At 41.0% G+C, this 425,625-nt stretch overlaps 1 protein-coding gene, 3 non-coding genes and 2 pseudogenes across 5 annotated transcripts; 4 read left to right on the top strand and 2 right to left on the bottom strand.

The window, feature by feature from the left end:
* Positions 1–86,785: 86,785 nt before the first annotated feature.
* On the top strand, positions 86,786–338,177 carry ZNF704 (zinc finger protein 704). Of its 2 annotated transcripts, XR_010127248.1 has the most exons (10): positions 86,786–87,696; positions 139,610–139,851; positions 275,294–275,397; positions 281,140–281,372; positions 297,930–298,030; positions 302,301–302,568; positions 307,733–307,837; positions 323,537–323,631; positions 325,212–326,162; positions 329,868–338,177. XR_010127248.1 is itself a non-coding variant. In XM_054498297.2 (9 exons), exons 1-9 carry the CDS (start codon positions 87,193–87,195, stop codon positions 325,321–325,323), a joined length of 1,764 nt encoding a protein of 587 aa, XP_054354272.1. In that variant the 5' UTR covers positions 86,786–87,192; the 3' UTR covers positions 325,324–338,177. The 2 variants fall into 2 exon arrangements, 1 of the variants encoding a protein (XP_054354272.1); XM_054498297.2 differs by having other exon boundaries at positions 325,212–338,177.
* Positions 218,437–218,570, top strand: LOC129043314 (U11 spliceosomal RNA). The gene has a single exon (XR_008504406.1). It is a non-coding gene; the product is annotated as a U11 spliceosomal RNA (small nuclear RNA).
* A 32,712-nt stretch (positions 338,178–370,889) lies between the features above and the next one.
* Positions 370,890–371,896, top strand: LOC129042100 (mitochondrial nicotinamide adenine dinucleotide transporter SLC25A51-like; annotated as a pseudogene).
* Positions 371,897–380,880: 8,984 nt separating this feature from the next.
* LOC129043350 (U2 spliceosomal RNA) lies at positions 380,881–381,069 on the top strand. The gene has a single exon (XR_008504436.1). It is a non-coding gene; the product is annotated as a U2 spliceosomal RNA (small nuclear RNA).
* A 24,967-nt stretch (positions 381,070–406,036) lies between these two features.
* LOC129043290 (U7 small nuclear RNA) lies at positions 406,037–406,095 on the bottom strand. The gene has a single exon (XR_008504383.1). It is a non-coding gene; the product is annotated as a U7 small nuclear RNA (small nuclear RNA).
* An 813-nt stretch (positions 406,096–406,908) lies between these two features.
* Positions 406,909–407,874, bottom strand: LOC129042417 (small ribosomal subunit protein uS2-like; annotated as a pseudogene).
* Between the last annotated feature and the right edge of the window lie 17,751 nt (positions 407,875–425,625).

Below are 425,625 nucleotides of genomic sequence, written 5' to 3'. Positions count from 1 at the left end.
CCATCTGCTTGTTGTGTGAAGGGGATGCAGCCCAAGCAGGATGTCTCAGAGCAAATGACTTTAACCACCATCTGACCTGGCTGCCCACTTCCTAGTCACTTAAGACTGGCATTGGGGCCAAAAGGCGAAGCAGTGAGAGTTTTCTTTGGCATGCTCCTGTCTCACTTTTGTCTGTGCCCTGTAACTACAGGACACCCCAAACCCCCAGCCTCTTTAAGACCCACCACAACCCAGCCTCCCTCTCTGAGATTTTTCTGTGCTTTCTCCTTCTGTTCCACCCCATCTGCACCATTATAAATACTCACCCTGTTCCATATTTCTCCAGGGACTGGCCCGCTTATTTCTACCCAACTAACTGTTCCTGTACAGTGAGTGAATATCCCTTCTACTCCTAGGACTGTTTACAGTTTAAGGAGCTTGCTGCCTATCACAGTCTTGAGCAAAACCACCCTTCACTCTCATAGGCATGGCAAACTCCTGAGAGACTGCTGGGAGTGTTTGGGCATAGAGGAGAGGACAGAGGCTCCCGCAGATCACACGCCACTTCAGCAGATGCCTGCTGAGCCCTCACAGAGGCCGTGCCTGCCACTCCCTATGTCAAAGGGTCTCATCTTGCCTGGTTGCTTCCTTGCATGTGATGTAATGATAGCAACCTAGAGGCAGATGTGTGTAAGGGCCTGGCCATCTTGGTTTCAAACCCTGGCTTCATTTCTCACCACATGGGCAGAACTTTCTTTCCTTTCCCAGAGTATTAATCACAACTCCATTCTGTGTGTGGAGGCTCAGCGCTAAGAAATGTTTGTTCTGAGTCTTTGGAACACAGATCCTGGTTTCCCACCTGGGCTATCTGGGGAAACGGAAGCTCCAGAGCTCAGCAGTTTGGAAGGTTCTCTGTCACCTGTAGAATGGGGCACTCTCCTCTTCTGTCAGAGGTGGATGTACTGCCGATTCTAGGACGTAGACGTTTACCAAGTGCTCATTAAGAGGAGTGGAGAATTCTGATACCCTAGTTTAAGGTAAGCCAAACAGTCCAGCCTTTATCATTATTGTTTTTTAAAAAATTTTCTCCTTGGGTCCATCTTTCTACCTCTGTGAACACAATCTGCAATACGATTTTTTTCATTTTTGAAGAATTATCCAGGACCTTACTGTACTTTTGAGATCGCCATTTTGAATGTTTGCCCTTATCCTAGATGATTCTTAAAATGTCAAGGCTGGACCTCGGCACTCCAAAGCCAACCATCTCCCAGGCATCAGATCTGTTTCCAAAATGTCTCCCTCGGTATGTCCCGATGTAAATGTGATTGTTCTGGAGTGGAATCTTCTTTCCGAGCTGCCTTGTTTGCTCTTCAGGGCACATTAACTTTGAAATATTCGCCGTAGCATACACTACAATTTCCTGCACACAGCAAGCACTAAATAAATGTTTGGTTTGATTTGAATTCTCCTACCTTTCTATCATCCATAATCTTACAAGTCTGTCTTGGACTAGTGCCTACAAATCTTAGGATTTCATACTTGAACTCTTCCCCCACTGAAAGCTTCTCTGTGACTGTGAATTTCTGAAGAGATGCCAGGGTAACAAGATAGGGATATCCTCCAAGTCAAACCAGCCCAAAAAGCGGTGGCACGGGGAAGAAGGCAGACATCTGACATGCAGATAAACAGCACCACAATCTGGCAGAGTGTCTTCTAAAACAGACACGTCATTCAAAGCAACAGCTTTAAATGTTTAGGCCCAAAGGAAAAAAAATTAATCATCGCAACATCAAAGTAGAAAAGCAAAGTTAACAGGAAAACAAAACAAGCCACAGGAAAACCAAATATTGATTCATTCCATAAATATTTGCTGAGTATTTACTATGTGCCAGGAGCTGAAACACGGTGAGAGAGAAGAGACAGAACTTCTGCCTCATTGGAGCTCACATTCTAATGGCCTTAGTGCCTGCCTTTAAATGTTTGACATGCACATTTAAATTCTCGGGGTATTCAGCATCTCAATGTCTCCACTGATTGTACCAAGTCTCTGGAGATCCACTTCACAGAGAGGGCTCCAGAAAGGCCTCTATGAGCAGGTTACATTTAATGTGAGACTGAAAATAATAAGCCAGTGAAAGAAATTCCAGGCATGGTGTACAGCCAACGCCAGGGCTCCAAGCCAGGAAAACCTCGATCTTCTTACACAAGCACACATAAATCAATAATGGGCCAGCTTGCCAGGCCTCCGGCATGTCTCCTTCTCCACCATTCCTGCCCTTGTCCAGCCAGTCCCCATCCTAAGTCACTCTGTAGCACCTCAAATCAACCTTCCGTACTGTTGCCAGTATTATCCATCTAGAAAGCAAGCCTGTTTGGATCAGGAGAAAAGTACAGACTAATCACTAAAGTAATTATTATCTACTATTTCCTGGGCACTGTTCTAGATTTTGAGGATACAGCAATAAATAAAACAGCTAATGGTTTCTGTTCCAATGAAGCTTACATTCTAGCAGGGGAAGAAAAATGATTAATCAAAACAAATTTCAGATCCGAAATGTGATGAGTAAAACAAAATGGAATAAAGTTAATGAAATGATGATAAAATAGAGACTGCCTTGGTATGTTAGGGCAGGAAGAATGATACCTTTTCTACTGGGTGGTCAGGGAAGGCCTGAATGACTTGGGGCATCAGTATAAAACTTGGGGAGAAAAACATTCCAAGAGAAAATAGCAAGTGTAAAGGCCCCAGGGAGGAAAATACACTGGTATGTTCCTGGACCACAAAAGAAGGCAGGCTATCAGAACCACAGAAAGAGTCACAAAAAAGGGAAATATGAGAGACAGGCAGGGTCCAGATTCCACAGAGCAGAGTAGATCAAATCAAGAATTATACTGTGATAGCCCAGGCACAGTGGCTCACGCCTGTAATCCCAGCACTTTGAGAGGCTGAGACGGCCGGGTCACTTGATGTCAGGAGTTTGAGACCAGCCTGGCCAACATGGCAAAACCCCGTCTCTACCAAAAATACAAAATTAGCCGGCGTGGTGGTGCACGACTGTAATCCCAGCTGCTGTGGAGGCTGAGACCAGAGAATGGCTTGAACCCAGGAGGCGGAGGTTGCAGTGAGCCGAGATCACGCCACTGAACTCCAGCCTGGGTGACACTGCAAGACTCCATCTAAAAAAAAAAAAAAAAAAAGAATTGTACTGTGATATTAGGAGCAAATAGAAGCCACTGAAATATTTTAAACAGAAGTTTGGCAAAAATTGGTTTTCCATATGAAACATAACATAATACTTGAGGCCAGGAGTTTCAGACCAGCCTGGGCAACACGGTGAGACACTGTCTGTACAAAAATCATTTTTAAAAAATTAGCTGGGCATGGTGGCACACACCTGTAATCCCAGCTACTTGGGGGGCTGAGGTGGAAGAATCACTTGAGCCCAGGAAGTTGAGGCTGCAGTGAGCTATGGTTGTGTCACTGCACTCCAGCCTGGAGGACAGAGCAAGACCCTGTCTCAAAACAAAACACACACAAAAAGAAAATAATAAAAAAGAATGTAAAATTGAATTCCCAGCTTACACCATAAATGAAAATAAACTTCAGATGGCTGAAAGAGAGAATAATAAGAAACAAACATACTAGCTACAATAATATAAGGTTACTATTTATGAGTTACCATTCTACAGGCATCTCATTGTATTAGCTCATTTAATCTTCAAAACAACTTTAATGAGTTAAATAATTATTCTCATGGTAATCAATGATATCACACTGAAGCATAGAATAGTTAACAAATTTGTCCAGGTTTTAGTAGCAAAGATGAGATTTGAACTCAGGTAATTTTATTTCCAAGCCTGAGTTCTTAATCAAAATTCTGCTGTGGGAGATATTTATTATGGCTTTATTACGGTTTAGAACTGAAATATGCAATGCACAAAAGCACAAATCATAGAGGAAAACACTGATCTGTTTGACTCCATAAATTTATAAAATGTCTTTATAAAGGTTTAAGTGTATGCATCAGTGTAAGAAGCAACATATCTAAGGACAGCAATACCTATTTTGTTTACCTCCATATTCTCATTCACCTACAAGTGTGCCTGCCCATAATAGGGCCTCATTAATATATGTTGAAGGGATGGATGGTGGATAAACAGACAGATGAATAGCATGTAGGTTTACTCACAGCTAACCTACCAGGCTTTGTACTAGAGCTGATGACACAAAGATGGATCAGACAGACCCGCCCCCAACCCTGCTGGAACTCACAGCCTTGTAGGTGATGCAGGCAACATTTGTACGTATGATGGCAAGGAGTTAAGGGGCTTCCATCCAAGGCACTTGAAGTTCGCACGGGGGGATGCTGAGATCAGAGGCTGGGAGACCAGTTCAGATGGGCCAATGAAGGCTTGACCAAGGCAGGGGAAATGGGGAGAAAAAATGCTAATTTTAGACATCAGTAGGTGGTGTAACAAAGGGATCTGGCTACTGATAAGACGTATGGAATTAGGGCCATAGAGATGAAAAGGCAACTCTTGGGTCTCTGGATAGATGATGATGATATTAATGAACTACAGATATAGAAGGAGAAGGTTGAAGAGAGGTAGGCAATGATTTCAGATTGGACTCAGAATGTACATCTTTCTATTTCTACGACCTGTTATAGAATATTTACCTATTTTCAATTGATTTCATAACTATTCAATAATATTGCTTTGAGCTTCTTGGTAAAAAATATTTTGCAATATCATGATGACGGTGTTCAAGCAAACTAAATATGGCCTGAGAAGGACTCTGTACTCTATATTTGAGTCCTTGTGGAAGAACTGTAACCTAGCCTAATAGTCAGACAAAACTAAAAACCCAGCTTAGTAGTATGCACCTGTTACAATGGCTAAGCGTTGGACAATCCCAGCTGCCGTACTTCAACCACTCATAGACTGCTGAATGTTCAAACTGCGTTCAAAGAAGGCAAACGCCGAGCTGTAACTAATTTCACTGTTTCCGTACTTCATTTCTGATTCCTGTACACCATTTTACCTTTTTTGTCTATAAATGTGTTCTGACCATGAGGCACCCCTGGAGTTTCTGTGAATCTGCTGTGATTCTGGGGGCTGCCCAATTCACGAATCATTCATTGCTCAATTAAACTCTTAAATTTAATTCAGCTGAAGTTTTTCTTTTATCAGGGGAATGTAAACTACCCAATTATAATAAGTTGAAAAACTATGGAGTTCCCACTGAAACATAATTAATCAGATATGGGTTTGCCTGAAACCCATAGTTATCTTCCATTAACCCCACCCCCAATGAATAAATGTTATGTGATAATCATATGCACTACTGAATGAAAGAATCTCTGATCATTTAAATGAAGACTAGCTTAGTAATTGAATAGAGGCTCAACAAAGTAGAGAGCTGGCAAGCAGTTAAAGGGAAGAAAGAATGGACAGAAATAAACTGTATCAGCCCAGTACCATCTAATTAATTTTTTTTTTTTTTTTTTTTTTGAGACAGGGGCACTCTGTCGCCCAGGCTGGAGTACAGTGACACGATCTCAGCTTATTGCAACCTCCGCCCCTCAGGCTCAAGTGATCCTCACACCTCAGCCTCCCAAGTAGCTGGTACTACAGGGCATGCCACCACACCCGGCTATTCTTCTGTACGTTTAGTTGAGACGGGATCTCGCCTTGTTGCCCAGGCTGGTCTGGAACTCCTGAGCTCAAGCAATCTGCCTGCCTCAGCCTCCCAAAGTGCTGGGATTACAGGCATGAGCCACTGTGCCTGGCCTCCAATTAACATTTTTTTAAATCGAGGTAAAAATAATTTTCCCACAAAAAACACAAAACACCTTTCCTACTCTCACTCCTCTTATTCATTAATTACTAGGAAGCTTTTTAAAAATGAAAAGTTTTTAGTTCTGAGATTGCTGTTGTCAACCACATTTACTGTTAGTGTTATTTTTCTACATGGTTTTCAATCTGCTGTTGCTTCTCTCTCACTTCGTTCTGTTTCATAGCTAGTTGGATCCAGTGACCCTGAATTGTCGTCTGTCTTTCTCTTGCATACATCTTGTTATATGCAGAAGGGTAAAACTAACAGATTCAGTGTTTCCTTGGGAAAATGTTAAATATTCATATCCCTTGACACCAATGGTCTCCCACTGGGTCCTAACATAAAGCAACCCTGTGTACTCCGGCCCTGCCTTTACTGTGCCCCCTAAACCAAATGCCCCTCTCTCCCTCTAATTAGTGAGTGGGAGTCCTTGCCTTTGCAATGCCCCATGTGCTCAAGACTCATTTTCATGTAAGGTCACACTCTGTTTTGAAATGTAAACAAAACTAGCTCCTGTACAAGGTGAGGTTAGAGGTTGTCGAAGATTGTCCCTCGATTTCGGTGGAATGCCAGGAGCATTGGACAGGGGCTGACTGCTCTTGGTCCTTGCTAAACCATCCACCTCACTTTCTTCTTAGCTCCGGCAGCTGTTCTCTTTCCTCTTCTACAATAACCCATACTGCACCTTTTAAATTTCCCTCGAAATCACAAAGCATGCATGATGGTAACAGATGTTGCTGAAGATAAAAGTGAGAACAGAGTAAGTCAGCATCTCAGTTGAACCGCTGGCCCCCACCCCCAAAGCTCTTCCTCAGCAGCACTCTTACCTCCCAACCTTCCTGTTTGCACATGCTGTGCAATTCCATTCTCCACTCCCTGCTGGGCTCAAGAACTTCCATCACATATTCAAAGACTGATTAATGGGCTCAGATACAAAAAAATCATCAACTCTGCATATCCCTCTTTGCAGCAAATATAAACAGGCAGCAGCTTTCAAGTTTCGCTTCTGTTCTTTTCCACATAACAGCCAGTGTTGAGTTGTGTATCTAGGTCTACAAAGTAGCCACATCAAAGTAAGTCATTTAACCAGCCCATTGAAACTGGATCTTTGTTTGTTTGCTAAGAAAGAAGAAAGAAAGAGAGAAAGAAAAGAAGAAAAAAGAAAGAAAAGAAAGAAAGAAAGAAAGAAGGAAGGAAGGGAGGGAGGGAGGGAAAGAGGGAGGGAGAGGGGGAAAAAAAGGAGAGAGAAGAAAGAAAAAGAAAGATGAAGAAAGCAGAAAAGAAAGAGAAAAAGAAAGAAAGAAAGAAAGAAAGAAAGAAAGAAAGAAAGAAAGAAAGAAAGAAAGAAAGAAAGAAAGAAAAGAGAAAGAAAAAGGAAGGAAGGAAGAAAAAAGAGGGAAAGGGAAAGGGAGGGGAGGGCAGGGCAGTGCGGGGCCGGGCAGGGCAGGGCAGGGAGGGGCAGTGCAGGGAAGGGAAGGGAGAGAGAAAGAGACTACAGGTTTCACCACGTGGCCCTAGTAGTAAATGTCTTTCTAAATTCTGTTAACGTACAGAGACGTCTCTACGTTCCTCTGCCTGCCTAATTCTCTTACTTTACCCCACCCTCAACACACAGCCGACTGAGCCCTGGGTTCCATTCAATCTTTCATTCATTCATCAAATAATTGCTAAGTGTTTTATGTACCAGGCACTTTGGCCTCATCTACTTCATCTGTCTCATTTTACAAATGAGGACACTTGGACGGGTGCGGTGGCTCACGCCTGTAATCCCAGCACTTTGGGAGGCCGAGGCGGGCGGATCATGAGGTCAGGAGATTGAGACCGTCCTGGCTAACATGGTGAAACCCCATCTCTACTAAAAATACAAAAAAAATTAGCCAGGCGTGGTGGCGGTCGCCTGTAGTCCCAGCTACTCGAGAGGCTGAGGCAGGAGAATGGCGTGAACCCAGGAGGCGGAGCTTGCAGTGAGCCGAGATAGCGCCACTGCACTCCAGCCTGGGCGACAGTGCGAGACTCTGTCTCAAAAAAAAAAAAAAAAAAACCAATACAAATGAGGACACAGAGGCCTAGAAAGACAAAGTGATTTATCTTCAGAGTTCCATGCACTAAGTCACCAGGATACACAGTGCTTTGAAGTAACTACAAGAAGGAGCCATCGGAGTGGCAGTGTGGGGAATGGGATGTCCACGGGCTTTGGGATCAAAGACCAGAATTCAGATCCTAAGAGCACCATGTGTTCACCATTTAACCTGCATCACTTACACTAGTCACTCTGTCTGCCTCAGTCTACTCATTCATGAAAATGGGACAGTACTCATCTAAAGGGTTACACGGAATAGCATATATGAAAGGCCTCTGACTTATTCTCCCCAACATGTTTAATTTTCTTCCTTCCTTCAGAGACCACGCCCCTTTGCACTGGAGAAAACAAAAGATACTCATTTATCATCATCATGATTCTTTTAACGTCTTCTCCTCACACCCCGGCCCAGGTCCTACACAAGCCTTTGCACAAGCAGGCGTGTGCACACACATGCACACACATGCACACGCGCACACGCACACGTGCACAGTACATGCGCACACATCACACACACGCACACGCGCACACATGCACACACACGCACATACATGCACACGCACGCACACACACACGCCCACTTGCGCACTTGACATTGACTCCTCCCTATGGAAACACAACCTGCTCACCTGCACCAACAGTGGTGGCAGCTGCGGGTCCCTGAGGGGTTCTCTGTTTGTTAACTTCTATGTTTGGCTCAGGTTCCCAACAACTACCTGCCTCATTGCACCCCCCTTGTTGGCACCCACAGGGCCTGAGAGCGCATACAAAGTCAGACGCCACACTGGACACTTCCTGCCTGGCGTAAATTGCTTTGTTTCACTCGAAAAGACGTCTTTAGTTGTCTAATCCACACTGTGTTTTGGCCGAAGTACAGGCTCTAATTCAGCTGTAGAAAGTGGCTGAATTCTAATTTAGCAATAGAGAGGTGACAAAATGAGCCCCCTTCTCCTAGGGATTTTAGGCAGGAACATAGTGGTGAGTGTTTTCACACTTTTGAACCTATCCACCAGGAACTGGAGGAATTAAAGTTTCACCATTTCTGGGCACTTGGTTCATTTAGGAATATTTGAAAAATAAACTGTTGGAGTACAAAAGTAAAGTATTCCCTCCTCAATATGGAACCACTCCTCTGATTTATGGTGTATGCATTTTAGATTAGATGATGCTGGCATTGATGGCAAAGGATGCCTCTGTGTCTTCAGTAAGATGGAGCTTTCTGAGAGTCACTAGGAGAATCTTACTAACAGCTGTAGAAAGCCAAGAAGGGGCTTGAACCTTTCTTAGTGCTAAGTAGAGAAAGACTAGCTCTAGATATACTGGTCACCTGGTAAGCATCCAATAAATACTTGTTGAGTGACTGGAAATGGCACGGCCACATTTCACCATTTCATTCCAATGACATAAAGAGTCATGATCCTGCCACAAAATGACTGTTCAAACACCTGAGTTAATGATTCTTATCTCTATTGCTTAGACTACTACTTCCTAACCTGTGCATTAACTACTACCTGATTCTCTCCCCAGCCCATTAGCACCGCTCTCCCCTGACAGTAACTCTCTGCAGGGCCCGGAGGTGACAGACGCAGAGTCTATGCTCTCCTTCTGCTTATCCCACATCTGCCTCTCTTGCTGCCACCCCTGCTTGGTACTTCAAGCCCCTCCTTGCAGTGAGTGAAAGCACAGAAAAAAAGGATGAAAAGAAAAGTAAAAACACCTTTAACCTAGCTATCCGGTCCTTCTGTCATGAACGGCATCCAAATGCTGGCTCTTTGAAGTGGAGAAGCAGTGGGACCTTCAGAGACAGCCAAAGGGGGACATCTGTGCTGCACCAGCAGTGACCTCTCATCCAGGCTCAGTTGCTACTGGTGCTGCCCCTGGTGCTACTGCCCCTGGTGCTACTGCCCTTGGTGACCCCAACAGTTTTGCCCTGCCTGGGTGAGGGGCTGAGTTCTTTCAAGACAAAGATCTTAGGTGCAGGCTGGATCTCCAGGGCTGAGTTCTTTCCAGACAGAGATCTTGGGTGCCTGTGGGCACTCCAGTGTCCCTGCGCCCCCCCCCAAGCATGGGAAGCGTACCCACTGCCTCTCCCCTCATCAGCTATCCCAGATATCTCCCCTAGTCTCCCAGCTTTTACTTCCCAAGGCCAGACTCAGGCACTGATCTGTATAAGAAACATCAGTTCCTTCTAAGAACTCTCACTGTCCCCAACCTACACCCCAACCCAACTCCCCAGAACTATGCTGAGATGGGTGTCAGAATCTGCAGCTCAGCTTCCAGCCAAGTAGGGAAAGAACACAGGCCCTGGCCCTGACAATATGTTGAGTGAACAAGAAAAGTGAAATACCAAGAAACACCAACATTTAAGAGACAGAACAAGGAAGAGAAAACCATAGAGAGACAGAAAAGACACATCAGAAGAAGAGATAATTTACTCAGAAGATGATGCCACAAATGTCACAGGAGTAGAAAATTTGAAAAGGAGTTTACCAAGGGCAGCAGACAATGTGGAGAGGGGAAATAGAATCAGGATGAAATTGAGAATTAGAAGGATAGTGTGGGTGTTAGAAAGATCAATTTCAGTAAAGCCGTAGTGTGGAGGCCAGAAGGCATTAGACAGAAGAAATATTCAGAGAAGTAAAAGTGCAGCTATTCCTTTAAGAAGTCTGGCAGCAAGGGGAGAAATATGGGAAGAGAAGGATAAAAGAGCAAGATCAAGGGACAGATTATTGGTGAAATGTTGCATCTCAATTCATTTATTCATTAATGATCCTTTTTAGCATTAGGAAGTCCTTAGCATACTTGTAGGTCTGGGGAAATGAACAAGAGAAGATCAGGAAAATAAGAGTAGCCAACTGGCAGAGCAAGTGTTCTGAGTAGACAGGGCTGGATGGATCTACAGAAGAGGTGGAGAGATTTCCTGGGATGGGAGGGTGTGATGGTTTAACTTCATGAGTCAACTTGACTGGACCAAGGGATGCCCAGCTAGCTGGAAAAACATTATTTCTGCCTGCATCTACAAAGGTGTTTTTAGATGAGATTGGCATTTGAATTGGTGGGCTGAGTAAAGCAGATGGCCCTCCCCAATGTGGCTGGGCATCACGCACGCAAGTTGTTAAGGGCCTGAATAGAACAAAAAGCAGAGGAAGGTTGAGTTTGCTCTTTGCCTGACTTCTGAGCTGTGACATCCATCTCCCTCCACCCTCAGTGTTCCCAGTTCTCCTCGGACTAAAATCTTCATCTTCCACTCTCCAGCTCTCAGGCCTTTGAACTACACCACTGGCTTTCCTGGGTCCTCAGCTTGCAGACTGTGCAAAATCTGCTGATTGTGGAACTTCTCAGCCTCCATAATCATGTGAGCCAATACCTTCTAATAAATCTCTTTTTATCTATATCCAATTGGTTCTGTTTCTCTAGAGAATTCCTGGCTACTATATAAGGGAACTAGCTTCCCCTGAGCAGGAATGAAAAGAAGAACAATGAATGCAGATAAGGACAATCTTGGTAAAGCGGGGACTTTCGCCATCATTTCCACTTCACCAACTCACTGATTAAATGGTGCCCTACTCTGCCTCCTTCTTCTAGAACATCCTGAAGGACGCCCTTGGCATTCTGTGTGGTCAACTGGCCATTCCCTAGAACCCATGCATTTCCGCTTCCCCAGTTCTATGTTGACAAAAACTCTGTTGTGGTGTTTTTTTTTTTTTTTTCCACAAGCTTGTTTATGCCTATGCATTTCTTTTTTTTTTCATTTGTAATTATTTGTTTTTTATTAACAAATAAGATTCCATTATATGGTTAGTCAACATTTTATTTATCCATTCATCAGCTGAAAGGCACATGGATTATTTCCATTCTTTGGCTATCATGAATAATGCTGCTTTGAACATTTGTATATAGTTTTTGTGTGGGAGTGTGTTTTCACTTCTCTTTAATATATATATATAAGTAGAAGTGAAATTCATGGGTCATATGTTGAACATTTTGAGAAAGTGAAAAATCTGTTTTTTAAAGAACCTGTAATCTTTTACATTCCCACCAATAAGGCATGAGTATTCTAATTTCTCTACATGGACCACACAAGTTATTATGTGCTTTTGAATACAATCATGCTAGTGGATATGAAGCTATTTTTCTTTTTTCTTTTTTTTAATTTTATTATTATTATACTTTAAGTTTTAGGGTACATGTGCACAACATGCAGGTTTGTTACATATGTATACATGTGCCATGTTGGTGTGCTGCACCCATTAACTTGTCATTTAGCATTAGGTATATCTCCTAATGCTATCCCTCCCACCCCATAACAGTCCCCGGTGTGTGATGTTCCCCTTCCTGTGTCCATGTGTTCTCATTGTTCAGTTCCCACCTATGAGTGAGAACATGTGGTGTTTGGTTTTTTGTCCTTGCGATAGTTTACTGAGAATGATGGTTTCCAGCTTCATCCATGTCCCTACAAAGGATATGAACTCATCATTTTTTATGGCTGCATAGTATTCCATGGTGTATATGTGCCACATTTTCTTAATCCAGTCCATCATTGTTGGACATTTGAGTTGGTTCCAAGTTAAAAACCTTGAAAAAAGTATGCCTATGCATTTCTTATTGGAATTATGAAATTTAATTAAATATTATATAAAACAATAGAATGTGTGTATGAAAAGAGTTGCCTTTTCTTAAAAACGAAATTGCTTTATAAAGTCTATCAAGTGTGGCTCACTAAAAATGTCATTAGTGTAGGTGTGGGTGGGACAACTACAACACATTGTGGAGGGTGTTCTGCAATCATATTTCTTCAAAAAGTATTTTTCAGTTTTTCCTCCACTTTCAAGAATCCCAAGCTAGACTCATGGACAATGAGTTATGTGTGATTTGTGGGAATATCACAACGGGAACCCAATCAGCTAACCCACACTCAAAAGAAGGTGGCTCAGCCAAGCATAGTGGCTCACACCTATAATCTCAGTGCTTTGGGAGGCCGAGGCAGGAGGATCACTTAGGCTCAGGAGTTTGAGACCAGCCTGGGCAACACAGAGAGACCTTGTCTCTACTAAAATTCAAAAAAGTTAGCCAACTGTGGTGGTGCACACCTGTAGTCCCAGCTACTTGGGGGACTGAGGTAGAAGGATCACTTGTGCCCAGGGAGTTGAGGCTGCAGTGAGCTCAGATTATGCCACTGCATTCCAGCCTGGGTGACAAAGCGAGACCCTGTCTCAAAAAAGAAAAGTGGTTCTATATAGCAAAAGAATGTCAACTGACTGTACATTCTTTTTATTATTATTATTATTATTATTATTATTATTATTATTATACTTTAAGTTCTGGGATACATGTGAAGAACGTGCAGGTTTGTTACATAGGTATACATGTGCCATGGTGGTTTGCTGCACCCATCAATCTGTCACCTACATCAGGTATTTCTCCTAATGCTATCCCTCCCCTTGCCCCCACCCCCTGACAGGCCCCAGTGTGTGATGTTCCCCTTCCTGCGTCCATGTGTTCTCATTGTTCACCTCCCACTTATGAGTGAAAACATGCGGTGTTTGGTATTCTGTTCCTGTGTTAGTTTGCTCAGAATGATGGTTTCCAGCTTCATCCATGTCCCTGCAAAGGACATGAACTCATTCTTTTTTGTGGCTGCATAGTATTCCATGGTATACATGTGCCACATTTTCTTTATCCGGTTTATCATTGATGGGCATTTGCGTTGGTTCCAAGTTTTTGCTATTGTGAATAGTGCTTCAATAAACATACATGTGCATGTGTCTTTATAGTAGAATGATTTATAATCCTTTGGATATATACCCAGTAATGAGATTGCTGGGTCAAATGGCATTTCTGGTTCTAGATTCCTGAGGAATCGCCACACTGTCTTCCATAATGGTTGAACTAGTTTATACTGCTACCAACAGTATAAAAGCGTTCCTATTTCTCCACATCCTCTCCAGCATCTATTATTTCCTGACTTTTTAATGATCGCCATTCTAACTGGCGTGAAGTGGTATCTCATTGTGGTTTTGATTTGCATTTATCTAATGACCAGTGATGATGAGCATTTTTCATTTTGTTGGCTGCATAAATGTCTTCTTTTGAGAAGTGTCTCCGTGCAGTGGCTCACGCCTGTAATCCCAGCACTTTAGGAGGCCGAGGTGGGTGGATCACGAGGTCAGGAGATCGAGACCATCCTGGCTAACATGGTGAAACCCTGTATCTACTAAAAATACAAAAAATTAGCCGGGCATGGTAGCGGGTGCCTGTTAGTCCCAGCTACTCGGGAGGCTGAGGCAGGAGAATGGCGCGAACCTGGGAGCCGGAGCTTGCAGTGAGCCAAGATCGCACCACTGCACTCCAGCCTGCGTGACAGAGAGAGACTCTGTCTCAAAAAAAAAAAAAAAAAAGAGAGAGAGAGAGAAGTGTCTGTTCATATCCTTTGCCCACTTTTTGATGGAGTTGTTTTTTTTTTTTTTCTTACAGATTTGTTTAAGCTCCTTGTAGATTCTGGATATTAGCCCTTTGTCAGATGGATAGATTGCAAAAATTTTCTCGATTCTGTAGGTTGCCTGTTCACTCTGATGGTAGTTTCTTTTGCTGTGCAGAAGCTCTTTAGTTTAATTAGATCCCATTTGTCAATTTTTTTGTTGCAATTGCTTTTGGTGTTTTAGTCATGAAGTATTTGCCCATGCCTATGTCCTGAATGGTATTGCCTAGGTTTTCTTCTAGGGTTTTTATGGTTTTAGGTCTGATGTTTAAGTATTTAATACATCTTGAGTTAATTTTTGTATAAGGTGTAAGGAAGGTGTCCAATTTCAGTTTTCTGCATATGGCTAGCCAGTTTTCCCAGCATCATTTATTAAATATGGAATCCTTTCTCCATTGCTTGTTTTTGTCAGGTTTGTCAAAGATCAGATGGTTGTAGATGTGTGGCGCTATTTCTGAGGCCTCTGTTCTATTCTATTGGTCCACTGAGCTAGACCACTTTGCTACCTGGCTTCAGCCCCCTTTCCAGGGGAGTGAATGGTTCTGTCTCACCAGCTTTCCAGGCACCACTGGGATATGAAAAGAAACTCCTACAGCTAACTCGGTGTCTGCCCAAACGGCCGCCCAGTTTTGTGCTTGAAACCCAGTGCCTTGGTGGTGTAGGCACCTGAGGGAATCTCCTGGTCTACGGGTTGTGAAAACTACGGGAAAAGTGTAGTATCTGGGCCAGATCGCACAGTCTCTCACTGCACAGCCCCTCACAGCTTCCCTTGGCTAAAGGAGCAAGTTCCCTGACCCCTCGCGCTTCCCGGGTGAGGTGACACCCCACCTTCCTTTGCTCACCCTCCGTGGGCTGCACCCACTGTCTAACCAGTCCCAATGAGAGGAACCAGGTACCTCAGTTGGAAATGCAGAAATCACCCACTTTCTGCGCTGGTCTCGCTGGGAGTTGCAGACCAGACCTATTCCTATTCAGCCATCTTGCCCAGGAATCACATTCTTTATGTTTTAGGATAATACATTTAATGCACTATGAATTATTTTTAATGATTGTTTATTTTAACCAACTTTTTCAATTTGTGAAAATTATTCTGTCAGTTAATAAAGCTTCTATTACAGATGGATGACTAGTCAGTGAAGTGAAATATTCAGCTGACCACTGTTCTCTTTGAAGGAGAAAATAAGATTATCCATTGAAAATGGAAGATCATTGGTAAAAACCATGAAGAGAGAGAAGAGCAATGAAAATTTCAAAATCCCGGTAAGGGAAACAGAAAGGAAACTGAGCACTCACAGCTAATAATAATCACAGTTCACCTGTATTAAGCTCCTACTGTATGCCAAGCATTGTACATATTATCTCTAACCTTTAACAAAAAGGAATAATGGCTACAGCAATTTTATTATCTCTTCTTATAGATCTGCACTGTTCAGTAAGGTAGCGATTAACCACATATGAACACTGAGTACTTAAAATGTGGCAAATCTGAATTAAAATGTTCTATAAGTGGGCGAGGCACAGTGGCTCATGCCTGTAATCCCAGCACTTTGGGAGGCCGAGGTGAGCAGATCACCTGAGGTTAGGAGTTCGAGAGCAGCCTGGCCAACATGGCAAAACCCAGTCTCTACTAAAAATACAAAACAACTAGCCAAGCGTGGTGGTGTGCACCTGTAGTCCCAGCTACTTGGGAGGCTGAGGCAAGAGAATTGCTTGAACCCGGGAGGTGGAGGTTGCAGTGAGCGAAGGTCACGCCACTGCACTCCAGCATGGGCGATAGAGCAAGACTCCATTTCAAAAAAGGAAAAAATATATTTTATAAGTATAAAATACATACTATATTTCAAAGATTTAGTATTAGACAAAAGAATGTAAAATATATCAATATTTCTGTATTGATTGCATGATTTTTGAAATTATTTTGTTAAATATACTATTAAAATTAACGTCACCTGTTTCTTTTTATGTGTTTAAATATGGTACTAGAAAATGTAAAACCACACATGGTGCTCTCATTGTGCTTTATTTGACAGTGCCATTGGAACTTGCAGACATTAACTGAGATTTGAAACAAGTCTGCCCAATGCTAAAGCCAGTGCTGTTACTCAATGTAGTGCTGCTTCTGAGGACAGGCACGAGGATAGCAGAGAGATGCTGAGAATTCAGATGGAATGAGAAACCTGAAATTGAAGATGTGTCAGACTACAGAAATATGCAAGTGTCTATAGCGGAGGAGCCCAGGAGCGATAAAGGAGGAAGCTGATTGTTGTTTCAAACCATGGTCGGGGGTGGACAGGTTGGGTCCTGTATAGTTTCTGGAATGTTTCTTGTTAGAAAGACACCTCTCTGCCTGTATTAGTCATGGTCTAATTTGGAAAATCATCTCAGTATTTTTAAAAGTAGAGTTTAATGCAGGGACTTGGTTACCCAGGTGATGGAATCTGCTGAGAAGCTAGATGAGATAGCGAGGTGCTTCAGAGATTATCCACACTGGAGAAGGCACTACTGTCTCCAGTAGTGGAATTACCAGATGGAATTACCAGAGCCCAGAGACTGGGCACCCAAGACTGGGAGATGAATGCATTTGGAATGAGATGGATGCAGGTGGAAGCTAGAACCCTGGCAGGAATGTGGGGGCAGAGGGACACTTAAGCCACCACAGAAGAGTCACAGCAGTAGCAAAGCATGAGGCCCAAAGCCTGGAGAGACAGGGAGAAACACTAGCTCCTGCCGCCCTCCTGGCCTCCAGTCTCTGCCAGTGTCTCCCATGGTCCCAAGCCCATCAGAAGACAGCAAACAATGGCACCTGGAAATGCAGGCTCCCTCCTCACCCCCAACTTGCCACCCACAGCAGAGCAGGGAAAGGTTTCAGAATGGATCTGAAGGCAATGTGGCCAAAAGCAAACACAGCCTCCAACCCTTCTCTCCTGAATAGCTGCTACCCATAAATAGCTAAAAAGGCATAGACATGTCTCAGATTTGGCTTGCTGGCAACACCACGCTTCATGAGTGACCATTTTGTGAATGCTCATCCTTTGTCTTTCTTGGCACAATAAAATATCCAATGGGAAACAGAGGAAGTTGCTTTTCATTTCAGATATTCTGCCTCCCCACTTCAGGCTTCAAGGAATCTTCATCTATCATAAGACAATGATGAGAGAGTTATTTGTATAAATTCCACTTACTAAATGCTGCTGCTGCTTTTTACCCCCAAATCCTTGGCTTTGGGTATTTCTGCACCATTACAACAATTCATCCGAAGCCATTGCTTGGTCAAAAAAAAAAACAAAAAAAAAACACACATTACAATAATTCGGAAAAAGTGGTTGTTCTGTCTGCTTCTGTGCAACCAGCATCTTAGGGACAACCATAGAACTGGAGCTCTCCAGTCTGGCCCCCTGGCTCCTCTCCTCCTGGCAAGCCTGTGCTTGTTCCAGCCTCTCTGCCAAACAGAGAGATACACACAGGGTGACCCCTTAAAATCCAGACATTTTCTTCCCAAGTGGCTGGATTTCATCTGTTTTCTCACTCTGGATCAATATGATGGGGGAATTTAGCACTAATTAATATCCTTTTCTATCTCTGGTCCTATTAACAGTAAACAGACCCTTCCAGAGAACAAAGCAGTCAATTTAGCTAATCTCTGCCATTGAGCACTAACTAGGAGAATTACTACACAGCAAGGACAGTACTGAACCAGCTAAGCATCATGGGCTGTGTGGTCAAACATCACTGTCACAAATGCATCCATCTCCCAAAGCAATCGTCTCTATGGGCTATTAGCCACTCCCTGTCCGTCTCTCTGCACAACCTTGGCTGAGAAGCAGTCTGAAGCTATGTCCGCAACACAAAGACCAATTAGAAATTGGCTGGAAAAATTCCACCTAATCTGCCTTGGGGTGGGGGTTACCATTTACAGTGTGATGTGATATCAGAACGGCAATCTCAAAAGAATCAAAGTGACTCTTTACATCTCATTCCCTGACTCACCCTGTTAATTAACATCCTACTTTAATCACCAGTCTAGATGGATGTGACATATCTCCCTTATAGTAAGTTAACAAACTAAAAGATAGCCAAGAGGAGGCCAAAGGACCAGGGAGAAAAACAAAAATGGGAAGACGTTAGTTATTTTCTGGCCATCTGGCAACCAACCATCCCACCCCCATATCCACACACTTTTTCAAATCTGTTCTCCCTTGTAGGAGATTTTGTATTGTGAATAGTGAGCCAGATAGGAGGCAAAGCAGAGGTGGATGGTTGCTTCCTCTCTAGCTAATGAGGTGGGCATGTACCAATCAGATGTTTGCTCTGGGGGCTTTGACTCTCCAGCTGGTTACACAAAAATGGAGGAAACAATGTGACCCCAGATTCTCTGCAGATGCTGGGGCTAAACAATGTCCTGGATGTTTCCGCAGCACCCCTTGTCCATGCAGTTAGCTCTGAGGCTCTGTGCTTCTTTGCTTCCTGACAGTCCTCCCTGTCCACACAGTCTCCCAGACCATCAGCAGCCTCAAGACCCTCCCAAGGCAGAGTCAGTGTATTAGTCTGTTTTCAAGCTGCTGATAAAGACATACCCCAAACTGGTCAATTTACAAAAGGAAGAGGTTTAATTGGACTTTCAGTTCCACGTGGCTGGGGCAGCCTCACAATCATGGTAGAAGGCACAGAGGATCAAGTCACATCTTATGTGGATGGCGCCAGGCAGAGAGGGCTTGTGCAGGAAAATTCCCCTTTCTAAAACTATCAGATCTCATGAGACTCATTCACTATCACGAGAACAGCACGGGAAAGAACTGGCCCCATGATTCAATCATCTCCTACCGGGTCCCTCCCACAACACATGAGAATTATGGGAGCTACAAGATGAGATTTGGGTGGGGACACAGAGCCAAACCATATCAGTCAGCTTCTGTTGCATGCCACCAAGAGTCCTGATAGACACAGTAAGAATCCACCTCTCAGTCCATTCTTCCCATCCACAAGGGTAAAAAGAAGTGAAGCTAAAGCCTGCTATATTTCCTGTGAAAACACTCTGAGAATTTCATGGAGTCTCCAGCTCTTGGGATTCACAGAATTGTTTGTATTTCACATATCCATACATTTTTCTTTAGTCTTTTGTAGTTCAGTAAATGAAAGCACTTGGCTTTAGCAGTAGCTCTGTTTTTATGTTTGCAAAGGTCTTTTTCATCATTTGTGAATTTATCTCCAAGCCACAATCCAGGTAAGATGGAAATAATTCTCCTCTTCTGTTCATAGAATCAGAGATGTTAGTAAGGAGAAAACTTTAGAGGCAATATAGTCCAACATCCTTATTTTACAAACTAAGAAAACATTTCTTCTTGGAAAAAGTAAGGAAACTGTATATGAAGAGTTAACCTTTGTTCCAAAGTTAATCATGCCTTTAGGATTTAAAAACAATTTCCTTTTCTCCACACTATGAGGTATGTCTCAAACTTAATTAGATTAAACTTTTCTAGGAACCCTAGGGTTAAGTTACCTAAAGTATATGCATACAGACACGTGTCATTTTTCACTTAATTGCTGAAACAGTCTCTTAAAACTGGACTTTTCACTTAAAATCTCTGTAAGATACCCCCAGCTGCATTCTGCCCTAGCCTACCCAATCCACCACCAGCCCAATCTCCACACAACCATAACAGCAATTACTCTAAATGCAAATCTGATCATCTTGCTCCTCTGCTTACATTCAGTATTAGCTGCCCTTCTGTAACAGGCAGAATAATTGCCCCCCAAAGATGTCCACATCCTAATTCCCAGAACCTGTGACTATATATAATCTTGCATGTCAAGAGAGAATGCAGATTGCAGATGAAATTAAAATTGCTAATCAGCTGATCTTGAGATGGGGATGTGATTCAGGATTAGCCAGGTGGACTCAATTTAATCACATTTCTACTTTTCTTAAAAGTAGAAAACGGAAGCACAAGTCAGAGGGAAATTTAAAGATATTATGGTGCTGCTTTGCAGATGGAGGAAGGGGTGACAAGCCCAGAATGCAGGTGGCCTCTAGAAGATGGAAAAAGCAAGGAAATGGAGTCTCCCCTAGATGTTGAAGAAAGGAATGCAGCCTTGTTGACGCAGATTTTAGCCTAGTGATACCTGTTTTGGATTTTTGACCTTCAGAACTATAAGATGATAAATTTGTGTTCAGCCAAGTTGTTACAGCAGCAATAGGAAGCTGTTACATCATCACACAGAAGGCCTTTGTATTAGTCCATTTTCACGCTACTGATAAAGACATACCCGAGACTGAGAAGAAAAAGAAGTTTACTTGGACTTACAGTTCCACATGGCTGGGGAGGCCTCAGAATCATGGCAGGAGGCGAAAGGCACTTACATATGGTGGCAGCAAAAGAAAATGAGGAGGAAGCAAAAGCAGAAACCCCAAATAAACCTATCAGATCTTGTAAGACTTATTCACTATCTTGAGAACAGCACAGGAAAGGCCAGCCCCCATGATTCAATTACCCTCCCCCTGGGTACCTCCCACAACACGTGGGAATTTTGGGAGATACAATTCAAGTTGAGATTTGAATGGAGACACAGCCAAACCATATCATTCCACCCCTGATCCCTCCAAATCTCATGTCCTCACATTTCAAAACCAACCATGCCTTCACAACAGTCCCCCAAAGTCTTAGCTCATTTCAGCATTAACTCAAAAGTCCACAGTCCAAAGTCTCATCTGAGATAAGGCAAGTCCCTTCCGCCTATGAACATGTAAAATCAAAAGCGAGTTAGTTACTTCCTAGAAACAACAGGGGTACAGGCACTGTGTAAATATAGGCATTCCAAATGGGAGAAATTGGGCAAAATAAAGGCGTTAGAGGGCTCATGCAAGTCTGAAATCCAGCAGGGCAATCAAATCTTAAAGCTCCAAAATGACCTTTGACTCCAGGTTCTCACATCCAGGTCACACTGATGCAAGAGCTGGGTTCCCATGGTCTTAGGCAGCTCCATCCTTGTGGCTTTGCAGGTACAGCCTCTCTCCTGGCTGCTTTCACAGGCTGGCATTGAGTATCTGCGGCTTTTCCAGGCACACAGTGAAAGCTGTCAGTGGATCCACCATTCTAGGGTCTGGAGGATGGTGGCCCTCTTCTCACAGCTCCACTAGCAGGGCCCCAGTAGGGACACTGTGTGAGGTCTCTAACCCCACATTTCCCTTCCACACTGCCCTAGCAGAGGTTCTCCATGAGGGCCCCACCCCTGCAGCAAACTTTTTCCTGGGCATCCAGGCATTTCCATACATCTTCTGAAATCTAGGCAGAGGTTCCCAAACCTCAATTCTTGACTTCTGTGTACCCACAGGCTCAACACCATGTGGAAGCTACCAAGGTTTCGGGCTTCCACCCTCTGAAGCCACAGCCCGAGCTGTATGTTGGCCCCTTTCAGCCATGGCTGGAGCAGCTGGGACACAGGGCACCAAATCCCTAGGCTGCACACAGCACAGGGACCCTGGGCCTAGCCCATGAAACCACTTTTTCCTCCTGGGCTTCCGGGCCTGTGATGGGGGCGGCTGCCATAAAGGTCTCTGACATGGCTTGGAGACATTTTCCCCATGGTCTTGAGGATTAACATTAGGCTCCTTGCTACTTATGCAAATTTCTGCAGATAGCTTGAATTGCTCATCAAAAAATGGATGTTTCTTCTCTACTCCATTATCAGGCTGCAAATTTTCTGAATTTTTATGCTCTGTTTCCCTTTTAAAACAGAATGCTTTTAACAGTTCCCAAGTCACCTTTTGAATGCTTTTCTGCTTAGAAATTTCTTCCACCATATACCCTAAATCACCTCTCTCAAGTTCAAAGTTCCACAAATCTCTAGGACAGAGACAAAATGCCACCAATCTCTTCCCTAAAACATAACAAGAGTCACCTTTGCCCCAGTTTCCAACAGGTTCTTCATCTCCATCTGAGACCACCTCAACCTGGATTTTATTGTCCAAATCGCTATCAGCATTTTGGGCAAAGCCATTCAACAAGTCTCTAGGAAGTTCCAAACTTTCCCACATTTTCCTGTCTTCTTCTGAGTTCTCAAAACTGTTCCAGCCTCTGCCTGTTACCCAGTTCCAAAGTTGCTTCCACATTTTCGGTTATCTTTTCAGCCACACCCCACTCCTGGTACCAATTTACTGTATTAGTCCCTTTTCATGTTGCTGATAGACATGTCTGAGACTGGGAAGAAAAAGAGGTTTAAGTGGACTTACAGTTCCACACAGCTGGGGAGGTCTCAGCATCATGGTGGGAAGCAAAAGGCACTTCTTACATTGCGGCAGCAAGAGAAAATGAGGAAGAAGCAAAAGCAGAAATCCCTGATAAACCCATCAGATCTCGTGAGACTTATTCACTATCATGAGAATAGCACAGGAAAGACAAGCCCCCATGATTCCATTACCTCCCCCTGGGTCCCTCCCACAACATGTTGGAATTCTGGGAGATACAATTCAAGTTGAGATTTGAATGGGGACACAACCAAACCATATCAGCCTTCAATAATGAAACTTTGCTTACAGTTCCAGCCTCATCTTCCTCCACTCCTCCCCTTCCATCCCACACTGGAGGGTAGCTCCCCCAGGCCACCACATATACTACTGTTCTGCCAGGAATGCCTGCCCCAGTTTCTCACCTAGTGCTGTGGTTTGAATATGGTTTGTCCCCAAAAAAACTCATGCTGAAAGTTGATCCCCAGTGTGGTGGTTTTAGGAGGCAGGGCCTAGTAGGAGATGTTTGGGTTCTTGTGGCAGATTCCTCATGATACCTCAGCAGTAAGTGAGTTCTCACTCTCACAGGAATAAATTAGTTCCTATGAGAGCCAGTTGTTAAAAAGAGTCAGGCCTATAATCCTAGCACTTTGGGAGGCTGAAGTGGGAGGATTGCCCGAGACCAGGAGTCTGAGACCAGCATAGGCAACAAAGCAAGACCTCAATCTACACACACACACACACACACACACACACACACACACTATATATGTATTTTCCAGGAACAGTGACAGTGCACCTGTAGTCCTAGCTACTCTGGAGGCTGAGGCAGGAGGCTCACTTGAGCTCAGGAGTTGGAGGCTGCAGTAAGAGGTATTATTGTGCCACCATACTCTAGCCTGAGTTCAGAACAAGACCTTGTCTCTGAGAAAAGAAAAAAAGTGTTCTGGCTTCCTTCATTTTGCTTTCTCCTTCTTCTTCTCTCACCATGTGAGTTCTTGCACATACCCAGAATGCCTCCACTTCCTGCTATAAGTGGAAGCAGCATGGCAGCATGGAAGACCAGATGCAGCTGCCCAATCTTGAACTTCCCAGCCTGCAGAAACATGAGCTAAATAAACCTATCTTCTTTATAAATTACCCAGCCTCAAGCATTCTGTTATATCAATGCTAAATGGACTATGACATCTAAGTAATTCCTACTCAAGTCTCACATCACCACTGGGAGCTCTCCCTGGTTCCCCAGGATAGGTTCACTCACTGCATGGTACCATGTGCTTACCTTTGTATGAACACTTATCATGCTGTATGCTAATGTGATTATTTTCTCCTCCCCCAATGAAACTGTCAAATCAGACCCAAGTCCTAGTGCAACACATGGTTGAACGAATGACTTAGCATATAAATTCCATGAAGATAGATATTTTTGTCCATTTTATTTGCTGCCAATCCCCAGTATCCAGAACACTGCTTGGCACATACTAGGCTCCCAATAAGTAATTGTTGAATTAATGAGTGAACAAATTAATGAACGAACAAAAAAATCCAGGCATAGTCTTGGACATGAAGAGGGAGCAAGGAGGTTCCCTACACAGTCCTCTCTGAGCAGCTCTTTCCCAAGCATGTGGAAAATGAACCAGCAAATCTAAGGTTGTATGTTTGTGGAAGTGCCTTAAATCTTACACAGATGAACCCTCTCCAAAAGTGCAAATATGCACATTCCCAACACTGCTATAAAGATAGGAAGTGAGATAAGAAGAGGCAGCCTGTGTTGCCACATGTGGATTCCAGATGTTAGTTGGACTAGCTTGGCCCGTAAGTGATAGATGAGGTCAGTTTGACCCTTTTCCATAGCCTGCAGAGATTCAAAATCTAGCAAAAAAAAATGTTTTATTCTCATGGTCACTGCTGGCTCTGCCTTATGCTTTTTCAACCATGATACTTAATTATTCAAAACACAAACCAAAAAAAACAGCTCTTTGTATTGTTTTAGTAAAATAGACTTTAAGTACTTGTGGGATGTGAGGGAGGGAGGCTTGCAGAGTGTGGGAGGGAAAAGGAGAGCGGGGGATGGGATTTTTAACAGCTACTTAATCTCAATGAGTTTTTAGTCCTGCCATATCTTACATTTTCATTAAATTTCATTTAATTTTTGTTAAGTTCTGTGTCTATGTGTGTGTGTCTGTCACACACACACACACACACACACACACACACAGAAAAAATGAAATTCCCCTGTTTGTCTTTTTAGTTCGCTGTACCTTTTATCCCAACTGGCTTACCAAGGATAATCTACCTTAAAACGTTTTAGTAAAATAGCTCTTTTAGAACCTTTTACTATGACCTGGCATTCTTATGCAAATATAAAAATTATTTAAATAAAAATTAAAAAGAATCTTTACTGCAGATAATGATCCTGCCTCTTATTGGTATCTGCATTTCAAAAATGCATATTCTTGAACTAAACTTGGCCCATCCGCTGGCTCTTTAGGATGAGGACTTTCGCAGATAGCTTCTTGACTTCATGTGCTCCCAGCCCCTGCTTAGTCTGCCTGGTGCCTCTGGATGTGCTCAGTGCCCTCATCCTGAACATCACAGCCTCCTTTTTGCCTTAGACCTCAATTACAAACATATAAACCCATATGTTTCAACCAATACACTTTGTAATTCATTTCAAAGAAGCCAAACCGCGTAAGTAATAAGTAAATTTAGCAAGATTGCAAAATGCTAGGTCAATATACAAAATCAAGTGTATTGCTGTATATGACCAACAAAAATCTGAAAAATAAACTTGTAGGAAAAGTCATTTACAAAAGCATAAATACACAAAATATTTAGGAATATATTTAACAAAATATATAGGAGACATATAAGCCAAACACTATAAAATACTGATGAGAGAAGACCCAAATAAAATTACGGGATATATGATGTTCATGAATCAAAATCACTAGGATATAAGCTCTCCACAAATTGATTTATAGCCCTAATGCAATCCTTATCAAAATCCCAGAAGGATGGTTTTGTGTAGGAATTAACAAGCTGATTCTAAAATTCATACCCTAAATCAAAGAATCTCAAATAGCCAAATCATTTTATATATTTAAAAAAGTACAAAACTGATTTTGCACTTCTGGATTTCAAAACTTACTGTAAAGCTACGTAATCAAGATGATATGGCATTAGTGAAAGGATAGACTTACAGATCAATAGCACACAACAGAAACAGAGACACATGTACAGAGTCAATTGACTTTTGACAAAGACACCAAAGTCATTGAATAGAGAAAGGATTTTCAACAACTGGTGTTGAGACAACTAGATCCTTATGAGGAAAAAATGAATATTAACCTTTATCTTAAACTAAACACAATTAACTCCGAATAGATCATAGACCCAAATGTAAAACCTAAAACTATAAAATTTTTAAAGCCAGAGAAAATGTATAAGGTCTTAGAGTAAGTTAAAGTGAATACATGTGTCAGAATTCATTGATCCTTACTTTTAAACTAGGTGCATTTCATTTCACATGAACTGCACTTCAATAAAGTCGACCAAAAGAGAAAAAATATGCATCCCAATTTGGTGCTTAAATGAATAATTTTCCATTATCTTTTTTGCTCTTTCCTTCTGCTTTAGCCACATTTGCCTTCATTCTAGTCTCCACCCCAGAGCCTTTGGTCTTGCTGTTCCTGTGCCTGGAATGTTCTACTGACACCCACCACAGGCCTGGTTACTTCTCATCATTCAGGCTTTGGTTCAGATGGGATCTCCATAGAGAGGACTTTCCTGCTGTCTTAGACAGTCTATGCCATGTTCACATCCGTCTCCTGCCTCCATCAGTCAAGCTCTATCCTGTTTCTCTGTTTGTTTTCTTAATAAAATAAGAATTGTTGGCAATAAGAGTACATTGGTTTATTGAGTTTATATATCCACCGCTGGAATGTGAACTATGCAAGGGCAGGAACTGTCTCTTCACCACTCAATCTCTAGCACTTAGAACAATGCCTGGCACAGAATAGGAATTTATAATTTTTTTAAGATAAATGAATAAATGGATATTATCCACACATTTTACCAGTATTAAGTTTTCCTTGTTCCTTATTAATTTCCAATAAATGAGATTGTTACTGTACCTGCTATTCATATTTATAGATTTCCTTTTGGTCACCAATGACTTGCTTTCTCATACAAAGTACATCATTTTAATCTTAGTTTGGGAAGCTTCTATGTAAGTATTAGACATCCTTATTTCCCTGCATAAATAGCCAAGTTGGAATCAAATTCTTCTCTGTGCCCTAATACAAATGCATGAAGGGGAAAATTCTCTGAGACCTTTAAAAAATTCAAGATGACAACTGTGTCTAGTTTCTGTTTACTCTGGCGTTAAAACCTTCCAAGATTTCCAAGCATCTGTAAACAGTGTCAGCCTTCCTTTCCCAAAACCCAGAGTTTTATTGACTCTAGTTGTGCTTCTCTAACGTCCCCCCACTACAATTTCTACCATTCCTGAAGGTGAAAATCAAACTGTTCTATTGGATTGAGATTTATTTACATTTCCTTTGCATTTCATTTTGGGAGAAAGAGGCCATTCCTAATGGAATAGTAGGGTTCTAGTCCTACTGCTCTATTAATCCGAGTAGTATCTGAAGTTATGCAAAACAATACGAAATTTGTCTCAAAGTACATACGATTTTGAATAAACTTGTCTCACCTGGAGACAAAACTTAAATATAAAGTGAGTTTGGATCATGCTGCAATTGTAAGACAAAGATGAATATTTTGGGACCAAACTTCCTTAGGTAGAACTTATCATCTTATATGAGCTCTAAGCCATATTCCAAGCTGGTAACTGAGAAGAGACAGACAAATAGAAAATAAAGATTTATGTTGGCTGGGTGCAGTGGCTCACACCTGTAATCCCAGCACTTTTGGAGGCCAAGGGGGCTGGATTCCTTGAGGTCAGGATGTTCAAGACCAGCCTAGCCTGGCCAAAATGGTGAAACCCCTATTTAAAAAAAAAAAAAAATTAGCCAGGTGTGGCAGCACGTGCCTGTAATCCCAGCTACTTGGAAGACTGAGGCAGGAGAATAGCTTGGACCTGGGAGGCGGAGGTTGCAGTGAGCTGAGATTACACCACTGCACTCCAGCCTCAGGGACAGAGTAAGACTCCTTCCAAAAAAAATAAAAAAAATAAAAAAATATATATATATATATTTCATTTTGTTTTAAAGAAATCCAGTGGCAGAAAGAAATCCTGGAAAAGCTGCAGGAGCATCAAAAGGCAGGTCAAATTTTAAAATATTTTAAAGCACACTAAGGGTTGCCAACTGAGAACTTTAACCCCAGAAAAAGCAAAAACAAGTTTTTTTCTGAGTGAAATATAAAGGTAATATTATTTTTTCTTGGAAGAATAGTGAGGCTGTCAAGGTGTCTTCTGATCTGAACTTACAGGTGAGTTCTGAATTGTCTGAAGAAGCCAGAAAGAAAAAACTTAGGTAGTCAATATTCAAATAAAATAAGAGAGGGGTGTATTCTGGTGTACACATTTATAATTGCTTCCACTGGAGTGAAGTCATTTCATAATTCTGATTGAAGAGATGTTTTATGCTAGACCTAGTCATCTTTCATTCATTTTTTGGTCCCACAACGTGATGTATGCTAGACTGTATACTGTCTAGGATCTGCAGAAAATAACAAGAAAAAAGACTTTGCTCTCTAGGAAAAAATCTTCAGAGGCGAAACCCATGAATCACTGGGTAGTAGCAGAATTTATAAACACATGAGCAATACAGAAGCTAGAGGAAGAAAGGGATGCCCTATTTCACCACATGGGAATAAAATGACTCTTACACACTCAAGTAACCATCAGAATTTTCAGGAAATTATTCCTAAAAGGAAAATTATGATGTTTTACCAGAAGGATAAATGGATGCTGGACATACAAAACTAACAGTTTTCACTAGAGTCACAAGCCACCTCCCCATCCACTGAGCTGTGCTCATCTTACTGGAACCCCACTTCCATCCAATGGCTGCCCACTCTGAGAATTGACATTGATATTTCAGTGCCTCTCAGGCAAAGCAACAATGGGTCTCAACTCTTTCTATCTATGACACCCTCTATAATATTAGGATTTATGTCAGTATTCTCAAAAGGATGAAAAATTCAAAATAACATTCAATGAGTTAGCAATAATGACAACACAGCCATTATTAAAGTTTAACCATCTCTCTCAGTGTTATAAAGCAATCCTCTTTTTACAGGGTCAGAAGTGTTTAGAAGCCTAACCACACCATCTTTTCTATTCCTGAGGGACATGTTTGTGTGTTTAAGGAAACATTCGATCTGTGGCTCTCTTCTTCTGCCTCCTGCTTGCAGATAACTAAATCCTTCTGTATATTGTTTCTTGCTCAATGAGCATATATGCTGTGAAAATTTATTGTCACACCATATATTCCCATTAGTAGCAAAATTCATAGCAAATTAGTACTAGCAGAAGCCCACACTACACCTTGACCATAGTTGACAGCAAAACCATGTAAGCCATCTCTGATCTAAAGCCCAATGTAACATTTTCCAAACCGTTCTCTCCTGCAGGATGTCAATATGTATGCTATGTTATATGAGAGAAAGGGGGTTATTATCAGTCCAATGTGTTTGAGAAATACTGTGTTGGACAAAGTTAAACCAATTTCTATTCTGTAAGCCTCTAATACGCCAATGTGCATACACATCTCCAAGAGGGAGATGTAATTATCAGTGTTTACCAAAGTTATTTGACAATGAAATCCTTTGACTTACAAAAATATTTTAGGGCCAATGTACTATGAAATATACTTTGGCCTCCTCACTCTTCCCAATTCCTCTGCTGCCATGATGCTCAGGTCTCCAGCCAAATCTCTCTCTTCCTTCCTCTTCCCTGTCTGTTTCCCCACCTTAGTGATAGTGCCTGCCTGCATCCCATACTGTAACCACAATAAGCTCACCATTCCCTAAATCATCCAAGTACATTTTTTAAAACTCAGCTTGAAATATGTTACACTTATATTTCTGCCTTGGGAACTTGCCTAGCTCCCCTGGAAAAAAAATTAATCACTGCCTCCTCTGTACTTCCTCTGCAATTAAAGTGTGCACTTATTTTTACAATTACATTTTGTTATAATTTTTATTTGCAAGTCTTTTTCTCTACTGTTTTTGTAGCTAGTCATAGGCAGAAAATATATTATTTATGTATGTATTCTCAGTGTCTAGCATAGGTCTGGCTATAACAGAAGCAGAAAACCTATTGAATTTAATTCAGTTGAGCCAACTGTGCAAATGTCCATCTGCAAAAAATAATAATCTACAGCATTGCATTAATATTCAGCATGCTTCATATGGGTGTGTTCAATATAACGTAATATTTGGTTTATTGACTCATTCATTCCTTCAAAAATTATTATTCGGTGAACATAAGCTTTGTGCAAGATATTCTGGAAGCATGCAAAGTTTACTCAAACATAGTTACAATCTGAAAGCTTTGGGCAAGTCAGAAAAGGTGACATCATCCTTGACAGTGACCTTACCTAGTTGCTCATATTCAAACTATCAACAAGGATCACCCACCTTAAGTGTTTCTCAACTCTGACGCTTGTCCACGACCTCTGCAACCTTCCTACTCTGAGGAACCAGCCTCTATCACCCTGGCCACTGCGAAAGCCTGGTTTCCCCACAACCATTCCACGCCCATCCAATCCCTACCCCACACAGCAGCAGAGTGATCTTTTCCAAATGCCAATCTGAGTTTGTCATGTCACTGCTTAAATCCCTTCAATGGTTCCCCCATTGCTTTTAGCATAAAGACCAAAATCCTTAAAATAGCTGCAAGATCTTACATGATCTGTCCCCTAAAAATGGCCAATTTCATCTTGCAGCATTTGCCATATCCCAGCAAAACTGACCTTTTTTTTTTTTTTTTTTTTTTTTGCCATCCTTCGAATCTGTGTTTATTCTCCCTGGAATGATCTTCCCTCTCACTTCATGCTTAGGTAACTCCTTTTTAAACTTTAGAAAAAAACTCAAGCACTACTTTTTTAAGAAAGACCCCCCTGACCCCCCACCTCCAGTCTAGGTCAGGGTTTTTTGTGAATTTGCCTTCAATAGAAACATGTTTCTTTCATAGCAGATAATTCAATTTGTAATTATACACTTATATGATTACATAATTAATATCTGTCTCCTCCACTAAATTGCAAGTTTCATAAGAACACAGCTTTTTTCGGTTGTGCTTTTCATCCTACACTTAACATCTAACACAAATAATATGTATAACAATATAAATAATATAACAGAAATAAATAGGTGCTGGCCAAGGCAGGTGGATCACGAGGTCAGGAGATCGAGACCATTCTGACCAACATGGTGAAATCCCCTCTCTACTAAAAATACAAAAATTAGCTGGCCGTGGTGGCACACACCTGTAGTCCCAGCTACTCAGGAGGCTGAGGCAGGAGAATCACTTGAACCCGAGAGGCGGAGGTTGTAGTGAGCTGAGATCATGCCACTGCACTCCAGTCTGGCGACAGAATGAGACTCCATCTCAAAAAATAAATAAATAAATAAATAAACAAACAAACAAACAAATAAATAAGTTCCATAGAAAACCTCATTAAACTGTTAGCTGAGATCGTAAGAGGGAGAGGTTACATTTAGCTGGAGAAACTGGGAGAGGCTCTATAGCAGTAGAAGTCAACTTGGCTGCATCTTGGAGCCATCTGGGAACCTCAGAAGATACTGATGCAGGTTCCTCAGAAAATTAAACATAGACTTACCATATGATTCGCCAATTCCACTTTTGGCATATATACACAAAAGAATTGAAAACAGGGACTCAAACAGGTATTTGTAAACCCATCTTTATAGCAACATTATTCACAATAGCTAATGGGTGGGGGAAAAAACAAGTGCTCATGAACAAATTAATAGATAAGCAAAATGTGGTCTACACATACAATGGGATAATATTTAGCCTCAAGAACGAAGGGAATTCTGATACACGTTGTAACATGGGTGAACCTTAAAAACATCGCAATAAGTGAAATAAGTCACGAAAGGACAAATATGATACAATTCCACTGATATGAGGTACCTAGGATAGTCGAAGTCTCAGATAGAGACAGAATGTAAAACAGTGGTTACCAGGGGTTGGGGAGAGGAGGGGGAGTGGAGGAGGTGTTGTTTAATGGGTAGAAAGTTTATGTTTGGGATGATTAAAAGTTCTGGATATAGATGGCAATGATGGTTGCACAACATGTGAATGTATTTAATGCCACTGTACTCTAAAAATGGTTAAATTGGCAAACTTTATGTTATCTATATATTTTAACATCATTTAAAAGATCCTAATGCCCAGGTCCAACCTCTGATTGAAGGTTCTGATTGAATTGTGCTGGTGTAATGCTCGGACATTGGATTTTTTTTTAATTGCCCAGGCGATTTATTGTATAACCAAGGGTGAGAAACACTGGTTTAGTGAAAAAAAATTTGTAAGTTAAACACTTAAAGGTGGTAGCCTGTTTCAAGGAAGGGAATAACATAAGGTGAGGAGACAAGAACATATGTATTATTTATGAGGAAGGGTAAGTAGCTCAGTTTCACTTAAAAAGAGTCTGTGAAGGAGAATTTGGTTCCAGCTCTGAAGAGTTTAGAATGCTGGGCAAAGATGTCTGAACTCTTGATTCTACAGTCCCCAAGGAGCCAATGAAGGCTTTTGAGAGAGGGAATAAAATAATCAAAATTATAGTTTAAAACAGAAATGAAATTAGTATATCAAAGAGGCGTCTGCACTCCCATGTTTATTGCAGCATGATTCACAATAGCCGAGATATGGAATCAACCTAAATGTCCACCAATGCATGAATGCAGAAAGAAAATGTGGTACAGATACCTAATGGAATGTTCTTCAGTGATTCAAAGGAATGAAATCCTATCATTTGCGACAATATGGATGAAACTAGAGGACATTAAGTCAAATAAACCGGGTACAGAAAGACATATACTGCCTCATTTCACTCATATGTAAAATCTAAAAAAGTTGCTTTCATAAAAGTACATAGTAGAATAGTGGCTACCAGAGGCTGGGGAAAGTAGGGAGGGAACGATGGGGAGAAGTTGGTCAATGGGTACGTGTTACAGTTAGGAGGAATACATTAAGGTATGCTATTACATAATAGGGTGATATAGTTAACAATAATGTGCATTTCAAAATATCTAGAAGAGTGAATTTTGAATGTTCTCACCAAGAAGAAATGATGAGTGTTTGAGATGATAGATATGCCAATTACCCTGATTTGGTCATTACACATGTATACATGTATTACAACATCATACCATATCCCTTAAATATGTACAATTATTATGTGTCAATTAAAAATAAACTAAACCTTTTTAAAAATGACGGTTTAAGACTAATGGCCTGAGGGAAGTTTATAAAATGGCCTAAAAGGAGAAGAGAGGTGGAGATCCCCTGGAGGATTTATAAGGAACAAAGTAAGAGGTCATGAAAACCTGATATGGGTCCAGCAGAGAGAATAGAGAGGAAGGAAGTGAAGTGAGAGGTTATGGGCGTTGAATCAATGACACTCAGCAAATCAGTCATACGTTTGACTGGCAAAGGCAGATCCATGCCTCTTTCATGTAAGAAACAGTGAAAGAAGAAAAGAGGAAGTCCTCCCAGATCACTCTGTTAATTAACTGGAATTAACATAAACCTTCATGCCACATCCTTCCTTTTCAAAGCATTATTAACACATCAGCAGTAACTAGTTGTAAAGCTCCCTGGAATCTGCTTAGCCCAGTTAGACAGACACTATTCTTAGCCTAAGTCATGGTATCATGTGTGCCAAAATATTGCAAAACCAGAGCTTAAACTGGAATAGGGTGGGAAAAGCACAAGTCACCAGCAGCTTCATTATGTTTCAGAACAGTCACAGGAGAAGGTGATAGGAGGGGGCCCCTTTGGTGGGAAGAGCCAAGATCTCATATTCTGTCATGACAAAACTTAACATTCCTGGGGGAGCCCCCAGACGGCAAGTCCTCCAGCTACATTCCCATGTGATTTCTCCTCACTTTCCATTATGAGAAATTATGTGTGACCATCAGCTAAAGACTTACAGGACTGGTTTCTTCACTCTGAAAACTGCACCTCTAGATTCATAGACCCACCCTTACTCTGTCCCCTACAATCCAATTGATGTACACAAGCACACTGTTGAAAATGTGTGAAGAAATTCTGTAGTCCAATTTATGAATAACTAAGTGAAATCACAAGTAAAGTGACACATTTTTCAGTAAGCACCTAAAATCTGTTCTGCACTCCTACAGGCATCCCTCCTTTAAGGTACCTGTGCACATCTCTCTAAGCTCTGACCCCCAGTTGGACAGTGGTCCCTCCTCACCCTCTATTGCTCCCACTTCTTGAGTCAGACTTAACTTCTCTGCTAACCCCCTTCACCCCTAGAAAAATAGAATCTTTTCTTGCCTAGGGACCCAGGAAAAATTGCTTTGACTTCTGGTTATGGTTGCTATCCTAGCATCTCTATCCACAAAAAATTGATATTCCCAAATATCAATTATTCCAGGTAGAGGTTCTTAATCCATATTTGTTTCCCCAGCAGGGACATTTCCATCATTATCTCCTGGGGACTTTTCGCTCCTTTCAGCCCAGCTTGGCTTTCCCATTTTCTTTTTACCTCCTCTCCTTCATCCTCTTTCACAGGCTGTTCTAAACAGCCATTCCCTTACCCTCTTCACTCTGATTAATTAAACTCATCTTCATTATATTTCAGAAATGGAAAATAAGATTTCTTTTACACGTCAAATTTCATTGCATGCTGTTGCTGTGGTCCTAAGATGAGAAAGATGCTGAGGCTAAATTTGTGCTCGACCAGAAAAAATATTATGACAGATGAGCGATGTCTGCTACAGGTGGAGATGGGTAGGTGGCAGCATATGTATTCAATAGTGGCATGATTTTCCCACCATCTTAGGGCCAGACACTTTGGACAGGTATTACAGGACTACTTTGTCTTGCCCTACCCCATTCTAGGCTGGGGTCGCCCCTAAATCTACAAAAGTTTATCTGGAATAGGTGTGCTTGTGTTAGTTACCATGAGCAATACGTGGTAAATAAACTGTTTCCAGAAAGGGAATATTAATAACAGAATGGAATTCACACCTGTGGTACACAATGAGGGTCTCTGTATTAGTCAGGGTTCTCTAAAGGGACAGAACTAATAGGATAGATGTATATGAAGGGGAGTTTATTAAGCAGTATTGACTTACGTGATCACAAAATGAAGTCCCACAATATACCATAGGCAAGGTGAGGTGCAAGGAAGCCAATCTGAGTCCCAAAACCTCAAAAGTAAGGAAGCCGACAGTGCAGCCTTTAGTCTATGGCTGAAGGCCCAAGAGCCCCTGGCAAACCACTGGTGTAAGTCCAAGAGCCCAAAAGCTAAAGAACTTGAAGTCCGATGTTCGAGGGCAGGAAGCATCCAGCACGGTAGAAAGATGAAGGTCAGAAGACTCACCCAGTCTAGTCCTTCCATGTTCTTCTGCCTGCTTTATTCTAGCTACACTGGCAGCTGATTAGATGGTGCCCACCCAGACTGCAGGTGAGTCTGCCTCTCCCAGTCCACTGACTCAAAGGTTAATCTCCTTTGCTAACACCTCCATCGACACACCCAGGAACAATAATTTGCATCCTTCAATCCAATCAAGTTGATAGTCAATATTAACCATCATAGTCTCCATGCTGTAAAATGTCCCCTTTCCTTTCTGATTCTGCAGCAGTAGAAGCTCACCTTGGCTGGGATAGGTGCCAAACAGTCAGTGATGAAGGAGAGAAGTCTCATCATACGGCTATGAAAACTGGAGCCAAAGCTGGTGAGCCCAGGGTAGTTTGCCAGAAAATGAGGTCCAAGGGGCATGTGTAGGTAAGGAGGATCTGAAATGAATGTGAGGAATTTGGAATTAGGAAATGAAGCCAAGGTTTTCAAGAACACAAGAGATAATAGGGTTTTAGAGACAGAATAACTAGGTGACTCTTCCATTTCAAGAGGCAAGGGCTGCAAACATCTCTTTTGCCTTTATTCGAGTGGACACCTAGCAAGTAGAGTCTACAATAAACTTCTCTTCCCAGTAAGCCAGGATACAACCCATTATCAGATGGGTATCTGGCTGCCTATCTTCTGTTCTCAGGAGTGCCAATGGCTCTCTCTAGCTTCCTTTCACTCATCACAGTGTAACAGAGTTCCAGAGCTGGGCCTCACTGCTCAGACCCAGGAAGTTCAGATCTGCCTGAGCATGGTCAAGGGACCAGCAGGGACCTGCTGCCCTGATCATTGCTCACTAAAGCCCAGGGGGTTTCACGGGAGCATCTCATAGGGTCAGCTGGCGCGGAGATCTATTTGGAAAGACTAAGCCCCTTGAGCTGCTGGTCAAATAAAGGCCATTCTTCATAGGGAAGGAAGATTGGGAAGGAAATCCTGAAGGGAAAGGGTGGAGGGATAGAGGTACAAGAAGTACAAGCTTGGTGTGAGGTCAACAGTTGAGAGCGGAAGGAAAAGGCTCTCAAGAGTATCCCGGGAAAGGAGGAGTCAGGTATGTTTCCTGCTCAGCCCCTTTGGGTTTTGTGCCAAAGTCTAAGGAAGCAGAGCTGTGATGAGAAGCAAGGCCTTTGAAAACCAATGAACAAGCAAAAGCTCTGCTTTTAAAGAGAAAAGAGTGCAAACCAGCCCGACCCTGTGGCCTTCACAATGGAGAAAAACGGACATGGAAAATGTTTGTTCCCACTTCGTACAAGGTCTGGGGTACAAAGTGTGAGAAGAAAAGGATACAACAGCAGAGGTGACTCCACTGGCTCAGAAGTAGCAAAAAAAAGCCACTACAGAGCCCTGGTGGGACCCACTCACAAGTGGGAGAGGACCCAGGGCAGCGGGGAGCCCCGTGGGAACTCCTGAGAAAGGCTGGGGCACAGAGTGAGTGGAAGAAGAGGGCATTCACAAATACCAAGTCATCCTCAGCTATCATGGCCACAGGAAGTGGAGCCATGGTTTCAGAAGTGCTGCACAGGGGGACTAAACTACAGGTGGCTTTAGTGTGACCTTACTGCATCCCCACCTTTGTGTGAGAAATCTGAATGACATCTAAATCTAGAGGTCTAAACTCAGGCAGTGGCTTTCACACTACATTCTGAGAGGCTTTGGGGTTTCATGGGTGGTCCACAGTGAGACATACCAGTTGCAGACATGTAAGGGCTGGCCTGGGACCTCCCAACTCTATCTTTTAAAAAAAATTATCTTTACCTTTTTTTGTATGACAGCTCCTAATTTTTTCCTCTTAGAATGCTCACTCCGGGAATGCTCATTCTGGCTCCCAGAATCCAGCCACCATGCTGTGACAGGCTCAAGCCACATGGAGAGGTCACCTATAAGCGCTCTGGTCAACAGCCCTGCTGATCTTCTAACCAACAATGGCTCATTCCTTGCCTGTTGGTTGGAATGAGCTATTGCAGCCTAATCAAGCACCCCCCTCCCCAGATGCTGCATTTCCAGCCACATCGGGTGGAGCAGAATGGCCCAGTGCAATGTCAGCAACACATATAGCTGTGAGAGACCTCAACATTGCAAAAATAGGGTCATGAGGTTAGCAAGATGGCCAAGAAGGAAGCTACAGGCTCTTGCCCATGGAAACATTATGCATGCAATGATATAGGAACCAAAGTAGCTTTATGGGAATTACAGAAACCAGTTAAGGATCTGCAGCAACCAAGAGAATCCCTAACAAAGAATAAGTCACACTCTAAACAGTAGAAAATTTTGTGGTGTTTTCACTTGCCCTTGCCCCATCCCCTCCCCAGTGCAACAAAATCAGGAGGAAGCCAGCCAACTCCCAGTGCCTCCCTTGGGATGGAAGGGGAAAATGTAGAGCTTGTTAGTAATCCAAGCATTGATGGGAGCAGTGGCATAGTTTGGACATAGTTTGGAGGCTGCTGAAAGCAGTGGTAGACTCTGCAGAACATGAGAGCTGCAGGAGATCAGGCAACAAAAGAAAAAATAGATAAATTGGACTTCATTAAAATTTAAAACTTTTATGCTTCAAAGGTCACCATCAAGAAAGTGAAAAGACAATCTTCAGAACTGGAGACATTATTTTTAAATGACATAACTGATAAGGGACTTATGGAAAGACAATATAAAGAACTCTTACAACTCAATAATAAGAAAGTAACCCAGTTTAAAATGAGCAAAAAATCAAACACACATTTGGACAAAGAAGATATAAAAATGGCTAATGAACACATGAAAAGGTCCTCAACATCATTAGCCAGGGAAATGCAAATCAAAACTACATGAGATATAGCAGAGAAAGACTCTACATTAAAAACAACAACAACTACGCCAACCACCTCTTCACAAACACTAGGATGTCTCTATTCAGAAAAACAGATGGCTGGGCACAGCGGCTCATGCCTGTAAACCCAACACTTTGTGAGGCCGAGGCAGGAGGATCACTTGAGGCCAGGAGTTAAAGACCAGTCTGACCAACATGGTAAAACCCCGTCTCTACTAAAAATACAAAAATTAGTCGGGTGTGGGGGTGTACCTGTAGTCCCAGCTGCTCAGGAGGCTGAGTTAAGAGAATCGTTTGAACCCGGGAGGCAGAAGTTACAGTCAGCCGAGATCACACCACTGCACTCCAGCCTGAGTGACAGAATGTGACCCTGTCTCAAAAAAAAAACAACAAACAGATAATGTGGAGAAATTAGAAGCTTCATACACTGCGAGTGAGGATGTGAGGTGGTGCAGCCACTTTAAAACACACTCTGTCAGTTCCTCAAAGAGTTAAACATAGAGTTATCATATCACCCAGCAGCACTACTCTTAGGTATCAACCCAAAGGAAATGAAAACATAGGACCACACCAAAACTTGTATATGAATGTTCGCATCAGTATTATTCATAATAGCCAAAAAGTGGAAACAACTCAAATGTGCATTAACTAATGAATAAATAAACAAAATATGGTATATCAATAAAGCGAAATGTTATTCAGCAATAAAAAGGAATGAAGTAGTGGAAAGTGCTACAATATAGATGAACCCTGGAACATTATGCTAAATGGAAGAGGCCAGTCACAAAGGACCATGTATTACATTATTCCATTTATATAAAATGTCCAAAATAGTCAATTATGGTTACAAAGGACAACCTACTGTATCCTTATGGTGGTGAAGCCATTCTGTATTTTGACTTTGGTGGTAAATATGCCAGCCTACACGGGCAATAAAAATTGCATAGTGCTAAATACAAACACACACACGCACAGACATAGACACACACATAAACATAAGCACGAGTAAAAAGGAGAAAATCTGAGTAAGATTTGTATCAATGTCAATATGCTAGTCTTGATGTCGTATTACAGTTTTACAAGATGTTATCATTGAGGGAAATTGACAAAGGTACATAGAATTTATCTGTATTACTTTTTACAACCACATGTGAATCTAAAATTAACTCAAAATACAAAGTTTGATTAATAATAAATAAAATAATACAATAAAATAACTTTTTGACCAAAAAAAAAAAAAAACACTGAGCAGAAGAAAATAAAAGAAAAAAGGGATTATAGTGTACAGAAGACACAAAGCCTAACCTAGCTAACACTTTTTTCTTTTTTTTTTGAGGTGGAGTCTTGCTCCCGTCATGCAGGCTGGAGTGCAGTGGCATGATCTCGGCTCACTGCAACCTCCACTTCCCAGGTTCAAGCGAGTCTCCTTCCTCAGCCTCCCAAGTAGGTGGGATTACAGGCGTGCACCACCACACCTGGCTAATTTTTGTATATTTAGTAGAGATGGGGTTTCGTCATGTTGGCCAGACTGGTCGTGAACTCCTGACCTCAGGTGATCCACCTGCCTCAGCCTCCCAAGGTGCTAGGATTACAGGTGTGAGCCACCACACCCACCCCTAAAAATTTAACTCAAGCCAATAGAAGCAAATTAATCACACTCATTTCTCGCTAGAGTAAATTTGAATAAAAATATCAAATCAGTAAGGCAACAAGAAAATGAGATTTTAAAAAGAATTTCTGATAAAATACAACATTATACAGCTAATATAAAATTAAAACAATAAAAACTGGTGAATATTAAATTACTGACAATATTGCAAATAAAAAAATTAAATAGGAGACAATATATGTGGTAGATAAACATAATCCAATATAAGAAGAATTGATGTATCTGAATTGAAAAACCATAAAATAGAAGATATATTCAAAGATATAATATAAGAGAATTATCTGAATTTTAAGATATCACTGAAACCTCAGATAAAAAGTGAACCATGTTCCAGGAACATTCCAATTCAATTAATATCAAAGTTTACCCTATGTACAGTATTGAACTTGAAGAAAATCTTCAGGCATCTGCCAGGCAAAATAAATTACCTAGAAGGAAGAAAATCAAGTTGGTTTCAGACTTGCTGCAACATCATCCACTGCCAAAAAATAATAAAGCACTGAAATCAGGCTTACTCACTATAAAAATATGGCTCTGTGTACATCTTACTCCAGACAAGTATAGGCAATAGAAACAATAAAGCAGAAGACTGAAGCTGTAAATTTGTGTCATGGAAATATAACAAAGAAAGGAATGTGAGAAAAATTTAATGAGCTCATTTTCTGAAACTGCAGGTAGTATGAAATTAATAATGAAATATGATCAGTAGTTCAGGGGATACAATACAGATATTATCAATCAGCAATTATTTTGTGTCCAGAATTTTACTGCAACCGTCCACACCCCTATAGCTATGTCTTACTTTATGGAGAGAAGTTCAATGCTCAGTGAGGTTAACTTGCTCTGAATCATACAGGTAGGCCCATAATTTGAACTCTGTTCTACCTAACTCAAGGCCAATTCTTACTTAACAAAACCATGTAATCTTATGTCTAGATGGTGAAATTATACATGGTTTCAATTTTCTTGTTTTCGCTTATTTTTTTTCTGAAGTTTCAACAATAACATATGCTGCTTTTGCTATTTTTTTAAAAAGTAGGAATCTTTAAAGATTCACACAAAGGTTATTTTTCATAGGAGCAATACATAATCTCTAATCTTTGGAATTTTAACTTTCATGATGCCAGGATAGTGGTTGAAACTGGTTGGTCATTTTTCTCACTTTTTACTCTTTTTTTGTGGGGATGGGGCAATGGGGAAGTAGGTTAAATACAAAATAAATTCAGAAATAATAACCACAAATTCAGAAATTAAACTGGCTGGGTTTTACTAGTCTAGACTGACACAGTCTGTTTTCTGGAAATCTGCCTAAGCCTTCTGTCTTTTTTTTTTTAACTGTTTGAATAACACACACACATACACACACTGCCACTGCTTCCACTTGGCACAGTGAGGCTGTATGGATTGAGGCAATAGAGAGATCCAGGGCTCACCCTGATCCAGGGTAAATGTCACAGGGGTAGGCAAAGTCTTCCCACATAGAATACACCCATCATCAGCCTGGTCAGAAATAAGCCTCCTCTGGAAGGAGACAAGATGCAGACGTGCGATGGCAGACTCAACTGGGCATGTTCAAATCTCTCACCAGAAAACAGCCTCTGTCTGTCAAGTTCCTTGAACTTTTGAGCTACTGGCTGGGGTGCCAAGCAAAGGGCTCGGCCAAGCCCTGAGCAGAACTCCTTTCCTCTCCAAAGAGCCAGTAAGGAATCAACGATGAAGAACTTGCCAATTTTCTGTTACTTGGAGAGTTTCCAAGCTTAGGACCCTGTTCAGGGAAGCAAAGTCCAAGAGGCCTGTGTAAGAAGAGCAAACAGAACTCTCTTAACTCTTACAAAATATCAGTAAAATATGTCGGAAATGCTGTGAGGAAATTACATACTTTTGTCAGGTCAGCAAAAGCGGGTGGTTAGTAGAGAAGTGATCTTGTGAGCTGGCAATTTGTTTTTCCCTCCCTCCTTACGTGTATTTGTGTGGGGTAAGTCATTTTAAACAATTTCCTCTGACTTGGAAGTTTGGAAACATAATGGAATTCAAAACACAGTGTTTTATTTTTTTTCTTGGTGGTTGTTGTTCCTCAGAAGTCAGTGAGGGAGGAGAGAGTGGGAGGTGGAGAGATTTAATGTCCCAAACTGATTTAAAAACTGAAGTTTAAGAAAATTTCCCTCCCACATAAATAGGATTTTTCATGGTATAGGGCTGTTTGTGGTTCTCTCTCAATGCTCCAGATTTTAAAGCTGTACTCTTCAAGTAACCTCTCTGACCATGTAAATAATGAGACAACAGCAAGAAATCATCTTTGAAGAAGTGATGATTTTACCAGAACAGGGGCTCAAATAATCTCATTGTAATATTTTGAAAGATTGAAAGAAATAGGGTTATTTACTTTCTTAGACTGAAAAAAAATCAGTTTTTGAAAACAAGAAAAAATAACTGAATGCTTAATAATCGGAGAGCCCTTTGTAACTTTGGTCATGGTGAACAGATTAAATGAACTCTCACCTCATTTGTAAACAGAACTTAAATTTCTTCTCTCACCTGTTGGGGAGGGAAGGAGAAAGTGGCTGGTGAAATGAACGCCCCTGGAGTTAGTTTTCCTAAATCAATGGTCCTTGAGATCTTTCCTTAACTTTCAAGCTATCCCGGACACTCTCTGCTTCCGCAGCTGTGGTAAGTTACAACTCATTTGTGTGCGTGTGTGTGTGTGTGTAGAAAGAGGAACTTCTCTGAAAGAAACAGTTTGTTTCTGTTGTTTCAAAAAACAGAGTTTTGTTGGTTTGGAGAGATAAGCGCCATCTAATACAAATACAGAGAAAGATGGCGCTGCCGCTAAAACAAACCCTTTAAGCATCTCAGGGTAAATCACAGAGAGCACATTTCCAATGTCCCACTGGAGAGTTTTGCTTCTTAGAGCTATGGCTTCTCATCCGTGTTTCTTTGAATCAGTGGTCTTTGCATCATTTGGATCGCTTTCTCAGAACAAAGGGACAAGTTATACCAGGGGGCAGTCAAGTTTCTACTTTTATTTATGAGACCCAAATACATGCTGATCTCCTGTGGTCTCATCTCTATGTTTAAGGAGTATCCAGCTGCCAAATAGGAATTAAAGAGGATTCGAATCTATACTTTCCTCTCCCTCAGGGGTTCTAATCAAGAGCCCTCAAAGCCTCTACCTCCTTCTCTGCCAATTCTCCCCCCACCCCTAAGTCTCCAGCAATCCCCAAGAGCCTCTAACTTGTAAAATCCAAAATTCCCTCTTCCAATACAGCCCACACGGCTTCTCTCTGCTTAGCCCCCTGGCCTACCTTCTCTCCCCTTTTTGCGATATAGATCACCATTGCCACTCTAAGCCATTAGCCCCATTCACTCACTTCCTTTCCACCAACCTTTCCATTTCTCTGGCCTACCCTCTTCCATTCTCCCAATTCTGCCTAATAAACTGCCCAGGAACCCAACTGGCAAGGACTCCCATTTAGTAGTTGGAGACCGAGTTGCAGAAGAAAATGTATGGATGAGGCAAGGGCTTGGGATAGAGGAAGCTGGACACCTTCACCTGTAAACAACTCCACCCACCACACCTGCAAGACAGAAATACAGCTTGTAAACACAGCTGATAACTGTATTTTCCCCCAGCTTCTAGAGCATCCATCAGGGTTTCTTTAGCCCTAGCCTGCTGCAAATCTGCATTTTATTTCCCTTTTCTAAGGGAGCATTTGCTAGAAAGGAGCTTCTAAGCACCAAGCCTAGACAAGGAGCAAGGAAGTAGATAGCTGTGAGCTGCAAGGGTCTGTAGCAGCTCATATCTTATTCCCTGTCTCTTCTCCCTTCTATGTTTTGACTCCAAGAATTACAGCTTTTTCCTGTGTGCAGTCCATAGATGTCACATCTAGCCTATCATGGCCAGAATATTGGCAGGTGAAGGAGGGTTGAGGGTGACGTGAAAATGAGAAGTGTCCCACAGAGCCATTGTGGGTTGTACTACTAGCTATCAGCCCATTATTCTTTCTCTCTGGAAAGTGCTTATGGAGACTACTCTAGAATCAGAGCTGCCGCCAGACAAGGTGGGACTGAATATTACAGCCTCCTCTCCTGAAATCTGTTGTATTGCCCAACAAAAATGTCCATCCCCACCAAAGCACCCTGACTACTCTTTTTAATTGCACCCAGGAATGTTAAAAAAAAAAAAAAAAAAAAAAAAAGAGGAAGGCTCTTGGTATGAACTCTCTCTCTCAAACTGAAGCTTGGATTACTTCATAAGTTAAAGCTTGCAGTCATGCATGCTGTACTAAATTCATTGAATTTCTTCTTACCGCAGAACATCAATCTACCATGACTTCAAGCTGGTTTTGTGTACACTAGTCCATTGCTTAGAATTTTATAAAAAGGTTTCTGTATCTCCCTCTAACTTACTATACACATGTATACACGTTTTCCTTCCACACCACCTCTTCCATGTCCACTACACAATTCCTGCACTCATCCCTCATGTTCTTACCACCCAGGCCTCCGCTTACTTCTTCCCAAGTCCACCCTTTCAATCCTGACTTTTCTGATCCTCTATCTTCTCCTAGCCTTTATCCCTGCCATTGACCATCATTGACAACAATGATTTGGTGCTTACTATGTAATTTAAGACTTTACCTATGAGGTATGTGTTACCATGATCCCTTTTTTAAAATTGTGGTAAAATACACATAACATAAAACTTACTGTGTTAACCATTTTTAAAGTGCACAATTCAGTGGCACTTAGTGCATTCACAATATTGCGCAGCTGGGTGTGGTGATTCACTCCCATAGTCCCAGCATTTTGGGGAGCTGAGAAGGGAGGATCACTTGAGCCCAGGAGTTTGAGATCAGCCTGGCAACATAGGAAAACCTCCATCTCTACAAAAAATAAAAAATTAGCTGGGCATGATGGCATGTGCCTGTGGTCCCAACTACTAGGGAGGCTGAGATGAGAGGATGGCTTGCACCTGGAGGTCAAGGCTGCAGTAAGCTGTAATCATGCCACTACTCCAGACTGGGCAACAGAGCAAGATCCTGTCTTGAAAAACAAAAACACACACACACTTACAATATTGTGCAAGCATCACCACTATCTAGCTCCAGAACATTTTTATCACCCCTCGCCCCAAAAAACCCTATACCCATTGACACCTACTGACCTCCCACCAGCCACTGGCAATCACCAATCGGCTTTCTATCTCTACCAATTTTCCTATTTTTGCTGTTTCTTATAAATTCAATTATATAATGTGATTAAATATCATATGATTTTTGTGTCTGGCTTCTTTCATGTAGCACAATGCTTTCGAGGTTCATCCATGTTGCAACAATATATCAGTATTGCATTCCCTTTTATGGCTGAATAATACTCCAGTGTACGGATATACTGCATTTTCTTTATCCATTCACAAGTTGATAGACATTTGGGTTGCTTCCACCTTTTAAATATTATAAATAGTGCTGCTTTAAACATTCACATGCAAGTTTTCATCTGAACACCTGTTTGCAATTCTTTTGCATATACCCATAAAAGTGATATTACTGGATCATATTTTAATTCTACATTTAGCTTTTTTTTTTTTTTTTGAGGCAGAGTCTTACTCTGTCACCCAGGCTAGAGTGCAGTGGCACAATCTCGGCTCACTGCAATCTCTGCCTCCTGGGTTCAAGTGATTCTCCTGCCTCAGCTTCCTGTGTAGCTGGGATTATAGGCGCATGCCACCCGCCTGGCTACTTTTTGTATTTTTAGTAGAGATAGGGTTTCACCATGTTGGCCCGGCTGGTCTCGAACTCCTGACCTCAGGTGATCCACCCACCTCGGCCTCCCAAAGTGCTGGGATTACAGGCAGGAGCCATCGCGCCCAGCCTCTATATTTAACTTTTGAGGAACTGCCAAACCTTTCCACAGAGGCTGCATCATCTTACATTCTCACCAGCAATGTATGAGGGTTCCAATTTCTTCACATTCTTGCCAATGCTAGTTATTTTCTCCCCTTTTTTTATAGTCGTCCTAGTGGGTGTGAAGTGGTAGCTCACTGTTCTGTGGTTTGTATTTCCCTGGTGGCTAATGATAAATGTTTGTGCATCTTTCCATGTGCTTTTTGGCTATTTGTATATCTTCTTTGGAGGAATATCTATACAAGTTCTTTGCCATTTTTTAAGAGGTAGGGTATTGCTCTGTTGCCCAGGCTGGAGTGCAGTGGTGCAATCATAGCTCACTGCAGCCTCGACCTCTTGGACTTAAGCCATCCTCCCACCTCAGCCACCCCAGAGTAACAGGCGCATAGCAGTTCCTCAAAAGCTAAATATAGAGGCTGGGTGTGATGGCTCACGCCTGTAATCCCAACACTTTGGGAGGCCAAGGCGGGCGGATCACCTGAGGTCAGGAGTTTGAGACCAGCCTGACTAACATGGCAAAACTCCATCTCTACTAAAAATACAAAAATTAGCTGGTCGTGGTGGCATGTGCCTGTGATCCCAGCTACTCAGGAGGCTGAGGCAGGAGAATCACTTGAACCCAGTAGGCAGAGGTTGCAGTGAGCCAAGATTGTACCACTGCACTCTAGCCTAGGTGACAGAGTGAGACTCTGTCTCAAAAAAAAAAAAGCTAAATATAGAATTAAAATATGATCCAGTAAACCTGGGATTATAGGCGCATGCCACTGCACCCAGCTAATTTTTTAATTTTTTGGAGAGATGGGGTCTTACTATATTGCCCAGGCTGGTCTCGAACTCTTGGCCTCCAGAGATCCGCTCACCTTGACCTTCCAAAGTGCTGGGATTACAGACATAAGCCATTGTACCCAGCTCCTTTGCCAGTTCTTAAAATTGAATTGTTTGGTTTTCTATAAACAAAATCTAAGTTTTCAAGACAAAACTAAAGGTGCAGAGAGTTCAGGCCACACAGCAAGCAGACAGCAAGCTGAGATTTGAACCCAGGTAGTCTGGCTCTGCTCCTGTTAGCTCCTGCACTAGAACTCCTCATTGTACAAACCCCTACTGCCTGAAAATGTAGACCTAAAAAGAGGTCTACATTTGTGTCCATTCATCTCAAAAAGGACTGCTTCTCAGTGTTTTAAAAATCACCATTATGCCTGTAATCCTAGCACTTTGGGAGGCCGAGGTGGGTGGGTCACGAAGTCAAGAGATCGAGACCATCCTGGCCAACATGGTGAAACCCCATCTCCACTAAAAATACAAAATTTAGTGGTGGCACATGCCTGTAGTCCCATCTACTCAGGAGGCTGAGACAGGAGAATTGCTTGAACCTGGGAGGCAGAGGTTGCAGTGAGCTGAGATCGCACCACTGCACTCCAGCCTGGCGACAGAGTGAGACTCCGTTTCAAAAAAAAAAAAAAATCACCATTACAAATTACAAATTATTCTTTTGGGTTAGGCCAGGCATCTCCTTGATGGAAGGGAGGAAAGTGAGATTTACCAAGTCCTTATCACTGCTCTAGGGATTTTCACAGATGCTACAATTTTTCATTTCACTCCTATAGCAACCTGTTATTATTACTGTTAGACTGGAGATGAAATGAAGACAGAAAAGTTAACTTTCATGTCCCACCTTGAAAGGCAGCAATCTGAACCAGCACCCCTAGCTATATGATGTGTAGATGCTCTGTTCAAAATGCAGATGCTGCTGAATGAAAATCCTGGACTATTTTACTTCTGAGTGAATTGGCTAAGGCCACACATAATCAGCCACTTGCTCTGGAGTCAGACTTCTGGTTTCAGGCTGAAGCTTCTCATTAGTGATGTGGCCTAGGCAAAGTTATTTAACTTCTAAGATTTAGTGTTCCCATTTATAAAACATTCATATGAATACTATGTGAGGCTTCCATGTAAAGACCCTAACAGAGCCTAAATTTAAGAGATGAAGATGACAATGATGACCACAAGGAGGAATGACGGTTCCTAGAGGTACCCTTTGCTTGCCCCATGTTACTGCTAAAACCTGTACCTCCTCTGTGCAGGGCACAAAAACATGCAGCTCAGTTCACTTGGAGAAATAACACCAGTAGTTTCCAAAGAGTGGTAGCATTCTTTGAAAATAAATATCAAAACAGGCAATCTAGTGTCTATGGTTGAAGAAAACCAGTCTCTGACCTCAGTCCTAAATATGAGTAAAATGAGAAATCAGGCCCTGATTCAAGTCAGCAAATTTTATAAGAAAATGAAGTGAATGGCTGCAGGTTGGGAGATTAAGCTGAACTATCTTCTACAGAAGAGTTCCCAGCTCTTCATCCCAAGTACCCCTCCGGGAGAATGGCTGAGCTGACACAGTATGTGGACTTGCTGGCTTGTTTGTTTGCTTTTTTGTTTGTTTGATCATCACACATTTTACACTTCCAAACCAGGGTTTCCTGTGTGGCACTGATTTTCAGGTATACTGGTGTGCACAGGAAAAAAAAGTGGGGGAGGCCAGGAGTGGTAGCTCATGGTTGTATACCCAGCACTTTGGGAGGCTGAGGCAGAAGGATTGCTTGAGCCCAGAAGTTTAAGACCAGCCTGGATAACACAGGGAGACCCCACATCTACAAAAAATAAAAATAAAAAAATTAGCCTGGCATGGTAGCACGTGCCTGTAGTCCTGGTTACTCAGAGGGCTGAGGTGGGAGAATTTCTTGAGTTTGGGAGGTTGAGGCTGCAGTGAGCCATGACTGCACCACTACACTCCAGCCTGGGTGACAAGAGTGAGACCCTGTCTCAAAAAAAAAAAAAAAAAAAAAAAAGAAAGAAAAGAAAAAAGAAGGGCTGCAATTGTCAACTTGGCATCCAGAGAGCTGAGTTCATGAAATTTCTTAAGTCTTGCTGGGTCTCCATTTCCCTTATCTATAAAATGAGTGATCCAACAGATTCCTCACAGAGCTAATGATTTATGATTCTTATTGGTTAAGGACTACTTTGTGGCTTTCTAGAAATATGAATTATCAACATACTACATTGTATTTTGATGGCTCTTGAAAGTAGGCAGTGAGGGGTGGACATGAGTCAAGCCAGGGCAGAAGAAGTTTGGCATTTGTAGGTGAAGACTAATATACTCAAAATCCTGCCCTAATTTTGGAAGAAAATGCTACAAAATGGTAATTTATTTACTTATAATAGACAGCCAGATTGTCTAGCTATAATAGACAGCCAGATTAGCCTAGTTTGGGAATGTGTTAGCTGTTTAGGTTGTGGCTATGGTTGCTGAGGAAAAAAGGTCTAAAATGCTTTGGGGGAATCTAATTTGAAAAAAACAAATGGATTACATTTTCCTAATTTAGCAGCCAGTCAACTGTGACTCATCCTCCTCTCTCTGCTCATGTGATCAGGATAGTAAATATGATATTGACAAGAAAATCTAGCCCTCACGTCAGCAGATGCCAGCCCTCCTCAGACTGAAACCACAGTGAAAATGTGCTTGTTTCCTGTTTTCTTCACATAACCAAATTGCAGGGACTGTGCCAGAGTGTCTATTATTGTGTCCTACGTGAAAAGGGGCTGATTGCTAATTTCTAACTTATGAACTGCAAATATTATGGGGAACACTCATGCCTTCTATTTCCTGCTTTTACACAGGCCTTAGTCAAAATGAATAGAGATAAGTAATAGATGCTTATCCTCCTCCAATTCCTAAGACAATCTGCTCACGTTCTTGAAAATCTCCTCTTTCAAGGTTCCTTGTAGCAGCAAGAATATTGAGAAAAATAAGCACAAGTGCATAGTCCAGCTCTGCCTCTTACTATCTGTGTGACTTTCGGGAAGTTACTGACCCTCTTATTGTCTAGTTTCCTCATATAAAATGAAGAGAAAAATATATTTATTTCCTCCAACTGTTTAAGCCAAATGGTAATATTTTTAAGGCATTGTAAGCATTGTTATCTGTTGGGTAAATAGTCAAGAGATGGTAACTACTGGCATCACAGCTAACATTCACTGGGGTGAGTTGTAACAGGGACAGCAGTACAGACATGTGCCCACCAACATAAGGGACAGAAATAAAAAGATAGATACTCACATAGTGAAAAACCATCCCACTCCAGGCAAGGTGACAAGCAGAGTCTTTTGTTGACTCAAAGGGAAAATGTGGTCATTTACTGTGTTTTGAACAAATGGACTCCTTGAGATGTTGATGTTGCTGCATTTGATTAATGAGTTGTAATGTTACACAGGCACCAGGAATACATCTGTCTTGTGTTTGGTCCAATATTGAAGCACACCAGGGAGCCCTTCGTAGCATGCTGGTGTGATAGTTAAGCTCTTTGCATTATTTGTCTAATGAGAAAAGGAATGGGTTGTGGAGTTGCAATTTCCAGGAAGCACAAATAGTAAAATTGGAGAAACCTCTCCTCTCTTCCCTTTTCCTTCCTCTCATCTTCATCTCAGCAAACCAAAAATATTTTTCCGATAGCCTGTTATAAAGCTTGACTTCTAGATACTAATGATTTATGTTCGATCTCAAGAGTTTGAAAACTTCAAGAATCGTCTGATATAATCGCGATCTGAGAGACCAAAATAGATGCCCCTTTCTCAACTAAGATGGACTCTATGGTTAAGGGAATGAAAGTTACCTATAAGCCAAGGGTTCAGGCCTGGCTGGCATGGTAACTTCCTAAATTCCTACAGCTACAAGAAAAAATTTATACTCTTTCTAAACTGCCTAACAGTAGGAGCTATCAGGCAAAGTGTCAGAGCCTTCCTAACTCTGATTTACAGCCCAGGTCACTGTAACTCTGATTGGACAGAGGACCAGTCTTACAAACATTCTTTCTTGATAAGCAACTGCAGATCTCAAGCCAGTTTCAACCAGCTTAATAGAGACTGCACACAAACTGTCTGTGTCCTATAGTTCACCTTTTGCTGTAAAGATCCAAATTCCACCTCATTTTAATGCTGAAACCCCACCTCAAAGTGAACGTGGGATGTATATTACATGTATGTTTACCCATCGCACATGCGCTCAACTTCCTTCATAAACATGTATAGCTTTATCCCCAAACCTGCTCAGTGTGTAGGACTCTATTGCGTGATGCTGAACCTGAGAGACATAAAACCCAACCTGCCCTTTCCCTCTTTGAAGAGAGAGCACCCTTGGTCCATGCTGAAGACCATCTCTTCCCAGTTTGCAAACTGATACCGCCAATAAAGCTCTCCTTTCTACTATTTATCAATTCTAGGGATCTTTTGGAAGACAAAATGCAAATACCACTGCAAGAGGTAACACCCAAATCATAGTGTGAAAGGAACTTAAAGAAAATCTAATGCAATGCTTTTATTTTTCCAACTTCAATAATAAACCCAAAAGGGCTGAGTAATTTGATTAAAGCTACACAAAGAGGTGGTGCCAGAGATGGAAGAAGATTCTAATATTTCTGGCACCCAGTCAAATATTATTTCTTCTGCCCATTCAGAACCATCAGCACCTATGAATATCCTTGGGGAAGAAAAGCAAGATTAGCCATAACGCTAGCTTTCAAACTCGGCTTGGACCAGAGATGCTGTTCTCTTACTAGACACACATATTGTTCCTATGAGACTTCATTTCAAGAGTATTCTGTAATTTAAGATACATGGTTTCATGGCATTCTTGTACAGCCATGAAGATGCCCTGGTCATCAGCCTTTGTGGAAGAAAATAGAATGTGTTGCAACAAAAGGTGGAGAAAAAAAAAATCCAGGCTTCTCAGCTCTGGAGAGGGCAAGCTTAAAAGTTACCATGATGAGAGGGGCCTGCACAGTGAAAGCAGCCTAAGACCCTTGGAAGTTTGGGAGCAGAGGAGAAGCTAAGAGGGAGGGGAATAAGAGACCAAAGGGCCACAAAGATGTTTTTGGCCACATTTACATTGTAAATTTCAGTGTGTTTCAGACTGGATTCTTAATAGTTTGCAACAGAAATGCACCCTGACTATTTTACATAAAAGGTAAGTGATTGTAAGTATGTCAGGAGCTCAGAGAATCAGCTGTAGGCTTGGAACCCGCAGGCATTAGGGGCAATGTGAGAGCCAGCCCTCAAGACCCACAGCAGGAGTAGGCAGCATTTCTACCCAACTCTAACATCTTTGTGTCGCTTACTCGTGATTCACAGTCCCAGAGAGGAGTACCGACTGGCCAAACAGGGTCACACGCTCACTTCCTGGCAGGGCAGCTTCCCTAGTCAGAGGCAACTATTACCCTCTGCCAAGATAACATTTGGGGGCAAGAGCAATTTTCCAAAAGGAAATAGGTGCCATGGGCTATGGAGTTTGGATATGGGACAGATGAAAAGCAAAAAGCAGCTGATAGGGTCTCTGCCCCTGAGTCTAAGTGAGATTTAAAGCATAAAATATTTGTAGAAAATTGATAAGGTGACCCCACCAGAGGAGTCTCCTCAGGGAGCTCATTAGGAGGAAAGATCCAGGCTCAATGAGATCTACCAGGGAACAAATGCACTTCTTAGTCAGTGGACAGGAGGAGGATTCTGGATACAGAATGGGGTTTGTCATGTGGCATTGAGCCCTGGCCTGGTCCTCATGCACTGGTAGTTGAATCTCGTGGACAGTAGAGGGACTGTAAGTAAAAAGTGAAAGAGCTTTTTCACATTTTAAAGAACATTGAGACAGCTGTAGACATTAGGGCACCAGGACACACAAAGCACTGCTGAGGTTAAGACAGGTGTGAGTCCTTCTTCCTCTTGTGCCACAGACCACTGTATGATACACCTTCCTCTGGCAGAGGGGCTGACAGAGCACGAACAGCTCACAGCAGGAGGAAATGTGTGGGAGCCCACGTGATCCACCCTCAGGGACCAAGACTCTGCTTATGAAGGGAGAAACACAAGCCATTGATTTCTAATTACTATTATCAGTGTGACCTCATTAGAATCCTCAGTCTGATGAGGAAAAATTCAATCCACTCTCTAAAGCAAACTCTAAAAAGAGGTGAAAAGGGCAGACTAGCTGTAATATTCAGGACTCCCCTTTCTTACTTGATGAGTAATCCTGGGCAAGTTACAGAATGCCTTTGAGGTTCAGTTTCCTTGATTGTTAAATGGAAACCCTAATTCCATGGGTGATTGTGAAAAGTAAATGAGATGAGAGGTCAAACCCAGCCTAAGCATGTGGTAGTAGTACTCAATACATGGAAGATACATACCTGAATAATAGTCACCATAAAATGCTCATGATTCATTGGATGCTTCCTCTGCACAGACACAGTGTAGTTCTAGCTGTGCAATCAGACACCCTGAGTTCAAATCCTAAACCTTCTCCTTAGTTGCTAGCTTTCTGAGTTCTCAGGGTCCACTTCTCTGGTATTACTCTCCTCATGAGATTGTTGAGAAGATTAGCTGAGATAAAGGATGTAAAACACAGAACAATGCCTGTCACGTGTTAGGCTCTTAAGAAATGTGAGCTCTTATTGTTGCTATTATTATCCTCAGTACACTCCTCCCAGTATTTGCCCAATTGGTTTAAAGTAACAAGGAGTGACTGAAGATGCTGACACCAGGGAGGAGTGCGAGGGAAGGGGGAGACAAAAGGAGCTGGGGGAGAGGGATAAGAGAAGAACTTCCCATGTTGATATTTGATCATGGAAGATGGGCTCCCAAGTCACAGTCATGCATCTTTTTGGTTCCAGCACTTTCTACCTAGAAGAGCTCTATTAATGTGATTTTTTTCTAAATATGACTGATCTTAGGAGGAAAATATTTACTTAGTACTCTCTAAGTGTGAGGACTGCTTAATGAATATTATACTAGATATTCAGGCAGGACTTAAGGAAGGAGAGCCTGATTTTGGGAAATGTGATTCCAGTGCAATGATTAGTTAATGGATTAGAAGTGTATAGTGCTCAAGGAAAGCTATTTGCCTACTCGAGATATCCCCAAAGTACCTGGCACTGAGCAAAAATCTTGAGAGAGATATGTGAGGAAGAAAAACCCCAAAATATGAAAGGGCAAAGAAGCTTACAAATTGCAAGATTACCAAACCCGACCACTTACTTATCTTCAGGCTCTTAAGTAATGAGTGAAGGAGGCATTTCAAATTAGACAAGTGAAAGAAGAGGAGAAAAAGGTTCCAGACAAAAGTTCCAGACAAAGGTAAAATTACTAAACATATAACAAATTCAAAATGGAGAACACACAAAAAAACATGTCATTAGGAATACTTGGGTGTCTGTTGTCTTGAACATCTTTGAGATCAGTGAAACAGAGAGATTCAAGGAGACAGCACGGCTCAAAATCAACACATCTCCATGAGCAGACTGATATTCAAAGAGGAATGGAGCAGAAGTCTTTGTTAATCATAATAAAGAATTTGCTGTATTCAAATGAAATAACAGCAAAGTGGAAGTATGCCAGGGCAATACCAGTTTTCCAAGCAGGAATAAAGAGAACACTAGGAAATTACAGAGCCTTCATCTCAATGTCTGTAATTTGCAAAATAATGGAAACAATAGCAGGGTAAGTTTGCCAAATGCATTTACAAACGAGTATCATTCCCTTTAATCAAGCTAGTGATAACCAACAAGGCTAGATAGAGGATTGAGGGTCTATGAATCTTTTTTACTTGATGGGACTATGACACAATTAATAATTACATGTGACTTATTTTGATGTAATGTCCAGATAATTTTACATAGAAGTTACCTCTAATGTGCCTATTATGGAAGAAAGTAAAATAAAAAGTAAAGAAAGAGAAAAGTACTATGTGCTGTCTCCATTATATGGGCTGTGCTACTATATATTCCTTTTTGCTTAAAATCCAACAGTGGCATAGCACTAAAAGGGTATTTAAGAAATCAAATAAACCATGTTCCTAGGATTGGATCAAAAGCACTTAAGACATATGTATTCCACAGGGCAGGCTGTTTTCTGTAGTCTCTCAGAGCCCATTAATTTGTTTAGCTACTCTTCCATAGAACATCCTTCCTTATTGAAACTTGGCTGCAATTTAAGCCCATTTCCCATTGTCTAGTCTTTGGTGAAGACATTAAACAGCCAGCCAGCATCCTCCTAATACTGGAAAACCTGCATTCAGTCACCGCTGGCAGAGTCCACAGATTAAAGGATTTTATTATACTCATTTTGCATGGATTTTATATTAATTTATCTAATTTGAATACTTACCCCATGAGCACAAGGTGCCCTGAGCTTTGAGGAATTAGACGATCTGGTTCAAAGTGTGTGAGAACTGGGTTTAATGGTGTGAGAATGGGCAGGACTTCTAGACCTCTGGGCTGCTGATAGGCATCTCTGCTAATTTATGATTTCTCAAATCATTTTCCATGTCCAGTTAGTTCCACTTTGCAAGTTTCATTCCTTCCATGTCCATAGCAGATGTCAAAACCAGTGCCTGCCCTTCATTGTTTCTCTCCTTTCTTGATCCTTCACCTTGGAAAATGGCTTTCTTCATACCTGGGCAATTGAGGTCATTGGACTTAAAATTCCTAAGTTTTCTTTTCACACACACACAAACCTTTTTACATCTATTTCCTTTCTTACAATTTCAGATGGAGATGTGCTCTTCTTGTTGTTGCAGATTAATGTCTCCAACCCTGGTCCAGAATCCATCCCTCTCCATCTCTTCACCTCTTCAGCTTTCCTTTCCACAGGCTGCTTCTTCTCAATGGACAAACATGTTCAAGACTCTAACTTCTAAAACCATCCCCCCAAACCCAGTGTCCCCTTCTAGCTACTGACCTTTCTCTCTGCATGGCTTCAAAGACAATTTTCTTAATGGAACAACCTGTACTCATAACTCAGCTTCTTCACTTCCAACTCTGTAACTGGCCTCTCTTTCCTGACAATGCAGGTAAAGTTACCCTGGTAAAGATTTGCTGCAATTTCCTAACTGCCAAATCCTTATATAGCCTCTTTTTAGTCACTCTGTAGCAACCAATACTTCAGACTACTTTCTCTTTGAAACTCTCCTCTCAGAAAAGGGAATGCTTATACACTGTTGGTGGGAGTATAAGTTAGTCCAACCATCATGGAAAGCAGTGTGGCAATTCCTCAAAGAGCTAAAAACAGAACTGCCATTCAACCCAGCAATCCCATTACTGTGTATATACCCATTGGGTATATAACCATTCTACAATAAAGACACATGCACACAAGTGTTCACTGCAGCTCTATTCACTATAGCAAAAACATGGAATCAACCTAAATGCCCATCAATGACAGATTGGATAAAGAAAATGTAATACATTTACACCATGGAATACTATGCAGCCATAAAAAATAATAAGATCATGTATTTTGTGGGAACATGGATGGAGCCGGAGGCCATTATTTTTAGCAAGCTAACAGGAACAGAAAACCAGATATTGTATGTTCTCACTTATAAGGGGGAGTTAAATGATGAGAACTCATGGACACAAAGAGGAAACACTGGGGCCTACTTGAGGGTGGAGGGCAGGAGGAGGAAGAGGATCAGAAAAAAATAACTATTGGGTACTAAATCTAGTACCTGGGTGACAAAATTGAAAGACTTTCCCTGCGGCCTGGAAGCTGGGCAGGGGGTGAATAACTCCTCCCTTCTCAGGCCCAGTCTCAAGGCTCAAGACCACTTGCGCCAGCAGCATGCGTCAGCAAGATAGCAGAAGCATGAAGAGAGCTAGCCGGAAGACACGTACCCTCTGAAGACCAAGAGAGAGGCCGTCCGGGTACTGTGTAACAGTTACATCAGATTGAGACACTTCCTGTTTACAGAAGACTATAAAGCCCCTGCCCCGTCACCATTTGGTGCTGATGCCATTTTAGGCCTCAGCCCGTCTGCACCCAGGCACTCATTAAAACAGTGTGTTGCTCCACGCCGTCTTGTGTTGTCTGTTGTCACGCTCTCAGGGTTCAAACACATACAAGAGCCTTGTATCATACTATATCCCTTTTGCCCTTGTGAGACGCTGCACAACACCAAAGGCACTCTCTTTTCATAGTCCCGTTGAAATCATGTATGGCCAAACTTTTGTCTTGGGGCCTCCACCCTTACCCAACTCTGAGCCACTCCAGAATTACCTTCCCTCCTTAGTCCAGACACAGTCTTTCATTCGTGAAGCAGGAAATGAGGCCATGCCCCCCCGTCAACATCTCCTTGTCCTCTCAGCATAACTGTCTTGCAGGCACAGACTTGTTTATCTGCCAACTCGACCCTCACAAAAACCTACAACCAAAGTGGGCAGGCCCCTACACTGTGATACTCAGCATGCCAACTGCAGTGAGAGTCCAAGGACTCCCCCACTGGATCCATCACACCAGGCTCAAGCTCACCCTTAAGGCTACTCCTTCCTCCAAAACTTTAACAGCGGGCAACACCCTCAGAGTCCCTGTATATAATAACCTAAACAACAACAAAAAAACGATCCTTAAAGGTAGGAGGAAGCCAAAGATGGCAACAGGACAAATGGCCTCCGCCAGAGATCATCAAATATTACAGTCCTGCCACTTGGGCTGAGGATGGTTCATGGGGTTATCGCACTCCCATATATATGCTAAATAGAATAGTTAGACTACAGGCGGTTCTAGAGATAATCACTAACCAAACCGCCTCAGCCCCGGAAGTGCTTGTGCAACAACAAAAACAAATGAGCACGGCAATTTATCCAAACAGGCTACCACTAGACGACTTATTAGCAGAAGGTGGGGTCTGTGGTAAGTTTAACATCTCCAATTGTTGTCTTCACATAGACGATAACAGAAAAGCAGTACTAGAAATCCCTTCAAACATCAGAAAAGTATCCCATGTACCAGCCCAAACCTGGAAAGGATGGGACCCAATAAAGCTTCTAGGAGGGTGGTTCTCTAATTTAGGAGGATTTAAAACGCTGGTAGGAACAGTAATCTTCATCATTGGGTTCCTCCTATTTCTCCCCCCTGTATTATCCCACTAATAATCAAAGCTATTAAAAGTCTTGTTGAAACTACAGTTAACCACCAGACAATCCAGACGATGCTCCTGCTGCGACACGATGAATACCAACCCGTCTCTCAAGAATACCCCCAAAATTAAGTTTTTCTTTGTTTCCAAGGTGCCCACGCCAGTCCCCATGTCACACTTGAAGTAGTCATTGAGAAAGTCGGCCCTTTTCCCTTTTTCTATAACCAAATAGACAGGAATGAAAGACTTTCCCCAGGGCCTGGAAGCTGGGCAGGGGTTGAATAACTCCTTCCTCCTCAGGCTCAGTCCCAAGGCACAAGGCCATTTGCACCAGCAGCGTACGTCGGCAAGATAGCAGAAGCAGGAAGAGAGCTGGCGGGAAGACACATACCCCCTGAAGACCTACAGGGAGGCCGTCCGGGTACCGCATAGCAGTTACATTAGACTGAGACACTTCCTGTTTACATGAGACTATAAAGCCCCTGCCCCATCCTCATTTGGGGCTGACGCCATTTTAGACCTCAGCCCGGCTGCACCCAGGCGCTCATTAAAACAGTGTGTTGCTCCACACTGCCTCGCATTGTCTGTTGGCGCGCTTTCGGGGTTCGAACCAATACAAGAGCCTTGCAAAAATAATCTGTACAGCAAACCTCTGTGACACAAGTTTACCTATATAACAAACCTGCACATGTACCCCGAACCTAAAATAAAAGTTTAAAAAAAAAAACTCTCCTCTCAGTTTTGAAATCCTCCCATTCTCCTGGCGTGTAGGTCTTTTCCATCTGTAATCACTTTAATGATCCTAAGGGAGCAAATTCTGTCTTGGCTTCTCCTGTCTTCTTTGCTTAGGAGATTTCCAACTCTCCCTTCATTCTGACACCTAAATTCCAGAAGATTTCATATTTACATTTCTGCTCTGCTTTCTCCACCTGCTCAAGACATGTATACCCAACTTTTTCCTGAAACATCTCCACTTAAATGCTCAACTACCTCCAATTTAAATGATCTGATCTACCTCTCTCTTCTCCTTCTCATTACCCCTCTGCTGTCTGTATTTTCTCTCGATGGTATCATCATCTACCCAGCTTTCCTGAGGCAGAAACCTGAGATTAATTCTGGACTTTTCCCTACTCTTCACATGACACGTCCAGCCAGTCACTGATACCCTCAAATTCTTTCCTAAGCCTTTCTCACATGTAGCCTCTCCACTTCATCTGCACGCCATGGCCCTTCTTGTCTCATGTCTGGATTACTGTGATAGCTTTCTCACTGTTCTCTCTGCCTCTATTCTGGCCTTCCCTTCATCAGTCATCCATGTCCTGGTGGAGTGCTTGCTACAACCAAAACTGAATCATGAGTCTCTCCTCCCAGCCCTTTGGCATCTGTGTTAAGTCCTAATCAGGGTACAAAAAGCCCCTCACAATCTTACCATTGCTGCCTTCTCCACTTTCTCAGACACTCACCTCCATCATCCTCCTCTCACCCTCCAGCAACATCATTCTAAACATGCCACTCAGTTTCATCACTATGTGACTTTGTGCCCCAACTCCACCACCTGAAATGCCTTTCAGAGTCCAGGGTAGGTGTCACCTCTTCCACGAAGACTTCCCAGTGAGGGGGTGGGGACGATGGACAATCACTCCCTTCTCTTTCCTGCCTGTGAATCATTCATATACTTAGACTCTTGGCTTATCACTCTGTACTGTTAATATTTGTTGATATATCTGTCTCTCTCTTGGACTCTGAACTCCTTGGGGGTAGAGTGCAGGCATTTATCATTGTATTCCCTTACACTGTGCCTGTAATATGGCAAATGAATTGAGTTAAATTGAACTAAAGACAAGAAATATTCTGCATAGTGCCCAAGGCTGTGGAGGCCTGTTGCTTAACTTACCTGCCTTCTGCATAGGATATGAGCAATTTAAGGTATGGAACTGCTTTTGTTTCTCCAGCACCTATCACAGTGCCTTGTACATAGGAGGCACACAAGTAAATACTTTGGCCAAATAAATGTGTCCTGTCTTAGGGTAATGGACTGCCCCCACCCCGTGGCTGTTTTAAAAGTCTGTGGTTTGGTCACTACATAAGAACGTGTAGATCGATAATTTCGTATCAGTAAAAAACCGTCCAGGCACAGTGGCTCATGCCTGTAATCCCAGTACTTTGGGAGGCTGAGGTGGGCGGATCACCTGAGGTCAGGAGTTTGAGGCCAGCCTGACCAACTTGGAGAAACTCCTTCTCTACTAAAAATACAAAATTACCCGGCCTTGGTGGCGCATGCCTGTAATCTCAGCTACTCGGGATGCTGAGGCAAGAGAATAGCTTGAACCTGGGAGGCGGAGGTTGCAGTGAGCCGAGATCACGCCATTGCACTCCAGCCTGGGCAACAAGAGTGAAACTCTTGTCTCAAAAAACAAACAAACAAACAAAAAACATGTGGGGAGTCTAGCCAGCCCCCTTCTCTGGAACTCTAGCAGTGAGTGACCAAATCTACACGGATGTTCTCGCATCTTCTTCCCCCCAAGTTGTGAGTCCCAGTTGATTTGGCAAGGAATAAACAAGGGTAGGACATGTGTAGGTGAGCACTGAGGTCCTGAGGAGTCTCCTCTGGGTGTCTGAACTGGAAGATCAGGTAAGCTCTAATCAGGGGTGGCAGAGAGAGCAAAGAGTAATGCAGGCATTCGAAAGAGAGAGAAAGAACAGGGCAGGCACGGAGAGAGAGAAAAGAAGGACAGGGTGAAGAAGAAGGAGGAAGAGAGAGAAACAGGAGACAGAGAAGAGATGGGGGACAGAGAAAGAGAGAAAAAATTAGGGAGAAAGAGAGGCTCTCTGGGGCCAGATTCCAGGCTTTCCTGAGACATAGCTGTGCTTTCAGACTTCAGGTTTCATGACCTACCCTGTGTCCCGCTGAAGAATTCCCTCCTACTTTGGATCCTATCTATAGAGCAGTCAGAGTGGTTTTTCAAAAAGTAAAATCTGGCAATGACCATACTGCTCACCTTTTAGTCTCTCCAACCTGCCATGTATCCTGGCTACAGGACCTTGGTGTGTGATGTCTCCTTCACCTAGAAGAGCGGTACCCACCAGCACTCCAGCTCCAACAGCTCTCTTGTAACACACAGTGGTAACTTCACAATTACTGATATGATCCATTCATTGTCTGTCTGCTCAAAAATGTCTTCTTTGTAGTTACCCAGCAATGTCGCTCAAATGCTTAGCACAGTGCCAAACACACAGCATACATATAATGGTTTGTTGAAGGAAGAAAGAAATACAATATTAAAGTTGCTGATTATGTTGTGGTTTGAGACTGCCTTGGCTCATCTTATTATTTTAGTTCTCCCATCAGTGATTTGTTCTTTTGGGCTAATGAGCATCTCCTGCTCCAGGCATGTCATTGTTCTCATCCAAGGCTGGGTCAAGCCCTCCTGGTGGTTTCTGTGGTACTCAGAACACTGGGTACAAGCAGGCTTTGGGACATGAGGAGAAAGATGGGAAAGGGAGAGGCACCAAACCAAGCCTTCTGGAAAGAAAGAAAGAAAAGAAGGAAGGAAGGAAGGAAGGAATGGAGGGAGGGAGGAAGGGAGGGAGGGAAGGATTAGGGAGGGAGAAAACTATAAAACACTATAATAAATTTACAATTACATTATTAAATAAGCACATGCTTCCCCAAGGAAATTTAAATCCCCTTTCCATCGGCATGCCAAAAAAAGAGGTGATTTCCTTCTCTTCCTGCCTCACACAGAAATAGAGTGTGACTTGTTTTATTCATGGTCTTCTTGGAATTCTAGCCCAACAAAGCATCTACTCCCTTCTCCTAGTCCACCAGCGGGTCCCTGGAAGAGCAGAGCCTGCTGCTTCTGTGAAGCCCTCATATTGCTCCATCCGAAAGTGAGAAAGAATAAGGAAGAGGGGAAAACAAGGTGTGCCTTCCATGCCTTCCTTTAATTTGGCTCTGTGAATTGGCTCAGCATACCTGAGTCGCCATCTCCCTGTCCCTCACAAAATGAGATTTGTGACTTTTGGGGAATTTTTGCCAAAGTAGTAAAAATTCTTACATTACTAAATCTCTTTTCGTCTCAGTACAAAAAGATAGTATGTCCAAAGAAAACACTAAAATACCCAAGTGCCTCCCACTGGGATCAAAGAATTTCCCATATTCCCAGGAAGATCTTTAAATTCTCTCCCCTGTTAGTCTTCAAGCTCTTTACTCCCAGGAAGAACCACTTTCTCTCCTTACCCTGAACCAAAACCCTTTAGCTTTATCTGTTTACCACCTCTCTGCTTCAGAAAGTTTTCCTTTGATTAACTTTACACAGTTGTGACGATGATGATGATGATGATGATGTAATCCACTCTACTGTCTAGGTCATCAGTGCTCATTTAATTGGTTTGCAGTTAACTACTTGATATTTATTTATAATATTAATATTCCTAATTGTGTTCATGCACTAGTTTCTTTATTCAGTGCCTAAAGTCCTTAAGGAAAATAATATTTAATTCAATTTTATTCAAAAAGTATTTCCTCCACTGTATGAGTCCCTGGCACATGGGTAAGTGCCTACTGAGTACAGAAAATATAGTAACGGCTGAGGAAAACATTTTTAAAATAGATGTGACACCATCTCTGCCTTGGATATGTTTATAGCTCTTTAGGAAACAAATCAAAAACATATATATGTTTTATATAGATTCATATATATTCATAAATTCATATATATACATATGTTCATATATATGATTTTATATAATCATACATATTCATATATATACATATATTCATATATATGTGTTTAAGTCCATTTTCTGTTGCTATAACAGAATATCACAGATTTGGTAATTTACAAAGAAAAGAGATTTATTTGGCTCATGATTCTGGAGGCTGGGAAGTCCAAGGGCATGGTGCTGGCATCTGCTTGGCCATCTGGTGAGGGCCCTCTTGCTGTGTCATAACATGGCAGAAGGGCATCACATGGCAAGGAAGAAAGAGGGCAAAAGTGTGCAAGACAGAGAGTAAACAGGGTCTAAACTTATTCTTTCATCTTTATCCCTTTATCACTCCCCAAGGTAACCAACCCACTTCTGCAATAATGGCATTAATCTCATTCATGAGAACAAAGCCCTCATGGCCTAATCATCTTTAAAGACCCCATGTCTCAGTACTGTTACAATGGCAACTAAGTTTCCAACACATGAACATGTGTCCTTTTGTAGGACACCTAGCAATATGTTTTTTAATATACTCATATACAACCACAGAAATAGTTCAGATTATTTTAGTTGATTTGCAAACATATACATTAATGTATAAGATACAAAAATATCTGTACAAATGACTATAATGTAAAGTGTAAGGACTGTAGAGGGAGTTGGGAAACCTTCCCAGAGGCCACACTTGAGCTAGACATAGGCAGATAAAGAATTTCCCAAGAAGAGGAGGAGACATTTCATACTAAATGACAGAAGAACTGTACAAAAGATACCAGGAGACATAAAATACTTGAAGTTCTGGGGAAGGGGAGGAGTTAGGCATTATTGATGTGGGGATGCACATCAGGGAAGGGAATCTATGAGATGGGTCTAGACAGACAGGACGGGATGTGTTTGTTTTTTATCCTACAGGCAATGAGAGCCTTGGAAGCCTTCCCAGCAGAGGTAAGAAGAGAGAGAATATGCATTTCAGCAAGATCTTCCCAGGTAGCAGTTGGAGGGTGATTGGAAGTAGTGTTTTGTGAAACCGTAGAGCAGTCGGGTGATTGCCAGAGTCTAGGTGGCCAATAATAACCTGAATGAAGGTGGTGGCGATGGGAGAAGTGGGAAGAGAAGGGAGGTACATCTCAGGAGGCTTGAGGACTGGTGGGATACGGCAGGGAATTGTAAAGAGGAGTTGAGAAGGGGCCTTCTTGAAGCAGTGCACAGCCTGCTTGGTGACACCAAGTAGCACCTTGAGTAGCTGAATTTCTGTACCTAGTAATGCGAGGACGGCATCCCAGTTTTGTGGGACCTGAAGCAATCAATCTGAGAGCGCTCTTAGAAAAAAAAATACAAGATAGGTACAAAAGTGTATATACATTTAGAGTAAGAGAAGAAATCACAACACATTACAGACAATGAAAAGCTGAAAATAATACAAATATTGGAAATGTTGTAATTTTATTATAACTTTATTAACTAACTGCCTGACGTATCTCTAAAATATACTTTCCCTACATCTTTTCTCTGTATACTTTTTGTAAATTGAGATAAAAGTCATATAATACAAAGGCCACCATTTCAAAATGTATAGTTCCATGGTTCCATGGTTTTTATATCATGCAACCACTATTTAATTGCAAAACATTTCCATCATCCTAAAAGAAATTCTATCCCTATCAGCTGTCAGCCCCAGTTCTCCCCTCCCCCATTCCCTGTAACTACTGATCTATTTTCTATTTCTATGGACTTGCCTGTTCTGAACATTTCATATAAATGGTATCATGTAATATGTGTCCCTTTTGTCTGGCTTTTTTCACTCAGCATAATGTTTTCAAGGTTCATTTATGTTGTCACTTGTAACAGTACTTTATCCTTTATAGAAAACATTTGAGGTGAAATTCACATAATACAAAAGTATTCATTTAAAGTGAACAATTCATTTAGTATGTTCTCAATGTTGTGCAACCACCACCTCTATCAAGTTCCAGAACATCCTTATCCCCCCAAAAGGAAACCTAATACCTATTAAGCAGTTATTCTCAATGTCTTCCTTCCCAGCACCTGGTAACCACCAATCTACTCTCTATTTCTATGGATTTACCTAGTCTAGACATTTCACACCAATTGAATCATATAAGATGTTACCTTCTGTGTTACACTTCACTTTGTGTAATGTTTTTGAGGTTCATACACATTGTAGCATGTATTGGTACCTCACTGCTTTTTTATGGCTAAATAATATTCCATTGTATGAATATACCACACTTGGTTTATCCATTCATCTGTTGATGGACATTTGGGGTTTTTCTGCCCTTTGACTATTATGAACAGTGCTACTATGAACATGTGTGTACATATAGATTTTTGGAGTACCTGATTTCAATTATTTGGTGTATATATCTAGGAGAGGAATTGTTGGGTCATATGATAATTTAATGTTTAACTTTTTGAGGAATTGCCAAACTGTTTTAAAAAGCAACTACACCACTTTATATTTTTATGTGAATATACAAGATTTCCAATGTCCCCAAATCCTACCAACACTTGTTTTCCTTTTTTTTTTTTTTCATTATTAGGTGTGAAGTGGCATCTCATGTCATTTTGATTTACATTTTCCTAAAGCTAATAAGGAAGGGCATCTTTATATGTACTGGTTGGCCACTTGTGTGTGTGTATATATATGCTGGGATTACAGGCGTGAGCCACCGCGCCCAGCCTACCATTATTTATTAAGAGATTATTGTCTGCATGATCCCAGGGTTTGGCAAGCCATGAAGGCCTGTTCTTGTCAAGGGGCTTACCCACCTCAAAAAATATTGTGCTTTGGCAAAACCTACGGGCTGATTGATCCTCAAATCTGCTTTGGCTTCATTCTGGGCACACAGTTGGACTATATTTCCCAGTCTGCCTTACAGGCTGGGGTGGTCATTTAAGCGAGGCCAGTAGAACATAGGCAGAAATGGTATGCATCTTCCCCAAGTCTGCTCCCCATAGAAGCCACTCTGCTTGTCTCCCCTTCCAGCTGGCTGGAATGGAAATGACTCCTAGGACAACCTGAAGGAAAAAGGGCTGGGTCTCATACCACCATCAGAATTCCCACATGGCACTGTTAAAAGAACAGAACTTTTATTGCATTAGACACTGATGTTTGGAGGTTTCTCTGGACCTGGGGATACCCTAACTAGTATAAATGTCTTTTAAATGAGCCTAACCATACCAAAATTTTTTGCTCTGTAACAAACTACCCCAAAACTCAGTGATTTCGAACAACACACCTTTCTTAGCTCACATTTTCTGTGGGTCTACAATGCAGGCATGGCTTACCTGGGTGTCTCTGGTTCACAAAGCTGCAATAAAGGTGTCAGCCAGGGCTGCAGTCATCTCTAGGCGGGGACTGGTGGAGAATCCACTTCTCAGCTCCCTCCCGTGGTTGTTGGCAGCATTTAGTTCTTTGATGGTTGTTGGTCTGAGGGCCTCAGATCCTTGCTGGCTGTTGGCTAAAGACATCAGTTCCTTGCCAGCGGGGCTGCTCCATAGGGCAGCTGATGATATGGCAGCTGGTTTCCCTCAGAGCAAACAAGTGAGAGAGCCAAAGAGATGCTCCAGATGGAGCTGGAGTCTCTTTGTAACGTAATCTTGGAGGTGACATCCTATCACTTTGGGCACGTTCTATTGCTAGAAACAAATTGCTAGTTGTAGCCTATGCTCAAAAGGAGGGAATCCCACTCAGGGGCATAAATACCAGGAGGTGGGGACTACTGTGGGCCACCTTTGAGGCTGCCCACCAAACTATGCAATTTTTTTTCCTGAAGATTTGTGGACACCTTTTAAAATACTCTAAAGCTGTGCTGCCCAATATGGGAACCATTAGTCACGTGTGACTATTTAAATCCAACTGAACTAAAAATTCAATTTCTCAGTCACACCAGGCACATTTCAAGTCCTCAATAACCACATGTGCCTAGTGGTTCCCATATTAGTGCAGATATAGAACATGTCCATAACTGCAGAAAGTTCTGTTATTGCAAAAACAAAACAAAACAAACTCTCTTTAAAAAGCTGGGTTCCCCCAGAATTGTGAAGCAACAAACAGGGCTTCTGGGACACCTAGACTGTGTTTCTGCATTCATTTCCACCCATTTTGTTCATTTGTCTCCTTTCAGGAACTCAGTTGTAACTAGTTTCCTTCCTGAAAACCTGCTCTCAAAAGAAAAATAATTAAACAAATTCACACCAAGGTGTAAATGACTATCTTTTAACCTCATCATTTCAAAGGTACTTCCATTCTAACCAGACTAAATCTGAATAAATAAATTCTTAGTTGTGGCACTTTAGATATCAGCTCTACTGATTTGGAGGAGGACTTTCAAGTCTTCTGAATGCTTTGAGACTCAAAGACTCTGAAATGAGAACACTCACCCCTATCCATCTGACTTTTGAATTCTGGTTTTCACATGAATTTTTCCATAGTAGGGAGTAACCTGGGTCTGGACGTGTTCTAATTTAGCATCATATGTGCAAACATCAAACAAATAATATAGCAGACTCCATCTCTATGTACTCATAACGGGGGACCACCATATCGGGAGAACTACATTATGACATCTTAACACCTAGTTTTTCCTCTTGGATTCATCATTTAACTTGTTTCAACCAGAAGGTTGCCTTTCAGCTGCAGAGGGAAAACAGAAGTTCTTTGACAGAGGAGACAAAAAGCGCTGGAAATGACTCATTGGTGTTTTTCCACCTGAGCAAGCAGGCCCCCTTACTAGATCCTGGTGCACAGTATTCACCTTCGCGGCTCGACAAGCGTCTTTGCTGGTACAAATATAATTTGCCACTTTGTCTCCGTGTGATCGTTTGGAAGCTGAGGGAGCTGTCTCTAATGACAGGTCACAAACATCCGCGACGCGGGCTCCTTTATGCCTGCTCGGCTGGGCTGGGCGCTGGCAGCCTTGCCACTCAGGCGCTTGTTTTTGTTATGGAACAAAAGCCTCACTCCCAGCTGTGGCGCCAAAATCTCGCTCGTACTGTTCGAGTAACTGACAGCTCCGGAGCTAGGCGTAGGGGAGGCCTGGATAGGCTCCTCCAATAGCAGCCGCCTCTTTCTGCGACCCCCGCGTGTTTACAGGCAGCCGGCTGCCGGCGGGAAGCAGGCGAGGACGAAAACCAGGACGTGGAGTTCGCTCGGAGTGGGCGTGCTTCCCTGCAGAAAAGTGAAAGCCTATTGGGGCCCGCCGCCCAGGAGGAATCCGCATTGTAACCCCGAGCCTGCGGCTGAGATGCTGTGAATTTATTTGGTTCACCCCATCAGCCTGCAAGAAATTCCCCTGACAAGTTCCTCATGGTTTCGTGTGTCCAGTCTTTGCGATTACAGGGCGATGATGTAGCACAGAATGTGTCCACTTCACTCAGAGGGACTGATAGATAGATAGAAGGACTGATAGATAGATGTAAATCCCCAGTCCCCTACTAGGTGCTCTGGAATGACGCGAAGGTGAGAGAAACGGAAAGAGGAGATCGCTTATGTTAGAGATGTTCATCACTTCTTGCAAACCTTCAAAGCAAAAAGTCATGACCATCATCATTAAAGAAGGCTTATTAAATAAACATCCTGTTGTGTGTGCTGCTGTTGTGTATTGAACCGTGAAACTAAACAGAGCTTGTCCATGCCTTGAGTGGCTAATAGATTCACATAGCAAAGAAAGTTCCCAAGTTATACTAGACAAAATGAGTATGCTAAATGTCTATCCTTTGCATACCGGGATAAATAAAATAGATTCATGCCTGGTCAGTGAATACTAAGAGCCTCTAGCTTTGGGGAAAATTAAATGACTTTGAGGTTGTGGTTTCTGAGTTGGAGGCCACAGCGCTCAGAGCTCTGGGGTTCACGGCTGAGCGCCTTTGCTGTTCTGCACATGTTGGTCGTGTGATTTTGAAGACAGCCAACTTCTCTGGGCCTGGCTTTCTCATCACTACGGTGGAGTCCAGACTTGCTGTGAGGATGCAATGGGATGACTTACGTAAAGTGCCTGACACTTAAGCACACAACAAACAAATGTAATTTGACGTCAGTATCTGACAGAGAATTTTCCAGATATGATAGGCCACTTTCTTCAGCATAAAGAGAAAGCATTTAGGGCAGTACACCTAGCACATGGTGAGCACCCAATAGTGTTGATGCTACACTGCCGAGCATATCAGATAAATCCTGGCTTTGCCAGTTGCCAGTTATGTTTCTTGATTTCTCTGTGCATTGATTTTCTCATCTGTAAAATAGATATAATAATAGTACCTACCCCATAGGACATCAGAGGATCAAACAAGATAACTCATGTAAAGAAACCGGCAGCTGGCAGCACTCACTAAGTGTCATCTAGTACTATTATTGCTTTCACATCTGATGGATGATTGTTCTAGGAATTATGACTTGGTGATAGACTATATTCTCCTCAGTATAATTTAAAGACAGGAGGAAAATAAAGTTTTCCCTAGGAGCATTCCTATTCTCCTCAGTATAATTTAAAGACAGGAGGAAAATGAAGTTTTCCCTAGAAGCATTCCTCATCTTCCCTTCCATGCCACTCTTCCCCTTAGATTTGGGTTCTGTCCTCTTCTCTGGGCTCCCACAATCCTTTCACTGCAACCCAGGACTCTGCATTCTGACATCCACCAGTCTTGTCCTCTCTGCAGCAATTCTTTTTTAAACTTTGAATTTTTAGATTATTTTAGAGTCACATGCAGTTGTAAGAAATAACAGAGATTATGTGTACATAGTTTTCTCCAATATACCCAGTTTTCCCCAACGGTAACATCTTGAATAACTGCAGTAGAATATCCTAACTAGGATATTGACAATACAATCCACCTTGTTCAGATTTCACAAGTTTTACAGTTGTATGTGTGTGTGTGTGTGTGTGTGTATTTAATTCTGTGGGTATTTACAGTGTAGTAGTGTGTGTATTTAATTGTTTAATTCTATCACACATGTAGATTCATCGAACAGAATTAAAATACAGAACAGTTCCAACACAAGTTCCCTTGTCTGACATGCTTTGTACCCTTAGATGTTCACTGATTACACTACCACCATTTTCCCATAAAATTCCTTTCTCCTGATTTCAAAGACTTGTTAAGAGCTTGATTAACCCATCACAAATAGCTGATGTATTGAATATTGTAAATGTAAATAAGGTAAATGTTGAATGGGTCATACCACCCCCCCCAAGATAATTGTTTTCTTAGAGAGAGCTTTAATGATTTTACTCTGAGGAATGAGCAGTAGGAGACTATCAGGAAACAAGATAAGAGAAAATGGGGCTCAGAATTATCACTCAATTTTAAATGTGCATGAAAAAACGGGGGTGGAAAAGAAACATGGAAGCCTGAAAGGGCTCCAGGCTGATTCATCTAAGTGGAAGTCTAACACACACACACACCCCTTCAAAGTGAGAAAGGTTTCAGAAACTTCTCCCTTCACCCAGCCATAACCCATTGGAATACATAAGAAATCTCACTGCTGCAGTTGAAGAACTAGGCCTCAGTCCTGCTCCCTTTGAACAACACAGGGCAGAAGTTAAACAATCAGTCATTGCCCAGGCTTGCAATTGCTGTCAAAAGAGTCCTATTTGATTGGGGTGAACCACAACCTTTTAGTACTGATGATGCGGACATATTCTTAAGGTGCAGAAAGCAATGGCTTAAAGCCTGGCAGGGGATGAGGATAAAAGGCATTCCCTTTACAAATTTTGACATCATTAGAATGCACAATGCTCCACAAACACTTTTCCTTCTACGACTTTGTGCAAAAACTGAGAAGCACAGAGCAAAATCCTGGGAGTGGAGGAATGGAAGCCTTGGTCCTCAAGTGCTTCATATCACAAGGTTGTCCTAGTGAGGAGTAGATCTGGGGCACAAGTCCTGTGGCTTTCTGTGGTGCTACTGGCAAATGAAAAAAGGGTCAAGGGATTGGGAAGAGAAAATGTGAAGAAGTGGCATTGCCAGAGGTGACTTAGTTGTTTCTTATGCTCTAAAAGTGTGGTACCTGGACCAGTTGTTTCTTATATTCTAAAAGTGTGGTACCTGGACCAGCAGCCGCAGCAGCACCTTGCAACTTGTTAGGATGCAAATTTTCCAACCCCACCCCACATTTTTTAAATCAGAAACTTTGAGGCTGCGTCCCATTAATCTGTATTTTAACAAACTCTCCAAGTGATTCTGATGCATGGTGAAATTTGAGAACCACTAGAGAGCTTCCAACAAAAAGATTCACAAAAAAGTTTGTTGGCCCACTAGAATGGTTAACCATTCTTATGGGGATATAGATGGAATAGTCAAGTACTACTTTAAATTCAGGAAAGAAATGTTTAAGCAACTATAAATGCTAAGCACTATTTTAGGGACAGAGGGATGAACAAGACAGACAATATCTCAATGTCAAAGAGCTGCTGGTAATAAGTGCTCAAAAGAAAAAAAGAATCAGGTTTGAAGTGCAATTTTAGCAGGGTGGTGAGGAAAGGCCTTTTTAAGGACGTATTTGAGCAGATGCCTGAATGAAGCTCAGGAGCCAGCAGGTCATGGTAAGATCTGGAAGCAGGGTGTTCTGGCAGAGAGGACTAGAAGTGTGACAGCCTGATATGATCATGAGTTTAGTGTAATGAAGGAAGACAGAAGGCAATGTGGATAGGAAGGAGGGAAAGGAGAGCAGGTTACTGAGAGGTGGGATGGAGATAGTAATGTAATTATAGGGTCTTCTGGGCCTCAGAAGGAAAATCTGGATATCTTCTCAGTGTGATGGGATACTATCAGGGGCTCTTGGACAGGGGAGGGGCATACTTTATTTTTTGTATATTTTACACAATTTGGCTGCTATGTGGAGGTCTGCCTGTAGGAGGACAAAAGTGAAACAATAAGACTAGTTAGGAGGTAGTCCAGGTTAGAGATGTTAAGCGCTGGATAAATATCGTAGTGGTGGAGGTGGTGGGATTGGTTGGATTTAGGATGTATTTTGAAGATAAATCTGGGATGTGGGAGAAAAAGAGAGGTCGAGAATGACTTCTAAGTTTTTATCTTTATCTTTAACAGGTAAATCGCAGTGCCACTTATTAAAATGAGCAAAACTGGGGAAGAAACAAGTTTGAAGAGAAAACCAAGAATTTTATTTCGGTCCTGTTAAGTTTGAGATGCCTATCAGACATCCAGCTATTGTGCTAGATATCAAATATATGAGTCTGCCACTCAACAGGTAGACTGAATGGAACTTATTACCTTATAGTGTGTGTGACTAGGTTAAAAAAAACTATTCATTAAATGTTACAGGTAAACATTTTTTAAAAAGCATTTTATAAAATAATACTTTGCTTTTTGCCATTCTCACACTCCTTGAATCTATTTTATTAAAACTTTTCACATGAGTCTTTTACATCAGGTCTCTCCCATCACTAGAACCACTTTCCCAATCTTTTAACAGTTCTGCAAACCACGTCATATTCACTTCCAGATGAGCTGTTTGACATGCAGCACTTTTTGGATCTGTATATGATGTTGCCTCTGGATACTTTATGCTAACCACAAAAAAAATCAATCTGCTCCTTGTGATCTCCACATCAAAATCACACACCATCTTGCTTTATAAGGTGGTATATAGATGTCTTATTTCCAGCAACATCCATCAGTGGTGATTCCAGGAAAATGGCCAAATCTAAGTTAAACTTCTTTGACTCTTGGTTTTACTGAATGCATCAAGTGGCCTCTGTAAAAATTTTGAACTAACATTGGCTGAGATTGCTTCAGGCTAATGTGCCTCCTTCGAGCAATACTTCGTTGTACAAAATTGAGTATTTGAGTGGGCACCCTTGTAAAATTAGAGATGCCATGAGAGACAAATATAAGACATCTGCCTCTTTCTTGAAGGATTCTTTTAGAATATAAAAACATCATATAGGCCAGGCATGGTGGCTCATGCCTATGACCCCCCAGCATTTTGGGAGGCCAAGGCAGGTGGACTGCTTTGAGCTCAAGAGTTTGACACCAGCCTAGACAAGATGGCAAAACCCAATCTCTTAAAAAAAAGAAAAAAAAAAAAAAAACAATAATTAGCCAGGCATGGTGGTGCACACCTGTAGTCCCAGCTACTTAGGAGGCTGAGGTCAGAGGCTGGCTTGAGCCTGGGAGGCGGAGGTTGCAGTGAGCCAAGATCCCACCACTGCACTCCAGCCTGGGTGATAGAGCCAGACCTTGTCTCAAAAAGAGAAAAAAACATATACTCCAGCATAAATGTATAAAAGCTAAACATCACTGAGGCAGAATACCCTTGGGCCCTGAAACTCATGCCCATCTTCTGCAAGGGAGGAAGAGCTGAGGTTCTTGGGAAAGACTCTTCAGATAGTCATTCTGGTGTATTCTGGCATGAGTTCACCGTGAGCACAGCTAATATCACATAACACAGGGGTGCAGAGAGAGAGGGTTGGTGTTGCTGGTCTGGGTGCATGGGTGTGCATTTAGGCACAGTGATCTGAGTGGAGAAATGAGGGTGTCAAGTGTTTTTAACCTGAGTATTCACATTTCTCTGTGCCACCAAAATCATGGTTTCTGGGTTAAGAAGAAGAGAGAATGTGACAATAGAGGAGCTTCTCCATAGACCACCTAACATGGGCTTGACTTCCCTCTCTTGGGACTGTTGATTCACATGTGATGTGGAGTAATGTCAATGCTGCTGCCACTGCAGAATTCTTCCATCACACCAGCCTAGCCTAAGCCCTACACAAAGAGTCATGCTCAAAAGTAAAACTACGTGGTCTTTGGATTGAAAATGTCAAAATTAACTGTGGGTTTTTTTTTTAATTAGACGCACCCTGGCCTTGTAAAGAATATGTTCCTGCCCCCAGAGTGGAGATCCTAAACTTTGTGTTGTCTCTGTGCCTTTGTTCCTGAGGCCACCTCTCCCTGGAATGTCTGTTTCTGCCACCTCATCATCTGGTAGATCCCCACTCATTCAGCTCCGGCAGGACTTCATCCAACAAGCTTTCCTTGACCCAGTGTGGCTGTCTGGCTCTCTCCTCCATGATCCCCAAATTCCCTTGCAGATCATGATCATGCCTTTACCAGAGGCATCATAATAATGTGTTCATGCACCTGTATCTTCTGTTAGACTGGGAGCTCCTGAGCATAGGAACTGAGCAACAGTCGGGGCATTTCAGGGTCCACCAAAGAACTTAGGACATATAGTAGACATTCAATAACCTTTCCTGAGGGCCGACCTTCAGAGCTGCATTTTGTTTTGTTTTGCATTGTAATTTTCCATTTCTGTCTCAAGTGTAGTCCATGAGAGGAGACAGCAGGTCCAGCCACCTATATGGTATCATTTGAAAGGTGTCAGGCGGGGTTCTCAGCCTCCAAAATCTGTTATCTCTCCTGTCATCTGAATCAAACCTGAAATTACTCCACTAAAAGTTACTCTCTCATTTAGGTCCTCAAGAATCACTGGCTATCTACAAATACCAATGGGGAGAATAAGTCCCTAAGTTCAATGCTGCTTAATATGCATAGGAGCCACCTGGGGATCTTATTAAACTCCTGATTTGGATGTGAGGGAGAGGACAGAGATTCTGCATTTCTAATAAGCTCCCAAATGAAGCTGATGCTGCATGATTGCAGACCACACTTTGGGTAGCAATGGTCTGGCAGTCAATCTCAACTTTAGCTTTCATTAGAATCACTTGGAGGGCTTCTTCAACCAGATGGCTGAGTCCCACTCCCAGGTTTTCTCATTCAGTTGGCCTGGGGTGTGGCCTGAGGTTTTGCATTTCTAGCAGGTTTTCAGGGGCTGCAGCAGCTGCTGCTGGTCCATGGACCATACTTTGAGAACCACAGTTTATAGCTACTGGGTTCAGTTTCTTCACTCCTGAGAGACACTGGAGACTATCACACAGTCCTGCAGCAGAAACACCATTTGTGGGAGCCAATTTCAGCTGCTCTTTCATCAAGCCATGACTTTGCTGTCACCTGTATCTGCTCCATCTCTCATTCTACTTGGGGCCACTGCCAATTTCCCATCTTCAAAACTTCTTTCTCTTTATCCTATTTCCTTTGCTCCTTCCTTTAATAATACATTTAAAAAAAATAAAAATTTGAAATGTCCATTCGTTACTTCCTTGATTCCCGCAATTTAAAAAATCCACAGCAATCTGGCTTTCATTCTCTTAGCATCACCAACTTGTTACCAAATTCTGTGGCAATTTTCAGTCCCCATCTACAATCTCAAGGCACATTCAGTTACCTTGGCAAACATCGCTGTAGGCTCATCATTCCTATACAGACAGGGTCCAAGTAGGAAAACACAAAAAGTGTTTAAAAATACAAGAAACTTCATCCCCACTGGTGATGAAAATAGATGGGTTATTGAGACAGAAATCAGTAAGGACAGGAACCTGCTACACTTTTAGGCTACAAGGACAAAAAGAGGTGGGGCTATCACAGCCACTGGCTTCTTGACCTGTGGAAACAGGGAGAGCTGGAGTCTTGGAGGATATAAGCCCAGTAGGAGGACAGCCCTACGGCAGAGAGACGGGGAGAAATTCCCTGGCTCCTGCTTAACTCTCTCCAGTTTCCTACTTAAGCCCCGGAGAAAGGAGCCAGGAGAAACGGCCTACAGAGGAGGGCTACCAGTGACAGCAGGGCGGGGGAAGGGCAAGGAATGGCCTTGATGTCAAACAGGCTGAGGACCAGCCCAGCCCCTTCACCAATACCCTCTCCAGATCTCTTTTTTTCCCTTTCTTTTCCTTTTTTTTTTTTTTTGCAGGGGTGGGGGGTGGGGACAGAGTCTCACTCTTTCACCCAGGCTGGAATGCAGTGGTACAATCTCAGCTCACTGCAACCTCCATCTCCCAGGTTCAAGCGATTTTCTTGCCTCAGCCTCCTGAGTAGCTAGGACTACAGGCATGTACCCCCACACCTGGCTAATTTTTTGTATTCTGAGTAGAGACGGGGGATTCACCATGTTAGCCAGGCTGGTCTGGAACTCCTGACCTTAAGCAATCCGCCTGCCTTAAGTGCTGGCTTCCCAAAGTGCTGGGATTACAGGCATGAGCCACTGCCCCTGGCCCCCAGATCTATCTCTTAAACATCAAACAACTATCACACAACTTCACCTGGATGTCTGTGGAAATCTGAAACTTGGTATTTCCTAAATGGTGCTATGTCCCCCACCAAGCCTGCTCCCCAACCTCAGTGACTAGCACTAAGATCACCTAATCCCTGAAGTTCAAAACAGACAATTGTCCCTGGTTCCTTCTTTTCTTGTTCTGCCCACATCCTGTTGGTCACCAGGTTTGGTTGATTTCTGCTTTGGAAATATTTCTCAAATCCACCCTCACCTCAGTGTATCCTCTGTGATAGCTTTACTTCAGACCCTCTTCATTTCCCCTGGACTAAGGCAGGTCCCCCTGACTCTATGACTATTCCCTTCAGGTCTCCCTTCCATGTTGCTGCCACAATACCTTCCTAACATACACATTGAACCACATACCTCACCTGCTCAAAACTTCAGAGTTTTTCCAAGAAGATCCTAAGTTCTCCTAAGATAGGTGGGTTCTGAATCCCCGACAGGCCTAAGCACTAAATAACTCTCAGTTCCTAACACTGGATTCTCCTTCTTCCAGGAAGGAGAAGAGTCTGAAGAAATGAAGTGGAGGACACCCTAAGACACACAGTTTTGCCTCAAGTATATTGTACCCACCATTCCCACTGTCATATGAAAAAGTTGGAGACAAGGCCCGCTTCCTGGACATGCAGCCTGTACTGTCGCCCAGGGCCTCTTGCTTGGAAGAGCCCATGCTTGGTTTAACGCCCTTCTGTCTCTGTCTTGAAATTCATGATAATTTTGAACAAGGAGTCCTGCATATTTATTTTATCCTGGGCTCTGCAAATTATGTAGCCTGGCCAGGAATATCTACAGGCCTAAAAAAATACAAGCTGAATGCTATTCTGAAAGATGGCAGCTCATACAATTAGGGTGACATTGGATTTTAGATTCTAGAAGACATAAATACCCTGGGTAGGGGATCACTGATTATTTGCAAGGTATGTAAAAGGGATACAGAGATCATTGGGAGAAACAAGCTGAACATGAATTGAGAATAAGATAAAGGTATTTAACGCTGATGAGAAAATGGTATCACTTATAGTAGAATAATGCAGAAGTAATGTCGGAAAAAACCTTGTGAAACAACATAGGTAAAATGATTATGGTGTGGTGGCTGGAACTCTGCATTGAAAACCCATTGGAAAAGATTTGGAAACAAATATTAAGGATCATTATTTTTATATCCAAGATCATCACTAGCTATTTCCTCTCTGCACTGAAAACTGAATAAGGGAAAGTGGCAACTTAGGATAAATAGAGGAAAACCTTTTTGTGTATGTGTGGATTTTTATATATAACATAATAAATTAGCGAAGACCCAAGACTATTCTTGTGTTTTTCTTGCTGGTCACTCTTCTTGTCCCTTCCTCTTTCTTCTTCTTCCTTTCCTGTTTCTCTTTATTTTTCTTCTCCTCACTCCTCTTAAGTTCTGGAAAGCAGCAAGGAGAAACAGTATTTATTTTGAAATAAAGGTTTTGATTGAAATTCCAGCTTCGGCCAAGCCAGCTTTGCCTGCTGTGTGGCAATAGGAAGCAAGATATCAGGTGGCAGGATGGCCGTGACTAGATAAATAGATGGAGCCACTGGGGGCATGAGGATAATGGGGTTTATATGGAGGAGATGGTGGGACAAGCAGCTCCACCATAGCTTTTATAGGAACGCTACAAAAATGTTGCAAGTAACCTCTGCATCCACAGTGAAAGAAATGGAAGGCAATCAAGGCTGCTCCACCCACTGCCTTCCCCAGCCCTCCTTCATCCCTGCACATTGTCGACCGGAAGGACAGTCTTTATATCTACAATGGTTTAAGGAAAATTCTTCATCCTGGCAAGTATGGTAAGTACCGAGGAATTTTTACACTTCTTACAAAATTCTGTCTCACTCTCATTTTTTTCATATTAACAGGCATAACAACAAAAAGAAATTTATGACTAGCTTTTAAGAAATCCCAGTGGCATTTATATCAGCATATGCTGATGTCTCGTTCTATTTTATGGCTTTCAAGACTCCCATGATAGGTTGCTGGGGTTAATTTAGGTACCTCTTCCCCTGGAAGAGCTTGAGATAAAATAACAAACATAGAAACTAAAATGGTGTAGATAAAAATAGCACTGGAGGCAAAGGGGATAGATTAGGAGCTTTTGATGTCTGTCATCAAACCTGAAAATACCCTAATTGGAAACCTGATGAAGGTAATAAATGAGAGTTGTTAAAAATAAGCTCAAATTCAAAACATTTAATTTTTAAAATTAGGTAGATAGATGAGAAAAAAACATGGTTATGGTAGTTTGGATTTGCAGCAAAGAATCCTGGGTGTGATTTCTCTTTTTTTAATTTTCTCTGTCAGATCTACCTAAAAATGGATTTGGAAAGTAGAAAATGACCCTTGGAAGGTTTGAGCCTTCACCATCCAACATGATAGCCACTAGTCACATGTGGCTATTCATACTTTAATTAGAAGTAAATAAAATTAAAACTTCCTTATTTGCAGTAGCCACATTGCAAGTGCTCCATAGCTGCATGTGGCTGGTGGCTGCTGTTACTGAACAGCACAGATATAGACCATTTCCATCACTGCAGAATGTTCTAGCAGGTGAGCCATTTGTATGCTCACATTTATATTAATGTTAAATACATTAAAAGGGATAGGTTTAGTATTTTGGAAAACATTGCTTATTAGAGGTATTATGCTAATTATTATTTGATCCTTAAAATATTTCTTTTTTGTTGTTGTTTTTTTTTGAGAGGGTGTCTCACTCTGTCACCCAGGTTGGAGTGCAGTGGCGTGATCTCAGCTGACTAAAACCTCTGCCTCCCAGGCTCAAGCAATTCTCCCACCTCAGCCTCCTGAGTAGCTGGGAACATAGGTGTGCACTGTCATGCCTGGCTAATTTTTATTTTTTATTTTTTTTGTAGAGACAGAGTTTCATTATGTTGCCCAGTCTGGTCTTGAACTCCTGAGCTCAGGTGATCCACGTGCCTTGGCCTCCCAAAGTGCTGGAGTTACAGGCATGAGCCACCACATCCGGCCATTAAGCCTAGAAATATCCCTATTAGGATAGAAGGATTAACTAAGGGTTATTAACTAAAATACTGAAAGAAAGACATGTAAGCAATAACTAAGTAAATGAGAATCAAATCTGCAAACTAAATTTTAAGAATTCTTCCCAGCAATAGCACATCACTGTAGTAAAAAGAAATTATGATGTGACATAAGCAAGTAAAAAAATAGTAGTTGTTGAAATGAAGACTTGCTGCAGGTCAATTTATAAAAGGAAATAGAAATTGAAGGAAAATGATAATGGATGAAGTCTAGCAGAGGTCATTAGTACAAACATTGGTGGAAAACAGGAATAATTTGTAAATAAGTTCAATGAAGAAAGGAAAAGAAAGGCCCATAGGTAAATCTAAAGAATTAGGAAGAAAATGTGAAGAAATTTAACAACAAAGCTAGAGAAGTATTTGCAGAAAATATGGCAATAGGGTTTTTAATGCCAAGGGCTCACACAAGTGGATATGAAAAACTCTTGATTCTATCAGGGTTATGGGCAAAGGATAAGAAAATAATGTGCAGAAGGGGAAGTAAAACTTGAACACATGGGAAACTATTTTTCTTCATTAATGATCAAAGAAATAAAACAAAATGAAATTTGATGGAACATTTGTCAAAGTGGCAAGGGAGGGAATGATGGAAAAAGTGAGACATGATTAAAGTAAGAGAGCATGCAGGATGCCAGCCACTTTCTTGTGGTTTTCAGAGTGCACATTGCAGCAAACTCTTCGTAAAGCCATCTAGTCAAACCTATCGAGAAAATGCGCATACTATTTGACCAACTGATTCTACTTCTGGCACTGATCCTAAGGAAAGAATCCAAAAGGTGTATAATACTTTCTGTACAAAGGTTGGCAGCACTATATTACATAGCAAGATGTGGTGAAATCATTGCACACTTGACACAATATTCTGTAGTAAGAATTTTGCTATGAAGAGTTTTTACTCTTTATTTTTAAATTAACTGTAATATTTGAATACATTCTTTTTTTATTGTTATTACTTTTGAGACCGAGTCTTGGTCTGTTGCCCAGGCTGGACTGCACTGGTGCTATCTCAGCTCACTGCAACCTCCACCACCCAGGTTTAAGTGATTCTCCTGCCTCAGCCTCCCGAATAGCTGGGATTACAGGTGCCCACCACCATGCCCGGCTAATTTTTGTATTTTTAGTAGAGATGGGATTTTGCCTTGTTGGCCAGGCTGGTCTTGAACTCCTAACCTCAGGTGATCTGCCCACCTCGGCCTCCCAAAGTGCTGGGATTACAGGCATGAGCCACTGCGCCCTGCCCATTCTTTTTAACAAGGCAAAAAAATAGGGAAAGTGGGAGACATCCTTTGCCTCCTCCCTGAAGACTGTTCACCTCCCCAGAGGTTAGCAGGTATCCTATGGAGTCTTCCCCATATCCATCTGAAATCACAGTATGTATTAATAGATATATATAGTATATTTTGTAGAGTGTTTTAAATACAAATGAGATCATGTTGTAAAAAAGTATTTTATAGCTTGTTCTTTTCACTTAAAAATACATGAGTCCTTTCCTCCTTTCTCTTTTAGCACACAGTGACTTCCCTCACTCTTTGTAGTGGCTGCATAGTGGTTTGTACATCGTCAAAGACTTCTTTTTAAACCATTCTCATTTTGATGAATATTTATGCTGTTTTCAATATTTTGCTATTAAAACCAGTGCTGCAATAAGTATCCTCTCTGTATTCCTTTGTGCCACTAGGCACAGTGTTCCTCTAGGATGAATAACTAGAAATGGAATTGCTGGTTTCAACTGGCAACTGCATTGCACACACTGAAACAGTAAATATGTGTTACATAAAAAAGAAAGCAAAGCTACCATTTAACACTCACTAAAACAAAACCTAAGTCTTTGAGAAGCATGACAGATACTGCAGCAGAATACAGCCATGTGATGGATACATATAACAGCATACTCATACTCTCAGTAACCCTGAATAGTATCAAAGCTTTAGAATTTCTGCAAGCCTGGTAAGCAAATATTATATCTAAGTGTTTTAATAACACTGAATTATTTGCATTTTGCTGCATATTAATTCTTGATTTTATGTTGATAATATTTTCTATTTTTCATTTACTTTAAAACTTTTTAGTGGTGTCTTTTGTGAAAAAGTCTACAAGTTTTTTGTAATCATATATCACCTTTTTGCTATGGCCCTGACTTGGTATCAAGTTTAAAACAGCTATCATTCCCTAGAGGTTACAAAAATATTCATGCATATATTCTGCTAATATTTTTATGATTTATTTTTACCCTACTAGCCATAAACATCTACAAGTTATATACCACCATGTGTGAAAGAAAATCTCTCATTATAAAATTAGGTGGAAAAATAATGTGAGACAAAAAGGATGATGCATAGAAAAGAAATGAAAATAAATATACCAAAAACAATTACAGGGGTTATCTTTGGGTAGGGAGGTTAGATGTGATTTTTATCCCGTCTACAAATTTGTATGTTTCAGATTTGTGATAGTATTGATTATATTTATAACATATGGTGGCCTTTTATGTTCTTTTTCTGCTCAATACAGTAATCATTCTTTTTCTCTTTAACTACATGGTTTGGTGCAGGCCATCCATCACAGCCGTCCACCCTTGGCCACAAGTGTCCGTTCATGATTCAGACTGGGCCATCCAGAAATCATTCACTGGGATTTTTCCAGCTGATGCACATGGCAAAGAGTTCCCCTGCACCTGTTCACAAGGTGGACAAGCGTGTGGCCAGAGCTGCCTGTGGATCTGGCTCTAGTCGGCCAGATAATGAAATAAGTGTCACACACATTCTGAGAGAGAGAGAGAGAGAGAAGGAGAGAGACAGAAGAGAAAGACAGAGACAGAGACAGAAAGACAGAGGACCACACATCACTTAAGGCCCCACATCTAATTTTCCCAAGCTCAGGTTCATGTGTGGTTGAATCACCCAAGCTGATAAATTCCTCTTCTGCCCTGTTTTTTTTCTTTAGTGTGAGTAGGATTGCAGTTACTGACACCAGAAGGGTCTTGCATGAAAAAAGCTGTAAGAAAAGGAAGATGGAGAGAAAAGCCTCAGAGACATGAAAATATCATTAGTAGGAAATAATTATACATCTTAGATTGAACAATTATCAGTTTGTGGAAAAGGAGGTTAATACAAATAATAAAACATAGAAACTACTTGGTTCATGGCTGTTAGGCATCTTATTACTGAAGAAATAACTAGCAAAATAAGAAGGTAACAAGAAAATGCATAATTTTATAATTTCTATATTCCCAACAAAGCAGGGAAGGCTCATGAAATTAAGGGTGATGTTGTTAGGAACAGAGATGGCAGGCCTAAGATACAGACAGCACCTAGAATTGGCTTAAAAGAGACGTCCAGTCCCAGCACTTTGAGAAGCTGAGGTGGGTGGATCACTTGAGCCCAGAAGTTCAAGACCAGCCTGTACATAGTGAAACCCTGCCTCTACTAAAAATACAAACAAACCCCCAAAAACTAGCTGAGCATGGTGTTGCATGCCTGTGGTCCCAGCTACTCTGGAGGCTGAGGTGGGAGGATAGCTTCAGCCCAGGAGGTAGAGGTTGCATGATTTGTGATTGAGCCACTGCATTCCAGCCTGGGCAACAGAGTGAGACCCCATCGCAAAAAAAAAAAAAAAAACTGACATGCATTTCTTAACATATACACTAGACTCCATTTGTGGATTTTAATAATGGGTATTTGGCTTAATCTTAAAACAGACTTCAAGTTGACATTTTAAATCATGGAACTTGAGAGTTAAAATGAGAGAGCTCCTTGGGGAGTACAACTCATTCATATTAGAGTTGTGAACTCTGCAGAGATCAGGGGACTCAACTAGTGTTCCATGGCTAATAATCCCCATAGTATGATTCAATTCAAATCTCTGGAATCTCAGTCCAGCGTCCTATTTATTGCCTCTCAAGTGCCAATATGAGATGACTAAACTGATCAGGAAACAACAAAGACAAAATTGCACCTACTGACATAGTGAATTTGTGTTACATAAAAAAGAAGGCAATGCTATCATTTTAACACTCACTAAAAAAAACCACGTAAGTCTTTGAGAGGTATTGTAAGGAACTAGTATTTTGAAAGTACTGTGTGTTTTGAAAGAGAGTTTAAGTTAATTGCTCATGGAAGAAACATTTATCTGGGTGGAGATTATGCTTGACTTAGACAGGCTTTCAGCCTGAAGGTTGTAATAGATGAGTTATTCTCTTAACCTTAATCTATTTTTCATACGGTGGGATGACAGTCATCAAATGAAATCATTTTTAAGTTTCCCAGAACTGTGGAAAAACTAAGCTAATCTTACTTTCATAAGCTTTTTAAAGGGCAAAATTTTACTTTTACTTTTAAAATAATTTTTAAAAGGAGCTACTAATCTCAACAAATCCAACTATTAAAGTTTCACAAGGACAAAAAAGAACCACCACCGGTGGGTACAAATTTATTATATGTTTTGTTCTGGCTATGGTTATACCTCTTGATTTTGGAAACATGATTATTTTGCTGAATCTTAAATTAAAAAAAAAACTGAACATAATGTCAAATTGAGCCTGATTTTCTTTCTTTCTTTCTTTTTGATACATATAAAAAAAATGCTTGAGGTATCTTTAGGGCTCAGAACTCAAAGGTTTAAGAATCACTGGGAATCTGAAGAAACCAGACAGGAGCCAGCCAGCTACTATGTGGTTAGGGAGTGATGCTCACTCCAAAGCCTACTCTTGTTCTTCCTCAGCAGTGCTTCTCAAACTGTTCGACCAAAGCACGCGGACAGTAGGGGAGAATGGATTCTAGCTGCGGGAAGAAGACAGAGTCCAGGGCTGCGAGTTTTCATTCAAAGTTCACACTAAACTTCACACTATTCTTATGTCTGTTTTAATATAAAGAAATATGCTTTGAAATGCACATTTCTTTATACTAAACCTCCAGCACCTTCTACCCCTCCTTTCCTTTATTTTTCTCTTACTTTTTCACGTAGGCACTTACTGCCTCCACAAAATCATATTGTTCACTTATCTTCTTTGATTGTTGTCTGCTCCCTCCCCCAGGAAGGGTTATTTTGTTCACTGCTGCACACCAGCACCAAGAACAAGACTTGGCACTTGTCAGGACTCAATAAATCCATGCAGAATGAACGATGAAATGTTTTAGATGAGGATGTGTTCAATCCAACTGTCCTGGAGGGGCTCCTTCACCCCATGGCTCAGAGGCACACTTTCTCATCCTGAGTGGCAAGCGCTCCCAGTTTGGGAAGAAAAAAATGTGTTACACTTAGGGAATGTGGGGGAAAGAAGCAGCAATGACTCTTCCCCACTTGCTTGACATCACGAGATATTTTTTGACTTCTGAGCCCATGTCATGCATGTAGTGTGTCATGTGCCCATGAGATCGTTTCTTGATTTCTGATGAATTAATTTGATTTTATTCCCATTAAGTGTCCTCTGATTTAATGAGGGTGGTCTTCAGTGGCCTGCACTTGCCTAGACAATGCTGCTCTCCCTGCCTGAACAGATCGTTCTCATCCCTCAAAGCCCAGCTTGGGTGAAACCTCTTTTTTGACATTAGCCTTCATTTAATGGTTTGAAAACCAAGGCCAGCTCTTTTTTTTTTCTCCATTCAGAGGCACCCTTTCCAGCAATGTGGGGCCAGGGAATGGATGTGTATGAGGTCTATTGAGGTGGCCTAAGAGAAACAATAAGCTGATTTCAAAGCATATACAGCAATTTTAAAAGAATGTACAATAGTGTATCATCTTCCACTAAGTCACAAATGCCAATCACCAATTCATTTAACTCTGTATCTCCTCTAGGTTCTCAGGAAAACATTTACTTTCTTTCATCTACAGCAATTTTAGGCACAAAAAGCTACATGCTTGGCCTGACCATGGTCCTTCGATGACAAGTTGTTGGTCTTTAAAAGCACATTTTGCTAGTTGCTGACATTACTCAGCTTACTTAAAAGAGAGCTACCTTGTTATTCTCTGAGAGTATCCCAAACCACCTTGTTTACCTACCATTACAATGTTTAGTATGATAAGCCCTCATATAAACCCTAGCTTGTCCCAGGCACTCTTGTAAGCTGATTGCATTTATTAACTCATTACTCTGCAAAACAACTTTACTACTATGATCCCCATTTCACAGATGAGGAAACAGGCACAGAAAGAGGATGAGTAAAAAGTAAAGCTGTTAAGTTCCAGAGTCAGGATTCAGCCCCAGGTGCTCCTGAGACCATGTGCCTAACTACTAGCCAGCTTGCCTCACACCTTTGTCCTCCTCTACCTCCTCCATACCTGTCTGCCCACCTCTTGCCCCGATCTTTCCTTTTCATGGCCAGAGAAAGATCCTGCTGCCTCACTCTAAAATCATCTCCCAAATCAATGAAGCTAAATTTCTTCCAATTGGGATGAAACCATCTTAATGTTCTTTCTTCATTCTTTGCACACTCTAGCTGATACTGATTATTCACTTCTTGGCTAGCCACTGCTATTCCATGCTTTGACCAGACACACCCATCTCTTAATGTTCTGTTTTCTTCTCTCTGAATTCCTGAACAGAATATTTACAAATATAAAGTCCAACAAGAAAATGGTGTGATCTAAATGGGGTTTGGGAAACATAAATCCGGTGGTGGCATCTGAGGAGGGAAAGGGAGGGTGTGTGGGTGAAAAAATGGGTGTGTAGAACTGTTAGAAACTTTCACTTTTGAAGTCACAAAATGCTGTAAGAGCTTTGGGAATGGTAAGGAAGGGGTGGATTCAAAACACATTTTAGAAAGAACAATGGGTTGGACTTGTGGGCAATTGCCTCTAGGGATAAGGTAGAGAAGGGAGTTAAAATGATACCGCTATTTTGGGCTCAAATGATTATAATGAGAGTGTCATCACCTGAAATAGGTACATCAGGAAGCTAATCTGATTTAGGGAGAACAAAAAGTTCATTTTAGAATCTTTGTCAGCATCCCTGTTCAACAGTTGGAAGCCACCATAAGTGAGCATTTAATGAGCCCCCTTCAAGTGTCTAACAGAGCGTATGATGTTAAATGTCCAACGATAATTAGCTGAAGGTGAATACACCTTTTATTCTGGCCCCATGGAGGTGCCTACCAGGGTATTTGATGCGTAAGATCCTCCCCAGCCCTCCTCTACAGGGATGGAACTGGGGGTATGGTTTGAATGTAAGAAATACGACTTAAGGCCGGGCACGGTGGCTCATGCCTGTAATCCCAGCACTTTGGGAGGCCGAGGCAGACGAATCACCTGAGGTCAGGAGCTCGAGACCAGCCTGGCCAACACGGTGAAACCCCGTCTCTATGAAAAATACAAATCTAGCACAGCATGGTGGAGCACGCCTTTAATCCCAGGCACTCAGGAGGCTGAGGCAGGAGAATCGCTTGAACCCAGGTGGCGGAGGTTACAGTGAGCCGAGACCATGACATTGCACTGCAGCCTGGGCAACAAGAGCAAAACTCCATCTCAAAAATAAGTAAATAAATAAATAAAAATTAAAATAAATAAAAAAAGAAATACCACTTACTACATAGCCTAACCCCACACAATAGCAAATATATTTTCTTTGTCACACCTAAAAATCGTCAGAAAGTGGCAAAATTAGTCATGTTATGTGCTTAATTTCCAGATTTGGTCTTACTTCATATTAATTTCTTAAGTAACCAACTCAAACGATCTTGAACTCCCACCCATTTGTTTCTTCAAAGTCCTGAACAATGCCAGAAAAGAGTCTACAGATCAGACAGTGCAAACAGAAAGCTTCTTGGAATTCAGCCATTATAATCAGGCTTACTCAAGGTAGAAGAGCAGGAGTAAAAGCTGAAAGACCTACACACTCAGCACAGAGCCAAGGCAGCTCAATCGCAGGGCCTAGAGTGGTGCGTTCAAAGAGTGTGAGATCGGTAGACAATAGCTCATGAAACAGTATTTCGAAAATCTAAGCGACTCTGATGATTCATATTACGAATTCATCCCAAACCTCAGATTGGTACACCTTCCTTGATTTCACACAAGCTCAGGAGGAGCTGCCATGCACATCAGTGACCATTAAAATGACTTGTAGCAAATCTCTACGTTCAAAGTCTAACTTTGACAGACAACCTTACTTCCAGCGAAGTCTACTCCCCTCCCTCCGGAGGGAAGAATGGCCTGTGGTTAACCGTTTGCCCTGGTGTCAGGGCCAACCGCTTCGAAGCGCCAGACTTTCGGAGACTGTGAGTAAGAGAGAAAAAAAAAATCCAGTCCGGGTTTTGTCTGAGCAGGGGGACCGGAGGGTTGTGAGGAATGGCTCGCGAAGAGGGGGGCGGTGGTGGAAAACACACAACACAAACAGCTCGCGCCGAGGCACGGCAGCGGTAGGCCCGGAGCGCGCGGGCGCAGCCGGCCGGGAGAGGCGCGCGCGGGCTCGGCCGCCGGCCGCATGGAGCGCAGCGCGGCCCGCGGCTCCCGGGCGGCGGCGGCGGCGGAGGCGGCAGCGCGCCGCTCGCTCACACCCACCCCCGCCCGCGGCCGCCGCGCCGCCCCGCCGTAGCCGCCGGCCGCCGGCGTCCCCGCCGGCCGGTCCAGCGAAGGCGGCGCCCGCGCCTCTGCAGCCAGTGGCAGCCGCGGGTCCTGGCCGGCGGCTCCTGCAGCCCCTTGCGGCCGCGAGTCCCCGGCCCTGCGGCCACAGCGGCCACCGGCGGAGGCAGAGGAGGAAGAGGAGGTGACAAACTCTCCGGCCCCGCGCCGCGGCCCGCAACCCCGCGCTCAGGCATGCAGGCGCGGCGTCTAGCCAAGCGCTCCAGCCTGGGCAGCCGCCGGGGGGGCGCCGCGCTGCAGCCGGCCGGGCCGGCGCCCGCGCCCGCCAAGGAAGCCGCCCTACCCGGGCTCCCGCCGCCTGTCCCGGGCCCGGCCCCGGCGCCCGCCCCGGAGAGCTGGAGGCCGCCGCTGCCACCGCCGCCGCCGCGCAGCGCCGGGACCGGCCCCCCTCGGGCCACCGGGGCCGCCGCCGCCGCCTCGTCGCCGGTGCTGCTGCTTCTAGGGGAGGAAGACGAGGACGAGGAGGGCGGGAGCAGGCGGCGGAGGGGGCTCGGGCGTGTGGAGGAGAAGCCCCGAGGGGGCGCGGAGGAGGAGGATGACGACGAGGAAGAGGAGGACGAGGAGGTGGTCGTCGAGGTGGTGGACGGCGACGAAGACGACGAGGACGGCGAGGAGCGTTTCGTGCCCCTCGGACCCGGCCGCGCAGTCCCCAAGGGCCCGGCCCGGGGCGCGTTGAAGGTGCGTGTTGGGCGCGGTGGCGCGCGTGGGACCCGCCGGCGCGGGGAGGGGGACGGGCCCGGGCACGGGCCCGGGCCTCGGGGCGAGGCGCCTGGCCGAGGCCGGTCAGCGGCGCCGGGGAGAGACCCGGCCGGGAGGGGTGTGTCAGGCGGCGCGGGCGGCCGCGCGGGGCAGCGCGAGGAACTGTTGATTTGCCTGCGCCTCGGGCCCCTGCGTCTCTCCCAGGCGGCCGCTCCCCCTTTCCTCAAAGGCCGTGTCGGGTTTGTTGTTTGGTGTGGGTGCCGGGAAAGGGCGCTTCTCCCCGGTGAGGTGGGGAACTTGGGTGATGGGACCACGGAGGCGCCGGTTCGTGCCCGGTGGGGACGGGTGAGGCAGGGGAGAGTGAGATTTTATTCTCCCCCAAGGAAGGAGTGTCCCCTTCTCCTTATTTTGAGGGCTGTTCAAGCTTATTGAAACCAGAAAGCGGTGTTTCTTGTCAGTCTCTCAGCCCCTTCTTCCAACCAAGAACAATTGTTGATGAGTTTCCATCTCAGGCACTTGTGAGAGAACCGGTAAACCCAGTACAGCAAAAACCAAGCCCTTGGTTTCCACATGCATTTTGCTAGCACTTTTTGGCATTGACCCTCGCCCTCCCGTGTTTCCACTCGACATCATTTAGCGTTTGAGGTTTTTTTCCCTCCTCAAAATTGCAAATGAGAAAAAAAGAGGAAACCAGGAAAAGGGGGTGGGGGGTGGCATTTAAAATGGATGTGAGTTTCTGCTGAGAATTCTAGCGAAGTCCCCTGTGCACTGAAGCGCCGAGAGATTTTTCCGTTTGTGTATCTTCAGGAGATAAGGGGTTTATTATTACACAACTGACTGGTTGGGCTTTCAGGCATGCTATTGGACAAAGCAAACCACGTTGAGATTCATGCACGGTGTATGTTGCTAAGAAGTTTTGAGGGCAGCAAGTGGTAAGCAATGGAGTGAGTGATTTTTCTCAAGAGTGGTTCTTAAAATCAGCTGAATAACATTTTACCAGAGTTTTCAGAAGGTATTGGTATTTCAGGAAGAAAAAAAAATTCATGAACAGGTGAGCTTAATAGTTAGAGACCACTAAAAAAAGCTTTGGGGGCTCACCAAAAAAAGCTCCTCAAAGCTTGAAATTGCATTTCCAAAGAAATATTGAACATCGGCAATTAGAATAGCCCCAGAGTAGATGTGGGCAGAAATTTATTTCCTAGGCCACCCTGGAAGTACCGGCTCTGGGAGTGAGAAATTTTCAGCAAGTAGTCATTTGGGATGATAGTTTTTGACAGCTGCTTGTTGAAATCCAAACCGTGACCACATTCATTACCGTGGTCTATTGAAAAGCCCTCATTGTATGGCTACAGGATATAGCTGGGTTTGAAATGAAGTCACATGGTGTCAGTGACATTGAATAACAAGAATAGTGACTCCTTAGCATTTTTGTCCAGAAATACTGAAAGTGTGTCTTGTGGTTTGAATAGTGGTTGCACAATTTGTGATAGAAACAATAATAATTTATGCTCTGTGATGAAAACAAGCTTAATATAGGAAAAAAATCAAATCCATAAAAACAGAATAATGAATATGATAATTCACTTGATCAATAAAGATTTTTCACATCTTCAAATAAATTTCCTTTAAATTCTTTCAAAATGGGCTTCATTTTATAACACTTTCATTTGCCCACAACTTCAGAAATTTACACAGAGTATTGGAGTTATTTGAGGTTTATCTTTTAAATTACTCTTTTAAAGACACTGTATCTGAAGATATTTTCTAATGGACTATCACTAGATAATTTTATTATAATGCATATACGAATGTTAACATCTTACATATATTCATGCATTCATTTATTCAACAAATATTTATTGAACACCTACTATGTGCTAGCAGCTATTCTAGAACATAGCAGTGGACACCTTCCTGATGCTCACATTTAGTGAGAGGCATCATAGCAACAATCAAATACATAGATGCAGATGTACATGCATAAGCAAGAATAACACTTCAGATTATGGTGTGTCCTGTGAAGAAAATCATGATATCTTAGAGTTTCAAAGGAAGAAGAGAAAGCTACTGTGGGTGAGATCTCTCTGAGGAGGGAACATTTGACCTGAGATATGAGACACTTCGCATGGGAAGGTCTTTCCAGGCAGAGGGAGTAGCAGTTGCAAGTCTTGAGGTGGAAAGGAGAAAAGGGTGAGTGTGGCTGGAACTTGGTAGGTATGAGATATGTCAAGGAGGCTGGGAGGTGCCTGCAAAGAGAGCCTGGTGGGCCCTTTAAAAGGATAGTGAAATCTTTGAAAAGTTTTAAGCAATAAAGTCTTACAAGGTAATTTGTAGTTTTCAAAAGATCCATGCTGTGTGGAGCACAGCAGTAGAGGCAGGGAGGCCAGTTGGGTGGCTGTCACTACGCAGACCAAGGGAGGGAGAGGGCAGCTTGGAGTTAGAGATTGGCAGGAGTTGGCAAATTCAGAATCTATTGTGAGGATCAACCTACAAGAACTTGTGGATGGGTTGGTTGATGGGTAATGAAGGAAAGGGAGGCATCCAGGATGAGACCATGATGTAAATGTTGGTTGAAGGTACCATTTACTAAGATTAGGAAAACCGAGGGAACAAAAATCAAGTTTTCTGTTTTGTGCATGTGAAGTCTGAGATGACTATTGGACAACCAGGTGGAGGGTGTGGTTAGGCAGATGGTGGTGAGATGGGGAATGGATAGGAGAGGTCAGGGATAGTGGGAGGAATTTGAGCGACATCAGTATGTTAATGTCATGTAAAGCCTGGGGGCTTTAAGGGAGTGCAGGGGGCCAAGAGAGGAGAGCCTGGGGCCTGATTGTGGGGCACAGCACTATTTAAGTTTGGGCATAAATGGAGAAGCCAGCAAACACTATTGAGAAGCAGCAGCCAAATAAGTAGAAGGAAAACTAGAAAATCTAAAGTCCAATAAGCCAAGAGAAGAAATAGTTCCAAAAAGTGGGTGGGGAGTAATGAACTGTATTGAATGCTGCTGAGATATAGAATTAAAAAAAGAGAGAGAGAGATGTTCATTTGGATTAGATAAGATGGAACTTACTAGTAGCCTTGACAAGAGAAGTTTCAGTGATGTGCTTGGAGTAGGCTGAGCAGCCGATGAGAGGTGTGGACAGAGGGACACATGAAAAACTCTTTTGACAAGTTTGTTGGAAAGGAGAACAAAGAGGAGGAGGAATAGCTGGAAGGCCTATGGCCTAGGTTTTTTAAAAAGATGAGATACAGTAGACCCTAGTGTTATGACTGGAGCATCATGGGAATTATGTGGAAGAGGGGATATTAGTTTTCTATTGTAGTGTAGTGTAACAAATTACTACAAATTTTTTTTGCTTTAAAACAGTTCTTAGAGTTTCTGTGGGTTAGGAGTCTAGGCTCAGCTTAACTAGGTTTTCTGTGAAGAGTCTTACAAGGCTGCAATCTGGGTGCTACATGGGATGAGTTCTCATCTGAAGGCTTGACCAGGGAATAATTAACTTGTAAGCTTACATAGATTGTTGGCAGAATTCATTCCCTTGCATCTGTAGGACTGAGGGTCCTAGCTTCTTGCTGGCTATTGGTTGGAAGTTGTTCTCAGCTTGTAGAGCTCCTCTCCCCCGCCCCTTCCCTACTTACTGCTGTTCTTTGTCACATGGGCCTGCTTAGCTTGGCCTCTTACTTCATCAAGCCAGCAAGGAGAATCTTAGAGCCTGCCTGCCAGCAAGATGGAGCCTTGCATAATGCAATGTAATCAGGAGGAATAGGCCAGCAACTTGGCCATATTCTGTTGGTTAGAAGTAAGTCACAGGTTCCACCCACAACCTAAGGAGAGGGAATTTTACAAGGTTATAAACACCAGGTGGTGAGGATCATTGAGGGGTCATTTAGGGAGGAACCAAAGATGTAGAGAAAAGAGAAAAAACTACAGGAGGAAAGTCCTTGGAAAGCCTTAGGGAGGGAACCTGAAACCCAAGTAAAGGGCTGGCCTTTGGGAATCTTCCTCCATTAGATTGGAGAGAAGATGGAGAACATGAGTCCAGATTTGGGTATATTTTCTATATTGGGTGATGATCAGATGACAGTAGTTTTCTGATGGCTTCTGTTTTCTCTATGTAGCAGAAAGGAAGGTCATCAGCTGAGGGTGAGGGAGGTTTGAAGTAAGAGCTGAAGGCATTGAGAGCAAATGTACTAGGGAGATGAATAGAATTGCCGGACAGTATCAAGGACGCAACTGAGGTTTGTGATTCCACATTTATAGTTCAAGTAGTCTGTCTGGGTATGTGATTTTCCCAACTTTATTCCATGGCCTTATGCATAGAGTAATATAATAAAAATAATCCCAGCTAAATTTATTGAGTGCTTATCAGGGCCAGCACAAATCCTAGTGTATAGTCTCATTTAAATTTCATTACATGTCCTTGAGTCAGGCATTATTGTTATCAACTTCATTCTACAGAAGGGATGAGCAACTTATTTAAAGATAAAAAGCTGTTAGGCATCAGAGCAGGGGTTTGAACCCTGCACAGTCAAACCCCAGAGGTAGCACCCACATGCATTACACGGCATTGCCTCTTGTAGAGAAAGTGAAGGACTGGATTCAGCAGAGGTGGGGTTTAGCCTGATGAGTGAGCAATAGAAAGAAAGAGATGGAATTATTGTTGAGAGAGTTGGCGAGTGTATGATGATAGACTGAGTGATATAAGAAAAGTGAGGGCAGGAGGGAGTGAGGGAAGGCAGAAAAATCATGTGTCAGTGGGTTGGAGAAAACAAAGGTAAGCCAAAAAAATCAATAAAAGAATGGGAATGAAATCCACGACAATTTGGGCTCTGCAATAATATTAATTCAAACAAATATTTGTTGGGTATTTGTGAGACAGGAACTTTACTAAATGCTTTATATGAAGGAGGATCTTACGAAAATTTACGACTTCGGAATCAGTATGGCTCCCATTCTCCATCTGATGATGCTGACTTGAGGTGAAATATCACACTCCAGTATGTGGCCACAAGTGGGGAGCATGGGCTTACATCCATAGCCTGTGCTTTTAATCACTGAACTGGCATCTTTCTATATGTATTGGGATTTATGTGCCCATTTATTTCCAGGAAGATTTGAGAGGGCTGAGGAAACAGAGAGATAGATGCTACTAAGTATCTGAGATTTGTTGCTTGATTACTCTAATGGATACTTATGTGGGCTTTAAATGAGATAAGAGAAACTTTGTATTACATGGTTTTCAATTTCTGATCAAAAGAAGCTTAAGCATTTATCTGCAGTGGTAACAGTCCTGAACACACAAACCCCTCCCTACTCCCCTGCCTACCACCAGCTAACCCCTGGGCCCCTACCAAGGAACACTACCAAAAAACCAGAAAAGAAACAAACAGACAACACACAGACAAAAAACAAAGGCACTGCCAAACATAAGAAGGATACAATAAGTTGTTACTCAGTGAAGGGAAAACAGTAGCCAGACTGAGATAACAAGCACAGGGCTGTGCTCTGCAATCCTGGGCAACAGTTTAGGGATAAGAACACAAGAATCTAGAGGGTTTGATAATTTGCTAGTGTAATAGACTTATGAAAAGCTTGGACACAAAAGACTGCTAGAAGCCTACCAAGATTTTAACTATTGAAAAACTGCAGAAGAAAGGCTTTTAAATGAGATAATGTATGTTAAAGTTCCCACTTTCAGTGCTCAGTAAATATTAATTGAATGGAATCTGCTTCCTCTGTGCCAGTTCTTCAGGGATGGTTAACACATCTATTAGACTATCTCTTGAATATCAGATGACTTTAAGAAGCCTTTGGCAGGAACTGTGCAGCAAACACTGAATTCCAATTTGCTAACAAGTATGTGTCTTGCAAATGGTCTGTGTTGGCTCGAGCAAAAGGCATATGCTTAAGATACCAGACAAAGTTGTCATTCATTGAATCGTAGACTGCTGGAGCTGGAAGGCAAACAGATATTATCTAGTAATCCAGTACTTTCATTTGACCACCGAGGGCACTGACTATGCAGGGTGGTATGCCTGGTCCATCTGGGGCTGCTAGCAAGTTTGCTCTGCCATGATTTGTGCCCTGGTCTGCCAGCCCCAATTTATTGTCCTCACTTCTGGGTTGGTTTCTTATGCTCAGGAATGATCTACAGCTCACTCCTTTAGAGTTGTGGGTTGAAAATCCACAGTTTTCTGAAGTGGTCTACTACTTACTGCTTATCAACTTCTATTTTTGGAATACTTGTCTTTTGTAAAGTACCTCAGCTAGAGGTGGACTTACATGTGGCTGTGGTGTGATGGATGGAACCCTCTGAATCCTGCCTGGGCCAGTCCCCGCTCCCTGTGAGCTTTCCAAAGGACACGTATACACAGAGGTTAACAGATGAGAAAAGAGCCCCATTTCATTGGGAAGTGAGTGCCCATAGTCCCTGGTGTGGTGTTGATAGTAAACTTGCCTAGAAGGTGTCATTACCAGTCAACTGTTAGAGCCTCTTCTCCTTCACCAGCATTTTACTACTGGTTGACCATGGACAGCCCCATAACACAAGCATTAGAGAAAAGAGAAAGAGCAAGAAGTCAAGCCCTACCCTGAATCTGCTTACCCCCTGCCTCCTAGTAGGGAGGAGCCAAGCCAGGCCTGGTGCACCTGTAATCCTAGCTGCTTGGAAGCTTTAAGCCCAGGAGTTCAAGGCCAGCCTGGGCAACATAGTGATACCCCATCTAACACAGCCTGAGAGAGCAACAGCTCTATGTGAGTTTGACCTTCTAAAATTAGTAAATCTGTCCCAGTTAGATTAATGTATCCCTTCCCTCAAGAGGGGCTTAGAGGAGTAAGGGAGCCTTTCCCTCCCCATGTCATTGTATAACATCCAAACTTCTGATGTGCCTGAAACAATCAGCCTTGTTACAATGACTTGATATGTTTGCAGAAGTCGAGCAAACTTGACTTTTAGTTGCCCTGTGCCATCTTATCTTAAGGTAAATGCATGATTTCCCTTAGGCTTTCTGAAATATTTGTGAATACTTCAAGACCCTCATAACCAGCCAAATCTATGTTGTTGAAATAAGGATGATTTTCTTTGGGTGTAAGGTCCATGTTTCTGCTCATTCCCTCTGTTAGGAGATATTTATTGAGCCCCACTGTTTACCAGGTTCCTGCTATACACACAGGATACAACAGTAAATAGGCCTTCTTCCGCTTTCAGGGAGCCCACATTCTAACACATTCCTGCCAAGTTGTCTGTAAAGAGGTATGAAGTCGCTTTTCCTCTTTATCCCTAATGAGATCAAGATTAGATCTGCCCAAAGCCTTTTCTTAGCTACCGCAATTTGAGATGTAATCTGAAATATACCTTTAAAGCAACTGTAACCAAGTAATCCATATGAAGAAGATTCTGCGGCTTGGCCAGGAGGTGATTCCTGAATAGCTGGTTAAAAGATGAGTTTAGACCACTGAATTTGGCAAATAACTCTAGTTTCCCTTATTTACTAGATGAAATGGAACAGAATGTAACTGAAATATGTGTTCATAGAATTAGAATGATTAAAGTCTTACACTTCATTGAAGATACAGTTTTGGAAAAATCTAGAGTTACAATTTATATGTAGGAGACAAGCTTGACTTGAGTTTTCAAGGAGAGTCTGTAATGTTCAGACTCTCCTTGAAAGTCAGAACTTTGCAGTAACACACAAGGAGGCTTCGTTCATGTTGCAGAACACCATGGAGCCCTGAGGAGCAAAGAAGTAGTAGGGTGTTGCCTGGGCACTGCTCCATGGAGGTCTCTGTGCCATATATGACGGTCACCAGTGAAAATGTTTGCTTTACATATGTTCTTGTCATAATGGAAGGTTAAATGAAAGTCATATCTCCTCGATTCAGACTAATTGTACATGGCTAGTTGAAATAAGTGAATGTCAAAAGCGCTCCAACATTTTAAATTAAACCCAGTGTTTTAAAAGGTTGTATACCCTGAAATACCATCTGATAAACCTGCAGAAAGGATAATTTTAGTTCATAAATGTGACCTTCATTGTTGGCGCATCAGTGAGATGGGAGAGAACAGGCTAAGTCAAAGGAGATTATCCTCCCAGCTGCCCCCACCCAACTGTTACTTCTCTGTAGATCAAGAAGTGATGTGGCGCAGGCTCTGGGTTCAAATTCTAGCTTCTCCACTCACTTGTTGCATGGCTACATCGTTACTTACTGTCTCTACGCTTTCATGTTATCTGTAAAATTGGGATAATATGATTCCATCATTGGCTATCATTTTTTTAATATGGCCCAGAGACCTGAAATTAGACATGGATGGCAATTTATTTTGTTTTGGGATTCAGAAAGGAAACATTTGTAAAACTGTGCTCAAGGATCAAAAATCCTGCAGTTATTTTGACTGTTACAACCTCCTTGTTAATGCTACCAAGGCATTTCAGAGAGTTGCTTCCTGAAGTGACTCCGTTCATCTGAACCCTGTGGTGTTCCATCATAATATGTGGTGAGCTTTAATCTTCCCTTTCAGCTCAGGAAGCTGTGAGTTATTTATCTACTTGTGCAAAGAGGACAGAGACATCCTATCTCTTGTGTTCATCAGTTTGTTCAGATCTATAGCTGTTATATTGGAGAAACCTGGCTATTATCCAAAAGGGTAGGTTGGAAGAGGCTTACCACACACATTGAATATATTTCTTAAAGCTGCTATGGAAATAAAGTGATGTCACCTTCTACCTCTAATTTGCATGTGGCTGGAATCTCCGAGGCATGGGTTTGCCCTTCCCACTCTCCTGTGCGTTGGTGTCTCAGACTTGTAATCTTGCTTGGTGGAGAAGTCATTCTTTGTTTTTTTGGGTAGATGGAAATGGGTGGCCCAAAGTGTACCTCTAAACGCATATCTGCTTGCTCCCACTGTTAGGGAGATGTCTAGACATGGAGAAAAGGGCATGGTAATTAATTGACTTTGGGAAATTCCACTTAAAAGTAGAGATACAATTTTTTTTATTTTATAAAATATTTCAAACATAGAGGAAATTGGAAGAGTAATATAACACACACATATATATATAAAAGTTACTGACTATATATGCCAAGGGCCATTTTGAGTTTCTAAGAGGGTGAATATAGGTTGTGATGTTTACATATTTGTCGGACTTTTTTTCTAGAGCATCTTTCCTTTGGGATACATTTTGGGAAATATTGGTTTATAATTTATTTTCTTGGTGGGAAAGGCATGGACTAAGTGTCTTATACCTTGAGATAAATAACTAAAACTGCATAATTAAAGAAATAAGTTGTCAAGTGAATTTCACAAGCACAAGGGAGAGTTAAAGTGTTGTAGTGGGTCATATAAGCTTTGACATATTTTTCCTCATAAAGCTGATAACTCTTCAGTATTGAGTTTCTAAAAAAGGGAGTATTTCCTGTGGTAAATTTTCACTTGTGTATCTGTGAATACCATTCTTGTGTGTGAAATTTAAAAACTGGTAGAGAACACTACCTTTCTCAATAAATCAGTACCCACGATGGGTCTAGTGTGGAAGACAGGAGGGTGTGGGAAGTGTTGTTGTAACAGAATTTAAAAGTGCCAAGGGAGAAGAAATTCACAAGGTGTTTATATCCAGGAAAGTGTATTTAATAATGTGTTTTACATTCTCTAAGAAAAAAAGATTGAAAATATCAGGAGAGTCTCAATGAAAAGAACATACAAAAAGAACATACCAGGATTCTAGGACTGATACATTTTCTGTCAACACTATTGCTATTACAAGTAAAGGGATTAAGCACTTGTGAATGCTGATACCATGTATAATAACTCTTAATTGGATATTGTTCAACGTTTATTTCCATATTACCCAATATTTAGTGCATTGTAACTAATAGAAGGCCCTCATAACCAACCTTACTTGATCTTCTTGATAACCTTGAGAAGTGGATATTATTATCCCCATTTTATAGATGTGTAAAATAAGCCTCAGAGAAGAATAGAAGTTTCTGTTGAAAAATATATATGAAGAATTTTATAACAAATGACAGATATTTGTCAAACATTTCAGAAAACATTTGGGGACTAGCAGATTTTTTTAAATAATTGGAATTGGTGCCTAAGCAGCAATGGAAATTTAAGGAGAAAGAATATTTTGGAGTAAATTATAAATTAAAACAATGTGAAATACAGTTTTCATAGATTGTCATAAATGCTTTCATGTAGTTTGTGGACGCTTTGCAACTCAGCTGCAAGTGCTTACAGAAACTAATTTTTAATTTTTAACAATTTTTTGCAAGTTTTTGAAAATGTTTTGATTGTCAGGTTCATAGACTTCTAACTCAAAACTAATGTAACAAAATATTAGGAAAAGTGGAAATATTAGAAAGGGGATCTTAGAATTTATAAAAATAAATATCTGAAGAGTACCTATTTGAAAAAATGTAGTCTTGTTTTATCATATATTAGTCACAGTAAAAATTATCAGAAAAGGGGGGGAAATGGACAACTGAGCCTATGTAAACACTGAACAAACACTGTAGCTTAGTGTGGGAAAGAGGAGGTGACAGTGGGGGTTGGGGGCATTTGAAGGGTTGACATGACCCAAGGTAGAGTTTATAGAAAGACAGCAAGGTCTCTATTTGCGTATCTTATTACATGAGTGGCTGGTGGGTGTTCAAGAGGCTCTGAAAATGTGCTTTTAGTCATCTGCTGAGTGACAACAATTCTTTTAGCTCCTTATTCTTCTTTTTTTTTTTTTTTTTTTTTTTGAGACGGAGTCTCACTCTGTTGCCCAGGCTGGAGTACAGTGGTATGATCTCGGCTCACTGCAACCTCCGCCTCCTGAGTTCAAGCAATTCTTGTGCCTCAGCCTCCCAAGTAGGTGGGATTACAGGCATGTGCCACCACATTTGACTAATTTTTTTTTTTTTTTTTGGTATAGACGAGGTTTCATCATGTTGGCCAGGCTGGTCTTGAACTCTCGACCTCAGGTGATCTGCCTGCCTTGACCTCCCCAAGTGCTGGAGTGCTGGGATTACAGATGTGAGCCACTGTGCCCAGCCCTTTTTGCTCTTTATTCTGATTCAAAAAAGATATCTAAAAGAGATCTCTATTCAAATAGGTCTTCCTCTCAGCTCCCTGTGTTGATTTCTGTCACTTGAATTTTCCTTGCACTCTAGCACATGATTATTTGGAAAAATTGTCTTTATTTTTAAAACTATAATAGAAATGATATAGTTTTCATTGTTTGTAAACTATGCCTAGCTTTATGTGTTAAATTGAGATACCTCAAAGATCTTGGTTAAGTTCATTTACAAGTTAATGGTTTGATGTTTGAAAAAGTCATTTTTTCTACAAAAAATTAGCCAGATGTGGTGGTGGGTGCCTGTAATCCCAGCTCCTCGGGAGGCTGAGGCAGGAGAATTGCTTGAACCCGGGAGGCAGAGGTTGCAGTGAGCCAAGATCGCCCCACTGCATTCCAGCCTGGGCGACAAGAGTAAAAAACTCTGTCTGGAAAAAAAAAAAAAAAAGTTATTTTTTCTGTCCTATTCAACCACATGGCTATTTTATTGAACTTTAGTAAACTTTGTGGATGGTGGTGTATTACTGAGATGGGATTGTATGGAGAAGGAAAAGATTCAGATTGAAAGGAGAATCAAAAGCTCTGTCTTAACCATGTTAAGTTTGACATACCTGTTAGACCTCCAAATGGAGGTGTCAGGCTGGAATTCGGTGGAGAAGATGGAGCTGGAGATGGAAATTCAGAAGACACGGGCCACTAGATGATATTTAAGTGATGGGATTGAGGGAGCATACCAAGGGGTACAGCAGGTAGAGAAGGGAAGGTGACTGGGACTGAGCTCTGGAGCACTTCAAATGCAGTGCTGCATTTCTCTGTCTCTGTCTCTTAACAGTTTTACTGTATTTAATTCACATACCGTATAACTCTTAAAGTGTACAATTGGGTGTTCTTTAGTATATTCACAGAGTTGTGCAGCCATCATCACAATCTAAGTTTGGAACACTTGTGTCACCCCTGAAAGATACCCCGTACCCATTAGCATACAACCACAGTTGCTTTGACTTTTCAGTGCCAGTAAGACTTTATTCATTCATTGCATTTTTCAGGAAAAAAAAGAAGTGGAGGAAAGGAGAGGGTTAATGTGTTAGAAAACACTGGAGGAAGTAAGGGAAAGGAAGAATCCAGTACAGCAAAATCAAACATCCAATAAGTATACTCTAGTGATGGGGTCATCAAAGCTCAAGGGGGTTGTCTTCTGCAGTTCAGAAATAAGGGGAAATAAAAGACAAAGACAAGTTCTCATTTTCTTTCCTCACTCTTTCTTCTTGTAAACTCAAGATAAAGCTTTGGTTTCTAGCGGTGAACAGAGTTGAATTACATTCAATCTGCATGCTACTAGACAGTCTTGTGGCTACTTTGACATTGATCTTTTGCACCAGCAGAAGAGTCCCTGAGTGAATTTGATGGACATTCTTCTTTCATTTCTTTGTCACCCACTTCAAGTTTCTAAGTGGAAGACTTCCTCCTGCCCCCCCACCACCCATCTCTCATTTCTGTCTACTCTAGGATTTGAGAGCAGTAAACAGACCTGGTCCATACAAATCCAGCAGTAAAAGTGTTTGACATAAACACAATAAGGAATGGACTTCAACCACTGGGGTATGGATTGGAAATGAAAGCTACAGAGCTTCTAATTTATTCATATTTGTATGCAAGTCTTTTATAATTTGGAGTCACTCCAAGAATTCAGTATGTACACCCATCTTGTCATTTTGGTTAAAGGTAGGAGAGGAGTCAAGTTTTTGGGACAGAAGATCTTGTCTAACATAGGAAATAAGGGAAGGAGCATGATGAGAGAGTGGGTAAAGATGTCCACCTTGTGGAAAGGGTCACACAGGCTTACAAATCAGATCCTTTGTGTGGTGCATAATCTTTTGATGAAAATATTTGGTATTTTTTTCATACAAAATGTTGGTAAACAATACCCTAAAACAACAGGAGAAAGACCAACACATTATAGTTATACAAACTAGACCATGTAGCAGTCACTAAACCAGCAACTTGTGAAGTTCTACAAGGCTCAGACAAATCTAAAAGCTAGAAGGGGGATGATTTTGGAAAGACTGGACCCACAGTCGGGCACACATCACCCAGTGTGTTCTATTCCACTTGCCCCATTTCAACACAGAGACAGCGGTCAACGAGGTAGGTACACACTGATTTCATATGTTGTCCATCAAATCTTCCTTTCTCTGTTAGCTCCCTAGGCTCTGTTATCACTACTGCAGCAGAAGATGCTGGCCTTGCACCACAAAGAAGCTCTTGTTTATAGTTTTATCTGAAAGCCACACAGAAGTACAGAGGTTTGAAAGGTTAAGGTTCCAGTGTGTGTGCTTCAAACATACATCCGCAGCAGCATGAGATGAAAACAGAGGTTTCATTCTTACAATCTTGTTTGCCCCACACTGTCGGGATTTTTGCACGAGTGTGTGCACGTGTAGGGTAGCCTTAGCCTTATCCAGTGAAGGATGACTCTTGTGTGAAAAGTGAGCCAATGACCTAGTGTTAAAGATTTGGTTCAGAAATTCTTAAATACATGTATATATATGCAAGCCTCATTGTCACTGTTTTCATTCTGGTCCTTTCACCAACCCTGACCTCTTCTAACCTCTCTGTGTTGCTTTTCTGTTCAGGCTCATTTCCAATCATCCAGTAGAAGGAGGCACAGTCAAAGTCATTCTGTGGAGTGAAAGTCTGCCTGTCGTACAGACCTGGAGTCGCTGCTGACTTATCCCTGAGATTGCTCATGTCCTTGAGAACACAGTGTAAAAATAAGGGCCTCTCAGGTTAATGTATTGAGAAATACAAAAGCAAAATATTTGTATTAAGAAACATAAAGAATTCACACAACAGCATCATTCATACATGGCTAGTGTCGTTGGCATCCTGGTGGGAACCATCATTCAGGTTAAGGCTAAGCAAATAAAATCATCATAGACCAGCATGGCATGGGAGTGAACCCCAGGGGAGCAGGCCTGCAGCTGTTACTCCAACACTTGCTTTCCCACTGTTACAACACATTGCTTAGGATAGTTCCTAGCACCCTGTACCAATAGTGGTCATATTAGAGACAAGACAGGGATAATCCTTTCCTACCCTTGGTAGATTAACTTCACAAAGTAGTGGCTTTTTGAGTCTAGCAGTCTGGTCTCATGTTTCATCTTTTTACTTTAGCATAGAAAATATATCTTGTCTTAGAACCTAAAACCTATGATCAGAGATGAAGAAGGATATCCCACAATGTTGAGTCAGTTTATCAAGAAGACATAAAAATCCTAAATATTTATGTACCTCATAAGAAAGCTTCAAAATATATGAAGCAAAAGCCCAAAGAATCAAGAAGAGAAATAGACAAATTCACAATTATCATTGAATATCTTTGTTACATTCAATTATTGATGGAATTGGTAACAAAAAGTAAGATTATAGAATATTTGAATAACACCACCAAACAGCTTAATCTAGTTAATGCTTGTAGAATGCTACACTGCGCAATTTTAAAATAAGCATTCCTTTCAGTTTTACAATGAATATGAATGTACACTGTATACTGGGGGGCACACCAAGTCTCAGTAAATTCCAAATAATTGAAATCATATCACGTAGAATATATCCTTTGACCACAATGGAATAAAATTAGAAATCAATAATAAAAATTTAACTAGAAAATTCACAAATATTTAAAAATCAATCACTATATTTCTTTTGTTGTTGTTTTGTTTGTTTGTTTGTTTTTTGAGACGGAATCTCGCTGTGTTGCCCAGGCTAGAGTACAGTGGCACGACCTCAGCCTCCCGAATAGCTGGGATTACAGGTGTGCACCACCACGCTTGGCTAATTTTTGTATTTTTGGTTGAGATGGGGGTTTCACCATGTTGGTCAGGCTGGTCTTGAACTCCTGACCTCAAGTGATTTGCATGCCTCAGCCTCCCAAAGTGCTGGGATTACAGGCATGAGCCACCGTGCCCAGCCCCATCAATATTCTTCTAAATAAACCATTGAATAAAGAAGAAATCACAAGTGATTAGTAAAATAGTTTAACTGATTGAAAAGGAAAATGCATCATGAAAGTTTGTGGAAGTTACATCAGTGCTTAGAGGGAAATGTATAGCCTTTAATCAGTGATCTTCCATCCAAAGGTGTTAGAAAAAGAAGAGGAAGGAAATAAAAAGACAAACAGCAGAGAAAATCTGTGAAACCAAAAGCTGATTCTTTTAGAAGGTCAATAAAATTGATAAACTCCTAGCAATACTGATTTTTTTAAAAAAGAGAAAGCACAGATTGCCAGTTCAGGAATGAAAGAAAGGACATTACTATAGATCTTATAGATTTTAAAAGGAAAATTCAGACATATTACTTTTGTGTTAGTAAGGGACTTTTGCCTGTAAATTTGAAAACTTGGATGAAATGGGAAAATTCCTTGAAGAACTGAAGTTAACAAAACTGACCACATGAAGTAATAGGATATCTGAATAACCTACCATCTGTTAAAGAAATATCCCATGATTTGAGGGAAAAAAAAAAATAAAAGAAATGGAACTTATAATTAAGAACCTTTGTACATAGAAAACTCCTGATGAGAATGGCTTTACCAGTGAAATCTATAAAATACTTAAGGAAGATATAATACCAATCTTACAAAAATCTTTGCAAAAAAGAAATAAGATGGTATCCTTCCAGTAAATTTTATGAGACCAACATAGCCTTGACATTAAAACCATGCAATGAGATTACAAATAACATTGCAAACTTTCATGTACATAGGCAAAAACACTTAAGAAAATATTAGCAAATCAAATCTAGTGATATAAAATGTATGATACATTATGATCAAAGTCATTTCTTCTCCCAGGAATGTAAAGTGTAAATACTAAAAATCAAATAGTGTAATTCACTGTATTAGTAGATTGAAAGGGAGACACCATATGATTATCTCAATAGATGCATAAACAAGCATTTGACAAAGTTCAATACTCATTCATGATTTAAAAACTCAATAAATTGGATGGAAATTCCCCAAACTGATAAAGTATATATATAGGAATCCTATAATTAACCTCATATTTAATAGCAAAAGATCATTTCCTCTACCAATATCAGGAATAAGGCAAGGATGTCTGCCCTGTTTTATTCAATATCATCTTGGAGGTTTTAGCCAGTGTGATAAGGCAAGAAAAATAAGTGAAAGGCATAAATATTAGGAAGAAAGAAAATATCACTGTTTCTATTTGCAGATGACATATTATATGCAGAGAAATCCTAAGGAATCAACAAAACTACTAAAATGAGATTTCAAATATCATTTACAGTAGCATCAAAAACTAAACAAGGATACAATTAATGAAAAATGTACAAAAAAGGTGTGTGAAATCTGTAAAACATTGATGAGAGAGAGCAAAGACCTAAATAAATGAATTGATATACTATGTTCATTTAGAAACTTAATATGGTTAAGATGTCAGTTCTCCACAAATTGATTAAAAGATTCAGCACAATCCCAATTAAAATCTCAGCAAAATTTTTAGTAAGAAATTGACAAGCTAATCTCAAATGTATACGGAAATGCAAAATAACTACAATAATCTAAACAATTTTGAAAAGCAAGACCAAAATTGGAAGACTTAATCTACTTGATTTCAGAACTTACTATAAAGTGAGAGTAATCCTAACAGTGTGCTACTGTTGCTACAAGATAGACAGATGTATTCATGTAATAACCCCAAAATAGACTCAACAGAAATGGTTTGACAAAGGCACCAAAGAAATTAAAAATCTTTTCAACTAACAGTCCTGGAAAGACTATTCATCTGGAAGGAAGGAAAAAAACAAACAAACCCTCAATTACCTCTACCTTGCACCATACACAAAAAAATTATTTAAAAATGGATCATAGATATAAATGTAAAAGCTAAAACTTACAGAGCTTCTTGAAGAAACAGAGGAGAATATCTTTGTAACTTTGGGATAGGCAAGGATTAATTAAATTAATTTTTAAATTTCAAATAGTTTTAATTTGTAGGTCTTCATTTTAGCATTTTCCTTTAAACAAACAAAAAAAATCAAGTCAATTGAGAGGCAGATAAATGTTATTCTTCTGAAGTAATTGCAGTGTTTATCAAGAATTGAACAGGGGCCGGGCACTGTGGCTCATAGCTATAATCCTGGCACTTTGGGAGGCTGAGGCAGGAGGATTGCTTGAAGCCAGGAGTCCAAGACCAGCCCCGGCAACCAAGCAAGACCCTTTCTCTACAAAAAATACAAAGAATTGGCTGAGCACAGCAGCATGTGCCTATAGTCCCAGCTACTCAAGAGGCTGAGGTGTGAGGATCACTTGACACTAGGAGTTCAAGGCTTCAGTGAGCTATGGTCACGCGAGTGCACTCCAGCCCAGGTGACAAAGTGAGACCCTGTCTCAAAAGAACTGAACAGGCATTAGATGTAACTCTGAACTCTGACCAAATGAGAGAACATTTCTTTGAAGCAAATAGACAATAAAAACACAAAACTGGTATTTTCAGAGACCAAGTGAATGCAGTTTGTTTCACTATGGTCTTAGTTACCTTAGGAGGTTGAACTTCTCTGCTATGATCATTATTTTATTTTTTATTTTTTTATTTGTGTAAATGTATGGGGGTACAATTGTAATTTTGTTACATCCATAGATTGTATAGTGGTGAAGTCAGAACTTTTATGTTAGTTATCCATCACCTAAATAACGTACATTGTATCCATTAAGTAATCTCTCATCATCCACCTCTTACCCCATTACCCTTCCCTGTTACTGTTGTGTATCATTCCATACTCTGCGTCCATGTGTACACATTATTTAGCTCTCACTTATAAGTGAGAATGTGATATTTGTCTTTCTGTATCTGACCTGTTTCACTTATGATAATGACCCCCATGTCACTGCAAGAAACAGGATCTCATTCTTTTTTATGGCTGAATGGTATTCCACTGTGTATATGTATCACATTTTCTTTATCCAGTCATTCATGGATGGGCATTTAGGTTGATTCCATATCTTAAGCAAAGATTTTTTAGACAAGAACTGGATAATAATATTTCTAAATGAAAAGAAATTGATAATTAGACTTTTATCAAAAGTAAACACTTTTACTCATCAAAAGACACAAATAAGAACATATATCAATAATCAAATAAATTTCCTCTGCTATCACTTTTATCTTGGGATATCAAAACATTGTATCCATGTACTGCTTACTTTGTACCAGACACTTTGCTGGGTACAGAGGATATACTATTGAACAAGAAAGGCATGGTTCTTTTGGAACATTCAGTTTAGTGAGGAAATAATCAAACGTGATAACTTAATTGTACATTTTTAAATAACTTAAAGACTGTATGGATTGTTTGTAACTCAGAGGAGTAAATGCTTGAGGGGATGTATACCCCATTCTACATGATGTGCTTATTTCACATTGCATGCCTGTATCAAAATATCTCATGTACCCCATAAATATATACACCTACTGTGTACCCACAGAAATTTAAAAACTTTAAAAAAATTAAAAATAATAGTCAAACAAATAAGTAATTACAATATGAAATGGCAACTGCAAGGGTAGTGAAAGTACAGAATGCATATTACAGTTTTCATTTGACAAATGCAGAAAGCTGGCAGTAGTTAATAATTTGCTAACTTGCAAAACCAATCTAAGCTCCAATTTGCTGACTCCTGCTCCCACCCCTCTTTTTTGTTTCTGTTGTTCTAAGCAAAGGGAGTAGAATTTTAAACTTAAGCTTAGTGGCTAGGTTCAGGTAGAAACTTATATTCTGATTTTAGTTTATATAAAGAGAAATGGATTTGTAGCTACTTAAAGAAATCCCATCTTAATGCTGCTATCTTACAAGCCTTTTAGAAAATTAGTTTTTCAGACTATGTCACAGTTAGGCAAGTTCTTCTAATTATATTCTTTTGCAGTACAGTGCCCAGTGAGTTGGAAAGGAGATCCCCAGCTCAAGCAGTCCCTCTAATCTTTGCCTTGCTGAGTATTTTTGGTGTGTCTTTTTTAAAAAAAGTTGATAAAATTGACAGGAAGGCACTGAGGAGAAATGGAGAAAAATATAGAACTGGAACATATCACTAGAGAGAGAAGCTTTACTTTTAAGGGTTAACATGTAATGGAAATGAATGCTTTTGTCCTTTTTTATCCTTGGACATCACGACAGCAAAGCATTGATTATGTCTTGTGTTTTTACAGTGCCTTAATGCTGTTTACCATCATTTCATACACAGTATCTTGTGTATTTCCTATAATCCTCACAGTCATTATTATTTTGATTCAATCACAAGGCAGCGGTGGCCAGAGAGGGTAAATGAGTAGTTCAAGATGACTTTAATAAATAACTTTGCATCCTTTCTTTCTAATTTTGTACCTGTCTTTATCTTATCTGCAACGTATTAGTAGATTTTTGTGTTGATATCTTCCTTTATGACTCATTCTTGCTTTGGTCTTTTGTTTACTCCTGTTAACCTCGTGACACACCTTTTGTTTCCCAGTGACTTCCAGGCCATCAGCATTACCCTTCCTTCCCCAGCAAACACCCATTGCTTCTCATTTTCTCCCTCATCATTAGTGGTACCAGTACTCGATAAAAATACTTGTTTAGGAGTAAGCACTTGATAAATGTTTCAATGAATAGAAAATGAAAGAACAAGCATGTCATTATACAGACACTCTCTGATGATTTTCCTCTGTCACCTTTCTTCCTGTGTTTCGTCTATTACCAAGTCCTGTTTGTTCTTTCTACTGTTTTTTTTCTTTTCCAGTAATAACTTTCTTGATTTCTATAGTTTTGTCGTCGTTTTTTTTTTATTTTTTTTTCCTCCATTGCCTCCTCATTTAAGTCTGTTTTCCACAGAACTGCTAAAATAATCTTGGGTTTTATGTAACTTTTTCTTATTATAGAAGCAATACTTGTAGAACATTTTAAAGTCCTGGAAAGAAAAAAGAAGGAACTAATAATCATCTGGAATTTAACTCATTTTTCATAGATTGTTGTTTTTAGAGATGGTATCTTGCTCTGTAGCCCAGGCTGGAGTGCAGTGGTGCAAATGTGGCTCACTGCACCTTTGACCTCCTGGGCCCAAGCGGCCCTCGCACCACCTCAGCCTCCCAGGTAGTGGGATTACAGGAACACACCACCATGCCCAGCTAATTTTTGTCTTTGTTTAATAGAGAGAGTCTTTCTGTGTTGCCTGGGCTGGTATCGAACTCCTGGGCTCAAGTGATCCTCCTGCCTCAGCCTCCCAACGTTTTGGGATTATAGGTGTGAGCCAATGCGCCTTTCACAGATTCTTTCTGTGTATGTCCTAGCAGACCACAAGAATGATGTCATTTATAGAGCAATCCCTCATCTAGCAAACGATTATTGGTGACCTACCTTAAAACAAAGCAAGCAACCTAACAATGCTTGAGTGGCCAAAATAGATGTAAAAATACAGCTCATATACTTGCTTAATTTACATCAGAAAACATTATTTAATGGTATGGTATGCAAAACACCATGCTAGGCACTTTGAGGGGCTAAAAGATAAATATTATTATTTCTTTCTAGGAGTTCTGAATTCAGTGAGAAACATAAATCTATTGCCCACTCACTCCTACTTAAGATGCAGTCCTAGCAAATGTGGTTATGTGTTTTCTTGATGCACAACAAATGAAAACTTGGGAATTAGCAGGAAGAGGGCAATCCTCTACTACCAGACAATGTCCTATGAGCAGCAAGCGTGAAACTGATGTTAAAACACTGTACAAGTGGGCTTGTAAAATAAGAAATTGTAACATTAGGAGTCTATGTAAAGTGGTAGCAAGTAGCTTTTGAGGACATATTACTCTGTGTTATAATTTAATTACAACATTTCCACAATGGTGACTTTGTACCATCAAGAAAAGTTCATTCTGTTCAATAGGCAAGAAAGCAACTAATACATTTTAGAGAAATCTGCAACAGAAATTATTAAAGTTTATCAGTCAAAAAGGGTAGAAACTTTTTATTAAAAATTGATTGATGTGGCATGTATATACTAATATTGATGGGATTACTGTACTGTTATTTTTACCATAAGTATGAAAATGTGGAAGCACATCCCCAAATTATTTCATTCATTCCCAATAGTTATTTTAGGGTTCTTGCCAGGAAAGCCCAATATTGCATTCCTGCCCTTCCTTTTCAGTGCAGATTTTAAAGGTCCAAGAGATGATATTCTAGCCTTAGTGTGCAAAGTATGTTGAACATTTAACATAGAGTGTGTTTTTCAAGGGGTCCCTACTGGCTGGGGGCACTGGATTCCTTTCTTAGCTGTTGCTCTGTGAGTGGGATTACCCTCTAGATTCACTTACCAGAAAAGTTCATTCCACCCTTTGTATGGCTAAAGGAACACAGACTTTTTTTTTCTCAGTCCTTACTCTTTAAATGGGAGTCCTGAGAGGTCATGCCTGGATGAGCTGGAAAAAAGAAAAATGATGTCTAGTCTTTTTTGTTGGCTCATGCCTTTTCCTTAAACCATGAGAATAGATGTGCCCCTATTTTTCAAAAACTGCAGTCAGGAACCACATAACAATGTTTTGGCCAGTAATGGACTGTGTGTACAAAGCTGGTCTCATAAGATTATAACACTGTATTTTTTTTAATTTTATTATTATTATACTTTAAGTTTTAGGGTACATGTGCACAACGTGCAGGTTTGTTACATATGTATACATGTGCCATGTTGGTGTGCTGCACCCATTAACTCGTCATTTAGCATTAGGTATATCTCCTAATGCTATCCCTCCCCCCTCCCCCCCACGCCACAACAGTCCCCGGTGTGTGATGTTCCCCTTCCTGTGTCCATGTGTTCTCATTGTTCAATTCCCACCTGTGAGTGAGAACATGCAGTGTTTGGTTTTTTGTCCTTGGGATAGTTTGCTGAGAATGCGATAATTTCCAGTTTCATCCATGTCCCCACAAAGGACATGAACTCATCATTTTTGATGGCTGCATAGTATTCGATGGTGTATATGTGCCACATTTTCTTAATCCAGTCTATCGTGGTTGGACATTTAGGTTGGTTCCAAGTCTTTGCTATTGTGAATAGTGCCGCTATAAACATACATGTGCATGTGTCTTTATAGCAGCATGATTTATAATCATTTGGGTATATACTCAGTAATGGGATGGCTGGGTCAAATGGTATTTCTAGTTCTAGTTCCCTGAGGAATTGCCACAAACACTGTATTTCTTACCACTGTGTTACCATTGTCTACAGTATTCAAAGCAGTAACATGCGTACAAGTTTGTAGCTTAGGAGCAATGGGCTATACCATATAGCCTAAGTGTGTAGTAAGCTCTACCTTCTAGTCTTGTGTGAGCATACTCTATCATCACAAAACAAAATTGTTTAATTATTTATTTCTCAGAAGGTATCCCCATTGTTAAGCAATGTGCAACTGTGATAGTCCGGCCCAGAAGGCTGATGGCTAGGATGATCAGGAATCAAGCCTGCTCAGTTTGTCACCTGCTTCATGTTAGGCAATTTCCCATGGTTCCGACGTGAGGTGTTTCAGTCAAGCAAGGGAAACAAACACATATGCACGTATTTGCAGTATAGCCTTATGAGTTCTGTAGTAATGAGCTCAAAAGTGTTCTGGGAACATAAAAAGAGAAAGGTCACTACTTAGGGGAGTCTGCAAAGGCTTTGGAGTAAATGATATTAGAGCTAAGTTTAAAGACTGAAAGAGAGATTATAAAGTGGAGAATGAGGTGAATGGCATTCTGGGCAAAAAGCAAAATAAAACAACAAAAAGCATATAGCGAGTGCACAGACCAAGGAACAGGAAGGAGGGTGGAAGGATGGGATGATGGCTGGGGTGGAGCCTGGTGTTAGTGCCAGAACCCCATCAGCCTTGTCTCTGCCAGCAACACTCCATGCCAGTGTCATGCCGTCATATAAGATGCATTTCACTTTTATATGAAAGTTTTTTTTGGGGGGAAATCAAGTACTTTTTATCTCATGCATGTATTATGAATGAGATTTTAAAATGGAGTTCATATAAGAAAAGAAGAAGCTGCAGAAAGATTATAATAGTCGATTCATTCTGAAAAAAAATGAACAGTTACATTTCTATATTAGAGAAAAATAACGGACAAAAAAAGACAAGTTTCTGGTAAATTTAATTCCATACCAAGCATGTAACATAAAACAAATAATGGGTAATTTTAAAAATGAACCATAATATAAAATGACTTTCAGGAGTGAATTTCTATCCAGTACATGTAGGAAAAGTAAATATAAATAAAAGTATAAACCCAGCAACGTTATAATAAATTTGTGTGAAATCCTAAAAAGTTACCATTACATATGAATACAATAAAATATTTTAGAAAAACTGATAGAAAGCATAACAAAACAAATTTAATGGAATCTCAGTGTTATGCACATAGTGCAGTAAAAGCAAATATTTTATTGACAGCAACAGAAAAATTGAATTCCAGTAAAAACACATTTCAGCAAATATTTAAGCTATATAAGTGTGAAAAACTAGCTCCTAATGTAAAAAGCTATTCCCAAATGTAAAAAACTATCATAAAACCTTTCATCTTCATCCTCAGATCTTAAAACCTCATCATCTTCAGAGTCAGGTAAACAGAGCCTGAAAATCCATCATCCTTGCCAGAATCCAAATGATATTCTTTCTTACTGGAACTCACTCTCTTGCAAATTGAGTCAGCCCGATGTGTAGAAAGAACACCACTTTCCAATCCTTTTACAGTGTTTGGTTGCCAAGTTTATACTATTAAGCTAGAACTGAGTATTATAGCAATGCCTTTGTCACCTTTGAGCCATGGATTGCAGAGGTAATAAATTTAAATCTAGAGTCTGTGGGAAATAAATTCCACCTCTGATGGCATAGATTTGTTGTGTGTGGTTTATTTCTGTGAAGAAAAGGACCTGTACTTTCTGGGATGTTTTCTGTTGCTGTGCTTGCCATGAGGAGGGTGGGGAAAGGTAACATAGTAGGATCTGGTAATCATTAACTATACATTTCCCTTGGTGGTCAACCTACCACCCATAATATGGTATCTTAAGCATAGATGATATTTGGGGATAAGTCTGTGCATCTGGATAAGAGGTCCCTTTCTTACAGGTATTCTGTAATAAATGAAGTTTATTTGCCTTGGATTTGTTGAGATGTTGCAGTAGAATTTGGTGACAAACATAAGTCTATGCGTTTTTCACTGAGTTCTTATTATATTTAAGATAGAACCATGTAATACCTAACTTTACTACTCACCTCTTCCCTTAATATTTATTCCATGTATCCTCAACTAGATTTTTAGCTGCTTAAAGGTATCTATCTTTTTAATCCCTCAGTATGAGATGGAACAGTAGTGATGGCTTATTTTAGTATTTTATTTTAAGGAGTGTGGCATAGTGGAAAATTCAGAGGTCTGAGTCTTATTTTTTAACTATCTCTTAACTAATAGTATAATCTCAAGCAAGTTCTTTTACTACTTGTGCCTTTATTGATTCACCTGTAAAAAGGGGGTAATTTGAATACATATCTATCTTTTTTTTAACCTTTTCTTTTAGTTTTTAAAACTTTTTTTTTGAGACAGGGTCTCACTCCATCACCCAGGCTGGAGTGCAGTGGTGAGTAGCTGGGACTACTGACACACACTACCACACCTGGCTGATTTTTTGTATTTTTTGTAAAGATGGGGTTTCACCATGTTGGTCAGGTTGGTCTCGAACTCCTGGGCTGAAGGGATCCACCCACCTTGGCCTCCCAAAATGCTGGGATTACAGGCATGAACCACCTCACCCAGTCTAGGTTTTAAAACTTTAAAAGATGATTATAAATTCACCTGCAATTGTAAGAAATAATACAGAAGGATCCTGTTCATCCTTCACCTGTTTCTTTCAATGGTAACATCTTGTGTAACCATAATATATCACCACCAGGAAGTCGACATTGATACAGCCCACTGACTTTATTTAGATTTTACCAGTTTCATGTGAACATGTTATGCATGTGTGCAATATTATCATGTGTGGAGTCATGTGACCCCCATCATTGTAGACACAGAACTGTTCGCCACATGGATCCCTCATGTTGCTCTTATATAGCCACAGCCCTTCCTTGCCTCCCCGCCGTTCCTAACCCCTGGGATAACTAATCTGTTTTCCATTTCTATGATTTTGTCATTTTGAGAATGTTATATACATGGAATTGCACAGTGAGTAAACCCTTTGAGATTGGCTGTTTTCATGACCCATAATTCCTTTGAGATTCATCCAGCTATCAATACCTCATTCCTTTTGATTACTGTGAATATCCACAGTTTACCTTTTCACCCATTGAAGGACATTTGGGTTGGGGATATTATGAATAAAGCTGTGATGAACATTCATGTATACATTTTTGTATAAACTTGTTTTCATTTCTCTTGGATAAACACCTAAAAGTACAGTTGTTTTCTGTATCTTATGGTAAGTGCATGTTTAGTTTTATAAGAAAATGTCACAGTCCTTTCCATAGTGGCTGTACCATTTTACATTTGTACCAACAATGTATTTTGAGTTAATTTTTGTAGAACATGTGAGGTTTAGGCTGAAGTTCATGTTTTTTGCCTGTGGAGGTTCAGTGCTTCAGACTGTTTGTTAAAACACTCTTTCCTCCATTGAATTACCTTTCTACCTTTGACAGAAATCAGTTGGAGATATTTGTGTGGGCCTATTTCTAGGTCCTCTGTTCTGTTTCATTGATGTGCTCTGCTGGTACCATACCATCTTGAGTTATGGTAGCTGTATAATAAGCCATAACTTAGGGATGGGTGACTTTTCTTATTTTATTCGTTTTTATCAAAATTGTTTTAGTTTTTCTAGGTCCTGTGCCTTTCCATATGCATTTTAGAACAGGCTTGTCTATGTCTACAAAAATCTTGCTGGGATTTTGATAGAAATTACATCCAACCTATAAATCAATTTAGGAGAATTGACATTTTTACTATGTTGACTCTTGAGCCATTACCACAATATGTCCCCCAATTAATATAGGTCTTCCTTGGTTTATTTCACCAGCAATTTGTAATTTTCAGGATATAGATCCTGAATATGTCTTTGTTAGATTTGTATCTAAATACTTCTCTTTTTTGAGGGGTGACTGTAAGTGGTACTATATTTTATTTTATTTTATATTTTATTTTATTTTTAAGATGGAGTCTCACTCTGTCACTCAGACCGGAGTACAGTGGCTCAGTCTCAGCTCACTGCAGCCTCTGTTTCCCAGGTTCAAGTGATTCTCCTGCCTCGGCCACCTGAGTAGCTGGGATTACAGACATGCATCACCACGCCTGGCTAATTTTCATATTTTTAGTAGAGACAGGGTTTCACCACGTTGGCCAGGCTGGTCTTGAACTCCTGACCTCGGGTGATCTGCCTGCCTCAGCCTCCCAAAATGCTGAGATTACAGGCGTGAGCCACTGTGCCCAACCTGGTACTGTGTTTTAAACTTCAGTCTCCACACATTTATTGTAAGTATATAGAAATGTGACTGTTTTTTGCATGTTGATCTTGTATCCTGCAATGTTGCTGAGCTGGGTATCTTTAGGAGTTCCTTAGAAGTTTGAAATTCTACAACAATATTGACTAATTATTCTTTGTCTCTAATGATGTTGAAATGAGTAAAAATGGAGTTAAATTTTTCTGGAGAAGTTTTAAGTCCAACCTAAAGAAGAACTTGTTAACCAAAAACATGACCACTTCAACAGTCTGCCTAGAAAATACCTCCGTCTTTGAGAGCTTTGACAATGTTAAAATTAACTGATTGACTTATTTATTTTGCTTTCCATGGAAGACTGTTGCTTGACTTTAGGGAGTATATTTAGCCCTTCCCCATTAAACCTCAAAGGTCTCCTGGTCATTTTTAAATGAACTGGTAATAGAATCCTCAAAGTAGAAGAATTAACACGTGTGTGTGTGTGTGTGTGTGTATGAATGAAATCTCTCTTTAAAAAGCTGGGTTACTCAATAAGTCTGGAATGTCTTTCAGTTCTTACCCTCTAAGATAAAATATCAATTATGTCTTAAGGTTATCTGCTTAGGAAATGAATAGTTGCTGCTGGAAACCACATGTAAGATTTACTCAAGAGCAACTACTAAAAAATATCAGTGAAGATGTGCAAGTCATTAGTCAATGAATTGAATACATCAGTGATATGGCCTGCATTACTTAGGTGGAGAGGCAAATCTCTGCAAAATCAAAAAACTGGTTTAATCAGGCATGATTCATGAGCAGCATTCCCTGATGAAAATCCAAGATAGTTGAGTGTGATTCGTTCTTCAAAATCTTGAACATTATACACAATACTCAGCAGCATAGAAAATAAAGCGATTCTTTAAAGAGTATAAAAATATACCCTTTATTTAATATTACTAGGAATTAATAGTGTCAGATAGTTTTTAGTATGGCAGAGGAGATGGGCCCATCCATTTTACTTTAGCAATTTTTATTAAAATCTTCTGAAGTAATGCTTCCCTGTCCCTTGAGGATAATAAACAGTGGTGAATTAGGAACATCAGACACCAATGTGTGTTTTAATACAGGGACTCTTGCATTGCTCAAGCCATTAATATCTGGATCAAATGGCCCTAGATTGCTGTAATTTTGCAGATATTTTGTGTTCTTCCTCTGTTTGGGGGTATTTGGGTGTGCCTCTTGTGCTTCAGAATGATACTTTATTAGCAAGTCTAAATTCATGGTTCTGCGGATAGCTTCTTACCGTTTTACTACCAGTAAAGTCCACAATCTTTAAGACTGATAATTTCTTCATCATTGCTGAAAGACCTTCTGAATCCTCAACAATTGCAGAAGTTTACATCTTGACATGTAGAGTATTTCTTTCCTTAACAGAGGGATGCAGAATACTGGAGCATGCTAACTCTTTTTGATCTGATTTAAGCCAGGAAAATAGTGGAAGAAAGGTGAGTAGCACAAGTTGGATCAGCACTACTTTTATCAAATGTTGAAACTTCCTAAATGTAACCAAGACTCTTCTTATCACCAGAGTCAGCTTCCGGTGTGAGGAAATCAAAGTGCAAGTGCAGGAAATTATCTGTATTGGATTTGGCATTGGCATTGAAACCAGCCCAACTGACCACTCAGTGTTTGCAAGGACCTCTAGGGGAGGTATAAGAGTGAGGAAGGGCATAGCCTACATGCTATAATATTTTTATTCTATATATATTACTTTTTGATGTTCTTGAAAGGCTAAAAATTTGTGGAGGGGAGCAGAAATGTATAATAAAGAAATGGAATAGAATAGTTCTGTAACTTCCATTCAGATCACTTCATGGTAAGCACCTCAAGTACTCAGACTTTCTTGAAATCAAAATCAGGAAATATTCCAGGCTGGGTACAGTGACTCATGCCTGTAATACCAGCACTTTGGGAGGCCAAGATGGGAGGATTGCTTGAGCCCATGAGTTCAAGACTGGCCTGGGCAACACAGCGAAACCTTGTCTCAATATATAAATAAATAAAAAGAGAAGAAAAAAAATTCAAGCTTCTCATTCAAAAAGATTTTTTAAACTATAACTTTTGATTGTGTCTACATAAAATTTTAATAGCATGTTTAATTTGGAGGTAGGTTTCTAAAATTTAAAAACTATTTTCATTCCAAGATGAAATAAGAAAAATAGCTTTTGGTTCCTGCCTTAAAATCTTTAAACACCTACTTGGATTCCTGACTTCCAGAGTGTAATGGTAAAGCCACCTGTTCTGCCCTATCTGGTTGTTGTGGTAGGGAAGCACTATAGACGGAATGTTTGTGTCCTTCAAGAATTCATATGTTGAAACCTAATCTCCAGTGTGATGGTATTAGGAGGTAGGACCTTTGGGAGGTGATTAGGTCATGAGGGTGAAACGCTCATGAATGGGGATCGTGTGCTTAAAAGAAGAGGCCAGAGAGCTAGGTAGCCCTCTTTCCACCATCTGAGGACACAGCGAGAAGATAGCTGTCTGTGAACCACAGGAATCAGGTTTTTACCAGACACCCAATCTGCTGGTGCCTTGATCTTGTACTTCCCAGCCTTTAGAACTGTGAGAAACAAATTTCTGTTTATAAGCCACCCAGTCTGATATTCTGTTGTAGTGGTCTGAGCTGACAAAGACGTTTCCTCAGAATTGCCTTCCCAGACCTCTGATTTTTCTCCTCCCTTGTGTGCCCATAGTCTGCATGGGCCTATCAGAGCACTTGTTGAGGTTTTCATATTATACTTGTGTGATTGTTTTATTTGTGCCCCTTCTTTCCACTGCATGGTAAGCTCCATGAACATAGACTTTTAGTGACACACACATATACGTGTGTATGTACATATATATACAAATATATATATATTTCACTGTCCTCCCTTGTGCTTACAATACCTAGCAAAAATATTTGTTGAATTCATGATGACTTTTCAAGCGAATGCTCTTTTCAAAGGTCTACTAAAATATCTTTGTTCCTTATTATCTCTGGGAAAAAAGGAGACTGGTGTATGTGTGGGCTGGCATAAATATTCAAGCTTTACAATTTTTATCTTCTTTGAAGTCTTTCATACAACCTCTTTTATGAAGAGTTCCATGAAAATGATCTTTAAATAAGAAAATTAAGAGGTGTTTTAGTTGGGAATTAATGTATTAGCATATACTTTAAAATTGTGTGTTACACAGAGATACAGAAGGTGTTTATATAGTGTCTATCACTTGTCTGCTGTTTCCCTGGAATAATGTACATGTTTCTGGCTGTAAACAACTTATTTGCCTTTTGAAGCTAGAGTGTAAATTGTGGCTTTTGCATATTTTACCTTTTGTTGTGGAATATCCTTCAGATGCTAACACATGAACAAGAGACTTCAACTTTTAAAAAACAGAATGTGTGACCTTTGGCATTCATAAACACATAGTAATAATTTGCCCTGTATATGGTCTTATGATAAGTACTATTTGGCTGCCAGCCAAGTCTCATTTCTTGTGCTAGGGCTGTCAGGGCCACATGGTTTTATTTGTAAGGAGAATGTAAGTGTAAGAAGTCTGTAAGACTACTTATAAAATCCCACCGTCTACAGATTCTGTCTTTCAAAGTACTAAATTAAATGACATCATCTTAGAAAATACAAATGAATAATAAATTTCTTGCATTTACAAAATTGTTCATTGAGTCAGTCTATAGGCCAAATATATGAGAAATATTGGTGGAAAATAGTATCTTCTACATCGTTAGCGGTGGTACAGAGCTGTAGGTACATTTTAGCTAACGTAGAGTTGTCTTTTGACTCACCTCTTGAGTTGAAGATGAAAGCAGGATGTTAGCAGGGAAATGGTATCTGGCTTGCAGGCTTGTCCTCTGTGAAGAAAATCCAAGCATGGATCCCTTTGGTTTAAGGAAGATTGCTGCTGCTGCTGAACGAGCTCTGGGACATAGAATAAGACAAAGAATGGTGTGCCATTCCTGAACACTTCCTCTTCCAGCTTCTCATCCATCTTCCACTGTGGTTCTGATTTCCTGTGCTTTCTTGAGTGTGGTTTGAGCTAAGGAAGTATAGTAGAATGATACGGACATCAGAGACACTGATGGCTCCCCATTGGGCTCACTCCAAACAGAAGCTTTTAAAAGAGTGAGAATGGGTTTCATTCTCTCTTCCTGGTTTGATCACTATTTCTATTTTCTTATGACCCACTGCCGACTGAAGGCTCCCAGAGGCCTTACCTGTCTCTCACTGCTGCTGGTGGCCCATACTGTTCTGTTTAAGCAGAGCCCTGTTCTCTCCCAATAGTACTTCTTTTTTCTCTGTGTGTGCGATCCCTTTTACACAGGGGGCCCATGTCAGACTGCTAGAATGCTTCATTCTTCATTAACCATCACATTGGATATTAATCAGTCTTGCAAACCAATTCTCAGTAAAGGTATTACCAGAACTACAGTTCATTGCCTATTTATCAGTTACTTTACTAGGTATTTCCATTGGATCCTTTTAGCTAACCTGTTCTCCCTGTCTTATAGATGAGGACTGGGGGTGGACCTTGAAGTGCAGAGAGGTTAAAAACTTTCTCCAGATCAACCTAGTAAGGGGCAGGGCTGGGATTTGATTCCAGCTTTATACAATTTTGCAGCAAACAAAGACTCTTTTCCTGGGATATTTATAGTTTAGCCAGGAATACTGGGTTAGTGATATGAATATGATTTAGGCCAGGCACGGTAGCTCATGCCTGTGATCCTAACACTTTGGGAGGCAGAGGCAAGAGGATCACGAGCCCAGGAGCTCAAGACCAACCTGGGCGACAAAGGGAGACCCAATCGCTAGAAAAAATTAAAAAATTAAACAACTAAACGAGGAGTGGTGGCATGTGCCTGTCATCCCAGGCATTTGAGAGGTTGAGGCAGGAAGATCTTGAGCCCAGGAGTTTGAGGCTGCCATGAGCTATGATCATGCCACTGCATTCCAGCCTGGGCAACAGAGCGACACCCTTTCTCTAGAAAAAGAAGAAGAAAAAGAAAAGAGATTTAAACCTATTGATAGAATTTCTGGCATCGTTCCTAGTCATTTGATATGTATATCTGCTAGGGATCTCTCTGGCACCTTGAGTTCATGCCAGAGGGGTAGCTATCTACTTAAATGATATGTTTAAAAATTTAATATTTATAACTAAGAACAAGTCTATTTGCAGTGATATTTTTATATGACATATTAAAGTTACAACATCTTTCTTATTTGATTCTCTCAATAACACGTGGATTCTTACAAGTTAAGAGTGGAAGTGAGAAGTTATTGCAGTAGTCTAAGTGAAAAATGATGATAGCAATAGAAATAGAGAGAAGTACACAGATTGAAAAATATATGCTGGGGGTAGCAGACAGAGGAGGCTGCAAAGGGAAAAAAAAAGAAATGCAGAAACATATGGTGGTGTGGCAGATACTGTAGATTGGCTCATTTAATACCTCTGCCGTGTATTTTCCTATGCTGCTGTGGCCTAAATTTCCTAGAATGCCCTGTAGCTAGAATTCTGTGTGTGACTTGGTTTCTTCCAAGATTGTGCATCCATATGATGTGTGTGACAAGAAGCACAAGGAAGACAGTGAGGTCGTTGCCATGTGCAGAAGAGATTTGGCAAACACAGTGGCAAAGGTTCCTGGTACTACCCAGGCATCTGTGGTGGAAGTTCTAGCTTTCAGACCCTTTGTGGTGGGAGGCAGTGCGGGGTATTCTTGCTAGCTCAGACTTGTGATGTGGTTGGACTTCTCTCCTGGCTATGTGCAGTTGTCTTGTTGATTATCCCAGCCTGATTCTCCAGGCTTCTAGGAGATTGAGTAACTATCAATAATCCTCTTTATTTTTAAGCCAGCTAGGGAAGTCTGATGTCTGCAAATACAAATTGGGAATGGTACAGCTACTATAAAGCTGAGAAAATATGATGCTTCAAGGGAGCTAATTGTGTTTAGTACTGTTTAAAATGGAAATTGAAAAGTGTTTATTAAACTTAGTGATAGGCTCATTTGTGACCCTGGAGAAAGCATGGTTTTTTGGTTTGGTTTTGTTGTTGTTTTGATGGAAGTAGAAATCAATTACAATAAATAGAAGAGTAAATAGGAGGTAGGAAAGTAAAGACAGCCTGGGGAGACAACTCTATTGATAACTCGACTGATGGGGAATAGAGAAGAGGAGCAATAGTTGAGCAGGATCAGGGGATTTTCTTGTATTGGAGTGAAATAATATGTATGAAGCAATTTTTAATGAAGTGTCTTATACTTAGTAAGGGCTTAGTAACTGGAGCTGTTATTATTATGATTGTTACTACTATTATTGTTGTCATTTTGTCCTCTGTATACTTTGGAGCGGGGGTGTCCAATCTTTTGGCTTCCTGGGCCACATTGGAAAAAGAATTGTCTTGGGCAACACATAAAATACACTAACATTAATGATCGCTGATGAGCTAAAATAAACACACACACACACACACACGCGCGCACACACAATTTCATGTTTTAAGAAAGTTTATGAATTTGTGTTGGGCCACAGTCAAAGCCATCCTGGACCTCATGCGGCCCGCGGGCCATGGGTTGGACAAGCTTGCTTTAGAGTATTGTGAGTATGGGGTAGCAATCACTTCTGTCTCCTGATTTTACAGATCTTTTTTTCAGCTCTTGCAGGCTGGCCTCATTGCCATATTATCTTCACTTAATTACATTAATTCAGTAAACATTTATGAAGCACCCAGTGTATGCCAGGTAAAGATATTGCAGGTGCCTGGGATTCAAAACTGAGCAAAACTTGCTCTCTGCCTCTAAATGGTTTCTGAAGCACTAGGGGAGAGAGATGGTTAAAGCATAAATAAATGCTTTATCTCAAGTCATGCTTCTAACAGAAGAGCAGAACCACCAGGAGATGTGCGTGTGTCTGTTGTATTTATGTATTCATTTACACTCTCTCTCTCTCTCTGTCTCTCTCTGTCTCTCTCTCTCTCTCATTATGGCTGGCTTAGCAGCCCGGAGCCCACAGGCAGGAAGACAGGCAGGAAGGATCAGGAGCAGGCTGGAACCCCTCAAGCGTGTCTTTTTATCTTAAGGTCCTCCTACAGTCATCTGTCAGGGGTTAACACAGTTCTTCTTTGGAGCCATCTCCCTTCTTATGAAAGCCTCAGTGTTGAAGCAGGAAGTGTTTCTCCTTCATAGTCATTTCTATCTACTCTCTTATATACCAGTAAGACCTCTATTATAAAGAATTACATTTATGATAAGCAGATATGCAAATTTATTCTAAATGTATTGCCTAATTTCTTGAATACACTCTAGCTGCATTTATTAACAGATTTTATTTAGTCATCTGTGCAGCTAGTAAAAATAATTGGCTATCTGTGAATTAGCACAATACAAGTTAAAATGTGAGTTCATTAGTTTTCACTTGAGTTTTTAATTTCACCTGCTGTTTACTGCCCAAAGGAATGAAAAATTGTATTTTAAATGAAATGTATTTGAAGGAAGAACCTTCAGCAATCAATATTCTTTTTTACTTAAAATCTGCTTCTAATCTGCTCTGAAACTTTAAAGATGTTGTGTTAGACTGTGGCAACCACTGATGAATTTGTAAAGTTGTATTTCTAGTTGTTATTGCCAAAGGAATTAGAGGCATTAGATTAGTTAGTCCAGTTATTTTTATTGAAAGAAGTTGAAACCAGCTCATATATCTTAAAAAAGAAAGGTGAAATGCAGTGGGTGGGGTGGGAATTTCAATTATGAAAAAGGATATCAAGACTTTAAAGCCCAGAGACAGCCGAAGCCAGGCCTCTGGGCCGGAACTCTGCAAACTCAGCCTGGAGCTCTGTGGGAAGAGGCAGCTCCCACTACTGCTGGTCTGTCCCAGGACTCTCCTGCCTTCTGTTTCTGTTTCTGTTTCTCTCCAGGGTCCGCTGACCTCCTCCTCCTCTTCCTTCTCCTTCTCCGCCACCACCGGAGTCTGCTGCCCTCTTCCTCTTCCACTCTGCCTCCTTCCTTTCCCCTTTCTCCTCCAGGGTCTGCTCCCTGCCGCTGCCTCCACTGCCACCTTGGGTGGCCGCCTCCTCCTCCTCCTCCTCCTCCTCCACCTCCTCCTCCTCCAGTGTCTGCTCCCCTCCTCCTCCTCCTCCACCTCCTCCTCTTCCTCCTCCTCCTCCAGTGTCTGCTCCCCTCCTCCTCCTCCTCCACCTCCTCCTCCAGTGTCTGCTCCCCTCCTCCTCTTCCTCCTCCAGGGTCTGCTCCCCTCCTCCTCCTCCCCCTCCCCGACTCTTCCTCCTCCTCCAGGGTCTGCTCTCTTCCTCCTCTTCCCCCTCCTCCCCCCTTTTCCTTTTCCTCCTTGCCCTTGCTCTTTCCTGGTTTCCTCTGCTTTCTTGTGTGCATGTGGCCTGGCCTGCTCACCCTCACTGCCTCAGTCTGTGCTTCTTCATCACCACCAGCCAGCACCACTAACTGACATCAGTTTCTGGGTCTCTCAGATCAGATTCCTGAAAGAAAGGATTCAGTTGGCCCTGTTTCTGCCCAGAGAAATTGTGTAATATATATTTTTTTGAGAACTGATTTGGCCTTTTATTTATACATATCAGAAGTACATTCTCCAACTTGCCCAAAGGTTCTGTTCTAACTGCGTTTTTGAAATGTGTGGTTTAGTCAGAGAAACTATGTCTTAAAGTTTCTGTTGATTCCCAGGCCAGCTGCAATGAACTATTTAACCCATGAAGAAGCTGAGCTCTGGCATACTGCTTCTGTTCCCATGAATCTCTCTCTTGCTGTGTGTTTGTGCCTGGGATTTGAGCCAGCGAGGATGGGGAGCTGAGTAGAGTCTAAGATGAGAGTGGGCTCTGGGGAGATGAGGGTCAGCTCTAGTAGGGGGTGTGGAAAAGTTGGTGATCTTTAGAGCAACCCTTCTGTTGCTGTATGATAGGTTTAGGTAGGGTTCAGATGAGGAGAGTGTGGGATCCCTTGGCAGAAACTCCAGTGGGGAAAAGTCAAAGATAGATGTTCCGTTCTGTGTCCAGGGTCCCCGGCTCTGGCTGTGGCAGTGGCAGTCAGAGGGCCCTGTGTGGCCATCATAGCTATTGGAATGGACAGACCATCAGTAGTCCAGCTATTCTTCAGTAGAACAGCTGCTTGGCCTCCTTCGAAAAGAAATAACTGGGTGGGGCTCAAATTCCATCTGCATAAAATAGTCACCATAAACTAAATGTGGAAGAAGTAAAGTTGGTATTTATTATCATTATGATTGTTCTTGACTATAAATGTTAAACCTCATTGGGGGAGTAGGGGGCTAGATTTCCTGTGATCCATAGAAAGGGAGGAAGAAGTGTTTAGGGCATACCTGGGGACCAAGGCAGTTCGATGGTCTGCCCCTAACAATTCACCCTGGAGGATGGAATAGTCATTTCCCAGGATTTTGAAATTTATCTAACTTTAACCATGTCTTGCTTCTGAAAATTTGCCTTTTGATCTCTCTACAGGTCTATCCTGTATTAACCTGGTGATATTTGCAGAGGGAAGGTTCAAAGTCCCATAATTTAAAAATAGAATAAACCCAATTTTCTCCATAAATTTTATTATAAAATAAGGCTTGTATTCCTGGAGGCAAAGTTCTCCGTGCACTAAAGTTGAATACTTTGATAAGGAAAAAATTGAGATGGTGACCATTCTGTGCTTGTATTATACCTATTTCTTCCCCCCAAATTACTATTTCCCCCAGTTTACTATTTCCTTCTCAGTAGCTTAGGAAATTGCTTTTAGCCTGAGGGATTCTGTGATCCCACACTTTTGCAGCCCTAGAAACTTGGCATCTATCCTCCTTAGACTTTTATGAGTAGGTGCCACCATATAACATGTATCTGCACCTGAAACTCCATTTATGTAATAATGCTACAAGAGTGCCCATGCTGTTTCAGATGCTTTTCTAGCTCCTGGAGATACATCAGTATCCAAAGCAAAAAATGCCTGTTATCTTCATGGAGCGAATATTCTGGTGGAGCAGCTTGGACAATAAGCATAATGAATAATTATGCAGTTTGTAAGAAAATAATAAGTCCTGCAGAATGATAGAACTATAGTGCTGTGGAAAGATAATTCTGTTTAGTTTAGTTTTGTTTTTTTGAGACAGGTTCTCACTCTGTCGCCCAGGCTGGAGTGCAGTGGTGTGATCTTAGCTCATTGCAGCCTCAACTTCCTAGGCTAAAGTAAGTCATCCTCCTACCTCAGCCTGGGACTAAAGGCACATGCCACCATGCCTGTAGTCCCAGCTAATTTTTTAATTTTTTGTAGAGACGGGGGGTTGCCAGGTTTCCCAGGCTGGTCTTGACTCGAGCTCAAGTGATCCACCTGCTTCAACCTCCCAAAGTGCTGGGATTACAGGCATGAGCCACCACACCTGGCTAGAATGATAATTCTGTAGCTGATATAGAATAGAATATGGGGAATGAGGAGGGAGAGGGGAACATTGCAGTTTTAAATTGGGTGGTCAGGGTTGCCTTCACTAAGAAAGAGACATTTGAGCAAAGACTGAAAAGGGTGAGGAAGCAAGCAATGTGGGTATCTGAAGGAAGAACCCTGCAGGAAGATGGGGAAGCCAGTAAAAAGGCCTGGATGCAGGGGTATGCCTGGCATGTTCAAAGCCAGCAAGGCTGGGGGTAGCCGTGAAAGTGAAGAGAGGAAGTAGGAGAGGGAGCAAATTGGATAGAGGCGGACCAGATCCTGTGCGGCTTTGGAGGCAAGGACTTTGGCTTTTGTTCTGAATAAATAGGGAGCCATTGGAGGGTTCTCAGCCAAGGAGGGGCATGATCTGACCCTGATTTTTAAGGGATAAGTCTGGCTACCATTAGAAGGAACTGGGGGTCATGGGAGGTGGTGCAGGAGTGGAAACAGGGCTCCAGGGAGGAGACTATTGTACAAATCCAGGTAAGAGACAGTGGTGGCTTAACCAGGATGGTAACTGGAGGTTGTAAGAAGTGATCGGATTTTAGATATATTCTGAAGATAAAATTCACAGGATTTCTACATGGATTGGGTGTGAATGGGTGAGTTGAACTTTGAATTATATAAAACAAATAAAATATCTAAGTAACTAATGTGATATTTGAAATTCTGTATCCTGAAGTTAAGTTCAATAAGATTAATCCACACTGATAATTGATTTTCCCTCTGTCCTGTGAAAGAGTCACTATGCCAAACGGAAAAAATTAAGCTGAAAGCTGAGTCGTGCAAGAAACTGCTTTTCCTTTTGTTCCTTAGCAGATAGCTACAGATAAAGGTTAAATATCTCCACATGTAGCTACTCTATGTTCACCCTATCCTGTATGAAGTGCTGATTTACTGAGCTCAAGACGAATATGTAACTGACGCGTCCCCTCCCTGCTCTTTCTCTCTTGCAGCATGTGGATTACCTACCCTCCTTCTCTCCCCTCCAGCCTACTTTCCCCCTATATTGAAGCTCTCAAGATCATCTTTGGAGAAAGGCACAGGTCACAGACTGTTCCTGTTGTGTCATGTTGTTTTCTTCAAGACAGGTTCTTAACCTTGGCAAGATAAACTTCTAAATTGATTGAGACGTGTCTCATGCATTTTGGTTTACAGTCCTTACCATATGGTTGGGAAAAATATACAAGTGAATTTAGCTGAGGTTAAATTTAGTATTGGACTTTACAGAAATGGATGTTTCTATCCAAGCCTTTTCAGAAAGGATTTTTTTTAAAAAATACCCAAGTTGTGTGTCTCCCTTGCATAATGTAAATAAAAGGCTTGAAACTTTAGCCAAGCAGTCTTCCACTACCAACTTTTCCAATAACTTTCTATCCTAAGTGTGCTGCTGACTAATCTTCCATGCAGCACACCAAGTCACGCTTTGTTGAATATTAAATTGTCAACATATTAAAGTTAAAACTTGCCGTAGTACACTATTTACAATAGCAAAGACTTGGCACCAACCCAAATGTCCATCAGTGATAGGCTGGATAAAGAAAATGTGGCACATATACACCATGGAATACTATGCAGCCATAAAAAAATGAGTTCATGTCCTTTGCAGGGACATGGATGAAGCTGGAAACCATCATCCTCAGCAAACTAACACAGGAACAGAAAACCAAACACCACATGTTCTCACTCATGAGTGGGAGTTCAACAGTGAGAACACATGGACACAGGGAAGGGAACATCACACACTAGGGCCTGCCAGGGCAGGTGGTGGCAAGGGGAGGGACAGCATTAGGACAAATACCTAATACATGCAGGGCTTAAAACCTAGATGACGGGCAGATAGGTACAGCAAACCACCATGGCACCCGTATATCTGTGTAACGAACCTGCATGTTCTGCACTTGTATCCCAGAACTTAAAGTAAAAAACAAAAACAAACAAACAAACTTGCTGTAGTAAACCCAGCATTAACAACACTGATTCCTGAGATAGTGTAGTTGTGTGGTTTGGACATATGATGCCAAAACATAACACAGGGCTTCAACTCTACCATGCTGAATTTTACTTCTTACTCCATCATTGAAGCTGCCCTCACGGGGTTAACAAGAATTTTGGACAGAAATATTGTTGTAATTAAGCATTAATTTGGGTTTCCTTTGACTCACTTTTTTTTGTAACTGAAAGTCATGGAACACTAGATACTGACCATTTGCATCCCCACTGTACCTATAGATAGGATTTCTCTTTTGTTGTAGTTGTTATTTTTTTGAGTCAGGGTCTTGCTCAGCCACCCTAGCTGGAGTGCAGTGGCACAATCACGGCTCACTGCAGCCTTGACTTCCTGGGCTCTAGTGATCCTCCCACCCCAGCCTCCCGAGTAGCTGGGACCACAGGCACATACCACCGTGCCCAGCTAGTAGGATTTCTGACATTAGAATCATAAGGCTTTTGCTCAAGATAGATAGGACCTCTGACATTAGAATCATAGGCTTCCATTTAAGAATTGCTTAAACAGATCTTGAATTCCAGTAGAACAGCTGATGTCAACAATCTCCACACTTTGGCCCATTCCAAAACCCCTAAAAACCCTATCCCCAAACTCCTCTGGCAGACAGATTTGAGGTCTCCTCCCATTTCCTTGTTTGGCAGCCCTGTGATTAAACCAGTGCAACCTGGTGTCTCGGTGTATTGATTTACTGTGCACATGGGGCAACAGACCTATTATGGTTACATCACCACTACTACCAAACCAGTCTGATTTTCATCAGCCAGTTCCTCTGTCTTGGTATAGAAAAATCATGTATGTACTTAAGGAAAAATCAGTCAACAAAATTCATTGGTTTCAGAGGGCTAAGGGAATAATATAATCAATGGGCTAGTAATTGGAAGCGATTGTTTTTAAAGTGGTTCTATTATAGCCATTCATTAGGACTATAGATTTGCCATCCAACATATTTTTCTGTGTACCTAGCATGAAATTTGAAGAATGTAATTTAAAATAAGGAGTAGAGTTCTGTTGACTGTTTTTGGGTGTCCGTTTTTTATCAGTTTATTCTAAGGTTCTGGTCTTTCTTTGAACATGATCGTTAGCAGTATTTTTTTTCTTTTTTTTTTTGAGACGGAGTCTTGCTCTGTCGCCAGGCTGGAGTGCAATGGCGCGATCTTGGCTTACTGCAACCTCCACCTCCCAGCTTCAAGCGATTCTCCGGCCTCAGCCTCCTGAGTAGCTGGGACTACACGCGCACACCACTACGCCCAGCTAATTTGTTTTTGTATTTTTAGTAGAGACGGGGTTTCACCATGTTAGCCAGGATGGCCTTGATCTCTTGACCTCGTGATCCACCCGCCTTGACCTCCCAAAGTGCTGAGACTACAGGCATGAGCCACCGCGCCTGGCCAGCAGTAGTATTTTAAATTAATTGAGAGAATCAAATGTTTTTATTATTAATATCAGTTTTGCTTATCTTTTTGTAACATATTTTAAATCTATTGGGTCTGATTTGCACTCCACACAGTGGTTGATGTATCATTGTCATCAGTCACCAAATTGTAATGTGTCTTATTATGTGTTATGAAAGCAAGTTCTTTAAATCCGATGTGGAAGGGAATAATCTGAAATAGAAAAGAAATATTTTATAAACTTTTTCAGATGTGATTTTATGGTTTCCTGGTGAGTGGAAGGGCCTTAAAGAGTTGCTCAGCCAAGTGTTCCTCTTACTAGCCTCCTATTGTTTGCTAAGAGTGATTTTTGCTGTGGCCCAAATTTCATGCCTTTTTTTTTTTTTTTTAGAATTTCTAAACTACTTTTTTACTATCCAGAAAGCCCCAGAAAGCAAATGGGTTGTTTTCAGATTATTCCTGGAAATCCTGTTAATCTCCAGAGCCAACTCCTCAAATCTGATTGAGTTGAGATGAGTAACTGAGGACAGTTTCCAAGAGTTGAATGTTCACACATGCTTTTTAGCATTTCATTACTGTAAATCTGTAAGAAAGGTGTGAGGATTAAGGTGGCCCGGAGTGTACTTGAGTGTAAGCAGAAGGAAGGGTTGATCAAATAAGTGGGCTGAGGTCAGAGACATTCTCTTTTCTGATGCACTGTTATGATCTTCCTATGGAAACCAGATGTTTTTGTATCGAGAAGAAATGATGAGCTTCAGTCTCTGTCTTAGGAAGTTGCATCGAATTTACAAAGGATACCATTTAGAGAAATTCAGGACTTAAATAGATACTGTTAACTTCTTGTTAAAAAAAAATGGCAATTTCCCCAAGTATATCATATTTATATATACACTGTTTATCTTCTTCTAGGAAAACAAAAGCTGTTCATTGGAATGAAAATTCTGAGTTTTATTTGTCCGTTAACTCAGTAATTGGTGGTATTCTCATATAATTGAACATTGAAGCTTTGTTCCCTTGCAAGAAATTATATGGAATAATGTGTATGTCTGGGATACACTGAAGAGCTTCTGTGTTGGGTAAGGAGAAGGAATTTGATGGTAGCTATTGTAGTACAATATGACTACAAAGTGCTGATAAGCAATAGAAGTTATAGTGTTAGGAAAGCAAGTTCTTTAAATCAATCCCAGTGTGGGGGAAATTAATCTGAACATCAACATCAGCTCTTCCCTGCCACTTAGGTCTCTCTCCTACAGGAAGCTGTCAGTTTCTTACCTATGTTATGTTCTCTTCCTGGTCCTTACAAGGAAGCCCATAGCTGTGAGAGCCCTCCCTTCTTTGGTAGATCCCCATTTACCCTAAAAGGTGAGCATCTTCATTTGTTAGTGCTGTGCATACTGTTTCTTCTTTCTCTTGCCATTACCAGCTTTAATGCTGCTGTTGATTTCTGTCCTTCTAATCAGATTTTTTTGTTCTTTCTGGCTGTCTTCTATCATTGAACACTTTTCCAGCTTAGGACCTATAGCATAGAGTGATTTTTCAGATTGTCTCAAGTTTTCCATTAACAAGAATATCAGCTCATATTTATGAATCACATAATTGATACCAGCTTCAAAGAAGCAGCAAGCTAATTTAGCCTAGACCTTGCAGATCACCAGGAACAGTTTTGTCACCAGGGCATTGTACAAATTGGGAAAAAAATAAATAAAAGCACCCTATTTGGACAGATGAAGTATAAAAAGTTGCTCTCCAGGTGCATGGATCAGAAAAATGTCCCTCATCCAAAGTAAGGAAGCCTGGGGATGTGGCTTGAATGGGAACTGAATTTTAGCCTCATTTGACCAGTGTTTAGGGTTTAATACACAACTGCTTGCAGCAGCTTGGGTTGCCATGCCATCTCTGTTTTATTTTGTTTTCTTTGGTTTTGTTTTTAAGATCCATAGACTTGGTGGCTATCTCTTTGCATCACAATTTCCAAATTTTTGTTTCTAGGGGTTCTTAGAAATACACCCTCTAGGCCAGGTGCAGTGGCTCACACTTGTATTCCCAGCACTTTGGGAGGCTGAGGTGGGCAGATCACGAGGTCAGGAGTTCAAGACCAACCTGGCCAACACAGTGAAACCCCGTCTGTACTATAAATACAAAAAAGCTGGGTGTGGTGGCGGGTGCCTGTAATCCCAGCTACTTGGGAGGCTGAGGCAGGAGAATTGCTTGAACCTGGGAGGCAGAGGTTGCAGTGAGTTGAGATTGTGCCACTGCACTCCAGCCTGGGTGACAGAGCGAGACTCCATCTCAAAAAAAAAAAAAAAAAAAAAAAGAAAGAAACACACCCTCTATATCAATAGTTACTCTGGTTTCCTTCCTTCCTTAGTTACTCTGGTTTCCTTCCTTCCTTCCTTCCTTCCTTCCTTCCTTCCGTCCTTCCATCCTTCCTTCCTCAGCTCTATTGTGGTATAATTTAAATGCCACAACATTCCTCCCATTGTAAGATACAATTCAATAATTTTAAATAAACTTACTGCTCATACAGATATCACTACAGTCTAGTCCTAGGACACCCCAAAAACTACAGTCTAGTCCAACGTCACCCCAAAAAGTTCACTCATGCCCATTTGCAGTCAGTTCCTGCTCCCACCCCCAGTCCCAGGAAATCACTGATCTGCTTTCTATCTCTGTAGATTTGCCTTTTCTGGAAATCTCATATGAATGGAATTATATTTTCCTTTTGCTTCTTTCTTCTGTTAAGCTAATGTAGGTTCCAGTCAGTGCTCATTTGCAATAGCCGGATGAGCCTTGTCGCCTTCTACTGCTGCTGCCAGCCCTTGCTCATCCCTTCGTTTCCATTCTGCCTCAGTATACAACATACTCTTTTACCTCCTGTCTTAAAATTCTCTCTTGTCCATCGTCCCCTCCAGCCACCACCCTATTTCTCTGGGCCATTTCTGAGCCCAACTTCTTAAGACTTAATGTTATATATGCTTTCTACTCTCTCCTCTCCTGTGAGCTCTCATTTGTGTGTGTGTGTGTGTCTTAAATATAATAATTGATATGAATAAAAGAACATTAAAAAGAACATGTGATACATATATACATGCTTTAAAGCATAGTGATATAATGAGTATCTACATCTGCCATCTGCCCCTTCCGCTAGCATTACAAATGGTGGAACCCATGATTCATAGTGTGCAAAATATTTTGCTCATCTTTACAGTTATTTTGGTCCTTTTTTGATCATTTTAATTCTACTTTTAAATAAGAAGTCTGGGCTAAATTTTCTTTAAAATCCGTTACATTGCTAAATTTCTCTGATTACTATTGAGAGATTAATTTTTTTACTTAGTATTATAGAAGATTTATAGCTTGCTTCGTTGTATATTACTATATTTTATTATGAAGCCTTGGCTAAGAGCATGACATACAGTTATAACATTATTTCTATAGGAAATGTATTCTATTTGCATTAATTTGCTTCAGGTTTTTTTTTTTCCTAAATTTTTGAAGCTAAAAGCTAGACTTCCTGTAATGTTGTTTCCTTCCTTTAAACTTTGGATAGAATTCATTTAACCAATCCATTTGGCCCCAAGGGAGGCATGGATGTCAATTTTTGTTTCAACTTAATACTGTGAATACTTAAATATTTAATTAACATAATACTTGACACTTAGAAGCAATTTATAATCATCAAAACTAGGCCTTTGTTTTCTTTTTTTATCCCTGTTGTTTAGAGTTTTCTTGTTGTAACATAGGTTAGGAATGGACTGGTGGAGAAGTGAAAAACTCTCCCCTCTCCCCCTACCTCCAGGCAGAGAGAGTTACGCAGCGCATTGACTAGTGATGGATGTTTAACATACTTGTCCTTACATCTGTTGATTTTCTAAACACATTTTTATCATTTGTTTCATTTGTGGAAGTCTGAAATATTTTATGTCTTTCTATTGTATATTGATGTCATTAAAACAGTGAACACTTAAAAACAGACACTAGATTTTCTTTTATCTTTATTTGATTTCATTAATACAGCCTAAGAAATATTGTGAGTTTTTAATGAGTTACAAGTAAACCAAAGTGGGTGACTATCTTCCTGTGGAGCTGAGTATATGTCTGACAGGAAAACCATGGGAAGAGAATCTTCTTTTCTTCCTGATAGGAGAGGCCAAGATGAGAATGGAGCTCTGTGTAGTGCTCTATGTGTCATAGGAAAGATCCATGCCAGCCAAGTGGATTCCAAGGCCCAAGTCATCCCTGGACTCTGGAAAGTCTCATGTTGGGGCAGATGCCATGACTCCAGCACACATGTATTTCAGTTTTCCTTTAGTCTGAGGATTTCTAGTCATTAATACCTTCCTTTACCAGTCTCTGCTATTATCAAACACACATAGTCTCCTTGTATTCTGAAAATGATTTATGCTTATGGCCTTAGATTCTATAAATCTAAATCTATTAGATTAAAGCCTTTGTGCTTTTTCTCCTACTGAAAATTGAAAAGAAACAAGCATATATTCTATTTAAATGGGAGAGTGAAGATTTACTGACTTCACAGATGACCCCACTGGAGGAAATGGATTGTATCACAGGCCCATGAAATGTCTCATGATTGTGCATATTTTGAAATACACCCCACTGATTAGTGAGGCTCCAGATTACCAGATAGACTTATCTTTGTACAATAGGACTTTAACTGGTTTTCTCCAGTCCTCATTTACAGTACCAATTACCTTACAGAAACCTTTCTTTAGCTTCAGTCTCCTTTTTCAGTTTCACAAAGTCTGAAGTAACAAGATTCAGTTCATTAAGGTTTAATTTTATATTTGTCTCCCATCATAATCATCATTACATTTAGTTACAAATGATAAGAAAAATTATCCAGACTTCTTTATCATAGGGCCTTAGAAGGGATTTTGTTAAAATCTTAACTGCTGAGTAGATTGTAAAAATTTTCTCCCATTCTGTAGGTTGCCTGTTCACTCTGATGGTAGTTTCTTTTGCTGTGCAGAAGCTCTTTACTTTAATTAGATCCCATTTGTCAATTTTGGCTTTCGTTGCCAAAATTTTGTTGCTTTTGGTGTTTTAGTCATGAAGTCCTTGCCCATGCCTATGTCCTGAATCGTATTGCGTAGGTTTTCTTCTAGGGTTTGTATGGTTTTAGGTGTAACATTTAAGTCTTTAATCCATCTTGAAATAATTTTTGTATAAGGTATAAGGAAGGGATCCAGTTTCAGCTTTCTACATACGGCTAGCCAGTTTTCCCAGCACCATTTACCAAATAGGGAATCCTTTCCCCATTTCTTGCTTTTGTCATGTTTGTCCAAGATCAGATAGTTGTAGATGTGTGGTATTATTTCTGAGGGCTCTGTTCTGTTCCATTGGTCTATATCTCTGTTTTGGTACCAGTACCATACTGTTTTGGTTACTGTAGCCTTGTAGTATAGTTTGAAGTCAGGTAGTGTGATGCCTCCAGCTTTGTTCTTTTGACTTAGGATTGACTTGGCAATGCAGGCTCTTTTTTGGTTCCATATGAACTTTAAAGTAGTTTTTTTCCAATTCTGTGAAGAAAGTCATTGGTAGCTTGATGGGGATGGCATTGAATCTATAAATTACCTTGGGCAGTATGGCCATTTTCACGATATTGATTCTTCTTATCCATGAGCATGGAATGTTCTTCCATTTGGTTGTGTCCTCTTTTATTTCGTTGAACAGTGGTTTGTAGTTCTCCTTGAACAGGTCCTTCACATCCCTTGTAAGTTGGATTCCTAGATATTTTATTCTCTTTGAAGTAGTTATGAATGGGAATTCACTCATGATTTGGCTCTCTGTTTGTCTGTTATTGGTGTATAGGAATGCTTGTGATTTTTGCACATTGATTTTGTATCCTGAAACTTTGCTGCAGTTGCTTATCAGCTTAAGGAGATTTTGGGCTGAGATGATGGGGTTTTCTAAATATACAATCATGTCATCTGCAAACAGGGACAATTTGGCTTCCTCTTTTCCTAATTGAATGCCCTTTTTTTCTTTCTCCTGCCTGATTGCCCTGGCCAGAACTTCCAACACTATGTTGAATAGGAGTGGAGAGAGAGGGCATCCGTGTCTTGTGCCAGTTTTCAAAGGGAATGCTTCCAGTTTTTGCCCATTCAGTATGATATTGGCTGTGGGTTTGTCATAAATAGCTCTTATTATTTTGAGATACGTCCCATCAATACGTAATTTATTGAGAGTTTTTAGCATGAAGGCTGTTGAATTTTGTCAAAGGCCTTTTCTGCATCTGTTGAGATAATCATATGTTTTTTTTTCTTTGGTTCTGTTTATATGATGGATTACATTTATTGATTTGCGTATGTTGAACCAGCCTTGCATCCTAGGGATGAAGCCAACTTGATTGTGGTGGATAAGCCTGGTGATATGCTGCTGGATTTGGTTTGCCAGTATTTTACTGAGGATTTTTGCATCGATGTTCATCAGGGATATTGGTCTAAAATTCCCCTTTTTTGTTGTGTCTCTGCCAGGCTTTGGTATCAGGATGATGCTGGCCTCATAAAATGCGTTAGGGAGGATTCCCTCTTTTTCTATTGATTGGAATAGTTTCAGAAGGAATGGTACCAGCTCCTCTTTGTACCTCTCATAGAATTCGGCTGTGAATCCGTCTGTTCCTGGACTTTTTTTGGTTTGTAGGCTATTACTGCCTCAATTTCAGAACCTGTTATTGGTCTATTCAGGGATTCAACTTCTTCCTGGTTTAGTCTTGGGAGGGTGTATGTGTCCAGTTATTTATCCATTTCCTCTAGATTTCCTAGTTTATTTGCATAGAGGTGTTTATAGTATTCTCTGATGGTAGTTTGTATTTCTGTGGGATCGGTGGTGATATCTCCTTTATGATTTTTTATTGTGTCTATTTGATTCTTCTCTCTTTTCTTCTTTATTAGTCTTGCTAGCGGTCTATCAATTTTGTTGATCTTTTCAAAAACCAGCTCCTGGATTCATTGATTTTTTGAAGGGTTTTTTGTGTCTCTATTTATTTCAGTTCTGCTCTGATCTTAGTTATTTCTTGCCTTCTGCTAGCTTCTGAATGTGTTTGCTGCTTCTCTAGTTCTTTTAATTGTGATGTTAGAGTGTCAATTTTAGATCTTTCCTGCTTTCTCTTATGGGCATTTAGTGCAATAAATTTCCCTCTACACACTGCTTTAAATGTGTCCCAGAGGTTCTTGTATGTTGTGTCTTTGTTCTCATTGGTTTCAAAGAACATCTTTATTTCTGCCTTCATTTCGTTATGTACCCAGTAGTCATTCAGGAGCAGGTTGTTCAGTTTCCATGTAGTTGAGCGGTTTTGAGTGAGTTTCTTAATCCTGAGATCTAGTTTGATTGCACTGTGGTCTGAGAGACAGTTTGTTATAATTTCTGTTCTTTTACATTTGCTGAGGAGTGCTTTACTTCCAACTATGTGGTCAATTTTGGAATAAGTGCGGTGTGGTGCTGAGAAGAATGTATATTCTGTTGATTTGGGGTGGAGAGTTCTGTAGATGTCTATTAGGTCTGCTTGGTGCAGAGCTGAATTCAATTCCTGAATATCCTTGTTAACTTTCTGTCTTGTTGATCTGTCTAATGTTGACAGTGGGGTGGTAAAGTCTCCCATTATTATTGTATGGGAGTCTAAGTCTCTTTGTAGGTCTCTAAGGGCTTGCTTTATGAATCTGGGTGCTCCTGTATTGGGTACATACATATTTAGGATAGTTAGCTCTTCTTGTTGAATTGATCCCTTTACCATTATGTAATGGCCTTCTTTGTCTCTTTTGTTCTTTGTTGGTTTAAAATCTGTTTTATCAGAGACTAGGATTGCAACCCCTGCTTTTTTTTTTGTTTTCCATTTGCTTGGTAGATCTTCCTCCATCCCTTTATTTTGAGCCTATGTGTGTCTCTGCATGTGAGATGGGTCTCCTGAATACAGCACACTGATGAGTCTTGACTCTTTATCCAATTTGCCAGTCTGTGTCCTTTAATTGGGGCATTTAGCCCATTTACATTAAAGGTTAATATTGTTATGTGTGAATTTGATCCTGTCATTATGATGTTAGCTGGTTATTTTGCTCATTAGTTGATGCAGTTTCTTCCTAGCCTCGATGGTCTTTACAATTTGGCATGTTTTTGCAGTGGCTGGAACTGGTTGTTCCTTTCCGTGTTCAGTGCTTCCTTCAGGAGCTCTTTTAGGGCAGGCCTGGTGGTGACAAAATCTCTCAGCATTTGTTTGTTTGTAAAGGTTTTATTTCCCCTTCACTTATGAAGCTTAGTTTGGCTGAATATGAAATTCTGGGTTGAAAATTCTTTTGTTTAACAATGTTGAATATTGGCCCCCACTCTCTTCTGGCTTGTAGAGTTTCTGCCGAGAGATCTGCTGTTAGTCTGATGGGCTTCCCTTTGTGGGTAACCCGACCTTTCTCTCTGGCTGCCCTTAACATTTTTTCCTTCATTTCAGCTTTGGTGAATCTGACAATTATGTGTCTTGGAGTTGCTCTTCTCGAGGAGTATCTTTGTGGCATTATCTGTATTTCCTGAATCTGAATGTTGGCCTGCCTTGCTAGGTTGGGGAAGTTCTCCTGGATAATATCCTGCAGTGTGTTTTCCAACTTGGTTCCATTCTCCCTGTCACTTTCAGGTACACCAGTCAGACATAGATTTGGTGTTTTCACATAATGCCGTATTTCTTGGAGGCTTTGTTTCTTTTTACTCTTTTTTCTCTAAACTTCTCTTCTCACTTCATTTCATTCATTTGAGCTTCAATCACTGATACCCTTTTTTCCACTTTATCAGATCGGCTACTGAAGCTTGTGCATACGTCACGTAGTTCTCATGCCTTCGTTTTCAGCTCCATCAGGTCATTTAAGGTCTTCTTTACACTGTTTATTCTAGTTAGCCATTCGTCTAATCTTTTTTCAAGGTTTTTAGCTTCTTTGCGATGGGTTGGAACATCCTCCTTTAGCTCGGAGAAGTTTGTTATTACCACTGTCTGAAGCCTTCTCTCAACTCGTTAAAGTCATTCTCCATCCAGCTTTGTTCTGTTACTAGCGAGGAGCTGCATTTCTTTGGAGGAGAAGAGGCGCTCTGATTTTTAGAATTTTCACCTTTTCTGCTCTGGTTTCTCCCCACCTTTGTGGTTTTTAATCTACCTTTGGTCTGATGATGGTGACGTACAGAGGGGGTTTTGGTGTGGATGTCCTTTCTATTTGTTAGTTTTCCTTCTAACAGTCAGGACCCTCAGCTGCAGGTCTGTTGGAGTTTGCTGGAGGTCCACTCCAGACCCTGTTTGCCTGGGTATCACCAGCGGAGGCTGCAGAACAGCAAATATTGCAGAATGGCAAATGTTGCTGCCTGATCCTTCCTCTGGAACCTTCGTCTCAGAGGGGCACCTGGCTGTATGAGGTTTCAGTCAGCCCCTACTGGGAGGTGCCTCCCAGTTAGGCTACTCGGTGGTCAGGGACCCACTTGAGGAGGCAGACTGTACGTTCGCAGATCTCACACTCCGTGCTGGGAGAACCACTACTCTCTTCAAAGCTGTCAGAAAGGGATGTATAAGTCTGCAGAAGTTTCTGCTGCCTTTTGTTCAGCTATGCCCTGCCCCTACAGGTGGAGTCTACAGAGGCAGGCAGGCCTCCTTGAGCTGCAGTGGGCTCCACCAGCTTTGAGCTTCCCAGCTGTTTTGTTTACCTACTCAAGCCTCAGCCATGGCTGATGCCCCTCCCCCAGCCTTGCCGCCGCCTTGCAGTTTGATCTCAGACTGCTGTCCTTGCCGTGAGCAAGGCTTTGTGGGCGTGGGACCCTCCGAGCCAGGCGCGGGATATAGTCTCCTGGTGTGCTGTTTGCTAAGGCCATTGGAAAAGCGCACTGTTAGGGTGAGAGTGTCCTGATTTTCCAGGTACCATCTGTCATGGCCTCCCTTGGCTAGGAAAGGGAATTCCCTGACCGTTTGCACTTCCCGGGTGAGGCGATGCCCCACCCTGCTCTGTGGGCTGCACTCACTGTCTGACAAGCCCCAGTGAGATGAACCTGGTACCTCAGTTGGTAATGCAGAAATCTCCTGTCTTCTGCATCACTCAGGCTGGGAGCTGTAGACTGGAGCTGTTCCTATTCGGCCATCTTGGAACTTCCATCCTGACAAAGGGCTAATATCCAGAATCTACAAAGATCTTAAACAAATTTACAAGAAAACAAACAACACCATCAAAAAGTGGGCAAAGGATATGAACAGACACTTCTCAAAAGAAGACATTTATGCAGCCAACAGACACATGAAAAAATGCTCATCATCACTGGCCATCAGAGAAATGCAAATCAAAACCACAGTGAGATACCATCTCACACCAGTTAGAATGACGATCATTAAAAAGTCAGGAAAGAATAAGTGCTGGAGAGGATGTGGAGAAATAGGAACACTTTTACACTGTTGGTGGGACTGTAAACTAGTTCAACCATTTTGGAAGACAGTGTGGCGATTCCTCAGGGACCTAGAACTAGAAATACCATTTGACTCAGCCATCCCATTACTGGGTATATACCCAAAGGATTATAAATCATGCTGCTATAAAGACACATGAACACATATGTTTATTTTGGCACTATTCACAATAGCAAAGAGTTGGAACCAACCCAAATGTCCCATCAGTGATAGACTGGATTAAGAAAATGTGGCACATATACACCATAGAATACTATGTAGCAATAAAAAGGATGAGTTCATCACATGTTCTCACTCATAGGTGTGAACTGAACAATGAGAACACTTGGACACAGGGTAGGGAACATCACACACCGGGGCCTGTCATGGGTTGGGGGGAGGGGGAAGGGATAGCATTAGAAGATATACCTAATGTAAATAACGAGTTAATGGGTGCAGCACACCAACATGGCACATGTATACATATGTAACAAGCCTGCACGTTGTGCACATGTACCCTAGAACTTAAAGTATAATAAAAAAATTAAAATAAATTAATAAAAAAATCTTAACTGCTGGGGATGAAGGATAAGAAACGATTCTTCATGAACTACAGAGTGTGGTTAAGACCAGTATTATTAGCCAGAAAGAAAGTTTGATTTTATACATTAGCTCTCGTCTATTAAACATGATAATCAGACTGAAATATTTAAGAGTTTACTTGAATTTTCTTAGTTGTGGGAGATAAAACAATAATGTTTTACATTTTAAAAAATTAGAGGTATTACACTTTTCAAATCTTTGTTTTTGTATACCTGGGAGGCATTTTTTTGTGTGTTTGTGATGTTTCTTATTTGCATTATTACAGATGCATTGATTGTATATTATTTTGTGAAGTTATTTTATTTCTATGTTGCATTTTTCTCATTAAAATTATACAATCTTTCAGATGAACAGGGAGGACAGTGTCTGTAATCTTTCCTCACCGCCATCTGCAAAGGTGATGTTTTATGCGAGTAAGAATTTCTGTGTTTCATTTCACAGGTGGGGAGCATTAAGCGGGAAATGACCTTCACATTTCAGTCAGAGGACTTAAAACGTGACTGTAGTAAAAAAATGTCTCATCAACACGTGTTTTCCTTGGCCATGGAGGAAGATGTGAAAACAGCAGACACCAAAAAAGCCAGCCGGATCCTTGACCATGAAAAAGAAAACACTCGCTCCATCTGTCTCCTTGAGCAAAAAAGAAAAGTTGTTTCCTCCAACATTGATGTTCCTCCAGCAAGGTAAGGGAACATTAAATCTCACATGTGTCTGCCCCAGGAAGTTGGTGGAGAGCATGCATAATCTCTGCCAGTGACTCTCTTCAGTATGTAGACATATGAAAGGTTTTCTGCCAAGAATTTTTTTCTATTGCTTGTGTGAAATAGAGCAGGTGGCCTTACTCTTCAGAACCGACTTTGAGGCTGCTGTAGTTGGAACTATTGTAGCTCTAGAAAAGAATGTTTTATTCAATTTTAATAAATGAATAATAAAGAGCAAAGGAATAAATGCAAAAAAATAGGATGAAACATCATATAGAGGACTGAGCATACATTAAGTAGGACTGTAGCCACTTCAAAGTAAGTGTACACAGATCTTTGGTCAGAGGTTGGTAAACTATGGCTGCAGGCCAAATTCAGCCCCTGATCTGTTTTTCTGTGGGCTGTAACATAAGAATGGTTTTACTTTCTTTTTTTTTTTCAAATAGAGATAGGGTCTGGTTCTGTCGCTCAAGCTGGAGTGCAGTGACGCAAAGGTAGCTCACTGTGGCCTTGAACTTCTGGGCTCAAGCAGTCCTCCTGCCTCAGGCTCTAGAGTAGCTTGGCTGGGACTACAGGCATTTGCAGCCATGCCCAGCTAATTATTTTTATTTTTTGTAGAGATGGTGTCTCACTGTGTTACCCAGGCAGGTCTTGAACTCCTGAGCTCAAGTGATTCTCCCACCTCAGCCCCCCAAAGTGCTGAGATTACAGGCGTGAGTTACTGTGCCTGGCCTGCCTTTTTAATGGCCTAAAAGAAATGAAGAATAGGCGACACAGACCACAAATGGTCTGCAAAGTCTAAAATATGTAAAAGAAAAAAAAAGAAAAAAGTTGGTGATACCTGGTTTATATCTTGATAATCTTTGTATGATAGGTCTACTTTAAAACTCAACCAAGAGGGTTTATCCGAAATATCAAAAGGCCTTTGTCTTTCTAAAAACAAGTAAAAAAAAAAAAAAAAAAAAAAGGCCTTTGTCACATTATAATTTTATTTAAACCACACCCAATAGCACTGAACCAAAGGACAATATTCTGGCAGAATGACAGTGGCAGTGGTGGCGCATACATATTAGACCTTTTACTTTCTTGCATATCATTTGTCTCACCTAGAAAACAAGTTCCACGTCGGCAGGGATTTTAGATTACTCTGTTCATGCTTTATCCCTAGCCCTGGAACAGTGCTTAATTATGTTCTGGGGACTCATGAATATTTGTCAGATGAAAAAAAGAAAGAAAATGCTGTAGCATGAGAGATTGCTTATTTGTAATATGTGTGCCACATTTTGTTGCCAAAAATCATTTATAATGAAACTTAGAGCTTATAGCAATTGTTTGAGAAGTCCGGCATTTGTCCAAGTGGTTTCTAACAGCTAACCAGGAAAATAGTACCTTTGGAAGAGGAATAAATGTGCCTTTCCTGCCTGTTCACTTTTTGTAATTAAAGTTTCATTTCTTCTATATTAAATCAAAAGTATCTTCTCTAGAAAATTATTATTTTCTCCCATTGCCAGATTTGTCAGACTTTCTAAAATTATAGGCCTGTTAGTTTTCTTTAACCTTTAATTGAAAAATTTCACATATTCATTACTTCTGTTTAACTACTTGGAATTATTTGCTTTTCTAATGTTTTTCATATAAATACATGTTAAATTATTTAGGATTATTTCCTTCTACTGTGGCATGGTTGTGAAACATTTTATCATACCCTGACCCTCATAGGCTTCTCAATTTGTATTTGTTGTTCGGTTGTCTCATAGGAAACTGACATGTTAACAATTTGAAATGTGAAGAACTGTGCTGTTTTTTTTTTTTTCCTAAGTCTGTAGGGCAAAAGTTAGACTTCCAGTGTCAGTTTAGTACCAACTTGCAATTCTATAGGACTTATTCTACATAAAATTTCCATTAGACCATTGTATATGTTAAAAGACCTGGAATTAATCATTTTAAATTGCCATAGGTTGTTTTAAGTATACCTTTATTCTTTAATTCCACCTCACTGGGAGCACTTGCTGGGGAAAATAATGAAAAGAGGAAGAAGAAAGATGTTTTCTGCCTTTTCTGACTCTGGTGTGTAGGATATTTTCCACCTTTTCAAGTTCACTGAATGTACTTAAAAGTACATGAGCCCATGCCAGTGTTATTGTGAGGTTCTTAAACAGTGTGGGAAAGTTAATTAGGTTTTAAATCCATTAATGCACAGCAAAAATCCCCCAATGACAAGGTATAATTTAGATGTATTAATCTATTATGGGAAATACTACTTAAGGCTTCATTGTTTGGGGTGTCTACTAATATACTTGTTTTCATTGCTATAGTAGGAATTTAATCATCATAAATACAGTGTGCCAGCAGTTGGTGAGATAAGTTGCTTTTAAAAAAAATGATGATGAAGGAATCAAGCATTGTGGATTATAATGATCAAACTCTCAAACTCTATTTCCATTTACTGTTACCAAATTTAATAAATGTCAGACTTCCCACTGTCACCTAAGTATATCAATATTTTGTTTTAAAGAAACTTCTTTACCTGATACAGTAGGAAGATGTAGGATTTTCCTTTTGTTTACTAAGAAGAAATGTATCTGTTGACAGGTATAAATAGTGAACTTTGAGTAAATCTACAGTATAGTGAAATTTATCAATACAAGGAAATCTATATACAATTGGCCCTGTGTATCCATGGGTTCTGCACCTGTGGGTTCAACCAACTACCGATTGAAAATATCTGGAAAAAAATTGTCTATACAAACATGTACAGACATATTTTCTTGTCTTTATTTCCTAAACAATATAGTATAACAACTATTTACATAGTGTTTACATTGTATTAGGTATTATAAGTAATCCAGAGCTGCTTTAAAGTATACCAGAGGATGTGCTAGGTTATATTTAAATACTATGGCATTTTATATAAGAGACTCGAGCATCTGCTGATTTTGTATCTGTAGGGAGTCCTGGAACCAACCCCCCATGGGTACTGAGGAATATCTGTATCCATATCTTATAAAATATATAATAGATGTTTAAAATATATATGTGATATTTTGGCCAAAAAGCAGGATAATCATTTTAGGCCCATAGAGTGCAGAGTTCTTCAGTCATTTAAAATCAGTTCCCTGTAACGTTTCTCACTTTATCTTTTGCTTATTCTCATTAGAGCTAAGATTTTTGTTGAACTTCACTTTCTCTGGTTTGTAAAATGAAACTCAAAGTTTATTTTCTGAGGTTTACATAATAAAAGCAATACATGTATTTCAGTTGCTTATTTCATGTAACTAGAGAGATCTGGGAACCCCTTCCCACCTTACTCTCTACCTTACTGTAGTTTCAGATCTCCTGCCTCCATTCACCAGGTATTTCTTGAGTACCTGCTACAAACCCAGTACTCAGTAAAAATAATGAGTGAGGTGCCAGCCTTCCTGGAGGTTATGGTGGAATGAGAGGGACAGACACATATATAGCTAATTTTAAATAACAGTTCCTGATTTGTTCCCTTCCCATTTCGCATTAGGACTGGGGGTAAATTTGTAATTAAAGGAAAATCTTTTAGTTTTAAGAAAGTTATTAATTTGATACATCTATTTAAAAGCCCAAATTTTTTATTGATATCTTTTTCAAGATAGGGATGATTGAAATAGAGAAGGAAGAACTCAGTATCAATACAAACTCCCTGTTTGTTTACCCAATATTTGAGAACCAATTTTAAAGTTGCTAGTTTCAGAAAAATATAAGTTTAAGTAAGTTATTAATCCAGATGTGTTAGGCTGGGTCATTGGAGAAGCAAATGCCAAGACAGGATTAAACATGCAAACGTTTTAGTAAGAGAAACACCTGAGGGAGAAATGGGACAGGAGGGGCAGGGACAGGAGGGGCAAAGACAGGAGGGAGATGCATGTCAGTTTAGGGTGCTAGTCTGAGCGCAGTGATGGAGAGAGGGCAGGAAAGTTGGAGGGAAGTGTCCTAGGTAGCCAGGCAAGGCCCTCAGGAGCCCTGCATTGGTAACCCTGCTGTACTCCATCATTTGCTGGGAGCAGCATGTGGGAGCTGTGGCCTTGGCACAAATGCAGCAGATGGTTTCAGCAGCCAGCAGCTGGGCCCTTCCTTGGTCAGTTAGCTCCCTGTTTTTGGAGATCTGTAAGGTGCGTACTCATGGCTGCCTTCCTCCTACCCCACAATATTGTACTTTATATATTAAAAGTGCCCTAGGCTGTGCGGGCTTGAGACAGGGGCCGGTTTCCCTGCCCTTTGAGTTATCAGTGCGGACTACCTGGAATCTTCATTGTTTTAAGAGGGCCCTAAGCTTCCTGTGAAAAAATGGCAACTGATTGTTTGGCCCTAGGATCCTAAAATTAATTCTTTAATTAATTAATTGAGTCATGAGAGGAAAGAATACAAACTACCCCTCCTCTGAGTTTCCTGGGGTTGGTAGGAACAATCTTTACTGTAGGAGAGCCTGCTTACCCCTGGGATATTGCTTGATTGATTTCAAGGATAAAACACTACTTTCTTTTTTGAGGGTGATTTGGAGTAAGTGCATTATAGAGTTGGGTACTCAAAGTATTCTTCAAATTATTCAACTTTCCTCAGGAGAGATAACTACACAGAAAGAGAGGGCAAGAGTATGTGAGAGCACATGAGCAAGCACTGTTTCTCTTTAGAATTAAAGATTTATCATTAACAGAAAGAAAATTTATTCCTAGCTTTTAGGATCATTGGAGAGCAGTAACTGGGTTGGGGGTAACAAGTACTAAAAGTGTCGATGCTAATTGTTGGGATAGCAATCACTCAAGGGCTGATCTCTCTCTGAGAGAGATGAAAATACTAGTTTCATTGATACCTATGGAGAGTTGAGGAAAATAGGCTTCAAGAGTTTAAGGACAGGAAAAGAGAGCATGTTTGAAAGGTTCATCCATGTGATAGCATGTGTCAGTACTTAATTCGTTTGCCAAAATATATTATTTCATAGACATACCACATTTTGTTTATCCACTCATCAGTTAATAGACATTCAAGTTTGGAAAAGAAGGCTGGCCAGATCATGTTGAGCTATACTGATTGTGTGAAGAATGTTAAAATTCCATTTTTATGTCACTGAGAAGGATTTTGTGGAGGAGAATATGATTTCATTCATCTCAATGGAAGGTCACTTTAGCTATTATGTGTAAAATAGATCAGAGGAGGACAAGAATAGACAAAGGAAGACCAATCAGGAAGCCACCACATTAGTACAGGAAAGAAATTATGGTAGTTTAGACAAGAGTGACAGTTGAGATGAAGAGAAGTGGACAGACCAGACCTTGAAGTAGAAGTGAGGCTTCTTGGTTGTAAGAACAGACAGTGACTCTGGCTGATTTAACAAAGAGTGAAATTTTTTGAAACCCTCAAGGTAGCTCACAGAGTTGCTGGGAAGGCTGGGGAACCAGGTCAGAAAATGGACAGGAGGGTGAACAGCTAGAAACATAGTTACGTTCATTCACTCTACAGAACCAGTGCTTGCAACTGGGCTTTTTGGCTTCTAAAGTGAGAGACATCTGTGCTAGGAAATTCTCCAGACACAGAAGCAAATTCAGCCATGAGGCTTCCAAAAAATTGACAAATGTCTATTATCATTAGATTTCTTAACTTCCATTTTGCAAATGAGTAAACAGATTCAGAAAGTTAAGTGACTCACCCAGAAACACATATTTCACCAATGACGGACCTAAGACTGGGATAGGTTTCTGATCTCAAGTGAATTTTTTTCCTTATCATCACCATTTGTGTTTATTGGAGACCATTAACTTATTGTCATTTACAAATGTAATGTTCAAAATATATTGATAAGTCAAGTATTACTTGTCCAGCCTCTAAAATAATTCAACAGTTAAGCAAGCATTATTAGATAACCTAGATCATTAGAGCCTGACATTTGTTATTCTGTTTTTGCCAGACATCGTGGTTTTGAAGGTACTGATGCTTAAATTCGTTGGATTTCACCCAAACAGCAATTACAATTTGATTATGCAAAGTAGTAACTGTCTTCTAATTATAACTCTAAAGCTAGAGAAATGTATTAGCAAACCAGTTATAACAAAGAAAAAAGGAAAATTTGGCCAAAAATATTCTTAGACCTAACAGCAGTTTATTAGAATACTACAGGTTGTTAGTTTGTGGTTGGAAGAAAACAAACCATATGGTACTGTTTGTTTTTCAGGGTTTTAAAATACAGTGATGTCATATTTATCACTTGCTGGATAAAATGAAATCATCTTCTCCTTATAGCATGCCATTCTGGGAATTATATAGTTTAAAAGAACTTCAGAAACACATTGACCTTTGAGTTCAAAGTTAGGAAATGATCTGAGCTACAAGCAAAATCCTATAAATACGATGGGAAGCTGTGAACTAATTTGGCTCCCGTTTTCAATGGTAGTGTCTACATTTTCTCCTTTCTTTTATGTACTTTAGACAGTTTATCGGAAAGTCACCTATGTCAAATTTGTAATTAAGTGAGGTAAGACAAAAATGGTACCTTTTATTTTTGAATCTCTAGAAGCCTAGCAGTTCCTGGAACAAATGTTTAATGTTTAAATGTGTTAAACATTTTTCAGGTCACAAACTCTGTAACCAGTATGAGACTACTGAAAAAAAGAAAAAAGGTCACTTTAACATTTTAAAATATTTCTTTTTAAAAAATAGAGCATTGAAATTTTAGAACATTTCTTTTTAAAAAATAGATTTTGAGGGGAATATCAATGTACTCATTCATGTTAGAGAAATACTGGTACTGTATAATTGGTGGACTCCCCTTAAGAACTGAAGCAATCCCCATAAAGTAGCTATAAAGAACATCTTTTCCAAGAAACTTTTATCCATTTCCATCTCTTCCCATCATTTCAGTAATTTAGGGCAGCAAATAACTGTTGTCTCTGGTTTCTTGCTACAGTCTATTTGCTACACATTTGCCAAAATGATCTTTCTAAAATTCAAGTATAATCATGGAGATAGGGGGATGCAGACAGGGAAATGGCAGGAACCAGTATAATTGACATTATGACTTAATGCAACACATTGTGCCATCAGTACACAGTCAAGCCCCATCTTGCTGAGGATTTAGATTCTCACATCAACACACAAATCAAATACACACAAAATTGTTCTTTACAATGTCCTCCGTTACCTGTAAGAACAGAACTGAGTTTGAAAGACTTGGGATCTGAAATCACTTGAAAAAGAAGCAATTCTGTCTCCCTTCTTACTCTGGGGCAAAATTTCATTGAATGGAATGGTGGAATGGTAGGTTTTTGTTTGTTGTTTTTAAAAATAGCCCTCTCTTCCTGCCAAGTGCCTGTAGATGAATTTCTGTAATCTAAATGCACATATGCTGCCACTTCACTCTCCTAATGTTCTATAAAAATGGGAAGGAAGGTAGTAAGGTAAGACAAGAACTTTTTCCAGCAGTTCTCTTTCTTGTACTAACACTAGTAACATTGATGTTATCTCAATTTTCTTTTCTTTTCGTTTTTTTTGAGACAGAGTCTTGCTCTATTGCCCAGGCTGGAGTGCAGTGGCGTGATCTCTGCTCACTGCAAGCTCCGCCTTCCGGGTTCATGCCATTCTCCTGCTTCAGCCTCCCGAATAGCTGGGACTACAGGCGCCTACCACCACACCCGGCTAATTTTTTTGTGTTTTTAGTAGAGACGGGGTTTCACCGTGTTAGACAGGATGGTCTCGATCTCCTGACCTCATGATCCACCTGCCTCGGCCTCCCAAAGTGCTGGGATTACAGGCATGAGCCACCACGCCCAGCCTCTCAATTTTCTTAATTATAGCTTAGGCAGGCTTGTTTTATGACACAAATTTGGCCCATGTAGTATGTGTGTGTATGTGTGTGTTTAAAGAGTATTTTGTACTCTTCTTCTTTTGGTTGATGTTAAAAATGACATTCAAAATTCATAATTTTTTGTGTACTATAAGTTATTATAAGCACACATTAGTGCTAGATTATAATGGGTCACCTGTTTAGAATGGCATTGTGAATTTAGAATTCTGATCATAAATATGAATTTTTAAAATAATAATTTATGTCACTGCCATTAATGAAGGATATGCTCTCTGTATCAGCAAAGCTTGGGCATTTGCAAGTATCACTTCCAAAGAGTCCTTGGATAATTAGTAAATGTCCTTCTGTGTAAATCATCATTGGCAGCAAAATGGAGAAAAGTTAAAACTAAAACTTCAGGTGGACCAGTAGCACTGTCGTACGAGGTGGACCATTGGCTTTGTTGCACAGATTGGATATATGAGAATATTCTAAAATGTTTAGGAGTACACTTTTGTGATGCCCGTGCCATAGGTTGCCTCTGCAGAATTGGTTTACATTTATATGTGATGCAACATCTTTTTTTCCTCCCTATATCTGCTCAAAATGTAAATAATCAAGAAATAGAAATAATGAGATTCTTAAAACTCTTCATCTCCCCTTGTCAGTATAGATTCTGTACTCTGCTTTTATTATAGAAAGGCAAGTAATAACCAAGATATTGGTCATTTGTTTATCTAAAAAGGATAACATTCAAGCAGCACTGTCCAATAGAAATTTAATGTGAACTATATCTATAATATAAAAATTTGTAATAGCTACATTAAAAATAGGAAAAAGAGACAGTGATTGAGGTACATTGAGCTCCATAGAGACAGTGCCAGGGAAAATGAGAGCCAGATGGGCACTGGGTGACTCTTGCCTTGCTGAGGAAAAATAACTAAACAGGAGTAAAGGAGATCCTAAGAAGCCTAGAGGCAAAATCCTAAGACGCCAAGAGGCAAAAAGTCATTGTATGCATTCTTTGCGCAAACTTGTTGGGAAGAGAACAGGAAGCAGCGCCCAGATGTTCCCATCAACTTCTCAGAGTTTTCTAAGAATTTCTCAGAGACATGCACCCAGGAGACCTCTTTAAACCTTTCTTCTGTTCTATTCTGAGTTTCACCCTAAAATCAAAGGAGAACATGCTGGCCTATCCATTGATGATGTTGCGAAGAAACTGGGAGAGATGTGGTATGACATGGCTGCAGATGACAAGCAGCCTTAAGAAAAGAAGGCTTCAAAGCTGCAGGAAAAATACCCAAAGAATATCGCTGCATTTCAAGCTAAAAGGAAAGCCTGATGCTTTCAAAAAAGGGAGTCATCAAGGCCAAAAAAAAACCAAGAAAATAAAGAGGAGGAAGATAAAGAGGAGGAGGAGGAAGATGAAGAAGACGATTATGATGGATAAATTGGTTCTATTGCAGTTTTTTTCTTGTCTATAAAGCAGCTGTCCCCAGCCTTTTTGGCACCAGGGACCAGTTTCATGGCAGGCAGTTTTTCCATGGTGGGGGGGTATGGTTTCGGGATGATTCAAGTGCATTACATTTATCATTTGATTATTATAAGGAGCGTGCAAACTAGATCCCTCACATGCGCAGTTCACAATAGGGTTCACGTGCCTGTGAGAATCTAATGCCACCACTGATCTGACAGGAGGCGGAACTCAGGTGGTAATGCTTATTTGCCCACTGCAGCTCACCTTCTGCTTTGCAGCCTGGTTCCTAACAGGCCATAGACTCTTGGGTCGGGGGTGACTGAGGACCCCTGCTGTAAAGCATTAACCCCCTTGTACACAACTCACTCCTTTTAAAGAAAAAAATTGAAATGTAAGGCTGTGTAAGATTTGTTTTTAAACTGTACAGTGCCTTTTTTTGTATAGTTAACATACTACCACATATGTCTTTAGATAGCCCTGTCCTAGTGGTATTTTTGATAGCCACTAACTGTGCCTGGTACAGTATGGGGGTTATAAATTGGCATGGAAATTTAAAGCACATTCTTTTTGGTGCACAGCACAAATGGGTTATATATGGGGATGGTGGTGATTTCATCTTCAGTTATCTCTGATGCAGGTTATATGAAATAATTGTTCTGTCAACTGAATACCATTCTAGTCGCAAAAAAAAAAAGGTATAGCTCTTTTGTTGACATTCTGAATGCTTCTAAGTAAATACAATTTTTATTAAAAAATAGGAAAAAGAAACAGGCAAAAATAATTTTAATAACTCATATTATTTAACCCAATATATCTTAAATATCATTATTTGAACATATATCAGTATAAAAAGTCATTAATGAGACACTTCCCATTCTTTTTTTTTTGCATGCTAAATCTCAAAAATCTGCTCTATATTTTATAGCACATTTCAGTTTAGACAAGGCACATTTCAAGTGATCTATGGCCACACATGGCTAGTGATGAGTGTATTGAACAGTGCAGCTTTAGAATAAAGCGTAAGTTAATTTTGCATTTCAGTCCAACATCTCATTTATCCCAAAGACAGTGGTTGGTCTCTTGCTCTCTCTCTTTTCCTACTCTAACACACAGGAAGAAAATGCCTCACTCACACTGCTAGGGGTGGAACATAGCTTTCTATGGCAGTGTTTGTTGAGGGTTGGGGTGGCGGGGAGGAGCATCCATGGTAAGGAGGGAAGCGTTTCATCAACTGTGGGCCAGGCAGTATTTAGCTGGACTAGTTGGAACTAAATTTAGTTAGAAATCTGCAGCATGATTCCTGTATGTCCCCTAAAGGGAAATGACTCCCAGTTGTGCATAATTGATGTTTAGTACAATTATAATTATTGTGAAGATGTTTAAATTCCATCTAAATCAAAGGAAGGTTAAATGGGTATTATCACAGTTCTGGTCCTTTAAAAGCATAAAAGCAGGCTTCATTTCCAGAGTTTGAGAGATCCTCTTTAGTTGTTACCAGATACTCTGACATTCCCCGTGGTAGCTACTATTAGAGCAGTTCAAACATACCAAATAAACGTACTGTAGGCTTGGACCACAGTTATCACACTGAATGCATTTGCTCATACTTTTTTTATATTGTAAAAAAAATAGCTCATTAATACATACTGCTTGTAAACTAGGAAATGCAACAAATGTGTCAAATATATATTTTAAAGACTTCTAAGTACAAAGGATTTATTTTGTTACTGGCTTAAACTGTTATTGATTCTTCTTTTAAATATTAACCTTTTTTCTCTCTCCTATAAATAGAGTTCTGGGTGGAGAAATGATAAGGGATAAAGCTGGAGAGTTATGCTTAACTGGGAATACTTTTAGAATTTGATTTTTATCTGTTAGGTGATGGAGAGCTGTTCAGGTGATACCATAAGATTGGCATTTCAAAAATGTCACCTGGTACCCTGTGGGCATGAGGAGCTAGGGAGTGTATACAAGTGTTGACACTGAAAGCAGAAAAAATAATTAAGAGGCAGATGTAGAAATCTGAAAGAAGTAATTATGAATCCTTTGGCCAGTACAAAAGCAACAGAGAAGAGGGCTCTGTTCAAGAGGCCGTGGTGAGGATAAAGCTGGTAGGGAGCAGAGTAAGGATGAAGAGAGTACTCAGGATGGTGTCACAAATGCTGGCTTGGGCAGCTGGATGGAAAAAATGGTTGGTGATGCCAATAAAAAAATAAGAATTCAGGAGTAATACAAAAGAAAGTAGATATGAGTGGAGGGAAATCAGAAGTTTGTTCTAAGGCATCTTGAATTTAAGATCCCTTTAACAAAGACCTGCATACTTTGAGCAAAAATCAAATAATAAATATACTTGTAAAGAATGGTATGTAGACCAACTTAGTCAAACCATAGTCGTGTTGTAAATAAATGTACTAGAAGTGCTTGCTATTTTATCGTATTTTGTTTTAATATATATAACTGCTTCTCTACATCTTGATTTTCATACACTGGCATTTCTCAAGGCGAGCTTTGCTTGTACAGCTTAATTCCTAAATGATGAAAAGCTTTTGTTGCTCTCTCCTGCTAAGGGTTTGTTTTGGCTGGATTTGGCACTCACTCACTTCTTCAAGGAAGCTCACGAACTCTGCTTTCTTAACCCCCAAAATAGTATTCATCTCATAATAGATTTGCCTAACGTTGCTGCCCTTTTCTAAAAGTAACATCTTACAAGGTCATCTGCTATTTTTGCATCCAATTTGCTATCACATATTAAAGTGAAGTGTGGCTTTTGTCTGCAGGATGTGAGGGTTTTGTTTTGTTTTGTTTTTGAAATGAAGTCTCACTCACTTTTGTCGCCCAGGCTGGAGTGCAGTGACACGATCTCAGCTTACTTCAACCTCCACTTCCCAGGTTCAAGCGATTCTCCTGCCTCAGCCTCCTGAGTAGCTGGGACTGCAGGTGTATGTCACCATGCCTGGCTAACTTTTGTGTTTGTAGTAGGACAGGGTTTCACCGTGTTGGCCAAGCTGGTCTAGAACTCCTGACCTCAACTGATCTGCCTACCTTGGCCTCCCAAAGTGCTGGGATTACAGATGTCAGGCACTGTACCCAGCTGGATGCGAGGTTTTATCAAATCTTTATAGAAACTGTATTTTTGTTCTTTGGGATTGATTATTCCAGGATAACCCTAATCTTTAATGACACTTGGATGTGATCAGACTTTACCAAATTCATCAAAGGCTACTGAATAAAACAGAAAACTATCTTGAGCACTGGTGATTGTGAACTGTTTTTGGAGGAACTGTTCTTTCTAACCACACTTGATAAATACATTAACTATGTGGTTTTCAAAATATCACCTCAATTATTTGCACATGCAATGTAATTTTGCAAATACTAAGCAGGTAGCTAGTATTAATGATTGTATCAAACGATCATGTTAAAAGTGCCAGACAGCTGCACCACATTTGTAAGGCAGGACCATGAGGAGCATAGCATTGTAGCCTCTGTTGTGCTTCTTAACCATAATAGAATGCATCACCTTCCATTAAAGCTATATTTAAGAATTGTGTTCTCCTTCATGTTTATTTTTCAGGACTAACAAGTTTCTCTTTTGACTCATTCCTAACAAACAGTGTAGTCATATTTTCCACATATCCACAAATAAAGTTACAACTTTATTCCACATATCCACAAATAAAGTTACAATTAACATTTGGAGTTGATATTGCTATAAACCTAAAAAGAGATGCACTTTGTGGTTCACCACCAATGTGTGAAGCCTCAAATCCATCTTCACATTCAATTAATAACTGTCCCTTTCTTTGTAGGCAATTTAAACAAAGTATAGTAAGATCTACAACTGAAAAAAACAATCTTTCTACCTTCAGTTGCAGATAATTTGGGGAGGAATATAATTTCAAAGAACAAGAGAGTTCTTGAAAAGTGTGTTTCCACATCGGAGGTAAAATAGTTTAGTAAATCAAACTGGTAGTTAGGAGGGAGGAATTGTGGAGTTCTGCTGCTCCTTGATCTTAAGGAAGTCTTTGGACTTATCCCACGTGTGCACAGGCCAGGAACCTCCTGTACCTCTGCCACACAGGAGCTAGCCTTGTAGCCAAAGAGTTTCCTTTCTCCCCACACTGTTTGTCCAAAGCTGGTGGAATAACCTGTTTCTCTTTTAGATTAGATAAGATCAGGCTGAATAGAGAAAACCAAGAATGTTTGGGATTTCACTGCCTCCTTCAGAACTAGAAAGATGCTTAACAGTCTGCTAAGGTTAAAACGAGGTAAAAGCCCTTTTTGTGGTTTTAAAAATATTTAACCTATGTTTAACAAGTGTTCATTTATGGTATTACTTATTAAATTGTTAATACTTTTATAACTGCAGTAACAGATTATAAAAAGACAGGTCATTTCCTCTCAGTGGATCAGACAATAGTGTACTACATATACATATACAAATATGAATATAAATATACATATACATTTACATTTTTTTAATGCAAACAAAAGAAATAGATTAAGCAGAGCTGACACATTCATAAGCTAAACGAGCGCATATATTGAACACTTTTTTTTCCTGTAAATATTGGTTCACTGTTAACTTTTTGGGGGGGGGGGTCAATTAGAAATGTTTATTGGATACCCACTTAGAAGTAATAGTTGTGGTATGCTGTCCCAAGGCCTGTGTTCTAGAGAATTCAGTAAGCTTTTTTTCGTCATTATTTAAAAAACACACCTTTTCACTGGGTAAGAATCTGATGAAATGGCTTCTTAGCCACTAGCATTGGCTGAGGGCTTCCTGCCTCATTCATCACACAATGGCAGACTCTACTCAGCAGTGACAAGCAGCAGCCCCTGGACCCGCCTGCATGTGGCACCCAGAGGCAGGGTTATCTCCTACCCTCTGGGCAAGCAAGACACCAGTAAGGAACAGGCTTCCATAGCTTGTCATTGATGTGCATGATGTTTCAGGGTTCAGAATTGTCTATATTGAGTCACTCCTTCTATTGCCATTCTTGTAAATAAAGGGAGACATTATTACCATGGAATTATGGTGCTGTATTCCCTATGGAATCATACCCAGCTGAGATGAGTGGGTCTAATGTTGGCTTTCTTTGATCTCAAAAATGAAACCACACTAGTTTGCAAGGTTGCTCCTGCATATGTAGCAAAACCGTGGAGTTTCTGCTTTGGTCATTCCAGCAGTGTGTGGGAAAACCATGCAAAAATGAAAAGTCATTTCTTTGTGCATACATGGTATCAGCTGGAGGACAGTATGGCCCTATATTGCAGTTGTCACATTAGAAGTGACCCACTGGCTGAGGCCTTTGCAATGAAGGATGCTGCTCTGTTTGGTGTCAGCCTTTTTCTGAACCAGTCCTAGTCAGAATCAGGCAGAATTCCCTGCATTTGCAAGGCTGTGTCTGTGGCATGGCACAGCTCCCACTCTTGGTTGTGGTATTTTGTATCCATGTTGTTGAAGCTCCATTTGGTCCTATTTAGCTTCAGAAGAGTGAGCCTTCGTGGAAAAAAGGAACCTTCTTCTAAGAAGACAAATTAAAAACTGAGTTATTCTGAGCCTGTAGCAGAAACTCTGATGTTCAAATATGTTTGTTGTTTCTTCATTTCCCAGACTCTGAGTAATATAATTACATTAATTCTGATTGTCCACATAAAGAAAAAACACAAACCTTTTCAACTTCTGTCTCCCTAGGCTAGAAATGAAATGGGATATTTGGTCCAGATAATAGCTGTAAAACATACCAGGCATCCCACTGTATATGTTGGGAGCAGTGTTGACTGTGATGGTCGTTATGTGATGCCAAGGTCAGGTTTTAGATCTCACGGAGCAAAAAGAATTTTGAGCATCTTGAACATCATCTGCTCTATCCCCCTTATTTGAAAGATGGGAAAATTGTTTTTTTAAAAAAGTTAAGACTTTGGGTTTGAATAATGGACTTAATGCATTTTCAAAGCTGATTTTTCAAACTTTACCACATTTTCATTTGTGAGGCAGCACTTAAAATTCATCATGCACGACTTTCTGTGCTGATGTGCTAATAGTCTTCCTTCTTGTTTGAGAGGAAGAGATGCTACTTTCTGCTCCATCCTATGAAACACACCACCTGCTTCACCAAGCTGGAATGTGGTATTTTTCCACTGAGGAGTACGCTTGTTTTTGCAGGCAGAACACAGCAGTGCTGTTTGAAGACACTGATGATGGCAAAGGATCAAAGGTGGGAGGCGATGGCAGGTGGCAGCTTAGGGAGAGATCAATGCAACCAATGTGGTGCATTGCTGTCTGCAGACGTACAGGAGCCAAGTGAGAATCCTAGGGTGAGGGAGGACAATTAAAAATCAAAGTCAGGCATATTTTCATGTAAATCTGACCATGCTAGGAAATAACAGGGCACTTTTACTATAATCAGAATTATGATCAATCTTGGAAAATGTGATGCTTAATTTGATAGGTAGAACACCAAACCATTTATCTTTGTTTCTTATTCCTGTGCCTTTTGGACACTAAAGCAAATGAACAAATTTTGTTAAAATTCATGAGAAAGAAAAAAAGTAAAAATCCTACAGTGAAAAAAAGATATCTAGTTTTGTATGTTCATTTCCTTGACTTTCAGGGGCTTTCTACATTTCTCTTAGGTAAGTGAAATTACTCTCAAGTAATGTTTCCTGTTATCTAAGAAAAGATGTTAGCTCAAGGCTGGGTCCCCCATAATTCCAGAATTGATAAGGTAGTTGATGGCTATAGTGACTTGTCACCAAAGACCTTGGAATTGAGTAGGTATGGATTCCAGATTGTCTGCTTGGGAATATGATGCAGTATCTTACCAAAAAACAGGAATTTTCTTGCTCCAGTTTGTTCTCCATGTTCCCCAGAGCTACAGCATCACAAGCTAGAAGTGCTAGGGAAAAGCAGGGGATGACTACTTAAAAGGCAATAATAATTCTGTTAAGTGACGAGATGGGTCCCCAAGCTTGAAACTTGCACAGCAGTCAACTAATTGGCCTGTTGATGAAAGGTAAGGTTTTATGTACCTAGTCCTTGCCTACTTCAGGGGTAAGGTGTTTAATTTTTACAGTTTGATAATGACATTTATAGTTACATTTGAGTAGCGTTCTAAAAGGAAGAGTAATAAACCCTAGTAGTGACTACCATGTTGACTGCAATGATGATTAGAAATAAGGAATTAATAGAAAAATCAAGTAGTATACTGCAAGTCCCTCACCCCACCAATCTATGATGAAATTTTCAGCCAGATGAACAGCTTTGCATTTTTGGTGTTAAAATGGCTTTTTTTTTTCTTCGACTTCTATTTTAAGTTCAGGGGTACATGTGCAGGATGTACAAGTTTGTTACAGAGGTAAACATGTGCTATGGTGGTTTGCTGCACAGATCATACCATCACCTAGATATTAAGCCCAGTATCCATTAACTATTCTTCCTGATGCTCTTCCTCCTCCCGCCTCCCACTCCAACAGGCCCCAATGTGTGTTTTTCCCCACCATGTGTCCATGTGTTCTCATCCTTCAGCTCCCACTTATAAGTGAGAACACGCTGTGGTGTTTGGTTTTCTGTTCCTGCATTAGTTTGCTGAGGATAATGGCTTCCACCTCCATCCATGTCCCTGCAAAGGACATAATCTCATTCATTTTCATGGCTGCATAGTATTCCATGGTGTATATGTGTCGCATTTTCTTTATTCAGTCTATAATTGTTGGGCATTTAGGTTGATTTCACGTCTTTGCTATTGTGAATAGTGCTGCAGTGAACATATGCATGCATGTGTCTTTGTAATAGAATAACTTATATTCCCTTGAGTATATACCCAGTAATGGGATTGCTGGGTTAAATGGTATTTCTGCTTCTAGGTCTGTGAGGAATTGCCATACTGTCTTCTACAACGGTTTAACTGATTTACACTCCCAACAGTGTAAAAGCATTCCTTTTTCTCTGCAACCTCACCAGCATCTATTGTTCTTTAACTTTTTAATAGCCATTCTGAATGGTGTGAGATGGTATCTCATTATGGATTTGATTTGCATTTCTCTAATGATCAGAGATGTTGAGGTTTTTTTTCATATGTTTGTTGGCCACATGGATGTCTTCTTTTGAGAGGTGTCTTTTCATGTTCTTTCCCCACTTTTTAATGGATTTTTTTGTTTCTTCTAAATTTACTTGAGTTCCTTGTAAACTGGATATTAGACCTTTGTCAGATGGATAGATGGCAAAAAATTTTCTCCGATTCTGTAGGTTGTGTGTTCACCCTGATGATAGTTTCTTTTGCTGTACAGAAGCTCTTTAGTTTAATTAGATCCCATTTGTCAATTTTTGCTTGTGTTCTAATTGCTTTTGGTGTTTTCACCATGAAGTCTTTGCCTGTGCCTATGTCCTGAATGTTATTGCCTAGATTTTCTTCTAGCAATTTTGTAATTTTGGCTTTACATTTAAGTCTTTAATCCATCATGAGTTAATGTTTGTATATGGTGTAAGGAAGGGGTCCAGTTTTAATATTCTGCATATGGCTAGCCAGTTCTCCCAGCACCATTTATTAAATAGGAAATTCTTTCCCTATTGCTTGTTTTTGTCAGGTATGTCAAGGATTGGATGATTGTAGGTGTGCAGTCTTATTTCTGAGTTCTCTATTCTGTTCCACTGGTCCATGTATCTGTTCTTGTACCAGTACCATGCTGTTTTGGTTATTGTAGCCTTGAGGTATAGTTTGAAGATGGGTAGTGTAATGCCTCCAGCTTTATTCATTTTATGTCTTGGCTATTTGGGCTTTTTTCAGTCCATATGAAATTTAAAATAGTTTTTTCTAATTCTGTGAAGAATGTCAATGGTAGTTTAAAGCGAACAGGATTGAATCTAGAAATTACTCTGGGCAGTATGACCATTTTAATGATATGGATTCTTCCTATCCATGAGCATGGAATGTTTTTCCATTTGTTTAGTGTCCTCTGATTTCTTTGAGCAGTAGTTTGTATTTCTCCTTGAAGAGTTCTCACTTCCCTTGTTAGCTGTATTCCTAGGTATTTTATTTTTTTTGTAGCAATTGTGAATGAGAGTTCATTAATGATTTGGCTCTCTGCTTACCTGTTGTTACTATATAGGAATGCTAGTGATTTTTGCACATTGATTTTTTTTTTTATCTTGAGACTTTGCTGAAGTTGCTTATTGGCTTGAGAAGCTTTTGGGCTGAGACGATGGGATTTTCTAGATATAAGATCTTGTCATCTGTAAACAAAGATAATTTGACTTCCTCTCTTCCTATTTGAATACCTTTATTTCATTCTTTTGCCTGATTGCCCTGATCATAACTTCCAATACTGTATTGAACAGTAGTGAGAGAGGGCATACTTGTCTTGTGTTGGTTTTCAAGGGGATGCTTCCAGCTTTTGCCCATTCAGTATGATATTGGCTGTGGGTTTGTCATATATGGCTCATATTATTTTGAGGTATGTTCCTTCAGTATCTAGTTTATTGAGAGTTTTTAACATGAAGTGATCTTGAATTTTATCAAAGGCCTTTTCTGCATCTATTGAGATAATTTTGTGGCTTTTGTCTTTAGTTTTGTTTATGTGATGAATCACATTTATTGGTTTCTGTATGTCGAACCGACCTTGCATCCTGCAGATGAAGCCAACTTGATTGTGGTGGATAAGCTTTCTGATGTGCTGCTGGATTCTGTTTGCCAGTATTTTATTGAGGTTCTTTGCATTGATGTTCATCAAGAATATTGGCTTGAAGTTTTGTTTTTCTTTTTATTGTATCTCTGCCAGGTTTTGATATCAGGATGATGCTGGCCTCATAGAATGAGTTACGGAGGAGTCCTCCCTTTTCAGTTTTTTGGAATAGTTTCAGTAGAAATAGTACCAGCTCTTCTTTGTACCTCTGGTAGAAGTCATCTGTGAAACCGTCTGGTCCTGGGCTTTTTTTTTTTTTTGGTTGGTAGGTGTTTATTACTGCCTCAATTTCAGAATTGTTATTGGTCTATTCAGGGATTCTGTTTCTTCCTGGTTCCATCTTGGGAGGATGTATATGTCCAGGAATTTATCCATTTCTTTTAGATTTTCTAGTTTATGTGCATAGAGATGTTTATGGTCTTCTCTGATGGTTGTTTATGTTTCTGTGAGGTCACTGTTTATATCCCCGTTATCATTTCTAATTGTGTTAATTTGATTTGTCTCTCTTTTCTTCTTTGTTAGTCTGGCCTGGCCATCTATCCATTTTATTAATTTTTTCAAAAAACCAGCTCCTGGTTTCATTAATTTTTTGAAGAGTTTTTAATGTCTCTATCTCCTTCAGTTCAGCTCTGATCTTGGTTATTTCTTGTCTTCTGCTAGCGTTGGGGTTTGTTTGCTCTTGGTTCTCTAGTTCTTTTAGTTGTGACTTAGTTCTTTTAGGTTATTAATTTGAGACCTTTCTAGCTTTTTGATGTGGGCATTTAGTGCTGTTAATTTCCCTCTTAACACTGCTTTAGCTACATCCCAGAGATTCTGGTGTGTTGTCTCTTTGTTCTCATTAGTTTCAAAGAACTTCTTGATTTCTGCCTTAATTTCATTATTTAACTAACAGTTATTCATGAGCAGGTTGTTCAACTTCCATGTAGTTGTGTGATTTTGAGTGAGTTTCTTAATCTTGAGTTCTAATTTGATTGTGCTGTGGTCTGAGAGACTGGTATGATACCAGTTCTTTTGCATTTGCTGTAGAGTGTTTTTACTTCTGATTATGTGATCAGTTTTAGAGTAAGTGCCATGTGGTCATGAGAATAATGTATATTCTGTTGTTTTGTAGTGGAGAGTTTTGTATATATCTATCAGGAACACTTGATCCAGAGCTGAGTTCAAGTCCTGAATATCTTTGTTAATTCCTGTCTTGATGATCTGTCTAATATTGTCAGTGGGGTGTTAAAGTCTCTCACTATTATTTCGTGGGAGTCTAAGTCTCTTTGTAGGTCTCTAAGAACTTGCTTAATGAATCTGGGTTCTCCTGTATCGGGTGCATATATATTTAGGATAGTTATCTCTTCATGTTGAATCAAATGCTTTACCATTACCATTATGGCATGCCCTTCTTTGTCTTTTTTGAGCTTTGTTGGTTTAAAGTCTGTTTTGTCAGGAACTAGGATTGCAACACCTGCTTTTTTCTGTGTTCCATTTGCTTGGTACATTTTCCTCCATCCCTTTGTTTTGAGCCTATGTGTGTCTTTGGCCTTGAGATGGGTCTCTTGAATACAGCATACTGATGGGTCTTGGCTCCTTATCTAGCTTGCCATTCTGTGTCTTTTAATTGAGGTATTTAGCCCATTTAAGTGTAAGGTTAGTATTGTTATGTATGAACTTGAGCCTATCATCATGATGCTAGCTGGTTGTTTTGCAGACCTGTTTATATGGTTGCTTCATAGTGCCACTGATCTGTGTACTTCAGTGTGTTTTTGTAGTGGCTGGTAACAATTTTTCCTCTTCATATTTAGTGCTTCCCTTAGAAGCTCTTGCAAGGCAGGCCTGGTGGTGATGAATTCCCTCAGCATTTGCTTGTCTGAAGAGGATCTTATTTCTCCTTTGCTTATGAAGTTTAATTTGGCCGGATATGACATTCTGGGTTGAAAAGTTTTTCTTTAAGAATTTTGCATGTTGGCCCTCAAGTTCTTCTGGCTTGTAGAGTTTCCGCTGAGAGGTCCACTGTTAGTCTGATGGGCTTCCCTTTGTAGGTGACCTGGCCTGACTGTCCTTAACATTTTTTCTTTCATTTCGACCTTTGAAAATCTGATAGTTATGTGTCTTGGGGTTGATCTTCTCATGGATTATCTTACTGGGGTTCTCTGCATTTCCTGAATTTGAATGTTGGCCTGTCTTTCTAAGTTGGGCAAGTTCTCTTGGATTATATCCTGAAGTATGTTTTCCAACTTGGTTCCATTCTCCCCATCTCTTTCAGATACCTGAATCAGTCATAGGTTCAGTCTCTTTACATAATCCCATGTTTCTCAGAGGTTTTGTTTATTCTTTTTCATTCTTTTTTCTCTATTCTTGTCTGCTTGTCTTATTTCAGAAAGATCATCTTCAAGCTCTGACATTCTTTCCTCTGCTTGGTCTATTCTGCTCTTGATACTTATGATTGCATTGTGAAGTTTTCGTGTTGTTTTTTTCAGCTCCATCAGACTGGTTATGTTCCCTCTAAACTAGCTATTCTGGCTATCAGCTCCTGTACTGTTTTTTTATGACTCTTAGCTTCTTTGCATTGGGTTACAACATGCTCCTTTAGCTCAGTGAAGTTTGTTGTTATTATCTACTTTCTGAAGCCTACTTCTGTCAATTCAGCCATCTCAGCCTCAGCCCAGTTCTTTGCCTTTGCTGGAGAGGTGTTGCAGTCATTTGGAGGAGAAAAGGCAGTCTGGCTTTTTGAGTTTTTGGCATTTTTGCATTGATTCTTTCTCATCATTGTGGGCTTCCCTACCTTTGATCTTTGAGGTTGCTGACCTTTGAATGGGGTTTTTGTCATCTTTTTTGTTGATGTTGTTGTCATTGTTGTTTTCTGTTTGTTTTTCTTTTAACAGTCAAGCCACTGTCCTGTAGGATTACTGTGGTTTGCTGGGGGTCTGCTTCAAACCCTAGCTGCCTCAGTTTTTCCTGTACCTGGAGGTACCACCAGTGGCTATTTTGGGCACTTGTATCAGTCAAACTCTTAAAATCCCTTCTACCTGGACAATCAAGAAACATCAGGATGCATCATTAAGTATTGGCTAGACTCAAGGGAAATAAGCCTTTACTTCAGAGTTCAGGTCTAAAAATTAAAAGAGAAATTCAATTCAATTATAAAATAATTTATGACTTAATACTTCAGCATATTGCAAAATAAATATTGCATAATTATTCCTTGTAACTTTTTATATGTATTATTGTCTAGCATCCTACAATTTGAAATGTTAACAGTAATTTCTGTTCCTATGGTTTGAATGTTTGTTCATTTCAAAATTCATATTGAAACTTAATCCCCAAGGTGGCAGTTTTGAGAAGTGAGGCCTTTAAGAGGTGAATGGTTAATTCTATTTATGGATAGATGGATTAATGGGTTAATGAATTAACAGTTTATCACAGGAGTGGGACTGATGGCTTTGTAAGGAGAGGAAGACAGACCTGATCTAGCACACTCAGACTCTTTTGCCATGTCATGCCATGAGCCACTTTGGGACTCTGTAAAGAGTTCCCACCAGCAAGAAAGCCCTCACCAGATAGATGGCCCCTAAACCTTGGACTTCTCAGCCTCCATAACTGTAAGAAATAAATTCCTTTTCTTTATAAATTATTCAGTTTCAGGTATTCTGTTATAAGCAACAGAAAATGGTCTAAGACAGAAAAAGGTACTGAGAGAGGGGTGTTGCTGATATCAAATTCCTGAAAATATGGAAGCAGCTTTGGAACTGAGTAACAAGCAGAGGCTTGGAAGAATTTCGAGGAGCAGGCTAGGCAAAGCCTAGATTCTGGTGAAGGCTCAGAAGACAAGAAGACTAGGGTAAGTTTGGATCTTCTTAGAGATTGGGTAAGTGATCATGACCAGAATTCTGATAGAAATATGGACACCAGGGCCAGGCGTGGTGGCTCACGCCTATAATCCCAGCACTTTGGGAGGCTGAGATGGGCAGATCACCTGAGGTCGAGCATTTGAGACCAGCCTGACCAACATGGAGAAACCCTGTCTCTACTAAAAATACAAAATTAGCTGGGTGTGGTGGCTAGTGCCTGTAATCCTAGCTACTTGGGAGGCTGAGGCAGGAGAATCACTTGAACCTGGGAGGCGGAAGTTGCGGTGAGCCAAGATCATGCCATTGTACTCCAGCCTGGGCAACAAGAGCAGAACTCCATCTCAAAAAAAAAAAAAAAAAAATATGTAAACTAAAGGCCATTACAATGAGGTTTCAGATGGAACTGAGAAACAAGGTATTGGAAACATGTGTAAAGGCCCTTCTTGTTATAAACTGACAACTTGGCTGCATTGTGTCCATGCCTAAGGATATTATAGAATGTAGAACTTAATACACCTACTGTATACCCACAAAAATTAAAAATTTTAAAAATTAAAATGAAAAAATAAAGAGCAAAAAAAGATCCATGAATTAGGATATCTGGCAGAAGAAATGTTGAAGCAGTAAAACATTCAGGCTGCTGCATGGCTACCTTTAACCTCTTACATTCAGCTGTGAGAGGGAAAAAATGACTTAAAATGGAATTTATAATCAAAAAAGAAGCAAAGCAGAAGGATTTGGAAAACTCTTAGCCTGGCCATGTAAAGAGTGAAAAAACATGTTCAGGAGAACATGCTTTTTTTCAGTGACCTTTACTGAGGAGATCAGTACAGAGAGAAGGGATGATTAAGAGACTAGAAGAAAGACCCTGAAGACATTTTAGACATCTTTGAAGCTGCCTCTCCCATCATGGGCCCAGAGGCCTAGGAGGGCAAAATATTTTGCCAGACAAATCCAGGAAACCCTCCGTGGGCTTCCTGCCCAGGGTCCCTGCAGGTCTCTGCTCACTGCATTCTAGCCTCATCACTCCTTGACCACTCCAGCTGTGATTCAGGTGGCACCAGCTATGGCTCAACCTGCCACTCTGAAAGATACAAGCTGTAACAACCCTGGAGGCATACATATGATGTTAATTGTGCAGGACCACAGAATGCAAGAGATATGGAGGCATGGCAGCTTTCACCTAGATTTCAAAGAATGTGTCAAGCAGCTTGTGGACTCAGGCAGAAGACTTTTTGCAGGGGCGGAGCCACTGCAGAGAGCCCGTACTAGGGCAATGCCAAGCAGAAATCTGGGCTCCAACTTGCCATAGAGTTCCTACCAGGGCATTGCCTAGTGGAGCTGTGAGAGCAGGGCCGACACCAAGACCCCAGAACTATAGAGCTACCTGTGTGCAGTGCCAGCATGGGAAAGCTGAAGCATGGGCTGAACCCAGGAAAGCCGTGGGGGCAGAGCTGCCCAAGGCCTTAGAACCCCAACCCCCATACCAGTATATGGTATGGGGACACTGGACGTGGAATCAAGGGAGATTATTCTCCAGCTTTATGATTTAATGTTTACCCTCTTGGGCTTCAGACTAGCTTGGGGCCTGTTACCACTATCTTTTGGGCTATTCCCTCCTTTGCTAGCTTACTTGCTTGCTTCCTTCCTTCGTTCGTTCGTTCCTTCCTTCCTTCCTTCTTTCCTGCCTTCCTTCTTTCCTTCCTTCCTGCCTGCCTGCCTCCCTCCCTCCCTCTTTCCGTTTCTCTCTCCCTCCCTCCCTTCTTTTCCTTTCCCTTCCCTTCCTTTCCCTTTCCTTTTCCCTTTCCCTTTCCATTTCCCTCTCTCTTTCTCTCTTTTCTTTTTTTCTTTCTCTCTCTCTTTCTTTTCTCTTTTCTTTCCTTTCTTTCTTTTTTTCTTTTTTCTTTTCTTTCTTTTCTTTCACAGTGTTCATCCAGGCTCAGGCTCAACTCCTGGGCTCAAACTCCTGGGCTCAGGCTATCCTTTTGCCTTGGCCTTCCAATGTGCTGGAATTACAAGCATGAGCCACCACACCCAGTCTTCTTCCTTTTCAAATGGGAATGTCCACTCTATGCCTGTCCTGCCATTGTATCTTGGAAGTAGATAACTTATTTTGATTTCACAGATGAGACTTTGGACTTTTGAGTTGATCCTGGAACCAGTGAAGACTTTGGAGCTATGGGGAGGGAATGAATACATTTGTTTGTGAGAAGAACAAGAGTTTATTTGGGGGGAGGGCGTGGGCAGAATGCTATGGTTTGAATGTTTCTTCCTTCATGTTGAAGCTTAATTTCCAATGTGGCAGTATTGAGAGGTGGGAAGATGATAGAGATCTCTTTAAGAGATGATAGTGTCATGAGGGCTCTGCCCTCAGGAATGGGTTAACCTATTAGTGGATCAATGGGTTAATGAGTTATCACAAGAGTGAGACTGCTGGCTTTATAAGGTGAGGAAGAGAGACCTGAGCTTACACACTCAGGCCCCTCACCACGTGATTCCCTGTGCTGCCTTACGACTCTGCAGAGAGTTCCCACCAGCAATAAGGCCGTCACCAGATGTGGCCCTTCAACCTTAGACTTCTCAGCCTCTGCAACTGTAAGAAATAAACTCCTTTTGAAAAAATGAATTACCCAGTTTCAAGTATTCTGTTATAAGCAACAGAATATGGACTAAGACACCAGGTTTCATTTGGTTTCTAGATAAAGGTCAATTTTTCCAAGAAGCAAATAGCTATGTTTCTCCATTTAAAGGGCACAAATTTTGGAGCAGTCAAAATCAATTGTTTTCAATAAGTGATTAGTATCATCACCACCACCAAGCCCCATTCTACCCACAAGAGGCATTTGGAAATGTCTAAGGGCTAATTTTAGTTCCACAAAATAGTCCTGCACAATGTGTAATTTCCTACTACAAATGCCAGTGCACCCTCATTGAGAAACGTTGGTTGATTTCATATTTATCATAAAATGGTGGAATAACAGTTGAGCATAATTTCATTATTAGCTACAGAAATACTTTTTTTTTTTTTTTGAGATGGAGTTTCCCTCTTGTTGCCCAGGCTGGAGTGCAATGGCGCGATCTCGGCTCACTGCAGCCTCTGCCTCCTGGGTTCAAGTGACTCTTCTGCCGCAGCCTCCCTAGTAGCTGGGAATCAGAACACTGTTCAGATGCAGTCTTTTGAGGCATTTTATTTCTTTTTTTTTAACTTAACATAATGTAAAAGCGTATTTTCGATATTCCAGTCAGTCCTGGATATATTTCGCTGATAGTTTAAAGAAATAAAATCTTCCTACAGGGTTCAGTTATTAAAATAGAACCAACCACCTGCTCATTTTATTACATTCTGTGGCATGTTTTTGGATGACAGTCCTAAGTATCTTAATTAGTCTCCAGCTGATTTATAACCCCTTGTTTTATGTTTCACATTTAATATCTCAAAATTACAAGTTACAGTGCCATTTTTATTCCATGCCATTAAAACAGGGTGAACAACATTTTTTTAAACAGAAAAAGGCAGGTTCCATTCAGAAACCCAAGGGTCATTCATTTGCATTGTCTCTTCATTTTTAGGTGCTGGTGCTTCTTGTCTGTCCCACTGAGTCTCTGTGTTGTTGTTCATCTAAGCTCTGTGTGTGCGCTTGTGTGAGGGCATTGGGATGGGAGATTCCCCTACAGCTGGATTCTGCATCCAGGAAAAAAAATCTGTCACTCATCTCATGGTTTGAACACAGACTTGCTCAATTTAGGGTTTATCCTATGCACTTCTGTCTCTGTGCAATGCTTCATGTACCATACATTTATACTGTGGCCATTTGTTTTTGTTTTCATAAACATGTACTTGAAAAAGTTCCTCAGAATTCTACTCATGGCATCATAGAAATCAGACAGGGAAAATAATCCTAGAGTTTCTCTCCAAACCTAAGCCTCAAGTTTAGTTGCAATTTTGTCATTTTACACATTTACCATCAATGGTTCACTTATTCAGAATGGCTAATTTCACATCCACTTGTTGTTTTGTTCCCAGGCACAGCTTTGTGTGTGTCCAAACAGAAACAAAATCTGTAATTAACTGCATTTGTTTGCAAAGACCTTGGCAGTTTTACTGTTTGATCTCCTTCATCTAGAAGCTTTAGTTTCATGTTGCATAGCTTTTTTCCTGAGAATAAGTTACACATATTGGAAAATTAAAATAACTTTTTGGTTTCTTTCAATGTGATATCTTGCTGCCCAAAAGAGCTGATTTGTCTAATGAAGAGTATTTTTATATTGGGTCGTTGTCTTTTATATGAGCTGTTTCCTGGAAAGATTTTTGAAATGTTGAGCTACAAGAGTAACAGCAGTTTCTTTGATGATCAACCTGAGCTATTAATAATTGCTGTTTTTATGTCATTGATATTAAAATCAAACTGTGAATGATTACTATATGAGTGTCTCTGTAAAGCCAACAAAATTGAAGAAGCTCGAGTTTCTCTCCTAAAGTTGCTTGTATTCTTAAGAAACATATCTGTCAGGCAAAAAGTCAAAATTCACCAAAATAATATTAAGATTTCCTGAAATAACAAATTTCTCTTCCTCTGTGGTTATATATACATCTAGTTTATTCATAGTTTCATTGCCTAGGCTCTCTCTTTTTTGTAGCTTTGTTACCTCTTAATTTTGTCTAACTAATGTCAATTTTCTTGTTATTTATATCAAGTATAAATTTCAGATGTCTGTACAATGATGCCTATTCATATGCAGCACTTCTTATGATGTCTTTGCCACGTTATTTGAAATTCTTTCATCCCCCTATTTGTACTGGATACCATTCAATACATTTAGCAAGTAGGAACACATCATTTAACCTCTTCCACTAATGAGAAGGTGGCCATTGCATTGTCTTAGATAAGCAGTTGCTTTCTTCTTGCCAAATAAAAAATAACTTCTCAGTTTTCATTGTGGTACATAGAGAGTAGTCAATAAAAATAATGAAACCTCCTTAATTTATTGTAGCATTCAATATTATTGGTGATTTTTTGTTTATTCTTTTCTTATGCAATTGTTTTTATTATAATGAAATATACAATTATTTTAAATGATTTGTAAATATAGATAAAGAAAGGAAATAGAAAGCATCCATAAACCAGCTGTTTGGTTTATGGATACTACTATTAATACTTTGTTATTATTCTACCCATTTCTTTATATTATGCTTTACATAAACAGCTTACTTTACTAAATAATGGGCTTACATGGTACATGATGTTTTGAACTTTTTAATATATATTATAATTAATACATTATGAATGTATTTCATGAATATCTACATCTAGAGCATAATTTTAATGAATGAATTGTATTATAGCATATGTATGTGCCACTATTTTGGGGTTTATCTCTCCCATCTGAGTCTTGAGCCCATGATATACTAAACATCTTCACTTGGATAACCTACAGACCCGTCAATACTCGGTGTTCTCCAGATAACATGTATCATCTTCTCTACACGCACTTTTTCTCCCATGTTCCCATGTCAGTTGCTCCTTATTGCTCAGTACAGGAAGCTGGACATCATCTTTGATCCATGCCCCCATACCCCACCTTAAATCAGTCACCACATCTTAGGTTATTCAATTCCAAATTTCTCTCAAATCCATTGCTCCTCCCTTGTCCCTGCATATGTGCCATTTTTAGTCAACAAATATTCTAGTAGACATTTTGGTTGTTTTATGTATTTATAGTTACAAATAGCACTGTGTTTAACTGAATTAGTTATCTATTGCTGTGTAGCAAACAAATTACTCCCAAACCTATTGGATTGAAACAACACGCATCAGTTTCTGTGGGTCAGGAATCTGGGCATGGCTTAGCTGGGTACTTCGCTTCAGGATCTCTTGCAAGTCTGAAATTAAAGTGTTGGCCAGGGCTATCTGAAGGCTCAACTAGGGATAAATCCAGTTCTGAGCACATAATGATTGTTGCAGAATTCATTTCCGGAAGAGTAGTTGGACTGAGGTCCTCAGTTCTTAGGTGGCTGTCAGCTGGAAGTGGCTGTCGGTTTCTTGCAATGTGTGCCTCCCCATATACCAGCTTGCTTCAGCAAAGCCAGCAAGAGGAAACCTTCTTTACTCCTGATATGTTAAAAGGATCTCGTGTATTTACAATGCTAGGGAGAGAATCTGCTAGCAAGACAGGAGTCACAATCTTTTGTAGCCTAATTAAAGAAATGACATCCCATGCCATCAACTTGGCTACATTCTCTTTGCTAGAAGCAGGTCACTAGGCCAGCCCACACTCAAGGGGAAGGGATTATATCATGGTCTGCAAACCAGGAGCAGGGATCTTTGGGGGTCATGTTAGAGTATGCCCCCACATTAACCATCCCACAGCCAAGCCTTGTATATATTCTTACATATTTCCAAATGTTAAATCTGAGAATAAATATTCCTAATTAAACGGTTTGCATACTTTTTGGGTGTTCTAATGCCTTTTGCTAGAAGTTGTTCAAATTTGCATTCCCAACAGCAATTACACACTCCCACCAGTTCAGAGAGCCTAATCAGTTTTTCTCTTTCTCTGTTTAAAATCTTGTTCAATCTAATAGGGGAAAATGGGACCACCTTGAATCTCTTTCCCATGCTTTCATGGTGCTGAGCCTTCCAGAACTTCTACCCACTGCCTTTTCCTTTCTGTCTCTATTCTTTACTTTTCCTGCCTACCTCCACATCAGATGTGCCCCCAGGGCTATGCCTTTGGTCTTCTGTTTTTCTTTTTCCAGTCATTCAGCAAATGTTTGTGGGCCAACACTGAGCTCACCTGCTCTCGAGTCAGGCACCCATTGTGAGCTGATTCCCAAGATTCAAGTCCAGCCTAATCTTTCCCTGAGCTTTACACCCATTCTTCCAACCACCTACAAACCTGTCTGCATGGATGTCCTGAGAATATCTCCAACTCAATGTACTTGGCTGAACTCATCACTTCCTTACCCCTTCCTCCTCCCAGAAAACGAGCTTCCCCTACTTGCTGTTCCCTGCTCCCTTGCTGAAAGTGCTGCCATCTTTTTTTTTTCCAGCCCAGATAACTGTAGACAGAGTGGAGACTTGTCAGCAGAAGCCTTGGCTGCTTCTCCCTGCACAGAGTAAGGAAGTGTTTTGCTGTGTATAGGTAGGAGTCACTTTTGGAAGAGAGGAGCTCAGTGAGTCATGTTCTCCAACAAATCAGAGTCTGCTATTAAGACTGTGTGTGGTTCCCACAGGCTGAGATTCAGCAGTTATCTCCCCACTAAACATGCCCCTGTGTGAGCCACCAAACTTCTAAGCATTTCCTGCACCCGGGACTGCCCACTCGTCTGATAATTTGTGACTCTGGGGCCTGTATTTTTCACCTACTTTGATTAGAGATGGGAATCTCTTTCCCCCTTTCTGGGCAGATCCCTAAGGATCTGCAGGGACAGGGATGGCTAGTGATACATTATCACTCCACCTCCCCTTTGTACTCATTCTTCTCTCACAAGTGCAGAGTATCAGCAGGAGGTTCTTGTTGATTATCCTCTTCTGCCCAAAAAGTGAAAGTAGGCTTGCACCTGGAAAATATCCTTTTACATTCTACACTCTCATCCTAATTCCATTTTACATGAAGATATTAGTCAGAACACTCATTTTTTTTACTCTTGATAAGCCGTAAGGATTTCATGCATTTACTGAACCAGCTCCACATCAATTCAGCAGGATTTGCTATAGTGCTCCCTTTTCCCTCTCCCTCACCCCAAGTTAATATTGCATTTTAAAATACTGGGGGCACTTTGTTCCTTCATTCACCCTCCCTGCCCCCTGAGACATGGCCCTGGTAAAGTGCGTTTTCTTCCACCGTTTTCATAAGGGTCTCTCACCTGGATTTTTAGTGAACTCTTTCTTAGTTGTCTGCGGTGCCTTCAACATTTCCTCTTCTCACTTTGCTCCTCCTCCCTTTTTATTTTTTATTGATGTCCCAGAGCATCATTCAGTAATCTTAGCTTCGTGCCCTCAAAACTTCTTAACCCCCAGATTGCCCACTCTGCCCAGTGTGGCTCCACTCAATCTGTGTGTCACCATCTCACCCCGGGACCTCTGCCACCCACCTTTCAGCTGGTCTTCCTATTCCCACCTCCCACACTTGCACTCCTCCCTGGGGTTCCTACTGTGCTGGCCTTCTCCCACTAGTATCATTGTCACCTGGTCACTTTCTTGTCTATAGTTTCCCATTTCCTGTCATTGTTTTTTAAAAAAGTCTGTAAACTGGTCCCACCTCATGTATGTGTGTGTGTATTTACATAGGTGATTTTTATTTCCGGTACCTTTCTAACACACCATCTGCACTCATCACCAGTCCTTGGCCCTCAGGCATTCCTAACTCATCCTTTTCCTATTTTCCCTTCCTGAACACTCATCTTCCTTCTCTCCACTGATCCATGTCCTCCCCATAACCAAGGTCCAGTTCGGGGCCAACCACTGTAACTCTAGGCCAGGGAGTCGCAACCCTAACTGCACATTAAAATCCCCTGAGGTGTTCTTAAAATAATATTTTAGCTGGGCCCAGTCCTTGCACAGTTTAAACTTAAACTCTTGGGTAAGACTCAAGCATCTTTGTTTTTTTCAAAATACCCCTAACTCCGAGGATACTGATGCACATTGAAGAGTGAGAACAACAGCTTCTAGCTGACACAGCACACTGGAAATGCTGTGGTATTGATAACCAGCGCCACACACTTCCACACCAATCTTTTCCCACCTTGCCTACCTTTGTTTTCTTACCAGATTCTGAAACGCATACTTGTAAATATCTGTTCATGGACAAGTCATTGGATTTTAATGTACAAATATCCTTTCTCTGACTATTTCTTCTTGACATCTTTCACTGAGTATAATAATCCTTATTTGCATCAAACAGAAATGGAAGCATAAACCTGAGATACTGGCAGAAGCTTTGAAGGTACTTCATTTTATTGCTTATTGTTGAAGCTGAATCACGTTATTTTTAGGGGGGTTTTTTGTTATTATTAGTTTTTCAGAGGACAGAGTCTCACTCTGTCACCCAGGCTGGAGTACAGTGGTTCCATCATAGCTTACTGCAGCCTCAAACTCCCATGCTCAAGAGATCCTCCCACTTAAGCCTTCTGAGTAACTGGGACTACAGGCATACCTGGCAATTTTTAAAAACAATTTTGTAGAGACAGGGTCTCACTGTGTTGCTCAGGCTAGTCTCAGAAGTCTTATCCTCAACCTATCCTCCCTCTGTGGCCTCCCAAAGTGCTGGGATTTACAGGCATGAGCCACTGCACCCGGCCTATTTTTAGTTATGCTCTTTGTAGTGTTCTTGGGTTTACCATCTTTAACAATTAATTTAACTTAGCACATTACAATACCTCATATAAGTTATCTTTCATCTTTGCTGATATATCAATGTAAGATGGTAACTAAATTAGACCTCATAATCAATAGCTAGTTCTTCCACCACCAGACCATGCTAATTATGCTGTGACACTGTCAGAAGTGCATGATGATGTCCACACTGTACCTGTTTTTAATCATTTCCTCACTTTAAAACTGTTATCAAAAATGCTGTTTTTCTCTTTTGTAGAATCATTCTGGTTCTAAACAGAAATAAGTGTTTTTGGAGTTGTTTTCTTATGGTTTCTCTTGGTTTTAGCATTGGTCATTGTAGGAAGTCTAATTGAAATTAATGGTACATATCATCTTTTTACTCTTTAACACTTTGCAATGCTTTAATAATTTTTAATGAAAATAGTACATTACTTTTAGGAGCACATGTTTACCCAAATACAGTCGATAGTTTTTCAAAGTAGAGGTCCTTAGGAGATCTGGTTTAAGAAGTAGAGAAAAATGGGCAGTGGTTAGTACATAGTTGTTTTTAAGTGGGGATTTTGAAATTCTTAAGGGTACGCAACACAATTTTTATCAGAGTTGGTTTGGAGCATGCAGTAGAAACCTGACTAAAGAGTGGCTTAAACAAATTTGTTTTCCCCCCTTCAGTTAATAAAAAATCTTAAAGAAACCACTGCAGTATATGCAGTGGCTCAGGTGTCGTAAAGGCCCAGACGCCTTGTGACTTCATGCTCCACCTTCCTTCATAGGTGGCTGTCATCCTCATAGACCTAAGATCCTTTCTGCAGTTTCCAACAGCAGTCTTTTTGCCAGGCAGACACAAGATCAAATTCAGAGAACAAAAGGTAAAGAATTGAGTTTGCCCTTTTAAGCAGCTTTCCCTGAATTCTACCTCTATGCCTTCCAGTTACATCTCATTGGACAGAATTGTCACTTGACCACTTTTATCACCTAGGAGATATAATTTTTTAGCTGCAACTATTGCCATCCCAAATAAACGAAACATTCTGTTAGTGAGAAAGAAGGGGAGACTGGTTATAGCGCAGGTAGCTGGTAGTGTCTGCCATTCTAGTTCATTGAGCATTTTAATTTTTCTTTATGATTTGTTGTTAAAAGTTCTGCATTTTCTAGTAGTAGAAGACTGATTAACTCAAGACCAGCATTTGCTAATTTTTATAAATTATAAATGATTTTGGTTCAAATAAGTGAAGTTTTATTCTGTTGGTTTTGCTTTTTTGTGTTTATAAAAGTATTCAACTACTCTAATTATTACAACACTTTTTAGAAATCATGTCACTGCATATTGCATGAAATTCTGACTATCATGTTTGGAATTTTATTAATAAAAATAAAATGTGTCATAAATTTACGCTGCCTGGTGTTTTGATTTTGCAATTTGCAAATATGCTTGAAATCCTGCTAATATGGGAAAGTAGGAACCGGCTAAATCATAATGGCTACAGTATGGCAAAGAAACTGTTTCCTTCTCTCATCGGAGTAGACAAATTTTAAATGGAAAATTATTGCAGTTAAGATTTTATACAAGATAATTTTTTAAAAGAAATAAATTCCTTTACAATTTGTTTTTCTCCTTACAACATACTGGTGGTGCTTTTGGGGCATTTTAAATTATAAGGTGCAATGTGAACTGATAACCTAACTTAGTTTTGTACTACAGATCTCAGAAGTAGGAAGGAGGGAGAGTGGAACTGAGCTGTGATTATTGTCACCAGAAAATATACTGGGAAGGGGTAAACATGAGGCAATAAAAACTCGCCTCACTGTTAAAAAAGAAAACTAGAAAATTAAAGAAATCAGCCATATTGACTCAGTTGAAATACATTTTTTTCATTTAAATTCCTGATGATTTTATTCTGAATAGTTTGTAAGACTATAGGTGCATGTTTAAAATGCAGTTACCCTCCACAGGATGTTGGGTTGTGTTTATTAAAAGCTTAGCATAGGAGGCGCTTTGGTCTCCTAACTCTTGTAGGGTTTTGTGTTATTGCTTTTCTGAGTAAGAACTCCTGGATTGCTGGTGACATGATTAGACCTTTAAGGTGAGTGTGTGTGCACGCACATGTACACGTGCAAATGTGCATATACACGCGTGTGCTCTCATATGCATAATTTTTGAAGAAAGAGGTAAAGAAAAAAAATCTGGCAGCATTTCTAAAAAAGGTGTTCTGAATTGCCTGATTTTCTTGGATGCTATCCCAGACGCTTCCTATCAGATGAAGTAGCACATAGAGTACAGCAGATGTAAAATAGTGCACAAAATCTTTTCTCTGCATGAGGTTATTGCAGTGGTTCAAATATTTGCCATAATCTTAGCAATTAAAGTGTATACTATCCACCTCTGCTTCAATCACACTTATTCAATAAAAACAAGCCTCTTCTGTGCTTTAGTATATTTTATTACCATATTTAACAACTAACGCGCTCTTACTAAAAATGTACTCTTTTTATATAATAATCAGGAGTCTTATTTATTCATTTCTTGATAATAAATCCTGATCTTCTGGGCTATCAGCACATGGGCTTAGTATATAAGACCATTTATTTTAAAACAGCTCTTATTACAGGTTCAGACTTTTTGCTTTAAATCTGGGCTATCAGTGAGTCCAGTCTCTGACCCAGAACAGGAGTCTCCATCACAACATCCAGGACAAGCCATTGGTGATTGTCTGACTGAGCCCACCTATTTATGATACAGAGTTCATGACTTTTCAAGACCAGCACATTTCTCTTTATGATAAAGTTTTGATTTGTACACAGTTTTCCTCATATTAACTTCAGATTTTCTTCCATGTAAGTTACGTGGATGGTTCTGATTGTGCCCTAGGGAGCAATTGCAGACTGTCTCTCTTCTACGTGGTAGTCACTCAAATATTTGAATACAATTATTATGTCCTTTCTAAATATCTTCTTTTTCAGACCAAACATCCTTGTGGAAGTTTGAAGAAAGAGAGGAATGGTAGGTAGCAGTGTAGCAGAAAATTGTTCAAGTAAAAAATCAGTTGGCCTCAGACAGACACAGAAGCTGGATCTCTTTAGGGTTGACCAGATAGCTGACTGTAGCTCAGCACTTAAGCAACTCATATGAAGAGGTACTGTAAGTGTAGATGCCTTATTTACTTATTTAAGACAGGGTCCCGCTTTATTACCCAGGGTGGAGTGCAGCAGCATGATCTCAACCCCAGCCTCCCAGGCATAAGTGATCCTCCCACTTCAGCCTCCCGAATAGCTTGGACTACAGGTGTACGTCACCATGCCTGACTAATGTTTGTGGTTTTTTTAATAGAGACAGGGTTTCCCCGTGTTGCCCAGGCTGGTCTCAAACTCCTGGGCTTGAGCAATCCACCTGCCTCAGCCTCCCAAAGTGCTGGGATTACAGGTGTGTGCCACCACACCTGGCCTAGATGCCATATTTATACATATTTATAGATATGTGTATATACGTGGGTTAGTATGCACACATATATTTTCTTCTGCATCAGCCAAGATGGCCTAGAAACAACAATACCCCAGTAGCAAGAAGAACACCCACCAACCAGACCTTGGTTTTTAATACTAATTTCTAGTAAAAGAAATCAGGGCCTGGAAAAATGATTGATTCTAGGAATGAGTCAGGAAATATACAGGATGAGCCTGGAGAATCTTATAATACCAGAAAGCAGAAAGTGAGGAAGTAAAAAACAAAAACAAACCTCACTGATGGCAACATGTCAAAGGAGCACAAGATCTAACAGAAGGATCTGCCAGTGGCTAAAGCTGGGGACAACTTAAGCAACAAAGTAAAGCAGTATTGGATGGTTAACCCAAACTATAAAATAAATGCCCATGAGTCCGTATGTATATAAATAAATGATTTGATAGATAAAGAGGAAAAAAATGGGCAAGTCGCCTTGCAGAAGAATCCCAAATAAGTTTTGTCAATACTCCCACCTCAAGGAAGTAGAACATAACCCTTCACTTTTTCAGGATAGGCTGCTCACAATGACCTTCCAAAGAGTGAAGTATGCAAAAGAGGAAAAGAAAGAGTAACTACAGTGGAGAAACCTAACAAATACTACTTTACCCAGATGTGATGGAAATGATGCTTTACTTCTTGTGGGTTTCTTCCCAAAAACCCATAGCCCCAGTGTAATCAAGTGGAAAACATCAGACCAATCCCAGCTGAGGTGTATTCTGTAAAATACTTGACCAGTACTCCTTGAAACAGCAAGGTCATCAAAAACAAGGAAAGTCTGGGAAACATCACAGCCAGCAAGAGCCTGAGGAGGCATAAAGACTAAATGTAATATGGTATCCAGGATGAGACCCTGGAACAGAGAAAGGACATTAAGCAAATCAAGGAAATCTGAATACAGTGTGGACTTTAGTTAATAATAATGTATCAATATTGTTTCATTAGTTGTGACAAATGTATCATACTAATGTAAGATAATAGGGGAAACTGCATGGGGGCTATATGGGAACGCCACACTATCGTCTCAGTTTTTCTGTCAATCAAAAACTTCTAAAAAATAAATTTTAAAAAATGTTTAAAGATAACTTGGAGAAAACCTAGATGACCTTGGGTATGGTGATGACTTTTTAGAAACAACAGCAAAGACAAGCTCCATGAAAGAGACAGTTAATAAGCTGTACTTCATCAAAATTAAAAACTTCTGCTCTGCAAAAGACAGTGTCAAGCGAAGGAGAAGACAAGCCACGGACTGGGAGAAAATATTTGCAAGGACTGTCATCCAAAATATACAAAGAACTCTTAAATCTCAAAAATAAGAAAACAACCCAATTAAAAAATAGGCAAAAGACCTGAACAGACATCTCCTCAAAGAAGATACGCAGATGGCAAATAAGCATATGAAAAGAGGTTCAACATCATATGTTATTAGGAAATTGCAAATTGAAACAAGAAATCACTATATACCTATTAAAATGGCCAAGATCCAGAACACTGACAACACCAAATGCTGATGAGGAAGTGGAACAACAGAAACTCTGAGTAGTTGCTGGTAGGAATGCAAAATGGTACAGTCACTTTGGAAGACAGTTTGGCAGTTTCTTACAAAACTAAACGTATACTTACCACACAACTCAATAATCACACTCCTTGGTGTTTATCCAGATGAATTAAAAACTTATATCCACACCAAAACCTGCATGTAGATCTTTATAGTAGCTTTATTAATACTTGCCAAAACTTGGAAGCTGTGATGTCCTTCAGTAGGTGAATGGATAAACTGTGGCACATCCAGAAATGGAATACCATTCAGTGCTAAAAAGGCAGGAGCTATCAAGCCACGAAAAGACATATGGAGTATGAGGACAGAGGGTGCTCAGCAAAAAAGAAAAGACATGGAAGACGCTTAAATGCACACCACTAAGTGAAAGAAGCCAATCTGAAAAGGCTACATACTGTATGATTCCAACTATATGACATTCTGGAAAAGATAAAATTGTGGAGACAGTGGTTGCCAGGGGTTGGAGGAAGAGAGGGATGAGTAGAGAGAACACAGAGGATTTTTAAGGCAGTGAAACTACCTTGTATGATGCTATAATGGTGACTCTGCATGTCATTAACCCTTAGAAGGCACAATACCAAGAGTGACCTCTAGTGTAAACTGTGGTCTTTGGGTGATAATGATGTCTCAGTGTAGGTTCATCAGTTGTAACTGTGTTGGTCGATGTCGGCAGTGGGAAAGGTTGTACAGGGTGAGGGAAGGGGAAAATGGGAACTTTCTGTACTTTCCTCTCAATTTTTCTGTGAACTTAAAACTGCTCTAAAAAAGTTTATTAATTCAAAAATGCCAGTAAGAAATCTATGATGTCCTCTTCCCCCATTAGGCAAGCTGAATGGAAGTCACGTTATCCAAAGGCTACCCCGGTTGCTAGGAGAACATGGAGTCAGAACAAGAATGGACTTAAGTCAGTTGCTGGGCTTAACACCTAGGTGATGGGATTATCTGTGCAGCAAACCACCGCGGCACACATTTACCCATGTAACAAACCGCCACATCATGCACAGGTACCCCTGAACTTAAAAGTTGGGGGAAAAAAAAAAGAATGGACCAAAGTCGCATAATTTAAATGTGTGATGGCTTCAAACTCCTATAGTTGAATGTTCTGGTCTTTCTTAGATGGACAGGCCTTCTCTTCTGGACAGGGCAGGCTAGGCAAGGCAAATGTTTGCTTCTGTCATCCCACTTTTGCTCCTGCTCCCTGTGGACATACACACCTCTGCTGAACACACATGTTCAATCTGATTATCTGGTTTCCAGAAGTGCAAATGTATAGACTTTTTTCATTTATGGCCCTGACCCATTATGCTTTGATTTTGTAGTTTAACTTTCAAACCATGCCATTTCTGTAATTTCCAAGTACAGTGCCCTTGAACAACACAGTTTTCAACAACTCAGGTCCACTAATATGTGGATTTTTTTCTATAAGTGCAGTCGGCACTCCATATGGGCGGGTTCCATGTCCACAACCAAACACCAATCAAAAATACAGTATTCACGGGATGCAAAACCCACATACATAGAGGGCTGACAGGAGGATTTTGTGAGGATTTTGGTATCCTTGAGGATGGGAAGCGTCCTGGTGCCATTCACCTGCGAATACCAAGCAGCGACTATACTTCCTCAAAAGCACTGCTGACAACCCCAGCTCCCTCAGATGTCCTTAATGAAACCCTTTTTTCAGGCTCTTTCTTACCCTGGTCGTCGTCCTCTTCTGGTTACACTCCCATTACTAAATACCATTCCTACTATTTTATTTTAACGTTCCTTTTAAAACCTAATGCCTAGAATAGCCGAAGGACTCTACATATCATATGATTATTTCAGAGTACAGTGGACTCGTATTCATCTGGACATCGTAATTGCATTAATGCAGCCAAAATTATATTAAGTACTTTAGCAGCCCCATCTCCCTAGCTCTTGTTGAGACTCTAGTTAAAAACATCCCTGAGGCCTTTTATCCTCTGAACTGCTGCATCACACAGCTGCTTGTAAAGCCGTCTCTCCTCCAACTTGTGCTTTTATAATTGAATCTCTTTAAATGTAAATGCAGACAATTACATTTGTCCTAGTTAAATTTCATCTTGTTATTTCGAGCCCAGAGTTCCAGCTTGTTGAGATCTTATTGAATCTTGGTTCTGTCATGGATTTCTGTTATGCATACTTGCTTGTGTCTGCAACCCAGGTAGAGAGGCTTGAAAATAAATATATCCCAGCTGCGCTAACTCAAAGCAAGAGGTACTGAGAGAAGACAGCAGTGATGATTGCTTGGGGATGGGGAAGGCAACTGCCCATTCTCTAAGCAATACTTTCCTAGTATTTTTGGTGGCAGTTCACAGTTCAACATTATGAGATATAGCAAAAGCCATTTATTGCTAATTACATTTAACTGATGTCTATGAAGAACTTATTCCTATAAATTAGAGTGAATTTGAGACTATCTCCATCATTCTCCAGCCATTCTTCAGTGGGAGAAAAATGGTGGAATTAAACTAGTGGAAACCAGGCTTTCTCATCTAGGCCCAACCCAGTTGATAAGCTGGGTTTGCCAATAACTACTCCGGCACAATGGCCCTCAGTTTATTTTTAAGTCTGTGGCATGCCTGAAGGACCATGTTCCCATGAGTGACACCCTTCTGTAAATGTGGTGGCACATTATGGGCTGCTGTTTTAGAAGAGACTGCCAACTTGCTGGGGATTATCCTGGTGTATTCCTTTCTCTCCTGCTGGTTCGTGACATGCCACCGGCTTGAAAATTCTCAGCCCTAACATTTAAAGCAGCGATTTGCAAAGTGCAGCGCATTTAAGCTGAGGTTGGCAAACTGTGGCCCATAGACCAAATCTGGTTCACCACCTGTTTTTAGTACATCACTAAATGGTTGGGGGAAAATCAAAAGAAGAATAATATTTCATGATGTGAAAATTATATGAAATTCAAATTTCAGTATGCATAAATAAAATTTTATTGAACACAGTCATGCTCATTTGTTTATGTATTGTCATTGGCTGCTTTTGCAAATAGTAGCAGAATTGAGTAGCTGTGACAGAGACTATATGACCCACAAAGCCTAAAATATTTACAGATATGGCCCTTTACAGAAAAAGTTTGCCCACTCTTGAGTTAATGGGATGGTTTAGAAACTGGATTTTTGAGCCCCACCTCAGACCAAATGAATCAGAATGTCTACAGATGGGGGTCCAAGAATGTACATTTTAAGCAAGCTCTTGAAATTCACCCCTAGGCGAACAGTGAGACAAGACTAATGATCATGAGCTAAGGATATGGGAAAGGAAAAGATTCTGCCCTACTTTTTCTGCCGAACTTATTGTGTTTTAATCCAATGCTGTAATTTTTCTACAGACTGTATAAATTATGTGGATCATTTTCTAAGCACTTCTCTCCAAATCAGCTCTCTTCCAAACTTTTCTATTTTGTGGAAAGAAGGTTGTATAAGTTTCTTAGGGCTGCTGTAACAGATTATGAACTGTGGGTTGACCTGACCAAGAGAAGTTTGTTCTTTCACAGTTCTGGAGGCCAGAAGTCCAAAATCCAGCAGGGGTGTGCTCCCTCTTGGGAGTCTAGGGAAAGAACCCATTCTTTGCCTTTTTCGGCCTGTGGTGGCTGTCAGCGCTCTTGACTTGTTAGTACCTCACTGCAGTCTCTGCCCCAGTGATTGCATTGCCCCCTCCTCTTCTCTGTGTCTTCTCTTTCATCTGCCTCAAATCTGCCTCTGATTTTCTCTTATAAGGACATTTGTCATGGGACCTAGGGCTCACACGGCTAATCCAAATGATCTCATCTCAAGATCCTTAATGTAATTATATCAGCAAAGCTACAAAGACCTCTTTTCCAAATAAGGCCACATTCACAGGTTTTGGGGGTTAGGACAGGGACATCTCCTTTTTGAGGCCACCATCCAACTCAATACACATGCCGCTGTTCTCCTCTTCCCCTAACAGCGAGTCAGTTTCCAAGTCTTGAAGATTCCATCTGCTTCTCGAGTCCTACTTGCACCATTCTGATCTCTTTCTGCCATAGGAATCTCTTAGAAATTTCTGACGGTTTCCTACTCTTTGAAAAGTTCAGAACATACTTCTAAGCCTGACATTTAGGGCTCTCTGCAGTAATGTTGCCAGCGTATTTTCCATTTCTTTCTCTTTCCTCTTCCCTCCATGTACCTTGCCCTCCAGCCACACTGTGCTACTTGCCGTTGCCCTCACTGCTCCTCCCTTCTCTCTGAACCCTCTCACACCGTTCCTTCTTCCTGGAACAGTGGTTGTTCCTCTATCCTTATCACCATGACCCCTGCCCCTGTATCACCTAACACCCAGATATCTTTCAAAGCCCATCTGAGGTCCTACCTCCCCATGAGAGCTTTGCTGCTCCTTCCCACTAGGGATGAATCTCTGAGCCTTTGGCACCTCACGTGGTATATTATTATTATTATTATATTAATATTATTATTATATTTAGCTATTTTGACTGCAAATGTAGGATAATTAACAAAATAAAGGAAATTAAGAAACGTAATTCTAAAGTTTAGTAAAGTGACAGCAAACAAGATCAATTTTTTAAAAAAACGGTTATCCTGTAGTTAGAGAGTGACTCTAGTTTATAACCAGTAAGAAAATACAATTTTAAAATGCTCAATAGTGAAATAGTGTAATTAAAATATTCTTAATGTGAAGTGTATTAATAGTATCTATATAAAGATGTTTTAAATTTTGAGACAAGTGAAGATGACTACAAGAAATACATACTATTTTCCTTTAGATAATGTAAAGATGTCGTTCTTTATACATTGATTTTAAGGTTTAGTGTTGTTTTATGGAATATTTTAAAATTTTATTTGTATAATAGGGTACTGATCAAAATTCCAATAAGATGAGCCTCATCTTCCAAGAGATAAGACTAGGGCATAAAAGGATTTCAAAACTTGTTAAGAATAACACACAAAAATTAGCTGGATGTGGTGGTGTGCTCCTGTGGTCCCAGCTACTCGGGAGGCTGAGGCAAGAGAATCGCTTAAACCTGGGAGGCAGAGGTTGCAGTGAGCCAAGATTGTGCCACTGCACACCAGCCTGGGGGAGAATAATTACACAAATGAAGATAAGACACATCCAAATTTAAAAGGATTCTGTAAAACAACTGGCCTGGAATTTTTTTTAAATGTCATGTCATAAAAGATAAAAAGAGACAAATGGGAGAGGAAGGAGGAGGAGGAAAGAAGGAGAAAGAGAAACGAAAGAATGAAGGAGAGGAAGGAAGGAAGAGAGGGAGGGAGGAAGGAAGACATATATTGAAAGATGTTAGAGATACATAACTAATGTAATGGGTGATCCTTTTTTTTTTTAAATTTTATTTTAGGTTCAGGGGTACATGTGCAGATTTGTTATATAGGTAAACTTGTGTCACCAGGGTTTGTTGTACAGATTATTTTGTCACCTAGGTACTAAGCCTAGTACTCAATAGTTATCTTTTCTGCTCCTATCCCTCCTTCCACGCTCCATCCTCAAGTAGGCCCCGGTGTCTGTCATTCCCTTCTTTGTGTTCATGAATTCTCATTGTTTAGCTCCCACTTGTAAGTGAGAAGATGCAGTATTTGGTTTTCTGTTCCTGCATTAGTTTGCTAAGGATGATGGCCCCCAGCTCCATCCATGATCCTGCAAAAGACATTCTCTCATTCTTTTTTATGGCTGCATAGTATTCCATGGTGGGTATGTACCACATTTTCTTTATACAGTCTACCATTGGTGGGCATTTAGGTTGATTCCATGTCTTTGCTGTTATGAGTAGTATAGTAATGAACATTTGTGTGCATGTGTCTTTATGGTAGAATGATTTCTATTCCTCTGGGTATATACCCAGTAATGGGACTACTGGGTTGAATGGTAATTCTGTTTTTAGCTCTTTGAGGAATTGCCATTCTGCTTTCCACAATGGTTGAACTAATTTACACTCTCCCCAACGATGTATTAAGTGTTCCCTTTTCTCTGCAACCCAACCAGCATCTGTTATTTTTTGACTTTCTAGTAATAGCCATTTTGACTGGTGTGAGATGGTATCTCATTGTGGTTTTATTTGCATTTCTCTAATGATCAGTGACACTGAGCTTTTTTTAAATATGCTTGTTGGCCATATGTATGTCTTCTTTAGAAAAGTGTCTGTTCATGTCCTTTGCCCACTTTTTAATGTTTTCTTTTAATTTGTTTAAGTTCCTTATAGATGCTGGGTATTAGACTTTTATCAGATGTGTGGTTTGCAAATATTTTCTCAATGGGTGATTCTTGATCAGTTTTTTAAGCTTTGAAGTTAATTATGGCAATATTGAATTTCAATATTGAGTGTGTATTGGATAATAGTATTGAATACAGTAATGGTGTTGTGGTTACAAAAAAGAACGCCCTTGTTCTTAAGAGCGATATATTGAAATATTTAGGGGCGAGGTGTTAAGATATTTGTGAGTTACTTTCTTTCTTCTTTTTTTTTTTTTTGTTGAGTCGCAGCCTCACTCTGTCGCCTAGGCTGGAGTGCAGTGGCACAATCTCGGCTCAATGCAACCTCTGCCTCCTGGGTTCAAGCAATTCTCCTGCCTCAGCCTCCCGAGTAGCTGGGATTACAGGTGCCCATCATCATGCCCAGCTAATTTTTGTATTTCTAGTAGAGACGAGATTTTGCCATGTTGGTCAGGCTGGTCTTGAACTCCTGACCTCGGATGATCCACCTACCTCGGCCTCCCAAAGTACTGGGATTACAGGTGTGAGCCACCATGCCTGGCCCATGGGTTACTTTCACATGATTCAGGAAAAAAAAAAGTGTATATGCATGTGTTGTGTGTATATAAAGATACACAGAGAAAATAAAATGTGACAAACTATTAATAATTGGTGACTCAAGGTGAAGGATATACAGATGTTCATTGTAGTATGATTTTAGCTTTTCTGTAGGTTTGACATTGTTGAAAAATAACAACAAGCAGGGAGGAGGATATTAAGGAAAACTCTTTAAAAATAGTACTGAAGGCTGTCAGCCCTGCCAGATTCACTATTCATTTAACAAACAGATATTAACTTTATGCTATTTCTGTGTTGCTACAATTATTAAAAACAGTAATGATACAAGGCTAAATAGGGATTAATGGAGTTAAATAAACAGCCAAAGGACCTGGCATAACTAGCAATTTCTCACGTGATAATAGGGAAGGGCAGGAATATTAATGGAAATCATATTGTGATAAATTCTTAGCAATTTAAAAAAAATAACTTTGCCCTTCCTCTCCAAACACTGAACTAATTTATACTGGATAGAAAATTTTATAAATAAATAAATATAAAAAGAAAAATGCAGAATTACGGTGAATGAGATCCTAAGCCTAGAATAAACTGAACAAATCACAAAGAAAACAATCAGCAGGGTGTGGTGGTGCACACCTATCATCCCAGCTACTCAGGAGGCTGAGGCAGAAGGATCACTTGAGTCCAGGAGTTCTGGGCTGTAGTGTGCTACGTCAAGTGGGTGTCTGCACTAAATTTGGCATCATTGTGATTACCTCCTGGGAGCCAGGGACCACCAGGTTGCATAAGGAGGGGTGAAATGGCACAAGTTGAAAATAGAGCAGGTCAGAACTCCCATGCTTATTAGTAATGGGATCACATCTGTGAATAGACACTGCACTTCAGCCTGGGCAACATAGCAAGACCCCTTCTCCTAAAAAATAATAAGAAAACGAAAAGAATCAGAAATTTTAACTGTATAAAAATCATAACCTGGGGAGGAGCCAAGATGGCCGAATAGGAACGGCTCCGGTCTACAGCTCCCAGCGTGAGTGACGCAGAAGACGGGTGATTTCTGCGTTTCCATCTGAGGTACCGTGTTCATCTCACTAGGGAGTGCCAGACAGTGGGCGCAGGTCAGTGGGTGAGTGCACCGTGCGCCAGCCGAAGCAGGGGCGAGGCATTGCCTCACTCGGGAAGCGCAAGGGGTCAGGGAGTTCCCTTTCTATGGGTGACAGACGGCACCTGGAAAATCAGGCCACTCCCACCTGAATACTGTGCTTTTCCGACGGGCTTAGGAAACGGTGCACTAGGAGATTATAGCCTGCACCTGGCTCAGAGGGTCCTACGCCCACGGAGTTTCGCTGATTGCTAGCACAGCAGTCTGAGATCAAACAGCAAGTCGGCAGCGAGGCTGGGGGAGGGGCGCCCACCATTGCCCAGGCTCGCTTAGGTAAACAAAGCAGCCTGGAAGCTTGAACTGGGTGGAGCCCACCACAGCTCAAGGAGGCCTGCCTGCCTCTGTAGGCTCCACCTCTGGGGGCAGGGCACAGACAAACAAAAAGACAGCAGTAACCTCTGCAGACTTAAATGTCCCTGTCTGACAGCTTTGAGGAGAGCAGTGGTTCTCCCAGCACGCAGCTGGAGATCTGAGAACGGGCAGACTGCCTCCTCAAGTGGGTCCCTGACCCCTGACCCCCGAGCAGCCTAACTGGGAGGCACCCCCCAGCAGGGGCAGACTGACACCTCACACGGCCGGCCAGGTACTCCAACAGACGTGCATCTGAGGGTCCTGTCTGTTAGAAGGAAAACTAACAGAAAGGACATCCACACCAAAAACCTATCTGTACATCACCATCATCAAAGACCAAAAGTAGATAAAACCACAAAGATGGGGAAAAAAACAGAGCAGAAAAACTGGAAACTCTAAAAAGCAGAGTACCTCCCTCCTCCAAAGGAACGCAGTTCGTCACCAGCAATGAAACAAAGCTGGACGGAGAATGACTTTGACGAGCTGAGAGAAGAAGGCTTCAGACGATCAAATTACTCCGAGCTATGGGAGGATATTCAAACCAAAGGCAAAGAAGTTGAAAACTTTGAAAAAAATTTAGAAGAATGTGTAACTAGAATAACCAATACAGAGAAGTGCTTAAAGGAGCTGATGGAGCTGAAAACCAAGGCTCGAGAGCTACGTGAAGAATGCAGAAGCCTCAGGAGCCGATGCGATCAAATGGAAGAAAGGGTATCAGCCCTGGAAGATGAAATGAATGAAATGGAGCGAGAAGGGAAGTTTAGAGAAAAAAGAATAAAAAGAAACGAGCAAAGCCTCCAAGAAATGTGGGACTATGTGAAAAGACCAAATCTACGTCTGACTGGTGTACCTGAAAGTGATGGGGAGAATGGAACCAAGTTGGAAAACACTCTGCAGGATATTATCCAGGAGAACTTCCCCAATCTAGCAAGGCAGGCCAACATTCAGATTGAGGAAATACAGAGAACGCCACAAAGATACTCCTCGAGAAGAGCAACTCCAAGACACATAATTGTCAGATTCACCAAAGTTGAAATGAAGGAAAAAATGTTAAGGGCAGCCAGAGAGAAAGGTCGGGTTACCCACAAAGGGAAGCCCATCAGACTAACAGCGGATCTCTCGGCAGAAACCCTACAAGCCAGAAGAGAGTGGGGGCCAATATTCAACATTCTTAAACAAAAGAATTTTCAACCCAGAATTTCATATCCAGCCAAACTAAGCTTCATAAGTGAAGGAGAAATAAAATACTTTACAGACAAGCAAATGCTGAGAGATTTTGTCACCACCAGGCCTGCCCTAAAAGAGCTCCTGAAGGAAGTGCTAAACATGGAATGGCACAACTGGTACCAGCCACTGCAAAATCATGCCAAAATGTAAAGACCATCGAGACTAGGAAGAGACTGCATCAACTAACGAGCAAAATAACCAGCTAACATCATCATGACAGGATCAAATTGACACATAACAATATTAACTTTAAATGTAAATGGACTAAATACTCCAATTAAAAGACACAGACTGGCAAATTGGATAAAGACTCAAGACCCATCAGTGTGCTGTATTCAGGAAACCCATCTCACGTGCAGAGACACACATAGGCTCAAAATAAAAGGATGGAGGAAGACCTACCAAGCAAATGGAAAACAAAAAAAGGCAGGGGTTGCAATCCTAGTCTCTGATAAAACAGATTTTAAACCAACAAAGAACAAAAGAGACAAAGAAGGCCATTACATAATGGTAAAGGGATTAATTCAACAAGAAGAGCTAACTATCCTAAATATATATGCACCCAATACAGGAGCACCCAGATTCATAAAGCAAGTCCTGAGTGACCTACAAAGAGACTTAGTCTCCCACACATTAATAATGGGAGACTTTAACAACCCACTGTCAACATTAGATAGATCAACGAGACAGAAAGTCAACAAGAATACCCAGGAATTGAACTCAGCTCTGCACCAAGCAGACCTAATAGACATCTACAGAACTCTCCACCCCACATCAACAGAATATACATTTTTTTCAGCACCACACCACACCTATTCCAAAATTGACCACATAGTTGGAAGTAAAGCTCTCCTCAATAAATGTAAAATAACAGAAATTATAACAAACTATCTCTCAGATCACAGTGCAATCAAGCTAGAACTCAGGATTAAGAATCTCACTCAAAACCGCTCAACTACATGGAAACTGAACAACCTGCTCCTGAATGACTACTGGGTACATAACGAAATGAAGGCAGAAATAAAGATGTTCTTTGAAACCAACGAGAACCAAGTCACAACATACCAGAATCTCTGGGATGCATTCAATGCAGTGTGTAGAGGGAAATTTATAGCTCTAAATGCCCATAAGAGAAAGCAGGAAAGATCCAAAATTGACACCCTAACATCACAACTAAAAGAACTAGAAAAGCAAGAGCAAACACATTCAAAAGCTAGCAGAAAGTAAGAAATAACTAAAATCAGAGCAGAACTGAAGGAAATAGAGACACAAAAAACCCTTCAAAAAATAAATGAATCCAGGAGCTGGTTTTTTGAAAGGATCAACAAAATTGATAGACCTCTAGCAAGATTAATAAAGAAAAAAAGAAGAATCAAATAGATGCAATAAAAAATGATAAAGGGGATATCATCACCGATCCCACAGAAATACAAACTACCATCAGAGAATACTACAAACACCTCTACGCAAATAAACTAGAAAATCTAGAAGAAATGGATGAATTCCTCAACACATACACCCTCCCAAGACTAAACCAGGAAGAAGTTGAATCTCTGAATAGACCAATAACAGGAGCTGAAATTGTGGCAATAATCAATAGCTTACCAACCAAAAAAAGTCCAGGACCAGATGGGTTCACAGCCGAATTCTACCAGAGGTACAAGGAGGAACTGGTACCATTCCTTCTGAAACTATTCCAATCAATAGAAAAAGAGGGAATCCTCCCTAACTCATTTTATGAGGCCAGCATCATCCTGATACCAAAGCCTGGCAGAGATACAACCAAAAAAGAGAATTTTAGACCAATATCCTTGATGAACATTGATGCAAAAATCCTCAATAAAATACTGGCAAACAGAATCCAGCAGCACATCAAAAAGCTTATCCACCATGATCAAGTGGGCTTCATCCCTGGGATGCAAGGCTGGGTCAATATACGCAAATCAATAAATGTAATCCAGCATATAAACAGAACCAAAGACAAAAACCACATGATTATCTCAATAGATGCAGAAAAGGCCTTTGACAAAATTCAACAACCCTTCATGCTAAAAACTCTCAATAAATTAGGTATTGATGGGACGTATCTCAAAATAATAAGAGCTATCTATGACAGACCCACAGCCAATATACTGAATGGGCAAAAACTAGAAGCATTCCGTTTGAAAACTGGCACAAGACAGGGATGCCCTCTCTCACCACTTCTATTCAGCATAGTGTTGGAAGTTCTGGCCAGGGCAATCAGGCAGGAGAAGGAAATAAATGGTATTCAATTAGGAAAAGAGGAAGTCAAATTGTCCCTGTTTGCAGATGACAAGATTGTATATCTAGAAAACCCCATTGTCTCAGCCCAAAATCTCCTTAAGCTGATAAGCAACTTCAGCAATGTCTCAGGATACAAAATCAATGTACAGAAATCACAAGCATTCTTATACATCAATAACAGACAAACAGAGAGCCAAATCATGAGTGAACTCCCATTCACAATTGCTTCAAAGAGAATAAAATACCTAGGAATCCAAATTACAAGGGATGTGAAGGGCCTCTTCAAGGAGAACTACAAACCACTGCTCAAGGAAATAAAAGAGGATACAAACAAATGGAAGAACATTCCATGCTCATGGGTAGGAAGAATCAATATCGTGAAAATGGCCATCCTTCTCAAGGTAATTTATAGATTCAATGCCATCCCCATCAAGCTACCAATGACTTTCTTCACAGAATTGGAAAAAACTACTTTAAAGTTCATATGGAACCAAAAAAGAGCCCGCATCGCCAAGTCAATCCTAAGCCAAAAGAACAAAGTTGGAGGCATCACACTACCTGACTTCAAACTATACTACAAGGCTACAGTAACCAAAACAGCATGGTACTGGTACCAAAACAGAGATAGATCAATGGAACAGAACAGAGCCGTCAGAAATAATGCCACATATCTACAACTATCTGATCTTTGACAAACCTGAGAAAAACAAGAAATGGGGAAAGGATTCCCTATTTAATCAATGGCGCTGGGAAAACTGGCTAGCCATATGTAGAAAGCTGAAACTGGATCCCTTCCTTACACCTTATACAAAAATCAATTCAAGATGGATTAAAGACTTAAATGTTAGACCTAAAACCATAAAAACCCTAGAAGAAAACCTAGGCATTACCATTCAGGACATAGGCATGGGCAAGGACTTCATGTCTAAAACACCAAAAGCAATGGCAACAAAAGCCAAAATTGACAAATGGGATCTAATTAAACTAAAGAGCTTCTGCACAGCAAAAGAAACTACCATCAGAGTGAACAGGCAACCTACAAAATGGGAGAAAATTTTCACAACCTACTCATCTGACAAAGGGCTAATATCCAGAATCTACAATGAACTCCAACAAATTTACAAGAAAAAAATGAACAACCCCATCAAAAAGTGGGCAAAGGACATGAACAGACACTTCTCAAAAGAAGACATTTATGCAGCCAAAAAACACATGAAAAAATGCTCACCATCACTGGCCATCAGAGAAATGCAAATCAAAACCACAATGAGATACCATCTCACACCAGTTAGAATGGCAATCATTAAAAAGTCAGGAAACAACAGGTGCTGGAGAGGATGTGGAGAAATAGGAACACTTTTACACTGTTGGTGGGACTGTAAACTAGTTCAACCCTTGTGGAAGTCAGTGTGGCAATTCCTCAGGGATCTAGAACTAGAAATTCCGTTCGACCCAGCCATCCCATTACTGGGTATATACCTAAAGGACTATAAATCATGCTGCTATAAAGACACATGCACACGTATGTTTATTGTGGCATTATTCACAATAGCAAAGACTTGGAACCAACCCAAATGTCCAACAATGATAGACTGGATTAAGAAAATGTGGCACATATACACCATGGAATACTATGCAGCCATCAAAAATGATGAGTTCATGTCCTTTGTAGGGACATGGATGAAATTGGAAATCATCATTCTCAGTAAACTATCGCAAGAACAAAAAACCAAACACCGCATATTCTCACTCATAGGTGGGAATTGAACAATGAGAACACATGGACATAGGAAGGGTAACATCACACTTTGGGGACTGTTGTGGGGTGGGGGGAGGGGGGAGGGATAGCATCAGGAGATATACCTAATGCTAGATGACAAGTTAGTGGGTGCAGCGCACCAGCATGGCACATGTATACATATGTAACTTACCTGAACATTGCGCACATGTACCATAAAACCTAAAGTATAATATAATAATTTTTAAAAAAAAGATATTTTCATTTTGACTAAAAAATAAATAAATCAGTTATGGGTGAGCCCACCATGGAGGAAATTTCTTCTCCATTTGTGGACCTGTAAAAAAAGAAAACAAGTTATCTGCTTTTTAAATAAAAATATAATGGTGGAACAGGAATAAGAAAGACATTCTTATTCCCATAGGAAGAAATTTAAAAAAATAAAAGGTTGTCAGTCCTAAGCAAGTCCCTAAGGCAGCAGGACAAGCTGAATCAAATATCAGTGCCTGAGAATAGTCCATTATGGTTTGATGCCCCTCCCTTTGGGACTGAAGCCAGCAGCCACACCCCCTGGGCACTGCCTTCTCTAACACCTACCTCTCTATGAGTGGCTGTGCCCTCTAAGTCATTCTGACTAATCTTTAAATGTTAGGTAGAATGTTAATGGAAGGGTGTAATATATATTGATTGAGAGTTTTGTCTCAGACATATTGAACAATGAATTGGAAGTATAAAAATATTAAGGAGAAGAAAGTGACCTATGTTTTAATTTGCATTGGCTTTTCCCTTGCAGTCACCTTATGCTTTTCCACATAGGTCTTTCCTGTGTTATTGTCATTATTCTCCTCAATTGTAAATTCTTTCCAACAGTGTCTAAATACGTTTGAAAGAAAATTTATTTTACTCTCAATGTCTAAGTTTTCAGTGCTTGTAATCAAATGAAAATTACTGAATTAGGAAAAAAAATCATAACCTTACTACATTAACAAATTTTAAAAGACTAATCTAAAAAACAATTTGCAGGTTTCTTATTATTATAAAGAATTGATTCAAATTGATGAAACTCCCAAATCTCAAGGAATGTATGACTAAGGTCAATAACAGATAATTCACCAAAGAAACAAATCTAGTAAATAACTGCTAATTAAATCATTGCAAATTAAGTTATGATTATTTCAACTTAAAATTGCCTTTAAAAAATAACAGTAACTTGCTGGAGAGGGTGCAGACATGCTCCTATTTCCATACATTGGTGGTGGTATTGCAAAGCTGTACAACACTATTGGGAAAGAATTTAGCAGTTCTTATGAGAAGTCATAAAAATTATACCATTGATTCAGTAATTCTACTTCAGGGTCTCTTGCTTAAGTAAATAATCCAAAATAGTGATACGGTGAAAACTATAGGCAAAACACTTGTCACTCTTATTATTTATAGAAGTGAAACACTGCAAATGAGCTAAATATTTATCAATAATGGATTACTTAGAGAATTAATTATGGTATAATGCCCAAAGGACTATCATGCAGCTATTGAAAATGATGGCTATGGAGATTGCATGGAAAAATTATTTTGAAGTGCAAAGTTTTTGAAAAATCGTCTGCATAATACAAATGGTATAAATTTTAAAGCCCACTTTATGAGCTACTCTTTATCACTAGGATAAATATTCATTCTTCTTACCAACGTTTTTACTTTCTTTGTAGTATATGTTTTTCCCTCTAAAGAAGATAAATAATTTAATGCAGTCTCCCATGTAAGGCAATGTTTTATATTGGAGCACATTTTTATCACTTGCCATTTCACTCTGGAGTTGTCCATAAAGATAAGTATTCAAACAACTGTATTGTATTGTACTTGCAGTATAATTTTTGCATTTCTTCTACCCTATCACTTCTCCAACACCCTGAGTAAATTAAGAAGTAAACTAAAGAAAATATTTTCAGCAAATAGTTTATTTGGGATATTCAACTTAAATGATGATTACTGTTCTAAAACTTTTACCTACCTTAGGCTTGGCCTTATCTGAGTATATAGTCAGTACAGGTCTACAAGTCTGCTCCATACACACTGAAAAATGACTTGCTGAAAATCTCTTTATCATTTATTTTACCTTTAGGCACTTTGCACGGCTTCTCAGATGCCACCATTGTGAATATAGTAAGAACAGACCAATGGAATGACCAAACATTAGCATCCATGCTTTATCTAACTATAAGTGGAAATGTTGATATTCTAATTTTAAAACTATTGTATGTCAGGTAAATAGAGAAAGAAACAAAATTCACAAAACCCATAATCTTTCTTACAAGCCTTATCAGCAAATTCCTTGCAGTTGATCTAGACTGAATTGTGTTTTTATAACCAAGATGTTTGATGTTCCTTAATTTTAGCAAGAATACCAACTACTTTGTTGGGATCCAGTGATTTTTGTTTTTTAATTCCTAAGATGATAGGATGGTTAATAAAAATAGCTGAGTAGGAGATTTCCACTTTTGGAAGGTAGAGTAGGCATACTTTTTTCTATTTCTTCCCCTAAGTCAAACTAAAAACTCTGGACATTATGTATTAAAAAATTTAAAGGTGAAAGGTAGAGAGAAGAAAACAGACTGGCTAGAAACCTCCGGGCCACAGCAGCAGTATAGTGGTAAGTTTCATGGGTTTTCATTTTGCTTTGTGTATCCCAGACTTGGAGCTGAAGAAGCTGGCAAATAGGAAATGTCAACAGCATAGACAAAGCTCCAATGGAGTCTGCTCTCTCTTAGTCAAAAGACCAAGACAGGAACATCCTAGCAAGACGGAAAACTTTTAGACAATCCTCTAGCCAAACACCACAGAAGGAAGTGCGGACCCACCCTCACCCATGCCAGCAAAGGCCCTGTGGGGAACCCAGACATCTACCCTATGAAGCCCTAAAGAGGCATGCTAATACTCCTGCTGGAGTGGTTTCAGAAAAGGCCAAGAAAGGAGCTTAGATTTTTATCCCCACTGGGCGGTAATTACCCCTCTCCCTTCATGGTGTGAGCAGAGACTGTGTGGGGAATCAGAACTCACCTCCACACACAGTAACGCAGCGCTGCACACCTCAGCTGTCAGCAGACCTGAGTAGGAAACCTAGACTTCTGTCCCCATCTTGCAGTAACAAGCAGCACCCCACTCTTTCCTTTGCCAGAGGCATGGCAAAGAAAGCCAGTTAGAAAAAGAAGATTTAGGCTGGTTGTAGTGGCTCACACCTGTAATCCCAGCACTTTGGGAGGGCAAGACAGGAGAATTGCTTGAGCCCAGGAATTCAGGATCAGCCTGACCAACATAAGGAGACCCCATCTCTACCAAAACAAACAAACAAACAAATAGCCAGGCATGGTGACATGTGCCTGTAGTCCCAGCTACTGGAGAGGCTGAGATGGGAGGATCACTTGAGCCTGGGAGATCGAGGCTGCAGTCAGCTATGATTGCACCACAGCACTCCAGCCTGGCAGTCTGGGCAACAGAGTGAGACCCTGTATCCAAAAAAAATAAAAAGAAGATTTAAATAACATTCAGAATCTCATCACATAATACAAAAATGTCCAGTTTTATTTAATTCAGAATAACTCATAATACAAAAAGCCAAGAAGATCTTAGACTGAATGAAAAAAGAAGGCCGTCAATATAGGCCAACACCAAAATGACAGCAGTGTCAGAATTATCTGACAAAGATTTTAAGGCAGTCATGATAAAAATGCTTCAATTAACAATTAGGAACATGGTTGAAACAAATGAAAAAATAAAAAGGCTCAGCAAAGAAATGTCTCTGCTGAGAAACCATGGAGGTGAAAAAAAATAGCAAAATATTTTTCATGTGCTGAAAGAAAAGAACTGTCAATCCGGCATTCATACCCAGAGAAAATACCCTTCAGTAATGAATCACAAATCAAGACATTGTCAGATGAAGGAAAACTAGGAGAATTTGTCACCATCAGACCTACCCTAAAATAATAGCTAAAAGGAGTTCTCTGGAATGTCAGAAAAGAGGAAAGAGCATGGTAAGCAAAAACATGTAAATATAACATTCTCCTCTTGAGTTTACTAAATTATGTTTGATGATTGAAACAAAAAATATAGTAATGTCTGATGTAATTCTAAATGTGCATAGAGGAAATATTTAAAACAATTAAAAATGGGAGACTAAAAGGACATAAGATTTCTGTATTCCACTTCAACTGGTAAAGTGATGACACCAGTAGACTGTGACAAGTTATGTACATATAATGTAATATCTAAAGCGACCACTAAAGAAAGCTATACAAAGGGATACACTCAAAAACACTGTACATAAATAAAAGTAAGGGTCTCAAAAGTGTTTAATCCACAGGAAGGCAGGAAAAGAAAACAGAAATAAAAAACAGTGAAACAAACAGTCCATACCATGGGCCTTAATACAAACCTCAGAAGAGTTAAAAGAATTAAAATCATATACAGTATGTTTTTTGACCACTATAAATGTAATCTAGAAATGAATAATAGAAAGGTAAAAGGAAAATAACCAAACACTTGGAAATTAAATAACACACCTCTATATAACCCATGAATCAAAGAGGAACTCTCAAGAGAAATTTTAAAATGCATTATACTAAATGAAAATGAAAATGTAGCTATCAAAATTTGTAGGACACAGCTAATGCAGTGATAATACATATATTAGAAAAGACCAAAAGTCTCAAATCAATAATCAAAGCTTTCACCTCAAGAACCCAAAGTAAAATAAATACAATAAAAGAAAAGCGAAATAAACACAAAGCAAACAAAGGAAAGAAATAATAAAGAGCATAAATGAAATTGAAAACAGAAAAACAGTGGACAAAATTAATGAAACAGAGATCCCTGAGAGGATTTGGCTCTGTGTCCCCACCCAAATCTCATGCTGAATTGTATTCCCCAATGTTGAAGGTGGGGCATGGTGGGAGGTGATTGGATCATGGGGGTGGTTTCTGATGGTTTAGCACCATCCCCCTAGTGCTGTTAGAGTTCTCACAAGATCTGATTGTTTAAAAGTGTGTAGCACCTCCCATCTCTCACTCTCTTCTTCCTGCTTCGGCCATGTAAGATGTGCCTGCTTCCCCTTCCCCTTTCGCCATGATTGTAAGTTTCCTGAGACCTCCCCAGCAATGCTTCCTGTAAGCCTCCAGAACCGTGAGCCAGTTCAACCCCTTTTCTTTATAAATTACCCAGTCTCAGGTATTTCTTTATAGCACTGCAAGAACAATCTAATACAATTTTGTTCTTTGAAAAGATTAATAAATCAACAAGGCAATTCTACACATCTCTTCTAAAAAATAAAAAGAGAACAGTTCCCAATTCATTTTATGAAGCTGGTATTACCCTAATACCAAAACCAATGACAGTACAAAAAAAAAATAAGAATACAGAGAAATATCCCTTATGGCTACAGATTCTAAAATTCTTAACATATTGGCAAATAGAATTCAGCAATATATAAAATTAATGGTACCCCATGACAAGTAGAGTTTATTCCAGGCTGACTCAGTATTTGAAGATCAATCATTGTAGCAAAAATCACTGGATTGACTGGAAGTCAATCAATCTTGAGCCTATTAATCACCACATTAATAGGCTAAAGAAGAAACATCACATAATCATATCAATCACTGCAGAAAAGCATTTGACAAAATTCAGCACCCATTCATGATAAAATGCTGAGAAAAATAGGAATAGAAGGAACTTCCTAAACCTGATAAAGGGCAAACAATATTATACTTCATGGGGAAAAGCTGAATGCTTTCCCTATATGATTGGAAATGAGGCAAAGATGTCTGGCCTCAATATTGTCATTCAACATATTGCTGGAAGTTTTAGCCAGTGCAATAAGTTAAGAAAATGAGCTAAAGACATACAGACTGGAAAGGAAAAAAACCAAAACTGTCCCTATTTGTAGATAAAATAATTGTTTAAGTAGAATATTCCAAGGAATTTATTTTTAAGAAGATTCCTAGAACTAATAAAAGAGTTAAGCAAGGTCAAAGGATACAAAATAAACACAAAAATCAGTTGTATTTCTGTATATTAGCAAAGAACACATGACAACTGGAATTTAAAATACAGTATCATTTAAAATTTCTCAAAGAAAAAAATATATACTTAATTGTAAATCTAATAAAACATGTACAGGACTTATATGCTAAAAACTGTAAAACTGGTGAAAGAAATCAAAGATATAAATAAATGGAGAGACATACCGTGTTTATGGATTGCAAGACTCAACATAGTAATAGTCAATTCTCACAAAAATATATACAGGTTTAATGCAATTCCTACCAAAATTCTAACAAGATATTTTGTAGATATAGAGAAGGTTATTCAAAAATTTATATGGAAAGTCAAAGAAAGTAAAACAGTTAAAAAAATTTTGAAAAAGAATAAAGTAGGAGGAATAAATTTCAACACTTATATAGCTACAGTAATCCAGACTGTGTGCTATTTGTGGAGAGATAGACACATAGACGAATGCAACAGAATAAAGAATTCAGAAACACACACACAAATGAGCCTAACTGGTTTTTGACAAAAGTGTAAAAGAAACTCAGTGGAAGAAAGGTTATCTTTCACAACAAATGTAGAGAAGCAATTGGATATCCATAGGGAAAAACAAACAAACAACAACAAAAAACGAAACAAAACCCTGATCTAAGTCTCATACCTTATACATAAATTAACTTGAAATGGATCATGAACTTAAATATAAAATGTATGACCATAAAATTAAAAGAAACAATAGCAGAAAATCTTTAGAATTCAGGGCTAGGCAAAAAAGTCTTAGAATTGACACTAAAGCCACAGTCCCTAAAACGAAAAACTGTAAATTGCACTCTATCACATAAAAACTTTTACTCCACAAAAACTCTCTTAAGAGGATATAAAGACAACCTGCAGAGTGGGAAAAATATTTTCAAACCACATACCTAACAAAGGACTAGTATCTAGAATATATAAAGTTTTTCAAAACTCAACAGTAAAAAACAATCCGCTAGAAAATGGGCAAACAACATGAACAGACAGTTCACCAAGGAGGACATATAGCACATAAGCACACAAGAAAAGCAATTAGCACACAAAAAGATGTTCAACATCATTAGCCATTAGGGAAATACAAATTAAAACCACAATGGGCTATCACTACACATCTATAAAAACTATCATGATGGAGAGCAGGTTAGTGGTTACCAGGAGTGAAGGAGGAATGGAGACAGAAGATAAGTCGATTTGACTATAATAGGACATCATTAGGAATCCTCTTAATAGAAGTGTTCTCTCATGACTATATTAATGTCACTATCCTGGTTTTAATAGTGGACAGTGGTTTTACAAGAGGTTACTGATATGATTTGGCTATGTCCCCACTGAAATTTCATCTTGAATTCCCACATGTTGTGGGAGGGACCTGGTGGGAGGTAATTGAATCATGGGGGCAGGTCTTTCCTGTGCTGTTCTCATGATGGTGAATACATCTCACAAGATCTGATGGTTTCATAAGGGAGAGTTTCCCTGCACAAGTTCTCTTCTCTTGTCTGCCACCATGTGAGGCATGCCTTTCACCTTCTGCCATGATTGTAAGGCCTCCCCAGCCACGTGGAACTGTAAATCCAATAAACCTCTTTCTTTTGTAAATTGCCTAGTCTTAGGTATGTCTTAGCAGCATGAAAATGGGCTAATACAGTAAATTGGTACCGGTAGAGTGGGGCACTGCTGAAAAGATACCTGAAAATGTGGAAGCAGCTTTGGACCTGGGTAACAGGCAGAGGTTGGAACAGTTTGGAAGGCTTGGAAGAAGACAGAAAAATGTGGGAAAGTTTGAAACTTTTAGACACTTGTTGAATGACTTTGACAAAAACACTGATAGTGGTATGTACAACAAGGTCCAGGCTGAGGTGGTCTCAGATGGAGATGAGGAACTTGTTGGGAACTGGAGCAAAGGTCACTCTTGTTATGTTTTAGCAAAGAGACTGGTGGCATTTTGCCCCTGCCCTAGAGATTCCTGGAACTTTGAACTTGAGAGAGATGATTTAGGGTATCTGGAGGAAGAAATTTCTAAGCAGCAAAGCATTCAAGAACACGTGGAACTGTTAAGTCCAATAAACCTCTTTCTTTTGTAAATTGCCCAGTCTCAGGTATGTCTTTAGTCTTTTATCAGCAGTGTGAAAACAGACTAATACAGTTACCATTGGGAGAAACTGGGTGAATTATACATGGGAACTCTCTATATTATTTTCTTACAACTTACTGTGAATCTACAATTATCTCAAAAAGTTTAATTTAATAATTGCTGAGTAAGTGGGCCTCTGCAGAATCACCAAATCAGGAGTTTCATCAATAAGTCTTAATTCTCTCCACTAAGAACTAGTGCAGTTTTCCTAGGCTCCACTTCATTTGCTAATAGAGTTCTTTAGAATCTCTAAAGATTTGAACATCATCATGGACCATCTAACTCAGCTGGCAAAGAAAATCATATACCAGTATTTTTGTTGGTCCACACATTTTAGGAAACTAAAATGTATGCTGTCTTATGGCATAGACTGTGTAGGTTGTGTACTCTTAGGGCTTATCACAAGGTCTTAGCTGGCATATGTTAGATTTCAGTAAATACATATTAGATGGCTGGATGAATGGATGAAATTAGTGGTGTTCTGGTAAATATTTGACAACTAGCTCTCCAGAAGAAGAAAGAAGTGCTCATTTGTATCATTTGCTGATTTCTCTGGTGTAAATACTCCTTTATGGCCAATTTCAGGCTATTAAAATGACATGTCTAAACATGGGGTTGGGAAGAGATGTATCCATTACCCTTCATAAGCTAGTATAAGCTGACTCCAGCACACCACTGGATGAAGTTGAGTTAGATAGCATGCGATGTTAACCGCCTTTATTTTCTGATGCCAAACTTGTGTTAAAATTACAAAGAAAATCTGGGCTTCGAGTTACTGCCTAATCCCTTCTCATTAAAAGTGTGAGAGATCCATTGAGAATCAGTAGTCATCTCAGAGCAAACCCATGGCCTTCCCCTAGAAAAGAAAATTAAAAAGAATATGCCTTATTATTATTGAATACAAGCCTTTTTGTGTTCATGTGGAGCACTGAGAAAGGCATGAATTACAGTAACTTGCCAGTGTCCAACTCATGGTGGAAGCAGGCTGATTTTTTCCAGTTTAGCCTCTTAATTTCTTCTTGAGGGTGATTGGCTTATAGGAGATGTACTTACAAGGACATATCATATAAAGCTTTATTTTTTAAGGAGTCTGAAAGGAAAAAAAACCTAATTAGTTTTGTACTGTATTCTTGTTTCTTAGTATTAAAGAATCATTTCTGACATCTGATTAATCACACTTAACTCCTGCTTGTTTTCAATCTTGTTGGATGTTTCCAAAAACTATCTCACAGACAGTATTTTCTCCTCACACTATCTTGCAGCTGCAATATAATCTACACTCAAAGCTTGTGTTGCAACATGCATGCCCTTGGGCCACAATCTCTGCTTGCTTTGGCGTGGTTTATTTATTCCAAAGACATCTATGCCTTTAGGTTGCTATAGAGATTTCAAGTGAGCTAAACTGTTCAAGAAAACCTCAGGGAAGCCTGTTTAGTTTCTTCTAAAACTCAAGGCGATTAGTAGACCCAGATATTCTTAAAATGTATGCTGCACGCAAAGGAACCTCTGCGAAAAGTGGGTTGATGACCTTAGTTATAGAGGGTTTCAAGGAGAAGGTAATTTTAATAGCAGCAAAAAGGCTGAGTAGAGGGAAGTGAATTTCTTGTAAAGGTGCTTATAAGAGAACACCTGGGGTATTGATTAACATATTAACAACTGCCTCTTTGGAGTATTGGATTGTAGCTGCTTAGTATCAATAAGTTTACAAAAACTAGCCAAAGCATTATATAGTTCAGGGTTATTGCTTATACCAATTTCAGACATTAAGCATGAGTGAATGTTTTCTTTCTGCTTTTCTGTTTCTATATTTTCTTCAATATGCACTATTTTATGATTAAAATTATATGTGAGTAGAAAAATGAGGCAGTGTTATTGATTATATAGTAAATTTTATTATTCTTATTTGTTTAGCAACTATTATGCAGTCTAGAAGTGAAGAGGTTAAACTAAACCAGAGTGTAGAGGAGTGAACATGGAGTTCCTTTTATTTTACATAATTTTAACACTGGTGGCCATGTGTTTCTCGGTGTCCTTAGAATTGAGAATGAACAATGAATACTTTAATGGGTGAAATCAAATAAACTGTTATTATAAGATATTTATTAATTAACCAAGTTAATTGCAAGTCTTTGAAAGATGACAGATTTGTGAGGCATCTTTAAAACAAAGGTCAAATTCTTTAAGCTTCCATAAATTCCCGGGACCTCAATGTAATGTTATATGATAGCACTCACTGGAATGGGTGTAGAAGGTCAAATTTTAGGAAATTCTGGCATGGACTTTTATTGTGGAAAGTAGCTTAACCTCTGTATGGTGTGGTCCCCTTATTTAAAAGTAAGAGTCAGGCTGGGTGCAGTGGCTCACGCCTATAATCCCAGCACTTTGGGAGGCTGAGGTGGGCAGATCACCTGAGGTCAGGAGCTCAAGACGAGCCTGGCCAATGTGTTGAAACCCCCTCTCTACTAAAAATACAAAAATTAGCCGGGCATGGTGGCACATGCCTGTAATCCCAGCTACTCAGGAGGCTGAGGCAGGAGAATTGCTTGAATCCAGGAGGCAGAGGTTGCAATGAGCCGAGATTGTGCCACTACACTCCAGCCTGAGTCACAGAGTGAGACTCAGTCTCAAAAGATAAAAAATAAAGAGTCAGACTGGATAACAGTAATGTCCCTCTAACTTTAATATTCTGTGATACAGAAGTCAGCTAAGTGTGGTAGTAATTAGTAATAGAAAAGTTGTTTCTAAACAATATAAAGGATCCACATATTTCAAAATATCAGTAACATAGTTTAGGAAATTGTATTAACTAAAGTCTCTTTCAATTGGAGATAACTGAAGCTAAATTAAGCTTGCTTGGATCCCAAAGGGAGTTTATAGTAAGGCTTCTGTGACCCCAAGAAAGGACAGGGGTGCAGCTAGACACCAGGAAATAGCAGAAATGACTGGAAGGAACCAGATTGCCCCTTTCTGGGTATTCATATCATTATTCCCATCTGAAGAATGACTTCCTGCACACAGCAGGGAACCTGGCCATTGAGAGTTCATGTTTGACCCTTCCTGCTTTGGAACTCAAGGAATTTTCATTACTCTCTCCTGCCCCACGTTAAAAGAAAATATTGGAGAAGGATGTCTGTTGGCCGAGTTTGGATGAAGTGCCTACCATTGGATCAGTTACTGTGAACGGGGAAGCAGGTCACATAAGATAAAGACCCACTAGAATAATATGACTGGTATTATTAATAGAAGAAGTAGCATATTCTAGAAGGAAAGTGTATATTTACCAAAACAAGAGAAGGAGTAGTAATTGGACAAGGAAATAGTAAAGTTCACTAAACTTTTTTTTTAATTGCTAAATGAAATCATTACTTACTGTTTCTTATATAGGCAGTAAACTACACTAATGAATTATTGCTTGGTAGATGTGGCCATAGTTGCACTAATGCATGCTGGAATTTACCTGGCTTTTAATGGATACTCGGTAAATGGTAGCTATTATTTTTATAATCTAGCCAAGAGATCGGTGTTGATCATAATTCTCATCTATTATTTTTATGATCTAATGAAGAGATAGTGCTGCTCAAAATCTCAAAAGACACAATCCCAAATGCTGTAATTCTGAATGTCAAAATCCCAAAAGGTCAAAATCCCTAAACTGTAAAATCCCTAAAATCTAAAAATCCCAAAAATCACAATCTCAAGAGATTAAAATGCAAATGTTAAAATCCTGACATCCAAATTCTGGGGAAGAAAATAGTGAGTTTTCGGTTGTATGCAGGATAGTTACATCATGTTGGTTACCTCATGTTAGGCTGAACTATTACCTTGTTATTGTCTTTATTTGGAAATTAACTATGGCATAAGCATGTGGGTTTGGGTGCCAAGTTGACAAGGAGTAGACTTGTGGACTTAATTTTAGGCATCAATTTGCTAGATTAAGGAATTCATGGAAACCTGTTAAAGCATGATTTGGGGTGTGTATGTGAGAGTATTTCCAGAGGAGATTAGTGTGAGTGAGTCGGAGTGGACCAGGTAGGGAGGATCTGCCCTCAATGCTGGCAGGCACCATCCAGTTGGTCGGGGGCCTGGAGAGAACAAATACAGAAGGCCTCTCTCTTTGAGAGCTGGGGCAGACTTTTCTCCTGTTGCCATGGACACCAGAACTTTAGGCTCACCAGCCTTTGGACCCCAGGGCTTTCACTAGTGGCCCCCCAAGGCCTGAGAATTTTGACTTAAAACTGAGAGTTATACCATTAGCTTCCCTGGTTCTGAGACCTTTGGACTTGGGACTGAACCAGGCTACCAGCATCCCAAGAGTCTCCAGTTTGCAGACAGCCTGTCATGGGACTTCTCAACCACCATAATCCTATGGGCCAATTCCCCTAACAAATATCTTCTCATATGCATATGCTATTGCTTCCATCTCCCTGGAGAACCCTGACTGATACAGATTTTGTATGGAGAAGCTGAATATCATTCCTTCTTACTGTATTTCTTATAACACAATGTAAGAGATATATGAAATTATTCTCTTGAATAAAAGTCTGTGATAAGTTAAGCGTACAAGGCTCTCTTAATGGCTAAAGATAAAAGTTTAAAAGTTAATTATTATTGGTGCTGCAAAAGCAGAAAATCACTTAATTACAATGGCCAAGCAATAACCAAACTTTCAGTTGGACAGCGTATACATAGAAAATTTGCAGACCACAACCACTCTCCAAATGTAAATGCGGTGAGTTTTGAAGATCATGGAAGAAGTGAAAACACAAGTGAAAAACACAAAAAATCTCCCCTGCTATAATAAGGTTTAGTTCTCTGTCCCCATCCAAATCTCATCTCAAATTGTAATCCCCATGTGTCGAGGGAGGGACGTAATTGGATGATGGGGCAGTTTCCCCCATGTATTCTTGTGATAGTGAGTTCTCATGAGATCTGATGGTTTTATAAGCATCTGGGATTTCCCCTGCTGGCACTTCTCTCTCTTGCCATCATGCAAAGAAGGTCCTTGCTTCCCCTTCATCTTCCACCATGAGTCTAAGTTTCCTGAGACCTCCTCAGCCATGTGGAACTGTGAATCTTTCCTTTATAAATTACCCAGTCTCCATTATTTCTTTATAGTGGTGTGAAAACTGCTGTTTCTTTATAGCAATGTATTTACCAATACAGTAAATTGGTACCACGGAGAGTGGGGTACTGCCACTACCCAAAAAGGTAGAAGCAACTTTGGAACTGGGTAACAGGCAGAGGTTGGAACAGTTTGGAATGCTCAGAAGAAGACAGGAAAATGTGTGAAAGTTTGGCACTTCCTAGAGATTTGTTGAATGGTTTTGACCAAAATGCTGATACTGATGTGGACAATGAAGTCCAGGCTGAGGTGATCTCAGATGGAGATGAGGAACTTACTGGGAAGTGGAGCAAAGGTCACTCTTGCTGTGCTTTAACAAAAATACTGGCAGCATTTTGCTCCTGTCCTAGAGACCTGTGTAACTTTGAACTTGAGAGAGATGATTTAGGATATCTGGTGGAAGAAATTTCTGAGCAGCAAAGCATTCAAGAGGTGACAGATCATAAAAGTTTGGAAAATGTGCAGCCTGACAATGTGATAGAAAAGAAAAACCTATTTTCTGGGGAGAAATTCAAGCCTGCTGTAGAAATTTACACAGGTAATGAGGAGCCGAATGTTAATAGCCATGAAATGGGGAAAATGTCTCCAAGACATGTCAGAGACCTTCACGGGAGCCCCTCCCATCACAGGCCCAGAGGCCTAGGAGGGAAAATGGTTTTCTGAGCCAGATCCAGGACCCCCTGCTGTGTGCAGCCTAGGCACTTGGTGCCCTGTGTCCCAGTTGCTCTAGTTATGGCTAAAAAGAGCCAAGGTACAACACAGGCCGTGGTTTCAGAGGGTGAAAGCCCCAAGCCTTGGCAGCTTCCATGTGGTGTTGAGCCTGCAGGTGCACAGAAGTCCAGAATTGAGGTTCGAGAACCTCCACCTAGATTTCAGAGAATGTATGAAAACACCTGGATGTATGGAATGTATGGAAATGCTTGCTGCAGGGGCGGGACCCACACTGCTAGGGCAGTGTGGAAGGGAAATGTGGGGTTGGAGCCCCCACCAGAGTCCCCACTGGGACACTGCCAAGTGGAGCTGTGAGAAGAGAGTCACTGTCCTCTAGACCCCAGAATGGTAGATCCACCAACAGCTGGCACCGTGCACCTAGAAAAGCTGCAGACACTCAACGCCAGCCCATGAAAGCAACCAGTAGGAAGGTTGTACCCTGCAAAGCCACAGGGGCAGAGCTGCCTAAAACCATGGCAACCCACATCAGCATGCGCTGGATGTGAGATGTAGAGTCAAAAGAGGTTATTTAGGAGCTTTAAGATTTAATAACTGCCCCACTGGATTTTGGACTTACATGGGGCCTGTAGCCCCTTTGTTTTGGCCAGCTTCTCCCATTTGGAATGGGAGCATTTATCCAATCTGTACCCTCATTGTACCTTGCAAGGAACTAACTTGCTTTTGATTTTACAGGCTGATAGGTGGAAAGGACTTGCCTTGTCTTAGATGAGACTTTGGACTTGGACATTGAGTTAATGCTTGAATGACTTAAGACTTTGGAGGACTGTTGGGAAGGCATGATTGATTTGGAAATGTATAAAGGACGTGAGATTTGAGAGGGGCCAGGGCGGAATAATATGGTTTGGCTGTGTCCCCACCCAAATCTCATCTTGAATTATAATCCCCACATGTTGAGGTAGGGACCTTAATCCCCACATGTCAGGGGAGGGAGGTGATTAGATAATAGGGCCAGTTTCCCCCATGCTGTTCTCGTGACAGTGAGTGGGTTCTCATGAGATCTGAGGTTTTATAAGTGTCTGGCATTTCCCCTGCTTGCACTTCAGTCTCCTGCCACCATGTGAAGAAGGTCCTTACTTCCCCTTCAGCTTTCACCATGATTGTAAGTTTGCTGAGGCCTCCCCAGTCATGTGCAACTGTGAGTTAATTAAAACTCTTTCCTTTATAAATTAGTCTCAGATATTTCTTTGTAACAGTATAAAAATGAAGTAATACAGCTACCAAACTATTCAGTCACTTATGACTTCTGCCCCTTCACACATAGTATCAATTTGCTGTGTGATGTATTTCATTTTCACATCATGTCCAATACTGGAGGTATAAATTGTGTCAAGATTTTTAGAGACATCTAATTCATTTTATGCTTTTTTTTGGCCAATTTGACTTCACAAAAGTGCATTATCACAACATTGGATGTAAGCATTGTGTGCATATGTAGAAATATTGAAACTTCCTCAGTAAATGAAGATGTCCTTTTGTACACCTGCATTTGTTAAAGATAAAATTTCTTTAGATCTTGGTTCTTTGGGCAACTGCATATATGGTGGTGACCCATTGAAGTTTATTAACAGATCTCATCAAAAGACTTAGGTTACCTATCAAGGTATTTCAGATGCCACAGTTATAAAGCTGGGTGTACACAATTACCAACCACAGTGACTTTTATATTTTGCTGTTTGACCTATTTATGAATATGGTTTGTCTTCTCATAACTTTTACACCCATGTGACCATTGTTAGTATACCTGAGTGTTTATGCTTACAAATATCTGTATATTAGTTCTTGCCTATTTTATTGTGTAAAGTGGCCTACAACATATTTTGTCATGTTTTTAGATGTTTCTCAAATCTCCTTTTCAAAAATGTAAATAAACATCTCTTGAGGAATTTTTATTAAGTTATTTTTTCAGAATTATATTTTCAAGATTTTGATCTCTCAGGATTGTGATTTCCAGGATTTTAGACATTAGGGATTATGATTTTTTGGGATTTCAGTGTTCAGGATTATAGTGTTTAGGATTGTGTCTTTCAGGATTATGGCCCAGACCCCCAAAAGGTTAAATTTATAGTTAGAATTTTTAGGGCCAGTTATTTGAGAGCACCACAAATGTCTGTGACACAAAGAAATTCACCTTTTAACCAATTGTACTAGTTCTTTCCTGCTGTATAACAAAATAGCTGAGACTGGGGTAAGTTGTAAGAACAGAAACTTATTTCTCACAGTTCTGAAGGCTGAGAAGTCTAAGATCAAGGTGTCGGCATTTGGTATCTGGTGAAGCTGCTCTCTGCTTCCATAATAGCACCTTCTTGCTGTGTCCTCATGTAGTGGAAGAGTGGAAGGGCAAGAGGGCCTCCGTAATTCCTTGCAGCCCTTTTATAAGGGTACTGGTACAGTTTGGATCTGTGTTTCACCCAAATCTCATGCTGAATTGTAGTCCCCAGTGTTGGAGGTGGGGCCTGGTGGGAGGTGATTGGATCATGGGGGTGGATTTCTCATGAATGGTTTAGCACCATCTCCCTTGGTGCTGTCCTCATGATAATGAATGAGTTCTTGTGAGATCTGGTGATTTGAAAGTGTGCAGCAGTTCCCTGCTCGCTCTCTTGCTTCTGCTCTGGCCATGTGACATGCCTGCTTCCGCTTCACCTTCTGCCAAGATTATAAGTTTCCTCTGCAGAAACCAAGCAGATGCCAGCATCATGTTTCCTGTACAGCCTGCAGGACCTATGACTCTTTTCTTTATAAATGAAACCTCTTTTCTTTATAAATTGCCCAGACTCAGGTTTTGTTTTTTGTTTTTCGGTTTTTTTTCTTGAGACGGAGTCTCGCTCTGTCACCAGGCTGGAGTACAGTGACACAATCTCAGCTCACTGCAACCTCTGCCTCCTGGGTTCAAGCGATTCTCTTGCCTCAGCCTCCTGAGTAGCTGGGACTACAGGCGTGTGCCACCACACCCAACTAATTTTTGTATTTTTAGTAGAGACGGGGTTTCACCATGTTGGCCAGGATGGTCTCGATCTCTTGACCTCATGATCCACTCACCTCGGCCTCCCAAAGTGTTGGGATTACAGGTGTGAGCCACCAGGTATTTCTTTATAGCCCGGCCAGGTATTTCTTTATAGCAATGCAAGAACAGACTAATACAGGTGCTTATCCCATCCATAAGAATTCAGCCTCATTAATCAAAATATCACACTGGATCTTAGGTTCCAATCTGTGAATTTTGGAGACACCTGTACATTCAAAACATAGTACCAAGTGTATTATTTATTACTGGATAACAAATTTCCACCAATTTAGCGGCTTAAAACAATACAAACTTATTCTCTCATAGTTTCTGTGGGTCAGGAATTGGGGCACAGCTTAGCTGGGTCAACTGCTCATCAGGGTCTTTCTCATGAGCCTAAATTTAAAGTGTCAGCCAGGGCTGGATGCAATGGTTCATGCCTATAATCTCAGCAATTTGGGAGGCTGGGGCAAGAGGATCACTTGAAGCCAGGCATTCAAGACAGCCTAAGTAACATAGTAAGACCCCCATCTCTACAAAATGTATTTTTTTAATTGGCTGGGTGTGGTGGTATGCATCTGTGGTCAGCTACTTGGGAGGCTAAGATGGGAGGACTGATGGAAACCAGGAGGTTGAGGCTGCAGTAAGCCATGATCAGACCACTGCACTCCAGTCTGGGAAACAGAGCAAGATCCTGTCTCAAAAATAAAATACAATGTCAGCCAGGGCTGGAGTATCATCTGGAAGCTCAACTGGGGAGGGATCCTCTCCCAAGCTCACTTATGTGGTTGTTGGCAGGATCCACTTCCTTTTGGGTTGTTGGTCTGAGGGCCTTAATTCCTAGCTGCTATTGACTAGAGTTAGACCTCTCCTCAGTCTCTTGTTATGTGGGCCTCCCCACCATGACAACTTCATCAAAGCCAGCAAGATGGAACCCCAGTCTGTAGCCCAGTTATGAAGGTGACACATCGTCACCTTTGCCGTATTCTCTTGGTTACAAACAAGTCGTAGGTCCTGCTACACTAGTAAAGAGGGTATTAAAAAGGGTGTGAACAGGAGGTGAGATCATTGGGGGGCATCTTAAAGTCTGTTTGCCACACCAAAATGTTGATTTAAATATTACTTACCCAGTCCAAAGCTTGTATGTAGGCGTGAGATATTTTGCTAGTGGGGAAAAAAAAAAAAAAAAGCCCTGGAAAAAAAAGCCCAGGCTTAACTATAATGTTACTCTAGGGTCCATCAAAAGTCTACAAAGCTGAAATTCTGGTTAACTGCTCAGGTGCCCCCAGTCCCTAATCAGTCACATTAAAAGCTGTTGTGCTCATGTTTCTACTCCTTGCATTCCTAGTATAGTGACTCATTCATAATAGATACTAAGTGCTGAATAGATGAATGTTTTTTAAATCTAGTGTTTCTATGTGGTGGGAAGCAGTATAGAGTACCAGTTCAGAGCATGAACTTTGGAGTCAGAAAAACCTGGGATCACATGCTTCCTTTGCCACTTACTTGCTATATAACCTTTGGCAAGTTACTCAAATTCTCTAAGGCTCAGTTTCTTTCTCTGTAAAATGGGGATAATACTACCATATTTTATTGCATCTAAGGCACTATGTATTTTAAGATACAGCATTATTTTCTGTGTAATAAAGAAAAATAATGCTGCCAATTAAACTGTGATATAACTTGATTGATTATAAAATGCACCCTGATTTCAAACATTATTAAAATATGAAAAAAGTGTATGCTTTAGAATTGATAAAATGCAAGGATGCCTACCTTATGTGGTTTTGATAAAGTTTAAATGAGATAGCACACATAAGACAGTATACATACCTTTCATCTAGTAAGAGCCTAATAAGTATTAGCTATTTTATTGTTAGCAATTATGGTCCTCTTCTTGCAAACTCTTAAAATGAGTCAGTATATTTTGCTTTCTTTTCTAATATTTGAAACTGAGTTATAGAACAGATCTACAAAACCATTGTTGGTTTTTTTCAAAGAAGGAGGGAGGTATTAACAAAATGGCTGTCTCAGACCAGATGATATATAATGACCTGTAGTTCTGTGCAAAATGCTTAATAAAGGTGACACTTGACAAAGGCCTTTTTGTGGAAAGTGTGCTTCCCACACTTCATCAATCTCTTAAGTGAAGGTAGAATAAAGGCCCAAATTATGCTTAGTAATTCAACAGGTTGAGAGCCAGCTTTTAATGCACCTCTGCTCCGCTTGCCGGTTCCTGTGATAACTGATAATTTGGTGACTAGCTGAGCCATTGCTCCACAGTGAACTGAAGGAAGCCCTTTATACCTGAGACTGGAAATACTTCTGATGACAATGAAGATGTATTTGAAGCAATGTGATATTGATACAAATTGCTCCAAAGGCACAGCTATAATACAACACCATAGTAGGCCAAAGTCTGGACAATGAGTGTATCTGTTAAATTGGCCATAGGTATAAGAAAGAAAGCCCAGTGCCCTTCAATTATAGTCATGTGTCACTTAACTATGGGGATAGGCATTCTGACACATTCTGAGAAATGTGTCATTAGGCAATTTTGTCATTGTGCAAGCATCATAGAATACTTAACACAAACCTTGATGGTAGGGCCTACCTAGGCTATATGGTCTAGCCTGTTGCTCCCGGGCTACAAACTTGTACAGCATGTTATTGTACTGAATACTGTAGGCAATTGTAACACAATGGTATTTGTGTATCTATATCTAAATATTAAAAAGGTACAGTAAAAATATAAAGGATTAAAAATGGTATACCTCTATAGGGCATTTACCATGAGTGGAGCTTGCAGGACTAGGGGCTGTGCTGGGTGAGTCAGTGAGTGAGTGGTGAGCGAAGTAAAGGGCTAGGACCTTATTGTACACTACTGGAGACTCTATAAACACTGTACACTTAGGCTACACCAAATTTATTTTTTAAAATTTCTTCAGTAATATATTAACCTTAGCTTACCTGTGACTTTTTTAGTTTATAAACATTTAAGGGTTTTTTTTAACTATTTGACTCTTTTAATAACACTTAGCTTAAAACACAAATATATTATATAGCTATACGAAATATTTTCTTTATGTCCTTATTTTATAAGCTTCCATTTTTTAAATTTTTAATTTTTTACATTTTAAACCTTTTTGCTGAAAACTAAGACATAAATACACACATTAGCCTGGGCCTATACAAGGTCAGGATTATCAATATCACTGTCTTCCACCTCCACATCTTGCTCTACTGGAAGGTGTTCAGGGGCAATAACATGCATGGAGCTGTCATCTCCTATGATAGCAATGCCTTCTTCTGAAATACCTCTAAAGGACCTGCCTCAAGCTGTTTTATGGTTAACTTTTATTTTTACATAAGTAGAAGGACTGTACTCTGAAATAACAATAAAAAGTACAGTATGGTAAGTACTAGTCAATAGGAATTTTTCAGCTCTATTATAATCTTACAAGACCACCATGGTACATGACTGCATATGGAAGGACAGCTGGCCACTCATGTGTCTCCTTGGCCACCTTGAGAGACTTCATAATACTTGCCCCTTTGCACACTATTCTTGCTGCCTAATTGCCTGTGTGCCTAGCTGGACTGTAAGCTTGCAGAGGGCAGTGACTGTGTGTCCTGCTCACCATTTTTTCTGCAGTAACTAGCACTCAGAAGGTTAAATCATCACTTGGTGAATGCATGAACACTGTTTAACCTCAGGCAAAGAAGTGAATTACATATGATGATGGCAGACTTTATCAAAATTCAAATAATAGTCATTTTTTATTCAGTACATGTTCATCAAAATTATGCTTTGTGGTCTACCATTAATAAGACGTGTTCTTTAGGTTGTTAAACCAAGTGAGTTTCTGAAAAATAGGTATTGTGACAACTAAAAGTGCATATAGAGAAATTGTTCCAAACAACCTGTTCCTCAGTTTTACACCATATTATGGGGCAGTATATGAACCTGTTCATTTTCAAACACATAAACACAGTGGGTCCCTTAAGCTTATAGTCTCAACTACCTAGTCTGTAAAATGGAAATGATAACAATACCTCCTCCTGGAGTGGTTGATGTGAAGATAAGATGAAATTGTATCTTTTAAATAATAATATCCCTGGTACATAATCAGCAATGAATGAGTAGTAAATAACAATATCATTGTTTCCATTGTAGTGGAAACTTGTGTGTTCACAGATCTGGGTGCCAGGAAACTTTGGCTGTTCTTAGAGGGAGTGAGATACTGCTCTTGGATATTTCTCTCTTGATATCCAAAAGACTTGGGTTTCTGGTGCAGCGACATGCGTTCTTTGATGGGCTCTGATGATACTATAGCTCTTCAGCTACATTTTTTTTTTTTTTCGAGACGTCTCCCTCGATTACGCAGGCTGGAGTGCAGTGGCGTGATCACTTCTCACTGCAGCCTTGCTCTCCCAGGCTAAAGCCATCCTTCCTTCTCAGCCTCCCACGTAGCTGGGACTGCAGATGTATACCAGCACACTCAGCTGATTTATTGATTTTTTTTTTTTTTTAGAGATGGGGTCTTGAGTGTTGCCCAGGCTGGTACTGAACTTCTGAGTTCAAGTGATCCTCCCTCCTTGGCCTCCCAAAGTGCTGGAATTACAGATGTGAGCCACTGCAGCTGGCCTTCAGCTACATTTGGCTACAACATGAACTGCTGTTTTGGGGTACTGTTGTTTGTGCATTGCTTACCTAAAATATTTAGTGTCCTGGGACTGAGTTTTGGAAAGTGGTAAAGCCCAGTCATGTGAAGCCATGGTTCTCAAGCCTGGCTACACACTGAAATCACCAGGGGAGGCAGGGAAGCACCATAGATGCCTGGATTCTACCTAGAACTCAGTACTTGGAATAGTTCCGATTGAACCTGGATGAGCAGTATTGAGAATCAGAGATTTAGAGACACTGGGAATCACTGTTTCTCAGTAGTCATGTCTGTTTTCCTCAGCTGGACCATTCTGTTCTGTTTTTTGGGTTTTTTGTTTGTTTGTTTTTGAGATAGAGTCTCACTCAGTCGCCCAGGCTGGAGTGCAGTGGCACGATCTTGGCTCACTGCTACCTCCACCTCCCAGGCTCAAGCAATTCTCCTGCCTCAACCTCCTGAGTAGCTGGGATTACAGGCACCCAGCATCACACCTGGCTAATTTAGTAGAGACAGGGTTTCACCATGTTGGCCAGGCTGGTCTTGAACTGCTGACCTTGTGATCTGCCTGCCTTGGCCTCCCAAAGTGCTGGGATTACAGGTGTGAGCTACCGTGCCCGGCGCTGTTTTTTCTTTTAAGTGTTTTATTTGCTTTGGGTTTCAATAGATCCTGGATATATCCTGGAAGTTGAGTGGATGCAAATCTTAAGCCATGGTGGGAAGGGACACTGTGGAAGGAGTGACACAGTTGAGTGCCTTCTTGGTAGTAGACCTATGATGAACTTTTACCAATTGTTGTTAATTTTTTACTAATTTACTATATTGTTCAGAACAGGCTAGGTCTGCCATTGTGCTAAGCAGCCCCAAATCTCAGTAGACTTAAACAGCAAAGTCTCTTAACCAGTCAAAGTCTTTAATATATTTCTGGCTTATGCTTCATGCCCATCCAGCATTCAGGTAAATGTAGCGAAGAAGAGAACACAGAGAACTGAGCACCAGCGTTAGAGAAGCAACACATGTCACTTCTGCTCACTTTCCACTGACCCAAGCAGATCATGGGGTCATGCCTAACTGCAGGGGAGCAGGGCTTACAGTCCACCCTAGGCCTGGAAGGAGGAGGCCTTGTGAACAGTCTTTAAGACCTGAGCAGTGAGAATGGTTTTTTGTTTGGCAGCAAGTCAGTTTCTTTTTGCATTTATCCATTTATGAAATCCCAAACCGGAATAGGTATTATATGGAACTATTCTGGGGCTTTCAGAAGTGTTCATATTTCATGTCAAGTGGAGTTAATTTGCATACATACATATCATTTCGTAATTTTAAGAAATTTTGTGGAGGGTTTTCAAAAGAAATTTAATGCTTGTTTTAATTTTCTGTTATAATTTTAGCATGGGAAAATGGCTGCAAAGCTGCAGATATTTTTGTTCTTTCCTTTTCTATATTTGTTGAACTAGTTAGAGGTGACTGCACATACCAGTGCAGAGGAAATACTTACCCAAACCACTAAATGGCTGTCCTGCTTGATGTTGCACTTATGGGAGATACTGGCTGTCCTGTTAGTATTCTACGTTTCTGAGCAGTCAGCACCATGACAAGATAATAAACTGAAAGAAATGTTAAAATTAGTTCAGAAAATACAATTGTAAGGAAAAAAAAAAAACAGAAGAAAGTCAGGAAAGGCCCTTTAGGTTTGGGAGTAGACAGGAGAGACGTTTGTTTTGCTCATTTCTGATAGACAGTGGCATTCCACAGTTCGAAGCCAAGTGAGTAAGACTGGCAGCTGCTTGCTTAGGGTGTACACACTAAGGTCTCTGCCTGCATCACTTCTCCTGGAAGTGAAAAGCCCTGAAATTCCCAGACGCTGGATGTTCATGTAGCAAAACAGCAAATGCTAGAGAGCATCTCTCATGGGGTCTGCCTTTGAGGGTCGGAGAGGCCTAGCTATTTAGCACTGCATATTTTTTCCATCAACCCTGTAGCTGACTTTGGGCTTTAACTTTTCTCAGGGGTTACTACATGTTTGGGGAAGCTGACAGCCCCAGCATGGATGATATTACTTTAAACATTTTTAAAACATTCTGTCCTTTTCAGATAAATTTGCTTCATTGCTTCCTTCTTTATAAAATGTCCCCTTAGAGAGTAGGACACATTTTACTCGTTAGAATTGGAAGGGGAAAAAAGCATTCCATTCTTTAGAGCCACATCCAGTGTTCACTGCTTTTGAAGAAGGAGTGATGTTTGACACAGAAATGCATCAATGGAGAAGGCCACATTTAACTTTTGTTGTTTGGGCTCAGCACTGGAACCAAACCAGTTTTTCTTGTCCCACCCCCCCCCCTGCCCCACCTTTTTTTTTTTTTCTGTCCAAGTGGCAGAAAGCCCAGAAATATAAGTTTGCATTGCCAGGAGATGGCTCTAAATATAGTGCTGGTGGGCAGGAAGATTGTTTCCTCATGAATGCAACTGGTGTGTGCTGTATACTCCTTGCCCTCCTCCAGAGGGAAGGAAGAGTTTGGCTTTGCTGCACTGCAAGCCTCAGGCGCTCCTGGCTGGAGGAGTTTAGAAACAGGAGCCTGGGCAGGTTTGCTTTGCACTCTCATCTCCAGCCAAGATGTGCAGATCAAACAGTCACTACCTAGCTGGCTGTTTTATTCTTTAGGATTTAGGAGTATAATTAAACACATAACAGTGGCCAGCTTTTAGAGACTGGAAAGAAAGCATTGTGTGTGCCTTGTTTAAACACAGATTGTTTATAAAAGGTATAAAAAAAAACATTGCTTTGCCTTGTGTTTGCTTGGAAATACAGGAGGAGTTGGCTGGCTACTGTCTACCAGCCAGCTTTGAAACATGAATACTTTTTACTTGTTCACCAGGGCAGCATTTTGCTCTTTCCTACTACAACTGAAAGGAAATGGAACTGGTGAGATTATTAGACTGGCTTGAAAATGCTGGCTTTAAAAGATTATTTTTTTGGCCAGGCGCGGTGGCTTATGCCTGTAATCCCAGCACTTTGGGAGGCCAAGGCGGGCGGATCACCTGAGGTCGGGAGTTCAAGACCAGCCTGACCAACATGGAGAAACCCTGTCTCTACTAAAAATACAGAATTAGCCAGGCGTGATGGCGCAGGCCTGTAATCCTAGCCACTAGGGAGGCTGATGCTGGAGAATCACTTGAACCCGGGAGGTGGAAGTTGCAGTGAGCCAAGATCACACCATTGCACTCCAGCCTGGGCAACAAGAATGAAACTCCGTTTCGTTTTTTTTTTTTTTTACGTTTTTTTTTAAGTTTACCCCCAAAGCAGAGCAGGCTAGCATTATAAAGAGCTTGGCTCAAAACCTCCTACTGTTCTCTTGCCCTCAGCAATTAAATAAAATACACTTTGAAACCTCAGCTTATAAATCGGATTGCCCCAAAGGGATGGAGAGAGCTGGTTTGATCATTGTATTGATCCAGTTCCTTGATAAAGGTTTACTTTATCTCACTTTGTGTTTTCTTTTTTTTTTTTTTCCTTTTTATCTTTTTTCCTTGACAGTGGATATAAAATGACAGTTTTGCAGATTAATGTTGATTTGGCTTTTATGGTAAAAGCTTATTATGCCTAAGGAAATACTGCAAAGTAGCCAGTGCATTTATATAATGAAATCATCTGTGTTGAATGTATTAACATTGAATAAACTCAGCCCATAGTTGGTTCTAAAACCCAGTGCTGCTTAACAAGAGACCATTAACTCAATAACAAGCAATGGGTAGATCTCATCTCAGAATCCTGACTGGGGCCGGGCACGGTGGCTCACGCCTGTAATCCCAGCACTTTTGGAGATGGAGGTCGGCGGATCACCTGAGGTCAGGAGTTCGAGACCAGCCTGGCCAACATGGTGAAACCCTGTTTCTTCTACTAAAAAAAAATACAAAAATTAGCTGGGCGTGGTGGTGGGCACCTGTAATTCCAGCTACTTGGGAGGCTGAGAATCGCTTGAACCTGGGAGGCGGAGGTTGCAGTGAGCCAAGACCGTGCCACTGTACTCCAGCTTGGGCAACAAGAACAAAACTCTGTCTCAAAAACAAACAAACAAAAAAGAATCCTGGCTGACTTCAAGTCATGCCACTCACACCACTTGAAGGAGAGCAAAACAGTGATTTTTGGTGCTGAAAGATCACACTTTAGCATCAAGCAATTTCAAGAATCTTTACATGTATGTACTTTTAGATTCCATTGATTGGGAAAATGCAAAGGAGAAACAGCTGCTGGGAATTAATGCTTGTGTATGAATTTTTATTTTACTCATTCTATCTTCCATGTACTTTTGGAAAATAATACAAATATGTGGTGGGTAAATTGCAGCACCTGAAACAGTGCTTGCCTCATATTAGCATTTGGTAAATAGTTTTGACAGAAAATTAAATATTGTTCAGTCTAGAGACAGTTGTTAGTGTCCAAGCAGACTGACAGAAACTTCAGGTCCACAGGTTAGAAACCAAGATCCAATCTATTTCTCTTCCTCTCTTCCTTATAGGGCTCTTGTATTGTCACTGTAAACAAACACTAGGAAAGAACCAGCACGCTGGCCCAGGGAGTCATTCTTTGGTCAGGGAAGGGCGCCCTAACAGTGAGAAGTCTTTACAGTGTGATTATTTATGTGATTTCAAGCTGACAGTTTAAAGACTTCCTCCGCCTTGCCTCTTCTCTAATAAATATGTCCAGATATTAAGATTTGAGTGGTTTAAAAAAAGCAAAAGTTTTCTCATTAACATTGTTTTGTTAAAACACGGTTAGTTATCTACGTTGCAAGAATAAACATTTTCCCACACAAGAATTATTAGAGTGATTCGTTCATAAATATTTTTATTTTTCCTAAACTGATTTTTAGTCGAAAAGATTTGTTTAGGAACAGTCACCCCAAGATGTCTTCAGAGATTCCTGAACTCCTCAGCGCTGTGCCATCCAGGACAGTAGCCACACATGGCTTTTGAGCATCTGAGATGATGCTAGTCGGAACTGGAATGTGCTAAAAGTTTAAAATAAGGTCGGGCTCACACCTGTAATCCCAGCACTTTGGGAGGCCGAGGTGGGTGGATCACCTGAGGTCAGGCGTTCAAGACCAGCCTGGCCAACATGGTGAAACCCCATCTCTACTAAAAATACAAAATTAGCCAGATGTGGTGCACACCTATAATCCCAGCTACTCGGGAGGCTGAGGCAGGAGAATGGTGTGAACCCAGGAGGCAGAGAGTGCAGTGAGCCGAGATCGCACCATTGCACTCCAGCCTGGGCAACAAGAGCGAAACAACTTCTCAAAAAAAGAAAAAAAAAAGTTTAAAATACATGTTTTATTTTGAAGAGTTGTATGAGGAAAAGGATATAAATTATCTTGTCAATTTTTAATATTGATTTCACATTGAAATGATATATTGCATATGTTATACTAAATAAGATATGTTATTAAAATTAATTTCTCTTTTTTTTTTTTAGTGTAGCTACCAGGAAATTCAGAATTACATATGTGGCTTGCATTGTGTTTTTATTGAGTAGCGTTGTGTTACAGTTTGAGGAGATCCCACCCCTCCGAGTCAGAGTGAGAAATCATACCTGGCCCCCAATTGCACACAAGTTGGCAGTCATTGCCTCTGGTGCCAACCCTGTTCCATGTTGCAGCTGCCTGGGGGGATGTGTGAGGACTGTGAGACCATACCTTAGCTAAGCAGGCAGGAATATCCTGAACTCCTGGCTTGATATCACTTGCCCATCCAGGAGGAGTTCTTGATTAGCCTAAAGGATAGTTAACTAGAAGCTTCCAGGGCGCAGGACTAAGTTCAAGCTGAAGTTAAGGTGATTCTGTGAGAAGGCAAACACCTTACGCAGTGCAGGTGAGGGGCGATTCACGCACCTGAAACCACCCAGGCTGGCCGAGTTCAGCCTAAGTCACCTCTGGTAAAGAGGTAAGGAGGGTCCACCCCTGGTTCAGTTACTGACACCATAGGTGTAGGTCACAGGTGCCTATGTCGTGCTGCTCTCCACAGGGACACTTTTCCTTAGAAGAGATTTTCCAAATGCTAATTGAGTGTTTGTTAAATGTTTACTATGGGCCAAGCCCTGGGTTTTTCTCTATGCATTAAAAGTGTGAATAAAGGGGAAAAAAGGGCTTCTGTCATGAGTGGCACACATAGGACAACTCAATTTCTCTTCATGCAGAATAAACATCAAGAGATTTTGGAAGCATAATTTTTTGGTAGTTGGGCAGCTGGTGATCACTGGTGCCAGCACCCTTACTCCTTGTCTAAATCAGAGGTTGCAGCTCTGGTCATGTTATATTGGATGATTCCGCACACTAAACCTACGTAGTAGATCCTGCCCCACCTCAGGGCTATGTGGTATGATATATGCTGTTTCCACACTATGTGACTGCATGCTATCTTACTGGTTTAAGTGGTGTAGGTGACCATAACACAATGGCAAGCATCCTCTGTATATAAGTACAGAAAAGATACAGTAAAAATCAGTATAAAAGACAAAAAGTGGGGCCAGGTGCAGGGGCTCACACCTGTAATCCCAACACTTCGGGAGGCTGAGTCAGGAGTATCTCTTGAGGCCAGGAATTCAAGACCAGCCTGGTCAACATAGTGAGACCCCATCTCTACGAATAAAAGAGTAAATAAAGGGCTCCTGATCTACTAGGGAGGTGAAGGCTGTTGGTTATTTGCAGGTAGTTAAAATTATATAGTTGTTAGGAAGTAGATGGGGCCATTCCGTTGTGGGCACAGGGGCTGAACTCACATCACACCTCACTCATTAGTAGATGACTGTAGATATCAAATTGCTTTAAACCAGTTTCTGCTTCTTCACTGCTGAATCCCCAGCACCAGGAAAAATGATTGGAACCATTAGTCGCTAAAGAAGTATTTGTTAAATGAACCAATGTTTGAATGGAATTTCTGCATTTCTCCTACTCCCCAGAAGAAAGGGCCTGACCACGTCTCTCAGAGGCGGCCTAGAAGCTGGAGAAGATGTCTCAGAACTAGTCAACTTCCTTCTTCTCTCCCTTCCTCCTTTTTTAACTTCATTCCAAATTTTGGTGTCTTTCCGACTCTAAGCCAAGTTCCCCTCACCAATCTTTCTGTTTCTAGAACTTTTTCCTACTCTTTTCCTTGGGTTCTTTCCACCCAAGAATAATAAGTTGCTTTCACTCTTGCTATTTGCTACAGCAATGCCCATTCCCCTACCATTTCTACTAGTCTAAAATATGGATTTTACACAGTGGTTTAAAAAAAGAACGACGTTGCTAATGTGTTGGTTAGGGCCTAGGGGGATCTTGTGAGATCCTTCTGGGCAGAGGTAGAACTCTAAGGTCAAAAGGATGGTTGCCTACAAATATGAAGGCACTGATGCTGGAGCTGAGAGGACTGGATGATGGCCTTAACTCAGATGCCATGGCACCAGGTAGCTGCCTCCTACTGTTGGTCAGTTTCTCCCTTCAAGGAACAAAAACTCCCCCATTCTCACTTCACCAGACACATTTCTTATGTTTACATGAGACTCTCAAGCATACTTAGGCTGGAGAAGAGGGTTCCATTAGACTTTGCATGGTGCCCACTTTTATTAGATATACCAATGATTTTGTTCTAGTTATATACTTGCCATTATTTTGGGAATGGGCATTTCTACATCACAATCTCTTTTCTTCTGACAATCCAGGAAACATCTCTGACATCTGACTATAAAACAGATGTTTCTGAAGATGGAGTATAGCCTTCACATAAAGCCTTGCCATTTGTAAGAGAACTGCTGTATCTAACAACTGTTGCAACTTCCCAAGAGGAAAATTAATTGCTTTAAACATTTTTTCACGGTGGCTCACACCTGTAATCCCGGCACTTTGGGAGGCCGAGGTGGGCAGATCACAAGGTCAGGAGATCAGGACCATCCTGGCCAACAAGGTGAAACCCTGTCTCTACTAAAATACAAAAAATTAGCCAGGTGTGGTGGTGCGCACCTGTAGTCCCAGCTACTCGGGATGCAGAAGCAGGGGAATCGCTTGAACCGGGGAGGTGGAGGTTGCAGTGAGCTGAGATCGCGCCACTGCACTCCAGCCTGGTGACAGAGCGAGGCTCCGTCTCAAAAAAACAAACAAAAAAACCATTTTTTCAAAAATCTACTTAAATGGTTCAGAGTTCTTATGGTTGGAGTGGCTTTCATCATAATTGCTGATGCAATTATAAGGTCTTCATTCAGCCTGAGTGTACACCATGGAATGAAGATGTGCTGAATGTAGTCTGTATTTCTTTAATGACATCCTTCATCCAAGTTTATTTTAATGCCACAGTATTTGGAAAGAGTAATTTACTAAGCCCTTGTCCCCAGTCCTACTCCCTACTTCCATTTTTCAGAGGTTTGTGTAGCATGTAAAATAAAAGAGCAAATGCAAATCAAAAGTCTTCCAGCAGAGCTAGTGTTTCCTGTACTGCTTTGTAGTTCTGGCTATTTATGGTATAAACTATATTCAAGTCCCATAAACCAGGCTTTTCAATTAGCTTGAAAAAAAATTATTAAATGTTTGGTGGGTACCAGAATAGCAAGATTCGTGGTTATTTGGAAAGCTTGTTTTATGCTTTGAGGCCACTGTGGCCTACCACAGAGCTACACCGCAGACTGCGAATTTAGCAAATCCCAGGAACTTGCCTGGAAGTCAGAATTGGTCCCATATGATTAAAAACAATTTATTCAAGTACCCAGTTTCTTTAAGCAGAAAGCTAGAAGCATTGGGATCGAGGAAGCAGATGTGGAAAGTCCAGATGAAGTACATATTAGGAAGACAGCATATTGTCAAAGACAGTATAAACTGGATTCAGGACTACACCATGATTTTCCAGTTTAATACTATTGCCTTTAAAATAGAAATAGTGCTGCTTTATATTATGAAGGACTTTATGGACTGATTGATGTGTACTTTCCCAACTATATTTTCATTTCACCTTACTAATAATGTGAATTGTGAGGACCTTTTGCCTGGTTTACTCTGCAGACTGCATTTAAATGCCTTTCTCCAGGAAGCCTTCTTTGACTCATTCCTGAGACCAATCTCCATGCCACCCAGGACTGAGTTCGCTATTGCCCATGACAATGGGTCCTGATCCCTCTCACAGCACCTGAATTCACGTGATTATTTGTCTGCTGCCCCCATTGGACTTGTAAAAGTACTTGAAAACATAGGTTCTATCTAGTTGGTTCTTGTGCTGCCAAACTTAGTATAATACCCAGCATGTCATAGGTGCTGAACTTACTTGAACTGTTGGAGGCAAAAATGAGGTTCAGAAAATTTAAACATCTTGCCCAAGGTGCTAGAATGTGAACCCCTTAAGAGTAAAGCCTCAAACTATCACATTCAGTACAATATCCCCAACATCTAGAAGAGTGCTTTGCACAGAGTAGGTCCGAAAAAGGTTGAATCAGTGAACAAAATTGGTAACAGACCAGGACATAAACCCAGCTCTGCCATATTAAAACCCTGTACTTTTTTATTACATCCAAAAATATATATTGTGCTTTCTCTTCAGATGATGTAAATCTTTCGCCTTTTATTATACATTCAAAACATAAAAGGCGATTGAACCTATTTAATAAGCTTCTCCCACATGCCCAACCCTGTGTAAGTGACTTTCTTGTTTATGATTTTTTTAATCTTTCCAACAGTGCTGGAAACATTGTATGAGGTTACATTTCGCTTGGGTAAATACCTGAAAGCATAGAGTAGACATTTGTTTAATTTTATAAGAAGCTGTCAAACAGTTTCCCAAAGTGATTGTTCCATTTTACAATCTTCACAACAATCATGAGAAAGTCTGAGTTGTGAGAAAGTCCGAGCTGTCCTAGGAAATTAAATCTACTTTCCCTTGACAGAAATACATTTAATCAGTTAAGAGTAGTTGAGATGATTTTGATGTTTTCCTTATCTTTCCAAAGGGCCTGCTTGTTCCTGTTTTGTGCACACTGTCTTTAGAGCCTGCTTGGTTCTGAGCTCATGTTTGACTTCATTTTGAAGTACAATGTTTTTGCAGCTGTAATCTGATACGTGGAATTTGGTCATGCTCATGTGCATTTACTAGTATTTTAAAATATGAAAGTTCTTCCAAAATTATAGAGAGAGGAATTGCAGGGGAATATTTTTAATGGACACATTCATATATAGTAATCCCCTTGTTGTGATATGCATGTTTTCTAGCAAAGTTGATTGTACATTTTATAGAGTATTCTATTATTTACAAGTTTAAGGTATATCACTTACTTAAAACTTTGGTTGAGGTGGGTGGCCAGTCTATTAAGATACTGGGCATTATCCATACATAATGGTATTTCTCCTGAAGATGTCATTTCCCTCTTATAGTTAAATTTCCCCTCAGAGCATTTTTCTAGTCCTGGAACTTAGCTGCATAATTGCCACAGCCCTACCAACCAAAACGGAGGAATTTCTCCCTGTGCTTGGGAATTCCTTGAAATTTCTCTATCTTGACTATCTATAAAGCTTAATATAGTCAATGATAACATTGCAGAAGTAGGGGCTGCCATCAAAAATACAATGTGACACGGCTTTAAAATTCCATAGGAGCCCAAAAAGAAGTAAAACTATTTAGCTCCTGAATTATGAATTTGGAAATTTGAAATGTTTATATCAAATATATTGAGACACTGATACCTATATTTACAGCGAAACCAAGGAAAAAGAATGCTGCAGGAGGTTGTAGGAATAGAAGAAATGGGTGTCGTCTTAAAGCACACAGTTTTTATTCTAAACTTACTTAAACATTTTAAAAGTTGATCATTCAAATTGTAAATGTTTTTCTTAATTATTGACCATAGATTTTTTAAAGTACAGTTTTTAATGCATACAAGTGTCATTTCTGTTTGTTTTGTATTACTTTCATTTTCTAATAGTAATTTACTACTACAAGGGAATAAGTAAAAATTTAGGTACTTATGGGCTTTGAGGATCAGTAAAAAATAAAGATATATCTGTTTGTCTTCTAGTTTAAACCACATAATTAGCTACTTGAATGTTTAATATTGGTTGGTTCATGTGTGTCTCCTCATTACTTCTGGCCTCCCCAATGGTAAAAGGGATGGTCCATTAGTTAAGCACATTATTTTGAGCAAAGACCACCCGTTCCCTGGCTCTGTGCATAAATAAAAGCGTATTTGTGCCAGTTGAGTGCACTTGTGAATTGTGATGAAGATGTCATGCACTAATTTGCAGCCATATTAGATTATGACAAACTTAGCAGGGATGACACGATTTTTTGAATGGATATTTGAAATTTTTCATGATTTGAAAGTCCCTGAGCCCTTTATTCTCATGAATGATTATACTGCACAACAAGGGGGACTATATTTAATGATGTGATTAGCAGTTTGTGACATATTTCATTTTGTGTTCTCATGTGATTGAGTTATTTTCAAATAGTACCTTGGGGAGATGAATTAACTATTTTAGTGCCCTAGGATTTAGTTTAATGAAGTACTTCTCTCAATGTTACTTCAATGTTCTAGAACAGTGCCATCCAAATATATATATATATAAAATGTTGTGAGTCACATGTTAAGTTTTCCAGTAGCCACATTTTTAAAAAGTGAAAAGAAATAGGTGATATTAATTTTAATAATATAAATTTAACCACCATGTCTAAAATGTTATTTCAATATGTAATCAGTATTTTAAAAATATTAATGATGTAGTTTAGATTCTTTTTTTAAATACATCTTAGAAATCTGTTGTTTATTGTAAACTCACAGTACATCTCAATTCAGACTAGCCACATTTTAAGTCTAGAAAGATCTCACTGTCTTGCAGTCTAGAATCCTCACACTGGGTTTTGCTATGAAAATTACTAAGTTTTGTTTTTTCTTAGAGTCATATTTCACTATCTTTAAGTCTTGAGATCATTGGAAAGGGAAGTTTTGATCGTTACAAAAGCCAGCACTTACTGAACCATCCACTGTGTGAAGCATGTTACACCTATTCATTATCTAAGTTAATTTTCACAGGGACCCTATGAAGTTAGACATCTCTATCTCTATGTTACACATGAGGAAATTGAGGCACAGAGATTGATCTTCTGTTTGAGGTCACATTGGGTAGTAAGAGGCACAGTCAGGATTCTAATCTAGGTTTGCTGGGCCCACCCCCAGCTCTCTGCATGCTGAGACTCCAGGTATGCTGGTTGCTGAGCTACCAGGAGCCTTTCCAGATCAGCGAGAATGGAGGGTGTGCCAAGTGGCAGCAGCCAGGAGAGCCACTAGGTCAGCGCTGAAGCCCACCTGCTTCTCTGAACATCCCAGGCATGTGCTTCTCTCTCTCCAGACAACATTTAGTTTATATTTATTTATTTATCATTACATGTGGAGATGTTTACCCACTATTAGTTTATATTTATTTATTTATCATTACATGTGGAGATGTTTACCAAGTTCATACAAACACATCCTTAAGCATGTTTATAAATTTGCCTGAGTACCTATGCCTCATATTGTTGTGATGAGTAACCCCTTAACCTTTGCACTGATAAGAACCTGTTAATGTCATTCAAACATACTTTTAATGTGGAGTTGGGTTTTTTTATTTTAATAGGAGTTTTTGTTGTTTGTTTGTTTTGCAGTTGCAAGATATAATAGAGTGAAAACAGAGCTCCCATACAAAGGGAGGGGACCCAAAATGGGTAGCCGTTGCCAGCTCAAATGCCTGGGTTTATATCCTGATCATTGTTCCTTCCCCTGTGCTCTCAGGCGATAGATGTTTGGCTATTTCTTTACCTCCTGTTTTTGCCTAATTAGCATTTTAGTGAGCTCTCTTTACTACTTGATTGGTTGGGTGTGAGCTAAGTTGCAAGCCCTGTGTTTAAAGATGGATGCGGTCACCTTCCCAGCGAGGCTTGGGGATTCTTAGTCAGCCTAGGAAATCCAGCTAGTCTTGTCTCTCAGCACCCCCTCTCAACAGGAAAACCCAAGTGCTGTTGGGGAGGTTGACCGACAACCGCTCTAACTGCTTCCTGCTGAATTGGAGTGTAGTAGGGGTCATGCAGGGGTCCTTGGGAGGGGTGCCTTCGATGTCATCAACATTGGAGCATGGTCTAGCAGGCTGGTCCAGGGGTCCTCGGTAGATCTTAGTCATGAACTGCATCTGGGGCTCCATTTGAAGAACGATTTGTAGTTTTACAGCTTTGATTCTGGAAGAGGCAAACTTATCAAGGAGGTTAAAGATACAGGGATTCAAATGTATCGAAATAATGCCCTGCAGTGCAGGGGATTATTTCTTTGGCACACTTCGAAGGCCTTGACTATCTGCTTGATAGTTTTGAAAAGGCCTGGTCCAGTAAATAATGATTTGGCCATCTGATGGGTGCTATCAATGCCTAAGTGAAAGGTTTGATGAAGGGTTTTAAGTAATTTCCATTGGTTAGCTGCAGGCAAAAGTATTTTTCCTTCTTTCATGGCTAGCCATCCTGAGGGGAGGAAACTATGTCCTCGTGAGTTTCCCCATTCTATTTCTTCTGCTGAGTATTGGGGCTTGGTTTCCTGGAGGGGGTTACCCCATACTAGGGGTCCTTCTATAAGCATTTCTAATGGAGGGTCCCGCCTTGCAGCTCTTTTGGCTTCAATATCTGCTTGGCGGTTCCCTTCTATTTCCCTTTCCTTTCCTTTCTGATGACCCCGGCAGTGTAAGACTGCCACCTCTTTAGGTTTCTGTACAGCCAATAATAATCTCCTAATGGCTTCCTGATGTTTGATAGGTGTTCTCGGAAGTTAGAAATTCCCTTTCTCTCCATATTGCTGTGTGGGCATGGAGGACTAGGTAAGCATACTTAGAGTCTGTATATATATTTACCATTTTTCCTTTTCCTAATTCTAGTGCCCGAGTGAGGGCTATTCGTTTTGCCAGCTGAATGCTAGTTCTTGGAGTGAGGGGATTACTTTCAAGTATTCTATTATCACTGACCACTGCATACTCCACTTTTTGAAGTCCTTTTTTCACAAAGGAACTTCCATCACTATACAAGTTGAGGTTGGGATCAGTCAAGGGAACCTCTAGAAGGTCCCCTCGAGCGGCGTAGGTTTGAGCAATCACCTGTTGACAGTTATGTTCTATCTTTTCTTCATTGTCTGGAAGAAATGTGGCTGGGTTAAGAGTTGCACAAGTGCGCAGTCGCAGCACTGGCCCTTCAAATAATTGAGCCTGATATTTAAGCAAATGGTTGTCTGATAGCCACAAGTCTCCTTTAGCAGTGAGTATGTTCACATCATGAGACGTCCACACAGTAAGATCACTTCCTTGTATTATTTTAACTGCTTCAGAGGCTAAGACTGCTACTGCTGCTACTACCTGTAAACAATAAGGCCAACCCTTTGCCACTACATCAAATTTCTTACTTAAGCAAATGGTTGTCTGACAGCCACAAGTCTCCTTTAGCAGTGAGTATGTTCACATCATGAGATGTCCACACAGTAAGATCACTTCCTTGTATTATTTTAACTGCTTCAGAGGGTAAGACTGCTACTGCCGCCACTACCTGTAAACAATGAGGCCAACCCTTTGCCACTACATCAGTTTTCTTACTCAAGTATGCCACAGTTGCAGGCTGGTCCCTCAGACCTGTGTAAGGACTCCTAGAGCTATTCCTGTTTTTTTTCTGTGACATATAAAGAAAAGTCTTGCCCCGTTGGCAAGCTTAACACTGGGGCTTGGGTTAGGGCCTTCTTTAGGGCCTGGAAAGCCGCTTCTGCTTCAGGTGTCCATCTTACTAAATGGGTATTGGCTTTCTGAGTTTCCTTAATTAGTGTATTTAATGGCCTGACTATTTTGCCATACCTGGGAATCCATATTCTGCAGAAGCCTGTTATGCCAAGGAACACTCTTAGTTGCTTTAGGGTTTTGGGATGAGGATAAGCCAGTATATGCTGGATACATTCCTCACTGAGGGCCCTAGTGCCTTTGGATAATTTTAGCCTTAAGTATTTAACCTGCTGTAAGCAGAGCTGAGCCTTTGGTTTGGAAACCTTGTAGCCACAAGTGGCAAGGAAGTATAAAAGCGTTTGGGTGGCTTGATGGCGCAAGGTTTCTGAATGGGCGGCTAGAAGTAAATCATCCACGTACCAAAGGACAAGAGTGTCCAAGTATGAGAACTGGTTCAAGTCTTGGTCTAATGCCTGGCCAAATAGATGGGGGGCTATCCCTGAACCCTTGGGATAAAACAGTCCAGGTGAGTTGAGACGTTGGGTTTGAAGGATCTTCAAAGGCAAAGAAGAATTGAGAGTTGGGATGTACAGGGATGCAGAAAAAGGCATCCTTAAGGTCCATGACTGTAAACCACTCTGGTTCCTCTGGTATTTGGGAAAGCAGAGTACAAGGGTTAGGCACAGCTGGGTATAGAGGGACCACAGCCTCATTGATAATCCTGAGATCTTGCACTGACCTCCACTGTCTGTTGGGTTTCTGTACTCCTAAAATTGGAGTATTGCAGGAACTATTGCGTGGTTTTACTAGGCCTTGGGCTTTTAGGTCTTAACAATTTTTTGGAGTTCTTGTTGGGCCTTGGGTCTAAGAGGGTACTGCCTTTGGTAGGGAAAGGAGGCAAAATCCTTTAGTTTAATTTGAACAGGACGGGCATTCTTTGCTTGTCCATATTGTCCTTCTGTTGCCCAGACTTCAGGATGGATTAATTCCTTCCTCAAGCAGGGGACAACAAATGGATGTTCCTTCTCCTATGTTCAGGTGTATAATGGCCCCTGCTTTTGCTAGAATGTCTCTCCCTAACAATGGAGTGGGGCTTTCAGGCATAATTAGAAAAGTATGTGAAAAGAATAAAGTTCCCCAGTCACAGCTTAGTGGCTGGGAGAAGTATCTAGTGACTGTGACTGCCTGTCCTAGGACCCGTTGGATAGTGACAGATCTGGAGGACAGTTGTCTGGGACAGGAGAGTAAGATTGAGAAGGCCACGCCAGCATCCAGGAGACAGTTAACCTCCTGGCCCTCAATGGTCAAGCATACCCGGGGTTCTGTGAGGGTGATGGCATGGGCTGGCGCTTGCCCCGCGCACCCTCAGTCCTGCTGCTGGATCATCTGGTTAGTGGCTTCTGACTCAGAGGACCTTCATCTCCTGGGGCAGTGGGCCTTCCAGTGATTCCCTTGACATAAGGGGCATGGACGAGGGGGCAGCTTATTTCTATTTGGACAATCTTTTTTAAAGTGTCCTTGTAGACCGCACTGGAAGCAAGCCTTATTAGCATTCAATTTGCCCAGCTTTTCCCTGTTCCAGAGCCTAATAGGAGTCATTTTAATGGAAGTCATTTTCTTTTTCCCTGGAGTCTGTAAGTAGGGATGTGGAGCTGGGAATCTCCTAACTATAGACATAGGTAAAGAGAAAGAAACTAGCGATGTCTTCCAAGCATACTTTCGTGCTAGAAGACTGAAGAGAAGAAAAATGTTTTTCAGTATAATTGGTCAGGAGAACTAGAGTCTTCTCTTGGAAGACTTTGCCAAGCCTCCCTGAGTTTGTTAGCATACTGAGCGTGGTAGGAACTAGCCCTTTCCTTTGGGCTGCTTCCATTTCTCCATCTACACAGCAAATAAGAGAAGGGGAGGAGAAATAGGAGAAGAGCTTGGAGGCTTTCTGCCCACCTCTCCATAAGTTAGCTGTCATATCCCAGGGAGACAGAGTTCCAATTTAACCAAGTGTGGGACATTATCCCTGAGCCATCTGAGCACCTGATGTATAAGAAGAGATTGCTTGAAAGACTATCGTGGTTCTCCTGGGATCCCGGCTTCCAAATGCTCAAGATTTGGAGAAAATGACTTATTATGTATGACCCAGAAATATGATGTGTAATCTTTGATATGATGAAAACAACCCATTACTTTAGCAATCCAAAAATTATACTCATTACCTGAGTGGATTTTGGGGCTGAGTATTTGCTGAATAACCTGAATCTTCAGTTATAATTGTTCAGTATAAGTATGAATAGGGAAAGAGTAAACTAACAGTTCCTGCTTGTCCTACCCTTCTAGCCTGCAGGTTCTATCCAGTCATGCTGGTGTGAGTCCTGTCATATCTCAGATTTCGTCCCTGGGTCTGAGCATTAAGGGATTGACCATCTTAAGTTTTGGCATCCCATGATAGACATTCAGGACAGTTTAGATAACTTGTAAGGAGGAAGAGTCATTTTCTTTTCAGCCAATAAGTATCTGCTGTGTACCTATGTACCAGGTGCTCAGGGGAGACAGAAGTATATGTGACAGATAGATATCTGGGAAACAACAATATTCAACAAGATACCATCAGGTAAACTCTGTATTGCCCTTTCTACTAAGTTCTTGAAAATCTTGTAGAATATTAAAATATGTTTCAATTATATTAGTAGGTTCTTATCAGTGCAAAGGTTGAAAGGTTCAGTAAAGAAAAAAAAAAGACTCTGGAGTCAAACCAACCTCATGTCAAATGCCAAGTCTCGCTAGCTGTGTCACCTTGGGTACAGTACTTAACTTTTTTAAGCCATATATTTATCTAGAAAGTAGCAACAACAGTAGTCCTTATAGGATTGTTGTAAACATTAAATAATAGAATAAATGTGTGTGGTTTCAAAATGTGTCTATAAAAACCTTTTTTACAAAAGAATCCCAAGTGTAATATTTGCAGATACTTCTTCTCCAGGAGGTAGAGAAGGAATATCTATATCCCTGAACCTTAAGTATGGGCTAGACGTAGTGACTGGCTTCCAAGGAAGACATGTGGAAAGAGAAAAATACTTTACCTGGAGAAACCTGGTAGATAACTCTTTGACCAAATGATCAAGTTAACATGATCAGAAAGAATGTACCTCCTGAAATGGTATGATGAAAAGGGCACTTCATCTTTGTGGTAATCTTTCTAAAAACTCACAACCCCAGCGTGACCATGAGAAAATACATCAGACAAATCCAAATTGAGGGACATTTTTAAATACCTGACCACCACTCCTCAAAACTATCAAGGTCATAAAACACATGGAAAAATTGAGAAACTGTTCCAGACTAGAAGAAACATGCCAACTAAATGCAATTTAGTATCCTGGATTTGGATCTTGGAAGAGAAAAGGGGACATTAATGAAAACATTGGTGAATCTGAATACAGTTGAGAGTTTAATCAGTAATAGTCTACTAATGCTGCTTTCTTAGGTTTCACAGTGTACCACAGTAACATAAGATAATATTAAGAAAAAAATGAAACCATGTGAAGGGTATATAGAAACTCCCTGTATTATTTTTGCAACCTTTCCTTAAATCTATCATAAGTCCAGAAAAATTATTCAAAATAAAAAATTTATTTTGAAAACATATGTTCACAAATTCTTTCATACCCCTTCCTTCAAAAGATAGAGAGATTGTCTCTCCTTGAGTAGGCTGTATTTAGTGTTTCACTTCTGATGAATAAAATGTGGCATAATTGATGATATGTAAATTCCAAGTCAAGGTCATAAAACGTACTCTGTCTAGGATCACTTGCTCTGGAGGAAGCCAGCTGCCATGTCATGAAGTCACTCAAGCAGCCTTCTTCACAAAGAGGCCCACAGGGTAAGGGACTAGGTCCCCCTACCAACAGTTAGCAAGGGACTATGTCCTCCTAGCAACAGTCATGTCAGTGAGCTTTTTTATAAAAGGACCATCCAGCCTCAGTCAGGCCTTCTGACAATTGCAGTCCTGGCTCATCGCTTGCCTAAAACCTCATGAGAAACCTTGAACCAGAGCACTCAGCCAAGTGGCTCCCAAATTCTTGACCACAGAAACTGTGAGATACTAATGTTTGTTGTTTTAAGCCACTAAACTTTAAGATGATCTGTTATATGTAAGTAGATAACAAACATAAGATGAAACATGGTTAGCATATCACCTAGTGTATGTAGGTATGCAATAAATTTTTGTTTCTACTATAGCATTATTGTTCAAAAACTGTTATTTTTCTTCCCCTGATATTCTGGTCCTCCCATTTCCTCTCTACTTGGAACAGTAATTCTTAACCCTGGCTGGATATGAGAATCACTTGGTGAGCTTTTTAAAAAAAACACCAGGGCCCAAAGCCTTAGACCATATTAATTGAATCACAGATTTTGGGATGGGACCCAAGCACCAATTTTTTTAAATTTATTTTTTATTTCGATAGGTTTTGGGGGAACAGGTGGTGTTTGATTACATGAATAAGTTCTTTAGTGGTGATTCCTGAGATTTTGGTGCACTCATTACCCAAGCAGTGTACACTATACCCAATATGTAGTCTTTTATCCCTTACCCCCCTCCCACTATTTCCCCCGAGTCCCCAAAGTCCATTGTATCATTCTTATGCCTTTGCATCCCCATAGCCGGGCACCAATTTTTTTTAAGTTCTCTTCGTAATTTTCATGGGCAGCCACGATAAAGGACCACTGCTGTAGAAACAGTAACATTCCTGTAATCCCAGCACTTCAGGAGGCTTAGGCAGGCGGATCATGAGGTCAGGAGATCGAGACCAGCCTGGCCAACATGGTGAAACCCTGTCTCTACTAAAAATACAAAAATTAGCTGGGTGTGGTGGCGCATGCCTGTAATCTCAGCTACTCGGGAGGCTAAGGCAGGAGAATCGCTTGAACCAGGGACTCAGAGGTTGCAGTGAGCCGAGATCATGCCACTGCATTCCAGCCTGGTGATAGAGCGAGACTGCGTCTCAAAAAAATATCAAAAAAGTAACGTTTAAATATGGGCTACCAACATTCCGACTTCTGAACTTAGGAGTAGAAAGTTATATTTCTTGATATTTTATCAAAACTGGCTTTATGCATAAGAGAAAATGTGTTGTACGAAAGAGATTCAAAAACTGTCCATTGAAATAGCATGTGATTATATGTAGCCTTCTTTGAAGAAAATTAAACAAGCTTTACTATAGGAATTTGCCACTTGACAGGCAGAAACCACAGAACAATTCTATAGACCTTATGGCAGGAAGCATACTATTTGTAGACAGTATTTCAAAGAGTAGTTAATGCTTGCTTGGTTAGTATACTAAACTGGAATTCCTTCCTTCCTGTTTATATTTTCTTTCTCTTTGTAAAGCATACGTACCAAAGCAACATTTGCTGCATATGAGTTTAAGAAAATCACCTGCTGAAGGTAATTTTCTAAGAAAAAATAAATTACTAGTTTGTTTAAATAGAAGGTCTGCATATTTTATATTGAAAACATGGAGCCATGAAATAGACAACCTACAATTAGTGTGGAAGAGTTTATCATTTCATCCCGTTGTATAACCCATGGAAAAAAAATAATCTATGTGTTGTGGCTAGGAACCAGGTCTCTACCAAAGTGAGTTTTGACCTTTCTGTTTTGTCATCTGGGTAGCTCATTTACCAAAAGGGAGAAGCAAATGGTAATTCCTGGGCTAAGCAGGCTCGTTGCTGTCCAATGAAACTCCTTTACTTAGATTTGGACACTAAGTTGAATATATTTAAAAGGCATTTGGTGAACATAGATTTTGTGTGGGAACTTTAGAAGATTTTGAAGATTCTGCCCCTGGCTCAGCAGGTTTGTAACACCATTGATAAAATGGAAGATAGCATAGGATGCACTTTGAGTTTTTGCTTTCTAAATTATGAGTAAAATATAAGTTCAAAGAACGACAAGCATGGATCAGGTTGGACAGAAAAGATGTGTAGGAGAAGGTAGCATTTGATCTTCATAAATAAGAGTAGTAGGTCTTTGATATTTGACCCAAGTCATGGGTATAGTTTGGAAAGATAAGGAGGAAAGAGAGCACCTAAGCCAGAAGAGAATCACAACGGCAAAACTAAGCATCATGTGGACAGTGGTGACATGACTAACTTATATAAAGTGGAGGTTTATTTCAAAAGTAATGGAAGTGATTTTGAATAAGTAGATCAGGTGATCTGATCAGGTGATCTTCAGATGATGCTGAAGCCTTGAAGGCCAAGGTGAGGACCCAGTAACCATTGAAAGTTCCTGAGCAAATTGAAATTGGGGGGATGTGTACAGAAGGAAGGGGAGAAGGAAGTAACCTGCAGGATGGTTTGAAAAGAGTAAAACAATAGAGGGATGAACAAATCTGAGACATAATAGAGAAAATTAAGAAACTTGATTAATTGGAAGCATACTCTCCTTTTAAGGGATATGTCCTAGGCTGAAGGCCAGCTCCAAATGGCAGACAGCCATCAATAGATAGTGACGATAGGGAAAACACAATCAACAAATAACCTACTTTGAACATTTGAATCTAAAATTTGTAAATTAGGAATATAATTTTATAATCTTATAGCTCAAGTGGAATACGTGCTAAAACTTATAAAGGTATTGTGATAAAATGCTCATCTTTCCATTGTAGATAAACTCAAACTGTATTTCAACAGGAAATAAGGTTTTATCTGCAACATATATATACTTAAAATATTCCTTTTAAAGTGACAGCATCACATCTAGCAATTTGTTTCCTTCCTTTCTAATGAAAATTATCTGAAGTATTATACTGAACAGTTAGACATCTAATTCTTGTTATGGATAGTCATAGTACTTCAAATATAAGACTTCCTTATATATTTGAAACGTTTCTTCCCTTCATCTTTTAGGTAACTAACCATTAAGTAGGCGTCCTGATATAATGGTAATATTAAACAATCCAGAAAACGTGGAAATATTCCCAGGGTCCTGTGGACCTTTCCATATGACTGATTGAGTATCCTTACAACATGGCTACTGGTTTTCCACAGAACTAGAGTCTGTGTCCTTCTCTGAAGACTAAAGAGAAGCAATGGCCAGCTTGTCTAGTGATCTGGTCCTGCAGGAAACTGCTTGACAGTCTCTGTAGAAATGATTTGTTTCTCTCAATAGTGGTGTCTCACATTTTGCTATGACCAGTTGACTTGTCATAAATGAGTAGATTGGCAGTTTTTCAAAACATCATCTGGAGAATACTGGTTCGTATCATATGGGAGTGGTTTTGAATAAGTTACACTATCAGATCCATAGCAAAAAAATATGCATATCATCTTTTGTTTTCTGAGGTGACTATAATTCTAGATTAGCTAATAAAACAATACAAAGATTTCCACTTTTTTGTAAGGTTCAAAGTTTAAACCAACCTTCCCTCTGAGAACAATAAAAGCTAGACAAAATATACTAAAAGGAATTGCTCAGAGACATGGGAAGTCTAAAATTATGAGAAAATACGGAAAATGAGTAAGAAATAGAGAGGTGAATCTGCCATGTGGAGCCACTTTTCCACTCAGATATCTTATGGTCCTGGAAGAGGTAACCAAGAAGCTGAGAAATGTAGCAGGGCTTTTGACAGCCCTGTAGAATAAGGGAATAAAATTTGGAATCCAGAAACCAACCAAAGCTGGGAGTGAAGCTCGTAAATACCCCACGCTTTGGATTGAGACATGACTGGCTACTGCCAGGAATAAGAGTGAAGTAGATTGGCCCACTCAGACTCTGAAGCTCAACTTCAAATCAGTTTTAATCCTTGAAATTGAATCAAGATTATCTTGGGTTGCTGGTTTCTATACCTGCCAATAGCAAAGTAAAGTACATCTCAAAAAAATGTGTTTTATCAAAGCCTCAAATTATTTCTACAGATTTTATATAAAATATCCACTACTCAGGTAATAATAACCAGGATCATGAGGAGATAAGACAGTGTGCATGGGAAATAAAAAAAAGGAAAATAACAGGTAATGGAAGCACAGGGCTCCACATAACAGATTTACTATACACACTTTTAAAAATGTTTAATATGTTCTATGAGATTAAAAAAGACTGGAAATTTTAGAAGAGAGCTGGAAACTACCAAAATAAACCAACTGAAAAATTCAAAAACTGAAATTAAAAACTTAATGGGTGGGTGGATTCGCTTTTATTGCTGTGTTTACAAATCACCCCAAGCCTCAGTGACTTAAAGCAGCAAAAATCATTTAATCTTTCTCATAGGAATCTCATAGGAAAGATTAAATGAGTCGAGATTTAAGGATTATAATTTGGCTGGTTCTCTTTTTTTTTTTAGACAGGGTCTCACTCTGTCACCCAGGCCGGAGTGCAGTGGTGCAATCTCGGCTCACTGCAACCACCTCCTGGGCTCAAGTGACTCCTGCCTCAGCCTCTCGAGTAGCTGGGCATACAGGCACATGCCACCACGCCCGGCTGATTTTTGTATTTTTAGTAGAGATGGGGTTTCACCATGTAGCCCAAGATAGTCTCAAACTCCTGGGCTCAAGCAGTCTACCCACCTCAGCCTCCCAAAGTGCTGGGATTACAGGCGTGAGCCACTGCACCCAGTTTGGCTGGTTCTTGCTCAAGATGTCTCATGAGGTTGCCATCATATCTTGCCTGGGGGCAGTCATCTAAAGACTTAAGTGAGACTAAAGCCATCTGAAGGGAGCTCCGTCATATGGGTGGCAGGGTGGTTCCTTTTGATGAGGGCTCCTCCAGAGGGCTGCTTGAGTGTCCTTATGACATGGTGGCTGGTTTTCCTCAGAACTAGAAATCCAAGCAAGCAAAACAGAAGTTATAAGGTCTTTGGCAGCCAAGCCTCAAAAGTGGCACACTGTCACTTCTGCCATATTCTATTAGTCACACAGATAAGCCCTGAGCCACTATGATAGAAGACTACCAGAAGTCCCTTGGTAGCTGGCTACTATGATGGATTTAACCAAAGATTAAACAGAAGAGAAAATTAGTAACCAGGAAAGGGGAATGATAAACAGAATAGAACACCAAGAGACAAAATCCCGAAAACGGGATGTAGTATGTAATTTAATTATCATAGGAGAGAACAGAGAGATGAAGGTGGAAACAGTCATATATTTGAAGAGATGATGACCCCAAACCTTCCAAAACCAATGGAAAATCTCAAGGCACAAATTCAAGAAGCCTTGTGAAATAGTGCAAAACCAGAGTTTCTCTTATACTATATGTGCATATAATTGGTCTTTAGTATTTTTAGCCTCTGTTTGAAGACATTATCATTAGTTTGAACATGGCCGTTCATTTTTATTTTGGAAAAGTCTCACCTTCATGTGATATGCAATTTTAGCACTGTTTGTGTTTCATTCTTGTTTCTAGCCCTTGGTAACTAACCTTTGGATCAGCCTGAAGCACTATAAAAAGGGAAAATGTGCCTTATGACAGAGAATAAAACTCCAGTTAACTTGATGTGTTTGGGGGGTTTTCTGGTTTGTTTGGTTTTTTCTAGAGATGGAGTCTCACTCTGTCACTCAGGCTGGAGTGCAGTGGCATGATTATAGCTCACCACAGCCTTGGATTCCTGGGATCCAGAAATCCTGCCTCAGCCTTCCAAGTAGCTGGGACTATAGGCACATGTCACCACACCCGGCTGACTTGATGTTATCTAGCTATAAAACATTCAGCTATTACTAATGATATAGATATCTTTCATACATATAGAAAGTAGTGATAGTTGAAATTCATAAAGATGATTTTCAAGTATTGAAATCCCATTAGTATGCATATTTTAATGTTATGGTGTATTTATGATTTTTTTCTTTCAATACATCATGATGTAGTCCAGGTCTTTAAAAATTGATCATATGTGTATACCATTGATAACTGATTATTTGAATCACCACATATACCATTCCTTGGTCTTATATCAGCAGGAGTTAATTTTATATATACCCAGCTCGTTTATTTAGAAAAACTGCCAATTTTGCTTTTACCAGCTGTTTTTAAGTGGCAAGTATTTTAAATAATAGATTTACCAATAGAAAGTCTGGTTAACATCAAGATCCCTAAATTTTGGTATGGATTATTAAACAGTAGATGCTGTCTATTTAGCAAAGGAACCTGGTTCTTGTTCATGCAGGTAGGGACAGATGGCCATTCTGGCTTCAAATGTCAATTTGGTGGCAGACATAAGAATATAACTACCTTAAATCAGATTGGGTTTAATCCATTATCTCTTAGACGGGAGGTGCCTCGTTCATTTAAAAGTATTCTCCAGTGAACTTGTTTTTCTGCAAATATAAATTTGAAATAAATGTCTTAAAAAGTTGGTTTCAGTTATCAAATTATATGATTCTATTTGTTTCTTCAGTTTAATCAGAATTTGAATATATGAGACATTCATGTCACATCTTTCATTTCTCAATTTATAACTAATTCAACTCATGTTGTTTGTGTGGCTACCTTTTCATTACAGGGATTAACTTCTCCCTGGTATAAACCACCAGCTTTACTAAATCAGGGCAAAGTTTAGAAGTAATGTTGTTTGCAAAGTTATAGCTTTAAAAAATGGAAGGAGATGCTCCCACCATTGGAGAAAAAAAAATCTAATCTATTTTTTAGAAATTAAAATACATTATTATTGTTGGTATTTATTATACTTTATCACCTGTGACCACAATTAACTAAATGCACAACTTTTTTTTTTTTTTTTTTTAAAGATGTAGTCTTGCTCTGTCACCCAGGCTGGAGTACAATGGCACGACCTCGGCTCACTGCAACCTCCGCCTCCTGGGTTCAAGTGATTCTCCTGCCTCAGCCTCCCTAGTAGCCGGAACTACAGGCACGCACCACCATGCCTGGCTAATTTTTTGTATTTTTAGTAGAGATGGCGTTTCACCATGTTGGCCAGGTTGGTCTCAAACTCCTGACTTCAGGTGATCCGCCCACCTTGGCCTCCCAAAGTGCTGGGATTTAAATGCACAACTTTTTAAATGAACTAAACAGCATGATTTCATATATAGTCATGGAGCACACAAACAATATTTTCTGGACACACGTGTTTCTTCTTTTAACTGTAAAAGAAAAAATTATTTCACAGGAATTACATTATTTAAATCTATTTCCTTGTCATGTGACTGAAGTTTAAAGTGCTGCAATCACATCTCCTCACGTGTGTTCTGTTTCTGGCAACCTATGCATAGATGTTGGTGTTGTTCATGTCAAGCTGCCTAATTTGTTTAGTAGGTGTTCGAATGGGGCATACAATTCTCTAGACATGTAGCAAGCACACAGGAGAAGCCACCATCCAGGTGATTCTCAGCAGTAAGGCTGATCAGAAATTTGATCCTGGCTCAGGGGGGTTCCAGCAGTAATCAAACTCCATTCAACTTGGGTGAGATTTCGTTATACCTATTCAGCCCTGCTTGAGTGAAATCTCATTCAGGAAAATAGATTCTGTCTCCAACTGGAATCTCCCAAAGCCATGACTATGTTTCTGATCAGCACTACAGCTCAGATGAAGCGTTCAGTTACCTGCCAGCCAGACAGCATTTCCCCAGACTACAACCAGTGTTGGAACCAATCTGCAGGAGTGGGTGGATTGGTAGTGAAACTGGTTCTGGTGAAAAAACTTCCAAAAATTTTCACAGAAAAATGATTGACTCCCACTTAATTCAATGACGCAGGATTACTCTCTGGGACCCAAGAAGAGGATGCCAGGTTTCAGCTGTGGTGGAGGGGATTCTAGGTCCCTATTCTTAGTCTTCATACCCTTCCCATTATTGAGCTCCTTCTGCACGCCAGGCAGTAGGTTCAGAACTATATGTTATCTTACTTGGCACCTCACAACGACACTATGAAGAGTACATTATCACCCCATTTATAGCTAAGAAAACAGGCTTAACGTGATTGAGTGTGTTATCTGAGGCCACCCAGCTTTTGTGGTATAGATTGTACCCAAATCCAAATCCTTCTGATCCGACAGCCCCCACCCAACCACTCATTTTGCCACCCTTCCCCATTTTAGTAGTTTACATCTCACCTCCTCCATCTGCTCTTTCGTATCTACCTGTCTTTCATCCTCTCTGTTCCTACTTTTTCCTCCCATTCTTTCTTTCCCTTACCTTCATTTACTTTTCTTTTCCCTAAAACCCTAGCTCAAATAGTTCAACAGAGGTTACTTGAGGAGTGAGGGGAGGGAATGATGAAAACTGCAGGTGTATTCCGTTTGTTCCTTCATCTTCCTTAAATATTTTCATAACGGTCATTTCGGTTCATGCAAAGAAAAAAAAGAATGAATCAACTTTTAATGACTGCTTCCTACTGCTGAGCTCTCTGGACTAGTCACTTTATTTATATTTTCTCATTTTCTTTATTCCTTACTATATTTCTCTGAAGTGTCATTCCCATTTCATAGTTGAGGAAGCTGGGACTCAGGAGGATTAATAACTTGTCCAGCATTACAAAGTGAGTTTAGGAGCCACAATTCAGATTCAGATTTATTGACTCCAAAATTTTTGCAGGTTTTACCATAGCATGTTGCTTCAGAAATGAACAGACCTGGCTGCGAACCCCAGACCCAATTACTCTGTGCCTTTAAACAAGTTACTTCACTTCTTTGGTTTTTGTCACCTATAAATTAGGGATAACAATAATAAATACAACATGGAACAGTTACTATGTTAAATGATTGAGCCATGTAATTTGCCTTACGAAATGCCTAACTCATAGGGTGCCCTTAAGAAATACTATTCTCCCCACCTCTTTTACAAAATTGCGTGTCTAATGCAGTGAGAAATGCCAGGCGTGGAAGATATTCTAGGTTTGATCATCTGTGGTTTCTTGGCCAAAACAAGAAGTTTGAGTTCTGCATTTTATTTTGAGTTATTAAACATTGCCATGCATCCGTCAGAGCTGTATTGTGGCCTGTAGAGAAACATAGCATAGTAATCAAGAGTGCAGGCTTTGGGCCCACAGCTCTGACCTGGGGCAAATTCCCTACCTCTCTGGCCCTCAGTTTCCTAATTTGTAAAGTGTGTATATGTGTAGAGGTGGCAATGACTACTTTGTAGGGTTATAATTTGGATTAAATTAGATAAAATACATAAAACATTTAGCATAGTTTCTAGCATAAAACAAGAGCTAAATAAATGATAATTATTATATTATTTAATATTATTGCTGTGGTGTTTTTTATACTCTTGGGCTAAAAAATTTTGAAGAATCACACAGACTATATCTCATGCCCTTGTAATTGGACCCTGTTTTTGAAGAATGCTGGTTACCTTTGTAGTTTGGTAAGTGCAGCAATCAGTGACTTATTTACTGATATGCTCTGCTTTCCTTTTGCTCAGGAGCTGATACTAATGCAGGCAATGTGTTATGTTTCCCACGACACCCTTGAATAAAATGCCATTTCCTCAGGAACAGCTAGAAATACTGATGCTAATTTTTCCTATGCTCAGGAAAAGCAAGAGCTCTCCTGCTGCAGTGGGCTGGAAGGAGCTCTCCAGAAATATTATGTCATCCTAATTTGCACTGCCAAGGGATGAGCTCATTGGGGCGGGGTCTCATGAGGCTGCAGCTGTGCCAGTTCCTCACTTGTATGATGTGCGTCCTCCAAGCTCGCCTCTCCCTCGTTACCCGCTCCATCCACCCCCTGCCTGCCTGCGCCAAACAAGAGGCACTGCATGATGAATTATTTAAAACCCGAAGCGAACTCTTGCAAAATATAACCAGGCATCAGAAGGCACAAAAAAAGCAAACTGTGCGTTTTGGTTATTTTGTATTATTTTTAAAAACGAAAAAAACAAAAACAAAAACAAAAACCAGTTGCAGAACTGCTGTTGTCACTGAGAAGAGACTTCTGTTGTTTCTTTTGCATCTCCTTCTTTGTCTGAGAGCAGAATCTTTCCCCTCTTCCACTTAAAACAACAGCTTGATCTATGACTGAACCGATGCTGGGTCTGAGCCGATCGTAAGTCTGGCCCTGAGCCACATGGCTATAGCAAGGGAGAAGTATGTGTGCAATTTCCCGCATTCTTTTTATTATAATATGTATTGTGAGTATCTTTATTTAATCTCTTGCAATTCTACCTGGCAGTATAGGTTGTGGTTAAAGTCAGGCAACCTAAGTTTGTATTCCAACACAGATATATGTACTATCATTATGATGGAATTGTGTTGCCACTCCAGGCCTCAGTTTCTCCATCTGTAAAATGGGGATAATAATCAATCCTAGGTCAAAAGATTATTGCAGACATTAAATGACTATTACATGGTAATCTTTAAGAACAGTGCCTGGTCCATAGAATGTACTCAATAAATGAGTGATCATTAATAATATACAGATGCATAACTGCTTTATTAACCATTATAGGAAACTGTGTGTGTGTGTGTGTGTGTGTGTGTGTGTGTAACATGAATTGGAAGATGTAAAGGCATTAGATGATGTACTTTCAAGGAAATTATTCTCTCATGAAAAAGGCCTGTTTTGTTTTTACCTGTTATTATGGAAATTTTTAAACATACACTGAAATAGGATCAATATTGAACTCCCTGTATGTCCATCATCCCAGTTCAGTAATTATCAACATTTTGGCAACTTTGTTTCATCTACTCTCTCCACCCTTTTTTTCAAAGTGGAGAATTTTAAGAGCAAATCCCAGACATTATATCATTGCACCCATAATTTTTGAGTATGTACCTCCAACAGGAAAGGATGTTATTTTTAACTTAACCACAGTTATTCTGACACCTCACAACATTAAAATAGTTCTTCGTTATTAATATCCAATGTCCAGTTCATCTTCAAATCTCCCCGGTAGCTGAAAAGTGTCTTTTTACACCTTAAAAAAATAACAGAAAATATTCCTCAATGCTTAAATTTTTTAAAAAAGGAATTTCTAAATATGTCATGAATTCTTGCTTTTTCAGAGCTGAATTTCAAACTGATTAAAAAACACATGTGTTGATATTTATGCAGTAAGAAAAAACAAAATTGCAAATTTATTTTTATCATTGTTAATCGGAATAATTTGTTTTAAAGTAAGAGGTTCTGTACTGGTTAAAGTAACTAATAAATATGTATTAATTTTATAATTATTAATTTTATATCTGTGAGTCAGATGGCCAGTATTTTGATGTGCTCTGTATGTAAACATACGACTTAAAATCTTATTTAAATCAACACGGTATATAAACAAGACCATAATTTATTGACTCTTTCCCTGTTGTAGACATTCATTAGCTTGTTTCATCTTAGATTTAATGTGTGTTACTCACTACCTACATTAGACATTTGTTTAGAAAAATATTTAATGTTCACTATTTCCTTTTGAAAATAAATTTCTTTTACTTTTAAGCTGTTCCTGCTTAAATGTAAATATTTAATTTTTAGAAAATACATCTCTCTCCATTTAAGGGCAAGCTCTGTATGGCTCCAGATGTGTTTAGAATTCATATAAGCATTGTTGACAGTAAGCCCCCAGGGAGACATGAGCTAGGTCCACAAAAACTTATATGTACAGTCTATTTTTCATGAAGGATATTGTCTCTGTTTCATTGCTGACTCTAAGTTTGCAGGATGACATCATCCTCTTGGACAGATCAAGGTCGTTCAGAAGCCTCTCTGCTGGGGCCCTCATTACTTTTCCAGCATCATCTCCCATAACTTCCTCTTTTCCCCATCCCCTATGTATCTGAGACTCCAAATGCATTAGACAATTTGGCATAATCTTTGTGTTTTCGTGTCCATGTTCTTCTTGTTCTTAATTCCATATACGTGATGTAGGGCTGCCGTATTAAGTAAATAAAAATACAGGAGGCCCACTGAAAATTGAATTTAACATAAACTAAAAATCTGTGGTCATTGTTTATGTCCCAATATTGTATGGGATATACTTATACGAAAATTTTGTTTGTTATTTATCTGAAATGAAAATTTAATTGGAAGTCCTGGGTTTTATCTGACAATTTCACCTAAGGAAACCCTTCAAGGACTGGCCTTTTTTCCAGAAAGCCTTCCCCACTATACTCCTTCTGCCCTCCTACCACAGTACTTTGCTGGAACCTCTAATAAAATATTTAAGTGCCCTAACATTTCATAGTGATATGTATGTGTCTCCTTACCACTTTGTAACACAAACACTATGTCTTATTCTTCAAGTCCTAGGATTTAGCATTTGCACTTTGGTTAAGAGGTAGGAGGTGTTGCTCTGAAAGTAGATAGAGAGTAGGTAATGAGCACTTTATAAACCACACTTAGAAATCTGCCTTTAAATGATAAACAATGGAGAGCCACTGGAAATTGTTCAGACCTGGAATGGCATGATTTTATTTAACTTCTGAAGAGACTGCTTGAAGGGCATTGTGGGGCGCGGAATGAATGGAGCAGAGACTAGGGCAGGGAGATCAGTTAAGGGGTTATCGTTTTCAGAGGAAGGACTCGGCAGAGAGAAAATGAGTGCCTGAATTAGGCAGTGGTGGTGAAAAATCAGAATGGAGAAGGATTTTAGGGTTTTGTTGAAGTAAAATCAGTAGAACTTGGGTTCAGTCAGGTATAAGGCGGAAAGAAGTGGAACGAAGCCTGACAACTCCTAAGTTTCTGGCTTCTACAACCATTTAGTGAAGGTTTCATTAATGGCAGGCAGGAATACAGTTTTAGAAGGTCTGGACTGGAGAGACATTTGGGGGAATCATCCGTGAGTATCAGGAGTTAAAGACATGCCAATGGATGAAGCTAGCCAGGAATAGCATATACAATTAAAATAGAGAGGGGCTTGGGAAATGCCAGTTCGCAGATATATATTTGTCATAAGTGAACTAAAGAAAAGGTATATGGTTGGATGAGCTTAAACTCAGCATGAGCTTTAAAAAAGAAACTCTGAGTTATTAACATGACCTTGCTGTTCTGCGTCCAGAATGTTTGTATAGATAGGAAGAGTCATGGGTTTTATTTGATTTATTATTGATACCATCTTTGACTCCCTAAAGGAGTATCACTTAACCTCTGTCAAACTACCTCCTACATATTTCATCAGAATTTGTTAAAGACTAATTGAATATAATGGAGAAAGTACTTTGAATTGCATAGAAGAAAAAAAATCACAAAAATCCCAGCATCACCAGATAGTTATTGATGATGACATACTGTGAAAAAGTAATCCCATCTAAGAATCTTCAAAGCAACACCATTTTTGTATACATTACTTGCATAAATATAATACAGTTCCACCTAAAAGGCTTGTAATGGTTTTAGAAAGTGTAAAAGCTGATGAGAATCAGTGTGAGCCACTACCAAATAGCATTTCCCTCATTAACAACTAACTAATGATGCTAAAGTTCATTTGAAATGTTGGAACAGTTGAACTTCCATCAATCGGCTCCCTGGATTAACCAGTGTTTTCCATTCTGATGCCCACAATTAACAGCTGACAGGCTGTTCTAGATTGGTGGTCTTCAAACTTTTTGCTCATGAATCCTCTGCAAGAATTTTGAAAACCATGTACCCTCTCACATTTTAAAGTTGACATCTTAGATTTTTACATTTTAGGTCTAAATAGTTGCAAAGGATGTAATATTGATATTTTAACTAAAAACAATATAGTATTACTTTTAAGGTTATCCAGTGGAATCTAAATACCATAGAGATTTGATTCTTACCATCATCCATTTTTTAAAATACACAAATAAGCTCTTTTTTAACTAGCAGAAATGTTACTTGTTTCTTTTCGTTTTAACTCATTTTCCATTTCACTTTCCCCACAGAACTTTATCCTAATCTGTTTATGATTTCAGTGTTTTTTACCAATCACCATACTTCTCTAAAACACATTTGTAAATTTCAATTAAAATATTTTGCATTTCCTTTGACCATATAATGCTGACTGTTTAATGTTTTTTTCCTGGTATGAGTTATACTTACAGTTACTAGTAGTGGATATTTGATCAACACAACATATATTAATTAAAAGTCTGATGAAAAAGTGAATACAAAAAATGAAACTGTCTTAAAACCGTGATTTAATGAGATTGAGGAGCTTTTAAAATTCATTTATCTTTTGATAAATATTATATATTACTAGAATGACACTATTCAGCTTTAATTTTATTCCTTTTTTAATGGGAAGAAAATTTTGTAGTTTTGTTATTAGTATCACTCAGTAATTTGAACTGGTTTCACAAGAGCATGTCAAATATGACATAGTACTGTATCTTCAAATATTATTTCTAGGTTATCTTTCAATTTTCTTGAAACCAAAGAATTGGAAACCAGATGCAAAAGAATTGTTTTTATTCAATACTTAGGGTCATTCACTGTTTGCTACACCAACACTGATCTTCCTAATTGACACCTTGATTGCCACCCTGGAGGGCTTTCCTTCCTGAGGCAATTCACAGGAAGATAGATAAAGGGTGCTTTTTTTCTTAAAGTGGGAGAGAGTGGTTTGGGATGCTGACAAAGAGAACCCACTCTTCCCAACAGTAAATATATTCTCCGATCACTTGTGGGAGAGAGAACACAGTAGAAAGTGTACATAGAAGTTGAGGAGTGTAAAAATGCATTATTTCTGTAAAAACTAAGTTGATTGCTTTAAAAAAGCTGAGTTGCTTTTAAAATTGATGACAAACTAGGTGCTGCAAACACTACAAAAGATGGAAAATATTTTTTAAATGTTAAGGATTATGTACTTCTTTTGCTTTTAAATAACTTTAAATTCTTGTTTCACTTTAAATCACAACTAAATATTTTCTGTATTTCATGATTTATGCAGTGATAACTTACACTTATTGACAGGTGACCATGTGCCAGGACCTGGCCTGATTAATTTGTATTCATTAATCTTCATGACAGCCCTGTGAGGTAAATATCTTTTCATCCCCGTTTTACAGATGAGGAAATTGAGATACAGAAAATGTAATCTGCCCAAGATTACGTAGCTAATAAGAGAAACAAACAGGCAGTCATGTTTTGTTTTGTTTTGTTTTGTTTTGTTTTTTGGAGTGGGGACAGGGTCTCACTCTGTCAACCAGGCTGGAGTGTGGTAGCCTAATCTTGGCTCACTGAAACCTCTGTCTTCCAGAAACCTCTGTCTCCCAGACTCAGGCAATCCTCCTTCCTCAGCCTCCAGAGTAGCTGGGACTACAGGCATGTGCCACCACTCCCAGCTACGTTTTTTTGTATTTGTTGTAGAGACAGGGTCTTGCCATGTTGCACAGGCTGGTCTTGAACTCCTGGATTCAAGCCATCCTTCTACCTCTGCCTCCCAAAGTGCTGGGATTATAGGTGTGAGCCACAGCGCCTGGCCAAGGCAGTCTTTCTTTGGAGTCTATGTTCTTAATAAGTAAGCCTCTCCTCTAAAACCTTAGCCTAGATTACATTTAAATTTTGAGTTAAAAATAAAATGTGTAAAGTCCATATATATAACATTTTTATGGTTTTCCTCTTTAATAGCTTTTTTGGTTAACTGACCAAGCATATGTACTAAGAGTTCTTCCACTGGACTAAAAGTGTTAAATAATAATAGTAACAGTTTTATAAACTATGAGCCAGGAATGATGTAGGACATCCAAAAACTGCCTAGTCAATTTGGTTACAAACGCATAATAAATTATTTTGTATATGGTGGAAGTGGATATTAAAAAGTTTTAAGGAACTCAGCAGATTTTCAACCAATTGAAAATTTTAACCAAATTTTACATATTTCTCTGATTTCATTATGCCTTTGAAAAACAATTCTCAGAATACCTTTAGGCATACTGCAGAGTAAGATTAACAATATAAATATCAATATATTTTAATTAAACTCTTGTGAAACTTCTAATGCAAAACATCTAGGACTACTTATATCCTCTCCTACCCAGCTGCCACTCCCTCCTTCCGCAACTCCCAGTTTGCATTTCTCGTATCTAAGATGTTCAGACCATGAACATCTGCATTTTTCTTCCTTTTTATTATAAAGGAATCTCAAGCTCTCTACTCTATTTCCTTAAAGTTACCACATCATTCCAAAATAAATTCAGCTTTATCCAGATTTAACATTTAAATTGCAAATCTCTGTTCAAACATCTACTACAGTTCAGACTCTATTAGACTCTGAAGGCAGAGCAGTGAGCATAGGAGACAGTGCTGAGTGAAGGAGAATGTGCTTCCTCCCTCACAGATCCTATAGTCTAGAAGAGGGTGTAAGCAATTGACCCACAATCAAAGTACAGTGAGATAAGTGATACAAGAAGGGTGGTGGTCACACAATGAGAATGGGACCCTGGCAGTTGTGCTACTCTGCGGGCCCCATTGATGAGCCATTGAAAACTCAGTCTTTGTGCTGTAAGTCCCTGGCCCCTGCCTGACCCAGGCATGGTAGGCTGCCTGTTGGCTGAGTGACTTCATGAGCTCCCTGGGTGACTGGCTGCATGACTGAGATTGGTGAGACTAACCAATGGGCAGTTGCATTTAACCTTCCAAGTGGCTGTAGCTGACTATGGGGCTTTGATCCGCTTCTGAGTTTTCCCTCTGAGATGAGGTGAGGGCTGTGGGAATATAGTTCTTTGTGGTATTTCCTTCTTTACCCTTGTGGGGAATGAGAGGAGATTTCTGTTGGTTTCCTGTAGCCCGCCCATCCATGGTTTTGACAGCTCTTGCTGCTGCTGTGGCTTAGAAGAAAAAAAGGGCCATGGGCAGCAGAACAACAATTCCTTTCCTTACCCAGATACTTAGCCATCTCTATTGCTGAGTTATTGAAATAGAACTTTCTAGACTAATATAGAAAGTGCTATCAGTATATATAGGAAGTTCCTGTGGCTACAAAACAGAGACTGTTGCATAAACTAGTCTTGAAATTTACCTTATATTTTAGCATTGCCTATATATAAACATTATGAGAAGAAAGTTCAGAAATCCTCTTCTAACCTGCCTGACCTTGGCTGTGAAACTTTGAGAACAGGTAGGAAAAGAAAAAGAAAGCAGAAGTGGCTTGGTGGCTCTGGCTAAAAGCCTTAGGGATGACTTCCAAAGGAAATGGGCAGAGATATAAATCTCCGTACAGGGGAGCTTGTCAACCTCAGATGCCACATGGACTGAGGCTGATGTCCAAGGAGTCACATCTGGGTGATGGGGGCACGCAGCAGGGGAATGCAGTGGGAAGCAGTGTCCTGGGAAATGCGTGGATTTTAGAGGCAGGCAGACAGACTCGAATTTAAATCCTGGCTTTGCCATTTAATAGCTGTGTGACCTTGGACAAATTAACATCTTTAAAGTTCTTCACTTTTCTCATGGTGTTATTGTGAGGAGGAAATGGAGACAACGTGTATAGAATGTTAGACCAATGACTACATTCCATCAATCTCGGTTCTTTCCATTTCAAGTAAGCTGAATGATTTCCCAAGATCACATCCATTATGTGGAAACCAGTTCGGAGCTGGAAGGCAGATTCAGTTCTCAGCCTGGAGTGTGCTCATTTCTCATGTGCTCAGTAACTTGCTTCTGCCAGCTGCAGCAGTGACCTGCTTTCTCCCATCCCTCAGCTCCTAACACATTTCCTAAAAACAGTGACAAACATCTATGTGAAACATCCATGAATTTACTAAAATTCATGGTGAGAAGGCAGAAAATGCCCCCACAGAAGATTTATGGGAGCAAGAAGCCCTTCTGAGTACATGTGCAAGACCCCAAATCTGCTGCTTACAATAGAGTAGCATTTCCTTTGTCCTGGCTCCTTAAAACTTTGTGATAATTGACCTGTGCACACTTTGAAAAGGGCCACCCTGCCATTATTGCCCTAGTAACTAACAGTTATTTGTGTACTAATAGTAGTTATTGTTACTTTGATCTTTTCTGGAAGCATTTCGTGGAAGTTTGTCAAACTATTTTGGTACCACCACATGAAGCCCACTAGGTAGTCTTTGATGATAATCAAGATGTCACTAATGACTTCCTCTGTTTATTTTAAACCTCAGTAAATTGTTCATTATCCAATTGAAACCAACAAAAATGTGTAGATGGCCAGGAGCAGTGGCTCACACCTGTAATCCCAGCATTTTGGGAGGATCATTTAAGCCCAGGAGTTTGAGAGCAGCCTGGGCAACATGGCAAAACCCCATCTCTACAAAAAAAAAAAAAAAAAAAAAAAAAATTAGCTGGTCATGGTGGCATGCACCTGTAGTCCCAACTACTAGGGAGGCTGAGGTGGAGAATTGATTGAGCCTGGGAGGTAGAGGCTGCAGTACAAGCCACGATCATGCCACTGCACTCCAGCCTGGACAACAGAGTGAGACCCTGTCTCAAAAAAAAAAGAAAAAAATGTAGAGTGCTCACTCTGTGCAAGAAATGGACTAAGTCACTGAAGAACACAAAGATGAGGACAGCGTGGTTATTGCCAACCAGAACTTTACATGTGGGGAAGAGGAATAGATGTGTACTGTACATGGAAAACTAAAATACAAAACTGTACAAAAATTGTATCAGCTGTTGGCATAATAATGCTGAGTAGCAAGCCACCCCAGACTCAATGGATTAAAACCTCAGTTACATACTTATTTATTAATTAGCAGGTTGTTTGGGGGTGGGTTGATCTAGACTGGATTTGGCAGGTCTGGGCTTCAAACTGCAGTTTGGGTTTAGGTTCACTCCTTATGACTCTCATCTGCCTTGGATCAGCAAGCCAGCCCAGGCATGTTCTTCTCTTAACAACGGCAGAAGTGCAAGAGGGGCAAACAGAAACCTGTGATGCTCCTTGAAGCCTAGATTCAGAACAGGCACACCATCATTTCTGTCCAATTTTACGGGCTGAAGCAAGTCCCTCGGCCAACCCCAACAACAACTGGTGAGGAAGAATACTCTACCTCTAGAGGGAGAAACTACAATGTTAGCTGATAAAGGGGATGGAGACAGGGAGGAGTGAGAAACAGAGAAGAATGATTTAGCCTTCTACAGTAAGATAATAAAAGTTCAAAGCATTAGGGGGCATGATATAGAGATTAATTAATTTTGATGGAGAATATCAGTGTTACTTTCTGGAGAACATGGCATTTGAGATAACCTTGAAGAGAAAGCAGAATTTCAATAAGCCAAGCTGGGGGTTTGGACATTCTAGGTAGAGTGAGTACCACAAAGAAAATCAAACCGTACTGACTTTAATAAAATGATGAAAAATCTTATGGAGTGGCTAAAACCCTAGAGCACGGGATCATTGGAAGGTAGAAACAAAAACGAGGAAGGCACAGCTTAGCAGGTTTTAAGCATTTTGGGTTCATTTGAGAATTCGTTGAATGCTCTGAAGCCTTAACCTAGAAAAATGCACCTTTGCACACTAACACATTTGTATGCAAGTTCAGCCCTGTAAATATGTGAGAGAGAAGGAGACAATTCTAGATGGGAATTAGCTGATGAACGGCCTCGAATGGCATGCTAAGAGGTTTAGCTTTCATTCAGTAAGTAATATAGAGTCATCAAAGATTTAGTTTATAAAGGGAGCAATGTCATGATGAGAGCTACATTTCAACAAGATCACTAGGAGGCAGTTTGAAGAATTGATTAAAGAAAAAAAGGAGAAAAAAACCAGTGGTAGACCAGCTAGCCAACCAGTAATAATCCCAAGAAGAGGACAGAACCTAGGAAAGGGGACTTAAAAAGCAGGGAATGCATTGGCAAGAACTTGCAGAAACAGAATCAAAAGAACCTAGAGTTCAGATTGGCAAAGAGGAAGAGGGAGGCAGCAAAGGTTTTTGTGCACATTCTCTCTCAAATCTCACAATGCCCTAGGACGCAGGTATTGCTATTTCCATTTGTAGTTGAGAAAATTGAGTTACAGAATAAGTAGAAAAACAGAACTTCAACCCAGTTTTGCAGCCCGCCGAGTCTCTGTTTGCCCCATTTTATCCTTCTAAAGTATAAGCTTCAGGAATGCAGCTCGCTGCATCCTCAGTGCCTGGCAAGAACTTGCACATAGTAGGAACCAGTGAATATTTACAGAAGAAATTATAAAATGAGTAAGTGGTACTGCATGTGTGGATGGTGGTGTGGCAGAGCAACCGGAGAGTTGAACATCTTCTCACAGTGGTACATAACAGCCCTGCTGTTGATGCAATGACCATGAAGTGATGGGTGGACTACAGTTGGATTTAAGACATTTCACACATGTATTTTCTACTTAAATCTTTCCCTGCCAAGGTTTTACATTAGCTAAAAGTGTCAGAGAGGCTTTAAATACTGGAGCTATTTAAAGAGTATAGAGTGCCTTTGCAACTTAAAAATGGAAGTGTGATAAAGTTTAAGCAGTGTTTTAATTGGCCTTTCTTAGCTTTCCCTGAGGCAGATAAACCAAACCAACAGAGGAAGCTGACAGTGAATAGCAGCAAGTAACAAATCTTGCTGAGCAGCACTTAGGTATTGTTTCTGACAGCATATGCCCTCCATGTAGAATTTAATATAAAGCTCCTTCAGTAGGTTAAAACTGATGAATAGTATAATCCCAGTCTGAATAGATTCTTGAGTTCTTGTTTTCAGATTTTAGGAACAGACGTGCAATCCCAAAGATAGAAAACAGAGACCAGTGCCAAAAATGGAACTATTTTGCTTGAACTTGCTAAGTTATGAACAAAAACAGTTTAAAGGACTTACTTAACATGTATTAGAAGTTTTCTGAACATGCAATTAGACATCTATCCAAAAACTTTCTGTAGATCAGATCCTGACATCATAAGCTTCCTATGCACAGTCAGTATCAGTTATAATGTTTAGGAATGGTAAATGTCTTTTAAATGACTTGAGCTCCAGGTGCTAGAAGGCTAAGAGATGTCTTGGGACAATCCAAGGATAGAGGGTCACAGATGAACTATGATTCCTTTTGTGAGTTGCTGATTTCTGTTTAAGTGACCTGATTTCCTTTGACCCTATCAAGAGAAAGAAGTGCTTTAGAAAGCAGGCTTGGCCGAAGATTGATCCTGCTACGTGCTGGAGAAAATTCAAATGTTTCTTGACCTGTAAGCACCAAGGCCTTTGAAGTTAACTCCCATAATTCCAATATGTCATATGACTTGATTTAATGCTCCTGTACGTGGTGTCCATGATGAAGGATGAAAACAGTTAGATAATGTTAAGGGAGCCCCTCCAAAGGTGTTGGTAGAGCAGGAGTCAGGAGGGGTCCATCTGTTCATCTCTAAATCAGACTCAATAATTCTTTTTTTTTTTTTTTTTCGAGACAGAGTCTCACTTTGTTGCCCAGGCTGGAATGCAGTGACACAATCTCAGCTCACTGCAACCTCCGCCTCCCAGGTTCAAGTGATTCTCGTGCCTCAGCCTCTCAAGTAGCTGGGATTACAGGCATGAGCCACCACACCCAACTAATTTTTGTATTTTTAGTAGAGATGGGGTTTCACCATGTTGCCCAGGCTGGTCTCCAACTCCTGACCTCAGGTGATCCACCTGCCTCGGCCTTCCAAAGTGCTAGGATTGCAGGCGTGAGCCACGGCGACCAGCCCAGACTCAATAATTCTTAATCTGACTTCATATTAGAGTCTCCTGGAGAGTTTTCAAAATATCAGTGCCCCAGCCCCACTCCCAGAGATTCTAATTTAATTAGTCTGGGTTGGAGCTGAGCATCTGTATTATATTTTAAAGTTCTCCAAAGGAGTCTAATGTGCAAGAAGTTTTGAGACATGCAGGATCAGACCAATCTTACAAGCAAGACTCTGGGCAGTAGAATGGGGAACCTCTGGCCCCACGCCCTTCCTTGGGCCTCATGCTCCCTCATAGCTTCACATCCCCAAAACAGAAATTGGAAGACACAATACAGAGGGCTTAGGAATATGCCAGTCCAATTCAAATAGCAAAACCACTGCCATAAATAAGTTGCTGCCAGGGAATATTGTCCCAAAGCACTTAGCTCTCTGGAACCTGCTCTGAGGCTTGCGGAGCCCCCCTGTTGAATCTCAGTATCTTTCTCAGAAGAAAAAGAATAAAACGCTCACTTTAGGGAGCAGCAAATACATCCATTTCAGGTAGTGTTAAATTGAAAACAAAGGACAAGGGCAATTTAATTCACATTTTGTGTGGGCTTATACATTAATAGTGTCCTAGAAAATGCATCGTGTATTTCTGCTCATGAAAACAGGGAAGCGAATTATTTTTTTGCAATATTATTTCATTCCCTGTCCCATCTGATAGATATCAGTACCTGAATGCAGAGTATACTTATTTGGCCTGTACTTTAATGAGTAATTTAATTTGATGGGTCAGAGTTTTGGTTTTTGCAGCCAAGAAATATGATCAGTATGGATCCGTAATTCTTTTTAATCTTAGAAATCACTATTGTTTCCATGGAATCAGTTGAATTGATGAATATTAAATCTGACTTCTGCTTGTATGCATGGAGGCAAAATGGCAGAAAAGAAAGACTAGTGGTGATAGAGTGATTTTGTGCCAAACAAAATATTTATACTGAAAGATCACAATCCTGGCCCTACCTGCCTCTTGCCACCCTCTCCCCAACTACCGCCGCCATATGACTTAAAATGGGACCAGTGTGTTACCTAACATTGCATTTAGAAGATGACTTATCCGTCAAATAGAAACTAATGGTCACTAAGAGAAATTCAATTTTGGAGCTATCTTTTCTTGAAGAAAACTGCCAATGTAAATATGTGAAGCTAGGAAGGAAAAGATCAAAGGCACACAAAGGAAACCGGCGGAGGAGATCATTAGAGTATTCAGTAATGCCATGGAATGATTCATGCTTGCCTAGAGGTACCAAGAGCTTCCTGGAGGTTGCTAATACCACCTCAGAGCCTTGGTAGTAGTCAATGGTTTATTGATCAAGAAGGAATTAAAAACAAAGTCAAACGAAAAAAAGGAAGGTTTGATACTCAAAGAACTTTCAAAAAAGAGTCTCATGAATACAAGAATCTTCAGAAGAGGCAAAACTTGAATAGTGCAGAATTTTTCATTGATTCTTTCATTTCGTTCAACAAATATTTGTTGGATGCTACATGTCAGGCATTGTTTTCAGCTGTAGGGATACAGCTGCTTTTCATCAGTATTGATAGACTTTCATCTCAAGAGATGATTGAGAGTCAGGAAAAGGTTTTTCCTCTGGTACATTTCATTTCCCTTGGCCTCAGTAGGACTTCCTGCTAAGTCAACTGTTACTCTGATTTGACTCTACAAATTTTCTGTAAGATCACACTTGTTACGGAGGAGAGCATGTGTATAATGCTGCAGCTGATGGTAAAAGAATGTGGACCAACACCCAAGACAGCTGGTATTAAGTATACAGGAAAAAGTAGCAGCAGTGTTAGCATGCCCTCTGTAATGTATCAAGTTAAAGTAATCACTTTAGGATTGCAATGTATTCTTCTAGAACCCCAAACAACCCATCCCTTTAGTGCATGCCTCTGAGGGGTGCTGAAGAGGATATTCTACCTGATGTCAGCATCAGATACAAGGAGGGTCAATTTCAGAGTGAAGCACTTTGCTGAAATCAATCTTAAACAATGACATTTAGACACACCCAGCTTCTAAGATGACAGTGAAGAAATAATTGCTACAAAAAGAAATGTATAGATTAAAGGGATTCCCCTAAATGACCTATGGCTGAAGAAGCTCACCATTTGAAGTTATCTTGCTCATTAGTTTACTTGTGCATTATCTCTCTTCTCCCTGCTTCCTCCATACAGGCAGGTGCCTTGTCTTATTCATGAATACTTAGTTCAAGTTGCCTGATATGAATTTTATCAAATATTTTATGACTGATAAGAAAAACTGAAGATGTAGATGATACAAACGTGGAAAAGACATCAGACTCCACATCCTAAAGTTCCCAACTTAGTGGAATGACCAGCTGAACTGAAAAGGTGACATTTAAGAGGAATAAAGATGAAATCTGTCATTCGAGCCACAGTTACCACCTGCACAAGGGCAGAATGGGGGAGACTTGGTTTAACAGCAACACCTATGAAACACTTAGGGGATTTAGGTGGCAATAAACTCAGTAACACGTCAACAGTATGAAAAGCAAATGTCCAACTTAATTACTAGAAGTGAGTTTCCCATTACAGTCAACTGATTGTGAACAAGGGTGACAAAACAATTCAAGAATTGTCTTTTTAACATCATTTAATTTTTTAAATGATGCTGAGAAGAGTGGATATCTACATGCCAAAGAACAAAGTTAACCCTCTACTTCAGGCTGGGTGTGGCAGCTCACGCCTGTAATCTCAGCACTTTGGGAGGCCGAGGCGAGTGAATCACCTGAGATCAGGAGTTGGAGACCAGCCTGACCAAAATGGTGAAACCCCATCTCTACTGAAAATATAAAAAATTAGCTGGGCATGGTGGCGGGTGCCTGTAATCCCAGCTACACAGGAGGCTGAGGCAGGAGAATCCCTTGAACCCAGGAGGTGAACATTGCGGTGAGCCGAGGTCATGCCATTGCACTCTAGCCTGGGCAACAAGAGCAAAATTCTGTCTCAAAAAACCAAACCAAAACAAAACAAACAAACAAACAAAAATACCCCTACTTCAACCATCTACAAAAATTAACTCAAAATGGATTAAAGAGCTAATTTCTTTTTTTTCTGTTTTTTGAGACAGAGTTTCCACTCTTGTTGCCCAGGCTGGAGTGCAATGGCACAATCTTGGCTCACTGGTGATACTTTTTCTTTATTCATTACCTCACATTTTCCCACATTAAAACACACCAACATTCTATCCATTTAGTATAATCTTAAAATATCTTCTGAAATCTATCCTTATCAGGTAAGAAGTCAGGATCATCAACAGATCCAAACATTTTTCCTGTGCCCTGCTCTAGAACATTTATAAAATGATCCTAAGCAGCAGTTCTACAGGAACTCAGTTGTTGACATGTCTCTGGGGAGATGTGCCCATTCATTTCCACTTACCCTCTGTCTCTAAACTGGTTCTCTATTTATGAAAGTTTCCTTCAATTTCATGCTAATTCCCTTTTTAAAAAAAATAGTCTATAAGATTGAGCCTATCTTTGTCTGGTTTATATTGCTATAACAGAATACCTGGGTATTTACAAACAATAGAATTTTATTTGGCTTACAGTTTTGGAGGCTGGGAAGTCCAAGATGGAGGGGCTGTATCTGGTGAGGGCCTTGTTGCTGTGTCATAAAGTGCCGGAAGGCATCACATGGTTAGAGAGTACACAAGAGAGGGAGGTAATGGGGCCGAACTCGTCCTTTTCATCAGGAACCCACTCCTGGGATAACTAACCCACTCTCACAATTAACAGCATTAATCCATTCCTGAGGGCTGAGCCCTCATGACCCAAACACCTCTTAAAGGTCTTACCTGCCAACATTGTTGCATTGGGGATTAAGTTTCCAACACGTGGACTTTGTGGGGAGCAAATTCAAACCATAGCAGAGCATTTGTTAAGGGCATTTTTAAAGACTAAAGAGATTACCTTCAATGTACTACTATTCACAATTTGAATTGCTTTGGGTGGTGTTTGTGGTCTGTCCTGCTAGATACTATAGTTATGCATCAATAGAGACAGTGGGGTGCTGTGAGCCATTACCTTCACTGCTTCCCCTTTTCCCACATGCATATTTACATCCTCAAAATTATAATAGATGAATCAGGCATAATTTGCTTTTACGGAAGTCATGTAGTTCACTTAGTGTTTTGTGGCCCCACCCTTTTAATTTCTCCAGCATAAAAAGTAAAAAATCTGAGCCTCAGTAGTTGGTAGTTTCTCCTGTCCCCTGGAAAACCTTATAAAACAATCACACTGGTGTTCTGTCCTTTGTCACAGGACCTTTAAAGACAGGTTATATATTTTGAGCTCCACAGGTACTCCCTCAAGTTTCTTTAAAGCAGTGAGTCTTTAACCTGCTGGAGGTTATGGATCAATTTCACAGAATCTGTTAACCCACTGAAATAATATACAAAATTTTTTTGCATGTATCTATACATTTTCCTTTCCTGATACAGAGTTTACCCCTGACCTCCCATTCATAGTGGGTTTCTCTATTCTTAGTGGATGTGACAAAAACATCACTAACCCCAATATCCATGAGACTGCTGCCATTTGCCACTATTGACTCCTGTTGCCACTGCCGCTACTATCAGAATCATCACTGCCATTGGGACTGTTGTTAGTGTCCATTTTCCCTTTGACTGCTTAGCTAGAGCCTCTGATATCTGTCACTAGAAGGCTAGAACATACAGAGCTGTTGAACCAATTATGGCTGGAAATACAGAAGGAACCTCCATAGGATGGTGTCAGGAAATGCTATGTTAGCCTAGGCCTGAGATTCATGTGCCTATTTGCAATGCCACAGTATACCCCAAGCTCACCCAGGTGGGCCTCCTGCTACCAAACTGGCCTCCAGCTTTTGGTATTCCTGTCTCCCAGAAGAATTAGCCTTATGCAAAACTGCAGCTCACATGCCTGGTACCCTCTCCACTTGCCTAATTCTTGCCAACCTCCCTCCCCAGTATACTGGGTAAAAATGTTGTCTTATTCAACCTAAGAAAGCTGATTGCAAACAAATATAAAAACAGAAAATCACTGTCTTAGTCTGCTCAGGCTACTATAACAAAATATCAGACTTGTGGCATAAACAACATTTATTTCTCACAGTTCTGGAGGCAGGGAAGTCCAAGATCAAGGTCCTGGCAGATTCAGTTTTTGGTTGAAGGTCCTCTTCTGGCTTGCACATAGCCACCTTTTGCTGTGTCCTCATACGGTAGAGAGAGGAGGCTCTGGTGTCTCTTCTTCTCATAAGACACAAATGCTATCCTGGGGGCTCTACCCTCATGACCTCGTCAAAACCTAACTACCTCCCAAAGACTTCATCTCCAAATACTATCATGTTGAGGGGTAGGGCTTCAACATATGAATATTGGGGAGATATAATCACTGTCATAACACATACATACTGTAGTGCCCAGCTGCCTGGGTGGAAATCCAAACCCCACCACTTACTTCACTTTACCTCTCTGTGGCTGTTTCCTCATCCCTAAAAAAATGAAGAGAGTAATATTGACCTCATAGACTTATGAGGAGTAACTGAGTTAATGAATATACAGGCTGAACAGTGGCTGACAAATAGGAAATGCTGCATGAATGTTTACTATTATGATTAAAGAGGTTGATTATACCCTGGGTTTGACCTGGTAGGTCTGTAACCTAAACAAGTTAATAAGGGTAACTCTTGGGCAAATATTGGAGTGACTCTCAAACAGTTCTGGAAGATAGGAGGTAGGAAGGTCACCCCAGAGGCTTTATTTAACCTGACCATCTTTTTCCCCTTTACCATGACAGCAAGTGCCACCCAGGCTGAGCAGGAAAAGCACATAAGCAGACAACTGGTCCTCAGGGAAGCTGGCAAAGATGTCTAGCCCAGGGATTTTGGAGCTTTGTTTGAAAGATATGAGATCCTAGGGACAAAACTACATAATCACCAAAAGGAAATAGCACTCGTGGAGGGGATGGAAGTGCACCCCTGAGATCTTACAAGCGAAGCTGCTGCTGTGGGGAGCATGGTGGTGGACAGCCTCCTGCTGCTGCCACTTCAGATCCACGGCAGCCACTGAGGTCATCCTCCCTGGGGCTGCTCCTCTCCAAGGTCCTAGCACAGTAGAGCAGGCCATCCTACCTGACACAAGAGTCCTCTAATGGGCAACCTTTTCTCAGGATGCCCCATCGCCTTGGGCTGACACTTTCTTAGAACTACTCCAAAGTTCTTCCCACCCAATCCTTCCTTTCTCACAGGGGTCAAACCTGCCTGGTGGTGTGGCTGGCTCTCCCTGCCTTCTCTGGCTCTCACTCCACCATCCTTCATAGGCACCTTCCCCGATAAGTCCCTTATAGAACTGATCCTGTCTTGGTGTCTGCTTCTTGGAAGAGTCAAACTGACATGCCATTACTGCTTTTTTTTTTTTTTTTTTTTTGAGACAGAGTCTCGCACTGTCGCCAGGCTGGAGTGCAGTGGTGCCATCTCTGCTCATTGCAAGCTCCGCCTCCCGGGTTCACGCCATTCTCCTGCCTCAGCCTTCTGAGTAGCTGGGACTACAGGTGCCCGCCACCATGCTCGGCTAATTTTTTGTATTTTTAGTAGAGACGGGGTTTCACTGTGTTAGCCAGTATGATCTTGATCTCGTGACCTCGTGATCTGCCTGCCTCGGCCTCCCAGAGTGCTGGGATATACAGGCGTGAGCCATCGCACCTGGCCTGAACTTTTAGAAGTTTTTCCTACTTACAAAGGAAAGCAGGTGCTTATTTCTGTCTGTGGTAGATGAACCTTCATAGAAATAACATACCAAGTAGGAAAAGAAATGTTAATGTGAGTGATGTGTCATATTGAAAATACTTTTTTCTCTATATTTTTATAATAATTTTTAGTTGGCTCACTTTCCCATCAAATTTCAAGTAAATCCCAGTTCTGTAGTCTATGTGCTTGCTAACTCCTTATCATAAGCTCATGGGTTCACTTGAAGTATGCAGAAAGTTGATTTTAATCAGCCTTCCTAATAATTCAAAACAACAAAAAAAAGGAAAGAAGACAGATAGGTAGCCACTGAGCTGTTGACTAATAGAGGCCTATTAGTATTTGAAATATTTAGAACTTCATAATAGTGTAGAACTGGAAGATAGATTGAATGGGTAATTCCAACATAGTTGAACCAACATGCTATTACAGTAAGTGCGCCTATAAACTGCTGCTACACAAGTATGACAACCTAAATGAGCTAAAAATTATTAGCAGAGGTGGAAATTATTATTTATACCTGATAGCTATACAATCATTTTTAGCAATGCTTTCCACATTAAATATTAATTCCAGCATCCTAGGCTTATAAGCCACGTGTATTGTTTTCAGAAGAAATGTTAAATAGTAGCTACAATGCTTTGCTTTCTCTGGACTGTGGACTTCACTTGGCTTTTGCCTAAGCCCTGTTTGGCATTACTAACCTGTATTCATCCACCTCCTATTACACGAAACTGGATATGCCCTGGCCAGTAGCCACCCAGCCATGTTACTGATCTGCTGTTATGCCCAGCAGTAACCTTTGCGTTGTGTTTCTGGCTGTATCAGATTCTTCTGCTTATTCCTTTGGGGAAGTCATGTTCCTTGAGCACGGAGTATACATATCTAGGTGTGCAATTGTCTAGCCTGTGGATATTCAATAAATAGATTTGATTTCATAGTGCTTAGATAGTTCTATTATGAACAAATTTTTTAAACGATAGAATTACCATTTTCTAGGGACAGGATACCTATATTGAAAGTTCAAATTGATCAGTCATCAAATAAGAGCTGTATGAACTGACAGAAACATATATTGGTAATGCAATTAAAATATAAATAAAAGAACACAGGAAATAAAGCCAGTAATGTTACGTGTGTATGAGAATCCTCCAGACGGCAACATAGGTGCTTCCACCCATTTCCCCAAATTTGGACACTCCAAGTGTCTTATGAAGAGCATTGACAAGCTTTGGAGCAAGGAATTCTACGTAAGGCAATATTTTGTACATGGTAGGTATTACTGAATTGTGGCCTGCTTGAATTATATTATTGAAGATTATCTTCAATAAAAGCCAGCTCCAGAAATAAAACTATTGACTATACACACCCTAGAAAAGAGAACCATTGTCTGGCTCATTGATTGAAACAATCGAATTTAAATGAGGATAAACTGGTTCACTTCTGACCTGTGAAACAAAAGATAAATAGTATTTGAATTAGCACAAATATCAGGCTGAACCATTTGAAACTGCCATTTTTATAGACAAAAAGATTAATGAAGACTCACAATTTCATATGGTTCAACCTAATAGCACAGAACAGGTGTCAGTGTAGAGATTAGAGTTTGAGTACATGAGTTGAATTGAAATTTAATTATTCAAAACATTTTAGGTATATTATAAGAATACTATTTAAAGAAAACCCACAGAGATCCTTTTGAAAGCAAAACACTCTTTTTAAATGAGTAGTTGGCCTATAATCCATATATTATGTTCTCATTAATGTGGACCCACCCCTATATATAAAGGAAATACTTTTCATTATAACATAATCTTAAATGTATGACCTAAAAGGAATTGCATTTAGTTCACATATATATTTCAATTATAGGAAATTACATGTTTTGTCTTAAATTAAAAACAAAGTGATAGGGATGGTCATGAAAACAGCATTAGTGTGTAGTATAAAGACCCCATTGCGCCTCTGAAGAGGACAGGCCTGGCTGACTGGCCAAGTACTGTTAGAAAGTTACCAAAGTCTCCGTGTTTATAAAATGGGGGAGTGACATCAACCCACAGTGGCAGTTTAAAATAGTGTATACGTGTCATGAATGCTCAATAAATATTAGCTATTAGGAGGAAGAAGATGCAGTTTTTTAAAAAAGATGACAATTTTTTTTCTCTTTGAAACTAAATCTGGAACTTAAGCAGCTTAAAAGGGGATTGATTCAGTAGTCTGTCACTCATTGGTTTGTCCTCCTCTTCACAGTGTAAGACAGTGGAGGTATCAGCCCTGTCCCAGGTGTATCCAGAAGTGGCTGAAATCTGCAGGCAGGTCCCAGACAGGCTGAAGGTGAAATAAACCAAAATTTAAAGTTATAATGAAAAACTCTGAATAACTCTCAGCCTAAAGCATCTCAGCAAATTAGCCCACTTGACTTGAGTCTTTCATTTCTCTGTCCAACTAGAGCAGCTGCTCCTGAAGGGCAAGGCCATTACCCAGACCCCAGGCCCCACTGCCTTTGCAGCACACAAGCCAGGATGGCTCCGCAGCTGCTCTCTGAGGGGAGACATATCCCCCCTTGCTCCTGGGGAGCCCAACAGGGGTGGCTCTGTTAGGAATGATGTGAGTCTTCTCTCTTTGAAAAAACAAAAAGGTAAAATAGCTACAACTGTCACTTCTAGCCCATGTTTCAGTCTGTTGCCAACATAATGATGATACTATTTCAGGTAAGAGAAGCGGCAGAAATAAGAAGTGTGGTCTTTTTAAATCTGTTTTTTCTGTTAAAAAAAAAAAACTAGGGAAAAAAATCACCTTATTTTTCTTGCATTGTCAAATAAGAAAATGCTGGATTTGTTTTCTCCCAACTGCCCTCATGAAATAACTGCTATCACCATGAAAATGTAGCTGTAAGTTCTTTACATTATTGGGGCTTAAGTGGATTTGAGGCTCCAAGCAATAACATACTTAACCCCATCATAAGCCTGGAATGACTCAAAATGGACACAGACGTAAGAGAGGTGCAACTTTGATTAGTTTTCTTCTTGAGAATAACCGTGACGTTTATCAGGCGGATCGTTAACCTGCAGACTTCCCAAATGACACAGGGTACTTCAACCCCATTAGCCTGGGCCCTGCCGCCCCTGCACATACGACAGGCTCTGCTGGATGAGGTGCTCCCCAGGACTCCAGGAGTGACTGGTTGACAGCCTGGACAGACAGCAGCCCAGCTAAATGCAGCCCAGCCAGCAGCTTCCTGAAACAATCAAGAGCACTTTCCAGAATTTGATAGCCTTTCTTTGGCCATGACTGAGTAGCAAGCTCATACTTAATGGGTACAGAGAAGCAAGCAAGGACTTTGCCATCCCAGGGAGCTAGAAGAAAGAGGCTGGCTGCCCTGGCAGCCAGAGACAGGGCAGGAGACAGGGTCTGCGGCACAGCCACCTCCCACTCCCTCATCTCCTCCTCCATGCACAGAGCACACACAAGTCCACACAGAGGCACTGACCCACACAGACACGGAGACTGACACACACACACACACACAAATGCATACACAGATACACACAGGACCGAGACACACACACAGACACACACACAGGACACCAACCCACATAGATACAAACGCAGGGATACACATACACACACACACACACACACACACAGAGGACCCAGACACACATAGCTGTGCACACAGATAGAGACACACACCCAGGACATCAACCCACATGAACACAAACACAGACACACATACAAAAAGGAGCAACACACACACATACACACAAGGCCCAAACACATAGCTGTGCAGAGACACACACCCAGGACACCAACCCACACAGACATAGACACAGATATACACACACTCATACACAGAGACACACAAAACACACACTATCCAAATAAATTCAGGAATTTGCTCTGTTCCCTCTGGTCTTTTTTCATCATATGCAGCTTCAGTGGCAGTCCCAGAAGGGAGCTCTGAGAATTCAGGGGTAAACGCTCAGGCTCTCCCACTGCACTCCCACAACACACTTCTGACACCAAATGTGTGGGAGTTTTCCCCATACATCAAGCAAGCAACCAGTTCTGCAGGGGGGTGTCCTCCAATTCAAATGTGACACTGTCTACCTGAAGAAGTGTCAGTCCCACAAGAATTCCCCACTTGTGATGCCAATCCCAAGCCCCAGGTTGTTTCAGGTTGTTTTACTGTGCTTTTGACCAACTGGCTATAAATCAGGGTTCCCAGGACACCCTCCTCAGGTTTAATTAATTTGCTAGAGCTGCCCACAGAACTCAGAGAAACTGACTTATATTTACTGGTTTATTATGAAGGTTATTATAAAGGATACAGATGAGGAGATGTGTAGGGCACAGCATGTGGGAAGGGGTGTGGCATTTCTCTGCCCTTCCTGGGCGCACCACCCCCTGGGAACCTCCACATGTCCCGCTGTCTGGAAGCTCTCCAAACCCTGTCCTTTTGGGTTATATGGAGGCTTTGTATGTAGGCATGATTTAGTAAATCATTGGTCATTGGTGATCAGCCCTTTCCCCCACCACCCCCAGAGGTTGGGGCTGGGGACGGTGCCTGAAAGTCCAACCCTCTAATCCTGCCTTGGTCTTTCCTGTGACCGGCACCATCCAGAAGCCACCTAGAAGCTGCCAGCCACCAGTCATCTCGTTAGCATACAAAAAGACACCTATCACTGGAGATTCCAAGGGTTTTAGGAGTTGGACAGCAGGAGACAGGGATGGAGGAAAACAAAATATCTATTTCACAATATCACAGGCACTCACATGCACACAGAGGGCTTTCTGTTAGTTTAAGACTAGCCTTGTGACTCCTGGGAGAAAATGTTGGCTGCAATCAAAAGCGCTAAACCTACAAAGCAAAAAGACCATCAAGGAATGTTCGAGATGCCTCCCTGAGCTGTGCTTTGCAGGCCTGCTCACATCAAGAAGTCCAGCTAATCACACAGAATTATTTTCAGGGGATTTGAAACTTATTATTTAATAATGTTATTGCTGACATTCTAGAGTTCACTGATGTGTCTGTGAGCCTTTGTGAATATAGAAGAATTATCACAGACACTTGAACAAAATCCATTTGCTTAGATAAGCCAACAATTTTTAGGGCCAGTAAAAAGGATAAAAAATCCTATGAATGATTTATTTAATACTTGAATTTTTGAGGAATTGTCTTCCACAAGAGGAAACAAATAAATTACCAGGTCTGACAAGATGAAAGAGAGTGAGCAGAGGACAACTGCAGAAGTTTTTCAGATACGTGTTCTACGCTTCCCCCTGCCACTCCTCCGGGACGGTCACCATCCTTACTTAATGCTAATTTGTCCACAAAACCTTCATCATGAACTTACTCCAAGGCTGGGCATGGTGGCTCATGCCTGTAATCCCAGCACTTTGGGAGGGTGAGGCAGGAGGATCACTTGAGTCCAGGAGTTTGAGACCAGCCTGGGCAACATAGTGAGACCCCGTCTCTACAAAAACTTAAAAAATTAGCCGGGCATGGTGGCGTTTGCCTGTAGTCCCAGCCACTCAGGAGGCTGAGGCAGAAGGATCATTTGAGCCCTGCAGGTGGAAGCTACAGTGAGCCATGATCGCACCACTGCACTCTAGGCTGGGCGACAGAGCAAGACCCTGCCTCAACAAACAAACAAAAACAAAACTTACCCTAAGCAAGGGTTTGTGCTAGAAGTTGGGAATAAAAAGATGCAAGACTAAACCCTGATCTTCGCATGGGGAGGAGGAGGAAGCACAGGCAGTCTAACAACAGCACAGCAGTCAGTGCCCCTGGCCCTCGGCAGGTGGAAGGCGGCTTCCAGGAGCAGGATAGAGCTGAGTACTAAGGGTAAGTAGAAGCAGGCAAGCACAGGAAGAGAAGAAAGCTTGTTCGAAGCAAGGGCACAGCTTATTCACAGGTATGGAGAGGAGAAAGTGAGTCTTCTTATGGAGAATTTTCACAAGTTGGAAGAGTTGCCCCGCAGAGGACTTGTGGGAAAATGAGTGGACAGTTGGGAGACCCAGAGCAGAGAGGGCCAGGTGTTTCCTGCACTGGAGTTAAGCCTCATGTGAGGGCAATGGGGAGCCTCCCAAGAGTGAATTTCTGTGTCCCCGTTGCTGTTACCAAGCCATTGCCCTCCACTCTCAGGTAAAGCCCTGCTGCTTGAAGGCTTCTTCCACCTCCCCCTTCCTTGACTCTGCTGACATCCTGCTCATTTGCCCTTTATGGAAGGCTTGAGCCACCTGGCCACCACTTTCCTCTCCTCAGTGCTGCCATCATCCCGGATGACATCAGCCTCGCCATTCCCGGTCCAGCGACTTTCACCTCTGTCCTGCCTCTGCCCTTTACTCCCACGGCCATACCTTGGACTCGGCCATCTCTCAGAATTTTTCTACATAGAAAATCTCTATCTCCAGTATCTCCCGCCTACTTATAACCTCCTGGTCTTCCATCTCGCCTTCGCTTTTGTGTCCTCAGCACCTGATTTTGACCCCATCAAGATCTCTAGTTTCTCTCAATTTGTCCCCATCTTTTCCCTCCAACCTTCACACATTGCCCAGTCCAGCCAAGAACCTATGGCTCTCTCTCCAAAACCTTGCACTCTCCATGCCCTTACTCACTGTAAAACCTGGCATAGGGCTAGTCCAGCAGCCTCCCCTCACACTCCCACCCCAGGCTTCTGGCACAGCCATCAGACCCCCTCTCCAGTGACCATCACAACAGGATCAAGCTTTCTAACCTCAGCTGAGCCTCGGTTGCTTCTTGATAGACTTTTGGTGTCCTGCTCCATTTTCTCTCCCAGTACCCATAACAGCAATTCCAAACCTTGAGCACGGCAATGTCCTCTCCACTCTCCACAGAGAAACCTACCTGCTTCTGAGGAGAGACCTCCAGAGAGAAGCATCAACTTCCCCAGCCCCACACCTACAAGCATGGTTGCACCCAGCCCATCTTTGTTCTCCTCACTCCAGGTAGAAGGGGTGGTTGTTCCTCCTTTTGTCTAAACCTACTTCCATTGGAGCCCAGGACCCTCGTCATGCTGCCCCAGTAAAGACCTTGTCCATTCCTCTCTCCTGTATCTTCAATCTCTTCATCCCCACTAGCTCCTTCCTGTCAGCATTTAAATATGCTAGAGTTCCTTTCATCTGAAGAACAAACAGGAAAACACTCTAACTTCCTCAAAGAACCATGTTTCCCTTCCCTTCATGGCCAAGCTCTTTAAGAGTCCTCTACAATGACTGCCTCTAATTTCTCAGCCTCCCAGTTTCCATCCACCCCGCAACCCACAGCAGTCCACTTCCACTCCTGCTAGAGTCTCTACCTACTTCCTTGCTGCTAATTTCAAGGAAATTAAGTTAAATTCCCTGTCTGTCCTCATCTGGCTTGATCTTTCTACATCACTTAATGCTGTCAACCTGTTCTTCCTGAAATTCTCTTCCCTCTTGTATCTGTAATCACTGGACTCCTCTCCTCATTTCTTTCCTATCTCTCTGTCCAGTCTTGTTTGGTCCCTTGCATGTAAGTGGGGAGAAAACAGAAGCCTATTAATAGAGAAGGGCCAGTGGGAACAGGAGAGAGGAGGTCTTGTTGAAGGAGGATAAAGACAGCACAGGTGGAGGCAGTGGCTTCAAAAAGCAAAACACCATGCTAACCTCCCTGCGAGACTGAAGCAAGAAGGTAAGAAAGGCAGAATGTGACAAAGACCATGCCTAGAGGCCTCAATTCTCTCTATAATCTAGGAGGAAAGGACGTCTGCTGCTTGGGTTGGCAGGAGCTGAGCCTTGCAGAGAGAGTTGAAGATAAGGCAGAATCCTGGCTAGAAGTGGGCAGGTGTGGTGAGCAAGGGTGGGCGAAGGGCCTGCTGAGGCCAAGTGCAGGTAGGATGCGTGCCGAGGATGGGCCCGGCCAGCAGAGTCATTCGCTGTTTCCCATCAGCACTGACTGCCCTGACAGTAAAGAGCAGCCCAGGAGGATTCAGCCAGGGTTTGGTTCTTCTGGGCCAGTGGAGCAGAAGGCTAGCAAGGCCAGGGATTCAGGGATGCTGGTAAAGGGAGCACCCCGCTGAGCCACCAGTGGACCTGGCAGGAGGGAAGCAGTAGCCAGCAGCAAGCTATTCTAGGTCAGAAGTACTAGCCTCTAACTGCCTGGGAGGAAAGGAGAAATCCAGAGACTGGCTGTCTCTGGGAGACGGAGGTGCAGATGCAGTGACAGAGAGTAGAGCTAGACAGAAAAGGGGAGGGCTGAGTTGAAGTGGGGAGATGGCAGGTGACCGCCAAAATCCAGGTGTGTGCTCCTGCTGTGTTCTTGTTTTAAATCGTATTATGGAAGTTTCAAATCTACACAGATAGAGAGAGAATGGTCTAATGATTCCCTCAGTACCCATTCCCTGGCTTCAACAATTGTCAACATTTTGTCCATCTTACTTCATCTAATTATCCCCAACTTACACTTTTGAGGAAGGGGTTGTGGGAGGCTGCAGTATATTCACACAAATCCAAGGTTTCATTTATTTCACCTATAAATACTTGAATAGGTAAAATTCAGGTTTTTAACCTGAGAATGGTTCACTGAAATAACAGTTTTAGGTAAAAGAGGAGGATAATAATAACTATTGAGTGTTTAGTATATACCAGATATTTTACACATCTTATTTAACTCTTCCAAACCCTCTAAGGTCTGTATTATTGTCATTCCCATTTTACAGATGAGGAATCTGAAGTTTTGTGAAGCTGCAAGATTTGCCTAAAAGCACTCACTAATAAATGGAGGTTTTGGGGATTAAACTGCAGTCTGTCAGACTGCAACGTCTTTTCTCTCCAGCTTAGCACTCTGCTGAATGTTGGCTGGGGGTGGTGGGTTAACGAGACAGAAGTTACGAAGTTGGGATATTGGCTACCTTCAGTACATCTCCTAGGATCATAATTCTAAGCAAGGTAAAAAAATAAAGGCTGTAATTTATGTGCCAAAGTATTTTATGAGTATTAGGGGAGAGAGGTCCTGACAGAAAGGTCAATGCCTGAAATAGAAATGAGAGAACAAGATAAGTGCATGGCCTGTGCCTCAAAGAACTAGGAGCTTTTGCATGTGGGTGAAGGGGGATGGTCTCCTAAGGGAGGCAGATGAAAGGCCCACACCCCACCTGACCTCACTGGGGGTAAAGGGATGAGTAACTCCAGTGGAAAGGAGGAGTGACCTACAAGGGAGAGCCTGGGTATGGTAAAAGGGGAGAGGGCGAGGTCATGCAATGGTCAATTTGCAATGGAACATAGGGTCCAGTGGGCAGAGTGGGTGGGGAGAGAAGTTGTAGAGGGTCCATGAGGCAAGAACAGAAAGCCGGAGAAAGAGGGTCAGGAGGGAGTCTTTTCAAAGTTTAATGGAAATTAAAGCAACTGCCTAGCTTCATGCTCCTCAAAGTGTGGACCATGGGCCAGTGCCAGTTTGCAAGCTCTTTGTTACAGTCCACGTTGAGCCAGGTACAGAAATTAAGAGGAAGGGGTGTAGAAGTTTTCCACAGGCCATGGTTTTTTCGTATAGTATCAATCCATGACATATTAAAAATTTCTTAAAAATGACCCTTCACCACAGATGGCTTCAGATGTACTGGTGTATATTGCCTTATGTATTATGATGTATTCGCTCTAATTTTTCCATCTTGTTCGATCCAGGCCACTGAACACTTTATTGCAATAGGAAGCTTTCTAATCTTACCTTTGATTTTTTTTTTTCTTTTTCCATCAATTTTGATGAATACTGACTTCCCTATAGTCTTAAAAGAAATAGCAGCTAAAATTAATTGGGAAGAGTTAACATTTACCACTTTTTCTACAAGATTTCTTTAAAATGGAAATGAAGTTTTGTGCTTTATCATATTTAATAGTTACTGAATCCAGTTTTCCAAACTCTTAGTAAAAGCTTTCTCAGAATTCCAAGATTGGGGATGATTATTATAGCCTTTCCAGTGAAAGATTTTATTTTCAGACATTATTCCTTATTTTAGGAATATCACAAGTTTTTAAAAGTGACTGAACTTGGTCTAGACAGCAGATTTCAATAGTTGCTAAGAAACTAGATTAGTGCTAATCTAAGGAATATATTATTCATTTTTACTTCCATTTGTTACTGTAGCACTTTAATTGCCGATAAATGTCTTTTATGGCTCTCCAAAGTGTAAAACATCTCTACCTTAGCTAGTCACAGGAGACAGTGTTTATATGCACCCTCCAAGCAGGCAGTATTCAGGCACGAAGTGGCTCAAAAGAAGGAAAAGGCTTCTTGCAGCACAAATAGCTGGGTTTGTAAGCACAGGCCATAGCTGAGCACTCAAGGACAGACCAGCCACACCCACCCGTGCATGAGACCTGGCTGGGCTGCCTTTGCTGATGCTGCGCACTGCGCTGATTGCCTCTTCATGTAGTAGATGATGTCATTCTGCAACCTGCTGCCACGGTCATCAGACAATCAATTCCTCAGATAAAAGATTGGTTGTCAAACCCAAGAAACTCATTTTCCACACGGCAGCCAAAATGAGCTTTTTGAAAAGCTAATCTGATAGCATCACCCCAACCTTACCCAACCTCTTCCAACCCCACTCCGCTTGAAACACTTCAGTGCTTCCCAGGGCCTTTAAGATAAGGATAAAGCCCTTATGGAGCATGGAAGGCCCTCCCTGGGCTGCCCCTCCCAAGCACACTGCACTTCGTGTTCAGTCTTCCCTTTCCTTTTTAAAGGAAGCCTTGCCCTGGCTCTTCCACTGTCCAAAAGCTCTTCCGTCCTCTGAGGCAACACCCATACTCACTTCCAGTCTCAGCCCTGTTCTCCTGTTAGCTAGAAGTATCTAGGTTGGTCCTCATCAAATCAATAGTACTCTTCCTGGCATTTATCACATTTGTAAGTTTATGTTTATTTGTGTGTGTGTTTGATTAAGGTCTAGTTCTCTAATAGACCGCAGCTGAAGAGGGTAGAGACTGTTCATTTTTACAAAGACTGTTAATTCTCCTGTCTAGCACAGCCCTAGTGCTCCAAGAGTGAGTATTGAAAGCATAAACTCTTAAACATAGAATCCAAACAAGCACTCTAGGCTTTTCTATTTGTGGACAGTCTGGCCAAGACTCATTATGTAATGAGCAGTATCTTTGCCAAAGCACCGACTGGAAACTCTAGTGAGGGACCAGCAGCTGCTTCTCCATGAGCCAGTTGCCAGTTCTTACAGAGTTATAGCAGTCTTTTCATTATCAAAAATAATATACCTGCCTTACAAAAAGAAAATCCACAACTGCTAGTGCTGGTGCTGAACAAGAAAAGCAAGTGAAGTCATCTAATGTTCTCCTCCCTCACGGAGGATACACACTATGGATGTAGTCAGGAATTGGAAGGTTAGTAATAGCTGAGATAACATGAACTCTGACTGTGGCTGAGGCTCATGCTGGTGCTCAGGTACTTTTCTCATTTAACCCTCTCAACAAGTCTATGTTTATCCTTCTTTTACAGATAAGGAAACAGTGAGTTTAAATAATTTGCCCAAGGCCACACAGGTAGTATTGCAGAGAGTGGATCTGAAGCCACATTATCTAACTCATTCTGGAGCCTACACTCTTAATCATTACTGTTGCTGCCTCTCCTGGAGAGGTCCAGAACACAGCCTCAGCAGAAATCCAGGAAGGTCCCTACTCATAGACTGAATAGTATCGCTGCATGGAGGGGCAGTGTCCCTCTTAATCTAATACTTTGAGGTTGAAATGAGACTTTGTTAAAAACAGCTGAATAGCCTGCCTCCTATTTCCTCCCTTTCCTTACATTTTCCATTTTCACTCATTTCTTAAATACAGATTGATCACCTCACTTCCGGGTTCATGAATGTCCCGTGGATTCACTTTGCTTATAGGAATACAACAAACCACTCATCCTGGCACACACACCCCCATGGTCTGGCTCAGGCTCTGCCCCCCTTTCCACCACATCCCTCACATAGGACCCTTGAGCAGCCTCCCAGCAAGCCCAGGGCTCTCCGGCTTCCCTTCCTTGATGTGTTTCTCCCGTCTTGAAATCCTGTTCATCCACAGAAGTCAGGTCAGCTTCAGGAACAAATCATGTATAGAGTGACAACGAATACTTCTGTTACAGGTTGAGCATCTCTCATTCCAAAATCTGAAAACTGAAGCACTCCAAAGCCCAAAACTTTTTGAGCACCAACATGACACCACAAATGGAAAAGTCCACACCTGACCTCATGCAGCAAGTCACAGTCACACAACACACAGTTTGTTCAGCGTCCCCTAGGGTAAAATAAACTTACCTCAGGCTATGTGGGTAAGGTGTATATGAAACATAAATCAATTTTGTGTTTAGGCTTGCATGCCATCCCCAATATCTTACATTATATATATGCAAATATTTCAAAATCAAAGAAATCTGGCCGGGCGCGTTGGCTCACGCCTGTAATCCCAGCACTTTCGGAGGCTAAGGCAGGTAGATCACCTGAGGTCAGGAGTTTGAGACCAGCGTGGTCAACATGGTGAAACCCCGTCTCTACTGAAAATACAAAAATCAGCTGAGGGTGGTGACACATGCCTGTAATCCCAGCTACTCGGGAGGCTGAAGCGGAAGAATTGCTTGAACCCTGGAGGTGGAGGTTGCAGTGAGGCAAGATAACACCACTGCACTCCAGCCTGGGTGACAGAGCAAGACTCCATCTCAAAAAATATATATATATATCTGAAATCCAAAACACTTCTGGTCTCAAACATTCTGGATAAGGAATACTCAACCTGTATTTTTAAATAATTCCAAATTTAAGTCCCATAATATTCAAGTATGGCTGGAGGAAAGATTAATTGAAAAGGTAAAAGCCTTTAGCAAACATGAGTCTTAAGGTTTTAAGTTGTAGATTGAGATTCAAATTAGGAGAGAATATTTAATATCACCTCTAGTGGTTTGTTTTTTCTCAGTAACTCTAAATCTACCAGAAGGGCTTTGCAGCAGTTTTCTCAAAGTGTAACAAATTCTACTCTGTATATCATCTCTTCATGTTTAATTATAAGGATTTGAATTTACAGTACCAGTTAATCAGTAATTAGATAGTAGTGTAGCAAAAGAAATTAAAAATAAAAACAAAAACACAATTTAGCACAAGGCCATATCATCTGGTAATGTTTCATGTAGCATGATTAAAATATTCCCTGAGAAATACAGGTTAACTGAGTCATTGTGATATATTCCTTTGACTTTGTTGTTGTTGTTAGTGATTTCCAGTGCCAGCAGGAAACTTAAAGGTAATCCAAATCCAAAAACACTCTGATTATACTAATTATTCCTTTTTTCATTCTTCATTGTAAATCTCTTTATGATGCTTAATAATTATTTTGAAATGTGGTAGATTTTCGCAATGCAGAATAAATGTATATTTTATAGTGATGCATTCTGTATTGATTGTCATATTTTAAAAAACACATAAATCAGTATTTGAGTTAATTATCAATTAGACCTCTAAAGCAAAATATTCACCTTAGGTGTGGAAAATCAAAAAAGATACAGAGCAGATTGAGAGAGGGGCAAAAAGGTCCCTGAAACCAAGATGTAGAAGAGGGAAAAAGGTTGTTTAGCAAGTCATTATAAGAACCAGGGGAGGGGGTGAGGGGACCCTCTCCTTACCAAATCATGTCATCCACCTGTACCAGGTGCACGGGCCTCCTATCCTGGTTCTTAAACCTTTGGTTAGTAAGGGAATGAAAGTAGACTGGCTGTTGGAAAGAGAGGTCAACAGCCCTCCTAATTCAGTATTGGAAGAGATGCAGGCAGCAGCCAGCTCAGGTGTGCCCCACTCTGGGTGATCCTGGAGCTGGGCTCTGGGAAGGGCAGACAGTTGGAGGAGCCCCAAGGTGGATTAGTGGATATGCAGCAAGCCCCAACTTATCCCTTCTGTGACCAGCGTTGCATGGGCAGATTGAGCCAACAATACACTCAGAATTACCTGAAGAAGGTGCTTTGCATTCTTTCCCTGGTGCCGTTACAAGAGGCTTTGTCTGTTTAAGAAAATGGCTTTACCTTTACTCCCAAGTACAGGGATCTTGTAAACTGTGAATACTGTAAAATCTTTAAATGGTATGCCAAATGAATGAACAGTTTTTTTCCCTCTAAGTGTATGAGGTTGTCTTGAAAACTTTGTATGGAGTGGATTTCATTGTGCACTCTTAAGCTTGCTTTACAGAAGTATTTTAATTGTCAGCCTCTGAAACAAGTAATTTGTCTTTTGATAGAACAATTTGCTAAAAAAGAGCATAAGGTGCTTTGAGAAGAATTATTGAAGAAAATTTCAAAGATTTCCATCTGTTGGTACCTTGGATTGAAAGAATAGGCTTTGTTTAATAATTTAGTATCATGGGTGGACATCAGAGAGCCAAACTGTAACAATTTTTGTAACTTCATGATGAAATTAATTGAGCAGCCCCCCCATAATTGGGAACCATTTGTTTTTTTCTCCAATTTAAGAATTTCTCTTCCCACTGTTTTCTGAAGCAGTGCTATGAAGTTTCTATCTCTAAGAGTTCATTGCTTTTGCAAATTAGACAGCACACCTGTGAATGAAAGCCACATTTGTCAAAGTGACAATTCATTTGTGGATATGGCTTATTAATCCTCTGTTGGGCTTCTTCAACTGTTCTCTAATTTGAAAATGTTCATCTCTCAGGAGGTCGTACAATTTATTTGATTTCATCATACGACACAAACTTTTGCCTCTCAATTTTACCTGCTTTATTGAAATAAGCTTAAACAAGTTGACTCCGGTCACCATGATCATAATCTTATGAACCTTTATTCAGGGTTAACTGGCCAAAATTAATGAACCAGAGCAACCTCTTCGTCTCAGTGAATGATTACCAGTGGCTCTTCCCTTTAACAACATGGTAACTATTCCCATGACCTACTCTTTCTATAGTAAGTAGTTTTAAAAAATTTTTTTAAAGCTCAGGAGTTCAAACACCCCTAGTTGCATTTCTCCTCCAGCCTCTCCCATCTCAGTAAATGGCTCTAGTTAGTGCTCCAGCCAACACCTGACAGCCTTCCTCGCTCCCTTTTGCTCATCTCCCATGTCCAAGTGCGTCACCCAGTCCTGCTGGGTCTCCTACCACTGTCCCCACCCTAGTCCAAGCTCGCCTGGACTCCTAGCAGTCATCTCCTAAGTGGCCTCCCTGCTTCTATTCTACCTTCCCTAAAATCCATTCTCCATATAGCAGCTTAGCTAATTATATTACAAATATTCATCATATTACTTCACTAGGCCTGCTTAAAGCCTCCCAGGGACTTCCCGTTTCACTTAGAATAAAATTAAAACACCTTCTATGGCCACCAGACCCCGTCTGACCAGCTCTGCTCTGCTCTCCCCTTCTCACACTCTAGGATCAGCCTTTAAACATTCCCGCACATTCCCGCTGCCATGCCTTTCTGCAGGCTGCTGCCTCTGCTTGGGGTGCACTTCCCTGTCCCTCAGGACAGACTCTCCCCGACCTTCACAGTTCACCTCAGATGTCACCGCCTCAGAGAAACATCTGATCACCTTAGATGCAGCCCCCACAGGCGGGCACTGTCACGTTAGCCTGTTTATGCACTTCATAGCCCTTGTCACTATCAGAAATGATTTTGTTCCTTCTAGCTTGTTTGTTTACTGATAAGTGTGTTGCTTCCCATCATCCTCTAGGCTCCATGAAAGCAAGAACTTTGTCTGCTGTTCACCTCATATCACTCGTGGCTAGAACAGGGTCTAGCCCACAGCATACTCTCAATGAACAGTTGTTAGATGAAGTATGGATGACAGAATCCTTGTCTTCCTAATACTGTATGACTTTGACTGAAACACTTTACTTCATAGGCTTCAGCTTCCTCATCTATAAAATAAAGCTAACAGAGCATCAGTTGTTCATGGAGATAAGTTAATGGAGTAAACGTGTGACAGCGTGTTGCACCTTGTGTGGCCCACAGCAGATGCAGAGTGAACAGTCACCAATGTCCCTTCCTGTTTTACAGGAAATCTTCAGAGGAACTAGACATGGACAAGGTGACAGCAGCAATGGTACTAACCAGCTTGTCGACTAGCCCTTTGGTTCGAAGTCCTCCTGTGCGGCCGAATGGTAAGCCCAGGATATGGGACTTAGGGAAGGGCCCCTTGACACCAAGACAGGGCCTTTCTTTGAGGCGTCTCATCCCTGTCAAACGCTATGAACCACTGACCCTCACCCATAAGCAGGAGGCAAAGAGAAACATGGAAGAAATCGAGGCCCCCCAGAGCTGTCAGCCTCCTCTTCATCTTCCCAGGGAGCCCACTGCTTCTCTTTCACCCATCCCTCCATTCAACTCACTTTTATTGAGCTCCTTTGTTTTCTGCCTTGCCAGGACGTCTTTGCAGTACTTGTGTCCCTTTTTTTCCCAGGTAAATGAAGATTGAACTAATGAATTATTTTCCCTAGCATTATTTCTGTTTGACTGGGGAGGCAGTTGGATCAAAGAACTCTCAGATTAAATAATTTTTAAAAACATTTTATCAGACTCCTTAATCAAATAGAATTATTTAGGTCATTCATTTATTCCACACACATTTATCAGGTACCATGCTAGATGAATTGAATACCTCATTGAAAAAGTATCCACACTCCCAGGTAGTATACTATCTCTTTGGGGAAGAAAGACCATTAATCATAGCCATATTAATGGCTAGCATTTATTAAGCATTACTATGTGTCAGTAAACAAGTACTGTGCTTGCCTTATCTCCTGTAATTCCCACAACAATTCTATGAGATATTATTATCACTATTTTACAGATGAGTAAACTAAGGCTCACAGAGATTAACTGGCAGAACTGAAATGCTCCATATCTTTTTGATTCCAGATTTATTCTCTTAATCATGATATGATTTTGTCTCATATAATCCAATACAATAAATAAGGAGGTCAGGCAGTAGGAGGTGAAGTTGGAGAGACCAGCAGACCTATCAGGAGGGGTCATTTATGCCTGGTTAGGAGTTTGGACTTTATGCTGAGGCTATGGGAGCACTATTAAAGTGATTCTAGCACTGCAAAGTTATGATTAGCTTTATCAGCCAAAGGAAAATAAAAGATCTTGGTGGTCACAGTGGAGGTGGATAGGACATAATCGAGAAATGTGAAGAACACGGAATCAAGAGTATTTGGTGCTGGACAGAGAGAGTGAGCAGGAGGGTGTGTCAAGGATGACTTCCAGGCAGTTGGTGTGCTTCAGCAAGGGGAGGACATTCACTGGGGCAGGTGACAAATGCACAGGAAGAGATGTATTGGCAAATATTTGGTTCAAGAGCTGAGGTTGCTGAAGAAGACAGTAGGAAACATATTTAATAGGCAGTGCCTGAGGATCATTCAAGGGGCAACATCTGGTAGAGATTTGGGCACATCTTGGGAGAGAGATCTGGGCTGAAGGTACAGAATTAGAAGGCAACATTTGGAAGCCATGAGAGTAGATGAGATCATCCTGAGAGAGTGATGTAAAAGCAGAGTGAGAAGAGAAGATGGCCAAGGAAGGAAGCAGTGAAGCTCACCGTCATGCAAGAGATTGGCAGTGGGAAAAGAGCCCAGGAAGACCCTGAGGTGACCAGAGAGGTAGAGGAAAACCGGGAGAGTGTGGTTTCATGGAAACCAAGGGAAAAGCATGTTTTAAGGAGAAGTGTCTGATGCTTCAGAAGGTCATGCATTAAAAAGACTGAGTTTTCCATCAAGAAGGTGGTCACTGGTGGTTTTGTCAAGAGCACTCCCCAAGGGAGAAAGCCAGCTTGCAGATTGCAGTTCTCTGAAATGTAATGCACTGAGACCACTGAATGAGACTTAGGATCAATGAAAACCTTCTCTCAAAAACCAGCGTGGTCAATTATGAGATTAAGGTATGGTTCACACACAATTTGGTTTTAAGCGTGAGGTGTTAAAATAAATTTGTTAAACATACATTGAGGCCTCACCAAAACTTACTCCAACCCCATTATAAGAGGGAAAGAATGATCAAGATGCTAGGAATTCAAATTAATGTCATGAATCAGTATTGCCCAGCAACATCATGATTCACCAAGCTGGGATAACACTTCCTCTTTTTTTTTTTTTTAATTTGAGATGGAATCTCGCTTTGTCACCCAGGCTGGAATGCAGTGGCACTATCTTGGCTCACTGCAACCGCCGCCTCCTGGGTTCAAGCGATTCTCATGCCTCAGTCTCCCAAGTAGCTGAGATCACTGGCATGTGCCACCACACCCAGGTAATTTTTGTATTTTTAGTAGAGACAGGGTTTCACCATGTTGGCCAGGCTGGTCCCGAACTCCTGACATCAGGTGATCTGCCTGCCTCAGCCTCCCAAAATGCTGGGATTACAAGCGGGAGCCACCATACCCAGCCGACACCTCCTCTTTACATAGCACTAGACGAGTTGTTCTTGAAATGGGCCTGACTGCTCCCATTCAGTGACCTGACTGCTCTTCTGGGGTCTCTGGCAAATGGGTATTCTGATTTACCTTTCTCACTTTGGCAGTGCTAAACAAGGATTATAAGGTCTCTGGCAAATGGGCATTCTGATTTACCTTTCTCACTTTGGCAGTGCTAAACAAGGATTATAAGGTCTCTGGCAAATGGGTATTCTGATTTACCTTTCTCACTTTGGCAGTGCTAAACAAGGATTATAAGGTCTCTGGCAAATGGGCATTCTGATTTACCTTTCTCACTTTGGCAGTGCTAAACAAGGATTATAGTAAAGGCAAAACTATAGCCAGGTATGGTAACACGCCTGTAGTCCTGGCCCAGGACTTTGGGGTTGCATTGAGCTTATGGTGCCACTGCACTTCAGCCTGGGTGACAGAGCAAGACTCCAACTCTAAAAAATAAAAAATTTAAAAACCCTGGAAAACCCCCAAAATATATTCTAGGGAAAGGGAATCGCAGAATTTCATGGAATCCTTAGAGGAAAAAAATAAAGTGTATTTTAAAGTAATCATTATTTTTACCATTGGCTTCATTTTTTAATTGAGAACATTTTTAGTGTTACTTTGTACTTAAAGGTCAGAATTAAAATAAACCTTTTGGCTCTTCAATGCAAACTTTTGTTAGCACAGTAATAAAGTAATTCAGTGCTCATTTATGGTTTAAAAAATAACTACTCAACTAATAACCCCAAATTGTCTGCTGTCTCTCATTTAAGTCTGTAAGAAAAAGCAAATTCTTAAATAGGGAAAGCAATTTATTATAATGAAGGCTGTTTTTTTTAGGAAAAAAAGATTTTCTCTAGAATTATTGCACATCAATGAGTTTTTGGAAACTGTTGTGATAATTTTCTGTGCCTAAAAAGGATCATTCTGTCAGGAAGTGGGTTTGCAAAGAGGGTGAGAGTCCAGCAGTGCCTGTCTCCATTCTTGACAAACAGAGGCTTAATATAAGGAGGCTCTGTCCCCTAAGAATATTATAAATCAGACCTGACTTTTTTTCTGAGAAAAATCATTTCTATATCACTTATAGTCCTTCTGACTACATAGTCTTTCTAAAGGAAATGTCACTCACAAATCAGTAAGCAAATTCACTTTTGGCATTGACATGAAGCCATGTAACCACACTGTAATAATAGTTGGTTTTCAAAATAAATTCAGTGCCTCATACTTAACATGATTATACATGTAGCACCATTAGCTTTATTTTATTTTACAAATGCATACTACAGTATATTTATAAGCCACCTGGGCCTGCCAAGGGAGTTTTTCACACCAAGTAAAATCATCAAGCCTTATATTATGCTCTTCTTGAACTCCTGTTGTACTAAATGGAGCTTTCTTATTTAAATAGGCAAATCTAGTCTGGTGAGTATATCAGTCTCTGTGTAGACTGCAGGGAGTGAGATGCTAGTTTGGTTTTGTTGATGCTGGCAAAGCATGAGACTGCATAAATGACCATTTCATCCTAAAAGAACCTAGCTATAATGAGATGGGTAGTTTCTCCTATTTCAACTTAAAGCTTCACTCCTCTAACTTAACTTTTTGCTTGACATAGTTGAGGAATATGCTAGAAATCTATAATTAGGTAAAGGTAGTTATGAAATCTCCCCATGAATGGTAATCTACCATTTGTCTTCACTTCATTACTAATTATATAGACGTTAACAGTATTTTTTTAATGAGGCATTTGGGGATGTTTTTTCCTCGTAGTTAGAACATAGTTTTAATATATTCAAAATGCACATAAATATGGAGGAGAAATTATCCAAAAAAAGTAGAATTTATATAAATGCTAATTAAGGTTGTGCATCTTGAAAGGTAAAGCAAATCTTCAGTGATTAAAAGAGCACCCAGAAGACATTTTTTTTTTTTTTTTTGAGACAGAGTCTCACTGTGTTGCCCAGGCTGGAGTGCAGTGGCACCATCTCGGCTCACTGCAACCTCTGCCTCCCAAGTTCAAGTGATCCTCCTGCCTCAGTCCCCCCAGTAGCTGGGATTACAGGCACGCACCACCATGTCCAGCTAATTTTTGTGTTTTTAGTAGAGACAGGGTTTCGCCATATAGGCCAGGCTGGCAGAAGACATTCTAACTGGGCAGAAATCTCTCCACATTAGCAAACATTTCATAATGCTTTCCACCGCAAATGGAAAGGTAATAGCCAATAGCAATCTTAGAGTAATTATTGCCAATAAATTCTTATCTTATCCCAGCTTTGCCAGAGAGAATGGAGGTTGTTTACAGCCCAGGGACTGTATGCACTGAGGAAATAGGTCCAACCTCTTCCTGGTGGCCTGGGCCCACCAGGGGTACTTACCACTCATGTAGCAAGTCACTTTGCTTCCTGCTGCCTCAGCGTCCTCATATATAAAACTGGGATAATAATCCTTATTCTGAAGGACAGATGTTGTGAGAATGCTTGAGACTGTACGAATAAGCTTTGTAAAATGTAAAACACTCACAAAATGTAAGGCATTACTATTTGTTGTAATAAGCAGAATGGAAAGGGGCTTTAGATAACTATCCAGAAATTATTTCTCTTAGATTCTTAAGTGTTAGACTAACTTCCTATAAATGTATTCTAAGAATAACAGTCCTATAAGAACCCCCCACCCCCCAACTTTTTTTTGAAACAGGATCTCACTCTTTCACCCAGGCTAGAGTGCAGTGACCCAGTCATAGCTCACTGCAGCCTCAAACCCCTGGGCTCAAGTAATCCTCCCTCCTCAGCCTCCAGAGTAGCTGGGACTGCAGGTGCACGCCACCACGCCAGGCTAATCCTTTCATTTTTTCTGTACAGACAGGGTCTCACTATGTAACCCAGGCTGGCCTCGAATTCCTGGCCTCAAGCGATCCTCCTACCTCAGCCTCTCAAAATGCTAGGATAAGAGAAGTGAGCCACTGCCCTCAGCTAAGCAATCCCTTTTTAAAAAAATGTTGAAGTCGGAGGGGTTGGGGTGGGGTGAGAGGGAACTCTGTGACCAAACCATTCAGGAGAATACTGCAAATGATATTTCTTTCTTAGAAATACTGCAGTCGATAAACCCAGAGCTCCCCAAACTTAGTGAACAAGAAAATCTTTTTTTTCCATATAATCCCCACTATGATCCCAAGGAATTTGTGTTGCACGATACAAAAACACATCAGAAAACTCTTAGAAAAACCTATTATCATGAGGTTAAAATAATTAAATGTTTATAAACTACAATGTGGCTTTTGGGAGGGGGTGTATAAATAGAACAAAAACTTACATACCCAGCTGTTGCAGATGATTGAGAGGGCTGGTGTGGTTTCACTGGTGTAGAACCAAGGCTCCCACTTCGCCACTGAACCATGCCCGGGCACGCAGGGGTCCTGGCACTGACTCTGTTTGTGTGCACGCAGAGAGCCTCAGCGGATCCTGGAAGGAGGGCGGCTGCGTGCCTTCCAGCACCAGCAGCAGCGGCTACTGGAGCTGGAGCGCCCCCAGCGACCAGTCCAACCCGTCCACGCCGTCGCCGCCGCTCTCGGCTGACAGCTTCAAGCCCTTCCGCAGCCCCGCGCAGCCAGACGACGGCATCGACGAGGCGGAGGCCAGCAACCTGCTCTTCGACGAGCCCATTCCCAGGAAAAGAAAGGTTGGTGGTCAGCCACGTGGTCTTCTGCATTCAGTTTCCTGAAGGTGCTTTCTGTCCCCTCTGAAGGGCCAATGTGAGCTTAACCTTGGACCTACACCGACTTTCTGTGGAAAGAAGCAGCTTACGTTCCTCTTTAATGTTCTTGAAGTTTGAATAGAAATTGTTATGGTGATAATTTAAAAATGACAAATACTGGTAAGTTTCCTGAAGCTATATACACACATGTCCCATCCTCTGGTTATAAATTGCTGACCTGGGACTTACCAGTATTTGTAAGTTAGAAAATTGGACCTCAGGCTTGCTTCGGTATGAACTTGTTCTCTTCGTGGGACTTATTTTTTTCATATGTAAAATATAATTAATATATTTTTCTCTTTTCTCAATCAGCCCTGAAGGGTTATTGAGAAGAATATTTTGTATCTCATTTTTATGCAGTCATCTGTGAAATATACATAAAAGCTGAGATATAAACAACCTTCCATTCTTACATCCTAGAAATTATATATTAACTAAATAAAAAGTGAAAAAGGGCCAGGCACAGTGGCTCACACCTGTAGTCCCACTGCTTTGGGAGACAGAGGCGGGAAGATTGCTTGAGACCAGGAGTTGGAGACCAGCCTGTGCAACATAGCAAGACCCTGTCTCTACAAAAAAAAATTTAAATAAAAAAAAAAAATTAGCTCAGTGTAGTGGCATGCACCTGTAGTCTCATCTACTCAGGAGGCTGAGGTGGGAGGATCGCTTTAGTCCAAGAGTTCAAGACTGCAGTGAGCTATGATCTGGCCACTGCACTCCAGTCTGGGCAACAGATTGAGACCCTGCTGCTTTAAACAAAACAAAAAGGAGTAGAAGAAAAAAAAGACATCTAATTAATTGATTTAGCAAATTAATTGATTACACATTTGTTTAATCCTCCCAGCAGTCCTGTATGGTAAGTTTTGCGTTTCCATCTTGATATGAAGAAACTGAGGATCAGAGAGATTGATTGTACATTTAACTGGCCCCTGTCAAGCAGGTTAGAAAGGGACAGAGCCACCATTCAAACCCGGATCTGCCTGAGCCTCAAGTTCATATTCTTTTCATTCTCTTTAGGTACATTTAAGTTATGTTCACTCATAATTTTTCGAAAACATTTTCATTTCACAGAATAAAGCAAAACTACCACTATACTACCACTAAATCTAGAAGACATTTGGCATTATTTTTGAAATCACCACGTAAATGTAAAACTGTTGTTACATGTATTGGTTTTTAAATTTTGTATTGGTAGCTTCATTATTAATGGCTGTTCACAAACAAAAATCCAATACAAAGCCCTGAGGACTGCAGTGCAAACTTTTTTCCTCCCCCAATTCATTTCAAAGAGGAAAACAAAGAGATGGCATTGATCCAACAATGCCTTCCCTCCCTGCATCTCTCAGCATCATTCCACATGTGTAACAGTGGAGGTGATACAGGCACTCTCTCTGGGTGTGTACATGTGAAAAAGGGTGACATTTTTGTCCAGAAAAGAGGATATTAATATAGTCCCCTGACCTTCCCAGAGGCAGTGGCCTGAAGAGTTGCTGTTTCACACCAGTCTGTCATGCAAAGGGGCTGAAGTTGTTCTGGCACCCTGTGGGTCCCCAGGGACACTGGGTCTTCACTTGACCAGTAGGGGAGAGAGGCTGGCACTTGTATCAGTGGGTACCTGCAGGCAGGACAGTGGTAGGGACCTGAAGTCTTTTCCTGTTACTTTGAGCTTCACAGACTGTCTCCCTGGGGTTTTCTGAGTGTATAGTTCGAACACTCAATAGGCATGGCCCAGGGTTGTGACAGGGACTCACAGCACAGGGAACCCCAATATTATTTAAGGCACATTAATGAAAGCCTGTCACACCCTTCCATTTCTAATGTAGCCACTGAGCCAAAATTCACACTCTTGCATCACAGTTAGACTGCACTTGTTAGCCTCATATGGAAGGTCTACAGGCTTTAACTAAATTAAGGTAAAGTCACCAAAGGAAAAGGAAAAAAGCTTCCTTTTTTACATTTTTAATTTTTTAATTTTTTCTTATATATATTTATTTTTATTGGATGAGCACAGGCCCACTCCAGAAGAAGCTGGATAGTGGGAAGGAATGAACAAATAAGAATAGTGTTTATCCTTCTTTCTTTATGACTTCTCCCTCTATTCAGACTTTAGATGTCCCCAAGGTGAGACCAATAGGATGCTGATTGTAGCCACTAATGTTTAATGCATGGATTTTACACAGACCAAGTTGTTACCTTGGCCTTTTGAACTTAAAGTTACTTTGAACAGTGAAAATAACAAGAAGGTGAGGCTGATGCTATTCTTTTTTAAATTTATTAGGTGAACCAATATTTATTGAGCACATATCAGGCAAAATGCTTATTGCCCTGAGAATAAGGCATAGTTTTTTCCTTCAAGGTGTCAAAAGTTGGGTGGCTGGAAATTGATGTGTAAAAAGGCAATAATTACAAGTGATAAATGCTGTGTTCGTGATGTGACAGAACACAGTAACTGTAATACAGTTATTTTAGAGATTTTCAAAATCATGTTTCAAAAGATTTCTAAGAGTTAAGTTAATTTGCTTAAACCAGGCAATATGTTCTGTCTAGTTGGTAGAACTTTCTGAGTTCATCTTATTTTCCTCTCCTTTCCCTCAGTTTCATAATACCCATTTAAAACCCATTGTGATAGTCACTTGTTCTGTGGGTATTGTTTGAGAATCTTCTAGGTCAGTTTTTTCCAAACTGCACGTCTCAATTCACTAGAGGGTTGTGAATCAATTTAATGAATCACTCTTTAATCAATAAAACAGAATAGAGTACACTGTACATAATAAAGATAACTATTGTTTCTTGATAATTTTGTTTCAATGTACACATATGTGTCTGTGCTGTGCAAAATGTATTTCTTATTGTGGCTCATCATCAAAAAAGTTTGGAAGCTTCTGTTCTTTGTTATAAAGAGATAGTATGATTTGTGGTAAATTAAGATGTCCTGATTGGAAATCAAAAGATTCACATTCTTAACTCTGCTACCCCGAGAACCTAAGAATATCATTTCACCTCTCTGATGATCAACTTCTTCATCTGTAAAACAGGCAAACAGGTATTAACATGCCCCTCTCAGGATAGTCATGAAGATTAGATGTGGTCATAAGTGCTGGAATGTGGCAACATTTTAACAGACATTTGAGGACTCTAAACAAAAGGGGAGGGAGCATTGCCTATACTGACTATGAAGCAATGATCCTGACCTTTGTCATTATCATGGAAGCTTCCTTATCTCTTCTCCCACCTCCCCCCAGCACAGAGACGGCTCACTCCCACCTCTTGTGGAGATCCATGTTCCACTTATGTAAAGAAGATGACAGTGTGTGATACACTGCATAGACAAGGCATTCTCTCTTACTATCAGTAGTGAGGAGGAAATATTTGCTGATAATCACTATATTTGCATATTTAGTTACAGTTTACCAAATGCTTTCAAATGTAACATTTCATTTCATTTCATCATCCCCTAAATCTTTGGTGTATTCTTATCCCCATTGTGCCAGGAGGCTCGTTGAGGTTATGTTAACTGTCCGAGGTTGTGTAGCTTATAATGTGGCAGAGATCAGTTTAACTTAAATAGCAGAGGAAACGTTTGAGGCAAGTTAATTCAATGAATCCATATTTCCTTCAGCCCACAGAGGAGAAAAACGTGGAGAGAAAATAATCAGACATAGCTACAGCTATGTGGCAGGGTGGAGCAAGGGTGCAGAAAGTTCAGAAAGAAATGGAGAGCAGAGATAGGAACTCCAGGCTGTCTACCAGAGAGCTTACTTCCCACATGAAGTATCCGTCACCCTTAAGGAACCTGCAGCCAAGGTAGGTGAGAGTGCAAGAAGGGAAATGAAAGGCTTCTCTATCCTAGCTCTGGAGGTCAGCCAGCCAACTTTGTCAAGCCCAGGTCTAGCAGAATTTTTCCTCTGGGATTTCAAGACAGACTGACAGAACTTCCAAGCTCAGAGAAAAACCGGGTTGTGTGAGCCAGGACTCTTGACTTTGGGGAGGTGCAATTTCCGTGATGACCACAAGGTGATGCAGTGACCCTAAATACAACCATTCGGGGAGTTCGTGGGAGAAAATGAATTCTGTGGAAGGCCAAAGAGTTAACCATCAATTCCACAAGACCCCAAGAAAGTCAAGAAGCGCTGATCAGAAATGATTTATGTGCCCTTTCCATGCCAGATCCCTGATTCTGTCAGATTCTGGATTCTGTGCATTCCAAAATTGTCATGCCAGCTTTAGGACTTACATGACTTAAGCAAGTCATTTGGCCTCTTCAGCATCGGTTTCCTCATCTGTAAAACATGGAAAATGGTGGCACCATATTGATGTGGCTGTTGTCAAGAATATACGAGAGGCCCTGTAAAGAGCAATAAATGTTAGCTGCTAATTCTTTGCCTTCCCCCCCACCCCCCACCCCCGTTTGGCAACTGCCTGAATGGGGAATTTGAGAAGCATAGGTGTGGAGAGAAGGGGGTGCTTGCCTCCACCCACCACCCTGACCCACACTGACCGTGCCAATGCCACAGTGGCTCAGGATAACTCCAGATCCCTCAGCCACCCTGTGCTCGATTGGGTGTGCATTAGCCCCCCTGCAATGCACTGGGTGAGTGCAGCAAAGACAGTAGCAGAAATTGAGGGCATAAAAGGAAATCTGACTCAGGACTCTGCATTTCAGAACATTGGCAGCATCTCAGAGGCAATTTCTAAATTTCAGCCTTCATCATTTCCATTTATTTCACAGGTACGTGTCTTAACCATGAACAGTTGTACCTGTGTACTAGGAAGAACCTCAAGTTAGAGAAGAAAGCACTGAGTTAACATAAGGTGCTTCAGTAATAGTTGTACAGTAGCAAACAATTAATCATTTGCTCCACTCTGTATTTTTAATCTTTCAGAGCCAAAAAGCTATGAATCACTTTAAATTGTGAATGGCTGCTCCAAGAAGAAAACAAACCCGTAAAACCCTCACGAATAAGCATGTTGCCAGTCTCTCTGCTGACTTAATTCCTAACCCACTAATTTTGAGCAGAGAGTGCCTCTTGCAAAAAGAACGGCTGTTCCAGAAATAGATCCATCTGTTAAAACTGCTGGGGAGGGCGGTGCTAAGAACAGCAGCTTGGATCAACTGCATGGATTTCATGGTGATGGTACATACAGCATTGTCAGCCAGGGCAGGGAGCTGATTGGCCTCATAGAGAAAATTCAGGATAAAGAGGAGTGATATCTAGGTAACTTAGTGACAAGATCTTAGAATAACCTGCCATGCGGTATATAGGCTCTGGGACATTGGAGTTCGAAGGACTTTAGAAATCTTCTAGCCCAGTCTCAATCTTTCCAGGTTAAAGGACTACTCAGTATGTTTAGAAATGTCCAGATGTCCCCAAAGATGAGACGCACTTTTAGAATTCGTTGATTGAGAAAACACAGAATGACTAGGGATTTCTGTTAATTCAGAAATCGTTTTGTTGTTTGTTGTTGCTGTTATAGAAATCATTTAAAATCAACTTTACTTAGGTATAATTTTCACACAGTAAAATGAACCCATTTTAAGTGTACCGTTTAGTGAGTTTTGACTGTCTCTACCTGAGTAACCACCACTCTAACCAAGGCCAGCACTCCTCATACCCCGCTTCAGTCAAAGGCACCACCAAGCCCCAGACAGGCAACCAACCACTGGTATAACTTTTATCACTATAGATTAATGCTGCCTGTTGTAGAATTTCAAGTAAATGTAATTATACAGTGTGTATTTTTGGTATACAAAATACCAAATGTTGGCAACAGGAACTCTCATTTATTGCTGGTAGAAATGTAAAATGGTACAACCACTTTGTAAAACAGTTTGGCAGTTTCTTAGAAAGTTAAATATACACTTACCATATGACCCAGCAATTCCACTCTTAGGTATGTATTTACCTAAGAGATAAGAAAACACATGTCCACAAAAAAACTTGCAGACAAATGTTTATAGCAGCTTTATTCATTATCACCCCAAACTGGAAACAACCCAAATGCCCATCAACAGGTACCTGGATAAACAAGTTGTGGTATAACCATACAATGGGATACTTCACCACATAAAAGGGAGCAAACTACTGATACAAGAAACAGTGAGTGAATCAAAAAAAAACATTACGCAGAGGGGGGAAAAAAAGCCAGGCACAAAAGAATACATTCTGGGTTATTCCATTTACAGAACTGTTTTGTTAATTTTGTATACACGTATCACCACAGCATCTATAAACAGCACATGGAGGTGGGAGGTGTTTCATCCGTGCTTGCTATACATTGAATTCACCTGTTACTTTGTATTAACCCCACACACCTTGAAGATCCAAAATCTCTACTCTCATTCAGTCCCCTCATCTTACAAATAAATAAATAAAGCCCCCAAAAGGTAAGGCAACTTGTATACTGTGTAACCATGAGGTAGCATGAGGTAACATGGCTGCTTCTGGAACCCCTACCAGCTTCTAGGAAGTTACTAATTTTTAAATACACTAGCGCATTTACCGGTCTTTTGGCACCTGCTGGGGATCTGTGTGGACCTCTTGACCCTGAAAGAGCCACTGGAGCCGCTGCCAAGGTGTGTGGGTTTTCATGAGACAGGCAGAGGAAGTTTGTATAATGCAGCCAACTCACCTGCACAGAACAACTTGGCCCTCTCTGTCCGTCAAGGTCCCTGGTCCTCTCTGGAGAGGCTTGGATGTGTAAGCCCCTGTCCCTGCCCTGCCATTCCAACACCACACACACACACACACACACACACACACACACAAGTCACCATACCAAAAAAAAAAAAAAAAACTGAAGATCCTCTCAGTCACCTCAGAACATGATGTTAACTCCAGGCTGCTGACTGATAAAGTGATGTTCATGTGCTTACTAGAATATAGCTTTAGTTGGACTTACACGTCATATGCATGTTATACAATACTTTGAAATACTTCAAAAATGTTATATAATTCTTCAAACTCCAGCCATGTTTCCACTCTTGGAACTGAAGGTGACCTTCAGCAGTCACTATATCAATCCTAAGTATCACTCTGGGTTCTGTCAAGAAAATAGAAGCTACTTCATATATTCCAAGTATGAAACCATTTTTTAAAAACAGGATTGAGGCTTACTATTGGTAGGGCAAGCAGAGAGAAAATCAGGGAAACCTTGGCCAAAGGTCTCAGCCAGTAGACCCAAGGCAGTTCTAGAGACAGTTCAGAAGCTGCTGCAAAGGTGAAAATCTCTGGGAAGTTCTCTCCAACCATTGTGGCCCACAGCATCAATGTTGAGAAATTCTGAAGTGTTTGTCTGGAAGCTGCTATGCATCTCACATCAGGCATATGTGAGATTCCAGGAGTCTGCTCACAACTGCGTGGAGCCTCAGCTCCTCCTGGGCCTGTTGCGGGTGTTAAATAAGGTACACATGTGGAAGCTGCTAGCACAGGACCAGGCACAGAGTGGTTCCCAATCAACGGTGGCCTCCCTGTGTTCCCTTTGCTTTACGTGAATAAGACCATTCTGTTAGACTTGAGGTCTTTGCTGACATTGGTGTTCTGCAGAAGTGCTTTCCACTGGTGTGAATTTTCAGCTGTTCTCCGTGAGATGGTGGACATTCCCGCTTTGCAAACATCTGTTAGCTCTGCGAGGAGAAGCCAGGGTAGAAGCACAGATGGGACCGTTCAGATTTGGCTGCTGCAACTCTGCCAGCAGCTTTGCTTGGTTTGGCTTTCTTGGGCAGGCTTGGACCCATGCAGCAATCTGGGCGTTGTTTATTTAGCTATTTTTTCATGTTCTCCTCCTCCCATGGCTTGCTTTTCTTTAGTGTAACAGCAAGTAGTCTGTTTGTAGACAAAGGATTTGTTTCAACTGGATGTAGTTAGGGGACTTTGAAAAGTACTAAACTACCATTTGAAGAGCCTCATGCTTTACTGCAAGAATGTCTTTGGCCTATGTAGAGACAAATCACTTTACAAAGGTGTAGACAGGGTTAGGGGAAATCAGTAGGGGGTGGTACAGGACTCCAGGGGCTAACAACCATGGAAGGCCATTATTAACCCTAACCCCTAGAGCCTTAAGAGGCTCTACAAGGGAGGAATTTCTACAATCCAGAACGTTACCAGAACTCTGGAAATACAGCTGTTGGAGAGGTTACCCAACGGAAAGGGTAACTTTTGGAGGAGAGATGTAGCCGCTGCCCACCTGTGGCCAGGCAGAAGGAGAGAGCCAGGAGGAATCAATACCCTCCTGCTTTCCAGTCTCTCCTGCCTCCCAACTGCCTGCCGGTGCCTCATTAGCCAAATCCAACCAGAGATCTATGAACCAGAAGCCCTGTTAATGCAGCCTCCTGGGACCCTGAACATGGTGCAGAAAAGGCATGGCATAGACCTGTCAGGTCAAATAGGACAGGTCATCAAGTCCCTTAATAGACATGTAACTTTTCACATCAAAGAAGCTTTTCTTACAACTTCATGTTTAAGGTTGTTTAATATACAGTCATATGGCATAATTTAACCAATCCCTATTGTCAACCTTGAGGTTATTTCTTATTTTTATCTAGTGTAAAAATCTGTGTGATGAATATACATATGTCTTTGCAAATATTTTGAATTACTGTCTTTGGACAGATTCCTACAAATTGAATTGGCTCAAAGTTATAGGTGTTTCTTAAGCTCTTATTGCCTTAAGCTGTATTGCCCTCAAATTTAAAGATGGCCCCTGTCTGTGCATGTGTAAACTATGAGGCAGAGCTCTGACAGTCTGGACTGAAATGGGATAATAAATGTGAGATGAGATATTCAAAAGGAATGTCAAAAGGAAGAGGTCGAGGAGAAAGCAGAACTTTGTTTTGGGATTGCCCCCTCCCCCAAAACAGTTGATAGTCTTCCCACTATATGTAATTATGTTTCTGAGTCCACATTTGCAACTGCCTTGCAAATCCACAGCAACTTTCTATATCTCTAGGATGCAACATTATTTTCTAATCACTTTTGCTAATGACCTGAGTCATTATAAATTAGTAATTTTTCCTACAGCAGATTTTCCATTGTCCTATGGTGAACTCAGACTTTCCTCAGGTAGCTACCAGTGTAGGGTATGCAAGATTGGAAGAGAAATGTATGATATAAAGTGAAGAGAAAACCATCTTATAATTCAATCCTCATAATGCAGGGTTATCACCATGGATGTCCCCTGAGAAGTTAATTTACAGCCAGGTAAGATAAGCAAGTGTTAATCATGCTGAGAAACATTAAATTCTACAGAACAAATCTTTTTGACAAACATTGTTTGAACACAGATGATTCACTAAGTAAATTTTACAAAGTGCTATTTAAATAAATTAAGATATCTCAAATGTGGCTCATCTCTGAGGTCCCAAAACACAACCTTTCTGAGATTGAACATAACAAATATTTATTGAGCCAGACACTGTGAGGCACTGGGATAGAATATAGTCTATCCCCAAAGTGCCTCTTGAAAACCCAGCAAAAGGAAAAAAGGAAAGAGGAGACAAAGTTCATCATATTTCTTAATATTACCTAATTTTCTTTGGGTAACAGATTTCTTTGGAGCCTTTAGCAGGGGTTCAGGGAAGGTGTGTGTATGTGTGAGGAGGAGATAAACGATTGCTGTTGGTAGTTATCCTAATTCCAAGTGACTTAACAGAGGATAATGGTCAGCTTCCTTGGATTCTGGGGGTTTGATGCCTCCAAAATGTGTCATCTACTCATCTACTTGAAGTAACAAATGAAAATTATGGAAAGAAGTTAAACCAATGATATTTATTTTTCTGTAATCAGGACCAACCTTAACTACTTCTCAATTTAAAAAACAAATGCTTGACATATTATTGCAAGGACGAAGAAGAGTAATCTTATAAATAGTACTTGTTATGGCACAAAAATACCACTGTGATTATCATATCCTAAAACAATCGGCAATTTGAGGCCTTAAAAAAGTCCCATGATGTAAGAGAAATTTGGCTTTATATGTCGTACAATAAATACTATTATATTCATTACGAAAGCCTACATCTGACTGACTCATTGGTAAGAGCCATCAGATGACACTGGGTAAGTCTTGTAACTTTCTGGAGTCTTGTTTCCCATCATGAATATCAGAAATATAGAAATAGTATCTTACGCTTTGCCCATTCCTTTCCCACTCTCTAAGGCGGGGGTCCCCAACTCCCGGGCCTCGGGCCGGTTATCAGTCCGCACACAGCCAGTTAGGAACCCCGCCAAACAGCAGGAGGCGAGCGAGCATTACCGCCTGTGCTCCGCCTCCTGCAGGTCAGCAGCCACATTAGATTCTCATAGGAGCATGAACCCTATTGTGAACCAGGTTGCGCACTCCTTATGAGATTCTTAACTAATGCCTGATGGAACAGTTTCATCCCGACCTGCGCCACAGTCCCTGGAAAAATTGCCTTCCATGAAACCAGTCCCTGGTGCCAGAAAGGTTGGGGACTGCTGCTGTAAGGCAACTATTTTATCCTTCTCAAGTATCCTCAAACTTCATACACAACCTTCCCTTTTTGTCCTCAGTTCTGACGCCACTTCCTGCATCACTGAAAAATTAGAAACAGTCATACAGGAATGCCTTTTTTTCCCTTCTCCACCAAATTAGCAAATTAACTGCATCTGCAGCCACCATCTGGTTTCCCTCCTTTTTCCAGCAGACAACTGTCCTGTCTTATCCAAGGCAGCCCCTCTCCCTGTACTGTGTGTATTGGCGCTGCTCTCCTGACCTTCGGAAGAACCTCATCCTGTAGCTAACCCCTGCTTCTCTACTGCACCCTCGGTTTCCCTGTCTTTGCAGTCATTCCCATCAGCATAGAAACTCACCTTAGTATAACTCATCTTTACAAACCCTCCCTTGACTGCTCATAGGTCAGCAAAATTTCTTGAAAACATTGGCACTCAATCTCTCTGTTTTCCTAAATCCCACTTACTCTCCAGTCCATGCCAATCTGACTTCCATCCACAACACTCTAAGAGATTTACTGCTATTTGGGCCACCAGCATCCTCCATATGCCAAATCGAAGGAACATTCCCAGTCCTTGTTCAACACAGTTGGTCACATCTTCCTTCCTAAGACACTTTCTTCTATTTGTGCTTTTAATATCATGATCTGCTGACCACTTCCCTCTCTGACTGCTCCTTCTCAACCTCCAACATAAAATATTGGATGCTGCAATGCACCCTAATCATCTCTAACTGCATTTTTCCCTAGATAGGCTCATCCACACCCAAGCTTTAAGTGCTCCATCTCCTGACCCCAAATTTATATCTCTATCCCTGACTCTCCCTGATTCCAGGTTCACATATCCAGTGTCCTGCTTGCAATCTCCTTTTGATACATAATAGGCATCTCAAAATTAACATATCCAAAACTCACCCGCAACTCACCCAGTCATTCAAACCTAAAACATGGAAGTCATCTTTAACACCATCCCTCTTATCATCCCTCATGGTCAACCCAACAGCAAGTATTATTGGATCTGCCTCCAAAATATATCTTGAATGTGTCTATTTTTCTCCATCCTCTCTGCCCAAAGCCTCTAAGCCACCATCTCCTCTCACCTGCAGTGACTTCATGCAGTGACTCCAGGCTGGTGATTTCATTTGTTTTCTATCCCAAAACAGAGTAATATTTTTAAAAAAAACTTAAGTCATATAGTGTCACTCTCTTCCTTCAGTAACTTCTCTTTTATTTTAGAATAAAATCCAAATTCCTTACCTTTATCTGCAAAGTCCCACATGATCTGACCCTGCTTCTGCACTTTATCTCAAACAAATCACTCCCTCCCACATTTCATTCTAAACACTCTGTCATTTTCTGGCCTCCAAGAGCCAAGGTCTTTCTCATCTTCAGGCCTCTGCATTTAACTCTTCGCTATGCCTGGAAAACTCTAGCTCTTAGCTTGGCTGGCTCCTTCTCCAACTTTCAGGTCCCAGCTCAATAGTCACCTTCTACAGGCCTCATGCTATATCTGAAATGGTCATCATGTATTATAATTTATGTCTCTCCTCTACTAGAATTTCACTTCCTTGAAGGAAGCCTCATTTCTTTTTTTGTTCTCTATCCCCAGAACCTAGAATATTCCTTGCTAAATAGATATTTGGTTTAATGAATGAAAGAATGCCATCAGCAAAAAGGTTAGGAATGAATCAAAAAGCGTTTTCATCTATCATGACTTCATTTCCAGACATATACTTGGACTGTTGGGTACCTGTATTTTTTCTTGAGTCATTGGTTCTCTTAAGTGGAAGATTTTTCTACAGTATAGCTTCATCATTTGAAAAATGGGCAGGAAGCATTCGTAGTGTGAGGAGTTGTTCATTAATGTTTGCCGTGGTTTGATATGGTTCATTTACCTCCACCAAAATCTCATGTTGGAATTTGATCCCCAGCATAGGGGTGCTGGGAGGTGGGGCCTAGTGGGAGGTGTTTGGGTCATTGGGGTGCATCCCTCTTGAATGGCATGGTGCCATTCTCACATGGCATGAGAGTCTCACTCTCATGAGACTGGATTGGTTTTTGTGAGAGTGGATTAGTTCCCAGGAGAGTGGGTTGTTGTAAAGCCAGAATGCCCCTTAGGTTAGATCCCTCTTGGCATATTCCTGCATCACCTTTGACCTCCACTATGGTTTAACTCAACACAAAAACCCTCACCAGAATCTGAGCAGGTGCTGGCACCATGCTTCATATGCAGCCTGCAGAACCATGAGCTAAAATAAACCTCTTTTCTTTATACCCAGCATCAGGTATTCTTTTATGGCAACGCAAAATGGACTAAGACAGTATTGTTAAGTTATATGCTTTGAATAAAATAATATTTTGAATTCTGCAGAATTCCTTTTTGTGAACCTAGCAGGTTTGAAGGTGGGATTTAAATCGCCCCCTCTGGCGCATCTTATATTTCATGTGTTTAGATCACTGGCCCAAGGAGGTCAGGAAGGCTGAAATTTGTGAACCGTCTCCTTGGAATAAATACAGGCTCGTAAGGATCATGTACTCCTAATTGTGTCTTTGCTTCTCCACATTTTCACATCCCTCAAAGAGCTTCAGTTGTAGCTCATGTAGCTCTGGGTCCTACGCCCAGCACTGCATACTGCAGGCAGAACATCATGGAGCTGGGTGTGTGTGCCCAGGAGCTGCAGAAGAAACAGCAAGATTGCTGTGCCGTGAATGCTGGCCACCCAGGCAGAGCCTCTGGGGCACAGTGGGCCACTGGGCTCACAAAGCCCATGTGAACAGTGAGCTCCTTCCGTGGTTGGTAATTTGCTCTAGCAGACTGCTGCAATATGCTGCCACACTTGTCCTCTGCTTGCAATGCTTAAGGCAGCCATTCACCAACACATGAGTACTCTTCAATTCTGGAAGCTCCCAAGTACCATTTTCAATTCAGAAACCTATGGAAAATCTTCAACATGGGGTGGCCGTCCAGATAAATCATCTGGATACTGATTCCATCAGTAATAGCTGATGAGTTGTCTTCTAAATATGTGAATGATTGCTTCATAGAATCAAGAGTATGATGGTGTGAACCAGAAGTACTTGATGGCAGATATTCTAGCAGGCACATAAATCAAGCTACATCAGTTCCATCAGTTTGGGAAAGATGCCACCACTGCTGTATGTGTTGGTCAGAGTGGGCTTACTGTTGGAACAACCCATTTTTCTCATATATCAGTAGCTTAACACAATAAACGTTTGTTTATTCTCATGTCACAATCCAGTCAGGTCAGTGGAGGTTCTGAAGAGGGTGGATGTCTTCGCTCCAAACAGCCCTCTGAACTTCTAGTGCAGACGTTCTTAACCTGGAATCCACAGATCCCCAAATGGATACACAGAATGCAGGAGGTCGGTGAACCTATGTGGGGGGAAAAAGTGTATCTTTATTTTCACCAACCTCTTAACCATAATTTAACATTTCCTGTAATTATGATTTAAGGCATCAAGCCATAATAATGTTAGCATCACCTGTGACTTTAATACCTATCAAAATCACAGATGTTTCATATCACGTTACAATTTTAGTAGATATCATGAAATATCATTTATTCATAACACTACTTTAAAATTATGTTAGGTATTAGGCCCACTTCAAGGTATTGTTATTTACTACGTTAATTAGAGAGTATGTATATTGCCATATTACAAAATTTTTTTTTTAAGTTCAACTTTTATTTTAGATTCAGGGGGTACCTATGCAGGTTTGTTACATGGGTATATTGCGTGATGCTGGGGTTTGGGATACAATTGAGCCTATCACCCAGGCAGTGAACACAGTACCCAATAGATAGTTTTTCAACACTTACCCCCCTCCCTACTTCCCTCCTCTAGTAGTCCCCAATGTCTGTTATTTCCATCTCTATGTCCATGTGTACCCATCGTTTAGCTCCAACTTAGAAGTGAGAGCATGCAGTATTTGCTTTTCTGTTTCCGCATTAATTCACTTAGGATAATGGCCTCCAGCTGCATCCGTTTTGCTACAAGGGACATAATTTCATTCTTTTTCATGGCTTTGTAGTACTCCATGATGTATGCGTAACATGTTTTATTTATTCATTCTGCTGACACCTAGGTTGATTCCATGTCTTTGCTACTGTGAATAGTGCTGGCGATGAACATACAAGTACATGGGTCTTTTTGGTAGAATTATTCATTTTCCTTTGGGTATACACCCAGTAATGGGATTGCTGGGTCGAATGGTAGTTCTATTTTTAGTTCTTTGAGAAATCTCCAAACTGCCTTCCACAGGTGGCTGATCTAATTCACACTCCCATCAGCTGTGTATATGCATTCTCATTTCGCTGCAGCCTCTCCAGCATGTGTTATTTTTTGACATTTTGATAATAGCCATTCTGACTAGTGTGAGATGGTATCTCATTGTGGTTTTGATTTGCATTTCTCTGATGAGCATCTTTTTCCTATTTTTTTTGGCCACTTGTATGTCTCCTTTGAGAAATGTCTGTTCATGTCCTTTGACCACTTTTTAATGGGGTTACAAAATATTTAATGTTTTTTTCTAGCTGTATTTCAATACACTTGCATTTCTTTATAATTTTGTGTATTTTATCTTAAACATTAAAAACCACTATTCTGAGAAGGATTCATAGGTTTCATCAGACTGCCAAAAGGGTTCATGGCAAACAAAAAATTAAGAACTCTGATCTGGTGGTTTTGCTATCCCCTAAGACCTTTGTGTCCTTTGCATCTAGCCAGCAGAGCAGACTGGGGGTGACACTGGGAGGTAGTTTAGGGGCAAGACTTAGAAGGAATGTGTGTCACTTCTCATCCATCAGCCCTAATTCAGTGACATGATCCCATTTGACTGCAAGGGAGTCTGGGAATCGAGGTCTAGCTGTGTACCCAGCAGGAAAAGGAAATGGGGCCTGGTGAACACATGGAAGTGACTGTCACCATACCCAAGGGAACAGTCAGCAAAGAGGTGGCATCCCAAGGACAAGGGACCTCCCTGGAGAAAACTCACTTTCTATAAAATTTACTCTAGGATGCATAATCATAATAATCCTGTAATAGCTGCTGTTGGTTGAATGGTTATTCCTGTCAGCATTCTGCTAACTGATTCACTTCCATGATGTCGTTTAATCCTCATAATAATGCTGTGAAACAGGTACTATTATTATTCCTATTTTATAAATAAGAGCACTGAGAACTCAAGAAATAAGCCCAAAATCAGTGCTTTCAATCATGGCACTGGACTGTTTTGGAAAATATTGGCCCAGCCTGGGCAACATGGCAAAACCCTGTCTTTACCAAAAATACAAAAAATTAACTAGGCATGGTGGCATGTACCTACTATGGTCCCAACTACTTGGGAGGCTAAGGTGGGAGGATCTCTTGAGCTCAGGAGGCGGAGGCTGCAGTGATCCAAGATTGTGCCACTGCACTCCAGCCTGGGTGACAGAGTGGGACCCATCTCTGAAAAAAAAGGAAAAGAAAATACTGTGACCCTTGTTGAAGAGGCGGAATTTCGTACTGATGGAGGGGATGGTTTCTGGAGCCAGAGTCCCTGGTTTCATATTTCAACTTTGCCAGTAGCTGGTTCATTGACTGGACACTTTTTACTGGAGCTTTCTATGCATCTGTAAAATGGAGATTAATATTAGTATCTGTCTTTTAGGATTAAAGGAGATAAACACTTAAGACAGCACCTGGCACATAGTAAGTGCTCAGTGAATGTTATCCACTGTTTACACAGCCCGAATGGCCCTGTGACTGCCTTCATGAACAAGATCTGAAATATTCCAGCAGAGCCCATTTCTCTTGAAGGATATGAGGAAATAACTGAGTTCACCAAGATAATCACAAACCTAGGGGTGCCTACAGTAGTGTGCTGAGTTATAGTCAAGAGGCTGGGGATGCTGTTACTTTTCTAATGAAGGAAAAAAATATGTTGGGATGACAGAAAGAAAATGTTGTTAGAAAGTAGTTTCCATTTTAATATCACTCTCTCCCCTTTACAGAATTCCATGAAGGTGATGTTCAAATGCCTCTGGAAAAACTGTGGGAAGGTGCTGAGCACTGCAGCAGGTATCCAGAAACACATCCGGACCATCCATCTGGGGTAAGGCAGCCCTTTCTTCAGGGATGTAGCCCCCATCTGCTCAGTCTAGGGCCACCCGCACTCAGAAATTGCACACCACACTGTGCCTTAAAGGTTCTGGACACTGGGCTGGCTTGGTCTTCCTAATCTCTAGAGAGATGGCCACCGCAGATCATCTAAGCCAATATGGCACAGTGGAAAGAACAAGGATGTTACATCCTAGAGCCTCATTAGTTCACTTACTGAGTCACTTTAGGCAAGTTGCTGCCCTGAGCCCCAGTTCCCTATGGAAATTTTTAATAATGTCAGCTCTTCAGGGTCAAGTGTGAGTGCCAAAGATAAAATGTATGTGAGAGAGACTTTAAAGTACAAAACACTAGAGTAACCTGGAGTCTGTGATTGGACTTCAAGGGATCCTTGAACCCACTGAAATTACCTGTGGAATGAAATGTACATTTATTTTCCAGTGGAGAGTATTCATGACTTTAAGCCTCACAGGCATATATAGCCTAAAAAGGGTTCAAGAATCACCACACCAATCGACGCTGCTGTTGCTGTTCTTATGAGATCACTTTCTGTTGCTCAAATAAGCCGTTTATTTGTAAAATCTATACTTTTCCTCATATTATATAACAACCTTCTAAAGGAAAGATAAAATGAAGTTTAGGAGCCATAGCAGTTACAGGTCACCTCAGGGGGGCAGTGGTATTCCATCAGTCTTGTGCTTTTTGCCCTGAGTCTATCTTGCCCAGGGATCTGAGAAGGGACCTTGAGAGGCTGTAAGTCAGAACCAGTGTTCATAAGGCAAACACAAATGCACAGCCAGGCTCCTGTGTGCTTGGACACAGAGGAGTCCTTTCCACAAGATAAGTGCAGAAAAATAAATACAGCAGTCACTTTACCCAGCAAGGGATACATATAGAAAATGCTTCATGCCCAACAAGTGATACAGGCAGAAAGTGAAAATAGCTTCTAAGGTGATGTTGCTAATCTATGAGGGTGGCTCCATAGTGACCATGGAGAGAAACAGGGATCTAGCTCTCTAATCAACCAGGCTGATGTTTGGGGACACACCAGAGCCTTCCAGAGCATATGGCCTGTAGAGCACTGGAGATATGGCCTGGTAAGGCTTCCCTGGCCAGAGTCTACCTTATGTGTAAGAAATACCAATTGAAATACCTCAGGGAAGAACACCCTCCTTCTGCTCCTCAAGCCTTCAGGGAAGGAAATCCTGCAGTGTCTCCCCTGAAATCTCATTGTCAAGACAATTCACAATGTAAGCAGCTCAGTTTTTTTAAAGGTTTAGAAAGAACTTCCCAAAGCTAGAGCCAGGAGGTAGGGTATTTGTTTTAAAGTCTGTCTGCCCAGAAAATTGAGTCCTATTCAGTCCCATCAGAAGCATATGCTGTTTATGTGTATTTGTAGACCCTGGAATTGGTATCACATGTTAGTCCTGTGAGTTCCTGGGGTGCTCTCACAGTGGGTGGAATCTAAAATGCAACCACTTTGCTTTCCTAGGATCCCCTTTTTCCTGATGTGCTTTTAGAATTTCCTTGGTGAATTATGGTTCATAGCCCTGCCAGGCACTGCACAGGAATGGGCCTGGGTTAGCAGGACTCTGAGGCTAATCTATGCTTATGAAGCCCGGGGCCTGTGCTCTCTCATGCACTGGGAGAGGGAACATACCTTTGCCTTTATCCATGAACTCAATTACATGGCTGTAGGATGATGGGGCATTTTTAGTGAGTATTAGCTGGTGAGGGGATGAGGAGGGAAACATGTCAAAGCCAGAAGAAAATATGCCCTCACCCCTGATGTATCTGCAGTACACACCATGCCTGTATAAAAAGCACACACTTTTCAATCTCACTCCATTCTTGTACACCAGGGGCTGGTCCTGATTTAACCCCACGTGGGACACACAATGTCCCCCAGGCCTGCGTGTGTATTAGTAGCACTTGGCAGCCAGCAGCAACTCAACCTGCCTTTAACTGGAAAGGAAGTGGGGACAGGAATAGAACAGATGCTCGTTCTTCTTCCCACTCTCTGGGGTCTTTAATGGTATGCTGGTCACAAGGCCAAGTCCTGCCAGACCTGATACGGTGCAAAGACACCTCCCCAGGCGCCTCAGCCTGGGAGCTCAGGGGAAATGGAGCTAGGCTGGGACAAGCCACTGATTTGAACAAACAGACAGGCCTGTGAAGAGGTGAGGCATGGGTTTTTATGTTAGAGTCTATGCAGGGCTCATTAGTGGGGAAAAGGTATGTTCTGAGTTAGGGATCTGCTGCTGCTGCTGCTGCTGCTGCAGTGAGGGGACACCCGTGGCCTCTGCCCAGCCATCCCCAAAGCCAGGTTTCTAGAGAAGAGAAGCACCACTTCTCTACAAACTCACAAATCATCTAATAAACATTTTCTGACATTATAGAGAGTTATTTTATTTTACTCAAAACTTCCTGTGGAAAAGTACAATGTTCTATGTTTCAGGGAGAGGAACTTTGAAAACACCTAAGAAGCTACTTTTCCTGGTGATGGTGATGGTGAAAATTGAGACCTTCTAACATCATCTTTGTTTTTATTTAATAAGCATTTTACATAGTGTTTATATTGTGTCAGATCTGCTTCTAAGCACCCTATATTTATTAGCTTAATCATCACAATAATCTGGTACTATAATTAATGATCCCCATTTTATAAGTGGAGAAACGGAGGAACGGGGGCTATATGTAGGCCACCAAAATCATGCACACAACTAGAATGTGTAGGAGTCAGGGTTCGAACCTAGGAAGTCTAACCTCAGAATCCATTCTCTTAATCACTGTGCTACAACAACCTCAGCTCCATTCATTCACTCACTCATTCAGGCAACATTTGCTAGGTACCTACCCTCTGCCAAATACACCGGTATGTGTGGAGTGACACATGATGAACAAAACACATCCCTAGAGAATCAGTCATAGTGAGGCGACAAAGAGGTTTAACAAAATACAGACAGGTATCCAGTGATTAACTAAACGGATGAGTAAACACACTTCAGAGGGAGCACAGAGCACTAACAGTTAGGAGTGAAGTCCTAACTGCCAACCTTGAGAATACACCCAGGACTTAACGTCTCAGCCCTTGCACTGCTCGCCTGCCCTGCTCATCTGGAATATTGCTGACAACAGCTCCTTCGTGGCCTCTGCTTTTGCTTTTGTCTTCCCGTCCTCTATTTCCCAGACAGTATCCAGAGTGATCCTTTTAAAATTAAGTTAGAGTTCTGAAAACCCCCAGTGGCTTCCACCACATTCAAAATGCAAGCCAAAGCCATCGCCGTGGGCTACAGGCCCTGGATGACCTTGCCTCTGCCCTGTTCTCACTCCTCCCATCACTCCCTGGGGTCCCAAGCTCCAGCCTCTGGCCTCTCTGCCAGGCCCGCCCACTTGAGAGCTGTGTGTCACTTCTCCCTGGTGTGTTCTCACTGCGGGTGCCAGCATGGTGTCTCCCTCACTTCCTCCAGGCAGGTCTCTACTCAAACGTCACCTCCTCAGAGAGGCTTCCTCTGGCCACTCTCTTTAAAATAGTGCCCCCATCACTAATCCTGCTTAACAACACTGTTATGCTGCTGAATTTTTCTTTCTGGGACTTAGTAACACCTAATATATTAAATACCTATTTTCTAAATTATTTTTTAATTTTTTTAATCTCTGTTTTCAGAGATTGAATGGGGGGGGTACAAGTGCAGTTTTGTTACATGGCTGTGTTGCACAGTGATAAAGCCTGGGCTTTTAGTGTAGCCAGCATCCAAATAGTGAACGTGATACCCCTTAAGTCATTTCTCATCCCTCACCTCCCTCCCACCCTCCCCATTTCGAAGTTTCTAATGTCTATTATTTCACTTTCTGTGTCCATGTATACACATTATTTAGCTTCCACTTAATAATTATCTATTTCTTTAGGGGTTTCTTGTCTGCCTGTAAGTTCCCACTATAAGTTCCATCAGGGCGGAGTCTATATTTTATTCACTGTGTTATCAGGAGACCCTGGAACAGTGCCTGAACATACTAGATTCTCAATAAATCATTGTTGAATAATTGATTGAATGAGTGAATGAATTAATAAATTGCTTTAAGACATCAAGGAAGGGTTCCCTGGAAGTGGACAGTTGAACTGAGTGCTGCAGGATAAGGAAGAGTTTGCAAGGCAAACAAGAGGGAGGAAAAGCATTCCAGACAGAGGGGAAATGCATGTGCAAGATTTCAGGGCAAGAAAACAGATTGGCTTAGTATGATTGTTTTGCTCTCTTTTTCATTAGGCGCGTTGGAGACTCTGACTACAGTGATGGAGAAGAGGACTTTTACTACACTGAGATCAAGCTCAACACAGACTCAGTGGCAGACGGGCTGAGCAGCCTGGCCCCGGTCTCACCTTCCCAGTCCCTGGTTTCACCTCCTACTTTCCCCATCCCAGATTCAAGCCGAACAGAAACTCCTTGTGCCAAAACGGAGACTAAGTTGATGACGCCCTTGAGCCGCTCAGCTCCCACCACCCTCTACCTCGTGCACACTGACCATGCGTACCAGGTGAGTTGCAGGGGACTGTGAGAGCAATCACTTTGACCTTGACCAAAACCAGGGGCCATCTGGCCTATAAGTAAAAGACAACTCGGTGGAAAAACAGCATCACACACGGCAGCCCAGTAGCTTTGTTTTTTTCTCCCTTTAAAGCCTAAGATCTCACACAGGGTCCTATATGGTCTAGTCTCAGATTGCCCAATGCTGCCTGTGGATTCGATCCCGTAGAGATTGTTATGATGATAAAAATCCCTTGGGCACAGTGGCTCACGCTTGTAATCCCAAACACTTTGGGAGGCCAAGGCGGGCGGATCACCTGAGGTCGGGAGTTCGAGACCAGCCTGACCAACATGGTGAAACCCCATCTCTACTAAAAATACAAAATTAGCTGGGTGTGGTGGCACATGCCTGTAATCCCAGCTACTGAGGAGGCTGAGGCGGGAGAATCACTTGAACCCAGGAGGCAGAGGTTGCGGTGAGCCGAGATCGCACCATTGCACTCCAGCCTGGGCAACAAGAGCAAAACTCCATCTCAAAAAACAAACAAACAAAAAAATCCCTAATGTTATCTGGGCATGGTGGCGTGCGCCTGTAGTCCCAGCTGCTCGGAAGGCTGAGGCGGGAGAATTGTTTGAACCCGAGAGACGGAGGTTGCAGTGAGCCAAGATCGCACCACTGTACTCCAGCCTGGCGACAGAGCGAGACTCTGTCTCAAAAAAAAAAAAAAAAAATTCCCTAATGTTGCAAAGCCCTCAAAATGGTGCCTGGCACATTACGTAAGTATCTATTTAAAAAATATATAAGGCCGGGCACAATGGCTCACACCTGTAATCCCAGAACTTTGGGAGGCTGAGGCAAGTGGATTGCTTGAACTCAGGAGTTCGAGACCAGCCTGGGCAACATGGTGAGACCCCGTATCTACAAAAAATACAAAAATTAGCCAGGCATGGTGGTGCGTGCCTGTAGTCCCAGCTACTTGGGAGGCTGAGGTGTGAGAGGATCACCTGAGCCCAGGGAGTTTGAGGCTGCAGTGAGCTGTGATCATGGCACTGCACTCCAGCCTGGGTGACAGAGTAAGACCCTGTCTCAAAAAAATAAATAAATAAAATAAAAGGTAAGCATTGGAAAGCTTTGGCATGGTGGCAGAATCACACTCCAAATCTGGGACTTCATGCCCTGCCTTCTAAATGGATAATTAAGCATTTCAGATTAGAGTAGTGGTTCTCAATGTTCCCCAAATCAACAGTGCCAGCATCACCTGGGAACTTGTTAGAAATGTAAATTCTTGGGACCACCCCTCTTCCACACCCTCCTCTGTGCCCCCCACCAACCCTTCATTCTGTTTTAACAGGCCCTCCAGGGAATCCTGAGTCATGCTAAAGTCTGACAAGACCTTAGGGACAAATCCTGCAAATTTAGGACATGGGTAGAACTCCTTTTTTTCCTGCCAGAAGTTACTTTTTTTTTTTTTGAGACAGGGTCTCAATCTTTCTCTCAGGCTGGAGTGCAGTTCACTGCAGCCTCGAACTCCTGGGCTCAAGCAATCCTCCTGCCTCAGCTTCCCAAGCAGCTGGGACTACAGGTGTGCACTACCACATCCAGCTAATTTTTTAAATTTTTTGTAGAGACGAGCTCTCACTACATTGCCCAGGCTGGTCTCGAACTCCTGTCCTCAAGCAGTCCTCCCACGTTGGCCTCCCAACATGCTAGGATTATAGGCTTGAACCACCATGCCTGGCCATTAACTCTTTTAAATGTTAATTTGTTTTTATACAATGTTAATACATTCAAATTTTAAGAAAATATTTTTCCCATAATTCGCAACTACCTTATTCAGCTTTTTAAAATCTCCTTTACATACTTGTAATTATGTTCTCCCACCCTTGTTTTATAAAAACTGTCCATGTAACTAAATAATATCCAATTAAATTGAAACACCAAATTGTTTCAATCATTCTTATTGTTAGGTATTTACTTTTTAATCTATCCTGTTTTTTCGTCATCATTAATAACTCCACTGTAAACATCTCTGTGCCTGCTGTGTTTTATTTTTTGTTTAAATTCTCAGAAGAATAATTATTGAGTCTGAGGATGTAAAATGAGTGAACAGTTTATGGCTCTTACTATGTATTGCCAGAATGCTTTCCAGTGGTACCAAGTACAAAGCCACTGCCACTAGCAAATATATTTGTAATTAGAAAATTACACCTATAGAGGAAAAATTTAGCCACTTATTTAGCAGACTTAAACTCAAGAGTAATTGAATAGAGCTAATATTTGAATTAGTTAGTGTAATAAATTTCATTCCTGACTCTTATTATGTTGGTCAAAACGAATAATTCATTCATCTTCATTTATCACTGTTTCACTTGGGTCAGAAATCCTGGGTACTAACTTAGTTAAATCATTTTGCTCATCTATATAATGAGAGAGTTGGAACACACACTAGTTGATCTACAAGGTCCTTCCCAAAGCATAAACTTAGAAATATTGAGACTTTTCTGTTTATAGAAATTATAAATGTTCAGCATAGAAAATATTAAACACAGTAAAGAAAGAAAATTCATCCCTAATTCCAAACCTTAGTTAATATTTTTTGTATGTACTTCAAGACTTTGTTCTGTGTTTATATATATGCAGTTTTTAAAAGGGATCTGTTGCAGAACTGTTTTTACTGTATTTTATTTTTTCTATTTAATATATGATGAACATTTTCCCATGCCAATGAATCTTCTTCAACAACAGTATTTTAAAAATTGATGCCTAATATTTATACGTATTTGTGGGGTACACATAACATTTTGTTATATGCATAGGATGTGTAATAATCAAGTCAGGGTATTTTGAATATTAATCACCTTGTATATTGATCATTTCTGTGTGTTGGGAACATTTCCAGTCCTCTCTTCTAGCTATTTTGAAATATAAAATACATTGTTGTTAGCTATAGCCATCCTACTCTGCTATCAAACATTAGTACTCATTCTTTCTATCTAACTGTATGTTTGTACCTACTAACCAACATCTCTCCCTACCTTGTCCCATCACACCCTTCCCTACCTCCCGTAACTATCATTTTATTCTCTACCTCCATGACATCAATTACTGTATTTCCCACATATGAATGAGAACATGTGATGTTTATCTTCATGTGCCTAGCTTATTTCACTTACATAGTGACCTCTAGTTCCATTCATATGGCTGCAAATGACAGGATATCATTCTTTTTAATGGCTGAATAGTATTCCATTGTGTTCTTACCACATTTTGACACTTCATCTGTTGATGGACGCTTAGGTTGATTCCATATTATCTTTGCTATTGTGAATAGTGCTGCAATAAACATGACAGTGCAGGTATCCCTTTGATAGGCTGATTTCCTTTCCTTTAGATAAATACCCAGTAGTGGGATTGCTGGATTATATGGTAGTTCTGTTTTTAGATTTTGAGAAATCTCCATACTGTTTTCTACAATAGGTGTATTAATTTACATTCTCACCAACAGAATATAAAAGATCCCTTTTCTCTGCTTCCTCACCAGCATCTGTTATTTTTCGTCTTTTTAATAATAGCCAATCTAACTATTGATTGAGGGTGAGATGATACCTCATTGTGGTTTGGATACACATTTTTCTGATATTAGTGACGCTGAGCATTTTTTCATGTACCTATTGGTCATTTGTGTGTGTGCTTTTGAAAAATTTTTATTCAGGTCCTTTGCCCACTTTTTAATGGAATTATTTGGTTTTTGCTATTGAGTTGTTTGAATTCATTGTATATTCTGGATAGTAGTCTCTTGTCAGATGAATAGTTTGTGGATATTTTCTCACATTCAACAGGTTGCTGTTCACTCTGTTGATTGTTTCTTGTGCCGTGAAGAAGCTTTTTAGTTTAATATAGTCATATTTGTCTATTTTGTTTGTTTGTTTCTTGTGCTTTTGAAGTCTTAGCCATAAAAATATTTGCCTGGGCCCATGTCCTAGAGTGTTTTTCTTGTGTTTTCTTCCAGTAGTTTTATAGTTTAGGGTCTTACATTTAAGTTTTTAATCCATTTTAAGTGGATGTTTGTAAATGACAAGAGCTAGGGGTCTAGTTTCATGTTTCTGCATGTGTATATCCAGTTTTCCCAGCAGCATTTATTGAAGAGGATGTCCTTTCCCCAGTGTATGTTCTCATCGCCTTGGTCAAAAATCAGTTGGTTGTAAATATGTGGACTTATTTCTTGGTTCCCTGTTTTGCTCCATTGGTATATGTTTCTGTTTTTATGCCATTTTAACAACATTTTGAATTACTCTGTAGGTATATCATGATTTATTTACTTTTTTCCCTATTACTGGGCATTTGTGTTGTTTCCATTTTTTTTTTTTTTTTTTTTTTTTTTTTTTTTTTTTTTGAGACAAGGTTTCACTCTGTTATCAGGCTGGAGTGCAGTGGCGTGATCATAGTTCACTGCAACCTTGAACTCCTGGGCTCACATAATCTTCCTGCCTCCGTCTCCAAAGTAGCTGGAACTACAGATACACACCACCACCTCTGGCTAATTTTTTTTAATTTTAGTAGAGACGAAGTCTCACTGTGTTGCCCTCACTGGTCTCAAACTCTGGGCTCAAGCGATCCTCCTGCTTCTGACTCTAAGTGCTGGGATTACAGGCATGAGCCACCATGCCCAGCCCCAATTGTTTTTTATAATATATAGTTGTGCAAGGAACATTCTTGCGTACATTTCTTTAGAATGAATGCCTAGAGTGGAATAGCTAACACGGAGAATGCTAAGAATTTTTATATGTACTGTCAAATTACCTTCCAAGAACATTGTACTAGTTTACACCCACCCTCACAGTATAGCAGGGTATATTCCCCAATTTTATAGTGAAGAATTCTACCTCACAGGTATCCTAAAATAGGTATATGTACATATAATAAAATTTCTTTTCAGAAATCAACAGTCAAAAACCATCTCTTTTTATACCTTAGGTAGCTTGCTTAGGTATATATACAAAGTTTATTTCTAGCTACTCCCTTTAACCTTGTTTAATCTTTTCCTATTAGATAATTAGTCCAAGTTATTAATATAGCTGAGACTGTTTCTGAGGTCCTCCTTTGGTAATAAGAGCTTAAAGCTCCGAAGGAAAATATTCCTTCATAACAGCTTTCTCTGTTTTTTATTTGACAGGCCACACCCCCTGTGACCATTCCAGGATCGGCCAAGTTCACCCCCAATGGCAGCAGCTTCAGCATTTCCTGGCAATCTCCTCCGGTCACTTTCACAGGCATTCCAGTAAGTAGAAAAACGAAAAAGCCAAAAATCTGGTCAAAGCCAATGTAGACTAAATTTAGAGAGCAAATAGTAGAGGCATGCAAGAAAAATACAAACATCAGAATGCCAGAAGTACTATATTTCTTAAATGATATTTGTAAACTCATCAGCAGATATCACTTCTCTTCAAAAAGGTGTTTTGACTGGCATTTCAGAAAAATATAAGAGAGTTTCCACTGTTCATAAACAACTTGTTGGAAATATATCAAGATTTTTTGTGTGTTGGTAGTGTATTTGTATGTTTCCAAAAGCCTGTAAAATTAATAGCTGAACTCAGATCTTGTATGGAAAAAATGGTGTTTATCATTATAAGTAACTATAAAATTTATTAGGAAATATTGTTCTGTACGTATGTCATTTTGAAGGCTCAAAAAATACATTAAAATCATTTTTTATTTCAAAGTCTGAATAATCCATGCTGATGGATAATCTGAAAATAAATGAGTGCTGAAATATGCAATCAGACTTAAGTAGTACATAAGAATTGATTTGACATATTAAATGATTCCTGTCTGATAAATCACTGTGAATTAACTTGATTCCTAACCATTCATTTAAAAAATATATTGGGTCTTTTATAGTTTATCACAGAACAGCCACATGCATGCACACTGTTGATGCTCACAGTGGTGTATAACTCCTGATAAGATTCAGGAAGTGGCTTATGATAACAGATATTAATCTTATTTTCTCTTCTCCACCCGTCTCCCCAAGGACCTCACAAAAGCTTCTTATTGTCAACCACTGGCATCTCCCAGAGGTTTCCAGCAAAGTCTAAAGCCTTCTGTGGAACTGATAAAAATGAAAGTGGCTGAATGAATTGTGCTATGCTCTGTTGATGAATATTTATTAAATTCCATAGAGGAATAGCCAAGAATAAAAAGCATACTGCTGGAAGCAGTTTGGGAAATGGTGGCTTCCAGAAAAGACTCTGGGAATGTGATTTGTAAACAATACCATGGGTCTGGAGTCATTTTTAAAGTTGTATTTTCATTGAATAGCGGTAACTTCTGGTAGCTCTGCAAGAGTGACCTTGTTAGTAGACATTAGAAGAGGGCAGCTTAGACGTGTTGGTATTAGTTTTGCTTCTGGCAAGAACACTGATCCACTGATGTAGGTGTCAGGGGTTAACAGTCTGTTTGGGGACTTTTTTTTTTTTTGGTAGACATAAAAAGACCCAGAGTGGCTCTTGATATCATTTTTGAGACAGCCTCTCTGTATTAACCTAAAATGGCAGCCACAGTTACAGAATTATTGAGACCATCTTTTCTGCATCCTATTAATTCCTGCCTTTGACTTGGGAAGAATTTTCAGTGGTGTATGGGAAGCATACACCACGTTGCTCATCTGGTACTATAGCATGTAGATGCAACAGCCCAGTTCAAACCTCTTTCAGACTACCTCTGTGGCCAAGCAAACTGGAATGTTTTTCCCCTTTGCTTTTCTAACTAAATTATCTTCTGAAGTATAGGGAAATCACTCTGAGGGGCTCTTTACTAGCTCCATGTCCTCCATGGTTCTGTGTCTCACACACTAGGATACCAGCCAGGATACCTTATATCATTTGTTTTTCAACAATAGAATGTTAAAACTCTGCTACGGACGCTGTGTATTTCTACCGTCATCTCAGTGCCCTTGATTTTTTACAGAATCCCTCATTTCATTCTGTGTTGATTACCTGGGACATTCTAGACAAAAGCTTTGACAGAAAGTATATATACGATATATAAAACATACCGTAGCTGGATTAAGTAGGTTTTCCACTAAAATCCTATCTGAGCTTTTTTTTTTTTTTTTTTTCCTTGAAACAGGGTCTCAGTCCATGACCCAGGCTAGAGTGCAGTGGTGCCATCACGGCTCACTGCAGCCTCAACCTCCCTGGGCTCATCTTCCCCACTTCAGCCTCCTGAGTAGCTGGGACTACAGACGCATACCATCACACCTGGCTAATTTTTGTATTTTTAGTACAGACGCACACCATCACACCTGGCTAATTTTTGTATTTTTAGTAGATATGGGGGTTTCCCATGTTGCCCAGGCTGGTCTTGAACTCCTGAGCTCAAGCAATCTGCCCACCTCAGCTTCCCAAAGTGCTGGGATTACAGGCTTGAGCCACTGCGCCCAGCTGAGAGCTTCTAATTTATTCTTTGACCAGAGAATTCCCAATTGTGCTGATTGTGTAACCTGTTTTAGCAAAGACTTTAGACTGATTTTAGCAGTCAAGCTTGCCATTCCTATTTAAAGATAAAATAAGGGTGGGTGGAATTTTCAAAGGTTTTTGTTTTACCCTAGAAAGACAAGAAGGCTACAACTAAGAATGTTCTTTACGTTGCTAAACTCTCTGGCCATGCTTTAAAAAAAACAAGCAGGTGCTGCTGTCCTCCTCCTTCTCCTAGTGGGCTAGCTCTCATAACAGCCCACCCACACATATGCAGGACCGTTGTACACCCACGGACAGCGTGCAAACAGCTGTCCCTGAATGCTCCAGGAGTGCCAGGCAAGCCAGGTAGAATTTAAAAACATGTGAATTCTTACCCTCTAAATTGGTGTAATAGGGTTTTCAGACCACAGCTCTAAAAGTTGTAAGTTATAATGAATTTGTATTAATGATGGCTTCAATTGTGTCCAAACTGAAGAACTGAGAAATATTCATGTTATAAAATGCTTTTTAAAAAAATACCTTTATCCTTGTACTCTAAAATAAATACCCTGGGGTTGTCAACCCTGTTTAGAGTTCACTTTTCTCCCACATCTTTGAGACGTGGTATTGAAGAGGGATACTTTTGTACACTTCCTAGAAAGTGAGAAAAACCCCTTTCTGAAAAATCCCAAGGGTTGCAGGATTTTATTTATTCATTTGCCTATGCTAGATTTCCTGAACATTGGACTTTAATAAGTTCCCTGGGTAAGACCTCTTCCCGGAGGTATGTAGCTGAGAAGGCTGAACTGCATATTTAACAAATGTAACTGGAAGTTCAGTCTTTTGTAGCCTAAGGCTGTGGGGAGAGGGGTAGGAAAGAGAACATCCTTAATTACAACTTTCTTTGACATGTTTTTCCCTAATCACCTGCGTTCTCTCCTAATTATCTCCATTTCTTTCTCTCTCTTTTCATGACAGAAAACTAAGAGCCGTTGGCCCCTTTATTAATCAGCTCAAGGCTGCCATAAAATACCATAGACTTGGCAGCTTAAACAACAGAAATTTATTTTCTCACAGTTCTAGAGGCTAGAAGTCCAAATCAATGTGTCGACCAATTCAGTTCTGGTGAAGACCCCTTCCTGCTTGTAGATGGCTGCCTTCTCACTGTGCATGCACAGTCGAGAGAGAGAGAGAGAGAGAGAGAATGAGAGAGAGAATGAGAGAGCACATGCCAGGGCACTGGCAAGCCAGGGAGAGCGAGCATGGAGGAATGCACCAGCCTCTGCTATCCTTTCTTAAAGGACACTAATCCTGTTGGGTCAGGGCCCCACCCTTATGACCTCCTTAAAGGCCCTATGTCCAAATACAACCACACTGGGGATTAGAGCTTCATCATATGAATTTGAGGGACACAAACACTCGATCTATAACAGCCCCTAAGAAAGCAAGTATAAGCTAGTCAACCTGATATCCAAGAGCAGTTCTAGGAGGCTTCAGGCTGTTGGGGAGGGTCTCCAAAGCTGAAATAGCAGTGCTTATTTGTCAAATGCTTAGCTGGTTTGAGGTTTCTTTTTAAATGCCTTGAGGGAAGATTCAGAATTATGTGAGTTTAAAACCAAGCCAGAGGCCTTTTTTTCCTCCCTCTTAAGAGATAAAAACTTATAAGAAAAGAAATTTCTCCTGCATATTTACAGAAGGGCACAGCATGTCTAGTGTGAGGCTTACTTGCAAATCCTGGCTCTGGCATTTGTGAACACCATTTGTGATCCTTCAAATGTGTGGCATTTGTGATCCTTCTAAAGTAATATCCTCTACTCTAGTACTACCTCTTAGAGTTGTGTCGTTCACACAGTGCCTGGCATGTAGCTGACATTGCAGATTTCCTGCCATCATTGCCGCCTTTACTGTGTCTAAGCACTGTATAATGGGGTCAGAGAAAGCGGCTCCTCCCTATTTAGGATTGATTCCTGTAACACAGATATACTCAACACATGGGAGAGATTAGTCACAATTTTTACAGACTATAATTTAAAATTCTTTTTTTTTTTTATACTGGGAACTTTCCAAATACATTTTGTTTTTGTTCTTTTTTTTAAAATTATACTTTAAGTTTTAGGGTACATGTGCACAACGTGCAGGTTTGTTACATATGTATACATGTGCCATGTTGGTGTGCTGCACCCATTAACTCTTAATTTAACATTAGATATATCTCCTAATGCTATCCCTCCCCCATCCCCCCACCCCACAACAGGCCCTGGTGTGTGATGTTCCCCTTCCTGTGTCCATGTGTTCTCATTGTTCAATTCCCATCTATGAGTGAGAACATGCGGCGTTTGGTTTTTTGTCCTTGCGATAGTTTGCTGAGAATGATGGTTTCCAGCTTCACCCATGTCCCTAAAGAGGACATGAACTCATCCTTTTTTATGGCTGCATAGTATTCCATGGTGTATATGTGCCACATTTTCTTAATCCAGTCTGTCACTGTTGGACATTTGGGTTGGTTCCAAGTCTTTGCTATTGTGAATAGTGCCACAATAAACATACATGTGCATGTGTCTTTATAGCAGCATGATTTATAATCCTTTGGGTATATACCCAGTAATGGAATGGCTGGGTCAAATGGTATTTCTAGTTCTAGATCCCTTGAGGAATCGCCACACTGACTTCCACAATGGTTGGACTAGTTTACTGTCCTGCCAACAGTGTAAAAGTGTTCCTATTTCTCTACATCCTCTCCAGCACCTGTTGTTTCCTGACTTTTTATGATCGCCATTCTAACTGGTGTGAGATGGTATCTCATTGTGGTTTTGATTTGCATTTCTCTGATGGCCAATAATGATGAACATTTTTTCATGTGTCTTTTGGCCACATAAATGTCTTCTTTTGAGAAGTGTCTGTTCATACCCTTCGCCCACTTTTTGATGGGGTTTGTTTTTTTCTTGTAAATTTGTTTGAGTTCATTGTAGATTCTGGATATTAGCCCTCTGTCAGATGAGTAGATTGCAAAAATTTTCTCTCATTCTGTAGGTTGCCTGTTCACTCTGATGGTAGTTTCTTTTGCTGTGCAGAAGCTCTTTAGTTTAATTAGATCCCATTTGTCAGTTTTGGCTTTTGTTGCCATTGCTTTTGGTGTTTTAGACATGAAGTCCTTGCCCATGCCTGTGTCCTGAATGGTAATGCCTAGGTTTTCTTCTAGGGTTTTTATGGTTTTAGGTCTAACATTTAAGTCTTTAATCCATCTTGAATTAATTTTTGTATAAGGTATAAGGAAGGGATCCAGTTTCAGCTTTCTACATATGGCTAGCCAGTTTTCCCACCACCATTTATTAAATAGGGAATCCTTTCCCCATTTCTTGTTTTTCTCAGGTTTGTCAAAGATCAGATAATTGTAGATATGTGGCTTATTTCTGAGGGCTCTGTTCTGTTCCATTGGTCTATATCTCTGTTTTGATACCAGTACCATGCTATTTTGGTTACTGTAGCCTTGTAGTATAGTTTGAAGTCAGGTAGCTTGATGCCTCCAGCTTTGTTCTTGGCTTAGGATTGACTTGGCAATGCGGGCTCTTTTTTGGTTCCATATGAACTTTAAAGTAGTTTTTTCCAATTCTGTGAAAAAAGTCGTTGGTAGCTTGATGGGGATGGCATTGAATCTATAAATTACCTTGGGCAGTATGGCCATTTTCATGATATTGATTCTTCCTATCCATGAGCATGGAATGTTCTTCCATTTGTTTGTATCCTCTTTTATTTCATTAAGCAGTGGTTTGTAGTTCTCCTTGAAGAGGTCCTTCACATCCCTTGTAAGTTGGATTCCTAGGTATTTTATTCTCTTTGAAGCAATTGTGAATGGGAGTTCACTCATGATTTGGCTCTCTGTTTGTCTGTTATTGGTGTATAAGAATGCTTGTGATTTTTGCACATTGATTTTGTATCCTGAGACTTTGCTGAAGTTGCTTATCAGCTTAAGGAGATTTGGGGCTGAGACGATGGGGTTTTCTAGATATACAATCATGTCATCTGCAAACAGGGACAATTTGACTTCCTCTTTTCCTAATTGAATACCATTTATTTCCTTCTCTTGCCTGATTGCCCTGGCCAGAACTTCCAACACTATGTTGAATAGGAGTGGTGAGAGAGGGCATCCCTGTCTTGTGCTGGTTTTCAAAGGGAATGATTCCAGCTTTTGCCCATTCAGTATGATATTGGCTGTGGGTTTGTCATAGATAGCTCTCATTATTTTGAGATATGTCCCATCAATACCTAATTTATTGAGAGTTTTTATCATAAAGCATTGTTGAATTTTGTCAAAGGCTTTTTCTGCATCTATTGAGATAATCATGTGGTTTTTGTCTTTGGTTCTGTTTATATGCTGGATTACGTCTATTGATTTGTGTATGTTGAACCAGCCTTGCATCCCAAGGATGAAGCCCACTTGATCATGGTGGATAAGCTTTTTGATGTGCTGCTGGATTCAGTTTGCCAGTATTTTATTAAGGATTTTTGCGTCGATGTTCATCAGGGATATTGGTCTAAAATTCTCTTTTTTTGCTGTGTCTCTGCCAGGCTTTGGTATCAGGATGATGCTGGCCTCATAAAATGAGTTAGGGAGGATTCCCTCTTTTTCTATTGATTGGAATAGTTTCAGAAGGAATGGTACCAGCTCCTCCTTGTACCTCTGGTAGAATTGGGGTGTGAATCTATGTGGTCCTGGACTTTTTTTGGTTGGTAAGCTATTAATCATTGCCTGAATTTCAGAGCCTGTTATTGGTCTATTCAGAGATTCAACTTCTTCCTGGTTTAGTCTTGGGAGGGTGTATGTGTCGAGAAATTTATCCATTTCTTCTAGATTTTCTAGTTTATTTGCATAGAGGTGTTTATAGTATTCTCTGATGGTAGTTTGTATTTCTGTGGGATCAGTGGTGATATCCCCTTTATCATTTTTTATTGCGTCTATTTGATTCTTCTCTCTTTTCTTCTTTATTAGTCTTGCTAGCAGTCTATCAATTTTGTTGATCTTTTCAAAAAACCAGGTCCTGGATTCATTGATTTTTTGAAGGGTTTTTTGTGTCTCTATTTCTTTCTGTTCTGCTCTGATCTTAGTTATTTCTTGCCTTCTGCTAGCTTTTGAATGTGTTTGCTCTTGCTTCTCTAGTTCTTTTAATTGTGATGTTAGGGTGTCAATTTTAGATCTTTCCTGCTTTCTCTTGTGGGCATTTAATGCTATAAATTTCCCTCTACACACTGCTTTGAATGTGACCCAGAGATTCTGGTATGTTGTGTCTTTGTTCTCGTTGGTTTCAAAGAACATTTTTATTTCTGCCTTCATTTCGTGATGTACCCAGTAGTCATTCAGGAGCAGGTTGTTCAGTTTCCATGTAGTTGAGCGGTTTTGAGTGAGTTTCTTAATCCTGAGTTCTAGTTCGATTGCACTGTGGTCTGAGAGACAGTTTGTTATAATTTCTGTTCTTTTACATTTGCTGAGGAGTGCTTTACTTCCAACTATGTGGTCAATTTTGGAATAGGTGTGGTGTGGTGCTGAAAAGAATGTATATTCTGTTGGTTTGGGGTGGAGAGTTCTGTAGATGTCTATTAGGTCCTCTTGGTGCAGAGCTGAGTTCAATTCCTGGGTATCCTTGTTAACTTTCTGTCTCGTTGATCTGTCTAATGTTGACAGTGGGGTGTTAAAGTCTCCCATTATTATTGTGTGGAAGTCTAAGTCTCTTTGTAGGTCTCTAAGGACTTGCTTTATGAATCTGGCTGCTCCTGTATTGGGTGCATATATATTTAGGATAGTTAGCTCTTCTTGTTGAATTGATCCCTTTACCATTATGTAATGGCCTTCTTTGTCTCTTTTGATCTTTGTTGGTTTAAAGTCTGTTTTATCGCAGACTAGGATTGCAACCCCTGCCTTTTTTTGTTTTCCATTTGCTTGGTAGGTCTTCCTCCATCCGTTTATTTTGAGCCTATGTGTGTCTCTGCATGTGAGATGGGTTTCCTGAATACAGCACACTGATGGGTCTTGACTCTTTATCCAATTTGCCAGTCTGTGTCTTTTAATTGGAGCATTTAGCCCATTTACATTTGAAGTTAATATTGTTATGTGTGAATTTGATCCCGTCATTGTGACGTTAGCTGGTTATTTTGCTCCTTAGTTGATGCAGTTTCTTCCTAGCCTTGATGGTCTTTACAATTTGGCATGTTTTTGCAGTGGCTGGTACCGGTTGTTCCTTTCCATGTTTAGTGCTTCCTTCAGGAGCTCTTTTAGGGCAGGCCTGGTGGTGACAAAATCTCTCAGCATTTGCTTGTCTGTAAAGGATTTTATTTCTCCTTCACTTATGAAGCTTAGTTTGGCTGGATATGAAATTCTGGGTTGAAAATTCTTTTCTTTAACAATGTTGAATATTGGCCCCCACTCTCTTCTGGCTTGTAGAGTTTCTGCCGAGAGATCAGCTGTTAGTCTGATGGGCTTCCCTTTGTGGGTAACCCGACCTTTCTCTCTGGCTGCCCTTAACATTTTTTCCTTCATTTCAGCTTTGGTGAATCTGACAATTATGTGTCTTGGAGTTGCTCTTCTCAAGGAGTATCTTTGTGGCATTCTCTGTATTTCCTGAATTTGAATATTGACCTGCCTTGCTAGATTGGGGAAGTTCTCCTGGATAATATCCTGCAGAGTGTTTTCCAGCTTGGTTCCATTCTCTCCGTCACTTTCAGGCTCACCAATCAGACGTAGATTTGGTCTTTTCACATAGTCCCTTATTTCTTAGAGGCTTTGTTCGTTTATTTTTATTCTTTTTTCTCTAAACTTCTCTTCTCACTTCCTTTCATTCTTTTGATCTTCCATCACTGATACCCTTTCTTCCAGTTGATCGAATCGGCTACTGAGGCTTGTGCATTCTTCACGTAGTTCTCGTGCCTTGGTTTTCAGCTCCATCAGATCCTTTAAGGACTTCTCTGCATTGGTTATTCTGGTTAGCCATTCATCTAATTTTTTTTCAAGGTTTTTAACTTCTTTGCCATGGGTTCGAACTTTCTCCTTTAGCTCGGAGTAGTTTGATTGTCTGAAGCCTTCTTCTCTCAACTTGTCAAAGTCATTCTCCATACAGCTTTGTTCTGTTGCTGGTGAGGAGCTGCGTTCCTTTGGAGGAGGATAGGCACTCAGATTTTTAGAGTTTCCAGTTTTTCTGCTGTTTTTTCTCCATCTTTGTGGTTTTATCTACCTTTGGTCTTTGATGATGGTGATGTACAGATGGGGTTTTGGTGTGGATGTCCTTTTTGTTTGTTAGTTTTCCTTCTAACAGTCAGGACCCTCAGCTGCAGGTCTGTTGGAGTTTGCTGGAGGTCCACTCCAGACCCTGTTTGCCTGGGTATCAGCAGCGGAGGCTGCAGAACAGTGGATATTGGTGAACAGCAAATGTTGCTGCCTGATTTTTCCTCTGGAAGTTTTGTCTCAGAGGAGTACCCGGCCGTGTGAGGTGTCAGTCTGCCCCTACTGGGGTGTGCCTCCCAGTTAGGCTACTCGGGGGTCATGGACCCACTTGAGGAGGCAGTCTGTCCGTTCTCAGATCTCCAGCTGCATACTGGGAGAACCACTGCTCTCTTCAGAGCTGTCAGACAGGGACATTTAAGTCTGCAGAGTTTTCTGCTGCCTTTTGTTTGGCTATGCCCTGCCCCCAGAGGTGGAGTCTACAGAGGCAGGCAGGCCTCCTTGAGCTGTGGTGGGCTCCACCCAGTTCAAGCTTCCTGGTTGCTTTGTTTACCTACTCAAGCCTCGGCAATGATGGGTGCCCCTCCCCTAGCCTCGCTGCCACCTTGCAGTTTGATCTCAGACTGCTGTGGTAGCAATGAGTGAGGCTCCGTGGGCGTAGGACCCTCCGAGCTAGGCGCGGGATATAATCTCCTGGTGTGCCTTTTGCTAAGACTGTTGGAAAAGCGCAGTATTAGGGTGAGAGTGACCCAATTTTCCAGGTGCCGTCTGTCACCCCTTTCTTTGACTAGGAAAGGGAATTCCCTGACCCCTTGCGCTTCCCAGGTGAGGCAATGCCTCATCCTGCTTCGGCTCATGCTCGGTGTGCTGCACCCACTGTCCTGCACCCACTGTCCGACACTTCCCAGTGAGATGAACCTGGTACCTCAGTTGGAAATGCAGAAATCACCCATCTTCTGCATCACTCACGCTGGGAGCTGTAGACTGGAGCTGTTCCTATTCAGCCGTCTAATTTAAAATTCTTTAGACTCTTTGGAGGTCACACCTAACCAACAAACTATGTACATATAGCCCAATAATTTTATTTAGTTAGAAATATTATCATATTATACTGTCCAAGTATGTTATATGCTTTATAAAACATGCCACAAAATAGAACTTGGAAATGGTTAAGAAATAAACAAATTGAAATGCAGAGACCACTAAGAGAGAAAGTATTTGCTTTATAGGGCTTTATTTTAGGGCACACATTATTTCCATCAGTGATATGGCAGGATGGAAGAGTGCAAAAAGCAGGGCTTTGACATCATTCAGAAGTGAGTTCCAAGGCCAGGTGTTCAAGTCAGACAACGGTGTTCAAACCCTGAGTCCATTTACTGTGTGGCCTGGACAGTGCACTTAACTTCTCCATTTTCTCATCTATAAAATGGAAATTATGGCTATGATAGGGTTGTTGTGAAGATTGAAATAGATAACATATGGAAGACACTTAGCTTATATAGCAGGCTCTCAGCAAATTACTTCTGCTGCTACTTTTACCTCTGGGATGTTCTGCAGGCCACTTCCCTGCTCAAAGCCTAAATTTCTCTATCTGTAAGATGTAGATATAGATTATTTATTTTGCAAGTTTGCTATGAGAATTAAAAGAGATAATAGATAACCTACTTGCCTGTCTTTCACATTTGCAGGCACTGAATAAATGGTAGTTGACTGCCCCAGTTACTCCCTTGGTTTCTCCACCCTCATCCTCAACTAAAATAAGAAGCTGAAACATGACTGTCTTGCCATTAAAAGTCTCAAGAAAAAACTCACATGTCATATTGAGCCTCCCACTGAACTCAGCCACATATGGAAGTTTGAAGTGGGTCCTCTGTCTTTTGCTATGTTGTACCCTGTAGAAATGCATGTACTGAACTCCAGAGTTAAGAGAGCCATTAGCAGGACGAAGGACTTTGGCGAGGGGTCATTCCTGCAGAAGGTCCATGTTGTGGTTTGCAAGTGTCCCCCAAAGTTCATGTGCTGGAAATTTAATCCCCAGTGCAGCAGTGTTGAGAGGTGGAACCCTTAAGAGGTGATGGGGTCTAGAGGACTCTACTCTCATGAATGGATTAGTGTCATTATCAGGAGAGTGGGTTTGTTATAAAAACAAGTTCAGCCCTCTCTTAGGTGAACTGTTACCCTTCCACCCTTTGCCCTGGGATGACACAGCGAGAAGGCCGTTGTCACATGCAGGCCCCTCAACCTTAGACTTTCCAGCCTCCAGAACTGTAAAAAATAAATTTCTGCTCATTATAAATCATCCAGTCTCAGGTACTCTGTTATAGCAGCACAAAACAGCTGAAGACAATCCATATCCCTCAAACAGGTTTGGGGGAATTTTCAAAAGCCTGTTCCTCATGCCTCCCCCACCCTGCTGCTTCTGTAACTTTCTTATCTCAGAAAGTGGCACCACTGTGCCTCCAGCCACTTGGGCCAGAACCTGGGATTCATCCTTGACTCCTCAATTCATCCTTGATTCATCTAAAGATGCAATTTTCTTTGTGCCCCATCCTAACCCACAAGTCCTAGGCTGTACCTCTAAACAACGGGAATCCAGCCCCTCCCCACCACTGCTGCCATACCTAGTCTAAACCACTGGTATGTCTTTGCCTGGAATACTGCAAAAGCCTCTCAACTCCAGGGCTCCTTTCCAGGCTGTCTACTGTCCATTCTCCAAAGTGCCAAAGTGATCTGTTTAAAGCATTAATCAGATGTCTTGCTTTTAAAAACTCTCCAATGGCTTACTTATTGCACTTAGAATAACATTCAGATCCCTTATTGCAGGTCAGAGGCATAGCTTGATACTTCTGTCTCCTCTCCTCCCACCCTCCACCTCCCACAAAGTGCCCACCACCTTTTCTGCAATGCCTTGTAGGTGAAAGGTAACCTCCTCAGGAGGCCTTCTCTTACCACTCAAAATAAATAAGTGTCCTCTCCTTCTATTACACTTTAGCCTATTACCCTATTTTATTTCTGTCAGCTACTTATCACTAAAATGATCTTGTGTGATTTTGTATTTATTGTCTGTCTTCTCACTAGAATGTAAGCTCCATGAGGGCAGAGAATTTGTTTTGTTCACAGCTATATCCTCAGAATCTGTAACAATGCCTGGTACATAGCAAGTATTTAATAAATATCTGTTGAATGAAGAGTATCCAATAATCTCATATCACTTCATGCAAAAGGGCTATGTCAACTTTGCATGATCTAGAAACTTCCACATTATCCCTGGCTGATGGAAGTAGTGTTACTGTCATGTCAACCAAAGTTTTCCAGTTCTCTGACTAAATGAAGTGCAGTGTTGTTGGGATTCCATAAGTTCTACAAGAATTGTTAGATTTTTATGTTTATTTTCCTGATAATTTAAAACAATTCATATAAGCATATCAGAGATCATCTACAGTGACTGTAGATGTCTCAGGTATTCACTCCCTCTAGTTTGCTGTTATTCATCCTGTACAAAACCAAAGCCATTATGAGATGGGGTGAGGAGGATTCTGCTCTTGGAGGAAGCTGCATATCTATACACATGAAATGAATGCACTGAACTCCAAAGCTTTTATTTTTAAAAACTCTGAATGTTACCTCTGCTGGCCCTTGCTCCACCCAACTTTAGCATGAAGACCAGTGGTATAGAATCATTGAAACTCATGGCAACAGTGGTTCCAAATGTTAGATTTTTACTTACCTGTATAATTTTTTTTTTTTTTTTTGAGCTGCGTCTCACTCTGTTGCCCAGGCTAGAGTGCAATGGCACAATCTCGACTCACTGCTGCCTTGAACTCTCCACACTCAGGTGATCCTCCCACCTCAGCTGAGTAGCTGGGACTATAGGTGCACATCACCAATCTGGCTAATTTGTGTATTTTTAGTAGAGATGGGGTTTCACCATGTTGCCCAGACTGGGCTCAAACTCCTGGACTCAAGTGATCCATTCACCTTGGCTTCCCAAAGTGCTAGGATTACAGGCATAAGCTACCACTCCTGGCCCTACCTGTGTAATTTTTTAAATGTCTAAGTTTTGTGCTGCTATAACAGAGTACCTTAGACTGAGTAATTTATAATGAACTGAAATTTACTGACTAACAACCTGGAGGCGGGGAAGTCCAACATCAACATGCCAGCCTCTGTGAGGGCCTTTATGCTGCATCATCACATGGCAGAAGGTGAGAGGGTGAGGGGGGCCAAACTGGCCCTTGTAGAACACTAATCCCACCCATGGGAGTGGAGCCCTCATAGCCTAATCACCTCTTAAGGGCCCCAACTCTTAATACTATTACAATGGCAAGTAAGTTTCAACATAAGTTTTGGAGGGGACAAACATTCAAGCCATAGCATTAAAATTAATGTCTGGGAAAATAACACTGATGATCTCTATTAGGCCATACTTGCATTGCTATAAAGAAATACCTGAGACAGGGTAAGTTATAAAGAAAAGAGGTTTAATTGGCTCTACAGGCTGTACAGGAAGCACAGTGGCATCTGCTTCTGGGGAGGCCTCAGGGAGCTTTTACTCATGGTGGAAGGTGAAGCAGGAGCAGGCACGTCACGTATGAAAGCAGGAATGGGCATAAAGCAACCACAGTCTTATGTAAACTCAAGAGTGAGAGGTCACATATCACCAAGAGAATGGTCCAAGCCATTCATGAGGGATCCATCCCCATAATCCACACACCTCCCACCAGGCCCCACCTCCAGCACTGGGGATTACTTTTCAACATGAAATTCGGGCAGAGACACACATCCGAACTGTATCATGTGCGTTCCTTTACGTTGAAAGAGACGAGAAAGTACTAATAGCTGTACTAGAGAAAAGCAATTCTCTAAGGATGTTTGGGGAATGCTCCCATGACTTTTAAGTGACAGTGCTCTTCCTGTGACCACGTTGCCTCCTAGGTTTTTAAATTGATTAAATGTCTGTCCTCCTACATATGGCAATACTGATTAATTAGTTGAAACATTCTTTTTCCTTTGTTAAAAAAATGAATTTGTTGCAGCTTTTAAGAATTCCAGAAGCTGGGAAGCTTATTTAGTGTTAGGAGACAGGTAATGCAAAGGGCTGAAGTGAGTAATGCAGGAGGGACTGAGGACAGTAGGGGCCCTCCTCTATGACTGAGCGACAGAAAAGCAACAGGGTTAAACACACGTCCTGGTGCCAGGAAGAGCTGCAGCACAACCCTGGGTCTACCATGACACATGCCATGACCTTTGGCAAGTTACTTAACCTCCATCTGCCTTGGTCTCCTAATCTATAAAATAGGAACAATAGTAATACTGCGTGGGGTCGTTGTGAAGACTAAAGCTGCTGTGAGTGTACCTGCACGTAGTGAGCGCTCAGTAAGTGTTCGGTGGGTGGCATACGTTCTTGATTTGCTCAGGCTGTCTGCCTCTTGCCTTTATTCCTTCCTGTTTGGACCTGAGAGTCTGCTGATGGGGTGTTTTTTACAAGAATCCATGTATTTAGTGGCAGTGATTGATCCACTAGAGCCAACAGAAGGCCTAGACCTGCACTGTGTCATTGTCGCTTACTAGCTATATAATCTTAAATAAATCTCTTAACCTCTCTAGGTATGTTTCATCTTCTAAAAAAGGGAATCATGAGCCTTGCCCTGCTTGACAGGGTTCATGAGGATCAAAAGAAATAGACAGGAATGTACTTCAAGATTTAAAATATTATTCAAGTGAAAATATGGTATGATGAGAGCCACTTGAAATGCATAGACATCAAGTAAAAAAATGTTTGAGATATTGGCTGTTGGTGGGTCTTCTCTGTTTGGGAATGCATTTTAATTCTGCCATGAGCAGCCCTCCTCCATTTTAATGTGTGGTCTCTGTGAGGAAAGTATTTCATCTCTGCTTCCTTTTTTTTTTTTTTTTTTTTTTTTTGAGACAGAATCTCACTCTGTCACCCAGGCTGGAGTGCAGTGGCACGATCTCATCTCACTGCAACCTCCGCCCCGGGGTTCAAGCAGTCCTCCTGCCTCGGCCTCCCAAGTAGCTGGGATTACAGGCACACAACCCCACACTTGGCTAATTTTTGTACTTTTCGGTAGAGACGGGGTTTCACCGTGTTGGCCAGGCTGATTGAACTCCTGACCACAAGTGATCCGCCCACCTCGGCCTCCCAAAGTTCTGAGATTACAGGTGTGAACCACCGTGCCCGGCCTCATCTCTGCTTCTAATGGTCAAGGATCAGTGTCCACATAGCAAAGGTTAACTAACTGCATGGGTGGAGAACCTGCCCCATCAACTTTGTTTTCCATGTATTCACCAGGTGTCACCCACACATCATCCAGTGGGCACAGGAGAGCAGAGACAGCACGCGCACACGGTCCTGTCCTCCCCACCCAGAGGCACAGTCAGCTTAAGGTATGACAGCTTAAAAAACTCCACACACCTCACCACAAAGGAATTAACTATAAAACAGAACAGCAGAGAGAACCCTGAGAAATGATCTTCTATAAAATTTCTCCACAATTGACAAAACGCCCTTTCTTTTTTTCCCATGGTTTTTCCCATCCATTACCTATTAATGAAGATTTGTTGTTTCAGGGGGTAATGATTTACAGTAAGGTTTTTGTTTTTTGTTTTTGTTTTTGTTTTTGTTTTTACAGAATAGGCAATGGTGATTATTGGGTCTATTTAGAGCCATGTTGTATTAATCTCTATATTAAATGAACTATAAGATACAATTTTTAATGCAGATCAAGAATGATCTCCCCAGAAGTTCCTTAACCAAAATACAATAGTCCCCTTTTATCCACAGTTTTACTTTCTGTGGTTTCAGTTACCCAAAGTCAATTGTGGTCCAAAAATGTTAAATGGAGAATTCCAGAAATAAATGATTAATAAGTTTTAAATTGCACACCATTCTGAGTAGTGTGATGAAATTTTGTGCCATCCAGCTCTGTCCTGCCTGGGATGAATGTTATCCCTTTGTTCAGTGTATCCACACTGTCTACACTACTTGCCCATTAGATTGACTGTTACAAACTGTACTTGTGTTCAAGGAACCCTTCTTTTACTTAATAATAGACCCAAAGTGCAAGAGTGGTGAGGCTGGAATTCAGATATGCTAAAGACAAGCCATAAAGTGCTTCCTTTAAGTGAAAAGGTGAAAGTTTTCAACTTAACAAAGAAAAAAATTTTTATACTGAGGTTGCGAAGATCTACAGTACGAATGAATCTTCAATCCATGAAACTGTAAAGAAAGAAAAAGTCATGCATAATATATATATAGGGTTTGTACTATTTGCAGTTTCAGGCATCCACTGGAGGTCTTGGAACATATTCCCCACCCTTAGCAGGGACTGCTGTACTAGAAATTGAGAATGGAGGGAGCATTTGAAAGTACCTACTTAAAAACTTGAAAGAGCAATGTTGCTCTCTACTGGCATTTCTTGTGTTTACTTATTTAATTCAGTTTTATGAAGATGCCCAAATGGACATGTCCACAAGTAGACAAATAGAAGCTTAAGGGATATGGTAGCAAATTTTAACAGTTGAGTGTAGTGGCTGTGAAAACAACCAGCACATACTAGAGTCTGAACCTAGAGAGAAGTCGCTCTGTCTCCCAGGCTGGAGTGCAGTGGCACGATCTTGGCTCACTGCAACCTCCGCCTCCCAGGTTCAAGTGATTCTCCTGCCTCAGCCTCCTGAGTAGCTGGGATTACAGGTGCATGCCATCATGCCTGGCTAATTTTTGTGTGTTTTTAGTAGAGACAGAGTTTCACCATGTTGACAGGCTGGTCTCAAACTTCTGACCTCTGGTGATCCGCCCACCTCGGCCTCCCAAAGTTCTGGGATTACAGGCATGAGCCACCATGGCCAGCCTTTTTTTTTTTTTTTTTTTTTTTCCCTCCCTCACTCTTTCAAGGGATTTTTGAGCTCTCCATAGAATGCCCATTGAATTCCTCCCACTAAACTAACCTTCCTCGTCTGTCGTACAGGAAGCCCAGGGGAGAGGGCAAAAAGTGTCGGAAGGTGTACGGGATGGAGAACCGAGACATGTGGTGTACCGCCTGCCGCTGGAAGAAGGCCTGCCAGAGATTCCTCGACTGAGAGACCCCCAGGCAGAGGGGCTCGGGGCCCTGAGCCGCTCCTGCCCTGGCCTGCCACTGCAGGTGTTGGAAAGAGCTTTTCCTACTGAATAAAACACAGTTGAAGCCGGGAAAAGCCCTTTCAGGAACCTTGGAGGAATAACAGCAAAAACACAGAAAAATTGTTTAAGTCACCACCTATGACAAAAGAAAGTTGCTCTTACTGAGAACCCAGCCTGGAGCAGCTATAACTAGTTTTTTTTCCTTCAAAAGAAAAGTCAACTTTTTTTGCTGTATGTCTAGACTTAAAACTGTGGACTTCTATAGCAATTGAACCATCAAAGCCCATTTTACCTAGAAAGGAGGCATATTTTGATAAGCTTTCTGAATTATGCCATTTCCAAGATTTTTTTGACACTTAAAAAACAAGCTACAGGTTATTCAGTAGCATTTGTACAAAGACCAGTACTTACTTTTGTTGTGAATAATCTTTTCCCTATTTTCCATTTGACTTCTTGGAGCAGTGTATGTCAGGATGTGTTGCAAGAAAGTGCAGCACTCTGGGCATCTTTTCTATGGCTTTTTGTTTGTTTTTCTTTTAAGAATGGCCCCAACTGAACCATGGTAGAGCTATTAGCATGTAGGGCCCCAGATGGCATAAACTCGAGAAGGGATTGTCCACGGAAATCACCAGCAGACTTCAGCCCGAAGCTGAGTTCAGGAAGTCCAGCTGTCACTGTTGGGAAACATCTAGGAGTCTTCCTTGGATCCATAAGAAGCTCTTCCCCTAAAGGCAGCACAGCTAACTCTACTCTCTACCTGCCACAACTCAGTCAAGAACTGGCACCTGTAGCCATCTGGGTAAGCCTCCATGCTTCTTTCAGGGATGTGACACAAATGGCAACTCGGAGCTATTTGTTACTGCTTGTCTGTCAAGATTGTAGCCAGGTTAATGGGTCATTTTCCTTCTCTCCAGACTCCACCACTGACTGATTTCAGAAGAGGTAGAGAACTCCAAACTGTCCCAGCAGGTTTGCTTTAGACAACAGAGCACAGCCCACATGGCCCCACCTGTTCAGAAAGTCATTTAGATCAACAAACCACTTCCATTCTGAGTGCACTTTTATAGGTTTTATGCTTTAGCATGTCTGGGAGATGAGTTAATTAACAATATAAACATTATGTGAGTAAATGGAAGGTCCAAACTTTAAGTTTTTCTTATAAAAATATTGGAGCTATTCATTTAAGAATTTGCTCAAAAGGGAACATACAGAACACCAAAAGGAAAATGCATGTAGGTATAGGAATTTCTCAATTTAGTAGGGCCAGGGTTTGCACTATGTTCCATTTATTGGGCTTTGTAACTTACTTGCTTGTTTGTTTGGGGGATAGTGGTGTGGGGAGAGGGGAGTCGTCAAGCCCTATAAATAAGCTCATTCTCTATCTACCCAACTCTCAATTGCCCTGCTAAAGAGTTATTTCTCCTATACCTATGCAAAGTAGGAAGAGCACCTTATAGGAGGCACTGTATAGGGACAGGGGACATGGGATCAGCCATAGGAATGTTAAATGAAATTGCACAGAGGAAAGTTTAATATATGTCTAGAGATTGTACATACACTTTTTTAAGCGTAGAAAGAAGACATCTAGTAATGACAGATATTCTTTTTATATACAAGCAAAAGAAAGTATAAGGAGGTTCTACAGCGCAACATCCACAATCTGTGCATTCACATATTATGGGACTTTTATTTTTTAAACTCTCATAAATTTTTTAAAATTACTCCTTGGAAGAGATCCTGGTTTTTTTCTTCATTTTTTTTTCTTTAAAAACATTTATTTTAAGAGAAGAGAAAAAGAGCTTCATCTAATTTTGCCTCTTGATTACCAATCAGTACTAGTCACAGCACCAGCAATACTGTATGTTTTAGACTTACAAGGTCAGCCAGGAAATGGCATTTTTTTAAACGCAGAAATGTGTTTGTTTCTTCTACTCTAGCATGTCCTTTCTCCTCCTGGTGTCCTGTCACCCCCATGCAGCACCACTGATGCAAGATGATGCTCTGGCCTGGTCCAGGAAGCCCTGAGCCGTGGGCAGATTGCCCAGTGGCCTTGGGCGGCCAGAGCTGGTCACCTGTTTAAGCAAGTTCACCATGTGTTTAAATGACAGGGTACAGTCCTGGACCAGAGGTTTTTCTCTTCAGCAAAGCTCCCTGGCCCTTGATCGTTGGACTGTTACTAATAGAAAAAGATTCAAGTCATGAAGTATAAAATCCATCCCCCATCCCAGAACTTTGAAACACAAGGAGGGAGAGATCTTTGCTATGGAGCAGTCCTGGAGCAAAGCCCCTGGCTTCCACCCCCAGATATATACCCCATGAGTAGTGCTGAGCTCCAGCTTAGCTGAGCCAAGCTCAGTCCTTACCTGGTGTTCAGCCAGTGCACAGGTATAAGCAGAACTATAGAGCTGAATGTAGCTTCCCTGGGATCTCTTCTCCTTTCTAAAGCATTTTTCACACAGTTCTGTACCTCCTACCCAAGTTGGGGCTGCTTTCTGCCTGCTAGCCCAGGGCTCTGTGTACTTTCTTTTCTGGCTTCAGGTGCAGACAGACCCTCAGTACCTTCCTGGACACAGACACATATTCCCTGGACCAAGGCGTGGAATAACTAGTAGACCACCAAGCCACAGGTGGCTGGTCTTGAAGAAAAGGGATTATACTCCTTACAGGCCACCCAGAAAGCTATGAATTCCAATATACACCACTGATCGTTCAAGTTAGGGTTTTTTTTTTTTAACGTAGCATTATTTTGTTATATTCTGGAACTAAATGGAGTGCCAAATTAGCCAGACATTGGTTTGATGCCATCTCTGTGGAACCAAGTTCTCTGTGTGTGTTCGTTTGGCTGGGAGGAGAGGGAGGGCTGGGCAGACTGCTCCCACAGCAAGCTGGCGGTGGGACTGGAGCCCTGGCCACCGCAGGGAGCTCAGAGGCCTATCTGCACAAAAGGCATGCAAAACAATGGATTCTGGTCCCAAAATATTTCTAAGTAAGGCGTGATGTAGCCTTTTGATTTTTGTTTTCTCCTTTGACACCCCAGCCTTCAGGAAAGGTTTTTCATCTCTCTCCAAAGAAGTCATTTCATAGTGACTGACAGGACATTCTCCAGAGAGCGACAAAGCAGAGTGGCCAGCAGTCAGTGGTGTTAAGCCTTGGGCCTTCCCAGCAGATGTGTGCTGCATTGGTGGGAGGCAGTGTGACAACCTGGAGAAAACACATAGGTAGCAAGGGAGTCAGGGGGGAGGTACAAGAGGTCTGTGGACACCTGGCTCTTGCTCATCTTCTTGGTGCTGATCAGCTAGTGGTCACCATCCCTAAGTACCTCCCAGGGAGCTGCCATTTTCTCCTCTGGGAGCAGCTGCCTGAAGCAAGGAGAGAATGACCTGAAGGGAAGTACCTCTGGCCAAGAGTGCAGGGCTGCTGTGCCCAGCCCGAGCGGGCCATCTCTAGCAGATATGGACTTCTCTCCACCACACTAGCTGAAAAGTTTTCTCCCTTGGTTGGCAAAAGCCAGTGTCAGGAAAAAAGCTGTGGATTTCTGACCAAGAATGTGTGCGCTTAGCTGCAAAGTGCCCATCAGCAGCTCCAGGCACCAACAAGGTGCCCTTTTATTAGACAATTCCTGCCCGAACATAACCATATTGCAGATGAAAATTTTCAGTAGAGAATGACACAATTCTTGACCTTTCTAAAAACTTTTCAAAGAGATAGTCACGTGTATATGTTGCAAAAGATTTTTGAAACTGAAATGTCCTCCATTAAATCTCAAGAGCACTCGAGTTTTAAGTCTGCTGTTTCTGGTGTCACACTAAGCCACGCTTCTGAAAGCAGCCCTGGGTTCTGAATTAGTTGGCACTGCTGAATCCGTGTTCCCCCTTCATCAGACTCCAGATTGCAGCATTCACTTGCAAAGGTTCAGAGAAAAGTGGCCAGAATTGTACATATAACAGAGAATACCTTGGGAATAGTAGCAAAATACTGTAAATAATATTCATTTCCTCAGGGAAAAATAAAGGGCATGCAAAAATAGGTCTGGAGACTCCTAAAACTAGGAAGAATTTTGTTATCACTAAAGTCTTTTATAGTCAGAACAATTTTTTTTCTCAAATGAACATGGTATCATTTCAAGACAAATTTATGTGAACTGGGCAGTACTGACATTTGTGAGGCATAGGGGAGTGCCCTGGGAAAACGGTTTGGAGCTGACCTGTAGCCTAAGGCTAACATTTGAACCACAGGTGCAATGCCTGGGGGTCGGGGAGGGGGATGGGGTGGGGTGGTATTCCTAGACTCATGTAAGGCTTTTTCTGAATGTAATTGTGAATACAAAGCCTTGCTGGTCCTTTTTATCATTACCCAATGGATGACTGTTTTATTAGCTATCAGCAGAATTCCGTAGGTGAAAGCAAGCCGTGAACGATGTACATTTTGCTTTAATAGCATGTTAGCGAACAAAATTCCATGGACTCTTGTGGACAAGGTGCTGCTTTTTCTCATGACCCTGTAGAATTGCTATCGACCACATCTTCTGTAGCACTGACCTGTGTGAACTCGGGGAAGAATTTGTGCATACAAATGAGTGGAAACAGAGCAGGATTCATGAATATGAATGAGAATGTGAATCATTTTGGAGAATGCCCTGGGCACACGGGTCAACTGGAAATTTCATTTCTCTAAGAAAGTAGCCCTACCAGCGGCACGGACTGTCCCTGTTCCTTGTACCTGTGGGGATTCCTCCATATTGGAACTGTTTCATGTGTCTTTTTTGCATTGTAACTAGCCAAACCTGAAGTCAGTAAATAAAATGAGATTAGCACTTTTTTTAGGTACCAGTTGTATCACTGAGTAATGCACACCAATAGAGCAAGAAAGTATAAAATGTATTTAAGACCAACTGGTTTGCTTATTATGACTGACTTTGAAAAAGCCCATATCCAATGATATACATGCTTTAAAAGGTATATCTATCATAGGACCAGGAACCAAAATGGGAATTTTACTTCTGGTCCTGTTTTGTAAATAGTTACTTTTTTTTGAGGACAATCTCATGTTTTATAACTTTTGTTGTGGGTCTGAGAATCACAATGGTAATATGTTGTGGCAAAACATAACCTTTAAATACAAAAACAATTATAACTTAATTTTCCAAATAAAACAAGAAATATACTGATTAGGCTTCTACAGTTCTAAGAGATATGACACTTTGGTAATAAGCGTCAGTACTCTACTTCTCAAGTTAACTGGAAATATTTTACAAGATGCAGTGTTTTGTAATCACAAAGAACACAGACATTTTGGGAGAAATGACCTTGGTTTTATACATTGTAGCTTATTTTTAAAAATATAGTATTTTACCAGACAGGAAGTGTTAATATTATAAGTAATTCCTGCTCACCAAACAAAGGGCTATGTCTCTTTTAAACAAATGTTTTGATGCATATCTTTTTAATTAACCCTCTGCAGCAAGGGAAGAAGTACAGATCAGATGGAATGGGTATTATAAGAGAATCAAGATAGCAACAGCTACTCCTTTTATCATTACTAGTGTGTTTTCAAAGTATGGAAGAACATGCCTGAAGAGTCATTTTATATATTTTAAATCTAAAAAATGTTAACAGGTATGCTTATAGGCCATGGGAGAAATATTCTTATAAATTTTTAGTGTAAAATGATAAATTCTGTGTCACAAAGACAAGTTTACCACTTGACCTACCAGAATCACAGATACTTGCATTGAACTAGCAAGTATCATTTGGCGGAAATTTCTAAAATCATAGTAGATAGGCCCAAAGATAGAATTCTTAGGTGATCAGTAATGTTTAAAATAATTTTGTCCTCAGCACTAACTATATAACTGTAATTTCTACATAAGAACAAGTGCTTCCAAAATATAGTGGAGGGAAAAAAGGAAAATAAAAAAAAAAACAAAACAAAAGAGCAAGTGCTTGATTTTTCACTGTGAAGAACTAGCAGGCACATGAGGTTGTGACCAGAAAGTGACTGCGTTCCCAAGAACCAGGAAACAGGGGAGTTGTGAAGAGTTTATTAAAACTGTACAAATAATTCAGAGCTTTGCCAAAACCATTTCATAATGCTGTACAGTTTTTTCAAGCCCACTCACTGTTAAAACAAGAAAGCATCTTTTCTTTCTAAGATTTTAGTAATCCAAAAGCTAGCCTAATTAGCCAAGTATGCAGATAACATCAAAAGCAAAGCTGAGATAGAACAGCCATACACCCGTTGGGCAGCTCTTATGAGGTGGTCAGAAGGTCACTCAGACCTTGGTTTCAAATAGGCTTTAGAATCTCCACACTTGAGGACTAGAAATGCACAGAGTTAGGGAAAGCCATGTACAGCCTTGGCTCCTGGTCTTTGAGATGAGGCGTCCTGCAAATCTCTGTTTTCACTCCTTGGAATATCTCCATTGTTAGCATTAAAGTCCCCAAGAAGTTTTTATTGCTGTACAGTTTTGAACCAAATTAGTCTCATTTCCAAAAGATTCCTAATGCTATATAGGAGAGGTTGCAAATGTCAGTGCCTCAGAAGGACCAGGCAAGTTCTGTAAATGATTGATGTGGATAAGGCAAAGAGGAACACAAGAATGGTGGAGACCAGGTTGAACTGCAGAACACATGCCCTCTTTGAAGGGGCGCCCACACTCAGCTCTAGACAATCAGAACCACGCAGAAATCAGGCCCAGGGCTGCTAGATCTTCTGACGTGGAAATATGATATTACCTGACACATAAGTGTTGACAACTAACTCAAACTCTCGGCCAACACTGTGCAGACCAAAGAGAAGCTGTACACAGGCAGATGCAGCCTGCGGCCCCCAGTTTCAACTATTGGGAAAAGTGGATTTCACATTCCGCAGTTGTCAGGTCAGGTTCATCCATCAGCCCCACAAACTCGCATGTCGGCACTATCTGGGCAACTAAAATAAAAGAGGGGAAAGATCATTTCTCCCCAGATATCATTCTCATGGCAGACTTGAATATAGATACGCTGAGTTATCCAGCTCTCTCACTCTGCCTCCTTTTGGCATGCCCAGGCTGTGCCCTGCAAAGCATTGAATCACTGTTATCCTAATTTTCTTACTATTTTCTACCGTGGCCACTGTGATGAGGGGCTGGCAAAGAGCAGCCTCGTGCCTTCCGAGAAGGCTGCCAGGATCCTCTGAAGCTTGAAGCGAGCACACATTGCCTCCTTGTGCCAAAGCCCTTGGCCAGCCTCCCCACACTCCTTCCCTCTCCATCCGGCCTCATGAGTCTTCATTCCCATGTAAAATTACCACTGCTTCACCTCTGATACAGCAGAAGCCTTGCTTCAGAACTGGTAGGCATTTGGGTTATTTCGGAGTGTCCACTAACCTCAAAAGGAGGTTTTTCCACATGCAAAACCCTAGCATCTTTGAGGGGAAAGCAAAATGAGAATAAATATGTCATGAAAAAAATTAGAAGTTGCTTCCTTCATTTAGATGGACTAAATTATTTTAAACTGTATCTTACATCAGAGTCCTGATGGTATTGGGATAATCACTGACCCTTTCATGTATGTAATATGATATGTCTCGTTCACACACACTATTTCATTTGATCTTTGTAAGAACCCAGTGTAGAATAGGACTATTTAAAATCAACATTACCCACCTCCAAGGCCAACCCAGAGTAGTCTTGAACCTGAGTCAGCCTCAGTATTGCTTGCAAGGAAGAGGGAAGGGGCTCATCAAAGACCTGGCTCAAACCTTAGTCTTCCAGACTGACTAGGGACGTAAGAAGACCCAGGGACTCACCATGTTCTCAAACCATCTTTTCAGTCCGGGCCTTTCAGCATAGACATAAAGAGCCCACCCGTTACTCAGTCATATTGCCAAGTGCAAACTGATTTATCCCCAGATGAATCCCTTAACTGTAGCGGATCCCTAATCCCTAAATTTCAGCCAATTTGGTAGTTAATTATAGGAGCTTATTAGCTAAATGTATGTTCTGAGTAAAAGTTTTGACTCTTTGGGGAAAATTTATTTTGCTGCTAGCGTACAACATTTGCTATGTATATAAACTTAAGTCAATGCCAGAAATTTTAAAACCAGCTCAAATTTATAATCTGTAATGATCAAATCAAAACATACTGTAAACTCAGAGTTGGAAACGCCTGGTAATATGGTTAAGTCGTGTTTAAATATGAATGCAATTTAAATGACATTGGCAATGCCTGAGATTTCTTTCATTGTGAATGATTAAAAGGCAGTCCAATATATGAATGGATTTCATCTTACCTTTCTCTCGTTAATTTACTAGGTGTAACATCTTGAGTTTAGAGTAAAGTCATTCACAGGCGGTTGGGTCATGGAGCTAGAAGGAGCCTCAAAAAAATCTTTTTGGCCAGACTCCTACATCTTGAACAGGGTTTTTGATGAATAATATTTATTATTATGTTTCTAAAGTAATACAGTGTTGGAGAAGGAAACAGTTTAGTCCTTTCCTCTTCTGATGGAAAAGAATCATAGTTAGTGCCGTTGCCATGACAATAACAGGATGTAGAAAGACCCATGAAGAAAGAAAGAAGAAAGCTATGGTTCCAAAAGCAGGTAACCATAGATTTTGAAAGAAGGTGGAGACGGTGATTAAACTGTAGTCCTTGTTTTTTAAAAATGTTCTTTCATGTTAGGCACCACCACATAGTTAATAACTAACAGCTTCTAAAGAGAAGATCCCCTTGATTTATTTATGCCATGAAAATACTAAAAATTAATTCTCAAGTCTAATTAACTATTACATTATCTTGCTAGGTCCATTTCCCTAAATTTTTAATTCAGAAAATTAACCAGAGTTGGCCAGATGCAGTGGTTCACGCCTATAATCCCAGCACTTTGGGAGACCAAGGCAGATGGATCACTTGAGGTCAGTAGTTCGAGACCAGCCTGGCCAACAGAGGAAGAAAGAGTGAAACCCTGTCTTTACTACAAATACAAAAATTAGTCGGGCATGGTGGCACACACCTGTAATTCCAGCTACTTGAGAGGCTGAGGCAGGAGAATCCCTTGAATCTGGAGGCACAGGTTGCAGTGAGCCAAGATTTCACTGTTGCACCTGGGCTGAGACTACCATTAAAGAAGGAAATTTCCTTTAAACAGAAAAAAACAAAGGTGCTCATCTATTTCTTCTGAATTCTCTCTACATCCTTGACTTAAGAGGAAAACCAGCACTCTAGAGAAGAAACTGAGCTTTAAAAGAGAACAGTCCCCATTCTAGCTACCAGTCTTGCTTTCCCCCATCTTGGCAAGCCCCAGTGAATTTGCCATTGAAAGATTACCCTCCCCTTTGCCCTCATCTCCCTGAGCTAGAGGCCAGGCTGTTGTTAACGTTTTTTCAATTCCAAAGCCCCTGATGGGACATTCTTGTTTCTGTACTACTGCTTTCTCTCTCTTAAGGTGCAAGGGGATAAATATTACTATGACTGGGATGTAAGGCTCAGTCAGTGTGGCTATCCCCTTCCTTCGGGGGAAATATTCCATCTGTCTGAATGGTTTTAGGTGATCATGAGGAGAGCGGCTTAGTCAGCAGCCAGCCAGCCACGCTCATCACAAAAGATTTGTTCAGACTCACTGTAAAGAATGACAAGGCAGATAGCTAATCCTTTCACTGTGCCTCAAAGCCCGCCGTGCAAGTCACCAACCCTACCGTTCCTTTCCACGTGCGAGGCTAATAGAGTGATCAGAACCAGGAATGTGAGCTGGGTTCCACCTTAGGAGGGGACAATGAGGACAGAGAAAGAGGGCTCCACGTTTAATTGCTCCAGCCTCTGACTTCTGCTCACAATTACAGAGCATGAAAGCAGAATTGGCCTTTAGTATGTAAAAAGGAAGTGGCTCCCGCAGCGTATAATTGTTATAATTTCGTATTTGTGGAAAGAGAAAAGGACTCCAGTCCACTCATGTTGTTAAGCACTTGTCCCTCACTCCACTGGAGCCCCCTTCCTATGTTTTGGGCACAGATGGCTGGGACAGAAAGGAAAGAGGAAGAGCGGCTGCCAGAGTGTGAATATACCCCTCAGGGATCTACAGCGGAGTTTAATGATAAACTACCCATACTCTCCCAAAAAAGGTTGAGGAGCAATGCATAACTTTGCGGATTACAAACTCTTGTTTTACTTTTTAAACCTTTTTTCCATACTCTGCTTATTGGAAATCAATGGCTGTGATGTGACCAACACCTGTGATGATAGCAAAGCCCCTCCTTTCACAGTCTCCCGACTGTTCGGGGAACCTCCTTGGTCATTGGTAGAAAGCTTTAGAAAAGACTTAGCTTTTTAGGGAAGAACTAAAAAATCTCCAAAACATACTAGTCCCATGACTTCGATAACTGAAAATGTCCTGGGTGTAAACTAACCCAGGAATGTGGATCATACATGTTTTTTTAAAAAATCCCTGAAACAATATTTTCCTACAACACACCCTAAAATTCTTATTTTTGTAATTAATGGTTGGACAGTGATCAGCCATTTAAACATAGGCTTTCTGGAATAACCAGACACTAGAATAGTTTCCAAAGTGTTTTGTGTATCGAAATCCTATATACTTAGAAGAAGAACTCAGGATAAGAAAAAATCGCTAGGTCCCAAAGGGTTCATGACTATCATCAGATGCAACTGCGAGTGGCCTACGGTCATTTTTTCAAATGAGAAGACTGGAGAGAGAGAACAACAGTAATCACAAAACCTCTGTTGCCCTTAGTCCATGACAATGTTTAAGGAAACTTTAAAAAATTAAGCCATCTTCTGAATTGTTTTCTACACCAAATCTAAAATATTAAAATGAAATTATTAAATATTTAAAATGGGGTATTTAGTGGAAATGCAATCAGTAGAAAACATTGCTTTTTAGTGCCTGCTAAACAAGTAAAGGAGAAAGAATGAAGAGAAAACAGGAGTCCTTCCTGTGTGACACTCGTGTGAAAATGACAGGCATTCACATGTCATTGAGTGCTAACTCAAAAGAGATCTTTTGAAATATAATCTTACCACCATTCAGAGGTAAGTACTTGCTTAACAAAAGTCTTTAATGTTAGTGAATGAATGTATAAAATTATAAACTATGCATTTTCAAAGAGTAGCATGTATTTTGTATCGAATCCAAGTAAATTTTTTTTATAGCTACCTACCACAACTGCAAATTATTCAAAATAAACTTGAATACATATCCTTATGGGGATATGGGAAGCCCATCTATATTCTCCTACTTGATGTTTTTAAAGATTGAAACTTTATTCTGAAACATCAGGCTCTAAAAAATTCCATCATTAAGATGAATAAATGGGAAATGGTTTGTTACTTCTTAAGCATAAATGGGAAATGTTGGCTGTTAGAAAATGTGCCCAGTTCTTTAAAGGTGGATATTCTAGTAACACTGGATTAACAAGCAAACAAAACTGCATGAAGTGAACGAATATTTCATTGGATAAAGTTAGCATAGCTTTTATCTGTTGGGTTTAATTCTCAATCCCAGAAAAAAATATTCTTCAAGGGGTATCAGTTATAGTTTCAAAGAACAAAATATGAAAATATCGTCCAGCAAAGCAAATCATTGATCTTTTTTCAAAATTACTTATATTTTGGAAAGTCTATATAGAATATCCACAAATATCTTCAGCCCTCTTGTTGATTTCATATTTTCATGAAACCTTTTCCCCTAATAATTTGTCTTCGCTCTTTAATCAGTGCTTTACTACAATACTCAGCCTGAAAAAAATATCTTTTCCTTCATCTGACAATGTGGAAATAAAGAACTCCATTTCTCTGTCATTCTGGTTCTCTTCAGTGTCCATTGAGAAAGTTTCTCAACTGTTTGTAAAATACGGGGGAAAAAACACACACATTTCTAAACCTGGTACTTAAGGTTATACTGGATTGTTTGCTATCTAATTAGAAGTTATTGGAGGAGGGGCAGTGTGTCTTTTTATATGATTTTTAGCCAAATCCAGATGTTCTGATACACATTTCTGAATACCTATCTGACTGTAAATACAGCCTGTGGAGGTTCAGGTTGACAAACCTTTTACCTGACTGTTCCGCAGCCATGCTCCTTGCCAGCTTCTGGCACATTGTACATAGATTTGTTGAATGTTTAAATGATGTTGTTTTTCTAAATGCTGTTCTCTAAAACAATTTTTTGAATTTCTTTTGCTTTCCATTGTTTTGGACTTTGTGTGTTCGTTTAAAAAAAAATATTTCCTAAATATTTAACACCAGGAAAAATATTTTTAAATAAACTGGTGCTAATTGAAACAGAAGGAAATTTTCAGATCGAAGATGTACAATGTTAAATGTTCATACCAGTTAAACTGCACTTTCCCAAGGGGACAGCTGGCATCTACTTGAAATGGGCATCAAGAGACCACCAAATGTTTACAGTTTCTGTGGCCCGTTTAAGTGTAAAATGCGGAAGTGGCTCTGTCCCCCCAGAGTTAAGGATTTGCTACACTGGTCCTCTGGAAGCATTTAAGTAGAAGAAAAGGCTTGTAGTCAGAACCACTTTAGTAATCGTTTTCTGGTCCTTGGACTTTTCTGTTCTGTAATGCTTGTAACAATGAATATGGTGTTGCCAATCTAGTCTGATATCTTCGTTGACCTGTACTTACTTTGTGGATGGTTCTACCTGGGGTTGCACTGGCACAAACAGAGCCAGAACACCGGACTTTCAAAAGACCATTTTGACTTCTACAGTGTCCACACACATGAATTTAAATGCGCTCGTAACTGGTTAATTACCATGAAGTAAGTCTAACTTCCACTTAATAAAAGTTTTTGTGTATCTGCTTCTATTCGGAGACTATTTATTTAATTAAGGATAACTAATGTATACCAAGAAAGTCTCGCTGGGGCTTGGGGTTTTACCTAGAGTTGTAAAAATAGTTCAAAACCAAGGAGATGTCTTCATCATCAAGGCCATTTTTGGAAACATGGAAGGCGTGTGTCCTCAGATTCAGCTCTGCTAATAACAATTTCAACCCATTCCCTTAGCAATGATTGTCCAGATATGTTAGCTGCTGACCCTGTGCTGCTGACTGTTGTCCCAAGCAAGTAGACGATGTGGCAGACAGAGGGAAAATAATACCTATTTTGAAGCTAAGCCAGCCTGGAATTGTCATCCTCAGGCCTCGGGCTCCCAAAGGTGGGTTTCTGCAAAGTTGGCTTTCAGTGCCCACATGTTTGCTGTGGAGAAGGGATGGGCATAGCGACCTCCACATACTGTGCTCAGACTGCAAGTGCGCCTCTCCCAAGCCCTCTGCTCCCAAGGTCCCAGAGGCTCTCCAGGTCTCAGTGACTGGGACACGGCAGAACCCTCAGGGGCAGGACAGCAGAAAAAGATACTGAGAATCTGGGCCATAGATGTTGTCCTACACAGTCGTGTGGAAAGCGTAAATTTGCAAAATAAGTTTTTACTAAATACTATACAAAGGGATGCTGCAGCAAACAGCTGATGAGATAATGAATTTTTTTGGTGTAAAAGTGCAAGCTACTTTCCCCTCAAAAAATACCCTGCAAGAACTTACATTTCCTAAGGGTGAAGACCATGTCCTGTGTGTTGTACCCACCTTGTGTCGTACTCTACCAGGCATATAATAGACGATCAATAACTTTTTAATGAATGAACAAATTGTTCAGACAGAGCATTTCTTCAGGCTTCAGATATGCTTTCTGCCTTCAACCTACCATTACTGGAACAAAGCAGAGGAAATAAACATTTTAAAGACTGGCATAGACATTTATTTGGAAAGCCACATTTTTAAAGTTTCTTTAGAATATGTACATTCTCAAAATTGCCAACTCCAAATGACTATATTGATTACATAATAATTAGCCAATACAGGACAAAGTGTGCAATCACATGGTTACTGTTTTATGTAGAAATGCCTTGCACATAGCAATTCAATAAATAAGTGAACAAAAATGAATGCTTCTAAAGGAAATAAATTACAACATAGGTCCATGCTCTTACAAGCAAGCAGAGTAAATGGAATGAGACTATTAGGATCTGTGTCAGTAACACAGGAGAGAGAATCCAGGCTGGCATTAAGGCACAATAGACACTATTTTAGGAGGAGGATCTGGGTATTATAGTCATTGTTTATTTGTTTGTATCTGTGTAATATATGCACACAGCTACAAAAAAATCAGGGTAGTAAAAAGCTTACAGTGAAAGCAGGTCCCTGCTGCTGTCCCTTTCTGCCCCTTCATTATGCTCCCAGAAGCAGCCACATTGACTTGTTTAACTGTTTCTTCTGGGACTTGATTCCATTTATATCTTTTTATTTAATTATATGCAAGTATGCCTGACAAGCAACAGTCAGCTCCAGCCAAGGCATCTATGGTATCAAGAGCTAGAGGGACAGAGCACAGCACAAGGCTGGAGAGCGATGCACAGGGACTGGTAAAGTGCCCAGCACAGGGAAGTGCCCTGTGTTACAAGGGGCACCCCCTGCACACGGTTGAGACCTAATGCTCTGAACAACACGGGCATCTCGCTGGGCACTAGGACGCTGGCCTGTGGACTGATCCATGAGTCTCTCACAAGTTTGCTGATTGTGAATCAATTCTCCAAAGCACAGTAAGCCTGGGTAACCTGAAAACAATCAAGTGTCCTCACCTCCAAATTAAACCTGCAAACCAGCCTCAGACCCCAGGCCAAAGCCTTTAGTCAGCCAGCTGGCTAGCAGGTCGCTCATGATCTCTTTTAATATCATCTGCACAGCAATTCCTAGTTTTTGGTGCATTCTTACTTTAGCTGATTTCACTGTAATGCCCAGACCATCCCAGAAAAACAATTCATGTCAGATGTTGCAGAATGGCTCAGCTAAGGGAAAATTGCTCACTGTTCACCTTGTGGCTACAGCCAGAGGTGCTGGAAACCAGCTGCACCCATATGTTTTACGTGTTTGGCTGCAAGTAACAATCCCAGTCAAACGAGACTAAGCAAACACAAGTGGGGATTTACTGAAAGGACACATGGTGTCTCTGCGGGACCCCCGGTCAGATGATGTTGCCAGGTCACATAGAGGCCTGGAACCAGGAGTGAGAAAGGCTTTGGGAAAAAGGCAGCCACACTCCCCTTCCAGTCCCATCCTGTCATCCACTCTCCAGGGGGCAGCGAGATCAAGACTCCTCTCTTCTCTAGGATCTCTTCCCTCCTCACCCTACATAGCTGCCTTTTTTGCTCTTCCAGCACATGGTGGAAAATGGCCAGCAGAGGCCTACATGACCTTCCAACGCATGCAGTCGAGAGGGGACTAGAATTTTGGAGCACCAATTCCAAAGTCGAGAGAATTTGATTGGCCTAACAAGGGAGAGGCATCTTCCGCTGCTCCAACCAACTGGGCTGGGCTGAGAGTGTACTGTTCGGGGCCACATGGAAGTTTCTCTAATAATTACATTTGCACTAACCTAATAATAAAGTGTGGGTGGAGGTGGGCAGATCACTTGAGCCCAAGAGTTTGAGACCAGCCTGGGCAACATGGTGAGACCCCATCTCTACAAAATATACAAAAATTAGCCAGGCATGATAGCAAGTGTCTGTAGTCCCAGCTACTCAGGAGGCTGAGATGGGAGGATCACTTGAGCCAGGAAGGTTGAGGCTGCAGTGAGCTGTTTGTGCCACTGCACGTCAGCCTGGACAACAGAGCAAGGCCTTGCCTAAAAAAATAAAAATAAATTTAAAAAAAATTGTGAGGTTGGGAAGGAAATGATTGGCGGAAGAAATAACTTTATCATTTCTAGTACAGGATACAAAGGCCATTTTTCTTGCTAATAAATACAATCATGGGTTATTACACCCAGGAGGGATCTGAAAGATCATCTAATTTAACTCTCTTGGTTCACAGATGAGATTCATGACCTGTGAATATCATTTGACATTTTAGTATTGTTTGATGCCAGTTTGTTTTCATAAGGTTCCATTGTTTACTTGTTTTCTGAAAGTTAAGGCTATTATCTAGGCCATTGAAAACCACCTATGAAAAAATTATTTTTAAAGTTAAAAAAGGGGCCAGGCATAATGGCTCACACCTGTAATCCCAGCACTTCGGGAAGCCAGGGCGGACAGATCACCAGAGGTCAGGAGTTGGAGACCAGCATGGGAAACATGGCAAAACCCCGTCTCTACCAAAAATACAAAAAGTTAGCCAGGTGTGGTGGTGAGCGCCTGTGGTCCCAGCTATTCGGGAGGCTGAGGCACAAGAATCGCTTGAGCCTGGGAGGCAGAGGTGGCAGTGAGCCGAGATTCCACCACTGCACTCCAGTCTAGGTGACAGAGCGAGACCCTGTCTCAAAAATAAAGTTAAGAAAGGGTTGCTTATTATCCTAAATATAGCCACACCGAGCACAGAGGGTAGGAAAACTGGAGCCATACTGCCTGAATTCAAATCCCAGCTTCACCATCTACTAACCATATGACTATGGAGAAATTATGCAACCTCTCTGTGCCTCAATTTCCTGCAGCATAAAATACGGATAATAATGTGACCTGTCTCATATGAGTATTGTGAGTTATAAATGACTTAATATGTGTAAAGTGTTTAGTATGTTGCCTGGCACATATTGAGAGCCATGAAAGTATTTTCTCTTTTTTAATTTTTTTTTGCTCCCTCAAAGTATTTCTCTGAGTAATCAACAGTCTCATACTTTAAGTAGCTTGAGACAAATACATTAGTCCAAAAAAGCATCTTGAACCATTACAGAAGAAGCCGTCAGTTAGCTGCAGTAAGCTAAAAGTACATATTTATTTCTAACAAAGATTATTTTCTAATGTTTCCAAGTTAGAACTCTGTACTATAGAAGTACAGAAAAGTAGAAAGAAAATCAGATAATTACCACCCTCAAAAATAAGCACTGGTAGATTGATACATTTTTCTCAAGCTATTTCCATGCATATTTATTTGCATAGTTGTGATCACACTGTATATATAATTCAGCATGTTGCCTTTAGTCACTTAACATTATAGCATATGCAGCTTCCCATATCATTAAATATTTTCAAATGCCTTCATTTCAATGGCCGTGTAATAGTACAGCATGTAGATATACACTGATTCCCTTAAATATTCTCCTATTTGGAAAATGTATGTTGTTTCCAGTTTTATACTCTTTTAAACTTTTACTACAGTTGCCAAATTACTATCCAAATGATTTGGCTCAATTTACTCTCCCAGCAGCAAAGGGAATGAGTGTCTTTCTGTAGGCACACCTGCAAGGAGTACTATCATTTTTTAAAATCTGTCCTAAGTTGATAGATATTAAAAGGCATGTCATCCTTGTTTTAATTTTTCCTTCCTTTTTTCCTTTTTTCCTTCCTTCCTCCCTTCCTCCCTCCCTCCCTCCCTCTTTCTGTCTCTCTTTCTCTCTCTCTCTCTCTCTGTCCCTCTCTCTCTCTCTCTTCTTTTTCTTTCGACAGAGTCTAGCTCTGTTGCCTAGGCTGGAGTGCAGTGGCACAATCATAGCTCCCTGCAAACTTGAACTCCTAGGCTCAAATGATCTTCTTGCCTCGGCCTTCCGTAGCTGGGACTATAGGTGCCTGCCACTGCAGCTAGCTATGGTTTTTATGTTTCTATAGGGATGGGGGTCTTACTGTGTTGCCCCGGCTGGTCTTGAACTCTTGGTCTCAGGCAATCCTCCTGCCTCGGCCTCCCAAAGTGCTGGGATTACAGGTGTGAGTCATCATGCCCAGCCAATTTATAGTTCTCAAATAAAAGCTAATTATGTTAAACAGTTTTCTCTGTCAGACATTTACAATTTCTATTTATGTCAGTTCACATCCTTTGCCTATTTATCTTTTGGGATCTTAACCCTTCCTTATGTATTAGTAGGAGTTCTATTGTTAGGATTTAAACTTATGTCTTATTTGCTATACTTGTTTTTACAATGTATGTGCATTTTAAATTCAGGTATGACACATTTTTGCTTGCACATTTTAAAATCTTTATATCATTAAATCTGTCAGTTGTTTCCTTTAAAATTTCACAGCCCACCCACAGCTTAGACAGACCTCTCACATTTCAGGTGTCAAATATTTCCCTTATATTTTCTTTGCCTTTTATTTCTACTAATTTTTTCTTACTATCTAGAATATTTTGGTACAAGGTAAAGCTCAAAATGTATTCTTTTTTTTTTTTTTTTCAGACAGGGTCTCACTCTGTAGCCCAGGCTGGAGTGCAATAATGCCATCTAGGCTCACTGCAACCTCCACCTTGCAGATTCAAGCAATTGTACTGCCTCAGCCTCCTGAGTAGCTGGGACTACCAGCTACTACAGGCGCGTGCCACCATGCCCGGCTAATTTTTTATTTTTAGTAGAGACAGAGTTGGCCAGGCTGGTCTCAAACTCCTGACCTCAGGAGACCCGCACGCCTCGGCCTCCCAAAGTGCTGGGATTACAGGCACGAGCCACCTTGCCTGGCCTTCAGAATGTATTCTTTTTTCCAAATGCTGGCTAGTGTCAGCTTCATTTATGATTAACCCAGCCATTCTCCAGCTTTGCATGATCATTAGTTACTCAACTGTTACCAAGTTAGGATCTCCTCAAGGCTCTTTTGTTCCTGATTTAACTCAGTCAACCCAATTTCCCCTTCCCTTTTTCCTATGGCCATTTATGCATCATTAGGCAGGAAGTAGTGAGACTGATGGTATCTGATCCCCAAAAGTCATATATACTGTTGTCCACTGGAGAGAAACCCATTCCATGAGATCCTTGGACTTCTGTCCCTACCATCCACCACCCACTCTTAGTGCCGTGGTCATGCTGCAGTCTCTAGGGGCACAGCCCATGCCACATCTACTGACACATCCCACGTTACTCCCTCTAAGGACCCTTCCAGTCTCCCGGCCCTGCCTCAACCCTCTTGCCTCTCTCCGGAGCCCTAGGAAACCCAAGAGCTCTCTTGACCCATCTAGACCTTGCCATGCCACACTACCTCCCTTGCCCAGCTCCTCTGGCACCATGATGGCCTCTCCCTGGAGCATGCTCTGAAAAGCAGGGCACAGGTCACTCTATTTGGAAATCCCACTCAACATATTAGGCGTTGCTCCCACTTCCCAGCCATATATCCCTTTGATGAGACCACACAAGCAGTTTGTTCCTGGGCTCTTCTCTCTGCCTCTCTGGAATTCTTTTCCTCCAACAAGACTACCTTGCAGTATCATGGGCTCCTTTCACCCCACTGTCATCTTTGACACCACTCTCTCCTTCACTTCTTGCAGCAAATCCATTACCAAGTCCGGTGGATTCTATCTCCTATATATCTTTTAAATTGACTCAATTCTCTGTTTCCACTGCTCCCACCTGAGTGGAAGCCACCATCCTCTATTGCCTGTACTTTCTTAATGGCACCTAATGAGTCTCCCTCAGTTACTAGTGCATTCTTTCAATGCACTAGTACTCTTCATGCGCCCTAAATCCTGCCAAGGCTGGCTTGCGTGGGTCCCTGCCCAATTCAGCCCTAACGGCACGCACCCCCACCTTCCACTTGCCTAGAATGACATACACATCAAAATGTATCTGAAAGTTTGTTAAATGAGGCTGGGTGTGGTGGCTCACACCTGTAATTCCAGCACTTTGGGAGGCCGAGGCGGGCAGATTGCTTGAACTCAGGAATTCGAGACCAGCTGGGCAACATAGTGAAATCCTGACTCTATAAAAAATACAAAAATTGACTGGGCATGGTGGCACATACCTGTAGTCCCAGATACTCGGGAGGCTGAGGTGGGAGGATCCCTTGAACTAGGGAGGCGGAGGTTGCAGTGAGCTGAGATCGCACCACTGCACTCCAGCCTGGGCAATAGTGAGGCCCTGTCTCAAAAAGAAAGGCGCCAGTTGTGGTGGCTCACTCCTGTAATCCCAACACTTTAGGAGGCCGAGATGGGTGGATCACTTGAGGTCAGGAGTTACAGACTAGCCTGACCAACATGGCAAAACCCCATCTCTACTAAAAATACAAAAATTAGCCGGGCGTGGTGCCACATGCCTGTAATCCCAGCTACTCAGGAGGCTGAGGAAGGAGAATCGCTTGAACCCAGGAGGCAGAGGTTGCAGTAAGCAGAGATCATGTCACTGCACTCCAGCCTGGGCAACAGAGCAAGACTCCATCTAAAAAAAAAAAAAAGAAAGAAGAAGTTTGTTAAATGAATAAACGGAATAAAAACTACAAGGCCACTTCAGTCACATGGAGTCTGATCTTTCTGCAAGAAAATAAAAAATTATAAAATGGGTTACACAAAGAGTGCATCTCTGCCTTTAAGTTTTTGTTTGTTTGTTTTGAGGTGGTAGCAATGGAAGGAAGACGATTTTCCGAGAAAAATCCAGCAATAAATGTCTTGGTAGAAGCTTAGGTTCTAGAATTTTTACAATCTGATGATCAATTGGAAAAACTGATTATATATATACACCCTTGGCATTGCTTAGACAAAATGAATAATATCTTCTTGAGAGCAAATGTTTACTGACTTCTGCAGTATAACTCTATTTTCTAGTGTACCTCACAATACAAATTGTTCTTATGTAAGCCACTGCACCTTAATATGAAATTATTTACTTTTAATAACAGAAAAGTTATTTTTGACTGCAAAGAAACCATAAATCTGGCCTGTTTTGCTTCAGTTCATTTGTTTGGACGGCCATCTGGCAAGTTATTCAACATAGTGCAGACGGACTATTCCTCAGTACAAGTCAAATATGTTCTATTTAAAAGCCGATGTTGTGCCTAAGGCTGAGCTGTAATTCTTTTTTCATTTTCTTCTCTTTGCTTTTTATAGCCAAATAAACAAAGGATTTGACTTAGAACTTCTTGTACTTCTTTATCCACCATATGATGATAAAGTAATAAAACTGCTTCCATGTGCCACATTCGAAAACCAGTGTCATAATTTTAGAGAAACAAGAACGGACTGTAGACACTTCTGCCTTCTGGGAGACAGTGATAATTCTTCCCAAGGCAGACAGGTCTTTAGTTTTTAGGAAAACACCTCAGAGAACGTTGACAATTCTTCTTTAGTGGAAAGAAAAAAAGCCCTTTGGAGGCAGCCTGAATAGCCCATTTTGCTGCATAATAAACAAACGGAATTTGGACAGTAAGGCAGTGTGTGTGTGTGTGTGTGTGTGTGTGTGTGTGTGTGTGTCAGGGAGGATAAGGAACCCAGAACTAAGGAAGGAAGCAGGGAGATGTGAGAAGACAGTGCTGTCCCATGGAACTTTCTGTGATGATGGAAATGTTCCGCATTCTGTACCGTCTAACACAGCAGCCACCGAGTGCTTCAATTGTGGCTGATGTAACGGAGAAAATGAATTTTTAAATTAGTTTAATTTAAATGAAAATGACCACACATGGTTATTCTGTCCTGGACAGTGCAGACAAAGGACTTTTCACATCACCCCCTCCCCACTTCCCTAAATATGAGCCATGAGCAGCAGGGAGAGGCCTGGGAAACCAGACGGCTCCTGAGGACCTCCCAAGGCAGGGACACTAAGGGGCTTTCAAAAAGGCCAGGCTGGGCATAGTGGCTCACGCCTGTAATCCCAGCCCTTTTGGAGACTAAGGGGGGGGTGGATCTCCTGAGGTCAGGAGTTCGAGACCAGACTGGCCAACATGGTGAAACCCCATTTCTACTAAAAATACAAAAATGAGCCAGGCATAATGGTGTGTGCCTGTAATCCCAGCTACTCGGGAGGCTGAGACAGGAGAATTACTTGAGCCTGGGGGGCGGAGGTTGCAGTGAGCCGAGATCGTGCCGCAGCACTTCAGCCTGGGTTACACAGCAGGACTATCTCAAGAAAAAAAAACAAAAAAGGAGGTCAATTTTAAGTTGTTGCCCACTCTGTGTTTCTTCTGTCATCCACAGTCCTTCAGTAAATGTCTCTTTTACTAAGGTGCAGTTCATCTCAGCTTGCTGGGACTGCCACTTATGCCTGGTGTCCTGGTGTAATTCGATCAGTTCAGCCTGTAGTCCCAGCTACTCAGGAGGATTATCTGAGCCCAGGAGTTCAAGACCAACCTGAGCAATACAGTGGAACTCTGTCTGTTCAAAAAAAAAAAAAAGTCCCTCTTGCACAATATATCATATTGACACCCTTCTTAAGCACTTGGCTTTTTATCTGTGGTGCTGTGGGGATTTAGGGACAAGAGTATAAAGAGATTCCTTAGGTTGGCCTTCCCTGCCACTGCACTGCTCCACAGCAGCCTCACACAGGAAGTGGGACGGAGGGGAGGGGAGCAGAAGTGAGGCCAAGCTGTCTTTCCTCAAGTAAATCGAGGAAGGGGGTTGGAGGGATGTGTGGAGAGCCAGTTACAAAAATGAGAAAAGGGGCTGGGCATGGTGGCTCACACCTGTAATCCCAGCACTTTGGGAGGCTGAGGCAGGAGAATTGCTTGAGGTCAGGAGTTCGAGACCAGCCTGGCCAAGATGGGGAAACCCCGTCTCTACTAAAAATACAAAAATTAGCCGGGCGTGGTGGTGCACACCTGTAATCCCAGCATCCCAGCTACTCGGGAGGCTGAGGCATGAGAATCGCTAGAACCTAGGAGGCGGAGGTGGCTGTGAGCCGAGATAGTGCCACTGCACTCCAGCCTGGGTGACAAAGCGAGACTCCATATCAAAAAAAAAAAAAAGAAATAAAGCGTTTCTGGAACTTCAGAGCATTGTCAAGGAAATTGGGCAGATTACGTGTCTTTCCACTTTCCTGTGCTTGACAGAATTCAGTGTTAGTAGGCAGCACACTCTAATGCAGTTAAACCTATAAGAACACTTGTAAACTTTAAAGCATAGAGTTCAAAGTAAAATTATCCGAGATTTCCACCAGGATACTATAAAACTAAAATTTACGTGTATGGTAAATTACAATCAAAAAGTCTTATAGCCTGAGCTTTAACTAAAATATATTATATATTCATTTCTAACTTTAGGCCCAACATTTTGTTTGTTTATGCGTAAACAAATAAAATTGATACCCCACAAGAACAGGCAACCAAAGCAAAAATGGACAAATGGGATCACATCAAGTTAAAAAGCTTCTGCCCAGCAAAGGAAGCAATCAACAAAGTAAAGAGACAGACCACAAAATGGGAGAAAATATTTGCAAACTACTCATCTGACGAGGAATTACTAATCAGAATATATAAGGAAAAAATCTAATAATCTGACATAAAAATTGGCAAAAGATCTGAAAAGACATTTCTCAAAAGAAGACCTACAAATGGTAAATGGGTATGTAAAAAGGTGTTCAACATCATTGATTATCAGAGAAACGCAAATCAAAAACTACAATGAAATGTCCTCTCACTCCAGTTAAAATGGCTTTTATCCAAAAGACAGGCAGTAACAAATGCTGGTGAGAGGATGTGGAGAAAAGGGAACCCTCGTACACTGTTGGTGGGAAAGTAAATTAGTACAACCACCATGGAGAACAGTTTGGAGGTTCCTCAAAAAACTAAAAATAGAGCCACCACGTGATCCAGCAATCCCACTGCTGTGTATATACCCAAAAGAAAGGAATCAGTATATTGAAGAGATATCTGCACTCCCATGTTTATTGCCAAGATTTGAAAGCAATCTAAGTGTACATCAACAGATGAATGAATAAAGAAAATGTGGTATGTATAAACAATGGAGTGCTATTCAGCCATAAAAAAAAATGAGACCCTGTCAGTTGCAACAACATGGATGGAACTGGAGGTCATTAATGTTAAGTGAAATAAACCAGGCACGGAAAGACAAACTTTGCGTGTTCTCTCTTATTTGTGGGAGCTAAAAATGAAAAGAATTGAACTCATGGAGATAGAGAATAGAAGGATAGTTACCAGAGGCTGTGGGGGAAGGGGGAATGGTTAATAGGTATAAAAAAAAATTAGACAGAGTGAGTAAGATCTAGTATTTGCTGGCACAACTGGGTGACTATAGTCAAAAATAATTTAATTGTATATTTAAAAATAACTAAAAGAATATAATTGGGTTGTTTGTAACACAAAGGATAAATACTTGAGGGAACGGATACCCCATTTACCCTGATTACCCATTGCATGTCTGTATCTAAATATCTCCTGTAACCCACAAATATATACACCTACTATATACCCACAAAAATTTAAAAAAATTTTTAAAGTCCTACGTGGAGAAGAACATTTTTGATTTCTCACTTAGCATATTTGTAATAGAGAACTAGACATTGTTACTACAACTGTCCTAAATCTACTGTACCTGTGAAACATTTGAAGAATTGTTTACTTTATTTCCATATATACACAAGGTGTGGCTTTGTTGTTTTTATGGCTCCGGCACATAAATGCCTAGGTCACCTAAATACCCGAGGTGAAGGCAGCAAGCAGCAGGCTGGTGGAGAGTGGGCTCTGGAGTCAGCCTTCCAGTTTTGAATCCTGCTTCTACCAACTTAGTTTTCTTATCTGTAAAATGGGGATAATTTTAGTAATTACCTCGTAGGGCTGTTAGAGGATTCAACTAGATAATCCCAGTAGGTCACTTAGCACAGTCTCTGGCAAGCAATACGTGCTCTCCAAGTGATGACGCCAATGCTTATGACGACAATGATGATGAAAATGATGACCATGACGACAATTAGTGACTCACTGGTAGGGAGAGAGATAGGAAAATCTGATAATGTAAATATAAATTCGAAAAGAAGTAATAAAAGCATACTATATAAAATGGGTCCTGATTGAGGGTTCATTTTTGCTACTGTAAGACAATAATATCAACCGTGTGAGTCATTCATTCATCATTCCCCTTTGCATACACTGTGACAAAATTCTGTTTTCTGTCTAATAGAATGTGAATTCTTTGAGAGAAAGAGAATACTGTATATTGACGTGAATTTGTATCCTGGAAACCAGCGTAGTACTTGAAATGTGGAAAGTAATCAACAAATATTTACTGATCTCTTTTATGCAACAATTATTGCCGAGCATTGCCTGCCATGTGACTGGCACTGATGTGCTAGATGCTAAGGACACATGCCTGGCTCACTGGAGGGGGTCAGTGAAGGAACAAGTTGATCACACAAAGCCAAAATATTCTCTTTAATATGTTAGAACAGTAGAAATCTTTCCTGTCACATATAAATAAATCTGACTTATTTCCTGCGATGTCCACTCTTGGTAGTCTTAGGCTAAGCTAGGAGAACCTACAGACTCCAAGAAGCCTCACCCAATGCTGGCTTCACTTGAGGAACAGAGCAGGAAACAGCACACCAGGAGGAGTGCTCCCAGAAGTCCAGAGGTTAGTTTTAAGGGGCTGAGTCACAGGTCAGAGATGAGGGCCTGAGAACATACAGGTGGATGCAGAAGCCTCCCTGGCCCCTACACATCAGGAACTGTTTCTACTGAGCCACAGCTCTCAGGTGCCAGCAAGCAGAGTGCCCCATTACAAGTCAGGGCACCCAGTAAGCCCAAAGCTATGCCTCCTCCCTGCACAGTCATGTTCACTCCTGGTCCTCCCTGTCCATATGCAGCTTACCAATCACAAGCCATTCTTAGCATCAGTGGTGTTGCCTGGTAACACAGCTAGCACTTCTAGCAGGTTTCCAGGATAACAGGCTAGAAAGTTAACCCAAGATCATTTTGTTCATACATAAGGAGAAAATGCTTTTGTTAACTTGTACTCCCACGGCCCCATTCCTGACCCCTCTGAGGTTCCCAAATCTTATTAGAAATCACCAATGAGAGGTCCTTGATGCACCCTAAACTCAGTGTGTATGAGACCCATGTAATTCTCTCCTCTCTCCCTGCCTGACCCCTTTGATGAAGACAGGCATCATCCATTCAATCCTCCCTTGCACAGACTCCTTGCATGGCCTTCCATTCCAAACTCCTGAGCTCTGAGACAATCAGGGCTCTTCAGAACCTAAACCTGGTTAGCTCTAGCCGCTTCCACACACACCGAACCCTTTAGACACAGGCTATTCGCCAGCATCACTAGAAAATACTCACAGCCTTTGTTCAGGCCTGGAATATCCTTCCACTCCTGGCATCTGTCCAAATAAGTCTTCAGACTCTTGAAAAACCAGCTCGAGTGTCACCTCTGGGAAACCACAAATTAATCTCCAGTACTAACCAATCCCTCCCTCTTCTCCTGTAGCTCATGTGAGGCCTCCGCTGCAGCACTGCCCACCTGGCTGTGGCCGCCATTACCCACAGAGCTGCTGGCAGAGAGGGAAACGTGCCTTATCCATATTGTTTCCCCAGAGCTATGGGCGCGTCTCTGCGCACAGCCTACCGCACAGTCCGCGAGCTTGAATCCAAATGGTAGCGTTGAAGTTGGACCTTAAGACATGGGTGGAACTTCAGACAGGCAAACAAGGGGAAAAAAAAGGCCCAGACAGTGAGGACACATTTGGGGAACAGAGAGTCTACTTTGCTGACACGTGGATCCTTGGACGCAAATAAACATTCAAGATTTGCTGTGATCATGTCCCAACCTAAGAAACTTAACCTTTATTCAGTAGGAAATGGTAGTAACTCACTATTAAAACTGTGCAAGGGACTTTTCAAATGTTTGAAAGGTTACACCACAATGCAGTTCCCTAAGTATGATTATTTCTAAATGATAAAATGCATAGATATTTGAGTAACAAAAAAGGTTTTCTCAAATCAAGGCTATAAACGCTCAACAAAGGATGCAGTGTAAAAAGTAGTAAGACTGCTGTATGTGATTTCAACTATCCTAATACACGGCCTTTAAAATGAAGGACAATTGTCAAGGCTGTATAGTGTGTTTGCTTAAACAGACCTATATGAATGTCATCTTTGGCTTCTGAAACTCCTTTCATGCCCTGTTATCACAGAGCATCAGTCATTAATATGAGATTATGAAGACCTGGTGATCCAAAGGCACAGCTCACCACTGAATGACAAATGAGAGGAGCTGGGGCAACCCACGTGCCAAATAATACAAGCATTTGCTGTCAAATTCAAGCAGTTAGAGGCTAAGAAAAATACTACACAAGACCCAATGTACTCTTTCCAATTCTCATTTTTGTGGAAATGAACAATAAAAATTATTCTATGTGATTATAACCTTTCCTTCCTCCTTCTCCCATTTTGCCAGGAACAGACTGACATTCCAACTAATCAACCTCAGAATCGTTTTTAAACACCTCATATGTTAACAGTATTCTCTCAGACGCTGTGAGGTAAAGAGGAAAAGAAAGTACTTATAACAAAATTCCTGCCATGGAGAAATATGTCTCACTGGAAATAAAATGGGAAAAGTTAAGAAATAAAATTGGAAAGATTTCCAAGATGCGTCATTGAACAAAAAAAGCAAGGTGCAAGCTAACGTCTATATAGTTTGCTCCTATTTGCATAAAAATGTCTATGGGATATACAGATGTGTATATAGGCAAGTTTCTGTATGAAAATTTTCTGAACGATATACAAAAATTGTTGCTGCCAGCTGACATGATGGCATATGCCTGTAGTCCCAGCTACTCAAGAGGCTGAGGTTGCTTGAGTCCAGGAGTTCTGGGCTCTAGTGCGCTATCCCAATCGGGTGTTCACACTAAGTTCAGCAACAATATGGTGACCTCACGGGAGCAGGGGACCACCAGTTTGCCTAAGGAGGGGTGAACCAGCCCAGGTCAGAAATGAACCAGGTTTAAATTCCCGTGCTGATTAATAGTAGGCTCATACCTGTGAATAGCCACTGCACTCCAACCTGGGCAACATAGCAAGACCTGGTCTCAAAAAAAAAAAAATGTTGTTGCAGATGTTCATCTCTGGAGAGTGGGTCTGGTAGGTGGGTTCAGAAAGACGTTTTTAATTCTACACCACCTTATACTGTTTGCTTACCATGTGCATGTGTTTCTTTAATTTTTTAAAATTGTAAATACTACAAACAAAACAACACCACAAAGTAATACATAATTACACAGCAAGTGAATAGGAGAGAAACCAACAGTTATTGACGACCTTGTAGGAGCCAGGCATAACTCCCTACCACCTTCCAATCACGACAGCCCTGTGGGTGTGGTTATGATGTTTCTGGCCCCTGGAAACCAGCCTGCAACCTCTCCTCATGCTGTTCTGCCACCTCAGGCAAACCCACAGTTGGCTCTGGCTCTGAGCTTTTTCTAGCATATGGGATGTGGCCAAATTTGGATGGTTTCCCAGGGAGGGTAAATAGCGTGTTGGAGATTGAGTTGAAACAACCAAACTCCTTTTTAGCAAGCCAATAGGATCAATCCAGGGCTTGTAAAGTACTACCTAAATCATTTGTAGTTCTTTTGACTGCTTCTTTCATCTTGAAAGCTATGAAACAAACATACCCTTTATAACTTAATACACCCTGCTTTCAGAACTATTTACCCCACGTGGAAACCAAATATGCAGAGCTTCTTCACTTTATTTCTGTGGATGGAAGGAAGTGCTTTCTATTAATATCATTGTTAATAAAAACAAATGAAAGATATGATTTCCATGAATTACAGTGAATGTATATTTTTATTAAACCTTTATCAAATACTGCCCTCTGGTGGACAACTCAGTAAAACCTTGTGCTAAAAATAGATTTTTAAAAAATTTAAGTTGCCGTGCCAAGGCTAGAAAATTAAGACTTAAGATGTGTTTTAAAAGAGAACAAAATAAATATAGGCATATCTTTTGAAATTAGATATTCACCATTTAGCAATCATTTCAATTACCTCTATCTTTCATAAAATGGTGACTTTGTCATTATTTTCTTAAATATTTACCTTGCTAGGAAAGTTTTACCTTAACACACAAATATAGCCTATTTTCCAAGGAAAACCTGAGTTAACCTCACAAAGACCCCAAAAATTTTTTTAAGTGTATACTCTTTAATAAAAGCTACATCTAGAGCTGTCTGGATATGCATAATCATTTTTAAATCATCTATCGGCAGATCTGAGTTTTCATATTGTTGAACCAGAGCTTGAAAGTACAGCTTTTACAATGCAAGGGCATTTTAGCAACAAAGCAGGAGGAGGCTTGGGTTTGGTATTCTTCCCCTGGACTTTTCAGCAGCCACTTAGAAATGCTTTTGCTTTTCTGCCTCATTGCCTGAAAGTCATTCATCACTTAGTTTAATATAAATGGGGAGCCAAACATATACACACAGCCAAGATTTCTATGCTTTACAAATTATCATTTTCCAGCCAGGTCATACTGTGTATTTACAGTATACTTCTAGCATCCTCACCCCCTACCTCCACCCTAGAAGGCCAGATTACTTTACCCAGACCTTCACAGAGCTATTCTCAACCCTACTGCCTACACGCAGGGGAGGAGGAAAGAGAACCCACGAGAGGTGAGCAACCTTCCAGCGCCTGGGGCAGAATCCCTGCAGCAGATCCCAACTCCCATTCCCATGCCTCATCCCCCAGATGGCTTTGACACCGTACCCATGCAAAGACAGGGAGAAAAAAATACGTTTAAAATCTCAAAGAGCGTGCGTTTGGCACAGCAGGCTCTGCTCCACTTAACCTTTCTAAGCTGCGGTGCTTGGCATCCTGTTGCCCCAAACAGGTGACCTCCTCATGCGCTGACCTAGGTAGCTCAGATGTGCTCAGATGGCTCAGGTGAGCCCCGCGCACCGGAGGAGGTGCCAGGCGGGTGGCGCTGATGGGGCCACGCTCGCCTCCCCTTCCAGGCCTGCCCTGCTGCTCCCCAGGGACGTTCCTCCCTGTAGGAGGTGCGGTCAAGGTGAAGACACAGCTGAGCTCAGCCAGTGCCTCAAAGTGGACTTTACAACCTTATACCCAGCTCAGCCACCTGGCCTCACACTCCAAATTCAGTGTTATTTACCCTGTCTCAGCCCACCCTGTCCTCCTTACATTCCACATTTAAAATTACAAAAGCATAAGTAAACACCACAATGACACCCTTTGTTTGAAAAGTGTGATTTTGACATCCAAGAAGGAAAGCAGAAATAACTTGGAGAGAATTCAGATTCCCATAGCACAGAGTTTTAGGAGAGATTCCCCAGTGGACCTGCCTGGGCCCCACCCACCCAGCCCCAATGTAACGCTCCCTGAGTTTCCTGCCATGCAGCTGTTATTATCACCTCTATTATAAAACTCTCTTTCTTAACTTACAATTATCACCCCTTTCATCTTTGCTGAGGGGGTTCCCTTTGATCCAGAGGGTGGCTTCTTCCTGCTGTGAGCCTGGAGACGCCTCAACTGGTATTGCTGCCACACTTTCTTAAACTTCCAAATATTTTATCTGTCCTTCTCCTGCTCACTTTTTCTTGCTGGGAGAAACACATCCAGGGTGGAAATGCTGCGTGTGAACCAAATTTATTATTATTTTTTTAACACAGACACCTGTGATAAGATGGCATGGGCTTTGAAAAAATATAATGGATAAAATAATGCCTTGCACACATTTTGCTTAAAGCAGAAAGAGGAGAGGGAGGGGGTGAAAGATAAAGAAGGGGAGGGGAGGGGAGGGAACAATGAGAAAGGGAGAGGGAGAAGGAGAGAGAGGGAGAGAAAACCCTTCTCGTGTCAGACCACATAGGAATAAAGGCAGGAAGAAACCCCAGTTCTCTTCTCCATAATCTGCGAACCAGCTGCAGACCATGCAGGACCCAGTACACAATGAAAATGAACGGGCTTTCGTTCAAAAATGAGGAAGAATTTCAAATGACAGCAGAGCATCAAACTAAGAATGAGTTCTTCTGAGTCCTATTCGACTCTGCTATACCAGTCCCACACCCACGAAGCCAGCTCTGCTTCCTACCAGAAATCAAAACAGCAGCCTTGCTGTATGAGCTACTATTTTGGATTTTTTTCTCCAGCGTGGACAGCCCGGCAATGGTGACTGGCTTGTCTGGTTTGCCCGGGACTATCCTAGGTGTAGCAGTGAAAAATCCACATCCTGGTAGTCCCCTTAGTCCCAGGCAAATCAAGACAGTTGGTCACCATCCCCTACTGTATGGACCAGTTTTAATGACAAAGCTATCCTCTGACTTTCCACCTCTCTTAACTTCTTCATGTCAGAACCAGCAGTGGTTTTAGGCCAATCCCCATCTCTGCAGCTGGTAGGAAGTTATTCCAAGTGCCCACAGATTTATTCCTTTACCTGTCATGTCCCCAGACAGGAGGCTGCTGAACCATGATTCTGAGTTCATGTGTGTCAGAAGGATGCCAAAAATGGTGTTCATATGAAGCAGAACCTGTTAGACTTTCCTGTAACTCAACTTTAGGAAGAAAACTGCATTTCAGGGTTGGTGGTGGTGCATTTTACAGTCTTTTTGTTTTAAGGTGTGATAATACTCTAATGATTGTGTAAAATATTATCTCTCTTAAAACAATCACGTATTATATAATGTCTGTCTGTGAAACAAATTATTTTTTAATTCATTAAAATTAACACAAAATATTCCCACGTAAACCTAATGAACTGCCATTTTGTTCTGGAGGGACAATATAAGCTAAAAATTAAACTTCACAGGCCCATTTATTGTTAAATGTGAATGGAGCCTGGGCGTAGTGGCTCATGCTTATAATCCTAGTGCTTTGGCAGCCCAAGGCAGGAGGTTCACTTGAGCGTAGGAGTTCAAGACCAGGCTACAGAACACAGGGAGACCCCATCTCTACAGAAGAAAATTAGCCAGGCATAGTAGCACATACCTGTAGTCCTAGCTACTCAGGAGGCTGAGACAAGAAGGTTGTTTCAACCCAGGAGTTTGAGTCTGCAGTGAGCCAGGATCCTAGATGCAGAGTGAGATCCTGTCTCTAAAATAATAAAAAAAAATTTTTAAATTACTGGAGCACTCACCAAGCACTTTGCTGGGCCTGGAGATATCTTGATGAATACAGTGCCATCTCCTCCTTGGAATTGCTTATAGATTAATACTTACATGTTCTTAGTAATGTACTAATGCCAAGATTAGTCCATTTCCTCCTTACATAGTTACTCAGCCATGCTTGAGTTTGCCTGCTGCTCCCTACTTCATAATTTCTCCCCACATAGTTAACAGTCAACGCTTCAGTTAATTTCTGACATATTTTTCACTGAGAAAATAGATGCCATTGGCTGGGCACGTGGCTCAGGCCTGTAATCCCAGCACTTTGGGAGGCTGTGGCAGACGGATCACCTGAGGTCAAGAGTTCGAGACCAGCCTGGCCAACATGGAGAAACCCCATCTCTACTAAAAATACAAAAATTAGCTGGGGGTGGTGGCTTGCGCCTGTAATCCTAGCTACTCGGGAGGCTGAGGCAGGAGAATTGCTTGAACCCAGGAGGTGGAGGTTGCAGTGAGCCAAGATTGCACCATTGCACTCCATCCTGGGCAACAAGAGCAAAACTCGGTCTCAAAAAAAGAAAAATATATATATATATAAATATATATATAGAAAGAGAGAGAGAGGTGCCATTGCCCAGAACCTCCTGAAGCCTCCCGAAATCAAATGGACCAACCTACCTGCCTTCATCCATTCCCAACTCTGCTGGCCTCCTTCCTATAAGCCCCAGTGCAGAGCCGGGTCCCATCATAGTCCAATCCTCCATCAGGTATTCTGCAGTCCATCCGTCTTGTCTCCTGAAGGACTTACCTTCTAGAGCCAAACTACTTTGAAGTATTTTTTCTGTCTTGCAGTTCACCGTCCAAAAAAGGTAGTTGTCAAAGTGGGGCCTCTAACCTGTCAGTATCAGCATCACCTGAGACTTGTTAGAAATACTAATACTTGGGCTTTGGTGGCTCCCGCCTGTAATTCCAGCACTTTGGGAGGCTGAGGTAGGAGAATTGCTTGATGCCAGCCTGGGCAACATGGCAAGACCCCCATCTCCACAAAAGAAAGGAAATTAGCCAGGCATGGTGGTGCATGCCTATAGTCCTGTCCTAGCTACTCAGGAGACTGAGGCAGGAGCATTGCTTGAGCCCAGGAGTTCGAGGTTACAGTGAGCTATGATCACACCACTGCACTCCAGCCTGGGCAACAGAGTAAAAGCTTCTCTCTAAAAGAAATTAAAAATTAAATTTAAGAAAAAAGGCCCTCTGGTGCTCCTGATGTATGCTAAAGCTTCACACCTGTGGATCTATGGCTGAAACTCCTCAATGTTCCTCCACACCACCTCTGAGGTGTCCAAGGCAAGGTAGATAGATCACCAGTACCCTAATGAGAGAGCTCGCTGGAGCAGGCTGGAGGCCGCTGTCCTCAGCCCTCTCCTGATCCTATTTTTATTAATGACTTGGATGGAAGTAGTGAGGGCACGCTGATCTCATTAACAGATGACAGATAGCTGGATGGGGTAAAGGAGATGTTGAATGATGACATCAGGGCCCAAAGACACAAAGTGACGGTCCAAATCTATCAAGATGAAACTTAATAGGGGATATTAGTTAGAATTAGATTCCGCTTTGAGTGACAGAAAACCCAAAATAGCACTGGCTTATTAAGATAGAAATGTATTTCTCATTCACATAAATGAACTCTGGAAGTATCAGGCCACAGTCAACGTGGTGGCTGTGTTCCCTGGAGTTTTGAGGATTCAAGCTCCCCATCCAACTCGCTACCATCCTACTCAGCCAACTCATCCACCATTCCTATGGCCTCTTCCTCAAGCTGAAGATGGAGACACCCATGTTCCAGATAGCACAATGGAGGAAGGATGGAGAACAGCGTCCATTCTTGCTGGTTTTTGAGGGTTCCACATGCTACTGCTATGCTTCTGCTTGCATCCTATTGGCCAAAGCTGTGCCTATTGGCACAGAGGCGATGGACACTGAGAATTGTAGTCTTTATTTTTCTAAGCAGCTCAGCTAAAAATGCTATTACATGGACAAAAGAGAGAACAAATATTGGGACACAATAAGCAGTCTCCGCCAACCAAAGCAAAAATAAAGCCCGTCAGGCTGGGTGTGGTGGTTCCTGCATATAATCCCAGCACTGCGGGAGGTCATGGTGTGAGGACCACTAGAAGATAGGAGTTCAAGAGCAGCCTGAGCAACATAGCAAGATCCTGTCTGCAAAAACAATAAAAATTAGCCAGGTGGCCAAGCGTGATGGCTCACACCTGTAATCCCAGCACTTTGGGAGGCTGAGGCAGGCAGATCACAAGGTCAAGGGATCGAGACCATCCTGGCCAACATAGTGAAACCCCGTCTCTACTACAAATACAAAAATTAGCTGGGCATGGTGGCACACTCCTGTAGTCCCAGCTACTCTGGAGGCTGAGCCAGGAGAATTGCTTGAACCAAGGAGGTGGAGGTTGCCGTGAGCCAAGATCACACCACTGCACTCCAGCCTGGCAACAGAGTGAGACTCGGAGACTCTGTCTCAAAACCAAAAAAAAAAAAATTAGCCAGGCATGTTGGCATGCACCTCTAGTACCAGCTACTCAGGAGCTTGAGGCAGGAGAATCTCCTGAGCCCAGGAGTTTAAGGCTGCAGTGAGCTACGATCATGCCACTGCACTCCAGCCTGGGCAACAGAGCAAGATCCTGTCTCAAAGCAATTAAAAATAAGTAAACCAAAGCCCTTCATATAATCCCTAAAATGCAAACGCCCCTCCAAGGTTTTGGTGTTAAAGAAGGAGGTAGGCAGTAATAACCACACAAGCAGTCCTCAGCTGTTCCCGTGCAAAGACAGAAAACCCAAGCCATACTGGGTTTTAAGTAAAAAGAGAAGATGTGGGATACATAACTGACATTTCCAGAAACAGTACTAGCTTGAGGAATGTCTCAAATTATGTCAGTAAAATTTGACTCTCTTCCTAGCTCAGCTCCACAGCCTCCCATGCTAGGTTTATTCCTGGGCTATACATGGTGGCAAGATGTCCATCAGCAGGTCCAGGTCCCCATCTCCTGGACGTTTGGTGAGAGCAGGGAGAGAGTCAAGTTCACACTCCTCTACCCTCACCTCCACTCATTCTTCAGGTCAGCTTCCTCCAGCAAGGTGGTTCTCAACCCTGGCTATGCATTTTTAGATGCCTGATGCCCAGGATCCCCTCCTCAAATCTGGTTTTATTGTTTCACGGTAGGGGACTGGCACTTTAAAAATCTCCCCGGTGATTCTCGGGTGATTCTCCTGAGCATCCAGGGCAGAGAACACCTGCTCTCACATTGTGGGAAAATGGACGCTTTCCCTCTCTGGAGTCACCTCCCGAGATGCTCTCTGTGGAGGTCATGTGTCTCCATCAGGTCCTGCCTCACCGTGGCCCCTTCACTGTACTGCTGGTCACCATGTCACGCCCTGCGCCTGCGTTCCCTTCATGGGATCCAGCTTTTCTTTATGGGGCCTGAGGGAGAGAAAGGCAAGGAGGTGCCTCTTGACTGTCCTACCCTTCCATCTCTCCAGTCACCTGGTTATCAAGGTTGACTTTCTTTTATTGAAGGACTGGGGAAATTTTAAAAGGGTAATACCGGTAAGAAGAAAAATATTCTACATTTTGGGGCCATCTGCTCATAGTCTATAATGGAAATTGAGGACTAAGACTTGAGGAATGTCAACAACAAAAGCTCCATAGCAAGGATTAGCCAATCAAAGAAACTGTGAAGGATCAGCTAGAGAGGCCACAGGAGACCCACAAGAGCACAGACTTCTGGAAGAACACAGAGGCTGGAAATGATCAGAGACTAAGTGGCTTACGGCTCCGTTCTTCTGTCTAGCGACCCTTACCTGTTATCCACACTGGTGACTACTACTTTCAATGAAATACAAAATTCCAAATTTCACATGAAGCTCAAGTTACTACGTTTTGGCTGGGCATGGTGGCTCACGCCACTTTGGGAGGCCAAAGTGAGAGCATTGCTTGAGCACAAGAGTTTGAGACCAGCCTGGGCAATATAGCAAGACCTCCGTCTCAATTTTTTAAAAGGTCACTACCTTTTGACACGTTATGAGTAGATATTCAGATTTCTTTACAATAAAACAGGGGCTCATGAAAGGCTAGATCTTAAAAGATAGGGCTCCTCAAATCCCACAAATATTAAATCAGATGTCTGTGTTTCCCAAACTATGTGCTGAGGTACCCTGGGTCACTGTAGTGAAGAAGATGGGCCCTGCAGGAGGTTTCAAGCTTTTGAGGGAAACAAGGTGACATCTGCCAGGCACCATACAAATGCTACCATTAAGTTATTTGGACTTTAATAAACCGAAATGTTTTCTATATATATATGTGTATATATATGTGTGTGTGTGTGTATATATATATAAATCTATATATAGATATAAATCTATAGATATAAATCTATAGATTTATATATATAATATATATATAACATATATATATATAAATTTTTTGGCCTAGGGCCCATGCATAAATTACTGAATGACTATAGCTATGAACTGAGAAAGTTTGGGAACTTCTAAAATAGGTAACTGATTGACCACAGCAGACCAATAGCTCTCTCTGTCTTCATCCTACTTGCCATCATTGCAGCTGTCAGCCTAAAATACCCCAAGAGCACAAGTATTTTTTTCCTTTTTACAGCTCTAAGGGAATTGTTCCTGTTCAGAAACTATGAACAACCTATGGGTTGAGAGAAATTAGAATTCACAATAGAAATAATCTAAATAACGTACTAAATTAAAATATTTTATTTCAAACCATGACACATCTAAAGAAACTGAATTTACGTTCAGAATATTTTCAGATTTTATATTCTTTGCCTTCAGCCAAGCACTTCAGGGTAGGTGTTTTAAAATCAAACAAGGAAATAAAACCATGAGGTTATAATCATAGACTATATCCTGTTTATGTCAATTAAATTTGTTCAATCTCACAGCCAAAGAGCAAATGTCTAATTCTGGTTTTATATCTGTGTGTGTCAGGATAGTCTTGACTGTTTCAGTAAGTCCCCAAAAGGGAAACGCTAAAATATCAGTGGATGAACTGAAAAAAAAAAAAAAAAGGCTTATTTCTCACTTACAGAAGTCTGCTGTGGTTTAAATGTCTTTCTTTCATTCTGTAGCTATGTCAGCTGAAACACCTGGCCTTCAGAGTCATGAATCGAGGAAAGAAAGAGATGCAGGAAGCATTACTAGCTCTTAATTGCCACAGCCTAGGAGTGACACAGGTTACTCCCATTCACAGTTCATCGGCCAGAACTTGTCATGTGGCTATACCCTCTCTGCAAGGGATGCTGGGAAATGCAGGGAAGACCATGGAGACTTGGAGAGCACTATCTCTCCCTGCCACAATGCACTTAGTTATAGAACAGCAAGAGAGAATATGAATTCAATAATTCATTCATTCATTCACTAGACGATATTTATTGAGGACCTGTTACGTGTTGGATGTTGTGCTTATGTTCTAGTAGGGAATGATAGACAAGAAACAAGATAGCAAAAAATACACAAGAAGATAATCACAGACTGTGATGTGCACTCTTAATTAAATTGTTCAACACAGCTTCTCTGCTATAGTGACGTTTTGTCAATTTTTAGATTCTGTGTGGATGCTGATGAATCAACAGTAGGACTATTTGCTATTAACCATACCACCTCTCCTGCCATTACTGGACCTCCATGTTGGAATTCCATCAAATTTTATTTATTGACAAGCAAAGTTTCAAAATATGTTAAACTTCATTTTAAATTGAGGTTAAAAAATGGTATGCACATAATAATTTCATCCCAAGAACTGGACTCTATGAGACAATATGGAAATCCATACATTATTATGCTAACACAGCAATTCCTGGCTGTTGAGCTTGTATGTAATTTTCTTTTCTTTTTTTCATTTACAGCAACTCATATATATTTTCTAATTCATCTGCAAGAAACATTGGTTATTTATTAATATAATAATGAAAAATAAAATGTATAAAGACTGTCTATGTGGGTTAAAAGGCTAAATAACTTACAGGTTATACAAATTATCCCAGGAGAACAAAGGTGTAATTTTTTGAGTTTGCTATTGGGAAAGTCAAGAAAGCAGCCACATTTGGAACACGTGGGGGTGTTCTCAGCGTTAGGATTCTTTTTCTCTTGTGGGATGGGAAAAGTGGGCTTTCTTGGAAGAAAGAAAAAAGAGATAATAGTATGATGCTCTAAGAAGAGGGAATATAGCTGTTCTGGAATAAATCTGAAAAGGTTTTTTACTTCTAAATTCATGCTGTATAACATCATCAGCCCACAGGGAGGGAGTGTGCCAGTTACCTGCATGACAATGCAATTCAGGGTAAGACCTAAAGATTCTGGAAATCAGCACACTCTGTGAGGTTTGGGGAGAATGAGGGGGGAGCCCATTTGCTGAAGCCCAAGCAACAAGCATGAGAAAGCACAGGATGAGTCCAGAGTCACAGTTCATTTACCCAGTGAGGTCAACGAACAAGGGAAGATGACAAATTTACTTGGAGATTCTTCTGGGCATTAGAACAATAATAACTACAGTAATGGTGATGATGAGGATGCGCAGTTCTGGAGTCTTAATAGAATGCCAGGAAATGTACTACAGGTGTTATTTGCAATATCTCATTCAAGATATTGTTTACAGGTTCATTCATATCCATGTTATAGATTCCACTATTTTAATGTCTTGGCCTGCTCTGTGGAAGCATTGTCACAGGAGGGTGAGGTGTGGAAGAATACCTCAAGGTTCAGGCAGGTAACAATTCCCAGGTGCAAAGAGGCAGGAGCCTAGAAAGCGTAGGCAGCGAGCCCATGCAGCAAGCGATATGGAGGTTACATTAATAATAAATATATAAAGTGATTTACTATTTCTGGATGGGAAAAATTCTTGATGGGAAAGAATTCTTTTTCTTACTCGGGAGTTCTCCACTGAATGCTAAGTGAAGACAAAAGAATTAGAATCATAAAAGAAGGCATATGGGGAATGATCCAGAACGTGGCAAATTATCCTTGCTCTTTTTTTGCTGCATTTCATTAAGCACTTATTCCATTCCCTTCCCATCTTGGGGCACAATTCTGGGACGGTGGAAACATCTTTAAGCCAAAAGTGAGGGCCAGGAAGGAAAATGTTAAGAAGTATCTTGAATGGCTGTTTCTCTAGGCACAGGCAACAGAACATATCTGAAAGGAGAGCCAAAAAACTGTCCATAATCAAACACATTATTTCCACAGCATGGCCGGGTGCAGTGGCTCACGCCTGTAATCCCAGCACTTTGGGAGGCTGAGGCAGGCAGATCACCTGAGGTCGGGAGTTTGAGACCAGCCTGACCAACATGGCGAAACCCCATCTCTCTTAAAAATACAAAAATTAGCTGGGCGTGGTGGCACACGCCTATAGTCCCAGCTACTTGGGAGGCTGAGACAGGAGAATCCCTTGAACCCAGGAGACGGACGTTGCAGTGAGCTGAGATCATGCCACTGCACTCCAGCCTGGGTAACAGAGTGAGACTCTGTCTTAAAGAACAATAACAACAAATATTTCCACAGCAACAAAATAAGAGCCTCATGTCTGCTCAGGACATGTTTTATATATTTTGTAAAGTACTCATTTACACCTAAAATTGCTAATTCTCCAGAGTTCTGGCTCTTTTGTCAACTCTTTCACTGCATTATTAGCCTGGCACATCCCTTCAGCAGCTCCAAATAACATGTGTGCTTTACCTACATTTAAAAATTTTCTTTTTTAAGATAGCAGTTGTTTTAAAACTTTAGTTTTCAGAGTTTGAGGATTTGGGAACTGTGATTAAAGAGTTGTAATAGGAATTGGTAATTAAAATTTTTACAATGTATATGTACTTTTTCAGCAAAAGTATTAATGATTTCTAAACAATGTTTGTAAAACTAACTAACAGGTAAAACTAGTTTCTGGCTATCTGGCAGCCATAGCCTCTGAGTGTCTTTCATGTAGGCTATAAACTAAGAAGCTTCAGTCCTTTAATTTAAATTTCTCTCTTCCACTTGTTTTCTAGACAACACCCCCTTTATCTGTTTGTCCTTTCTGTTTTCCTGAAACACCTTGAGTCTCTCCAGGGTGGGCAGATACCGCAGCCTAGGCCTGCCTTGTGCCTGAGTCTCTGCCCTCACTTGTAACAGGACCCACATTGACAGTGATTGTCTACTCTTTGGTTCTGAGCTGCAACAAGATATTCTATGGATTTTGGCAGTAGAGAGTCAGAAAAGAGGCTGCCAGCCCTGTGTGCCTCCTATCACCTCTGTGGTTTTGAGAAAGTCACAGAAGCCATCTGGAATCGTGTGGGAAGGTCTGTCCAGCACTTCCTCTCAATGCCTTCCCCTGCCGGGCTGAACAGCCATCTCTGAATCTGTCTGCTCCAGGGGGTCACAGAGGGGACCTCATCAACAGTTTTCCATCAAGGCTCGAGGAGGGAAGAGGTTCAACTTGCCAACTGAAACAAGTTTAGGGATTTAAGATAAAGGCATAAGGCTGGGCGCGGTGGCTCAGGCCTGTAATCCCAGCACTTTGGGAGGCCGAGGCGCGTGGATCACCTGAGATCAGGAGTTTGAGACCAGCCTGACCAACATGGAGAAACCGCATCTCTACTAAAAATACAGAAATTAGCCGGGCATGGTGGCAGGCACCTGTAGTCCCAGCTACTCAGAGGCTGAGGTAGGAAAATTGCTTGAACCGGGGAGGCAGAGGTTGCAGTGAGCTGAGATCACATTCGTGAGACTCCATCTCAAAAAATAAAAATAAAAAAAGATAAGACATCACAGCAAGTAACAGGACACTTTTCTGGAAGTCTGTGCTCTTATGGGTAAAACCAAAGAAGTATTACATGAGCAACCTGCTTAGGCCCTGGTTTCCTCAAGGACAAAATGGTCTCCAAGAGGCCAACATAAAAATGATGTAATGCTGAAGAATTCTAGCTCTTGGCCTGGCACAGTGGCTCATGCCCGTAATTAAGCACTTTGGGAGGCTGAGGCAGGCAGATCACTCGAGACCAGGAGTTTGAGATCAGCCTGAGAGACATAGCAAAACCTTGTCTCTACAAAAAATAAGAGAAAAATTACCTGGGTGTGGTGGTGCACACCTGTAGTCCCAGCTACAGGGGACTGAGGTGGGAGGATCGCTTGAGCCCAGGCTGAGATAGTGCCACTGCACTTCAGCCTGGGTGACAGAGTGAGACCTTGTTTCAAAAAAAAAAGAAAAAGAAAGAAAGAAAAAGAGAGGTCTGGGTCTCTTGAAGTCTTTTTGGCTGCACAGCAGTCTAGCGTGCCCTTCGAATGGCCGCTGGACTTCACCCACGCTTTATAATGATGTTCTCTTAAGACAAAGGCTCTGGGGCCGGGCGCAGTGGCTCACGTCTGTAATCCCAGCACTTTGGGAGGCCAAGGCGGGCAGATCACTTGAGGTCAGGAGTTCCAGACCAGCCTGGCCAACATGACAAAACCCCATCTCTACTAAAATATGAAAAATTAGCCAGGCATAGTGGCGGGCAACTGTAATCCCAACTACTCAGGAGGCTGAGGCAGGAGAATCAGTTGAACCCAGGAGGTGGAGCTTGCAGTGAGCTGAGATCGCGCCACCACACTCCAGCCTGGGAGACAGAGGGAGACTCCGTGTCAAAAAAAGACAAAGGCTCTGGAAGCTGACCTTTCTAAAACCATCTCTAGTGTTTTCTCCCTTAAAAGCAATTGCCTTTTGTCCATGCAAAAGGGACTTTCCAGCAAGTGATGTCAGAGCCTGAGACGGATGCACAGAGCACCCACATGTCGGGGTGTCATGGCAGCTGTCAGAGGGGTTTTGGAGCCCAAGCAGGGTGGGGAAACTGTCTACCAGAGGGGTGGGGGTGGAGGCAGCATGGAGGGTCAGAGGACTGATGGGATGAGGACATGTCCATGCTGGGGAGGAGGCAGCAGAGGTGACATGAGATTGGTTGCATGCAGAAATATTGATAAAATAGGTAAATTAAGGGTCGTAGAACCAGCTTGAACCCTGTGATATCAGTGTGACCTTATGGTTTTGGGAGTTTTGTTTTTTTCAGATGGGGCCTCACTATGTTGTCCAGGCTGGTCTTGAACTCCTAGGCTCAAGGAATTCTCCTGCCTCAACCTATTGAGTAGCTGGTATTACAGGCACTCACCACTGTGCCCAGATTTTTTATGGCTTTTGATAGGTAGGTAGGTAGATAGATACTTAGATACATAAATACAGATGAAAGAGATGCTTAGATACAGAAACAAATGTGTGTGTATGTGTGTGTGTGCGTGTATGTGTGTGTTCTCTGGCTCTGTCTAGTGAAAGGGCCTAGGAGCAGTGAGCACAGCCCAATTGCAATGAGCACATCCAGCACGCAGATCTTGTTCTTAAATATCATTCTCTCCAAAAGTCAACCCAGGCTTCTTGGAGAAATGGCTATTTCCAAGGCTGAGGCAGGAAAATTATAGGATGACCTGGAAGATCTTGTTGATCCAGAAATCAAGGAAATGCTCAAAGACTGATGAGGCATGTCAAAGAGACACAGGAGCCAGTTTGAACGGACCCTCGGTGGCCAAGTCTGAGGCAATTTGAGTATCAAAATAAATTGTGATAACAACTTATTATAACCCATTGAATGAAACAGGAAACTGTGAGTCCATGTTGATATAAATAAATTCAAAATTTGGCAAGGAACAGGATATTTACAGTTTCAAAGTGCCTCCCCACAAAACACTTTTTAACTAAATAGTGATTAACTACACATGGTCGAAGAGTAACTTTATAATGAAAAGCCTAGCACCACCTTAAATCAGGTGATCAAGTAAACAGCATAATAAATGGGATAAATCAACATTGTGTGCTCCCTGATAGGAGGCAATGAGGAAAACACAGTATTGCTTTCATAATAATCAAATAACTGTCTGTATTCTTCAAAAGTATCAAGTTTATGAAAGTCAAGGAAAGACTGTGGAAGTGTTCCAGATGGAAAGAGATGACACTTAAATCCAATGCTGGACTCCAAACTTGTTTTGTTTTGTTTTTAACCATTTAAAACAGTTGGCAAAACTTGACTGGGTCTGAGGATTAGATGGTAGAAATGTATCAGTGTTAGTTTCCTGCCTTGGATGAGTGGGCTATGGTGATGTGGGAGAATGTCCTTGTGAATACTGAAGTTTTCAGCGGGGGTAAGCATTAGTTTGGCAACTTACCCTCAAATGGTTACCAAAAAGAAAGAGGTTTCTTTTCTGTAGTTGCAACTTTTCAGTCAACTCCTTCAAAATAAAATTTGTATTAAAAAGAAACTACCAGCCGGGGGCTGTGGCTCATACCTGTAATCCCAGCATTTTGGGAGGTTGAAGTGGGAAGATCACTTGAGCTCAGGAGTTCGAGACCAACCTGAGCAACATGGGGAGCCCTCATCTCTACAAAAAATTCAAAAATTAGCTGGACATCGTGGCACATGCCTGTAGACCCAGCTACTCAGGAGGCTGAGGTGGGAGGACCAATTGAGCCCCCGAGTTCAAAGCTGCAGTCAGCTGTCATTGCATCACTGCGCTCCACCCTGGGCAACAGAGCAAGACCTTGTCTCAAAAGAAAGAAAGAGAGAAAAGGGAGAGAAAGAGGAAGGAAGGAAGGTCATCAACTAAAGTAAACTGAGGGTATCTCTGTTGCTCAAAATCTAAAGCACCTAACAATCGAGATTGAGATCTTTCCCTTGACTGGCACTCCCAAAATGTTATTTAATAATATTACTCCTTTATCTCATAACCTTAACTATTATTCCATATCTCTTATTGTATCCTTTACAAAACATGGTTGACAAAATTAGGGCCCAACACTTTTATTTTTCCTTGCCCTCTTTTGAATATCTTTGCTGTCATTTATTTTCCATTTAGAATTGAAGTAGTGTAGCCATAAACATAATCATCCCCTTTGACCTGGTAATTCCATGCCTGAGAATTTTGTCCCAGAAAATAACTCAGAAGAAGACAAAAGAAATGCAAATGATCTTCATTACCACATTACTCATGTAATCGCATAGTTTTGCCTGTACTCAAGCATAGCATTACAAAAAATAAAGCAATCCTTTATTTTTTGTAATGCTATGTGTGTATGCTTACATAATGGCCCATCACAAAGGCAAATGGGCCCCAGAAGATGGTGAACATATTTCCTCAGTTTTCATCCAGACGTTGTAGAGGACAACTGTTGCTTTTACCTGGCCAGCATTCATTCCCCTTTCTTCTGGTGACAACACCTTGAGTTTGCTTTGAGCAATTACCCCTCTGCCATTGTACACAGGCTACAAGTGACTGTCCAAGAACCCTGACCTCCCCTGGCCAAGCCCAGCTAAACCAGAGACTGAGGCTAATTTATCCTGAGGGCCTAATGCTGGAGAATGGCCATTAGTTCCTTCCCACTGGAGCTCTGAAACTTCTCTGTTTCTGCTCTAAGTCTAGTTCATGCATTTATTTTTAAATCCTGTGACCTATCCATATTTTTTCTTTCCTTTTTTTTTTTTTTTTTTTTTTTTTTGTGGTGGAGGAGACAGGGTCTCACTTTGTCACCCAGGCTGGAGTGCATTGGTGTGATCATAGTTCACAGCAGCCTCAACCTCCTCGGGCTCAAGCAATCCTCCCACCTCAGCCTCCGGAGTAGCTGGGACGACAGGCACAAGCCACTGTGCCTGGCTAATTTTTTTATTTTTTGTAAAGACGGGGTCTCACTATGTTGCCCAAGCTGGTCTCGAACTCCTGGACTCAAGTGATTCTCCCACCTTGGCCTCCCAAAGTGCTGGGATTATAAGCCTGTGCCACCATGCCCAGCCCCATATTTTTTCAATGCTTAAGTTATCGGTATTTGGTTTGTTTTTTTGTTTGTTTTTAAGACAGGGTCTCACTCTTTGTTGCCCAGGCAGGAGTATGATCTTGGCTCACTGCAGCCTCAACCTGCCAAGCTCAAGTGATCCTCCCACCTCAGCCTCCTGAGTAGCTGGGACTACAGGCAGGCACCATCACGCCCAGCTAATTTTTGTATTTTTTGTAGAGACAGGGGTCTCCCTACATTGCCCAGGCTGGTCTTGAACTCCTGGGCTCAAGTGATCCCTCCACCTAGGCCTCCAAAATGCTGGGATTATAGGTGTGAGCCACCACACACAGCCTAGTTTGTATTTTGTGAAACCATAAAACCCTCACTGTCCATCCAGATTCTTCCATGAATACGTTTCCAAAAATATTTTTCTACGTTTTCCCTCCTTCTTTGTCTTTTAAAAAAATGTCCTCTTCCTTTCCTCCAGAGTACGTGTTTCTTCTTGCATTACCCATAAAGTGAAAGCATCTCCAACCTGACAGAAGTAGCAGGTCCTTACCATGCTTCATAGGGGAAGCATTCGCCTTTGAGATTCTTCAGAGGAGAACAATTACCAGAAAAACAAGCCTTTCTCTTTCTGACTTCGACTACTTCTCATAGCAAATGTTTAAAGTATTCTACTAACAGTTCTCTTCATTCTGTCTATAAAATATCTTCTCTCACAGAAGGTGAAAAGGGAAAGAAAAAATGGGTGTGAAGGTAAAAGAAAATCTCATCTTGGAAATGGACGCCTGGAGAACGGAAATCCAGTTATCAAAATTGACTCGAGAAGAGAGAACCTAACGAACAATAACAGTGGAAGAAATTGGGAACATTATCAAAAAGCTATCATCCTGCCAAACTCCAGGCTCAGATGATGTTACAGGTTTAAAAAAGTCCTTCATGAAAAAGAAAGATCTTAAGCAACATAATGGATTCAGAAGCTCATGAAAAGAGGCTGCCAATACTAACATCTTCAAAACAAGATATATCACCTCATATTACAAATGTTGGTGAAATGAAGCATTATTTGTGTGGCTGCTGCGCAGCCTTCAAAAACATCGCAATCACATATCCCATTCAGAAGGTCCTCTTTTGACAACAGCTGTATAGCATCAAAACTCATGATGCAATACTTCAGTTGAGAAGGGATGGATTTTGAAACTTGTATCATGGAATCCTTCCCCCATTGATGCAGAAGACAACTACACTTGCACTTATGTTTGGTCTCTATAAGGATTTATCCTGCCTTCTCCACAAACATGTCAGTGCTCCAGAGTTTGCAGCCCATGGTGTGGCGGCAGTGCTTTCAGGGACAACAGAAGCAATTTTCACTCCACTGGAAAGAGTTCAGACATTGCTTCAAGACCACAAGCATCATCACACATTTACCAACACTTACCAGGCTTTCAAGGCACTGAAATGTCACAGAATTGGAGAGTATTATTGAGGCTTGGTGCCTGTTCTTTTCTGGAATGGACTCAGCAATGTCTTGTTTTTCGGCCTTCGAGGTCCCATTAAGGAGCATCTGCCTACCGAAACGACTCACAGTGCTCATTTGGTCAATGATTTTATCTGTGGAGGTCTATTGGGTGCCATGTTGGGATTCTTGTTTTTTCCAATTAATGTTGTAAAAACTCACATATGGTCTCAGATTGGTGGGGAATTTCAGTCTTTCCCCAAGGTTTTCCAAAAAATCTGGCTGGAACAGGACAGAAAACTGATAAATCTTTTCAGAGGTGCCCATCTGAATTACCATCGGTCCCTTATTTCTTGGGGCATAATCAATGCAACTTATGAGTTCTTGTTAAAGATTATATGCAAAAAAAATCAATTAAGTGCCATTTATCAACTGAATAGACCTTCTAAGAAGAATGCAGCTTAGCCTCTTTCTTAATTGGCCAAATACAAGTTGGTGTCATAACTCCAGGCCACAGTGAGTTATGGGCAAAGCTGTTTTCCTTAAGCATCAACAAAACAGAATAAAAGGTTCCAATAGGACAAAAAAAAAGAAAAGAAAAGAAAATCCCATCTTGCCACATTTGGAAGAGAGTAAATTAGAAATAATTTAAGTGTCCAAGAGATTGGTACAAGAACATCTACTTACTCAACGAAGCCATTAAAAATAATTATCATAAGTCCGGGCGCGGTGGCTCAAGCCTGTAATCCCAGCACTTTGGGAGGCCAAGGTGGGTGGATTACCAAAGGTCAGGAGTTTAAGACCAACCTGGCCAACATGGTGAAACCCCGTCTCTACTAAAAATACAAAAAATTAGCCAGGCGTGGTCGTGGGCGCCTGTAATCCCAGCTACTCAGGAGGCTGAGGCAGGAGAATCGCTTGAACCTGGGATAAGGAGGTTGCAGTGAGCCAAGATCGAGCCACTGCACTCCAGCCTGGGCAACAAGAGTGAACCTCTGTCTCAAAAAAAAAAAAAAAAAAAATTATTATTATACCATATGCCAGATAATTATTACACCATAACCAAACAGAACCCCAATACTTACCAAATAGAACACCTTGCTATAACAGCAAGAGTTCCCCAAGGAAAAGAAATAAATACAAGATGGAGCATGAAAAATCAGCCATAAGCAAAAATGGCTGCCTTGGTGGCATACTACAAAAAACTGAAAACCTCTTATAGAAGGGTAAGAAACTTCCTCATAGAAGAAGGAGACTGCCAAGAGAGTGATTAAAATCCATGAACAAGTGAATTCTTAAACTCTACTAGCTTTTGTTTTATATCTGCCCAGCCCAACTTTGTCCCCACTTTTTCTAGGAACAAATTCATGCAAGGTAACTGACCTGGACTGGAATCCTGGCGGAACCTTCTTCCTACCTGCTGTGATGGTCTAGGGATGAGCTTGTGACTCAACTAGGGAGATGTTTCTTCTGGAGCCAATAGGAAATCCTGTTCCCTCTTTGATCTTAAGCTATACTCATGTAACCTCAGCTTGGTCAGCAGCCATCCCACCTTATGGAGGAGCCTGAGAGAATGATCAGGGATAAGCGAATCCTAGGATGCAGGAGCCGTCCCCAAGTGTCTGCAGCTGCCCTCAGTCTCGCAGCACAGCAGTTCTATGATACCTTCCATCAAAGCCTCATTTCTCCTTAAATTGGATGAGATTCTGCCACAGGTGAGAGTCCCACCTGATACCATCATCCACCTAAACAAACAGTGGCCAAATGCATCTCTGGAATCACTGTCGTTTCCAGAGTGTTTGCATGACTTTTGGTACCCAGTAATTTCAACCTCGGTGGAGGTCTAAAGTGACTCACGTGCATAGCTAAATCCCTTAGCTAAGCACAGCTAAGACACAACTAAGACACATGCAAGCAAAAATCCAAGGAGCTATCCGGGGCCACACCTAGAAATTCCCTTATAAATTAACCCCCTTTTCTCTCTTTGGGCCGTGCAAAACCACAATATCTTCAGAATCTTGCCTACACGAATGACCTTTATACTATCATACAGAAATCATTTTTTGTGTTTAAAAAATAATGTATTGGCCAAGCGCAGTGGCTCACACCTGTAATCCCAGCACTTTGGGAGGCCGAGGCGGGCGGTTCACTTGAGCCTAGGAGTTCAAGACCAGCCTGGCCAACATGGCGAAATCCCATCTCTAATAAAAATACTAAAAATTAGCTGGGCATGGTGGTGCGTGTCTGTAGTCCCAGCTACTTCGGAGGTTGAGGGGGGAGGATGGCTGCAGGAGGGCTGCAGTGAGCCCTGATCATGCGACTGCACTCCAGCCTGGGTGGCAGAGTGAGACCCTGTCTCAAAAATAATAATAATAATGCACTAAAGAAAAAAGCCTCAAAATTAATTGGCATCTATCTCCAGCACAGCTGTCCCTTTTTTTTTTTTTTTTTTTTTGCCTGGTCTGGGGTTGTCATTTTGTATAGCAAGGGCCATACCTAAATGGCGCTTATGGACACAAAAGCCAAGGTCAATAAAGAGTGAGGAAGGTAGGCTGATAATTTGAAAAGAGAGTAAAAATAACTTCTGACTGCTTCAAGCCTTTAACTGTGGGATCAGGCCAAGTTTACTTAAACCTCAGCGGCAATGTTTAAAATAAGATTCACTGTGTGTGTTTTAAGTTGCAACTGTCAAAAATTATTTACTTAATTCAAATTTGTTATTGAAAGTTATGAGAGGACAAGCAATTGTGACAGCTATCTGGAGTGCCATAAGTTATCCTAAGATTTTATGTTGTCTGAACATAAGTTGTTTTTCTTTTTTTTTTTTAATGAGACGGGTTCTCGCTCTGTCACCCAGGCTGGAGCGCAGTGGCGTGATCTCAGCTCGCTGCAACCTCCACTTCCCGGGTTCGAGCAATTCTCCTGCCTCAGCCTCCCAAGTAGCTGGGAATATAGGCATGCACCACCACGCCTGGCTAAATTTTGTTAGTAGACACGGGGTTTCACCATATTGGTCAGGCTGGTCTCGAATGCCTGACCTCAGGTGATCTGCCCACCTTGGCCTCCCAAAGTGCTGGGATTACAGGCATGGGCCACCCGCCCGGCCATACTGTCTGAACATAAGTTTAATGAAAGGTGGGAAATGAAAGGGAAAATAAAACAGAGGAAAAACCCATTTAGAATGAGTAATAATAGATGAACTTTACGAATTATCACTAGCTCTGATAATAGGCATATTTTATGACTTTCTAGAACATTCAAAAAATGTTTTATAAACATATAGATGTATATGTGTGTATGTGTATAGACAGAGAGTTAATTTTATGTGTCAACTTCACCGTACCACATCCTCAGTTGTTTGTTCAAATATCAGTCTGGATGTTTCTATGAAGGTGTTCTTTAGAAGTTATTAACTTTTAAATCAGTAGATTTGAACAAAGCAGATTACCCGCCATAATATGGGTGGGCCCCATCTAATCAGTTTAAAGCCTTAAGAGCAAAACACTGAGGTCCCCTAAGGAGAAGGAATTCTGCCTTCAGACTTGAGCTGCAACATCAACTCTTGCTGGAATTTCCAGCCTGCTGCCTGCCCTGCATATTTTAGACTTGCCAGCCCCCACAACTGCGTGAGCCAATTCCTTAAAATACCTCCCCACTGCCCTCTGCCTCTCTCTATATATATCCTATTGGTTCTGTTTCTGTGGAGAACCCTAACTAATCTAATAGATGTGTGTGTGTGTGTGTGTGTGTGTGTGTGTATGTGTGCCACAAATTTGTATTCCAAAGGTGTAAAGTCAGGCTCTGGAGTAGAATACTTTGACACACTCTATATGAAACTAGGAAACTATGGAAAGACAAAATAATACAGGACAGAGGTTAGAACTTTACACGTAATTTTGGCCGGGAGCAGTGGCTCACGCCTGCAAATCTCGGAACTTTGGGAGGCTGAGGCGGGTGGATCACTTAAGCCCAAGAGTTCCAGACCAACCTGGCCAACATGGAGAAATCCCATCTCTACAAAAATTAGCCGGGTGTGGTAGTGCATGCCTGTAATCCCAGCTACTAGGGAAGCTGAGGTGGGAGGATCCCTTGAACCCAGGAGGCAAAGGTTGCAGTGAGCTGAGATCGCGCCACTGAACTCCATCCTGGGCGACAGAGCAAGACTCTGTCTCCAAAAAAAAAAAAAAGCACTTTACATCTAATTGTATTTGAATCCTTCACTTCAGCTGAATTAATAACACAACGCAGGGATTTGTTTTAGTAGTATAGTTCCAACAGTTCCAAGTGATTTGCTTCACAGTTTCTCTAGAATTAAAGCCACTTCTGTTCTTAAAGGGAAACATCGATTTTAGATTTTGCTTCTTGTTAAAGGAGCTTACACTTGATGATTTCCACAGCAAAGTGGTACTTATTTGGGGTATAAGCAGGGCTTCTCAAACTTTAGTGTGCATACAGATCACCTGGGGATCCTCTTCAAATGTAGATTCTAACCCCTTGGGTCTGGAGTGAGGCCAGGAGTCTGCATTTTTAACAAGCTCCCAGGTGGTGCCAGTGCTGTTGGTCTGGGGCCCATATCTTGAAAAAATAGAGAACTAGAGCAGTGGTTCTCCAGCTGCAGTGGGCATCAGAATCATCTGCAGGGCTTGTTCAATAGCTGACTGCTGGGTCCCACCCCAGAGTTTCTGATTCCCAGGTGCTGCCAGCGCTGCTGGTCTGGGGATAATACTTAAGAAACACAAGCTAGTAATGTTTCCCTTATCATGAGAATCACACTTTTAAAACTACAAATCCCATGCTCCTCTCTTCAGGAGTCTGATTCAGTAAATTTAGGGCAAACCCAGGAATCTATGTTCTTAACAAGCATCCTAGATTGCTCGTTGAAAGGTGAAATCCTGAGCCAAAGTGTTGTCTTAATCCTGATGGTCTTCAAAATGTGTCAATACAGAAGTGTGAACCCCACCTGGACCCCCTAAATCCCACCTCTGGATGTGGGGGATAGTATCTATTAATACATATTTTTAACATGTGATTCTGACATATCAACGAGCTGAGAGCCACTGAACTGGAGCCACAGCCCCCAATTCTGGCTGCATATTAGAGATTTTTTTAAGCCCTCATTCCCTCGAGTATCACCTGCCCCAGGTTCTCATTGAATTAGCCTGAGGTGGGATCCTGGTTGGGTTTTTTGTTTGTTTGTTTGTTTAATACTCCCAGTAGATTTAAGGTTCAGTGACTGCCTAGAACACTGAATTGGAGCTTCAGTCTCTGGTCAGCTTCAGGACAAATTAGCCCCTTCTTCCTTGAGGGCTCCTTCTCTCCTAACACCCAGAGCAGACTGAGCAAAGCAGCCCATCCACTCCTCCTCCCCTCTTGTGCACATCCTGGACACACTTGGTCTTCTAGGGGAGGACACTTCTCTGTGAAGAAGCACCCCTAAACCCCGTCTGACCATAGCATTTCAAAGTAAGTGAAAAAGGTGACCTCCTCCATTTCAAAGTCAGGCCAAAACTCATTCATTTATTGATTCATTTACAATATATATTACGCTCCTATTATGATCCAAGCACCCAACTACAGGTTGCAAATATAACTAACAAGTCCCTGTTTTTAAGGAGCTGACAATCTGGTAAAAAATTCAAGCACAGGCCAGGCACGGTGGCTCACGCCTGTAATCCCAGCACTTTGGGAGGCCAATGTGGGCGGATCACGAGGTCAGGAGTTCAAGACCAGCCTGACCTATAAAGTGAAACCCCATCTCCACTAAAAATACAAAATGAGCTGAGCGTGGTGACATGCACCTGTAATCCCAACTACTCAGGAGGTTGAGGCAGGAGAATTGCTTGAACCCGGGAGGTGGAGGTTGCAGTGAACCGAGATTGCGCCATTGCACTCCAGTCTGGGTGACAGAGCGAGACTCCGTCTCAAAAAAAAAGACAAAAAAATTCAAGCAAATGAATACTCCTTTGGCTCACATCAACATTCCTATTTCCTGAAATTTAGGTGACGGAAGGGGGCACTCTAAACTTCCCTTCAGCATTAGGGAGATGACAACAGGTGTGTGACCTACTCTGCCTTCTTCCAGGTGCAAGCCCCCAACCCACTACACCAGGAAGTAACTGTGTCATTTAATAAGCCTGCTGACCAGATGTGTCCTTTGATTGCTATTCCAATGGAGATATATCTCCATTATAGAGATAGTTAGATGGGTAAACAGATAGATAGATAGATAGATAGATAGATAGATAGATAGATAGATACACACATGCAGCAGGACAGGAAGTTGATTCTAATTTGACAAAAGCAGTTCTGTTTTTGCCATAAACTGAAATACCCACAGGAAGAACCATTGCTGTATCCCAGAACATACGCTACCCTGGTGATAAGTCCAGAAATGGCGCAATTCACCAAGCAGCCTGACACTCTCTGAGCCAAAGTTTCCTCCCTTCTGCTTCTCTCTAAGCCACCTTTTCACCATAGGCATAAGTCAGGGAATAACAGCATCTTGTTGGTGCGGGAATGGCCAAACTGAACTCATGAGCAATTGCTCACACAGTGACAGCGTCTCGGGTTCCTGATACCAGAAGTCATCAATCAGCCAGCTGTTTGGTCATTTTTGGTCAAAAATACATAAAATATTTCCCAGTGCTTCTCATCATCCCTCTTAATAGAAATGTTTCTACTGATTACCCACAGCCATGTCGTCAAACGAACCACAGTTGTTAACATCTGGAGGGGAGGGTATTGGCGAGCAGAGTTTTAATTTACTTAAGAGTTTTCTTTAATGAATCTCATTTTGGCAGGAAGAAGTCAGGGGCAGGCATCATAACACCATCTAATCTGCCACAAGCTGTTTTTCCCTTTCCTCAATCAATCCATTTATTCCTTTCAACATCCCCAAAGGGTCAAGACCCTGTAGCTAGAAAAAATCATACATTATGTGGCTCGCTTTTCTTCCAGTGAAAAATGTTTCCCATTGCTTTCTCTTAATTTACCATTTTCCCCCTCTAAACTGAACAGTTTGTGACTAGCTGAAGGGTCTAGCTTAGCTGTAACATTTAATACACACAGTCTTAAGGCTTTGCTGCAAAGCAAATTAATTTTCTAGGAAAACTGATGATTAACAAGTCTCCACTGAAGTCAGTTTCCAATGAGCAAAGCAGAACTCCGTTAGATGACCCCTCAACTTCTTCAGCTTATTTCTGGTTTGGATGAATTTTGATTTTATTTGTGGGAAACTTTTCTTTATGAAATGAGATTTCCTCTTGTACAAGAATAAAGTCAATGGTGTGAGTGGAGATATCGCTTAGCTGCTTGCCTGCTATAAAACCTGGACAAGTTACCCAAGCTAGGTAAGCCTCAGCGCCTCATCAGTAAAATAAAGCCAGGATAGCACTGACATCGCGGGCTTATACTGAGCATTAAATGACAGCGGCTGGACATGGGGCTAAGTGTCCTGCTTGGCTTGGCCCTAGACTAAACATTCAGTAAATGGTTGCTGTTAATATTTTACTGCTGCTATTTTTGGGTCTAATAAGGTAGGGTTTGGAGGAAGTAACATACAGGCAACTATTTATTTACTTTTCTTTTGATTAATATTTGTATCTTAAGTTGTCACATCACAGCTATCTGCTTGTACATAAGTTCTTTTCAGCAGCTAGATCTTTGGGTGAATTTGTAAGGTGCTTCAGAGAGGCACAGGCTTGCTTTGCCAACGTGAGAAAGAGAGATGTTTCTCAGGGAGATGTAGCAGTTCATGCATAAGGAGCACTCCATTGTACTTTACCTCAAAGTGGAAAAATTTTTATTTACTCCTTTGAATAGAAGCAAAAGAACAGTGTTGAAGCTTTAAAATATTGTAGAAAAAAAATGCCACCCTTTAATTATTTAACGATGACCCTTAAATGAAGAAAGAGGAAGATGGCCAAAAAGTGTGACGTTCCGAGTGTGAGTTCCGTTTCTGTTACCAATTGGTAAACTTGAGCAAGATTGTTTCCTAGTCAATAAAGTGAGGAATAATAATATTCAATTGGACTTTACCATTTTGGGGTAAAAAAATGAGTTACTTCATTTGAAAGAGTTTTATACATTTTTAAACTATAATATTTGAAAGAAATGTAATAGTAACAAAAGTAATTTGCCATTGACTATCCAAAGAAGAAATTCTATTTTGCATGTTGACATTGTTCCCAATTTTTACACGATTTTTCAAGAGGAAAATGGATGGTTCTACTGTGCACAAACTGTGATGTCCAGGGTTGCCTTAGCTATCGATCCAAGCAGATGGAGAAGAATTAAGGATTCTCAAAGCCGGGGTCACAAGCAGGTGTCACCAGGAAATTCTCTGCTGCTGCCTAAAGACAGAGGCAAAGATGATAAACTAGAGGGGAGAGAAAGGGGCAGCCAATCCTATAAGGTGTCTTCAAGGGTCAGAGAGTCTAAGGTGAGGGTAAATTGTAAATAACATTTCCTGGGTAGCACAGCTGAATTTGTGGGTTTGTGGCAGGGTGTTAAAATGAAAGCCTCACGCAATTCAACTTCAGTTTGATCATAACAAAAAGTTCCTATTTTTTGTACCATTTGCAATCACACAGATATCTTTGCTTTCATAACAGTTTTTCTATTATTTCTTCCTTTCCAACATCCTTCACCCCTTATAAAATCTACCTTGGGAGAGTTTGCTGGCTTCCTTAAAGTCATTTCATAGACAAGGTAAATATAGTTTAGCAAAACACTTCACACCTCTCTCCCAAAAAGAAAACTATTTTATTTAAAAAAAAAGAAAAAAAAAAGGGGAAATTGCTCCCATGGTGAAGTCTAGAAGTTATATCGGCTTTTTAATTAAACATTTTGGTTTTCTTCCTCACAAAATTAATACTTTATACATTCAGTTTAACTGCTAAAGAAAATATACACTGATCCATACTGCAGATAAAAGTAGTCCATGTGGAGAAATGACAGAGTGTAAGGCCAACAGTCAATCAGAAAGATCAATAGGTGTATATTGTCACAGGTTTGCAGACGTGCTCCAGGCCTCGATGAACTAAAGCAGCTGAATTATTATCTGACTCACTGTCCCCATGCCTCCCAAGCCTATGTATACATATAAGGTCACATTCATATTAATTCCAAATGACAGTAGCTCCTAGCACCTCCAGTGTAACACCAGGACCTTAGCCACTCTTCCCAAATCTCCCTTGGTCATTTCTGGGAGTTTCCAGAGTGATGTCTCAGGCATGTCTTGTAACAAATCCACCCATGTTTGCCTGTTCCTGCTGTCACTGCTGGCTATCCACTGGGACTTCACACTAGACTGCGGGCCCAGGTGGAGAACAGGCACATGCTATCTCCTTCCACTGTTCTTGGCCCTTCTATCCTCCTATTTCCTCAACAAAAGAAGCAACAGAAACTAACAAAAACTCTCTCCTCCTTAAGTTGAAAAAAAAAGGCTCATTGCTTTTTGGCCTTTGGCTAAGATCAAGTATAGTATCTGTTCTTATCAGTTAATATCTGATATGTCCTCTATCTGAGCACAATATACTAAGTGGATTTCTGCAGCAGGGAGATGGAATAGGAGCTCGCTCCGTTCACCCCACTCATCAACCTGGAGTTGCAGTACCTCCAGAAACGGTGCACTCCTCCCCCGCCAAAAAAAAGCAGGCCTAGAATATCGAATTCATCAGTCAAAATAGGCCAAGTTATGCAGCAGAAATCATTGGAAATAATAGCAGTGAAGCACAGCAAAAGATTTATTTCTTGTGTCTGCTATGTGTGTGATGCAGGTGTCAGGGACTCTCTGCCCATCTGAGTCATCCAGGAAGCCCAGCTGACAGAGGCTCCATCTCTAAATGCTCCATGGCGGGCTGGGCGCGGTGGCTCACCCCTGTAATCCCAGCACTTTGGGAGGCCAAGGCGGGCACATCACTTAAGGTCAGGATTTCGAGACCAGTCTGGCCAACATAATGAAACCTTGTCTCTATTAAAAATACAAAAATTAGCCGGGCATGGTGGCGCATGCATGTAGTCCCGGCTACTCGGGAGGCTGAGGCAGGAGAATCGCTTGAACCCAGGAGGCAGAGGTTGCAGTGAGCCAAGATCACGCCACTGCACTCCAGCCTGGGTGACACAGCAAGACTCCGTCTTAAAAAAGTAAATGCTTCACTGCTTCTGTGGCCAGGCTCCTAACTAAAGGCTGCTTACATGTGACACAAATTACTTATGAACACATTTCATCAGCCAAAGGGTATCCCATGCCTAGCCTTAAGGGGACAAAAAGTACAATCCTCCCACATGCTTGGAAGGAGAGACTCAGAACGTTTGTGAATAGTGCTGAGGATCACCAAAGGCACCCATTCCAATTGATGTTCATCCCCTGTGAGGAGTGCACACAGCAAACTCTGAACCAGAGTCTGAGTTCAGCTGCAGCTCTTGCTGTACTTAGGAGATGGTAAAATCACTGACTTTGGAAATTGAATCTGTCATCCTAATTTTGTAGGTACCTGCTTTGTAGGCCTTACATAACTTTGTGGGACTAGGGAACCCACACATAACTGAGAAGAGATATGCTGCCATATTCAAAATTTCATTTCCAAGACCCAAAGAGTACACATACCTTGGAATTTGATCCAGAAAAAAAAAAAAAGAAGTATTTTTTACTTTCTACTATGTGTAGTGAAACAGCCACACCTACATTTAGGAGTTGTCCCAGTTCCTGAGCATCTGAGATGACATCAGCACACAGTCTTTAATTCTGTTGCCTCTTATCCTCACACCTGCTCTGTTAGAAAGATATCTTCATTTGCGAATGAGAAGTGGGGTGATGAATAATTTGCTACTGTTTGCCATTCCCTGTATTTTTCAGTTTGGCCTTACTGGCCTATTGACCTTACTGACACATTTTGTTCTTCAATGGGCCCTATTGTCTTTCTTCTTTTCTTTCTCCTTTGGTCTCCCGTTAGTGTTGTTTGTTTGTTGTTCAGAGAACACATTTTGCAGCCAACCCTAAACCTCTGTCCTGATTGGCTTTTTCTTCCCAGGCCTCAAGCATCTCCTGTCTGGCTCCACCTACCTTCATCCTGATACTGCAGGTAGGCGTCTCCTTGACACCAGCTCCAGAGCCCAAGATCCACCAGGCTCCTTTGTGCCAGCAGACCCAGATGTGAATGCAGGTTAAATCCCTTACAAAGTGTACAATGTTGAGGTTGTATATCCTTCAGCCTGACACAGGAATATTAGGGTCATAGGAAGGATACCTTGCCCTGGCCTGCAGGGAGGGCTAGTGTCAGGATGAGAGGAGAGAAAGAATGTAAAAGGACTTCTGCAAATCAGAAGGCATCAAACAACGACCAATGTTAGTTTACTTTCCTTGCCTCCCATGATGTCCCTAGGCACCTCTCCCTCTGAACCCTCACAGCATCCTTTTTCCAATCTAGCCCTTATCCTCCTGTGCTGAAATTGCCCCTTGACTTGTAAATCTTAAGGCACTTGTGAGTGTCTTAGGGCCAAGGGCTCTGTCTAATTGCACTCGGTGCATCCAGTAGGCCCTCAGTGAATGATTGCTGAATGAATGAACCGAAGACCCTCTCCAAACTCCCAGCCCAAAAGGCTAAAGTTTAAAGAAGCTAGTTAAACCCTTTTGGGGGGTCTTAATAACAATAGGGCAAGTATGTTCATGTAAATTGGTAAATGAAACCTTTCTGAGAAATGTTTATAACCTTTTAAATGTATAAGTTGCAAAACTCATTGTTTGTAGGGATTCTATTTAGTAGTCTGGAGAGAGAGAAAGAACTACAATTCAGAATGTGTCTGGGCCCCTAACTTTCCAGGTTCCCCTTTTATCCAAAATAAAATATCCACCTGGAACCCTGCTTTCAGGTGTAAAAGATGCCTATCTGAGGAGTTAGTCACTTGGCATGCTGAAACTTCATATACTCCAGCGTTCAAGACTTGGGTGTCTCGTAGGAGTCCCAAATTAGCCTGTTGCTAAGTACGGACATATACAAAACTCCCCTTTACGTAACGGAGCATTAACGCCTACTTTATCTCCTACCTCATCATCTGTCACAGTCAAAAAATGGCAGCACAAATTCAAATTCCAAGGAAATTTTTTTTAAAAACCATACATTGCATAGGAATCCCCTTTGAAAGCATGACCTGAAGAAAACTCCTTTGAGCTGTCTTCTGGATTAGGTAAAATGGGACAGAGAAAGGACAGAAGTAAGTGAATTTCTGTGGATCCAAAAAGCCTAAAAAAAGTGATTTGGGTGAGTTATATACTGTATCCCACACCTGTTGAAATAGCTCAAATCCAAAAGTCTTGAGAATGTTTCAGATTCAAATTCTGAAAGCTTGAGATTATATTAGTATTATTTCCATATAGGAAGAAGTAATATATTTTCTGCCAAAATATGCGTAAAGTTCCCCCTCTCCCTACTTCTAATTTTCTGCCCATAAAATCAATCTGCTTTTATATGGTACCTGTTCATATGTTCTAGGGAAGTGTTAAACCATTTTGAAATCTAGACTTGTTTGAAGTTTAAGAAATGTTTATTCTAAATAGCCAGCACTTTCTACAAATATGGGTAACGATCTTTAAATCAGAAAATTTATACCATCAGCCAGGCATGGTGGCTCATGCCTGTAATCCCAGCACCGTGGGAGGCCAAGGCAGGCAGATCACTTGAGGCCAGGAGTTTGAGACCAGCCTGGCCAACATGGTAAAACCCCATCTCTACTAAAAATGTTTAATAAAAAAATTAGCCAGGCATGGTGCATGCCTGTAGTCCCAGCTACTTGGGAGGCTGAGGCATAAGAATTGCTTGAACCTGGGAGGCGGAGGTTGCAGTGAGCCAAGACTGTGCCACTGCACTCCAGCCTGGGCAACAGAGTGAGACTCTGTTTAAAAAAATAAAATAAAATTTAAAAGATTTATACGATCACTTTAGGATAAACTAACGTAAACTTACATTCTATCTTAAGCAGTGTTGGTTTCCTGCATAAGCCAAAATAATTAATGTAATCCTCCTAATTGATTCATTCCATATTTATTAAACATCTATAATGTGCTACTGCTCTGGGTGTTGGGGATATAGCAATATATCCTCAAAAGTCCATACCAATAGGGAGTTTACATTCTAGCAGCAAGAGAAAAAACACAAGCAAAATATGTAAGTTAGATAGTGGCAAGTGCTGTGGTTGATGGCATTAATGGCCCTAACTCTTCATTCTCCCTCTCTCCATTCCCTTTTTCATGTTTTCTGCAGTGAGTGGGGCTTTTTCCCCTTTCCCTTGACTTTGAGGTTGGCCATGTGACCTGCTTTGACCAACAGAATGAGGTAGAAATGACAGCATGCCTGCTCCTGGCTATTTATTCTAGAGAAGCAAGAGGCTTTCATGACTCCAAGGCCTTTCTTGCTGTTTTGCCATTGCCATGAGAACATGCCCAGGCTGGTCTGCTGGTCCAACGAGATAAGAGATACAGAGCAGAGCTGCTTCAGCAAAGCTTCCTCAGTCCCACTCAGAGCCCCAGGAGACTCTCAGATGCACATATGAGCCCAGCCAACATAAGCAGAGCCACCCAATGTGCCCAGCCTAGATCTGCTGACCTCCAGTGGACCCCAGATGCACGAGCTAAAATAATAAATGGTCATTGTGTGAGGCTGAGTTTGGGGGCTGTTTGTTATACCTTGGTAGTTAACCAATACAAGTGCTTTAAAAAAGAAAAAGAAAAGAAAACAGTAAAGGGAATAGAGGGTACTGCGTGGTAGTGGTGATGCTGGGGTCAATTTCAAATACCTTCCTTGTATACAGTTATTTTTAAAATATAACACTTTATTAATGACTCTAAAGATACCTCTCTTTCCAATGATTGAGAGGTTCTTATGTTCATTACCTGGTGCCTCCATTATGTATTTGGTACTCTCATCCAGGACCCAAACAAATATGAGCCAAAAAAAATTGCTAATGTGTTCTGGTGTGAGAAGCAGAGCAGAAATGAACACCCTTCTCCAGTTCCAACCCAGTTACACATCCCTGTTCTTTCTGATGTTTGAAGTGCAGTGTGCAAACTCAAATATTCTCTTCTTAATGTGGCATCCTATTGTTCACTACAGCTCAATTAAAACTTTCCCCAGAGGCATTCTTTCCTAAATCATTATAAATTCACTTAAGGTTAAAGGCAGGGGGTTTAGCCAATAGAAGTCTATTGGGAAATTTGGACAATAGAGTTATTCCAATACACTTCTTGATGTAAAGAGACCATCTTTCAGCCGGGCACAGAGGCTCACATCTGTAATCTCAGCACTTTGGAAGGCCGAGGTGGGCAGATCACAAGGTCAGGAGATCGAGACCATCCTAGCTAACACAGTGAAACCCCGTCTCTACTAAAAATACAAAAAATTAGCCGGATGTGGTGGCGGGCGCCTGTAGTCCCAGCTACTCGGGAAGCTGAGGCAGGAGAATGGTGTGAACCCAGGAGGCGGAGCTTGCAGTGAGCCGAGATTGTGCCACTGCACTCCAGCCTGGGTGACAGAGTGAGACTCTGTCTCAAAAAAAAAAAAAAAAGAAAAAGACCATCTTTCAAAGATACTTTTAAATTATTGTAAAGGTAGGTAATGCTGTTGTTCTGGGGAGCTCCAATCCCTTCTTAAGTAAGCCAGCATGGTGGTGAGCACCTGTAGTCCTAGCTACTTGGGAGGCTGAGGCATGAAGATCACTTGAGCCCAGGAATTCAAGGCTGTAACGAGTTATGATCGTACCATTGCACTCCAGCCTGGGTGACAGAGTGAGACCCTGTCTAAAAAGAAACAAAAAAGTCTTTCCAAATTAAATACCCTACCCTCTGGTAACGTGAATGCAGGTTCCATAATAGTCCTTATATCCTCCTACCTAAAAATGGGGACTAAGAAGTTCCCAGCCTAGCTTCAATTTCCCATTTCCTACAAATCCTAAACATATATTATACTTTCTATCTTTGTTATAAAATGATAGCTTCTGTGGAAACAAAGTCACTAGTCCCAGAGCACAGTTCCAGAAAATTTTAGTGGCTAGAATTGTTTCCAATACAGTCTCAGCCAAAGATGATGAATGTATAAAGGTGCAGGAAAAAAATTCCTCTGGATCCCTTGTCTTCTAGGGAGTTACCTGTTGGTGGCTCCAGCGTACTGGGGGAAAGGTGCAAGAGTAGCTGCTGCTTTTCTTTTCTTTTTTTTTTTTTTTTTTTTTTTTTTTTAATTCAAAAGCCCCCACCCCTTGCAGATCCAGAGCTTCTTGATGGAGGTATTTTCAAGGGCTTCTAAAACTACTGTCTTTTCAAATGTCCTCTTCCTTTGTCCTGTATGGATTTGAACAATTTAGATCATATTTCACAGAGTTGTGTGATCTTGGGAAAATCACTTAACTTCTCTGAGCCTCAAATTCTTCACTAATAAAATAAGAAAGTTACTCCCTGTTCTAACATGCTGCAATTTAAGTACACATGTTTAAGCTACTGATTCCAAACTAAACAAATGATAACTTTCAGCCTATTACAGGCTATCGTTCTGGACACAAACCAGCTGAGTCAAAGTAGTTCAATAAAATGAATTAGATTAGATCTTTCATCATTTTTTTAAGTCTTAGCAGTCTTCCTTAAACCGTTTTTATGTTCAGCCTCACAACTTTTACAAGCAACGACCAAGCTGTAAATAGTTAAGGATTTCAAAGCCCTCCTCAGACCCAAACAATTTGGCTTTTTAGACTTCTGAATAAAACGATAAGCTAAAAGGTCTGTAGGAGAGCATTAGAAGTCTTCAGCAGGCCTTTTCCCGTCTAGGCTCTTATTCGGTGACCGGGCTGATAAAATTTCCTCTGTGAACGCTTAATATCTCCAAGCCAGACCTAGTAGCTACTGGTTCCCAATCAATTGCTATTCACACTCACACATCTGCACAGATAAAGCCACTTTAAACATCATGCTGTGGGGTCCTGACATGATGACAGAGCCACCAGCTGTCGGGGCACTGCACTGAATTGGGGACACAAACCCCATTTTCCTATGTAAATTGGCCTGGACGCTGCTTCGGCCCCCAACAAAAGGGACAGTTCTGTTAAATGGGGCCATCTGGCCGTCCCCCGGCCCCAGTGACACCTCCGGGATGGGGCAAGCGGGAGTGATCTTCGGGGGGCCAGGAAGGTAGCGCGGTAGAGCGCAGCTGTCACCCCGGCCCCAGGGGTCCTGCCCACAGAGGTTGGGGGCGAGCAGATTCGCGGTGGTCTTAAGCCTTGGGGCCCGGGACGCCTGAGGGTCTCACAGCGCACTCCCGGGGTGGGGGAGGGCGCGCTTTGTTCCTGGGCCCCAGTGGGGCGAGGCGCCCGAGCCTTGGGCAGAGTCCCTGCTTCGTCCCCGGGGCCCCAGGGCAGCTCCCGCCTGGCCGCGAACAGCCGCGGGCGCCTCCATAGCAACAGCGTGGGAGCTCCGCAAACCGGGAAGAGGAGCGGGGGAGGAGGGGAGGAGAGGAGGAGGGGAGGAGAGGAGGAGGGGAGGAGGGGAGGAGGGGAGAAGGGGAGGAGGGGAGCAGGGGAGGAGGAGAACAGGGGAGGAAGGGCGAGGAGGAGGGGAGCAGGGAGAAGGCGAGCAGGGAGAAGGGGCGCAGGGGAGGAGCTGGGGCAGGAAGAAAGACCGGGGGGGACGGCGTGGATGGGGGGCAGGGAGAAGGAGCGCGGGAGCGGGAGCGGGAGGAGCAGACGCGGGGAGCGCCGGCGGGAGAGGGGAAGGAGTGGGGGAGCCAGAGCGGGGGGGAGCGCGGGACGGGGAGCCGGGTAGGAGCCGGGATGAGGGCGCGGCCCTGGGCGAACCAGTCCAGCCCTCCAGGGCCGGGTGCCCAGGCCAGATTCTCCAGCCGAATTCCTGCCCCAGCTGCCTGGGGGAGGGAGTCGCGGGAGCCGGAGCGGGCGGGGACCGCGGCAGGCCCGTGGGACACCGGGCGCTGGGAGGAGGCGCGGGGGTGCGGGCGGCCAGGAAGGGGCGAGGTCCTGCCGCCGCTGCAGCCCACCCCAGCCCGGGAAGAGCAGCGCCCCGGGAACGGGCCTAGGGCTCTCTCCCTTGGCGAGAGGACCCCTCGGAAGCGGCACCCGCCTTCCCATCCTCACCCAGAGCAGCCCTCAGTCCCCCGGGGACGTGAGACCCTCAGTCCCCCGGGGACGTGAGACCCTCGTCCCCACGGGCTGCGAGCCAGGCCCCCAGAGGGGAGGCGCCGGCCGCGGAGGGAATTCCGAGCTAAGGCTTGCTTTCGCCTGGAGTGTTTTCACCAGAGAATATTTTCCGTTACACAACTATTAGAAAGGTGATGTGGGTTTTCATTTTCAGTCCACCCCTCACCCCAAATCAGGGACCTCGTGGAGAAAACATATTACTAATGCTAAGCTTGGAATTTTAAACAATGTTTTCTGATAACCAGCTGAAAATTTTTGGGAGAAGCCGAGTCACAAACAGATCATCATTCTTAAGTACTGTTTGCTAAGCCTCAGCTTGCACAAGATATTTCACAAAGCTGGCGAACCGGACGCGATCCTTGCTCTCGTAGAGTTTGCCACAGAAATGGACAACAATTACATTCAGAAAGGCATTTTTGAATAGCTCTTATGACGTGGTGTTAAAGGTGTGGAAAAAAAGCTTATTTCAGACATGAGTATTTCCAGAGAAAATCTATAGATAAGTGCTGTATATTTTATTTTAAAAACCATTATAAAAAGCAAAGAGAAGAAAAATAAACTTTTGGAAGTTCTCAGCTAACATGGCCTATGGGAAAATGAAAATAAACCTAATTGAAAAAACAGCGCTCACCATAAATAGGTTTAGCTTTCAGGCAGGGAACATGGTTTGGAAAAAAAAAAAAAAAAAAAAACACCAGCAGAAAATTCACCAATCAAATGTAAGGTTGTTCATGTTTCCTAAAGCAAAGGTCAAAGAATCCTCGGAAGCCCTAAAAAACACTGTTTCTGTGGATAGAGCCTGAGCTTTTGTTTTGCTGTTTGTTCTGAAAATCCAAATCGGTAACCCCTGTTTTCAGGTATTATCCAAAGGAACATTTTTTGGTTTCTTCTACCCACATACTCCCAAATTAGGCACCTACCTTAAAGTAACAGGAAAACTCGTGGGTTTGTAATTGTGTGATATCCCATCTGGTTTCAACTCTGTCGCTGACCAAAAAGAAAAGATGAAAAATGTAAGCAAACTTCTGTAAACTGTAAGTTTATCTATAAAACTCTAAATGTTCACTTATTTTGACATAACATGCATGACTTCTAGAATTAGATTCCCAACTAGTTGATATGTAGCATTTTGTGAGGGTTCGCTGAATTCCAGGCACTATTCTAAGCAATTCATAGACATTTGCATTTTACTGAATTCTCTTAAACTTAGAAGACAGGTACTATTATTATTCCATTTGATAGATAAGGAAACTGAAGTTTCAAAAGGGCATAAAACCTGCCCAGATTTGCCCAATAGTAGTCAACAGGGTTGGGTTGAAGACCCCAAACCTACCATATCTGAGCATTTAGTTTGTTCCCTGACTACACATTCCACAAGAGCAGAACCTCCCTCAAATCTCATCTAGGATAATATGGACTATAACTGTGGGCAAAAAAAAATACTTATGGATTAACTGAATTTCTCACTTTTGTCCAATTTTTCTTGCAGAAGACAGACATGTAAATTCAAGAATCATTATTTTTAAGTGTTCCTCAGCAGTTATTATCCAAGCCTTTTTCATTCAAGGAGTCGAAAACTGTGCAATAGCAATATTATAAAAAGGCTTTGAAAGATAATCATTATATTGACTTTGATATAGCAAAATGGCAGAGATAAGAGTACATTTGTTTTAAGAAATTAAGCAAGTAGACCAGCCTGGCCGACATGGTGAAACCCCGTCTCTACCAAAAATACAAAAAATTAGCCAGGCATGGTGGTGGGCGCCTGTAATCCCAGCTGGGAGGCTGAGGCACAAGAGTCGCTTGAACCCAGGAGGCGGAGGTTGCAATGAGCCAAGATGATGCCACTGCACTCCAGCCTGGGAGACAGTGAGACTTTGTCTTAAAAAAAAAAAAAAGAAGAAGCAGTAAGTAAAAAAGTTTTTAAATAAAGACATGGGATACTGCCTTCCCCCTACATTAATACTATTACTGATTCTTTGCACAAATTCTTAATGTCGCTTCACATGATTATTTAGAACTGTAACAATATTTAAAAGACATATTCTGAATTCACTCATAAACCATCTTTTTAGAATTTGGTTGTATCCTGTTGGATAACATTGACTTGTTTCTTTATTTTCTATCAAAGGTCTGACCACAACCTTAAATTCTTAGGCAACTACAAATTAGGAAGAATAGGCTAAGCATCATTTGATGTTTGTCTGCACATCAGTCAAGTGAAGGTTCAGAGTCATCTGCTGAATTTGGCCTCTATAAGTGAATAATGAGAATATATCCACCTTTAAAATATTTTGCCTTTGCATCTTTTCTTCTGTCTCTGTCAGTCCTGTGGCCCTTTCCTGGACTGGGCGAAGGGAACAACACAGCAGTGGGTGATTGAGGAAAGGGAGCATGAAAGAAACAAAATAGGAACATTTGGAACAGAGGTGGCCAAAAGATCAGCTTTTCCCTGTGCAGAGTCACCAAGGCCAGGAGCTAATCGTGGGCTGGGTTCAGGATGAGGGCACGATAGGGAGACGAGGTGAGAATCAGTATTGGTACTGCCAATGTTTTTAGGCAGAGCACTAAAAGGAAGGTTTTTTTCAGGTGTGGCTCAGGAGCAAGCTTGAATTTCAGTTGACTTGACTGGGGGCGGGGTAAGCAGGTTCAAGAGGCCAAGCCCCCAGGAAGTTTTAGAGAGCAGGGACTTACTCTGCTATCTTCCTGCAGATCTGAAGGGGGAAAAGGGGGTGTTTGCCTGCAGCCAGAGCCATTCTCCCTGATGGCCCTGTGCGCCTGTCCAGAGGGAGGGAGCCAGGGAAAAAGGGGACAGACAGATGCCTTCTGGCCCACCCCTCCTTCTGCTAGAACTGATTGCAGTTTTAAATCTCTTTGTTTCTTCTAATTTTCTAAAAAGGTTTTCCCCTTAGGAAAATACTCCCTCATTAACGTTAGTCCAAAAAGTGCTTTTTTTCCCCCCTTTTTCAGAATTTAGAGGGAAAAATACCCTGTGACTATTTTTAACACATATGAGAGAGGAGAGATTCTTTTTTTCTTTGCTTAAATATTCTGATATTCCCATCACCAGTAACTGACATTTCCCAAAACTAAAAGTGAAATTTCCCAGTAGGGTCTCCAGTCTAAATAAGATTTATTAGAAAATAGGAATGAAGAGATCGGGGAGGGGGAGAGAGAGAGAGAGAGAGAGACTAAAAATTTTTTTCAAGGGATTTCAGTTTTTATTTCAGCAAAGATTGCTTTTAATTCATTAGCAGCATTTTGCAGTAATATTATTGTATGCCTTGTTTTTTCTTTTTATACCTACAGACTGATTTTTAGATCTGAAATTTGAAGGAATACAACTGAATGATTTTCCCCCCTTACTGAGGAGGTCAAACAAAAAGAAGACAATTTAATCAATATAGAGTTTAGGTCAATCAACTCAAAGTGACTAGATGAAAGCCTAGAATTAAAACATTAAACATCTACTGAGCAGAATACCTAATTAGTATTGATCACTGAATAATTCTAAGCACATGTGCTGTTTACATAGAAAGGAAGCAATATATTTTCTTAGAAAAAGAAAAAGCAATAACATTATATCTGGATCTGATTAACATGAAGTAAAGAAAAAAGGCCTTATAAAATGAGACTCATGACACCACCACATCAGAAAAAAACTTTGCTGGACAGGACACATTATTTAGCGGAAACTGTAATCCTGTCCAAGGATGGAAGACAGGACTTGGGGTGAGGGCTATGCCAGGAGAGAAGTATGAACAGGGACAGGAGCGACAGGCTGAAGCACACACTGGATTTTTCTGACCTGATAGAACAGCTGGCAATTTTTTGAGCAAGATTTGGGGCATGGTTACTTTGTGTGAGATGTGGGTGATGAAGTTACAAACATGACCTGCAGTCCTCATATTGAGCCTCCGACACCCTTCTATACACTGTATTATACTGCGCTGATTTTATAGGGAGGAGACTGAGGATTAGGGAGGCCCAGTAACTAACCTAAGGACACCCAGATTGTCAATGGCAAAGGTGGAATTCCATCTAGGTTCTCCCTTTTCATCTCCCCATAGTAATGATTCGTTAGTGGGGGGTGAAGAGGAGCCTTCCCAAACACCCAAGGAAAAGTACACTTGAACAAGCACATTTCAGCCACTCAGCTAGAGCTTCCTTCATATACTTTGGGTTATTGGTGTCATTAGAAGAAGGCTCACAGCTGTGGCCTCTGAGCTCAAAGAAAGTTGCTGACTTTCTTTGTAGACTGAAGTTTTAGATAATACCATCTCCTTTTCCCTTAGTCTGGTGGAAGGCAGAGGCTATCTCTGAGGCATCCAGACATGCTTAGACCTATCCAGAGGACTGACCGCAGCTCTTGGTTTTGAACCAAAAATTTTGGCTAATTCACCTTGAGAGAGTGACCATTGGTTAGAAGGTGAGTAGAAGGAGAATGGGACAGAAAAATCCTTAGCCAATTGATTAGTTGAAACTTGAAATAAAGATGGTGGACAACATTAATACTCTTACTATTAACATGTAATTGAAGAATCGTCTTTTTGTAGAATTTACTAATTTGGAAATCACTGGCCTATTTGTTTATGGCCTGAGGGAAAGTCGGGGTGAGAGAGACAGGAACTGGGGAGGGAAGGCTTCCCTGAGGAAGCGACTTTTCAACTGCATGTTCATTTGTTAGGGGCCAAGCTTGAGGAGCACTGTGGAGAAAGAGAGGTTTCTCCGAGGGGTGGGGCGGCTGGTGCAAGGACCCTGTGAAGCCCATACATTCGATTTTGCTGGAATTTACCCATTTTCCTCTTTTCTAAGAACCATACTTCTTAAAAAACTGATCTTGCATATTAGACTACACTAGACAAGCATATTCCTGCCCCTTTTTATTTGATGGCTTAACAATGTTTACCAGGGGCGTTTATTGTTGGGGTTCAGGGACATAGGCATACTTCATCGTGCCCAAGGGCAAGTGCATCCTGGCCTCAGAAGGAACTGGGTGAAATCCCCAAAGCTAGCAGGAAAGAGGCAGAACACCTTTCCCATTTCTGCTTTTTGTCTGTTTTTTTCTCTTCATGCAGCTTCTTTTCACCTCTGCAGACGAGCTTTGCGTTCCTCTGAACGCGTGATCAATTGCAATCACAGAAAAGCTTAGTTTCTATCACCTCAGTTCTGGGTACACCACTAACTGGCCATCTTGACTCTCATTTCCAAATATGGGGCAAAAAAAAATTGACTGATTCCACCTCAGTCAAGTATTCACCTCTGAGCCAATCATCCGTAGTCAAGAATGTTGATTTTAAATAGCTGATTTTGAGTTAGGGAGAAGAGGTTTCTCCTTACACCAGGTAAGTAGGCAGTCTCCAAAGACTCCCTGTGACTTTCCACATCATGTTTTAGCTCTTCCTACCTTGACTTCCAGATTCTCTAAAATATACTTATATCCTTGTTCCATGTTAACTGCTACTTAATACCATGACTTTAAAAATAATAATACAATGGGCGTGGTGGCTCACGTCTGTAATCCCAGCACTTTGGGAAGCCGAGGCGGGTAGATCACTTGAGGTCAGGAGTTCGAGACCAGCCTGGCCAACATGGTGAAACCCTGCCTCTACTGAAAATACAAAAATTAGCCAGGTGTGGCGGCTTGTGCCTGTAATCCCAGCTACGCGGGAGGCTGAGGTGGGAGAATCGCTTGAACCCAGGAGGCGGAGGTTGCAGTGAGCCAAGATCACAATACTGCACTCCAGCCTGGGTGACAGAGCAAGACTCCGTCTCAAAAATAAATAAATAAATGAATAAATTAATTAATTAAATAAAAAATAAAAATAAAATAAATACAAATAGAAGGGAAAAATTAGTCTATTAGTCTCCTTTTAGGATTCAATTAAACATCTGTTTTTCTTCCCCTCATTTATCTTAGAGATCATCTAATTCACTCTATTACAAACCAGAGATGTTAAGTGACTTACCTGGGGTCATACATTTGTGGCAGAACCCTCTGTACAGGGTTTTTTCAGTTATAAAGTGCTGCCTCCTACCGAGGTTTGTGTCTGGGACCCCAGGACAAAATAAGAAAGGACATAGCAGGAGTCTCACCTAACCTATGTCTCAGCTCAGAGGGGAAAAACTTCACAGAAGGGATCAGTCTGGCATAAGCATACCATTGAACAGATGTTTCAAGGGGGCAGGACTTGGATGAGCAGATCTTAGAAGAAAGACTTAGTCTAAGTCTCTGTGCATTCTGGAGAGGCCTTGCTCACCAGAAAGCCCAATGTTGATGTTCAGCTGCTGCCCACCTTAGGGTACAATGAACCCTATTCTGCTGGAAGGGTTGTTCCATCAAAGAAATGGGATCTTTCTCAGAAGTCTCATGCAAATATTAATTCATTCAGACAAAAGCAGATGAGTAGACACTGGGTGACTTTGAGCCACTATTCAACCGACTCTGGGCCTCCATTATCAAATAAAATGGTTGGATAAGAACTAGGCAACTTCCATCATGGCTCATAGCTCTAAAATCCCATGATTCCATAATAAGTAAATAGAAATAACAGAAGAAATTCATCAGACAATAAACACAAAACAGTTTGACATTAAGTCCTCAGGCTAAATGCAATTTTTAAACTTCAGGCATTTTTTTTAAAAAACTCAAATAATTAAAAGCTTAAAATTTTTAAGAAAATGATCTTATAACCACTGCATGAAACACTATCAACAATAAATTGTTTTTTAAATTATGAAAATAGGCCGGGCGAAGTGGCTTATGCCTGTAATCCCAGCACTTTGGGAGGCCGAGGCGGTCGGATCACGAGGTCAGGAGATCGAGACCATCCTGGCTAATACGGTGAAACCCCGTCTCTACTAAAAATACAAAAAATTAGCCAGGCATGGTGCACATGCCTGTAGTCCCAGCTACTTGGGAGGCTGAGGCAAGAGAATCGCTTGAACCCGGGAGGCAGAGTTTGCAGTGAGCCAAGATCGCGCCACTGCACTCCAGTCTGGATGACAGAGCGAGACTCTATCTCAAAAAAAAAAAAAAAAAAAGAAAGAAAAGAAAACTCTACATATTAAATTTTAGGACACAGCCAAGTGATTCCCTTCTGCCTCCTATGACACTCTTAAACAAAGATTACCTCATGGTAACAATACTGTTCTGGAGCAGAAAAATGCCCATCTTACATAGGAAGACATTGAAATCCAAAGAAATGGATCTCAGGTGAAATACCATGCTCATGAGACCATAACCTAAAGTTTCAAGCAGTAGGCAAACTGGAATTTTTTGAAATCAAGGGAAGCTTTATGTTATCCAATAAGACTTTCATTTTGATTTTTTAAAGGCTAATGATAAAAAATTAAAAATAAAAACACCAATACAAAAAAAGCTAATGATGAAACTGCACATTTAGTAGTTAAATACTAAGACAATAAAACAGGGCCGGGGGCGGTGGCTCACGCCTGTAATCCCAGCACTTTGGGAGGCCTAGGCAGGCAGATCATTTGAGGTCAGAAGTTTGAGACCAGCCTGGCCAACATGATGAAACCCCGTCTCTACTAAAAATACAAAAATTAGCCAGGCATGGTGGCGCATGCCTGTAGTCCCAGCTACTTGGGAGGCTGAGGCAGGAGAATGGCTTGAACCAGGGAGGTGGAGGTTGCAGTGAGCTAAGATGCCGCCACTGCACTCCAGCCTGGGCGACAAGAGTAAAATTCCATCTCAAAAAAAAAAAAAAAAAAGACAATAAAACAAATTAAAGATGATATGGAATTCTTTATGCAGTTTAAGCTTACATATTTGAAAATATGAGTAAACTTATTTCCCTCAAAAATGCCAAAAATTGCTATCAAATAGACTCATCTATTTTTAGGAACTTTGGAAGTATAAAAGTTGAAAATTTTTCTTCATGTTTGCCAATTTGAAAAACATCCTATTTAAGAATCTGTCTGTGTGTTTGTGTGTGTGTGTGTGTTGAACTGTTTCTTGGTGTGTGACTGTGCCTGTATAACTGTGCTGATGGGGCTAAGCGTGACCACCTCATGGAGTAATGAAGAAAGACCTGTGTTTCACTATATAAGAACAAATATCTAGTTTCTTCAAAAAAGAGAAAATCCCTATTTACTTACTTCCTCATGAAGGACTCCTTCAGAAGGAGCCATGAGGTATGAAAAGGGTGTTATTTCTAGGCAGTGTTTCCAAAAGTGTAGTAGGGTAGATAATTTTATGTGGCATATGAATAAACATTTTTATTTGAATAATTATGCTTTTATTTTTATCATTCCTCCCCACTCTCTCCTTCAACACTCACAGCCTTGGTACCACTGTCTGCCTGTGATCACTGGTTTTATTCACAGTGTCTATTTGGGTCCTCATGTCTGCCGCCACCCGCCAGGCCCTGAAGATCACACCTCGCCGCCTACTCCCCACGTAACTCTCTGCATCGTCTTTTCTGACCCTATATCCCTGTATTCTCTAACTAGAGGAACCCTTACCTGTGTCCTCTGCAACTCACAATAAATCATCGGCCAAAACTCAGTTTAGAGAACCAAGTCTAACTGTCTTTCCAATAAAGCAAAGCCATTCCCTGTTAACCAAGAGTTATAGGTGACAGTGAATGGCTTGCTTTCTGTTTCAATTATTTATTGCTATGTAACAAATTGCCCCAAACTCAGTGGCTTAAAACAACAACCACTTTGTTTTAAGAAGCTTTTTAGCTTCTGTGGATTGATAGCTCAGCTGGCAGTTCTTGGTGTCTTTCAAAAGATGCCTGGAACTAGAGGCACCAGGAAGCCCCACCAGGAGGCCAGCCTCCTCCCTCTCCAATGCAAGGCATGTGGTCTCTCTGTGTGGTAGTTTGGGGGTCCCAGAAGAGATGGAAAATGGAAACTTACAGGCCTTCTCAGGACTTAAGCCAAGAGCTGCCACAGCGTCACTTCTGCCACCTTCTATTCATTAAGCAGTCTCAAAGCCAGGCCATATTCAAGGAGAGAAGAAATAAATTCCACCTCTGAGGGGTCGGGGGTGGTGATAAAGAATTTGCAGTCTTTTTTAGTCCATCCCAGTTTCTCAAACAGGAGAGTTCCTTTTAGTTTTCTATGCAGAACACTTTGAGAGTTTCTAAATCTATTTACTATTCTTTGGGATAGACTTAAGTTCCCTGGGTAGAAAAAGTGTGATGTTTCCCCAGAGCGGTACAACATTGAGGTCAGGAGCTGGTTCAGACACACTGTAAGTGATTATAAAATTATGTACACATGAGTACATATAAATACTACTTGCCTTTCAAACAACACTCTGAAATCCAAGTTTTACAACCATGAACCTCACTTTGAAGGCGCTCTCACATTCTCTACTTTCTTAGAAATTAAAATTTATTTTCCAGTCCAGCCTGCGGCAGTCACCGAGGAAAGAGGCCAGCTTAGCTTGGCAGTGCCAGGGACACGGCCTTGGGGAACACCCCCCACAGACTGTGAGCTCCTTCAGCAGTGATCGTGTCTTATTCTTTTTCACGTCTATGCATGCCCTTGCCTGACACGTAACAGACACTCAGCACTGGGTCAAGGAGTAGGCCAAGCACGCTCAACTGGAAGAAAAGCAAACACGAAGTCATCGTGGCCCCAGTGTCTACTCATGGAAACCAAGAGAAAGGTCCCCATTTGCCACTACCAAGCAAGCAGAGCCTGCACAAAATCAAACTGCACATCCACAGAGGAGAGATTTCAAACATTATAAGAGGATGTCAAGAAGAAAGTTTCTGGAAGAGAGCTCTGCCTTTTTCTCCTGTAAGCATGCTCGTCACCCAGGGACTAGTCTGCCAAGGTTATTTAGCAGCTAATCCAAGATTTGGATCATTGCCTAAAGTTACACTTGTTGGTATCTTGGGATTGGCCTTGGAAAGGTATCATACATAAGAGTATGCCAGAGTAAATTCCATTTCTTTGAAGATCAACTCCATGGGGCTGATTTTGGTCCACAGCAGAACAGGCATTGATTGCTTACCTGTGAAGAATGCAAAATAAAGCATGGATTCAATGAGAAGGGAAGTTCACAGCCTTTGGCTTCCTAAACTCTGTGTCTATGATTTTTGAAGATTTTTTATCCTCTCAATTTTACACATTTGAAATTTCAAGTGTAGTTTTAAATATTTTATTTTAAATATTTTGTTTTAAATATTTATTTTAAATATTTTGTTCCACTTGATGTATTTTACTTCTAGTATTTATTTACTAGAAGTATTGTTCCACTTCTATTGGAATAAAAATTATTTTCTAATCAGTAAAAACATTTCTGTCCACACCTTTAAAAGTTAAAATTATAAATTATCAATTATAAGTTTATTCACCCCAAAGAAATGTAAGCAAATAAAAGACATTGTGTAAATTAACCTAGCATGGGAACTCTTCCTGCTTTCATTTAATCTCACCTCCCTCTGTAAAATTTCCCAGCGTATTACACTTTCAGGATATGTGTCTCCATTTCTGTTCATTTCACCATCTACTGATTGCTTCTTTTTATTTAAACTTACAAACTTATTTCAGGTAATTAAAGTCAATCTGTAGGAGGGAAGCCATGGTGCGGACAATTCAAAAATCACTCGTAGCTGGGCGCGTTGGCTCACGCCTGTAATCCCAGCACTTTGGAAGACTGAGGCAAGCGGATCATGAGGTCAAGAGTTCAAGACCAGCCTGGCCAATGTGGTGAAACCCCATCTCTACTAAAAAATACAGAACATTAGCCGGGCTTGGTGGCGCTCATCTGTAGTCCCAGCTACTCAGGAGGCTGAGGCAGGAGAATCACTTGAACCTGGGAGGCAGAGGTTGCAGTGAGCCGAGATCACACCACTGCACTCCAGCCTGGGCGACAGAGTGAGACTCTGTCTCAAAAAAATAATAATAATAATAACTTGTTCAATTTGGTAAATATATTGGCACTTACATTTGAGTGGCTGTATGATGTTTTTCAAATCAAATATTTTTGCTCTGTGGGGAAAATTGCCAATTTTGCTCAGTTGCTCCTGAGCAGTCACTCCCAGCAATTTCACCTATACTAGAAGTAGATGCTAAAAGATTTGCCTTCCCTCTGGCAAATTCTGTGACTTCTCTGGGACTGGGGTCGACAAATGTTTGGGTTCAAAGGGCTTTTCTCTTTGCAAAGTAAACAGAAGGAACAGAGATGTGAAGAGCGCAAGTAATTAAGTAGGAATATATTGTCAATTACCTGGAAGGTACTTTACAGATTGTCAAGTAAACGATGATACCTCCATCATCATTCATGGGTGATATTTGTTAATGCATGTGCAATGTGTAGCACTGAGGTGAACAAACTGAAAAACAGCCTCATGGTTATTTAGGTGATGTGAGGTTTCCATCAGCCCAGACACTCATCTACAACAAAACAGCAGTTCTTTAAATCAGAGCTTTATAAAGATACCACAAGGAGTAACCGATGTGATAATGATTGGCCCTACACTGCAGTATAAGAACTCCCTGCATTTTACAATGTCAGATTTATATATGACTCCAAATATATTAATTTCCAGTCCCTCTTTATTCTCCTAAGAATCTTAGCCAAGTGTGTAAGGGGATAATTCCCATCCTTGATGGGAGTCTTCTTCCCAAATTATCCAAGTTCTCCTGGTCCTTACAGGGGAAGCTGTTCCCTGGGAGCCCCTGAGAGGTAGCTTTTTAAGTTCACTTTGGAACAGATGACTTTGGGAAGGAAAGTCTCCCAGACTTTGATACTCCTGTGAAAGACATGCAAATTCCTGGCCCTCATTTCTTGTTCCAGGGGAATTGCTTCCCGTTTGCACCAGGCTCTGCGCGATCAGCCTTCTGCCCGACCAGTTCTCAAAGTGCCCAGCTGCGTCCATGGGAGGGAAATTTTGTTTTCTCCTTTAGCAGAATTGGGGGGCCGGCTGACGTGAGCGTTTCCCAGGGCAGAAACATGGGTGCCCTGGTATTTGTGTGACGTCCCGGACCCCGCCACACCGGGAGGCCTGGAGGTGGCTGTGGAACCGGTGTTCCGCGCCCGCCCCCGCGCGCCTGGGGTCTGGGAGGGCAGAGGCTGTCACTGTTTAACTTGGGGCCATCCTCGCATAGCACCTCTCCTTCGACGCCAGCCTCTGCAGGTAACCGTAACATACGATAGGAGGAAAGACGAGAACACCCACGCAGGCCAAGGTCAACTAAAGGCTTCTAAAAACAAAATCTGTAAACTGCCCGTAAGGAAGTAGCCTGGAAGCTTCCAGGTAGCCTTGGGGGGCGGGAGCGGGGACGGGGGAGATCTTAAAATGCTGAGGAAATACCAAGCGAAGTTTCAGGTGACAAAGGAAAGAAAAAATACCACACAATTTTCCTAAATTAGCTAATTAGTAAAATCCATTTGAGAAAAGGACTTGAGATTTAAACTAAAATGAACATTTAAGTTACCTAAAAAGTATAGTGAGAATGGAAATGGACTAGAGCTATTAAGCCTCAAAACTAGCCGGAATGCCCTGACAAAGAGAGGGGGTGCCTTATGCATTGAAACCTGTTCTAAATATGGCTAAAGTTTTGCAATAAAACATACTTTCTACTATAATTTGTGTTTGGCAAAGTAGAATGCCCCAAATAAAACAAACAAAAATAAAACAGTATTATTACCTATTAGGAAACTTCTGGCTGGCATGGTGGCTCATGCCTGTACTCTCAGCCCAGCACTTTGGGAGGCCGAGGTGGGAGGATAATTTGAGCCCAGGAGTTCCATGCCAGCCTAGGCAACATAGGGCGACACACCTCTATTTTTTTTTTAAAGGAAACTTCTGTATGTAATCATTTCTTACATGTAAAGTGAGATAATGCCATCTGAAAATTTTTTAAAAACCAATATTATGCTTTTAAAAATAACACTAAATCACTAGCAGGTGGGGACATAGAAAATCAGCGTGTCCGTTAGGGTAAATAAATGCACTTTGGAGGGCCTCAGTAGAACACCTCTATGCTTGTCTTACACCATCATTTTCTGTAGGTTTCTAGAAGCTTAGCGGTTCACTGGGGTAGGCTGCCTGCGTTGGCCAGTGCAGAGGACTAATGGCACTTGCAATCTCCCTCTCTAGATTTATGACGCTGCAATCTCCTTGTCGAAGTAATGGTACATTTTTTTTTCTTTTATTGTTGGCTTTTGCCTGGTTTTTTTTGTTGTTGTTCTGCAGATAAATACAAACTAATAAAGAGACACTAATTCTACTTTTCCACTTTTTGTGTGTGTGTGTTTTTTGAGATGGAGTCTTGCTCTGTCACTAAGGCTGGAGTGCAGTGGTGCCATCTCAGCTCACTGCAACTTCTACCTCCCGAGTTCAAGTGATTCTCCTGCCTGAGCCTCCCAAGTAGGTGGGAGTACAGGTACACGCCACCTTGCCCGGCTAATTTTTGTATTTTTAGTGGAGATGGGGGTTTCCCTGTGTTGGCCAGGCTGGTCGTGAACTGTTGACCTCAGGTGATTCGCCTGCCTCAGACTCCCAAAGGGCTAGAATTACAGGCATGAGCCACCATGCCTGGCCTTACTTTTTCACTTTTAATTTTTGTACTAAGTTCTTCTGTTTGTTGTAGTAATATAATGCAAAAGTGATAGTATTGTCATTTTGACAAAGTCAAATTTAAGAAATTAATCCAACATTTTGCATATTTGGTTAAAGAAAAACATGATTGACTTTAAAATTCAGAAGCTAAAAAAAATAAAGACAAGATCTACTTGTTTTAAATAGGAAAAGGAAAAACTATATCTTCAGTATGTGTGTATATTTAAAAAGAAAAACTATATCTCCAATATGTGTGTATATATGTATGTAATTGTGTTTGTATACAGTGTGTGTGTGAGAAAGTGTATGCAAACAAGTCTTATTTGACTGTAACACCTAATTACTGATATTCTCTCCAGTCATATATCATGATCAAGCAAGATGCATTGCTCTAAAAACGTAAAAGACACAATTGCAAAATTGTTCATACTTCCAAATTTGCATCCATAAACTTTCCAAAGTTATATCATTTTTGCATAGTGAGATGTCTTTGTAATAAACACACTAAAAGAAATTGTCTTTGGTTTTGCAGTTCAGATACAACAGTTAGCCTCCTAGAGTCTAAACAAAGTTTCAGTGAAAGTTAGAGCCCTGAATAATTTAGAGAAGCATGAAAACAATTTAGCTTCCCTACAGCTTGTTCTGTGAACCTCATTGAGAACCTGTATGAAAGTCGGTGTTTTTTTGTTGTTGTTGGTGTTGTTGTTGTTGTTGTTTTTTAAAAAAAAAAAAAGTGAGAGGAGGGAGTAGAATTCCTTGTTGAAAACATTTTGGGAAACATTTTATATCCTCCCTGTTGGAGACTCACAACATACATTAACATATTAAAGACTCTTAAATTTATGCTTAATTGATTTTCAACAAAGATGCCATGGTAATTCAATAGAGAAAGGATAGTCTTTTCAACAAATGGTGCTAGGACTATTCAATAGCCACATGCAAAAAGATATATTTAAACTTTTGCCTCCCACATCATACTCAAAATTTAACTCCAAATGAATCATAGATCTAAATGTAAGAGCTAAAACTGTAAAACTCTTAAAGGAAAACATAGGCATAAATCTTTGTGACCTTTGTAGATACAACAAAGCACAAGCACTGAAAAAAATTGATAAATTGGACTTTGTCAAAACTAAAAACTTCTGTGCTTCAGAAGACACCACTAAGAATAGTGAAGAGAAAAACCACAGAGAAAAAACATGCAGATCATATCTGATTAAGGCCTTGTACCTAGAATATAGAAGGAACTCTTGCAACTTAATAATAAGAAAATTACCTAATTTTAAAATGGGCAAAAATTTAAATAAACGTTTGGGTGAAGAAGATATATGAATGGTCAAAAAACAAATGAAAAGATACTCATTAATGGTCATCAAGGAATGCAAATAGAAACCACAGTGAGATACTACTACATACCCACTAGGATGGTTAGAATCAACAGACAATGACAAATGGTGGTAAGGATGTGGAGAAACTGGGACTCTCACACACTGTCAGTAGAAATGCAAATGGTGCAACCACTTTGGAAAACGTGGAAATTTCTTTAAAAGTTTAACATAAGTTCACCATATGATTTACAATTCGATTCCAAAGTATATACCTAAGAGAAATATAAAAATGCGTGTCCACACTAAAACTTGTACTCAAATGTTATTCACAGTACCACAAAGTGAAAACAACCCAAATGTCCATAAACTGATGAATGGATAAGCTAAATGTGGTATACTTATATGGAATACTATTTGGCAATAAAAAGCAATGAAGTATTGATACATGCTACAAAATGGATGATCCTCAAAAACATTACGCTAAGCCGGGTGCAGTGGCTCATGCTTGTAATCCCAGCACTTTGGGAGGCTGAGGCAGGCAGATCACCTGAGGTTGGGAGGTCGAGACCAGCCTGACTGACATGGAGAAACCCCGTCTCTACTAAAAATACAAAATTAACCAGGTGGTGGTGACACATGTCTGTAATCCCAGCTGAGGCAGGAGAAATCTCTTGAACCTGGGAGGCGGAGGTTGCGGCGAGCCGAGATCGCACCATTGCACTCCAGCCTGGGCAACAAGAATAAAACCCCATCTCAAAAAAACAAAACAAAACAAAATCATGCTAAATGGTGGAGGAGAGTGGCTCACGCCTGTAATCCCAGCACTTCGGGAGGCCAAGGTGGGAGGATCACTTGAGCTCAGAAGTTCCAGCTTGAAGTGGGCTATGATTGCACCACTGCACTCCAGCCTGGGTGACAGAGCAAGATCTACTGTATAAGTCCATTTATGTAAAATTTCTAGAAAAGAGAAATCTATAAAGACAGAAAGTAGATGAGTGGTTGCCTGGGGCTGGAGTGAAGAGTAGCGAGTGATGGCAAATAGAAACAAATTTTTTTTGAGGGTGGTGAAAATGTTTTAAACTTGGATTTTGGTGATGGTTGCATATGTGTAAATACACTAAAAATCATTTAATTGTTCCTTTAAGACAAGTGAATTTCATGGCACATAAATTATACCTCAATAAAGTTGTTATTTGTTTAGAAAGAAAGGGTGTTCTCTTTTCAAACAGTTTGGGAAACATTTTATATCCCACTTCTTGGAAAGTCACAACATATATTAACATATTAAAGAACAAGCAACTCTATAATAAAGAAACCTATTTAATTTTAAATCCAGCATAAACCAAATTTATGTGACCACAAGAATTTTTTTAAGTTATGCCAATTATACCCCTTCAAAATGAGCATTAAGGGAAAAATAATCAGGAGCTGCTGAAGGTAATTTCTTTCACTCTCTGTCCCTTAACTTCTCTTTTTTTTTTTTTCTTTCTTTTTGAGGTGGAATTTCGCTCTTGTTGCCCAGGCTGGAGTGCAATGGTGCTATCTCAGTTCACTGCAACCTTCGCCTCATGAGTTCAAGTGATTCTCCTGCCTCAGCCTCCCGAGTAGCTGGGATTACAGGCGTCTGCCACCACGCCCGGCTAATCTTGTATTTTTCATAGAGATGGGGTTTCACCATGTTAGTCAGGCTAGTCTCGAACTCCTGACCTCAGGTGATCTGCCCAATTCGGCCTCCCAAAGTGCTGGGATTACAGGCATGAGCCACCACACATGGCCCCCTTAACTTCTCTAAGCCCTTAAGTCCAAGAAAATGGCATATACTTTACTAATCTCTGAGATTTTTTTTTCAAAAATAAATGCAATTTATATAATTAATGAGTCCATACACATCAGTAAGCTGGAGAGGTCTTCCCACCCACCCGTCACTGCCATTGTATATACAGAATTTCTGCTGGGGTGTCAGGCTGAGAGGCTGAGATTAAAAAGTAATTGTCATTGAAGCTGAATGTAATTAATTACATAATTTGCAGTTGTTCAAGATTAATTCAACTAAAATTACATCATAAAATTAGGGCATTAACAAGGATTACTGTCAAAAGGAAAGTAGATGTGAATCAAGCACCTGACTTATATATGACTCATACCCAAAAGCACCCTGGGTTCATATTTGGATCATATATAACAGTTGAATGACAAACATGTCCTCACTAGATGTAATTAGGGAAATAATTGATGCAAACCCAACACTACAGAATTCTCATCATGGGAACCACAGTTGGAAAAATCTGGAAGCCCCTGATGTGTGTGTCTGTTGTTTTGTATGGGGGTGAGGTCATTGTTGCAGCAGAAGGTATGAAAAAATTTTGATCACAATTGTTACATAAGGAAGGAGAAGCAGAATTTTAAAAAATGCATTAACAAGTAAGACGTGTTCTGCAAACAGCTCTCCTAAACTTTTTTGTCAGACAGGAATGATTGTGGGGATGAGAAACGGATGACTGATTATTATACCCAATTGATTATTTTTTTTTTTTTTAGCAGAGGATTTTCTGGTCACTGGAAAACCTACTAGACAAATTCTAAAAGAGCTGTAACACTTCTGATTGTTTTAATGTAAATAATTTCTTATGGCTATATTAACAAAGAACTATTACAGTCACATATATGGTTTTTTTTTTTTTTTTTTGAGACGGAGTCTCACTCTGTTGTCCAGGCTGGAGTGCAGTGTCACGATCTCGGCTCACTGCAAGCTCCGCCTCCCAGGTTCACACCATTCTCCTGCCTCAGCCTCCCGAGTAGCTGGGACTACAGGCGCCCGCCACCACCCCTGGCTAATTTTTTGTATTTTTAGTAGAGACAGGGTTTCACCGTGTTAGCCAGGATGGTCTCCATCTCCTGACCTCGTGATCCACACACCTCGGCCTCCCAAAGTGCTGGGATTACAGGCATGAACCACTAAGACTGGCCAAGGTGGATTTGTTAATAAAATGATACTTTTTAATGATACTTTTGGGAAAAATATTGGCTTCAATCAAGGCACAGATTATGTTGTTTGCCCCTTGTCTTTATTCCAAATACATGCAAATAATGATACTGATATAAGCCCAAAAGATGCCAGACAGAATTTCACGATATTGGTTTTCATATTTGGGAAATGAATATAAACTTTTGATGGAATTATTTTGGATATATGCTGGGTAGAAGGCAAAATGAACATTATAAGACACCATTTTAAATAAATTTGGCGTCAACCTATCAGTAGTTACTTGTAACTAGAATAATCTTTTAAATGAAAGTGTGTATAGAAGAAAGCCAGTGTCACCCACGATTAAACTTTTTTTTTTTTGGAAACTGATGTTTATTTTCCATCAACCATTTTTCCATGCTGCTTAAGAGCCTGTGCAAGAACAGCTTAAGACCGTTCAGTGGTTGCTCTTACCCATTCAGTGGCCTAAGCAGTGGGAGCTGCAGACCAGTCTTCCGTGGCAGGCTGAGTGCTCCAGTTTTCAGTAGGGAACTGCTGAATAGGCACAGAGGGCACCTGTACACCTTCAGACCAGTCTGCAACCTCAGGCTGAGTAGCAGTGAACTCAGGAGCTGGAGCAGTCCATTCACCCTGAAATTCCTCCTTGGTCACAGCCTTTTCAGCAGCAGCAGCCTGCTCTTCTTTTTCAATCTCTTCAGGATCTCTGTAGAAGCAGAAATCAGGCATGACCTCCCATGGGTGTTCACGGGAAATGGTGCCACGCATGCATAGAACTTCCCAAGCCAGCATCCACCACATCAAACCCACTGAGTGAGCTCCCTTGTTGTTGCATGGGATGGCAATGTCCACATAGCACAGAGGAGAACCTGTGTTACACAGCACAATGGTAGGTAGGTTAACATAAGATGCCTCCGTGAGAGGCTGGTGGTCAGCCCTGGGGTCAGTAAACACAAGAGGGCCGTGGCTCCCGGAAGGCTGCCTGGATCTGGTTAGCGAAGGTTCCAGGAGTGAAGCGGCCAGCAATTGGAGTGGCTCCAGTGGCAGCAGCAAACTTCAGCACAGCCCTCTGGCCAGTATTCCTGGATGATATAACACTGACATCAGCAGGGTTTTCAATGGCAACAATGGCACGAGCTGCCAGCAGAAGCTTCTCCCAGGTCCTCTTCAGATTTATGATGTAGATACCATCACTTTTCCTTTTATAGATGTACTGTTCCATCTGGAAGTCAAGATTGGTGCCACCTAAGTGGGTTCCTGCTGCAAGGAACTTAAGGACATTCTCCTCCTTCATTTGCAGGACATCAAGGACTCCGGACATTGTGAAAGTTTCCCTTTAAGTTACGACGGGAATCCAGAACAACGCCGTATGGACCCCTCTGTAGGTAGCGTGGAAAGGCGATTAAACTTGTTAAAGCAAGGTGAGAAAAGCAAGAACTTTTGGATACTCTCTAAAAATCTGAATTTGTGTTTCAAGTACAGATGTAAATTACAGCTTAATAACATGCTTATGGGAGAAGAGCAAGCCAAAAGGGCTGCAGGTATGCAACTCCAGACCACTCTGAAAACCCAAAATGTTTTAGAAAGTCAAAATAACTTATTCAACACCTTCCTGCTAGCCGCACCCCTTCCAGGTTAATCTATTTTTTATTCATAATCTACTTTTGTTCTGTATCACGCTTTTTTGTAAAGTTTGTGGCTCAATTACTTCTATTTTGCAAATTCTACTTCCCCTTCTTACCGGCTTTCCTTCGCTAGTTTTAAGGTTTTCCCCTCAAAACCAGGGTTACCTCACCTCTGATGCCACCCCATCTTCATATATTCTTCACAACTCTTCAGGTAAACTGGATCCTCATTTTCTCAAAAACAGCTTTGCAATTCCTGATGTGCATTTGCTATCTTATAAATAAAAAAGTAAAATATTATTTGCTCCTACTTATACACAAATGTTTTTTATTAACTCCAGATTGGGTGAATAGTTGAGGATTTTGAAGAAGTTAGATGGAGAATTCAGGCAAAGGCTCTTTTTAGGAAAAATAGGAATGGGAATAGAGCCTATTTGTGAGGTGGCTGTGTCCACCTGTAAGCCACTTCTTCTATCTGCATAGATATGATGAAGGAAAGACCCACCCCATCAAGACTTTCTCCATATTTATGTGTCATTTCCTTTCAGCCTATAGCTCAAAATGATCTCTGTTCTCTCCTGCTGGATTCAAGCATCATTAAGTACTTAGCAATTGTTTTAAATAATTTTGAATAATAATAATATAATCATCTTCACGGAACATAGAGAAAAATGAGAAAAGAAAAGAAAATCACCCTTTTTTCTGCTACCCTAAAGCAATCTTTGTCAGGGTTTTAATACATTTCTTTCCTTTTTCTATCAACTTAAAGATCTCTCCTGTTGCCAAACGTTCTTCATAATCATAATTTATAAGCTATGCATAATCCAATATTTTTGAAATACTTAATTTTTTGACATTTTAAAATCACAATACTGTGATGAATGTCTTTCTGCATGTACTTTATCAATATTTGGGGTTTAATAATTATCTTTAATTAACCTTAGCCCTCCAGGACTCAAGCAATAGGACAAAGCATGTCTTGACGTCTATTTATTCCAACTTCATATAGGAGGGTATCCCACTGTCAGCAGGTAGAAATGCTAGCATTTGTTCATTTGGCTGTCTAAAGGAATGCGGTCTTGTTAGTCTAAGCCAAAGACCATTGTGAACTTGACGAATGTTATTTTTATTTTTTTATCATTATTATTATTTTTTTTTTTGAGACGGAGTTTTGCTCTTGTAGCCCAGGCTGGAGTGCAATGGCGCAGTCTCGGCTCACTGCAACCTCTGCCTCCCAGGTTCAAGCAATTCTTCTGCCTCAGGGTCCCAAGAAGCTGAGATTACAGGCATGCTCCACCACACCCAGCTAATTTTTTTGTATTGTTAGTAGAGACAGGGTTTCACCATGTTGGCCAGGCTAGTCTCAAACTCTTGATCCCAAGTAATCCACCCACCTCCGCCTCCCAAAGTGCTGGGATTACAGACATGAGCCACCGCACCCTGCTGATGGATGTCACTTTTAAAGAAAAAATAGGTAGTTTGGCTTAAAAGGGAATCAGAGGGAAATTCACCTCTGATAGCGTTTTGTTCATAATAAAAAATACTTTACATTTAATCTTCATTAAAGAACCAAGACAATGTTATTCAAGGTTATATGCTGCAGTGTTTTAATAGATTGAAAGGGTTGATAACTTAAAGTTGGTTTCTTCAATCTCATTTTTCATTGTTTCCTCCCAAATAATGTATTTCATTGTTAATATAAAAGTGCACTGTTGCACTCGCAAAAGAACTTGGCAGTTCATAAAGAATGGGAAAAAAAATATGCAAATCTTTGCCAATCTCCAAGTCCCTTAAGGTTAATTTAACTGTCACAAGTAATTTTCCAAGAAAGAAAGTAGCCTGTGTCCATGAACCAGCCAGTTAACTCATCTACACTTGCAGCGTGCATTTTGCTCCTGTGTAATTTTTTCATCACAGTATGACTTACTGCGTCAGAAGCATTGATAAGGGTGGCAACCACATTCTGTTCACACTGAATATTTGGGCAAATCTTTGAGCAAATCTTGAAGTCATTCTGCAGCAGGTAATGGGTCCTTCATCACAAATTCACAAATCACCAGCGTTAGATAATTACACTACCCATCCATAATTCTTTTGTTAAGTGGCACATCCATGCAATCACCGTACATGATTCTGAACACATCAATAAGATACTAGGGCCAGGCGCAGTGGCTCACGCCTGTAATCCCAGCACATTGGGAGGTTGAGGGGGGCAGATGGCTTTAGGTCAGGAGCTCGAGACCAGCTGGACCAACATGGTGAAACCCCGTCTCTACTAAAAATACAAAAATTAGCCAGGTGTGGTGGCACATGCCTGTAATCCCAGCTACTCGGGAGGCTGAGGCATGAGAATCGCATGAACCCAAGAGGCAGTGGTTGCGGTGAGCTGAGATACGCCACTGCACTCCAGCCTGGGTGACAGAGCGAGACTCAGTCTCTCTCTTTCTCTATAAAATAATATATATTCAGTAGTTGCAATTATACATATATATTCAGTATATATATATTCAGTAGTTATAATTATACATATATACAACATTATACATGTATATATACATATATACATTATACATGTATATATACATATATACATTATACATGTATATATACATATATACATTATACATGTATATATACATATATACATTACACATGTATACACAAATATACATTATACACATACATATACATATATACATTATACATGTATATATACATATATATATAGAGAGAGAAGAGTGTTTGCCACGATCATTCTGTAATCACTTAAAATATTTTTTCTGCCTCTTCAAAAAATAAACTCTGTGCACCACAAATACATTTTTAATGTTTCTCCTTGAAATTAGCATGTTCTAATTAATTTTTCAGGGTCCATTTGGGGTCATCCTTCTTGTTCTAATCCTGCTTCCATCTGACCATGTTGCTTCGCACTGCACCAGGATTAAGAAACAGGAAATAGAATGGATGGCTCTGGGCCCCTAACCCTTCCCTCCATTTCCACCGGCATGTGAACTCACGGTGACCTGTTCTGGTTATCTCTTGCTGCATAACAAGCTACCTAAACCTGGTGGCTTAAACAACCATCATTTATTTTGCACATGCATCTGCAATTTGGGCAGGGCTCTGCAGGGACAGCCTATTTCTTTCCATGCAGTGTCAGCTAGTGACTCAACTGCTAGGGGCTGCAACCATCCGAGTCCCTTACATATCTAGTAATTGATGCTGGCGAATGGCTGGGGCCTCAGCTGAGGCTGCTGGCTGGAACACCTGCATGTGGTCTTTCCATATGGGATCTTGCCTTCCTTACATAGTGTTTGGATCCCAAGAATGTGTCCCAAGAGGATAAGGCAGAATCAATGGCATTTTTATGACCCATCTTTGGAAGTCATATGGCATCACTTCCAACTATATACACTGTTGGTCGAGGCAGTCACGGAGACCTGCACAAGTTCAAGCAGAGGGGATATATGCCACACTACTTGATGGGAGGAGTGTCACCTTCTCATTGTACAAGTAGCGTGTGAAATGAAATATATTATGGTGGCTATTTTTGAAAAATAAAACCTATGGTCGCTAAATAAATCAGTCAGATGTAAAATATTCATTGAAAAAGACTTGCTTTTGAAAGTATTTGTTTACCTAGGTATTTAGATACTACTATTGGTACCTACATACCATTATATAAACCTTGCAGTATCTCAGGGATAGTACTTGTATGTGTTGAATACTATGCTAGGCACTAGGGTCCAAAGAGAAAAGGCATTAGCCTTGCCCACAAGAAGTGTATAATCTATTGGGAGAGACCCTTCAGTAAATAGTTACAATTATACATGATAGGCCAGGTGCGGTGGCTCACGCTTGTAATCCCAGTACTTTGGGATGCCGAGGCAGGTGGATCACTTGAGGTGTGGAGTTGGAGACCAGCCTGGCCAATGTGGTGAAACCGCATCTCTACTAAAAATATAAAAAATTAGCCAGGCATGGTGGCGCACCCCTGTTATCCCAGCTACTTGGGAGCTGAGACAGGAGAATCGCTTGACTACAGGAGGCAGAGGTTGCAGTGAGCCGAGATCATGCCACTTAACTCCAGCCTGGGCGACAGAACAAGACTCCGTCTCAAAAAAAAACAATAAAAATTAAAAAATAAAAAAATTATATGTGATAAATGCAATCATGTAGATAAATATTGACATATATATGAAAAGAACACTGCATCTCATTCTGTCTGAGTGAAACATAGATGCCTTCATAGAGGAGGACTACTTTATGCCAGCTCTTTCAAATTCTGGTAATAAAAAAGGGGGAAAATCATTTATATTGTAGGAACGGGGTACTTCCACAGCCATATTTCTAACGTAGACACCAACTTCAAGGCAATTGGAAATAAACGACCTTGCACTTGGAATATTCTGGTTGCATCTTGAGTTCAAATTCTGATGTATCTCAGTAAGTCATGCCTGACTTAGCGATGCTTTAATGTCTCACAAGAGAGAATCACTCATTAAAAACGATAAATTAGTATGTAATAGGAAAATTATAAACATGATAACTCTAAATAACTGACAGATTTCCATGAGACAATTGGGTATTGGTTTCCAAACAATTATTTACCAATAAATATGTATTGAATGAATGGTTATTTGCCATTGTTCTCAAAAGGTATTGGCTCTTGAATACAAAGTGTTTTTTGATTTTTGTTTTTTTGTTTTTTTTTTGAGACGAAGTCTCGCTCTGTCGCCCAGGCTGGAGTGCAGTGGCCCGATCTCTGCTCACTGCAAGCTCCGCCTCCCGGGTTCACGCCATTCTCCTGCCCCAGCCTCCCTAGTAGCTGACACTACAGGGGCCCGCCACCATGCCCGGGTATTTTTTTGTGTTCTTAGAAGAGACGGGGTTTCACCGTGTTAGCCAGGATGGTCTCAATCTCCTGACCTCGTGATCCGCCCGCTTCGGCCTCCCAAAGTTCTGAGATTACAGGCGTGAGCCACCCAGCCCGGCCACAAACAGTTTCTTAATTACTCCTAAAACAAACTTAAGCCATATCTATGTGAGACCAAAAGAGATGTTTTTGGATAAAAAGTAAACATCCAAATCCTTTTTCATCTTTTTTTTTTTTTTTTTTTTTTTGAGACGGAGTTTCGCTCTTGTTGCCCAGGCTGGAGTGCAATGGCTTGAGACCGGCTCACCTCAACCTCTGCCTCCCAGGTTCAAGTGATTCTCTTGCCACAGCCTCCCGAGTAGCTGGGATTACAGGCATGCACCACCATGCCCGGCTAATTTTGTATTTTTAGTAGAGATGTGGTTTCTCCATGTTGGTCTGGCTGGTCGCGAACTCCCGACCTCAGGTGATCCGCCCACCTCGGCCTCCCAAAGTGCTGGGATTACAGGTGTGAGCCACCATGCCCGGCCTCATCTATGTGTTCTAAACATAGATGAGATCATTTTATAAATATTGCTCTGAATCTTTTTTACTTACAAATTGATGATGGGTATCTTCCCATGTCAGTTCACATAGTTCCACTTGATCCTTTTTAACATGTCATGCTGCTATGTTTGTACCATAATCCTACCATTCTCTATTTATGGATGTTAAAACGTTTCCATTTTTTCACTCTTACAAATGATGCCACAGGGACCATGCATATGCATTCAATAAATAATCTATTCAATAAGAAATACAAAAAGGAAATATACAGTAATATTAACAATGATGTTGCTGGGTGATGAACTGAGAGTTGTTTTGACTTTTCTATATTTTCCAAAATTTTATTTTGTAAGTAATATGAAAAATAGATTCTGGTTTTTAAAAAGATATCAATGCATCAGGCTGGGCATGGTGGCTCACACCTGTAATCCCAGCACTTTGGGAGGCTGAGGCGAGCAGATCACCTGAGATCAGGAGTTCAAGACCAGCTTTGCCAACATGGCGAAACCCTGTCTCTATAAAAAATACAAAAATTAGCGAAGGCATGGTGGCGGGCACCTGTAATCCCAGCTACTCGTGAGGCTGAGGCAGGGAGAATCGCTTGAACCTGGGAGGCGGAGATTGCAGTGAGCCGACATTGCGCCACTGCACTCCAGCCTGGGCGACAGAGCGGGACTCCGTCTCAAAATAAACAAATAAGTAAAATAAAAAGATATCAATGCATCAGATGCATAAGATAGCCAGAAACAGGTTACTTATTATATAAGTTGGTTTACATTGGGTTTTAATTCTACTTCCCATTTCAAAATGTTTGTTTCTAAGGGGAGTCTTCCAGACAGAAGCTTCCTGATTGGCCTACTCTTCACTCTGCTTTTACTCCAACTAGGCAAACAATATAGAAGCGACAAAAATATTTTGGGTAAACAGCTAAGAACAGGTTGAAAATGCCTTCCTTATTTGGATAGCTTTTAAAGAAATACCTTCTTGCTTGTGGGTTTATCTACTGGAAAGCTCATTTTCTCTTTTAAAAGCGCACACTTTGTTAGAAGTCAGCACAGTAGTTACCTTCGGATGGGGAAAGGGTTCCTGAGAATGATGGGCTTCCAGGATGCTGGTAATGTTCTCTTTCTGTATGTAAATGTATAATTTACATACAGATGTGCTCAATTTATGAAAATTCATCAAACTGTACAAGTTTGATGCTTGCATTTTTTAATGTATATGCTATTCTTCCCTTACAAGTTAGAAAACAAACAAACAAACAAGGGGCCATGGGACAAAAGATGCTGTAGTTTTGGTGGGCCCAAAGAAATCCATGCAATAAAGGGATGAAGCAAGGGGACTTGTAATTTAGAGAGTAGTTTCAGGACAAAATGCTATCACCCTACCATTCAAGAAAATGAGAAAAAGCAGCTAATGGCAAAATTTCCACCATATCAAATGTCTTTTGCTTTTAATAAATATAATAATATTGCAGGCTTTGTCTATTATTCCTTTATTTTATCCATAAAGTGGTCACCATGCTAGTGACTTTCTTTTCCAGGTCAATCCTGGAAAGCTTTGTCTACCAACACCTCAACGCATTAATTAATGATGCCCTGTCTCTGCCTCTCCACTGGTTCTTTTCTCTCAACCTGTAAAAATATTAAAATCTCTTCCTATCCCAGAAAATTCCTCCCCACAACCAGGCTCCTTCTCAAACATTTACCCTCATTTCCTGTCATTTCCTCTCCTTTCAACTATCCCTTAACTGCATGCAACTCAAAAATATTATGTTGGTCTATTACATTATTTAATTGTATTGTAATCATATATGTGTTACCCACACCCACACCATCAGACTGGAAGCAGGAAAGAGGCTATTCATCATCATATTATCAAACCAAGTAAAATGCCTTTCTTTCTGAAGACTGCATTTATTGTTACCACTAGGAAACTCTTGAGTAAAGAGTTTCTTATATCACGGCATCCCCAGTGCCGTGATATAAGAACACACTTGTGGCCAGGCATAGTGGCTCATGCCTGTAATCCCAGCACTGTGGGAGGCCGAGGCGGGTGGATCACCTGAGGTCACGAGTTCGAGACCAGCCTGGCCAACATGGTGAAACCTGTCTCTACTAAAAATGCCAAAATTAGCCAGGCGTGGTGGCAGGCACCTGTCCTCCCAGCTACTCAGGAGGCTGAGGCAGGAGAATCGCTTGAACCCGGGAGGTGGAGGTTGCAGTGAGCTGAGATTGTGCCATTGCCCTCCAGCCTGGACAATAAGAGTGTTTAGGTCTCTTCTGATTCAGGTTCCCTAAGACAGCCCACTGCTGTGCACCCAACAGGGCAGAAGTTTGGTAACTTTAAACAAGTGGGTTAGTCCTCTAAACTCTGGACAAGTAGAAACCACATTTCTCCTGCTCACCACTGTATTCCCAGTAACTGGCCAAGTGCTTGACTCATGGCAGATGCTTCATAGGTATTCCTCTAATAAGTGAAATGAGGAATGAATGAATTAGTGAAAAAGAAGTGCAGAAAGTGAATATGAAGTAGATTAGCAAAGCTTCTTGGGCTGGTGCAGAAAGGACATTTCTAGCTTTCACCTTTTGCCACACTCTACAGCAATGTTTTTCAAACTACTCATTAAGACTAATTAGTAAGTGGGAAAAACAATTTTGTGAGTCACAATTGAGATTTAAAAATGGAATAGGGTAGCTCACACCTGTAACCCCAGCACTGAGAGAGGTCGAAGCAGGAGGACTGCTTGAGCCCAGCCTGGGCAACATATGGAATCCACACTCCCCTGCCCTTGCCAAAAAAAAAAAGCAAACCCAGGTGTGGCGGCAAACACCTGTGGTCTCAGTTGCTCAAGGAAGCTGAGGTGGGAAGATCACTTGAGCCCAGGAGTTCGGGGCTGCAGTGAGCCAAAATTGTGCCACTGGGCTCCAGCCTGGGCAACAGAGCAAGACCCCGTCTCAATAAATAAATAAATAAATAAATAAATAAATAAATAAATAAATAAAAGTTAAATATAAAAAAATGAAATAGGATAAAACAAAACAAACAGAAGAATAGAACAAGATCTCAGACAGAAAAATGGAATGAAAAAGGAAAGAAAATATCAGTAAATTGCAAGTGGTAAGGGAAACAAATATTTAATACAACTTTTTCTTAGTTATATGGATACATACATACAGAATGCCTGCTCTAGATTTCTATTTGCAATATTTCTTATGTGTATCAGGGTCAAAAAACTGGTAAGCTACTGCCCTAGTAGCCTGTGAAGGATAGAGTTAATGGAGCTTCAAAAGGCAGATAACCAGGAGAGAATTAGCTTATCATAAAGATCAGCAAAGTTTGAGCTGCTTATTTCTTTATTATTTTTTGTTATCTTTTGGTATTTTTGGCAGCACAAAGTCTTCTAAACAAGTTAATCTTCAACTCAAAGGCATAGTTCACTTTGAAATGTCCAGAAATCTTTCTTGAAATAGTGGAAGATAAATTATCTGTCTAGAATTTATTATAGTACCAATTGTCGCAAAAGCACACTTTACAGGGCTCAGCGCAGAAATAGCATGCACTATTTCTTTCTCTTTGTCAAAAAATTGAGTTTTAATATATTTCAGAAACATATACATGGAATTTGATAAAGTTTTACAATATTTCTACTTGTTTCTTAATTCTTTCAACATGTTTCTCAGGGTTGGGTCTGCCTTTACATTTTCTTAATTCATTAGCAGTTTCTTCAGTTTCTTAATGAAATAGCACTGGTTTGTATTTTTATTTTATTTTATTTTTAAAGTTTCTTTTCTTTTCTTTTCTTTTTCCTGAGGCAGAGTCTTGCTCTGTCACCCAGGCTGGAGTGCAGTGGCGCCATCTCTGCTCACTGCAACCTCCACCTCCTGGGTTCAAGTGATTCCCCTGCCTCAGCCTCCTGAGTGGCTGGGATTACAGGTGTGCACCACCACACCCGGCTAATTTTTTTTTTTTTTTTTTTTTGTATTTTTAGTAGAGACAGGGTTTCACTTTGTTGGCCAGGCTAGTCTCAAACTCCTGGCCTCAACTGATATGCCCACCTTGGCCTCCCAAAGTGCTGGGATTACAGGCGTGAGCCACCAGGCCCAGCCGGTTTTTTTTTTTTTTGTTATTTTTTATTTTTTTTGAGATGGAGTCTTGCTCTGTCACCCAGGCTAGAATGCAGTGGTGCGATGTCGGGTCACTGCAACCTCCACCTCCTGAGTTCAAGAGATTCTCCTGTCTCAGCCTCCTGAGTAGCTGGGATTACAGGTGCCTGTCACCAAGCCTGGCTAATTTTTGTATTTTGAGTAGAGACAGGGTTTCACCATTTTGGCCAGGCTGGTCTCGAACTCCTGACCTCAGGTGATCCACTTGCCTTGGCTTCCCAAAGTGCTGGGATTAAAGGCGTGAGCCCCTGCGACCAGCCGGCCCAGCCTGTTTTTATGTTATATATCTAATTTCGTAGCCTTATTTCCAATCAAATTGAGTGGGTTACCTTTATTATGATCAGTTCACTTTGATTTTCTTTGACCATGCTACCCTTTAGCTGAAAGTTATAGAACCTGCTATTGGATCTTGCTCTGGACACCGTATCTGGCAAGAGGCAATTCCCAGAGCCTTAGCTAGAGATGAGGGATTACATCATCACCAAGGTAGGGGCACAGTGTACTCTGAACATTCCTGGATGACATGCTTGCCTGTAAAGGCAGGGGTGGGTTAGAATGGGAGGAAGGATGATGTCAAAGAGATCTTGAAAAACAAAAACAAAAAAACAGAGGTTTCTCCCTAGTAGGTCTCCTGGCTTTCAGGCTCTGTCTTACAGCAAGCTGTTTGAGTCCAGGAGTTCGAGACTAGCCTGAGCAACATAGCAAGACCCCATCTGTACAGAATAAATAAAAAGATTAGCTGGGCTTGGTGGTGCACACCTATAGTCCCAGTTACTCTGGAGGCTGAGGTGGGAGGATCGCTTGAGCCCAGGAGTTCAAGGCTGCAGTGAGCCATGATCCTATCAATGCACTCCAGCCAGGGCGACAGAGACCCCGTCTCCTAAAAGAAGAAGAAAGCAAGCAGCTTGAAGCAGAAAAGACAAGGAACCAGACCAGAAACGTAACTCTAAATACTTTCAAGTACCTAAGAGGCCAGTTTCGTGAAGTTTTCTCACAATCATAGTAATCATAAAGGGAAGATGAGGGAATATTGGCCTCAGGTGCAGTGAGAGGCCCATCATTGGAGGTATTTAAGTGCAGGCCACGTGATCATTATCTGAGCTGTGAGTGGGAGAATGCCAGCACTGGGGGTGGGGAAGAAGCCCACAGCTATATGGCCTTTTTATCTCCTAGAACCCATTTCTAGAAGTCCTCCCAGAACATGCAAAAGGCATTCTGCTATGGCTTGAATGTGTCCCCCAAAGTTCATGTGTTGGAAACTTAATCTCCAATGCAACAGTGTTGAGATGGGGGCCACTTAAGAGGTGATTAGAGGCTGGATGCAGTGGCTCATGCCTGTAATCCCAGCACTTTGGGAGGCAGAGGTGGGCGGATCACTTGAGGTCAGGAGACCAGCCTGGCCAATGTGGCAAAACCACATCTCTACTAGAAATACAAAAATTAGCCAGGTGCAGTGGCACACGCCTGTAATCCCAGCTACTCGGGAGGCTGAGGCAGGAGAATTGCTGGAACCCGGGAGGCGGAGGTTGCAGTGAGCTGAGATTGCTGCCACTGCAATCCAGCCTGGGCAACAGAGCGAGACTTTGGCTCAAAGAAGAAGAAGAAAAAAAAAAAAAAGAAGTGATTAGGCCATGAGAACTCTGGCCTCATGAATGGATGAATGTTGCCATCACAGGAGTGGCTTGTTATCGAAAGAGGGGCTTATAATAAAAGCCAGTTCGACCCCCCTGCTCTCTCTCAACTTGTGATGCTCTCTGACATGCTATGATGCAGAAGGCCCTCCCTAGATGCTGGCCACTCAACCTTGAACTTCTCAACCTCCAGAACTGTGAGAAACACATTTCTTTTCTTTATAAGATATCCAGTCTCTGGTATACAGCACAAAGCAGACTAAGATACATTCTGACTCCCTGGCACCACTCAGGGCCAGAGTCATCTGTTAAAGACCTGATGCTACTCAGGGAGCTTCCTGACAGCCAGCAATTTTGACAGTGGGATAGGGTAAAATGCCTCAAGGAAAACACAGACACGAATTCTTTTTGGCCTTACTATTTTCTTCTTGTGCTTTCAGAGACCTCTTCGAGAAAAAGGATTGAACTCTGCAAACATTGTCCATGGAAGCCCTATAAAGATAGGGCTTTTTCAAGGAGGTGGAAAAAAGAAGTCGTTGTTCAATAGGGACAAAGTTTCAGATTCACAGGAAGAAAAAGTTCTGGAGATCTGTTTCTCGGCAATGTGAATATACTTAACGTTACTAAACTGCACACTTAAAAATGGTTAAGATGGTAAATTTTAGGTTATGTGTTTTTTTTAACCACAGTAAAACAATTTTGTGTGTTTTGAAAAATCTTATTTCAGCAAGAAAGCTAGATAAACTATCTCTTAATTACTCTTCAATACTCCCTAGTTGCAACAGGGATTACAAATCAAACTGAGTGTTTCAAATTTCTGGGCCATGTGGTTCATCCTAATAATAGTAATAATTATAAGAACCCAGGCACACAGGAGTTTAATGGTCTTATCCAAGTTGCCTGAGTACAAAGCATAATTATTAACCTCACCTAATAAACATCCAGAGATGCACGTAGCCCATAGGTTAAGATGCAATTTTAATGCTCAATATTAAACAATAACGGGCTTTGAGCTGCAGAGGAAACTTGGTAAATTTTACAAAATATAGAATATGGCATAGTTAGTGATACTTTGATGGTCTGTCACTTAAGATAAAAGAGATTAATGAATGTAAATTAGAAATATTTCCCAGTTCTGTAGATTGAGGCTTGCCATGAGAGTTGAAAAATTTCATTTTCACAGATGTGATTTAATGAGATGACACACATAGAAAACACACAGCCTATCACCAGACATGGAGCACAGCTTTTTGTCTCTTTTATTTCATAACGTACCTAGAATAGTACTTGGCATAGTAGATACTCAATACACATTTGTTTAATAAATAGCAAGGGCTCAATAAATGATAGCTAACAATGATTTAGATTCCAACACGAAAGAAAAATGCTCTGAATGGATAATGTGGCAAAGCTGACAACAATGGAATAAATTGCGACTCAAGATATTTCACGAGAGGAAATAGTTGCTAAAAATTCGGAAGCAATAAGAAAGACAGTGAAATCTATGAAAGATAATACAAAAGAGGCAGCTTGTGGAAACCCAAAGACGGGGCAATAGGTGGGCATATACTATGTCAATAGATAGTAGTCTCAAAGTAAAGCATGTGGTTTTCAGATGTCCCCTTTTCTCTTTGTGACTCAATTTATCCAATATCCATTTAACACACATTTAATAAGTACCAGGTGCTGTGCTTGCCCTGAAGATGCGAACATGTGTAAAACGAAACCTAGGCCCTGTCATTTAAGGAGTTCACAGTTAAGAAGGAAATGCAGACACAACAAAATATAATGTAACATAACATAATGTAATATAAGTGGCCACACAGAAGAAGAGTGTGATTAATATTGTCCTACTGGTCAAAAAAAGAACTGTAAAAGTCTGGGCGCAGTGGCTCACACCTGTAATGCCAGCACTTTGGGAGGCCCAGGCGGGTGGATCACAAGATCAGGAGATCGAGACCATCCTGGCTAACACGGTGAAACCCTGTCTCTACTGAAAATACAAAAAATTAGCCGGGTGTGGTGGCGGGCGCCTGTAGTCCCAGCTACTCAGGAGGCTGAGGCAGGAGAATGGCATGAACCCGGAAGGCGGAGCTTGGTATATATATATACCAGTCCTACTGGTGTGAAGGATAGAAAGGGCTTCAGAGTGAGAGTCTGCCATGCAGATAACTAAATAGTAGGAAAAAAAGATAGATGAAAAGGAGAAGAAAATATATAACTATTACTGTAAAATAATAATGCTAAGAATAATAAGCACCTGTCACATACCAGGCACTGTAGCAGGCACTTGAAATGCATTATATATTACATGATGCAGTATTTTTATTGACATGTGAATGCTATAGTAAGCAGGAGGAGGATCTGGCCTGGTAGAAAGGGCAGGGAAGGAAAGGTGGAAAGCAAGTTGCCAGGCCCAATTTCCACTCCTTTGCTTGGATCCTCACCACCTCCCTTCCCCCAGCTTCCCTCTGCTCACTTTCCCCTTCTCCAGAGTCTTAGGTATTATGCAGAGCCTGAAGCCCCCTCCTTATTCTATCTGGAGAGGTTCAGGCCAGAAAAACAGAGGCATCTCAGTCCAGGGAAAGCTGCATGGGGGTCAAAGTATAGAAGATAATGACAGTGATTCTCACTTTTTATTTTATTATTATTATTATTATTTTATTTATTTTGAGGCAGAGACTTGCTCTGTCGCCCAGGCTGGAGTGCAGTGGGACGATCTTGGCTCACTGCAACCTCCACCGCCCAGGTTCAAGTGATTCTTAGGCCTCGGCCTTCTGAGTAGCTGGATTTACAGGCGTGCGCCACCACACCCTGAGATTTTTGTATTTTTAGTAGAAATGGGGTTTCACCACGTTGGCCAGGCTGGTCTCGAACTCCAGGCTGGCCTTAGGTGATCTGCCTGCCTTGGCCTCCCAAAATGCTGGGATTACAGGCATGAGCCACCATGCTGGCCTTTTTTTTTTTTTTGATTCTCACTTTTTAAAGTCTCAGATGAAAAAAAAAATGCATCAGCCATCGTTTAGGTCCAACATTGCAAGCACTCCCTCTGTGAACATACATATTCTGTAGAAATACTAGTAAATGGGCACTGGCAAGTTATTAAAGAATCCACATATATCAATTACTTGCCCACACTATGACAAACTGGGGAAGAGGTGCATAAACCGTGAGGAAGCTTCTCCAGCTTTCTAGAATAGCTTCCGGCAAGCCTGAGGCCAGGGACAAAGGATTCTACAGTCCTGTTTAACTACAAAGCTTATCTCCCTCTTCCTCCACATCATTTACTTGGTAATTAATCAGGAATTAATCATAGTCTTACAATTAAAAGCATGATGAATTCTTGTCTTGCAATGCTTTAACTACTAACTAAATTTCCTATTGTTACTTTTACCCGCACCTGAAGGTAAGGAGAACCTCCCTTGGCTTCTTGTATGTCTTTTCTCCACCTAGGATTCTGCATACATGGTTGGAGCTCAAAAAAAAAAAAAAGAGACATTCTCAACAGGTCAATTTATGGTAGAGATATTATGTGTGGTATAGCGATATGAGGATGTGTGTTGCAAGCTTAGGGCAGCGGCTCTTAGACTTGAGCACATTGGAATCCCTTGGAGGGCCTGCTGCAACAGACTGTTGGGGCCCCACCCCTGACCCATCACCAGTGGGTCCAGCAGGTCTGGGTGTGGCCCAAGGATGTGCATTTCTAATAAGTTTCAGGTGATGCTGATGCACTCTTTGAAAATCACTGGTTTAGAGTAATTCAATTTAGCTGTCATTTAATCCAGAGAAAAAAAGACATTCACCTTGTTTAGCTGCCGCAACTGACTCATGTGTCAAGGAACTCAGAAATCCAACTTAGAGATCACAGGTCAACCTGTGCAAAGCTTGCTGCTTCTCTTTACCAGCTGGGAGAAACACCTCAACCACTGTCCTTCCTTCTCACAATACTGTGCAGGGATTAACACACCAACACCAACTCCACCACCTTGATTCTCGCCTCCTTTCACCCAAAGGGATCCAGGGAAGGATGCGGATTGGCCCTGCTTCAGATACATACCCACCAATCTGGAGCGCAGGAGATGAGCTGCTGCGATAGGCCAGATCCAAAGGTGGGCGTAGGGAGGAAATGTTCTGGGGAACCAAACACCGTGGCTACCACCGTGCATTGCAAAAAGACAGAAGCAGAGCTGTGGTGGGATTTTTTCTTTCAAGTAAACTTTTTAATTGAAGTATAACACACATACAGAAAAGTACACAAGTGGTAAGTATAGAGTTTGATGAATGTTTACAAAGTGAAAACACCCATATAAGTATCACCAAGATCAAGAAGTAAATCATGACGTTTGGATTTTTAAAAAGTACACTTCGGTCTTAATGGCTTCATTTCAGCCCCTTTCAGAGCAGTTTTCTACATGTGCTAACTCATTTCCACAAAATAGATAAAATATAACCACCAGTGCTTGTAATCAAAGAGTAAGTCAAAGCGTAAATTCAGTCCTCTCAATAATGAATTAAATGCAGAAACCTTTTGGTTTTCATGACTCTTCTCTCATGATAAGATAGCTTTTCTTTAAAAACAGGAAAGGCTGTCCAGCAGTCCTCAGAACCTGTGTCTTCTCACCATTCCTCAATCACTTGTCAGCTTTCTGTTTCCATATTCTGGGATCTTCATCTTCTTATTCTATCCTGTGCTTATACAGTGCTATGGAATAAGCCAGTGGCTTAATAATTATTGTAATTTTGTGGTCTTAATTATGTTTTCTTAACTCAGAAATAGTTACTATATCAAATGATGTTAATTCCAATAAGTTTTAGTAAAAGGGAAATAGGTGAATATTTGACCCCAAATATTCTGTAATTATGTAAAAGTAATTGAGCTCATTGCTGAACATTTGAAAATAACCAAAATACAAAGAAACTGAAAATCATCCATGCTCCCACCACTCAGGAATAATCACTGCAAACATTATGATCTGTCCAGGTTTCTTTCTGTGAATATATACTTTTCTTCTTGTTCCCAACATTTATAACCTCTGTCAATTTTGTACACTGCTTTTTCTAACCACTTACCTTTAAAATCTTATGGCTTTACATTTCTAATCAGAAAAACACATAGCAAGAAATGTAAGTGCAAGTAAATTCACAAGCTACTCAGTCGAAAAGCAGAAAAGAAAGGAGCAGAAAATAAAGGCTGCAGACCAAAATATCTCTGTGGAATCAGATAGAAAATATTTTTTTAAAAGATATTATGAAGTTTTTATGGCCAATTCCCAGCTGTAAACCAATAGAGCTCATTTGGTGGACTATAAATCTCAATTATATGACCAGATAAAAAATTTATTTAGTGAGTCTTTTAGGAGATTGAAATTTTATCCAGTTGTTTCACAAAGCAACATATGGATCATCCATTTGTGGGTCACAAGAGCGCAGATAGGCTATGCAACAGGCAATTTCTGAATTAAATTATCTCTCTCATGGGGAATTAATAACAGACCATTTTAGAAATCATTTATGACGGTGAGCTAGTTATTTAGATAGTAATACCAAACTAATCCCTAGGAATAGGAGCTTTCTTCTACAGCTCATGGGCTTCTCTTCAATTAATAAACATGATACACAGTTTCAAAGGTAACTGAATCTGTTGAAAAGTGGGGTTAAGTTTGAACATTATAAATTCAGATATCAAAACTTGTAAGGGAGAAGAAAACGTCATAGCAAAATTATCTAACTTTTTGGTACTGAAATCAAAGCAAAAGCATATTAAATTTGGATCCTCTGACATGGATTTCTTCTAAATAAATTGCCAAACAATCTTACGAACAGCTTGGAGATTGGTTTACTTCAAGGGAAATACTGAAAGGAAAACACATGATCACTTTAATAATTTTGGATTGGGGAAGTCCTTTCTATAAAAGACACCAAAAGCAGAAATTATGAAGAAAACAAAAATGATTTGACTATGTAAAAAAATAACCTACACAGCAGAAAGTAAGTAGATAAAAAGACATGCCTCTGTCTACTGCAGGGTTTTTTGAACATAATTAGGTTTTGGGGCTTAATTCATTCTGAGCCTTTAATCATGCTGGCCAACCGATTTGTAATTTGTTTTTGGATGGGAAATGGATATTGTCGAGACAAGCCTTTGCAATTACATCAAAATAACATTTCACAAGGTTCTTATTGAATACCAAAAATTGCACTTCCTCAGAATGGCAAATCACAGAGATGCAGGCTAGCACTGCTCAAGACCATTGGTGATCTTTGAAGATTCACAAATCTAAGTTTGAATCCTAGGCCAAGTG

Source organism: Pongo pygmaeus, chromosome 7 (genome assembly GCF_028885625.2).
Source record: "Pongo pygmaeus isolate AG05252 chromosome 7, NHGRI_mPonPyg2-v2.0_pri, whole genome shotgun sequence".
Lineage (NCBI taxonomy): Eukaryota > Metazoa > Chordata > Mammalia > Primates > Hominidae > Pongo > Pongo pygmaeus.
The sequence above is the reverse complement of the archived record's forward strand: the minus strand, read 5'-3'. Positions and strand labels throughout refer to the sequence as shown.

Coding starts and splice junctions, on each gene's coding strand:
- ZNF704 (XM_054498297.2), top strand. CDS start 87,193: ATGCAGGCGCGGCGTCTAGCCAAGCGCTCCAGCCTGGGCAGCCGCCGG. Junction 139,852..275,293: donor ATTGATGTTCCTCCAGCAAG/GTAAGGGAACAT, acceptor CCTGTTTTACAG/GAAATCTTCAGAGGAACTAG. Junction 298,031..302,300: donor ATCCGGACCATCCATCTGGG/GTAAGGCAGCCC, acceptor CTTTTTCATTAG/GCGCGTTGGAGACTCTGACT.